Source organism: Balaenoptera ricei, chromosome 14, assembly GCF_028023285.1.
Source record: "Balaenoptera ricei isolate mBalRic1 chromosome 14, mBalRic1.hap2, whole genome shotgun sequence".
In the NCBI taxonomy this organism is placed as follows: domain Eukaryota; kingdom Metazoa; phylum Chordata; class Mammalia; order Artiodactyla; family Balaenopteridae; genus Balaenoptera; species Balaenoptera ricei.
Window position 1 is genome coordinate 38,509,157 of NC_082652.1, and position 499,711 is coordinate 39,008,867.

The 499,711-nt window shown below is 38.2% G+C and overlaps 4 protein-coding genes and 1 pseudogene across 29 annotated transcripts; 2 read left to right on the top strand and 3 right to left on the bottom strand.

The window, feature by feature from the left end:
• The first annotated feature begins 86,265 nt into the window (after positions 1 to 86,265).
• GREB1L (GREB1 like retinoic acid receptor coactivator) lies at positions 86,266 to 351,116 on the top strand. Of its 16 annotated transcripts, XM_059895621.1 has the most exons (35): positions 86,899 to 87,102; positions 108,419 to 108,509; positions 213,790 to 213,897; positions 226,417 to 226,581; positions 226,789 to 226,986; positions 235,719 to 235,895; positions 247,634 to 247,810; positions 250,075 to 250,197; positions 277,241 to 277,369; positions 280,334 to 280,450; positions 281,047 to 281,166; positions 282,198 to 282,335; positions 283,916 to 284,101; positions 288,320 to 288,646; positions 289,691 to 289,819; positions 290,359 to 290,493; positions 292,874 to 293,071; positions 312,485 to 312,665; positions 314,503 to 314,695; positions 321,404 to 321,537; positions 324,682 to 325,021; positions 329,024 to 329,139; positions 329,818 to 330,062; positions 332,361 to 332,932; positions 333,127 to 333,229; positions 335,874 to 336,029; positions 336,299 to 336,438; positions 338,302 to 338,463; positions 338,603 to 338,810; positions 343,267 to 343,432; positions 344,413 to 344,640; positions 345,571 to 345,712; positions 346,563 to 346,763; positions 347,200 to 347,338; positions 348,351 to 351,116. In XM_059895621.1, exons 4-35 carry the CDS (start codon positions 226,425 to 226,427, stop codon positions 348,512 to 348,514), a joined length of 5,901 nt encoding a protein of 1,966 aa, XP_059751604.1. In that variant the 5' UTR covers positions 86,899 to 87,102; positions 108,419 to 108,509; positions 213,790 to 213,897; positions 226,417 to 226,424; the 3' UTR covers positions 348,515 to 351,116. The 16 variants fall into 16 exon arrangements, 15 of the variants coding, with proteins under 15 accessions (XP_059751606.1, XP_059751604.1, XP_059751603.1 ...); XM_059895623.1 differs by lacking the exons at positions 86,899 to 87,102; positions 108,419 to 108,509 and adding an exon at positions 86,266 to 86,305; XM_059895620.1 differs by lacking the exon at positions 108,419 to 108,509.
• Positions 300,121 to 300,797, bottom strand: LOC132347532 (tumor protein D52-like; annotated as a pseudogene).
• A 3,378-nt stretch (positions 351,117 to 354,494) lies between the features above and the next one.
• On the bottom strand, positions 354,495 to 420,349 carry ESCO1 (establishment of sister chromatid cohesion N-acetyltransferase 1). 4 transcript variants are annotated; one of them, XM_059893804.1, is made up of 13 exons: positions 419,880 to 420,344; positions 399,897 to 399,954; positions 398,902 to 399,004; positions 395,607 to 395,709; positions 393,234 to 395,365; positions 389,180 to 389,297; positions 387,515 to 387,575; positions 386,485 to 386,599; positions 383,602 to 383,733; positions 366,206 to 366,295; positions 363,517 to 363,660; positions 360,983 to 361,170; positions 354,495 to 355,652 (listed from the first exon to the last, which is right to left on the bottom strand). In XM_059893804.1, the coding sequence occupies exons 5-13, from the start codon at positions 394,779 to 394,781 to the stop codon at positions 355,505 to 355,507; spliced, it is 2,544 nt and encodes an 847-aa protein (XP_059749787.1). In that variant the 5' UTR covers positions 394,782 to 395,365; positions 395,607 to 395,709; positions 398,902 to 399,004; positions 399,897 to 399,954; positions 419,880 to 420,344; the 3' UTR covers positions 354,495 to 355,504. The 4 variants fall into 4 exon arrangements, 3 of the variants coding, with proteins under 3 accessions (XP_059749787.1, XP_059749786.1, XP_059749785.1); XM_059893803.1 differs by lacking the exon at positions 399,897 to 399,954 and adding an exon at positions 406,700 to 406,789; XM_059893802.1 differs by lacking the exon at positions 399,897 to 399,954.
• On the top strand, positions 419,836 to 434,066 carry SNRPD1 (small nuclear ribonucleoprotein D1 polypeptide). Of its 6 annotated transcripts, none has more exons than XM_059893810.1 (5): positions 419,836 to 420,406; positions 429,273 to 429,349; positions 430,855 to 431,046; positions 433,599 to 433,703; positions 433,869 to 434,066. In XM_059893810.1, exons 2-4 carry the CDS (start codon positions 429,280 to 429,282, stop codon positions 433,673 to 433,675), a joined length of 339 nt encoding a protein of 112 aa, XP_059749793.1. In that variant the 5' UTR covers positions 419,836 to 420,406; positions 429,273 to 429,279; the 3' UTR covers positions 433,676 to 433,703; positions 433,869 to 434,066. The 6 variants fall into 6 exon arrangements, with proteins under 6 accessions (XP_059749793.1, XP_059749790.1, XP_059749791.1 ...); XM_059893807.1 differs by lacking the exon at positions 419,836 to 420,406 and adding an exon at positions 423,908 to 424,047 and having other exon boundaries at positions 433,599 to 433,707; XM_059893808.1 differs by lacking the exon at positions 419,836 to 420,406 and adding an exon at positions 423,908 to 424,047 and having other exon boundaries at positions 433,599 to 433,707; positions 433,889 to 434,066.
• A 24,942-nt stretch (positions 434,067 to 459,008) lies between these two features.
• Positions 459,009 to 496,991, bottom strand: ABHD3 (abhydrolase domain containing 3, phospholipase). Of its 3 annotated transcripts, none has more exons than XM_059894065.1 (9): positions 496,645 to 496,991; positions 496,017 to 496,177; positions 494,779 to 494,961; positions 482,147 to 482,192; positions 469,152 to 469,264; positions 464,991 to 465,164; positions 462,949 to 462,997; positions 462,704 to 462,869; positions 459,009 to 459,565 (listed from the first exon to the last, which is right to left on the bottom strand). In XM_059894065.1, exons 1-9 carry the CDS (start codon positions 496,804 to 496,806, stop codon positions 459,387 to 459,389), a joined length of 1,233 nt encoding a protein of 410 aa, XP_059750048.1. In that variant the 5' UTR covers positions 496,807 to 496,991; the 3' UTR covers positions 459,009 to 459,386. The 3 variants fall into 3 exon arrangements, with proteins under 3 accessions (XP_059750048.1, XP_059750046.1, XP_059750049.1); XM_059894063.1 differs by having other exon boundaries at positions 496,017 to 496,180; XM_059894066.1 differs by lacking the exon at positions 464,991 to 465,164 and having other exon boundaries at positions 496,017 to 496,180.
• Between the last annotated feature and the right edge of the window lie 2,720 nt (positions 496,992 to 499,711).

Genomic DNA, 499,711 nt, shown 5'->3' on the forward strand with positions numbered 1-499,711 from the left:
GGACCATGGTGTCAAGGCACAAAATTTAAGGAGGCCCTCACTTTTGGGGACATGCATGTGCCCTGCTGCCAACACCTGCCCAAAGGTGGTAAATACCTGAGTCAAGGGTACTGAGATCTGTGTCAAGAGCAAGTCTCCTGTTACTGATGAAATCTCGAATTCCAAGGGTTCTTAATCTGTCAGCGCAGTTTTAATCCCTCCTTCATTGTCTCCCCAGTACTCTAATACTAAAGATAAGTCTTGGGAACCAGGCTAGAGGACAAGTTAATTGACAGACACTGCCTTACTGAGAACCATCCTTGTCCCACAACACTGACTGTCCAAGCAGGATCCTTGGTGTCCAAGCACGGGCTCTAGGCACTCAGGCTTCAGTAGCTGTGGCACATGGGCTCAGTAGTTGTGGCTCGAGGGCTCTAGAGCGCAGGCTCAGTAGTTGGGGCACACGGGTTTAGTTGCTGCACAGCATGTGGGATCTTCCCGGACCAGGGCTCGAACCTGTGTCCCCTGCATTGACAGGCAGATTCTTAACCACTGCACCACCAGGGAAGTCCCTGTTTTCTCTCTTGCTGTGTAAGTTCTTACATAATATCCATGATTTTGCCTCTTGACCTGCGAAGCCTAAAATATTTGCTATCTGGATCTTTACAGAAAAAGTTTGCTGACCTATGCCTTAAGCACATCAGAGTAATTCAAATCCTTTAGCTTGAGGCTCAAGAACTTGCATGACCTTCCCTCAGCCTCTTTACAATCTTACCCTGGATCCCAATCTGTACTTTCACTGAACTATTTATTGTTCTATATTTTCCAGCTTGTTTCCTTTGTGACATTCTCTTTCCCTGGAATGTCCATCGCCTTCTATCTCTTGATATTAAAGTCCTCCCTTTTCTATGAGGTCTTCCAAGATTTCCATTGTCTGATTATATATTCTCCTTATCTGTTCTCTCTTACACAATATAATCAGCCCTCAGCTAATTAGGGTAATAAGACTATATGTGTGTTGGTGGCAAGAGTGGAGGAGGAAATAATACAGGCTGTCATAGTCAAAATATGGTTAGAAGTGGATTTAATGTAAACTTATTTGGCTACGGTTACATCTCGTGTACAGAGAGCACATTTATTACTTGCCTTTCCAGCAGCCATTCACTCAACTTCTAACCATAGTCTGATTTCCAGCCTCAGGTCACATGATCTGAGAAGAACTCTACCCTCAGTCTAAGGTAAAGTACATGACCTTGGCTTAAGCCAATCAGAGCATTACACTTCCTTTGCCAAAGTGGTCAGGGTGGACATATGACCTCAGCTGATCCAGAGTGAATCTTGGGACTTTTGCTTGGAATACATGGAAATATGAAGTGGAAATATACAGCCCCAGGCAACCATCTTGCAACTAGGATGGGAAAATCTTCTGAGAATGAAGTCAGAAAAAAGAGCAGAGCCAGAATTGGAGAAAGAAAATCAGGAAGCTGATAACATTTTTTGGTGTTCTATATCCAGCCACATCTGAAAGTAGACCTTAAGTTTAGCTAGCCGTCTAAGTCCCTTTTTAAAAAAAAAATTTATATATAGATATAATTTTTTTTTTTTTTTTTTTTTTGCATGTGGGATCTTAGTTCCCTGACCAGGGATCAAACCTGTGCCCCCTGCAGTGGAAGCACAGAGTCTTAACCACTGGACAACCAAGGAAGTCCTCTAAGTCCCTTTTATGATTAACTAGTTTGGGTGGGGATTTCTGTCACTAGGAACCATAAAATCCTGATAAAAGAACACATTTATTGGTCTGTAAATATCATTCAAAAATATCGCAAGAATACAAACGCAGTTGTCTGGATGAGAGCATACAGTTAAGTACATCATACAGGATGTTGGCTGTGGTACTCAGCACTTCCACTCTTCTATTGCTGCTATTCTCTTCTCCACTAGGCAAACTTGCAACCTCATGCAAGAGGTTACAAAATAAATTCATTAAAAAAATCTAAAAACAAACTAATCATTTGATCCCCATTCCAAGATAACATTTATCTACGTGTGAACTGGAAAGGGATGGGTTGCTGCTAGGTTCACATAATGTGGCAAATATTGTAGTTTATAACAATATGTAGAGGTTTTCACTGATTCATCATTGTTTTTATGCTTTTTAAGTATAGATATACACATATATTGTGTGTGTATATGTATTTACCATGTTTGATCTCAAAACTGGATCAATCCACTGCTGATTTATTGAGAATTAATTCTATTGTATGGAACTGGCCATAGGTAGGTGGCGCATGGGAGTAAAAAAAAAAAAAAAAACCCTTAAAACTAGAACTTGTTTTCTTAGTCATAATGGAATAATAGAAACTAGATTTACCACAGCTCACAGGCCACAACACGGGGAGGAGGAAGACAAACCAAGCCCAGTAGTGTCACTGGGTTGAGGAGCCTGAGCTGAGAGCTTGAGGACAAAGCAACTGAAATTAATGGGGGAATCTTCAGAGAAGAGAGAGCCTCACAGAGAGAGGCCATTGCTCTCAGAGGTTTGCAGAGAAGCCCCTCCTGAGTTTTAGGCTGAGGGTGAGGAAACTACCGAGGCTGAGGAAAGAGCCACAGGAAAGGGGCAGCAGGAAAAGTCCCTAGAGGATTATCCATCCAGAGCTAAGAATAGTTCATGTTCCCACCAGCACTGGGTCAAGTCCCCAGAAGGGCACTGTCTCAGTAGTGAGGTCAAATTAGCCCTAGACTCAAGGCTGTTCTGACAAAGCAGATCAATGAGCTTCTGAGGCCTGGGGTAGAAGACGGACATTTACTGTAAATGGGCACACAAGGACATTTTTTGGAGTGATGGTAATCGAAAACTGGATTGTGGTGATGATTGCACAATCATATAAATTTACTAAAAACCATTCAAATGTGCATGATGAGTGGGTGCGTTTTTATCACAAATACATTATATCTCAATAAAGCTAGTAACAAATAACCAACCCCCCCCCCACACACACACACTCTGTAGACACCCTTATATCACTGAAGTCATCTTCGAGTATCTTTTATAATTTGTGCTATTATTTGGGTATGTGAGTGTGTCTCTTACATTTGACTGTTAAGTTCATCAAACATAAGGACTGCATTTTACACACCTTTGTAATTTCACCAGTGGTCACCTGGGTTCCTGAACATAAAAAGTGTTCAATAAAAATTTGTTGAGAATTTTATGACATATTTCTTGCTTCCTGGATCTCTACCTTTGGCTCTTCCTTGCTAGTCCAACTTTATTGCATTTCATATTCTACCACCACAGATACTAGAAATATAAAGCATATTATTATTATTTGCCCATGAATACATTTTTTTTCACTGTTCTAGTATAAAGGCCTGTTAGAGGTCAATGGGCAGCAGGGTCTGAAGAAGCAGACAAATTGAGTGAGAAACAGTGACTGATTTGTGTTTCTTATTGCACCAAAAGTAATTTATGCTGTGCAAAAAAGGGGAGGAGAAAAGAGGATGGTGGTTTTCTAAAACCTCCTGTCATATTTACTCAAACTATTCCTTCCTCTTTTCCATAGGATATTTTCACTATAAAAGGAGAAAAATGTAAGGGGATTTATGGCATGGAAAAATGAAAAAATAATTTCCAGAAACCAGAAAGTCTACAGAAGATCACACCTTGTCCCAATTAGATATCAAAACAAACATAAAGAAACTCACAAAAACCACTTCAACTATAGTATTGCTCTGAATCAAAATTCTTGGGGAAAAAATAAAACAAAGAAAATCTGAGTGTTCTATGTAAACCAAATTTAAAAAATAAGGCATAATTGTAAGCAAAAGTCCTTTGAAACTGATGGAATTACTGCTGCCACCATAAACAAACAAATCTTGTCCTGAAGTAGTAAACAGATAAATCTTGTATGCTAACGTTGTTTAAAATTTATGTAGAATACCAATCACCTATCTTGATTATCATAGTCTTAAATTCTTTGACAGTCGTCTTTCTCTTCTGCTTTAACTTAGAACAACTGCTGATACATCACTCTTTTCTTCCCCTCTTCCCCCCATCCAAGGATAAACAAACTCACCTTATTAAAAGAGTTATCAGGACTTTGAGAATGTTGTCATGTAATAAAGCTGGAGAGAAGAATTGAAAGGAAGGTTGATAAAAGAAAATTTGAAGATCTATTTCATGGAAATCGACACAAATGGATTAATCCTTAGCAGTGTTACCTATTGGACCTACGTGTACCAGGAATCTTGCTCCCAATATCTCTGTACTAGTGTCCTCAGTATTCAGACTCAGCACATTTATTACCAGTCCCTTACCATGTAGCAGAATAAACATGGCTGACATCAGACTCCTTTGCCTTATTCTATCCTGTGCATTTCTGGTCTTTTTTCTCCCTTGTGTTTTTTTAAGGGAAGAATCCATGGTAAAGTTCCTAAAGTTTTGGCAGGATCCAGATTGAAATTAGGAAAATAAAATGGGATAATTGGGACTATTCTAGTCTGTTTTAATAAAGTTAGTTTGAATTATATTTTCTTTGTTTTCCTTATTAGGACTGAATCAACTTTCTTATTTATTTACAAGGACTTTACGCTATGGACTGAGACTTAAAATTTTGAGATTAAAAATATGCTATAATTCGCTTTCACATAAATTTGCCTTTATGCTGTCTTTTTTGTCATCTCTCTCACTCCATAGAATTATTAAGTAAATAAAGTTTTGCTATAAATTTTGCATAATATACATATCAAAACATTGAGGAAAGAGCTAAAGGTATCAGTTAAAAAGAAAAACTAGAACCCAGGTTTAAAATAAAATTGTTGCTTTGTTGCTTTCAATGTACATAGCAACTTAGCCTCTTTGTTGAAATACAGTTGTATTTTTTTTTAATAAATTTATTTATTTTATTTATTTATTTTTTGGCTGTATTGGGTCTTCGTTGCTGCGCATGGCCTTTCTCTAGTTGCTGCGAGCTGGGGGAGGTACTCTTCGTTGCAGTGCACGGGCTTCTCATTGTGGTGGCTTCTCTTGCTGTGGAGCATGGGCTCTAGGCACATGGGCTACAGTAGTTGCAGCACGTGGGCTCAGTAGTTGTGGCTCACGGGCTCTAGAGCGCAGGCTCAGTAGTTGTGGCGCACAGGCTTAGTTGCTCCACGGCATGTGGGATCTTCCCGGCCCAGGGCATGAACCCGTGTCCCCTGCATTGGCAGGCGGCCTCTTAACCACTGCGCCACCAGGGAAGTCCCAGTTGTATATTTTGATATCTCATGTCAACGATCCAATAAACTGCAATCATGGAATTCTTTGGCACATCTACGGTTAGACTATATCCTCATCTGACTCTATAGCTAGGAATCATCTTATATACAGATTGGAAACCCTCCTTCATGGTGTGTTTAAGGGGTTCAGGGAATGTAGCCCTTTTTGAGTACCTTGCCCGTGTGTTGGTTGATGCCTGAAATTCCACTAAATTAAAAGTAAGTAGTAGTAGTAGTAAGAAGTAGCAGTAGGGCTTCCCTGGTGGCGCAGTGGTTGAGAATCTGCCTGCCAATGCAGGGGACACGGGTTCGAGCCCTGGTCTGGGAAGATCCCACATGCCGCGGAGCAACTGGGCCTGTGAGCCACAATTACTGAGCCTGCGCGTCTGGAGCCTGTGCTCCGCAACAAGAGAGGCTGCGATGGTCAGAGGCCCGCGCACCGCGATGAAGAGTGGCCCCTGCTCGCTGCAACTAGAGAAAGCCCTCGCACAGAAACGAAGACCCAACACAGCCAAAAAAAAAAAAAAAAGTAGTAGTAGTGACCACATATTAAGCAACTACTGTGTGCTAGACTCTGATGTATGCTTTTTATACGTTATATAATTTAACCTAGAATTTTTGCCAGGCAGGAATGATTTATCCCCAATTTACAGACAAGGAAAATTAAGCTCAGCGACATTAAATAATTTGCTCTAGCTTACTCAGCCTGTGGGGGACAAAACAGGGACTTCAACAGGTGTGGGGCACTCCAGTCTCTTTCCATTGGCCCATATAGCCTTTCCATGGTTTGACTGTCTTCCTACAGTCCAAAGATACAAGCAGGTAGCCCACAGATGAATGCAACTGTCAGGTGTGTTAAGTTTAGCCCTCAAACGGCGGAAGTCCGAAATTTTTTAAACTGGGGGTTTTCTCACAAAAATCTGAACTGTAAATGAAATGTCAGAAGAAGGGGGGAATACTGGAGCCCACAAACTGGGGTGCCCCCAGTTTGCGAGAGGCCAGTGATCTTCTTTGTCCGGGTCCCACCTCCCTGCTTTCCTTAAATGCTACTCCCTTTGCTCATTTACATCACCTGCCCAGCCCCTGTGGCATGTGATTCAATTACACTTGCTTTTGCTTAGGCTTTGATCTCCGTAATTACCTCTGGGAAGAAACGGATTGAAGCCTTGTTAGCCCTGTGTATTTCTCTGGGAATATATCTGATATATTCCTGAGAACAGAAAGGAAGAGACTGTTGGAATGAACAGGGGAAGGGGAGGGGACGAGGACTAAGGGAAGGGGAGATACTTGATGTCAAATAGAGACTGTCTCCTTCACGAATCTGCCTGGAGCTGTTTTTGCGGGGAGCAGCATTTCTCTACTGGAGGACGGATGTAACTTCTCGCCGGTGAGCGCCCAGGCACAGCGCCCCTGACGCAGCCACGGCTCCAACTCCCCGCTCTTTTCTGTTCTTCACATTAGTAATAATCTTGAAATATTACACCAGTGATAATGCCTTACATTTATAAAATCACTCTACCGTTTGAAAGCACTTTCACTTTCTTACCTCAACTAATTTGGTTGTCACAACAACTCTGGAGGTAGGCAGGTAGATGTTATTACTCCCATATTTCAGACGAGGAAAACAAGTCTCAGAGAGTGAAGTAACTCGTCTAAGATAACACAGCGAGTAAATGATGGAGCCAGGACTAGAATGAGCCCCCTGACTCGGAGCCCTGCTGCCCTTTGCATTTACCGTGCTGCCTGTCCCGCCTCCTCCCCAGCACAATAATGACCATTTACTCTCCTAAAAATATTCGCCTGATAGGGATTAATTATACCTATGATATTCCCTTGACCTTGGTTTCCAAAATTTTATACTACTTTTTCCATAACACATAATTTTTAAAACCTCAGCCATGAGACATTTTTCTCTGGGCTGTACTACTTTTCTCGGGTCATCATCCAAAGGAGGAAAAGCATTTGTGTTAAATGAAAAGCATTTGTGTTAAGTTTTGAGGATGCTTGGCTACACACCCTCAATAAGATTTGGCCAGATTATTTCTGGCCTTACAAAAATTGTGCAAGTTAAATTTACTGCTTAGAAGTTGGAGGTCTGTTTTTCTTTTTGTTGTAAAGCTTGTCTGTCTTTCCCAGTAAGATTTTTAGATGCATTCACACGGAGAAGAAGGAACTATATTGGCAACACAGCATATTATGCCTAAGTGCATCTGAATACAAGCCACATGAAAGCAGTTTAATTTCCTTCTGGGTCTTGTATGGGAGAGCAAGTCAATATGATTTGCTCTTTAGGGCTTTGATTCCATTCCACATGACAGCCTCATCAACACACTAGAAAAATGATCTGAGCTGTGTTATCACCGGGGAGGGGTGGCTCAGGCATTAGTAATCAAAGCATATGGGCTTGTGTTAGAGGGAAAGAAAACACATTTTTCACAGAACATTAGGTGCCTCGAGTATGTAATAAAACTATTAAGATAATGTTAGAGTATATTACCAGGAATTCTATTTTAATTCCTTCAGTTTGAGAATTTATGATTTAGGAGGAATAGGGAGAAACTTAAAAGTATGGAGAAAAAAAAGTAAAGACAAAAAATAGCATTTAGAAAGAGGCTGAGGAGATGGAATGTTAGGGAAGAGCAAAAGGCAGCTGAGATGAATTCAGAATAAATGAAGAGTCACTATGATTAGGAGTCCTCTCCACAAAAGATTCCTAACTTGAGATATTTGGTCTGTGAACTTTGTGACAGTAGAAGTGACTGATTATGTCACATTAAAATAATATTTAAACATAGTTTTAGAAATCATGCTGCTAAATACTAGTCACTGATCAGACTTAGGATCTATACCTTAGGGAATGCTACCAGTGATACATGGGGGAAGATTGCTTCTCAGACTCTAAAAGAACAGTAAATTTACTTATTATGCTTTGACTCATAAGGAAATCCACCTCTAATTTTACTGAGAGATCTGCTTTTTATATCTGAAAAAAAAAGGTATGTGGCCACATTAAAATTTTCTTCCATATAACTGGAGAAGATCAAGAATCCTCCATTTCAGCCCACTGGACTTAAAATCACTTCTATCTTCAAAATTCCTCAAGGCTAGCTGCACTCTGTATACAATATCTCAGCCACCATCATCTCCTCATTTTCTTTCCATTGCCTTTCTTGACTCAGTGGCTGCATTCTCACCCATGTTGGTGGTAATAACAATGTACGAGGGTCAAAACATTTTGAAATACCAGCATCGCATGAACTACTTATTTGACAGGTGTGAATGATAAATAGTAAAGACAATAAACAGTAACTGCATGTGAATCTATGGCTTGTCCCTGACACAGAAGTCACAAACTTATTGGGACAGGAATTGTTTGAGGTCAAGGTAGTTAGTATTGAAGTGCCAGACATGCTTTTAATAACAACAAAACTTATTTATGGAATTTTTTGAAGAATTAGATCTCTTTTAAAATAAAGACTTAATCTTGTAGTTTGGAAGTGTAAAGTAGTGTCTATCAATAGGCATGGTTTTGTCAATAATAAAGTATTTTTTTAAACTTGCAATACTGGTTAAAAGAAACCAAACTCTTGGGAGAGGAAAAGTAAAGTTTGGTCAGCCCAACATTAGACTGATACTTTCACATTATGAGTAACAGTGATAGAGTATTATCATGGCTGGAATAAAATTTAGCATCATCAAGAATTCAATTTTATATGTAGGAAGGCAAACTCTAACGTTTAAGTTTCAAAGGCTTTAATTCCTATATCCTTCAGGATTTGTGCACAAAGGCACCTGTTGGCATGTTCTCGGGGGACTACTATCCTGCTAAACTTTGTGATACCCAGTTTACTCATTCTTCAAGATCCAAATCAAAGAAAATATGTAAGTACAGGAATATTCCTCTTAGTATTACCTACCATAATAGAAAGTTGGAAATCCACCTAACTATCCTACAGTAGAGGTCTAATAAAATGAGAGATGATATTTACTTATTCTGGAATACTATATGGCTATCTTCACTGTTTTTGATAGTTAATGATACGGAAAACTGCTCATGACATAATGTTGATTCAAAAGAATAGACAACAAAACTATATATACAATATGAACTCAATTCACTCACCTACACAAAAGAAATTACTGCAGAATAACAGTGGTTTTCACTGGGTGGTGGGGTATCAAGTGATTTTTATTTTCTTTTAGAGACTTTTCTGTAACTTAAAATTTCTCTACAATGTATTTGTTACTTTAAAAAAAAAAAAGCCAGTAAGCAATATTATAACTTTTTAAAGATCCAGCTCAGATGTTTCCTCTCTGAGGCCTTCACCAACAGGTGTTAATTATTGCCCTTCCATGTTCACATAACACTCAGTATGTATCACCTCTAACCATTCTCCATTTGGATCCAGAATGATCTTCCTAAAAATTAAATCTTATGATCCAGCAATTCCACTCCTAGGTATATACCTAAGAGAAATGAAAACATATGACCGTTCAAAAACTTGTACACAAATGTTCATCGCAGCATTTTTTCATAATAACCAAAATGTGAACACGACCCAAATATCCATTAACTGATGAACAGATAAATAAAATGTGGTATATCTTACAAAGGGTAGTAGGCAAACCATTGTACGTCTACATCTTAATCCCCAGAATCTGTGAATATATTATATTAAATGGCAAATGGGGAATCAAGGTAGCAGATAGAATTAAGATAGCTAATCAGCTGACCTTAAAATAAGGAGATTATTCTGGATTATCTATGTGGCCCCAGTGTAATCACAAGGATCCTTAAAAGTGGAAGATGGAAGCAGAAGAAAACATTGGAGTTATGCAATGTGAGAAGGACTCAGCCTGCTGTCACTGGCTTTGAAGAAGGAGGAAGGGAACTACTAGCCAAGGAATGCAGGCAGCTTCTAGAAGCTGAAAAAGGCAAGGAAACTGATTTTCCTCTAAAGCTACCAGAAAGGAATGCATCCCTGACAGCACCTTGATTTTAGCCCAGTGACACCAACACCAGACTTCTGACCTACAGAACTGTAAGATAATAAATTTGCATTAAGCGAACATGTTTGTGATAAATTGTTACAGCAGCAATAGAAAATGAAATCAGTGGAATATTATTCAACAATAAAAAGAAATGAATACTGATACATGCTGCAACACGGATAAACTTTGAAAATATTATGCTAAGTGAATAAATCTAGTCACAAAAGCCCACATATGGCATGATTACATTTATATGAAATATCAGGATAGGCAAACCTATAGATACAGAAAAACTAGTGATTGCTTACACCTGTGGGGTGGGAGGGTAGAGTGGGATGTGATTTGTTAATGGGTAAAGAGTTTCCTTTTGGAGTGATGAAATGTTCTAAAATTGATAGTGGTGATGGTAGCAAAACAGTGAATATACTAAAAACTGTATGGTATGTGAATTACATCTCAATAAAGTACATATATACACACATATAGGTATGAATATATATATGAATGAACAAATATATATATATGAATATATATACATATATGTGTGTACCTATTCTGTGATGAAAAATCTTCAAAGGTTTGGATAAAATACAAACCCTTAGGGCTTCCCTGGTGGAGCAGTGGTTAAGAATCTGCCTGCCAATGCAGGGGGCATGGGTTCGTGCCCTGGTCTGGGAAGATACCACATGCTGCGGAGCAACTGAGCCCGTGTGCCACAACTACTGAGCCTGTGCTCTAGAGCCCGTGCTCCGCAACAAGAGGAGCCACCGCAATGAGAAGCCCGCGCACCGCAACGAAGAGTAGCCCCTGCTCGCAGCAACTAGAGAAAGCCCGCGCGCAGCAATGAAGACGCAATGCAGCCAAAAAAAAAAACCACACAAACCCTTAGAACAGCACACACAGCCCTTCATTATCTGGCTTCTATTCATCCCAGCTGTACCTCTTTCCACCTTCTATTATACTATGTACCTAAAGATCCATACATACTAAATGAATTGCAGTTTTCCTCATGTTTGTACCTTTGCAAAAGTTGCTTTTCTGTCTAGAACATCCTTATCCCTCTTCTTCCCCTTCCTCTTGTTAGTTTTGCAGAACTCAGTTTAACTTTCACCTATGAGAAGCTTTTCCTGCAGTATCTCACAAGGTTAGGTTACGCACCCTTGGGTAAATTCTTCTGTATTTGTCTGTCTCCTCTATTAGACTATAAGCTCTTAAAGTCTTATGTCTTATTATTAATAGCTAGTATAGGGTCTGGCATATGCTGGCAGTAAATTCATTCAAAAATATTTACTGATTAATTAATATCTCAATGATAGTACCCCTTGTATTGTATTATAAATTGCCTTTATCCTCATCTCTTCAATACGTTGTGAGCTTCTTACCCTTATTCATCTTTGTATTCCTCAGGCAACACAATCACAAGTATATAATAGATATTCTATAATAGAATGAATGAATGGATGTTATACATAGTCATTTCTTAGGCACCTTAACAAATTTATCACATGTGACTCTCCAGAAAACTGTTAAGCTGTGGCTATTGTACTTTCTTCCTTTTTCAGAACACTGACATTTTAATGGCTTTCTGAAAGCCCCAAAACATATTTTAAAAAATGACAGCATATGCTGCAAGTGTGATTTTAAAATATAATAGAAATATATCAATAATTTAGTTTAATTCATAAAGAAAAATTTTTTTCTGCAGAGAAATATGATTTGTAAAGTAAATAGGCTCAAGTTGGTTAAAACTCACACATATTTAAAGTAATTTAACAATTGAACATCCTTGCCCAACAGACATTAGTTCAAAACAATCTTGTCTTTGTTTGTAGGATATGATCGAATCCCCAGCAGCAAATAGAATTTGCTGGTCCATTATACTAACACAAAAGCTGTTAGAATGTGCATGCCTGGTGAGTATTAAGCATGGACATTCAGGGGTCAGGTGGAACAGTGTTTTATAAATGCAGTCTTTATTACAGAAGCAATAACAAATACTGTCACAGAAATAATCTCCATAGTCATCATATCACAGAGAGTTCATATAATTCAAATCTGAATGGCCACATTTGAAAAATAAAATGTATTTTCTACATAAGATAATAATAAAATGTTAATTTTGAAAGCACTGCAAGTGACAGTTGATTCAGGAACACTTATGGAAATAATCATATATCCATTTACAGATGAGGAAAGCAGGGCACAGAAATGCTAAGTAACTTGCTCAAGGTCACATCAGTAAAAAGTGGCAAAGTCCAAGCTGGTACCAAAGTGTTCTGGCTTTAAACCCAAGGTTCTTCCCACTGCACTGTGCTGCCTGCATCTTTTCAAGACGTGCATTGGAGATCCAAAGTCATATGAATTGAAGAGATTATAAGACCTCATGTCTGTTGATTTAAAGTCCAGTGACCATCTAACTTAATGTTGGGAGGTGCCAGAGTAAATGGGCAGTCCCCAAATTTGGTTTCACAGACATTTCTTCCTGACCTCATGGACTGAATCAGGACTTTTCTCCTCTTTGGTTGGCAATGGCACTGCTCCCAGACACTCAGAAGTGAGCAATAGGGGCTTAAAGGGAGCAACTTGATCTTGAAGAAAGTTGTCCCTCTTGGCTTTTTAGCCTGGCTAAATTCATACCAGCTTTCATAGTACATATGTTAATTTACTGAGTACTTACTGTGACCAGTCATTGTACTAAGTGCTTTACACAATTTACTTCATTTTGCATTATCCCTGCAATAATTCAGGGAAACACATACCATTCTTACCATCTCATTTTACAGGCACGGAAACTACAACTTAAGGGAGGTTAAGTAATTTGCTCCAGATCATGAGGTACCAAGAGGCTGTTCTGTGATGAACTCCCATCTCCATGCCTTCAATCACTGGGTCTAGCAATTAAGACCTCCACAAAGGTTTTGTATGGTTTCAGACTAATAGCTTACAAAACAAATAACAAAAGTAAAATATACATTTTGGACCTAAAAAAAGTTTCTAAGATTTAACATGATAATAGAATATCACTCAGCAATAAAAAGGAATGGACTACTTATAGATGCAAGAACACAAATGAATCTAAAAGCATTATGCTAAGTGAAAGAAACCAGATTCAGAAGACCCCATATTGTATGATTGTATTTATATGACATTCTGGAAAAGATAAAACTATAAGGAACCGAAAGAAAAAAAAAAAGCCCATCAGCAGCTACTCAGGATTAGGGAGGGAAGGAGGGGTTAACTACAAAAGAGAACAGGGAACTTTTGAGGGTGATAAAAATATTCTGTAAACATTTGCCAAAAATCTTATGTGCACCTAAAAAGGTGAATTTACGGTGCAAAAATTATAACTCAGGGCTTCCCTGGTGGCGCAGTGGTTGAGAATCTGCCTGCCAATGCAGGGGACACGGGTTCGAGCCCTGGTCTGGGAAGATCCCACATGCCGCGGAGCAACTAGGCCCGTGAGCCACAACTACTGAGCCTGCGCGTCTGGAGCCTGTGCTCCGCAACAAGAGAGGCCGTGATAGTGAGAGGCCCGCGCACCGCGATGAAGAGTGGCCCCCGCTTGCCGCGGCTAGAGAGAGCCCTCGCACAGAAACGAAGACCCAACACAGCCAAACATAAAAAAAAAAAAAAAAAAAAATTATAACTCAGTAAAACCAACGTTAACCAATAAATGAATAAATACTGTCTCTAATGCAGTTTTCAAATCTCCACTAGTGAGACATAACCCATCAGTGAGTTGTGGACTCAGTTTTGGGGTAGTGACTGGTATTTTATAAAAGTGAAATAGAATAGGAAATATCAGAGCCATTGCACAAGGTGAAAGGAAAATTGTTAATGAAACATTTGCTTCAGGAAACTAATGTATCAGGAAAACAGAAACCATTGTCAAAATAGAGGGAATTTAATACAGGAAACAGGCTACACAAATGATGAAAAAGTTGAGAAGCAAAACAGGGGAAGGTGAGGCAACTCAGAGACCAGCAGTGGCAGAAACCATAATACCCAGGGACCAGGGACCAGGGACCCAGGGAGGGGGCAGTGTTGGTGGATCCTGGAGCTGGGATTATCCAGCAGAAGCTGAAATCAGAATGTGCCTATTTGGCTGGAGCTAGAACCAGGAAACTCAGCCGCTGTCAAAGATGCACTACAGGCAGAGGAAGATGGGGAAAATCTTCCTAGCTTTTCCATTCCTCCCACCCTCCGCTGTCATAGCAGGGCTGCCAATGGGTAGCACCCAGCCAGAAGTCAGTACATAACCTGGGAGCCTCGGAAACATAGCCTGTCGGGATCAGCATCCCTGTGACACAGCAGAGGAAGAGCAAGAGACAGATTTGAGAGCAAACAGGCCAGGGACTGGCACAGATGTGAAATAAAAGAAATTTCTGATTGAAGGTCAGATTTTAAAAAGTTTAAAAGCCATTGCTTTAGAAGGCAAAGATATTCTCCAATTTATGCTATTCTTTCTATATAAAAGAATACAATAAAGAATAAAATCGAAATTTTGACCATTAGAAGATGCCAAACGTTTCCATTTTGATATGTTTGAAAAAGGCAGTTTGAACTAAAGAAGTCGAATTGGGAGACTAACCTATTTTTCTCATTAGTTTTGGAGTAGTCATACAAAGGTCTCTTAGTAGAGAAGAGAAATCTAGCAGATGAAAGTGAGGTTTAGGCTAGAAAAAACAGTGGGAATGAAGTACACAAGTGACAAATATGTAAGCAAAGGAACCAAATGTTCCTCTTTGATAATGTGCAAGGAAAATAATTACAGTTAAAAACTGGTAAGCTGGGTACCAAACTGCCTCTGTCAGCAGTTATTGGTATGACTCCTTTATAAAATTGCCTGGATTCACAAAGAACAGCGGCCAAATTTCATCAACACCATCTTATTCCTGACTCTGATGATGATTCACTCCTTCTAGTTCCAAAGCTTTGACCTTATATTATTTGGGGTTTCTAATCCCAAGAAATGGCTCTCAAGGCTCCCTCATTGAGTGAAATCTAATGCTTGATCCCTTGTGCTTAAAAACATGCAGTGCTTACTTTTTGACTTCTTCATCTATACCAATTGTGCAGGAACACTGTACTTCAATCTGTTTCTTTTATATATGGGCTCCTTCAATCAGTCAATCAATCAGTCAACCAATCATTCAGTTGTTTTAAAATATGATTTTGGTAATATTGTTTTAAACCCAACTGTATCATTATCAAGAGTTCTTTTTAAAGGCAGTGAATATTTGTGGGATGAAGGGATGATGAATGGATGATTGGATTGGGTGGGTGCATGGATGGATGGATGGATGGATGAAGGCAGTGTGAGTCTCTGTTCTAAGATTCAGCCAGGTTGATGGGAATCTTCAAGCCAGTTTCCTGGTTCTGACTGACATGCAGTTTAGACCGTCAGAACGTCACTGCACTGCTATCTAGTGGTAGTATAACCCATATGTAGGAAATGTACTTGCAGAAACACAAGCTTGAACGCAAAATGACCGTGATTATCACAGTTTTTTTTTTTTCTGGTTCCAGCTGCTTATAAAGTGCCTCTTTTCATTTGGCTGTCTTTGATAGTAATAGAATTTCACCTTGATTCTTTAACACGTGTACAAAGAACATTAGCAAGATTATATCAATAGGTGTCACCAGCTCAGGCACCATGTGGTAAGGTAGGTTCTCCTTGGTACAGTAAATATCAAAGGTCTGTGTGTATTTTGAGGCAGCCAAAATGGGCCCATGGTTTTTTTAAAGCATTATAATCACCTGTTTTCAAGGGGAAGGATGATAATAATTTTAATGCTTTTGTACTTCAGTTTCATTTTGATGATTCTCTTTAAAGAACATACATTTTTCCCCCTTTCTGTACAAACACTAGCATCTTAATTGGTGAAAACCATTTATCTCAGAACATAATTATGTAAAAATAAAATAGTTTCAAAGTTTAAGAAGACAGGAGTATAAAATAAGAACTCCATGTAATAATAAATTTATTGTATAACATGCTAGGAAACACCTCCCTCAAGGATTTTATGTTTGCCCTCTTTTCTTTTTTCTTTTTTTGGCTGTGTAGCTTGTGGGATCTTTGTTCCCCAGCAAGGGATTGAACCCCGGCCCATGGCAGTGAAAGTGCCAAGTCCTAACCACTGGACTGCCAGGGAACTCCCTTATGTTTGCCCTCAGTGGGATGTTTGGGGACAGTCAAACATGTGCCCAGAGATATTTCAATGTTTGAATGGGGCTGAAGAGTCCTATAGAAAAAGAGTTGATCTCTCTTTACAATTGGATGTGTTTAATGGACTCAGGGGTGGAGGAAGAAATATCCTAGGAAGCAGATCATGAAGAAGGTAAAAGCCCCAGGGGAATTCTCATGAGTGTTGAAGAAGTCTGCTGCGTGGGCCAGGCTGTACATCAATCTACTCAGGCCTTCAACTGATTGGATGAGGCCCACTCCTATTATGGAGGGCAACCTGCTTTACTTCAAGTCCACTGATTTAAATGTTAATCTCATCCAAAATACCCTCACAGAAACACCCAGAATAATGTTTGATCAAATATCCTGTTTGGGTATCTGACCCAGCCAAGTTGACAAAATAAAATTAGTCATCACATGTGCCTTGGTGCAGGCTTGTTTTTACCCACTGTGCTGTGCTCTCAATGGACACTTTTAATCTACAGACTCAGATGCTTCAGTTCTGAGAAATTTTATTGAATCTTTTCTTTGAATACTTTCTTATACATTTTCCTTGTTCTGTATTTCTGGAAGGCCTATTATTAGGATTTTAGAACTTCTATTGGGCCTCCAATATTTCTATCTGCTTTTCCTATTTTCCTCTGCTAGTCTTTCACCTTGTTTTCTCAATGATTTCCTTAATTTTTTCTTTCAACTTTTTACTGGAGTGTTAATTTTTTCTATCATAATTTTAGTTTCAAGAGATTTTTTTCTGTTGAGAGGCCTCTCCTTTCTTTTAAAACAGTATTCTGTTCTTCTTTTATGTGGCAATACCTTCTCTCTTTTATTTTTTTAGCTGATCTTTTCTGCTAATTTTTTTTAACATCTTTATTGGAGTATAATTGCTTTACAATGGTGTGTTAGTTTCTGCTGTATAACAAAGTGAATCAACTATATGTATACATATATCCCCATATCCCCTCCCTCTTGCGTCTCCCTCCACCCTCCTTATCCCACCCCTCTAGTGGGACACAAAGCACCAAGCTGATCTCCCAGTGCTATGAACCTGCTTCCCACTAGCTATCGATTTTACATTTGGTAGTGTATATATGTCAATGCTACTCTCTCACTTCATCCCAGCTTACCCTTCCCTGTCCCTGTGTCCTCAAGTCCATTCTCTACGTCTGCATATTTCTTCCTGTCCTGCCCCTAGGTTCTTCAGAACATTTTGTTTTTTTTTAAGATTCCATATATATGTGTTAGCATACAGTATTTGTTTTTCTCTTTCTGACTTACTTCACTCTGTAGGACAGTCTCTAGGTCCATCCACCTCACTGCAAATAACTCAATTTCGTTTCTTTTTATGGCTGAGTAATATTCCATTGTATATATGTGCTACATCTTCTTTATCCATTCATCTGTTGATGGACACGTAGGTTGCTTCCATGTCCTGGCTGTTGTAAATAGTGCTGCAATGAACATTGTGATACATGACTCCCTTTTGAATTACGGTTTTCTCAGGATATCAGTAGTGGGATTGCTGGGTCATATGGTAGTTCTATTTTTAGTTTTTTAAGGAACCACCATACTGTTCTCCGTAGTGGCTGTATCAATTTACATTCCTACCAACAGTGCAAGAGGGTTCCCTTTTCTGCACACCCTCTCCAGCATTTGTTTGTAGATTTTTTGAAGATGGCCATTCTGACTGATGTGAGGTGATATCTCATTGTAGTTTTGACTTGCATTTCTCTAATGATTAGTGATGTTGAGCATCCTTTCATGTGCTTGTTGGCAATCTTATATCTTCTTTGGAGAAATGTCTATTTAGGTCTTCTGCCCATTTTTGGATTGGGTTGTTTGTTTTTTTAATATTGAGCTGCACAAGCTGCTTGTAAACTTTGGAGATTAATCCTTTGTCACTTGCTTCGTTTGCAAATATTTTCTCCCATTCTAGGGTTGAGTTTTCATCTTGTTTATGATTTCCTTGCTGTGCAAAAGCTTTTGTTTCATTAGGTCCCATTTGTTTATTTTTGTTTTTATTTCCATTTCTCTAGGAGGTGGGTCAAAAAGGATCTTGCTGTGATTTATGTCATGGAGTGTTCTGCCTATGTTTTCCTCTAAGAGTTTTATACTGTCTGGCCTTACACTTAGGTCTTTAATCCATTTTGAGTTTATTTTTGTGTATGGTGTTAGGGAGTGTTCTAATTTCATTCTTTTACATGGAGCTGTCCAGTTTTCCCAGCACCACCTATTGAAGAGGCTGTCTTTTCTCCATTGTATATTCTTTCCTCCTTTATGAAAAATAAGGTGACCATATGTGTGTGGGTTTATCTCTGGGCTTCCTATCCTGTTCCATTGATCTATATTTCTGTTTTTGTGCCAGTTCCATAGTGTCTTGATTACTGTAGCTTTGTAATATAGTCTGAAGTCAGGGAACCTGATTCCTCCAGCTCCATTTTTCGTTCTCAAGATTGCTTTGGCTATTCAGGGTCTTTTGTGTTTCCATACACATTGTGAAATTTTTTGTTCTAGTTCTGTGAAAAATGCCATTGGTAGTTTGATAGGGATTGCATTGAATCTGTAGATTGCTTTGGGTAGTATAGTAATTTTCACAATGTTGATTCTTCCAATCCAAGAACATGGTATATCTCTCCATCTGTTTGTATCATCTTTAATTTCTTTCATCAGTGTCTTATAGTTTTCTGCATACAGGTCTTTTGTCTCCTTAGGTAGGTTTATTCCTAGGTATTTTATTTTTTTTGTTGCAATGGTAAATGGGAGTGTTTCCTAATTTCTCTTTCAGATTTTTCATCATTAGTGTATAGGAATGCAAGAGATTTCTGTGCATTAATTTTGTATCCTGCTACTTTACCAAATTCATTGATTAGCTCTAGTAGTTTTCTGGTAGCATCTTTAGGACTCTCTATGTATAGTATCATGTCATCTGTAAACAGTGACAGTTTTACTTCTTTTCCAATTTGGATTCCTTTTATTTCTTTATCTTCTCCGACTGCTGTGGCTAAAACTTCCAAAACTATGTTGAATAATAGTGGTGATAGTGGGCAACCTTGGCTTGTTCCTGATCTTAGTGGAAATGGTTTCAGTTTTTCACCTTTGAGAACGATGCTGGCTGTGGGTTTGTCATATATGGCCCTTATATTGTTGAGGTAAGTTCCCTCTATGCCTACTTTTTGGAGGGTTTTTATCATAAATGGGTGTTGAATTTTGTCAAAAGCTTTTTCTGCATCTATTGAGATGATCATATGGTTTTTATCTTTCAGTTTGTTAGTATGGTGTATCACACTGATTGATTTGTGTATATTGAAGAATCCTTGTATTCCTGGGATAAACCCCACTTGATCATGGTGTATGATCCTTTTAATGTGTTGTTGGATTCTGTTTGCTAGTATTTTGTTGAGGATTTTTGCATCTATGTTCATCAGTGATATTGCCCTGTAGTTTTCTCTTTTTGTAACATCTTTGTCTGGTTTTGGTATCAGAGTGATGGTGGCCTCATAGAATGAATTTGGGAGTGTTCCTCCCTCTGCTATATTTTGGAAGAGTTTGAGAAGGATAGGTGTTAGGTCTTCTCTAAATGTTTGATAGAGTTCGCCTGTGAAGCCATCTAGTCCTGGACTTTGTTTGTTGGAAGATTTGTAATCACAGTCTCAATTTCAGTGCTTGTGGTTGGTCTGTTTATATTTTCTATTTCTTCCTGGTTCAGTCTCAGGAGGTTGTGCTTTTCTAAGAGTTTGTCCATTTCTTCCAGGTTGTCCATTTTATTGGCATATAGTTGCTTGTAGTAATCTCTCATGACCTTTTGTATTTCTGCAGTGTCCGTTGTTACTTCTCCTTTTTCATTTCTAGTTCTATTGATTTGAGTCTTCTCCCTTTTTATCTTGATGAGTCTGGCTAATGGTTTATCAATTTTGTTTATCTTCTCGAAGAACCAGATTTTAGCTTTATTGATCTTTGCTATTGTTTCCTTAGTTTCTTTTTCATTTATTTCTGATCTCATCTTTATGATTTCTTTTCTTCTGCTAACTTTGGGGCTTTTTGTTCTTCTTTCTCTAACTGCTTTACGTGTAAGGTTAGGTTGTTTATTTGAGGTGTTTCTTGTTTCTTGAGGTAGGATTGTATTGCTATAAACTTCCCTCTTAGAACTGCTTTTGCTGCATCCCATAGGTTTTGGGTCGTCGTGTTTTCATTGTCATTTGTTTCTAGGTATTTTTTGATTTCCTCTTTGACTTCTTCAGTGATCTCTTGGTTATTTAGTAGTGTATTTTTTAGCCTCCATGTGTTTGTATTTTCTACAGATTTTTTCCTGTAATTGATATCTAGTCTCATAGTGTTATGGTTGGAAAAGATACTTGATATGGTTTAATTTTCTTAGATTTACCAAGGCTTGATTTGCGACCCAAGATATGATCTATCCTGGAGAATGTTCCATGAGCACTTGAGAAGAAAGTGTATTCTGTTGTTTTTGGGTGGAATGTCCTATAAATATCAATTAAGTGTATCTTGTTTAATGTGTCATTTAAAGCTTGTGTTTCCTTATTTACTTTTATTTTGGATGATCTGTCCATTGGTGAAAGTGGGGTGTTAAAGTCCCCTACTATGATTATGTTACTGTCGATTTCCCCTTTTATGGCTGTTAGCATTTGCCTTATGTATTGAGGTGCTCCCATGTTGGGTGCATAAATATTTACAATTGTTATATCTTCTTCTTGGATTGATCCCTTGATCATTATGTAGTGTTCTTCTTAGTCTCTTGTAATAGTCTTTATTTTGAAGTCTATTTTGTCTGATATGAGAATTGCTACGCCAGCTTTCTTTCGATTTCCATTTGCCTGGAATATCTTTTTCCATCCCTTCACTTTCAGTCTGTATGTGTCCCTAGGTCTGAAGTGGGTCTCTTGTAGACAGCATATATACAGGTCTTGTTTTTGTATCCATTCACTCAGTCTATGTCTTTTGGTTGGAGCATTTAATGCCTTTACATTTAAGCTAATTATCGATATATGTGTTCCTATGACCATTTTCTTAATTGTTTTGGGTTTGTTATTGTAGGTCTTTTCCTTCTCTTGTGTTTCCTGACTAGAGAAGTTCCTTTAGCATTTGTTGTAAAGCTGGTTTGGTGGTGCTGAATTCTCTTAGCCTTTGCTGGTCTGTAAAGGTTTTAATTTCTCCATCGAATGTGAATGAGATCCTTGCTGGGTAGAGTAATCTTGGTTGTAGGTTTTTCCCTTTCATCACTTTAAATATGTCCTGCCACTCCCTTCTGGCTTGCAGAGTTTCTGCTGAAAGATCAGCTGTTAACCTTATGGAGATTCCCTTGCATGGTATTTGTTTTTCCCTTGCTGCTTTTAATATATTTTCTTTGTATTTCATTTTTGATGGTTTGATTAATGCATCTTGGTGTGTTTCCCCTTGGATTTATCCTGTATGGGACTCTCTGCGTCTCCTGGACTTGATTGCCTATTTCCTTTCCCATATTAGGGAAGTTTTCAACTATAATCTCTTCAAATATTTTCTCAGTCCCTTTCTTTTTCTCTTCTTCTTCTGGGACCCCTATAATTCGAATGTTGGTGCATTTATTGTTGTCCCAGAGGTCTCTAAGAGTGTCCTCAATTCTTTTAATTCGTTTTTTCTTTATTCTGCCCTGCAGTAGTTATTTCCACTATTTTATCTTCCAGGTCACTTATCCGTTTTTCTGCCTCAGTTATTCTGCTATTGATTCCTTTAGAGAATTTTGAATATCATCAATTGTGTTGTTCATCATTGTTTGTTTGCTCTTTAGTTCTTCTACGTCCTTGTTAAACATTTCTTGTATTTTCTCCATTCTATTTCCAAGATTTTGGATCACCTTTACTATCATTACCCTGAATTTTTTTTTTCAGGTAGACTACCTATTTCCTCTTCATTTGTTTGGTGTGGTGGGTTTTTACCTTGCTTCTTCATCTGCTGTGTGTTTCTCTGTCTTCTCATTTTGCTTAACTTACTGTTTGTGGTCTCCTTTTCACAGGATGCATGTTCGTAGTTCCCGTTGTTTTTGGTGTCTGCCCCCAGTGGCTAAGGTTGGTTCAGTGGGTTGTGTAGGCTTCCTGGTGGAGGGGACTAGTGCCTGTGTTCTGGTGGATGAGGCTGGGTCTTGTCTTTCTGGTGGGCAGGACCGTGTCCGGTGGTGTGTTTTAGGGTGTCTGTGACCTTATTATGATTTTAGGCAGCCTCTCTGCTAATGGGTGGGATTGTGTTCCTGTCTTGCTAGTTGTTTGGCATAGGGTGTCCAGCACTGTAGCTTGCTGGTCGTTGAGTGGAGCTGGGTCTTAGCATTGAGATGGAGATCTCTGTGCGAGCTTTCGCCATTTGATATTACGTGTAGCCGGGAGGTCTCTGGTGGTCCAATGTCCTGAACTCGGCTCTCCCACCTCAAAGGCTCAGGCCTGACATCCAGCCAGAGCACCAAGTCCCTGTCAGCCACTCGGCTAACATTTTAGGAATAATCCTTTGAATAGCTAATTTATTGGGATTCCAGCCAGAAAAATATGATCTCAATCACTTCTTAGCAGAGATATTCATGTCGCGCTCATCCTGGGGCCGACCTGGCCGTCAACCCCTGCCTGGACCCCAGTGTAAGCCGGCAATACCTTTTCTCATCTCACTCAGGATATTAATGGTGGCATTTCTTTTAAAAAGTATTTAGTTTCGTTTTGTTTTGTTTTTTCTCTTGCAACGTTCATTTCTTCCAAGTTGCTCTTTTCTGTTTATTTCTTTGGTTTCTATCTTTCATATTGGAGAATTCTCTCAGATGTCTGATAAATTCTTGGTTATTTTCATATCTTCAAAAGTAAGGAATTAAAATGCTGCTTGCACGCTCTGATGGGGAAGGGGGAAGAGAGTATGTGTTGAATGTGACCTTTACAACAGGGTGATCTGGCCAGATCACATAATTGGGAACCTCCACTGTCAGTCTGTTTAGATCTGCTTTATTAGGGTGGTCAAAGGAAACCTCTGATCTCCTTTCTTAAGGACAGGGCTCTGGTTTGCTGATTGGGAGACAAGGCCAAGTGTCTCAGGATGCAGATGTAGAAGTTTCCTTAATCTCTGTGTTCAGTACTATGTGTCCCACTTTCGATCATGGCTAATGTCCTCTGTTTTCACCTCTCCTGAGAGTGAACCTCCCAGGTTTCACCATGTCCCACCAGAGGCCCAGCTGCACAGTGGGGAGACCTGGGGTCCAATTACTAAACAGACTCTCAAAGCGATGGTCCTATTTTCAACCTCTCCCCACTCCACTTCCTGCTTCCACACGCTGCCCCTGCCCGAGCCCCCTGGAGACTCCATAGTGTAAACTGGGGTGGGTATCAGCTTTCCCTGCTGCTGACTTCAGATTCTGTTTTGGGGTGCTTTTCTAATCCATTTATCATCCTATCTGTTTTCTACCTTCAAAATCTTACTTCTGTTGCCTCTTCTCACTTTTCTCTCCATCCTTGTGGGTTTATGTGTTTATGACAATCACCTCACTGGCGTTTTAGAGGGTTGTGAGAAGGAGCAAAAGCAGGTGCCTGAGTATAATCCACTATCTTTACCTGCAAGACCCTCTTTGGGATCTTTAAAAATAGCTTCTGTTTATGAAGTTGCCATTCATTTTTAAATTCTTTAAATATTTTTAAAGTACAGAAGTTGAGTTTTTTTTTAAGTCAAACATAATTAAACATGTATGTATTATTTTTTTCACTGTTTGCAAAATTAAGAAGTCTTTTTCCCATAGTAGGATTAGGTAAATACTTAGATTTGTCTGAAGTAAAACTGTCAAGTAGTCATGTGTTTTTTTTGGCAACAGCCCTCAGTCTTCTATTGGTGATATGTCCTAGCCCTCCTCCTGGAGTGTCCCCAGTGCCTTTCAGAATCTCCACGATGGCACCTGTTCACTAACATTCTCAGCCAAGGCCTTTTCTTGCTTTTCATGGTAGCTCCATATGCCTCAAACCTTTTCTGATCCCATCCGTCACATCAAAACTTACCTGTCCAGGGTCTTATTTCATTATTCTTTGCTCTTTCTTAGCTAACAAAAGGTACCACAAACTATTTCAGAGGAAGTTTACATTCATTATTGATTTAATCTTTATAACAGCCTGGTGTGATAGACACTATTAGTCCCATTTCATAGATGACAAAATTGAGGCTGAGAGGTTAAGATGCTCTCATTCAAGATCATAAGGCTAGTAAATCAAAGAGGGTCTACAGCACAACAGCTTTTAACCACTGCATACAGTCTCCCTATACTAGAAAATATCTACTGGGCTAACTCACACAGTAAGACATTAAACACTTTTAATGGCTATTTTTCAAGACAGTACTTTAACCTGAATAGCGAAAATTTCAAATACATCAAAAGTTTCAGGCAGGAGGGCCTTTCACTGCCATTTAGAGTTACCTTCTTCCATCCGGCCCCCACAAAATGCCACGTCGATTTGGCATTTTTAACATTGCAGTTAAAGATTATAAAAATAAAGCCATCTCTGACCATGAAAAGCTCTGTGGAAGCTACGTTATAAACTATAACTGAGAAAGACTAGTTTTTAAGCAGTGTATTTAGGTATGTTGGTGTGTTATTAGACACATACTTGAGCCCATTCCCCATTTCACCCCTGTGTTTTTCAATTCAAAGAAGGATTTTTATTCTTCATGGAAATAAATGATGTCGAAATCACAAGATTTGACATCTTCTTAGATTATCTCCATCTAAGGTTATATAAACACACAGTACTTATGATTTAATACACATTTTTTATCCTTACTGGGCTAAGCTGTTTTCCAAGAAAGAATAGCAGAGGATTCCAGATCTTCTCCAGAGATTCAGTATTATCTCTCCTCCAACCCAGAACACTCAGCTCTTCACCTCTGACACCCAGCTGATCAGATCCCCCACTTTCTCTCTCTCACACATACTTATTAGACTACTATGTGCAATGTATGTCATATCAAAATGAATAAGACAATGACCAACTCTTCAAAGAGCCCATGGTCTAGAGAAGAGAGACATAAAACTATAATATACAAGAAAAATATAAGAAAAATACATTAAAAATTTCATTCCTATAGGGAGAATATGAATTTTCTCTTTTATACTTCCAGACACTTCCAGACAAAGCATGGAGGTTTCAGACTCCTTGGTCACTGCCCCCCTTCACCCCAAAAAACAACTAAACCTGTATCTTCTCATATCTCTGCCTTCTCCTCTTAGTAAATGGCACTCAGGTAGTTTTTCAGGCCCCAAACTTCTGCTATTAATGTCAGTGTCTGTCTCTTCCTCTCTGCCTCCAATCCAATCCATCAACAGGTACTGCCAATTCTAACTTCAAAATGCACTCAATAGTATACCGGTCCCCGTTTTGACTGCCACTCCAAGGATCTGTGCACCATCGCCTCTCACTTGCACTGCTGCAGTACTTCCTGAATAGACTCTTTGCTTCCATTTCTTCCCTTTTCACTCCATGACAACCTATTCTTCACAGAGCAGTCAGAGAGCTCTTTTTCAAGTACACACCAGCTTCTGTCTCAGCCATAATCGTGTAACAGGGTCTGGATTTACCTTCCCCCATGACTAGAAAACTGGACAAAATATATTGGACAATGGTTTTCAGACATTAGACAACTGGCAGCACAGAACAGTTATCCCTGAGACAAAGGAAACAATAAGGTGAGCCCTATGGCTGTCCTGGTTACCTTAGGCAGTTTGCAGGCAGCACACATCCAAACAGATCCTGGAGGTCTTACTAAATTGAGGGACAGAGATCAGAGTTTGGTGAGGTCAAGGCAGCTAGAATTTGTGGAGCACCATTTTTTAAAAAGACATTACTTTCCGCATCAAATTACCTTGGTTCCTATGTCACATATCAACTGACTGTGGGTCTATTTCTCAACTTTCAATTTCAGTTCCCTTTATCTATTTATCAATCACTATATCCTTATCACTTATGTCCTTATCTTTACTCTGTTGTCTTAATTTCTATCTCTCTCAACAAAGTCTAGTGATAAGATAGTGTATGTCTTCCAGCTTTGTTCTTTTTCAAGCTTGTTTCGGCTATTCTATGTCTTTTGCATTTCCATACAATTTTTAGAGTCAGTTTGTCAATTTCTAGAAAAAATCTGTTAGGATTTTGGTTGGAATTGGTAAAATTTACAGATCACTTTTGTAAGACTGTTTATCTTAATATTGTGTCTTCTAATCCATGATCATGATATAATTCTCCATTTATTTAGCTTTTCTTTAATATCTCTTATCAGTGTTTGGTATTTTTCAGTGTAGAAGTCTTGCACAATTTTTATAAGTCTATTCTTAAACAGTTTATATTTTGATGCTATTGTAAATGGTATTTAAACATTTATTTTCCAATTATTTGACAGTAAACAAATATAATTGATTTTTGTATATTGACCTTACATCCTATGACCTTAAATTCAGATTTTTGACCTACTAGTTTTTCTGTACATTGATTTTGATATTTCTGAATAAAGACAATTTTACTTCTTCCCTTCTATTTCTTAATTCCATTGTGGTCAGGGAACCTACTCTGTAAAATTTCAATATTTGAAGTTTCATGAGACTTGTTTTATGGCTTAGCACATGACCATGTTGGTGGATGTTCCAGAAACATTCTAAAGATGGGTTTCCATGGTCTCTGGCATCCATTGTTTCTCATGAAAAATCATTTTGCTGATGAAATGCCATCATATACCATTGTTCCTCAATATGTAACATTTTCCTCTGACTGCTTTCAATACAACCTCTTTATTTTCCTTTTTGGTAGTTGAACTATGAAGTGCCTAGTTGTGATTTTCTTGTATTTATCTTGCTTGGAATTTGTTGACCTTCTTCAGTATGTAAGTAGATTATTTCCACCAAATTTGAGGAAATTTCAACTATTTTTTCTTCAGCTATTTTTGGGTCTCATTTGCTTTCTCTTTTCATTCTGGGACTAGAATTCCACTTGTGTTAGACCACTTAAGATGTCTTACAGATTACGGAGGCTCTGTTCATTTTTTGCAATCTTATTTCGCTTCGTTTTTCAGAATGTATGATTTCTTTAAAAAAAAAATTATTTATTTATTTATTTTGGTTGCACTGGATCTTAGTTGTGGCATGAGGACTCTTAGTTGAGGCATGAGAACTCTTAGTCGCGGCATGCATGCAGGATCTAGTTCTCAGATCAGGGATCAAACCCAGGCCCCCTGCCTTGGGAGCATGGAGTCTTACCCACTGGACCACCAGGGAAGTCCCTGGAATGTATAATTTCTAATGTTCTTTCTTCAAGTTCACTGACTATGGTGGTCATGAGAATTGCCTCCCAGGCCACCAGCTGTCAGGAGCATAACTGACTGAGGGCACGAGCTGCTATTCTCTGAAATTCATCATGTGTTTGTGCTGAGGCCACACTTCCTGCGGGCTGCTGCCAGTCAAACACTGAGAGTGGCAGTGGTTCTAAGGACTCCTCTGATGACTGACTGGGCTCCAGGACACCCTGTTGGTCTTGCTGAACTTTTCTTAGACTGCATGACATCTCACCTTCCTTCCTTCTCTTCTTCACTCCAGGTCAGTCTTGCAGTGTGATCTGATGGCTATCACAGCCTTCCCCAGTCCCCTCCCCATTTTCTAAAATAAGCATTTCTCTGAATAAAAGCCTTTCATGTTTAATTCATTCTTAGTGTCTGCTTTGAGGTGGGCACCTGGATTAACACAGGTAAAATCAGGAGTAGTCTGAGAAATCAGGTGGTAAGATAAGGATTTGGGACTGGCTTTCCCAGCACATGGCAGACAAATGGGATGCTATTCTGTTGGCAGATGGAACAAGGATAGTCCCTGGCAAAAGGTAGTAGCTCAACTGCTGACTGTTTTACTGGTGGTGAATTGGGAAAATGTATCAGAGGAGAGTAATGTTGTGAAAGGTAAGACAATACAGACATAAAGACAGACTGTGCTCTGGAACCTATGGCTGCATTTGCATCAAAGGCACACTTGCCGTGAATGAGTGTGGCAGGGAACTAAGGTAAAACTGCTCCTGGGAGACACAGGACTTCTCTGACAGCAGACTTTGCTTCATGGACTCTTCATTGTCCTTTCCAACCCTTCCTTAAACTGCACGAACAATCCACTGCTCAGATTTTCCTTCCCTCCCTCCTTCACTTGGAGTCAGACCTGCATACAATCAATGGCTTACCCAGCCTTCTCCTGCTCCTTCTCTGTTTCCTCTCACAAGTGTTTCCTATAATAAAATCCTTGCATGTTTAATCCTTTCTTGGTATCTACTCCTCAGAAGACCCAGATTAACACACTGACTTCTGCTATCCCCAGTCACTATTCAGCCCATCCAGTGAATGTTTTTATTTCAGAAATTGTACTTTTCAGTTATTGAAAATATGTTTGGCTCTTTTTTATATTTTCCATTTCTCTGTTGACATCACCCATCTACTATTCAGTCATTATTCCAGTACTTTTCATTAGTTTTCCTAGAGGAAAAAAAAACCCAATTTATTATCTAGAAAAGCAAACTATAATCTAAAATATAATTGGAAAGGAGCAAATATGTCAAATGTCTTTGACTTTGAGAACCTCAAGATTTTAATCTAGCAATTCTACTTCTGGGTGTATATCTGAGAAAAGTGAAATAACTGTCTCAAAGAGATATCTGCACCCCAGATATTCATTGCAGCATTATTTATAATAGCCAAGACATGAAAACAACCTAAATGTCCATTTATGGATGAATGGATAAATAAAATTATATATATATGAAATTATATATATATAAAATTATATATATGTATGAAATTCAACCATAAAAAAGAAGGAAATCCTGCCATTTGTGACAACATGGATGGGACCTTGAGGGCATTATGCTATGTGAAATAAATCAGGCAGAGAAGGATAAATACTATATGATCTCACTTATATGTGGAATCTGAAAAACCCAAAGTCATAGAAACAGAGAACAGATTGGAGGTTGCCAGAGGCAGGTGGGTGGAGGTTGGGCAAAATGGGTGAAGGTGGTCAAAAGGTACAAACTTCCAGTTATGAGATAAATAAGTTCTGGGGATGTAATGTACAGCATGGTGACTATAGTTAACAATACTGCATTGTATATTGAAAGTTGCTAAGAGAGTAGATCTTAAAAGTTCTCACTGTAAGAGAAAATTTTAGCTATGTGAGGTGATGGATGTTAACTAAATTTATTGTGGTAATCAGTTTTTAATATATACATGTATCAAAATATTATGTTGTACACTCTAAATTTATATAATGTTATATGTCGATTATATCTCAATAAAACTAGGGGGAAAAATAAGAATCAGAAAAAATAAACTTGTTTCTAAGGGCAAAAAAAGATTAAAACTTTTTTCCTTTAATTCTAAGGAAATGTTACTAAATATAACAGTAATAGCGCATCTTAGTTGACTAGGAATTCCTGTCACAATGCTTTAGAAAGAATGCCATCTTCTCCAAAATAATAAAATTGTCAACTGACTGTATTGAGGTCACTTGACTGTACTGCTGTTAGTTAACATTAGGGGAAGCTGGGTGAAGGATATATGGGAACTCTCTGAAGTATTTTGCAACTTTAAAAACTAAAATGTTAAAAGAAATTGCAAGTACCATGAGTCTCCTTTTTAAGATATTAAAAGTGCAAACCTGTTTCAAAATGTGTAGAGATTCCGTCTAGTGTATTCACTTTACTTAGCAAACAAGAAAATTAAAAGCAGTAGACATCTATTACCTTTTGTCTACCCTGTAGTCCTTCCTTTTTGGAATTGCCCTTTTCCAACTCCATGTGAGTTTTTAATATATACATATATATTTGTACACCCATGTTCACAGCAGCATTATTCACAATAGCCTAAAGGTGGAAGCAACCCAAGTGTCCATCAGCGGGTGAATGGATAAACACAACATGATATATACATAGAATGTAATACCATTCAGCCCTAAAAAAGGAAGGAAATTCTGAACATGCTACACCATCGATGAAACTTGGGGACAACATGCCAAGCAAAATAAACTAGTTACACACACACACACACAAGATACTGCATGATTCCACTTATATGAGGGACCTAGAGTCACCAAATTCATAGAGACAGAAAGCAGGATGGTGGCTGCCAGGGGCTGGAGGAGGAGGGAATTGTTTCATGGGGACAGAGTTTCAGTTTTACAGGATGAAAAGAGTTCTGGAAATGGATGGTGGTGATGGGTGCACAACAATGTAAATGTACTTAATGTCACTGAACTGTATACCTAAAAATGGTAAATTTTATGTTACGTGTAATTTATCACAATTAAAAAAAACTGATTAAAAAAAAAAAAAAAAGCCAAACCCAACAGTTGTCCAGGCTCCTTGATAGTCACCTTTGAGCTGCTGGGATCACAGGTCAATCTGAAGCTGAAGAAATCAGAGTCTCTAACAGGTCAGAGCAATGTCCACATGCAGACACAGTGCCAGGGGGGCTCAAACTCAGACCTCACTTAATCCTTACAGAGACCTTGCATGGAAAGTGAAAGGAAGTGACTGGTCCAGGGACACACACCCTCCAAGGAGAAGAGCAAGACAAAGGATGGGAATCCAGCCCTGAAACCAGAGAGGTTTTCTCTCTTGCAGGTCCTTAGGGCAGGCTTGGGTCCAATTCACCTCTGTGTTGCCAGCATCTGGCACAGGGCCCGGCACATAGTAGGTGCCCAACAAAAATTTGCTGAATAAATGAAATATGCTGAACTAGACATGATCTCTCTTCCTGAGTGGTTCAAGGCTAAGGAAAGAGTGTGGTGGTTTTGTGATGCATCAGCTTGGGGTGGGGGCAGGGTAACATGTCCCAGAATTCACTCCCTGAAGCTTTCCAGTTAGGAGAGGCCACAAGAGGCATCTTCACATGATATTTGGTGGAGATGAAGTGGCAGCCGCTTTTGTGTTTTCATGCTTGGCAGTCTGGGCAGGCACTTGTGTAGCTCACACACGGTATCTGCTGGCTCATGTGGTTGGTGGGGGGAAGGAGGTGGGCCTGCAAAAGCTCCGCCTTCCCCTGCAGCCCCGTCAGCTTCCTGACTCCAGAGTGGATGTGTGTTTAGCCCCAGCACAGAGGACGCCAGCTCTCAGGAATGACATCCTGAGACAATATGGCTTTCAAGAAGCTTTCTCCAATGAGGAGATGTTCCTTCCACTGAGCTTTCATAGTCTTTGCTTGTATGTTAGTATCTACATTCTTCCTCGTATCCAAACTATTTATCTTAATGGTTATTTTCCTGGAGGAAACAACCTTCCCTTGCAATTCTGAGAGAGCTTTGTCTGTAATGCTTTTGGGGTGTACCACAACCCAGGGGGACCAATCGGAGTATTTCGTCCCTCTGGACACCGTGATTGGTTCCAGTGATAGGCACAAGCTCAAAGTCAGCCAATCAGAGTTTTTGGGGGAGGTCAATGTGACAAGGGAGGGAAAGAGAGGTTTGTTCTTTTCTCAGTTGTCATTAGTTTTACATTCAAACTAGTCCTGTAATTCTTTTTTTTTTTTTTTTTTTTTTGCCTCTGCATGAAAATGAAGCCAACACAATAAAGTACAATCCAGACATGAAGAGAGCCCCCTGAAGACATGGCATTTGGATCCAGCTGCACCTGGAGCCAGCCCATCCCCTGAGACTTCAGGTTACCTAGCAATGAAGTCTTACCCATGGTGGTTCAGGTAAGTCCCTATTTCTTGATGAAGGAGTCCTGGTTAATATAGTTAATAAATAGAACATGTATGCATTTGGTACTACAGTGGTCTTTGTGTGGATACACCTCAAAAGGCAACCTCTGAAATAATGATCCTTTTGGTAAATTATACTTTGATGTTGAAGAAACTGTATCCTTTTCTTCTAATATATTCTAGATAAATCCAGCTCCAAATTATTATTATTTTTTCACTAAGCATTAACGATGCCTTTTCTATCCATGCTCTTATTTTATACTATATACCCTTCCTGGGCAATCGTATCCACTCTCATTGTTTCTGCAACCACCTATATGCTGATGAAAGTAAATTCACATCTCTTCCTCAGTCCTCTCCTCAAAGCATCAAGAATCAGATATCCAGAGAGACCTTCAATATGGCGCAGGAGAAAGACGTGGAGATCACCTTCCTCCCCACAAATACATCAGAAATACATCTGCATGTGAAACAACTCCTACAGAACACCTACTAAACGCTGGCAGAAGACCTCAGACTTCCCAAAAGGCAAGAAACTCCCCAGGTACCTAGGTAGGGCAAAAGAAAAAAGAAAAAACAGAAACAAAAGAATAGGGATGGGACCTGCGCCTCTGGGAGGGAGCTGTGAAGGAGGAAAAGTTTGTACACACTAGGAAGCCCCTTCACTGGTGGAGACAGGGGGTGGATGGGGGGAGAAGCTTCAGAGCCACGGAGGAGAGTGCAGCAACAGGGGTGCGGAGGGCAAAGCGGAGAGATTCCTGCACAGAGGATCGCTGCCGACCAGCACTCACCAGCCCGAGAGGCTTGTCTGCTCACCCGCTGGGGCGGGTGGGGGCTGGGAGCTGAGGCTCGGGCTTTGGAGGTCAGACCCCAGGGAGAGGACTGGGGTTGGCTGCGTGAACACAGCCTGAAGGGGGCTAGTGTGCCACAGCTAGCTGGGAGGGAGTCCGGGAAAAAGTCTGGACCTGCCTAAGAGACAACAGACCATTGTTTCGGGATGCGAGAGGAGAGGGGATTCAGAGCACCACCTAAACGAGCTCCAGAAATGGGCATGAGCCATGGCTATCAGCGTGGACAACAAAGATGGACATGAAACGCTAAGGCTGCTGCTGCTGCCACCAAGAAGCCTGTGTGCAAGCACAGGTCACTATCCACACTGCCCTTCCAGGGACCCTGTGCAACCCACCACTGCCAGGGTCCCGTGATCCAGGGACAACTTCCCCGAGAGAACACATGGCATGCCTCAGGCTGTTGCAACATCACGCTGGCCTCTGCCATTGCAGGCTTGCCCCACATTCTGTACCCCTCCCTCCCCCAGCCTGAGTGAGCCAGAGCCCCTTAATCAGCGGCTACTTTAACCCTGTCCTGTCTGAGTGAAGAACAGACGCCCTCAGGCGACCTACACGCAGAGGTGGGGCCAAATCCAAAGCTGAACCCCGGGAGCTGTGCGAACAAAGAAGAGAAAGGGAAATCTCTCCCAGCAGCCTCAGGAGCAGCAGATTAAATCTCCACAATCAATGTGATGTACCATGAATCTGTGGAATACCTGAATAGGCAACGAATCATCCCAAAATTTAGGCAGTGGATTTTGGGAGCAACTATAGACTTGGGGTTTGCTTTCTGCATCTAATTTGTTTCTGGTTTTATGTTTACCTTAGTTTAGTATTTAGACTTTATTATCATTGGTGGATTTCTTTATGGATTTGGTTGCTCTCTTCCTCCTTTTTTTTAATATATATAGATATATTTTTTTCCTTTTTCTCTTTTTGTGAGTGTGTATGTGTATGCTTCTTTGTGTGATGTTGTCTGTATAGCTTTGCTTTTACCATTTGTCCTAGGGTTCTGTCAGTCCGTTTTTGTTTGTTTGTTTCTTTGTTTTTTTGTTTTGTTTTTTAATATAGTTTTTAGTGCTTGTTATCAATGGTGGATTTGCTTTTAGGTTTGGTTGCTCTTTCTTTCTTGTTTTAAATTTTATTTAAAAAATTTTTATTGTTAATTATTTTTTATTTTAATAACTTTATTTTATTTTATTTTTTTCTTTCTTTCTTTCTTTCTTTTTTCTCCCTTTTTTTCTGAGCTGTGTTGTTGACAGGGTGGTGGTGCTCCAGCCAGGTGTCAGACCTGTGTCTCTGAGGTGGGAGAGCCGAGTTCAGGCCGTTGGTCCACCAGAGACATCCATACACATAACATCCCATGCTACACATAACATCAAATGGTGAAAGCTCTCCCAGAGATCTCCATCTCAATGCTAAGACCCAGATCCACTCAATGACCAGCAAGCTACAGTGCTGGACACCCTATGCCAAACAACTAGGAAGACAGGAACACAAACCCACCCATTAGCAGAAAGGCTGCCTAAAATCATAATAAGGTCACAGATACCCCAAAACACACCACCAGATGTGGTCCTGCAAAACAGAAAGACAAGACTCAGCCTCATCCACAAGAACACAGGCACTAGTCCCCTCCACCAGGAAGCCTACACAATCCACTGAACCAACCTTAGCCACTGGGGGCAGACACCAAAAACAACGGGAACTACGAACCTGCAGCCTGTGAAAAGGAGGCCCCAGACACAGTAAGTTAAGCAAAATGAGAAGACAGAGAAACACACAGCAGATGAAGAAGCAAGGTAAAAACCCACCACACCAAACAAATGAAGAGGAAATAGGCAGTCTACCTGAAAAAGAATTCAGAATAATGATAGTAAAGGTGATCCAAAATCTTGGAAATAGAATGGAGAAATTACAAGAAAAGTTTAACAAGGACGTAGAAGAACTAAAGAGCAAACAAACAATGATGAACAACACAATAAATGATATTAAAAATTCTCTAAAGGAATCAATAGCATAATAACTGAGGCAGAAAAACGGATAAGTGACCTGGAAGATAAAATAGTGGAAATAACTACTGCAGGGCAGAATAAAGAAAAAAGAATGAAAAGAATTGAGGACACTCTTAGAGACCTCTGGGACAACATTAAATGCACCAACATTCGAATTATAGCGGTCCCAGAAAAAGAAGGGAAAAAAGAAAGGGACTGAGAAAATATTTGAAGAGATTATAGTTGAAAACTTCCCTAATATGGGAAAGGAAATAGGCAATCAAGTCCAGGAAGTGCAGAGAGTCCCATACAGGATAAATCCAAGGGGAAACACACCAAGATGCATATTAATCAAACTATCAAAAATTAAATACAAAGAAAATATATTAAAAGCAGCAAGGGAAAAACAACAAATAACATACAAGGGAATCCCCATAAGGTTAACAGCTGATCTTTCAGCAGAAACTCTGCAGGCCAGAAGGGAGTGGCAGGACATATTTAAAGTGATGAAAGGGAAAAACCTACAACCAAGATTACTCTACCCAGCAAGGATCTCATTCACATTCGATGGAGAAATTAAAACCTTTACAGACAAGCAAAGGCTAAGAGAATTCAGCACCACCAAACCAGCTTTACAACAAATGCTAAAGGAACTTCTCTAGTCAGGAAACACAAGAGAAGGAAAAGACCTACAATAACAAACCCAAAACAATTAAGAAAATGGTCATAGGAACATACATATCGATAATTACCTTAAATGTGAATGGATTAAATGCTCCAACCAAAAGACACAGACTGGCTGAATGGATAAAAAACAAGACCCGTATATATGCTGTCTACAAGAGACCCACTTCAGACCTAGTGACACATACAGACTGAAAGTGAGGGGATGGAAAAAGATATTCCATGCAAATGGAAATCAAAAGAAAGCTGGAGTAGCAATTCTCATATCAGACAAAATAGACTTTAAAATAAAGACTATTACAAGAGACAAAGAAGGACACTACATAATGATCAAGGGATCAATCTAAGAAGAAGATATAACAATTGTAAGTATTTATGCACCCAACATAGGAGCACCTCAATAGTTAAGGCAAATGCTAACAGCCATAAAAGGGGAAATCGACAGTAACACAATCATAGTAGGGGACTTTAACACCCCACTTTCACCAATGGACAGATCATCCAAAATATAAGTAAATAAGGAAACACAAGCTTTAAATGACACATTAAACAAGATACACTTAATTGATATTTATAGGACATTCCACCCAAAAATGACAGAATACTCTTTCTTCTCAAGTGCTCATGGAACATTCGCCAGGATAGATCATATCTTGGGTCACAAATCAAGTCTTGGTAAATTTAAGAAAAGTGAAATCGTATCAAGTATCTTTTCCGACAATAACACTATGAGACTAGATATGAATTACAGGAAAAAATCTGTAAAAAATACAAACACATGGAGGCTAAACAATACACTACTAAATAACCAAGAGATCACTGAAGAAATCAAAGAGGAAATCAAAAAATACCTAGAAACAAATGACAATGAAAACACAATGACCCGAAACCTATGGGATGCAGCAAAAGCAGTTCTAAGAGGGAAGTTTATAGCAATACAATCCTACCTCAAGAAACAAGAAACATCTCAAATAAACAACCTAACCTTACACCTGAAGCAATTAGAGAAAGAAAAACAAAAAAACCCCAAACTTAGCAGAAGGAAAGAAATCATAAAGATCAGATCAGAAATAAACGAAAAAGAAATGAAGGAAACAATAGCAAAGATCAATAAAACTAAAAGCTGGTTCTTTGAGAAGGTAAAAAAAATTGATAAACCATTAGCCAGACTCATCAAGAAAAAAATGGGAGAAGACTCAATAGAGTCTTCAATTCATTTCAATAGAATTAAAAATGAAAAAAGAGAAGTAACAAATGACACAACAGAAATAAAAAGGATCACAGGAGATTACTACAAGCAACTATATGCCAGTAAAATGGACAACCTGGAAGAAATGGACAAATTCTTAGAAATGCACAAACTGCTGAGACTGAACCAGGAAAAAATAGAGAATATAAACAGACCAATCACAAGCACTGAAATTGAGACTGTGATTAAAAATCTTCCAACAAATAAAAGCCCAGGACCAGATGGCTTCACAGGTGAATTCTACCAAACATTTAGAGAAGAGCTAACACCCATCACTCTCAAACTCTTCCAAAATATAGCAGAGGGAGGGACACTCCCAAACTCATTCTACAAGGCCACCATCACCCTGATACCGAAACGAGACAAAGATGTCACAAAGAAAGAAAACTACAGGCCAATATCACAGATGAACATAGATGCAAAAATCCTCAACAAAATACTAGCAAACAGAATCCAACAACACATTAACAGGATCATACACCATGAGCAAGTGGGATTTATCCCAGGGAGGCAAGGATTCTTCAATACAAGCAAATCAATCAATGTGATACACCATATTAACAAATTGAAGAATAAAAACCATATTGTCATCTCAATAGATGCAGAAAAAGATTTTGACAAAATTCAACACCCATTTATGATAAAAACTCTCCAGAAAGTGGGCATAGAGGGAACCTACCTCAACATAATAAAGACCATATATGACAAACACACAGCCAACATCATTCTCAACGGTGAAAAACTGAAACCATTTCCTCTAAGATCAGGAAGAAGACAAGGATGTCCGCTCTCACCACTATTATTCAACATAGTTTTGGAAGTCCTAGCCATGGCAATCAGAGAAGAAAAGTAAATAAAAGGAATCCAAATTGGAAAAGAAGTAAAACTGTCACTGTTTGCAGATGACATGACACTATACACAGAGAATCCTAAAGATGCTACCAGAAAACTACTAGAGCTAATCAATGAATTTGGTAAAGTTGCAGGATACAAAATTAACGCACAGAAATCTCTTGCATTCCTATACACTAATGATGAAAAATCTGAAACAGAAATTAAGGAAACTCCTATTTACCGTTGCAACAAAAAAAATAAAATACTTAGGAATAAACCTACCTAAGGAGACAAAAGACCTGTTTGCAGAAAACTATAAGACACTGATGAAAGAAATTAAAGATGATACAAACAGATGGAGAGATATACCATGTTCTTGGATTGGAAGAATCAATATTGTGAAAATGACTATACTACCCAAAGTAATCTACAGATTCAATGCAATCCCTATCAAACTACCAACGGCATTTTCCACAGAACTAGAACAAAAAATGTCACAATTTGTATGCAAACACAAAAGACTCCAAATAGCCAAAGCAATGTTGAGAAAGAAAAAACGAGCTGCAGGAATCAGGCTCCTGGACTTCAGACCATACTACAAAGCTACAGTAATCAAGACAGTATGGTGCTGGCACAAAAACAGAAATAGAGATCAATGCAACAGGACAGAAAGCCCAGAGATAAACCCACGCACATATGGTGACCTTATTTTTGATAAAGGAGGCAAGAATATGCAATGGAGATAAGACAGCCTCTTCAATAAGTGGTGCTGGGAAAACTGGACAGCTACACATAAAAGAATGAAATTAGAACACTCCCTAACACCATACACCAAAATAAACTCAAAATGGATTAAAGACCTAAATGTAAAGCCAGACAGTATAAAACTCTTAGAGGAAAACATAGGCAGAACACTCTATGACATAAATGACAGCAAGATCCTTTTTGACCCACCTCCTAGAGGAATGGAAATAAAAACAAAAATAAACAAATGGGACCTAATGAAACTTAAAAGCTTTTGAATAGCAAAGGAAAACATAAACAAGATGAAAAGACAACCCTCAGAATGGGAGAAAATATTTGCAAATGAAGCCACTGACAAAGGATTAATCTCCAAAATTTACAAGCAGCTCTTGCAGCTCAATATCAAAAAAACAAACAAACCAATACAAAAATGGGCAGAAGACCTAAATAGACATTTCTCCAAAGAAGATATACAGATTGCCAACAAACACATGAAAGAATGCTCAACATCACTACTCATTAGAGAAATGCAAATCAAAACTAAAATGAGGTATCACCTCACACCAGTCAGAATGGCCATCATCAAAATATCTACAAACAATAAATGCTGGAAAGGGTGTGCAGAAAAGGGAACCCTCTTCGACTGTTGGTGGGAATGTAAAATGATACAGCCACTACGGAGAACAGTATGGAGGTTCCTTAAAATACTAAAAATAGAACTACCATACGACCCAGCAATCCCACTACTGGGTATATACCCTGAGAAAACCATAATTCAAAAAGAGTCATGTACCACAATATTCATTGCAGCTCTCTTTACAATAGCCAGGATATGGAAGCAACCTAAGTGTCCATCGACAAATGACTGGATAAAGAAGATGTGGCACATACATACAATGGAATATTACTCAGCCATAAAAAGAAACGAAATTGAGTTATTTGCAGTGAGGTGGATGGACCTAGAGACTGTCATACAGAATGAAGTACGTCAGAAAGAGAAAAACAAATACTGTATGCTAACACATATATATGGAATCTAAAAAAAAAAAGGTTCTGAAGAACATAGGGGCAGGACAGGAATAAAGATAAATAAAGGGGCAGACTTAAAGAATGGACTTGAGGACATGGGGAGGGGGAACGGTAAGCTGGGACGAAGTGAGAGAGTGGCATGGACTTGTATATACATTATACCAAATGTAAAATAGATAGCTAGTGGGAAGCAGCCACATAACATAGAGAGATCAGCTTGGTGCTTTGTGACCACCTAGAGGGGTGGGATAGGGAGGGTGGGAGGGAGATGCAAGAGGGAGGCGATATGCGGATATATGTATATATACAGCTGATTCACTTTGTTATAAAGCAGATACTAACACACCATTGTAAAGCAATTATACTCCAATAAAGATGTTTAAAAAAAAAAAAAGAATCAGATATCCAGTTGCTTGTTGGCAACCACACATCACTATTTCCCAAGCACCTCAAAGTTAACTTGTCAAAACGGAATGGATCATCTTTTCCATTAACCATGCTCTTTTTCTTATAATTTAAAAATATTTACTGATGAACAATCTACCTGACCTCTGAAGGATGGTGACATCTTTGAACCTTTCCCTTTCTACTTCTATGTACAATCAAGCCATCAAACCCAACTATTGATTTTGTCTCCCATTTTATTAAATCCTTCTTTTCTTCTCCTTACCACTACCATCATCTACTTCAATAACATCCAGTTTTAGTCCCGACCCCCCGCCCAGCATCCCCCAAGAACTGCCACGGTTCTATCTGAATCACAAGTCTCTCTCTAGGGTGGCTTCCCATTACGTAGAAAGTACAAACTCTGCTTGATGTCAGCTTAGCCTCCCTCTCCTGCCTCCCTTCCAGATGCTCACTGTCCCCTGCTTTTCCCCAGGGCAGTGGGACTTGTCCCATAATATCATGCTGTTACTTGATTTTCTACCTTGACTCATGCTGCTGTCTCTTTTGACAGCAATGCTCTTCCCACCCTTGTCACCTGTGACTTTTCTGCTTTATTTGCGAATCAGCTCAGGAAGTAGCTACTCAGGGTGCCATTCTTGAGTCTCTGAAACCAGATTAGGGATCTGAACTCTCAGAAATTATGCACCTATTTCCCATTATTATTATTATTAATTAAACAAATACCTTTTATTTTTCTGATTTTTGTCCTGAACAGGAAGTAATACCAAAAACATTTTAATGCTGAGGATTAAACTCCAAATTGCAAGGTACAAAATGGTTGGCGAGAAGTAAACAAAATTAATTGTATACCATCATATGAAAAGCAAGTCACATACAGAATAAAATTTGTTCCTGTACTATAACTACTAATTTAAATCATGATGCTAATAATTATCAAATTACTACTAAGTATTTTCTAAGGATATATTATATGTATAGGACTATATTCTAGGCTATATTCTAGTTCCTGATTGGGTACACAAAAAATATAAAACCTAGGTCTACCATATGTTCTTTTCTTCCTTTTTTAAATTGTGTTAAACATAATATAAAATTTACCAATTTTAAGTGTACAGTTCAGTGGTATTAAATTCTTTCACATTGTTGTACAGCCATCACCACCATCCATCCCCATAACACCATGTGTTTGGTTTTTTTTTAAATCATCTTTATTGGAGTATAATTGCTTTACAATGTTGTGTTAGTTTCTGCTATATAACAAAGTGAATCAACTTTATGTATACATATATCCCCATATCTACTCCCTCTTGCATCTCCCTCCAACCCTCCCTATCCCATCCCTCTAGGTGATCACAAAGCAGCAAGCTGATCTCCCTGTGCTATGCAGCTGCTTCCCACTAACTATCTATTTTACATTTCGTAGTGTATATATGTCCATGCCACTCTCTCACTTTGTCCCAGCTTACCCTTACCCTTCCTTCTGTCCTCAAGTCCATTGTCTTGTAGGTCTGCGGCTTTATTCCCGTCCTGCCCCTAGGTTCTTCATAACCTTTTTTTTTTTTTAAGATTCCATATATATGTGTTAGCATACAGTATTTGTTTTTCTCTTTCTGACTTACTTCACTCTGTATGACAGTCTCTAGGTCCATCCACCTCACTACAAATAACTCAATTTCATTCTTTTAATGGCAGAGTAATATTCTGTTTTATATATGTACCAAATCTTCTTTATTCATTCATCTGTCGATGGACACTTAGGTTGCTTCCATGTCCTGGCTATTGTAAAGAGAGCTGCAATGAACATTTTGGTACATGACTCTTTTTGAATTATGGTTTTCTCAGGGTATATGCCCAGTAGTGGGATTGCTGGGTTGTATGGTAGTTCTATTTTTAGTTTTTAAAGGAACCTCCATACTGTTCTACATAGTGGCTGTATCAATTTACGTTCCCACCAACAGTGCAAGAGGGTTCCCTTTTCTCCACACCCTCTCCAGCATTTATTGTTTGTAGATATTTTGATGACGGCCATTCTGACTGGTGTGAGGTGATACCTCATATTAGTTTTGATTTGCATTTCTCTAATGAGTAGTAATGTTGAGCATTCTTTCATGTGTTTGTTGGCAATCTGTATATCTTCTTTGGAGAAATGTCTATTTAGGTCTTCTGCCCATTTTTGGATTGGGTTGTTTGTTTTAAATTGAGCTGCAAGAGCTGCTTGTAAATTTTGGAGATTAATCCTTTGTCAGTGGCTTCATTTGCAAATATTTTTCCCATTCAGAGGGTTGTCTTTTCGTCTTGTTTATGTTTTCCTTTGCTGTGTAAAAGCTTTTAAGTTTCATTAGGTTCCATTTGTTTATTTTTGTTTTTATTTCCATTTCTCTAGGAGGTGGGTCAAAAAGGATCTTGCTGTGATTTATGTCATAGAGTGTTCTGCCTATGTTTTTCTCTAAGAGTTTTACAGTGTCTGGCCTTACATTTAGGTCTTTAATCCATTTTGAGTTTATTTTTGTGTATGGTGTTAGGAGTGTTCTAATTTCATTCTTTTACATGTAGCTGTGCAGTTTTCCCAGCACCACATATTGAAGGGCTGTCTTTTCTCCATTGTATATTCTTGCCTCCTTTTTCAAAAATATGGTGACCATATGTGCGTGGGTTTATCTCTGGGCTTTCTGTCCTGTTGCATTGATCTCTATTTCTGTTTTTGTGCCAGCACCATACTGTCTTGATTACTGTAGCTTTGTAATATAGTCTGAAGTCCAGGAGCCTGATTCCTCTAGCTCCACTTTTCTTTCTCAAGATTTCTTTGGCTATTCAGGGTCTTTTGTGTTTGCATACAAATTGTGAAAATTTTTTTCTAGTTCTGTGAAAAATGCCATTGGTACTCTGATAGGGATTGCATTGAATCTGTAGATTGTTTTGTGTAGTATACTCATTTTCACAATGTTGATTCTTCCAATCCAAGAACATGGTATATCTCTCCATCTGTTTGTATTATCTTTGATTTCTTTCATCAGTGTCTTATAGTTTTCTGCAAACAGATCTTTTGTCTTCTTAGGTAGGTTTATTCCTACGTATTTTTTTCTTTTTGTTGCAATGGTAATGGGAGTATTTCCTTAATTTCTCTTTCAGATCTTTCATCATTAGTGTATAGGAATGCAAGAGATTCCTGTGCATTAATTTTGTATCCTGCTACTTTACCAAATTCATTGAGTAGCTCTAGTAGTTTTCTGGCATCTTTAGGATTCTCTATGTATAGTATCATGTCATCTGCAAACAGTGACAGCTTTACTTCTTCTTTTCCAATTTGGATTCCTTTTATTTCTTTTTCTTCTCTGATTGCTGTGGTGAAAACTTCCACAACTATGTTGAATAATAGTGGTGAGAGTGGGCAACCTCGTCTTGTTCCTGTTCTTAGTGGAAATGGCTTCAGTTTTTCACCATTGAGGATGATGTTGGCTGTGGGTTTGTCATATATGACCTTTATTATGTGGAGGAAAGTTCCCTCTATGCCCACTTTCTGGAGAGTTTTTATCATAAATGGGTGTTGAATTTTGTCGAAAGCATTCTCTGCATCTATTGAGATGATCATATGGTTTTTCTCCTTCAATTTGTTAATATGGTGTATCACGTTGATTGATTTGCGTATATTGAAGAATCCTTGCATTCCTGGGATGAACCCCACTTGATCATGGTGTGTGATCCTTTTAATGTGCTGTTGGATTCTGTTTGCTAGTATTTTGTTGAGGATTTTTGCATCTATGTTCATCAGTGATATTGGCCTGTAGTTTTCTTTCTTTGTGACATCTTTGTCTCGTTTCGGTATCAGGGTGATGGTGGCCTTGTAGAATGAGTTTGGGAGTGTCCCTCCCTCTGCTATATTTTGGAAGAGTTTGAGAATGATGGGTGTTAGCTCTTCTCTAAATGTTTGATAGAATTCACCTGTGAAGCCATCTGGTCCTGGGCTTTTATTTGTTGGAAGATTTTTAATCACAGTCTCAATTTCAGTGCTTGTGATTGGTCTTTTTATATTTTCTATTTCTTCCTGGTTCAGTCTCGGAAGGTTGTGCATTTCTAAGAATTTGTCCATTTCTTCCAGGTTTTCCACTTTATTGGCATATACTTGCTTGTAGTAATCTCTCATGATCCTTTGTATTTCTGCAGTGTCAGTTGTTACTTCTCCTTTTTCATTTCTAATTCTATTGATTTGAGTCTTCTCCCTTTTTTTCTTGATAAGTCTGGCTAATGGTTCATCAATTTTATTTATCTTCTCAAAGAACCAGCTTTTAGTTTTACTGATCTTTGCTATCATTTCCTGCATTTCTTTTTCATTCATTTCTGATCTGATCTTTATGATTTCTTTCCTTCTGCTAACTTTGGGGTTTTTTGTTTTTCTTTCTCTAATTGCTTTAGGTGTAAGGTTAGGTTGTTTATTTGAGATGTTTCTTGTTTCTTGAGGTAGGATTGTATTGCTATAAACTTCCATGTTAGAAGTGCTTTTGCTGCATCCCATAGGTTTTGGGTTGTTGTATTTTCATTGTCATTTGTTTCTAGGTATTTTTTGATTTCCTCTTTGATTTCTTCAGTGATCTCTTGGTTATTAGTAGTGTATTGTTTAGCCTCCACGTGTTTGTATTTTTTACAGATTTTTTCCTGTAATTCATATCTAGTCTCATAACGTTATGGTTTGAAAAGATACTTGATACGATTTCACTTTTCTTAAATTTACCAAGGCTTGATATGTGACCCAAGATATGATCTATCCTGGCGAATGTTCCATGAGCACTTGAGAAGAAAGTGTATTCTGTTGTTTTTGGATGGAATGTCCTATAAATATCAGTTAAGTCCATCTTGTCTATTTCCCATTATTATCACAGCTACCATAGTGGCCTTTTTCATTTGCTCCCTCTCATTCGTGTTCATGCTGCAGTCAATATCTTGCAGGTGGGGTAAATTGATGAAAAATGACAGATACTCCCAATGAACACTAGATGTCACCCTTATCTTTTGTTTGAACAAATGAACAGCCACTGATTCTGTGTCTAAACTCAGTTTTTAAAAATTCTTTTTCTGATTAGATCTTGGAGTTAAAAAAAAAAAGCTCTCATCTTGAAGTGTTTTTTTTTTCTTTTAAAGAGACCAACTTTTTAGATTTTCATAGGTTCAGCAGTGCTTAAAGCTCAAAACAAAAACGACTCTAATTTATCTTTAAAAATCTACTGAGCAACGTTATATGAGTTAGCTCATCACCAGCCCAGCTTGTATTTGCTGACTCTCAGAACAGACATATGGATTTCAAAAAGCATGTAATTAATTGTATTTCCTTGAAAAATCATGGAACTTCAGAAAAAGGCTGAAAAATTTTGTCTTAAGTTTTTTTCTAATCTTCTGGGATTTCTTTGTGTTTTTTGTTTGTTTTGTTGTTTTGTACGTCATAATTTTATTTTATTTGTTTTTTTATTAAAGGATAGTTGATTTACAATGTCATATTAGTTTCAGATATACAACTTAGTGATTTAATATTTTTATAGAGTATATTCAAATTAACGTTATTATAAAATATTGGCTATATCCCTTGTGCTGTACATTAATTACATGTTTGTATCTTATTTATTTTACACCTAGTAGTTTGTACCTCTTAATCCCCTTCACCTATCTTGCCCCTCCCCTCTCCTCCCCTCTTCCCACTGGTAACCACTAATTTGTTCTCTGAATTTATGAGTCTGTTTCTGTTTTGTTATATTTGTTCATTTGTTTTATTTTTTAAGATTCCACATATAAATGAAAACATACAGTATTTGTCTTTGTCTGACTTACTTCATTAAGTGTAAGTTCCTCCAGGTCCATCCATGTTGCGAATGGCAAATTTTCAATCTTATGACTAATATTCCAGTGTATATAAATGTACCACATCTTTATCCATTCCACTGTTGATGGATACTTAGGTTGCTTCCATTTCTTGGCTATTGTAAATAATGCTGCTGTGAACATTGGGAGTGTATGTATCTTTTTGAATTAGTGTTTTCTTTTTCTTCGGTTAAATACACAGGAGTGGAATTCCTGGATAGCATGGTAGTTCTATTTTTAGTTTTTTGAGGAACCTCCATACTGTTTTCCATAGTGGCTGTATCAATTTACATTTCCACCAACAGTGTACTAGGGTTCCTTTTTCTCCACATCTTTGCCAACATTTATTATCTGTTTTCTTTTTGACAATAGCCATTCTGACAGCTATGAGGTGATAACTCTTCATGGTTTTGATTTGCATTTTCCTGATAGTGATGTTGATCATCTTTTCATGTGCCTGTTGGCCATCTGTAAGTCTTCTTTGGAAAAATGACTATTCAGGTCTTCTGCTCATTTTTAATTGGGTTGTTTGGTTTTTGATATTGAGTTTATGAGTCCTTTATATATTTTGGATATTAATCCCTTATCAGACACATCATTTGAAAATATTTTGTCCCATTCAGTAGGTTGTCTTTCCATTTTGCTGATGGTTTCCCTCACTCGGCAAAAGCTTTTAAGTTTAGTTAGGCCCCATTTGTTTATTTTTGCTTTTGTTTTCCTTGCCGGAGGAGACAGATCCAAAAAAATATTGCTAAGACTTATGTCAGAGTGGACTACCTACATTTTCTTCTAGGGGTTTTATGGTTTCCAGCATTATATTTAGGTCTTTAATCCATTTTGAGTTTAGGTGTGAGAAAAAGTTCTAATTTCATTCTTTCACATGTAGCTGTCCAGTTTTCCCAACACCACTTACTGAAGAGACTGTCTTTTCCCCATTGGATATTTTTGCCTCCTTTGTCATAGATTAATTGACCATATGTGCATGGGCTTATTTCTGGGCTCTCTATTCCGTTCCATTGATCTATGTGTCTGTTTTTGTGCCAGTATCATATTGTTTTGATTACTGTAGCTTTGTAGTGTAGTCCGAATTGAGGGCGCATGATACTTCCAGCTTTGTTCTTTTTTCTCAAGATTGCTTTGGCAACTCAGGGTCTTTTGCAGTCTCATATGAATTTTAGGATTATTTGTCCTAATTCTGTGAAAAATGTCATGGGTATTTTGATAGGGATTGCATTAAATCTGTAGATTGCTATGGGTAGCATGGACATTTTAACAATATGGATTCTTCCAATCCATGAACATAGGGTATCTTTCTTCAGTTTTCTTCATCAAAGTCTTATAGTTTTCAGAGTATAGGTGTTTCACCTCCTTGGTTAGGTTTATTCCTAGGTATTTTATACTTTTTGATGTGATTATAAATTCTCACCTTTGCAGTAAGAGTGGGTGGTAACTATTTATGATTTATTATAATTATCTATAGAAACTTCAAAGTAATAAATAATTTAAAAGAGGTCTGAAGGATACACTAAAACAACACTGTACCAAAGAAAAAGACTTAGAACATACTTTCAGAAGGAAGGTCTTGATAGAGCTTTCATTTTTTAAAAGTATTTTTAAAATATTTCTTTTCACAGAAAGACTCACCTTATATTAACTTTTATTTTCCTTCTCAAACTAACAATCTCCCAGTTTACCAGATTTGTAAATGGTTCTACACCCATCTAATTATTAGGTTGTTTATTTGAGATTTTTCTTGTTTCCTGAGGTAAGCTTGTATTGCTATAAACTTCCCTCTTAGAACTGCTTTTGCTGCGTCCCATAGGTTTTGGGTCATCATGTTTTCGTTTTCATTTGTCTCTATGTATTTTAAATTTTCCTCTTTAATTTCTTCAGTGATCCATTGATTATTTAGTAGAATATTGTTTAGCCTCCATGTGTTTGTGTTTTTTGCAGTTTTTTTCTTGTAGTTGATCTCTAGTCTCATAGTTGTTGTCAGAAAAGATGCTTGACGTGATTTCAATTTTCTTAAATTTACAGAGGCTTGTTTTGTGGCCTAGCATGTGATCTGTCCTGGAGAATGTTCCATATGCATTTGAAAAGGATGTGTATTCTGCTGCTTTCAGATGGAATATTCTCTATATATCATTTAAGTCCATTTGTCTAATGTGTTATTTAAGGCCTGTGTTTTCTTATTGATTTTCTGTCTGGATGATCTGTCCATTGATGTAAGTGGGGTGTTAAAGTCCCCTATTATTATTGTGCTACTGTCGATTTCTCCTTTTATGTCTGTTAATATTTGCCTTATATATTTAGGTGCTCCTATGTTGGGTGCATATATATTTACAATTGTTATATTTCCTTCTTGGATTGATCCCTTGATCCTTATGTAGTGTTCTTCTTTGTCTCTTGTAAAGTCTTTATTCTAAAGTCTATCTTGTCTGATATAAGTATTGCTAGTTTGGCTTTCTTTTGATTTCTATTTGCATGGGATACCTTTTTCCATCCCCTCACTTTCACTCTGTATGTGTCTCTACATCTGAAGTGAGTCCCTTGTAGGTATTATATATACGGGTCTTGTTTTTGTATCCATTCAGCTACTCTATGTCTTTTGGTTGGAGCATTTAGTCCGTTTATATTTAAGGTAATTATTGATATGTATGTTCTTATTGCCATTTTGTTGACTGTTTTGAATGTTTTTGTAGGTCTTTTTTTCCCCTTTCTTCTTCTTTTGTTCTCTTCTCTTATGATTTGATGACTCTTTAGTGTTATGTTGGATTCCTTTTTCTTTTTTGTGTGTATATCTATTATAGAGTTTTGGTTTGCAGTTACTTATCACCTAAAATTTTGTGGTCATTCTTTTTTTTCTTTTAATTTTATTTATTTTTTGGCTGTGTTGGGTCTTTGTTGCTGCACATGGGCTTTCTCTAGTTGCGTCGAGTGCGGGCTTCTCTTGTTGTGGAGCATGGGCTCTAGGCGTGCAGGCTCAGTAGTTGTGGCACGTGGGCTCTAGAGTGCAGGCTCAATAGCTGTGGTGCACAGGCTTAGCTGCTCCGTGGGATGTGGGATCTTCCCAGACCAGGAATTGAACTCATGTCCCAGGCAATGGCAGGCGGATTCTTAACCATTGCGCCACCAGGGAAGTCCCTGAGAAGTATTTCTAAGGAAATAATTCTCAAGCCACTAGGATGCCTCAACTCTGGGGAAAAAAGACCAACTGCATTGTAAATAATTCTACATAGAACCCTTAAGGAACAACTCAGGTAGAAACTCCTTGTAAATTTGAACTAATCTAAGAAAATTCACATGCTATAAAGAACTATGAAACACTTTAGGTGACCAATCCTGGGAACATCATGGTTCATCTCAGTCAGGGCTTCAAGAAAAGAGAATTTGACATTGTGTCTTTTGATCACAGCAGATGTTACTGATCATGTTGTTTTCTTCGTTGGATTCTAAATGATCTGAACTGCCAAAATAGTGTTATTTATATTATTGAAAGAACACTGAGTCTTTTTTTTTTGGCCTCACTACGTGGGATCATAGTTCCCCAACCAGGGATTAAACCTGGGCCACAGCAGTGAAATTGATGAGTCCTAACCACTGGCACCAAGGAATTCCCAACACTGATTCTTGAAAGCATTTCTCTTGTGGTAATAATGTTTTTTGTTATACTGTGAGTGCAGCTTCTGCAAATAATTGAAAATTTCATCTTCTTATTTTAATCAAGCAGTTCAGCCTCTTTGCAATTCATTTTGTTGGTGAATATCTATTTGACAAGCCTCCAGTTCCAAGGTGATTTTTAGTGATTGAGTTAGAAACAAAGTAACATTTTACTCCTTTCCTCGAAGAGGGGTAATTTCTCCCATAAAACTTACTGGATACAATATAGGGTAGGCTAATCTATTAAATTTTCCTGACATTTATTATTGGCTTCATTTAGGAGATCAACCTTGAGCCTGAAACTAAGCAACATTTGTATTTTGTTGCCTGACTTAAGAGGGAAACTAAGAATCATGTTTTAAGGTATTGGAATGAAGTGTTCAGTTTTCCTTTGTCTCTTAGGGTCTTCTGATTCTGGTTCTGGTTATATTTTGCCATGTGCTTTGATTCAGTATCTTCCTTCATTCTCAGTTTAGTGCAGAGGAGGAACAATAAACACATACAGCTATCTGAAAATAAGATTTAAGCACCACTTTTAATGCAGAGTGTTTTGTTCCCAAATTAAAACAAATTTTTTCTAATATTTGTGTAAAAGTATATATTTATATATATAGAAAGCTTTTATCCTTACTCCAAAAAAATTTTTTCCAAGATTGGATAGAGGAAATTGGGAAAAACTGTCCAGATGATGGTAGCCTACATTATAGAGTCCTGCCTTAGATATTTCTTCCTTCTCTTAATATATTTTTAATAATATTGGTTGCCATTTATTGAACATATTCTATGTGTCATTTGCTAAACTGGGCATTTTTTGTGTTTTTCATTTAACTTATTTAGTCTGCACATCAACCCTATGAGCTAGGTTTTACTATTCTGTTTTACAGTTGAGGAGATGGAGGTCAGTGACATTAAGTAACCAGCTAAAGTCACACAGCCAGTGTGTGACAGCACAGGGACTCAAACCCAGTTCTTTCTGAACCCAAAGTATGTTTGTTTGTTTTTAACCACACTGTACTTTCTCTTATGCCTTTCCCCCCAAAATATTCTCAAGTAGATAATCATACAAATAACTTACAACCTTCAAGTGTTTGGGAGATTTTGAATCTTTGGCATTTTCTGTCACTTTCAATGAGCTAGTCTAAAATGTAATGAAACACAGAGGACTTATCTGAGTCAAGTGGACAATTTTAGAAAACACTTACCGGATTGTCTTTTAAAATACAAAAAGAAATAAGACATACAAAGTATTTTTCAAAATTAACCTGAGAGATTAGATGCCCTTTGTAGTACTGAAAAAAGTCTTTCCCCATTATGTACATTCTGTGTCCATGAGAGTTGATATAAAAGCCGAAATCTGGTAGAGCACTCAATTTTTTTTTTTATTTACTTATTTGGTTGCACCAGGTATTAGTTGTGGCACATGGGCTCCTTAGTTGTGGCATGTGAACTCTTAGTTGCAGCATGCATGTGGGATCTAGTTCCCTGACCAGGGATCGAACCCGGGCCCCCTGTATTGGGAGCACAGAGTCTTAACCACTGTGCCACCAGCGAAGTCCCGAACACTCAACTTTTATTGTGAGGTAGGAAAGAATCCTGTAGATGTCTAAGAGCCTTAGAAGCCTCAAGGGCTGTTAGTCCTCTGCTCAGACTACCAGGGAAAACTATGAAAGTTTATGTTGATAAATATGCTGAAGGAGCAGTAACTCAAGACCCCAACATAGATTAAAGGTGAAAGGACAGATGATCACAAGTGAAGTCAGTGGACCATGTGGAAAGGCCCAAAGAGGTGCTATACTGAGGTGCTATACAAGTCAATTTATGACTGTAGTTATCATCTTAAAAAAAAAAGAATTTATTGGGCTTCCCTGGTGGCGCAGTGGTTGAGAGTCTGTCTGCCAATGCAGGGCACATGGGTTCGAGCCCTGGTCTGGGAAGATCCCACATGCCGCGGAGCAACTGGGCCAGTGAGCCACAATTACTGAGCCTGTGCGTCTGGAGCCTGTGCTCTGCAACAAGAGAGGCCGCGATAGTGAGACGCCCGCGCACCGCGATGAAGAGTGGCCCCCGCTTGCCACAACTAGAGAAAGCCCTCGCACAGAAACGAAGACCCAACACAGCCATAAATAAATAAATAAATTAATTAAAAAAAAAAAAGAATATAAACGTAAATGTAACTAGCAATAGTTAATTCATCATTTTATTTGCAGAACGTTACTCTTAATTTCTGTTATTCTCTAGGAGGTTTGCTTTATTTATTTAATAAATGTTGGATATTAGATGCAAGCTTCATTCAAAACTGAAATATCGTCCATTTAAACTGTCACCAGAATTAGAGGCACGTATAACTTAATTTTTCATCCCTTATTTTACCCCCAGGGAAAATGTTTAAATTAAATTTAGATTTGATATTTTTTTTCAATATATTTCAAATATATTTTTTCTTCCTCACTATATTAGCTGTGATATTCAGTCATAACCAAAAACAACAACAACCCTGGAAACTAGGCGCCTCACAAATTAAAGGGAAATTTTGTCCTGATTATAAGATAACTAAAATTTAGAATTATATAAATTACGCATCCTAAAGGCAAGATCTAAAGAACTTTTAATAACTATTCAGTGTTTCTAATTAAACAAAAATACTCTGTAACCATCTAAGTAAGAAGGAAAAACACTATGTAAACGTATAGGCCTTTGAGAAGTTAGAGGATTTTAGAGAAAGGGGAAAACGTATAGACTTAAAAATAATAGATGGAACATTATTAAAGCTATTGAATGAGGATTTAGGTTTATCCTTCCTTCCCTGACCAAGCACAGCAGTGCTATTAAGGGAAGTAACACCTATTTAAAGGATGTTAAGAAAGTAAAATTTTGTTTCACACCACTAGCCTAACATTGCAGCCTGAGGTTGGTCAGATGACACCTTTTGTAATTACGGTGGCAGATGCTGGTCTGTATAGAGTCCCAAGAGAATTCTAGGCTCTGGGCTTAAAATCTTCGTTTCTCTTTGATATGGAGGGCTAGAGGATCCTCCCTGCCCTTCCCCAAACCCTTCATCTCACTATTCCTCTTCCAAAAGGCAGGTTCAGCAAAAACCCATTAAACTTTTCTTTATTCTCTCCTTTAATCACCCTTATTTCTTGCAATTTCATGTTCATTTGTCATCTATTTTTTATTTTATCATATTAGCCTTCTTTACCTATGTTCTCTTTTATCCTTCTATTTCCCAATAATTTTAAGCCAACATTTAATTGTTTAGTAGTTATAGAATAGGCTCTGCCTTTAAAAGAGGATGTCATTTCTCATGCATATCACCTGTAAAAATCACGTGACAGCTATGTCATTGGAACCTATTGAACTTTATAGTTCAGTTTCAATCACTAACCACTGTTAAACCTTATTTAGGCAGCATTTAGCTGTGTGTTAAGAGCTAATTGACTTTTTTTTTTAATGTCTTTGTATACTGCTTTCCCAATGTATATGATCTTTTTAAATGTTAAGGTAGATGGATTAAAATTTGTTGTTGTCACTGTTTTATATGAAAACAGTGTCAATGCACATTTAAGTAATGTTCCCAAATGGCAGCCAGTAGGAGCTTTGAACATGGAGAGAAGGTACACCACAGTAATGCTAAACAACAGCAACCATAACAGGCAACAACAAGGGAAACAAACCCAAGTACTTAAAGCTACCTGAAGTAGCTTTGATTTGTGGAGATTGAGTATACACTCATTTGATTTGAATTTGAAAATGAATCATACTTTGAATCTGACCCCAGCCTCACAGCCCATTCTGCCTTATCTTTGCACAAAGCTCCAGTATTCTGGAAGCAACAGAAGCATAAAAACTGAGAGTAACACAATGACTGACAATTTCTAGGGTTCCTTATGCTGCTAGGCCGTTTCATTCAGACACAACGATCCTTTAGGGAAATGGGTATTGTTATCATGATCGCTCCTTTTCTAGAAACTGTGGGTTGTCTATTAAATTCTGACACTTACAGAATCATTTCATGATTTCTGAGGGGACATATGTCCTCACGAGTGTGTCCTAGAGCATTCTTCCTTTCATTCCACAAGTGTGCTGGGATACAGGCACACATGGTACAGATGTGAACAAAACACCACAATCTCTGATTTTACAAAAGGATGCAAGGCTGACCCTCATCCCCTTGGAGGGAAACTGTTCCTTCTTTGCTGCAGAATCTAGTCAGAACCATCTTGATTTATGTTTGCAAGTTTACTGTCAAGATTTTGAACCCTTTGAACCCGCTCAGTTTGTCTCTAATCCTGCTTCCATAAAACAAAGTTATTTTGATGGTTCATCCTTTTCTTCAAAGAACTCACCTTAGAATTAATAATAATAGTAATAGTCGCTGAAAATTAATTAGCACTTACTATATTCCAGGTATTGTACTAAATATCTCTCATGCACTTTCTCATTTAATCCTTAGAACAATTTATGAGGTATATACTGTCACTATTATTCCATATTTTAAAACAAGAGAAACTGAGGATTGGAAAGAATGCAAAACTTCACCAAGATTATGCCTAGTAAGTGGTGAAAAATTGACTTTGAATCTGTCTGACTTCAAAGTTCCAATTTTTCTCCATATTTTCCTATTCTCCACTCTCCGCTCTACTTTAGTTTAAAATTAGCACAGATGTTTTTTTCTGTCATGTGGATCATTAACAGAACTGTTTAATCTGGGATTTTTCATTACTCTGGGGACTATCACTTTCATTTTTAGCTCTATCCCAGGCCAGATTAACCAAATTTGTTGATTGGTTTTAATAAACACCTTTGGTTGTTTATTCACTTAATTAATTTGTGGCAAGGGTATTGTGCTGCCGTTTGGTCACCACCCATCATATCATCTGGCTTCTAGCTTCCAGCTTCTAGTGAAATACAACTTAATGCTTTTTTCCCTGTATTTTTCTCTTGAGGTGAGTGATGAACTCATCCAAGTTGAACTTTTGATTCTAGGTTCTCTCTAGTTAATAAGGCAGTTCTCAACAAATTGGCATCTGCCCTGTTAATGACTTACTTGTACAACTGCATCCATTTTACCATTCAAGGCTGCCAGGTTCTCCCCCACCATCGATGTCCTGACTTTTCCCATGGTGACAGCCACCAAAGCTTATGTTCAACGTGTGTCTAATTTCCTGAGGAGGGAGTGGGGACAGGGATTCTGACAACACCTGAAGAGAATAGAAATAAAAGAGTATTTGCTTCTGTAATGGTGACTAAACATTAGAGCTAAATTACTGTTACTTTTTTATAACTAGGTTATTTTGACTTATCACTAAATTTGTTTTCTATTTCGAATTCTCCACAATGTGAAGGTCTTTATTCTTGAAGTTCCTCAGGCTCTTACAGCACAGGAAACAAGAACAAAATGCTTGATTTTAAGATGATTTGTAGTGCATTAATCAGCCCTTTTCAAATTTGCTTTAAGCAGAGAGAATTCTTTTGGTGATACTATTTTACCACAAGTTATGCTTGCCACGACTTCCAATGTTTACATAAGGAGAATAAAAAGATGACTCGCCACTCTCCTAGATGCCGCATTTTGCCCATCCATGCCTTTACCACAGTGCATCAAAAATAAATACAATTTAACAGCTCAGAAAGTTGATCTTATTTGAAAGAGCTTTTATAATGTTCTAAATGACATGGGACATGGGACGTGTCTGCAGTCATCGGTTATTTCTGCCTGCCCAGAATCATTTCCACTTCTTTGGGTAAACAATGTCCGGATTTTCCTTTGGAATAGTATACCTGAACCTTTCTCGGTGGGCGTGGTCTGCATCAACGTGAGACCCTGGCTCTGCCGCCTCTTTCCAGTTCAAGGATTGATCATGTGACCGGGGTCTAATTAATCAGAGTTGCTGTGATTGGTTCAGGAGTGAGTATGTGATCCTCTCCAGTCCAATGAGAGTAAGCCTTGGGTCTTTTCTAAAACAGGGGAGAAAAATTTGTCTTTTTTCTGCCCAGTTTACTAATCCCTTCAGATGTACCTTCCGAGTTGCTTCTGGCCGCCTTTGCTAATACTGCCCGAGCTCATTTTCTCAGAGGAAGGCAGGGCCAAGAGATGGAGAGTGACTTGTGATGATGTTGTTTATAAACACCTGAGGTCAAATGTGCTTCTAAACTCTGCTCTACCCATAGCTTCTTTACTTACATTGAGTAAAAAAAAAAAATCCCTTTTTCATTTAAGCTAATTTGAATTGGGATTCTGTCACTTGCAACCAAAATAATTCTGACTAATGCAGAGAGTAAAGGTAGAGGGAATCAGGAGAAGTACATGATAGAGTTAACCTGTTCTCCAGGAAATGATAGCCTGCTTGGAAAGGAGAGGGAGGCAGCACATGTAAAAATAAACAGATAGTTAAATGTCAAATTATATGGTGTAGACTCTAAATGCTATATAAAGGTAGCAAACACAGAGATCAACTTTCTCTGAAGTCCCTGGGAGAGGAGGTAATGGAGAAGGTAGAAACTGAGTCAGCCTTAAAGGGTAGGTAGGAATTTGAATAAGGGAGAAGGTCAAGGGAGAGAATTCCAGGTAGGAAAAGCCTGAAGGCAAAACACTGAACTGCAAAGGGTGCATTGTTGAGAGTAGGGGATAATAAGGAGGTCAGGAAGACTGGAGTGGAGGTGTGGTGTTAGAGGTCACCGACAGTAAAGCTGCAGAGGTGACTGGGACCAGGTGTTGTTGGCCTTGAATATTGAGCAGAAATTTTGTAATTTTGGGGGGGCAGGCATTAGGGAACCACTATATAAATTTGAATGGGTGATTAAATATTAAACAGGAACATTTATCCGGCAGTGTTGTGAATGATGGATAGACTTGGAAATATGGGAGAGACTGAAGTCAGTGTGACTAGGTATGTAGCCCCGGTAGCGGTTAAATGTTACAGACCTGCCAATTTATTATTATGAGGAGGTCTTTCACTGCCTTGGTTAAATTTGTTCCTAGGTATTTTATTCTTTTTGATAAGATTGTAAATGGGATCATTTTCTTAATTTCTCTTACTGATAGTTCATTATTAGTGTATAGAAATGCAACAGATTTTTGCATATTGATTTTGTATTCTACAACTTTACTGAATTTGTTTATTAGTTCTAACAGTTATTTGATGGAGTCTTTAGGGTTTTCTGTATGTAATATTAAGTCATCTGCAAATAGTGACAGTTTTACTACTTCCTTTCCGGTTTGGATGCCTTTCTTTCTTTTTCTTGCCTAATTTCTCTGGCTAGAACTTCCAATACTATGTCGAATCAAAGCAGTGGGAGTGGGTATCCTTGTCTTGCTCCTGATTTTGGAGGAAAAGCTTTTGGCTTTTCACTTTGGAGTATGATATTAACTGTGGGCTTGTCTCTTGATTTATTTAAAAATAATTTTGGCTCACAAGAATGATGAGATGAAAAAAGTAAAGCATAATTAAGTTCTTTTTGAAGTCCTCTGTCAACAGTATAGTAACTACGCATTTAAAAAGCCAACTGAAATAAGATATAAGAAAACATTGACACATCAAGCATTTGTACCAAGATCAGGATGTTCTAAGGCTTATTAACTAGCTGACTTTTTTTTTTTAATTAATTAATTAATTTATTTTGGGCTGCTTTGGGTCTTTGTTGCTGCGCACGGGCTTTCTCTAGCTGTGGCGAGTCGGGGCTACTCTTTGTTGTGGTGTGCGGGCTTCTCACTGTGGTGGCCTTTCTTGTTTCAGAGCATGGGCTCTAGGCATGTGGGCTTCAGTAGTTGCGGCACGTGAGCTCAGTAGTTGTGGCTCACAGGCTCTAGAGTACAGGATCAGTAGTTGTGGCGCACGGGCCTAGTTGCTCCACAACATGTGGGATCTTCCCCGACCAGGGATCGAACCCGTGTCCCCTGCACCGGCAGGCGGATTCTTAACCACTGCACCACCAGGTAAGTCCCAATATTTTACTTATTTATTTATTTGGCTGCATCGGGTCTTTAGTTGTGGTGTGCGGGCTCCAGAGCACGCGGGCTTAGTTGCCCCGTGGCATGTGGGATCTTAGTTCCTGACCAGGGCTTGAACCCACATCCCCTGCATTAGAAGGCGGATTTTTAACCACTGGACCACCAGGGAAGTCCCAATACATTGTTAAAAGCAGGTTTAACTGTTATCTTTGAAATGTCTCCTATCCATCCCTGCCTTTCAATTTCCACCAACCCTGTTCACGTTCAGACCCTCATACCTCTGCCCTGGGTTATTGAATTGGGTTCCTCCTTATTTCCTTGCCTTCTTTTTGTTTCTCTTTCCAGTTCAACTCATGTACTGCTGCCAGATAATCTTCCTAAACTGCAGCTCAGATCATGCCAATTCCCTGCTCCAAAAAGTTAACAATTTCCCATTGCCTTCCAAAAGCTTTAATGGAGTTTTCAAGGTCATCCAAAGGTATGTCCTCCGCTTCCCTCCGCAGCCTTATTTCTCAGCACATCTTGCTTGCACTGCATACTCCATCAAATCAGATTATGCTTTCCTCCTTGGACAAGAGCATAGCTTTTCTGCCTGTCTGCCTTTACTCACACAATCCCTTTACCTGGGATACCCACCACACTAATCTCTACCTGCTAAAATTCCCCCATTTCCTTCCAGACCTGACACTAAAAACCTTTTTATTTCTAAACTGTTTACCTCTAAAGCCTGTACTTTCTCTCTCCTCAGGGTTCTCACAGCTTTCTATTCTAACCTCTTAGAGCACATGTCACATTTAGTCTCATACACAATAGCTGAATATCCCTCTTCCCCCAACTTGACAATGAGCAATTTGAAGGACCTGATCTTATTCACGTTTTATCCTCCACAGAACCAGTATAAACGTTACTTTTACTTTTGTCAATATTATGCATGCAGGGACTTCCCTGGTGGTGCAGTGGTTAAGAATCTGCCTGCCAACGCAGGGGACACGGGTTCCATCCCTGGTCCAGGATGATCCCACATGCCTCAGAGCAACTAAGCCCATGTGCCACAACTACTGAGCCTGCGCTCTAGAGCCCGCAAGCCACAACTACTGAGCCCACACGCCACAACTACTGAAGTCCGCATGCAACTAGAGCCTGCTCCACAACAAGAGAAGCCACTGCAATGAGAGGCCCACGCACCGAAACGAAGAGTAGCCCCCACTCGCAGCAACTAGAGAAAGCCTGTGCACAGCAACGAAGACCCAATGCAGCCAAAAATTAATTAATTAATTAATTAATTTAAAAAATATTATACATGCATATAGTTGAAAAAGCCAAATAGTTCTATAAGGCTTATTAGGAAAATTAGTTCTCTTCCATTAATTCCCCTGTTATCTAATAATTTTGCTATTTATCTCTATTTATGTAAATAATAAACTTATACTACTATTTTATGATTTTTTTTAGTTTTAGACACAATAATTGGAACTCCATTATGGAGGACAAAGATTTAGCTCTCTGTCACCCTGACTCCCATGTTCCCATAACATCCTTGCATCCTTCCCATCCCTCCATCCTCCCAATGCAGTTACATTGTAATTTTTGTTAGATCCATATTATACATAAATGTATACAATACATAATTATATAATATATGTAATATAATGTATGTATTATGCAAATACTATTCACAGTCAAGCCATATAGGGAAATTATTATTACTTTTTCTTTTCTGTATCACTCTTTAGTTTCTTTAGGATTAATCATTGTATAGTTTCTTTTGCTTGCTTTGTTTTCTCTATATTTTCACTAATTCAACTCCAAGGTCTCCACTAATTGTCTAAATCTCTTAACACATTTGTCATGCATCAGGTGTTCCATAAATTTAATCTTCTTAAGAATCCTTCCCTGAACTTTCTGGCTTGTTGCCGTCTATCCTTGATAGCTAGGCATTATCTTGAACTATGTCTTCATCATCATTCTGAGGATTCTGTTTGCCTCTCTATTGTGTTGGATCCTTTGTTTCCTGTACTCTATATCTTGCATGTTTGTGACTTCCCCCTTTGTTTTAATGAAGTACATCCTCTCATAGTTTCCTGAGAAAGAATGCATGGAAGGTGAATCTTTGAGACCCCACATGAATGAAAATGTCTTTACTTGACCATTCCACTTGATTGATAGTTTAGCTGGATCTAGAATTATCACTTGGAAATAATTTTCCCTCAAAAATTTGAAGGCATTTCTCCATTATCTTCTAGATTTCAGTGTTGCTATTGAGAAGTTTAAATCTATTCTGGTTCTTGATTCTTTGTATGTGACCTGTTTTTTTCTCTCCAATAGCTTGTAGAATCCTCTCTTTACCCCTAATTTTAATAAATTTCACAATGGTATGCTTTGGGGTGAGTATTTTTATTCGCAGTGTTGGGCCTTTTCAATTAAAATTTTGTATTATTCATTTCTAGAAAAAAATTTAATTATTTCTTTGATGATTTCTGTCCTTTCACTTTCTCTGTTGTCTTTCTGGAACTTGTATTAGATGTGTATGTTGGATGTCTAGGGCTGGTGCTCTAGTTTTCTTAACTTTTCTTTCCAATTTTTCATTTCTGGCTTTTTTGCTCTACTTTCTGGAAGAGTTTCTAAATTTTGTTTTTCAATTTTTCTATTTAGGTTTTCATTTATACCATCACATTTTCATTTTCCAAGAGCTCTCTTTTTATCATCCTGTTCTTTTATATATTCAATATCTTCTCTTATCTCTCTGAAGCTATTAATTCTTTGACATGTTCATCTCCATGCATAGTTCTGTTTTCTCCAAGTTTCTTTTTTAGTTTATTTGTTTTGGTTTTTATCTTTCATGTCAGAGACTCTTCTCTAATGTCTGGTGGTCCTTAGTTATGAATTCACATTTAAGAGAAGAGCACTAAGAAGCTGGCAGGAGTCTCTGAGCTTGTGGGTAGCGCTTCAGTGTAGGATGATCTGACTAGGTAAATCATTTGAGGAGTCTCTCCATCAGATACCTTTATGTCTTTCCTCTTGGAGAGGTTTGCTTTCCCCAGAGAAGATCTTCTAATCACCTTCCTAGAGGGTAATGTCCAGGTGCTAGAGTTCTCTGAGCTCAATGAGAAAAGAGGGCTTATAGGATTCAGCATGCAATTTACAGATATTCACTTAATACCTCTGTCTTCAGAATAATACCCTCACCTACAGCTGTACCTGGTGTGCCTAAGGCCTGGGACTTTCTATTTTACCCTCTTCAAAGAATAAATCTCCGGGGCTTCCCTGGTGGCGCAGTGGTTGAGAATCTGCCTGCCAATGCAGGGGACACGGGTTCGAGCCCTGGTCTGGGAAGATCCCACATGCCGCGGAGCAACTAGGCCCGTGAGCCACAATTACTGAGCCTGCGCGTCTGGAGCCTGTGCTCCGCAACAAGAGAGGCCGCGATAATGAGAAGCCCGCGCACCGCGATGAAGAGTGGCCCCCACTTGCCGCAACTAGAGAAAGCCCTCGCACAGAAACGAAGACCCAACACAGCCATAAATAATAACTAAATAACTAAATAGATAAACCCCAAAAAAAAGTTAAAAAAAAAATTAAAAAAAAAAAAAGAATAAATCTCCACTATTTTGCCAGGTGAGAGAAGACAGTCATCCAGCCATGTGGAATTGAGGACGAGATCTAAGAATTTAACTGCTTCATAAAGTTTCAACTTAGCTTCCTATTTCAAGCCCCAACTTCCAACCATTCCTGATGCCACCAATTCCCAAGTCTTGTGGAAGGTCTTTGTAAATTGAGTTACTTCTAGGTTTTCCCCACCGCCAATTTAGGAATTAGCTTTCTCAGATCTGCTAGGTTAGGTGCCAGACATCCATCTCTTTCCAGCTTCCAGAGTTTTGTTCCTGTTGTCTCCTTTCTGGTCCTTTATGTCCTTATGCATTTCTAGCTTCAAAAAAATCCCTTTTTTGTTCTTTTTTTAAATTTATTTATGGGTGTGTTGGGTCTTCGTTTCTGTGCGAGGGCTTCCTCTAATTGCGGCAAGCGGGGGTCACTCTTCATCGCGGTGCGCGGGCCTCTCACTATCGTGGCCTCTCTTGTTGCGGAGCACAGGCTCCAGACGAGCAGGCTCAGTAATTGCGGCTCACGGGCCTAGTTGCTCCGCGGCATGTGGGATCTTCCCAGACCAGGGCTCGAACCCGTGTCCCCTGCATTAGCAGGCAGATTCTCAACCACTGCGCCACCAGAGAAGCCCCCCCCTTTATTATTCTTTTAATAGGGTTTCAATAAGATGCAAAAATAAATGAATGAGCTGAATTTGTCAGTTTCACCCATAAACTGACTTGGTTTGAAATATTCTATTCTTTCTAAAACTATATTGTTTTGTTTTATCTTGTTTTTGCACATAACTGAATGTTGTATTTGGGATTATTTTCCAGCAGTGAACATGCTTCAGTTCATTGTATAGGATAAATTGGTAACCTACCACTATGCCTTTAGTTTGGGTTTAGTCAGAAATTTGGGGACCAAACTGCAACAAAGAAGGGAACACACATCTGGCCTGGGTCCTAAATATATATTTCTAAACTTCCTTAACCTCCAAACTCTAGGACGCGTCTGATTAGGTGTGGCTCTAGCTGTTCCAAATAAGAAGCTGGTTGTCTGGACTTCATAGACCAGTTTTGCTCTAGTTAAAATCTCATGGATCACTGGGTACAGCAGCAGAGTGGGATTAGTGAGTGAGGGGACATTTACTTGGCATTTCACATTCTTAGCTACTTTTTTTTTTTTTTTGGCTATGAGTATATATTGCATTTACAAAAATAAGTTCTAATTTCTCCAGATCATTTATTCATTTATAAATATTTTTGAGGGCCAGCTGTGTGCCAGGAACTTGGGAACAGAACAGGTAAAATGCCCATTCCCTTGGGGAGCTTATATTCTAGTGGATAACAAACACTTATGTAGCACTAATTATGAGTCAGGCACTATTTCAGCCCTTTAAACATAGTACTTTATTTAATGAAACCCCACTTTTTTATACAGCTTTACTAAGCTATAATCCACATACATACAATTTACCCACTTAAAGTGTTCAACTCAATGGCTTTTAATATATTTCGAGTTGTGCATCCATCACCACAATCCATTTTAGAACATCTTCATCACTCCATAAACTGCACGCCCCTTAGCTGTCACTCCCTAGTCTTTTTATCCCACCAGCCCTAAGGCAATCACTAATATACTGTATGTCCTATAGAGTTGCCTGTTCTAGACATTTCATATAAATGGAATCATAAATATATGGTTCTTTGTGACCGGCTCCTTTCACTTCATATAATGTTTTTGAGGTTCATCCATGTTGTAGCATATATCAGTACTTAATTCCTTTTTATTGGCAAATAATATTCTGTTGTATGGTTATGCCTCATCTTGTTTATCCATTCATCAGTTCATGGACACTTGGTTGGATTGCTTCTACTTTTTGGCTACTATGAATAATGCTGTCATGAACATTCATATAAAAGTTTTTATGCAGATGTACATTTTCATTTCTCTTTGGTATATATCTGGGAGTAGAATTGCTAGGTCATATGGTAATTCTATCTTTAACTGTCTGAAGAACTACCAGCCTGTTTTCCAAAATGGTTGCACCATCTTACATTCTCACCAGCAGTGTAATTTCTCCACATCCTTACCAACACTTGTTATTGCCCATCTTTTTAATTATAGCCATGTTAGTGGATGTAAAGTAGTATCGTATGTGGTTTTGATTTGCATTTTTATGATGGCAAATGATACTGAATATCTTTTCTTGTGCTTTTTGCCCATTTGTATATCTTCTCTGGAGAAATGTCTGTTCAAATCATCAGGCAAGTTTTCAATGGGTTATTTATCTTTTTGTTATTGAGTTGTAAGAATTCTTTATATATTTTAGATACAAGTCCCTTATCAGATATATAATTTGTATATATTTTCTCCCATTCTGTGGGTTTTTTCACTTTCTTGATTTTGTCCTTTGAAGAAAAGAAGTTTTTACTTTTGATGAACTCCAACTTATTTTTCCTTTTGCTTCTTGTGCTTTTGGTGTAATCCATCCCCATTTTAAAGGTAGGAAAACTGGAGCTCAGATTTGCCTAACGTCATAGAATGAGTAAGTACAGGAGCTGGAATTCAAACCCAAGAAGTCTGGTTCCAAGATTCTATACACTTAATTGCTTCACTATGTTGCCTCTTGGGAGTATGATTTCTCCCAGTTTATTTCATAATTTTAGAGATAACTACTTTAATTGGCATTCTAAAATTCTGTTTATATCTTGTAGATGTCTACTGTAAGGAAGTCAACATGAATGAAATAACAAGGCATTCTTGTTTTATCTTTTCAAGTTGTTTTTATCATAAGAGCAATTTAATTCTCATCATAGTTTGTGATTTAAAAAGTAAAATTAAATGTGATGGCTGCTGAATATTTCAGCTTGCTATAATTTATAATTTGTTTATTATATAGATAGATAAGCATGACCCAGCTCTACTTATTTGTCCAGCCTTATCTCCTGCTAACCTCCAACCACATTAATTGCCTTCTCTATTCCTAAAGTAATTTGTTCCTGCTACCCTTACCTTTAACTCCTATACACTTCAGGCCTCAGCCTAAATTATCAGTTTCTCAAGAAATTTGTCACTGCTTCTCTAAGTTAGACTTTCCTGATATATGCTTTCATAGCTCTCCATATTTTTCTTTGATGACACATACTATAATTGTAATCATGTTTTTCTTTGTATGTCTGTCTCCACCAGCACATTTAAACTTGACAGGCATCTTAATTACTTGTGCACCATTTTATCTCCAACAACTAAAAAAGGGCCTGGCACATAGTGACCACTTTGTTTTTATTTGTTAATCAACTATATGCACACAACTAATAACTTTAAAGTTAATAAGCCAAATTATTGGCCTGACTCTGCCAACTGGGAAATGGAAAATTGAGCAAATTTATTTACAGACCACTAAAATAATAGTATATTAAAGGTAGTTTTTTAGAAAGGTAATAGCCCAGTGATTGAAAGTGTATTTGTTTATATATGTTCTGCCAATCAAGAATTGGGCATCTTAAGGAATTAACAAAATGATGTTTTCTGAAACTGGAATGGACAGCCTACCTCCTTTGCCTCAAATCCCATCCCCCCTTCAGTGTTCACTTGCTGTCCCATTTTCTTCACAAAGTCTTCTTTTATGACTGAAACTCCCAATGACTTTTCCCCCTTCACTGAATTTCTGTTGCAGTTAAAGTCTAAGGTCTCCAAGTCAGCACTGGATCATATATAATGCCTTGTACTGTTCACAGTTGTTTTCTTTTTAATTTAAATATTTATTTATTTATTTGGTTGGTTGGTTGCGCCAAGTCTTTAGTTGCGGCAGGTGAGCTCCTTAGTTGTGGCATGCGAACTCTTAGTTGCGGCATGCATGTGGGATCTAGTTCCCTGGCCAGGGATCAAACCCGGGATGCCAGCTTTGGGAGCACGGAGTCTTAACCACTGTGCTACCAGGGAAGTCCCCCACAGTTGTTTTCAATGTTAGTCTTATTACACTTTATTAGATTGTAAATCCATTGAAGAGAGGAACCATACTTTTATTCATCTTCTATACCCCACAGTGCCTATAGCAGTGCTGAAAACATGCTGTCTACACAAACAACACACATTGGTTTGTTTGTAGGCAAAAACAATGAGTTAATCTGACTGTATTGGTCCATATCAATCAAAGATGCATAAATAGCAAAAGTTGTATTGATAATTCCTGGGAACAGTGGAAGATCTCACTTTGTGGCTACTGGGTTTGTGTAAACCTTTTTAGTACAGAGTTTGTCCTCTAACCAAATTCGGCCTGGATCATCAGTGACAGGGAGGGATAGGGAGTTTCCTTTCTTCCTTTTCAACTTTTTTAGGGTTTTGCCATAAAACAGGCTAAAACATAATTAGAACTATCCACACTCTGGGATCAGCTTCTCTTTGAGAAAGACAATTTAACTGAATGTCAGAAAAGCAGCTGCTTTGTACTTGTGGGGAATGTATTTAATTAATCTGAAGCCAAGCAAATAGAAACAAAACCAGGCTTCCATTTTATTATTGAGTAAGGCCCATTTGATCTCCAAATAGATTTGGGGCATGACATGTACTTGTCCTGATGATTTGATGAGCTTCTCCCTGATCCACTGGAATGTTGGTAGGTTCAAGCAGTGTCTTATGAGCAAAGGCAGCCTAGCTTACCATGGACCCCTAAACAATACTGCCAAGAGGGAATTGCTAGCCATACAAGCTGAGAAAGAGGGAGTTCTGAAGGTAGAAAGAAGGTGAAATGCTGGATTCCTTTTCCAATCTTTTAGGCTGAATATTTCCCCCTATTCCATGCAACTAGTCTTTTGTGAGTCATTCAAAAGTATTTCTTGAGAAACTATCATGTGTCTAAGGTGACTCAGAAGAAAAGTAAGAATTAGTTCTAGCATTCTAGGAGCTTGCAATCTATTTAGGGTGATAAGACATACACATGGGCCAGGTAAGTAACAATAGATGATATAATTTGATTACATACTGATCAGAAAAAGGCAAAATCATTGAATGGGAGTTGTCAGGGAAGACTTTGCAAGGTGGCTGGAAACCCAACTGAAATTTGAAAGAGATATGTATAGTGATATTTTCGTAGCTAAGTCATTAACAGGTAACTTACCCTCCCCCCAAATTTAATGTACCTCAGATGCCTAGTTACTTGATTTACAGAAAACAATTTAAGAGCCAGGGAAGACTGGAGTGTGTAGTATTTTTTACCAAGGGTCTAGCTGCAGAAACCAAGGGAAGTCTAGATTGTTTTTGCCTATGATCACTGATAGTGCAAAGCAAAGTTTCAATAGGAAGAAATAATTGCAGTTGCAAACTTAAAGAACATGTTCATTTTCTTCCTCAGGTAATCCAAACCAAATTGTAGTTATGGGTAAATCTGTATGATACTAGAACACTGAAATTGTGCCAAGTACATAATTGAAGCCCAATAAGTTTTTTGGTATTAATTTTATAGTCTCTTGATTCTCTAGTGTTTCTCCAAAGATACTGCCATAGAGAATTTTTTTGTGCTTAAATTTATCCATTAAATGGGCTCTGTTTGATATATGGTGGAAAATTACCTGATTAAAATAATAGTTTAAGTCTGAGAAAAGTTATCTTTTAATTAAATGAGGCCTGAACCTTTATTTGTGAGTTTGCCATCTGATAACTGCTGGAAAGTTTTTTTTACATAAAAGAGACCCAAAAAAAAAAAAAAAGATGCCAAGTCACATTTGTTTGTTTGTTTCAAGAATCTGCAAACACTCACTTTTATGTTAGAAAAAATTCACCCTACACTGAGATGTCATAGCCTCTGAGGTTTTGTAAGACCCCTGCTGATTGACCCTACCCTTGACCTTAGCTCCAAAGCCCAACTCCATTCTGGCATGTTGATGTAGAGAATTTATTTATGTTAACAGTAGGGAGTCAGAATTCCAGGAATATTCTTACAAAAAGCTCCAAGATGTATTTACCAAATCTTCAACCCTACATGACTGGGAGGTCTCCACTAACACACAAAGTGGATTCTAGTGAATGGTTGCTATCAAGGGCTATGTGGATGTGGTTCAGCTCTAAGCAATAGGACCTATAGGGGTGTGAGAGAGTTCCACTAGAAATGGCCTTTTTGATCATCAAGGAAAAGAATGAAAATAGGCATATTTTAATAGCAGATTCTTTTTGATAAAGTAGGGGGGGCGCAATCCTATAAGTAATTCAGGTAACATTTATCAAAGCAGTGAGGCAGTCTTAGGGCCAATTCTTCATCTGATCTACCTGCCTCTATCTGATGATTCCTATTCTTTCTCATGAATCCTGCTGATTTTATTATAGGATTGTAAAGTGCAATTTACTATGCAGTTTTACTTTTTAAAACACTTTACATTTTAAATTTGAATTGAACAACATGCTCATTAAACATTTGTAAAATGCTAAAAAGTACAAAAGGGAAAAATTAAAATTACCCATATGATGCTGTCTAAACACATCTACTAGTAATAATTTAGTAAATTAGTTTTCTTGGTGGGGGGAGGGGCAGAGTCTCTTTTTATATACAATTTTCTCATGCTTTTAAAATATACTACTTTTTATAAAAATTTTCCTTATTATTCAATACATTTTCCTAAGATTTTATTATACAAATTGTGAAGCATAAGAAGAGTCAAAAACATTTTACTATGAACACCCATGTTCTCATTGCTTAGATTCATAAATATAGTTAATATTTTACTATAGGGACTTCCGGGGCTGCGCAGTGGTTAAGACTCTGTGTTCCCAATGCAGGGGGCCCAGCTTTGATCCCTGGTCTGGGAACTAGATCCCACATGCATACTGCAACTAAGAGTTCACAAGCTGCAACTAAGGAGCCTGCCTGCTGCAACTAAGGAGGACATGTGCCTCAATTAAGAAGCCTGTGAGCCACAACTAAGTAGCCTGCTAGCTGCAACTAAGGAGCACACATGCCGCAATTAAGGAGCGCACCTGCTGCAACTAAGACCCGGTGCAACCAAATAAATAAGTAGATAATAAATAAAATATTAAAAAAACACATTTTACTATATATGCTTTGTCACATATCTATCTCTCTATTCATCCATTAATCATCTTATTTTTGATGTATTTCAAAGTAAGCTTATAGATATTAATTTCATGAACAGTCCTTGGAGTGAAATATTATTTTCTTTTAAATTATTTCCCTATTATTGACTGATTGCTCATTTCTCATTTTCCACTATTTTATATAAGATTTCATAGGAAGGATACACTTCTGTGGTTTAATAGTAGTTTCTGGCTGGAGTAGAGGAGTAAGACTGAGAAGATAGATACAGACCATATTGTGGAAGGCTTTGAATGCCAAGGAAATTACAGCAAAATGTAGTGTAACAGCTGTATTCTTGGAGTCAAATAGATCAGACAATTATTAGGTAATTGACCCTGGGAAAAAGTATTAAACGTCTCTGAGGCTCTGTTTCCTCATCTGTCAAGTGATAAAAGTATTATTTGTCTTATGGGTAATTGTGAGGGTTAAGTAACATGTATGCACTCTATCTGTATTTCATAAACAGAAGATTACCCAAAACAATAGTTTCATGAAAAATTCAGAAAAAAAATTCCTTGGAGGCTTTACAGTAATAGTACAGAAACATGATCAGACCTGGATTTTAGGTAGCTTAATCTTGTAGAATTATGTGTGATGGATAAGAGTAAGGGAGAAAAAGTTACAGAGAGGTAGATTTGATTCAATTTAACATTTACTGAGTATGTATGAAATGCAGAGCACTATGCTAGATGCCTTGGAAATACAGAGCAGAGTGAGATCTTGACAGTTACCATAAAGGCTTGTAATGGATAAAACAATTACGCAAACGAGCTATAAAACTGAGCAGAATTCATCTATCCATCCAATGAATATTATTTTTCTCTTGTCCTACGCCAGGCATAGTTCTAGGTGCTGAAGACAAAGCATGGAAAAAAACAGACAAAAATCCTTGCCCTCATTAGCACACATTCTAGTGGAGAAGACCTATAATGTACAAATAAATAATAAAATACAGATAATAAGTACTTGAAGAAAAGCAAAGCAATGTGAAGGGATAAGCCATGTAAAGCAGTGATAAGGGTGCTATTTTGGATAGCTTCTGAGAATGTGCTGTTTAAGCAGAGAACTGAAAAACATTAAGAAGTAAAATGTGTTACTTTCTGAGTGAACAGATTTCTAGGTAGAGTCAGCTGAAATGGCAAAGACCGGAGGCAGGAGTGGGCTTGGAGGAACACCGGGGAGGGGAATAAATGTGATTGGAATGGAGAGAGAAAGAGGGAATGTGGTAGGAAGTCAGGTTGGAGAGATCGGCCGGGCTCAGGTAGGGCCATTGAGGCCTTGGTAAGGAGATTTGCTCTTATTCTGAGTAAGTGGGGAACCAATTGGGGGTTTTGATAGGGGAGTGATGTGATCTGTCTCAAATTTTAAAAGATGATCCCCTTGACAGCTCTGTGGAGTACAGCCTGGAGAGGGGGCTGTCATGGGGAGAGGGCAAGTCAGTGAAAACTAGGAGGCTGCTGCAAATGTCCAGGGTCTCAGAACAAGGTGGTAACAGTGCAGAGAGTGAGAAGTGGTCAGACTTGGGCATATTATTAAGACAGGGTCAAGAATATTTCTTGACAGAATTAATGAGCTGTGTGAAAGAATGAGAAAAGTCAAGGATGACTCCAGATCTTGACATGGAGTGACACGAGTGCTTTAATTAATAGAAAAATGAGCAAAGAGTTATGGTAGCACATAGGACAAGCAGTTACTTTTGACTGGGGTTATGGAGAAAGAGTAGATGAGCACTGAAGCATGAATAGCCGTGTTGTACTCAACAGGCACCCAGGGTGCAAAGTTTAGGGAGGCTCTCACTCCCAGGGTGGTGGAAATGCAGGGTTGGCACCTGTAAGTGATGCTTCCTTACACTTTGTACCCTAGGGCCTTGTTTGCCTCACTCTTAGTGCCAGCTCTGGTACTCGAGAAGAGGTAAATGAGCACTTAGGCTGAAGAAATGGCAGGAGCAAAGACAGGAGACATAAGAGGCTCGTTAAAAGATGGCTGCAATTCTCTGGACAAGAAGAGTTAAAAGTGTTGGGAAACCAGAGAAGCTTCTAGGCTGTTGTGCCTAGGCAGCTCCCTATCCTCTCCTGTTTTTGTGTGTGGGAGGGGCGGAGTCCCCAAGGGTAGCCTTCTTGTCTTTCCTTTTTTATGTTGCCATTGTCCCTGCATTCTTTGTCATTTTCTTTAACAAGACTGGCTTTAGAGTCTTGGAATTTCCATAAATTCCTTCTTCTTCAGATGCCCAAAGGCAAACAACCTGTTCCTTAGGTTTTATGGAGTTTACTGTTAATCACTAAAGAATCTAATAAATATAGAGAAATCACAAAGCTAAGAAATTCCTAATATACAGAATATGAAAAATGCTCATACAACTTAACACCAAAAAAATGAACAATCCGATTTTAAAATGTGCAGAGGATCTGAGTATAAACATTTTCCCCAGGAATACATACAGATTGCCAACAGGTACATGAAAAGATCACTCAACATCACTAATCAGGGGAATGAAAATCAAAACCACAATGAGATGCTACCTCACACCTGTTAGAATGGCTATTATCAAAAAGACGTGGAGAAAAGTGTACTCATGGTGGCAATGTGAATCGGTACAACCACTATGGAAAACAGTATGGAAGTTCCTCAGAAAATTAAAAACAGAACTACCATATGGTCCAACAATTCCACTGCAGGGTATTTATCTGAACAAGATGAAAATACTAACTTCAAAAAATATATACATCTTCACATCATTGCAGCATTATTTACAATAGCCAAGATATGGAAACAATATAAGTGTCCATCAACAGATGAATGGATTAAGAAAATATGATCTATATTTATATAAAATGGAATATTATTCAGCCAAAAGAAGGAAATCTTGCCATTCGCAACAACAGGGACGGACCTTGAGGGCATTACGCTAAATGGAATAAGTCAGACAGAGAAAGACAAATACCATATGATCTCACTTATATGTGGAATCTAAAAACAGAACCAAGGGAATTCCCTGGTGGTCCAGGGATTAGGAACCTGTGCTTCCATTGCGAGGGCCACGGGTTCAATCTCGCATCAGGGAACTAAGATTCTGCAAGCCGTGTGGTGCAGCCAATAAATAAATAAATAAATACCAAACCAAAACAACAACAACAACAAAAAACCACCCCAAAAACCAAAAGAACAAGCTCATGGATACAGAAAACAGATTGGTGGTTGCCATGGCGGGGGTTTAGGGAGTGGATGAAATGGGTGAAGGGAGTCAAAAGGTACCAACTTCCAGTTATAAAATAAATAATGTGGCTATAATGTACAGCATGGCAACTATAGTTAATAATACTGTATTGCATATTTGAAAGTTGCTAAGAGACTAGATCTTAAAAGTTTTCTTCACAAGAAAAATTTCTGTAACTTTGTATGGTGACATATGTTAATTAGGCTTACTATGGTGATCATTTCACAATATATACAAATATTGAATCATTATGTTGTCATTACGTTTCAATCATTACTTGAAACTAATATAATGTTGTCAATTATACCTCAAAATAATTGTATTGGTGAAAAACAAGAAAAAGGAAAGAGAGAAATTCCTTAAAGTTTTTAACAGCCTTAATTATGACTTCATGCCTGAGATAGTTGTAAATATGAATCTTCTTGAGAAACCTCTGTATTAATTTGCTCAGGCTGACATAACAAAGTACCACAAATTCGGTGGCTTAAACAACAGAAATTTATTGTGTCATAGTTTTGGAGATTGGAAGCCCAAGATCAAGGTGTCAGCAGGCTTGTTCCTTCTGAGGGCTGTTAGGGAAAATCTGTTCTATACCTCTCTCCTGGCTTCTGATGGTTTGCTGACAATTTTTAGTGTTCTATGACTTGTAGATGTCTTCCCCAATCTTGCCTTTATCTTCACATGGTGTTCTCCCTGTGTGCACGTCTGTGTCCAAATTTCCTTTTTTATAAGAACTTCAGTCTTATTGAAGTGGCCCACCCCACTTCAGTCTGACCTCATCTTAACTAATCGCATCTACAATGACCCTATTTCCAAACAAGGTCACATTCTGAGGTACAGGTGTTAGAACTTCAAAATATGAATTTTGGGAGGACAAAATTCAACCCATAACAACCTCCCTCTGCAGTGTTTTATTCCTAAAGGTAGATGGTCAAATCTCTTCTCCTTTAACAGTTAAGCCTTAAGATCCCAACAGGCTAATTTTGCATCTTTTCTTAAGGACAAAGAGAAGCCATCAAAATGTTCTTAGAGGCACAGCAGACTCTGGAAACAGATTGCCTGGGTTCATGTATCTTAGATATACCACATATTGACAGTGGTACCAGGGAAAAATCTCTTAGCCTATTTGTTTCTCAGTTTCCTTTTATATAAAATGAGGATAATAATAGTACTCAACACATAAAGTTGTACCAATTAAATTAGTTAAAAGAGCTTAGAAGAGTGTCTAGCCTATCTTGAGCACTATGTAAAAATTGCCATACATATATATTTTGAACAGGGGAGGGATATGTGTAGATTTTTATTTTTAAACACCATTCTGGTTTCTGTGGAGAAGACTGGATTGCAGGCAGGCCTGAGTGAATGCAAAGCTAGCCAAGCATCTGATGGAATGGTCCAGGAGAAGGATGCTGCTGACTGCTAGACTGGGATGGGTACAGGAAGATGGAGAGAAATAGACTGATTCAAAACCAATTTAATAGTAAAACAGAAAGGAGTTTTAAAAAAATCCCACCAGGGTAGAATGTTAGCTTTCAGTTAGTCTCTGTATTTAAAAAAAATTTTTTTTATTTTTTAACATCTTTATTGGAGTATAATTGCTTTACAATGGTGTGTTAGTTTCTGCTTTATAACAAAGTGAATCAGCTATACATATACATATATCCCCATATCTCCTCCCTCTTGCGTCTCCCTCCCACCCTCCCTGTCCCACCCCTCTAGGCGGTCACAAAGCACCGAGCTGATCTCCCTGTGCTATGTGGCTGCTTCCCACTAGCTATCTATTTTGGTAGTATATATAAGTCCATGCCACTCTCTCACTTCGTCCCAGCTTACCCTTCCCCCTCCCCATGTCCTCAAGTCCATTCTCTATGTCTGCACCTTTATTCCTGTCCTGCCCCTAGGTTCTTCATAACCATTTTTTTTCTTTAGATTCCATATATATGTGTTACCATATGGTATTTGTTTTTCTCTTTCTGATTTACTTCACTCTGTATTTTTGATTACTCATTTCTGATGACCTCCAGACTGAATGATACTCAGATCACTGGGCATCTGACTCATCCTGGGGATCCCCTCACAGTTCTGAACTAGAGGGAGAAAGTCGAAAAGGAAAAGTGAGGATTTCTTGGCACAAACATGGTTGAGAAAGAATCTGTAGTATTTGCCCACTGGTTGAAGGTGGTAGAGAAGGGAAGGTGAAGAAACTAACTTATAACTATGACTTTTGAACCTGATTTGGCCAGCAAGATGGTCATGTCAGTGAAAAATGTATAATCAAGAGAATTAGGCTTGAGAAGAGGGATTAAAGTCAGCTTTTGACATCTTGAGTTCAAGGCCCTATGTTGAGTTTAAGAAAGGGGCAAACATCTAACCACCCGTTAGAGATGTGGACCTCCATCTGAAGAGAGTAGATGAGCTAGAAAAGAGGTGATGATAGAAGATATGAAAGTGGATGAAATTGTCAAAGAAATAAATGTAGAGAGAAATTTCAGAGGAGTTATCAAAGAGTTATCAAAGAGTCAGACAAGGAAGAGTAAAAAGATAACCAAGAAAATAACAGATCAATAAAAAACAAAGTAGAAGACAGTGTTAAGAGGGAAGAAATAGTGAAATGTTTTAAGTACTGCCTTGAAGTTGAAAAGAATGGGAACTAAGAGAAGGCTATTGGATACGGCAATTAGAGGATGGCAAGTCTTTGTTAATTGATGATATGAGACAGATCTAAAGATTTAAATAGTGTGTGAGCACATGAGAAGTCAATGGTAGAGTTTTAGGTTTAAAATGACAGGATAGTAGAAAACACAGGGAAAAATTTGTCGCATATATGGAAGTGTGATAAGCAATGTAGGAAATTCAGATCAGTGGAGGAAAACACTATTCAATAAATGGTGCTGAGATTACTGGTTATCCATATGGAAAAAATAAAATTGGAGTCCTACTTCATATTTGTAAAGAATTTAATTTTATCTGGAGTAAGAACTTAAATGTGAAAGGAAAAGCTTAAAATTTTTTCTAAAATGTAGGGAAATGTTTTTAAGACTTTGGAATAGGGAAAGATTTAAACAACAACTATAAACTATGAGAAGTAAAAGATTGATAAACACAACAAATTCAAATTAAGAACTTCTGCTCATCAAAAGACACCATAAAGAGAGTGAAAATACAGGATGCAAAATTGAGAAAGGTACTTTCAACACATACATATTTCAAGATATTAATTTATGTGATCGTGGGAGCCAGCAAGTCTGAAATCCATAGGGTAGACCAGCAAGCTGAAAACTCTCAGGGAGAAGCTAATGCTGCCATTTTAAGGCAGGATTTCTTCTTTAGGTAAACCTCAGTTTTGCTCTTAGGGCCTTTCAACTGATTTGATGAGGCCCATCCATATTATCAAGAGTAATCTCCTTAACTTAAAGTAAATTGACTGTAGATGTTAACTACATCTGCAAAATACCTTCACAGCAACACTTAGTGTTTGATTAAGTAACTGGGTACTCTAGCCTAGTTAGGTTGACAAATAAACTAAACATCACAGTCACAATCCCAAGCCACACATTATGAAATGTGCTTACCAAATGCTGTTAAAGCTGGGGGCCATGAGAAAGAGGGTGCTTAAGAGTTCAATAGGAGCCTCCTCATGCTCTGGGCGAGACGGTCAGGGACTTGAAAACATGTTCAAGATTATTATTATTATTTTTTAAATTCAAGTATAGTTGGTTTACAGTGTTGTGTTAGTTTCTAGGGTACAACAAAGTGATTCAGATATCTATATATCTATATATCTATATATCTATATCTGATATATATATATATTCTTTTTCAGATTCTTTTCCATTATAGGTTATAACAAGACATTGAATATTGTTCCCTGTGCTATACAGTAAGACCTTGTTGTTTACAAGATGCTTTTTAAAAAAAGTTTATTTATTTATTTATTTATTTTCTTATTAGTCATCCATTTTATACACATCAGTGTATACATGTCAATCCCAATCTCCCAATTCATCACACCACAACCCCCACCCCCTGCCGCTTTCCCCCCTTGGTGTCCATACGTTTGTTCTCTACATCTGTGTCTCAATTTCTGCCCTGCAAACCAGTTCATCTGTACCATTTTTTAGGTTCCACATATATGCGTTAATATACGATATTTGTTTTTCTCTTTCTGCCTTACTTCACTCTGTATAACAGTCTCTAGATCCATCCACGTCTCTACAAATGACCAAATTTTGTTCCTTTTTATGGCTGAGTAATATTCCATTGTATATACGTACCACATCTTCTTTATCCATTCGTCTGTCATTGGGCATTTAGGTTGCTTCCATGACCTGGCTATTGTAAATAGCGCTGCAATGAACATTGGGGTGCATGTGTCTTTTTGAATTACAGTTTTCCCTGGGTATATGCCCAGTAATGGGATTGCTGGGTCATATGGTAATTCTATTTTTAGTTCTTTAAGGAACCTCCATACTGTTCTCCATAGTGGCTATATCAATTTACATTTCCACAAACAGTGCAAGAGGGTTCCCTTTTCTCTACACCCTCTCCAGCATTTGTTGTTTGTAGATTTTCTGATGATACCCATTCTAACTGGTGTGAGGTGATACCTCATTGTAGTTTTGATTTGCATTTCTCTAATGATTAGTGATGTTGAGCAGCTTTTCAAGTGCTTCTTGGCCATTTGTATGTCTTCTTTGGAGAAATGTCTATTTAGGTCTTCTGCCCATTTTTGGATTGGGTTGTTTGTTTTTTTAATATTGAGCTGCATGAGCTGTTTATATATTTTGGAGATTAATCCTTTGTCAGTTGCTTCATTTGCAAATATTTTCTCCCATTCTGAGGGTTGTCTTTTCGTCTTGCTTATGGTTTCCTTTGCTGTGCAAAAGCTTTTAAGTTTCATTAGGTCCCATTTGTTTATTTTTGTTTTTATTTCCATGACTCTAGGAGGTGTATCAAAAAATATCTTGCTGTGATTTATGTCAAAGAGTGTTTTTCCTATGTTTTCCTCTAAGAGTTTTATAGTGCTACAAGATGCTTTTAACAGAATGTGGATTGGACTTCAGTAAAAGCTGAGAACGTTCCTATAGAAACCAAATTATATGTCACAGAACATCTGAGGGAAGTGGAGCTGAATAAGTAATGTAAGCATGTCATTAAAAAAAAATTGAAATATAGGTGATTTATAATGTTTCAGGTGTACAGCAAAGTGATTCAGTTATACATATATATATATCTATTCTTTTTCAGATTCTTTTACAAGATATTGAATATAGTTCCCTGTGCTCTACAGTAGGCCCTTGTTTATTTATTTTATATATCATAGTGTGTATCTGTTAATCCCAAATTCCTAATTTATCTCTCCCCTCTTTCCCTTAAGTTTGGTAACCATAAGTTTGTTTTCTATGTCTGTGAGTCTGTTTCTGTTTTGTAAATAAGTTTTTTTGTATCATATTTTAGATTCCACATATAAGTGAAATCATATGGTATTTGTCTTTGTCTGACTTCATTTAGTATGATAATCTCTAGGTCCATCCATGTTGCTGCAAATAGCATTATTTCATTTTTTTATGGCTAATATTCCATAAACATGTCATTTTTCTCATTAACAACCTAGTCTCTAGGCGAAGGGAGACTGTCAGAAGATGGAAGGAGAGGAGGAACTGATTTCTAGATCACAGGGAAAATAGCCTGTGACACAGAAGCTTCACTGTGCATAACACTATCTTCTTAAAGGTCAAAAGTTAAAAGGAGACGTGCCTGTGGGGAAAGGATATATCAAATTTGGTGAGAGTGTATTAAAAACAACAAAAAATCCAAACAGCTGGGACTGCCCAAATTCATTTTATCTTTTTTAAAAAATTAATCAATTAATTAATTTTTTAAAAACTTTTCCTAATTATTCCACTCTGCACTGTTCTTCAGCAAACAAAGGTAACTTCAAACAAAGACAAGCAATGATAAGAAAATATCAGCATGGAACATGTGTGTGTATTAAAAAAAACTGGAAAGTAATAAATAAATAAATGAAAAGGAGGAAAGAAACATAAGCAAAATGGTACAAAGGAAAACCCAATTTCTCAGAAAACCTATTGAAGGAAATGTAAGAAATTCCAACAACTAGTTCTATATGGTTTCAAAGAAATCACAGATATCAGGATCTTTCTATAAAAAGTGTCTACAAAGAGATTCAAACATGTAAGGAGGAAAGGATAACATATCCTAGAGTTTAAAAGCCAGTTAGCATAATACTCTCAAGGTTCATCCATGTTGTAGCATGTGTCAGAATTTCCTTCCTTTTTAAGGTTGAATAATAGTCTGTTGTATGTATGTAGCATATTTTGTTTGTCCATTCATTTGTTGATGGACACTTGGGTTACTTCCACCTTTTGACTATTGTGAATAATGCTGCTATGAATGATGGGTGTACAAATATCTCTTTGAGACTCTGCTTTCAATTCTTTTGCATATGTACCCAGAAGTAGAATTGTTGGATCCCATGCTAATTCTATTTTTAATTTTTTGCGATTTGCTATACTGTTTTCCATAGTGGCTTCACAATTTTATATTCCCACCAGCAATGCAGTGGGGTTCCAATTTCTCTACATCCTTGCCAACGCTAATTATTTTCTGGTTTGTTGTTGTTGTTGTCAGTAGCCATCCTAAATGGGTGTAAGGTGATATCTCTTTGTGGTTTTTATTTACATTCCTCTGATGATTGGTTCCTGTTGATCATCTTTTAATGTGCTTGTTGGACATGTGTATGTCTTTGGAGAAATATCTATTCAAATCCTTGGCCCATTTTTTGATTGGGTTGGGTTTGTTGCTGTTGTTGAGTTGTATTAGCTCTTTATATAGTCTGTATATCAGCTCCTTATCAGATACACGATTTGCAAATATTTTCCCTCATTCTGTAGGTTGCCTTTTTACTCTGTTGATTGTGTCCTTTGATGCACAGAAGTTTTAAATTTTGATGTAGTCATTTTTTTCTATTTTTACTTTTGTTGCCTATGTTTTTGGTGTCATATCCAAGAAATTATTGCCAAATCTAATGTCATGAACCCCTAGGTTTTTAATGTGTGTGTTCTCACTTTTCATAATTTTAAACTAATCTGTAATTGCAGACTAGATTTATTTTTATTTAGAAAGATTTCTTAATCATCAAGTAGTTTTATATTAGTTATCTCTTTTATAATTAATGTATAGCTTTCCAATTTTAGGGTCAAAAACTATGGCCTAGGCCCTAGATTTCCATTCATCAGAATTTGATAAGATTTTCTTTGTGGCTTAAAATATTTTAGTATTTGTATATATTCTTAGACTTTAGAAAAGAATGCATACGCCATGGTCTAACTCTATGTACTATATATGTGTTTTCTTGCATTATCCAAATCCTCTGTTATTTTTTTTTTTTTTTAAACTTTTGGCTGCACTGCACAGCATGCAGGATCTTAGTTCCCTGATCAGAGATCGAACCTGTGCCCCATGCAGTGGAAGCGTGGAGTCTTAACCACTGGACTGCCAGGGAAGTCCCCCAAATCCTCCCTTTTTTATTTATTTTTGGTCTATGAGATCTGTCCATTTCTTAGAGAAATGGGTTAAATTTTTAAAAATACATTCTTATTTTATTTCCACTAGTTATTTATTTAAATATTTTGGTGCTATAAATTTACACTTTGGAATTAGCAGATTAGGGTTTGAGTTCTATGTCTATCACTGTGTGTCAGACACTGAAAACACCTAATCTCTCTAAAGCCTAGTTCCTCATCTGCAAAATGGAAGTGTTAACCACAGTCACTGTGTAGTGTCGTAAGGATTACTATAGAAAATCCTCAGTTGAGTGCTTGACATGTAGTGAGTGTACAGTAAATGTCTGCTATCCTTCAGAGTCAATTGGTTTTATTGTTCTACTTGATTCTTATTTTTTAATCATGAATTTCACTTTGATTTTATATTGCCACTTTTTTCCCTGCATTCGCTTGTAACTTTATTGGCCATCCATTTATTTTCAATCTTTCTGTGTCATTTTATTTCAGGTACAATTCATAAGGAGAATATAGTTAAATTTTCTTTTTTTTTTTCACTCAGAGATTTTTGTCTTTTAATAGGGAAATTTAGCTCACTGAGTTTATTGTTATTAATGCTAAGAATGTATTCATACATCTTGTTTTCTCTTTATTATTCTTTATTGTTTTTGCCTCTTTTCCTGACTGTTGTGGTTCTGGTGAAGTTTTCTTTGTATGTTTTTTCCCTCAAATTATTTGAAAGTTCTACAACTTTCAATTGTGGCCATTATCTTTAAATTAAAAAAAACTGAATATGCATATAAATATAAAGAAAAAAAGTGATTATTCTTTATGCCCTGTTCTCTTCCCCAAACATGATGAGACTTTTAACAGTTATAATCCTCTCTCCAGGAACCCATACCTCCTACATTTTATGAAATAAACTGGAATTTAAATTCTACATTATTTTTGCTATTTTAATTTTTGCTTTCCTATGTAATTACCCTGTCTTAATATTTACCTTAGATTTTATAAAAACATTATCAATAATTATAATTCTCTGGGTTTTTACTCTCCGGTATTTTTTGTATACCCTATCTTCCCTTTTACTGAGTCTTTATTTAATTGCAAGCAACATCAAAGGCATCACAAAGAAACTTAATTTTGTAAAAAAATGGTATTTTGTCTCATTTAACAGAGTTCAGAGGCAAGTTGCAAACACAGTTTTTTGAGGGCTCCAACTCGATTTTTGATTTTCTTAAATCTGCTCTCTTCCTTGTGTTAGCTTCCCTCATTGTATCAGGATGGTTGTAGCAATTCAGGATACACAGCTAAGAAGGGAGAATTGTTTTTCCTTAATCATTGAATAAAGCATTGCCCTTCACTTTAATGAGAGTAACACTAATCAAACTCAGTGGCAAGGAAATGCCATGTATTCATTGGTTCAGACCTATATTATTGTCCATCCCTGATCCAATCACTAGGGTGGGGTGAGGGGAAGGAAATTGTAATGTTCATTAAACTGCTGCCCAGTGGGAGAAGAGCTGCTTGGGAGGCAACTGTGCTATAGTTTTTGAATTCAAATTGATATAGTTTTCCTTCAGAACATAGTCCCATAAATATTTCTTCATGTAATGTAAAGATCTCAGATGATGACCTGATTATTTTTCTTTATATATACCCTTTTATGGGAGGTCTGAAATCTCATAGAATTTTATCCTTTTTTTTTTGGCTGCACCACGTGGCTTGCAGGATCTTAGTTCCCCTACCAGGGATTGAACCTGGGCCCACGGCAGTGAAAGTGCAGAGTTCTAACCACTGGACGGCCAGGGAATTCCCTAGAATTTTATTCTTTATATTCAAAATCAGAAACTTCACAAGGATATGTGTAAATGTGGTTCTTTTTGAAATAATCTTGCCCTTTCAAACTGAATACACAAATTTATATTTATCTCAGGAAAATTTTCTTCTATTATTTGTATTAATACCGTTTCTCCTTTATGCATTCCATTTTAAAAATTGAGATATAATTTACATACAGTAAAATTCACCCTTTTAAATTGTACTATCCAGTGGTTTTGAGTATATTCACAGAGTTGTGCAACCATCACCACAATCAGTCTTAGAGCATTTTCATCACCCAAAAAAGAAACCTGTACCCATTAGCACTTACTCTCCATTTCCCTCCAAACTTCTTAGCCTAGATAACCACTAATCTACCTCCTGTCTCTGTGGATTTGCCTATTCTAGATATTTCATATAAATGGAATCATACAATGTGTGACCTTTAACGTCTGGCTTATTTTACTTAGCATGTTTTGAAGGTTCATCCATTTTGGAGCATGTATCAGTACTTCATTTTTTAAAAATTACTGAATAATATTCCATTGTATGGATAGACCACACTTGAATTATCCATTCATTGGTTGATAGACATTTGCATTGTGTCTACTTTTTGGTTGCTATGGATAATGCTGCTATGAACATTCATGTATGAGCTTTTGTGTGAATAAATCTTTTAAATTCTCTGGGGCATATATCTAGGAGTGGAATTGTTGGATCATATTATAACTCTGTTTTGATGAATTGCTAAACTGTTTTCCACAGTGCTACACTGTTTTACATTCCTACCGGCAATGTATAAGTGCTCCATTTGTTATTATAGCTTTGCTAACATTTGTTATTATAGCTTAAAAATTTTTTGAGTCTCTTTTTTTATTATTATGGTTAACTATACATAACATGATATTTACCATTTCAACAATTTTTAAGGGTACAGTTTAGTGGAATTAAGTATATTCACTTTTTTGTGCATTCATCACCACCATCCATCTCTAGAACTTTTTTCATCTTCCCAAACTGAAACTTTAACCTTAACCCTAACCCTAACTGTACCCATTAAACAATAACTCCCCATCACCTCCTACCCTCTCCAGGCTCCTCATCCCCAAACGAACCACTGTTCATTCTACTTTCTGTCTCTAGGAATTTGACTACTCTAGGTATCTCACATATGTGGAATCATACAGTATTTGTCCTTTTGTGACTGGTTTATTACAATTAGCATAATGTCTTCAGGTTCATCCACATTGTATGTGTCAGAATTTTCTTCCTTTTTAAAGCTAAATAGTATTCCATTGTATGTCTCCTGTTACTTTTTTTTTTCAAATAATAGCCATCCTAGTGGGTATAAAGTGGTATATCATTGTGGGTTTTTTTTTTTGTCATTGTGGTTTTGATTTATATTTCCCTAGTAGCTAATTATGTTGCACACCTTTTTGTGTGATTATTGGCCATTTGTATATCTTCTCTGGAGAAATGTCTATTCAAATCCTTTGACTATTTTTCATTTGGATTATTTGTCTTTTTATTGTTGAATTGTAAGAGTTCTTTATATATTATAGATAATAGGTCCTTATCAGATATGTGATTTGCAAATATTTTCTCTCATACTGTGGGTTATCTTTTCACTTTCTTAATACTGTCCTTTGATGCACATAGGACAGTTTTTAATTTTATGAATCAATTTATCTAGTTTTTCCTTTGTTGCTTGTGCTTTTGGTGTCATGTTAAGAAACGATTATCTAACCTAATGTTAAAGAATTCTATGAAAAGAGTTTTATTGTTTCAGCTCTTACATTTAGATCTAAGATCCATTTTAAGTTAATTTTTGTATCTGCTGTAAGGCAGATGTCCAAATTCATTCTTTTGCATGTGGATATCCAGTTGTCCCAGCACTGTTTGTTGAAATGACTATTCTTTCGCCATTGCATTATTTTGACACCCTTGCTGAAAATCAGTTGACCATAGATGCATGGGCTTATTTCTGGACTCTTAATTCTATTCCTTTGATCTATATGTCTACTCTTATGCCAGTACCACACTATCTTGATTACTATAGCTTTGTAATAAAGTTTGAAATTGGGAAGTGTAGTCTGAATTCTTTTATTTATAAAAAAAGATTGTTTTGGCTATCTGAGTCCCTTGCATTTCCATATGAATTATAGGGGCAGCTTGTCAATTTCTTCAAGAAAGAAAAAAGCAGTTTTGGAATTTTGATAGGGATTGTGCTGAATCTGTAGATCAATATGGGGAGTACTACCACTATACCAATATTAACTCTTTAACTCCAACAACACAGAATGTGTTTCCATTTATTTAGGTCTTTTAAAATTTCTTTTAATGATGTTTTATAGTCTACAAATACCTATTTGTATTTTGTAGTATACAAATACGAATAGGTATTGGTATACTACAAAATAAGTACTGTAATATATAATATTCCATTTTTGCTTTTAAAACTTCCAACATATAAATATTAGATCTCCTGGATCTATTTTTAATATCTCTAAAATATTTTCTTTCACAATTTCTATTTCTTTATCTTTTAGCTCTGCACTCTGGAAGGACTCTTTGATATGGTCTTATAATTCACTAAATCAGTTTTCAGCAGCATCTATTTTTCTGTTAACTTCTATAATCTTTTCAACTTAAATATTCATCTATTTTTTAATTTCCAAGGACATTCTGGTTCTCAGATGCTCCATTTTCACAATGAGCTGCCCTTGTCGCTCTTTAAATTTCAGTTAAGAACATGAACAGGATTTTTAAAAAAAGTTTTCTCCTATTTCCTGCATTATTTCCATTTTAGTGAGTGATAGCTGCTCTAATTTGGTCCTCTTCTTTCAAATGGTGGATCTTCTCTTTATGATTAGTGATATTTTTTATCTGCTCATATTTATAAGTGGAGATCTAGATCATTCAGCATCGATAACTGACATCCCATCTGGAATTGGAGAGACCACTGTTCAAGTCCCCATAGTGGGTCTTACCCTCTGAGGATGATGGTGGCAGGGTGGAGGTTGGTATTCAGTAGTGAAACCAGTGAATTGGCTTTGAGTAGGAAAATAGTATCCCCCTTCCTCATAGAAGATAATGGTTATGATGGTGCACAGGATGCTGAGCCACCAAGTCTCAAACCTTAAGCTGAGAGAGAAAGGAACAGGGTGAGGAAGCAAAGAAATTAATTATTTGAAACTATGCCCAGGAAAGAACTTTACATGGGACTATTGGCACACAGAACTCAATGGAAGCAAATAAATATGAAGTCTACTAAGTGTATGAGGGAATTGTATGGCTGAATCGCAAACCCAATTTTAAAAAACTAACTGTAAATGAACTCTCAGGACCCCGAACTTGAACCAACAGGAAATGGGCTGTGAAAACTATGAAGTCTCCAAGGAGGGCTTACTTCCCAATAACCATTTCAGATGTGGCCATAGAAGAAAATCAGCAAGGAAGAGACTTCCAGAGTGTTGAGCCAAGGGTCACAGAAATTAGTGCAAAAGGGTATTCATTCTTGAGAGCAGAACCAGGATGTAATCATAGAACTTCCCCCATCACTGAGACGGAGGATCTTCCCAATAATCACTCAGAAGGATTCCATCATTTATATCGACCCTGACTGCTATGAGTCATATTTTTCACTGAACTTGGTTCTAATGCAGTGTATCTGTGGAGAAGCATTTGGGAATCATTGTTATGGAGAAGAGGAGGGATTCGCAGATGATAGCAGTTAACATTTTATAGTCTGCTAGGCACTATGCATTGTCTCAATCCGCACAGCTACTCCCTGAAGTATGTGCTATCATGATGCTATTCTACAAATGGGGACACTGAGATGGAGTCCAGTAACTTGGTCAAGGTTATATAATAGGTAAGTCTTGGAGCCAGGATTCAAAACTATGGGGCCTAACTCCAAAGTGTTTACACTTAATTCTGTCACATTTTATAATCACAGAAGTCTATTGGACATGATGAGGGATACATAAACCTCAAAAAGGAGACAAGACATATACACAAATAAATTCAAGGCAAGGGAGTGTGTTATCTAATGAAGGAGACACTGAAACGTTTTCAAACTACCAGAATATAGATAGATTACCATCACTAACTTTTAACCTTGTTAGGGACTTGTTTTGTTTACTGATGAATCACCAGTTCTCACTTCACCATCTGGCTCACAGTAGGTGCTCAATAAATATTTGCTGAATGAATGAAGAATGAATACCAGAGTTCTGTAATATTAGTCTAAGGTCCTTGAGCAACTGTGCCAAATTTACCTTCACATCTTCAGAGTCTAGTGTGTTTGGCGCTCAACGAATGGTCCTTGAACTAAACTAAGAGAAAACTGCACTGTGGTTTTATGTAAAGGCTGCTCATTGTTCCCAGTTCCCTTTTCTTTAAAATGGAAGGTGTTCCCCTCCTCAACTCTACAGACCGTGTGACAGACTGGGTTTTTCAAAAGATTCTCACCTGCTTTAACCTCTCATGAGCTTAGTTTTTATTCATGGAGGTGAACTTGAAATCTCAAGTTTCTACTTACTATCTTTTCCACATGTATGACTGGTTTTCCAGTTGAGTTTGACATTTGATTCCTTTTGGATACCTGAGCTATACTCTTAATCTGCTGCACCTTTCTGTGTTGTCGTTATTTAAAAACCACATTGATCTCATTCAGTAAGTCTGTATTGTGTGCAAGATCCAGGACTGTGACAATACAGCCATGACTGAGAAAGACATGGTTCCTGCCCTCGTGGCACATAAAAGTGTTCCTATGTGTTTTAAAAGACTGGACAATAGGGATTCAATTGTAAAACAAAGCAAAAAACATTTCTGCTCCTTATCCCCATAAGGAACAAAACGATTAAAAAAAAAAGATGGCAGTTGGGCATGTGTTCCCAGTGGAGGACGGAGAGAAGACAATCCAGATCACAAACAAATCGCTTACTTTTTGCAAGTCACAACTGAACTATGCCTTGAGTTATCTTCTGGTGATTCCGGACTTCCCGTCAGAGTCAATTCCATCTGTATTGACCAAAAGAGAAACAGGGGGGAAAAAAATGCATTTCGGTTCTTAAAAAAAAAGAAAAGAAAAAAAAAAAAGGGCAACACGAGCAAACAAAACCCACTGACTTAGAGATCATATGAGATCTACTTTAATTGAAGCTGTTTTTAAACGATAATTGACAATGATACCGAAACAACAGACTGATAAACAACCTGCTCGGGGCCGGGCACTGCTGTAGCATCCCCACTGCCAGGAACCAGCTGACCAGGGGCTATACGGGCCCCAAAGGCACTACAGATTGAGCAACTTTTCTTAACCTAGACTCTTCCACCACATCCAGTATGGACCTGCTTCTTCCAGAGTGTGGGCCATCCAGTAAAGGAGTCTAGTCGCCCATCTCTGGCAACAACGACAGTTAAAAAAAAAAAAAATGGAGCTACAGCTCTAATAACAAAACCCACCAGCTGTGAAAAGTGGAGCCACATCTGTCACTATCCGGCCTCAGCATCTCTGGAGAACGTTTGCTCCCGCCGCGCCCGTCAAGGCCCTGGGAACGCGGTTAGTGGCTGCCCTGCGGGCGGAAGAGCCCTCTCGTCCCGGCAGGCTCGGGACGAGCCACCGCGAGCAGGCAGCCTCCGTGAGCGCCCGGCCGGGGTCGGCGGGCCGGAAGGCGTGTTCGTCCAGGAGGTGCCCAGACGGCTCTGGCCGGAGCTCCCGGGTCGGTATGGTTTTGTCCCCATCCTGCCCCCGCCCCACCCTCCCCCGCTCCCCTTCATGCAAAAGGCCAAGGGGTTTTGACCCACCATCGCCCAGACCGAGTTCACCCTTAGGGCCCTTTCGCCGCCGTCCAGAGGACAGAGAAAGCAATCGCGCAACGAGGCGAGAGCACTCTGTGAATGAAGGTGGAGTCGGCGAGAAAATCATTTTTCTTCTTGGCTGCGCGCGTCAGCCGCCCCGGGGGGCAGGCCTCCTTCCCAGAAGACCCCCTCCACACACCGCCGCCCTCCACACCCCTCAGTGGCCACACGCATCACTGGTGCCGCGGAGTTTGGAAATGGAGGCGCGAGCACACTGGGCTGCGGGCTCCACACGGCGTGGGGGCGTTCCCGGAGGGTGAGCAGGGAACCGTGCGCCCGCTCCACTCCCGGAGGGCCAGGGAGCCCTGAAGGGCCCTCGCGGGCGCCGAGGCGGCGGAAGGCCGAGAGGCGGGGCGGGGGGGGGGGGAGGGGGCGCGGGGGTCCCCGCCGCGGAGCTTCTGGGGAAGCGGGAGGGGCAGCACCTGAGGAATCCGCCTCCGGCCGCGGCGGCCGCCGCCTCGCTCCGCCCCGGGGAACTGAGCGCGCGGCCAGCTTGCCTGCCAGAGAGACGCCAGCCACCGGCGGCGCTAGCACCTCGGAGGAGGGCGGCGGAGCGAGCGGAGCGCGGCGCTGCGACCCGGACTGGGGGTGGGGAGACGAGCCCCGCCGAGGCGAGGGCCACCCCCGGTCCTCTGCCCTCGCGCGCTGCCAGGGCCAGGTGAGCGGCTGCGGGGACTCTGGGCGCGGGGAGGCGGGGAGGTGAGAGGTCGCCCGCCGGGCGCGAGTGCACGCCTCTGCCCGGCAGGGGCTGCCCTTTGGCGGGCTGTGGACACCCTTCCTGCGCGGGGAGGCGCAGCGGCTGACTTTTTCTGGAGGAATCGGAAGGCGGAGCGGGGGTGTGAGCGCCGGTGCGTTTGTGTGGCGAGGGCGGGCGCCCGTGCCAGCCCCAGACCCGAACCCTCGCGTCAGCCGCCTGAGGAGACCCAGCCCGTGCGGTCCGCGCCCAGAGGCCAAAGGCCTGTCACCCCGGCTCTCGGCGCCGCCTTTGTGGCGGGAGCGAGGGAGCCCGAGAGGGGGCTGAGGGAGGCAGCGGCGCGTCGCGGCGGGGAGCGCCCGGGACCGGCTCCCCCAGCCCGAGGGCTGCTGAGGGGGGTGGCCCGGGCGGGGGGACGGTAGGTAGGGAGGCGCGGAGGTGACGCGGGAGGATGGAGAGAGCTCAGAGGGGCAAAGTTGAGAGCGTCCAGCGGTGGCTGGGCGTTTGCTCAGGGTCCCTGGGCTGCTTTGCTCCACACCAAATGTCACTTGGTCACGAGCGCGCGCGCGTGTCTTCCGGCCATCATTTCCCTTTTTCGTGAGTGAGTGAGGACGACCACTCTTGAGCTGAATGAGACACAAAGGGTTGTGTTGACAGCTGACCCTGACACGAGTAGACAGCGAGGTGCGGTGTGTGCCCTGGCCTGGGAGGGTGATGAGGAGGCGGTTTGTGAAAGTTAATCAATTCCCTCAGTCCCTCTTCCGAGCTCCGTGAAAAGAAGCGATCGGTACAGATGCAGTTCGCGGGGCTTCTCAGTTAAACGGAGCCCAAGTCGGGTCCAGAACCCGATTCATCTGCGCGGGGACAGCTGCTGCCTCCCGCGGAGGCGACGGAGCCCGGATCCCGGAGAAACTCCTCGATCCTCTCCTTTCCTCAAGGAACGTGACTGTTTCAAGGTCCTTATCCCCACCGCGGCCTTCTGTCTCCTGTTGAGAAGATAGAAACCACATTTTAATTTCTGTTTTTCACCCCTTAAGAGTCCCCTCTCCACCTCGCCCTTGAGGTGGGAAAACCCGCTTAAATCTCATTTTAAAACCTAGCCATTTAAATATGGGGAAGAGCTTGTCCGAAAAAGGTTTTTGAATTAAATGCCCCCCTTAGAAACCTCTCTTTCCTCTGAACATTAAAAAAACAAACAAACAAACAAACTTTAAATCCTGGAATTCTCTTTGAGTTTTGTGACTGTGTTGCTTCCTTTTCTTTCGGAATATTTCTATGTAGTTTTACAAATTGCAATACTGAAAACTTAAAATGTAGAAAAAATTTAAATTGTTTTATTAAAAATAGTACTAGAATTACGTGCATGTAGGCACGTGTTTAAAGGGAAAGTTTTAATTAACGAATATCGGAAAGTTATATGCATAGGGTAGAAATTGCAAACAGCAGTGTAAAGTACGCCCTCTGTCTCAGAGACCCCTACTCCCAATGCCCTAGTCCTCCTCCCCAGAGGCAACCACTCTCCTCAATTGTATATCCTTCCATAAGCCTTCTATTAGAATGGAATGACATTGTGGAAATAGAGGATGAAGGGAACTGAATATATAAGACGGAACTGTGTCTCAGCGGTGATGGCTCTTAATTTGATATCCACTCCTGATGATATTAGATCCTTTTATTTAGCCTAAGGCACTTATCAGAGTGCTAAAAATCTTATAACAGTATTCAGTGCAAAGCAGAACTATTAAACTGTTACCTCCCCCCTCCCTCCATCACTAGTGTCTCTATACTTGGTTTTTTATAACCTTTGTTGGATTTTTCTTCCATTTTGGAGCTCTTTAGGAAGTAGAGAATGAGAACTGTAGTTTATTCTATCCAGTGCAGTGCACATCTGAAGGCATTGAAAGGACATATGAATACTCCCATTGACATGAGATAATATAAAAATTTCAGTGGTATGGGAGAAATACGAAGGCCAAGTTTAAGACATTTGGTCACATCTCTTAGTTCCAGGCCTGAATTTGCCATAAACCAGCTAAATGAAGTAACTTTCTAAGAAATGCTTTTGTTTCCTACCCCGGTTAAATAAAGGAATTGAACCATGTGGCTTCTGAGTGTCCTTCTGACTCCAAAATCCTGTGATTTTTGGTAAAATGGTAGTTCTGTAGGTGTCCTAAGACTGGCTAAGGATAAACCAGTTGGATCTGTGGGTATTAGACAGTGGAGTGACAAAAAAAAAAAAATCCTAAATGGTAGATTCATAAAGAGGAAGTCAGAGATGTTTAAACAACATTTCTGCTCTTATGAGATTGATATCATTGAAGAACAGCTACTTTACTTTCCCACAAAATGTCTGTTTATGTTACTGATAGAGGCCAAACCCTGAATGGCCCTCTGTGCATCACCTTGTATGGCTAAGGAGAGTGAATTTTCTTCACAGCTCACGGTGCCATTTTTAGGAAAATTATTCTTACCAAACTCTTACTTTTCTTTTTGGTAATGTGGAAATAAAGTTCATTGACCTACTTCAAAGGGACTTTACATAATTTAATTAGTGATTCTACAAGGTATTTAGAATATGAATAATCCTTATAGCTAAGCTATTTTAGTTACTTTATAAGTATTCACTTAGAGATCATGTTCTTAGCAGGAAACTTTTCTAATCTCTAAAACACCTGAAACTAATGATTCCTGGATGGGTGCAGAGAGCTGAGGAGTGATTTCAAGGTTATGAAAGTAAAAAGAATTAGGTGATTTTAGTCACTATATATGATCTCAGTTAAGGGATTTCAAACGTACACCGTAAGTGGTGGTTACAAAAATCATTCATGTTAAAGAAGGAGATCTCATACTTTGAAGATTCCGAGTCAATAATAAAGAATATTATGTAATTAGTTTGAATGTCAGTAATATAAATAAATTATAATGGAGTTTTAGGAATTGTTTGATTGGGGTGATAAGAATATGAACTAGAATGGTACATTTGTAAGGGTGCTTAGAGAAATCTTGATTGACAAAACTAACAAAAACAAAAGAAAATTAAGTACTAGTACTAGTAATGAAGTTCTTCTAAAATGGAATAGTTTTTGTTTTTTGCAGCTTCCTTCCCACCCTTACCAGATGAATATGTATTTTTACAGATGTCTTATCATATTGCAGGCACATTTTTACTCTGATTTTTTAATAAACATTTTTCTATAATTTCTATTGTTTGCAATTAGTTTATTGTATCATAATTCACTTAGCTTTCTCTATTTTATGATTTTCCAGTTTTTAAAAAAAATATAATGGCCACCCACATGAATGTGACTTTCTTATTCTTCTTTAAAAATTAAAAAAAAACAAACTTAGAATTATTTCTCTAGAGAGGCAGTATAGGTGAGCTCTAAACTTAAAGGTTCAGTGTCCAAACATAGCTCCATCACTTATGGGTAATATTGGGCAAGTAACTTATTTTCTTAGAGATTTCTAATCTGTAAAGTGGGTATAGTAGTAGCTCTCTACAAGGTTAAGATAAAAAGCAGTAATGCATGAAAACACATGTAAATGTTAGCTCTGTTTTTAATTAGGAAATTTTTGTAATTTCCAAATTACTTTCCAGGAGGATTACATAAATTACACACAACAACAATGCGTGTGCTTATGTAATTTTATTTATGTAATTTTAAACATTTATATTATTGTGACTGATTTGATCAGTGTAAAATTGTATCCCTTTGTTTTGATTTGTATTTCTTTGGTCTTGTGCAAAGTGAGAGGTAGTTCTCTCAGCAGTATTGCTACAGTTTTCTACTTGGAGTGGTGGCAATTTCATCACCTCAGTCATTTTGAACTAGACTGTAAGACAGACAAATAGGACAGGTCAGTTACAACACTAATAAGTGAACCAAATTTTCCAATAGGTTCTTTCAGATTAGTTGTAATTTTCTTGTATTCTCAGCCGATGGTAGTTTTTATTCGTTATTATTATTTTTAATCTTAAAAATATAGCTGTTAAAATTGATAAATAATGTTATATATCAATTCTATTTAAGCGAAAATGCAATCTTCTCTTTTTTCCCTTGAAGGACTGATTTATAATTAGCATTATTATGATCCAATTTGGTGGATTTTTGCTAGGAATGCTTCCTAAAACTCGGGGGAAAAAATCAGAGAAAGTTTCATGATCGCTAATCATGTTATCTTTTGGCTACCCATGGATAATGAAGTTATACCCTCTAACTTGAGTTCTTATACAGTCAAGGTAATTTAGACTACACAAAAGCATGCTCTTGTAAGTTCTGGAGTTCCAGCAGCCCTGATATTTCTGGCAAACACACACCCAATGTGGATAACAGCAGCTCTTTGTGCTCCTGAGCCCCAGGAGGGCTTCCTATTGTGTACTCTTCCTTCCCTCCCATTCTTGACTGACTGGTGATAGCAACTCCTCCAAGTCCAGATGTGAAGCTCCCACAGGGACGCCTCTCTTCTACCCAGCTCTGTATTTATCTCCACCACCCACCCCTTCAGTGCCTTTGCTTTTGTCCTATGACATAGAGAATTCACTCTCTTCGCAAGGTTGTGGTTTCAGATTTTATTTTTAATTTATCGCTATGCTTTATGAGTGTCTTCAACAGTCCCTACAGTGGAAACTATAGGCACAATTAGCATAGATTAACACATAATCAGCACTGGATAAATGTTTGTTGCTGCGAACCATATCTTGTATGGTCTTCTCTGTTCCTGGTCATGGTTCTATTTTTAAGGTAAAAATAAAAAGCAGGCTCTGGTTGTGTGCTGCATTACTGTGTTTGCCTATATTACCAAGGTTAGGAATTAGGAAACGTACTTGTTATGGCCCGTTTAACTTTTTCTGTGTTTAGAGGAGATTCTTAACTCTTGTGCCTTTCTTTTCTTCTGTAAAATGGGGTTAACAATTAAAGTACTGCTCTAATTATCAACCTTCTGCACAGAATTGTTGTGAAGATAAAATGAAATAATAAATGTGGACATGTTTTAGAAAAAAAAGGATGCACAAATCCATACAGTGTTGTCATAATTACACATTATCACTACACTTCCAGGAGTGCCCATATCTTTGAGAAAGCCTCATCTCAATGTGGAGCTGCACTGGGAGCTTGGGGTTAGATGAACATTCTTGGGGCCCAATCCATACCCTGAGGGTGGGGCCTGTTCTGTCTTTTAACAGCCCTTCTGATGCTGAACCACTGCTCTAAGGAGTAGTAAATGTCAACAACCACTAGAAAAGTATTCTTTTGCTAGTTAAAAATTAGTTATAAGATAATCCAGAGATATCATAACATCACTTTTGCATGCTAAGTATGAAATGAAAGTTAGCTATTATCATTAGCTGCTGTTTGCCTTTTAACCTCTCAGAATTTAATTCAGAGCAGGAATTGTAAACTCAGGTGCTTTTAGAGGCCAAGCAGGTAATCTGAGTGAAGCAGGACACCTGTAAAATAATAGGGGATGCTAAGTCCTGGTGGGCAAGAAAGTCTGAAGGTGGCATGATTTCTAAGACTGCACTGATTTTTGCCCTGTGTGTCACTGTTACCAGATCATTTGATTTTTCAAGTGGAACTGGAAATTCATATTTTTGTATGAATTTAATGTTGGTAATAAATTTTAAAGAAAACATGTGGACCCAACAAAACAAATCTGGAAGCCAGATAATTTCCAACTTCTCAAGTAATTAACATGGGTGAAAATATTTGCATTTGAATGAGTATGATGACAGAAAAAAGCACCCTGTTCAACATTATTAATAAAGAAATGCACATAAAACCCCCACAGACATATTTCAACTTTCAGATTATAAAGATTTAGATCAATAATATCTAACATTGGCAATGGGTAAAGAAACGGTTATTGTTATACACTATAAAATGAAGGCAAATATTACAGCTTTTTTGGAGAGCAATTTGGCATCATGTATCAAGATTTTACATGTTTGTACTGGGACTTCCGTGGCGGTCCAGTGTTAAGACTTCCCCTTCCAACGCAGGGGGTGAGAGTTCGATCGCTGGTTGGGGAGCTAAAATCCCACATGCCTTGGGGCCAAAAAACCAAAACATAAAACAGAAGCAATATTGTAACAAATTCAGTAAAGACTTTAAAAAAAAAAAAAGGAGGCTTGACTGAAGCTGTTAAAAAAACTTAAAAATTAAAAATAAATGTCTGTACCTACCCTGTCCAATATGGTAGTCCCTTGCAATGTGTGGCTATTTAAATTTAAATTAATTAACATTATATAAAGCTAAAGATTCGGTTTCTCAGTTGCACTATTCACATTTCAAGTACTCAACAGTTGCATGTGGCTGGTGCCTACTATATTGGACTGTGATGATATGGAACATTTCCTTCATTGGAGAAAGTTCTTATGGACAGCACTGGTCTAAACTCTGACTCAGAAATTTCCCTTCTAGGAATTAGTTAGAAAGAAATAACTAAACAAATGCAGATAGTAAAAACATCACCTGAAACATTATTTATAACAGTAAAAAATTAGAAACAAACTAAACATCATGTTTTTACTAAAAATTAGGTTGCAGTAAATATCCATGATATATTGTTATGTGAAAATATCCCTGTTGTAGAATGATTTTATTTATTTGGGTAGATAGCTTAGGTACATAGAGATTAGGGGAACAAATTTTCTCTTCCCACAAATGATTGTAGGTTTAACAAAACTTTCCCTTTCTAGCCTAGAGCTCTTGTCATGTAGTAGACTAGGTTGACTTTCACTAAAGAACAAGCAGAGGCACTTGACAATTCGCCAAGCTGCATCAGTATCACCTGGGTTCCTGTGAGAAATTCAGGGCCTCAGACCCCATTCCAAGCCTCCTGAATCAGAATCCCTGGCGGGGCCCAGCGATCTGTGTAGTAACAAGCTTTCCACTTCCTGCCTGTATCTGCCTCCTATCACTGAATCTCTCAAGCTTTATTTGTTTTATCTTGGCCAAGTGAGATCTCCTTGAACTCTATCCAGGCACCATTCTAGGTGCTTCAGAGGCTGCAGTGAAGAAAACTAACAAACATCCCTGTCCTTATGGGAATCAAACAATAAGCAAAGGAAAAACTGAGTAAAATATGTTATATTTTAGGTAGTGAGAAGTGTTAGGGAGGAAACTGAAGCAGAAAGGGGACTTAGAAAGTGAGATGGGAGTTGAGATTCTCTCCAGGATGTCACTGAGAAGTGACACCTAAGTGAGGACCTGAAGGCTGTGAGGGACTGAACCATTGGAAGTTTAGAGGCAGAGCATTCTTGGCAGTCATGAGAGGGGTAACTAGGAGGCCACTGCTGCTGAAGAGGAGAGGCTAGTGAGGGGAGTGAGGGGGGATTAGGTCAGAGCTGTAATCTAGATCTTCTGACTTCAAAATTCTTTGTTCTCTCTAGTGTACCACACTCCTCGAATTCTTTGGTTAATCAGTTTGTAAAGAGATCAGACATCCTTAAATTCACTGTTTTTCAGTGTGATCTGTCAACACCTGCCTTATTCGCCTGGGGTGCTTGTTAAATGTGGATTATTGGTCTCGACCTGCTGAATTAGAGTTTCTGGGGTGGGACCCTGGAATGTGCATTTTAGTGATCTTCCCAGGTCGGTTTTATGGACACAGAAGTCTTAGAACCACACCTCACATTTATCATTCTGTAAGTTTAGTTTTTGTAGAGGAGGTGTGCCTAAAATTCTCACCACTGCCTGTGGAGGTCATAATGAGAAGATGTAATTGATATAGTGTCTCATTTACTTCCTGCATTTTTAAACTGATTAAATCAACACTACTTATAGTAAGTTTATGTGTATATCTCTGTTGGAGTATTCAGCAACTGTACGATTATTGTCATAATTCTTACCCACATCAGAGGATGGGGGAACCTTTTCACTTGAGGGTTCTGTCTCTCCCTCATCCAGTCTGTTCTGCTTTTTGAAAAGGGCGAATTTAAATTTAATTGATTTTTAAATTCATATTTTCTTTTTTTCTTCTTTCCATTCTCTTCCTCTCTTTCTCTCTGGTCCCTCCTCTCTCTCTGTCTCTCTGTCTCTCTGCCTCTTGTTTCTTTTCTTCTTCCTCTTCCCTTCTTCTTGAAATCTAACCATCCTAAATTAAACACCATTAATGTTTTGGTCGCCATTATTTTATGCATTTCCATGCATATTTATATATATTTACCAACACAATCAACTTTACATGATAGGGTCATATGTTTTTTAAAAAACTGTAGTCACGTCTTTTAAAAAATTCAGGAAGCCTAAATTCCTTCTTTACCCTCCCTTTTCACCTCAACAGTGTGACCAATCTGCTGTTTATTTTGTTAAAACTTTTTCCATGATCATGCAACCTAATAAACCTTGTATATCTTCAACATCTTATATATACTGTCGTATATCATATATATATAATTTATTTTTTCACTTAATACTTAATAAAACACGGGATATACCTCTAAGTCAAATGGTAAGCTCTTATTTATTCTTTTAAATGACTACATAATATTCTGTGGTATACATATTCCACAAACAACCATTAACTTTACTGAAGGATATTCATTTTAACTAAACAAGAAACTAGAGCTGTATACTAAATGTGAGGCATATCTGATTATATAATTTAAAAACATTTTTGTAAAGCAAAAAAGAACTGAAAACAAATACTACAGACGAATGATAGATTGGAAAAAATATCTTTACATATGCAGGCAAAAGATTAGCATCTCCAGTATATAAGGAACTCTTCACAAAATGATAATAAAAATATTTTCTAAAACATAATTTTAAAGTTGTTTACAAATGATATGCCTAGGTCATTCACAGAAGCACAATTCCAAATGATCAATAAGTATGAAAAATGCCTAGCCTTATCAGTTGTTTGGAAGTGCAAGTTAAAAATAATAGTAAGCTACACTTGACATCGACTTGATATTAATATAGAACCTTAGTCCACACTGAAATTTCCAGAATTAGTTTCTTTATTCACTGAAAATCTATGCAGAAACTTTTTTCTGGAAAGTTATATTAAAGCTATAAAACATAGTTATCTTCCAGGTTTTCTCTTTTGCTCAGAGAATTTGAGGGGAGATTGACTTTTATTCCCTTTTAGACTCAACTCTTAGCACAAGGAGTGAGAACAGAGCTTAGAAAACTGAAGTTTGATATCAATTGTGGGACTTTTTTTTTTTATTCCTAAGGGTTTTCTTCCATTTGAAGACAGAAATTGTTGGATTTTAGAGCCATAGGTCAATCCTAAGAGGAAAACAGGGCCACAGGGTTTTACTTGACTTCCCAAGGTCACCTGGCTATTCCTGCATTCTTTCTGGTTTACTGTCCTGTTCCTCAGTATCTTTTCATGCCTTTAATTGCAGCTAATGCAGAGAAATCACATTTCAAAAATTTTTCCATTTTTCAAAAAAGTATTGAATGTACAGCATTTAGAGAAATTCAGTTGTTTAGATTTTAAGTAGAAATAATAACATGTGAGAATAATTTAAAAAATCAGCAAAGACACATATCACTTACAACCCTACTGCCCTTACAAAATGAGCTGCTTCCCCAGTTTTACCTCAAGTACTAATCTATATTCATTAATGATTTTGCAAATGGGAAGAGTTCACTAATATTTCCAAAATCTTTTGGTAACTTTGATTCAAGCCTTTTACACTGGTCTGCCTGACCCTGTCTTTCCTTTCTTCTGACCTGTTTTTCATGCATGTCATTTTTAAGCCTTGAACATTATTTCATATCAGTCTCAACCCTGATCAAATGCCTTCAGTGGCTTCCAATTGCCTACCTTAGCATTTCCCAGAGGCTGTCACCCTAAGCATTAGTATTCCAGTCTAATGCTGTCAGCTGCATGGAACCGAACAAACAGCTAAAGATGTTAAACAGTAATTAATTCCTTATATCCCCAAAATATATGGGGAGGGGGAGGGGAGGACAATTCTTGGGTTAATTCAGGTGCTTGATGATGTCGTCAAGGACCCAAATTCTTTCATTCATTCTCTGCCATCCTTAGTTTGTTGGTGTTTGTCTTCCATCTTGTCCTTGCATTATACCAAGGTGTCAGCAGCACACTCAAGCCTCACACAGCTCTGACTGGAGTCAGAAAAAGTTCTGTGTCTTCAAGCTAAATACTTTTTAAAGCGTTTACCCACATACATAGATGTCCCAAATCCTATTGGTTAGAATTTACCACGTGCTCATGTGTAAGCCAGTCGCTGACAAGGAAAACAGAAATACCATGACCGGTGTAGAATAATCAAGATTCACCCCAGAGCCTGAGGAAAGGTCCACTCTCTGAGATGAGCATGTAAAACCCAGGGGTTATTAATATTGAAGAAGATCAGGAGATGGTTCGATTAGACAACTAGCAGTGTGTGCCATGAAATCCAATTTCTTCAGTTCCCTTCAAGGCTCTTTATAATCTGACCTAATGATAATCTAATATAAAACCTCTATTTTAGGCAAGCCAATCAGTTGTCTTTCTTGTCTTTCTCATGTGCATTCCTACCTATGGCTTGGCTCACGTTTCTCTTAGAAATCTCTTCCTATTCCCTAGAGCTGGCTGTGGCTATTTAAATTAAAACTAATTAAAGTTAAATAAAATGAAAAATTCAGTTCTTGAGGCATACAAATTGCATTTCAGGAGCTTAATGGCCACATGCGGCTAGTGGCTATTGTATTGGATAACACAGGTATAGAATATTTCCACCACTGCAGAAAGTTCTGTTGGACACACTACTCTAGAGATTTTTGCAAATCATACCTATTATTTAAACAGTGTTTGCCAAACTATAGGCCACCTATATCAGAATCAACTAGAGATGTTTTATTTTTTTCTCCCAGTTTTATTGAGCTATAGTTGACACACAGCACTGTATAATTTAAGGTGTACAGTATAATGATTTGACATATATATCACAAAATGATTACCACAGAATGTTTAGGGGACATCCATCATCTCATATAGATACAAAATTAAAGAAAAAAATTTTTTTCCTTGTGATGAGAATTCTTAGGATTTACTTTCTTAAGAACTTTCATAACATATAGAAGTGTTAATTATATTTATCATGTTGTACATCATATCCTTAGTACTTCTTTGTCTTATAACTGGAAGTTAGTACCTTTTGACTACCTTCATCCAATTCCCCCTCCCCTCTCCCCACACCTCTGGTAACCACAAATCTGATCTCTTTTTCTATGAGTTTATTTGTTGGTTTGTTTCTGAAGTATAATTGACCTATAACACTATGTTAGTTTCTGTTATAGAACATAGTGATTCTATATTTCTATACATTTCAAAATGATCACCACAATAAATCTTGTTACCCTCAGTCACTATATAAAGATATTACATAATTATCGACTGTATTCCCAACACTGTACATTTCATATTTGAGATACATTTATTTTGCAACTGGAAGTTTATGCCTCTTCATCTCCCTCACTTATTTCTCTCCTTACCCCACCCTCCTTAGGCAACCTCTTGTTTGTTCTCTGTATCTCTGAGTCTTTCTGTTTTGCTACGTTTGTTCATTTGTTTTGTTTTTTATATTCCACATATAAGTGAAATCATACAGTTTTGTCTTTCCCTGTTTGACTTTTTTCACTTAGTATAGTACCCTCTTCATCCACCCATGTTTGCAAATGGCAAAATTTCATTCTTTTTTATTCCTGAGTAATGTTCCATTTTATATATATATAATCTCCCACATCTTCTTTATCCATTCTTTTTTTTTTAAATTAATTAATTAATTAATTTATATTTATTTTTGGCTGTGTTGGGTCTTCGTTTCTGTGCGAGGGCTTTCTCCAGCTGTGGCAAGCGGGGGCCACTCCTCATCGCGGTGCGTGGGCCTCTCACTGTCGCGGCCTCTCCCGTTGCGGAGCACAGGCTCCAGACGCGCAGGCTCAGTAGTTGTGGCTCACGGGCTTAGTTGCTCCGCAGCATGTGGGATCCTCCCAGACCAGGGCTCGAACCCGTGTCCCCTGCATTGGCAGGCAGATTCTTAACCACTGCACCACCAGGGAAGCCCTATCCATTCTTCTGTTTGATGGACACTTAGATTGCTTCCATATCTTGGATGTTGCAAATAATGCTGTAGTGAACATAAATGTGCATGTATCTTTTTCAATTAGTGTTTTTGCTTTCTTCAGAAAAATACCCAGAAGTGGAATTGCTGGATTGTATGGTAGCTCTATTTTTAGTTTTTTGAGGAATCTCTGTACTGTTTTACATAGTGGCTGCACCAATTTACATTCCCATGAGCATTGTACGAGGGTTCTCTTTTCTCCACATGCTCCCCCCACACTTGTTATTTGTGGTCTTTTTTGATGATAGCCATTCTAACTGGTGTGATGTAATATCTCATTGTGGTTTTGATTTGCATTTCCCTGATGATTAGTGATATTTAGCATCTTTTCATGTGCCTGTTGGCCATCTGTAGGTCTTCTTTGGAAAAATGTCTATTCAGATCCTCTGCCAATTTTTTAATCAGGTTGTTTGTTTTTTTTTATAATGTTGAGTTGTATGAGTTATTTGTATATTTTGGATATTAACTACTTATTGGATACATGAAAATGCTGTATAAATGCAGATACCAAGCTCTAAGTGTTGGCCCCAAGCCCCTTTTATGCCCAAAAAAGTTGAAGAACCACTGTGAGGTCTATTTATTAGTTTATTATTTAAGTCTATTTATTAGTTTATTTCCTTTATGGAAATATACTAAATATTGGAGTTTTCATTAATTTTCTTCTACTCTAAACTTCTGTAGCATTTGTAGTTTATGTATCACATTTTTAGATTTTCGTTATAGCTATTTATAATCTCTCTTCCAGAAAGCATTTTTTTTCTGAATGTTAGACTGTAAGCCCCTTGAGAGGAGGTACTATGGCATTCTCCAAAATGTCTAATACAATGTTGGGTACATAGTAATACAAAGTATTGACTGATTAATTACATTCTACAGAATTGACTGTGTACAGTCTATATTTAGTTGGCAGTTCTTTGAAAAGTCATAATACTGTCTGCAGTATTGGTGATAGAAGACGGATGATGGTAAGGGTATTTCCACAATATTTTTCCTCAATTTCGTTTGTTAGAAATAAACCTGAAAATTTTCTGGTTAGATTTTTAACAAATATTATATGATGATGTTCCCTATAAGGTTTGGATTTGCAGCATTTTAAAAAATGGCTATTTTTAAAGTGCTCTGATCCCTTGGTTCTCTTGTGGAACATAAGCTAATCAAACCTCCAGATCCATAGCTGATAGAGAAACTTCCTGTTGCAACTGAACTCCCCATGTGGATCAGGGTTCACCTCCTATCTAGAGAATCCAGTAACTGTTCTCCTCTACTTTATTTAATAATCACTTGAAAATTGTTGGAGCAGGAGGTTAAGGTCGTGGTATATTAGAGAATGACTAGACCTGTATCTTCACAAGTTGCAGCACAGTGAAGAATCAAGTTAGACTAATAATATAACTAATATTAGTAATAGCAATATTACTAGTAATGGTAGCCATGAGCAGCAGCATCTTATTTAGGACTAATGTAAGGAATGTTTCTCTTATATTCTCTTGTGCATAATTTCACAGATTGTATCATTCTATGGGTTGACATGAAAACAAACGACAACATTTTCTGGTAGGCTCATTACCTTGTAATACAAAATGAATCTAATTTATTTTTTAAGAAATAAAATCTTTATTGAAAAAATAACTATTTTCCACTGAGACTCTTGATATATTTTTGATGCTAAGACAGTTGACTTATAATTGGATTCCAAAACAGTCACATTTCTGAGATAATGGATCAATACACCAAGCAGGATGCCTAGTACAAAATCGTCCCTCAGGAAATGTCAGTTCTTTTTCCTCACCAGACTTGCTGAATGACAGGCCTTAGACTTCATCAGAGAGTAGCAATTAGCATTAAATGTTTTGCCTCCCAACTAATATTACTGAGTTCTTCTTTTTCTAGAAAAGTTAGACCATGTAAAAATCACCTTTCTACCCCTCATTCATATAATGGAATAATCTAATATTAGGGGTAATATTTTCATAGTATTTTGGTCAAAAGATGTATAGGAGCTCTTTGATATTGGCAGGTATTAAGTGCACAATCTAAAGCTAAAGCTAAAGATCTTTCGGAGTCTGGAAGTGTAGTGTCTGGGTTATGGTATTTCACATATTCTAAATGTTTGAGGTTTTTTGCCATCATAAAGACTCGTGAGTCAGTGGTATGCCTTATCTCAACTTCTGCCTCCAGAACAGGAAATGTAACAGAACAGTGTAATACATCCCATAGTTATATATCTGGAACATCAGAGAGAAAGTATGTGTGTATGTCAGAGAATATGTGTAGGCACAAAACATAACCTTTACTAAAAAACAACCATAAAGGTCTTTATGACCCATATATGCTTCTCTGCCTAGTCCTTTTCTGCTATTATTTAATTTATAGCAGGAATTAATAATTTAACCCAATATATTAATAAAAATTAATGTACACTACATCAGGCATTGTACACATATTATTTCTAATCTTCACAACAGCCTTGTAAAGTATGCATCATGATCCTCATTTTTATAGCTAAGAAAACCAAGCCTCTGAAAGGTTTAAGTAAATTTCATAAGCTCCCATAGGTAGTAAGTAGAAAAGTCAGAATTCAAACCTATGGGCTGGCTAATTCCAAACCTTTGTTCTTTCCTCCGTGTCACATTCTTGGGTACCTATCTTGTGACTCAACTAGAAGGTAAGATCTAGATATCAGGAATTGTATCTTACGGAAAATGTTGCTGCTCTTGCTGAAGATGGCATACATAGGTGCTAAGGGGCATATTAACTCTTTCAGGCCACCAAGGGATCATTAAGTACCTAATTTTTGAGAAACAGACTGTACCAAGGCTGTATCTTGGTTGGTGAGGAGTGTAATGGAGGTCAAGTCTTGGATTTACTCACCAAACTTGAATGAAATCTCTATGACTGGAAGTGCTTTGTTTCTTTTGCTCACTACTATATCTCCACACCTAGAACAAGCACATAGTTGCCCCTCAATAAATATTTGTCAACAAATGAATGAATGACCTCTGTAGGGACCTGTTAGCTTTCTTCTATGGCTGTGGAATCCATCCTTAACCTGAGCCAAGCTTCTTTCATATCTAAGCCACTGACTCCGGTGGAGCTGGGAGAAGGGAGGGCAGATGGAACAACATAAGCTTATCACCTCTACTGGAAATACCAAGATGAGGCCCAGGCCCTTCAGAACCTAGTAGCATTATCTTTTGCATAAAGGATGCTAATAAGAAAAAATAAATCCAAAACAATACTGTGTCAGAGATGAAAGGAAATGCATTTTATTTTCTTTTTGAGTTTTACAAAATGATGATGTCTTTGTAATCCTTCATGCATGTTCAGTTTATCATCATATTTACTTATTTACAAATTTACATACATAATTTAGGTAATATGGGCTTTAAATTTGTCAATAAATATCCTAGTTAATAAAAAATAATTGAAAGCCATATGTTTCCAGGATAATACTGCATAGTGGAAGAGAACCATGGAATTGGTAGTCTGGCAGAAGTGTTTTGGAAAATGGGACAAATTTTTTGTACTGTTTAAATATTACAATTCATTTTGCTCATTTGATTTTAAATTGATAAGTCTTCCAAAATCAAAATAGCATGGACTTACTTTAGATACCGTTACATGGGAGATTACAAGATAGCTGTATGGTGTTTACCCTTGGGAAGCTAAAGTTCACGTATTGCAAACAGACACCATAATTCTGTCTTAGAGTAGAGTTTGTGTTTAACCTGTACTGATTTTTTTTTAAGGCTTTGAAGTAATAATTGGCAGCAGCAGTTGTAATATCAAACTGCCTCTCAGTTTTCGTTTGGATAAAATGTAATTACTGCATCAAATACATTTGTTACTTCCTTAAAAATGATTTTTCTCTTCACAGTTTTCCTACTGAGCAAGAAGTTTATATCCAGTGGGGATAAAAGAATTCTCCATTGGGCAGGAAATTAACAATAAAAGTCAACTTAATAAGTGTTTATCAAGTACCTATAATTGGAATGGTGCCTTGGAGAGAGAGAAAGGAAAATAAAGAACTATCCCTGACCTTGGGGAAGCCTACAGTCTAGTTAAGACAGTTATGTGACTTGTGGTTTGGTAGATTTAGATCTAATTTTGTTTAAACTATGTTTCTCAAATCATAACTCATATAGTAAAAGATTTATACAACATAATATGTAAGCATGTTATTTATTCTGTTGCTAAATACCAAAATTACAAAAAGAATTCAGTTGAACTGATATCTAGTGGAAATTTAGTGTCCATTTCATTTTTTAAACTAGAAGACATTTTAAACTTTGTTCATGAGGCACTGAATGTAAAATTTGAAACAGTGCTGGTGATGTTAAGGAAATCCTGGTATAAGCCTTAAGTTTGTTAGTAAAACTTCATGGACATTAAGTATTCTACTAATATCCTTTTTTTATTTTCTTTTTTTGGTAGAACAGAAATTAATTTTATTAAATAAGCTTATTAAATAAGCTCCCTTTGAGATGTTCTTTATGTAGTAAATATAAGGTATGAGAAATTATCATTGAGAGAGAAAATGAGTGAAAGCTTATTTTGACCTTCAGTCTATGTTTAAAGCACATTTACAGTCATACGATTAATACACTACTATTTTACTAATGCATATATAGATTATATTGAGAAATAATAAACATTTAAAGCATCAATCATAAAGCATTTTCTTATAAATACAATTCACTCTTTAGAAATTTGGTTTCTTGTCAATTTTTCATCAGTGAAAGCTATACACACTCTAATTTGGCCCTTGATATATGTTTCTTATTATGTATAGTAATAAAAAAAAATAAGACTAATCAGTGCCATATTTATTATAAATATGTTGTCTTTTTACAAGTTTTCTTTGAATTGAATGGAATTAAATTTTCTACCTGATTTGTGGGCCACCAGAAAAAGGAAGATATATGTTAAGGAAGGAAAAAAAAAAGACTTAAAGGATAACTGGAACTTAGTACTTACACATTAATATTTTAGCTTTAAACTCTATTACTCCTTTATATTAGGGCTTATTAAAGAACAAGATCATAATTTAGTCTGTTGAATTCTAACATGTTGCATTTATTGTTGTTGATATAGTTTTTGTTTTTATCTTATTTAAAAGTTGGCTTTCCAGAAACTTATGTGCATGAGAAGTCTGTTCAGAGTTGACTTTTGTTGGTAGAATTCTGTTTCGAACTAACTGTTGAGATGCTTTTCCCTTAACTCTTATATTAGATTAAAGCATTAGCATATAAATCCTATTGCAATGATGTATAAATAAAGCTGACTGATTAAAAATAGTTGTAAGTCACAATTTTCTGTCTCCTAAGAACACGAGATTTAAGTCTCTGAGAACACTCATGTGTGTGGGATGGTTATGATAGTCCAGCTGTTCTTTGTGTGTGTTTCATTTAAATGTAAATTTATCTTAGAGATTCTAAAGATGAGCTCAGAAGGTAGAGAATTTTAATTTGAATAGTCATTTACTTCTTTCTTCATGAATACTGAAATAAATTCCTATTTTACACTAAAGAAAAAGAACTTGTTAAACAGACAGTACTCAACTACCTTATTTTAAAGCTTCTTAATGGATTATTAATTTTTCTCATTAGCAGTTTTTCTAATATGATATAATCCTATTAAAAGAAAATAAATTTATATGCTATAGAAGCACATATAACAATAGTTCAACAATTTCCAGTATGATGTTGAGTACTATTTTTTAGTACAAATCATAGAAATACACTTCAAATAAATCTGAGATGTTAAAAACAAAGTATTGAAGTTAGCGGAAGCACACTGACGTATGTATCACACACATACATAACGCACCAATCTATATACAGTGCTATGTATATATTTAGACTATATTTTTAACCACTGCTGAAAACTTAGTGTGATACTTTAATTTTAACTCAACTTTCAGGAACAATTTCTGAGGACAAGTTTTTGAAAAAGTTTCCACTTACCACTATTCCCTTTAAAACAGAAGTTCAAGATTTGAAGCTCTGTTTTTTGGCTTCAGTTTATACCTACTTGTGGGCGTTGTGTAAGCTACAATGAATGCTCTCTTAATGGAGGTTATTTGTGCTCACTTTTTCTACTTCCCTACAATAAAACAGGCCACTTGTGTGAGTTGCTGTTGACTGCATATTTTGAAGTCATTTTTTTCTTTAGCCATTGCATTACCAGCCTGTGATTATCTTGTGTAAAAAAAACCAAACAAATAGACAAAAAAACTCTTTGATCTACCCTAACCTTTCTATATGTAAATTTTGTAAAGAGTGGTACTGTAGCATACCAATAAAATGTACTCATTGACATTTCCAAATTAACGTCAAAGGATGATAAAGTTTATTAAAGGAATTGCTATTTGTTGGTTGATAAAATTTACTTAGGTCACATAAATGTAACTACTTCCCAAGAAACCACTACGGTCATGGGTTCTCTTCAAAGAAAAGACCTTTGTTTAATCTAAGTATCTTTCTTTTACACAATTAGGAAACGTAAAGGAGTGTTTTCTGAGTATTTTAATTGGGAGATCCTGAATTTTTATTTATGCCATTTTTTAATATTTATGTTTCCATAGAGTGCTTGCAAATTTTAAGACATAATTCTGCATGTTTTGCTTTAATTAATAGTTGCTCTTTAGAACTTAAAACTGAGTTTTACAGTACCCAGTAGGGGTGTGAAATGTGTATTTACAACAGTATCCTAACTTACAGATTCTGCGATACGAGGTCAGACACATTGGTTTATAATCAAAATCAGTGATTACTTTTGTTGGTAGTTTGTCATTGGTAAAAAGTGTTCCTCGGTTACAAACCACAAGACTCTGCAAGGTGATGGCCCAGTGGTCAACCTGTAGAAAATGAGTGTGATAAATCAGTTTTCTCTGCGTTCATTTCTATTTTGTGTCATGGTTTGAGAAAAAACAGTAGATGAGAACAAATCAGTGTGAATATTTTAAATCATCCCGCCTGGTAAAACTCCATGCCATGCCTAAGAAACAGGAATTGGGTTTTCAGAGGTATTTTCCTTTCAATAACTGCTGCATAGTACCTCTTTTAACTTTTCATAAGGACTTTCAGTTTCAGTAAATTAGGTGGTGTTGAGGTGGGGGGTGGTATAGATAATTGTAAGAGGTTTATACCTTACACTCAGGGTTATTACTTGGTAACCAAAAATGCTGTCTGAATCTATTTCTGTAGTGCCAGGGAGGGTGGGGGATGGAGAGAATGAAACTTGAATCAGTGACCATCTGGCCCAGATTTGGCTGATTTCCTGTGCACTGCCCTTTGTTTCGGCCAGACAATGGATTGTTCCTTTTACAGATAAGAACGCTGTTTGATGACTTTGTGCTGAATCAGCAGGTTTGGTTTGGGATTTCAAGCATAGACTCACATTGAGGGGATTTCTGTTGTTCTGACAGCACTAACTTTTTATTTATTATAAAAATATTCTTAAGGTTCTTTTCTATAAGTTTAATAAAGTGGTGGCATTGCAGACAAGTCAAATAAAATAATTGGGAATGTAGCTTTCTTCTTATATAGTACCCATCTCAAAGATTGAAATTTTCCTTGTCCTTAGTTTCCAAAATTAATCTCTCCCTGATTGTTATTTTTGATGAATCTTTATATAGTCTCTCTTCTCTGTGTCTGAACTTGAATTTTCCACTTGAACCTTTGATGATTTAAATTTAATGTCCTAAATCTAGGCTAGGCTTTTATGATGTGGTTATGTAAATGGTTAAGTTTTCTGTGGCATCTGTTGCCATATATCTGCAAATTACATCTTAGGGTGTTAGAGCTATTTTCCTTACTTTAAATGCTATAAAATCATCACAAGACTGTTAAAAAAAAAATGGTTACTGACTGGAAGCAGGGTCCTTTGTTGCCCAGCATTAAGTAAGCCAACCATCAGCTATTGTAGGTTATCTCAGAAGCAATAGAGATCACAGTGTGGTTAAATGTCACTTTTCCAGAAGACAAGAGGAAATGTCAGTGCTACCATTTTGCTGTGTGGCCAAGAAATACAAAAATACTCATTTTTAACTTCTGAAGTTTTAAGAGATTGTTGGCAGAGTTTAAGTCAAACTTTTAGTTTAACTCCTCTCTTTACAGCTGAATTTCCATCAAGCAATCTAATACAGAATTTTCTCCAGACAACTTTTTTCTGAAACCACTTATAACTTTTAAAATCAAGCACCTGACCAAAAGGAAATCTGATCTGCTTTGAGATCTAATCTATAATTCTTTTGTGTAGATAAAGGAATGTTCTTTAGATAGAATCAAGGGGACTGATCGTAAGAAAAAAGCTTTTTAATAGTTAGTTCCGCTGGGATCTAATTATGTAGCAGATGGGACCACACAGCGCAGTGCACTGTCATTTGATGTAATTAATTTTAGGTCTGCTTGCAGTGAAAGTGAATAACAACAAATGGCACATAATCTTAGTTTGCATCCATATGGGTCACTGTCTATTCATATATGTTGCTCCTGTTCTCTTTTAGATCTCTTTAATCAACTGCTTGCTCTATTTGATGCTAATAGGGCCTCAGAATTGCTTGTTTGGTGTAAAAGCATGGGTGGTTTGGAATATGAGAATGTTATGGATGTTAACTGGAATGGAATATTCAGATTTAGAGAACTGGTTAGTTAAATCGTAGAATAGGTAGAATTAAAAAGCTATAGTGAGAATACCGCCAAGACAAGTTCTACTTAATTTGCCCCCCTGCTTTATCAGAGACTAGTTCAGGGAACTAGTTCCAGGTAGAGGGGAAGGTCTTATCCTTTTCTCCCCCTCCCCCTTCCTGTTCACCCTTTACCCCCCCAACCTCTGACTCTCCTTCAAATCTCACTGAGGACTTGTAGTCTCCACAGAGGCTTGGTTGCAGATGCCTGGAAAGTTTACACTGCAGAGAGTTGTTTTGTTTGGCATAGCTAATCAGGAGCCAGGCTGGAATTGCTCATAGCTGTCATTCAGGTTTTGTTTCAAAGTCCAAGGACCTGCTGGGAAAAACAAAAAGCTAATGAAAGCTGACTGTATTTAGGCCTCAAATCTGCGGAATCTGAAATGATGTCCTGACAGTGTATTCTTATTCTTCCACATTCTTGCCGTTACTAAGGTAACAGATTTTTAGAGGCTTTCCATCTTCATTGTCAAGTATTTGTTACACGTATTGTTGTTTTTCAGATTAGAGCAATTCAGATTATCTTCTTTCGAGATGAAGGAAAAGAGAAAAATAATGGAAATAAAACGTCTGAATCAATTTCACTGAATGCTAGTAAGATCATTCTTTTTTTCTCAACACCTTAAAATTCTTAGATTCATAACACACATTAAAATTTAGGACAAAATCAATTTCCCCAGCTTGTAAGTGCTGTGTCCGTGTGAAAATTCCATTTCTGTAATGTAAAATGGTAAATATTCATATAATCACTAACAAATACATTTTTATGAGGAAAAGATATATATATGAAATACTCTGTCTTTAAGATCTGACTTCTTGAATAATAATCCAAGTTATATGAAACACTGATGTGCTTGCATTCTTACCTGTAAATGGGAAAATTAAGTAACATGAGAAGATAGACTTTGATGAAAATATTTGCTCCCCCAATCGATCTTTTAGTATTTGTTTTCACGGGATATTTTGCCTTGGTGGATTAGCACTCCTATATATGAAAATGCTATTGTTTTTATAGTCAGGAGACCATTTGGGGCACATATTACCTGTGGTGTGATAAGTGATAAACAAGGTAATTTCTTAGAGGCAAGGTGTTCTTTGGATTTGCTTTAGATTTGAGAATCCCCAGGGATGTTCCTCAATAGTGTTACAGCCTTTATGAATCTTCTTGTCAAGATATTTATTCATTGAAAGATGACAGTTTGTTTTTTTACAGGCTTATTAAATATCTTCAAGTACTCTTTCCCTGTGGCACTAATTATAATATTGAAATGATCTAGTTTTAGTACTGATTAGATCATGGCTCTCATTAGGTGTTTTTTTTTTTTATACAGCAGGTTCTTTCTCATTAGGTATTGACACAATAGAAATCTAAATTCATGGAGATAGATCTGGCTTAATTTTCTTCTGAGGAATACAAGAGAGTGGGCAGCTGACCAAATGGAGAACCAGAAAGGGTCTGGAAGAGAACTGTTCAACGTGTGTCAGGAGGCCCTCATTTTAATTTCTGTATCTTTGTTCATGCTGGTTTCCCAGCTTGGAATTTTATCTTCTGTTCTCCCCACCTATCTAAATCCTACATTTCTCAGGGTCCAGCTCAGGTCCTTCTTCATCCACTAAGCCCTTGTCCACTTCTGTTACTGTCCAGAGAGTGAGAGAGACCGTATCCTTAGCTGATCACAGTCTCTAAAGAATTGTGTTCGGATATGGTTTCTACATTTTTAGGAGGAGAGTGATCAAGAAGAGGGAGTTATGGGGGAAAATGACATAAAGGGAATAGACAGTTTGAAAGGGGCAAGTTTATTTCAAGAAGATTTAGAAACAAGATAGCTGTCTTCAAGGGCTGACATATGCATCTCGAGTTAGATTTGCTCTAATTACCTTTAAAACAGTGGTTTGCAAATTTTTCTCTGCAGAGCTGCAGGCGTTCTGTGGTGTGCCTTGGGCTGCAGGGGGAGCGGCAGAGAGGAGATGGGGGCCCAAGTGGACATGCTGAGGGCCCCCTGCAGCTCCCAACAGAAGAGTTCCACTTCTAACTGCTTTATATATTGAGCTTGTGCCTACTATTTCTTTTAAAGGCACATTGCACTGGTTAAAAAAAATAAAGTTTTGAAAAGCTTTACTGTATAGGTGAGAGTTTTGGTTCAATGTAGGATAAAATGTTTCAGCAATAAGAGGCTTCAAAAAATGAAATGGACTGCTTTTGTGAAATGCGAGTTCCACATTAAGTCAGAAGCTTAATGGCTCTGACAAGGATGATGGAAGATTTCTACTTATGGGGAGAAGTTGTGTTGGATCCTTCCTAGGTTTCCTACGGTTCTAAGATTGTGTGGTTGATTTCTTCTTTTATTGTCAGTATCAGATGATTTGGCACTTAGCTGTTCTCAATTAGTTATTTGGGTAAACCCCACCTCCGCATTAAATCATGAGGCTCCAGAGGGTAGGAACAATGTCTTTACTGCTTTTGGATTCTTCAGATCCCAGCATAGATGTAGGGGCTCAGTAAATACCTGTTGATACAAGAAATAACTGCAAGAAATGTATGCTTGATTGCCTTATGACCTCTTCAAATTATAAAGGGTGATAAGGGAAGGTATTTGAAGGGTTTTTTGGGTTTTTTTTTAACTATTGCTTTCTGCCCTCTAGGAATAGTAGAAATGACAAAGGAGATTTAAGATAAGCATTTATATATATATATTTTTTTTTTTTTGGCCAGGAGGCCAGAATACTATTGTGTACTACTGTGTCTGAAAAAGTGAACATGACCTCTCCCCTCTCCCATCTCCTCTAGGCGCCCCCTACCCTCACCGTTGGGGGGGTGCTAAAAGGTGAAACTTTGAATGTGGAAATCATGACTCTCCATACAAATTGAGAAACTGAGACACAGTAGGAGGGCAACATGAGATTTACAGGTATCCCAAGTGCAGATAGGGGAATGCATTATAAAAGGATCACATTTCTGGACTTCAGGTGTGGTTTTTTTTTTTTTTTCTTTGCCTCATGATTCTGTTGGTTCTGATGTTATGAGAACTAGAACTAAAGGGTATGAATTATAGGAAAATTTTCCAGATGCAAGATTTGAATCTAGTCATCGTGATAGAACTGATAGGAGCAGGCAGGTGCTTGATGAACACAGCATCCTCTCAAGAAGCCCTTTCACTCATAGGAGGCCTTTTATATTTCTTCTCTCTGTACTGGGTGGAAAAGGACAGGGTTCTCCCCCACCCCCAATTCAGGGCATGTTGCCTTGTGCCCAGTAGACACTCAAGAAGTGCTTATTTAATTGAGCTGAATTTTATTAACGGGACTTTCAGCCAATTACCAGTTACAGTCCACACCGTAGCTGGTGTTAGTTGACGTCATTGCTTAAAGTCTCCGCTTATACCTCTGCAACCTCCCAACCTGAGTGTCAGGATGACAGGTTTCATGGTGTCAGTATCTTATAATTCAAATGGGGAAATTGGTCACATCTGAATATACAAACAGACTTGTGAAGGATCTCTGTCCAAGTTTGTTGTTGATAAATAACAAGGAAAATGCCTGGAGCCAGTAATGATTCCAGCATTAAGGAAGCCTTGGAATATCCCTAGGGATGCTTTTGTTAGGTGAGTAGTTATAAATCCAAACTATGTGTATTGTAATACCTGAGTACCTTCTGGAGTGAAGATGTCGTAGACAGACAGAAAGCTCAATAGGGAAGGGCTCTCAAAAATAGTCTAATACCTGTACCTGTGATACTGATGGAGAATAAATTGGGGGCCCAGATTTACTTAAAGAGCCAGGACTAGAACATAGGTTATTTGATTCCTGAGATAAATGCTTATTCATAATGCTGAGAGAATATCTTTATTCATTCTGTAAATTTTTCATAATATTTAGAAATGGCCTTTCTTCTCAAGGCTGTTTTGAAATTTGGGGATTATGCATAATTCTGAAACTGTTAATATAGCCTTAAAACTGCTAAACATGTCTTAGGGCTTCAGGTAGTAAGAGGGCACTGCAGGTGTCAAGAACATCACAAAGCTGCTTACATAATATACAGGATAACATCATAATGCCTTAGGCAACAAATTTCTTATGCAATATGGGTGAAAATAAAAGACCTATGTAAAAAATTTAAGATGATTAAGGCAACTGATTTGGAAATTGTGTGTGTAAAACAATAAGTATTGTTTAAGCATATTAAAGCATGTTGGACAGGGACCTGTATTCAATATCATGTAATAAACCATAATGAAAAAGAATATGAAAAAGAGTATATATATGTATAACTGACACTTTTCTGTACAGCAGAAATTAACACAACATGGTAAATCAACTATACTTCAATAAAATAAATTTTTAGAAAAAGCATGCTGGAGCCAATTTTTAACTCATTTAAGAGAATACGCTACTTTTGAAGCCTTTAATAAACCTCAGTTGAATGTGCATATGTACATGATTCTTAGCAACAGTTCATTAAAATATCAATCAATCCATCAACATAGTTGAGTTATGCTGGGCAGCTCCAGAGATCAGAAATAGGATCAGGATGAAAGTTTCACAGAAGAAGATTTAAGTATCTAATAAGAAAGAACTTAAATCATATTTCACTTATTAATTTTTAATTATACCAAAGAATCTAAAAGTGAAAATTGTCTTCTTCTGTCTCCCAGCCATCCAAATTCCCTGTCCAGAGATAACCCCAGCTTCTTGGATATCCTTCCTGAGATTTTCTGGGCATATACATGCACATAGGGAAGCATACTGAATGTACTGTTTAGTACATTGCACTTTCACTCACTTAGCTGTATTTTGGAGATTGATGAAAACCTTTCTGTTGACTAGTGCTCTTTAGCAGTGGAACAGACTGTCTTGTGATGTAGCTGAGAAGTGTCATCAAGTGTTCAAGAAAGGCTGGAGGATTGGGTCTGAGGAATGTCGAAGAGATTCCCATCCTAGGTGGGCGCTGGCAATAGATGACCTCCAAGGCTCCCCTTCTCAAATTCTGATATATTTAAGTGCCTACTAGGTGCTAAGCACTGTGGGTCAAAAAAAGAAGTATAATAGACATTTTGAAAGAAGACATACAGATGACCAACAGACATAAAAAATGCTCAATATCACTAATCACAACCACAATGAGATATCACCTCACACCTGTCAGAATGGCTATTATCAAAAAGACTACAAATAGCAAGTGTTGGCGAGGATGTGGAGAAAAGGAAACCCTTGTGCACTGTTGGTGGAATGTAAATTGATGCAGCCACTATGGAAAACAGTATGGAGATTCCTCAAAGAATTAAAAATAGAACTGCCATATGATCCAGCAATTCCACTTCTGGATATTTTTCTGAAGAAAACCAGAACTCTAATTCGAAAATATATATGCACCCCCCTATGTTCATTGCAGCATTATTTACAATAGCCAAGATATGGAAGCAATCTAAGTGTCCATCAATAAATGAACAGATAAAGAAGATGTGATATATATATATATACACACACACACACACACACACACACACACACTCCAATGGAATATTACTTAGCCATAAAAAAGAATGAAATCTTGCCATTTGTGACAATATGGATGGACCTAGAGGGTACCCTAGAGGGTATTATGCTAAGTGAAATAAGTCAAAGAAAGACAAATACTGTATGACTTCACTTATATGTGGAATCTATTGTAAAAAGCAAAACAAATGAACAAACATAACAAAACAGAAACTGACTCATAGATTCAGAGAACAAATAGGTGGTTGCCAGAGGGGAGGAGATGAGTAAAATAGGCAAGGGAGATTAAGAGGAACAAACTACCAATTACAAAATAAATGAATGATGGATGAAATGTACAGCATGGGGAATATATTGTATGTATTGTAATGAGGAATATATCAATAATATTGTAATAACTTTGTATGGTGACAGATGGTAACTAGACTTATCATGGTGATCATTTTGTAATGTATAGGAATATCGAACCCCTATGTTGTGCACTTGGAACTAAAATAATGTCGTAGGTCAATTATATTTCAATTAAAAAAAAGAAGTATAAGGACCTTACATTTTAGTTGGGAAGACTATACACCATTGGTGGAAGTGTGAAAAATTCCATAAGAAAAAATTAATGATATCACAGAGCTCTATATACAAATAGTTGTTGAATGAGCCAGGTAGATGACAGTCAGTACTATGAGTTAAGTGAAGGGTGGAGAAGCCTGGGGGGCTGGGGAATGAGATTGTACCTAAGCCTTGAAGAATTGAGTTTGGATTGACAGGGAGGAGGTAAGCAGAATAGTTTGGCACTGAGGAACACTGAAAGTGAGTACAGGGACACTGGGTAGGACAGTATAAAAGTGGGGAAGTAAGAAGTCGACAGGGAATAGAGCTGGTGGTTGGGACCATGTTATGGAGCAGGGGAATTCAAGGCTCTGAAGGGCAGCCTACGTTTAGGGAGTGACAAGGGCCCACTGAAAGTTTCTGAACAGGAACGTGACAGTGTGGTGTGTTAGAAAAGTGAGTGTATCCTGTTGCATAAATATGGGGTCAGGGTAAAACAGACCTCAATGTTAGTGTTGGCGATAAAAGAGAAAGAGAATAAAAAAAATAAAATGAAAAGAGATATGTGACTGCGGATTGAATTTTGGAGTCAAGGGCAGGGAATGAAAGACTGATGACTCCATGTCTTCAAGCCCCATTTGCTTGGGAGAAAAATGGTGCCATTAACAGAAATAAGGAAGACAGAAATCGGTGTTTTTGGGACAGAGGTGATGAACTTGATTTTAGATTAAAGTTGACATGATCAGAGAGATTCAGATAAAAGCGCGTAGTTGAAACAGTGGGACTAAATAAAGCTCTTGAAAGAAATTAGAACTGTGGATGGCCACATCCCCAACTCTGTACCTTTAGGTCCACAACTGCCCCCTGAGTGCCCCATCAACCCACCTGAGAAGGCGAGCTAATTTCATATCAGACTCATATCAGTTTAAGTGGGAGGGAATTGTTTACTAGTAGCAATGTAATGACCACTGCAGGAAAATGTAAAAATAAGTAGACTTTTATTTGACTCAAACATTACATTTCATCTCTATGGAATGTGTTTTGTCCTACTGTGACTGAGAGTCATTTAAATCCTTGCATACTGTTTCAGCTTGTTGGATTCTGAAAAAGAGGTCTACAGTAGTGTTCTGGTGAGTTACCATCTAATATAGTATTATTGTCTTTATAGTTATTAATAAATGCAGCACTTATTTGAGTTTGAAATTTAGTGAACTAGCTTGTATCCTGTGACATAATTGTACATGCCTCTCTTTTAGCAGCTCGCACATTGAAATGTAATTATTTGAAACCTCTGTAACATCCCAAGGGAGAAAGTATATGATATTTTAGGGTGAGGGATAGATTTTATTTGCCCTGAGGAACTGGTATGCATCCTCTTCTCTGTTGATAAGAGAGTGTTGTGGTAAAAGAGCATTGTGTTCCCCTTTTTATTTACTCTGTTCCCCAGGAGCTACATTTGATGCTGAACTGTATATTTTTTGGTTAGTATTTTTTATGTCTTCTCTCTTCTAGACCCGAACTTTCTCTTACTATTCTATTATACAGTGTATATGTCTTATTGTAAGCCAGTGCACATCTTGTTGGGGGAGAGAGAAGGTACAAATAAATTAAATTTGTTATAACTGTTAAACTATTCCCAAAGCATCAAGACCATTTCCCCTCAGCACATGGAATAATTCCAAGATCATAGTAGATACTAAAAAATATTTCGAATGTTCAACAAGGATTCAGAAAAGTCAAGGAGACTATCTGAGAGGGGAAAACTAGAGATGCTATTTTGAAATAGGAGGCATTTATGCTAGACTGATAAATGAATAGGGTTTTGACAGGCTGGTGGGTTTTTTTAAGGAAGGGAGTAGCACTAGCAGAGATGTGAAGGCAGGAAAATGTGGAGGTGGGCTGTGTCCTTGTAATGGTGAATAATCCGTTTTGGAGAAGCATGGGGGAGGTGAATGGAGAGGTGGGAGGGGAGCCTGACTCACTGCCGCTGTTAGGATTATCATCTGTGGCTATTACTTGCTCTTGTCTCTTTGTCATCTTGTCTGGGGTGAGGCTCCAGAGTCCACACGTCCAGGGTTAAAGAGTTCACAGGGATGAGAGGGCACAGCCACCACTGTCCTCTCTCTGCCCGCCCTTGACTCTTAGTCATTGACTCTAATCCTTTACTTAAAACAACTTAGCTGTGATGTTATTTTAACCCCGCTTAAAACCCAAGAAGTCCAAAGGCTGTCCGACAATCTTAATTATTCTTTAGTTTGCTCACCAGGAGGCCCTGAACGTAAAGCACGCTTACACCCAGAGGAAGCAGAGACTCCCCCTCCCAGAAAATAGATTATTTCATTACTTGAAGCTGTATGGATGAAATCTGGAGGTAATAAACATAAAAACTTTTATTTATTAAGCATTACGTGCCAAATATTCTTCTCAGAACTTTCTAATGATTGTGTCATTTAGTCCTTATCACCGTCCTTAGAAGCATATATTTATTATTACCTCCATTTTAATAATGAAAAAAATGGACAAAACTTCAGTAGCATTTAAGTTTGCACAGTAAATGTCAGAGCCAGGACCTGAATCCAGGCAGTCTGACTCCAAAACCTGAGCTTTTAGCCAGTGCATTATACTGATTTAAAGAAACACATTAAAGGGAATTCCCTGGCAGTCCAGTGGTTAGGACTTCGTGCTTCCACTGCAGGGGGCACAGGTTTGATTCCTGGTTGGGGAAATAGGATCCTGCATGCCGCAAGGCCAAAAAAAAAAAGGACGTTAAGAAAGTGTGAGCAATATGGAATCTAAAAAAAAAAAAAATGGTTCTGAAGAACGTAGGGGTAGGACAGGAATAAAGATGTAGAGAATGGACTTGAGGACACAGGGAGGGGGAAGGGTAAGCTGGGATGAAGTGAGAGAGTGGCATGGACATATATACACTACCAAATGTAAAACAGCTAGCTAGTGGGAAGCAGCCACATAGCACAGGGAGATCAGCTCCGTGCTTTGTGACCACCTAGAGGGGTGGGATAGGGAGGGTGGGAGGGAAACACAAGAAGGAGGAAATATGGGGATATATGTATATGTATAGCTGATTCACTTTGTTATAAAAGCAAAAACTGACACACCATTGTAAAGGAATTATACTCCAATAAAGATGTTAAAAAAAATAAAGTGTGAGCAATAAACATGTTGTTCCATATCCAGTAGATGATGACAAAAAATTAAGAGTTAGTGTTAAATTAATAGACCTTTATATGTCAAATTTCATGAAGTGAGTGGCTATGGGTCCACTGAGGCCTTCGTTTTGTCATATCAACGTTTAAATAAAAAATTATTTTTGAATGCCTTTAGATGGGATATGCAGTCTTCTTTTCATGAATATCCCATATTAGCCCGCAAGTTTATGGCATTGGAAGACACGTTCTGTTAGTTCAGAATGCATTTTATTATGTTAGTTCAGAATGTAGGTCCCTGCTTGAGTCAAGGAGAAGGAAGAAGGGATGAAGATGATGCCGTCTACATAGGTCCCCTTTTATCAGGAGAGGAAAGCCTTTCCCAGAAACCCCTGCAATCCACTCCCCTTAGGTCACCTCAGCTAGAACTGGGCTGCATGGCCATCCCTCACTGAAGGGAAGGCTAGAAAAGTAGGGAACAGGATTTTCATGATGAGTTTAGACCAGTCAAAATCCTTCACCTGGAGCTGTGTGCATTAGCACACCAAACAAAATTGGGGTCCTATTTAGCAAAGAAGGGGGATGGGTATTAGAAAAGGGACTAAGAATACCTGTCATCATCATGTTGTTTAAAATTCTGATTGTCTACATAGTACACTTACAGTGGAATGATTCATCTGAATGAGTTGACCACTTTAACAAACATCCTCAAAATTCCAGTGGCTTAATTAGTTACTTGCTGACACTTCAGTCCATCATGGTGAAGTCCTCACAGTTGCTCAGGGATCCAGGTTCCTTCTGTATTGTTCAACAGCCATCTTCGAATTCCAGCCGCCAAGATTGCTCTAGAAGGAGGAGAGAGTATAGGGAAGGCACACAACACTTAACTGTCTTGGTCACCACGGCAGGCACATTCCATTGTGAGAACTAGGAAATGTTTGGCCGTGTCTCTAGGGAGAGAAAGTGGGTTTGGTGAGCCTCTAGCCAGCTTCTGCCACACTACAGTTGAGTGAAATCCGGTTTTCACTGAAGACAGTTGACAAAATGGATAAAGGCGTTCTTTACAAATGTGAAATTTGTGAGTTTTGCAAGAAGTAATAAATGAGATTTACTATCTTTTGATATTTCTTGAAGGTATTTCACCAGATATTCCTCTTTTTTTAAAAAATTTTTATTTATTTTTTGGCTGTGTTGGGTCTTCATTGCTGTGCCCGGGCTTTCTCTAGTTGTGGCGAGTGGGGGCTACTCTTCGTTTCGGTGCGCGGGCTTCTCATTGTGGTGGCTTCTCTTTTTGTGGAGCATGGGCTCTAGAGTGCGTGGGCTTCAGTAGATGCGGCGTGTGTGCTCAGTAGTTGGGGCACGCGGGCTTAGTTGTTCTGCGACATGTGGGATCTTCCCGGACAAGGGATCGAACCCGTGTCTGCTGCATTGGAAGGTGGATTCTTAACCATTGCGCCACCAGGGAAGTCCCGATATTCCTCTTTATAGACAATTAAAATATGGAGAGTAAAAGTCTCAAGCACATTATTTCCAAAGAGCCGTCCTGACCTCTCAAGACGGCAAGCAGCCTGCTGTTTTTAATTCTGTGTGTGCTGCCCCTTGGCTGTAATAACCAGTTAGCATGTATCTCACTTGGCTGTAAACTCCCAGAGGGCACAGACCATGTACTATTCATCTTTCAGTCACGAAGTTTTAATGCCAAGAAGGTAATCAATAAACGTGTAATTGAATGAATGATTAAATGGATAAATGCATGAATGTATTGACAATAGTAAAACTTCAAATCAGACTAAAGGGGGAAAAGGCTCGTTTTGAATTCATGCAAATTTTGATTTACAGAATATTTATAAAAATATGTTTTTCTCTTTATGAGCATAAATCATATGAACGAGCTGCTCGAAAATAATTAGCATATGTAGTAACAGCATCTAGTTGTATACAAATGTTTATGAGGCAAAGATCTTAAAATTTTTTCATAAATAGATTAAATACATTTCAATTTGAGTGACCTTAAATTTTACACCTGTGGAGAACAAGTTAGTGAGATTTTTATTTCACTAGTAATATTTGTGATACTATTCAAATTTTCTATTCATTAACTCAACCAATATTCAATGAGTTCTTAAACAGAAGACACTGATAAACACACTAGTCTGTGATTATATAACTGTATGATTTATAATTGGAATGAATGCTAGAAGGGCAAAGAGTGACAGGGAGTACATAATTTATATTGGAAATTTAAGGATGTTTCTGAGGAGGTACTGTCTGTGTTAAGATAAAAAGGAAGAGTGAGACAAAGCTAGAAAAGAGAAAGAGCGCTTCAGAATGTGTGAAGGTTCTTGGGGGAAGCGCTTGATGGGTGGGAGGACCTGAGAAAGAAGCCCAGGGCCATCAGGTTGGAGGGGGAGAGGCTGAGAGGCATGGCCAGGCCTCACGGACCTCACTGGACCTTTGCTTTAATCTATTAGCTCATGTGATTCAAAAAAAGAGAAAAAAGAACTTAGCTGTTTTAGATGGCAGCATATAATAAACCCTTTAGCCTGACCTTTTAGCCACCATAAAGCAATAAAATATATAAACACCAAGGATATACATTCAATAAGTACAATTTTTATTTGTAAATTAAAAAAAAAATACCACCCTTGTAGCAACAATGAAAAAAAAAAAACCCTGAAAATATTGGTTACATTCTGGAAGTTAGATTGAGAGAAATGTGGTGGGAGATGGATTTAAATAAATGGAGGGAAAATAGTGTTTGACCTCAGACTCACTTTTTTCATGAGAAATTCCAGATGAATTAAAGACGCCAAAATAACAATAGCTAACATTTATTTAGCTTGTACTATGTGTCAAGCCCTGATTCGAGCACTTTATATTATATTGCACATATTTTACTCATTCACTCCTTGGAGCAACCCTATAAATTAGCAACTATTTTCCCCCATTTTACAGTTAGAGCAATGGAGGCTTAGAAAGAATAATGAGTAGGGCTACAGGCACTATAAACCTGGGCATTCTGGCTCCAGAGTCTGTGTTCTAATCTGTCATACACACACTGCCTCTAAAGTTCTAGGAAAAAATATATGTACTCTTGGTATACGGAAGATCACACTAATCATGATTATAAAGTCAAAAACAAGGGAAAAGATTGACAGATTTGACTACATGAACATATATTTATTTAAACTTTTACATTTCCCCCAAATAGCCCAAATGAAAAATATAAACAAGAAGAAAAAGAGGTTGGTAGTATATGTAATAGACAGAGTGTTAATATTCTTTGTATATAAAGCATTGTTAGAATCAATAAAAAAGAACGAATCCCCCAGAAGAAAATGGCTTAGGGCAAGGGTCAACAAACTGGTCCTGGACTGAATCCAGTCCACCATCTGTTTTTGAAAATAGTTTCGTTGGAGTATAGCCATGCTCATTTGCATGCATACTGTCCAGGGCTGCTTTTGAGCTACAATAACAGAGTTAAATAATTGTGACATCAAAGGCTGCACTGTTTACTATCTGGTCCTTTACAGAAGAAGTTCCCTACCTCTGATGTGGAGGAATATCCACTTCTGGTGGTCTTGAAAGACAAGAGAGAGTCTGTTCCCTTTGGAATGGCTTTAGGTGGTCCAGTTGGCCTCTTGAGGTCCCTCCCTCACCTCCATCCTGTTTTATATTGAACTCATCTTGGGTTGAATGCCTGTAGACATCTGTCCTCTCTTATGCACTGATTCCTGCTAGGTCAGTCCTCCTGTTGACCTGTCTTTCTAACCTTACCTTCCTCTGCAGCCCCACCTCTTCCATGGGAAACAAACCCTGAGTCTTCAGTGCTTTCAAGACATGTTCTCTGGCCTTCATCAATACCTGACTCTCCAACCATCTACTTTTCTCTGCTCTTGCATCCATATCTTTTTGACTTTTGCTGGAGAAATTCACACAACTAGGGCAATTGGTGATACAACTACATTCATGATCTCTTACCTCTGCTAGAACTCTGTCCTGAATTCCTACGTGACCCCATGTTGGCTTCTCTCCAAGTACATCTCACGACTGCCCCGCCTAAACTTCCTTATCTCCTTCACTTTCTTCTCACACTTTACCACTCCTGTTCCCTTTTTAGCTATCTGAAAATGCACTTGCTTCTAAATCACAGAGGAAAAAAAAGAAGACAACTTCATGCAGTAAATACTGGCTCCCAACCTCTTCTGATTCCTCAGACGAGGAATCCATTTGTATCTTCTTCCTGCTTTATTGTCAGCGTTTGCCTCTAAACTGTTTTCCTTCCTGTAGCTTAGACCTATTTCACCTCTATTCTTCTATTTCAAAAAATGAAAGAAGGAAAGAATAAAGAGAGAAATAAGAGAGATAGGGACTTTCCTGGTGGCACAGTGGTTAAGAATCTGCCTGCCAATGCAGGGGACATAGGTTCAAGCCCTGGTCTGGGAAAATCCCACATGCTGTGGAGCAACTAAGCCCGTGTGCCACAACTTCTGAGCCTGCGTGCCACAACTACTGAAGCCCACATGCTTAGAGCCCATGCTCCGCAACAAGAGAAGCCACTGCAATGAGAAACCCGCGTACCACAACAAAGAGTAGCCCCCGCTCGCCGCAACTAGAGAAAGCCCACGTGCAGCAACAAAGACCCAATGCAGCCAAAAATAAAATAAATTTTAAAAAAAGAGAGAGAAAGAAAGATGAGATAAAGACAAAGGGAAGGATGGAGGGAGAGGAAAATAAAGAAAGAAGAGAAGAAAGGTAGAAAGGAAGCTCTTTGATGATCCTTTGAACCCTACACTCCTCACCAGCTGTCCCTGCACATCTCTCTTTCCCTTCACAGCCAAGCTTTTTTTTTTTTTTAAATATTAGCTATATTCCCTGTGTTGTACAGTAGATCTTTGTAGCTTTTTTTTTTTAAACTAAGTTATTTATTTATTTATTTATTTATTTATTTATTTATTTATTTATGGCTGTGTTGGGTCTTCGTTTCTGTGCGAGGGCTTTCTCTAGTTGCGGCAAGTGGGGGCCACTCTTCATTGCGGTGCGCGGGCCTCTCATTATCATGGCCTCTCTTGTTGCGGAGCACAGGCTCCAGACGCGCAGGCTCAGTAATTGTGGCTCACGGGTCTAGTTGCTCCGCGGCATGTGGGATCTTCCCAGACCAGGGCTCGAACCTGTGTCCCCTGCATTGGCAGGCAGATTCTCAACCACTGCGCCACCAGGGAAGCCCACAGCCAAGCTTTTTGAACACACACTCCCTGCTTGTCACTGTCTCCTCACATAGTGTCATATGATTTACCTCCCACTGAGGCTCGTGAAGGCACCCTGGCCAAGTTGCTACACAGTGTGTACCCCTCCCATTCCTGCCTTATTGGACTCATTTGAGCTTATGATACAGTTGACTGTTACCTCATTCTTAAAACTGGCTTCACTTTCTTTGTTGGTATTGCTGTCTTCTGGTTTTCCTCTTTCTTTTCCCTCAAGAACTTTGCATGCTGCTACTCATTTTCCCTCCTCTTAAACAGAATTCCATCCTTGGGCCCCTCTTCTCTCCTAGGCAATCTCATTACCTCTATACTACTGACTCACAAATCTCTACCCCTACCCTGGACTTTTTTTTCCAGACTCCTCAGTCAAGTGCCTACTAGTATATCCACATGCCTTAATGTCCTAAGATCATTGCAAACTGAACACAGCAGAATTCAGCCCCCTATAATCCCCCTTATGCCATTCCACACTGTGACTCCCTATTCCCTGTCATATTGCATGAACCGCTGTGCCGTAATGCTCCGTGACTTGTATCTCTGCCCAATTCCATTCTGAGCTTCTCGAGAGCAGGGACTACTTGTTTCATCTCTGTATCTCTGTGTCCAGTACACTGAGTTTGCTCAATAAATGTGTGAGACAGTGGAAGTAAGGAAGATGAGTGAAAACAAGAAAGGATGGAACCTATTTAGGATTCAAGTGTTCCCGACAGAAATCATGACTAATCAATCAGTAGATTGTCCTCTGAAATGAACTGAGGATGGGAAATTGGCTGGATGATGAAGTGCAAAAAACATTCTTCTTTTCTAGGGCCTGTTGATAAAACAACAAAAACTCATGAGACTTGTTGAAACTGATTAAATAGCAATGACAGATGACTTTTATTTAGTACTGAAGCCTTTTAGGCTTGTAGACTGTAGGACGCAGAGGCTACAACAGTGTTCTCCTCAAAACATGAAGTTTAGCAGTAACCATTGAAAATTTTACATTTAGCACTTAGCACAGTTTCAGTTAGTACCTGAATTCTTGGTACTTGGCAGCACTGAGAACACAGTGTAAAATGTTCTGAGTGTAAAATGTTCTAGTATCAAGTGTTCTTAGAATGTTTAAGTCAGAGTACTAATCCTTGAGCAATTTGTAACACCAACTATAAAAATAGGCAAGAGTGAAAACACCAGTCACATTGTATTATAAAGTAGAGGAATTATGATCTTCAGAGCCTAGATTTGAATAAATAAAGTGGCAATCAGAAGTCATAAAAAAAGATATGTATGTCACACTCAGGCCAGAAACTGATCATGTTTCAACGTGTTTATATGTTGTAAACTCAGATTGTCTTAATGCCAATAATAATGTTTTATTTTTTAAAAAGTCAATTCAAGACTTTTGGAAATTTGAAATTAATGAACATTAGAATATCCTAACAGTCATATTAGAATAGTAATAGTTCCTATACAACTGAACACATGTCCTATAAAGTAAATTATCTACAACTAACTCCATGTTTCTCTAATTTTTCTGACAAATATTTATTGTAAAAGTAAGCATTTAAGGTCTAAGTCTTCCATAGGGTAAAAAAGTATCATTAAGACACACTAGGGGCTTCCCTGGTGGCTCAGTGGTTAAAGAATCCGCCTGCCAACGCAGGGGACACGGGTTCGAGCTCTGGTCTGGGAAGATTCCACGTGCCACGGAGCAACTAGGCCTGTGCGCCATGGCTGCTGAACCTGTTCTCTAGAGCCCGTGTGCCACAACTACTGAAGCCCACGTGCCTAGAGCCCGTGCTCCGCAACAAGAGAGGCCACGGCAATGAGAAGCCCGCGCACCACAACGAAGAGTGGCTCCTGCTTGCCGCAACTAGAGAAAGCCCGCGCACAGCAACGAAGACCCAACGCAGCCAAAAATAAATAAAAATAAAAAAATTTATTAAAAAAAAGACATCACTAAATCCAGTATTACATTAAAGTAATACCAACAATGCAATTTGTCTCATCACTTCAAACCCCTTCCTTGTTTAAATCAAATATAACATTTTAGGGAGTTTGGGAGATAGAGAAAAAGGGAATTCTGTAATCCCACCAACTTCACACAGCGTTTTGCAGAGATTTTTTTTATAATTATAATTGCGTATATAATTTTGTATCTTGCTTTTAAAATTAGTATTCCTCTCATGAAAAATTTTCTGTGATGTTACTAAATAATTATGATTATAATTTTTATCGTTGCCTAATACCATCTAACGATGTACCATAATTTATTTAACCATTTACCCACTGGGTAATTTAGATGAGATCCACTTTTTTACTTGGTACTATGGATCTTTCCCCACAATACTTTGTACTTTTTTCTTATGGTAGATTTCCAAAAGTAAGATTGCTCAGTTGAAAGTTATACTTTTAGAGACACAATAGCATAATGATTTTCCAAAGGATTCTTGCAATTAATAGTTCCCCCTGAAGTGTAAGAGTACCAATTTCACTGCTAATTTAGCAAGTGTTTTAAAATGAGTACCTTATTGGTTGTTTTGTCTTGTTTTAGTTTATAAACTTTGTTTTCTAGAGAAGTTTTAGGTTTACAGAAAAATGGAGCAGAAAGTATAGAGGGCTCCCAGATATCCCCCCGCTACCCCCTCCCCATAGTTTTCCCTATTATTAACATCTTGCATTAGTGTAGTATATTTGGGTTTTTTTGTAATTATTTATTTATCTATCTATTTTTGGTTGTGTTGGGTCTTTGTTGCTGTGCTCGGGCTTTCTCTAGTTCCATCGAGCAGGGGCTACTCTTTGTTGTGGTGCACGGGCTTCTCATTGTGGTGGCTTCTCTTGTTGCGAGCACGGGCTCTAGGCGCGCGGGCTTCAGTAGTTGTGGCACGCAGGCTCAGTAGTTATGGCTCGCAGGCTCTAGAACGCAGGCTCAGTAGTTGTGGCACATGGGCCCTGTTGCTACACGGCATGTGGGATCTTCCCTGACCAGGGATGGAACCCATGTCCTCTGCATCGGCAGGTGTATTCTTAACCACTGCGCAACCAGGGAAGTCCTTAGTGTAGTATATTTGATGAATGAATGTTATTGATGAATGAATATTGATACTCTATTATGAACTGAAGTTCATAGTTTATATTAGGATTCACTCTTCATGTTGTACACATCTGTGGGTTTTAACAAATGTTTAATGTCATGTATCTACCATTACTGTGTTGTACAGAAGAGCTTCACTGCCCTAAAAATCTGTGCTCCGCCTATTCATCCTTCCTCCCCATAAGACCCTGGCAACCACTGATTTTTTTTTTTTTAAAATATTTATTTATTTATTTATGGCTGTGTTGGATCTTCGTTTCTGTGCGAGGGCTTTCTCTAATTGTGGCAAGTGGGGACCACTCTTCATCGCAGTGCGCGGGCCTCTCACTATCGTGGCCTCTCTTGTTGCGGAGCACAGGCTCCAGACGCGCAGGCTCAGTAATTGTGGCTCACGGGCCCAGCTGCTCCATGGCATGTCGGATCTTCCCAGACCAGGGCTCGAACCCGTGTCCCCTGCATTGACAGGCAGATTCCCAACCACTGCGCCACCAGGGAAGCCCACCACTGATCTTTATACTGTCTCTGTAGCTTTGCCTTTTCCAGAATGTTAACATAGTTGGAATCATACAGTAGGAAGCCTTTTTAAACTGTCTTCTTTAGCTTAACAATATGCGTTTATATTTCCTCCATGTTTTTTATAGCTCGATAGCTTGTTTCCTTTTATCATTGAATAATACTCCACTATAAGGATGTACCACAGTTTACCTAGTCACCTTTTGAAGAACATCTTGGTTGCTTCTAGTTTTGACAATTATGAATACAGCTGCCATAAACATTTGTGTACAGGTTTTTTTATGTACATAAGTTTTCAACTCATTGTGTAAAGTGTGTTTTTATATCTACCTTATATTGTTTTAGACATGTGGTCTCTTCTGTCTCTGAATATATTAATGAAACAAATGTTTAAATACCTTTTTCTGCCTATAGAGTCTCTGTTTTCTGTAGATTGCTTTTCATTTGTTTGTTTGTTTTGGTCGCTATCTTCTATGTCTGAGATATTCCTCAGTTGTCTGGTGATCCTGGTTGTCTGGTCTTACTTAAGAGCAATGCCCCATAAAGCTGATAAGAAGCTCTGATCCCATGGTGAGGCCTGCCACCTGTGGGCCATTTCACTAAGAAATGCTCGCTGTTGGTATGTTAAGACTTTCCTCTTGGACTAGTTAGATTCCCTGGAGAAAAATCTTCTGATCTTCTCACTTGATGGTGTAGGACTGGATACCACCTTTTTGGAAGCTGAGTTGGAGAAGAGGTCTGGCGGTGGGTGGACTCAGCTTTCAGTGTATAAAATGTTCACCTAATCCTCGTATTTGCAGAATGGTACTGCTCCCCCTGCCCCCTGCCGCCACCCCCTGTAACTGTGCCTGTCCAGCTTTCTGCAGATGCAGGAGATAGAGTTACCTGCTTGGACTTGGGGAAGAGCTCTGGGGCCTTATCTGATTCTTAAAAGAGAATTTCAGTTAATCCTCCTGTTTCTAGCCTCACCTTTATCCTCATACCTGGAACCTAACCTTGCAGTGCCTTTGGGGGAGGTATGCGGTTTACTGTGTAAACTGGTTGTTTCTAAAACTTGACATGGGACTCAATTTTCTCAATTCTGCGAGGTCATCTGCTTAGCTATCCGCTTTCCAGTTTAAATTTTTTGTTGCTATTTCTTTTGCTTCTGTTCTCTTTTGTCCTTATGATTTCATGCCTTTAAAAATCCTTTGCTATGCTTTTAGTTAAGTTTTTATAGGAAATGAAAGTAAATACATTTGCATAATCTGCCATATTTATGTGAAATTCTTATATCCGTTTTTGAAAGGAAAGCAAAACCAATACCCTTCTCTATAGGCAATAGATGTTAATTGGTTTAAAACTTAAGAAAAAAAAAATTTTTTTAATGTTTAATTAACATTATCTATAAATGGACCACTGCGTAAAATTTTGGTGCATGTCCATTATGACTTTTCTGTATGAATACATAAACATGTGATTTATTTTTATTAATTTTTTGTTTGTATCAAAAATATAAATTATGTCTATAGAGATAGAAAGCAGATCAGTGGGGTTGGGAGTGGGGATTGGCTGGAAACAGGCATGAGGGAAGTTTTGGGGGTGATGGAGATGTCCTAAAATTGGATCGTGGTGTTCATTGCATCACTTTATAAATTTACTAAAATTTGTATGGGTGGGACTTCCCTGGCAGTCCAGTGGTTAAGACTTTACCTTCCAATGCAGGGGGTGTGGGTTCGATCCCTGGTCAGGGAGCTAAGATCACACATGCCTCGCGGCCAGAAAAACCAAAAAACATAAAACAGAAGCAATATTGTAACAAATTCAGTAAAGACTTTAAAAATGGTCCACATCAAAAAAAATCTTAAAAAGAAATCATTGATGGGTATATATTATGGTATATAAATTATAACAATAAATTTGCTTTAAAAATTCCCTACTGGCCAGCAAACAAAACAATACATGATTTTATCATACCATATATATCCTTGTTCACTTAAAAATCTGAACATGAACACTTTTCACGTCAACAAATTTAGACCTACAAAATAGAAATTTTATGTGCATAATTAACAAATTGCACTTCTCCCAGCTCTTCTCCCTTCATCCTGCAAACAATAACATGTAAAATCCCACTTTTGTAATATATTTTTGCCTTCTTCCATTCTTATTCATACACTTATATATTGATGCACAGTTGTAATTATTACATACAGTTTAGCGCAGTGATTATAAAACAGCATCCTAACCATTTTCCCATGTGCTACATAATTATTGTTGACAATTACAAAATACTCCATAGAGTACATGTGTCATACACTAATTACTATATCCTTATGTTAGAGCATTTCAGCTGTTTCAAAATTTATATTGTTAAAAATAATTATATAATGCATAAATTTATGCATATAGCTTTTCCTTTTTTAAATTATTTACTTAGGATAATTCCTAGAAAGGCTCTACTGCTCTTGAACTTAAGTAAACATAAGTTCAGAGAAAAACAAATTGGCTTTTACATATATAGTTTCCTTTCAGTTTATTTTAGAAGATTATGTATATGGGGAACCTATCATTTGTTACTATTACCTTTTAAGTTGTTCTGTGTTATGGCTTCTGACGTTTTGCTGAACATACTTTCTTTTAAAATAAATTTATTTATTTATTTTTGGCTGCGTTGGGTCTTCGTTGCTGCATGCGGGCTTTCCTTTTTAGTTGCAGCCAGCTGGGGCTATTCTTTGTTGCAGTGCGCAGGCCTCTCATTTAGGTGGCTTCTCTTGTTGTGGAGCATGGGCTCTAGGTGCACGGACTTCAGTAGTCGTGGCACATGGGCTCAGTAGTTGTAGCTCGTGGGCTCTAGAGCGCAGGCTCAGTAGTCGTGGCGCATTGGCTTAGTTGCTCTGCGGCATGTGGGATCTTCCCAGATCAGGGCTCGAACCCGTGTCCCCTGCATTGACAGGCGGATTCTTAACCACTGCACCACCAGGGAAGCCCTGAACATACTTTTTAAGTCAGATATATTGATTTGAAGAAGTGAAGAAAAGCGGGAATTCTATGAAAAAAAAAAAACTCTAGATATTGTCTTCTTTTGCAGAAAGGCAGAAGCAACCTCACAGTGCTTTACTTAAATTTTCCAAATGGAGGGGTACGGTACCCATCTTAGTTTGGGCAGCCTCAGATTTCTGTCTGTATTGGGATATCTCATCACTGGTTTGTAGCTGTGCTTCACTGAATACATGCTGAGAAGCCTTCTTTTAAACCAAAAACTCAGTTAAAATTTTTTAAAAATTAGCATTAATGGATTACTACTTGGCCAAGTGAGGAAGAGACTGGGCATTCTGGAGCAGGCTCCAGGAGTTCTCAGCATCCACGAAATATACCTCACCCTTTACATAAGCAGATACTCAGGTCCCTGGAGGGAGGGAGGCTGAGGGTTTTGTTCTGAAATGAACAGCCACCCGCAGCCTGAATTCACTGTCTTTAGGACACTGTGCTCAATGGATGAGTTAGATGGTAGGGTCTCAGGAAGCCCAAAGTCAAGTTGGTTCCTGAGAAACAAGGCATGCTGTCTGCAACTTTCACTGCACTTCCCTCTGTGCTATAACCAGGGCATGACAACTGGGACCTTGTCACTAACACTTTAAAGTGTAATTTTTAAAGGTTGTCCAAATTGTAAAATTAGCTCCCTCCTTGGCAGCTACTTCTCTTTCTCTACCCTCTTCAGTCCCTGAGTGGCCAGGAAAACCCAACATGAGGGGCAGGGAGCACTCCATTTCCTTCCCCTTTGTGTGTGGTGCCCATCAGCCTTTCACCCTCTAGTTGATTCAAGTACCTGTTATTTTTAAACAACTTTATTGAGATGTAATTCACATGTCATAAAATTCACTCATTCACAATGTATAATCCAATGGGTTTTAGTATATCCACAGAGTTGTGCAACCATCACCACAATCAATTTTAGAAAACTTATCACCCCCAAAAAAGAAACACTTAATCATTAGCAGTTACCTGCATTTCCTCCCAAATCCCCCAGCCCTAGGCCATCACTAATCTACTTCCTATCACTACAGATTTGCCTATTCTAGACACTTCAAATTTTCATTTTATGTTTTCAAGCTTCACCCATGCTGTAGCATTCATTTTCTTGGTGGTGTCCTTTGAAGCATAAAAATTTCTAATTTTGATAATGTCTAGTTTATCTGTTTTTTATTTTGTCACTTGTGCTTTTGGTGTCATGACTAAGAAACCACTGCCTAAACCAAGTGTCAGAGATTTACACCAGTGTTTTCCTCTAAGAGTTTTATAGTTTCAGCTCTTACATTTAGGTCTGTGATCCATTTTGAGTTAATTTTTGTGTATAGTATAAGGTTGGGGTCCAACTTCATTCTTTGTATGTGGATATCTAGTTGTTTTAGCACCATTTGTTGAAAAGATTCTTCTCTCCTGATTGAATTAACTAGGCACCCTTATCAAAAATCAATTGACCATAAAGATAAGGTTTTTTCCTTAACCCTCAGTTGTACTCCATTGATCTGTATGTCTATTTTTATGCCAGTAGCACACAGTCTTGATTACTGTAGTTTTTGGATTACTGTGGTTCTGAAGTTGGAAGCGTGAGTCCTTCAACTTTGTTCTTTTGGAAGATTGTTTTGGCAATTTTTGGTCCCTTGAATTTCTGTGTGAATTTTAGGATAAGCATGTCAATTTCTGCTAAAAAGTTAGTTGGAATTTTGATAGGGACTGCACTGAATTTGTAGATCTCAGGCCTTGTTTTGTGTGGTTGCTTTGGGTACCAAAATGGCATCTTAGGAACCTGCCTTTCTTATTCTTCTCCGAGTCAACATGGTTATCATTGCCCTTAGTACTGAGAGAAAAGGAGAAAAGTTCATATAAAATTCATATAAATGTTAGCATTCATATAAATGATAACAATTTAGTGTGTTTTTCTCTGCCTCTGTTTCCTCTTATGTAAAATGGGGTTAATAAGTGTTTTTATGTCCAAAGATATTGTGAAGATTAAATGAGAGAATCCATGTGAAGTGCTCAGCAAGCACTCGATAAATGTTATCCATAATAATAACAATTATACTCCAAGGCATCTTTCCATCTAGACTGATTCTCCAAGTCCTTCATCCATTGGTCTCATCTCTTGCTACTGTATCAGGTATGATCTGCATTCTGGGAAAACCTGCATCTATCTGATTCTCAAAAGCCCATGTTCTTCCAACTACATTGAGAGATACATGATAGGTTAAAACAAGGAAAGTAAGGAATATTTATGAAATGTAGCAAAAAGGATGTTTTCCATTAAGAAGACTTTAATGGGAAAAAATATCATTTCTAAGCTCCAGGGAAGTGGAGAGTAAAGAAACAACTGTTGGAATATATATTTTTGATCCTTAAGAAATTCAGTTTCCTGGTCTTGGTAGACTGGACACTCATGATTTACAGCCAGTCAGGAGCTAACATATAAGGAGAACCTGGGAGTCTGCTGAGATGAAGTGTCAGGTAGAGATTACCTGTGTTTATTTTATTGTGATCTGAATGTCATATGCTCTCCAGCTTGCAGGAAGAGTCTGCTTCCTTTCATACCCAACTAGGTCTGTTCCTCAGTCCAGCCCCCTCCTCAAGTGTCTGAGAATTCCTAGGTGATACAAGTTCTCTTCTGGCTTGTCACCTTTCACGCTAGAATGTTGCTCTGGGCTTCTGCACTTAAAGATGCTGATGTTAATACTTTATAACTAAAGAACCTTGTTAATATTATAAATGTAAACTGAACATTTCTTTGAGTGGACTGTCCTTTTCCTAACATTGGAAATTTGATTTATTATATTCACTTTTTGAGTTAACAATCGTAAAATACGATATAATCCAGTAATGAGAGAAGGGATTTCCTTAACAGTTTACAGCTTTTACAAATGACATAATAGTTTTTTTTTAGATTTTTTAAAAAAATTAATTTATTAATTTATTTATTTTTGGCTGTGTTGGGTCTTCGTTTCTGTGGGAGGGCTTTCTCTCTAGTTGCGGCAAGTGGGGGCCACTCTTCATCGCGGTGCACGGGCCTCTCACTATCGTGGCCTCTCTTGTTGCAGAGCACAGGCTCCAGACGCGCAGGCTCAGTAGTTGTGGCTCACGGGCTTAGTTGCTCCGCGGCATGTGGGATCTTCCCAGACCAGGGCTCGAACCCGTGTCCCCTGCATTGGCAGGCAGATTCTCAACCATTGTGCCACCAGGGAAGCCCGATATAATAGTTTTTGATACAATTCCCACAGACGTTGAGGAGGATGTTTATGGGCAATAACCTAACGAGTGTGTGTGTGTGTAAAACTAATCTCATGCTCATTTGTTCATTCTCCACCTCATCCTATTAGCTGTTGATGCCTTATCCATCCTCTTAAGTTTCTTTCAAATGTACCCTATTCCATAAAACCTATCCAGACCCTCCTAGCTAGATGTGAGATGGTCTTCTTTGAACTTCTATATAAACAGAGGTTTATAAATCTCTCACAACACCAACTAGATGTCATTTTGTATGACAGTTGTTTGTGTACTTATATTATTCCACAACTAGGTTGTAAGCTCTTTGAGTCTGGACACTGTGAATTGTTAATCTTGGTATACCCTCAGCTCCTCGTATAATTCTTTGGACATACTGGGTGTTTAAATATCTTTGTTAACACTATGAAACTAGATATCAATTACAGGAAACAAATCTGTAAAAAATACAAACACATGGAGGCTAAACAATACACTATTAAATAACCAAGAGATCACTGAAGTAATTAAAGAGGAAATCAAAAAATACCTAGAAACAAATGACAATGAAAACACGATGACGCAAAATTTATGGGATGCAGTATAAGCAGTTCTAAGAGGGAAGTTTCTAGCAATACAATACTACCTCAAGAAACAAGAAACATCTCAAATAAAAAACCTAACCTTACACCTAAAGCAGTTAGAGAAAGAAGAACAAAAAAACCCCAAAGTTAGCAGAAGGAAAGAAATCATAAAGATGAGATCAGAAATAAATGAAAAAGAAATGAAGGAAATGACAGCAAAGATCAATAAAACTAAAAGCTGGTTCTTTGAGAAGATAAACAAAATTGATAAACCATTAGCCAGACTCATCAAGAAAAAAAGGGAGAAGACTAAAATCAATAGAATTAGAAATGAAAAAGTAGAAGTAACAAGTGACACTGCAGAAATACAAAGGATCGTGAAAGATTACTACAAGTAACTCTATGCCAATAAAATGGGAAACCTGGAAGAAATGGACAAATTCTTAGAAAAGCACAACCTTCTGAGACTGAACCAGGAAGAAATAGAAAATATAAACAGACCAATCACAAGCACTGAAATTGAAACTGTGATTAAAAATCTTCCAACAAACAAAAGCCCAGGACCAGATGGCTTCAGGCGAATTCTATCAAACATTTAGAGAAGAGCTAACACCTATCCTTCTCAAACTCTTCCAAAATATAGGAGAGGGAGGAACACTCCCAAACTCATTCTACGAGGCCACCATTACCCTGATACCAAAACCAGACAAAGATGCCACAAAAAAGAAAACTACAGGCCAATATCACTGATGAACATAGATGCAAAAATCCTCAACAAAATACTAGCAAACAGAATCCAACAGCACATTAAAAGGATTATACAGCATGATCAAGTGGGGTTTATCCCAGGGATGCAAGGATTCTTCAATATACGCAAATCAATCAATGTGATAAACCATATTAAGAGATTGAAGGATAAAAACCATATGATCATCTCAATAGATGCAGAAAAAGCTTTTGACAAAATTCAACACCCATTTATGATAAAAACCCTCCAGAAAGTAGGCACAGAGGGAAGTTACCTCAACATAATAAAGGCTATGTATGACAAACCCACAGCCAACATCGTTTTCAATGGTGAAAAACTGAAACCATTTCCACTAAGATCAGGAACAAGACAAAGTTGCCCACTCTCACCACTATTATTCAACATAGTTTTGGAAGTCCTAGCCACGGCAATCAGAGAAGGAAAAGAAATAAAAGGAATACAAATTAGAAAAGAAGTAAAGCTGCACTGTTTGCAGATAACATGATACTATACATAGAGAATACTAAAGATGCCACCAGAAAACTATGAGAGCTAATCAATGAATTTGGTAAAGTAGCAGGATACAAAATTAATGCACAGAAATCTGTTGCATTCCTGTACACTCATGATGAAAAATCTGAAAGAGAAATTAAGGAAACACTCCCATTTACCATTGTAACAAAAAGAATAAAATACCTAGGAATAAACCTACCTAAGGAGACAAAAGATCTGTATGCAGGAAACTATAAGACACTGATGAAAGAAATTAAAGATGATACCAACAGATGGAGAGATATACCATGTTCTTGGATTGGAAGAATCAACATTGTGAAAATGACTATACTACCTCAAGCAATCTACAGATTCAATGCAATCCTTATCAAGCTACCAATGGCATTTTTCACAGAACTAGAACAAAAATTTTCACAATTTGTGTGGAAACACAAAAGACCCCGAATAGCCAAAGCAATCCTGAGAAAGAAAAACGGAGCTGTAGGAATCAGGCTCCCAGACTTCAGACTATACTACAACCTACAGTAATCAAGACAGTATGGTACTGGCACAAAAACAGAAATATAGATCAATGGAACAGGATAGAAAGCGCAGAGATAAACCCATGCACATATGGTCACCTTATCTTTGATAAAGGAGGCAAGAATATACAATGGAGAAAAGACAGCCTCTTCAATAAGTGGTGCTGGGAAAAGTGGACAGCTACATGAAAAAGAATGAAATTAGAACACTCCCTAACACCATACACAAAAATAAACTCCAAATGGATTAAAGACCTAAATGTAAGGCCAGACACTATAAAACTCTTAGAAGAAAACATAGGCAGAACACTCCATGACATAAATCACAGCAAGATCCTTTTTGACCCACCTCCTAGAGAAATGGAAATAAAAACAAAAATAAACAAATGGGACCTAATGAAACTTAAAAGCTTTTGCACAGCAAAGGAAACCATAAACAGGATGAAAAGACAACCCTCAGAATGGGAGAAAATATTTGCAAATGAAGCAACTGACAAAGGATTAATCTCCAAAATTTACAAGCAGCTCATGCAGCTCAAAATCAAAAAAACAAACAACCCAATCCAAAAATGGGCAGAAGGCCTAAACAAACATTTCTCCAAAGTTATACAGATTGCCAACAAACACATGAAAGGATGCTCAACATCACTAATCATTAGAGAAATGCAAATCAAAACTACAATGAGGTATCACCTCACACCAGCCAGAATGGCCATCATCAAAAATCGACAAACAGGGCTTCCCTGGTGGCGCAGTGGTTGAGAATCTGCCTGCCAATGCAGGGGACATGGGTTCGAGCCCTGGTCTGGGAAGATCCCACATGCACGGAGCAACTAGGCCCGTGAGCCACAATTACTGAGCCTGCGCGTCTGGAGTCTGTGCTCTGCAACAAGAGAGGCCGCGATAATGAGAGGCCCGCACACCGTGATGAAGAATGGCCCCCACTTGCCGCAACTGGAGAAAGCCCTCGCACAGAAACGAAGATCCAACTAGCCATAAATAAATAAATAAATAAATAAATAAATAAATAAATAAAATTTAAAAGAAAAATCAACAAACAATAAATGCTGGAGAGGGTGTGGAGAAAAGGGAACCCTCTCACATCGTTGATGGGAATATAAATTGATACAGCCACTATGGAGAACAGTATGGAGGTTCCTCAAAGAACTAAAAATAGAACCACCATATGACCTGGCAATCCCATTACTGGGCATGTACCCTGAGAAAACCATAATTCAAAAAGAGTCATGTACCACAATGTTCATTGCAGCTCTATTTACAATAGCCAGGACATGAAAGCAACCTAAGTGTCCATCAACAGGTGAATGGATAAAGAAGATGTGGCACATATATACAATGGAATATTACTCAGCCATAAAAAGAAATGAAACTGAGTTATTTGTAGTGAGGTGGATGGACCTAGAGTCTGTCATACAGAGTGAAATAAGTCAGAAAGAGAAAAACAAATACCGTATGCTAACACATATATATGGAATCTAAAAAAAGAAAAAGAAAAAGAAAAAAAAAAAGGTTCTGAGAACCTAGGGGCAAGACAGGAATGGACATGGGGAGGGGGAAGGGTAAGCTGGGACGAAGTGAGAGAGTGGCATGGACATATATACACTACCAAATGTAAAATAGATAACTAGTGAGAAGCAGCTGCATAGCACAGGGATATCAGCTCGGTGCTTTGTGTCCAGGTAGAGGGGTGGGATAGGGAGGGTTGGAGGGAGATGCAAGAGGGAGGAGATATGGGGATATATGTATATGTATAGCTGATTTACTTTTTCATACAGCAGAAACTAACACACCATTGTAAAGCAATTATACTCCAATAAAGATGTTAAAAAAAGTTTGTTAAATTAAATTTCTGACTCAAGATAGAAGGAACTTAGCCAGACATCCGCTTAAATAGGTGGCCATTTTTGTGCACCTGATCATCAGAAATCTCCAATAGAAGCTTTCTGTACCTGGCTCTGCATATGGGGGCTGGGGTTTATATTCATGTAAAATGCACTAGTAAAAGTCCTCTTACAGATAAGGGGATGATGTTGGTGAAGCTACACTACTGATGAAAGAACAAACCAACTAGACCTTCCTCATAATGTTGTCCTCAGGGTTCATGCAGTGGGAGGACTTATTTAAATATTTTTCTAACTGAAGCATCTCATTGAAGGAGTGAAAAAAACTTAGAGAATGGCTAAAAGGGGCCAAAATGGATTAACCCTATATTAAATTCCATGCCATAGTAAGGTGTCTTGTAGCAAGATTCCAGTGGGCAAAACAACTAACACAGGTATATAATAGACGACTGTGTTTGCTCCTGAGGCAGAGTGGGTTCTTTAGAGCTTACTGTTACCTTCAGTGGTCAGATTACCTGGAACCCACCACATTGGGTAAGGGAGACTAGCTTTGCTCTAGGGTCCTAGGAAGATAGCATTTAATTGAGCAGGACAGTACATTAAAGCAGTGCTTCTCAAACTGTGTGTGGTAAAGCACCAGTTTATTTCTTTTCAAGTAGACTAATAATTTTGTAAAATATGACAAGCAAAAATAACTAGAAAAAAATGTTTAAAAGACATACAAAATATAACCTCCATTTAAAAAATATTAGATCCAGCAGACTAAAATTACTTAGTCAAATTGCTGGACCACACTTTGAGTAGCACTGGTTTAGAGGGTGGACTGTCCTGATGTGCCCACACATGGACTTGGATCACGTGTCCATGGAATTGATTAGGAGATCTATTTGACTAGAATGAATGCTCAGGGGTAAGAAAAGGTGCTTTGTGTTTTGAGGTGACACCAGGCTGAAAATTGAGCTTATTCTTCATTCTGTAGGCTGAAAGGATTTGAGCAGGAAGGGGGAGTCTGTGATGTAATTGAAATGGTACCTTTGGAAATGATTTTCATGTTTAAGATTGATTTTAGGGGTAAAATGAAACACAGTGGGACTTTCAAGAACTAAGTCGTGAGAGTTTAAGCAAAAGACGAGTAATAAATACCTGGTCAATTCTGAGGCTGCAGAAGTGAAGACGGAACAGTAGCAGAAATATTTACTGACTACCTATTATGTACTAAATATAGTACTAAGCTCTTTACATAGGCTATCTCGTTTCATCTTTACAACAATCCTGTGTGGTAGTACTATTAACCTCATTTTTCAGATGAGGAAACAGGCTCTAAAAAAGGTTGAGTAACTTGCCCCAAGGTCGCTTCAGATGAATGGAGTGATTGTCAGTTGGTTGGAGTGTGTAACCCAGAACCCGGATTTCTTAGGTTCTTAAGTGAGTGTCTAAATATAGAGGTTTTGGCAAATCTTGCTTAACATTTTGAGCCGTGGACTTGAGGATTATCACTGTCCTTGGATACCAGATAGCCCATTTGCCATTCTCTTCAGCACTTCAACTGTTTTTTGTATAAATTTTTAGAGATTTGGCCTTGAATAGAAGAGATGAAATGGTTTAGCAAGAGGCAGTTCTGAGGGTTATAGTCATGGCTGGAGCAAATTAACCCTGCGAAGTTGACTGAACCTAGAGTGGATGATAACAATAGGCCAGAGATTCTCAATTCCAATTTTTAAGTGGCATTTTATAAATCTAATTCTAATCATGTAGTTCTGTAGTCTCTCCATCGTGTAGGCTGTGTTAAGTCCAGTTGGTGCCATGGCTTTCCAAATGAGCTTACCCTCTAAAAGATTAATTCTGTGAAACTATTTTGGGGTGTGAGTTTTTTATTTGTTTGTTTAAGAAATAGAGTGTGTAATTAGTCACACATGCTATTTTTTCCCACACCAGAACTTAGAACAAGAACTTGTACACATTGTTCTAAAGAGCTGTACACTCCACCACACTACTGGTACTCAGTAAAAGTAGCTCCTAGGGGAGGCGAGGAAGTCTTTTGTTAAAATGGACTACAGTGTTCATTGCTATTTGAAATACATATTCCCTAATACATGACCCTAATATTTGTAATTGTTTATTATCATACATTCAGATTCAACCCTGTCATCTGTGCTTAATTGAAATTATCTATTTTTCTTACATGTTACTAAAAATAACTTTTAATTTAATATATAGACTATTATGTATAAAATAGATAACTAATGAGAGCCTACTGTTTAGCACAGGGAACCCTACTCAATGATCTGTGGTGACCTAAATGGAAAAATCTAAAAAAGAGTGGGTATATGTATATGTATAACTGATTCACTTTGCTGTACAGTAGAAACGAATACAACATTGTTAAGCAACTATACTCCAATAAAAATTAAAAAAAAACAAGACCCCATATGTTTGTTCCCTGTAACAGCCAAGTACCTTTGGACTCACTCCCACCTTTAACTAGAGAAACACTGCCATTGAATATATTTCTATACCAAGCATGAGAGTTAAAGTTACCATCTTTTCATTTGGTAGAGGTGTTAATCTAATGAAGTGTGGGGATATATGTATATGTATAGCTGATTCACTTTGTTATAAAGAACAAACTAACACACCATTGTAAAGCAATTATACTCCAATAAAGACGTTAAAAAAAAAAATCTAATGAAGTGGAGGGTCTATAATAGGTTTTAACAGCCTTGTGGTAAGAGAAAAAGAATATCAAAATCAATTTAAATGTATCTGCATATAATAAATTAAAAATTATTTTAACTTATTATGTTAGTGTAATATTATTGCCTTTGTTGTTGTTGCTTTGTTTTTTGTTTGTTGTGCATAAGACATTTTGGGTTGTGTTAGCTGAAAATAGTCCATGAGGATTTTTTTTACCCAGATAAACAAAAAGTCTATCCAGAAAAAGTCTTTTTTTTCCACTTGGGGGGAATGGGTGTGTGCCTGTCTGTGGAGCAAAATTCTACAGTCCCTCATTTCTCCAGTGAAAGCGTTTGTGCCGCTGCAGGGTTGCAGCCAGATGGCTGCTTTTGGACCAAGTACCACTCCTCTGAGCTGACCAGTCAGTATTGCGTATTAATGAATGGTGGTGAGCTCAGCTTTGAAAAATGCCAACGGGGTTATTTCTTACTTTTCAACAGCAAATAAAAATGAAAAGGCTTCATTTCATATTAATTAAATATTATTGTTTTCATAGTTTGTCTCTGAGCATACATCTAGGAGATTTTTGAGATCTGAGGTGAAAATATCTTTTATATAACCTACACTTCTGAAACTCCAAAGAAACATGGGAAGTTATATTTAAGAAAAACAGCTCTCATCTACTTTTCTGGTATTCTCTGGATGACATTCTACCTGTCTTGACTTTAGCAGAGGGAATTACATTGTAAAATAGAACTTTGGATAGTAATTAAGAACCTGCTTTTTGCCCAGTAAATATTATAGCACTTATGTAAATGGACAAGAATAAATCCCATGTAGTTCTTTTTTAATAGTGAAAAATAGCACGGGGATACAGAAACGTTTTATTTAACTTTGTAATATATATTTTGGGAGGTTGATAAAGTATAATGCCAATAAGGTAATGATGAAATGAAGGCATTATTATACTCAGAAATAACATTTGAGGCAATCCTTTACAGTTTATAAAGTGATTTAAGTTATTCCGCATAGCAACCCACGTGAGGTAGATATTACTATCCCCATTTTGAAATGAGGAAAGTTACGTTAACAGCAATGATAGTCATGGCAACCAGGCCCTTTAATTAAAACACATTTACATAGCCATACACAGTGTGTGTCTCAAGACTGGTGTAATGAGGATGTTGAGGGACCATGTGGTAGCAGGAGAACAGCAAGTCTGAGATATACCAGAAGAGAGACATACTTTTCAAATAGAAGACACTCACTCCCACCTCTCTTGTTATTCTTCCTTCTTTCCGGGGGAATGGATGTGGGAACGTTTCTTCCTAGACTTCTTCCTTCCATTCCCAAGTCCATGCCTGGCAGGGAGTATGGGGTAGCCCCTGATTTAAGCGGCTTGCTTTGGTTTTAGAAATCACTCCTTTTATCACTGAGCGTGTGGGTCACCATAACTGTTCTGTGTAGACTTAGCCTATGGTGACTTCTTCTTGACTGAGGAATTGAAACAACTGGCGTGAATTTTTTAAGGCCACCATGCTTTCTTTCTCTTTCTTGTTCACCCTCCTAGGGCTGAGGACGAGAAGATGAAGACTGCACATCATACTCATCAGTTAGAGATTGAGCTACCCAACCCATTGAGGGGACTCTGATTTACTGAAAGGAAACTGCTAACAGCCATCTCTCTTTCTTTTTGGTTCCCTGAAGTACAATGGTGAAGATTCACCAGAGGGGAGCTTCAGTAAAATATGCGTTTTAGTCTTGTTCTTAATATATGTACCTATTTGGATAGAATGTAAACTACCATTTTGCTGACATTGGCTTAAATAATTATCTTGTGCCGGTTGATTCAAGGTTACTTTGCACTCAGTCTTGCCCTTGATTTTATGTAGGAAGGGGAACAGTCTGTGTTTATCTGGATGAGAAAAGTACAGTTGCTGCTGAATACAGCAACAGGCTGCATTCTTGGTTGCTGTTAATTGCCTCCAGAATTATGAAGGCAAGGAGGTTTTCCTGCTGACAATGCATAGTGTTTGTAGAAAATGCAAAAAAGGGCTCCATCAGAGCTACTTTATTCATAACCAGCAGCTCACTGGCTATATTGACTGAGCTGGATGTGTTATAGGAGCTTAGTAGTGACTTACTGCTCTGTCTTCATGGTTGCTGACAAATGCTGTGCTGCTACCTGGCTTCTGGGAAATGGAAAAGGTAAAGTGGGCTTTGGCCTTGGAGTGTTGGAAAATATAATAGCATGAACACCTGGTTTCCTGTTCTACTTCTTCATTCAACTCCCAAATGGATCATTTTAGTTACCTTCCAGATGTAGCCAAAAAAGAGAGTGAGGAGGCTACAGTGAATTCTAATGGTCTTACCATATTCCAAGGATAAAGTTTTTTAGCCTTTAGTTTTCAGATAAGTTGCTTGTATTTTGTATGAAATGGATGATTCATCTTTTGGTATTTAAACCACTAAGTTTGTTTTATCTTGATATCACAATACTCGAATGTAAAAAATGTTGTTACTTTTTAAGAAAAATTACATTTAAAAAAAATAAATTTATTTATTTAATTTTGGCTGCGTTGGGTCTTCGTTGCTGCGTGCGGGCTTTCTCTAGTTGCGGTGAGCGGGGGGCTACTCTTCGTTGCGGTGCACAGGCTTCTCATTGCGGTGGCTTCTCTTGTTGCGAAGCACGGGCTCTAGGCACGTGGGCTTCAGTAGTTGTGGTGCGCGGGCTTCAGTAGTTGTGGCACACGGGCTCAGTAGTTTTGGCTTGTGGGCTCTAGAGTGCAGGCTCTGTAGTTGTGGTGCACAGGCTTAGTTGCTCTGCGGCATGTGAGATCTTCCCCGACCAGGGATCGAACCCGTGTCCCCTGCATTGGCAGGTGGATTCTTAACCACTGCGCCACCAGGGAAGTCCCCAAAATTACGTTTTATATAAATGCTTATCTAATTCCTAACTACCGGGCTGATGGTTCCATTTCTCTTTCTAAATCATGATTTGGATATTATTTTCCCAAAAAACCCCCAAAACTCAGCTTATTTAAAGTAGAACATCTCAAGTTTATGGTGAAACTTTATTGTAGGTTCAAGGTGTGTAACATTTAGCAGACCTGTACAAGTGACATTATTAACTGTCATTTAGATAGAGATTTTCCTTTTTCAAAGTGCTTTACTATGAGCAATATTTGTCCTACTGTAGGATGTTTTTCCAGGCAAGCAATTCATTCTCTAAAGGAGTTTTCTGTATCATTCCACTGATGTCATTAAAAATGATTCCAAGGCCAATATTCTGCCATATTCTTCAGCCAGGTGATCACAGATCATAATCAGGCTGTTTCATCTCCTCTCCCACCTGCCCAGGCTGTGCCCGAGCCTCACTGAGGACTTGCTCCTTTGTTTCTGAAACCCAAAGCATTCTCACATCTCAGTGACTTTGCACACACTGTCCCCTTGGCTAGCCTGGAATGCACTCCCTGCCCCTGCTCTCTCAGACGCGTTTGCCTGAGGAAAGCCTGGCTCAAGTCAGTTCCAGTATTACCTCTGTGGTGAAGCCTTCTCTGACTCACTGTCACCCTGAGTTAGGGACACCTGGGGCATTTCCCTGTTGGGCACATGCGTGTTTCACCATTACGGAGTAAGTGCTTTTTCTCTTTTGTGTTCCCGACACCTGGTGTAGTACCTGGTACTCAGTGTGTGTTGGGTGAATGAGTACAGGGTCAGAGAAAACCCATATTTTTATTCTTTTATACTGCTAAAGGAGGGAAGAAGAGAGGAACCCATGTTTCCTGAAGATATTGTGAACAGGATGGCTTTGTATTAAACAACATGCTGAAATTGTGAATCAGCCAATCTTGGACTTAACTGTGAAGTAGGCGAAGTAACTGGTCGCCTGGGCTTTCCTTGTAGGGCCAAATTCAAGCGTTTCACTGGGGACTCAAACCTTAAAGAAAGAGAATAAATTAAGTAGAGACTACTTTGGGGCATGAGGGGTGGACTGTGGAATTTCTAGGGGCCCTGAAACCACCAGCACACCCATGTGTGCAGGTATCTCTATGTAATGACACCAAAAGGCTGAAAGATTTATGAAGAATAACAGAAGCCACACTTGTGAAGTAAGAATCACTGCTCTACATAGTTCACTCTGAATATTCTATAGTATGAACTGTAAATGTTTTAATGGGTTTTCACTTTCTTCCTCTCTGGGAAGCTGGTGATAGCTCTTACCGCGTAGCCAGGGACCATTCTCTGCCGTGATGTGGGTTGAACTCTGTTTGTGTCCTACATCGCTGGCTTTAGTACGGGGATGCCTGCCCCTTGCTTGAGAACCTTAATTACAAACCACAGAAAAGTAGAAAAGTCCTTGTGTTTTACTAATGTATTGATACTTGCTCCAGAGCAGGCTCAAATACCATTTCCACATGCTAGATTTTTGTATAAGGCTGTCCTTCCTGTGAATATGCTTTGCCTAGTACTGGTTGTCCACATCATCCGTTTATGGTGCTGCCATTCTGTGCCTCTTTGTTTTCAGTGGTCTCTTGATTAGGTGCCTTTTTTCTCTGTGAGATGAATGTTTGTGTGGCATGGCAGTAGATGGGGTGTTTTAAGCTATTTCTGAGGGAAGTGCCACTTCCTATTTGTAATTCCAGTTGAAAGTAGATCTTGCATTGCATAGAACCTGAATATGTCCTGTCTGGCATCCTTAGACCTGCTCCAATACCAGCAGCTCTGGGGCGTCCCTGTTTAACTCTTCTATGCCCAACACCATCTTGGGATGTGTACTTTGGGTAAGGTGGAGACAAGAGGGCCAGAAAAGCGATATCTGTGCATTGGTTTTAATTATAGAACAACATTTGAAGAGTTTTATCTGCTGGGGCAGTTTCATTGTAAAATTTCCAAAGACAGAACTGATGGGCTTTAGAGAAATAGGTGGAATCAACAAATGAGAAGGAAAGAAACTAGGCATGAACATGAATAAAGACAAGATAGAATGATTTACTTGAGAAATCTTGTTAGGTGCTACTGGGATCAATTAGTAACTCCATCCAAAATAGTTTGATGAGCTTGCTTTAAGACGCTGTTTTTCCTTGATGGTTCTGTCACTTGGACAGAAAACTGTACTCCCAGTCAAAGGCAGAAACAGTTCTTTTTAAAATTGAGATATAATTCACATACCATAAAATTCACCCTTTCGAAGTGTAGAGTTCAATGGTTTTAGTATATCCACAAAGTTATGCAACCATTACTACTATATAATTCCAGAACGTTTTCATCACCCTAAAAAGAAAGTCCATCCCCATCAGCAGTCACTCCCATTTCTGCCTCCCACTGGCCTCTGGCAACCACTAATATTTTCTATCTCTGAGTTTGCCTATTCTGGACACTTCATATACATACAGTTACACAGTATGTAGCCTTTTGTGTCTGGCTTCTTTCCCTGAGCATAATGTTTTCAAGGTTCATCCATGTTGGAGCATGTATCAGTGCTTCAATTCTTTTTATGGCTGAATTCAGAAACATGGCTCTTGACCAGAAAATCAATGAGCAAAAGAAATTCTGTCACTTTCTGCTTGGAAAATTATATGGCATGGAATGAATGCCATTACAGGATAGGTCCTGAAGTTTGGTCACAGGAGAAAGACCACGGGAAAGCTACCGTAATCATAGTTAAAATTTATTAACTTGACGCAGCAGAGGAGAGAGCACAGCAGGGGGACTGTGGGACACCCAGCAAGATACAGGTCTTTTTGTAGGGTTTGGACTTGGCTGAATGATTTTAGAAGGGACAAGGGAAGAGATGACCAACACTAGTCTGGGTGGTATCGTGAAGCAGGGGCAGTTTAGTAGCTGGGTATCTCAGCAATCTTTGTTCAGTGTGGGCAGCGGACAGAGAGGCTGGGGAAATCATAGGGAAGAAAGCAGGATTCACAGGAGTTGTCTTGCAGCCTGATCCGGCCTCAGGAGAAATGTTTTCTGTTGGCCATGCTGCTGGCCTGGTCTGAGTCTGTTGGAGACATCACAGAGCTGATTTTCACACTCTCGTGAGGAGGAATATACTCTGGTGCTGAGATTAAGGAGCAAGTAGACTTGGCAAGATTAGGCAAGTAAGATACAACCAAACTACCAAATAGGACTGACCATTCAACCATTGTAGAGACTTCCCTTAAAATAAAATCTTAATGGTCTTCTGGCAGAATACCTTTACGAATTATATCAGAAAGCAAGGAATTCGACTTCTCAACCAACTCATTCATATGATTAAGCACCCTTTATTCATTGCCTGCCTTGTGGTGGCCTTCATGCTAGGTATTTTATATACATTTTCTCTTGTAGGCTTAAACATAAATGAATAATTAATCCTTTCTCATTCAGCCAGAAGAGTATGTATAGACATGCCTGTATTTGTCGATATTGTCATTCATTTACAAACTCCCTATAGTAAGTGCTAGGCACTAGGAATAAACAAGACATGATCCCTGCCCAAGAGGTTGAACAGTGTTGTTTAACAGAATATTCTGTGATGATGGCCCAAGACAGTATTCATAGCCACATGTGTCTCTTGAACACTTGAAATGTGGTTCATGAGACTGAGGAACTGAATTTTAATTTTAATTTATGTTCAATTAATTTAAATGTTAATAGTGGCACATGAGGCTAGTGGTGACCACTTTGGACAGCATGGCTCTAGAAATTCACAAAGAAGAGAAAGAAACACAGATGCTCACAATTCAGAGTGTGAAGTGTACTCCAATACAGGTCCCTCTGATATGTTCTAGGAGCACAGGAGACAGCCTCTGATGGTGGAGGTGACAGGGAAAACACCCAGAGGAGAGGAGGTTGTATGGAAGTGTGACTTCAAAACAAAATAATAATAATAGTAGCAATAATTAATAATAGTAGTAATAATTATTATTATTTTGGCAGAGGAGGAGGGGAGGAAGTTGAGAGGGTCATTCCAGGCCAAAGCCATAGTGTGCAGAAGCATTGAGGCATTAAAAACATGTCTGCAAGTTCAGGAAAATGTGTGTGGCTTGGTAGGGTCTAAGTGTAGGTCACTGTAATATAACCACTATGTGACGTTTTTAGCACTTATTGTGTGGTAGACATTGTTGGAGAAATGGCCACATTTATCATTTAAAATAGATGCATGAGTTGCCCTTAGGATCCCCATTTCACAGAGAGAAAACTGAGGCCTAGAAAGGCAAAGGAATTTGCCTGAGGACACAGAGTAGACAGAGTCAGGATTTGAATCCAGGCCTATTTTACTTCAGAGGTCAATATCTTTATCAGTGACCCTCAATCTCTCAATTTAAATTTTTCTCAGTTTGGAATTGTGATGGATTTCCCTTGGTCTGTCTTCTGTGACTCACTCTCACCACTAGAAGTCCACCTGTTTCTGTTTTTGTTTTAATTTTCTTATTTCATATTGAAAATATTTTCTGGCCAAGAGACTGATATGAGATAGTTACTCCATTAACTAAGCATTTCATGAACTCAGGTTTTGAAAATACCTATATTGACAATTCCTTTCTTTTTCTGTATATTTATGGCACTAAGAGCCTTTTATATCCAAAAATGGAGTGGTTAGGGAATTAGTTCGTTAAATTGGAGGACCCAGTGCATTCATTCCCAGATTTGAATGGGCTCCCGTGACCATCATGCCCAGAGAATTCTTGCTTCCCCATGGGGGGAATGGCTTGTTATTTGAGCCTCTTCACATCTTACCCTAAAGGTCATGACCCTGGGCTCTGGCTTCTTTCTTCCTTTTTGCCCTTTTCTGAGAGCTAATCTTAGTGACTGGTTAGAAGTTCTGCTATCCTTAACGAAGAGGAACTTAACTGAGAGATCTCTGCACCTGTCTGGCAGACACGGTCAAGTCCTGAAAATATCCCTTCCTGGCTGAGAAAGCACTTGTGCTCTATGAGGACTTTTTTGTTTTGTGTTTTTCTCTTCAGACGCAAAAGAACTCATTTGCTGTTATTTGCTGAATTTCCCGAAAAGTGCATCTCAAAGTCATAGCAAGGTACATCTAACATTTGTACCTGCCAGGTCCTGAGAGTGTGAAGATGGGTAATAAACAGCACCTGTTTGGATCAGCACACACTCCACTGCTGATGCAGGACAGAGGATAAGGACGGGACAGGCAGTATAGAGGGTCTCAGAGGGTCCAGCAGATATTATCCAGGGTTGGAGACATCTTCCTAGAGGGAGGACTAGCAACAGGTCCTACAAGGAGGGCAGGACTTACCTGAGCAGAGAAGGGGCAGAGATACAGGGAAGGGGGAATAATGAGAGAACGGTTTGTTTGGCTGAAGTAGAAAATGCAACTTTGACAGCACATTAAAGTCACCTGCGGAGCTTTAAAAACAATTCTTCTAAAGATTCTGGTTGGTCTGAGTTGTAGCCTGGGCAGCTGGCTTTTTTAAGCTTCACAGGTGATTTTCAGGTACAGCCTCGGTTGAGGACCATTGCCATAGTCTCCTTACTTAGAGTGCAGTCCTCGGACCAGGAGAGCCGGCCCCACCTGGAAGCTTGTTAGAAATGCTGAATTTCAAGTCTCATCCCAGACCTAGCGAATCAGAATTTTCATTTTCACAAGATCCCAAGTGGCCCGTATGCACAGTAAAGTTTGAGAAGCCTTGCTGTAGAGAAAAAATGAGAGATATGGTTGAAGAGGGCAGATTACCTAACCAGATTTTCCCAGCCCTTGTGCTGGGCTAGGAATGAATTGTGCTAGGCGGTGATACTGCTTTGCCCTCAAGCCATTAGGGATGCTTGTACTTCTTGTTGCAAGAAGTCTCTGGTTATCTATATGTGCTCCATAAATATTCTTGCATTTTCTCTGGGTGCCTTGAGGCGAAAAGTGGCAGGGCAGTACCAGCTAAAGAATTGGACTGCACTCTATCAGTAGTTGAGATCCTCTGAAGATTTTTTTATCAAAGGGTGTTATGTGTACCATGCTGTGGTCTAGAAAGATTTTCCTGACAGAAGCATAGAGAATGCACTGGGTGGGGGATATTGTAGGGTCTAGGAGACATGGTAGAGGGCAGTTGTAATACCCACACAAGGTGAGAGAGGGCAAGAGTTAAGAGCATGGTCATGCTTAGGAATCTGTATAACATGTAAATACCTGTCCCCAAATATCCAGGGCAAAGCTTGGAAGGAACTACAACAGATATTTTTGTACCTTTTTGGAGACACCTTATAACTTTTTTTATTTTAGTTTATCCTTGTATGGCATTCTCTCAAAGAGTCAGGAAAGTTTCTGATGATTAAAATCTACTTGGCATAAATAAGGTGATAAACATTCAGCCCTTAACTCTTCAGGATCCTCTAGTTCTTGGTGGGTGGGATCATCTGACTTGAGGGTTATTAGTGATTTCAAAGGAGAAAGGATAACAATGATGGTCATCATTTGGTGAATGGGCAGCGAGGGAGAATTTCAGGAAATGGAGAGGTTAAAAGTCCAAGTATGATAGGCTGGCTGATGTGGAGACTCAGAATGATACATTCTAGCTGGGACAACACTTACATGGGAACCTGTATGTTCCAGGAGATTATTTTGTTTGGAAAAAAAAATGTTGAAATTATCAGTACACTAAATTGCTCATTCTTAGACACCAATCTTAAGTTGTCCCCTTCCATGAATTCTTCCCATCACCCCAGGTCATAGTTTGTTCTCTCTCCTTTTCTCTCTTATTTCCTAAAATTCTCTTTTAATGAGTCAACAAGTATTTTTTTTAGTCCTGATATTTGAAAAGTTCTGTGATATATTTAATATATTCAATACTTATTTTGTAATAATGCACTTAGGGTTTTTAAAATTTTTTTTCTTATTTATGAGTGTATCCTATATCCCTCAATAGACTATAAGCACCTTGAGGACATGGACCATGTCTAATTCCTCTTTGTCCCCCTGGGAACTTGTGACTTTATGAAATTGTTCTCGGGGTGCTCATAATTGAGTGTAAATGATTAAAAATAGTTTACCATATACTTTTTTGTTTTCCAAGTTTGTTAATGTTTCTTTTGAGGGAAAAAAATGAAGGGGTGGAGGGAAGGCTGAAGAATCTTCAAAGATACAGTAAAAATACATAGGGCATTTAAAACTATATTCTGCAGTTAAAAATTAAGCAAAAATGGTACCTTCAGATAAAATAATTTTTGTGTGTGTGATTCATTTCAAAGGAGGAGGTTTTAAAAAATTATATATGTATAGTATCTTAGTAAATAGTCCTATTTTCCTAATCTTTTTATATGGTACCCATTTTCCTTAGTTGCTTTTCTCATCTTGCCATTTGGGTTTGTTTTTCTTTTTTCTTTCTGTTTGGAAGTGATACCATTTGTTTGAGGAAGGTAACTCCTGACCATGTTTGTAGGCAAGAGTGTCACTAGTCATATGGATGTGACCCACTAACACGTTTAAACTGTTAGACTGTTTTATGGGAAAGTATTGAACTTAACTACCTTAACAGTTTTACTTAGTTTCAAATCATGACATGCTATTTTCATGCCTTTTCTTCGAATTAGGAAAACTAGTATTTGCCCAAATTTAAAAGGGATATATATTTTGAAACTTGGGACATTGAAAAACTGTCAGTGTCACCTAAATTTTGTAGGGAGCAGGGAATTATTTTGATTGTAGTTTGTCCTGATATTTGACATTATGGTAAAAGAAACATGTATTATATACAGAAAACCAGGTAGAGCTTGACCAAAAAGAGTGAAACTACTTTACCAGGATTAAATTTGTAAAAATATAATAAAAAAGCCTAAGATGGGGAAAACCTTTTAAAAGAATTCCTTAATAAATCAATCAGTAGTTTATATCCTTAAAATTTTTTTTATGGTATAATAATGAACATTTATAACAGAACAAAAATAACCTATTTCCTAACATTAGCCTCTCTGCCTGCGGAGGTCATAAGACTTGTTAATGCAGATGAGGCTGCCTTCTGTTGTGTGATGCTAATAGGAAATGGATCATTGCAGTTTATGGGGCACTTAGCCATTTTGGTTCATGATAAATGACTGACTTCAAGTGACATTCCTTCACTGATTTCCCACTATTCATCACCTGAAAGAATGGAACCCAAACATGAAGTTGATTTTGAAGTTGTCAAGAGTTTCACTGTGGTGTAAATCTATCATAAGCCAATGTTTTCATTGATTTAGGAAGAAATAGTATGAATGAAAACACTCATAAGTATTTTATGCTATTTGCTTTTGTTCAAAAGCCAGTTTTGTAACTATTTTATCCTCCTCTAACTTCTGTTGCCTCTTCCCCTTCCCCTCCCCCTCTCCAAACATGCTCTGGGTTTTGAAAAGTCCCTAGATTTTATCTTTGCAGATGCTTTGATGTAGTTACATTGTTTTGTTCTATAAAATCAGCCCAAAATAAGTAGGAAGAATGGAATAACTTTTAACTCATATGTCCACCTACATGCCAGGCATTATACAAAACTAGTATGGAAAACTTCTTTCACTGCTATGTTCTTGCTTTATGCTATTTTCTCCCCTTTCTCATCATCTTTTCTTGAAATATTACCTTGAAATACTCCCCATTCCCTACCCTCCCGAACACACACAACATTTCTGAGTAGGAAGGAAAAAGGCTGCCTATCTGAATAAAGTCACACTACCCTACAATTAGACTCTCACTCTTAGAGAATTATTCTCCAGCTTAATTTCAGGGAGGCCTTTCCGGCACTGTAAGGGTTACCCAAGATCCAGCCATGCCTAGCATATGCCTAAAGGAAGTTTGAGTCTTTCCTGTGTTGTCTCCGTGTTTGGAAGGTAGAGCCTGTGTTTAATTCAGTATGTGTGATACCCTCCATGTTGCTGGCATTTGGAGAGTGTTTGATATCTGGCAGAACGCTATTCAGAAAAGAACATATAAATATTCTTGCAGATTGTCGTAGAATCATTTAGTGTAATTGAGATAATTTGCCATTTATTTCATTGGTTCTTAAAGGAATTTTGGCCTCCCTTATCTATGTGCATTGTTGGAGCGAGGATGGCAAGTTTTGTTTGCTTTGTAGAACTTAACAGGAGGAAGCGCATCCTTGGTTGCTGGTATCCTGGGAGGGAAGCCTGTGTGCAGAAACTCCCTCCCAGAGGCTGTCTTTTGACTCAGAACATCTTAGTTCCTAGCAGATCCACCTCCTTCCCCCTGCCCCCCCCACCCTGGGAGCCCAACTACTCCTTTTAGCAAATAGTATCCATGTATAGCTTGTTCCCAGAGAACTTTAGGCTCATGAATTAGAAGCATTTGAGGTACCTGCATTCTTTTCATGCTCTAGAACCCTAAACATTGGCGAAATTTTGGGAGAAAGCCTAGAAGTGGTGGAACTGAAATATTATTTAGGTCTCCTGTGGTCATTTTTCCTATTAAAAGACTAGAAATAGCTAGAGGACATGATTTGATTACATGTCAGATAAATCCTATCAGACTTTTATTGCTGGTTGTGAGGTCTGATTGGAAATAACAAAACATCGTTGTTTTATTTTCCCAAATTTGTTGAATGAGGAATCACTAATTTGGAATACTTAGCTTGGCTCAAACCAATTACCAAATCTTTAAACTGGCTAATTCTAATATACTACACTAATTTATTACGACTGTTGAAACATATCCATCATTTGATTTCCGGCCTGCTTCGGCACGGTATCCATTGGTGGCATAGAGACTGGGGTGGGAGGAGGTTGCTAAAAGGAGGAAAACAGAGGAAGGGAGACAGAAGAGGAGGAAACTTTGAGAAGAGAGGCTGAGAGCATGGACGCCCTGTTAGACCATGTGCTTTTGACAGCATTTACCACTTCTTAACTCTGCCATGTTAAAGTGAACATTGATGGCCTTTTGCTTTCTTCCTTCTCTCTTCTTTTTTTTTCTCTTTTTTCCCCCGTCCTCTCTATGGGTGTATAAATATGTTGAAACTAAGGAAAAGCAGACTAAGATCTAAGATGCACAAGATTTTTTGAGGGGGCGGGGGTTGGAAGATTGGAGAAACATAACACACTGCCCAAAGGATGTCTCAGGATTGAACTGCAGTAATATACTTTATGGAAGGAGGGGGGAATTCCGTATTCAGAGGGTCTTAATGATCACTTTCAATCTATGTTGCCAAGCCTTTTGAATGCAGCATGTTCTTAAAGTATAGATCTTCACATGGGCACGTTTAAGGTAAAACCTGAAGTGTATATACACTGTATTCTTACCCCCTGGGTGCCGTTACTGTCATTTATTAGACTTGCACAGAAACCACCAAATAATCTCTCAGATTTACACTAAAAGTAGAAAAAGAAGTTCCCAAAAGGAAAATTACTATGCTTTGGGAGGTTTTTTTTTTTTTAATTCTGAAATGTATGGGTGTGGGGGGGATCTCCTAGAAGGACTAAACTATTAAGCATAAATATAACATTTTTCAGAGACTTTCTAATTGGTTTTGAAAGTCTCACTAAAGAATAGGTTAGCTGTTAATGATCTTCTCTCTTCACTTACTGATTCAAAGGTGTGATGTTAGTTTTATCCTGTAGGCTGTTACTCTGCTTCTTTGCACTTCAAAAAGATCTAAGGTCACTGATTATGACTTTGCCACTTCCTGCCCTATTGATCTTACAAAGGGGTTTTGTGGGGTTAGACCTCACTGTAAAGAAATCAGCCCAAGTAAAAATTCTCGATATTTGCATGTCTATTAAATTCAACACATTGGCTTCTTATTTGAACCTGTTTTATTGTATAATTTATAAGGTAATACTTATTGGGACTTTAAGAGTTCTACTTATAAGAGCTGAAATGCTTTTTGCCTTCCTTTTCTCCCTTTCTGAATCCATGATGAATCATCTACTGAGTAAGATGAATGGATGAATGTGTAGTTGAGTAAGAAAGCCAATCAAGCAGGAGCTGAGACTGTGTTGAGGAGCAACCAGTCAGAAGGTGTTTATATCTCTATGAAATTCTATTGATCTACAACGCCCCCCAAAAAGGCATTATTAACACCTTTTAGTCAGTTGCCCCTCATAGAATTTTCTCTTCTTTTGAAGTAGCAACACTGACAGATCTTTCCTGAGGTTGCCTCTTCCTAGATATTGTCAGTGAGGGACTGTTGTGTTCAGGCTTGAGCTAGAAAATCAATACATTTGCTTCTGAATCAGTACAGTATTTCAAATCTTCATTAGCTAAGCCCATATTATTGTTTTCCTGATTGTGGTAATTCTCTGCTACAAAGAGTTGTCAGTCATATGTTTTTTGGTGGAGGAATACTAGAGCTAAGCTGGTAGGAACATCAAGCAGACAAATCAAAAGTGATATTTCAGGTTTGGGTTTTATAGTTACTACTTCACACTGTCCTGTGTTTTTTCAGCACTTCAATATTTGAGGTACAGTTGCCTCCAGAGTAAATTTAAACATGCAGTCCCCACCGCTCTTGAGTTTGTTTTTCTAATAATATTTTTCATTTAGATGAAAAAAAGTATGTCTGACCTTTCTCCAGAACTCCAGATACATACGTGCAACTGTCTGCTTTATACCTCCATTTGTATATCTAATAGGTATCTCAAATATAATATGTGTAAAATGCAACTCTTGAATCCCCTACATAGCCACTCCACCTACCTCATACCTGCTTTTCTCCTTTTCTTCCCCCTTTCAGTTAATGAAAATACCTAGTTGCTTAGGTCAAAAACCTAGGGGTTATTTTTTTATGTTTTTCTTTCCCTGAGCCTATCCCCATGCAATGTGCCAGCAGGTTTGTCTCCAGAATAGGTCCTCAGTCTGTGCATTTTCCCACCATAGTTCCAACCACGATCTTCTCTTACTTGAATGACTGCAGTGGCCTTCTCCCTCTTACAATCTTTTCTCCATTCAGAGCCAGAGTTATCCTTTTAACAGAGATCATATCCTCTCTGTCCCAAAACCCTACGGCAACCTCCCATCACTCCTGGAACAAAATCCAGATTCCTTGCCCTATAAGGCACTTCATGGTCTGGTATCTGGCTACTGGTGCTGTCTTATCTCCTATCATTTCCCTCTCACTTACTGACCTTCTTACTCAAGTGTCCCCAGCTCATCCCCACCTCAGGGCTTATACCTTAGCTCTTCTTTGTCTGCAATGCTCTTTCCCCATAGCTCCACATTGCTGACTTATTCCTATTGTTCAGGACTTACCTATCAACTGCTTACCTGTCAACTCCTCACCTGTCAACTCCTCAGAGTGGCCTTCCCTGAATATTTCACCTAAATTCTCCCTCCCCTGTTTCTCTTCATCCCATTACCTATTTTATTTTATTCTTAGATGAAAGGTCACTATCTAAAGTTCTTATTAACTTCTTTACCTACTTATTATAATTTGCCATCTCCCCTAGAATGTAAGCTCGACGAGGGCAGGGACCTTGCCTATCTTCTTTGCTGATATATCTCCAGTACCTGCACCACTGTTTGGTATGTGCAGTAGGTGCTCAATTAAAACTTGTGGTTAAATTAGTGAATAAGAATATTTAGGTCTCCCTTCTCAGAGTGTGGTTCTGGGCTGGCAGCATGGGTAACATGGGTGCTTGTTAAAAATGCAGCAACTCGGCCCCCGTCCAAGAGACCAAACCAGAATCTTCCTTCACAGCGTCTCCAGGGCTTTTGTGGCACATCGAAGTTGGAGGACATGGCTCTGAGCCGTGTGGCTGACAGGGTGGTGGTGCTCCAGCCAGGTGTCAGACCTGTGTCTCTGAGGTGGGAGAGCCGAGTTCAGGACATTGGTCCACCAGAGACCTCCCGGCTCCATGTAATATCAAATGGCAAAAGCTCTCCCAGAGATCTCCATCTCAACGCTAAGACCTAGCTCCACTCAAAGACCAGCAAGCTACAGTGCTGGACACCCTATGCCAAACAACTAGCAAGACAGGAACACAACCCCACCCATTAGCAGAGAGGCTGCCTAAAATCATAATAAGGTCACAGACACCCCAAAACACACCACCGGACACGGTCCTGCCCACCAGAAAGACAAGATCCAGCCTTATCCACCAGAACACAGGCACCAGTCCCCTCTACCAGGAAGCCTACACAACCCACTGAACCAAACTTAGCCACTGGGGGCAGACACCAAAAACAATGGGAACTACAAACCTGAAGCCTGCAAAAAGGAGACCCCCAAACACAGTAAGTTAAGCAAAATGAGAAGACAGAGAAACACACAGCAGATGAAGGAGCAAGGTAAAAACCCATCAGACAAAACAAATGAAGAGGGACTAGGCAGTCTAACTGAAAAAGAATTCAGAGTAATGATAGTAAAGACGATCCCAAATCTTGGAAATAGAATGGAGAAAATACAAGAAACGTTTAACAAGGACCTAGAAAAACTCAAGAGCAAACAATGATGAACAACACAATAAATGAAATTAAAAATACTCTAGAAGGAATCAATAGCAGAATAACTGAGGCAGAAGAACAGATAAGTGACCTGGAAGATAAAATAGTGGAAATAACTACTGCAGAGCAGAATAAAGAAAAAAGAATGAAAAGAATTGAGGACACTCTTAGAGACCTCTGGGACAACAGTAAATGCACCAACATTCAAATTATAGGGGTCCCAGAAGAAGAGAAAAAGAAAGGGACTGAGAAAATATTTGAAGAGATTATAGTTGAAAACTTCCCTAGTATGGGAAAGGAAATAGTTAATCAAGTCCAGGAAGCACAGAGAGTCCCATACAGGAAAAATCCAAGGAGAAACACACCAAGACACATATTAATCAAACTATCAAAAATTAAATGCAAAGAAAAATTATTAAAAGCAGAAAGGGAAAAACAACAAATAACATACAAGGGAATCCCCATAAAGTTAACAGCTGATCTTTCAGCAGAAACTCGGCAAGCCAGAAGGGAGTGGCAGGACATATTTAAAGTGATGAAAGGGAAAAACCTACAACCAAGATTACTCTACCCAGCAAGGATCTCATTCAGATTTGACAGAGAAATTAAAACCTTTACAGACAAGCAAAAGCTAAGAGAATTCAGCACCACCAAACCAGCTTTACAACAAATGCTAAAGGAACTTCTCTAGTCAGGAAACACAAGAGAAGGAAAAGACCTACAATAACAAACCCAAAACAATTAAGAAAATGGTAATAGGAACATACATATCAATAATTACCTTAAATGTAAATGGATTAAATGCTCCAACCAAAAGACATAGACTGGCTGAATGGATACAAAAACAAGACCCGTATACATGCTGTCTACAAGAGACCGACTTCAGACCTAGGAACACATACAGACTGAAAGTGAGGGGATGGAAAAAGATATTCCATGCAAATGGAAATCAAAAGAAAGCTGGAATAGCAATTCTCATATCAGACAAAATAGACTTTAAAATAAAGACTATCACAAGAGACAATGAAGGACACTACATAATGATCAAGGGATCAATCTAAGAAGAAGATATAACAATTGTAAGTATTTATGCACCCAACATAGAAGCACCTCAATAGTTAAGGCAAATGCTAACAGCCATAAAAGGGGAAATTGACAGTAACACAATCATAATAGGGGACTTTAACACCCCAGTTTCACCAATGGACAGATCATCCACAATGAAAATAAATAAGGAAACACAAGCTTTAAATGACATTAAACAAGATGGACTTAATTGATATTTATAGGACATTCCATCCAAAAACAACAGAATACACATTATTCTCAAGTGCTCATGGAACATTCTCCAGGATAGATCATATCTTGGGTCACAAATCAAGCCTTGGTAAATGTAAGAAAGTTAAATTGTATCAAGTATCTATTCCGACCATAACACTATGAGACTAGATATCAATTACAGGAAAAAATCTGTAAAATATACAAATACACAGAGGCTAAACAATACACTACTTAATAACCAAGAGATCACTGAAGAAATCAAAGAGGAAATCAAAAAAATACCTAGAAACAAATGACAATGAAAACACAATGACCCAAAACCTATGGGATGCAGCAAAACCAGTTCTAAGGGGAAAGTTTATAGCAATACAGTCCTACCTCAAGAAACAGAAAACATCTCAAATAAACAACCTAACCTTACACCTAAAGCAATTAGAGAAAGAAGTACAAAAACCCCCAAAGTTAGTAGAAGGAAAGAAATCATAAAGATCAGATCAGAAATAAATGAAAAAGAAATGAAGGAAACAGTAGCAAAGATCAATAAAACTAAAAGGTGGTTCTTTGAGAAGATAAACAAAATTGATAAACCATTAGCCAGACTCATCAAGAAAAAAGGGGAGAAGACTCAAATCAATAGAATTAGAAATGAAAAAGGAGAAGTAACAATTGACACTGCAGAAATACAAAGGATCATGAGAGATTACTACAAGCAACTCTGCCAATAAAATCGGCAACCTGGAAGAAATGGACAAATTCTTAGAAAAGCACAACCTCCTGAGACTGAACCAGGAAGAAATAGAAAATATAAACAGACCAATCACAAGCACTGAAATTGAAACTGATTAAAAATCTTCCAACAAACAAAAGCCCAGGACCAGTTGGCTTCACAGGCGAATTCTATCAAACATTTAGAGAAGAGCTAACACCTATCCTTCTCAAACTCTTCCAAAATATAGCAGAGGGAGGAACACTCCACAGTCCATTCTATGAGACCACCATCACCCTGATACCAAAACCAGACAAAGATGTCTCAAAGAAAGAAAACTACAGGCCATTATCACTGATGAACATAGATGCAAAAATCCTCAACAAAATACTAGCAAACAGAATCCAACAGCACATTAAAAGGATCATACAGCATGATCAAGTGAGGTTTATCCCAGGGATGCAAGAATTCTTCAGTATATGCAAATCAATCAATGTGATACACCATATTAACAAACTGAAAGATAAAAACCATATGATCATCTCAATAGATGGAGAAAAAGCTTTCAACAAAATTCAACACCTATTTATGATAAAAACCCTCCAGAAAGTAGGCATAGAGGGAACTTACCTCAACATAATAAAGGCCATATATGACAAACCCACAGCCAATATCATTCTCAATGGTGAAAAACTGAAACCATTTCCACTAAGAACAGGAACAAGACAAGGCTGCCCACTCTCACCACTATTATTCAACATAGGTTTGGAAGTTTTAGGCACAGCAATCAAGGAAGAAAAAGAAAGAAAAGGAGTCCAAATCAGAAAAGAAGAAGTAGGGCTTCCCTGGTGGCGCAGTTGTTGAGAATCTGCCTGCTAATGCAGGGAACACGGGTTCGAGCCCTGGTCTGGGAAGATCCCACATGCCATGGAGCAACTAGACCTGTGAGCCACAACTACTGAGCCTGCGCGTCTGGAGCTTGTGCTCCGCAACAAGAGAGGCCGTGACAGTGAGAGGCCCATGCACCACAATGAAGAGTGGCCCCCACTCGCCACAACTAGAGAAAGCCCACGCACAGAAACGAAGACCCAACACAGCCAAAAATAAATAAATAAATAAATTTTAAAAAAAAAAAAGGAAAAGAAGAAGTAAAGCTCTCACTGTTTGCAAATGGCATGATACTATACATAGAGAATCCTAAAGATGCTATCAGAAAACTATGAGAGCTAATCAATGAATTTGGTAAAGTAGCAGGATAGAAAATTAATGCACAGAAATCTGTTGCATTCCTGTACACTCATGATGAAAAATCTGAAAGCGAAATTAAGGAAACACTCCTATTTACCATTGCAACAAAAAGAATAAAATACCTAGGAATAAACCTACCTAAGGAGCCAAAAGACCTGTATGCAGAAAACTATAAGACACTGATGAAAGAAATTAAAGATGATACAAACAGATGGAGAGATATACCATGTTCTTGGATTGGAAGAATCAACATTGTGAAAATGACTATACTACCCAAAGCAATCTACAGATTCAATTCAATCCCTATCAAGCTACCAATGACATTAGTCACAGAACTAGAACAAAAAATTTCACAATTTGTGTGGAAACACAAAAGAACCCGAATAGCTAAAGCAATCTTGAGAAAGAAAAATGGAGCTGGAGGAATCAGGCTCCATGACTTCAGATTATTCTACAAAGCTACAGTAATCAAGACAGTATGGTACTGGCACAAAAACAGAAAAGTAGATCAATGGAACAGGATAGAAAGCCCAGAGATAAACCCACACACTTATGGTCACCTTATCTTGGATAAAGAAGGCAAGAGTATACAATGGAGAAAAGACTGTCTCTTCAGTAAGTGGTGCTGGGAAAACTGGACAGCTACATGTAAAAGAATGAAATTAGAACACTCCCTAACACCATACACAAAAATAAACTCAAAATGGATTAAAGACCTAAATGTAAGGCCAGACACTATAAAACTCTTAGAGGAAAACATAGGCAGAACACTCTATGACATAAATCACAGCAAGATCCTTTTTGACCCACCTCCTAGAGAAATGGAAATAAAAACACATAAATGGGACCTAATGAAACTTAAAAGTTTTTGCACAGCAAAGGAAACCATAAACAGGATGAAAAGACTACCCTCAGAATGGGAGAAAATATTTGTAAACAAAACAACTGACAAAGGATTAATCTCCAAAATATACAGGCAGCTCATGCAGCTCACTATCAAAAAAACAAGCAATCCAATCCAAAAATGGGCAGAAGATCTAAATAGACATTTCTCCAAAGAAGATATAAAGATTGCTAACAAACACATGAAAGAATGCTCAACATCAGTAATCATTAGAGAAATGCAAATCAAAACTACAATGAGGTATCACCTCACACCAGTCAGAATGGCCATCATTAAAAAAGCTACAAGCAATAAGTGCTGGAGAGGTTGTGGAGAAAAGGGAACCCTCTTGCACTGTTGGTGGGAATGTAAATAGATACAGCCACTATGGAGAACAGTATGGAGGTTCCTTAAAAAACTAAAAATAGAACTACTGTATGACCCAGCAATCCCACTACTGGGCATATACCCTGAGAAGACCATAATTCAAAAAGAATCATGTACCACAATGTTCATTGCAGCTCTATTTACAATAACCAGGACATGGAAACAACCTAAGTATCCATCAACAGATGAATGGATCAAGAAGATGTGGCACATATATACAATGGAATATTACTCAGCCATAAAAATAAATGAAATTGAGTTATTTGTAGTGAGGTGGTTGAACCTAGAGACTGTCATACAGAGTGAAGTGAGTCAGAAAGAGAAAAACAAATACAGTATGCTAATATATATGGAATCCAAAAAAAAAAAAAAGTGGTTCTGAAGAACCTAGGGGCAGGATAAGAATAAAGAAGCATATGTAGAGAATGGACTTGAGGACACGGGGAGGGGAAAGGGTAAGCTGGGACGAAGTGAGAGAGTGGCATGGTTATATATATATACTACCAAATGTAAAATAGATAGCTAGTGGGAAGCAGCCGCATAGCACAAGGAGATCAGCTCGGTGCTGTGTGACCACCTAGAGGGGTGGGATGGGGGGGTGGGAGTGAGATGCAAGAGGGAGGAAATATGGGGATATATGTATATGTTTAGCTGATTCACTTTGTTATAAAGCAGAAACTAACACACCATTGTAAAGCAGTTATACTCCAATAAAGATGTTCAAAAAAAAAAAAGAATATTTAGTTCCATGAAGAATATAAACTACTGAATCCATAAAAGTGAGTATAGGCTGTATCTTAGAATACTCCTGTCAAATGTTCATGATAATTAAATGGCCCAAAGGCAAGGGAAGAGACCTTTCTCTTCTGGTTATTCTATTAATTTGTGGCAAGGCAAATGAGATTGCCAGTTGTAGTCAGTTGGCTTTGCAGTATCTGTGCATATAAACTACTCATCATTTATCAGTTGTGCATATCTTGTATTTGCAACTTGCTGTGCGTGTTATATGCTTGAACAACGGAACAAAGTGTACTCCTTGCAGATGAGTCTGAAATTTTGATAAGTGCTCATTATGATGAGTACAGCTTGCACTGAACAGGCAGTAGCCATGCATATGTCTCTCTTGAGAAAGAAAACATCAAATTCCAGACTGAGTATGGGAAGTAGCAATTAATTTAACTGTAAAGATTCTGAATATATTATGATTTTCCAGGAATTAATGAACATGTAGATAATGAACACTTACATATTTATTTTGTGACTGTAAATCTTTGCAAATCAAGTATAATACGTTGGCTGTATGCCTATGATTAAGGCAGAAGAGAGTAGAAAACTGAAGGATCTTTTTCTTTCCCTTGCTGTGGTTTGCTAATAAATGTCAAAAGGCTGCAGGCCATATACTCACCAAAGTTAAAATATGATAAAGATGTTTTGTTTTTGTTTCTTTTATTGCTGAGACCACATCAGAATTCTTCTTAGCCTCTTCTTTCCAGTATTCCATTGTGTTATTTTTTGTCATTTGATGGATAATGTTTTCCTCTCCACTCGCTTTGGAAAAGTAGCAGCCTTCAAGGTAAGAGAGTTTTTCTCATTGACTTTCTTCACGAATTTCCCAGTCCTCAACTGTCTGTGTTCTAATGCATGGTAGTAATTTTTCCTTAGGAGCTTTGGGCACCTTTCCTTCCCCCTATTCCATTGACAAGCCCCCAAATACTGAGTTCTGCTATATTCTCTAACAATAGAAGCTTTAGTTATATGCAGCAATATATTATCCTTTGATCAGTTTTCCTGATGGGAAGTACCACACCTTCACCTCTAACCAGGAGTCCAGAGTGAGTGTATTTTTGGCTGACCTTCAGGTCTGGCAGAATTAAGGTTCATAATTTCTCTGTTATTTGAACTTAACTTTCCTGTTGATTGGGATTTGATTTTTGACCTGGATGAAATCCCATTTTTAAATTAGAGTGGTACTCCTAACACTCAGTTATTGACCATCAATATAGAATAAGAGTTTTAAAGTGATTCTTTCTCATTACATCATGGAAAAATTGATCATGAATTGGCATCTTTTTTTTTTTTTTTTTTTGGCTGCGTTGGGTCTTTGTTGCTGCACGCGGGCTTTCTTTAGTTGCGCCGAGCGGGGGCTACTCTTTGCTGCGGTGCGCGGGCTTCTCACTGCGGTGGCTTCTCTTCTTGTTTAGCCCGGACTTTAGGCCCACGGGCTTCAGTAGTTGTGGCACGCAGCCTCAGTAGTTGCGGCACATGGGCCCTAAAGCACACAGGCTTCAGTAGTTGCCGTGCATGCGCTCAGAAGTTGTGGCGCACAGGCTTAGTTGCTCCGCAGCATGTGGGATCTTCCCGGACCAGGGTCGAACCCACGTCCCCTGAATTGGCAGGTGGATTCTTAACCACTGTGCCACCAGGGAAGTCCCATGAATTGGCATGTTAAACATTTCCAGACACCACCAGTTCAGGGATAGCAATCACCTATTGTTAAGGAAATCTTCCTTTTGCTCCTCCTGTTCTGCTCTCTACCCTTCTCTTCTCTCCCTCCCTGTACCCGGGAGGCTGCCTGTGAGGACTACACAAGGGCTCCTGTGCCCCCTGCCTTCCGCCAACAGCAGAGTCCCCGTAGGAGATCCAGGGAGGGAGAGCGAGGTCAGGCTAATTATTCTCCGAGCTCCTTCCTTGTGGGGTTGCCTTGGGCTGCCTGTGGCCCTCGACCTAAGGTCATGGTTCTTCACTCTAAGACTTTCTCCTTTCTAGTTCTTGTAATCAATCCTTCCTCTCATCTCTTTCCTCTAGGATTGGTAACAGTGTTGCAGCTACAATCCTGAATTTCAACAGTATCCCCAGCACTGTGTCCCCAACTTTGCAAATAGTCCCTTTCAAATTAGTCTCCGCAAACTATCCTAATTTAAATGTTCCGTCTGTTTCCTGTTGGGATCCTGTCTAATGCAAATGTTATCATTCCTTGTATTTTGGATACTATCAACTATTCTTGTGTAAGTATCTACTGTATACCTATCACCTGAATAATCTATGGAGCACACACAAAATAAAAGAAAAAGTCACTGCCTTCTGGGGGAATCTATCATGTGAGATAGACAAGCCTTACCTTTATTACTTCATTCAGTATTCAGTCAATGTTTATTGAATGGCTTCTGTAAACCAGACATGGTATATGGAGGCTAAAACACAGGTGAGCACTATTTAGTCCCTGCCCTCTTATATCTTTATTTTAACTGTGTATTTACAGAACATTCTAGTGTTCAGATAATTATAATTCATGATCCTGAACCAGGCAGTCCCTCCATCCCAGCCTCACACATTTGCCAGGATTAAACAATAGGTTAAGAGTATCACCACCACCGTCAGCATTGGTCCATAGGGGCTGATTGTGAGCACATGGAGGGCATGGGCTTTGCTTTATTCATCTTTAGAGTATTAGCACCACACAGTGCCTTGCTTGAGCCTGCAGGAGACTTTCACCCTGTAATTTATTTTGTTTTGTTGAGTTATCCCACTAGTTCTCTAAACCTCTCTAATGCCCAGTTCCTGAACCTCTGTCACTGCTCTTTTTGGCCCTGGACTGAGTGGGCAGGTGTCAGCCTGATTTCTGTGTCCCTACAGCCCAGGTGCTATAGACCTTATTAATCTTCAGTGGCTTCCTGCCTTGAGGGCTTGATAAGAAAGCAGAAAATCACCAGCCTATCTAGTTTTGCCTGATGCCTGATCCTGGCCTGTTCTGTTCTTAGTTCCCAACTCCTGGTTCCATACAGTGACCTCTGTGATTCTCAAGCGTGACCATTTCCTGAGCCCATAACAGGACCTCTTTTGTGCCTTCATCTTGCTAGACGGAAATCTTTTAGAGTGTCAAGGAAACCCTTCTGGGCAGATGGAAGATTTCAGGTTGAATACAGGTCTTCTTTTCTTTATGTTAACATAGGGTAAAACATATTCAATAGGTGTTATTTCAGAAGAAGGGGCCCATGGTTAAATAAATGTGGGCAATTGTCTTTAAAAAGTGTCTTCACTGTAGGACATCCCTTAGGATGGGTGGCCACCTTTTGGGAAACCTGTTTTGCATAGTTGACTTGTAGCCAGTAGAACCCCAGGCTGTGGTAACTTTTCCCTACATTGCTCTCAATGCCTGCTAACCCTGAAGAGCTGTAAAAGTCAGAGGCCACAGAATTGGGCAGGTCAAGGAGGATGTGACAGTCCCTTCCTGTGTTGGGAGGAGGAATGTGTGTGAGTGACCCTGTCCAGTTAGTAAGGCCTCCTGGTTATCTTTGACATCATTATGTGATGATTTTTGGCAGCCCTGCACTTCATGCTCCCAATGGGAGACATCATCAATCTACACGTCAGCCAAAACTCTCCCTGATATTTTCAGGGTGTGGGATGGGGGCATTGTACCTTATGATGACCCTGTTTGAGTGTTCCAAGTGTCATGGGAGCAGCCAAAGAAAATTCACTGCACTTTATTGAAGGACTAGGACTTGTTACTAAAATGTTGTAATAAACTGCCCAAGAGTTTTGTGGAAATCTTCTACTCTCTGGTCTCCTTTCCTTACTCTATCTCCTGCTCCAGATATATCTCAACTCCTGCTCCAAGTATATCTTAACATAGTTTTTTCTTTGACTTATCTTGCCCTTCTCTGTGGGTGAGCAAAACACAATCTATAATTGAATGGTTTCATCTAAACCAGAGTCTGGGAACATCTGGAGACATTTTTGGTTGTCACAACTGGAAGAATGCTACTAGTATTGGTGGTACAGGATAGGGATGCTGCTAAACATCCTGCGATGCACAGGACGGCCCCTCCCAGCCCCTCAACGAAGACTTATCCAGCCCCAAATGTCAATATTTCTAAGGCTGAGAAACCCTAATCTAGACCCTAATCTATCCAATAGAACCTTCTGTGATGATGGAAATATTCAGTATAGTTGTTATTACTATATGTGGCTATTGAGCATTTGAAACATGGCTAATGCAACTGTGGAACCGAATTTTTAATTTTAACTTTAATAGCCACGCTATAGCTAGATGCTACCATACTGGACAGTGCAAATCTAGACCATGGGTCCCCTGTCCAAATACCTTGGCTTACAAAAATGATGGACAGAAAAGGTTGGTACCTTAGAGGATATTTAGAGGAATCTGAAAAGGGGGGGTGTCTTTAAAGAAGCCATGAGGCTGAAGTCAGTGCTGGTTTCCTGTGGAGAAGACAGAAGGTTTGGAGGGGCCCCATCATCAGGAAGTTTATGTGAAGCAGGGCCCAGAAAGCCATGTGGTGCCTTGTGTTGACAGATGAAGCCCCATATTTATTTCAGAATGGACAAAGAGTTGGATAAACTGTCCAGGAGGAAGAAGAAGCTTAAGTTAGTGAATTAAAAGGATTGGATATGGAAAGAAGAGATGATGATGGATAAAGTAATGAGGAAGGTGGATAAGAAAAACATGGAAGGAGAAGAAGGTAACTTAAGATGGGAAGGGGGCTGGAGGAAGAATGTGGCCAAGACAGGTGAAAGGCATGTTTCTTGGAAGAAAATTAGTTATCAACTCTTCTCCTCCTCCTTCTGCTCTCTATTTAGTTTCACTGAAATTTTTTTCTGTACCCACATATATCGATCAGGGTCCAGCAGGAAACACATGGTATACTCAAATTGGAATGGTTTGAGGGGTTCATAGAGTGACTGTTTACGAAGGTGTAGGCAGGAGGTAGAGCAGCGCAAGGGGCAGTAAGGACCCCAAGACTGGTAACCGCAGGGTGTGCTTACCACCCTAGGCCTGAGTTTCTAGGGAGGGAGCCACTACTGGGACCCAGCACCGTGGGGGCCGAGGACAGGGCTGCCTGGCAGGTGCTGCAGCCTTCAGTGGAGGACTAAGCCAGCCACAGGTGAGCTGGCTCGTAGGAAAATACTCTGACTTCACTCTCCCCCTTCCTTATACTCTCCCTCCCTCCAGGGCTCCCCTAGGCCAACCCCAACCAGAAGCCAGAGCACAGGTAACCTCAGTGGATGTGGTGCATGCAGGTCAGCCTCCCAGCACAGAGCAGGGTGGAGATGCGGACAGGTGGGGTCAAAGGGATGAACAGGAGATATCCAGCACACCTTGTCTGCTCTTTTTCTCAACCTTTTTCCCTTCTCACTGACCTTACATGTAAGTTTTTCTCCCACTGTTACTCATCCTTCTCTTGTTAACTCTAGTCTGTCCTTCCCCCAAGTGCATGTGTAGTATTGGCATTATAACCCTTTGGGATGACTCCTCAGTGTCTCTGCTCTGACTGCCTAGCAGTAGAATCTCGGGCTCTGTCCCAAACCAAAGCCCTGCTTCTGTCCATCTTGAGGTCGTTTTTTCTGTGCTGGAAGCAGCCATGTACCTACACCCAGTGATAGAGTGAATGATGAATGACCACACAGCAATCTCCAAAAGAACTTTCCAAGACTGTTTTACAGTATTTACCTGACAGCAGATGGCATTAGAAGTCATAGGGGCACTAAAGGGTGTTGGTTTTCAAATCACTGAGAATTTGAACTTCTTGACAAAAGAGAAAGGTGATTTAATCACCTAGGGCAGAATTAGGAAGGCCAAGACTAGGTTGGAAATGGACGGGAGAGAAGCAAGTGATGTTTCGGAGATGGAATGTATAGGCCTGGGAACCTAGTTAAATGTGGGAGCACTGGAGAAGAAGTAACAGGTAACCATCATTTCAATAGTCCAGATCTGAGTAGTTGAGATAACTGTGGTGTCGTTGACTAAGGAAAGACAACAGAAGAGTGGCAGATTTGCTTGGGAAGTTGAGGAGTTATGTGTACCGCATACTGAACTTGAAGTGGTGGCAAAACAATCTATGGAGATGTCATAGGACCATTTAAAGATGTATGTCTGGAGCTTAAGAGAGTGGCTGAGGCTAGAAAACAAAGAAGAGGTGTTTAGAATATGGAAATGGGTGAGATCCCCAAAGAGAGGACTAGAGGCTTCTCAAACTTAGGGTCATCCTAAGAATCACCCCTGGATATTAAAAAGTTGACTACTCTACCCTCTCCAGAGACTTGTGTTTCAGTGGGTTTGAGTCAAGACAATTGTCCTAAAAATATTCATTTTTAATGAGCACCCCCAAGTGATTTTGTTGCACTTTGAGAAGCAATATATTTTAGCAGAGAGACGTTTCATAGACTAATTTAGGAGAATGACTGGTGCTCTGTCAGGTTAGAGGGGAAATGGGAGGAGTGAAGAATAAAGATGAGATGAGCAGAAGGGGATTCTGTGCTGTGCCCGGTGTGAAGAGGGAGGTGGGGGTATGGAAAGAGTACCAAGAATGTAGCTATTAACAGTGTTGATGCTGTGGAGCAGAGGTTCCCAACTTTTTTGGTCCTAGGAACTCTTTACATTCTTCAAAATTATTAAGGATCCCAAAGAATTTTTAAGTGAGTTATATCCAGTGGTGTGCTGGTAAACCAGTTCTTCAAAACAAAAGCTTTGATTTGTGGCATTTGCCGATTTCTGTGGTGTAAACTCTCACCGTGGACTATTTCTAGCTATGAATAGCTCTCTTGCAAACTGGTAGGAGCCAGCTCCAACACATTATTGTATCAGTATATCTATTGATATTTACCATATTGATATTTAAAACTAAGATTTAAAAATATTTATTTCACTTAAATATAGCAATAACCATTCATTACATGTTAATATAAATAACACTTTTATGAAAAACAACTTTTCTAAAACAGGACAAAATTTAATGACAAGAACATCAGTGTTTTACATTTTTACAAATCCTTTTAATATCTGGCTTAATAGAAACAACTGGGTTCTCATATCTGCTTCCTCATTCAATCTGTTGCAATATCCCATGTCATGTAGCTTCTGGAAAACTCTACTTTATACTTATGAGAGAATGAGTGAAAAAGTTAAATTCCATCTTAGTGTTATTGTGCACAGTTTTGACCTTGCAGATGCCCTGAAAGGATCTCAGATGCCCCCAGGAGTCTCTGTAAAAAAAATACACAAAGTCAAAATTTTAAGGTTAAATTTTTAAATGTTAATAAAAGTTAATTTTTTTTTTCTTTCTGCACCCCAAGTATTGTCTTGCATAGCACACATCTTATTAGAGACCCATTGTTGTAGAGGATGAAGATAGACATGAGGCCTTTGGGTTTGGTGAGTAGAGGGCCTGAATGGGCAAACTTTGAGAAAGCAAAATCCATAAAGCCGTGAATATATAAGTAACATTTACAAGGAGTGAAGGGGGAGTGATGGAGGAGGAGGAAGTCGAGACAAACTGCTCTAATACTTGGTGAGGGACAGAAGGAAAATAATTGATTTTTTTGGCCAGGCAAAGACTAGGTAGAAGGGACATTCGAAGCACTTGAAAAAGAATGTAATAATCAAGACACTTTACAGAAGCCAACTGGTAATGCAAGTATTAGTTATCTCTGACTTCTCTCACAAGAGCAAAATAAACAAAACAAAGACCTTGGCAGAGACTTTGGAGATATTCTGAGAACTGTGTTTTTATAACAGAGTTGGGCAATGCAAATAGTTAATAGTTGCATGGAGCTTTGTTTATTCTGAGTAGGTCAGAACAAGTCATTCTAATGGTTCTAAATTGCCATGAACCCAGAGGACTGGTCTCTCCTTTTGCAGATAGGTATTCCTCTTCGCAAATGAGCATATTTCCACAAATAAGCCATTGGAGATAAATCCTTGACAAAATGATAAATTATGCCCAAACTGACACCCACCCACCTGCCTGCTAAATATTTCTTGCCCTTCTCCAGGCACATACGCTGCTTAACGAGGGAACTTTATCCTGAAGACATTATGTTCAGCTAGATACCACCTAATCCCCAGAGATGGCTCAGCTGATAACATGTCAAGATGTCAAGCATGAGGAGGCATACACATTTTTGCTGACCACTCTCAATGGGAGAAAAGATTTCAATAGCCAAAGGAAGACATCTCTGTTAGTAGAATTTTAGTGACTGAAAAAGAAAAATGGGAGCCAGGCAGGTAATTGCCAAGGCAAACCACGGAGGCAAGTGCCTACCTCACGAACTCTGTGAAGTCCGGTTTGGGGGCTTTAACATATATTGTAAATTATGATGACTACAACAGAAATATATTTTATTCAGCAAATAAATGCCAGTAACTGTCTTATGAGCTGACTCATGTTACCTTACTTAGTCCTTGAGAGAACCCAGCAAAGTAAGTGTTATTATCAAAATTTTGCAGAGGACGGGGCTCTGAGAAGTGAGGAAACTTACACAAGGTTGACCAGCTGATAAGAGGCAGAGGAGGAGAGCAAGTCTACAGACACAGACTCTTCTCTCTTTTACCCCAGTGATATAGGATAGCTGTACCAGTGATGATCCAAGACAACAGAGCATTCAAGACATTGGCTTGTATTTGGCCACGCCGCACGGCTTGTAGGATCTTAGTTCCCCGAACAGGGATCAAACCCGTGCCCCCTGCAGTGGAAGCGCGGAATCCTAACCACTGGACCGCCAGGGAAGTCCCTCAAGACATTTGCTTTTGGTTTGTAGTTTTCTAATATAATTTTATGACAAATTAATTGTGCCAACAAAAAGTGAGAAAGTATCTGGGTTGTAAATAATTTCTCCCTTTTATTTTTTCATTAAAACTCAAAAAATACTTCCCTCAAACTTGGATCCAAACCACATTTCTTAGAATCTTCTGAAATACTTGGCTCAGGTTTTTGTCTTTTCCCAAAGCCAAATTACTCTGTTATTGCCCCCATCTTTATGGAGAGTAAAACAATAGTGCTGGCTTCTTTTATTTCTCTCTTTCCTCACTACTCATGTATGGGCTCTTTCTTATAAATAGGAATTTTAATTTTTTAAGTAAAACAGGATAACAGTTTATCAATCTCTTGCTCATCCTGATGTCAAAAAGTGGGCAATTCTTTTCCCTGACTGGCTAAGGCAGAAACATCAAAGGAATTTATGCAGGAGGAATTACTTGGTACACAGGAGTTGTTTGTTTTGCCTGTTTGCCTGCTCTTCCTGTGTCTGCTATCAGTGATTTTTCACCAAGGTGGCTTAATTATTGCAGTTCAGACTCCAAGTTGCTACAGTAAAGATGCTTCTGCTCTCTGCCACAGTTTCTTTATAACACTTGCTGTTTACACAACTCATTCTTAGAACCTCCAAGGTGATAGGAGATGGTCTAGGAAGATTGGAATGATCCCATTGGCTTTATGAAAGCTTGGACACATGCCCTTGGAAAACCAGTCATCTCCTTGCAGCCCCAAAATGGTGAATTATTCTTCCATGAGCCCTCAGCCCCTGGTACAAAGTCTGATTGACACATAGTAGGTACTTGATAAATGTTTGTGAAGCAGAGGAAATAGCAGCAGCTTGATCAAGATGTCAGCAGGAACACCAAAACAAAAATGCCATGCCTGCTCAGGCCAGAGCACCTGATTTGTGAAACGGGGAAGAAACTCTTGCAGATTTACTACTACTCAGTATTCTCTAACTCCCTGTTTCATGGTTTGTATTCTGAGATCAGGGGTCGGCAAACTTTTTCTCTAAAGACTCAGATAGAAATATTATAGGCGTTGTAAGCCAGCCATATATGGTCTCTGTTGCAGTGACTCAACTCTGCCATTGTAGTGTGAAAGCAGATGTACACAATATGGAAATGAATGCACAGGGCTGTGCTCTAGTGATACTTTATTTACAAAAATGGGTGCAGTCTGGATTTGGCCCAAGGGCCGTGGTTTGCCCATTCCTGATTTAAAGGATTGAAATTTAATGGACTTCGAAAGAATATCAAAAGATATTTTGTGGATGTTAACTAGACTTATTGTGGTGATCATTCCACAATATGTACAAATATTAAATCATTCTGTTGTACATCTGAAAGTAATATATTATTTGCCAATTATTCTTCAATTAAAAAAAAGATACTTTGCGAGTCAGCATCCTATCTTGAAACAAAATGACCATGTATAAAAGTCTTTAAAAATAGGCATAGTCTCTGTAACCATTAATGGAAGTCAACGGAATTGGTATGTAGGTAGAGGGTAGAGAGAGAGGTAGGGTTTGCATTCAGTGAGGTCTCCCATTAATCTAACCATTAGTTTAAGATATTGGATAGTTAAGAGTTTATACCCTTTGACCCAGTAATTTTTCTTCTCAGAGTGTATCATAAGAAGCAATCAGTAATTAAGGCAAATATATATATATATAGACAGATGTTTAATATATGTCATTTAAAATAAAAATTAAGGAACTACTTAAATGTTCAACATTAGGAGAAGGATTAGGTGTATCATGATATACGCCCATGAAAAAATATATTTGCCACAACGTGTTTGGAGCCTAGGGCAGGAGGAAAAATGGAGGCTCACATAACACGTCTAAATATTTAGAAGCTATAAATCAAGGTACCAGACTATGTTTCACCCTCCTACTTTGACTATCTCATGTAATTTATTGAATACTGTACTGAAAGTGAAAAACGGAATGGTTGTCTGGGTGCAGAATGGTTGTAAGCACATCAGGGTTTACCCTCGTGATCACGTGGCCGACGGGAGCTACACTCACTGCCGCTGCCCAGCATCGTAAGAGAGCATCCTGGGGTTACCGCTAGCCTGGGAAAAGATCAAAATTCAAAGTATGGTTTCTACCACATGAGTATCCCTTTTTCACCACTGTAAAGTCACAAAATCATAAGTGGAACCATCGTAAGTCAGGGATCATCTGTTATTTCCTACAGTGAGCATGCTGTTGTGTTGATAACCAGGAGAAAAATAACATAAAACACTCTGAAATTTTGACAAGAGTGTTAATAAGTACAGCATAGTTGGACAATAACTGGTTTTCTTTATCATAGTTCTCAGGAGGCTGGAAAAAGTTATTTTTCTTCTCCTTTTTATCTTTAAAATGGCATTCATTGCCTTTCTATGATGAAAGTCTTACCATGAAGGACCTCTTAAAAATGTGTAGAGGAAGGCAGTGTGGGACAGTGGGAAGAGAGGGCGGAGATCTTGGTTTGGATCTTATCCTGACTGTTTACTACCTCTGTAACACTGGAGAAATCTTTCAACTCCTCTGAACCTCGAGTTCCCTTTTTGTAAAATGGGGATAATAATAGCTGAATCATAAGATGTTTGTGGGGAGTCAAAGTAATAGCATATGAAGAGGACTTGATGTGCAGTGGGCCATCAGTATTACTTTGCTATCTGTACCAGCCTCTCCCCGTTTCTATGACTTGTGAGCTAGGAGCAGAACAAAGATAGAAGTTCTCTTCTCTTGGGATGTTTGCAAATTAATGGGAAAGAGAACACATAAAGCATAGAATGATCAGCTAGAGAACAGTATCCCAGCAAAATCTAAGTACAAAGAGTGAAACTAAGATGAACATGTTTGGAGGTGGTGGGAGCTGTTGGCAATTCATTTTTTCTGGGTCTGGTGAGAGCTTCATAATTTATTTTGATGTTTATGCATAGATGTTAAGATAACTTAAACCAAAAAATTTAAACCCAGAACTCCCCAGAGACTATGACTGGAGTTTCCATCATCTTGGGTATCTTTGTTAACTGGATAGAAAGGCACATCCTTTTCTATTCAGACCCATCTCTTCAAAATTCACTGAGAGGCTGGGTGGAGAATGTAGCTATTAATTTTACTGCGGAGTAAGTTCCTAGCTACAGCCTGCTTATTGCAGTAAACCAGGGAAGCATGTATTTGTGACAAGCAAGAAGCAAATCCGCCACCTTTAGCATTTGTGTTATTGAAGACTTCAGCAGAACTGGGACATGAGCGATTTCCTTTTGTTCCAGTCATTGTCTAAGAGAGAGGTCTGACTCAAATTACAGAAAATCAGAAAAGGTGCAATATTATGTTTAGAATACTCTTAAGATTACAGCTGAAATTTGTCTCCCAGATCTTTTTGTCTCTGCCAAATGGTAGTGACTCATTTTGATGGTGGCTGAAGAGATGTAGCCAGTATTAATGGACAGAACACCAGGCACAGAGATGATTATTCCTGCCTTAGCCACATACTTTTATGTTCTTGGGACTTTCTGAGCTTGCTTTCTCCCATGTTAACTGGCAGTAACAACCACCTCTTGCTACTGGGGTCTTGTGAAAGATAGTAGGCAATGTCTCCAGAAGTTGTTTTAAGTTGCTGAAAAGAGAGAATGGAAATACAGAGTTATACTTACATCACTTATTACTATGACTTTTAAAAATTTATCTGGTTATTACCATTTCTTGGCAACTAGACAGTTTATTGAGATAGGACCCTTTTCCTAATACATTTTTAAAATCCCCCTATCCCAAGTTATATAATGTTTAAAAAAATAATAATTGCAAACTCGTTACACAATAATTTTGTATTTGTGAGACAAATCTAAGTTTAGCAATTGTATTTCATGGGGCTAAGAAGTACGATCTCCTACTCATATTCTTTCCAGCTCTGAAGTGAAAAGCCATTGAGCTGACCTGGAGTCAGTTTCAGCTTGACTGCTTATATCGGAGTAACCTTGGTTAAGTCCCCAACCCTGCTGATCTGTTTCCTCATATAGAAAAGCGGAATAAATCATGTCCTCCAGGATTGATGTGAGCGTTAAATAAGATGGTACCTGTGAAAATAGCCATTTCAGAACTTGCTATGTAGTAAGTATTCAACAATGTTTAGAGAATCTTTAGATTTATCGTTTGATCAGGCCGCAGCAAAAGAAGGAAGGTTAAGACTAAAAATAAGTAATAGTGGACTAGTTCTTAAATTCAGATGAAGACTCCACAATCCTTAGGGTGTCTTGGATGTTTTTTTGCTTTTTTTCTCCCCAAATATAGACAGCAAAATGACCTTAAAAGTTCTATCTTATCCTTTCTACATTCTTTTAATTACACACCTTTTATAAGAATCTGATCAAGATTCTTCCAAAGAACTAGTGTGACCTTAACAAGGCCACATCTATGGGTCAAAACGCAGTCATAATCGGTCTCTACCTTCCAGTACCTAAAATTTAGAAAACTCAGAATAATGTGAGTCTAATGATTATGAAACTCAGGTACTTTTTTGTGCATATTCTATTTTCTGTTTTCATAGAGAGGACGTAAATGATAAGTAAACATGACAGATTTATTCCAAAAACGATTTGTGGGATGTGACAGATTCAGATTATAGTGATAACTCTTTTAACTGCATAGGAGTAACCAGGGTTCTCCATCACACATGTAAAACGTGCTTACCAGATACCCATGGGTAGCACACCAATAGCTGAATAATCAGGACTGTTATCCGGTAGCCCATGCATTTCTCTTTCCAGGAGTTATTTGTTTGTTCCCAAACGTGTACTTGCCAGTTGTTACTATAAATGCACATTTTAATTAGACATTAAAGAACCAATGAAATATAGATTAAAAAAAACAAAGACAGTTATTGTTTCTGTGAAAACTATGTTAAGCAATTTGGGCAGACTTCGCAAAGGTGAGTTGCCAAAAACAATTACTGTTGAAATAGATGTGGTGAAAGTTCTATAAAAGATATTGATGGGGGAACCCTAAAAATCTAGAAGTATTCTGGACTCTGGTAATGGCTGTTTCCTCACTTCCACCTCCCAAATCTCACACCAACGTCCTCCACATCTGGCAACTCTAATACGGAACTGTATAACTATGGTCCCTAAAGAAGATTTTTTTTAAAGGGTGAAAAATAATATTTAAAGATATAACTTAAGAAACCTTATCAGAATCTAAAGAAATCTTTGATCAACAGATTGAAAATGTTATTTCCCAGCTTTTAAAAAATTAAAGCACAATAATCAGCATAAAGACATATCCTAATGAACTGAATGAATTTCAAAGATAAAGGCAAAAGGATCAACTCATCTGGAAAGGGGAATATTAGGCCAGCCTGAGACTTCTGCACAGCAGTATTCAATTCTAAAAGATAGGTGACATATTATAGATCAGCCAGGAAATTTGTGTCTTCCTACCCCCAAATTTCATACTCAGGCAAACTATCATTTAACCTTTAAAGGTAATAGATGAACGTTTTTAAACATGTAAGAACTCAGGGATATAGCTCCCATGAGTCTTTTGTGACTATTGAATAAACTATCACAGGATCAACTGAAGGAGTATATTGAACCCATTTAACTCTGGAAATAAGACTTTAAAATATCTGGAAAGAGAAATAACATTTTAAAACCTAACCGATATAAAAAAAAAAAAATTCAGGGGAAATGGGGAAGGAATGTTGCAGACAATTGAAGAACGCTGATTTCCTTATCTTTTATAGCCAATGGTCAAAAGATATGATTTAAATCAAAAATAGAGGTATAAGTGTAATTTAAACTATGAGGGTAAAAACTCAGAAAAAAATATTATAATAAAACCAGATGACAGAGTAAAGAGTGGAAGAAAAGAGTAGAAATATACTAAACTTGTCATTACAGTATGGAGTCAGTAGATAATGTATAAGGAAATAGAAGATTAAATGTAATCTATAAAGTTATAAATAACCAAACGCAAAAATACTTCAAAATTACCAGAAAAAAACATACATACATACAGAAAGCAAATACAGCTCACATTGTAAAAGATGATTTTTAAAAGAAACAATAAAAATAGAAAGCATAATATAAAAGATGACTTAAAGTTGAGATTAAACCTATCCATCATGTAATTAATTCATTCAAGAACTATTTTTAACACCCCTACTATGTGTCAGGCATTGCTCTATGTATTAACCCATTTAATCCTCATAATAACTATTCAGTAAAGAAACTATTATTATCCACATTTTATAGATGAGAAAATAGAGCCACAGCAAGGAATAGTGACTTGCTTCCTAATTTTACCACTGGTAAATGAAGTAGATAGGATTTGCATCCACGTAGTCTAGCTCCAGTGCTTGGATTCTTAATTGCTATGCAGGACAGCCCTAGATGCAGTTAAAGCAGCTTTCACAGAAACATTTATTATCTAGAATGCATAAATTAGTTAACAAAATAGAATGAAAATAAGTGAATTGAGCAAACAACTAAAGTTAGAACAACAACAAACACAAGGAAAGCATATCAAAGCATAATAAAGGTAGAAGCAGAAATAAATAAATTAGAAAACAACAAAAGGCAGCAATGATAAAGTAATGCAAGAACTTGAACTTTGGCAGGGGTAGGGGGAGTAAGATTTGTGATAAAAAATTTAATACAAAAAGAGGAAGAAAATATAAATCACAAAGTAAATGCTAATAAGGAAACAATCACACACAAAAAAGAGTGGTTAAAATAATCCTAAAAGATAATGTTGATCAACTATACAAATAAATTTTAGAATATGAATGGAAGAGACAACTTTATAGGCAAATATAATTATCAAAACTGATCTCAGAAGACAGAGAGTTTGTAAACTTACCAGTCACAAAAAATAAAATAGAAAAAATTGTTGAAGAGCTCTTCAAAAGAGCACAAATCCCAGATGTTTTCATGGGACAGTTCTATTAAATTTCTAAGAAATAAAAATTTCAGGGACTTCCCTGGTGGCATAGTGGTTAAGAATCCGCCTGCCAACACAGGGGACATGGGTTCAAGCCCTGGTCCAGGAAGATCCCACATGCTGCGGAGCAACTAAGCCCATGCACCACAACTACTGAGCCTGCGCTCTAGAGTTCACGAGCCACAACAACTGGGCCCACGAGCCACAACTGCTGAAGCCTGCACGCCTAGAGCCTGTGCTCCGCAACAAGAGAAGCCAACGCAATGTGAAGCCTGCGTGCTACAATGAAGAGTAGCCCCCCGCTTGCCCCAACTAGAGAAAGCCCATGCGCAGCTACGAAGACCCAACGTGGCCAAAAATAAATAAATTAATTAATTAAAAAAATTTTCAGTTACATCTAAACTATTTGAAAAGCTTTAAAATTATTTTTTTATGATACTATCATGACAGTGGTATCAAAAACCAACAAAGATAGCACAAAATGGATTAACTACAGATAATTCAAAAGCATTCTAGAAGAATGAGATAATATTAACAAGTGGGGCTTATTCTAGGGATTCTAGAATTGTTCAAAAAATTTTCTAATAGACATTTCTCCAAAGAAGATATACAGATTGCCAACAAACACGTGAAAGGATGCTCAACATCACTAATCATTAGAGAAATACAAATCAAAACTGCAATTAGGTATCACCTCACACCGGTCAGAATGGCCATCATCAAGAAAATCTACAAACAATAAATGCTGGAGAGGGTGTGGAGAAAAGGGAACCCTCTTGCACTGTTGGTGGGAATGTAAATTGATACAACCACTGTGGAGAACAGTATGGAGGTTCCTTAAAAAACTAAAAATAGAACTACCATATGACCCAGCAATCCCACTACTGGGCATATACCCTGAGAAAACCATAATTCAAAAAGAGTCATGTACCACAATGTTCATTGCAGCTTTATTTACAATAGCCAGAACATGGAAGCCACCTAAGTGTCCATCGACAGATGAATGGATCAAGAAGATGTGGCACATATATACAATGGAATATTACTCAGCCATAAAAAGAAACGAAATTGAGTTATTTGTGCTGAGGTGGATGGACCTAGAATCTGTCATACAGAGTGAAGTAAGTCAGAAAGAGAAAAACAAATACTGTAGGCTAACGCATATATATGGAATCTAAAAAAAAAAGAAAAAAAGGGGAAAAAAAAGGTTCTGAAGAACCTAGGGGCAGGACAGGAATAAAGACGCAGATGTAGAGAATGGACTTGAGGACATGGGGAGGGGGAAGGGTAAGCTGGGACGATGTGAGAGAGTGGCATGGACATATATACACTACCAAATGTAAAATAGATAGCTAGTGGGAAGCAGCTGCATAGCACAGGGAGATCAGCTCAGTGCTTTGTGACCACCTAGAGGGGTGGGATAGGGAGGGTGGGAGGGAGACACAAGAGGGAGGGGATATGGGGATATATGTATACGTATAGCTGATTTACTTTGTTATACAGCAGAAACTAACACAACATTGTAAAGCAATTATACTCCAATAAAGATGTTAGATAAATAAATAAAATTAAAATTTAAAAAATTTTCTACATCAAAGAAATAGCATATAATTTTCTCCACAGATGTTGAAAAGGCAATTTGTAAATTTGACAGAGGCCCTTGAATACTCCTAAAAAAATAATAGGAGATGGATACTTCAATTGCATGATACACTATTCCTTTGCATGATATATAATACCATGTGTCTGACCCCAAACCAACACCATGCTTAATGGGGAAATATTAGAAGCATTCAGAATAAAGATGTTCACTATTATCAACTTGATTTATCATCATTGTGGACCTCTAGATAATGCAGCTGGAAAAGAAAAAGGGAAAAATATTTTTAAAATAGAAAAAGAGGAGGTGAAACTATCATTTTTCAGATGATGTGATTACCTCATAAGCTTATGAGAATCAACTGAAAAGCTATAAGATACAATGAGAATTCAGAAAGTGGCTGGATATATAATCTAAAAGTGGAAATAAGTAGTGTTTATATGTATATGCAAGCAACTAACTAGCTGACATACTAGAAGAAAAGATATCATTCAGATTAGCAAGAAAATGAAAAAACAAAATTACTTGGTATTAAACTTAAAGTATGCTTGATCTACATCAGTAGTTCTCAAACTAGCCAATTTTGCCCTCCCCCAACCCCCTCCAGCCCACGGGACATCTGGCAATATCTAGAGACATTTTTGAATGTCCAGCATCAATAACGCTGAGGTTGAGAAACCCTGATCTAGCTGAAGAAAACTTTGAAATGCTACTTAGGACCACAAAGGAAGGCTAATCATGTTCTTGGATAAGAAGTTCCAAAATGGTAAAATATAAAATTTCCCTAAATTAATATATAAACTTATGAAATCTCAATAAAAATTACAAAGTGATTTTTTTGAACCAGAAAGCTGATCCTAAAGTTCACATGTAAAATGAAGCAAGAAATTCAAAAAACATTTTGAGTAAGAACAGTAGTGATGGGCTTCCCAGGTGGCGCAGTGGTTGAGAATCTGCCTGCCAATGCAGGGGACACGGGTTCAATCCCTGGTCCGGGAAGATCCCACATGCTGCGGAGCAACTAAGCCCGTGTGCCGCAACTATTGAGCCTGTGCTCTAGAGCCCATGAGCCACAGCTACTGAGCCTGCAGGCCGCAACTACTGAAGCCCGCGCGCCTAGAGCCCGTGCTCCACAAAGAGAGAAACCAATGCAATGAGAAGCCCACGCACCACAATGAAGAGTAGCCCCCGCTCGCCACAACTAGAGAAAGCCCACGCACAGCAACGAAGACCCAACGCAACCGAAAATAAATAAATAAAATAAATAAATTTATAAAAACAAAACAAAACAAAACAGTAGTGGTGTAGAGGACAATCTCAGATATTAAAACTTATATATGAAGCTATGACAAATATAACATTGAAGTCATTATAAGAGACCCAAATACACACTGGAACTTAGGATATAATAAAGAAGACCTTTCAAATCAGAGTGAGAAAGTTGCACTATTCTGTAGATGGGCTTAAGTTAATTGGATGCAATTGGAAAAGAAAATTATCCATGTTCTATATCTTATACTGAAATAAATTACAAATGAACTAAATATATAAGTATAAAAATTATAGGAGTAAACATGGAAAATTTTCCATTAACCTAAATTAGGAAGGGCTTTTCAAGTTTGAAAATAAAAGACTGATAAACTCAACTGTATAGAAATAAAAATTGTGTAACAATATTGCTAAAAGTCAGAAGACAAATGATAAACTGGAAAAGTATTTGTAACTCATGTGACAGACAAAATAGCTAGTTCCCTTAATTTGTGAAGAGTGTTTCTACAGCAGCCAACAAAAAGTGGAAAAATGGGTAAAGAATATGAACACACATTTCATAGAAAGGAGCTTAAATTGTTCTCAAGCTTGAGAGAATGCTTAACCTCACTCATAATAAGAGGAATACAAATTAAAACTGCAGTGAACTATTGTTTTTCCAGTTTGTTTTTGCATTTCAATTTCCAATGAAATAACACTATTTTCTTCAGTTCAATTTCCAATTGAATAATCAGTTCTAAAAGTTATGATTCTGTGGGTAAAGGTATGGTGACCATCACAGGCTCTCTCATACATTGTTGATGGAAATCAATATAATTTCTGTGAAGAGCAATCTGGCAATATCTATCAAAATTTTAAGTGCATATACATGGAAATTCCACTTGTAGGAATTTATCCTACTTAGGTACATGTTTGAACTGGTTGTGTATACAATTAATCATTGCAGCATTCTTGGTAATAGCCAAAGATTGGATACTCACTAGTGAACTGTTTAAATCAATCATGGAATACTATTCAACCAGAAAAAAGGATATGGAAGCGCTTTATATTCTGATATGTAAAGATGTCCAACAAGAGTGTTTGTAGTATGCTACCATGTGTGTCAACACATACATTATATATATATGATATACGTACATGTATGTATTTATATTACAGTTACATTCCATCTTCCCTCAGAAGAATAAATAAGAAACTGATAATAGTGGTTGTCCCTAGGGAGAGGTATTAAATGGAAGAAAAGTTACTTTTCATTCTCTATATATTACTGTGAGTGTACGTTGCCTACTAAAATCGTATTTGTTTTTTTAAATTTTAAGAGAAGTGTATAACCCACATCATTGGGAAATAAAGAGTTCCTGATTTTTCCAGAGAATCATGACTGTATAGAACTTTTTAGTTGTAAAGGACCTTTAGAATTTATTCAATGAGATGCTTAGATTTTTTAAAGTATCAATTTTTAAAATAAATTTATTTATTTTAGTTATTTATTTTGGGCTGCGTTGGGTCTTCGTTGCTGAGCACGGGCTTTCTCTAGTTGCGGTGAGTGGGGGCTACTCTTCATTGCAGTGCACGGGCTTCTCATTGCAGTGGCTTCTCTTGTTATGGAACACGGGCTCCTAGGCACGCAGGCTCCAGTAGTTGTGGCTTGCGGGCTCTAGAGCGCAGGCTCAGTAGTTGTGGAGCACGGGCTTAGTTGCTCTGCGGCATGAGGGATCTTTCCGGACCAAGGCTCGAACCGTGTCCCCTGCATTGGCAGGCGGATTCTTAACCACTGCGCCGCCAGGGAAGCCGCTAAAAGTAACAATTTTATACACCTCTTTCAAAAGGTTATTATAGATTATTAATTGCTTAATAAGTGTAACTTTATCAATTATTTTGGCTATTTTCAACATCTTAGTTTTGGGCCAATCTATAGAGTAGAACCATGTACTTCTAAGTGTCTCCAGATTGTTGTGTATTTTAAGTTCTCCTTGTCTCCTTTTGAAAATTATTCTTCTGTCTTCATTGTCAGTGTCAGATTTAAAGCTTCACTTTTTTTTTGTTTTGTTTTACTGTCATTGTCCTTGCCCCTGGCATCTCATTCCTTTTAGTCTGCCAAAAGCTAGGAATCATATAATCAAACTTCCTCCAAATGTGTCTAAAATGAGAGGAAACGAATTTGGGTGAGTGCCTGAGTGGCTCCCCTTGAGTGAAGTGCAGATACTTTCAGAATGTGAACTTTGTGCTGTCTGTTGTGTCTGTTTGTATACTTGTTTGCTTACTTTTAGACACTGGACTGTGTTTCCAGTAGTTGATAATTCTGGGTCAGTGACCCCTAGAGAGAGAAGTTGTTACTGTATTTGAATTGTTGGAAAATTTGAATGTGTACATACTTAATGCTTCTTACAAATACTATTTAATGAAATGACTACACTCAGCACACAGATGTTCAGTTCATGTTTACTGAACCTAACTGAAGAAGCACTATATTATCCTATTATTCTGGACAAGAGTAAAAGCTGCATTAGAGAACTTGGTTTGTGAGAGGTTGAGTGCAGATGCATCCCTATTTCCACGGTGTACTAGGGGAAAGTTAAATTTTGATTAAATAGGAAAGGTATTATTCATATGCTAAAATAACAGGTAACTGGAAATTTTAAGTAACTGGCAATTTTTTTTTAACATCTTTATTGGAGTATAATTGCTTTACAATGTTGTGTTAGTTTCTGCTGTATAACAAAGTGAATCAGCTATGCATATACATATATCCCCACATCCCCTCCCTCTTGCGTCTCCCTCCCACCCTCCCTATCCCACCCCTCTAGGTGGTCACAAAGCACTGAGCTGATCTTCCTGTGCTATGCAACTGCTTCCCACTAGCTATCTATTTTACATTTGGTAGTGTATATATGTCCATGCCACTCTCTCACTTTGTCCCAGCTTACCCTTCCCCCTCCCCGTGTCCATTCCTGTCCTGCCCCTAGGTTCTTCAGAACCTTTTCTTTTTCTTTTTCTTTTTAGATTCCATATATATGTGTTAGCATACGGTATTTGTTTTTCTCTTTCTGACTTACTTCACTCTGTATGACAGTCTCTAGGTCCATCCACCTCACTACAAATAACTCAGTTTCGTTTATTTTTATAGCTGAGTAATATTCTATTGTATATATGTGCCACATCTTCTTTATCCATTCATCTGTTGATGGACACTTAGGTTGCTTCCATGTCCTGGCTATTGTAAATAGAGCTGCAATGAACATTGTGGTACATGACTCTTTTTGAGTTATGGTTTTCTCAGGGTATATGCCCAGTAGTGGGATTGCTGGGTCATATTGTGGTTCTATTTTTAGTTTTTTGAGGAACCTCCATACTGTTCTCCATAGTGGTTGTATCAATTTACATTCCCACCAACAGTGCAAGAGGGTTCCCTTTTCTCCACACCCTCTCCAGCATTTATTGTTTGTAGATTTTTTGATGATGGCCATTCTGACCGGTGTGAGGTGATACCTCATTGTAGTTTTGATTTGCATTTCTCTAATGATTAGTGATGTTGAGCATCCTTTCATGTGTTTGTTGGCAATCTGTATACCTTCTTTGGAGAAATGTCTGTTTAGGTCTTCTGCCCATTTTTGGATTGGGTTGTTTGTTTTTTTGATTTTGAGCTGCACAAGCTGCTTGTAAATTTTGGAGATTAATCCTTAGTGAGTTGCTTCGTTTGCAAATATTTTCTCCCACTCTAAGGGTTGTCTTTTCATCTTGTTTATGTTCTCCTTTGCTGTGCAAAAGCTTTTAAGTTTCATTAGGTGCCATTTGTTTATTTTTGTTTTTATTTCCATTTCTCTAGGAGGTGCGTCAAAAAGGATCTTGCTGTGATTTATATCATGGAGTGTTCTGCCTATGTTTTCTTCTAAGAGTTTTATAGTGTCTGGCCTTACATTTAGGTCTTTAATCCATTTTGAGTTTATTTTTGTGTATGGTGTTAGGGAGTGTTCTAATTTCTTTGTTTTACAGGTAGCTGTCCAGTTTTCCCAGCACCACTTATTGAAGAGGCTGTCTTTTCTCCATTGTATATTCTTGCCTCCTTTATCAAAAATAAAGTGACCATATGTGTGTGGGTTCATCTCTGGGCTTTCTATCCTGTTCCATTGATCTATATTTCTATTTTTGTGCCAGGTAACTGGCAATTTTTGTATAAAAATCAACCAGAAGAAAATTTTTGTTTTAACTCTTACTATTGAAAATGTGTCCAAGGGGAATTAGTCCACGTTCCTGCTCTAGAAGGAGACCATACCTGACATAAGCTAGTTGGTGCATATGAGGACTCCTCGGGGCTCCTAGGGTTACAGTTCTCAATAGCACTTGTCACTACATCGTGGTAGAGTTGTAGATTCTGATGACTTAATACACAAGACTAACTTTTCATCACTCTTAGGACACTCACTGGGATTTGAGAATGATTTTGAATAAAAATATTGGTAAGGGTTTGTCTTATTGATCTTTATGTCAAGTTTAGACATAATTTTATAGTTTTTGAGCTTCCTAATGTCACCTAATTAGTAGACAAGTTCTGTCTAAGTTTTATCTATTTCTGCCCAGTTAGGCTAGGGAAGCTGTCATAAAGGAGCTTATAAAGAAAATGTTTTTGTGGAGGTGAACCTTCTAGTCTGAAACTTTTTGATAAAATATTATCATAAGTTTATATCGATTGGCAGCAGTATGTGCTGTTCTTCATCTTTGGTGGATAAATAACTAAATATCTGCCACATTTCTCTCTGTACCTCTCTTCTGTGCTTGAATCCAACTTAGACAGAAATTGAATTGAGTGAAATAATGGCCACACAGCTCAACACTATATGGCAGAGAATATTTACCGTGCTGGCTTATGGTGAAGATATAGCCATATAATTTTTGGTTCTCAATAAACTTAATAAATTGAGAGAGTCCACTGATAAGTAAAACTACTTACTAAATGTCCTCAAACAGAGAAATGGTTATATAAATGATGGTACATTCATATGGTAGAATTCTATGATAATCTTCAAAGATTATCATAGATTATTTTTTAGTGTAACATCATAAATTGATTTTTAAAAGAGCGGTGTGTACAATATAATACCTACTTTTTTGTGAGAGAAATTATACACACATACACAAAAACTAAACCAAAAAAAAGCCCCTAAGATAATATAGGAAGAATGTTAAAAAGGAGTTCTTTCTGCTGGAACTAGGTTTGACAATAAGCAACAAAGGGCTAAGAAATAGTGGCTTAAATAAAATAGAATTTATTTCTCTCTCACTTTTTAGGAACTCCCAGGGGAGATCATCTAGGCCTGAGATGGTCCCAGTCTCTTTCCACCTTTTGCTCTACTACTATGCCTTCCATTCCTAAAGACACCTCATGGTCCAAGGTATCTGAATGCTGGAGCTCCAAACATCTGGTCCACAATCCTTCCCCACTCTCAGTAGTAATTTTATATTCTTTTTATCAAAATGAATGTGCTGGGTAATCATGTAGTGTAGTGAATAAACCAAGGTGCTTTTCATTAAAATGTCATTCATTTTGTTTACATTTGTAACACCTTAGTTAATTGTTAATACAAATCATCTTTTAATCTGACATAGCTCATAAAACTATAATGTGACACTAAGCCTGCTGCTACCTTCTGAAAAGTACCCATGTTTGGCCTGGACCTCTAATGTCTGAACCTGATCATTAAACAATGATCAGAGTTTAGAAACTTCCTTAGCAGTAAAATGAAGGTATCAAGTGGCCTGTTGTTCCTTCTTCCTCTTTCTGCAAACGTCCTCTCATTTCCCATTTGGCACATACAGCCTTTTGGCAGATGTCTGCTCTTCTTTTTTTCTTTTTTCGCCTAGTTGTCTCATCCTAACAGACTTGTCTAGCCACAAAACCCATTGAGCCATTCATTTTATAAAATAAACCATGAAACTTTGAATTTCTGGGGCAACCGTTAAAATTAGAATTAATAGTGGGTGTCATAGGATTCCCTCGGAAAGGATGTAGAAGTAAAGGAATACCCTATTAATGACAAATTGAGAAATGTTATTTTCCTAAAGTTTTAATCTATTCTTAAATTCTCTCCTGGGGAGTCCAGGTGTTAGTGACATAGGGCAAACAAAAAGCCTTCAGGCAATCATATGACAGTCTATAAAGGTATCAAATTAACATATTGTACACCTTATATTTACACAATGTTATATTTCAAATATATACAATTTTAAAAATTTAAAAAAACTGAATTCACATTAAACCCATAAAAACACAAAACAAAAACTAATCAATAAATTAATCTGCAGTGTGATGTTAAATAAGAAAAATAAAAGGCCTTCAGGCATGTTATTCTACAAATTCACACACACAGAAACAGGGCAACTCTTCCTTTACCACCCCTCCAAATTAATGGCATGATATTTACCCCAGTGCTCAAATTAGAAACTTCCCAGTTATCCAGGGCTTCTCCTCTCCTCACGTTCTGTGTCCGGTAAGGCACTGAACCCAATCAATTCAGCATCCTACTAAGTCTTGAATAAATGACATCTCATCTCCACTCTCCTTGTTAGCCCTTAACGGTCTCCTGCCAGACCATTCTAATCTTACCAAGCTCTCTACTTTTTGATTGTTCCTCTTCCTGTTCCCATTCCAATGTCTTCCATTTGGTTCCATGTATTATCTTTTTGAAAAACAAATTTGACTGTGTCACTCTTTTGCCTACAATCTTTAAGGACGCCCTGTATCTATTAAATGTTTTTTCTTTACAAGCCTAATTGCCTTTCTTGGCCTAGCTTTACTCTCTAGCCTAACTTGTTGGCATTTTGCCTTCATGCACTCTATGACTCGGACACACATACGATGTGACACCTACTTCTTTCACCCCACAGTTCCTTCATGTGAAACCCCCCCTTCTCTGTCATGCAAACTCCTGCTCATCTTTGAAGTCCTAACCACGTGCCGCCTCCACCCTCACTCCAGTCTTCTCGAAAACTATGCATGTTCTCTCTAATACTGTATGTAATTGTCACGTCAGTCACCCTGAGCTGTGAACTTCTGGATGATACTGTTTTATTCCCGGATGTATCCTCGGCATCTGTCACGATGCTTGGCAACTACAGGAACAAAATAAGTATTCGTTGAATTGAGTGGAAATAAAAACAAGTACAGAATGTGCTTTGTGTATCTCAGTAAGACCCCAATCTGAAAACAGTGCCAAGATAACCAGGAAACCAGGTGGTGAAGCTGAGCTGGATAAAGCAGAATGATGCTCACACAGGCCTGCAGTAGTTCAGAATCCTGAGAAATTGGGACTTCCCTGGTGACGCAGTGGTTAAAGAATCCTCCTGCCAATGCAGGGGACATGGGTTCGAGCCCTGGTCTGGGAAGATCCCACATGCCACGGAGCAACTAAGCCTGTGCGCCACAACTACTGAAGCCTGCGCGCCTAGAGCCCATGCTCTGCAATGAGAAAAGCCACCGCAATGAGAAGCCTGCGCACCGCAACAAAGAGTAACCCCCGCTGGACTCAACTAGAGAAAGCCTGTGTGCAGCAATGAAGACCCAACACAACCAAAAGTAAATAAGTAAATAAAATTGATTCTTTTAAAAAAAAAAAAAAAGAATCCTGAGAAATTGTTGCTGGCCCCCATGTCACCCTGGCCTGCTCTGTTCTTTGCTTGTTCTGCCTAATTTCCTCATTCCTTTCTCTCAACAGCTCCAAAGTGTCCATTTAGTTCAATCTATTGGGTCTGCTCCTTCCTTAGCACTAAAGGTTACTATATTGCACGCACGTGTGTGTGTGTGTGTGTGTGTGTGTGTGTGTGTATGTGTGAAGATAAACTCCCAGAAATAGAGCTGGGTGTGCCCATCTAGAGAGTTGTGTGAATGAGGGGAGAAAAAGTGCAACAGAGAATGTCAAATAATCCATTGTTTTGTACTGAGTGTTTGCCAAGCATCAGGTTTTACATTTAATCCTCACAACAACACCCTGTAAGGTATAGACACCATTATTATTCCTACTTTACAGATGAGGTAACTGAGGCTAAGAGAGACTGAATCGTGTGCACCCTTGGAAGTGGGAGAGTTCGGATCCAGTCAATGCATGTCTTAATCTAAAGGCAGTTCTGTGAACATGATTAGTCTTAAATATTTGTAATGGACCACATTACAACTGATCCTCATCTTACAAAGATATCTCTGAAGGGCAAAAGAATGAAATGTTTGTTTTCCCTTTAGTTTTTGTGAACACTGGTGGGTTTTATTTTGTTTGGGGCTTTTTTTTAAAAGACTTTATTTTTTTAGAGCAGTTTTAGGTTCATGGGAAAATTAAGAGGAAGGCACAGATATCTCCCACATACACTGGTAGGTTTTCTTATCAAGGATTTAACTCCAAGGTTCATTATAGGAAAGAGGATATTCCTATTGAACTTGGACTTTTTAAAACTGAAGTATAGTTGATTTATAATATTATATTAGTTTCAGGTGTACAACATAGTGATTCAGTATTTTTAGAGATTATACTCCATTAAAAGTTATTACAAGATAATGACTAAAATTCCCTGTGCTATACACTCTATCCTTGTTTCTTATTTATTTTATGCATAGTAGTTTGTATCTCTTAATCCTCTACCCCTAATTTTCCCCGTGCCTTCCCTCGACCCTTTGGTAACCACTAGTTTGTTTTCTCTATCTTGAACTTGGACTTAAACTCAAGGACCTCATTGCTTTTTTACCCAGAGTGTATGGGAAGATTTGCCTGTCCCGGTCCTGCATCCTACACACCTGGCCTTGGGAAGCACTAATGGCCTATTACTCAAGTTCCATTCTAACCAGTTAATGTTTATTGATCTTGACAAGATTCTGTACAATATATAATTGGCAAACAAAAGTGATGGGGATTGATTCTTGGCTACCCTCCCTGCCCCCCAACCTCCGCTCCAACACACACAATCTTGTTGCAAAGACAAGTTGTTCACCAAAGAACTACTGACCAACAAAGTGGAGCTAGCTGTTGGTGATATGAGCCCTTGAGAGATTTGTGAGTCCTCGGCTGGTGAGGGAACGTTTCAGAGTCCCCTCTGGGCTGCTCGCCTGCCTTTCCAATCTGGCCCTCTCTCCTGGGTGACTTTTACTACCAGCTCATTCTCTGTTGACTTCCAGCTTCTCTACATTCAGACTCTGGGCTATATTCTATATTCCAATTGTTTAGAGTCTTTATCCACAAGGATTTTCCTAGGTCTTTATCCTGGATAGAGCTCTTTTTTCCTAGATCTTCAAAAGGATAACCAGTCCTGAACATAACCCTATAATTTAAGAAAAACCGAAACTAAGCCACTCTTTGCAGAACACGTGGGTCCTGGCTTTGGGCCACCTGTCAGTTGCGGTCCTTCACTGGATGAGGCAGGTCAGCTGGAGAAGAAGCCTCATGGTGGGTCAGGCAGTGGCAGCCTGTCCTTCTAACCATGCCCAGGGGAGCACCAATGAGCCAAGTCCCTGGCCTATGGGCTGGCCTCACTGTTTGGGGATTGGAAGGATAAACAAATATTTTCACAGGATGCGTCCAGAACTGAGTAGTCAAGGTCACTGTGGTGCAAACAGAACACATGGTGTCAGTGTGTCCCAGTGTCTGGGCTTAAGTGGCCTTTCTTGGCAGCATCTATAAAGAACACAGAGCATGCCGTAACCTCTGCTGTTGATATTGGGTGTCCTCTTACAGCTTAGTGAGATTTCTAGATCTGTTTCCATTTCACGTAGGTCACTTTGTAAGTGGAGCCAGGCTTGCATTGTCCTTGGTAGGGCCTTTGCCCAGCATGCCTTGCTCCTCTACTTGGAACTGACCCATGGTACTTTGGTTCATTAGTTCTACCCAAGGAAGTAGCAGGTACTCACAAGGAGCCTCAAATGGCCTTTGGTTTTCTTTCACAGATGGGAGTAAGAACACATAGACATACCTACATCTCTCTTTGAAAAAACTTTACTGGGATGAGTCTGAAAAAAAAATTTAAGGACTTTTTTGTAGTACTTTTTTCTTTGCCGCACTTGATTTTCTTGGATGGTGACACATGCAGTTCGGGGGGAGTTCTTTCCAGATAACCATGATGTAGGTAAGAAGTACTGAGTGACTGTTAGGATAAGAAGTATCAGAGTTTTCTTGTTTTTTAATGGGAATGTCCATCTACATACAGTATAGTATATAACGCTTTCTAATATATGTATGCTGTTGCATAACTTTGAGAGTTTTCTTTTTTGTAAGTAGACATCAGGCTAACTGCAAAGTTTTATCTGGCTTCAAAATCAGTGCCTTGTCATTAGTAAACTTCACTTACTAGTTTTAGTCAAGTCTAAGCTGCACAATGGTTGAATTGGTGACTATTATATTTGTTTAACTGCTGTAAAGTAAGTTTGCAACAATAGATGCTCACACTTAAATAGGCCTGTGGAGCATTGGGGCCCTATCAATCATGCAGAGATTTCCCTCCTGCTGTCCTTTCTGATGGACAATTCTGCTGATGTGGATATTCAAAAAGAAGGGATCAGGAAGAACAGATGATGGATAAAGACAATCTTCTGTCTTGAGAGGAAATCGGAGAAATCCTTTTAAGGAATTTCTTTGTCATGGTGTCAGAAGATTAATTATGCTCGTGTGAGAACAGCTTTCTCATTGGGTGAAAAGAGACATTATCCTTCTGACTTGTGACAGAAGATTTTCAAAGAAAGAGAGTTAAAGATTTCAGCTACTCTGAAATCTTCTTATTCTGTTGCCTTCTAAGCATCCTCCAGGACCGTTGGATTACATCCATGACATTGTGATACTCAACAAGTAATTAATGAATCAGGAATTTCTGCTTTAAGCAACTCCTCCTCCTGTTCCTCATGCAAATCTCTTCAGAGGCCTTAATACCAGAGTTTGTGCGTCAGATTTTAAAATAACATAATAATAGTACAAGTGATAACTTATTACAAGCTAGGAATGGCATCTTGTTATAGTAATGTAGAAGAAGAGACCCTGCAGTACAATGTAAAACTTGTATAACAGATTAATAAACACAGTTTTTAACTGGGCAAATAATTCTATAATCTGAAAAGGTATCCTTAAAAAAATCAACTCCTTATTGTATAATTTAATCTGCTTGTAAATAGTGATACTCTTTAAGATATTTACCTTCCTTGAAACCTCTCTGAGCCTGACAAATCAGTATTCAGAAAAACCTTCGAAAGTTAGAGACAAAATACATTGCATAAAATATTACAATAGTAAAATTGTTTCAGATAACTTTATTTTCCAGATAACTTTAAACTTAAAGCCTTTAAACTTAAAAAAAAATTGTTTCAGTGAAAGATCTTCCTTAAAATACATTACTTAATACTCCATCTTTTAAATAATGCACATTAACTTACTCAGGGTCCTGATTATAAAGACCTACAGTTGTGCTGCACTGAAATACAATGATGTCCTCAGTGACTGTTGAAGTATTTAGTGTAGGGTTGTTTGCCTCTACGCTAAATGGCCTGAGCAGCCATATTTTTATTTTTACTGTCTACTTTTAATAGATATGGAGTCTCTTCCCTTCAGATAAATTATTACTTCTCCTTGGAATCTGTGCATCATGTGGCTGGTAAACTGCTATTTGACTTTATACCTGAGGGTCGCCTGTACCTACAATACAAACCAGTTACATTCCTTTCATTACATTGCTGTAAATTTTTATTTTTCTCTTATTTCTGGTTACGTGACTGGTTCTAGGCTAAGTGGTTGAGGATTCCCAGAAGTCTGATGTCTGGAAGGAGGCATTACTGTGTACACACACATGCACGTACCCACATGTATACACATGCACATATGCATGTGTTTACTTACTAATTGTATCAAATATTGATACGGTGTATAATGTATTGTTTTAGAGGCTCTGTGAATGTGTGTCACCAGTGGCAGGCTTTTATATCCCAGCCTTAAGAATAGATCTGCAGTGACCATCTCACTGTAGACACTTCTTCCCTACCTTTCCTGGGACCCCAACACTAATGCTGTAAAATGGTAGCTACACCATGGTTTTAAATAAAAATCAACTACTAGATTGCATGGCAAAAAAAGTCTTTAAACTGAGCATTAAATATTAGCTGATGTTAGTAATTGTAAGTTTTGTAGTAACTGTAGTAATTGTAGGACCAGATTCAGATCTTTGTGAGAGTTCATAGCCAAGACTAAGTGAGTTTTATTTTAATTCACACTTGATAGTCATACTTAGATGAATAGATTTAAGTTCAAACTTTGGGATTCTTGACTTTCAGGCAGGATCTAAAATTTGAGGTATTACCAGTCTATTTTCAGTTTGAATTTTTGAAGCTGATAAACCAAAGTGATGATTTTCTTGAATACATATGTTTAAGAAACAGTTCTAAGAAATAGAAATCTGGGGAGTAGATGGAATACCTTTTCTCCTTCCTTTATAAAGAGAATATTTTGTGTTTTGTCTTTCTGAAAGAAAAATCATTCTGTTATGCCACTCTTGCCCTCTCTTTTAGCAGGATGAGTTAACCTTTGAGAGGGCTTTAATTAAAACTGGAGATAATTCATCTCAATGACATAGAACATTTGAAGAAAAAAAAACCAGTTTACTAATTAATAAAATATAGCCAGTTATGTTTCTCTCTGTCTTTCTGACCCTGCCATTAAAGGAGAACAATCAATTCAGCACCACCAGCTGCATAAATTCAATGGAAAAGAACTTCAGGTTTTCTCCTTCCTAAACCCTTGCTGAGTTGTTCTGGCAGTACATAAAAGTGGGTCATTTGTACCTAAAATACTTTACTGATGCTCCATTAATCTTAGTGATGTTGTTCTTTTTTTTCCTGCCAGAAGTGGGATGAGGGGATACTATGGGGGAAGGAGAGGAGGTCAGCTTTTTAAAAAATGGATATGTAAACAGATAATAAGGGAAGGTCACTTAATATTTTATAGCCTGGCCTTTTTGATAATGAATACATGATTGAAATACTAATGATTGTTTTGTGGCATATTTTATATTATTTATTAGTAGCATATCATACTTCAGCATTAAGAGGAATGTTTCAACAATTTGTGAAAAAGATAGCGTGTGTCTTTGCATATATACCAAGAAGATCTTCAGTTTAGAAACAAATGATGTGCCAGACCAAATTACTGTGAAAAGATAGATGAATCAAGGACAAAAGATGTTTTTCTCTGGATATTTGTTTTCAATGTGAAAGCTTTATCACTCTGCTTCTTGTACACAATGATTAAAAGGGATAATAGACTAAGACTTGAGAGTTTCTCAACTGTTAGATGTTCAAATGAATCTTGTGAGACCTTGAATAAAGTCTCTATAATGTGCTTTGCATTTCCTAAAATAATTTCGTTAATAAATCGTTTTCCATCTAAACAGAGAATGCTAGATGAGCAAGGCTGCCTTGACCTCCCCTCTTGATCTTCTCTGTAGATTGGCAGGTTTCAAAGGTTAAACTAGCTATAGATGAAGTGTAATCATTAGTGACTTGGCTTCTTTCCAGATCCCTCTGGAAACTGCAATAGCCAACTTTGTTCATTTATTAAGAAAAAAAAAGAGAAGTCATTCCATGAGCAGTTTGGAATGGGAAGCAGGCACTGTCTCCTTCCTTCTTACTTAAATAAACAAGCTAAATGGAAAAATAAACTTAACTTCTTCGCATCTGGTACAAAGCTTCCTCTTTCGTTGAAAGTTCACATGCTCCCTTTGCCATGCCTGGTTGTGTGAATCAGGTGTCTTCCTTCCTTCTGTAAAGTGACTTGTGTCACTATAATAAGGAAAGACCCTGGCTGCTCTCACAGTCCAAGAACATCATTATATAGAAACAAACAAAATAAAGCCCTCAGCACTGGGAATGACATCAGATGATGTTCGACCCAAGCTCCCACATACCTGTTAGTAGTAAACTGACAGGACCTTGTGACAGTGATAACGGCCAGAAATCCAAGTAAGCAAACAAATTCTGCTGGGTACCCCTTACATTGAGTCAGATTATACTTATTTGTGTGCATGAGCTCAACTTCATGTGACTAATTTTTCCATTTGTTTCCCTTTATGGCATACACCAACTGTGGCGAGCAAGTTGTCACAGGCAGCAGTACCATGATTTCTGAGGCACACTGGCATTTACTAACCACCAGGATACTGTGGGTGGTCAAGATTTATCTTTGCAGATTCCCCAGTATGTCTTTTTATTCCCACCTCCACCCTCCTGTGCTCCTGGACCACTTTCTGAGGATTTCTCTTCTTTCTGGCTTTCTTTCTCTAATGAAAGACTTTAATAATTGGTATTTAATAATATTGCAATTTTTCTTTTCTTTTATTTTATTTTATTTTATTTTATTTATTTATTTATTTTTTATTTTATTTTTGGCTATGTTGGGTCTTCATTGCTGCGCGCGGGCTTTCTCTAGTTGCGGTGAGCGGGGGCCACTCTTCGTTGCGGTGCGCAGGCTTCTCATTGCGGTGGCTTCTCTTATTGTGGAGCACGGGCTCTAGGGTGCGCGGGCTTCAGTAGTTGTGGCACGTGGGCTCAGTAGTTGTGGCTCGCGGGCTCTAGAGCGCAGGCTCAGTAGTTGTGGCGCACGGGCTCAGTTGCTCCGCAGCATGTGGGATCTTCCTGGACCAGGGCTCGAACCCGTGTCCCCTGTGTTGGCAGGCGGATTCGTAACCACTGTGCCACCAGGGAAGGACTAATATTGCAATTTTTCTGTTTAACTTTTCCATGAAATGGGAGTATCATTTGCAGCCTCCTTTACCTCAATGCCACAGACTTGATGCCTCTTATTTCATAGTTGAACATTCCACAATGTTCTTTAGAAATATACCCTTCATCTAATGCAGAATCCAGTCATTACTTAAAGTTTGGTTAGAAGCCATTTTGGAAGGAAAAGTGGAATACAAAACCTAGAGGAGTTGGGTTTTTTCCTTTGGATCCTAAGCATAATATTTTATCCCAATGATGTTTATGAAGTTTTATGAGAACAATACTTCCCAGGACATTGTTGGGATTCTTTTATTTGTTTTCAGTGTTACAATTGATTGATTTTTTTTTTTTTTTAGGTATTATAGTTAAAAACTTAGTGGATAAACAGTGTTTATAATTTTTATTTTTAATGCTCTTGTTCCCTGCTAGGGCCAGCCTGAAAGGAAATGGTAAAGGTCAAATGCCACCGGCATCCAAGTAATGGTGGGCCGGGTGGACCTGATGATTATCCCTGGGGCGAGTTTTTGTTGTCCTGGCAAAATGGCCTTTTCTAACTCTCTTCTGCCCTCAGGTACCTCCTCTGAGCATAACCACAGAATGGCAAGGGGCTTAGCAGGAACCATCACTAGTTTGTTTCCATTTTCCAAAGGAGGAGATTGAAGCACAAAGCAGTCTAATATCCAGCCCTAAGATCAGGCAGCAAAGTTTTAAATTTTCTTTTCAATGTATTTGGCTAACTGTTACAAGTAAGCATCCTGTTTAACAGTCATACACACTTTTGATCTCTTTTCTTATTCAAATAAGTAGTTTTCAAACTCTAATGTCATAGAATCATGTGGAGTTAGGGTTGCCTATTTGCTAAATCTGGCAGTGCTTTCTAAAGGGGTGTTCAAATTCAGATTCCTCGATCCTTCCCTAGAACCAGTGACTTGCAAATCTCTGAGGGAGAAGATAAGGAATGTACAGAGTAAACATGTTCTTCAGGTGATTCTGTTGTAGTCCTTGAACTAGACTTTGTGAAAAACTCATCTAAAGGATTCTGAGCTTAAAGGGTGTCTCAGTGGCCACACTGGTTTCATCAGGAAAATCAGTAGTCAATCCAACTAGGTTTTCTATTTTGTTACATTCGGGTCAAGTGTAGCCCATGCTGCAGCAGCTGCTGAAACAAAAGGGAACATCCATTCTGTTCTTCCTCACTGTGCCTCCTGATTTTTCGTTCAGCACTTTCTACCACGATCACCATCTGACCTGCAGAATGACCTTCAGAGCCTCTCTGGGCCTCCAGGTCAGCAGGACTGATTCATTCCACCTCACTTGGCTCTTGGTTGCCTCTATCCATAGCTGTGATCACTTTTCTCCATGCTTTTTCTTCCTAGGATTCTCCATAGTTTCTTTACTTTATATCAAAAATAAAGAGCACTTTGCCTTCCAACTAGGCCATTGCTCCACATTCCTCGGGTCCATTATATGTATTACCTCTCAACAAAGATTTTCTCAGGGTAGGTAATAGAATGAAAGGTTATAAGGGAGAGTGAAGATCATATTCCTTGATGAAAAATTGTCATTCTGGGTTGTTTTAAATTTATCTTATTAGAAAATTTGATGATTAAAAAAATGTAACTAGTAGAGTCAAAATGTACTTAATTGTGTAGTCATATAAGAGTGAGGTAAGAATCCCCCCCCCTTTTTTTTTTAGTCTGACTTCTGTAGTAAACCAGGAATAACTTTTAAAATTGTTTTAAAATCTAAAGCAATTCCTTATGGATGTCATTCTAACCTCAGAATTCTCTAAATAGGGATTTTCACAATTTGTATAAGTAAGCTCATGTTTAACCAGCTAAAATTTGTTAGTTCTCTCTTGAGTTTTAATTAACAATTTTGATAACAGTTTGGGCCATTTCATATATTCTCTTCTGTTGCTATAGAGAACACAGTGTGACTTAGCTTGAAGAGCACGACATATAGGGTTTAAAGATTGTAGGTTTGAATCTCAGGGCTGCAAATTTTCTCAAACAAATTACTCAATCTTTCGGAGTCTGTATTTAATGAATATAGTATGTATCTTAGCATGTTACTGTGAGGATTAAATGAAGTAAAGTGTATCCATCTTCCCTGTATAGTTCTGAGGTGTTGTTTAGAAATTTTTGGTTAATTTAGTTGTTGGTTATATCTAATGACAATTAGGAAATCTTTCTCAACCTGAGACCTAGACAAGATTTTAGGCAAGGTCTATTATTTTCATGAACTTTTCTTTGGGCAACCTAAAATAATCACATTCTTATAAAGATCTGGAGCCTAGGACATTACAATTGGGTTTTACTTTTGTTCTCATTGCCTTTTTTACCAATAAAAGATACTTTATTGATGAACTTCAAGGGCAGTATATCCCTCTGGCAACTACCCTAAGTGGCATGGGTTTGTTGGATTGTATTTTTTTTTACTTCCTTTGCTTGCTTCTAAGATCTCTCTCAGTTCAGCCCATGCTCCTTACCCCACCCACAGGAGCTGATGATAAAGGAATGTAATGTGGTCTCCACCAGCACAACCCCTCACGTAGCAGCACAATAGGAAAAAACATTAGTTCTGGAGTCAGAGGACATGCATTTGAGGACATCCACCAGTTTGGCTATTTATGAGTGTGGTGATCATATAGAGATTAACTGAGATAATATACATGCATGAAAGAACTCTGAAGCATTATTCTTCCTATGGTTAGGGATTTATATAAGGAAGGGTATTAACATTTATTATATGCCTGATATATGCCAGGTGCTTTGCATATATTATCTTCTCTGTTTTAACCCTATGAAGTAGGAGATATTATTCCCATTTTGCAGAAAACTAGCCTCAAGCCACATAATTGTAAAGTATTATAGCAGAGCATGATTTGAATCAGATTTATCACTCACCACACTGCCTCTCTTTATTGCTTTAGGAGCAGCACAGGTCAGGCCTTCTTGGTCCTGCCTCCTGAGTATCAAGGAGAGAGGGAAGGCGTAGATGAGAAAATGAAGGAGACTCTCCATGTATGCAGTCAGCAAATAAGGAGCCATCTGAGAAAATACACTGTCACTGACTTGACAGGGTCCTCATCTACTACAACCAACTTGCAATGTGGCTCAACCACAAGTCCCTTTATCTCCCTACTTCTTTTTTCCTCTGTCAAATAAGGGGGGTTGGCTGATTATTTATTTGTGTAAATATTATAAGAATTTTAAACCTTACTATAATTTTATTATGATGATTACATAATGTTTAAACCTACAAGAGTGGGGAAGCCAAAAAGCTTTTCGGAATTCAGACTCATGGACCTTTTCCAATGTTTTTCCACTTGAACACAAATGAAGTCAAAAGTTTTCACCTGGCCTAAAAGCCTCAGGTGATACCAGCCCATTAGGTGTAAACTGTTTACTTCTGTGTCTGTGCAGCTTTGCTTATGACCCTATTAGGGTCTGACAAAACACTGGGAGCACCTCTCAAAGGGAAAGTGGGAAAGTGGGAGCTGAGCTGTTTTTGTTTTTGGTGAGGGGTTGATTATTATAATCAAATAAAACCGACGATGAGCAGTTAATTTTCAAAAAATAAAATTTACAGGGAAAAGTTATCATTATTATATCTCAATTTTGGCTTTAGGATTTTAGGACTGTTTAAATTATCAGAACCACTTTTGCCCATCTGCTTACCTGCTACTGATAAAGGGGGTCTCTAAATACATTTGTACAATTTCAGACTGATTGATGGTCTGAACACCTGAAAATGTTGAGTGTAAGGCCATTTTGTCTAATCTTACACATATGTGCCCATGTCTCTTTACAGGACTTTCAATAAGTAATTGTTTCTATTTTACATCAGTGTTATTAGTCTTAGCAATATGGATTCTTTAGTGAATAAAATGGCAAACAATAGTGGAAGTTATTAAATATATTTAACATAATTTCTTAATTGCCCCCCTGTCCAATAAGAAAACAAATAACAGCAAATCTCAGCCTTCTCCACATGGAAGTAAGTTTTCCTTTCACATTTTCAAATTTAAGTATCTAAATTGCATCTGAGTTTAAACTTTGCAACAAAAGCGAAACAAGCATGTAAAGTGATGGAAAATATTCAGGAAATTGTACCATGGCCTAATATTTTGTTTCTTTTCTTATTGACCATTCATACCCCAAAATTGTTACATATTTTCTTTGTAAATGAGGTAACAACGTGGAAGAAAAGTCACTTACAGTTGGAGAGATTTGAGCTTTTCTAGCTGGTATTTAAAGTAGCACTCGTAAGTATAGTGGTAAAATTGAAATGATGTGTACAACAAATTTTAAAGTCATTATAGCCCTTTAAAATGTCAGGAAGAGTAAAAGGGAAAAGGCCCATGTGTCTGGTTCATGAATTTTGGTCATGAACACGTATTCAAGAACCATTTTTTGAACTCTGTTCTTCTAGGCCTCACTGCCTCAAACGCAATTTAAGTGGAATTATTTTCTTTAATAATTACTCTTAAGTACCTGATGATCTAATGAAGACAATTTCTTAATGTGTCAAAATGAGTTCTTTGTATCTTACTTGAATCTTTTGTTGTCTTAAGCTAATCTGCTTTAGGGTTCTTAAATCCAGGCATTTTACAATGCAGGCTCTAGCAATGGCATTCATTTGGAATGCTGCCTTTTGTTTACTAGCTTTCCCAGACCCTCACGGCTTCCTTTGGTCATCTGGTGTCTTCACTAATGTGATTGGTACTCCTAGGCTCTGCAGGTAGCCCTGAGCCTTTATATGTGGGATTTACAAAGGGACTCACCACCCTGGCTGCTAATGAAGGGAGCCATGGGGATTTTGTTTTGTTTTTTTCAATCTGTCTTCCAAAAGAGTGAAGGAAAATTGTGTTCTGGGTTTGCTAATTCTCCTTGTTTTCCGTTTACTTTAATTTTTACAATTGATTTACTAACTGTGGTGCAAAAATACAAATTTTTTTTTTAGGAGTCAGAATGTTTCATCTGCCAGCCCTTCATGCTAATCACTAGAATTGTTTATTATCGAACCTGGAAAGAACAAAGTGGGGCCTCTGTTTAAACTCAACCAACTGGCATTTCAGCTTCATCTGTTTTTGTCTTTCAGGGATTTTTGACCAATTTGGTTGTTTAAAAAAAAAAGTATATGATTAGGAGCCTTGGTTTCTAGTGCCAGGCTTGCCATTTAGTACTTCTATAATCTTGAGTCACACTCTTTGATTTCTCATCTGAAAAAAAAAAAAAAGAAAGAAAGGAAAGTGTTACCAAAGTGCACATGAGATCCAAGATGATGTTTCATATTTTTCCAGCTTTCTTCTCTTTTTATTACCAAAGTGCCCTTTTATTTGATTTTTGGGTAAACCTACATTGAAACACAAATGTGCATCTGATAAAATGTTTTAACCAGTGGTCAAATCAATAATTAAAAATAAAGTGTCAATGTCTTCATTTTAGAAGTAATATGCGTTGTAGATTATAACCCAGTTTTATAGGGAGAGAGATTTATTTGCCCATTTTCCGATGGTAAAACATGGAGCCCGCGTTTTAACTGCATTTTATAAGGCAGTGGTTCTCAGGTGTGGTGTAAAGGTCTTCCAGGGGTCATGGAATCTCTGGATTTTAGAATGAGAAGGGACATCAGCAATCATCAGGTCCAATCTCTTGAGTTTTACTAACAAGGATTCAGGAAGCCAAGAAATGCTTAGTAACTCATCCATGGTCACAGAGCCTAAAGAGCTGCTAGCAGGGCCCACCCGAACTCCAAAGACAAAATGGCACGTACTAGGGTGGAGGCGTCCTAATTACCTCTTGATGAAAAACAGAGAATGAAAGTTTGAAGGGAGAGACTGTTTATTCCAAGTCTGAAAACTTAAAAATCACTGCTTGATAGTAATAGACAGTTGGTTAGTTTCTACATTGAGGTTTACAGATTAAAGTTTTTCCAATCTCACAAACGTTTAATGAGGACATACTGTGCGTGAGACAGTTCCTGCCCTTAGAGACTTTATAGTCCAACCTGTAGATAAAACAAGTATACACACAATGCTTTGCAAGTTGCTAGGAATAAAAACGATTTTTAAAAAAGGTTTTCCAAGTCTCCAAGGACTTTTTGAAAATTTCAAAGTCCAAAGGGGAGATGGACTTACATAGAACCTGACAGGTCAAGTGTTCATTAGCAAGTCAATTCAGGGTGCTCTGGGAACTCACAATGGGAGAAAAGAAAGAAGCTAGTAAAATAATGAAATTTTGGCAAGTTTTCCTATTCTTGAGTTAGTGATTGCTATGGTAGAAAATCCTCCCACCGCTCAGATTGATATCCCTATAAATTTGTTTTCCCTAACTCTAAATACAACTTAATTATACCTTTGACTATCCTTGACTGAGTCTGTCTCCTTTTTCTTAAGTAATTATTTCAAATCTACTCCATTCTCTTCAAGCCTCTACCCAACTGCCCTTTTCTCAGCAGGCTGCTCCTCTCACTTCTAGGAGCCCCTAAAGAGTCCTAGTAATTGCCTTGACTTCAGCTGACCTCTAAGAACTAGTGATGCCAAGTGCTTTATCTCCAACCTGATTCCCCCTAAACTTCAGATTCATCTATCAAATTACTGCTGGATGTCTCCATTTGGATATTTCACAGCCATCTCAAAATCAATATTTCTAAGACCTGAGTGCCCCACCTTCCCTTCAAAACCTCATCTTCCTCCTCAGAGTGCCCTTAATCAGAGAAGACACCATCATCCTCCCCAATTTGCATTTTAGAAAAACTATTTTGGCCAGAACATGCCAATGCTGAAAGAGTGTCCTAGTTAGGAGGCTGCAATAATCCAAAGCATTGTATTGCTTGTCATACTATTTAATACATTATATGTAATTGCGTGAGAGATAACTTAGTCAAGTGATTAAAAACATGGCTTTGAAGTAAGATGGCTCTGGGTCTGATTCCTGACACCACCACTTATCAACTAGCCATGTGATCCTGAGCAAATGATTAAACTTTATAAGACTGGGTTACCTCACCTGAAAAATGGAGACAATAATAATACTAATATCTTAGGGTGTTCTGAGGATGAAATGAGATAGCACTTACGAAGCTTTCAGCACTGGTATCCCTAACTAAAATCTACAAGGACAAAGACCATTTCTAGCTTGTTCACCATTGTATCTGCAGGACCTGACGTGTAAAAGGCACTAAATAAATATTTGTTAAATGAATACATGAGGTCATGGCATGCCTGAATTGAAGCACTAACAGTGGAGATGGAGAAAAACAATGCAAGGTAGAGACCTAAGCTTCATCCTGATTTGCTTGCCCATGTCATTAGTCACCAATTCCTAATGATATAATTCCTAAGTATTTCCTAATAATTCCTTAGGAATTATTTAATTCCTAAGTGTTTAATTCCTAAGTATTAACCCTACCATCACTGCACCCATGCAGGCATCATAATCTCTCCCCAGGACTATAGTAGAGGTTTCTCAACACTCTCACAGCATGCTGTTTTGCCTCCTCATGATCCCCTTCCAGCCTGACACTCGAGGAATCTATTCAAAGCCGAAATGTGGAACATATCATTCCTTTGCTTAACACCCTTTTGTGTGGCTATTTTTTATCTACAGTATCCAGTCTCAACTCCTCACACTTGGGCCTTCAATACATTGTATGTAATTGCATGAAGGATAACATGGTCAAGTGATTAAAAACATGGCTTCCTTTCCGCCCCCTCCCTCTCTCCCACTTGGTAGTCTAGTAATGCCAGATTGGTCTTGTCTTTTGTATATACTGTGCTATTTCATGCTTTTGAGAGGTGTTTGCTTATTTTTTCAACACCCTTCTCTCCTATATCAGTTAGGATTACATTTGTCTGCAAATGACAAGATACACTAAACAGCAAGCTAGACGTTTATTTCTTTCCCACATAAAGTTTGGAGGTAATTGTCTAAGGCTGATAAAGCATCTCTGCTGTCTTCAGGGACCCAGGCTCCTGTCTTGTGGTTCTGCCATGTATGGGTGGCTTCCATCCTGTGCCTCTCTCCCTTCTCTATCCCTTTTAGAACCTTATTCCACTAATCATCTCCTCTCTTCTGTACTGTCACCTCTCCCTTTTCTTTGAGGGAAGAGTCTCCTCCTACAAGCATCCCTCCTTCTAATTACTCTTCCCTGCCATTTTACATTTCCTACAGCTGCCAACTTATTTCCATCCTAGTTCACCATACTTCTTGGAAGAGTCATTGCTATATGCCATGGCACATTTTCATTCTTGATCCTATTTGACCTCTCTTACCTGTTGAAACTGTTGACCACCTCCCATTTCTCCAAACCCTTTTGTCCCTTGGCTTTCACAACCCCGTTGGTTCCTGGTTTCCTTCCTACTGCTCCTTCTCCACCTGCTTTGCTGGGTTTTCCTCTTCCTTTGCTTGACAGTGAAATGACGATGTTTCTGGGGCTTCCCTCATTGACCCTCTTACTCCACATGCTTTCTCTACAGCGGCAGCCCCTAGGAAATCTCACCAGTACTGCTTTCAGTTATCTGTATGGCAGCTGTCTGTCTCCAGGATCTGTCTGTTCAGTCCCCACTCCTGAGTCCCGAATTTCTAACTGCCTACTGAAAGGGCCCCTCCTCTCGGTTCCTTCTGCCCTGATTGTGGGCAGTCTCCACCACCACTTCCTAGACTCTTGCAGAACCTTTTATCTGGTCTCCAATCCAACTTTCCTGATCTCTAATCCAACTTTTGCACTATCACCAGAGTTACCTTCTATTTTTTAAAAAAATCCAATTATGTTAATTCCTTTTTTGAAAACTTCCATTGGCTTTCTCCTGCTTCTGGGATTAAATTCAAATTCCTAACTTGGTTTATAAGGTCCCTTGCAGACTGGCCCCAACCTACTTTTTAAATTTTCTTCTCTTGCCACAGTGCCCTCCAACAATGAACTTTTCCGTATTTTTAAAATATACCATGCCTTTGACATTCTGTTATATTGCTCTGGGAGGTCCTCCCAATTCTATTTGGTGAATTCCTACTTTATCCTTTAAAGACACTCATATGTTATCTCTTCTCTGATATTTTCTTCATTTCTCTAAACAGAATTGCTACATTCTCTGTGCTTTCATAGTACTTTGTTCTTACGCTACTAAACATTTATGCATGTACAGATGTCTTCACCTTTAAATTGGGACTCTCTTTGAGATTAGGGACTGCCTTTATCATCCTTTCTAGCACAGTTCACAGTACTTTCTAGGTGAATAAATGAAAATAATGAAATTGGAAACTAGGAATAGCTTTTACTTTAATGAGTTTTGTTTTAGACATTAATTTTAGACATAATGAATGGTCATAGTGAGGTTGAGGGGAGAGCAGCAACTCAGCAGAAAAGACTTTATGGCCAATGATTTAGATGTAAGGGTCACCAGCAAAGACAATAATTAACAAATGATTAGATCCCATGTTTTTCAAGTATGGACTAAAGAAAGGTAGAACATTTATAGTCAGTAGAGGAAGGCTTAGGAGTGGGAATTTGAGATGTGAATGGAGAAAATCCAAAAACATCTGTACTGGGAAAAAAAAAAAACCCAGTTGACACTTTTTCCTGTGAACTTTGTCTTTCATCTTAGGGGTTTTCAGTTTTGGACTATTTCTTATATTGTCATGGAAAATTTTTCCAAAGTTCCACATAAGCAAGCTATTATAAATAAGTTTAACAAATTCACTGGCTTATGATAGTAAAAATGATATCTTATGGGGTATTAGGAGAAGTTGTATTTATTTATAGTCTTTACTATGTGCACATTCATAAAACTGTATTTGTCACTGTCCATTTGTCTGCAATAAACCTATAATGTGGAAAGGTATTACTTGTCAAATAAGAAAGTCAATATTTTGCAAATATCGAGTGTTCAGTCAAAGTCAATGAAGATAGTAATGGTGATGACGTTGATAATAATAAAAGAATACAGAGCTTAGTTAAGTTGCAGCATGCATAAAATTTGAAATCACTTCTTATAGAAAATTGGAAAATAAAGATAAGCATGAAGAAAAAAATTACATTCTATAAACACATCACCCAGTATTTATATATTTTATATAAATCTGTGGGTTTTTTAACATCTTTATTGGAGTATAATTGCTTTACAATGTTATGTTAGTTTCTGCTGTATAACAAAGTGAGTCAGCTATATGTATACATATATCCCCATATCCCCTCCCTCTTGCGTCTCCCTCCCACCCTCCCTATCCCACCCCTCTAGGTGGTCACAAAGCGCTGAGCTGATCTCCCTGTGCTATGCAGCTGCTTCCCACTAGCTATGTAAAACAGATAGCTAGTGTATATATGTCAGTGCTACTCTCTTACTTCGTCCCGCTTACCCTTCCCCCTCCCTGTGTCTTCTTTGGAGAAATGTCTATTTAGGTCTTCTGCCCATTTTTGGATTGGGTTGTTTGTTTTTTTGACATTGAGCTGCATGAGCTGCTTGTATATTTTGGAGATTAATCCTTTGTCAGTTGCTTCATTTGCAAATATTTTCTCCCATTCTGAGGGTTGTCTTAAATTTACATCACATTGTTTGGATTTATATTGTTAGCTCTTTTCTTAATAGGTTACTTATGTATTTCTTTCCTCATAGAAATGGGAACCTACTGTTTTATATTTTCCATTTCATATATTATGAACATAGTTCTATGTCAAAAATATACTTCTTATAGCTTTATAGAATTCCATTTATGGAAGGATTTGTGAGGTTAAATGAGACAATGTACATGGGGTACATGGTAGGTACTCAGTAAATGGTAGCGGTTGTTGCTGTTACTATAATGTGCTTAACTCTTTCCCTATGGATGGAATAGTAAGTTGTGCCCGGGACTGGGGATATTAATGTTCTACTTTATTATATACATAGTAGACATTAACTCTTTTCATTAGCTAGAAAAGTTTTTCTTTTTATTTGTTTTAGGTGTTAAATATACGGAAGTTTGATATGTTCACTAGTCAAATCTGTCAATCTTATCCTTTGTGATTTCCAGGCTTAGAAAGCTAAATTCTCACTATGATACCATAATAAATCTTGGTACATGATAAATATCAGTGTAAAAAATATTTAATTCTGTTTCCTCTTAGTTTTTATATGGTCCTATGTGGGTAGGCATAAAAATGTATTTAGGTATAGATATTTAAATTTAATCTTTTGTCTCTCTGGTATTTATTTTTAGTGTCTACTCTAAGTTGTTTGTTAGCTGTTACTTTTTAAATTGTTGATCATTACTTCAGTATAATTAAATGAACAGTTCCTCCTTCCCTTTATTGTTTTATAATGCCTCAATTATCATATAATAATTCTTACATATAATAAGGTTTTTTTGGACTGTCACCAATGAGCTTCTCATTCATATGCCGGCCCTATATTTTAAATTATTAAATTATTCAAACAATATTTTTGAGTGCCTGCTATGTAGGAGGATACCACAATAGGTGCTGTGATTTCAATAATAGGCAAAACCCCAAAAACATTGTCCCTACTTTCAATGTAGCTTAGAATTTAGGAAGAAAGGCAAACATTAAAACAATTGATCATACAAATTATATAGCTAAAAAGTGAATTAAAAGTTAAGCAGGAGATGAATAAGTTTCTATGAGAGCTTTCAGCAAAGTGCTGAGGGGATTAGGGAAGCAGTGCTTCAGTTGGGATCTAAAGGATGAGGTGATTTAAGTAGGCAAAGTGAAAGGATGGGTGGTGTCACAGACAGAGGGAACGTAAGTGTCTAAAGGTTGGTCAGTGTTGCTGGAGCACCACCTTTAGGAAGAGAACAGTGCAAGATAAGGCTGGAGAGATAGGCAGGGACATTTCCAATATTGATTTTTATCCTCATTAGTATAAAACTTCAAAAGTCTTTAGCAAAGAGTTGACATGATTATATTTGCACTGTGATGCAGAGAAGTGATTAGAGGGTGCCAGAGAGGAGGCAAGGAGAGCAACTAGGGAAGTTGGTCCTGGTTGTTGGCAGGAGGCCTCAGTTCCTACCTACGAGGACCTATGAGAGCTACTTGGGTGTCCTTATAACACAGTGGTTGCCCCGTCTTACAGCAAGTGATCCAAGAGGTCAAGGCAGAAACTGCAATGTCTTTTATGACCTTGGAAATCACACATTGTCACTTGTTCCATATTTTATTGATCACATAAGTCAGCCCTGATTTGACGTGGGAGTGGATTACACAGGAGGCGGGAATCATTGGGGCCCTCTTGGAAGATGGCTACCACAGACTAGACTCAGTGGAATGCCAACATTTCATTGCTGGGTAGTGTAATATGGGAGTGCAAAGGAAATTGAAAAGCAGCATAGGAAAGGAAGAAAACCAGAAAGTTGTAAGGTGAAATCCAGTGGAAGGAAAGGAAATTTCAAGAAATATACTCAGAAGGAACGTTAGATGAGAACCGAAAAATATTCACTGGATTTAGTGGCATGGATTTAATGGCCAAAAGCTCTTATGTTATAATTTAACATTTATTTTGACTCACCTCCCCTTATAACCTTTTTTGAAAAGATGTTTTTCCCATCTTTTCTTTGATAATCTTCCTTATGAATTTATGGATGTTTTCATAATGTTCTCCCCAAATTCTACTGTTATTTTGATTGGAATTGTGTTGTTTATTATTTTGTTTGAGAAACAAGTAATTTTACAATTAGGCTTCTCTACTCAGCATATTTCTCTGTGTGTGTAAATTTTCACTAAATCACCCAAATCAACTTTGGCAATTTAAAAAATGTCATCACAGGTCCCGTCATTAAGATGAGTCCTGAGTGTTCTTTTTGTTGTTGCCATTGTGAATGGGATCTTTTCCCTTCCCCCATTACAACCATAGTGTTTTTGATCTGGAAATGTATTACTTTTATCCTTCATTTTATGGATATGGAAACAGGCCCAGAGAAGCCAGGTGACTTGACTATGGTGGGAGGGTTGGGAACCACAGATCTTGGACATCCAAATCTTATTGTGCTACATTAATAGGAAATCAAGTTGCTCACTTACCCAGTCGAACCTTATTAAAATTAATACTCCCTTAAAGTATCAGTTGTATCAGATTTCTTTTTTTAAATAAATTTACTTATTTATTTATTTGTTTTTGGCTGTGTTGGGTCTTTGTTGCTGCTCGGGCTTTCTCTAGTTGCGGCGAGCGGGGGCTACTCTTCGTTGAGGTGCGCGGGCTTCTCATTGCGGTGGCTTCTCTTGTTGTGGAGCACAGGTTCTAGGTGCGCGGGTTTCAGTAGTTGTGCCACACGGGATCAGTAGCTGTGGCTTGCAGGCTCTAGAGCGCAGGCTCAGTAGTTGTGGCGCAGGGGCTTAGTTGCTCTGCAGCATGTGGGATCTTCCTGGACCAGGGCTCGAACCCATGTTCCCTGCATTGGCAGACAGATTCTTAACCACTGTGCCACCAGGGAAGTCCCTGTGTCAGATTTCAAAGTAGTAGCATACATTTTGTAGCACACCTCCAGTTTTTAGCGTTGTCATTTTGAAATATAGTGTCATGACTTGGGGAACTGCCTCTCATCTCCATTCAATTCTCCCAAGACCCGATTCCTACCAGACAGGAATTATTTCTTCTTTGAGGTCTAAATAGACCTAACAACCTATTGCACTGAATAAATATTTAATGAAGATTGAATATTTCCTCTGTGGTGGATCAATTACTCTTGTTGACTCTCTAAGGAAAGCTTTTTTTTTTAATGTCATGTGGTAGGTTAAGAAATTTGTTTTCCTGAATATTATTATTAGTGACAAAGTTTGTTTCAGTTATATAAAAATTCATGTCCCGTAAGTTTTTTCAGTTATCTATTTTTCTTGGTTTATATATGCAGTTTGGATTTTTATGTTATCTCATACACAAATCTGAGATTCATTGACCTGGTAGCATGCAGTAAAGTCATTGGCTGTGAGAGTTGGTTTTTTTAGAATTTGTGGTATTTGGAGCTCTGAAAATGAAAAATATTTGCTAACAAGGTGTAAGGATAGTTAGTTGTACCTTTTTAATGGAAGAAAATATTTTTTATTGATAAATATCACCAAAACATAAATAATTCTTTTCTTTTAATTAACAAAAATCTGTGTTTCTTGTATTTTTAACTATCAGTCATATATTTAATTTTATTCTTTTAAACTTCTCTTAACTGATATTAGGTTTAAATGAAATGCTTTTATATTTGCCTGTGGAGTCTCTAAATTTATAAAGTTGATGAAATAACTTGAAAGTTTTCATCTTATAAAACCAGAATCACTATAGTAGAATCATTTAGGGCAAGTTGTTAATGTGGCATTCAGATGGAATTTATCAGAATTAATTAGAAAAACAAACTCCTGTCATTGAAATGAAAACAGAAAACAATGAACAGGTAGGGGAAAGGGTGCATATATTTTTCATGTTCTTTTTATACTAGCAAGCATATGAACATAATTTTAAAATAGAAAAGTCATGCCTAGTGACAAAATGTTCTCCATTTTTAAGGAGTAACTTCATTGTTTCCCATATGATAACTTCTTGGACCTATATTTCAATTTAAATAACTGTTGACATTGTTTGGTGTTTATTTTACTAGAGGAAAATTGGGTGAGTGCGTGTGATGACAGTTACTGTTCAAATTTGATAACAAATGTAGAATAAATCAGTTGAGTCATAGTGGTCTGTTATCTGTTTTTAAGGTCTTTTTGACCCAGGAGTCTGTGACCTGTGAAATCTCCACTTTTTTGGATTTGTTAAGATATTTTACAATGCAAGGATTTAAATTTACATGAACATCACTGCAGGAAGTTGGCTGATGTAGCCCAAAATGTAAAGGATATCAAGGTATAAATTGGAAAAAGTTTAAGAAGTTCTGACAACAATCAACATGTGTGAGAAGAAAAAGGCTGAAGTTAAGGAAGTTTCTTCCTTCTCCAACTTATTACAACAAAGAGAACCTGAAATTTAACCTGGTATTTTCAATGCTCTGATTACCTCAGCAGCATTCCATTTTGTGAAAGCATTGCCAAGAAAATGTACTCAAATCTTGAGTTACAAACTGTTCTTGCATCTGATTGGAAGGGGCATATGAGTTGTTTATAAGGTATTGCAGATCCAAAGCTGCACAAATGAAGGTTGAGACTTGGGGGAGGGTTCAAGTCAGGGAAGGGAAGCTTCCTAGACATTACAGCTCTGTCCAGAGGCCAAATGGGAGATAAATCACTGCTGGCCACCTCTCTTATTATTGAAATGGTTCAGCCCTGGGCTTTAACTGAAGGCCTTACAGGGTTTTGAAGTGCAAATAGGATGGTGAAGGGTAAACCCTTTTAGGGTTTCATTTTGATGGATTTTTTTCCTGTGTGGATTTCTGGCACTGACTGTGATCTGGAGGAGGCCCTGAAAAAAGAAAAGTTTTGTTTTGTTTTTGATCAATCAGACAATAAGAACTTTCCACAGGGGTGTACTTTTCCTGCATGCAATATTGATCCTATTGTGTTTAAAGTAGATCTTTTAATTGGGTCTTTTTTTGAGTTTCTGCAATGGAACTGTCATTTCAAGGTCACGTCTCTCTCTTGATATTAATGCCAAAGTTTGAGAGTGTTGAACGATGTGGTGCTTTTGGACCAGGAGTTTTGGGGGGATTACCTAAGGTCAATATGTATTAAACAAAGTTGTCTAGTTAAAGATCAAGTCCATATTAGAACAAGTCCTTTATATATTGATAAGCAGTCTGTAATTACTTAATCTTTTCCCCATTGAGTTACCTAATTGTATATATTCATTTAATTATTTTATATGCATTATGTTTTGCCAGTATTAAAATAAAAATCAGAAAATTCTGAGATTGTGAAATATTTGTATTATCTTATTTGCACAGATACACTGAAGCGTTTGAGGAAATAAAGGAAACATAAAACAATGTTTAAGAAAAAGATATGTTGATTTATCAAGTTGAAAATTTTTCTTTTACCCCACAAATAATCCAAATGCAAGAGATAAAATAAAGTATCTTTTAAATTTTATATTTTTTTTAGTAAAATAGGGATGAGAAGAGTCATTAGTGACTCCAAAGAAAAATAAGTGTAACTTAAAGGTTTTTTGTACAAAAATTTTAAAGAAAAATTAAAATATTTGTACTAAAGAAATGCCATTGTAAATGCTGACATTTCTTCTTAGAAATAAGGTTGACAGAACTTTTCTTGAGCACTTGACTCTTTATTTTAGATTTAACAAAGATATTTGTATCATTTACCCTGTTTGAAAATGATAATGAATTTAGCTGCAGCAGAGTTCTGTGTTCCTTGATATCTATTATAAAAATGGGTTGTTAATCCTCATAATTGACATTGATCACAATGTTCTTAATTGCCCTCCAAATCAGTTGTTGTTTTTCTGTTCTTCTAAAATTTCCCTTCACTGTATTTAAATGTTAGAGTTAATTTAAAATTAAATTTAAATGTTAGAGTTTAAATTTGCCTTTAGCTGCATGAAGATTTTAAGTAAGATGCTTAAAAAAATGAAAACCAAAACCCCCAAAAAACCTAGATGACATCAAGCAGAGTCCCCTGCATCTACAGCATCCATGTCATTAGTTTGTTGCTGGGAGATGTTAATATGACCTTTTCTTTGTTAAAAAAGAGAGCTGTAGTCCTTCCCAGAATCCTCTTGTTAACTGTCTCTTTAACCCAAGTTGGAGGTTGTCTGATGAATGAATGGTGAGCTTCTTTTATGAGCTACACATATTGTTGACATTGTGTTATGTATTGCTTTTTAATTTCTAACGTGTTTTTAATTTGCAAAGTATGCATATGCCTTTCACAGAGGCAGAACTGAGCCAGCATTTCTGAGTCTAGATATTGCTTTATGCAAACGAGATGGGTCAGCCTTAAGGATGCTGTATCATAAGCCTTAGATTTACTGAAACACACATGTAAATGAATTTCACTTTGAATATTGTTGAATGAAAGAAGATACTTGAGGAAGGCTTTTTTCCCCAAGAACTTCTCTTGCCTCTTGGCAAGTGAATTGCCCCAATATAAAAGTGTTGAGGGGGGAAAAGTGAGCCGCAGTGAAAAGGCAATCCACAAATAATCACTCTTTTCTGCCTTTGATTGTGTCAGATTTTTTTGTGTGTGTGGCAATTGTTTTCTTTTTTGCTTAGAAGAGGTTTATGGTCCAATGTCTGTCAAGTCAGCCCCTGTCTTAAGGTTGCAGTTGTATTTCTCTCTGGAGTTCCTAGAGGTGATGTTATCTTTTGTTCACTCAGCAGTGTGGTGGTTCCTGAGAGCATCTGTCACTTTAGGCATTACAAGATGGATGGGTCTCCAGTGAACTGCTGGTTGAAGCAAATGGTGAAAATAAGAAAAGACAAGGGGTTTCAGGGTCTGCAGAGAGGACAGACAACAAGGAAATACTGTTAGAAATCAAGAGTAAGCTGAGCAATAGAGGAAGAGAGAGCAAAGATGGATCATATGTCCTTTTATAAACATCTTGGAAATCAGAGTCTTGGGGTGGCTGCCGTGATCTGAAGGGGACATCTGCATCATGGTAAACAATTCTGTGCTTTGGATTTTCAAAATGTGTCTGGACATTTTTTTTTTTTTTTAAAGTGTGGGAAAAGTGTTGGGAAATAACAAAGATATAGAATGTTTTATGTAAGGATTTTGCTATTTGGAGAACTAGTCTTTTAAAATGTGGTAAAGATTTACAAATTCTTTATCTGTAATATATTACATATAAATATTCTTTATATGTATTTTTTGTTATGCTTTCCTTCCTCTTTTCTTTTTTTTCTTTTTTTGTAAGCATTTGAGCATCTGTAGATAATAAAACGTTTGAAAAGTTTCAGCTACATAACTAACATCCTTACTGTTTACTGAAGTTTCTTTGATATTTTTGCAGTGGAATTCTGAAAATTCTATGCTTATGCCTTAGGGAGGCTGGGGGGCAGACATTAAGTAATTTTAAGTAACCTTCCACTTAATTTAATAGGCTCTTTGATGAGAGAAATACAATCGTTATCGATCTGTGAGAGCAAGGTGGAGATTTTGTATTATATTTAGAAATTCATTTTGTTGGTGAAAGTCAAAATTTGTGAATCCCAGCTGATACAAAGTCCCTTCTGTGGTAGAGAAGGAACAGGAGGGAGGTTGGCCGGGGAGTAAGACAGGGGAAGGTGGTGTGTGTATGCGGTTGAAAAAAATGATTTTGTCAAACTTTTTGGCATTCGTCTATGAAAAAGACCATAGGTTGAAAGGCAAAGAAATTAAGATGATTAGAAGCTTTAAGCTATACAAATGGTGGAGTATCTTCCTTCTCTATGGGTGTAAATAATAGATGAAAGAGTAAGAGTGACAACAAAGGATCAGGTCGTTTAAGAGAATGTGTGCAGCCTGAGTAGGGGTCTGTGGCCCGGGGCCAAAGGTCTTAGCTTTGAGTGTAATTAGAAGAAAATACAAAAATGTCATTACTAGCAGGTGAAGTGTGCAGCACGTGGCCAAAAATTAGCAATTTTAGACTCTGAAGCCATTGGAATTGGATTACTGACCTTTTTTTAAAATCATTAAGGTCCTTGTGGAGTCATATAGTTTCATTGGCAGTAATGCAGTTTGACCTTGCTGACCATATGGGGTAATCTTGGGTTCGAATGGAGGGAGCAAGACTCCTGACTTACAAAGATGTCTATTTGTGGGTGGGTGGGTGCAAAATACATGAGATTGAAAATCTGCGACTTGCATTTTTAATTGTTCTTTTGCCTGAAGACGTTCTTCTGACAGTAAGAGAGGTAAGATATTTTTATTTCAAAATCTAAAATGGTTCTTTTCTCTCTTTCAAGTTGGCATAAAAGGAGAATAAAATGAAAGCTTTTTTTTTAGAAATATACATTAATATTACTTTAAATGTTTTAGTGCCATAAATATGCATTTTGAAATTAGAACATTCTTAGGAAAATCCTCTTTTCTTTTTAGACACAGCAACAAAATAGAAACACTTCTAAGTCATGTAAAAAACAATGACAAATAGTTTTTATTTCACTTGATGCCTTATGACTGTATTTTCTATTTTTTCCATGCAATAGTTTATATTGACTATAATCTAGCAGAGAGAATAATATGCACACTGTAATTTTCAACCAGTTATATGTAATTATAATTATTTACTTTAATTTCTTCTAAGAATACACTACTCAAAAGGGTAGGAAACTGTAGCTCTTTTTATTCTTGCAGGCTTTCTTCCCTGGAAATTATTAAAGCATTCATTTCAAAAAGTAGAAAAATAATTTTAATCAATATTAGTTATGTCTTAAATTTTTGATACTTCTTTGGGAAGATAAATTTTGGTCAAGCACCAGAGATTATAAAACTCAAACTCCTTAGGGTAAGGAAATTACCTTTCACTAAGTTCATTTCTGAAAATAAAAATAGTCTCTGGGCTTTAAGCATTATGGTAACACCTGTCCAAAATGCAGACTTAACAGATTTATTCAACTTACATTTAGTAGGGGGAACTCTTCAGAACAGAAATTCTTTTTGAGTATATAGAATAAAGAGTGATCATCTGGGGAGTATTTAAGAAAGAGGAATATCTGTATTTGCCATTTATGACATATATGGAGTTGTGTTAAGAGTTTGATAATCCACTTCTAATTGGAATTTTTGTAGAATTGTAATTATTTAAATTACCGTATTGTGGAATATAATGCATTTGGAAATTAACTCATGTCTTTACGTATATATTATTTTTTATGTTTTTGCAGGTACAAAAAAGCTTTAAACAAGTAAAATCTAGGCAACACGCTCCCTGAAGTGTTGACAGCCCAACTTAATCATGAACGTGATTCAAAAATGTTAATAAATAAACCAAGGTATTGTACAATTATAATATGCCCCCTTCCAAATTTTTTAAGATCAAATATTTTTTGGAATATATTTAGAATTTAGATAAAGCTACTATCTTTGGTACTTAAACTGATGAAGCAGATATTTCTTAGAGCTCCTCTCCTTCTGTTTTCTCTCCGCCCTGCTTTCCTCTCCCCTCCCCCATTCTCTCCACCAAAAAACAAAAACAAAAACAAAAAAAACACCCAAAACAAAACACTTTCTCAGCTCTAAGGTTTTTTTTTCTTACAACAGCCTCTGTGTTATATTTCCTGTATACCTAAATTAAGACAATAAGAGTTCAATTCTCGATTCTTCTTTGTTGATTGTGGTTTTATCTTTCAAGTTGTCTAACAAGAGAGACATCTAGATTACTGGCCTCTGCAGAAAAACCCAAACCATATCTAGTGACCACATATATTTAAACTTTTTATCATATAATAGTATCCTGAGATGTATGTTTTAAAAGTTTTATAAAAGTTTTCTTTTTCTATTTTTGGAAGCCTTTTTAATTTAGAAAAGAAAAAAAAGGTGATACTGTCCTTTTTTCCCTCCAATGTCAAAGAAAATCAGAAGTTTGCTTAGAATTGAGAATTTAGGGATACTGTTTAGGTAACTCTTGTCTGTTCAGGGCATAACCCAAGACTGGCTCCCTCCTTTTGGAAGTTAAAACATGCTTCAATAGCCTGGCATTTCCAAAAGAGGCCAAAGATCTTTTCCTCTTTTATGACCCATCGTATCCTTTTGAGGCCAAAAAGAACAAGAGGGTCATTGCCACTTTAGCCGGGTCCCTGTTTGCTCCTTCATGGTGACCACGCAGATCCTGAAACCTAGTATTGGCTTAACATTTGGGCCTGGGACATCTGGAAAATGGTCAAGTAGGAGCAGAGGAGACAGAAAGAGGGAGAACTGTTGCGTTTTGTTACACCAGGTGCTAGGAGGAAGCAACATTGCCTTTTTGATATGGGAGGCAAATTCTGCGGGCCCTGGAGTTAGGCTTCAACAATTGAAGAGGTCAAAGGACAGCTGAGTGGGGTCAGTGAGACACCATGGGGTGTATTTTGTTACTGAGTAAAAGGAGCAGCCTCCTAAAACCTTAAAGGATTCTCTTGAAAATCTGTGTTGTGAAAAGGTTTTATGAGTCTCATGGCAAAAACTCCTGATTTATCTAAGGAATGCTTGCTTTTGTCTAATGGAAGGATAATCCTTACCAAATGTTGGCAACTACTGTAAGAGTCAATATAGGTCTGAAAGAACAGTTAGGGTTTGAAGTGTACTTTGCTTTCCAAAATGTTTATCATTTTAATGTTTGTCTCTCAGTGAAGAATTTTACACTGTTGAAATACCACCTTTTTCTTTCCTTGGAGCAGAAAGTGGCAGGTCTTGGGGTGGGGGGGGGAGGGAGGTGGGTAAGGAATGAGCTTACATTAATTTTAAAATTATTCTAAAAAGTTGTTGACTGACCCCAAAGCAGGATATTATAAACCTTTAAAAACGCCAAAACTTAACTCTAAAAAGTTCTTTGACTTTATTTTAACATACAAAGGGAATACATGGCACTTCATGTGCCATTTATTTTTGGATTACAGAAGTTTTGTTTTTTTAATTTAGTTGTATTTCATAGAAATGGGTATCAGTTGATGAATAACTTTAAACCTTGGGTTTCTCCCTGACTGTGTTTCTTGTGCATTTTGTAGTAGTAAGAAGAAAAACAATGTCAGAGTCAAGAATAGAGAATAAGAAAAACAAATAGAATAAGTAATTTTCTCTTTGAAAGGAAATGGGGAAAGCGGAGCAACCTGCATGTGGTAAGAACTCTTTGCCATGCAGCCCGTGACTTCAAGATACCACTTATATGATTGTGGAGACTTTCGAAGGGTGTTGCCACCTGGCAGATAGGTAGTAAAAGGTAGAGGAATTTGGCAGTATTTTGATGGCCCAGTTTATATACTATATACATGTACCTAGACATAGAATGTGTGTATTACAATACGTATCGTATAGTAAAGAGGAAAAGATAAAATGATGAGTAGTATAGAATAGGCTTTGTTAAGCATTTTCTTGCTAATGTATAACTTTACAATAAGTTTGAATTACTTGTGTGTGTGATTTTTAAAATCCTTTTAAATAATTATTCATTTTAAAGCCACATGTACATAAATGTAAGGCTTAACGGTGCAGTGTGCTCTGTGTCTATTTTTTCAAGGTTAAAGTGCCTTTCAACAACTAATTTAGAAACCTAAGTGTAGTGACTGATAATTGCCTAGAGAAAACCCACAGCTGTTTAAGTAGCACTGAAATTGTGGCAAAACTGACAAATACAATTAGCAATGTTAATAAGATAAGAAGATGGAAAGACAGGGGCAGATGACCAAGTGGAAAGATGAAGGCAGCAGGAGTAACACATCCCTATAAGACCAGAATGTTCACAGTTGCTTTGAATTTCCAGTGCTTTTTCTTTTAAGCTAAGCCCCTATTTTACTACTCTCTGAATTACCAGCTGAATGGGTGTTTGCAGGTTAAATAATTCAGATACGTCTGTTCAGTCCCTAACTCACATCTGATTTTGAAAGAAGACAGCAGTAGCGGCTAAGAAAATCAGTCAGATTTTGCTGATTCCAAGGCACAGTTTTATTCGTGGTGCTTTTTAAAAGTCAATTTTAAATGTATTTCTATTTGACTGTAATTACTGAGAGTGAGAATTCTTTCCCCCTCTTTGCACCCTTATAATTCTTATTAGTCAACTGCATATATTACAAAGGAGACCAAAGCCCTGTTTTGTTTTATTATTACGAAAACAAAACAAAAAACCTGCAGAAGTCTTTAATGTGTTCTTACTAATTATATTTATCTGGTTAATGTTCATAGCCTGATTTCCAAACAATTTCTTAGGAAAATTAAATAGGGATAGGTAAATACGAAAAATTAGGTGAATGTTACATGAAAAATATTTAATCATCTGTGTTCTTCCCCTTATACTTGTTAAAGCATCCTATGAAATTTGGAAAATCATTGTAGTATCTTTTGAAATTCTACTCTGCATTTGGGAAATTGGTTTTTGCCTCTGGTGCTTTATGCAGATTTTAATGATTGTTGTGATAAATCCCCAGAAGTTTGTTCTCTCGGAAACCACAGAGACTCCTAACTCTCTGAGTGTGGCAGCCTTGATGGATGTGGTAAGCCACACTTTGGAAGCATTTCTGGTTATTTAATGTTTTCTGTTCTGGATTATTGACTCTTCTCCCTGTTGAAAAATTGGTCTCTGGTGACATGGTAGAGGTCACACGTTGCCTATTATTGTTTTGCTTCTTTGATCTAACACAGCAATTGCCTCTGGTAATTATACTAGTTCCAGAGAGTCTTGATGAGATGTGTTTATTTTACAGAAGAATTTCTGGTATTTCAAGGAAGAAAGTAAAATTTCCAGTGGTAACACGTAACTCCTTGTCACAAAGGAAAAATAGCATTGTTCTTTATCTTTTAATTTTGACAGTTTTTACATAATCATGAAATTAGTTCGCATATGACTAATTATTTCTATGGCAATTTAAGACATATTGCATATCTGTAAGTATATTGGTAAAAACAGTTAATTTTAGAATAAAGTTACAAGACTAGGTTTTTATTTCAGTACTTAAAATACTTTTGGCTTCAGAAACTGTCAAAAGAAAGTCACCCAGATTTAAATGTACAGAACTATTAAAAGAGGTTGGAAACTGTGTTTTAATCTGTTTCCATTTTCTAAAGATTTTCAGCAAGGAGGATGAATAAAAATGAAATAGAACACTTTTGTTTTGAATGCATCATTAATTTTGTGCTTTTTTTGGAATGTGCTTGGGAAGAGATAGTATCTCTTCAAACCTGTTTAATGTATAATTGGATAAGACACAAAAAAGCTCAATGTATTCTTTTTTTTTTAAACTCAACTCCAGCTGTAAACACAATATTTTCCCCCAGGTGATTGCAGTTTAATGGGGGAGTCAGACAAATACTAGACCCAACTAATTTTAATTAAGAGCAACAAATATCAATTTAAAAGAATAAATAAAATGCAAAAAGCACAAAAGAGAGAACTGTGAAAAAACGCTTGTTTTTAATTTTGAATTATAGACTCTTTGAGAACTTGAAAGAACCATGTTTGATTTCTTGCTCTAGTAGTTACACATTATCACTCTCATCAGTGAATATTTTTGACAGAGAAAGGACATGTAAGCAGTAATGCCTATAACAAGTAACTTCTTTATATGAAGTCAAAGAATCTGATAGCTATAAGGGACAATAACGATTTACAAATCGTATGATTTGTAAAATTTCTTAATAAGTGAATTGTATATACCACCAAACACCAGCTTTTGGAACTTTTACATTGCTGGTCATTTGTTCCCAGAACAATGCCCCCAGATCTACTGCTGTGCCCAACACATACAAGGAGGTGCCTCAACTTTTCTTAGTATCCTCGATGTAGCACAAGCTTAAAAAAAACCCCACATATTACTTCAAACGTTTTCTGCACATTTATTTTGTGCCAGGCACTATTTTAAAAATATTATATGTGCATAACTTCTCATGTATTCTCACAAAAACCTATGATGTTGATTGTACTACCCCATTTTACAGATGAGAGATTAAGTAACTTGCCCAATATCATGCAGGGTAGTAGGTGCAGGATTTGAATTAAGGTTATGTGACTCCAGAGCCCGTGTGCTTAACCACTTCACTAGTGGGATTTCTATAAATGCTGCCTGGCTGGGTGGATGATTGTTAAACTTTGGAAAGTGGGTGACAACATCTATAGAGAAAAAGATAACAAACCACTGACAAGTTATACGAAGTTGTCTATTTAGTACTATGCCTGGCACAGTCAATAAATTGTGCCTTAAAAAAAAAAAATTCAAACCGAAGACAACTACACACACATACACACACACACAAACAGAATGTATCATGTTCACTCTCACCTTTTTTTCTATTTCAAATAGCTTGGTTTAGTGGGGGAAAAAAAAACCATGGACTTTTGAGTCTAAATTTGAATCTAGTTCCATCACCTACAAACTAGATAACCTTGTCTCCTTGCAGAAACTGGATCAGTTGCTCTGTCTACCTGTCCCTCTTTCTGAATCTGCTTGTTTCCACTTGGTTTCATTTAACTTGGTCCTTCATCCTACAAATGGAAGTTAGCTCTAGAGTTTGACTACATTCCTTACACCCTTTGGCAGGAATACGTCCTAGGTAGTGTGTGTGCTTCATATTGTCTCCCATGGGGAGGCACACGGTGTCTCATTGCCTCACTTTTAGTGATGCTAAACTTGATCAGTGGTTCAGGAGGTGACAGACCCCTCCGCATCAACCTTTTATCTAATGGTTTCACTTATTCTCATTGCCTAAATGAATTTTGCATTAAGGGTTGCGAAGTGATCATTTTAAAATTCTGTCATTCTTTCTACATTTATTAATTGGAATTCTTCATCAAGAAAATAAAAACTCTCAAGAACCAGGGCTGTTTGGATTCTTCAGAGTATAGGAAGAGCAGGATAAATGTTTCACTCTTTCCTTTTTCTTTTAGTAGCATGAAATCAGGTGCTTTGTTTGGGTTTTTTTTTTTTTTTTTTTTTTCCCCAAGAGGAGTTCTCTTTTTCTACTTGAGAGGCAAAATTAATTTGCCCATTTTTATATTTTAAATGTGCTTCAGTCCATTGCATTTATTCTCTTTTATGTTCAATTTCTCCCATCTTTGGCCCGTGGGAACTCTTCATGTTGATTCCTATGTCTTTTGACATGACCAATTAGTCTCTGATAGCTTCTTTGCTTGCTGGCACAAGATGTTCAAGGATCATAGTGTGTACAGTTGTCCCACAGTATCCACGGGGGAGTCGGTTCCATGACCTGCCGCAGATACCAAAATCCACAGATGCTCGAGTCCCATAGTCAGCCCTTGGTAACCACGGATTCAACCAACCACATAATGTGTAGTTCCAAATGTGGTATTTCCTGCCCCAGACCTGGAATTGCAGCCTTCAGGGAGACTTGATTCTTTTCAGTGAGTAAGCTAGTAGGAAACCACAGAGTACTAGGAAGTGCTTATTGTTTATTGAATTGTCATTGCTTCTGGGACTTTTCAGTAGACAAAGCTTGGAACTACAAATTTGAAACCTTCTAAAAAATATATATTCCCATCTACCTGCTCCATAACCTAATTTGCTATTAAAACCAGGCAACCCTAGTGTCTTAGATTCAGTTCTTTTTCTTTTACACCCTACAGCCCTCCCTCGGTATCAACAGGGCATTTGTTCCAGGACCCCGCAGATACCAAAATCCATGGATGCTCAAGTCCCTTATTTAAAATGGCTAGAATAGTTGGTCCTCCGCATCTGCCGGCTTCTGCATCCTCAGATTTAACCAACTGAGGACTGATTTCGTGGTTAGGTGCAGAAACCCGCGGCTACCAAAGGCCAACTGTACATGATTTAAAAAAAAAAATCAGAGTCCGTCTTGTTCTTACTAGTCACTAACTGCGATGAAACCTTTAAAAAACTACTTTTAAAAAAATTAATGCTTACCTTCTCCAGATAGTTGGTATTAAAAGTCAACCTTTATTAACAGCCCAAGTGCAGTACCTTGAAAATATTTTTACTTGGTCAAAAGAACTTGTTGGGGGAGATGGTTGGGTCAGTACAAGTGTATCATAACTGGGAAAAAATGCTTTGGAGTCTTATGCTAGAAGGTAGTAGTAGAAATGCCAACTCTTAATGGGAGTTTCTTAGTTTAAACACTGGAATGAATTTTATTTCCCCTGGAATCTAAAATACCAGGAAGAGGGTGGGGGTGTGCACGTTGCAAATTCCATTGTTCTTACTGTCTTTTTGAGTAATAAGTCTATTTTTAAAACTACTTGTTCAGGGATAGTCATAGAGTTGGGATTAACTCAGTTGCTATATGATATTTTCCTTTTCATTTATTGTTATAATATTGTTCACTACTTTAAAAATTGGAAGATACCGATAAGGAAATAGAAAGATCATTTAAAAACAACTCCACCCCAATAGATAAATATTAACAGTTTATTTTATGTACTTCTAGACTTTTTTCTGCTTGCATTGATATTATCTTTACAAGAAATGTATTTATGAAATTTCCAATAAATTCATATCATATTATCAATATTGTAGTCTTTTTCTTGTGACTTCTACCTACCTAAATTGTGTCCTACCATGGATGAATGAGGGAAATTGAAATTAAATTGTGTTAACTTTTTAACAGTAATAGATTGGGCAATATCTGAAATCTACTACTTCTTTTTACATGGATGTGAGAAGAAAGACAAGGAAGATACAGTCTCAAATTCATTTCTTTTTATCATTCTTTAGAAAACTTTCTCTTGTCTTCACTAGAAAAATTAAAATTTCTTTTAGAAAGGGGAAAGATTGGAGGAAGATAGGAAGAGTTATGTAAACATTCCTAATATTTTAGGAAGTTGATAAGAATGTTTTTGATTTCTAGATTTGCCACATAATGAATTAATGAAATATGACTGCATCTTCTAAAGTTGAAAACAATGGGGAAAAACGGGTATCAGCAAGAGAATTCCCAAAGTCAGGGGACATGATGCCAATTGATCTGATGCTTTGGAGTCTAGGGGCAGGCCGGTGCTTCCTCTCCTGTATGTGTGCACAGCCGGCCCTCTGTATCCAAGGGTTCTGCATCCACAGATTCAATCAACCCGCCTATTCGGAGGGCCGACTGTACTGGCCTTTTAATATGCGGGACTCGAGCATCTGCAGATTTTGGTACCCACCAGGGTCCTATAACCAAATCCCTGAAGATATTGAGGAGCAATTTAGTTATTCTTTGTGAAGTAATTTACTCTTTGTTCATTTTTACCTTTCATCTAACATGTAAAGTGAGCTTTGGGTTTTTTTAATTGAAGAGAGAGGTGGTGTTTTTATTTTGTTTCAATTTTTTAAATTGTTGCTTGGTTTTGTGTCTATTCATCCCATATCCTACTTTCAAACTCCCTTTTCAGCCTTGTCTTGCAGCCATGATATATGTAGACAAGGACAAATCAGCAAACAAAAATCTTCTTCCTTGATTTTTATTTATTTATTTATTTATTTTAGCTTGGCTTGGCTTGGCAATTTAGGAGTACTTTATGGAGTATCCATTTCCCAGTTGGGTCATTATTGTAGGTGTTTTAATAACTGAATGGCATACATGATTAGATAGCCTAAGACAGTTGCTGCTGTCGACAAACTGATTAGAGTCCACTCCTGTCTCTTGGCCTTTTCTCATAGTATGACCTTGGGCAAGTGCCTTAACTTCTCTAGGCCTCAGTTCTCCTAAAAATGGGGGCAGTAACAGTATTTTCCTGGCGGTTAGTAAGTTCTCCATGTTACTATTATTATAATGGTGCAACGAAGAATGTTTCCTTTCACATTTCTTGCCAATAACAATGATGACAATTACTGCTACTACCATCACCACTATGACCATCACTAGTAAGAATAATAATGACAGCAGCAGCTATATCATCTGCCTGCTAGGTGCCTACCACTGTGATATGTGCTTCACATATAACTGAACATTTGAAAAATCAGAATTTATATATGTATATATTCTGAAATCTGATCTGACGCTTTAAAAAAGCCTTTGGAGAGTTAGGTTAAAGGAAAATTTTCTCCTTGTTTCCTGTGTACTTAATAACTACTATAAAAGTAGTTACTGCATTAATAATACAGTAATTATTAACCATGAAACCATTGACAAAAAGGGAATGAAAACATTACTGATCAAGTTGTAGCCTCTTGCAGGGTGTATTGCTTCTCCTTTCCATTTTCAGCAGAAAAGGAGTTGAGGAGAGGTGATGGAGGCATTAGCAGGCACCTGTTTCCAAAGCTACTCTTTTCCTTATGGCTCCAGTCCCTATTCCTAAAGCCACCAGTGATAGAAGCTGCCTGTTCTACTCCGCCCTTCTTTTGTCTGTCTTTCTGTAGAGAAGAGAAAAGGCTAGAGCAGAGAGGCACCAAACCACACTGTCATGGTGGTTTGTACTTGATTCCACTTGTATTTTGAGCAATTAATTAGTGGTGCAGAAAGAGCTCATATTGGGTACCATCCCTTTCTTAGAGATTTCCTCAATACCCCAAGAGTGCCTATTTGCATCTCAGAGGTCTGTAGTGCTATAACAAAACATTTAATATAGTTTTCCCTGTGTAATCCCACAGTAATAAAAGAAAACATGGAAAAGCAATACGCTGCAGTCTCACAAACTTAATGTCAGCCAGAGACATAAAATATCTGCATATGTACAGAATTCACAAGTCTGTTCTTTTTGTATTTCATTTAACAACTGATTCTAAAAAGTATTTCTCCATTTTCTGACCTGAAGTTAGATTTATTCACACCGACTCTTAGTAGGATGCTATGTCATTGCAGGCCCTGGGGGCTGTTTGAGATTCAGAGGAAAGGAAGGCTGGTAATCTAGGTGGATAAGGCCAATGATTTCAGTGACACTAAATATTACGGCATATGATATTAAGAATACATTGCACTAGAAAAGCTTTTTCCTTTGAACTCTGCCCATCTTTGGGTAGCATTGAACTGTCAATGAAGAACTCCATACTCAGCACCAAAAAAGTTTGGGGTCAGTTTTGTTATCATTCACCTTATCATTATCATTTTTAAAACTGCCCAGTTATGTTTTCATCTGGAATAGTCAGCCCCTTCTTTTTACTCTCCCAAGGCTGTTCCACAGGTACTTCCCGTTGTCTTCATCTCAGTATTGCTCAGGATTATGCCTTTGTAGGATTATGTGTATGTTTTATGGTGGTGAAACTGGATCGCCCCTGTTTATATTACTTTAATATTTTAATCAGCACAATATTCATTCAATATAGCTGTCATATTACTCCTTATCTATGCTTAAATTGAAGGGATTGAGATCATGCAATCTTCCATGTATAATTGGGCACTTCTTTATTCAACTAAAAAGATCTCTTGGAGAATGTAGGTTTTCAATGATGAAAGGAAGATAATTTGTTGAGCAGGTAATAGATTAAGAAGAGGCAAGATTTCTAGGCATTTGGTGCTCTGGAGAAAGGCTAAAGGTCCACCTTTGAAGTTATTCCATTGTTCTCCACGGATAAAAAATCCCATGGTTGACTGTGCTAGTTCCTGGTATTTTTCTCCCTTCAACAAGGAAGAAAGGTAAAATGGCTATTCGATTTTGACTTTAGATGCATAAACTAGTGACACAGCATATTTCTCTTCCAACCCGCACCCTGTTTTGATTATGCGTGGTTCTGTTGAAAAATAAATTGCTTTAGAAAAATTAAATGTTTATAGTTGTACTGGTGGGGTTTTAGAAGCTTGGGCAAAAACTTGATATTTCAGGAAAATTTCATTTGACGGGCTTTGTTGATTTTCTGCCACTTACAACTTTGAATTGGGTATTATATGTATACTTTTGTGTATGTACTTACTGTAAGAAAGAACCTAGTAATTTATTTTTTCCAGTTTTACTGAGATGTAACATATATAACGTATATTAGTTTTAGGTGTACAACATAACTATTTGATATGTGTATATATTACAAAATTATTACTACAATTAGTTTAGTTAACATCCATCACCTCACATAGTTACAAAATGGTTTTTTCTTGTGAAGAGGAACCTAGTAATTTAAATCCATGGCATTTGGTTTCTTATTACCTACTTTGAGAAAGGTTGTCAAAATATGATTACAGCTTTTCCTCCAAATCATAGGAATCTCCAACAAAGCTTTGATAAACTGAGACCCTCTGATGGGAATCGCTGTATACTATTCACTACTACCAGGAATCATGTAAGAAGCCTCCTTTGCTATATATAGAAGCAGTTCAGGGCCACCAAAATCTCCTATGGAGCTCCTTTGTGTGATCTAGGAAACCTGAGAGGAGGGTTGAGATGTGGTATGCATCACCCCTTCTCTGCTCAGGGGTCATCACCACTGGATCTTGGCTCCCTTTACCTGCTGAGCCTGATGCATGCTCAGGGTCCTCTCAAATAGTCCTCCAGGGAGTCAGAGTTGGAGATACAGATGAAATTTAATATCTACCCCTCTCCTTGATGGGGAAAGTGGAGCTAAGATATTCTCAAAATTGCGTTTCTTGAAACGAGATTTACCCATGTTGAGCCCATCCTCTAGGAGTGCAAGATTTGTCATCTGGATATTGAGTCCTGGTTCTGACCTTTACCAGTGGGGTGATAGTGAGCAAGTCACTTGGCTTCTCCAAGCCTCAGTTTTTTCATTTATGAAGTGGGAAGAGGTCATACCTACTTCAGAATACTGAGGATTAAATAAAGTAATTTTTGGGAAGTGCTTGGTATACTGTCTAGCCCAACAGTTCTCAGACTTTTCATCTCACAACCCCTTTATACTCCTAAAAATGATTGAGTTTTGTTTATGTATATTATATTTATTAGAATTAAGAAAATTTCAAAGTATTTATTAATTTAAAAAATTAACAATAAGCCCATTATATAGCAACATAAATAACATGAAAAATAACTGTATTTCCCCCCAAAAAAGTTAGTGAAAAGAGTAGTCTGTCTGCTTCTGCATTCAATCTGTTGCAATATCACACATCATATAGCCTCTGGAAAATTCCACTGTAAACGTATGAAAGAATGAGAATGAAAAAGGCAAATGATATCCTAGTAATAGTTTGAAAAGAGTTTTGACTTCATGGAAAGGGTCTTGGGGACCTCAGACCAATTGTTAGCATAGCCAACAGTTAGCACCCAATAAATTTAGTTATTATTGATATATATGGAAGTTTTTGTAACTAGTGATGAGAAGTAAAGGCGATTGCTTCAAAACTTCTTGTTCTGTACTTTCCTAAAGGGTCCCAAATAAGACTGTGATTCAAACTAAGCATAAGGAATAACATTGTTTTTCAAATAAATACTGATAATACATGAACAAGTTCTTTGAATTTTAAAAGGCTCAAATCTTGCTTTCAGGAATTTGTTAAATATATTATCATAAAGCTTTTATTTTTTTTTCCAGAGAAGACTCTTTTTCCCTCCTAGGGTAATAAGATCTTAGTAGAGAGAGAAGTAATTTGATATTTACTCTGAAACCACTGATAGTGTTCCTATGGGGTTTTGGCAGCCCACCAGTTTAAGAAGGTGTGGCCCCATTGTCACCATGCTGGGCTTCACGATTGACAGGTCAATCTTGATTTACTAGTTGGAGAACCTTCACTTAAAGCACTTATTATGGTTTGATCCTCAGATACAAGATCCCTTAAAGGGGCTTTTTGAAAGCCCCTTCGGATTCTAAAGACAAGAAGCAAAAGTGATGTAACAGATAAATAGATAAGTTGTCTCAAGAAATATAGGTAAAGTTCAAATAGTTCCAATCTTAGGATATATGGGTATAGTTTATATCAGCTATCTGTGTACTTTGCAGACATATGGCCCTCTAATTGTATCAATTTTCTCCTTTCTCTTTTTCTTTGGGAGGTAGTGTAGACCATGGGGAATTCATATGCTGGGCAACTGAAATCTGCTCGATTTGAAGAAGCTCTCCACAACTCCATAGAAGCCTCTCTCAGATGTAGTAGTGTGGTACCACGACCAATTTTTTCCCAGCTTTACTTGGACCCTGACCAGCATCCTTTCTCATCTGCAGGTAAGTTTCTCAATCCCACACATTCCTAGACTCCTTTTAATAGAAGTGGGATCTCCAAATCTGGGGATATCCGAAATAAATGGGTTAAATGTTAGCCAATGCCAGTCTCCCTGTCCTCAGATATTTTTCAGAACTATGAATTTTTCTTTTGGTTATTTTCCCACAAGCATTTTTATTAAGTTAGCTATGATTTATTTGCTTACCCAGATGTAAAACCCAAGGTGGAGGATCTGGATAAAGATTTGGTACACCGCTACACTCAAAATGGAAGCCTGGATTTTTCTAACAATCTAACAGTAAATGAAATGGAAGATGACGAAGATGATGAAGAAATGTCTGATTCAAATAGCCCACCAATTCCCTATTCACAAAAACCTGCCCCCGAAGGGTCTTGCACTACAGATGGTGGGTTTCCTTTCTTTTTTTGTTCCCAATTCCTCTAATATTGTCTGGCTAGTTTCCAATCATTGCATGGGATGCTCAAGGCTGGAAACCAGTAATTACAGAAAGGAATGAGGAATGATTATGCTGTCACTCACATTATTGCCTGTGATTTCATAGCAGGTGTCTATTAAGAAAGACAAGCATTATCACCCCATCTTATAGATGAAGAGACTGAGATTCACAGCAATTGAATGACTTCTCTGAGATGGTATGTGGCAGAGGCAAGCCTAGACCTAGCTCAGGACTTTTTCAATGCTCCAGGTGCTTCCTGCAAGAATGTGACTCTTTCAGAAACTTTATTTTAGTGATCTCTCTTTCTTCGTCTTTCTGTTCCACTCTCAAAACAATTACAGAGATATCAGGTGTTTTAATATTTACCTTTTCCATATATTTTGAACATTCATCCAGTATACTGTTATCGCTAGAAGATTAAAATGAACATATTTTGATAATCCCAGTTTATTTATCTTCAACCTCCTCTTCTACCAAGGCTTTAACCACACTTTTTTTTAAAACTAATCAGCTGACTTAGCTGCAGATTGTGTTTTAAAATTTGCCCCCTCCTTTCTTTTTTTTTTTTTAATTAATTAATTAATTTATTTATTTATTTATTTTTGGTTGTGTTGGGTCTTCGTTTCTGTGCGAGGGCTTTCTCTAGTTGCGGCGAGCGGGGGCCACTCTTCATCGCGGTGCGCGGGCCCCTCACCATCGCGGCCCCTCTTACTGCGGAGCTCCAGACGCGCAGGCTCAGTAGCTGTGGCTCACGGGCCCAGCTGCTCCGTGGCATGTGGGATCCTCCCAGACCAGGGCTCGAACCCGTGTCCCCTGCATTGGCAGGCGGATTCCCAACCACTGCACCACCAGGGAAGCCCGAACCACACTTTTAAAAAGAAAATCCTACATAAAACGTTTTCAGTATTTCATGGTTTTGGTGATGTAACAAATTATACTCTCTTCCCTCCATTTAGTGGTATACGGTGCTGTTTTCTGGCCATCCCAGCCTGATTTCTAATTAGTTCATAATTTGATAGTTTATAGTTTGCCCATAGCTCTTTCAGCTTGGCTCATTCTAAGGTAGTTCTAAGAGTCCTCTCCCTCAGAGGCAGAAGAGCCCTGAAATTTTCCTTATGAATATGACAGTGAAATAGGGCAATACAGTGCCTGGATTTGTTTCAGCATACCACCTCTTCATGGGAAATCCTCTATTTACCTAAGACTCCTAAGACTTAAAGGAAGGTAAAGCTATTTTTAGAGGCAATTTAGATAAGCAGATACTTAACACCCCACGGGCTTCTGGGGGTGCCATTCAGATGTAAATTCTGGCTGCTAATTTCTTATGTAAATTATTGGTAGGTTCCTACCCTGCTGGGAGGCAGTTGATGTCTAAAGGGGTAAAGGGCCGCCAAATTTTAGGCCTCCAAATACTGCTTTGATTAGTTTGTGTTTACAGCTGTTTCAGTAAACTTTCCCCTCCCCCATTTAGATTACTCTGTAACCTTCAAGCTGGAGATAATTGGAGAATGCAAAATCTGGTTCTGTGAAGTGAAAACCTTGGCTATTAAGGAAATGCAGATGAGGTTTACAAAGAAGGGCTCTGCACTATGGCTCCCCTTTAAAATTAAAATCACTTGCTGCAAGAGTCTTGGTTTTAAGGCAGCATGTCAGTATTACTCCCAGAAAATGAGTTTGAGAGTAGGGGCAAGTTTGTCAAATAAATTATTTGTGTGCCCCATAACGTACTTTTCTTTCCTTGACTACAGTAAATAGGCTTACACCCCCGCCTTAGGGTACTGTTTCCCAGGTCCTCCAGTAGCCTCTAAAAGAAAGATCCTATCTTTCTTTCAGGATTAGTTCAGATATAATTTAAAATTACCCTAGAGGGGAGTAATAAGGTTACTTCTTATTTTATCTTAGGTTTTAATTGAGATTTAATATTTATTATATTAATTTTCTGACATATTTCTAATAGTGGGGAAATTGAACTACCTGCTACACCAGATATCTGGATCCTATAGGTCTTGAAATATAATCACATTTCATAGATTCTTTAGCTACTTCTTTAGAGACACACAGAGCTTATTTTCAATCTTTTTAAAAAACTACATTAAATATTGCTCTTTGCATAATATATTTTTTCTTAATTGGGGATCCCTGATGATATATTGTGTATATAATTAGCTGATCTGAATCCCAAGAATGAAGGCTTGGAGGAAACAGTCCAGACCCTTGTGAGCATATTCTCAAACTAACTACAAAGTGAACTCAGGAACTTTTCCTTGACTTTGCAACCATTTCTGGCCTTGGATTGATTTCTTCCTGACCCTGTTCCTGGACTCAGCCTTGCCTTTTCTTTCTCACCTATTCTCTTTCCTCTTAATTAAATCACCTGTGTGGCTTGTGCTGGTGATTAACTAGAAGGCAAGAAGATAAAACAGGACATTTTAAAAATGGACTTTAAAAAAAATTTAAGTGTAGTTGATTTATAATGATGTGTTAATTTCTGCTGTACAGCAAAGTGATTCAGTTATACATATATACATACACACACACACACACACACACACATATATATTCTTTTCCATTACAGTTTATCACAGGATACTGAATACAGTTCCCTGTGCTATACAGTAGGACCTTGTTGTTTATCCATTCTGTACATAATTTGCATCTGCTAACCCCATACTCCCAATCCATCCCTCCCCCTTCCTTGACAACCACAAGTCTGTTCTTTGTTAGACTTTATTTAAGAACAGTTTTAGATTTACAGAAAAATTGCTAAAATAGTACAAAGTTTCTATATATCCCCACAGTTTGCCCTATTGTTAGCATGTTACATTACTAGTAATTCTAGTAATAATGAAAGTCCATAGTTTATTTGTGTTCTTTAGTTTCTACCTAATGTCCTCTTTCTGTTCTGGAATCCCATCTGGGATACTACATTAGATTTAGTTGTTATGTCTCCTTAGGCTCCTCTTGGCTGTGACAGTTTCTCAGACTTCCCTTGTTTTGGCTGACCCTGACAGTTTTGGGGATTATAGGTCAGGTATATTCTAGCAGACCTTCTATTGGAATTTGTCTGATGTTTTTCTCCTGATTAGACTGGGGTATGGGTTTGGGGGAGGAAGATCACAGAGGTAAAGTGCCATTTTCATCATACTATATCAAGGGTACGTACTATCAACATGATTTATGACTATTGATGTTGACCTTGATCACCTGGCTGAGATAGTGTTATCTCCACGCTCCCCCCCCGCCGCCCCGCCCTCATTACCATTACTGTGGAAGAAAGTCACTGCACTCAGCCCACACTTAAGGAATAGGGAGCTATTCTCCACATTCTTGAGGGCAGAGTATCTAATACATTATTTGGAATTCTACTGCATGGAAATTTGTCTCTTCTCCCTCGTTTATTAATTTATACAGTCATTTATTTATATCATTATACACTTATGAATATTTATTTTATGCTTTGGGTTATAATCCAATACTACTTTATTTTTTTGCTCCAATTTTTCCAGTTTTGGCCATTGGTAGCAATTTCAGTTGGTTCCTGTGCCCCTTTTATATGCTCCCATGATTACGGTTTTCTTTTTAGGATAAAATAGGACATTTTCTCTTTTCATTGTCACAAGCACTTTCTGAAAAAAAATTTTAAGAGGAGGTTTGCTTCCTCCTTCTATGAGAAAAACATTCTTCTCCTAGAATCATCATTAATAATTATTACTTTTCACCTCTAGGTGTCCTCATATCATAAATGGGAAAACCTTCAAATGCTGTAGCCCTGAAAGCTATTTGTGCTTCTTAATTTGAGTGGACTGTGTAGTTTTCATTATACCACAGAAACCACTCTGAAATCATCTTTCTTCCAGAGAAAATCCTGCTGTCTTCAGATATTTTCCACACTGACTGTGTCTTCTCTACTCTATCCCTGTTTAGCCCAAAACTGAAATTGTACTTTTCCCCCTTAATCTCCCTTTGGCTGCAATGTATTGCTTTGAGAAAGCTCACCAGAAATGTCCCTCTCTAATCAAGGGACACCTTTGTGACTTGCAAAACCATGAATTTTAAGGATTCATCAGCAGGTGTGAGAGAGATGGTTGCTGACATAGCCCATGGGTGGCAGGGGCTACTGTGTCAAGTACCCCCCAGGATTCAGCCTGGAAAGTTGAGTGATGAGACTCAGCAAGGATAGGCAAGGAAGAAGCTATAGGAGAGGGTCCTACATCAGACCAGGGAAGGTGAAGCATTCTGTGAGTCAGAGCGATGTTAACGAGGACGAGGACGAAGGAGGCTCTAACCTGGAGTCAAGAGATCTGGGTCCCAACTTGGTGGGTTGCTGGGTATTTGACCTTGGGCTGTTTCCTTAACCTTTCTGGGCCCTAGTTTCCTCATTTACATACTAAAGAGATTGGGATAGATTAGTGTTACCCAATCTTTGACTTACAAATCTCTCTTATAGTAATACATAATCTTTTGAACCCCTTAGGAATTTAAAAACTAATTCTGTCACTATATGGCATGTGATAAAGAATAGATTTTAAGTAGAAAATATTTATTTTAGATTAGTATATTAATATACTCTTTGATATTATTCATGCATGAGAAAATATTGCCTAAATTTTATCATTCAGTCATTGCTGTTTAATTTATTTTAAATTGGTTGTGTAAGGAAAAGCATGTTTTGTTGACAAATTCAAAAATAAAATGTTATACTTTTGGGGGGTGGAGAAGGGGAGCCAAATGTATTTAAATATTTCCCAGCATCAAAAAAAGAGTCAAAAAAAAAAATCAAAAAAAAAAAAAAAAAAAAGAGTCAAACTCTACTTTTAATACACAAATTTTGGGGTTTGTATGCTTTAGGATTAAAAGGATGTACTAATTTATTTTTATAATTTTTGCTCTACATGATGAAAACATTTCAGGCTGTTGTTTGCAGAATTTCTGTACAAATAACATGCTGCTGAAAGAGGTAGCCTTTTCCCTCTTACATGAAAAGCCAAATTGGATGATAATCACTAAAATTTTACCTTATCATTGCTTTTTTTTTTTTGGTGCCCTAGAAACATATTGGTGCATTTTATATAATTTTATAATTTGATGAGTGGGGTTGGGGTTGAATCTAACTTTCATATGTAGCAGAGAGCATCTTAGGTACACTTATAAAATGACTGTGTCCATCAAATCCGTGTTCCCTAAGCTTCCCATTATTAGCCAACAGCCCATTATGGGTATATAAATTAAGCAACACATCAATACATGTGACTGATAATAAAATCATTTTTAAAGTGTGTAGTAATCAAAACCACACATTGATATGGTGTTCAGCTGAGTGAGTCCTGAGTTCGTTCAGCTGATTTCCACTACCCCTACATGTATAGCATGGAAAGCCCTTAGAACATTCTGTTTTAAAAGTAGGATATTAGGGACTTCCCTGGTGGTGCAATGGTTAAAATACACCTGCCAATGCAGGGGACACGGGTTTGAGCCCTGGTCCGGGAAGATCCCACATGCCGCGGAGCAACTAAGCCCGTGCACCACAACTACTGAGCCTGTGCTCTAGAGCCTGCACACCACAACTACTGAAGCCCGCGTGCCCTAGAGCCCGTGCTCCACAACAAGAGAAACCACCGTAATGAGAAACCTGCGAACCGCAACGAAGAGTAACCCCCACTTGCCAAAACTAGAGAATGCCCGTGCTCAGCAACTAAGACCCAATGCAGCCAAAAATAAATAAATAAATAAATTTATAAAAAATAATAATAGTAAACAAAGTGAAAGTAGGATATTAGAATAATTATTTATTAGTTTTCAGAAATTGGTAATGTTATCTATTTTAGTTTCACTTATAGTTCCCAAGTATCATGGAATACCTTTACGAATCTCTGGGATTTTGATAACTACTTGTTGGAAAATCCTGTTATCAGATGACCTTGAGGTTCCATATAGCTCTGATGTTCTAAAAAGCTTGTAATAATTTGCAAATTGGTACAGATTAGTACAGACTTGTCTATTCTTTCTAATATTGAATGATTGAAAGTTTAAAAAGGTTGTAGTACTACTTCTTAGTGACAGAGAAAGCTCCTCAAGCATCCTGTTTCCATCAATAGGTAATCGTAAACCTCTCATCATTGAATTTTCTACACCATTTGGGAGGGTATTTTATGTTTTGCCTTTTGGAGAAAGTCATAATAAAGGTGCTACCTCCTAGGGGAGATATGTTTCTAGGTTTACTGTCTATACACAAATTAATAATTCCTTTGATTAAAAAAATTAATGCTCCTTTTGAGACTTTAAAATGGCCCTAGATTTAGTATTTCAGAATTTCATGAAAAAGTCTGTGTTCACCCCTCCAGGTTTTAGCTCTGGATTATAACTATTCTTAAGCGCTTTGTTTGGCCAAGTTGAATAATACGCTTTTCACCTGTTTTTATATAGCAATCTTTCCATGTCTAACATCACTGGACATTATGGGACTCATTTTGTAACCTTGGACAAATACTCTCACCTTTCTGAGCCTCATTTTCTCCATATATGAAAAAGAGATAGTGATACCTAGCTAGAGTTGTTGAGAGAATTAAATGAGAAAATCTCTGCAGTGTTTAGCACTGTACCTGTCTTATGTTAAGCACTCCATAAATTTTAACTGTCACTAGTATCATCATCATCATCATCATCTCCCAACTTTCAAACCTGTGAATTTTGTCCCTTAATGTGGGTGGGGACAGCAGATTTTTTTAAGGGTTCTATGTATCTATAGGCTCCAAAATATGTTTGTAAACTGAATAAATAATATGACTCGGGCTTCCCTGGTGGCGCAGTGGTTAAGAATCCGCCTGCCAATGCAGGGGACACGGGTTCGAGCCCTGGTCCGGGAAGATCCCACATGCCGCAGAGCAACTAAGCTCGTGCGCCACAGCTACTGAGCCTGCGCTCTAGAGCCCGTGAGCCACAACTACTGAGCCCAAGTGCCGCAACTACTGAAGCCCATGCGCCTAGAGCCCGTGCTCCACAACAAGAGAAGCCACCACAATGAGAAGCCTGCACACCGCAATGAAGAGTAGCCCCCGCTCGCCGCAACTAGAGAAAGCCCGCACACAGCAACGAAGACCCAACACAGTCAAAAATAAATAAATAAAATAAATAAATTAAAAAAAAAAAATAATAATAATATGACTCACATGTATAAATGACTATTGTCCAAATAAATATAGATGATATTGTGAATAATAAAATACAGATTCATTTAAATTGTTAAAGAATTCACAATAACATTTTGATATTATTTTTCTCAATTTGTGAACACTAGAAGTTATATTTGAATTTTTTAAGGTTAAAAGGGGATCTACAAGCTTGAAATGGTTGAAGCCCAGTGTCTTTATCATTCTAGCCTTTGATTTCTTGCTTTTTCTTATTCCATTGTGTCTGCTTTTGAGGTTTAATGATCCAGACCATGCAGCAGATTCCTATGCACCATAACCTCATACAATGTTTGGATGTTGTTTTCTTTTTATTTCTCATATACTAACTGATGGCCTCCAACTGTTTCTTGGCATTTGGTTAACATCATAATATGAATTGATGCTGGGAGAACCTAGCATGGTTCTGGCCCACTTTGTATTGGGCAATAATGATGGTGGTCTCCTCAGGTTTGTGTGTGAGAGTTAGGTGTCCATCCTCCATTGTCCTGGTTTATGTCGGGTACCCACACCTGGAGTGATCAGCTATGACCAGAAAGGTGGGATATTCCAGTGGCCCATCTTGGACTGGGTGCCAGCTCCAGCTCAATCTGGAATATCACAGCTGTCCAGGGAAATCACATAACTAGAGTGGTGGGAATCATTTCCCAGAAGATGTGGAGATTGGTGCTTTGTAGCAGAACATAGCTGTCCTCTGTAATATTGTTTTGTAATTATCAGTTCCTTATACATTCTTCTAATTGACTACAAGTGAGTTCTTAGAGGAAGTGTACTTTGTTCAGCTCTATCCCCAGGCCTAGGACAGCATCTGTTGCAAATCATTTTTAATAAATGACGAACTAATGAGTTAATGTAATACATTATGGTTACAAAGTGGTTATGTAAGGTTGTTTTGTTTTTTTTTAACTGGCCATCATCAAAAAATCTACAGACAATAAATGCTGGAGAGGGTGTGGAGAAAAGGGAAACCTCTTGCACTGTTGGTGGGAATGTAAATTGATATGTAAGGTTTTGTCATGTCTTTCCTAGTGCAAATAACCTAAACAGTTCTGAGTTCTAGTTCTGATCCATTCATTTATGATTCACCAAACTCCGAGCTTCAGTCTCTTCCTATATGAAATGGAGAACATCTGTGTTCTATGATTGTCCCCATTTAGAGAAGTGAATTTGCATTGAAAGTAAAAATACTATATTATGTGCACATAAAAATTCTGTATGTTTTTCAGAGTTTGCTGTGTATTTATCATTTGCTTACTTGTGGATCAGAAAATGTAAAGTCATTAGTGTTGGCTAAAACAGTTGGAAATACCTCCTTTTAGTGTCTTTTTAGCTCTGCTCAGAGGAGCACATATGATAGATGTGTCTTTTGGTTGGAGTACATGGACTTTAAATTTAGTCCTTAATAGTGATTCCCACAGGTAATCAACTCTCCAAATGGGTGATGAGGAGTTATAAACTCTCTAAACATTCCACTGTGTCCTTTTTACTGGTTTTTAGGTTTTTGTCAAGCAGGAAAGGATTTGCGTTTGGTATCTCTGTGTATGGAACAAATCGACATCCCAGCAGGATTCCTCCTGGTGGGGGCCAAGTCTCCCAATCTTCCTGAACACATCCTAGTGTGTGCTGTAGACAAGCGATTTCTACCAGATGATCATGGAAAAAATGCACTTTTAGGTGAGTATTTCATACCTATAAAATTCCTTCTGAGATAAAGGAGTTAAAATACAAGTTTATTTTAAATTATCACAGAATTTTTAAAATCACAGAATTAGCTGGGGATTATATATTAGTTTAAGTAAGAAACACTTTTTCATTTAGTAACTTCTTAAAAATTAGCTTTCGCTTTTTTATTAACTCTCAAAACATTCACCTTAATGAAGAGACTTTTTTAAACTAAGCATTAAAGAACACCATACAATTTATCAAAAATAAATATTTTGTGAAATAAAGTAGGACTCACTCTCCATAGAGTCATTGATCTGGATCTGATATCAATTAAACTCTCAATTATTCAACTGTGGATTATCTAGGTTGTAAGTCATTGGTAGTTTTTCTCTACCACCCATTATTTCTAACTACACTTGATTGATGTGATTCTCATTTTATATTTAGCATTAGTTCAATCAAGATAACTAGGAATATACCTATGATGTAAAGTGTTTTAACTTTATGTCAGAATTGTTTTACTTTCTAGTATTACTTTGGACTTTTTTCACAACATAGCTTTCCTACATCATGGGAAATAACAAAGAGTGGGTTTACTTTTTAATTATTCTTTTTTAAATTGAAGCATAGTTCATTTACAATATTATATTAGTTTCAAATGTACGTCATAGTGATTCAATATTCTTACAGATTATACTCCATTAAAAGTTATTACAAGTTAATGGCTATAATTCCCTATGCTGAAATATATATTCATGTTGCTTATCTATTTTATACTAGTAGTTTGTATCTCTTAATCCCCGACCCCTATCATCCACCCCCTTCCCTTTATCCACTGGTAACCACTAGTTTGTTTTCTATATCTGTGAGTCTGTTTCTGTTTTGCTATATACATTCATTTGTATTATTTTTTGAATTCCATATGTAAGTGATATCATACAGTATTTGTTTTTCTCTGTCTAACTTATTTCACTAAGCATAATACCCTCTAGGGTCATCCACGTTACAACAGATGGCAGAATCTCATTCTTTTTTGTGGCTGAGTAATATTCCGTTGTGTGTGTGTGTGTGTGTGTGTGTGTGTGTGTCACATCTTTGTTATCCATTTGTCTGTTGATGGATACTTAGATTGCTTCCATATCTTGGCTATTGTAAATAATGTTGCCATGAACATTGGGGTGCATGTATCTTTTCAAATTAGTGTTTTCATTTTCTTTGGCTATATACCCAGTACAGGAATTATTAGATCATGTAGTAGTTCTATTTTTAGTTTTTTGAGGAACCCACATTACCCTTTTCCATAGTGGCTGCACCGATTTACATTCTCACCAACAGTGTACAAGGGTTTCCTTTTCTCCACGTCCTCACCAACATTTGTTATTTGTAGACTTTTTGATGATAGCCGTTCTGACAGGTGTGATATGATATCATTGTTGTCTTGATTTGCGTTTCTGTAATAATCATCAGTGTTGAGCATCTCTTCATGTGCCTATTAGCCATCTGTATGTCTTCTTTGCAAAAATGTCTATTCAGGTCTTCTGCCCATTTTTTGATTGGGTGGTTTGTTTTTTTGATACTGAGTTGTACGAGCTGTTTATGTATTTTGGATAGTAACCCCTTTTGGTAATATCATTTGCAAATATTTTCTCCCATTCCATAGGAATGTCTTTTCATTTTGTTTTTGGTTTCCTTTGCTGTGCAAAAGCTTTTAAATTTAATTAGGTCCCATTTGTCCCATTTGTTTATATTTGCTTTTATTTCTTTTGCCTTAAGAGACAGATCCAAAAAAAATATTGCTACGATTTATGTCGGAGTGCTCTGCCTACATTCTCTTCTAGGAGTTTTAGGTTTTAGGTCTTACATTTAGGTCTTTAATCCATTTTGATTTTATTTTTATACATGGTGTGAGGAAATGTTCTAATCTCATTGTTTTACATGTAGCTGTCCAGTTTTCCTAGCATCTCTTATTGAAGAGACTGTCTTTTCTCCATTGCATATTCTTGCCTCCTTTGTCATAGATTAATTAACCTAGGTGTGGGCTGTCTATTCTGTTCCATTGATCTATGTGTCTATGTGCCAGTACCATGCTGTTCTGATTACTGTAGCTTTGTTGTAGAGTCTGAAGTCTGTGAGGGTGATACCTCCAGCTTTGTTCTTTTTTCTCAAGACTGTTTTGGCAACTCAGGGTCTTTTGTGGTCCCATATGAATTTTAGGATTATTTGTTCTAATTCTGTGAAAAATGTCATGGGTATTTTGATAGAGATTGCATTAAATCTGTAGATTGCTTTCAGTAGTATGGCCATTTAAACAATATTAATTCTTCCAATCCAAGAGCATGGGATATCTTTCCATTTCTTTGTATCATCTTCAGTTTCATTCATCAGTGTTTTATAGTTTTCAGAGTATAAGTTTTTCATTTCCTTGGTTGAGTTTATTCCCAGGTATTTTATTCTTTTTGATGTGCTCTTAAATGAGATTATTTTTCACTCTCTCTTTCTGATAATTCATTATTGGTGTATAGAAAAGCAACACATTTCTGTATGTTAATCTGTATCCTGCAACTTTGCTGAATTTGTTTATTAGCTCTAATAGTTTTGGGGTAGAGACTTGGTTTTTCTATAAAAAGTATGTCATCTGTAAATAGTGACAGTTTGACTTCTTCTCTTCCAATTTGAATTTATTTCTTTGTCTTGTCTGATTGCTGCGGCTAGGTCTTTCGATACTAGTAGTGGCAAGAGTGGGCATCTTTGTCTTGTTCCTGAATTTAGAGGAAAGGCTTTCAGCTTTTCACCCTTGAATATGATGTTAGCTGTGGATTTGTCATAAATGGCCTTTATTGTGTTGAGATATGTTCCCTCTGTACCCATTTTGATGAGAGTTTTTATCATGAATGGATGTTGAATTTTGTCAATTGCTTTTTCTGTATCTACAGAGATGATCATGTGATTTGTATCCTTCCTTTGTTAATGTGGTGTATCATATTGATTGATTTGCAAATATTGAACCATCCTTTCATCCCTGGAATAAATCCAACTTGATCATGGTGTATGATCCTTTTTATATATTGTTGGATTCAGTTTGCTAATACTTTGTTCAGGATTTTTGCATCTGTATTAATCAAAGATATTGGCCTGTAATTTTCTTTTTTTTATAATGTCTTGTCTGGTTTTGGCATCAGGGTAATGGTGGCCTCATAGAATGAATTTGGGGAGTGTTCCATCCTTTTCGATTTTTGGAATAGTTTGAGAAGGATAGGTATTAGCTCTTCTTTATATGTTTGGTAGAATTCCCATGTGAAGCTGTCCAGTCCTGGACTTTTGTTTGCTGGTAGTTTTCTTATTACAAATTCAATTTCACTGCTAGTGATCAGTCTGTTCAAATCATCTATTTCTTCTTGATTCAGTCTTGGCAGATTGTATGTTTTTAGAAATTTGTCCATTTCTTCTAGGTTGTGCAGTTTGTTGGTGTATAACTATTTGTAGTATTCTCTTATGGCTTTTTTTGTATCTCTGTGGTATCAGTTGTTATTTCTCCTTTTTCATTTCTTATTTTGTTTATTTGTGTCCTCTTTTCTTCTTGGTGAGCCTGGCTAACGGTTTATCAATTTTGCTTATCTTTTCAAAAAAAACAGCTCCTGGGTTTCATTGATCTTTTCTATTGTTTTTTAAAATCTCTGTATTATTTCTTTCTTTCTGATCCTTATTATTTCCTTCCTTCTGCTGATTTTGGGCTTTGTTTGTTCTAATTCCTTTTGGTGGTAGGTTAGGTTGTTTATTTCACATGTTTCTTGTTTCTTGAGGAAGGCCTGTATTGCCATAAACTTCTCTATTAGAACTGCTTTTGCTGCATCCCATAGATTTTGCATTGCTGTGTTTCCACTTTCATTTGTCTTGAGGTATTTTCTGATTTCCTCTTTGATTTCTTCATTGACCCATTGGTTTTTAGTAGCATGTTGTTTAGTCTCTATGTGTTTGTTCTTTTCCCATTTTTCTATTTGTAATTGATTTCTAGTTTTATACTGTTGTGCTTGGGAAAAAAATGCTTGATATAATTTCTGTCCTCTTAAACTAGTTGAGACTTGTTTTGTGGCCTAGCATGTGATCTTTCCTGGAGAACATTCCATGTTCACTTGAAAAGAATTTGTACTACGCTGTTTTTGGATGTAATGTCCTGTAGATATCTACTAAGTCCAACTGGTCTGTTGTGTTGCCTTATTGATTTTCTGTCTGGATGGTCTGTCCATTGATGTAAGTGGGGTGTTAAAGTCCCTTACTATTACTGTGTTATTGTCAATTTCTCCTTTTATGTCTGTTAGTATTTTCTTTATATATTTAGGTGCTCCTGTATTGGGTGCATATATGTTAAATAGTGTAATATCCTCCTCTTGTATTGATCCTTTTATTATATTATGCCCTTCTTTGTCTTTTGTGTGTTATAGCCTTTGTATTAAAGTCTATTTTGTCTGATGTAAGTATTACTACCCCTGCTTTCTTGTCAGTTTTGTTTGCTGAAATATCTTTTTTCATCCCCTCACTTAAACTCTGTGTGTGTCTTTAGCTCTGAAATGAGTCTCTTGTAAGCAGCATATAAAAAGGTCTTATTTTTTAATCCAGTGAGTCACCCTATGTCTTTTTTGTGTGTCCAATTTTTTATTGTGGTAAAATACACATAACATAAAATGTACCGCCTTAACCATTTTAAGTGTACAGTTCAGTGGTATTAAGTACATTCATCTTGCTGTGCAAGCATCACCACCATCCAACCACAGAACCCTTTCCATCCTGCAAAACTGAAACTCTGTACCCATTAAACACTAACTCCCCATTACCCCCTACCTCTAACCCCTGACAACCACCATTTTTCCTTATTTTTTTAATCTGCCCTTTCCCCCCACACCCTAGCCTCTGGTAACCACCATTCTACTCTCTATTACTATAAGTTTGGCTCTTGTTATTATTATTTTTTTACCCTATGTCTTTGGACTGGAGCATTTAGTCCATTGACATTTAAAGTAATGATTGATAGATACGTACTTATTGCCGTTTTATTACTTGTTTTCTGGTTGTCTTTGCAGTTCTTCTCTGTTCATTTCTTCTTCTTTTTGTTTCTTCCCTTGTGGTTTGATGATTTTCTTCAGTAGTTCCTTTCTTTTCAGTTTTTGTGTATCTCTAGTAGGTTTCTGATTTGTGGTTACCATTGGGTTCATATATGTTGACCTATAAGTATAGCTACTGTTTTAAACTGGTCGTCATTTAAATTCAAACATATTCTAAAAGATCTACTTTTTTTACCCCCCTCCCCCACATTTTGTGTTTTTAATGTCATATTTTACATCTTCATGTGTTTATCCCTTAACCATTTATTGTAGTTACAGTTTTTACAATTTTTTGTCTTTTAATCTTTGTATTGGCTTATTTAAGTGGTTGATCCTCAGTTCTTACTATATATTTGCCTTTCCTAGTGGGATTTTCCATTTTCTATAGATTTTTACTTCTTTTCTACTTAGAGAAGACCCTTTAACATTTCTTTTAGGGTAGGTTCAGTATTGACAAACTCTTTTAGTTTTTGCTTGTCTAAGCAGTTCTTTATCTCTCCTTCTATTCCAAATGATATTCTTGCTGGTATCCTAGGTTGCAGGTTTTTCCCTTGCAGCACTTTGAATATATTATGCCACTTCCTTCTAGCCTGTGAAGTTTCTACAGAGAAGTCATCTGACAGCCTTATGGGGATTCCCTTGTATATGACTCTTTGTTTTTCTCTTGCTGCCTTTAGAATTCTCTATCTTTAACTTTGGTCATATTAATTACATGTCTTGCTGTGGGTCTGTTTGGGTTCATCATTTTTTGGACTCTCTGTGCTTCCTGAAGCTGGATATCTGTTTCCATCTTCAGGTTTGAGAAGTTTTCTCTCATAATTTCCTCAAATACATTTTTGATCCCCTTCTCTCTTCTCCTTCTGGGACCCCTATAATGACAATGTTGGTATGCTTAATTATATCCTAGAGATGTCTTAAATTGTTTTCATTTTTTAAAATTTGTTTTTCTTTTTTGCTGTTCTGATTGTGTGATTTCCATTACTCTATCTTCCAGATCACTTATGCGTTCTTCTGTATCTTAGTCTCCTATTCATTCCTTCTAGTGTGTTTTTTATTTCTGCTATTGAGTTCTTTATTTCTGATTGGGTCTTTTTTATATTTTCTAGTTCCTTGTTAAAGTGTTTACTGTGTACATCAATTCTTTTCCCTAATTCAGTTAATATTTTTGTTACCAATGCTTTGAATTCTTTATCTGGTAAATTGTTTATTTCTGTCTTGTTGTTTATTTTTTGGGGGGTTTACTCTTGCTCTTTCAATAGAGAGTAGTTCCTCTGTCTTTTTGTTTTGCTCAGCTTTCTCTGCCTCTATGAATTCAGGTGAAACAGTTACTTATTTCAGTCTTGAAGGGGTGTCCTTATGTGGGAGCATCCCTATACAGACTGCATGTGGCCTATGCCTTTGCTGGGAGAGCTGGATTTGATGTGGATGCAAGTCACATCCTTTCTCAGGGTGTGCTGGCAGCTGTCACATAGGTAGGAGGTGGGGCTGGAGATGGAGGGGCTAGAGCTGAAGTTGGGTGTGAGACAGGGCTTCCCCTCTGCTTGGTGGCCATCACCACTATATCAGGGGCAGAGTCTGACCCCAAGTTGCTGGAGCAGAAACCCTGAGGGTCGGGCTCATGCTGGCTCTGTTCCCTTTAAGTGTGTGTTTTTTCCTCTCCCTGCATGGGGACCCTTGCCCCAGAGGGGTGGAGTGCTGAAGCAAGTGGGGCCTGTGCAGGCTCTTGGCTCATGTCGGCCACAGACAGAGGTCTGATGCACTGCCTGTGCAGTTGTCTGCAGCTCCACTCAAATGCAGCCTCTGGGGCAAGTCCCCTTTGTCCCTCACAGCTGGTCACTGCCCCCAGGCTCTGCAGTGCAAGTGGGACCCACGTGGAGTCTCAGTGTGTATCAGGGGATGGGCTATGGTGGAACAGCTGTGTCAGAGATCTGGAACACTTCTGACGTGCTGCTTGAGTAAGTGATGGCTGCTACCACCCCACTCAGACGCCACTGTGGCACCAGGTCACCTCTACATCCCACACTGTGCCACACTGTGACATGGAGTGAGCAGCACCAGAGCTTTCGCTCAGCTTGGACTGGGGTACATGGCAAGGTGGTTGTGAGAAACCTGGCCGCTGCTAGAGCAGACCTCTCTCCACCTTGCTTGGGGGCAAGCCAGCGTGCACACTCCTTATGAGCGTAGTCTAGGCTTCCCTCAGCCCTCCTGTTTGTCTCAGTGGCCCTCCAACCAGCCAAGTCGGATTGTCTCCTCCACGTAAAACCCCAGGACCGGGGCATCCAATCTGTGGCTCAGACCACTCACTCCACAGGGTGGGTGTCCACCCGCATAATCTCTATTTTTCTCTGAGTCTTCTTCTAGGGGCACAGGTCTCGACCTGATCGCTACAGCCTTGGTTGTACAGGAGTCCTGCCAGTTTCCAGTTAGTTTTCAGTGAGAATTGTCCCACATGTATTTGTATTTTTGATGTGTTCATGGGGGGAGGTGAGCTCCACATCCTTTTACTCTGCCATCTTGATTCAAACCCCTTAAATTAACTTTTAATAATTAAAAAGGCAAATAAGAGAGCATGTAAGGACTTCCCTGGCAGCCCAGTGGTTAAGATTCTTCGCTTCCACTGCAGGAGGCACAGGTTCGATCCCTGGTTGGGGAACTAAGATCCCACATGACTGCCATGTGGCGTGGCCTAAAGAAAAAGGAAGGAAGGGAGGAAGGAAGGAAGGAAGGAAGGAAGGAAGGAAGGAAGAAAGAAAGAAGAGGGCATGTGAGGTTTGTTACTTTTTTTTGCTGCTGTGTTTCTCTGGAGTTGCTTTTGTTTCTCAGAATTTGTTACTGTAGATAGAATCAGATACATGTCCTCAGCACGAATATCAGTAAAAACGAAGAAAAAAGAAGAGGGCAAAGAATTGTATTTACAGTGAGCTGTGTGTTTGTTTAGCTTGATGCAGTCTTCCTAGTTATAAAGCATCATCAGAAAGTGTAGAAATACATAGGTCAATATCTTGAGTCAGAAAGTGATCCTGCACATGGTTAATAAACGTTCCTTAAACTACAGTTCAAAGCCTTCTCTTGGTTCATAGGAAAAGAAGTGGTAATTTTCATTTTCATAGGCTCTCATTTGTTAAAATATCCATTTTTTTTCTTTCAGTGAAATTGAGCAGATGGTTTAATATAGACACCTAACGGTAAAGTTTATACATTGGACTAAATTAACAAAGAAGATCCAAGGATTCGTTTGTTCATTCATTCATTCAACAGTATTTGTTCCAAAAATCACGTTAGGTTATGATATGTGGGCACAAGAATGATAAGACATAGTCTTTTCCATCACAGAGCTAAGAACCTAGTTGGCTCTGGTAGAACAACTTTGGGAAACTTCTTTTTAGCACTTTAAAAGCATCAAAGTTTTATCGAATGGAACAGTTCATATGTGGCTCTGACTGCAGACATAGAAAAATCTCTTATAATGTCTTTTTGCTCAATGATTCTTCATGACTAGAGGAATCCTCTTAGAATACGTCATGGGACTCACACAGAAAACACCATCAGAATAATAGATTTTATAATCCTTTGTAATTGGGAATATGAAACCAAAGAGCCTGGGCTTTGGAATTGGAACTGGGTTTAAATCCCAGATTTTCTAGTTAGCACTTTAAGAATTTGGGCAAGCTACTTATCTTCTTGAAGTTTCAGATTCCTCATCTATATAAAGGCGCCAATAATGCCCACCTGGCAGGATCATAAAGATCAAACGGATGATGTTTATAAGGTACCCAATAGCACAGTGCCTGGCATATAGTCCTTGCTCTTTAAATGGTAATTATTCTGCCATTCTGTCATATTTATTAAATACCCTTATAGACATGGAACTTTGTTAATAATTTTTTATTAACCACTTCTCCAAGTGAAAGTGTAGTACAATAAAATGATAAAAGTTTTCTCTTGAACAAGCACAATGAGATTTTTATATGTTCATTACTCTATTGTCAAAAAGTTAATATTCATCTAACAGTTCTTACTTATGATGGTTGATTTTAGTATGCATTAAGATATAGTGGGGGGAATTCCCTGGTGGTCCAGTGGTTAGGACTCCGCACTTTCACTGAGGAGGGCCTGGGTTCGACCCCTGGTTGGGGAACTAAGATCCGACAAGCCGCACGGTGTGGCCAAAAAAAATAAAAAATACAAACAAATAAAATTTTAAAAAGATATAGTGGGAAAATTTTTTAAGCTTAAAATATTCTAGAATCCCTGTGGACTCCAATATCAATTTGTCTAAATTTTTATATAAATTATACAGATTCCAAAGACTGGGGGGGAATTGAGTTTAAAGTAAATTGATCACTTGGCCACACATATGCCCCAAATCTGCCATGCAATTCGAAGACCTGATTGCTAGAAAAACTAGAAAGGTAATTTGGCTGTAAGAGATATTATTTATTGTGATAGTGACAGCAAGAACTTTGAGCAGATAAAATCTCTCGTGAACCAAAGTTAATACAGAAACTATACAGAGTTTTAAAAATGGACTCTAAAGTTCTTACTCTTTTATATTGTTAATTCTCATCATTAATGTGAAGTTTCTCTTCTTTGAAGATTATCCAGATCCATTGATTTTCTCCCTCTTCATACTCAAGTCTTGCTTTTCACCTCAGAAAACAGGTAGAGGAAAAGATAAAAGATAAAATCTAACCCCAGTAATTTGTTAATTCTAATTCTCACATTAATCTTTGATGAACTACTTGGACCTATCAGATAAGCCTCATTTTTTGGCACTGTCTCTATTTCAGATGAAGGTTCTTAGTTTTATTGTGTTTTGGGTATGTTGCATCTGCCTCATAGGTCAGCCAATTTTCTATCAAGGCATAATGATCACATCAGAAAGTAAGTTCCGTGGAGGCAGTGGTTTTGTCTTCCTTGTTCAGTGCTAAAAACCTGGTACCTGAAATAGTGCCTAGCACATAGTAGAGTACAGATATTTGTTGGATGGATGGATGGACAGGTGGATAGATGCATGGATTAGTGGATGGATGCATGCATTCATGGATGTGTGGACGGGTGGATGGGTGGATGAATGGTTAGATGGATGGTTGGCTTTAGGAATTTGGTGAACTAGGCAGTCATTGACATCTTTCTTTTTTTGGCCTACAGCTCCAAGGTATTAGACAAATAGCCAAATGCTCTCAAATGCAATCCATCTCTGAATATGTTTTAAATAACTTATGAAATTATATTGATATTTATATTTCTATAAAGTGATGGTAATAAGCTAATTATATAGAATTACTGATTTTATGTAACTGACCAGAAGTTGGGACTATCTCTTGTTCACCACTGTTTTTCCAGTGTTTAGCAAAATGCTTGGCATATAGGTTAGGTGCTCAATAAAAAAATATTGAATAAATAATAATAAATTGGAATGCCCATTTCTAAATGTTCTGAATTGATTGTCAGCATCCTGAGATTGGGACATTGTGAGATATTTTGTCTTTAATCCTCATGGTCTTTCTCTACTCTCCTTATATATCTTTGTTAATTATAAAACAGGTTGGTTTGGTGGTTTTAAAAGAGTGTATTATTCCATAAGTGAATTTATTTTCAGTTAGTTATTTGTATATCGAGATATTGTGTTTATGAAATTTGGAATGCCCTTATTTGCCAATATGACCATACATATGTTATGTCCTCATAACTCACAACCAGAAGAACTCACTCTCTTACTGTCCACTTTTCTTCTATGTAATAAGGGAGATTGAAAAGTTGATTTCCAATCAAGCAAAGCATGACCTCTCATCCTCCCAGCCTTCTCAATTTCTTCTTCTTTCCATGTCCTCTGTTCCAAGAAGATCACTGAAAGTCTTATTTTGTTTGATTAATCTGAGTGAGAATTGTTTGGATGTTAAGTCTAAGGAATAATGAGCTAGTTTGAATAAAGAGGGGTTGAACAGAGAAGAAATGGGACCCTTAGGGAACTTGTGTTCCCTAGATCTCATAGAAACTAGGAAGCTGACAATGCCCTGAGTTTATACATCTCTGTTCGTGCTCTCCTATCTGGAGACCAGCTTCCTCTTCACTATTCTCAGTTTGCTCTCTCCCACACCCTAGATGGCATAGCCCTGACTTGGGTTCCAGTTTTACAAAACCTTACATATCCAGGGTCCAGTACCATCTGACTGATTCTTTTTGTATTTATTTCAGCGTTCCAGGAGAGAGACTCTGACTATCCTAGATTGGGTCAAATATTGGTCCTCAGTCTAATCCACTGTGGCTATGGAGTTAAGTCCACATGGTGGGTAGGGTGGAGAACCAGAGGCAGTAGGTTAAGAAGGGAATACGTAAGGAAGAAATAATAGATATCTCTAGAACCAGAATTTTTCGTATTTTTTATGTTAACTATATAAATTCTACCATATGATACTATCTATTCTATTTCCTTAACCGTTATCCTTTTAGAGCATTTAAAAATTATTTTCAGTCTTTCACTGTTATAAAATAACTGCTAAATTGTTGTACATGTTTTTTTCCTTTGAATTATTTCCTCAAAATTAGGAAGTTGTCAAGCCAAAGGGTGAATATTTCTATGTTTTTTATATGTGAAAGTATTGTAACAACATACAAGGCCGCCAGTAACTTTGTTTTTCTTCCTTTTAGGGTTTTCTGGAAACTGTATCGGCTGTGGAGAAAGAGGATTTCGGTATTTCACGGAATTTTCCAACCACATAAACTTGAAGCTCACCACCCAGCCAAAGAAGCAGAAGCACTTAAAGTACTACCTAGTCAGAAGCTCCCAGGGTGTACTGTCGAAGGGACCTCTTATCTGCTGGAAAGGTAGCGTCAACTTCTGGGAGGGAATGGGAAGGGAATGTGGATGTTACGATGGTATTGACAAGTGACCTATACGGGGTTCAGAATCCAGGTTTGGAATAGATAAATATCTCAAGTTCAGAAAACAATCCAAAAATGTAAAGCCCTCTGGCAGGTTATTTGACTTGCTCCTTTTTGTTTTTAACAGAAACTATTGAAATTTGGGAAAGGGCATTTCTCCTTGTATTTGTCACTTAGGGGTGTGGAATACAGCTCTTGGGGAAAAATGGGCTCTTTCTAGCTCTTCTGTCATTTAGAGAGGACTTCAAAGTGTCAGTTTCCTGGTCAGATGCTCTTTCTACTTTATTTAGGGTCTTTGGTAATTCTTGAGTCTTCATTTTTCTATTAGAACTAAGCAAACTTTGGAATAAATAATGCTCTCTTCATAATACCTGGGAAAAGGCAGTATTAAGTTGACAAAGTTTTGTTTCTCTTCAGTTAGGAAGAAAATAAACTTATTTTTGAAAATGAATCCAGTTAAAATGTCACATCATCTTGTGGTTGATAGGATTTGCCACAAGTTCTGTACATTGTTTAATGCAGTGGGACATCTAATCCTTATTCTTTTGAGCAGTTTCTTAGATGCTGAGATTTCCCCTCCATTATTAATATTATTATATTGTTAAAGACAATAGAATAATTGTCTTTAATATTTCTATTTGTTGTTTGTGCAAGATTTTGGCCTGACCATGAAAAATAGCATAGTAAATCCAAATTGCAACTGAAGATTTGTTTCTGAATCTTTCACCATAATGACTCCTGGTTGCATTTGAGGAGAGATTATGTAACTCCTTGGGAAATGGCTACATGTTCTGAGCCAGGGGTCATCAGGACCGTGATCAGTGCTGTGACCACTAAATCGTAAGCGTGGTAAATTATAGATAACTCTTTATCCTGATAAAGTCTAAAGAAGTTTCCTCTAGAAAAATCATTTTAAATGTCGTGAACCCTAATAAAAGAGTAAAAATAGGATAGGTATCACCTCCCTGCCTTTTTTAGCTTTTGTTTTGGTTGCATAAAATATTTTTAAGTTCTTATTTAGTGCTCAGTGACAATTCACCTTTCTGGTAAATAATAACATTTGTGAAATAGTTTGTGATACAATGACCCTGGGTGGCTTCTGGAGCCTCACATTTATAGCCATTCTATTTTGGAAATGGAATTGTATATATGTACATACCTATCAAACTACATATTTGCATATAATATACATAACATGGAGATACCCTTTTCAGTCAAAATACAGTAGCTCTTCAAGGAAGGTCATCGATAGAAGGTTATAGAAAACTGCCTCTAACTTTTGCATGTATCCGATAAACTTGGAAATTCTCTAAAGGACCAATAAACTTGGAAATTCTCTTGGAAATTCTCTAAACGAATTCTTCTTCATTTTTACATAATTAACTTTGTCATTTACAACCATTTATATTTCTTTTTCACATACTACCTTTAAAGACTAATATAGTACAACATATAGTATAATTTGGTTGGAAGTTAGAGCCCTGAAAACCTGTGACACAGGTTGTCACAGTATTTGCTATCTACCTGAATCAGTACGAAGTATTATTAAAATATTACACCAAAGCCTCAAGTAATATTGGCTCATTTAAAATGAAGCTTAGTTTTGTGTGATCAGTAAGTACCTTGAATATTGTCTACCTATTTCCTCTAATAAGAACTGAGAATAATAAGCATTTGAGAATTTCTAATTTTTCTCCTCTGTGTATAATATTTTCTTTGCTTCCATTTCTGGACATAAATTAAGGTTGAGTAGAGAAGGTTGAAGGCAGCCTAGAAGGACTCTAGATTACTGTTCTACACGTAAATCAATCCTGGACAGAAGGTTAACTGGTGCTTGAAAGCTTATTTGGTTTTTATAAATTATTGATATTTTAACCTCAGCATTACCCATGAAACTAACATGACTATATAGGTTATGAGTAATTTTTCTCCTGGGAACTAATCTGTGAGGAACAAAAGTCTAATTGTTCTTTGTAACCATTTCTTTGCCTTCCAAACATGACATTTGGCTCTAGGAAGACGAACTGTGTTCACCAGCTTGAACATTCTGTTGGAATCAAGGTTGGGGAAGGGGGATCTCTATTAAAGAAAGTGCTGCCACTTGAGGAGCAGCAGTTTATTTTAGAGATTTTATGGATTGTGTCTCCCTCACCTGTTTTAACAGAATATTGTTTTCCTTACATAATGTGATTCTTACTCCTTTCTAGAATGTAGAAGCCGACAATCCTCTACCATTTGCCACTCTATTAAACCAAACTCTTCAGTGTCATCAACCGTGGCCCCAGAAAATGGCACAACTAATGGATACAAATCAGGATTCATTCAGACAGGTATCGGGTATTTTCTTTTGGAATTTCAAGCAGCAGATGTGTATTTAATGAGGCATTTTAAACTTACTGTTGGCTGGTTTGAACAGACGTATTTTTAAATAGAGGTATTGAGTTACTATTCGAATTAGAACTCAGCATTGAGATGGATCAGTCTGTGGAGGAGCAGGACCCCAAATCCCAACAGCCCTGCCGATGCTAGGCAAGGCATGGAAAAAGGATCTGACAGTTGGTAGGAAATTTATTTCAAGCATAGGGCCTGTCTCTAGAGGAGTCTGACAGGAGGCAATAAGTAGAAATACAGATGTGAGAGAAGTCTGCATCATAGCCATCAGGTGGCATGTATTGGAGACATATTCATGAAGACTGGAATTCTACAGTAGGGCTCTAACTAGGCTTGCTCAACAGTATAGGGAGTATTACACCAACTTGGATACAAAGTAAAGTCCCAAAGTAGGACGAAGGATTGCAGAGGAAGAATCTAGGACCTAGTTTCAGGTAGTACAAGATAGGAGCTTGGTTACAAATAACCAGATAAAATTTTAATGTGCCTGAAACTAGGTTACAGTATCGGAGCAGGATCAGCAGAGTGGCTGATCTGATACTGAGCAGATAAGTTACTAGTCTAAAGCTTCTGAAAATTCCTCCAGTATAGAGGCCTGAACTCAGGTCAGGATAAGACTCCAGGGGGACTTAATGTTTCCAGGTGGCTGAAAGGCTGGAGGGCTGTAACTGGAAAGATCACTGCAGATAGTATTTGAGAAAATTACTCAGAACCAGTCTAGGTTATATCTTAGGTAAGAAGAAAAGTATTTTAAAAGAATTTGTGAATTTTTTTTTCAGTTCACTTGTTTTTTGAGAAGTGCTATTTTACCCACAAACTTCATAGCATATGTGCTTTGCCAGTATCCACTCAACCACAACAAGTTGAAAAAAAGGCTGTCTTTATTCATTTCACTACTTAGTATCCTCTTCCAAATTTATGAAATTTTAATGAGCTGGTAAATCGTTTGCACTTATTTTCGATGGAAGTGATTATTAGACTATGTTAACAACAACTGTAGTGATAATAAAGCTAACTTTATCTGGGGCACTTCTTGCTATGTGTCTGTACTCAGCTAAATCCACTTCATCCTGGATTTTAAAAGTCTAACTTTGAAACTGTTCGAGAGATTTACATAGAGGCTGTAATTTAAGAGGAAAGAGAATATTCTAAATTCTCGTTTAGAATAAATGAGAGAAGATCATGTCACTAAGTACTGAAGAAAGAAAAAATTGGTATTGGGCTCTTGGCATTGAAAGATTAGCTTTCATTACAGTGATGTCTCTCTTAGAATTTGATTGATTCTGTAGTATATTTTCTGCCATTAGAACTTGGGGCTAATGAAATACAATTTAAAAACTACAGTATTAGTAATGAATATTTACTTCATTCCAACAAAAACTTACCAAGTGTTTATTATGTTCTCAGACCCTTGTCAGAGGCTGTAAGGCAGGGTTCCAGTACTTGACTACTGGCTCCAATGACTTAAAAACCACTCATATAAGGGATAAAACATGTTACCTTTTCTAAGAGGGAGAGGTGAATATATATAAATAACCAGTTGTACCTGAAAAAAATGAAAAGATACTGAAATCTTAATAAGAAGTAATGAAATGTTAATAAGCAGTTTTGATTATGCAGAAATATATTTTGAAAATGAATATTGCTCTGAATAGAGGAATTCAAGATTCAGGCTTAGCAAAGCCTCCTTCAGTTGCCACGAAGGGACACAGGCAAGACACTGACTGACTCACAGTGAACACAAGTGGCCAAGTGCTATGCCAGTATTCTTGTGTATCCCTTGTTGGGGTGAGAATGGTAATTTGACCATGAAATTACCTATTTTTAGGTGCAATCCAGAGAATTTAATAGAAAATAGTGCCTTTAAAAGTAAAGCTTTGTGTCTAAAACTTTCTTCTTGACAAATTATGGAGTCTTCAACAATAATTTTCCTATGTATTTTGAAAGTAATAGACTGTAAGAATTTTACCTTAGCCTATGATATCATTGCAAAGATTAGAGTATGCAGCATCTTCTTAGCAGATAGAGATTCATCCTCCTGTAGGAGATTGCCTTCTTAATCTACAATCAGTGACTGCCTGTAATCAACATTTCTTAGCCTGAAATGTAGGTACACACATTGCAAAGTATTTGAAGAGGGGATTAATTTACTATTTGCACAGATTTGTCTCACATTCCAACTGCCAAGCTCTGGATGTTCTGTTCTGGCTGGCTTGCCACTTATATTTTGCATATTTTCTTTCAACATATTTGTGTGATTGATAATTCAAATTTTAGCCAACAACCCTGGTAAAATATTTTATGATTTGTGATTGAAGGTGGCTACATAGTTATCTACCTACATTACACAGACATACCACATACAAACATATACACGTACATGTATTGTGTTTAATAAGGACAAGAATTCAAGAATAGATGAAAAAATGGGAATTCCTTGGTGGTCCAGTCGTTGGGACTCTGCATTTTCACTGCCGAGAGCCCAGGTTCAATCCCTGGTCGGGGAACTAAGATCCCAGAAGCTGCGTGGCATGGCCAAAAAAAAAAGGAAAAAAAGAAAAAAGGAATAGATGAAAAAAACCTTTGCCTAACCCAAGATCTTGAAAGTTTCTCTTCCATGTTTTTTGTCTAAAAGTTTTATTGTTTTATCTCTTGCATTAAAGTCTGTGAGTCATGTTGAGTTAATTTTTGTGTGTGGTGTGAGGTGAGCATCTAAATTCATCTTTTTGCATGTGGATATCCAATTGTCCCAGCACCATCTATTGAACAGACTGTCTTTTTGTGAATTTCATTGACCTCATCAAAATTCAAAACTTTTACACTTCAAAAAGCAACATTAAGAAAATGAAAAGACAATGATGGACTAGAAAAATACTTGCAAAATGCATATTTAATAAAAGATTTGTATCCAGAATTTACAAAGAACTCTTACAACTCAGTCATAAGATGACAATCCAATCAAAACATGGGCAAAAGATTTGGAATAGAGATTTCTTCCGAGAACATACACAAATGGCCAATAATCACATGAAAAGATGCTCAACATCATTAGCTGTTAGGGAAATACAAATCAAAACCATAATAAGGTATTACTTCTATCTACCCAGGAGAAATGAAGACATGTGTCCTCACAAAAACTTACATACAAATGTTCATATAGCAGCATTATTCATTACAGTTGAAAGCTGGAAACAACCTAAATGTCAATCTACTCGTGAATGGATAGACAAAATTGTGTATCCATACAATGGAACACCATGCATCAATAATAAGGAACAAACTATTGACACATGCTACATCGTGTATGAACTTCAAAAACTTTATGCTGGGAATTCCCTGGCAGCCCAGTGGTTGAAACTCCGAGATTCCACTGCAGGGGGCTTGGGTTCGATCCCTGATCGGGGAACTAAGATCCCACATGCCTCAAGCTACGGCCAAAAAACAGAACAAAACAAAAACATTATGCTAAGTGAAAGAAACTAGACTGAAGAGACCACATATTATATGATTTCATTTATATGAAATGTCCAGAAAAAGCAAATTTATAGAGACAGGAAATAGATTAGTGGTTGCCTGGGGCAAGGGATGGGAATGAAAATTAACTGAAAGTGGGCATGAGGTTTCTTGCTGGGGGATAAAAATGTTCTAAAGCTGATTTATGGTGATGGTTGCACCACTTGATCAAGTTACTAGAAATCATTGAACTGTACACTTGAATTAGGTATATTCTATGATAAGTAAAATATACCTTAATAAAGCTGGGGGGTGGGGAGGAAAGATTAAAAAGCTGCTCTAAGAGAAAGGTGAAATCCTCTGGAGTGGCAACGTTTCTCCCTCATTTGAATCCAGTCTAATTTATTGAGTGTCTACTACAGAATGAGCACTGTTTCAGACCAGATGGTAAACTGCACAGGGCTTGGAGTCAGAGTCTTGGTATTCAAATACTGCCCCTGATGTATATTGGCTGAGGCTTGGGATAAGCCACTCAATTGTTCTATGTCTTGGTTTTCTCATTTGTACAACTAAAAATAACAATACCTATTTTGCAACTAAGGATTAGCTCAGCCTTGCTACTATACTTCTATTTGTGTGCCATTCTCCCAATTATAATAATTTGTTAACCATCTGTATTCTTTTGTATGCTAGAAACTCTAAGTTCATTTTGTTTATCCCTGTACCCCCTAGTACCTGGCAAATGCCTGGAAATAAATGGTGTTTTTTGTTGTTGTTGTTTTTTTTTTTCTTTTTTGACTGCACCTCGTGGCATGTGGGACCTTAGTTCCCCAACCAGGATTGAACCTGTGGCCCCATGCAGTGGAAGCACGGAGTTCTAACCACTGCATTGCCAGGGAATTTCCAATAAACGTTATTTGAATTCCATCTTTATTTAAATTTTAAATTAGCATTTGGGGGATTGTTAACTTACTGGTGTGTACTCTTTTTCCAAATGAAGATGGTATGCTCATCTACCATTAGGAGGAAAAATTAGCCCGTAGGGCAGGACAGGGATGAGCCACCTAAACTCTGCCCCTGTGACTAATAGTGTAATTTTTAAGAAGATGCTATCAGGCAGGACCTGATATGACTTTATGACTTTCTTAGGCCCTGGGCACATTTGCCTAAAGTATTTAAAATTGTATTTTATGACTGTGTTGGTATAAAGATGAATATATTAATACTATATGCTACAATACTTTGTTCGACAAAAAGAAATTAAAACATTTCTTATGATTTTAAAAGAAATTAAAACATTTTCATGAACCCCTAGAAGTACTGTGGACCCAAGGCACTGACTTCTATGCCTAATGGAGAAGTTGGCCCTGTTATTGGAGACATGTATTGTCCATGAAATGGGATTTTCCTCTGGATGAACCACTGTAGGCTTAAAATAATGTAAACCCCTTACCATCTAATGCTTGTGCATTAAAGAAGGAAGAACAATAGCAATGAAAGGACTTGCCCTATCATATATCAAGCTCATGAGGCTTTACTAATAAAGACAGAGTGGAGTTGGCACAGGGATAGACACAGAGCAGCAGAACAGAATAGAAAGTCCCCAGACAGATTCATATAACACGTAGGTATAGAGTGACTTGCACATCAGCAGAACCTTTTCTTTCAACAAATGGTCCTCAGAAGTTGGATATACTATGTGGAAGAACAATAAAACTGGACCCCTATTTCACTCTATACACAAAAATCAATTTCAGGTAGCTGGAGGATCTAAATGCAACAGGCAAAACCGTCAAGCTTTAAGAAGATATTGTAGAATAGCTTAGATATTGTAGATATCTTAAAAGTACAGACAAAAAGTGCTGATCACAAAGGAAAAAACTCACATTTCACTGTTTTTAGAAGGTGCTGTAGAGTGAAAAACAAGCCATAAATTGAGAGAAGATATGTAATACATAAAACTAACCAAGGACTAGTACAAAGGACATATAAAGAATGCCTATGAATCAATAAGAAAAAGAAACATCAATAGAAAAATGAGCAAAGACTTCAAGCACCTCATGCAAGAGGAAATCCAAGTGGCCAATAAATACATGAAAAGATGATTAACCACTTTCATAATTAGGGAAATTACATTAAAAATACAGTGAGATGCCATTATATACATGCCAAACTGGCAATGATTTGAAGTGTGACAGCAGTAGATGTTGGCAAAGATTTCAAGCAACACAAACCATCATATGCTGCCGGTAGGAGTGTTAATTGATGGCACCACTTTGCAAGTGATTAGCAATACATAGAAAAGTAGAAAACATGCATATCCTATGATCTAGCTATTCCACTCCCTAAGGAAACTCTTGTACTTGTGCATCAAGAGATACGTACAAGACTGTTCAGAGTAGTGTTCTTTGCAAATGACAAACTGAACACAACTCAAATGTTCATCAACAATAGAATAGATAAATAGGTTATGATGTATTTATATAATGAAATACCGTTTGGCAATGAGAATGAACAAGTAATACCTACACGCATCCTGATGGAGGAATCTTCCAAAATGTTGAACAAAAATCTACTTACAGAAGAGTCTATCCAATATGATTTTATTTCTGTTATGTTCAAAAATATGCAAAACTAAATTATTTTAGGAATACGTACATAGCACAGTGGTTGCCTCTGGGGAGACGGAAGGAGAAGGGATGGGGAAGAGCACAAAGGAGGCTACTGGCTGCTGGCAGTGTTTTGTTTTGGTTTTTTCCCTTGACTTGGATAGTGGTTATTTCCATAGGCATTTGCTTTATAATTATTTTTTTAATTAATTAATTAATTAGTTTATTTATTTATTTTTGGCTGTGTTGAGTCTTCACTGCTGCGCGTGGACTTTCTCTAGTTGCGGCAAGCGGGGGCTACTCTTCGTTGTGGTGCGTGGGCTTCTCATTTCTCATTACGGTGGCTTCTCTTGTTGCAGAGCACGGGCTCTAGGTGCGAGGACTTCAGTAGTTGTGGCACGCAGGCTCAGTAGTTGTGGCTCACGGGCTCTAGAGCACAGGCTCAGTAGTTGTGGTGCACGGGCTTAGTTGCTCCGCGGCATGTGGGATCTTCCCAGACCAGGGCTCGAACCCATGTACCCTGCATTGGCAGGTGGATTCCTAACCACTGCGCCACCAGGGAAGTCCCTATAATTAATTTTTAAACTATACATAAATATTTTGTGAACTCGCCTGTATTTTGCTATATCTCATTGGGAAAAAGGGCAAATTTACCCTTTCCAACTACATACGTGTATGGTATGCAGTGTTACACTTTGAGAACAAGTGGTATCATAGGCCAGGGATCCTATGGTGTAATAGTAATGTTTCAGTCCTTTTGAGTTTTTCTATTTCCCACTGCATTGAATCTACTGTGGGGTTGTTGCTGTGGTGATAGAGCTGCAGCATGCAGCCCCTCAGCTGACTTTCGTCTCCAAGAAGGGAAGGGGCAGAGCCAACCCTGATAGAAATCTCTAAGCGCTCGTATTTTCCCTTCCCTACAATGTCTTGGCCTCCTCTCCTTTGCCTTCCAAGAGTTTAGAGCTCTCATGCTGCCCTCTGTTTGTCCAGAATATTTCATGATGTGCCACATTCAACCCAGACCTTACTATTTTGTCTCCATTTGCCCCCCAACTACAATTCCTCTGTCCAGGGTGACAGCCATTTAGAAAACAGTTTCCATTAGAATGTATTATTTAACTGTCCCTAAAATGTAACTGTTTGTCCCTTTCTTTATTTGATTTGTCCTTTAGCCACTAAACTTCCTGAGGTCAGAATAATCAAAAGTTCCTCTAGCAGGTTTTTCTAAGCTTAGTTCCTCATGAATATTCAAATTATTACTTTACCAAAACACAGTCTCCTTTTTCCAAATGTGTTGGGAACCCTTTGGCTGGCAGATTTTCCCACTCCCAACCAGATACTGAGAAAACGTAAGCTCTTCCTTTACACTGTATATTCCTTGGGTAGGGATTGTATCTTTGCTTTCTTCCCCTGTTCTATCCCCAGAGCCTAGCATACTATCTGGCCTGCTGAAGAGGTTCAATAAGCATCTGATGAGTGAATGCATGGGTCGGGGAGAGGGAAGAAAGCCAGTGACCATACTCCTCTGAGGCAGGGCCGTGAATGTGCTTGTGAGACTCCTATTGCCCACAAAAGAGAAAATATAACTCATTAGCAAGTATAAGGAGGAATGGCCCACTCTGCGGAAATGAAGAAGCTGCAAGTAATAACAATGAAAAGTCATTTTCACCAGTTGCATTAGCCACAATACTCTATTTTAAGTGATAATATACAGTGCTGGCAAGGATGTGGTAAGACTGACAATCTCAGACCTCAGGCTGGTGGAGGTAAGCAGTGATATGACCTTTTAAGAAAGAAATTTGGCAATATGTCACAAGACCATTAAAATATTTATATCCTCTACTCTATTAATTTCACTCCAGAGGGCTTAGCCAAGAAAATAACCTAAAAGAAAGTCAAGATATTCACTGCAGTTATTCTTTATATTAGCATAAAAGGAAAAGCAATCTTTTAATATAGAAACAAATAAATCATAGCATACGCACATGACAAAGATGTCAAAAAATACGGTGCAACCACATAGGAAATAATCCTGTTAAGTAAAAAAAGTAATATTAAAACTCTATAGGTATTTTTGTTATATCATGTAAAAAATATAACATGGATAAAACATAGAAGGGCATACACTAGAGAATAAAGAATGGTTTGTGGGAGAAGTGAGATTTTAACATGTTTGTTTGTACGAATTTTCCTTTATGTCATATTTTTCATAGTTAAGCACTAAAAATTCTCAGGATTAAGCCAAATGTATAGGTCAGTAGAAAAGACCTGGTTTTCACAATCTCCAGCATTCTTTATAGGAATGCTGTGTAGGAATAAGGACCAGTACCTAACATAGACACATCCAAGCTACAGCTAGAAGGTAACAAAACCAGAATTTGAACTTTCTTTGCTCACTAGTGACAATTTTATTAGGCAATTTCTGGGTTATACATAGGTGATATTGATATCTACGTAGAATTCTGTAAAATGTTCCTGTGTCTCAAATCTCAAGGCAGGAGGAATGTGAAGAGGAGAGGGGAGCACTAGGGTTGAAAAGTCCATAGAGATCAGCTCAATATCCACTTTGATATTGAATAATCAAAATGAATAAAAATGAATAAGTGGCCAAAATGAATAAAAAAGGACTAAATTTACCCTCCCACCTGAAACAACCAGAAAAAAAAAAAAGACAAAACTACCTGAAAAACGATTTTTAAGACACTGTCATCAGGCAACAAATGACATTGATTCCTGATCAACGGGGAACAAATAAATGTGAGTCTTACCATTTTCCCAGCTTACTGCTTGGAGAGTTTCCAGACCATGATGCAGGGAGGGGGAACTGTGGTAGAGCCCAATAGGTCCCCTAAGTTGAGTAGAAGAAACTGAGAGTGAAGGGAGACCAAAGCAGCTAGAGTTCATTGCACCAAGTGCCAGAAGGGAGAGAGCTGCACAGAGAGAGAGAACCCGAGTTGTGCAGAAGGTCCCCTGAAATGTTCAACATAGTACTGGTTGATGCATGCATGTGAGAAAACTACTCAAGGCTGGTAAAAAGTACCATCCAAAAGGATGAGAGGGAACATTCACACAGGGCCAGGGCCAGGGACTGTTCCCACCAGCTAGACAGGAAAACCTCACAATTTATCAGGCATTGGTTGGAGTACTTAGGAGGGTCTTATCTCAGTAATAGAGAATACTTAGCCCTAGACTGAGCACTACCTCAAAACTGCAAAAAAAAAAAAAAAAAAAAAAGTATCAAATTGTTTCCAAGTAATTTAACTGCATTCCAGAGTAAGGCTCAAGAATATTTATAGGTAAACTTCCAATTATAAGGTAAATAAGTACTAGGGATGTAATGTACAACATGATAAATATAACTAACACTGCTGTATTATATATATGAAAGTTGTTAAGACAGTAAATCCTAAGAGTTCTCATCATAAGGAAAAAGATTTTTTCTTTTTCTTTTATTTTGTGTGTATATGAGATGATGGATGTTCACTAAACTTCTTGTGGTAGTCATTTCATGATGTATGTAAGTCAAATATTATGCTGTACACCTTAAACATATACAGTGCTGTATGTCAGTTATATCTCCATAAAACTAGAAGAAGAAGAGAAAGTACTTACAGGAATATCCAGCATCCTACAAGATAAAATGAACAATTCCTGACATTCAGTCAAAGATTACTAGGCATGCAGAGGCAGGGAAACACAATTAATATTGAGGAGACTCATTAATCAATCAAACTAACCCAGAACTGACACAGATGTCAGAATTAGCAGAAAAGGACATCAAAACAGTTATAACTATATCTCATAGTTTCAAAAAGTTAAGTAAACATTGAAAATATTAAAAAGACCCAAAATGAACTTCTCAAGGTGACAGCTACGATGCTTGAAATGAAAAATACACTGGATGTGATTAACAACAGATTAGTCATTAGAGAAGAAAAGATTAATCATTTGAAGACACAGTAATAGAAACTGTCCACTGTGAAACACAGCGAGAAAAAATAAAAGAAACTGAAGAGAGCATTAGTGAGCTATGGAACAACTACAAGCAGGCTTTTATACTGAAACTGGAGTGCCTGAAGAGTGGGGGTGGGGGAGACAAAAAATATTTGAAGAAATAAAGGACAGAAACTTCCCAAACTTGATGAAACTTATAAACCCACAGATCCAAGGAGTTCAATGAATCCCCAGCACAGAAATATATAGAAAACCACAACAAAGCATGTCATAATAAAATTGCTTAAAGCCAACAATAAAGAGAAAATCTTAAAAACAGCAAGAGAAAAATTTAGTTCCTCTGTTACGTACAGAGGAACTAAAATAAACATGACATTATATTTCTAATGGGAAACAGTATAAATAAGACAGAGGAGCAACATCTTTAAAGTACTGAAAGCTAAGAACTGTCAACCTAGAATTCCATACTCAGCAAAAATATCTTTCAAAAATGAAGGTGAAATAAAGATATTTTCAGACATACAAAATATGAAAGAATTCACCACCAGCAGATTCACACTATTAAAAAATGCTAAAGGAAGTCACTCATATAGATGGACAATAATACCAGACAGAAGAAAATCTGAATCTTTACAAAGGATTGAAAACCACTGGGAGAGGTAACTACCTGGGTAAATATATACATTTTTTCTTATTATTTAAATCTATTTAAAAGATAATTGACTTATACAAATATAATAATATATTATGAGGTTTATAACATATGGAAAAGTAAAATGCATGACGATAGCAAAAGGCCAGGAGGGGAGATATGGAATATATTGTAAAATTCTTGTACTATATATACATGAAGTTGTATAATGCTACTTGAGGTTAGACTGTGATAAGTTAAGATATATACTATAAACCCTAAATCAACCACTAAAAAACCTAAGAGTTATAGTTAATAAGCTACAAGGAAGATAAAATGGAATCATAAAAATACTTAATTAACCCAAAAGAAGGCTGAAAAGAGGAAAAGGGAGACAAAAAATAGATGCAACAAGTTAGAAAATGAATAGCAAGATGAAAGACTCAGATCGAACCACATCAAGAATCACATTAAATGTAAGTGATCTAAACACACCCACTCAGAGAATTCCCCAGCAGTCCAGTGGTTAGGACTCCACACTTTCACTGCTGAGGGCACGGGTTTGATCCCTGGTCAGGGAACTAAGATCCTGCAAGCCGTGTGGCACAGTCAAATAAAAGTAATAATAATAATAAAAAAATTATTTTTAATAAAAAAACCACCCCCACTCAAAGGCAAATATTATCAGATTGGAAAAAAGTAAGACCCGATTCTATGCTGCTTACATGAAATACAATTAAAATAAAAAGACACAAACAGGTAAAAGGTAAAAGTATTTTTTAAATCTACCATGCTAACAGTAGTCAAAAGAAACCTTGAGTGGCTATATTAGTATCAGGCAAAATAGATTTTGGGACAAATAATATTACCAAAGATTAAAGAGGTAACCTCATAATGATAAAGGGGTCAATTAATCAAGAGGCCAGAGCAATCCTAAACATTTATGCACCTAACAACAGAGCTTCAAAATACATGAAGCAAAAACTGATAGAATTATTTTAAGAAATACATAAATCCACAGTTATAGCTAGGTATTTCAGTACTTCTCTCTCAACAATTGATAGAACAGGTAAACAAAATCAGTAAGGATATAGAATATCTGAACAACAGTATCAACCCACTTGACCCAATTGACATCTATGGAACACTTCACACATCAACAGCAAGATACACATTCTCCTCAAGTTCACATAGAACATTTACCAAGTCAGAGAAAAAAGACATTTTACATACAGAGGAACAGAAATAATTATGTTATCATGGTTATGGGCCATAAAACAAGTCTTAATACACTTGAAAGTATTCAAATAGTACAAAGAATGTTCTTTGCCCAAAGTGAAATTGTACTAGAAATCAATAACAGAAAGATTTCTGGAAAATCTCTAAATATTTGAAAACTAAATAACACACTTATAAATGATCCATCGATCAAAAGGGAAATTAGCAATATTTTGAATGGAATGGAAATGAAAAAAGAACATATCAGAATTTGTGGGATGCCACTAAAGCAGTATTTAGAGGGGAATTTATAGCACTAAACTTGTATTAGAAAGGAAGAAATCTCTTGAGTCAATGAACTCAGCTTCCACTTTAAAAAACTAGGAAAAATAAGACAAAATTAAAACAAAAGTAAAGAGAAGAAAGGAAATAATAAAGATCAAAGTGGCAATCAGTGAAACAGAAAAACAGTGGAAAAATTGATAAAACCAGAAACTACTTCTTTGAGAAAATCAGTAAAATTGATAAAGCTCTAACCAGACAGAGGAAAAAGAAAGAGAAGACACAAATTACCTATATTGGGAATGAGAGAGGTGACATCACTGTAGATTTGAATAATATTAAAAGGATAATAAGGGAATGTTAGGAACAGTTTTATACCAATAAATTTGACAACTTAGATGAGATGAACAATTTCCTTGAAAGACACAAATTATAAAAGCTTACACGAGAAGAAATACACATGAATAGCCCAATATCTAATAAATACATTGAAAATGTGGTTAAAATCTTTCCTAAAAAAACAAAACAAAAAAAAACCCTCTAAAATGGGCAGAAGACCTAAACAGACATTTCTCCAAAGAAGATATACAGATTGCCAACAAACACATGGAACAATGCACAGCATCACTAATCATTAGAGAAATGCAAACCAAAACTACAATAAGGTATCACCTCACACCAGTCAGAATGGCCATCATCAAAAAATCTACAAACAATAAATGCTGGAGAGGGTGTGGAGAAAAGGAACACTCTTGCACTGTTGGTGGGAATGTAAATTGATACAGCCACTATGGAGAACAGTATGGAGGTTCCTTAAAAGACTAAAAATAGAACTACCATATGACCCAGCAATCCCACTACTGGGCATATACCCTGAGAAAACCATAATTCAAAAAGAGTCATGTACCACAATGTTCATTGCAGCTCTGTTTACAATAGCCAGGACATGGAAGCAACCTAAGTGTCCATCAACAGATGAATGGATGAAGAAGATGTGGTGTATATATACAATGGAATATTACTCAGCCGTAAAAAGAAACGAAATTGAATTATTTGTAGTGAGATGGATGGACCTAGAGTCTGTCATACAGAGTGAAGTAAGTCAGAAAAAGAAAAACAAATACCGTATGCTATCACATATATATGGAATCTAAAAAAAAAAAAAAAGGTTCTGAAGAACCTAGGGGCAGGACAGGAATAAAGACACAAATGTAGAGAATGGACTTGAGGACACTGGGAGGGGGAAGGGTAAACTGGGACGAAGTGAGAGAGTGGCATAGATTTCTATATACTACCAAATGTAAAATAGATAGTTGGTGGGAAGCAGCCGCATAGCACAGGGAGATCAGCTCGGTGCTTTGTGCCCACCTAGAGGGGTGGGATAGGGAGGGTGGGAGGGAGACGCAAGAGGGAGGGGATATGGGGATGTATGTATATGTATAGCCGATTCACTTTGTTATAAAGCAGAAACTAACACACAATTGTAAAGCCATTACACTCCAATAAAGATGTTAAAAAATAAATAAATAAAATAGCTACAAAAACCTTAAAAAAAAAAAACTCTCTAGGCCCAGATGGCTTTACTGGTAGATTCCACCTTTAAGGAAGAAATAATACCAGTTCTACACAAACTTCCAAATAATTGAAGAGAATGGACTACTTGCTAGCTCATTCTAGCCAGCATTATCTTTTTTTTTTTTTTTTCAGGGTATAACATAGGTTTTTATTTTTATTTTTATTTTATTTTTTTTTTTTTAAACATCTTTATTGAAGTATAATTGCCTTACAATGGTGTGTTAGCTTCTGCTTTATAACAAAGTGAATCAGTTATACATATACAATATGTTCCCATTTCTCTTCCCTCTTGCATCTCCCTCCCTCCCACCCCTCTAGGTGGTCACAAAGCACCAAGCTGATCTCCCTGTGCTATGCGGCTGCTTCCCACTAGCTATCTATTTTACATTTGGTAGTGTATATATGTCCATGACACTCTCTTACCCTGTCACATCTCACCCCACCCCCTCCCCATATCCTCAAGTCCATTCTCTTGTAGGTCTGTGTCTTTATTCCCGTCTGGCCACTAGGTTCTTCATGGCCTTTTTTTTTTTTTTTTTCCTTAGATTCCGTATATATGTGTTAGCATACTGTATTTGTTTTTCTCTTTCTGACTTACTTCACTCTGTATGACAGACTCTAACTCCATCCACCTCATTACAAATACCTCCATTTCATTTCTTTTTATGGCTGAGTAATATTCCATTGTATATATGTGCCACATCTTCTTTATCCATTCATCTGTCGATGGACATTTAGGTTGCTTCCATGTCCTGGCTATTGTAAATAGAGCTGCAATGAACATTTTGGTACATGACTCTTTTTGACCTATGGTTTTCTCAGGGTATATGCCCAGTAGTTAGCCAGCATTATCTTGATACCAAAATCAAAGACATTATAAGAAAAGTTGAAACCAATATCCTTCATGAAATAAATACAAAATTTAGTAAGAAAATTTTAGCATATTGAACCCAACAATATGTTAAAAAGATAATATATCATGACCAAGTAGAGTTTATCCTAGGAATGCATGACTGGTTTAACATTTGAATACCAATCAATGTAATTTACCATGTTAACAAACTAAACTAAAACCATATGATTATCTCAACAGATGCAGAAAAAAACATTGACAAAATTCAATATTTACTCCTGATGAAGACTCTTAACAAACTAGGAAAAGAAGGGAACTTCCTCAACCTGATAATGGTCATCTACAACAAAACCCCACAGCTAACATACTTAGTGATAAAAGAGTAAATCCTCTCTCCCTAAGCTCAGAACAAGATAGGCATGTCCACTCTTACTACTTCTGTTCAATATTGTACTGCAGGTTCTAGCCAGTGCAGTAAGGCAAGGGAAAAAAAAAAAAAAAGACATCCAATTTGGAAAGGAAGAAGTAAAACTGTCTTTATTCATAGACAGTAGGTTTTCTATGGAGAAAATCCAATGAAATCTACAAAAATGCTACTAAAACTAAGTGAGTTTAGCAACATTGCAGGATACAAGATCAATATACAAATATCAATTGTACTTCTATATATCAACAATGCATTATCAGAAATTAAGATTTTTAAAATAACTACCATTTATAATAGCATTAAAAACATGAAATATTTAGGGATAAATCTGACAAAGGGTATGAAAGAACTGTGCCCTGAAAACTAGAAAACAATGCTGAAGTAAAGGAGACCTAAATAAATTGGAGAGACATCTCTTGTTCATGGGTTGGAAGACTAATATTGTTAAGATGTCAGTTTTCTCCAAATTGACCTATAGATTCAACACAATCCAACCCAAAATCTCAGAGGCTTTTTTTTTCTTTTGTTAGAAGTTGAGAAGCTAATTCTAAAATTCATATGGAAATGCAAATTACTTAAAATAGCCAAAACAACTCTGAAAAAAGAAAGAAAAAGTTGGAAGGCTAACACTACCTGATTTCAAGATTATTATAAAGTGATAGTAATCAAAACAGCATGGTACTGGTGTGAAGATATTCTACAAATAGATCAATGGGACAGAATAGAAAGTCTAGAAACACATGTGTATGTACCTTTAACAAATACAGAAGGCAATGCAGTGAGGAAAGGATAACCTTATCAACAAGTGGTTCTGAAACACTTGGATATAAATATGAAAAAACATGAACTTCAATCCATATCTCATACCACATACAAAATAATTCAAATGGGCCATAGATCTAAATGTAAAACTGAAAACTATAAAACTTCTAAAAGAAAAGGTAGAAAAAAATACTTGTGACCTGGATTAGGCAAAGATTTCTTATATACAACATGGAAAGCACAATCCATAAAAGAACAGATTGATATATTGGACTTCATTAAAATTTAAAACTGCTGCTTCTCAGAAGACACTGTTAAGAGAAAGAAAAAACAAGCCTCAGCCTGGGTGAAACTCTCTGCAAAGCATATATAGGAATCATATCCAGAAAAAGACTTTTAAAAACTCAATGATAGGGACTTCCCTGGTGGCGCAGTGGTTGGGAGTCTGCCTGCCAATGCAGGGGACATGGGTTCGAGCCCTGGTCCGGGAGAATCCCACATGCCGTGGAGCAACTAAGCCCATGCACCACAACTACTGAGCCTGCGCTCTAGAGCCCATGAGCCACAACTACTGAAGCCTGCGTGCCACAACTACTGAAGCTAAGCCACCACAATGAGAGGCTGACGCGCCACAACGAAGAGTGTGCCTGCTCGCTGCAGCTGGAGAGGGCCCGTGCACAACAATGAAGACCCAATGCAGCCAAAAATAAATAAGTAAAATAAATAAATGTATTCTTTATTTAAAATAAATAAATGTATTCTGGGATTGACATGTATACACTGATGTGTATAAAATTGATGACTGATAAGAACCTGCAGTACAAACAAACAAACAAAAAAAAAACAGCTAATACTCAACTTTCTTTGGTTTATTTGTATGGAAATATGTTAATATAAATGTTTCAGACATTATATGAAATTTCTAAAAATCTTATATGTTCCGGTATTATAAGTCATAATTCTAGTTATTACTTTAAAATGTATATCTCAGAAATAACTAAAAAAAAAAAGACAATAAAATGAAATCTTAGTAAAAAAGTAAAACAAATATTTGTGGTGGGAGGGTTAAAAGAAAATCTCAGGAACAAAATTTGTAACTTGACAGAAATGCATATACACAGAATGCAATGTCATTTCCTCTGTCATTTTTCAGTGTAAGTACTATAATAAAAAGTATACTGTGCCGATGATGAAAAAAAAAAACCTCAATGATAAGAAAATAACCTAATTTTTAAAATGGGCAAAAGATATATGATGGCAATTAAACACATGAAAAGATGCTTAACACCATTAGTCATTGGGAAAATGCAAATTAAAACAACAATGAGATTTTCCACATACTTAGAATGGCTAAAATTAAAAGACTGACTATACCAAGTGTTGGTGTGGGTGTGGAGGAATTGGAACTCTTGTACGCTGCTGAGAATGTAAAATAGTAAAACCACTTTGGGAAACAGTTTGACAGTTTTTTAAAAAGTTAAACATACACCTACCAAATAGTCTAGCCATTCCATTCCTAGATATTTACCCAAGAGAAAAGGAGTATATGCAACAAACATTTGTGCACAAATGTTCATAGCAGCTTTATTTGTAATAGCCAAAAACTGGAAACAACCCAAATGTCCATCCAGGTGAATGTTTATCCAGGTGAACAGATAAATAAATTGTTATATACAACTCAATAAATAGTAATGAGCTATTGATATTCATAACAATATGGATGGATTTCAAAATAATTAAGGCAATAATTCACTCAAAAGAAGCCAGACAAAACAAAAAAGAATATCATTCTATTTGTATAAAACTCTAGGAAATGCAAACTAATCTAAAGCAGCTCAGGGAATTCCCTGGCAGTCCGGTGGTTAGGACTCCACGCTTCCACTGCTGGGAGCCGGTGTTCAATCCCTGGTCGGGGAACTAAGATCCCACAAGCTGTATGGCCAAATAAATAAATAAAGCAGATCAGTGATTGTTTAGAGCAAGGGAAACATAGGAAAGAAGGATGACAAGGAGATTTAGAGGTGATGAATGTGTTCATATTTTGACTGTGGTGATGGTTTCACAAGTATATACATATGTCAAAACTTATCAGATTGCATACCTTAAGTATGTGCAATTTATTGTCAATTATGCCTCAATAAAGCTGTTTAAAAAATGAATAGTTCAAAATGGATTAAAGACCTAAGTGTAAGACCAGACACTATCAAACTCTTAGAGGAAAACATAGGCAGAACACTCTATGACATACATCACAGCAAGATTCTTTTTGACCCAGCTCCCAGAGAAATGGAAATAAGAACACAAATAAACAAATGGGACCTAATAAAACTTAAAAGCTTTTGCACAGCAAAGGAAACCATAAACAAGACCAAAAGACAACCATCAGAATGGGAGAAAATATTTGCAAATGAAGCAACTGACAAAGGATTAATCTCCAATATTTACAAGCAGCTCATGCAGCTCAATAACAAAAAAACGAACAACCCAATCCAAAAATGGGCAGAAGACCTAAATAGACATTTCTCCAAAGAAGATATAGATTGCCAACAGACACATGAAAGAATGCTCAACATCATTAATCATTAGAGAAATGCAAATCAAAACTACAATGAGATATCATCTCACACCGGTCAGAATGGCCATCATCAAAAAATCTAGAAACAATAAATGCTGGAGAGGGTGTGGAGGAAAGGGAACCCTCTTGCACTGTTGGTGGGAATGTAAATTGATACAGCCACTATGGAGAACAGTATGGAGGTTCCTTAAAAAACTACAAATAGAACTACCATATGACCCAGCAATCCCACTACTGGGCATATACCCTGAGAAAACCATAGTTCAAAAAGAGTCATGTACCAAAATGTTCATTGCAGCTCTATTTACAATAGCCAGGACATGGAAGCAACCTAAATGTCCATCGACAGATGAATGGATAAAGAAGATGTGGCACATATATACAATGGAATATTACTCAGCCATAAAAAGAAATGAAATGGAGGTATTTGTAATGAGGTGGATGGAGTTAGAGTCTGTCATACAGAGTGAAGTAAGTCAGAAAGAGAAAAACAAATACAGTATGCTAACACATATATACGGAATCTAAGGGGAAAAAAAGCCATGAAGAACCTAGTGGCCAGACGGGAATAAAGACACAGACCTACTAGAGAATGGACTTGAGGATATGGGGAGGGGGTGGGGTGAGATGTGACAGGGTGAGAGAGTGTCATGGACATATATACACTACCAAATGTAAAATAGATAGCTAGTGGGAAGCAGCCGCATAGCACAGGGAGATCAGCTCGGTGCTTTGTGACCACCTAGAGGGGTGGGATGGGGAGGGTGGGAGGGAGGGAGATGCAAGAGGGAAGAGATATGGGAACATATTGTATATGTATAATTGATTAACTTTGTTATAAAGCAGAAGCTAACACACCATTGTAAGGCAATTATACTTCAATAAAGATGTTTAAAAAAAAAAAAAAAAAAAAGAGTTATTAAGTGAGACAACCAGAATTCAGATTCTTTCAACTTGCTACTAAAATGGCTCCCTTTTTAAAAACATTTATTTATTTTGCTTTATTTTTGGCTGTGTTGGGTCTTCGTTGCTGCAAGTGGGCTTTCTCTAGCTGCGGCGAGAGGGGGCTACTCTTCGTTGCGGTGCGTGGGCTTCTCATTGTGGTGGCTTCTCTTTGTTGTGGAGCACGGGCTCTAGGCGTGCAGGCTTCAGTAGTTGTGGCGCTCAGGCTCAGTAGTTGTGGCACTCGAGCTCAGTAGTTGTGGCTCGTGGGCTCTAGAGCGCAGGCTCAGTAATTGTGGCACACGGGCTTAGTTGCTCCACGGCATGTGGGATCTTCCCGGACCAGGGCTCGAATTCGTGTCCCCTGCATTGGCAGGCGGATTCTTAACCACTGCGCCACCAGGGAGGTCCACATTGCTCCCTTTTTTTAGAAAGTTATTCCCCCCCAGTGATTTTGCACTAACAGAGAATTATTCAACTATTGCATAAAGAGGATAAGTCGTTTTGGCTTCTTTTTTTCCACTCTATTTCTTTAACTATGATGTGGCAGACATTGTGCCAGGAGCTGGGAATGCCCTCAAGGAGCTCATGAAAAATAGGAAATTACAGACTCCTACAACATAGAGCATAGAGCTGTGACTTGCTCAAGGAATAATAGGAAATTACAGACTCCTACAACATAGAGCATAGAGCTGTGACTTGCTCAAGGAATTTTCCAAGTTTGCAAATCCTCCAGTGCTTACAAGTTCACTAGTAGAGATAATCAGACCTTGGTGAGATACAGATGCTGGGCAATCAGCTGCTTACTCACTATCTAAGCACCAGATTCTGCACAACAGCCTACAGTTCAAATTCATGTCTGAGCAAGATCACAGGCTATTGCATTTTGGACATTGGGGCTGCTCCCAAATAATCAAAACCACTAGTGTTAAATGCTGAATATGACAATGTCACCATACCTGATAAATTCAAGAATAGAAGCATGCGCAAGGTGGTAAAGATTAGGGAATAACATGAAAGGATTTACATTTTGGAAAGTTAACTCTGACCTTATCTAATGCCTAACTGTGCTTTCTGACTACATGCTTACAGCATATGGCCTTTTGTTACTGGCTTCTTTCACTTGACATAATGTTTTCAAGGTTCATCCATGTTGTAGCATGTATCAGTACTTCATTCCTTTTTGCTGCTGAAATATCCCATTTTATGGATATACCATATTTTATTTTTCCATTTATTTGTTGATGGACATTTAGGTTGTTCCTACTTTGGGGCTATTATGAATAATGCTGCTATGAACATTTGGGTACAGATTTTTGTATGGGCATGTGTTTTCACTTCCCTCTCATTTTATAGCTAGGAGTGGAATTGCTGAGTCATATGGTAACTCTGTGTCTATCCATTTGAGGAATTATTTTACAAAGTGGCTGCACCATTTTACATTCCTACCAGTAATGTGTGAGGGTTGCAATTTCTCCATATCCTGGTCAACACTTGTTATTGTCTGTCTTGTTTTGTTTTAGTCATCCTAGTGGATATAAAGTAGTATCTCATTGTGGTTTTGATTTGTGTTTCTCCAGTGGCTAATGATGTTGAGCATGTTTTCATGTGCTAATTGGCTATCTGTACATCTTCTTTGGAGAAGTGTCTATTACAAATCATTTGCCCATTTTTCAGTTGGGTTATTTGTCTCTCTATTACTGAGTTGTAAGAGTTCTTTATACATTCTGGATACAAGTCCTTTACCAGATATATGAGTTACAAATATTTCTCCCACTCTATGAGTTGTCTCTTTACTCTCTTGATGGTGTCCTTTGAAGCACAAATTTTTTTTTTATCATGATGAAGTCCAATTCATCTATTTTTTTTTTCTTTTGTTGCTCGTACTTTTGGTGTCACATCTAAGAAACCATTGCCAAATCCAAGGCCATGAAGATTTACTGCTATGTTTTCTTCTAAGAGTGTTATAGTTTTAACTCTTACATTTAGATCTATAATCCATTTTGGGTTAATTTCTGTATATGGTGTGAGGAAGAGGTCCAACTTCATTCTTATGCATGTGGATATCCAGTTTTCCCATAACATTTGTTGAAAAGACTATTTTTTAATACATTGAATTTTCTTGGCACTCACTCATTTCAAAATTCATTTGCCCATTAAATGTAAGGTTTTATTTCTGGATTCTCAATGCTATTCCGATGATCTGTACATCTTTCATTATGCCAGTGCTGCACTGATTGATAATTGTAGGTTTGTATGAAGTTCTGAAATAGGTAAGTATGAATCCTCTAGCTTTGCTTTTCTTTTTTGAGATTATTTTGGCTATTCTGGGCCCCTTGCATTTCCATATGAATTTTAGAATTAACTTGTCAATTTCTACAAAGAAAGCAGCTTGAATTTTGGTATGGCTTGCTGAATCTATTGAGTCCATAGAACAATTTGAGGAGTATTGCCGTATTAACAATGTTAAGTCTTCCAATCCATGAGCATGGAATGTCTTTCCATTTATTTAGGTCTTTAAAAATTTCTTCTAACAATGTTTTATAGTTTTCACAGTATAAGTTTTACACTTCTCTTACTAAATTTATTCCTAAGTACTTATTTTTTCTGATGCTATTGTAAATGGAACTTTTATCTTAATTTTATTTTTGTGTTGTTCATTGCAAGTGCATAGAAATACAATTGACTTTTGTATATTGACCTTGTATCCTGCAACTTTGGTGAACTCATGTATTAGCTTTAGTAGTTTTATAGTGTATTCCTTAGTATTTCCTTTTTGTCCATTTTATCTGAGTCATCTAATTTGACGTCTTTATGAGTTAAGTAGGGCTGCCATAACAAAATAGCACAGACTGAGTGGCTTAAACAACAAAAATTTATTTTCTCACAGTTCTGGAAGTTGCAAGTCCAAGATCAAGGTGCAGTAGGGTGTTTTATTTTTCTGAGACCTCTTTCCTTGGCTTGCAGATAACCAGCTGCCTTCTTGCTATATCCTCACATGGCCTTTCCTCTGTGCATGCACATCCCTGTTGTCTCTTCCTCTTTTTTAAAGGACACCAGTCATATTAGATTAGAACTCTACCCTTATGGCCTCATTTAACCTTAATTACTTCTTTAAGGACTCTATATACTGTCACATTCTAAGGTACTAGAGATTAGGGCTTCAACATATGATTTGTGGGGACAGGGGCACAATTCAGTCCATAACAAAGGCATACAATTGTTCATAGTATTCCTCTATAATTCTTTTTATTTCTGTAAGTTTGCTAGCAATGCCCTCTTTTTCACTCTTGATTTTAGTAATTTGCATCTTTTCTCTTTATTTCTTGGTCAGTCTGGCTAAAGTTTTGTCAATTTTGTTCATCTACTCAAAGAACAAACTTTTGGTTTTGCTGATTTTCACTATTGTTTCTCTATTCCCTACTTCATTCATTTCTGCTCTAGTCTTTATTATTTCCTTTCTTCTGCTTATTTTGGGTTTAGTTTACTTTTCTTACTTTTTTTACTTGAGATTTTCTTCCTTTTCATTTATTTATTTTTTTAATTTTTATTTTATATTGGAGTATAGTTGATTTACAATGTTGTGGTAGTTTCAGATGTACAGCAAAGTGATTCAGTTATACATATATCTATTCTTTTTCAGATTCTTTTCCCATTTAAGTTGTTACAGAATATTGAGTAGAGTTCCCTGTGCTGTAGAGTAGGTCCTTGTTGATTATTTATTTTATATTTTAGTAGTGTGCATATGTTAATCCCAAACCCCTAATTTATCCCTCCCCCTGTACCTTTCCCTGTGGTAACCATAAATTGTTTTCTAAGTCTGTGAGTCTGTTTCTGTTTTGTAAATAATTTCATTTGTATCATTTTTTTAGATTCCACATACAAGTGATATCATATGATATTTGTTTTTCTCTGACTTACTTCACTTAGTATGATAATGTCTAGGTCCATCCATGTTGCTGCAAATGGCATTATTTCATTCTTTTTTATGGCTGAGTAATATTCCATTGTATTTATGTACAACATCTTCTTTATCCATTCATCTGTCAATGGACATTTAGGTTGCTTCCATGTCTTGGCTATTGTAAATAGTGCTGCAATGAATATTGGGTACATGTATCTTTTCAAATTATGGTTTTCCCCAGATATATGTCCAGGAGTGGGATTGCTGGATCATATGGTAACTCTATTTTTAGTTTTTTAAGGAACCTCCATACTGTTCTCCATAGTGGCTGTACCAATTTACATTCCCACCAACAGTGTGGGAGGGTTCCCTTTTCTCCACACCCTTTCCAGCATTTATTGTTTGTAGACATTTTTATGATGGCCATTCTGACTGGTGTGAGGTGATACCTCATGGTAGTTTTGATTTGCATTTCTCTAATAATTAGCGATATTGAGCATCTTTTCATGTGCTTTTTGGCCATCTGTATGTCTTTTTTGGAGAAATATCTATTTAGAGCTTCTGTCCTTTCTTCCTTTTTTTTTTTTTTTTGGCCATGCTGCACAGCTTGTGGGATCTTAGTTCCCCAACCAGGGATTGAACAGGGACCCATGGCAGTGAAAGTGCTGAGTCCTAACCACTGACTGGACCACAAGGGAAGTCCCCCTTTTTAATATAGACATTTACAGCCATAAATATTCCTCTAAACACTTTTTAAACAGTATCTCATAAGTTTTCAATTGTCGTGTTTTCATTTTCATTTGTCTTAAAGTGATATCTAATTCCCCTTGCAATTTCTTTGATCTATTGGTTATTTAGTAATGCATCGTTTAATTGCCACAAATTTGTGAATTTCCTTCTGTTATTGATTGCTCATTTGATTCCACTGAGGTTAGAGAATGTATTTTGTATGATTTTAATTCTTTTAAGTTTATTGAGGCTTGTTTTATCACCTAACATATTGTCTTTCCTGGAGAATGTTCCCTGTGCACTAGAAAAGAACGTATATTCTGCTTTTGTTCAGGGAATGTTCTGTTGATATCAGTTACGTCTAATTGGTTTATAGTGCTGCTCACGTCTTCTATTTCCTTCTTGACTGTCTCCCTAGTTATTCTATCCATTATTGAAAGTGGGGTACTGAAGTCTCAAACTGTTATCATCAAATTGCCTATTTCTCTCTTCAGTTTTGTCAGGATTTGCTCCATGAATTTGGGGCTCTGTTGTTTATATGTTTATATTTTTATAATCGTTATGTCTTCCTGGTGGATTGACACTTTTATCATTATAAAATGTCCTTTTTCTTCTCTAGTAATAATATTTTCTTAAAGTCTATTTTTTCTGGTATTAGTATGGTCACTCCAGCTCTCTTCTAGCTACTGTTTGCATATATAGTGTGTTTTGTCATACAGAATTTTTTAAGTTTTATGTAGCTGAATATATAAATTTTTTATGGCTTCTGCATTTTGAACAATAGTTTGGCCTTTTCCATTTCAAGGTGATAATTGACTCTCCCATGTTTTCTCCTATTATTTCTGTATCATCCGTTTTTAAGTTTCTACGTTTGGTCCATTTGATTTTGTTTGGTACTTGGTGTAAGTTGTAGATCCAACTTAATTTTTTTCTTATATATCCAATTGCCACAGCACAGTTTATTGAATGGTTCATCTTCATTGCTGCTTTGAGCTGCTACCTTTATCTTATACTAAATTCTTATGTGTATTTGCATCTGCTTCTTACTGTCTTTTTTCTTCCATTGTTCTGTTTGTCTACTAATGCACTAGGACCACAGTATTTTATAGACTGTGGTTTTTATGTCTTATTATATCATCATGTTAGCCTCTTGTCATTTCTCTTATTTTTCAGAATGTTTCTTGCTATTCTTGTGTGCTTATTTTTTTCATATCAACATTACATCAATTTGCTTACTTAAACAATTTGCTTACTTACTAATAATTCTAATAGTAATTCTAATAATATCTAAACCTGTTTGTATTTTCCTAGGATCATATTAAATTTATGAATTGACTTAGATTGATTGACATTTTTTTGACATTGAATATTTCTGATCTGAAACATGGTTGTCTTAACGTTTGTTCAGGTCTATTTTCAAGGTCTTCAGAAAAAATTTTTAATTTTTAAAAATCTTTAATATGAAAAGTTAAAAATAGAGAGAATAATATCACGGACCATCACTGTGGACCTATTACCCAGCTTAAATAATTATGAACACATGGCCATATTTTCAGTATTACTGCCTCTCTCCCTCCCTCCCTCAATGTTTTACAACAAATCCCAGACATTATATAAGAAATATGATAAATTTTTCTTCATATAGTTGTGTACATTTCTTATTAAGCTTATTCCTAGGCCTTTTATCTAACTCTTGTTCATTGCTTTTATATAGGAAGATTTATTTCTGTGCATTGATTTTGTACCCTTTTGTTATTATTTAAATATTTGTTTGTGCTAATTTGAATTCATTGACTTGAAAAGGTTACCACCCTTTATAATTTGCTAACCAGATTTCACCTGTATGCTCACCTGGACTGTTAGAAATATGCTAAAATTCTAGGTATAAACTAGTGTAGTAAGCTACTAGTCTTGCACCAAACAACATATTTGTGGCCTGAAACGTAATAACCAACCTGTGTAGTGACATGTCAAATTTACCTGGGATTCCTGTCATGTAAGTTTCTCTGTTAATACCTGAAAAACTCAGGTTGTCTTCAGTTTCCTGTCACTTTATAATGTTTTTATGTGCAGTTGCTGGCCTCTATTCTTCCTGTAGACCTTAAAATCATTCCTTGATGTAAGTCAGTCCCTCAGAGAGGCACATAACTCTTCTGAGCCAGTAGGGAACCATTTCAGTCTTTTGAGTTCTTATGATAAGCACTGATCAGATGTATCAGGAATCACACTGTGGCATGAGCACTAATATTTTAGATCATTTCTAATGTAGCACCATCAGTATCCTGCTCTTTAGAACACTTTGTTTTTCAAACTCTCAGAGTTTTAACAGTCCCTTTGACACTTTCCTGTGTTACCTGATTAAGCTGTTCTGCTGGTGTAGAGTCAGGGATTTGGGGTCTATTATATTCATTTCGGAAAACTCTAGTTGGCTGGAGTCTTTATCTCTCCCATAACCTGCCTCTGAAATGGCATATGGTTTTTCTGCCAAATAAGAATTTTCTTTTGGATGTCTCTGGTATTACATAGGGAAAAATTCTAGTTTATTCCAAATATTAAAGCAACTTTTCTTCAGAGAAAAGTTCTTTCCCCTACATTGCAATGACTTAGCTTACATGACACTTTTCAAATGACAAACTTATCTGGATAGAGATAAATATATCTCATTAAAATATGGCTTTGAGGGAAACTATGGAGACAGTTTTAATATGGCACATGATGATATCCTTGATGCCACATCATATGACTTTGACCAAGTTAAATGGCTACCATTATTTAAGGTAATAGTACCAGCCTCATTGAGTTCATATAGGAATTAGGTGAATTGATATATTTAAAGTGCTTAAACTTAAAACTAGCACCTAGCACATAGTACCCACTAGTGAGTGTTTGTTAAATACATAAAAAAGAAAATAAAACCTATGTACAGAGAAATGGACTTTCTTAAAATAGATCAAGGGAAAAACTGAAATTCTATAGTCTACTATAGTCTCTCTCAGCTCACTCTTGTTGAATTAACTTCCTTCCTGCATATATAGTTTCTAATTTGAACAACCTCTTTCATTTTAAAGATTCGCCAGTTCTCAGTCCAGCTAATTCTGCAATCAATTTAAGTGGAGCTCAGGACCTGACCCGGAATAAGAATGTTGTGAAGCCACTGGCTTTGTCTTTGCAGGTTGTAGGGAAGACTTTTGCTGCAGGTGATGTTTTCCTCACTTATATATATATTTTTAATTTATTTATTTTTAATTTATTTTTGGCTGTGTTGGGTCTTTGTTGCTGCACACAGGCTTTCTCTAGTTGCAGTGAGCGGGGGCTACTCTTTGTTGCGGTGCACAGGCTTCTCATTGCGGTGGCTTCTCTTGTTGCAGAGCACGGGCTCTAGGCACACGGGCTTCAGTAGTTGTGGCACGTGGGCTCAGTAGTTGTGGCACACAGGCTTAGTTGCTCCGCGGCATGTGGGATCTTCCTGGACCAGGGCTCGAACCCGTGTCCCCTGCATTGGCAGGCAGATTCCTAACCACCATGTCACCAGGGAAGCCCTCCTCACTTATATTTATTTGGTAAATACCTAGTCCATAAGAGACTTGTGTGAAATTTAATTGACAGTTTGGTAGAAGAAAACAGAAGCTCCTTCTTCGCCAGTTGAAGGCAAAAGTGGGGCTGTCTACAATAACGCATTTTTATACAAAGCTTTGTGTTTTCTGTGTTACATCCAGAAGAGTCAGTGAATGACATTTGGCACACAGGGGAGACAAAGCAGGTTGATTCTGTTCAATGAAAATTTCTTGGATACCTGCTATAATGAGGAACTGGGGATAGATCCTAAGATAAATAAAGCTCGATCCCTGACCTCTAATGTACTTGTAATCTTGCAGAGGAGATCAACCCAAAAGAAGATATTTTCAGTGTACTGCAATAAATACATAATATCCTAGGGGAGCACAGAGGAGGGGGGGTTAGTCCAGCATTTTAGGGAGTAATCGAGAACGAGTTCTTGGGGACTTCCCTGGTGGTCCAGTGGTTAAGATGCAGTGCTTCCAATGCAGGGGGCATGGGTTCAAACCCTGGTCAGGGAATAGGGGAAAGGCATTTCAAATTCAGGGAAAAGCAGGAGCAAAGCTTGAAAGGAAAAGGAAAGGAAAGAAGCAGCATGACATGTGCAGGAACTTCCAGCAGTTTGGACTGGTTAGAAACATACAATGTAAAACTCAGGGAGTAGCAGGAGGTGAGCAAGAGGCAGAAAAGGGAAAGGTCATAGGAGGTCAGGATAAGAAGTATGGATTTCACTCTATAACTTATGGCACAGGGGAGTGACATGGTCTTATTTTAACTTAAGCTAGATCATTTTGGCAGCAAAAAGAAAGCTTTGGGAATACAAGTTGCAGGTCATTCAGTAGTCTGTGTGAGAAATGATGAGGTCCTTGACCAGGGTGAGAATAGGTTGGAGAGGAGGAGACAGATTGGAGAACTACTCAGGATGTAAAATGAGCAGACTTGACTGATTAATGGGAGCGTAAAGCAGAAGAAGAGGTCTCAGTTGACGTCCATCTTTCTGGGCTAATGGTTAGTACCGTTGCTTGAGATAGGGAATACAGCAAGGGGAGCAGGTTCCCCAGGAGGAGATTGTGAGTTCAGTTTTGGACATGATGAGTTTGAAATACCCATGAAGCATCCAAGTGGAGCTACTCAACGGTAATTTAATTTATCGTAGGGGGAAAGTAGGACTAATGGTATAAAGTTGAGCCACCAGCATATGGTTAAAATCACCACGTAAATAGTGTTAGCCAAGGAGAAATGTCGGGTAAGGCAAGCTATGAACTAAAGGCAGACCCGTAGAAAATTTCAGTGTTTAAGAAAAAAAAAATGGTCCGAGAGGTAGAAGAAAAATAAAGAGAAAGAGAACCTATCATTCTTGGAAACTTTCCAATAGTTAGGTATCATAATTTATCCAGACCACTTTTGTTCTTACTCTGGTCCAACAATTCTTGCGGAATCTGCCTTCCGTTTAGATTACAGACTGGAACAAACTGAATCCAAGTTTTTACAGCATAGAAGAAAAATTAATGAAATTATGGATCTTGGCAGTAATCATCATGATTGCTAAAACCATCAGATGAGAGGCTGATGAACAACTTTGTAACTTGAAGATTAGGCTGACAACTCTTAAACCCACTGATGAATCTTAACATCACAAGAAAAGAGAAAACTGGTCATTATGTGCCTCTTAATGGAAGTATACAACAGGACTTATGAGATACTCTTGCCAAAAAAAATCAAACTTGAATCTGAGCAAACATCTATATCTAATGATTAGTTTAGGAATTAGAGGAGACATCAAATGACACCATGGATATCCAATCAGCAAAATACAGGAAATGAGAAATTCTGCCAGGTTTTCAGCAAATTAATTGTTAGAAAGAAAAAGAAGAAGGAGAATTCTATAGATTAAAAGAGGTTTAAGGGACATAGCTACTAAATTCAGTGTGTGGATATTTTTTGAACCCCAGTTTGAACAAGAAATGTAAAAAGCCATTTCTGAGCTGATTGGGAGAAATTTGAATACTGATGGGATATTAAGAAATTATTGATCATTGTTAATTTTAAGTATAAAAAAGATCACGGTTATGTTTTTTAAGAGTCCTTTTCTTTTAGAAACACATACAAAAGTATTTATGGATGAAATGATATGACAAATGAGTTTGCTTCAGAATAATCCAGAGCCCATATGTGTGTATGTGGGTGGAGGGAAAAGATAGGGAGTATAAATAAAGCAGGATTGGCCACATGTTGATAAATGTTGAAGCTGGGTGATGGGTACATAGTTTATATACCCTTCTCTCTGCTTTTATATATGTTTGAAAATTTCCATGATAAAAGGTAAAAAAAAAAAAAAAGTTTTCTCTTTTCTACCCACCATCTCCAAAGACTTCACTGAAAATAATTCTAAAAGATCTCTTGGGAAAAGAGAAAATTATTTTGGGTGACATTTCATGTTAGTTAAAGTACTACTCTGACGGTTGTAGTTGGCTCTATACAACTGGGCTGTTCCATCAGTGGGATTTCTTTGAATCCTATGTGAGGTTTGTCATATGGTTGCGGCATCACAGAAAGCAGTGTCCTGCCCAGACTCTGTTCTGAGTGGCTCCTCTTGTGTACCACAGATGCTGCTAATGGAAACAGTAGCCATGGAGGAAAGAGCAGTGCGTCTAGCTCCACTCCAGCCCGCCCAGGGAATTACTCTTTGTCACCAAGACCTAGCTTTGCCTCAGGAGACCAAGGTACAATACCCATCTTAGAGTTTTGAAATAACACTTAATTATGGAAGAAGTGCTCCAGAGAGTTTGGAATGATGAATTATCTGGCAGCACACTCCCAGTTTTTTCTTAGCTTCTCGTGCAATGTTTTGAAAATTTATGATTGGTATGAACAATTACGATTACATATCTTGGTGATTCTACAAGGGTGGGCCTACCTAGGAAATAACATTGAAACAAATATATAAGAAGTGTCTTGAAAAGCCATGGGCTTTGATGACCAAAGTACAGGGTTCAAAGTTCCTCTCTGTTGTGTGACTCTGGGTAAATGTGAGCCTTCCTTTCACCATCTACAAAATGGGTATAACAATGTAGTTGTCCTACAACTTCACAGGGTTGTTGATAGAATCAGATGAAATAATCTGGGTGAAACGGTACATTGTAAAACAGCCTGCAGCTGTTAGTGCTGTTAGTGTGTGACTTTTTCTAACTTTATCTTTACCTCTAGAAAAGTGACTTCGACTTTCTGAGTATAATCATAATAAAGGTCCTATGTTACTTTGGCTTCTTTCCCTTCTTCCATTACTAAGGACAAGGCTCATCTTTCTTTTTGTATTCAGCTACCATGTTCATTTCTGGGCCACCAAAGAAACGACACCGAGGATGGTATCCTGGGTCACCTGTCCCCCAACCTGGTTTAGTTGTACCTATTCCTGCAGTTCGCCCTCTTTCAAGAACTGGTAAGATTTCAACAGAAGATGGGTTTTAAGTTTCCTTAAATTAACAAAGGTATCTCCCTCTCTCGTTCTTTCCATGAACCCTTGAAGATAAATTTCCTTAACTAACTATTGTGTCCAGTACTATAGCAGCTAATATTTTGTCCCCATCACATCTGCCATCCCTATAAGCACATGTGCCATCACAAAAGATCTTGATTCACCATCTGTCTTTGTTTTACACTATAGTATCAATAAACCACTCTTTATGTAGGGCATGATGCTACCAATCCACCATTATAGAGCATAAATGAACTTGCTTTGCCAATAGTGGTATTTGATGTATCCTCCTGTGATCTGGTTCCTTATGTGACCTATACTTATTATTTCTGAATTGGATGGTTCAGTCTGTGACTAGAATCCTGAAAAACCAACTGGTTCTCCTTTATAATATCCAAGCTGTGGCCATTTGGTGCTTACAATTAAATGTTCAAATGCTCATCTACCTTGCTGTATGAAACACAGACAAATGTAAATATACCAATTCTAAGACATAGATGGGGTTCTTTAAAAATTTACATTTGTTTAAAAAATGATTCTAAAATCTACAGAGAAATGATAAATACAGAAAGAATTATGCCGGTATGTTACTGTGGTTGCCTCTAGGTAGCACTGATTAATGATGAATTTATCCTTATTCTCACTTTTCTATACTTTTCACATTTTCTGTAATGAGTAGATATGCCTTGATAATCTAGGGTGGGGGGAGATAAAATACAAAACAGAATCCAAAATACTGTATGTGGAAAAACAACTAGAAGGAAAAACTGCCAAAATGCTAAATAGTAGTTATCGCCAGACGATTTGATAATGGTTGATATTTTTGTTTGTTTTTCTCACTTCTTATTTTATACAATAAACACAAATTACTTTAATAAAAAAGCCATTTAACTTATAAAACTTGCATATTAAAAGTATTAACACTGTGTTGATTTCAACTATATTTCATTTATCCTTCCTATCTAATCCTTCTTGTCAAACAACTTTTTTTCCAGAGTCCCTTTTATCTGCCCCAGTTCCACAGACCCCATTAACTGGAATTTTACAACCTCGACCCATTCCTGCAGGGGAAACTGTAATTGTTCCTGAAAATCTGCTGAGTAACTCAGGAGTTAGACCAGTAATCCTGATAGGTAAGGAAAGGAATTCCAAGTTGCCTGTGTCTGCTGGAATCTAGGAACACTTCTCCATTTCACTGCGTGTCTATTCATGTGTTCATGAAGGTATTCATTGATCCATCTATTAATTCTTTAAGCATTTATTGGTCAGCTCCTTCATGATATCCTAAACATGGGACTAGAAGTTGGGAATAAGGCAAAGTCTTTTGGCCCACAAGGAGCACTGTTTAGTGGGGCAGTCTAGAGGTTCACAGTCAAGCTCTCCATCATCTCAGAGGTGATGTTTCAGCTGGGGAACTGAGGCGGGGATGAGAGCAGACAAGGTTGGGGAGGGCTCATTTCAGTCAAAGGGAGCCAAACCGCAGAGAAAAGGAACAAGCTGAGCCAGCGAAGAGGCCCCACTTGGGAGAACCAAGAGGCCCCAGAGCTGCAGATCTAAACCATGGGGTAGCATTTAGGAGTGAGAGCCTTTCCAAGCTCTCTATAAGTGGAGGTGTAGAAATGTAGGGGTCCCTAGATTCCATGACTAATTTAGTGCCTTTCATACCCACATCAAGAGTGCCCTTGTCAGGGGGCTAGCCTAGGCCAGAAGAAGAAGACTGCCGGCTTTACCTTCGGGACTAAACAGATAGGGTGTTTAAGCCCACTAGATCTTTATGGTATGTCTAGGTGAGGTGTTATCTGTTTCTTGCAGTTGGCTTGAGCCAGACATGGATGGTTTCGCTTTGAGCCCTGTTCTTTATCAGGCTGCCCTATCCACTGCTCCTGGACCTATAGGCACTAGGGGGAATCCCAGTTGTTTAAATTCCATATAGTCAGGAAGTTCTTACTGAACATTTGAATTGCATGCACAGTGCAACTAAGCCTTGGAAAGATACATAAAACATGAGGACCCTCTGGAGTCTGCCTTTTAGAAAGACTCACAGAGGGACTGTTCTCTTCACCATACCACCAATACAGGGTGTATTTTCAACACATTTGTGTCCTATCTACTTCTAAGATGATTTAAGGCTGTTTACTGACAATTAGGAAGAGAACACAACAGAAATGGCTAAGATAGCAAAAAGAGTAAGAACCTCCAAGTCCCTGCAGCTGGAAGAATATTGCTGTTGATCAATGAATTTAGCTTAAATTTTTTAAAAGAAAACCTCAAGAAGTGACACATGTTATTGTAGCTTGTCTGTTTGTTTGTTATCTGACTTCTTTTCTGAAAAGAAACTTGATCAGGAATTTTATCTGAAAACATTTTATTCTTGCAGTTTTACAAAGGGTACAGAGATGTTTCTGCAAACTCTCATCAGTCCTGTATGGCAGAGATATAATATTAACATGTCTCTTATATAATATAGTTTGAGTATTAATATAATTTGAGTATTTTGCTTCCTGTTCTTCTAATTTAATGAAAGGGTAGAATTTAGAATTTAGAGCATTTGCATGAATTCCCTGGGATTGATATATTTGAGTGATTTGTTTGGTAGCCATCTCAGAGGGCAGGGAACTTCGTTAAGCATCGTTGATCCTAGTTGAGCAAATATACCTGGTTGGACCTCAAAAAGAAATGTTGAACTTTACTGACCTGCTTCTATTGGGGGCAGGCTATGGCACTTTACCCTATTTCTATGGAAATGTTGGTGACATTGTTGTGAGTCCTCTGCTGGTGAATTGCTACAAGATTCCACAGTTGGAAAACAAAGATTTGGAACAGTTAGGTTTGACTGGCAGCCAACTCCTGAGCGTGGAAAACATGATTCTTCTGACAATACAGTATCTCGTGCGGCTGGGTAAGCTATTTTCAATAATCATTTGATGGTGACGATTTTTATTCTTTTTTGGAGCATACTTTTTTCCTTTCTTACCCACTTTCTCACATTTATCCACCTCTTACTTTCCCCTCTTTCACGTCTAACATCCTTTTTCTTCAACCCCATTCTCTATGGCTTTTCCCTTTCCTCTCCTCCATTTCTTTCCTACTCCTTTCCTTCTCTTTCCTACTTCTTTTTCTCCCCCCTATTTCTCTCAGATCGAGCCTCCCTTGCTCCTGGCTTTGCTTCTTTGGGTCCTAGAAGAGATAAATTGCTCCACCTGGTGTCCAGTGCCATAATGGTCCTAAAGTCTCCAAAGTAGTTGATGTAGGCAGACTGTCCAAGGGCTGTGCCATGGGTACCTCCCTTGTGAGTCAGGCCAAGCCACCTTTCTGAAAGTGCAGCTACCATCTGGAATGCAAATGTAGCCATTGTGTTAGACAATTATTTTCCAATTTTCCACTTAGCCTTTTTATCTTGTTTATCCACTGCCCCTACACCCATTTTTTTCTTCTCCAGCTCCATCCCTGATGTAGTCCAAACTGCTTCCTTTCATTGAGGTAGTAACTTGGACCTCCCTGGAAGGTTTTCTGGGCTTTAGGGTAAGGGGATACCTAGGTCATGAACCCTTCACTTCCTCTATTTGATATCTCCTCCTGAGCCCCACAGTGGGTGTATGCAGGTGCCCTGACAGTACTTTAGTGGCTCCACAGCATTTACATTGCAATGTCCTTTATTTTGCAAACTGCAGTAGGCCATCTAATATGCAGCCTAATTATATACCTACTCCAGGACTTCAAACCACTGATTTACTTAGGAAAATGTTCAAGATGTAAAATTACACATTAAAAATTTTATCTGCACTCTTGTGAATTTTTTTTAATGTTTTAAAATACTTTGGTGTTAAATAATAAAAAACATGGGCCAAACAATGTTAAACACACACACACACACACACACACACACACACACACACAAGTTTCAGCTTCAGTCTTTGGAGATCAGCTAGCAATCATGGCTGCAACTCTTAGTACTCTGAGAGCCCAAAGGCCTGCTTTGACATGGAATCTACTTTGAAATGGGATCTGCTCTGACATGGGCTTTTGAAACTTGCAAGGCTTCAGGTATCTCATGAGCCACTTTCATGATAAATCTAGGACTTGCTAATTATTTTTATTAGTAGGTCGTAAAATTATAAAAATCACCCGGGTCTGACATTTGATGTCATAATTTTAATTGATACATACTGACTTTCAACCGTGTTCCAAGATGAAAAACTAGCTTCTAGATGTATCCAGAATCAGTTATACAAGGCCACATAAAGTAATGCTATTTTAGTTAACCAAACCTATCAGTATAGCATTTTTTAAAATCTCAATAACAATTTAAATAGTCAAAGTCCAAGTTAATTAAAGAAACTAAATGGTCAAAACAAAACCTCTTTCCTTAAATTAGTAAAAGCTCTTTTCTTAAAAAATAGAACAATCTCCATTCAATTAGACAAAACTCTTCTCTGCCCTGCAGGATCAGTTCTCTCCAGAGTTTTACTTGCAACCAATTAATTATGTTTCTCAATGTCCAACATAAATAGATATTTCTTTTTCTTAATCTAAATTTTGTACATTGAGACATCTCTTCTCTTTAACTCTTCTGGAGTCCTTAATTTTTTTTTTTTTTTTTTTTGCCTTCAGAAGTTTTGAAGAAGGCAGCAAGAAAATTTTCACATATGCTAAAGATTATAAATTGACATTTGAAAAAATAAATCCAAACTTCTAAAAGGACAGGTGTAATACTTGGATGGCTCAGTTATCTGAAGGTAACAGAGAAGAAGAAAAGCAAGATTTTTCAGAAAGAACAGACCTTTCCACTACAATCACTTTAAAAAAAATGTCTCTGTTATTTCACAATCTGAAAATCTTTTGAAGTAGATAATGAAATCAGCAAATCCAGAGATTCTTGGAGGACTCTGAGTCTGTTGGAAACTTGTCTTTTCCTATTATGGTGACTCTATCTGAAAAGCCTTCGGACCTGATGCCTGGGCTATGCTGAGTTACTGGAGATAAGCATTTGAAGAAAAAAAATTACTATATATTATCAAGCTTGTGAAAAGTGGAGAAAAGGCTCCTGCAATTTAGCTCTAAAGGCTAAGGATGCAGAAATGATGGGAGGTGATTGGAAGCAGGGCAATTTACTCTAAAAAGTTTCTTACCTCATTTAAACTTTGATACATTTTCCTCCATTTCTCAATTCCTAACAGTAATTCAGTCAAAACTCTGTAAAAGTGAGTTTTAAGGCAACCGAGAACGCTATGAACATGTTTGATATTTTATTTTCCCAGAATGCCTTTGTATTTGGAATTAATTATGCTGCGTAACAGAAAATGTTACTCCATGGTGGTTTGGAGGGAGCCTTATGGACACGCCTGTTAACCAGCCTCCTCAGATTGTCTGTGAGAGGCAGGAGGGAACTGGAGAAGTCACAGCCACATGCTTTTGAGCTGTCATTTGTTCTGATGGAAGAAAGCTTTAAGTACATGACCATCTTCCCCTCTTCTCAATGCAGTCAGTACAGATCTTGCGCTTTGAGCTCACTACTAAGTGTGTACTCAGTGACCACGAACCGTGGTGCTAATTTGATAAAGTTAAATGAAGATCAGAAGCTTTGGTGGCTCCCAGGTGATAATAAGGCATCCACTAGTAAGGGATTGGGGAAGGTACGAAAACATAAACACAATGTAAGCATTGCCATTTTCTTGCCCTCTTTCCATGTATAGTAGAGAGAAATCTGTGAGGACTTCACTCTCCTGCTTCCTTCTGGTTCCAACCAATCCTGGAAAAAACTGTTTTTTTCCAATTAAAATTGTTTATTTTTAAAATAGATGATATTTTATTTAATTTTCCTTATCCTATCCATTACTAAACTTGCATTTTTTTTTACTTTCCCTGAGAAGATGGGCAGGGTCCAGGGAGGCCACTTAAACCCCTGTTAGAGGAAGGAAAGGTTTCTGACTCACTCAGGTGCCTCGTTCCCATACAGAAGTCCAGTCCCTCATCCCTGTATTCTTTGCAAGGGGATTTTGGCTTTGGATTCTGAAGCTATTGCTTGATCTCAGATCACAGACACTGAGGGGGTCTATATCTGTTTCAGGAGGCTGAGTTTCAAATCTCAGGTCCGCACAGCAAAAGAAAGGACTTTGAGTAGCAGGAGTGAACATAGTCTTGCCGGTTTCAATTTAAACTAAGTGTAGGAATTCATTTGTGTCACTTGGATGCCAGACATTGACTTGCTTATTTTGTCTTAAAGACTGGTTGAAGGACTTCCCTGGCGGCCCAGTGGGTAAGACTCTGCACCTCCAATGCAGGGGGCGTGGATTCGATCCCTGGTAGGGAAGCTAAGATCCCACAAGCTGCGTGGCTCGGCCAAAAATAAAAAAAAAAAAAAAAAAAAAAAAAAAGACTGGTTGAGTTTCTAAAAAGAAACAAAATCCCCCTAATTCCAGGGACCACAGATCACCCATGTAAGCTTAGCCATAACCTCGGCCAGGGAGGGCCACATGCCATTCTTAACCCAGAACCCTGGGGAATAACTAGGTGATGAGAGCATTCTCTATCTGGGGAAAGCGTGGAACTGCCTAAATATAAATTGGGAGTGAAAAATAATTAAACTTAGTTTTCCTCGTGGACAGTATTCTCAAAATCAGGTATAGAGGCAATACATTAAAATGTTTTTCTAAGGTACCTATGAATAAAATGAGAAATGAGTGAAGCCTGAAGCTGATTGTATACCAGTAGGTTAGCTTCTTGCTTCATTAGTCGTTAACTATTTCTGTAACGCCAAGTTTAATATGTCAACAAAAATACCACCTTCAGTGACCATCTCCCAAGGCATACAATGGAATTGATACTGTCTTTGAGCACATCTTCTTTTAAAGATATCAAGAATAGAAGTCTGCATTTTAAAAAAATGTGTATTAAGGCAAACAGAAAAGAGAGAAGGTAATTTACCAATGGAAAATGGTTAGTAGAGGCAGTATACTTGAGGCCACTACAGGAAAAAGGGCTTATTTGCCAGCTGGAATAGACTGCACACTGATATGTGTGTGTGTGTGTGTGTGTGTGTGTGTGTGTGTGTGTGTCTCTTTTCTAGCTGTGATTTAAAAAAATAAAAAAATTCTAGCTGTAATTCTCTTCAATTTAGGTCCTGATCAGATACCTCTCAGGGAAGAATTTGAGCAAATTATGCTGAAAGCTATGCAGGAATTTACTCTGAGAGAGAGAGCCCTGCAGATGGGTGGTCAGTGCACGCCTGTGTCACCAGGACAACTCCCCTGGCTGGCTAGATTAATTGCCAGCGTATCTCAAGACTTGGTTCATGTGATTGTGACCCAGAACTCCTTGGCAGAGGGCATTTCAGAGACATTGAGGACTCTCAGTGAAATGAGACACTATCAAAAACTACCAGATTATGTTGTGACAATTTGTGCATCGAAAATCAGAGGAAATGAGTTTTGTGTGGTAGTATTAGGTGAGTAATTTTTTCAATCCATTCATTCAATCATCTGTCCATTTGAATAATACTAATGGGGTGTTTCAGGCATCCATGTAATTAATCTCTGGTCAAGGGCTCCAACTTGGGTTCCTCCTCCTAATTTTAACTTTTCCTTTGCTCCTCAGATCAGATTTTTGTAGCCCTTAGTTTGGCTGGTGTCCCTGTCAGCTGGTGTGGGAGCATTATTTCAAAGCACACCCTAGTAACAGATACCCTTGCCTCATGTAACTTCTGTCCTTAAGATGTTTTGGAAATGTTACCACTCTAGCATGTGATAAAGCCATTGCCACAGGTGGTTTAAGCCAGTTAATCATATTTGCCAGGAACTTAGCTCATATATTCACCTCTTCACTAAGAGGATATTTAATGTTATAACATTGACCCTAAAGAAAATGTTCAGGAAGTTGGTATGTTACAAAATGGATTTTTGTTTCTGGTGCTGATTTTCTATCAGGCACCGTCCTGAGTTGCCATTTGGACCAAATTTTGCTTTTCTCCTCTCAGTGAATGGCTCTCACCTCTTCCTAGCAAAGGGGACAAGCCCTCTTGCTTTGACCAAACCCACCTGCCCATCTCTCTGTGATACATATTTCTTTCAAAAAGCTTCATCAGAAAGTGTAACACATTCATTTTCTAATTTTCATTTGTAAAAAAACAACATAAGTTTATATTTTTAAGACTGATATTCATAATAGCCATGCAGACACAATTTTTTAAAGGTTTTCCACATTCCTCCTGAGCCTTTTAAATAGATACATGGTATGTTCTCACCATTACAAACATAAGGTATGTTATTTTTTTCCCTTGATCACCTAACTTTGTATTATAAACTTTTCAAATGAAATTTTGAAACTGTCATTTCAAATGCTGTGTAATTGCCCATCTTTTGATGTGCCATACTTTTCTTAGCCAAGTCCCTCTAGCTACATACTTTAGTTGTGTTTCCAGTTCTTGCTGTTCTAAGTCACTTCCCGGTGAACATTGGTTCACTGGCATGTTGTCTCCCCCTCTGTTCTGCAGGTCAGCATCAGTCCAGAGCTCTGGCAGAGAGCATGCTCACCACAAGTGAGTTTTTGAAAGAAATTAGTTATGAGCTCATCACAGGAAAGGTCAGTTTCCTGGCATCGCATTTCAAAACCACATCGTTAGGTGAGTGGCAGTCAGATTCAGCAACACTGCTGGCCCCTGGCTGCGTGATTTTCTGAATTGAAATCTTAGTGTGAGCTGAGTGTGGAGCTTAAGCTTGCCCGCTGATCTTCCCTCATTTGGAATGGTTTCTCCTAAGCATTTTGTTACTGACACAGCAAAGGGGTCCAGGCACAAGGATGTGAGGCCTCAGCTCAGCCACTGCTTTGTTGTGTGACCTTGGGCAATGCTCTGCCTCCCCAGATCTCAGTTTTCTAATATGTCAAATGGAGATATAATGACCCCGTCCTGCCTGCTCTGAGTATTATAGGGGTTGAGAGAGATTTAGTATGTGAGAGCATGGAACCTGTAAGCACGATACAAACGAGGGTAGCTCTGGCTACCTAGATCCTGCTACAGGGGTGGCTGAGTGTAAATTCCGACGTGAAAAGTGGGATGACCAACAGATCTTGACGGGAGCCCAGCGTAACTGCCCAACTTGGAGACTGATACAAACATGTCATGCCTTGTGACTTTCTTATCTCCACTTTATTTTGTAATAGGTGATGACCTAGACAAGCTGCTAGAAAAAATGCAACAGAGAAGAGGAGATAGTGTGGTGACCCCTTTCAATGGAGACCTTAATGAATGTGTGTCACCTCAGGAGGCTGCTGCTATGATCCCCACGCAGAACCTGGGTAATGTCACCTCAGGCCAAAAGGAGGAAACTAGTCCTCAGGACAGACATAGAAGCTAAGTCGTTCTGAGGGTTTTGAGGTCTTGTCTTCAAGTCACAGACTATGACAGGCCTTTCCTCATTATCTACATGATAAATCTGGCTCAAGTTAAAAATGCCTTAACCTGTGGCCTGGGCCCAATGCCTTTGTTCTTAGTAAATGTCTCCTAGAATTAAAATCAAAGCCAAAGACTTTATTTTAAGCAGTGCCTCTCTCTCTGTTTTTGTTTTTTTGGGGGGAGCGGGGGTCCTTGGTGTACTTTCCTTAACTCCACCAGCTGTGCCCACCACTGTGGGTGCTCATGTAGGGCTTCAAAGAACTACTTCAAAGAATCTAGACTACAGTCTGTGCAGGGCTCCTGGCTGTCTGCTCCCTGCATCTACTCTCCAGTGTGTAAAACACACATAATCTCAGGGTTAGCGAGGTCTTCCTGGCAGCTGGAGCAGAAACACTGACGTATCATCTGACCTACAACGAGCTTGCAGAATGCCAAGGGGGACGGTGGGACCAGGGGTGAGGAGTTCAATCGCTAGATTGGATTCCTTTAGGTTCAAATCCTTCCCCAGTTCCCTGTTTGATGGGGACAATATAAGAAAGGACAGAACAGAGAACGGGAGAAGGATGGATACGAAGCAGGTCCATACAAGTGGATGCTGACGGCCTTTTGGCTTCCACTTGATGGGAATGCATCCTTTATGCATTAGGACGACCTCAGCAGGAAAAGTAGCATGGCTTGCCATCAGCTGAGGCGTAAAAATGAATTCAAAGGCAAAAGTTTTTGACTTCTGGACATTGCATGACAATAAAGTGATCATCCAGATGATCTAAAATGTGTTATGTGAACAAAGTTAAAATTTTGAAATTCTCAGATGCCCACATTCATATCCTTGATTCCCTGTTTAAGAAACATTGCTCGGGAATTCCCTGGTACCCTGGGTTCAATCCCTGGTCAGGGAATTAAGATCCCGCAAGCTATGTGGCCAAAAAAAAAAAAAAAAGCTTAAAATAATAATAAATAAGAGATCTTGGTGGTTAGAAAAAAAAAATAAAAAGAAAAGAAACATTGCTTAAAGATATTTTTAGGTTTCCAACTTCAAAATTTGTTAAGTTCAATTCTACAAAGTTATGCCATTCCCTGTGTTAGTCCCCATTCATCTAACCCACAAAATGAAAGAAACAACAGCCTAACTATCCAAAGACAGATTTTTATTTTGATTGGTAATCTTTGTGGGTCAAAAACTATTTGGGCTATTATTAAAAGTTGCAGTTTGGGGCTTTTCTAGTAGGTTCTCTCAGCCAGTAGGGAGACCCAACCTGTATAAATCTCCACTCACTGTCAGGTTTCCATGGTGGCTGGGGTCCCATGACTACCGTCTTTGCCTGGGAAGTATTGCAGCTTATTTTAGAAAACATTCATTAGCACAGGTTAATTGGGCCCTTGTGTGTTCCAGTCAGACTTCCACATGTGTTCCTGATAAAAAGCAGCCCTTTCAAGAAGCATTAAATGTTTCTGCTCAGGTGTTTAGCTGACTAAGCCTGTCTCTCATTATGTGTGTGTGTGCATGCACGCATGTGTAAGAGAGATTGATCGCTTGACTATAACTTGTAATAAAAAGCTACTGGCTTGTTTAGAGTATCTGGGCAATGTTTTTCTAATACGTCACCTATTGAGCAGCCAGCTGGCCATGTCATGGGTCAGGTCTCTTCAGATAGTACAGGCATCAGCATGGGAGTTGACCACAGTCACCCAGACCTGCTAGGTCACAAGCACTGGCAAAGTGGAGTCAAGTGGGAAGAAAGGTGAAGTTAGTGTCATGGGGAGGAGAATTTCAAGCCATGTTACAACTGACTTGCTGGAGAGGAAATGTTTACTGCAGTGCCATCCAGTAAAGCTCAGAGGAACTCAGCATGATTATGGTTATGGCATTAGCTCTGAACTGGGTCTGGGCTCAGGCACCTGACCTGTGCTGATAGTCCTAAAGAAACCAGTAAACTCTTCCCCTTTCCAGAGATGAGTCCTGGCTCTTGCTGCAAGAGTGCGGTCTGTCCCCCCATTTCTGGGCAGGGGAGGGGTGCTGAGTTCATGCCTTGTGAGACAATTGATATTAAAATAATACATTTGTAAAACTACTACATTCACTCTTGAGCACATCCTTTCAGCCAAGTTGTCAGGGAAAACTGGGCAAATCTATTAAAAGTCAATAGAGTGAGGATAGAAAGTGAGGATTCTTGGTGATAGAGCATCAATCTACCCTATGTGTATTATTCGTCCCTATATGGATTCATAGAGGCCATCACAGAAGTGAATTAATCTTGTTCTTATGACTTTTTTAAATTTTAGATTTAGATAATGAACCCTTCCAGATTTATCAACCGCAGCTTACAGTTGCCAGAAAACTGTTGTCCCAGGTGTGTGCTATAGCAGACAGCGGCAGCCAGAGCCTGGACCTCGGCCACTTCAGCAAAGTGGACTTCATCATCATTGTCCCGAGATCCGAGGTTCTGGTCCAGCAAACTCTTCAACGGATTCGACAATCAGGTAAGATGGAACTTTCAAAGAGGGCCCTACCTAGATCCAGCCTTAGATTCCCTCTGCCTCTTTCTTTGGCTTAATCCAAACATTTTTAGGGCACTTCCATCCTTTTTTTCAGTAATAAATATCACAGGAGTACTTTAAATATTACTTCAAATTTATCTGTGAGTATTTCCTCAAAGTACTCTGAACTTTTCCCTCCTAGGTCAAGGGTAAATTGCTGTGCATGTTTGCCTGATTCTATTAAGTCTGTGATGTCATCAGTGGATTAGAAACTGGCCACTCATTCATGAAGGGAAATTTCCTCAAGACAAAGATAGCCCTGCCTGGGATGACGGGGTCTGTGCCACCTGAAGTCCTTCTGTGGCTCAGTGAGTCATTCTCATAGGAGGATACTTATACCTTTTGCACACTGCCAGCAGATTTTCAGCCTAGAAACCAGAACCCCATCCCCTGTGTCAGCAATAAGAAACCTCATTAAAAAAAATTCAAAGTTAGAATTTCTCCTAATGACCTTAAGAGAATAAGTAGAGAGGAAAACAATTTTTTTCCAGAAAATGTGAAAAGGTAGGGAGCAAATATTTTAGAAGTCTGTGGTAAATAACATCCCTCTCAAACATAAAAGTTGCTTAGAATTACAAGAAGCAATAAGGAATTTAGAAAATTGAGACTGCTGAAAATGCCTGCCTTTGTAAACTAGGTTTGAAAAAGAAATTATAAATGTGAAGTTGCTTCTGAGTACCTTAGCTGGGGGAAAACACACATACACACACACACACACACACACACACACACACACACAGATTTTAACTGGAGGATAAATCTTTTTGCCGCAGTAAAAAAATTTATTTTCAATATATTTGAAAACAGGAAGCAGAAAACTTCAGAAGAGCTTAAAATACAGTTTATATGTTCCACACCTGTCATTCAGTGCTCCTTAAACTTTAGGGTGCATGCAGATCACTGGGAATCTTGTTAAAATGCAGATTCCCCTTCAGTAGGTCTGGGTGGGCTCCAGATTCTGCATTTCCAACAAGCTCCCAGGGGCTACCTGGGCGGCTGGTCAGAGGACCACTCTTTGATTAGCACAGCTCTACAAAAAATCTTTCGTTCTAAGTTTCATGGGCCAGATGAGCTGACTAACAAAAGGCTTTTCCCTCTTTAACATCTCTTAGTGGCTGTGACTGAGACATGTAAAGTCTTCCCATGCCTTGTCGAGACCCAAGCTCCTGGTTAACAGTGCAACCTGCGTTTTAGCCTCTAAAATTTTGAATGACAAGTTACAAAATGGCCTGTTAGAAATATTGACTTATAGGTGAATTAGCCAGAGACGGTCAAATGCCTTCTCTCACAGCTCTCCCAGAAACCGGAGTGAGTTCTAGACATCCTCAGCTACTGGCCATTCGTCATTTTCTTTCCGCCCCCCTCCATTGAGGGAAATGGAGGGGCTTTCGTCACACCAGGCATTAACCAGATTTTTGCTACTTCTTGTGGATTTTCCACTTCATTACTAAGGAGGGAGCACCTTCTCTTGTAGGTTTTTTACTTGTACCAAAGGGCATTTATGGCCTTCCTGAGTTTGTGATCTGATATCCCAGTCATACTCCAGCCAAGTCATCTTAGCACCTGTTTCAAGGGGTGAAATCATCCATGGGCAAGTGGTTATTCTCTCCCCAGAGCCTTTTCCTCAAATAACCTCTTGATGACCTGTATTTTCACCTTTCTTAGTCAATGCAAGACCCTAAATAAAACCCTGCATTTTGGACAGATAGAGAAACTCTATTGGTCCTTCCTTTTCCCTTCTCAACGCCCTCAGATTTTTCCAAAGTGAGTATTTTGAGATCATCATTCCTCAGAAAGGACTGGTATTTGACTAGTTACATAAGCTTAGAATCCAAGAAAATCAGTGTTACAGAGAGATTCAGAAAATTCAAGGCAAAGCATATTTTTAAAATTATTCACATCTGGCCTTGGCATACATACTGAAAATTTTTGCTGCAAAAACAATCACTTCTATATATTTTTAAATAACTGTATTCATTTTTATTATAGAAAAAACCAGAATTGTGGTTTTCTTTGTTTTGAAAAATAAAAGAAAGTAGGAAATTTTAAACACTTATAATCCCACCACTCAAGGATAATCACTGTTAAAATGACTTAATACCTAGTGTTCCAGGCTCTCTTCTCTGCCTATGTCTGATATTATAGCAGGCACATTTTTCCACATCATTAAGCTTTTGTAAGCATCATTCGTAATGAATGTATATGATATTCCATATCATAACAACACCAAAATTTATTTGCTTTTTTTATTTGAATACCTTTCTATTTTTGGAACACATAACAGTTGATAGAACCCGAAGGACCAGAAGCATTTTAAGGTGTAAAGAGATTGTCCAGAGCAGAGATTCTCCACTAAAACAACTCTTGAAAGTCATTGCTATGAAAACACAGAGGATTCTCAAGAAGTCATCTGACTCCGTTTCCTCATATTTTGCCATGTGAATCAAGGAGAGCTACATTTGCCTAAGGTCCAGAGGGCAGTGCTTTGGGGACAAGGGCTGTTTTCTCATCTCTGTGTGCCTGGTGCCTCATTTCTGCCTCTCCTGGGCCTGGCACCAGTAGGGGCTCAACTACGGGTTCGGGTTCGAAGGGAGAGCTGAGGCTGGAGGGAGGAAGGGGAGGGATGGGCAGAGGGAACACCAGTGCCCAAGTGCTTTGCTCTCTGGTTCCATTTGCCTTTCCCTAAAGGAAGCATTTCAGCAGCCAGCCTGCCAGGAAAAGCACCAGGCAGGGAGAAGCAGCCAGGACATGCAGAAAGGCCACATCCTTGGCAGCCCTTGTGTGGCTGAAAGAAAAAGTTGAAAATAGAAACCATCACGTTGTTGCAGACTCAGCATTAAGGTGAAGCATTTGATACCTTAACTTACTTTCTAACTAAGGAAGGGAGGCAGGGAGGAAAAGAAGACAAAAGAAAACATTACAGAAAGAATTGGAAGGTAAAAAAAAAGAAATGAAATGGGTTAAACATTTTTAAGTTTGCCCCAGATGGACTTGCAAATGCTGCAGTGATCAGTGGAGAAGCAACGTAAGGAATTTTTAGACCATAGGAAATTCTTTTGTTTTAGTGTCAGTTTTTTTATAGACTGATGTTGTAGCATAGTTCTTCTAATTCAAGAAGCTCCAAATTCTATAAATTAGAATACTAGGTTATCAAAATGCGATCAAAATGCAAGCCACTTTCAACTCAACATGAGTAGGATGAAAACAGGAAGGATTAGTAACTGTCCATATTTTCCTCCTTCCTGCTTTTAAAATTGTATCCGTGGGAGCCCCCAGCAAATGGGAGCAGATCTAGGAGTGTCCAGTCAAGGAAGTTTTATCATGCTCAGGGGAATGACATAAATTTGACACCTCAATTACATGCCTGATCATAAAAGAACCAGAGAGACAGTTTCGTCTGCTGATATGTAGATAGGTTTTAAGGCAGTGGTAGGGATTAGGAGGGGAGGAGAAGAGATAAAGGAAGGCAATTTCACTTTCTAAAATGTATTTTCTTGGTCTCATCAACCTTATATCTCCTTGTTAGTCAGCAGAAAATGTAAGCAGAAAAAAGGAAGTGAGAAAGGCAGCAGGGAATGGGATCCCAGGGAAGAAAGTACTAGGAAAGCACTCTGCCCTGAGGTGGAGTAGGGAAACACCAGAGATTCCTCTGTACAAATATAACTGAACAAGTACCTAACGTTAGCATCCGTGAAGTCAGTTTCCAACCAAGTAGTAGCTGCCCAGTGCCCACCCCTAGTTTATAGACAGCGTTGGCACCTGCCTCACAGCCATCACCTCCCATCCAAGTGGATGACCCCACCAAATCCTAGCTTCTCTACATTAAGCTCTCATCCGCAAACACCTTTACCTCTACTGCCCCTCAGTCGCCTGCTCCCGAGTCATATCCCAGATGCTGCTGGATCCTGGAATTGTAAATTCTAACAACCCCAACACCAGACTACAGACTTCTTTGCAACATACACTGTGTGGGGAAAAAAAATCAACCTTTCCGATTGATGCCTCATAAATTCTTTCTGGTTCTTTAGTTGGCTCTCTCTCCCACTTTCCACAGTGACTGGCTCTTGCAGACTCCGTTTCACTCACAGTTCTGACCTCATCCTTCTCTTAGCAAAGGACCATGCCGCTTGTCTCTCCCCTCCCCCACCCCCAAAGGAGGAAAACTTCAGATAAAAACTTCCTTCCAAATCTGGAAACCTACCTGCATATACACCCGTCATTCCCACTTCCTTCCTGATCAGTGAAGAGCTGCCCTCCTCTGTGTAAGCCTGATTCTCCCACCTTGCTCTGGAGGCCGTGCTCTCCTCATTCTCATGGACCTCACACTCTGATGATCTCTTCTCTCATTGTCACCTTCCATTTCCTTCCCTCCTGGAGCTCCTTCCACCAGTTTTAACCTGCCCCACTCTCTCTGAGACAAAACAAGCCTCTGTTATCCTACCTAACCTTCCAGTTCGTCCTCCTCGGCTTAAGTGACAAACTTACTGAGACAGTTGTCTGTTGTCATCTTCATTTTCTCATCTCCCGGTCACTCAACACCTTGCAAACTGGCCTCCACTCCCCACTGCCACGCTTGTAGGACTCTCACCAATGTCACCAATGACCTTTTCTGTCCTTATCTGGACTCCTGACAGCACAGGTGCCCTCCATTCCTTCCTTTAAGCACTGCAGTGCCTTTGGCTTCCAAGACACATCCTTTCCCAGCCTTCCTTCTACAAGTCATGCTCCAGTGCTACTGTGTACCCTGTGGTGCTCCAGCCTGACACTCAAGACTGCATAGTGGCTGTGTGTTGATTAATGATCTTTCTCTTCAGCTAGAAAGCAAATATTCAGGGTATAGGTCTGTCTTGTCTATGGCACAGGAGACACTTAATAAATGTGTTGAACTGAAGTTTTGTAACATTCTGTTGAATGTTGTTGAACAAACAACAATTTTGTTGAACAAAATTCTGTTGTTTTAAGTTAAAATCTATTTTAAGAAGAAGACATAGGGAATTCCCTGGTGGTGCAGTGGTTAGGACTTGGTGCCTTCACTGCCGTGGCCTGGGTTCAATCCCTGTTTGGGGATCTAAGATCCCACAAGCCGTGTGGCACAGCTGAAATAAATAAATAAATAAGAGGAAGACATAGAAGTAATTAATATTTAAGATGTGGCAGTCCTGTGGCAAAAACAAATTCAGTCAATAAAACCATGTTTCGCAAACCTACTTTGGCCAAGAGTAAAGCCCTTAACATGGGTATGTATCAGGTGTATCTGTCAGTTCACACAGGGCTCTGAAGTTGTATCTGTGTGTTCAGAATGCTCTTCTTATGCAGATCCAGTGCTGCTTCCCTCCTTGACCCAAACAAACAGCATAGTCATATACACCCACACAGAGAAGTCTCACCAAACCTAAATCAGAGAATTCTCTCCCACTGGGAGGACAGAAGGGAGCCAGCCAGGCCACCAGAAAACAGTGGGACCACCAGTGCAATGGGTACCGAAAGCAATTACCTGGAATTTTAACCAGCTGTTTCAGTTCCCAGGTTATATATTTATTTTTCTTTTACTGATATACAGAATTTATTAAGCTTTTCACATGTAATAGAGCATAGTTTCAGTTGCATCTGAAGTGCTAACAAAAGCTCCAGCAATCAAGAATGGCAGCATGTTATCAATATTTTATAACAATCAACACTTGTAGCTTTTCAGATTTGGATAAAATCATTTATCCCAAAGTAAATCTAGTCATGCTTTTAAAAAATGCTTTAGGTCACTCCAAGCTTGGCAATTAACATTTGGCTTTAACAATAATAAAACAATCACAACTTGATAAATAACAAATACAACATTGTAGGCCATAACCATACACAGCATAAGGAAAAGATAGTGGTGATGAGTAAGTAGCCATTAGCATTAATAGAGTACCTTGGCCTCCATGCAGATACTTCCAGAGGCTTTGGTTCATTCAGCCCTGACACTCAGTTTTCAAAGCAGGGGGCAATATCTACAGTATCATTTTGTAATTTCTAACACACTGAAAACAAGTAAGTAGAAAATGATGAGTTGATTTTTATTAATGTATTAAATCCTCAGGAGTTATCACCAACCCCTTAGTATAAAATTTTTTCAAGTTATATTAGTCATATAACTTGGTGTGCTACTTACTGTAAATGCTGCTAAATGAATTAAATGAAGACAACAATGTTTCCCCTAATGTGATTGATTTTAGCACTTTTCAGCTACCTAGATCTAAAAAACTTTCAGGCTTTTGAACTGAACATTTTCAGAGAGTGTTCATATTTCAACATATTGATAATACAATATGCTTGATTCAGAACGTTAACTTGCAATTTACTCCAAAACTAAAATTTTAATCTGGTGAAAATAAGTAGCTATAAGTGGCATAATAACCATGATGCATAATAACCATGACACTGAAATGGTTACTGTCACAGATGGTGATAAACAAGGATGTGAGGGCTCCACTCTCAAGTCACCTAGGATTTTGAATTACTGTCTGTACATATTGTCACTTACAAAACTATAACCAATTGAATATTTAGTCTGGTGTCTTCAAACACCCAAGATATAAGATAACTTATACCAAAACAATATCTATTCAAAATATTTTTTGTAGCTGGTAGTTCTTCCCTTGGAGGTAAAGAACATTTTGCCAAAACTTTTAATAACCAGGATACAGAAAATTTTGAAGAGCAATCTTATGTAGGAATCAAATATACAGAGATTCAACGAGGAAAAAAGAAAATTGTATAGAAGACAAAGATCAAACTGGTATCCCAGATCCAGAGCAAATTTTGTAAAGTAGGAAAGCAATTATGATAACCCACAGCTTCTTAGGTCATTCTAGTGAGGATCTCCAGGTACTGTATGTGTTTTTATAATGATATTTCCTAAATAAAGGGCCTTAAATGCAAATGAAAGGGTGTCTCCCAGGAATAGAGGTTAAGATATTTTTACGTTGTTCAACCCACAAACTATTTGGTCAAAAGAATATGTAAAGCTCCACAAAGGCACATCTGGTGGAAATTCATGGCAATGAATGTTGACAAGATGTGCTTGGATCTCGCTTGCAGCATCTGGCAGTGAGTAGCAGAACAAAGGTGGAATCTCACAGACTCTCCTGTGTCTATTCTGGAAGAGGCTCCGTGGTGGTGGAACTAGCATTTGCAGTCGAATTCAAGAATTCTCCAAAATCACCACCAGCAGGCTTGGTTCCCCCTACTTTAGACTTTAAGTTTTCAACCCTTTCCTCAAATTATTTGAAAGTTGGGTAGTTTTTTACATCTTCCAGCTTTTTGGTGATGACTGATCCAACAGATGAAAAAGAAGCTGAAGCCTTATGTCCAGCCTGAGATAAGGTTTCAGAGGTCTTCTTGTACACAGACGTGGCTGTCACATCTTGCCACCCTTTGGCAATGTTCTGTTTTAGTTTCTGTAGTGAATTGATCCCAAGTTTCCGCTTGATCTCTGTTAGGTGCTTCTCTTTTGCTGCTAACACTTGAGACAGAGTCTGGATTTCTTCTTCTACCTTAGCAAGTTCTCTTCTTAGCTCTTCTCACTCCTCCTCTGATAGGGTCTCAGTGGCACTGATAGTGGCAGCAACATCTCCTTCCTCGGGCACTGGGTCTGTTCTCAGTAGACCTTGCTCGCCGCGATCCATGTCTCCCGCCCACCAGCAGCGAGTCCTCGCTTGGCCTGCCCGCCCGCCGCACTCCTCCTGTCCTCCTCCCAGGTTATTTGCTGAGAAGAGATAGCCAGGGTGAAGGAATGTCCATTGTTATAAGACTTAAAAATTCAGCATGCTCTAATGATTTAATATTTTCTGGATTTTCATTTCCTTTTTTAAAAAACAACAATAGCAATTGATTATTTATATTCTACTTTTTTGTAATAGGGATCTGAAGACATATCAGTAAAAGCAGTTATAACAAACCCATAAAATCAGCCAAAAATTAAAAAATAAACATGATTTTCATTTCCTTTTAAGCATTAGAATATTTTTGCATACCAAAACTTCAGAGAAATTAATTCGATCCCAAGGGAAGATGAACAGCTAAAACCGAGAGTAGTTTTATTTTTCTTTAGGATGTCTTCTTGACAGGAAGAGCAAGAAATAAAAATTAGAAATAAAAAATTTAGAAGTAAAATTCTTTATTAAAAAACATCAAGAGATAATAACATTCAAGCCAGACCACATTGTTCTCTCCAAATAAATAAGCAGTACCGTGGGGCATTGAGGTGAACACTGTGTCATTTTTACTGATACCTGGACATTTTAGATTTCCCTGATTATTATCAGTTTAACCTGATACTCAGGCTGATTAGCTCCTTCTAGTGATGGGTTCTGGCCGCTCATTCAGACTTTTCACCTCTATGGCTTTGACACTGGTGCTCACAAGATATTGTGGACTTGGTGCCTGTGTTCTTGGTTTTATTCCCCTTCAAGACCCTTAGATGGTTGAAAAATTGCTGTTTCCCCTTTAAAGTTTTGAGAGGAATGGCCTTGGAGGACATGATATTGTTTTTCTCTAATCCCATAAAGGGGAATTCAGGCTAATGCTTAAACACATCTGGCTCCGTAGCCTTCAGTAAAGCCAAAGGGGGCACAAGTGGCTACAGTCTAGTTGCTTGGAGTCCTTGTCCGTCCAAGAAAGTTCCTCTTCTTTGGAGTTGGTTATTTCCGTGGAAGATGTCCACGACTGGGGCACCACCTAAGGTAGCTCCCAACGTTCAGATCAATCACCTTCAGGGAACACCAACCAATCACCAAACACTTTAGGTGATTCCCAACCGCCACTGGCTCTGTTCTAGGACTCAGTAAGTTGCAAAATGTCATAAAAGAAGAAGAATTACTGAAGCCTCCTAAGTTCCCATTCATGTTAAAAAGTAAGATTTATTATTTAGGTAGACATGGCCCTGACTCTCTTGGTGCTACCATCAGTATCCCAGTTGGACCCTGCTGATGTCCATTTTTTATTGTGGAGTTGGAATAATGTGAGATTTGCTCATGATTTATTAGAACATAAACTTTTATTTAATCCTATAGAACTGTGATAAATAAATTATCAAGAATATAGAAAGTGACCTTTCTCAGACCAGCCATTTCTCGGCACTTCTGACCATTTTCAGATTTCACACCTCTAAGTATATTTTTAAAAAACAAAACAAAACATGAGGATAAAACCAGAAACTAATGAAAAAGTTATCCTATATGGGGTGGAAGAGATAGGGGTGGAATGAGTATAACTTTTAATATAGTTTTGACCTTTGATCCTTATAAATGAGTTACATAGTCAAAAAATTAAATTAAATTAAGATGATGGGAAAAAAACTTAATATTAAATGCAAACAGAAATAAATGAACCTAACTGCATATCAAATTGATAACATAACCACACACCAAAAAGAATTAATTCAAGGATTATTTTAAACACGGTTTTCTTATTGAACATTCTCAGTGTGATATATCATATCCTAAGGGCAAAAAGAATTGCAAATGAATCTTGAATTTTAATCAGTATGTGGTTGGAAGTGGTACTGATAATCTTAAGCTATTTTGTGTATATCACAGGATAGAGAAAATGGGTAAATATTTTAATGTTGAAAACCAGTGTTCTTACATGAAAGAAAGGAGAAATATTCATTTTAGATTTAAATTGGAGATAGAAGTATAAACTTATAACTTGAAAAATACTAAATGTCTCTTAGCTTCATCCCCTGAAAGGTTTTAAAAGCAGTGATATTTTGGGACTTCCTTGGCGGTCCAGTGGTTAAGGCATAGCTTTCCACTGCAGGGGGTGAGGGTTTGATCCCTGGTCGAGGAGCTAAGATCCCACATGCCTCGCGGCCAGGAAACCAAGACTTGGAACGGAAGCAGTGTTGTGGTGAATTCAAGACTTAAAAAATGGTCCACATCAAAATAATCTTTAAAAATAAAATGATATTTTAGTATCAAATGTGTGTGTGCACATTTAGCATCTAGATCTTAGGTTATAAATACCCTTCCCCATTGTACCAGCTCTGAGGTAGGAACAGTCTGGAATCTTGGTTTCCAGAAAGTGAGAAAGTACTCAAAGATCGATGGAGGCATGTTGAAAGGACACAGCAGCCTGCTTGAAGGAGATTTTACTGCCCAAACTTGGTAATTCGGGGCATCTAAAGGAATGATGGCAGTGGATTGTAACCTACCAGATTTTTGTAAAGCCCATGAGTCCACAGTAATGCTAAAAAAAATAAAGGGCAGGAGTGAGGGGTGGGACGCAAGCTCTCCTTTATAAAAGAGTACCAGCTAATCAACATATGAAAATAACAGAATTAAGAAATCCCTGTTTTGCACTACCAATATAATTATTGATTCTGGCAAGTATCATCAATGGGTACTGAAACCATTGGGTAAAATGTATTCAGTAACAAATATTCACACAGTCTCAAGTGTCATCCCACATATTAAAAATTACAAAGAGGAAAAGGCATCTTTACAATGGAGAGATCTGGCAGTAGACAGTACCATGTCCATGCAATCAAACTTCGCCATCTCCCATTATGGGACAGATTGACATTATGAACAAGGGGAAGTACATGATGTCACCTATGAAGTATAATTGCCAAAAATGTTTAACCTGAATCTAATCACAAGGACACTATCAGAAAAATCCAGATTGTGTGACATTCTACAGAACAACTAGCCTGCATTTTTTAAAATATCGATGAAAAGACCAAAAAAAAAAAAAAGACAGGGGAGCTGTTTTAATTACACAGAATAAAGAGACATTGCAACCAAGTACAATGCTTAATTCTTGATTGGATCTTAGACCTAAAAATAAAAAGTAAAAAACACAGCTCTGGGACAATTCGTGAAACTCATATCTACTACTATATGTAAAATAGGTAACTAATAACAACCTACTGTATAGCACAGAGAACGCTACTCAGTACTCTTTAATGACCTGTATGGGAATAGAATCTAATAAAGAGTGGATATAGGTATATGTATAACTGATTCACTTTGCTGTACAGCAGAAACTAACACTGTAAATCAACTACACTCCAATAAAAATTAGTTTAAAAAAAACAAATGTATGCTGTGTACTAGAGAATATTATATCAATGTTAGTTCAATTCTTTGGATGTAATAATGGTATTTTAGTTATGTAGGAGAATGCCTTTGCTCTTAAGAAATACATATTGAGGTATATAAGGGTGAATATTATATGTTACTTCTAAATTATTCAGCAATAATAACAACAATGAATAAAAAGTAATAAAGAGAAAAAGCAAATGTACCAAAATATTAACAATTGGTGAAACTAATTGAAGGGTATACAGGTATTTATTGCACTAGTCTTTCAACTTTTCTGTAGTATTCAAAGTAGAAAGTGACAGGAAAATAGTCACTGTACATTGATGTTATATCCATCAAATAGAATTTAGTATAGTTACTAATGTCTTTAAAAAGTTTCTTAAACATGGATATATATTTGCCTTCCCCCCTTTTAAGAAATTTTAAATATTGAATAGATCAAATTTATAAATTTTATGAGGTATTAAAAATCACAATATAGTGAACACCCACGTACCCATCAAAATAACTTACTGAAGACTCTTGTTCCCCACCCTGATGCTAACATTCGTCTTCTTTCAAGGGTAACTATTATGCTGAATTTTGTGTTTATTATTCCTTGTTTTATTTATAGTTTTGCCATAGTGCATAACTCCTAAACAATATATTGTTTAATTTTGTATACTTTAAACATTTTTGTAAGTGCATTTGTCTGTAATTTACTTTTTATACTCAATATTACGTTCCTGTGATTAATCCTGTTGTTGTGTGTAGCTGTAATTCACTAATTTTACTGCTTTTTAGTGTTCTATTAAATGAATATAACACACATTTTTAAAAAAATCATTTCTCCTATTGATGGACATTTAGGTTGTTTCTAGTTTTTTACTATTTCAAACAGTGCTGGTACACATGTACAAGAGTTTTTCTGAGAGAAGAATTGTTGGGGCATAGGTTATGTACACTTTCAACCTTACTAAATAATGCTAATTTTTTTCCAAGGTGGTTGGTTATATTTACATTCCCACTAGCAATGTATGTGTTTCAGTTGCAAATGTTTGATATGGTCATGCTTATTTTTAAGTTTTTTTAATTTTTTTTTAATTAATTAATTTATTTGTTTATTTTTATTTTTGGCTGTGTTGGGTCTTCGTTTCTGTGCGAGGGCTTTCTCTGCTTGCAGCAAGTGGGGTCCACTCTTCATCGCAGTGCGCAGGCCTCTCACTATCGCGGCCTCTCTTGTTGCGGAGCACAGGCTCCAGACGCGCAGGCTCAGTAGTTGTGGCTCATGGGCCTAGTTGCTCCGTGGCATGTGGGATCTTCCCAGACCAGGGCTCGAACCCGTGTCCCCTGCATTGGCGGGCAGATTCTCAACCACTGCGCCACCAGGGAAGCCCAACATTAATATTTTTAAGATGGCAATATTCCGCAAATTGATCTCAGATTCAATGCATTCCCTATCAAAAACCCAGCTGACTTCTTTGCATAAATTAACAAGCTGATCCTAAAATTCATGTGGAAATTCAAGGGACCCAGAATACCCAAAACAATATTTAAAAAGAAGAACAAAGTTGGAAGACTCTCACTGCCCCATTTTAAAACTTAATACGAAGCTACAGCATTTAGACATTGTGGTACTGGCATAAAGATGACATATAAATCAATGGGATAGAATTGAGAGAGTCCAGAGATAAACCCTGCTATTTATGGTCAACTGAATTTTGGCTAGGGTGCCAAGTCCATTCAATGGGGAAAGTAATCTTTTCAACAAATGGTGCTGGGGCAACTTGATATCCACATGTGAAAGAATGAAGTTGGACCTTTACCTCACAAGCAAAAAGTAACTTAAAACAGATCAAAGACCTAAATGTAAGACCTAAAACAATAAAATTCTTAGAAGAAAACATAGGTGTAAATCTTCGTGACTTTGGATCAAGCAGTGATTTCTTAGATACGATTCCAAGAGCACCACCACCACCACCAACAAAAACAGATAAACTGGACACCATCAAAATTTAAAACATTTGTGCTTCAAAGGACACCATCAAGGAAATGAAAAGAGAACCCACAGAATGAGAGAAATTATTTGCAAATCATATGTCTGATAAGAGACTTCTATCTATAATATTTAAAGACCTATTATAACTCAATAATAAAAAGACAAATAGCCTAATTAAGATATGGGTAAAGGATCTGAATGGGCACACATCCAAAGAAGATATACAGATGACCAAAGAGCACATGAAAAGATGCTCAACACCATTAAGCAGTTGGAGAAATGAAAATCAAAACCACAATGAATACTACTTCATGCCCATGAGGATTGCTATAAGCAAAAAGAGAGACAATAACAAGTAATATGTAGAGAAACTGGAAGTTCATACACTGCTGGTGGGAATGTAAATAGTTTAGCTACTTTAGAAAACAGTCTAGCAGCTCTTCAAATGGTTAAACAAAGAGTTACCATATGATCCAGCCATTCTACTCCTAGATATGAAATGAGAGAGAAGTGAAAATATAGGTCCACACAAAAAACCTGTACACAAAAGTTTACAGCAGCATTATTCATAATAACCAAAAAGTGGAAACAGTTCAAATGTCTATCATGCCCATAATGAATGGATATATAAAATGTGGTAATCTATACAATGGAATATTACTCAACAATAAAAAGAAATGAAGTATTGATGAATGCTAAAACATGGATGAAACTTGAAAACGGTATTCCAAGTGAAAGAAGCCAGTCACACAAGATCAGATATTGTTATGATTCTGTTTACATTAAATGTCCAGAGCAAGCAGACCTATAGAGAAAGAAAATATATTGGTAATTGCCTAGGGCTGGAGGACTGAGGGGGGAATTGAGGGATGATGGTTAAAGGGTCTGGGGTTTCATGAAAATGTTCTAAAATTGCTTGTAGTGATTGTTGTACAACTCTGTGAATTTACTAAAAGCTATTGAATTGCACATTTTATATGGGTGAAATGTATGTGGACTATATATTAATAAAGCTGTTAAAAAATAGGGAGTTCACATAAACCCTTCACCAGCTTTTCTTAAAGTTGAGAATTTATATAACCATAGTACCGTGATCAAAGCAGGAAATCAATTCTGGAACAAAACTATTAACCAACTAAAGACCTCACTAGTTTTCCCTTAATGTCATTTTTCGTTCCAGGATTCAATCCAGGATCAAACACTGCATTCAGTTCTTTTGTCCTCTTAGTCTCCTGCAACCTGGGACATGTCTTCAATTTTACCTTGTTTTTCATGACCTTAACGGCTATCTCCAATTCCATATGAACACTGCAAGGTTCCTTTTAGTCCTTCCCCATTTCTCTATTTGTAACTTTTTTCTCTGACAGGGAGAAATCTGATTCTTGTTATCTACAATGTACATATTCACTGCTTTGATTTTTTTTCCTAGAAGTTACACAATTGCTAACCCACACCCCTGTGAGAAAACAGATTGCCAGCTAAAGTGTTGCCGTACAATTCTTTTGGTCTTTAGCCTTATGGTTTCCAGCCAAAACACTGATTTGTTTTACCGAGGTTTGCTCTTTTCATGCTCACCCCCCCTCAATGTGGTTATGTTAGGTTTCATTTGTTATCATTTGGATTCCATGTTGCCTGCCTCTCCTCCCATCCAACCCCCCATGCCCCACCCCATTCTTTTTTTTTTTTTCTTTTTTTAATATTTATTTATTTATTTATTTGGCTGCGCCGGGTCTTAGTTGTGGCACGCAGGATCTTTGTTGAGGCATGTGGGATCTAGTTCCCTGACCAGGGATCGAACCCCGGGCCCCCTGCATTGGTAGTAGAGGGTCTTAACCGCTGGACCACTAGGGAAGTCCCCCCACTCCATTCTTTTTTTTTTTTAATTTATTTTTGGCTGCATTGGGTCTTCATTGCTGCGCGTGGGCTTTCTCTAGTTGTGGCAAGCGGGGGCCACTCTTCATCGCGGTGCGCGGGCCCCTCACTATCGCGGCCTCTCTTGTTGTGGAGCACAGGCTCCAGACGCGCAGGCTCAGCAATTGTGGCTCACGGGCCCAGTTGCTCCGCGGCATGTGGGATCTTCCCAGACCAGGGCTCGAACCCGTGTCCCCTGCATTGGCAGGCAGACTCTCAACCACTGCGCCACCAGGGAAGTCCCCCCACCACCCCACCCCCCCACTCCATTCTTGATTAACTTTGTTCTATGGTTCTAAGAGCCAAAGCTATACAAAACGGTATATTCAGAGAAGCATCTCTCCCTCATACCTACTCATTCCCATTCTCCCTTCTTTACACCCCTTTCCCACCCACCCCCCTACTGGTAACCAATCTCTTTAGGTTGTGGTTTATCCTTCTTGGATTTGTTTTGCAGAAATGAGATACATAAGTATTTTCTTTCATCCACTTCTTTCTTACAATTATCTTGTTTTTTAAAATTTGTATTAATGTGGTATTATTCCATTTTATTATGGTTTTTATTTGTATTTCCCTTATTATTAATGAGGCTGAACATCTTTTCAGCTGTTTATTGGCCATTTGGGTTTCTTCTAGGAAATGCCTGCTAAAGTTTTTTTTTTTTTTGCCCATTTTCTCTTGGATTTGTAGGAGTAATTTATGTATTCTGAATACTAATCCTTTTTAGTAATACTAGTTACAGATTTGGAAGGCTCGTCTTTTTATTTATAACATCTTTGATGAATAGACCTTCTTAAGTTTAGTTTATCTATCATTTGGCCTTTTGTGTTTAAGAAATCCTCTATGAGTTGCCACAGTTATTCTCCTTTATTGTCTTCTAAAAGTTTTAGAGTTTTGTCTTTTACATTTAAGTTTTTAATCCACCTGAATTTTTTTTTCGCATATCAGGTAAGATCCAATATAATTTCTTGGTTCTTCAGTGCTGACTGTTGAAGAGCCCATCCTTTACCACTGATCTACATTGCAAGCTTTGTCATAAATCTCCATTTTATATGCATGTGGGTGTGTTTCCAGGGTTTGCTCCATGCCAAAACCACTGTCTTGTTAATACAACTGTATAATTATTAGTCTCTGGTAAGGCAGATCTCTCCCACCTTTTCTACTTCAGGGCTGTCTTGACTATTCTTGGTTCTTTGCTCTGCCATATACATTTTTAAACAATTTTAAATTTTAACTATATGTTTATGGTATACTTCTAATTTAAGTCTTCTTTAATGTCATTAATAGTTTCATCATTTTCTCCATAAAGGTCTTATACACCTTTTATAAGGTTTATTCATAGATAATATTTTTTGACGTCATTGTAAAATAGTTTTTTTTAAATACTATTTCCTAACTGTTTGCTGTTGGTATAAAGAAATACAACTAATTTTTATAAATTGATTTTGAATCCATCAACTTAACTAAATTCTTATTAATTTAATTGATTTATTGGTGGATTATTTTATGTTTTCTACCAAGACATATTATTAGTAAATAGTGATAGTTTTGTTTCTTTCTCTCTCTCTTTTTTTAAGTAATTGGTGGTTCCATTTATTTCTAAATATAGTAAGAGCATAAGATATTTTTATTGAGTTGAAATAAAATGCTTGTAATGATGCCATTAACACCTCTTGAAAGAGGCCCTCTGAAGGAAGACACAATATCCATTTTTGTTTTATATTTACTAAGGAGAAGCTGTGAAGGGAGAAAGGAATTAAAATGGAATATTAAATTATATTCTGTTTATATTTTAATATACACTGCATAAGACCACCAGCTTCTATGAAAGGATAAATACTGTATCATTAGACTGGTTGTGGATAGTTTTGTTTCTCACTTTACAGTTATAGGTAAAAAAAAGTCAGGCTATACAGTTATAAAATGTGAGCTAGGTAGCAGAATATCCATTTAAAAAAAGTAGGAAGGAATGCACAAAAATGTTCACAGTGACTTATTTTGAGTTAAAGAATCATGGATAATTTTTTCTTTTTTAATATATCTCTATACTTTCCAGTTTTCCCAAGATGAGTATCTATCACTTTCATAACCAGGAAAGAAACAAAACTTAAAACTAAAAGCAAGTCTAAAACAAAATGTAAAGGTAAGGATGATATACTAAAAATGCCCCATTAGAAATAAAACAATCAAGTACCTCTGATGTGCCTCCCCCCCACCCAGATATACCACTGCAGAGCCAGCTGGCAGCATAGACTAATATACCATGTTATGTCTAAGAGAATGACCTCTGAGATTCATGGAACTTTGTCTTTCCATTAAGGGCATGTATGGACTTGACCTGTCAAAGGCATACAATTGGTCGGCATTTCATTTGTTTTGAAATGTGATCAACTCAATAATCCATAAGATGCATTTTTCCTCTTTGTGAATTATTTATGGTCTTATCATATTAAGAGACTCCTAACTCTCACTGCTTATTTCCTAAGGATAAACTTAGGAAATATAGACTAATTTTCAACTGGTTGTACTCTCCCTATTTTACAAATAAGGAAACAGAAACCACCAGAGATTAAGTAGGTCCTCTTTCTGTGCCTCTGCTCACCTCCTCTACACCAGAGGACTTTGTCTCTCATCATGACATGTGTCAAAAATATCCATCTTCTCCATCATAAGCTCCATGAGATTAAGATCTTTGTTTGTCCTGCCCTCCTGTGTATCCCCAGGCTGAACACAATACCTGACATAGTACCTGATATATAATGGATGTTCAGTAAATCTCTATCGAATGTTGAATAAATTTTATAAGCAATCCATGTTCCAAAAAATCAGACTACTTGCCAAATTAAATGTTTGATTAATTGCTTTTGGAAATATTCACAACATCATTTGACTACACGTGGGTGGAAATTGAAAACAATCTCTGAGTAAAGGCTCCTAATGAAAAAAGTTTGAAAACAAAATTAACTTTCTGTTTACCTTTTCTGGTATAATGAATTTTTCATATGGTAAAACATTTTTCCTATTTTCTTTTATACCATTTAGAGCTATTAGTATTACAGCATCTAGATGCTAATTGCATATAGCTGTTAATTAGTCTGGTTTTATATGAAAAGAAAAACTAGACAAACAAAACTAAGTCAACATAATTCATAAAAGTCTCTTCACTTAACTTGTTTATCTATTTTAATTTAAATTTTTTTCCACACAGTTGGGACTGGTGGATGTGGCTGATATTGGATGTTAAATAGATATCCTTGGAGGACCATATCTAACCCCCAAATGTGACATATCTAACCCTAATCAGTCTTCTGGTTCCTTCTGCTTGGAGGGTCATGGGCTTGACTCACAAGGCTCTCCTCTCAGAGGGCTGAGTGTCTTGGGCAGGGGAGTGTTGTGCACTCTTGTTTGGGGGCAGTGTTTTTTTCCAGCTTTATTGAGCTATAATTAACATATTGTCTAAGTTTAAGGTATACAGTGTGATGTTTTCATGCATGTATGTATTGTGAAATGTTCACCACAATAAGGTTAGTTAACACACACTTCATCTCACATAATTCACCTCACATAATTATCACTTTGTCTCTTCATTTTAAAGGAGGATTTGGCGTTTTAATTATCCAACAACAGCTTCATGTGCCTAGAACTATTTTAGATGTTTGTATGTAGAAATAATTTTACTATAGACAGAGATAATGATACAGTACAAGTTTTACAGTTTCTAACGTTTTGAGAATATAATTATCTTGAGTAATTCAGTTCATTCTAGTAATTTGGTACATAATCCAACAATTGTTGAGGGCATCCCATACTCTAGGTACTGTGCAACATTGTCACTATATAAAATGAGTAAAATACTACCTAAAAAAGCTCACGATCTAGCGATGTATCTTTGGACATCAGATTTTATTTTCCTTTTTTCTTATATGTGTTTTGTCGCTAAGTTTGGGGTAAGGAAGATTTACACGATTATATCAATTTGGCCAAGAGCTGTAGTCCAAAGCTTCATTTTTTCCAAGTGGCCTATAGTAGCTGTTAGCAGATAAATAGAATTTAATTAGACATAATTAAATTCACATATAAATATAAATTTATATTTCACATATAAATAGAATTTAATTAGAGGTCTCATACATTCAAGCTTCTACTTAGCGTATCAGGTCAGTCCCTGTTGTCATTTGTATGAAGTATGGGAGGTGGGTGCGGTATTCTAAAGAAAAGGAAACCTGATATTTCCTCCTCAAAACTGTTGTGGGGAATATGGAAATGGAAAGCTATCTGCTCTGTAAATCTCTATATATGGTTAGTACCCAGTATATCAGTACACTGAACTTAATCTCATAGACATGTGTGTAAAAAAGATAAACTCTTTTTTCTTCTTGGCAGGTGTCCTTGTAGACTTGGGTCTGGAGGAAAATGGGACAGCCTATCAGAGAGCAGAGAAATATGTTGTTCGTCTAGACAATGAGATTCAAACCAAGTTTGAAGTTTTTATGAGAAGGGTGAAACAGAACCCGTACACACTGTTTGTGCTAGTTCATGACAACTCCCATGTGGAACTAACGAGGTGATTGCTTCAGAGTGAGCAAATACAATATTTCTTCTACAGCAGTAATGGTCATGTACTAAATAATTTAAAAGGTGGTGATTTGAAAGACCATGGACCCTACCAGTTGGCATCTTCTCATGGTTAACTTATTCCCACCCTTTTCTTGCTTTCTCAACTTTTCTTACCGCTTTAATGTTGATTTTATTTTAACTATACTGTGGGCGAATTTACAAATTCCTGTTAAAATCCCGTCTTAAGAGCATTGTGGGACTCAGCTGCTTCAGCGAAAGGTTGGCAACAAGGGGGTTGCGGTGAGTGAGCTCCCAGAAAGGCCATGTGCTTTCCCGCCCACCCCCTCTCCTCCTCGTGGTTCTTCTCATTTTCTCCTTTTCCTTGTCCTCTCTTCCTTCCTTTCCTGCTATTTCTCCTCTTTCTTGCCTTTCTCTCTTCCCTCTTCCCTTTAGCAGCAGTGGAGATGCCACTTCAATGATCTGAGAGCAGATCCAAAACCTTCCACAATTTACCTGTTTAAACAAGAGACCATCCTATCTCTTTATGGGCTTATTAATGAAATAACAATTTGTGTGGTGTGACGGAGTCAGATCAAATCACAGTACTTATCTAGTAGGGGGTATCTTTGTTCCTATGGATTGAAAAAAGCAAGTAGTTGTTTTTTGTTGTTTTTTTTTTAAGGGCAAATAGTTGTCAAGTATTACATATCATGGTTTGTCCTCACCAGGTAGAGGGAGGGAAATTTCAGGCATCATCAAGCATTCATAGATTTTCTTTCCTCAGAACACACTGAGGTTAGGCATCTGGAATTTTTTTTTATCTGTGGCAGAAATGTCAGAATTACAAAAACACTTGTTCAGAAGCCAGAATGTGTTTGGTACTCCATAATCTGAAGTCCAGAGCCATATGTAGGTGTAAAAATGATCTGGTATAACTTGTTAGATTTGCAAGGAAGGAAGGAAGGGAGAGAGGGAGGAAGGAAAGATAAAGAAAAGAAATTTTGCCCACACCTTGTTCAGTTACTGTTCATGTTCTATGAGCAGAAATAGCTCACTGACCTTGTATTCCTCATCTTTGAAAGTTTGGGGTAATAGCTCTGAGGGTTACACATTGGATCTCTCTGTATTTAATTCTCATGGGCCTTGAGATTACTTTTTTGAATATATATATATATATATATATATATATATATATATATATATATACAGAGAGAGAGAGAGGGAGAGGGGTGGGGTGGGGTGGGAGAGAGGGAGAGAGAGCGGGATTGGGAGTGGGGGGTTTTGAGGCTGCATGGAAACCTGGTACCTCCACATTGAACGGAACGGAAAATGACTCAGAGATATGAAAATGTTGGTCGTGGGGAGGAGGCCGGGGGAGTCCTCCCCACAGTCTAGCAGCTTCAAGGGAGGAAGGAGAGTGTGTTAACACAGAGGGGATTCCTTGTAGTTTTGGGGCCTCTTTGGGGGTACAGATCATTGCAGAGTTATAAGCATCATATTTTGATGGAGAGCTCCCTCATTCAGGTGGGCTTTCAAACTGAAGTGATCCACCTCAGCTACGGAGTTGGATATCCTTGGCTTGGATAACTGAGTTTACATTTTGAGGTGTATCAGCGACAAACTGAAAAAGGAAAAAAAAAAATCCCTGGAATCTGTGTGAAAGGGGTAAGAAGGTGGGTCATCTTTGCCCTTCCAAATCCAATGTTGGTTGCTTCTGCTCCTGCCCCCAATTAATAGGAACTAGAAAAATAAGAGCTAAAACATTACCTCCATTTTGATATTCTGATTCTGCATCTAATCAGTTAAATTAGGAGGTTTTAATGTGACTTTCAATATTTCTACAGTGTCATTTCGGGCTCTTTGTCACATGGTGAACCTGGCCATGGATTGGCTGACAGAGTCATTAACTGCAGAGAGGTTCTGGAAGCTTTCAACCTCCTGGTGCTCCAGGTCACCTCCTGCCCATACACTCTGCAGACCCAACAGTCCCGAATCAGCGCCAACAACGAGGTTCACTGGATACAGCTGGACAGCACAGTGAGTCTCTGTTCTACCCTCTGATACACAGTCACGTTCTCAGTTCCCCCGGGGACCAGAATCTTGTAATAAAATATGGTCATGGCAAAAGAGTTCAAAAAACTAACATAATGCTTTCTCTTCTAAAAGTTCCATATAATTACAATTATTATTCACTAAAAACTAGTGAATAGTGTCCTCTATAAATTTGATTCGGTGGTTCTTTTCTGGGCTATCATACAGATATAAAATTGTCTATCCAGTATAGTTTGTCCTCCTAAAATGTGATGTCATCTGACACCATCATCAATATCCTGGATTAGCTTTGTGCCTTTAAATGATTCATTCCAATCTAAAACCTGGAAATTTTATTGTCCTCTTGTTTCAGTCTTACTGATCTAGATGTATATCTATATGTTAATTATTCTCATGCTTCCCAGCAACTGGATTTTTCCTTTTAATCAATTCTCACAGACTTCTAGTTGAAACAGAAGATGCTGGTACTGTTACTCTAAATTACTCAGGGGACTTCCCTGGCAGTCCAGTGGTTAAGTCTCCGTGCTTCCACCGCAGGGCACACAGGTTTGATCCCTGGTCAGGGAACTAAGATCCCACATGCTGCGCAGTGTGGCCAAAAAGGAAAAAAAAAAAAAAACACTTTAAACAGCAATTCCCTGGTGGTCCAGTGGTTAGGACTCCACAGACAAAACAAAACAAAACAAAACACTCTAAATTACTCAGTAGTATCATTTAATGCGTTGAGAATAGCTCAGCATTGTACACATCCAGGTCCAGTCCCTAATACTTAAAAGATATTTTCTGTGACCTATAAACTGTACGCTAAATATATTAGCAAATAAAAAAAATGAGAGTTTTATTAAAAAAACAAGATCAGCCATTAAGCAATAGAACCTTTGTTTAGAAATACTGAACTGTGAGATATTTTTAAATAAACATGTTTAAGTAAAAGAGGCCAGAAATGTCTTACATAAGAATAACTGTTTATTTTTCAACCCAGTGCATTTCACTCTGTTATGAAGTAGGTAAGAAGACTTGGAGCCCTTCTCTTTGAGCATTGGTGTGTCCCTTACAGTCAAGCAAGCTCAGATCCCTGACTCACGTTGGCATCACCAGTCCCTCCCTTGTGAGAACTGTCTCGGTGTGTTGACTGTCACAAGGGGGTTGCTTTGAGCTTTCACTTTGCTGGTATCTTCTCCACCCTAGTTCTGTCCATGAATTGGGTGGGCAAGTTATGGGTGAGATAAGAGGCTGTCAGAGTTCCTTTGCCTCTGAACCAAAACCGTATGGTGTGCCTAGGGTCTACCCCAGTAGTTGTCCTGACATGGAATGGGATAGCCAGTAGAACTGATAAAATGAAACATTGTTTTTAATCCAACAGATAGGGCTCCAACTAAACGTTAAGTTGAGCATATTGGTAGGGGGGAAAAAGGAGAACTATCCTATCCTGAACAGTTGGTTCAGTCTTTTTCTGGAAGGGATCACTCCAGTGATAGGAAGATGGGCTCATAGCTTCTGCCCTTTGTTTTCTCCTGATGTGAAATAATAGAGAAACAGGCTTAAAATAATTTTCCTTAAAAGTCATTCCTATGACTGTGGTTAATTTTTTTAAGTATAATGATGGTATTGTGGTTATATTTTTTAAAGGATTCCAATCTTAGAGATATCTAGTGAAGTATTTGTGGATTAGAGATATGATACCCAGGATCATATTCAAAATAATTGAGGGGTGGGGAGTTATTATATTATAATTAAGGTTTTAAAAAAATCATCCCTGTGACATTGAGAGGAACATGGAGAAAAGGTAAAAACATTGAATCTAATTTACAACAACTTTACACATTTAGGGGCGAAGCTCTAGTGATTAGCTTCCTTTAGTTATCCTGAAGCCAATGTCCTAAAGAAGGAATAATAGAGAAAAGCGAAGAAAGTAGACTCAAAAAATATTAGTGAGCACTTGTGGGCTTGTGTTAGATCTTTCCAAGAACACACAGAGAGCTGATGGTTTAAGGAGAAAGCAAAGTACGTATAAAAGCCACTATTATTCCAAAGTAGAATAAGACATAGATAGAGAAAACAGATTGGTGGTTTTCCAAGGTGGGGGCTGGAGGGTAGACAAAATGAGTGAAGCTGGTCAAAAGGTATAGACTTCCAGTTATAAAGTAGATAATTCCTGGGGAAATAATATACAGCAAGGTGACTATAGTTAATAATACTTTATGGTATATTTGAAAGTTGCTAAGAGAGTAGATCTTAAAATTTCTCACCATAAGAAAACAAGAATTATAACCATGTGTGCTGACGGGTGGATGTTAACTAAACTTATTGTGGTGATCATTTCACAACATATGCAGACAGCAAATCATTATGCTGTACACCTGAGACTAATATAATTTTATGTCAATTATATCTCAATTTTTTTAAAAAAGAAAAAAATCAAGTTGTACACCTTAAATATATACGATTTGTCAAAACAAAACAAAAAATGTAACAAAATAAAAACAAAGTAGAATAAGACAATTGCAGAAAACCAAAGTGCTCTGTGGGTTGAAAGGAGGGAGAAGTCCCACCCATTTGAGAGCATCAGGAATGGCGACATAGAGGACAGAGCACTTGGGATGGGCTTTGGAGGAGAGGAAGGACAGAGCAGACAGACAGGAGAGCAGCCACTCCTGGCAGCAGACAGCTCGGGCACGACCACAGAGGAGTAAGCATCAGGCATTTTTCAGAGAATACTTAGTGGGATGAAGAGAAACCTGGAAATATACATATGGAATCTTTGAGACCAGGCTGGAAAAGCTTACACTTATTACACAGGCATGAACGATATTTTAGCAAAGGCATAGTATTATTAGAAATAACATTGAGACACAGATGGAGAGAACAAACGTATGGACAACAAGAGGGGAAAGTTGCGGGGCCGGGAGGGGGTGGGTGATGAATTGGGAGATTGGGATTGACATGTATACACTAATACGTGTAAAATGGATAACTAATAAGAACCAGCTGTATAAAAAAATAACTAAAATAAAATTCAAAAAGAAAAAAAAAGAAATAGCAGAATATACATATTTCTTTTATTTTTTATATTCACAATGTTAATGTACAGCTTGATGCATTTTCACAAACTGAACACACCCATGGGACCAGCACCCAGATGAAGAACTAGAACACTAGCGCCACTCCAGAAGCCAGGCACTCTCTCTCCAGAGGGGAGCACTCTTCTGTCTTGGTTTGCCCCATTTTGAACGTTATATAAATGCAGTCATGCAGTAGGCACTCTCTTATATCTGGCTTCTTGTGCTCAACATTGTTTGTGAGATTCTTCTATATTTTGCATGAGTCATAAAACATTCATCCTTTTTGCTGTATATAGATTACGCTGGGTGACTCACCACAATTCATTTATTCATCCTATTCACTTATTTCAAATAGTGCTTCTTTAAGCATTCTAGTAGACATATGTATGCATTTTTGTTGGGTATACATTTGGGAGTGAAATTGCTGAGTTCTGAGTTCAGCTTTAGTAGCTACTAAGAGGCTGCATTTTAAGGCAATTTATCAACTATAGAGGCCAAGTCAAAGTGATTGGAAAGGGGGAGATGTGTCATCTGGCTTTTCTGATAATTCAGGTTAGAATGAACAAGAACCTAAATCAGAATAGTGGTCCTGGAAATACAAAGGATGGAAGAAATGGTAAATCTTCTAAGATTTATTTATTGGGGAAGAGGGAAGAGTCAGAGATATCTTTGAGGCAATGCCTTTATTGGGAAAAGAGAAGTCAAGAGGAAGGTGGACCTCTGGAGGGCAGATGAGACGGATGTGGGCTGAGTGAAGACTGGGACGAGTGCACCGTCGTCGCAAATGCAAAGTGGGAGTTGTGATTAGGGCTTTACAATGAGGATTTGGAATAGTTTTCAGAAATGCTAATCACTGAAGCAGCTGGTGTAGACAAAATCATGGAAGAAAGTAATGAAGAGAACGGCTGAGAGGGCAGTGAGACCAAGGACTGAGGGTTTGGCCTCAGGAATCCTTGGTGACCTTCCAGGGAACAGTGTCCACAGAGCAGAGCATTTGGCTGGAGGAAAAGCAGAGACCGTAGTGAAAGAACAGGGAGGGCTGCAGCTGGGGGTCACTGAGAGGGCAGGACTTTGAGAGGGGAGATAATTTTCTTAAGAGAAGGGACATTATCCCCAAAGATAGAAGGATTCGATAAATTGTATCACTTATGATTTGTGATACTTGGGGATGTGTGTTTCTTTAGAGGAACATCATTCTGAGTTTGATAACTCATGTTTTAAAAGATAGTCCCATTAACTTCTACTTACAAAACTTACAAGACTGCACTTACAGTTTAATGCAAACACAACAGAATGGGGGAACTATTCACTTCTTATTTTTAGTAGCTCTAGTTCTTAAAACCATACTGCCTCCAGTTGATAATAAGCCATCTATTTAACAAGCTGCCCTCTCATTTTGCTAAGAGAAAGAGAAGTAAAAATGAAAATAGGTGGAGGCTTCCTATTCAGCAGGTTATAATGCTGTCAGGAAAAGCAGCAGTCTTGGAGTAGGATTTTACATCTTCCCAAAGAAACATGATCATGGATGAGAAGGAATGTGAAAACCATATACATGTAAGATAAAGCTTTTCCCCTTACTCTGTGCCAATAAAGATAAAGAGGGAAACTCAGGTGACTGAATTCTTTCATCCTGAAATGACTTATTTGACACAGCTATTCAGAACACAGCCAAGAATCCAGAAAGAAACAAGCAAACAAGTAAACTATAGATGTCGCTTCATCTTTGCTGTAAGGCTCTGATATTTATAAGAACACACTCTAGCCCTCCCATGAAGCATATTAACTCTCAAATAAGACCCTGTTCCAATAAGCAGGATAAACTGTTTTGGGGGGGGGCCTCAAGAAATTAAAAGCTGCCAATTATAGTATTTTATTTTTATCTTATGGACCTTATAAATGACACAATTGCTCATTTCTTTGGATGGGTTACTTAAAAGCTCAGAACCAAATTTGTATTCCACTTCTAACAAAACGGCAGAAACTTCTGGGTTGCATTTTTGAGAGTACTAACTTCATCCCTGGCCCAGTCTCCTTGCTCTTGCCTTTGCTTTTTCTTCCTCTAATTGCCTAATTTCATCTTATACATTTTAAGCTGCTGTGTAACCTTTATGAGTTGGAGAGTGTTTAAAGAAAAAACGTCAGTACATAATAAATAACAAATAAAAGTGAGAATAAAATGCACAGGCAACACGACAGCAAGAAGAAATGACTATGAAAAAGTAGTGTACAACAGAGGAAGGAAAACTATTTAAAAAAAAAAAACACCAGATACATGAACTCAAAAAGTTTATTGATTATTCTGGAGCTACTTAGTTTAAGGACAAGCAGTTTGTCACACATGTCAGGCTCCTCTGAGGAAATCTTTGTGTCACATCCCAAAATAGTTATTCATTTTCATAGGGATGAGTGAATCATCAAGAAGGGGCATAGATTAAATACTGTGTATTCTGTTTTAGAAGGAAGAAAACTATATATTTCACCTTTAAAATGAATTTTGTTTGTAAAAGGGCAAGAGAATCACCATCATTAAATAACATCAGAAAAGTTAAATTTTCTGTAATAGAGGCGTTTTTGAGTTTTTTGATCTCCAACGAGTTCTATAGAACTCATATATATGTATCAATTTACAGAGCTGCTTCGAGAAGGAAAAAAATCTGACCTTCTGACTGTACAAGCCTAAGAAATTCTCTTCCTCTAAAAACATCTGAACAAAAGATAGAGAAAACAAACCATCGATGTAGTTATAATCTGCCTTAAGAAAGCATATCAACATACCAGTAATCACATACTAAGTTCATTTGAAGTGAAAGGAAATTTCAGTTAGTGCTTCAGAGATGATTGTAGAGTTGGTATCAGGTTATATAAGGAAACACAGTTTTTGTTCAGCTTTATTGAGGTATAACTGACAGATAAAAGTAAAAGATATTTAAAGTATACATTGTGATGATTTATGTATACATTTTTAAAGGATGAGGATTCCTTCTATCTAGTTAATTAACACATTCATCACCAAATATATGTATATATACATACACACACATACAAATATATAATTTCTTGAGGAACCTCCACACTATTTTCCATAGTGGCTGCACCAATTTACATTCCCACCAACAGTGCACAAGGGTTCCCTTTTCTCCACATCTACCTGACACATCATCTCTTATCTTTTTGATGATAGCCATTCTAACAGGTGTGAGGTGATAGCCCCTTGGGGTTTTGATCTGCATTTCCCTGATAATTAGTGCTACTGAGCACATTTTCATGTACCTGTTGGCCATCTGTAGGTCTTCTTTAGAAAAATGTCTATTCAGATCCTCTGCCCATTTTTTAATTGGATTGGGGGGGGCGGGTTGCTATTGAGTTGTATGAGCTCTTTACAGATTTTGGATATTAGCCCTTTATCAGATAAATGATTTGAAAATATTTTCTCCCATTCAGTAGGTTGCCTTTTCATTTTGTTTCCTTTGCTGTGCAGAAGCTTTTTAGCTTGACTTAGTCCTAATTGCTTATTCACAAATTTTTTAACCTTCCAGGCAATAGCCTATTACAGGTCCCTCCTCCCCCAACCCCCAGAAAATAAGACACATTGTATCCTGCCGTCACTGGGTTTTGCTCTGTTTTGAACCAGGAGGACATGAGCTGCGAGGAGAAGCTGTACTTCGGCATGAACGAGTACAGTAAATCTCTTCAGTGGGGAATCACGAGCCCACTTCTGAGATGTGATGAGACTTTTGAAAAGATGGTGAACACACTCTTGGAGAGGTAAATAAGGACTTTCAACCTTTTCTTTAGCTGTACTTGCATGTCTGAAATAGCCAAACGTCTTTTGTGTCAGTGTCAACAGGGAATTTTGGTGGAGCCCAGGCTATGCAAATGACATGGGAAGGCAGAATAAAAATAGCCTTTCCTAAGATGACCTTTTACTCAGATGGGTTTTCTATGATCATCCAAGACCAACAAAGGAAACCAGTGACTCAGAGTGGGAGGTAGAACCACTTTCTGTGTTCTGAATTGTCTCCCAGGCAGGCTTCATTGCTGCACCCAGAGATGACTTGGGCACGGAAGGATTTGCTTATTAAAGACCATTCCTCTGAGGTCTGGCCTTCCCCACACTTTTACATTTTCCTGTCTTTTCTCCTCTGTCCACCACAGGCAAGTACCCTCAGTAAAAACAAAACTTTATTCTGAGAGATTTGGAGTGTAGACTGAAGAAAATTAAAGAACAAACAGATCATTTAAGTGAGTTCAGTTCTAAGTGGCCCTCCTCCATCCCCGACCTTGGGGTTAAGATTCATGACTCTCTGTCTCCTTTTTCTTCCCCAATTCCAGGTCAAACTCTGGAAGAGCAAAGGGTTTTTCTGGGTTTTTTTCCTCCCTGATCTTGAATCATAGGCTCAAAAAATAGGCAGAGGCATTAGAATTTAACGTAATAGGGAATTCCCTGGCAGTCCAGTGGTTAGGATTTGGAGCTTTCACTGCTGTGGCCTGGGTTCAATCCCTGGTCAGGGAACTAAGATCCTGCAAGCCGTGAGGCGTGGCCAAAAAAAAAAAAAAAAGAATTTAGCCTACTAGAGGTCCCTCCCTGCCCTCCACTACAGTATTCTGTTTGATCATCCAGTGATGGGGGCAGTTGGGCACTATTTGATGAGGCACATTCTAATTTTTAGTAGCTCTAGTTCTTAAAACTGGCTCTAATTGATCACAAACCATCTATTTAACAAGCTGCCCTATAACTTTGCTAAGAAAAAGAAAGAGAAATAAAGATGAGGACAGGGGGATACATCCTACCCAGCAAGTTATAACGCAGTGTCAGGAAAAGGAGCAGGCTTGGAGTAGGATTTTTTATTTTTGCAGCTGTTGGATTTGAGAAGACTTAACTGACAGTGAGATGTTAATCCTTTCACAGCACATGTGATCTTAGATTTCCAGAATCATCCCATGAGTCTCCCCTTTAAGTGTTTCCCACCCTCCTGTTCCATCTGCCCTCTTGGAACCTATCTTTTCTTCCAGTAACATCACTCGAAGTTTTATAACTTGTATTTTAATGGATGATCCCATCAACTCCTATACAACTTCTGTAATACTTACAAAACTACAGTTACAGTTTAATACAAACAAAACAAGCTAGGGAAGCTATTCACTTCTAAATTCATAGCTCTTTCAGTGTGAAATTTAAATGCCTGTATGTCAAAGTTACTCTTTGAACTAACTCTGGCTTTCCTACATGGCCGAGCAAAAAACATTAAGCCTTAAACTTGGATCATCTGTGCCCACTTACTCTAGCCAAGTCACCCCCACCCCAGGCTAATAATAGCTATGATTTATTGAACACTTGAAGGGATTGGCCCAGGACTGATTGAACTGAAGGATTTCTTTACTTTTCCCCAATCTACTAAATTCTTACCACGTAAGAAAACATTGTCAGAGACCTGAATAAAATCCACACTCTGTCTCTGATCAGTCGGATGATCTTGGGAAAGAGCTGAATTTCTCCCAACCTTTAACTCAGCCTCCTTCTGTGAGAAGGTAGAGAGGTCATAACCCAGGGAATCTGTGGTCCTTTCCAGCTCTAAGTACTTCAGAACCACACTAGTCATTTGATGACCCTAACTGGTATTTGACCCTGGGCTTTTCTGTGTAAGGCTGGTGATGACTGTTTCACTTTAAATAGAATTATAAAGTGGAGCAAAGGTGAAATCCCCCACTGGCCTACCCAGCTGCTAGGCGGCTGCATGTGCTACCAGCTGGCATCCAGAAGGAAGGTTCAGACTCGCCATTGTTTTGCAGCCTCCACGAGACGCTTGGCCAAGCTCGGGTCCAGGGCCTTGCTTTGCCCATGCCTACTTTCTTGACACCTGCAAGCACCTCTTCATGCCTGCAAGTGGGTCCTCTTTGTCCATTTGTATTCATTCTGTCAGCAGGCCTGGCTTTCTGAGGAATAGCACATTAATGAGAGATTTATTTTCTGCCTGCTCTGTAATCGTAAAAACTGCCAATTTGGCAGTCCAGTGAAGGGTGGAGGGAGGGGAATGTTGAGGTGAGTCAAGGACACCCCTGCTGTTTGCTGGGCACCCTTCACCGAGCAGGGGCTCAGGTGGATAGGAGGCCACACCACTAGGGGGTGCTATTTCTCCAGCCAGCTCCAAGTTTTCTCCATCTTTATGGGAAGATATTGTTATTGCTACAAAGGAGCTGACCTCAAATTAGCAATAATAATTACTCTTTTTACTCCTGATACTTCACAGACATTACATTAGTGTCTCAGTTTCCTTAACTGTAATCTTAAGTATGAGAGAAATAAGCTAACAAGCATTCTAACCCCAAGCCACCAGCAAGAGGTTAGGATCTAGGGATCCATTATGGCTCTGTTGAAAATATGAACAGACCAGTGCTTCTCAAAGTGCAATGTGATTGTATAAAATAGATAACTAATAAGAACCTGCTGTATAGCACAGGGAACTCTACTTCGCCGCACAGTGGAAACTAACACAACACTAAAAAACTATACCCCCCCCCAAAAAAATGCAGTGTAATACAAATCACCTGGGGACCTTGTCCAGCCTGATTCTGATTCAGTACACGTGTGGTGGGAGGATTTGGCGGTTCTAACAAGCTCCCAGGTGGGGCTGCTGTTGGGTGATGCTGCTGGTCCAGAGATCGCACTGGGAGAAGCTCGGGTCACTAGACTGTCCCTAAACCTCGTGAACTTGCTGTACCTATCCCAGCAGGTTTTGTGAGCTCACCTTTTCCTTCTAGTGATGTGGGCTTCAAGGTCATTCTAAAGCTCAAGCCCCACTCGTGTCACGAACCCCTTCCCGCCATGCTTGGTCTGCATTCCTACAGCACAGACCTCGCTGTCCCAGTGGGCCCCACGCCCAGATGCTAGCTGCCTGTGTTCTGTTGAAGGTACCCCAGGCTGCACAGCATGGTCGTCCGCTGCTACCTCCTCATCCAGCAGTACTCGGAGGCTCTGATGGCTCTCACCACCATGGCGTCCCTCCGAGACCACAGCACGCCGGAAACACTCAGCATCGTGGATGACCTCCTCAGCTGCCCAGGAAAAAACAAAAGTGGGAGGGGACACATGCTCATTCTCAGGGTGCCCTCCGTGCAGCTGGCGATGCTGGCCAAGGAGCGGCTGCAGGAGGTGCGCGACAAGCTGGGGCTGCAGTACCGCTTCGAGATCATCCTCGGGAACCCCGCCTCTGACCTCAGTGTTGCAGCCCACTTTGTGGCGCGATTAAAGGTTAGCAATGGACAGACGTTTGTTCTGTTTTCTAGAACTCCCGTGTAGGTGGCTCAGAGGCCTGAGTTTGATAGAGTTTTGCACATGTGTCACTGTGATCTTCGTGACCATGTTAAGGCTAAACTAAGGGACGTGTCCACTTTCCTAGTTTAATAAGATTCTGTCCGGCCCCTCTTTTAGCACATGCATGCAGTTGGTCTTCCATGCTCTCCAACTGCAGGTGCAAAAATGCGATGACCCAATTTCACCCCATGTTTATTGACCTTGTTCGAGATGCATCTAGCCCACGGCCATCTGTTTTCTCAGAAAAAAAGGTAAGTTGTTCTCTCGGACCTCCGTGGGGCACGCCTTTAAGTATCATCCGTTCACTGACTCTTTTCTGTAGCCTATCTGTCTGCTCAGAGTGGGTAAAGTATCCTGTTTCATCTTCAGTGCTCATAGAGAACTACTCCCCACCCTCGTGCATGTGGATTCCCCAGCAATTTGCTGTTTCTTTGTATTTGCTTTGGCCCCAAGGCGTGGGCTGGGCTGGGATTCAGCCGAGCCCCCTGCAGAGGGATTTGTTCATGGCTAAGCGCCACCCATCCTCCACCTCACCCGCCCCTCTGCACGGCCAGGGACGCACTGCTTTTCCTGAATCCCTCCTGTCAGGTGTGGCGGGCGGGGGAGAATGTCTTAATCAACTAACCTAAATCTCTACCTCATGCCCTGCTCAGACTTTTCTGGGGGCTTTTATAATCCAGTGTGTCCCAGACATTTGACAGTATTTCATAAAATCCTGCGTACACACAGATATGGTACTAAGCTAGGTACTGTGTCTGGGGTAGACCGACATGGTTTCTGCACCTTGCACACTAAACACTGAGCTGAACTGGGTGAAGAAAAACCTAGTTTGACACAAATTGTATGAAAAGAAAGCACGTAGTCTTAGGGGATTTGCATTCCCACCTTGGGCTGCAGTTTACCATCTGCAAAATGAGTGTTGGACTGCATGATCTCTAAGAGCTCTAATTTGAGGATTATTATTTAGTGTTCATAAAGCATTTTGCAAATGTAAGCCTTTGTATTGTATTCTATTACCTATCTTGAATAATCCAAAATGCAAACAAAATGTCTTGTATTAGCTTGATACGTAGCTGAAACAAATAAATCTGTCTAAAAATAGAAGCTCCTCTATTTAGTGGAAGTTGTAACATTTACATTTCGCATATGGATATATAGATATAATGCTCACAATATTAATTTAGAGTCATAGACCACATTACAGCAGAATTCCTGGGATAACTAACAAATGAGAGTCCTGAAATTCTTCTTGCAGTATAATTCATAGAGGCATAGGTTGTGAGACCTATCTGAATAATGCTAATGATGAGGAATCTGGAAAAGCAGATAATCAGCACTGCTCTGTGAAGTCTCTCACACACCTACTGCAGGGAGGTGGTCTAAACGGATGTGAGGCTTCAGGGACTTCTCTGGGTCTCCATTCACCCTGACCAAGTGCAGCTACTTACAGAGTCTTAGGTCATTTATTCGGACCCTTCAGGAATGCCAATCACTAAGTCAGTATAAATCAGCAGTCCTAAATAATATGCCCCTCTGGGCCATTGTTTGAAAACTGCAGTCAAGACCTGAGCTTCCTAGCCTGGCTGCTAGCACATCAGAATCACCTGCAGGGCTTCCAAAGGGCTGCTGGGAGTGTGCGCCATACACGAAGGGGGTCTCAAGTAATTACTTCTCAAAGCAGTTATATCTCAATTCTCATGAGTCGCTGCCAGGCACCAGCCACACAAAAGAGATGTCCATATGCTCAAAACCTCTCGATCACATCAATCCATCCTTTTTATATTCTCTATTTGTGTGCAAGTGAAAGTTTGAAATCCCTTTGGAATGTTCACATCCTAAGGAAGATGACCACTTGCCAGGTGGTCTCTGTTTCACCTGTTTCTTTTTAAAATATTTTGTTTGTTTATTGGCTTGTATTTCTACCCCCATAGCCTGAAATTTCCATGAGGACTTTTCCTCTCAATATGAATAGCACCCAATGAAGTTTCAGGCACAAAAGAGGCACATGTAAAAATTTGTTAGATTAATTAACCATTGTAACATTCTTTGACTCTCATTCACTCTTTTTTTCTTTTTCACCTGTTTATTTCTAAATCACCAACTTTACCACTGACAAGATAGCACCAGTGTGCCTTTTATCTCTAACGTTGGGTAAAATCCAATGCCTCTTTTTCCATTAGATGGTCTTATTTTTGTGCTTACCTCTAATTATCCTTTAGAAATCATGGTTAACTTATAAGTGATAACAAGTACTTTGGAAGGATACAAGGTTTATATCTAAATAAATCAGTTCATCCAGAAGGCCTCTGAAGCTTTCATTAGATTTCCTTGGCCTTGAACCCCATATTATGCCTGAAGTCAGTGCTAGCCTAGTCTTCTGTGCTGTCTTTACTGCCTCTGCAGGAAAATCATCCTGAGGGCATGACAGATCCATAGAAGAATGGCAGCCATCAATCATCAGAAGTCACAATGTGACAGAAAAGCATTTTATACGGGGTTTAGCTAGTTCTGATTGGTCAAGAGTAAAAGTGGAATTTGTTTAATCATCTTTTGAAAATAAATCTTCTTATAAAACATAATATCTGTTATCCCATCATTATAACCCAACCTCATTCTCGCTAGAACGATGAAATATATTCGAGGAGACCCCAGTGTCAGGGATATCATAAATCCAATGTGAAGGCTTATGAGTAAAACGATTCCTATTTGCAGAATTATTTGCTTTGAATTAGGTAATGTTCTGGTTCCCTTTGACATGAAAATATATGGAAAACTGAATTTGGGGGGGAGAAACTTTCTTCTAATATCTTAAAAAATATTTTGACAGATTAATTTTCTAAGACATAGAAAGTCTCTCAAACTTGTAAACAGTTACGTAGATCCACTGAGTTCTCTTTGGCATGCAAACATATGATAAAAGATTGGGCAACAAGATTCAGGTTGGTTCTTCCAATTTTACAAGTTATACGCATTTTACTTGAAGTAATTGTGGGTATATTTAATTCCAAAGACTGGTTTTCCTAGACATCAACAAATCAGTAACCAAACTCTGTTATATCATATCATATCTTGCCTGATATATTTCTTTTTTATCCCATTCTGATTTTAGCAAAGAAAGTACCAGTCTATTTTAAAATAAAATTGTATGCATTACTTAATACCTCACTTCTTAGTCCTTGTTCCCAAAAGCATTATCTGAAATGCCAGTTCATTTCTTATAATAACTCCTTCTAGAAAGCCGATATAAAGCACAGATCTACACACTTCATAAAAAGTAGTAGAAACCACCTTATCTACTTAAGAGATGGTTTATTTTCTCTCTGCTCTAAAACAGACAGAAAAATCTATAAGATCTTTTCACTTTTGAACATCTTTCAAGTTGGGATTTTCTTCCTCTTGATATATTCATGTTTTCAAGATTGATGTTCCATTTATTAAAGATATTCGTGTGTGTATATGTATATATGGGTTAATATATATGAGAAGTTGATTACATATGAGTTTTGTTGAGATTCTTTTATTAGTCATTTAAAACTGAAATGGTCTTTTTCAGTCAATCAGTCCGAAGAGTCTGTCCATTATATGAAGGAAGTGTACTTAAGAGCCTTGAGTCAACTAGTTTAACTAGGATTTCTGTAAGGTTTGCACCATTGGTGGAGTATTTCATATTGTATGTTTCTTTGACCTGTGTGGCTAATGTGTGATATAAACCAAGATCTCCTGTTTTATCCTACTGAGATAAAACGAAAGGCTACATTCTTCTAGAGTGCTTTGTGTATGTTTTTTAGTAGTAATTAAAATATATGTACTCACACAAACACACTTATTGGAAGTCATTTGGAACCACAGATGTGTATAAAGTCTGGCTGTAGAAACCTTTAAGAAGGTGGGAACTTAAATGAAGGGTTTTAATTTTATTGTATGGGTCCCTTTCTACAGACTTGGAGAGGAAATGAAGCAGAAGAGTGGACCCCTCGGACGTACCAAGATCTAGAAGGTCTGCCTTGTATTGTGATATTAACTGGCAAAGATCCCCTTGGAGAAACCTTTCCCAGGTACAGTGTGAATCATTAGTTTTTATTTTCCATTAGCTGCCCACCTGAGCTGTTGGTTAAAACTTGGCTGATGCTCACCCATTTCATTCAGTTGGCAAGTGAGAAGAGAATTGTTTTATTCGAGGATGTAAGAAATTTAGCCTTTCTTGAGTCTTTCTTTTGACTTTCCAGAGATAGCCTAGCAATCTGGGGAATGGGAGATAGCCACAGATGAGAAGTGTTTATGCATCGAAGCAGGGCAGCCAGAGGGGCAGGGAGGAAAAGCACTGCCCCCAATGAGGAGTTTTGGGGATGAAGTGTCTCTGTTAGTCTGCTGTTCCCTCAAGGATCCAGGGCCTGTAGGTTGGAAGGCAACAGCACCAATAATCATAGCACTCACTGAATGCTTACCGTGTGTCAGGCATTGTCCTAAATGCCTTACCCTTGTCATGCCATTCATTCCTTTCAGTAACGGGGTCAGCTGGACACTGTTACTCTATTTTGTATGTGGAGAAAATGAAGCGACTAGCCCAAGGTCCTAAGCTAGGAGGTGGCAGAGCTGAGGTTCACATCAGGCATTACCTGGCACCGAAGCTCACGATTTTGACTGCTGCGCCGCACCCAGACACCCAGACACACATAAACATGGCGTGCCTCACCAAAGACAGACTCGCCAAAGATATCATTACTTTCGTGCAGGTCTCTGAAGTACTGTGACCTCCGGTTAATTGATTCAAGCTATTTAACTCGCACGGCCTTGGAGCAGGAGGTGGGTCTGGCGTGCTGCTACGTCTCAAAAGAGGTCATCCGGGGGCCCACTGCTGCCCTGGACCTTAGTGGCAAGGAGCAGGAGAGAGCCGCCGTCAGCGAGAACGATGCCGAGGAGCTGCTGATCGACCTGGAGAGGCCCCAGAGCAACAGCAGTGCCGTCACTGGAACCTCAGGTCAGGACTTTCTCTTTCAAGGGATCAGAGGCAGGAGTGAGGAGGGGGGGTAGGAGTATGGAAGGCAGAGGCTTCTGCTGCCTCCCCTCAAGGCTTTCAGAGCCTTGGGTGACTCAGGCGTCCTGTCCAGACCTTGGTTCTCCGGAAGAGATACTTGGAAAACATGACTCTTGTGCAGCCACAAGATACGTTCCTGGGGAAGCATTTAATGAAGAGCTTGCTAATAAGCTGAATAATACAAAAAATAAATTTCATCGACCCCAGCTGCCACCATTTTCCCTAGTCTCTCTCACCCTAATCATCTCATAGATATTATGCATCTGATATTTGCACAAAGGCCTTCTTTTCCTTCCAGATCCTGAAGCTGTAAGTTTTTGCTAATTGGCCTAGTATCTGGCACAAAGTGTTTGAATGAATGAATGAATGAATGAGTGGCTTTTCTAAGTACTTAATGGCAAGTGTTTGTATACTGAAGGCTACTCTGGGACCGTGGGTTGACTGGGATGATCCAGTCTGCAGCCTGCCAGCCACTCTCTTATTGTGTTACTGTGTGGTTGATGGCAGTGCTTGGCATCAGTTTTCTTCTGATAAATACTATTAAGCAAATACAGCACTATTTCCATTTTTTTCTGACTGTGAAAGTTATAATAAAGCTTTATATAGAAAACTTGGAGAACGTAATGAAGTATAGAGAAGAGATAAAAAATGAAAACTCCACAACAGAGGGAACCACCATTTGTGTTCCTTCTCCCTCGTGCTTCCCTTCTCTCATCTCCATGACACACACATGCAAACACACACACAATTTCATGGCCAAAAGCAGCACCAGTCTTTCTATTCACTCTGTCAGCTGCTGTCAGATGGGCTCCCCATGAGAACTGAAAGGCAGGTATCTGTGGGGTTTTCTGACTTTCTGTGGTGCCCCTCAGCCTGGAAGAGCATGGGACTGTCCTTTGGGGTCTGCCCAGCTGCTCCCCTCAGTCAGGGGTCAGGGCTGTACCTCCCCCACCCCATCACTACAGGCTCCCCAGTTCTGCCTCTGCGACCAGGTCAGAATAAAGGGGAGAGGTTGGGAGGAGTGTAAAGGGTAATAGAGGGGAGGGGGACTATCACATCTAGAAGCTTTTGGATACCAGCGTCAGTGACTGAGAGGCAAGGAAGGTAGGGGTGGGGATGGTGATGAGAGTTGGACTTCCTTCCTGTGGCTCTTTAATCAGCCCCACAAGCCTCACTATTCGGGCCTTGTTCTGATTAACTCACACAAAGGTAATGATTTGCCTTCTGCTGTTTTTAGAGTTTCCCCCGCTTTCAGGATGCACGTGCTGCACACACACACACATCACACACACACCCCACCGGCCTCGGGGTGACTCTGAGTGTCATCAGGGGGGCTCACTGCCCAAGGTGTGCAGGCCCGTGGACTCCAGGGCCGATGAAGGGAGAGGAAAGCCCTCACACAAAAGTCAGATGAGCAGTGGAGTGATGGTGTCACGAGCCTCTGGTTACTGGCTGTTCATCTAGGATCTCCCAAGGTTGGGATATGACCCCCAGGCCTGGGAAGCACCGGTCTGAGCCAGAGACGGCCTGCAATTTTGAATGTAATGAGCTTCTGGTTTGTCCTCAAGCCAAAGAGGGGCTGATGGATTAGAGGGGAAAACATGTTTGAAGTGAATTGGCCGCAGGTGCAGGGATCTCTGAGCAAGAGCAGCATCTAGCTGGGAGGAGATGAAACTCTCCCTTCCCACGGAGCCACTTCCCACGCTGGTCTGGGCGTCCGTGGAAGGGTCTGCACGCTGGGGAGGTATCCAGAGCCAGAAGCGTGGGGCCCTTGGACCCCAAGAAGGAGGCGAGTGGCACTGGGGCAGGACTTGGATGTGAGCCTGTGTCGGTCAGGGTCCTGGAATCAATCAGAAGGCTTATCCAAACGAGGTAACCTGAGGAGAGTTTAATACGCGGGCAGGATGTAGCCAAGGAGCAGGAGGTGGCGTGGTCGACCCCAGGGCGCCCGGACCACCATGCGGCCTGAAGACGCCGGGGGGTGGGGGTGGGGGGGGGCGCAGACATGGGCCCCAGAGGAAGGCCGCCCGGAGGAAGCCGGGGGCGGGGTGGGGGGGAGTACCGATTTCCTATGGCATCTCCACTGCCCGACCCCACGCAGGATCAGGGGAGGGGAGGCGGGGGCAGGACGCTCTGTAGTCCGCGCACCGCCTGGCCCCCCAGCCTCCAGGCCGGTCCCCCCTGGCAGGGGCGGCGGTGACAGAGCGGGCCTGCGGCGGGCTGTTTTCCGTCCTCTTTCAGGCTCCATCATGGAGAACGGGGTGAGCTCGTCCAGCACCGCCGACAAGTCCCAGAAGCAGCCCCTGACCCCCAGCTTCCGGAGCCCGGCCAACAGCGTGGGGCTGGACGAAGGGGTCTCGGCGGGCCTGGCGGGAGCCGGAGAGACCCTGAAGCAGGAGTGTGACTCCCTGGGCCCCCAGATGGCGAGCAGCACCACCTCCAAGCCGTCGTCGTCCTCGTCGGGGCCCGGGGCGCCGCGGTGGCCGGGACAGCCGGGGCCGGGCTGCCGGGGCGCGCACGCCGCGCTGCCCCCAGTCGTGATCCTGTCCAAGGCGGCCTACAGCCTCCTGGGCTCGCGGCGGGGCGGCAAGCTGCCGGCGTCCGCGGCCCTGCTGCCGCACCCCGACGTGGCCTGGGCCAGCCCCCTGCGGCCGCTGCTGCCCGGGCACGCGAGCGCCGAGGAGCAGTCCCTCTACTACCGCCGCTGGACCGCGGCGCGGCCGCACCACGCCGACCACGGCAACCAGCCCGACCCCGCCTCGGGCGCGCGGCCCTGCCATCCCCGCCGCCTGCTGCTGACCGGGCCCCCGCAGGTAGGGAAGGGTGCCGGGGGGCGGGGGACTGGGGCCTCCGGAGGAAGGGCGCGGGGGAGAAGGGGGTCTCTCGTTGGGGTCCGGTGGTCGGGGCACGGAGGCCCCCCACTCCGGCAGGGAGACGCGGAAGAGCCCACGTGTGAAATCTCTTTTCTCCTTTCCGCCCCTCTCCTGCCTAAACCTCTCTCCACCAGGTGGGGAAGACTGGCTCCTACTTGCAGTTCCTGAGGATCCTCTTCCGCATGCTCATCAGGCTCCTGGAGGTGGACGTGTACGACGAGGCAGAGATCAACACCGGTGAGTTCCGAGCCGGCCGCGTGGGTATTAACACCACAGCCGGAGCTTCCCGCGTCCTCCTGGGTGTGTACATCCACTCAGGGGCAGGGTTCTCGAGAGGTTAAAGGTCAGGAGCCAGCAAAGAGTTGTAGGCAAGCTGTGGCCGCGTTGAGCCCCCTGAGGTCGGGGTGGGTCTTCTCTTTCGACCCCCATCCCCTCTGTCCTGTGCGACGCTGGGCAAAGAGGTATCTCATAAAGCCCTGTCAGGTGGGTTCACTGTTCAGATGGTCAAACTGTCCAGGTTTAAAGTTCGAGTGCGGTGGTCTACTGCTTAAGGGTCCAGGGCATGTTTTACACTCTGGATAACCAGGCCTTTGTTGGTTCGTCAGAGTAGACGTTATGTTTTGCCTGCTGGCTCCGAGGGAAGGTGTGTGGGTTACTACGACGAAAGGAAAACTTCCAGGAGCAGAACAGAACCCTGGTGCCGTAAACAACCCCTTGGCACTGGCAGTAAGATGCAGGGGCTGGTGCTTGACAGACTAGCCTGTGCCTCCTGCCCGGCTTCTTGGCCCTTCCGCCCCGGCTGTCACCGGTGAAGGAGGCAGTTCCGCTCTGCAGCCCGTCCAGCAAGGCCAGAAAGGGGGCATGAGCAGGGGTCAGCCAGCATTAGCTCTGCAGCCGGGGGAGTGTGGCTTCAAACTATGGCTTCACATCTCAGAACAGAATGACCGTGTGCTGGAAGGAACAGGGAGGGGCAGGGGCAGGAGAGAGAAGCGGTAGTTCTTCCCAGGCCCCTCAGAGATGAGTCCAGAAAAGGGAAAGGCCTTGTCATCTTCCATCAGATTAGCCCTTGGAGACCTCCCCTCACTTGCTTTTCCTGAATAGTTGGATCTGTTCTGTGACCAGCCCAAGGGACTAGTTTAGTTCAGAACAAGACTAGGTAAAATCAGCCATATTTAATCATTTTACTAAGGCTTTTGGCTCCATTTCCATCCTCACCAGTTCACATCCATGATTCCAGACACAGACACACACAATTCCATCTTCCTATCCACATCTCCTTGTTTGTGTCCCCAGCTGAGCTGTACCAGACCCCCAGGCCCACCACAGAGGGGACTGAAACACCCTGGGCTGCATGGAGCGGACTGGGCCCCAGGGGCAAGGGCAGAGCCAAGCAGACGAGGAGTGAAGGGTCGTCATCCGCTGACTCTCCCCCAGGCTCCTTGGCACTGCAGGAGAGTGTTGCCTTTACTTTTCGCCTCAGATCCTGCTACAGGGCCTACAGCTGTGAGAGTCAAACCTGGCCTTTGTAACGAGAAGCACTGTTAGTTTGGCTTTATTCCTTCACCCTCATTTTAGTGCAGGTGAATGCAGTGGTGCTCTGGAGAGGCACAGGGATGCCTTTTTTAAAACTAGAATAAGCTTTAACTTTTAAATAAAATGCATACTTTTAAAATAAAACTTTAAAAAAATAACTTTTTAATAAGTTTATTTTTGGCCGCATTGGGTCTTTGTTGCGGTACGCGGGCTTCTCATTGCGGTGGCTTCTCTTGTTGTGGAACACGGGCTCTAGGTGCACAGGCTTCAGTAGTTGTGGCGCTCAGGCTCAGTAGTTGTGGCACTCGAGCTCAGTAGTTGTGGCGCCCGGGCTTAGTTGCTCCACGGCATGTGGGATCTTCCTGGACCAGGGCTCGAACCCGTGTCCCCTGCATTGACAGGCGGATTCTTAACCACTGTGCCACCAGGGAAGCCCCTAAAAAAATAACTTTTAAATAAAATGCTCAGCGATATAAAAATAAGCAGTATTGTGTTTAAAAGGTAATAGCTGTAATTCTAGTCTTTAGGCCTTTTTTGTTGTTGGAATTTTTTTCTTCGTTTCTTCCTTTGAACGTTGTCTTCAGCTTGATCTTATAGTTTTTAGTATTAATAACAAATATCGTCTATTGGACACCCACCATGTGCCTGCCACTGTCTTAGCACTTTCAATATGCCATCTGGAATCTTTACAACAATCAGGGGACCCTGAGAGGTGAAGGTGCCTGCAGGTGTGAAGTCACAAGTGGTGGGGCCTGGATTCAAACCCAGGGTCCCAGGCTGTCAACCTGGACTGCATGTCGGAACCACTTAAGGAGCTTTAAACACCACGATAGGTGCCTGAGTTGATGAAGAAGGTTCTGGGCAGTGTGGCCTGGGCACAGGGATTTTACAAGCTCCGGGTGATTCCTAATAAGCAGCAGACACTGAATCTTGCTCGGTGCGTCCCTGAAATCTCTTCAGCATCAACGTCTTAAAACCCTACAACTAAAACTCTAAGACAGAATTCAGATCATCCAAAATTAAATAAGATTTTAAGGCAATTTGGGGGGCTGGGGAGGGAGACCAGTTGATCTCCTAGATGTGGAAGTTTGTGGACTGGGTGTGCAGAGGCTAATGATGGGGACCAGTGAGGACAAGCGTCTCTCCCGGCGGGGGTCTGAAGGGACAGTCTGCTTCCCTCTACCCTGGACACGGGAGCTCATTTTTCGGAAAGGCCTTTGTCCACCCACCTGGGCGGACAACATACATACATACAACTTTCCATCCCTGACACTTGAGAGAGAGGGAGGGAGGGAGGCCAGTCGGTCTGGTCTGCCTGCTCTGTGCACTTTCTTTCTTCTTGGCCTAGATCACAGCGAAAGCAGTGAAGTGAGCCAGTCAGAGGGAGAACCCTGGCCTGACATCGAGAGCTTCAGTAAAATGCCCTTTGACGTCAGTGTGCATGACCCCAAGTACAGTTTGATGAGCCTGGTATACACTGAGAAGCTGGCAGGGGTCAAACAAGGTCAGTGCAAGTAGAGCCTAAAGGTCAAGCGTTCACCTAAATGAGGGCAAGAGGCCTGGGGCACTTTAATCTTTGAGAGCGGCTTCATTCATTCTCCTCTGCTTTTCTCTCGTTTTACACACATGTCACCTTTTCATTTTCATAGCTGCCTCTCAGGGCATAAGTTACAGAATCCTGGGAAAAGCCCTTCTGTGGAGTGGGGGACTTTCTTCCTAAGCATAGGGGCTTCAAGCACATCACGGGAAGGTCTTTTGCCCCTTTATACACAGAAGCAATAAAGGAATCCAAAGTTGAGGAGCCCCGGAAACGAGAAGCCGTGTCCATGATGCTGACCAAGTACGCGGCCTACAACACCTTCCACCACTGCGAGCAGTGCCACCAGTACATGGACTTCACCTCTGCCTCCCAGGTGCCGCCCCTTTGCCCTTGCCTGTTACCCAATGTGGATCTTGTATGCAATAGAGGAAAAGTCCCAGTTTCAAGCCCTAGACAGAGGATGGCTTATATATGAGATGGAGCCACTCGTTTGTGAGCAAAATGCATGAAGCAATTGATTAAGATGATTTGGGTATATTATTAATAAAGGATTATGGGCGGGGGAGGGTGGGTGAAAGAAACTGAGTTTGTGTTTTAAGTCACTTCATCAAAATGGTTACATGTGTCATGCTTAGATTAGAAAGTAGCTGAGGTTGTCTATCTGTGATCCTGAAAAAGCTGGATATTACAGTATGTTTGGAAAAAGGGTCTTTTCCCTCCTTTGGGTTGTTGATGAAAAGGGTGCTATTATCTACAAATTTGTAGGGTGTGCCCTTTGAGCTGTGAACAAGCCTGTTGATTTGCAGAGACCTAGTCTCACTCTTACACCAGCGAGTGATGGTTTTGACCATAGGCATACAGAGGAGTCAGTGTTTGCTTTTTTATTTGGAGAGAACTGAGAGGTAGGAACACAGAAGGTGAGCGAATAGCCCATAGCATTTAGCTTCTTATTGGCCAGAGCGTCTTTAAGCACAAAAGATGGGAAAGGCAACCAATGATGGTCATATCCAGCGCCTGTTTGGGGGATAAGCTCCATGTTGCTTTCCCCTACTTTACCTTCTTGACTTCTATTATTTGGCTCTGAACACCTAGAACAACTCTTCCTCCCTATAGGATGTGCTGAGTGGATGCCCCCCAGACTTGCGTCTGCTCTGGAGGACCAGGTCTTCACCCTTTCCCCACAGGGTACTAGCAGGGATATACTGATCATTCTGCTCTTCTGGTACAAGTTACCTTTCATACCCCATTTGTTTTCTTGTGTTATTGAAAACTTTTGGTGGACTAGTTTGAAATCAGTTCACAATGCTTTATAGAATATAGAGGATTCAAGTCCCCGGATCTATAAATCATCGGTTTTTAGAACATTTATTAAAAACCCTCTATTTAAATAGTTTCTGTGTGATTACAGTACTCACTAAGTAGTAAATTCCGATACTTGCGAAGCAGAATGAAGGAGAATTTAAGGGAAGAATTACAATATTATTTCTCTATGAATGTAATACTTAGGTTAAAACTCTTGGGAAAACTACCTGGGTTCTAGTGGCTGCTGAAAAGTGATGATATCTTTTCATTAAGCCAAGTATTGTCTGCATTGTAAAGACCTTTATTTAGTCATTCACTGAGATGGGTTACTGAGAGTGTGTGAACTTATCAGCAATTTAAAAAATAGGTTAGGTTTATATTTGGCTTGGATGAGTCAGAGGTCTCTCCTGGAAGCCAGAGTTCTAGGCTAAATGACTGTTCAGATATCTTCAGCTTCCACTGTAGCCAGGAAAGATGGGGCCACAGAGGCATTTTAATAATGTCAGTCTCTATAGTTTACTTAGGAAAATGATATTCATTTGACCTGACCCACACAGAAGCGTTTTCCCCCATCACTGGGCACCTTTGGGAATGTTTACGTGGCAGGACATCCCCTTGGTATATTGGACCTCCGTAGGACTGAGCAGCAGTGGTTCTAAGAAGGAGAGAAATGCAGATAGTTTCCAGCAACAGGTATTTCTCCACACACGGAGAGGCTGTGTAGGGGCAAGATGCTTGGCTCTCTTGTCAGCGGCAGCCACTAAAAGATGAGGTGTCTGCCTTTCCAGCCCTCTCGACACTGCACGCACAGCAGGTCTGGCGGCAGGCAGAAGTTCAGGTTAGTTTGCCTCTCTCAGTAACAGCCTTAACGAGTGGCCTGGAGGTTTGCGAACCGTGAGTTTACATTCCCTCCCTTTCTTCTCTGCAAAAGCAGATGTCCGACTCCACCCTTCACGCCTTCACGTTCTCTTCCTCTATGCTGGGAGAAGAGGTGCAGCTCTATTTCATCATTCCCAAATCCAAAGAGAGTCATTTTGTCTTCAGCAAGCAGGGCAAACACCTGGAGAGCATGCGGCTGCCCCTGGTTTCAGACAAGGTGGGTGATAGCATCTGGACACAAGGACTGACAGGCCTCAGGTACTAGATCAGGTTCTCTAAGCTTCTTATATCTAAGGGTTCTAATTTCTCTTTTTGGTCTCTGGTCCTTTCTTTCCCTTTTTCTTTTTCTCTTTCAGCAGAATTTGAATGCGGTCAAGAGCCCTATTTTCACTCCTTCCAGTGGTCGCCACGAGCATGGACTCCTAAACCTCTTTCACGCCATGGAGGGCATCAGCCACCTGCACCTGCTGGTGGTTAAAGAGTATGAGATGCCGCTGTACCGCAAGTACTGGCCCAACCACATCATGCTGGTGCTTCCTGGCATGTTCAATAATGCAGGCGTGGGTAAGGGGGCCCCCAGGTGGGGGGAAGGGCTGGAAAGATAAACTGGGCTCCATTCCCCAGGCGTGAACTTTCAGAGGTTCCTCTGCCCCTGGATAGTGTCTTGCCCTGCAGACCAAAGGACTTTTCATTCCTCTTTAAATGAGTTTTCATTTCTCTTTATCTGCAGTTTTGCAGAATTTTTAACTTCTGAGGACTAGTAACCAAAGAAGTCACTGGTAGGTTGAGCACCCTGGGAAGGATTGGGACTCTTCCCAGTATAGGCCGCAAACGTTCCTTGCTGCAGGCTGGCAGCAGGAACGTCACAGTGAGGAGGAGAGTCTGAGGAGGGGAGTTAGTAGTTCACACTCCGGTCTGGAGGGATCTCTGAGGGTCATCACTGATCTTAAAGGCACACAGCTAGTTCTTGGGGGCTCTGTACAGCACCATCACTGCCTACGGCCGTTACCTTAGAAGTGCCTGGAAGAAGTCTTTCTTGCTTTTCCCCAAGGAGTTTAAGAGCAATGGGCTGATTTCTCAGAGGCGGCACCTGGTTGTTGAGTGTATTGACAGAGCCGGGGAGGAACTGGAGAGAGCGGTCTAGAGCTCCTTCATTTACCTCCTGAAGGCAGGAAACCTCCACATGGACCCAGTGTTCTAGAGCTCTACTGTCTGGTCACTCCCTGCATCTAACTCACTTCCCATTGGCTTCTGTGGGTATCTCAGTGCAGAGTCTCAGAAGGGCTGAGGATCAAGAGCTTTAGAGGAAGAACATCCAGCCCAGAGCTGGAGTGAACACAGAAGAGACCTGAGTAGTGTCTTGGACCCACACAGGCCTTCTCTCCAGGTCTCTCTCTCCCTTTCTTCTTAGGTCTCTTCCGTTCTTGTTCTCCATTCCATTCCTTTTCATATCCTTAAACTTTAGCCTTAATATGGGATTAAAATATTTTCCAAAACTGGTTTGTTTTGAATGCAATTTTATTTCCCATGTTTATCACAATATCAGATGACTTAGGACTTCCATATATTTCTGGTCCTTTATCCTCCCCCAAACGATAGATCTCCAAACTATCTAAAATCTTTTTCTATATGCATATGACCCTCAAACTACACCTGTCTGTGCCTAACTGACCTTTAGGAGAAAAAGTTCCCTCATCCCAGATCTGACTGAATTTGTTCAGTGCCAGTTTTGTCATTTTTGTAATAATCTGGGCAGAGACACCAACATATATGCAAATAAAATAAACACAAATTAAATTTTTTTTACTGTGGTAAAAAACCACAAAATTTATCTTAGCCATTTTTAAGTGTATGGTTCAGTAGTGTTCAGTATATTCTCATTGTTATGCAACCAATCTCCGGAACTCTCTTCATCTTGCAAAGCTGAAACTCAGTACCATTAAAGGCTAACTCCCCATTTTTGTTATCCATTCACCCGCTGAGGGACACTTGGTCTGCTCCTCACCTTTTGACTGTTGTGAATAATGCTACTATGAACATGAACACAAATCTCTTAAAAACCCTGCTTTCAATTCTTTTGGGTATATACCCAGAAGTAGAATTGCTTAATCACGTGGTAATGCCGTTTTCAATTTTTTTTGGAATTGGCATGTTGTTTTTCATAATGTGTGTACCATTTTACATTCCTACCAACAATACAAAATGGTTCCAGTTTTAACACATCTTTGCCAACACTTGCTTTTTCTGGGAATTTTTGATGTTGTTCGTAAGCATCCTAATGGGTGAGATGGTATCTTATTGTGATTTGATTTGCATTTTCCTAATGATTAGTGATGTTGATCATCTTTTCATTTGCTTGTTGTCTATTTGTATATCTTCTTTGGAGAATCTGTTTTTTTAGTAAAGTTTTATTGTTGTTGACTTGTTAGGAGTTCTTTATATATTCTAGATATTAACCCGTTATAAGATAAGGTTTGTAAATATTTTCTCCCGTTCCATAGGTTGCCTTTTCACTGTTGATTGCATTCTTTGTGCAGAAGTTTTAAATTTTTATGTAGTCCAGTTTTTTTCTCTTGTTGCCTATGCTTTTGGTGTCATATCCAAGAAATCACTGCCAAAACCAACATCATCAAGCTTTCCCCCATGTTTTCTTCTAAGAGTTTTATAGTTTTAGCTCTTTGATCCATTTTGATTTTTTTATATAGTATAAGGTAAGGGTCCAACTTCATTCTTTTGCATGTGGATATCCAGTTTTCCCAACACTATTTGTTGAAGAAACTATCCTTTATCCATTGAATGGTCTTGGCATTCTTGTCAAAAATCATTTGACCATATATGCAAGTGTATGGGTTTTTTTGTTGTTTTTTTAGTAAATTTATTTTACTTATTTACTTTTGGATGTGTTGGGTCTTCATTGCTGTGTGCGGGCTTTCTCTGGTTGCGGCGAGTGGGGGCTACTCTTGGTTGTGTTGTGCAGGCTTCTCATTGCAGTGGCTTCTCTTGTTGTGGAGCACGGGCTCTAGGTGCGCAGGCTTCAGTAGTTGTGGCACATGGGCTCAGTAGTTGTGGCTCGCGGGCTCTAGAGCGCAGGCTCAGTAGTTGTGGCTCACGGGCTTAGTTGCTCCACGGCATGTGGGATCTTCCTGGACCGGGGCTCGAACCCATGTCCCCTGCATTGGCAGGCAGATTCTCAACCACTGTGTCACCAGGGAAGCCCCAAGTGTATGTTTCTGGGCTCTGTATTCTTATTCCATTGGTCTATGTGCCACTACTACACTGTTTTGATTACTCTATTTTGTAATCAGCCAAGTGTGAGACCTCCAACTTTGTTGTTCTTTTTTCAAGATTGTTTTGGCTGTTCAGAGCCCCTTGAGATCCCATGTGAATTTAAAGTTGGATTTTTCTATTTCTGAAAAAAAAAAAAAATCTGATATTTTGACAGGGATTGTATTAAATATGTGGATTGCTTTGTGTGATATTGACATCTTAACAGTATTACATTTTCCAATCCATGAACATGGGATGTCTTCCCATTTATTTGTGTCTTTAATTTATTTCAGCAGTGTTTTGTACTTTTTGGTGTACAAGTCTTTTGCCTCCTTGGCTTAACATTTATTCCCAAGTATTGTATTTCTTTTGATGCTATTGAAAATGGAACTTTTCTTAATTTCCCTTTTAGATTGTGGTTAGTATATAGAAACACAACTGATTTGTGTGTATTGTTTTTGTGTCTGCAACTTTGCTGAATTCATTTATTCTAAGTGTGCGTGTTATCTTTAGGGTTTTCTACATATAGGATCATGTCTGCAAAGAGATAATTTTACTTTCTAACTTGGTTGACTTTCATTTCATTTTCTTGTGTAATTGCTCTGGCTAGGATTTCCAGTACTATGTTAAATAGAAGTGATAAAGGTGGGCATCCTTGTCCTATTCTTGATTTAAAGGAAAAGTTTTCAGTCTTTGAGCATTGAGTATGTTAGCTGTGGGCTTTTCATATATGGTCCTTATGTTGAGAATGCAAACTGTTATACACAGTGATATTGAAAGGTAGATTTTCCTAAATCCTAGTACTACCCTTGATCTATTCAAACTGTTTTCCTGGCTCCTCCATAGACTTAATGGGTTTTTTTAGCCTCTTTATTTCATTATCATCTACATTTTGTTTCATTTTAGGGTGGCCCACTCATAAAACCTGGCTAATTCCTGATGATCATCATCTTAATAATCGCTAACACTCACTGAGTACTTACCAAGTGCTAGGCACTGTCCTGAGCACCAAACAACAATCCTATGAAGTAGACATTATCATCGCCTTCTTACAGGTGGGGAAGCCTAGGCACAGAGGAGTTAACTTTTTCACTGTCACACAGCGAGAAAGCAGTGGAATCAGAATTCAGACCCAAGCAGCTTGGCTCCAGTCTTTTCTCTTACTTTCTCTGTACCATATGCCTCTTACAAAAAAGCAGACCTAGGGAAAGGATACCAGTTTCCAGAGTCTTCTTCAAAGACACTGCTGCCAGTTTCCTAAAGGTGCCTAAAGCAGGGGACACATTAGTGTAAGTGGCATACCCACTATTGCAGCCCTGGTGGCTCCCTAGTGCAGGACATGCAAGTGGCTGCTGCTGAGAATCTAATCATGGCTCTAAGAAACCAGTAGTAAGTATCTCCTCTATGTGGTATCCTTTGTCCTATCAGGGAAGCTGGATTCTTGCAGTACTCCTCAAAGTGTAGTTCATGAATCACCTGCAAAGACATCTCTGGTTTCTGGCCCCTCATCAGACTTACTAGAGTGAATCTCTGGTGGTGGGCTCCAGGAATCTGCATTTTAAACAGACTTCCTGGGTGATTCTTATCTACACTGATGTTTGAGAGCCACTGCTCTGAACATTTGGTTGACCCCCATCCATGTGCATGGTCACCACGTGAACACGCATGCTTACGGAGAGAATGTGAGCTGTGTGCAGGGCCTCAGCCAAGCCTGAGCGAAGGATGTACAAGCCTTGGTTGTGTTGCCTTTCAGGTGCTGCCAGGTTTCTTATTAAGGAGCTGTCATATCACAACCTGGAGCTGGAGAGGAACCGCCTGGAAGAGCTGGGAGTTAAACGCCAGTGTGTCTGGCCTTTCATCGTTGTGATGGATGACTCCTGTGTCCTATGGAACATTCACAGTGTTCAGGAGCAGAGCAGGTAGTGGTGCTTCCTATGCAGTTCTAGGAGTGTGACACAGTGCTATGGAGAAGACCCTCTCCTTGGCTGTCATTGCACAGGGAAGTAAATAAGAGAGGTACAGCTTTCCAGAGCAAAACAATCATCTGTGAGACTACTTTCACTAGCACATTTTGTGGTGGCTTAGGAATTTTTTAATTTAGACACTCAGCCTACCTTTAAGTTCCTGGACCATTTGTGCATCACAGCTTAGGTTTGCTATAAAAGTCTGTTGAAAGACACTATGGTTTATTTAGAAAGACCACTGGCTTCTGAATCAGGAGACCTGCTTTTTAGCCCCAGCTCTGCTTCCTAACTATCTGGATGAAAAGGAAAAGTTCCTTCACCTCTGTCTCAATTCTATCACATATAAAATTATGGCTGGGCCCAAATCAGTGGTTCTCCTCCTGAGGCAGAGGTGACAGGAATCCATGAGGACTGTGAAATGCTAAGCCTGGAGGAGTCCTATGCAGTAAATGGCCCCGAGTATTCACAACCCCAGTGAAACACTGTGCCAGATGGTCTCTAGGCCCTTCCAGCTCAGGCATTGTGATTTTGTGCCCTTGTTTCCCCTGTGGATTTGAAGCCAGTGAAGTTTTCAAATATTCCTTTATTATTCCATAATTACCAGAACTGGGAAGTATACTTGTGTGCTTCTAATCTCTGGCTGCCTCTCTTTGGTGACTCCCTGTTCATTACTCACTTTGAAATGGGCTGGATTTCACTCTCTGCCTTTAAGTGATCAACCCGGCCCCCAGAAGGCAGCTTCCCTAGGTTAACAGTGACAGGCAGCATGAAAACCGGGCTTGACATCCTTCTCCATTCCAGACTAATATAAAGTCAATCAGCTAATTGTATCCTTCAGGTATTAATACTGTACAGTGCTGTTAGCTCTTCATAAGTGACCCTCTCTTCAGTAATACTGAGTGGTATCTTATGTAAACTAACTCTACATTTCATAGCCAGCCCATGGAAACAGGAGTTTCCAGTAAGAATGTGTCCTTGAAGAGTGTCTTGCAGCACATTGAAGCAACACCGAAAATCATCCACTACGCAATCCTGGGCATACAGAAATGGAGCAGCAAGCTGACCTCTCAGAGCCTGAAGGCCCCGTTCTCTAGATGCCATGTGCACGACTTCATTCTCCTCAACATAGACTTGACTCAGAATGTGCAGTATGACTTCAACAGGTAAGTCAGGCCTCCTGGATGTATGTGATCCTGGCATTCACTGATTGTTTCTGCCCAGGTCTAGCCTCAGCAATGTTTTTATTCCTGTCTCTGTGTCTTTGAGAAACTGAGACTCTCTTTATACGGACAGAGAAAGGGGGATCACAAGCCCCAAAGTGCCCCTTCATCACCCTTCAAACTGACCCAGACCCTTAATGATAGGTGCTGCAATATGAAATGCTTAGAAAACATATTTTGGCCATCTTATTATTCAACAAGAACTGAAACAGGGACAAAACTTTTTATCAACAGAAATCAGTGTGTGGACCCATAAACCTATTCAAGATTAACCTTTCATTTACCCTCAGAACTCAGAGGGTAATCTCTTCCCTAGATGTTAGCAAGACCCTGAAATCTGGATCCTGTAGGGAAAAGCCAGCTAGCCCTGGCCTTGCCTCCTGAATAAATTATGCCCACATCTTGGAAAATCTGAAATGGCCAAGGAAGAATGTCAGAGACCATAAAGTCCCTCTTATGTCAACCCCCAACCCTGTAGCTATTAGAACATTCTGTAGCTATTTCACTTCTGTGTTTTAAATTTGGCAGATGCTTTATCCTGTTTGCAGCCAGGATTTTAAAACCGGGAGCAGCTCTGCACTCCTGTCCCACAAGAGTATACAGAATGTGCGCTCGTATTTCAGTTCAGGAATGCCTAAGGCGCTGTGGAGTGTCTGGGACCAGTCACCTCACTTCCTCCTTCCTTAATGGCTGTTAATGCCCAAATCAAGAGGTTCACAGGCCAGTGTCAAGAGAGCCAGCTCCATGAGGGGGAAAGGTTGATTTTGTTTGGGGCTGTCTCCCAATATCTGCCACACATTTCTCTGTGTGTAACGATCACAGTTGAGATGTGACAGGTAGTCAAGGAAACCTGTCGTTGTGATTCTAATTTAGGTATTTCTGTGAAGATGTTGACTTTAACCTGAGAACGAACAGTAGTGGCCTGCTCATCTGCCGCTTTAATAACTTCAGTCTCATGAAGAAACATGTTCAGGTTGGAGGGCAAAGGGACTTTATCATTAAACCAAAGATCATGGTAAGTTTGCAAGCTTGAGTCTACTTTTGAAAATAAGATGATCTTTCATTAGTATCTTTGTTATCAGGTACTGGCATTAAGCACTTGCCACTTGATTGGAAAGTAACACAAGGGAGCCTGTTCTTCATGTCAAATCTGCGGTCTTGTTTCCCTTACTGAGGACTCATCTAGGGCCAAACCTAAGTTTTGAAAATTCAACAAAACTACCTTTCTTTAGATTTAAGGCTTAACTCCATCAAAGCTTTAGTTTCAAACGTATTCTATATTCTTAAACTGGCAAAGTTAACATTTTTACATTCTTTATGTAACACATGAAGGAAGTGTACATCAAGCTGCTCGCATGGTCCTTTGCCAGTCTTTTTTTTTTTTTTTTTTAAAGTAAGGCAGATCAAAACCTGTTAAGGGTTAATTCCATGGGCCTACCCTTTTCTGTTTAAGAGATTTACTGGTATCTCATCATTTTTAGCATGTGGACTCCCCAGTGGAGCTTAGAAACCTCTTTGTTTTTTTTGGTGCTGATGGGATGGGATTTGACCAGCCACACCCAGCAGCGCTGTAAAAGGCTTCCTGTTGGTTCTTACAGTGTACATGCTAAATGCACTACCTTTCAAAGAAGCCTACTTTTGCATTTGCTCCTGCCCTTGCTGTGTATAAATTGTTAAATCCAACTGCACTATTTCCAAGGGAAAACAATTTCAGAACCCAAGGATGACAGACTTACATTTGAGCCTGGCATCTGTCTCTGTGCTACTATTACTTGCGGACTGTTAGGATGGAATGCAGTGCTTTCCTCGCCAGTTTCACACAGTGACAGACACATTTCCCGTGATCATCTTGGCTCTGATTTCAGGTGTCAGAGAGCTTAGCACCCATCTTGCCCCTTCAGTATGTCTGTGCTCCCGACAGCGAACACACACTACTGGCAGCCCCTGCACAGTTTCTCCTGGAGAAGTTCCTTCAGCACGCCTCATACAAACTCTTCCCCAAAGCTATCCATAACTTCAAGAGTCCCGTGTTGGCCATCGACTGCTACCTTAACATTGGACCAGAGGTAAAGGGGAAGGGGCTGATACTCTTATTAGATAGAGGGTCTTGTTTTTCTTCTATTAATTTCTCTCATAACTGTCCTTTATTATGAGAAATAAAGAAGAGAGGCTTTAAATAGGTTAAAACTTGACACACAAAATAAAGGGAGTACAAAGCTTAACTAACCAGCCCATTGAAGTTTCAATAAAAAAAAGTGTCTGGGAATTCCCTGCGGTCTAGTGGTTAGTTAGCACTCTGCACTTCCACTGCAGGGGGCACGGGTTCAATCCCTGGTCGGGGAGCTAGGATCCCCCGTGCCGGGTTGGGGGTGGGCGCGGAAGGAGTCTCCTTTACCTGACCCTGAGACAGCTAAAAAGGCAGGTGCTACTTCATTCAGCTGAAGTTGCAGAGGTTTTGCTTGCTTTTGAAATGCTTGTGCTATTTCTGCTTGATGATTCCAGGTGGCCATATGCTACGTCAGCTCCAGACCCCACTCCAGCAATGTCAACTGTGAGGGAGTGTGTTTCAGTGGACTCCTCTTGTACCTCTGTGACTCTTTTGTAGGTGCTGATCTTCTTAAGAAATTTAAGTTTCTAAAAGGTAAATCAAATTTAGCATCTTGCTTGTGAATGCTATTAGTTCCCACTGGACAAAATACAGTGGGAAAGATATAAAAGAGCACTTTAACAATCATTTTGCCAGTAAATTAAATACCTTACTTTTAAACCTGGCCACTGAGTTTTTAAATGGGGGAGAGTTAAGACTAAACGCAGATAAATATAGCCAGGTTTGTGACCATATTAAATATGTTTGCCACTAGTAATTTTAGAAAGGAATGATGCAATGTGAGAAGCGATGCTTCTCATATAATCTAATTTTAATAAAAATCAGGTTAATGAGGTATGATTCTGGTATAGAAGCTAAAGTCGTTTCAATAAGTATGCACCAAAGAGTTAAATTTGCCTACGAACAAACTGCAGATTAAGCATCACAAATGATCCTGACAAGATGACCTCTGAGGTCGGTGAAAAAAGTAAGGTTCATAATGCTGTGTACAGCATGCTACCATTTTTGTGGGAACAGGAGAAACTGTATTTACTTCTATGTGTGTAAAATACATATGGAGCTGTGCATGTGCATTGGGGGGTGGGAGGGAGCGTCCCAGGGGACACTCGGCAATATCTGGAGACATTTTACGTTGTCACAGGGCGGGGTGCTGCTGGCACAGAGTGGGTAGAAGCCAAGGACGCTGCTAAACATCCTACAAGAGCAAGACAGCTCCCACAGTAGAATTGTCCGGCCCACAGTGCCAAGGTTGAGAACACCTGCTCTACAGGGACACATGAAATGTTAGGACGTGGGTTTTATCACTGGTTACTACAGGGGAAGGGGGGATGTGGTTAGGAGGGCTTTTACTTTACACTTTTCAACTTTTGAATTTGTAATAACTACTTTATTCAAAATAAATAGTACAATGAACAAATCTGACAGGTTACTTTACATGTTGGTTCTCACATGTGTTAGTTTAGGGGATATAATCAGAGGGAGGTGGTAAGATTCTTTATCATTTCAATCCCTGAGCCTAAGCCACACTTCTGCTTTCTTCCTGAAGGTGCTACTCTGTGTGTCATCTGCCAAGACCGAAGTTCCTTACGCCAAACGATTGTCCGCTTAGAGCTAGAGGACGAGTGGCAGTTCCGCCTCCGGGACGAGTTTCAAACTGCTAACAGCGCTGATGACAAGCCCCTCTACTTTCTTACCGGACGTCACGTATGAGCTTTGGAAGAGACCAAAACCAGCAAAGGGATGCCTAGGTGGGGTGGGGCAGTAACGATTATTAGGGGTGTTTTTTTTCCTTTAAAGTACAATCACTGTGGAGCCAAGTGCAACATATTTGTCTCTTCTCCAAAGAACCCCCAAATCTGACCTAGATCCTTGGGGGGCATCACTCTCCTTCAGTTCCAATTTCAGGACTTAAATTCAGGTTAACTCCACCCTAGGTAGTTATGCAATTACTTAAGACGTGGTCTGCCCACGGGAGGCTGAGGAGGATTATGCTTTGGAGAGGCCACAGGGAGTCTGCATTGTTTTTTTACTATGCTGTGTCGGGGGTGGGGGAAAACTGACTCTCAGCATTAGCTAGCCTGAATGTGTTACGTGAGACTCACACCGTTGGTGTGGAATTAATTGAAGATTAACGTTTGAGGCCTGAACCCTCAGTTTCTCTTCAGATCTGTACTTTGGTACAGTATTACTCAGGGGTCTGAAATGATAGAATGTAGAAGATATTTGTATTTAAAAAAGAAGTAGCTTTGTCTTTCTCTGTGCAGTGTTAGTTTAAGATTTATAATCTTGTATGTATTGAAACTTTTGGCAAAATTTCCACAGGAGTTAAAAGTTTACTATTTAAACTGAACAAACAAATTAGTAAATGCAGAGCAGGCACTGTGTGTATTCATGTAGCTTCTCCTGGCTTAAGTTCTTTTGCTTTATCCAGTCTTCGTTTTCAGTCTCTTAAGCACGCCTGTGAGAATATGAACAGTGATTAATCTTGCACAAGGAGAGCCTGATTCAGTAGTTGAGCCAATTCAGAAGCTTTCAGCAGTCACCCCACACCCACCCTGTTTGGTTGGAATTTAGCAGTTGGCACCAGCAAAGCTAAATGTCAGGCAGGCTTAGCTTCTGTGTGAAGTGGAACTAGTTTCTTTCCTGTCAAAGAAAGACTAAAGCAAAGTTTCCTTTAAAAGATACACTGAGTGAATATTAGCTGCCTTATACTGACGACACCACAGAAATTGCTGAAATGGGAAACAGAGCCATAGAAAGAGAGGCTGTTTTAATCCTACCAGTGGGGTGTGCGTGTGTTAAAGAAGATGCCAGTAAGTCTCTTTGACTCATTAAAATCAATAGGGGGTCTCTGTTCAGTATCAACAGTAGGAGGCATAAGTAAGTTTCTACAGATTTTTTACCACATATTTTAATCAAAAACAGATTTTTAGAAAATGTTCTAGAACAAACTAGGTCTATTGGAAGTTCACTCTTAAATTACTCCACTTCTCATCATTAAACAATCTGACATTTTTCTCATTAGCCCATATGTACCACTTTATTCCCACTTTAAACGGCCATTTTTAACTTGAATCGATGTCATATTTATGGCCTGAAGCCTGCATTTACTTCGAACAAATAGTGTTAACTGACCAGCTTTATTAGTTTGTGATAACAAGGAGTTTACAGCTAGTGAAAAGATGTCATGTACTAATCTGAAAATGGTTTCAGATCTCTTGGTTTTAATATAGCTACTTATGATGCTTTAAATGTCTCTTGAAATGAACAATTCCTTTAAACTCCATTTTTAACTGACCTTGAAAGAGGACCTGCCTTATAGATGCTTTAAAAATACTCAATTTTAGTAGAGCAGAATTCTTGGCAAAGAGGTACGTTCTGAGGCAGACTGATTTAGATATGAATGTATTTCAGTTGTTCCTGTTTTGTTGAAAGGGCCTAACGCAGACGATATCAAGAAACCCACTATTTGTGCAATATTCCAAAAATATTTACTATATAGGGCAAATAAAATACTTGAAATAATCCTAAAACAGTTGTACCTGGGGCAGATGGCCTCTCAGGGTTTCTTCAGGCTTTATAGCTTCATAGGCTAAGGAAAAAATTTTAAAGTAGTTACTTGACCTGAGGGGACCCCATATTAGTTAGAGCTGCACTCTGAAAAATCAAATGATTCTGATCTCTTAAATACTATTTAACTCTGGGGAAGAGAAATGCCAGAATAAAGCCAAAAGCCCATCACCCCAATGATGGAGAATTCAAATTGACCTGCTTATTCTTTTCAATGCCTATCTTACTAAGGTTTGGATCTTTTAAAATAACCTTATCATCAGTATAATTCTTTAGAGAATGTTAGGTCGTTCTCCTGCAAGGATAAAATTGCACAAGCACAAGACACCATGATTGGTTAATACGTACCTTGGTGTGTTCCACTTCGAGCCTTGCCATCCCTTAAGAATATTGTGGTGTGAATGTGTTCACTAGGCCTGCATAATAACTGACCTATAGACCTGTTGAACCTTGCCACATATGATAGTTCACACAGGTTAATACTGAATGTAAACTAAAATTACAATGAGAATTGTTGTATTCAATTTTTTTGGCTGTAATTTATGCAAATGCTTTTTGTGATTTTTAGAAAAGGAGGCACCTGTGTTACTTTATTACTGTAAAATTTTCTTAACCAAAATTTGGTGAATTTCACTAGTCAGTCTACCTCACATTTTGTTTATGATTCTAAATTGTCTTAAGTTGTGTCTACAGTATGTTCTTGTCCTTTAATTTGGTGAATGTATTAAAATTCTCTCCCACCCCCCCAAAGAGAAAGTTTGTTTTCTTTACATGTTCTGGTATGTTCAAAAATGGAATAAGCTGACTACGGCAATGTCCAAGAAAGGCGAGAAGTCCACATGTCATAGGTTGGATGACTCTAAGATACTCTTCTGGCATAACAGTCCAAGAAAGTAAATATTTGTTCACTGAAAATCTGTAGCTTATCCAAAGAAGATACACACATATAAGGTATCTACATACCATGCCCATTTGCAGAGTGCCACAATTATGAATAACAGATCTAGAAACGATTATTAAAGAGATGTTAGAAATATTCATGGTACATCCCCAATCTTTTATTTTACAGATGGCAACTATACTCACTTCCGTGTCCTGAGAAGCAGACTTTGGGTTGGTAGAACTGTGCAGTATAACCCTAAGGTGTTACTCTCCAATTGATTTCTAAACTCTAATTTCACCAACTTTTGAGAGTTAACTTGTTATTCCAGGGGACAAAAAATGCCTTTCAGTTCTATTATTATCAAGAGTGCTAAAATAATAGACTGATATAGAACCATAAAAGCATTCTTCAGGGCCAGAGGCCCCTGGCTGTTACCTCAGGAGGGGCAATAACTATTTTAAGTATGATGACAGATTCAGGATCAAGTAGAAACTGCCAGTGTTCCACTCCATGCTCCAAAGCAGCTGCCTTAGAAAGACTAACAGCAAAAAAAAAAAAAAAAAAAAAAAAAAAAAAGACCAACAGCTGTGAAACTCTGACTGCTGTACCTTTGTATTCAACTACGTAGAGCTGAACAACATCAGGGAACAAACATTCCTCAGGCTTGTCTTCAGTCATGGCAACTGGCCCATAAGCTTCCTCTGAGTCTAAGAGAATATTGATAAAACAATGAAGTACTGGCTTCCCTGAAAAAAACAAAAACCCAAAAAAGAAACAAAATAATCGTCACTAAAGATGACTTCAGGAAGAAACTCTGAGGCCAAGGGAACAGCCATTCAAACTATAAATTCCTTATGTCTTAACTGTCAAGTAGTAAGCTAAGGAAAGCATCTACGGTTGACCCTTCAACAACACAGGCTTGAACTGCATGGGTCTACTTATACACAAATTTTTTCCAAAAAAATATGTACTATAATACTACACAATCCATGGTTGGCTGAGTCTACAGATGCAAACCGCTGATATGAAGAGCCGACTGTAAAGTTACACCTGATTTTCAACTGTGTGGGGTAACCCCCATGTTGTTCAAGGGTCAACTGTGCTTCAGTGATTATGACAGCAGGTGGAATAATAAGAAAGAAAAAACAAGTTTTCTAACCACTTCTTTGTTGTTGTAAGACCGAATCTTCCCTTTATCTGCCAGAAGGCCCAAGAGCCATGAGAACAGGTAGAAGGTATAGGTATGCCTGCAGTCGCTATCCCAGAAATCAATTTAGCCATCTTAACTGCCGGTGAACTACAGCTGGGCAGGAATGTGGCCGTGTTCCTACCCAGACGCCCTAGCTGGGCAGCCATGCAAAGTAAGCAACAATTAAAATATCACTGCATGTCTACTGTTCTTATTGTTCTTACGATACATGCTTTTAGAAGATATACCAAATGCACTCTTGCATGTTACAAACTGGTAAAATACTGATTTTTATAATGCTTACAAAATGAAATAAAACCATTGTATGTCCATGCAGACAAGGGCATAACCCCTAAAAGCTCATGGTTCCTGTCTATACTGGTGGTTCCTATAATGTCCATACACTACACATTTTTATAATGGACCAACAACTATTCAAGGGTAGCTGAGAAAAAATTTACAGGCACCTTTATATAATCAGCAATTACAGAATCAACCTGTTTCGATGTCTGTGGCCGTTAGTGTTTACTCACTGTGTCCACCAGTGCCTCCACCACTCCATAGAGACCGTTCTTCTGTCATCACTCTTCAGCCTTCAACTGTGGTGTGACAGTGTCGACCGTTCTTTGAGTCTTGGTTTCTACCACTCTCTTATGGTTCTTCCCTTGCACGTGCATTCTCAGGTGTTCCTCAATACTCTCTCCTACCCTCTAATTTCATAAACCTCAGGGTGGTGATCTCTTCTAAACCTTCAAATAACTAAATTAATAAATTTGCTTAGTTCAAACTTTTCACAAACTCTAGATCTACATGTTCAGTTATATACCAAATAGATATTTCCACTTGGAGATTCTGCAACCACCTTAAAATTGTGAGCAAAACTGAGCTCATCCTTCCCCATCTAATCTTGCCAACCTAATTCTCCAGTATGCCCTTCTCAGTCAATTACCCAAATGAAAATTACCCTAGATTCTCCTGTCATGATCCTTCTCTGGTCAGTTATCAACTCTATCAATTCTTCAGTTTTATCTCCTCAGAGTTCATCTGTCTCCCCATCTTCACCCACACATCATAGGTTTAGCTCAGTTTTCAGCAACTTTCACAAAGACTGCTACTGTAAGCTCTTAATTATTGTCTAAGTTCTAGATTCCTCACTTGTAAACTCTACCTCATGGGGTTGTCATGATAATTAAATAAAATAATGCATCACTAAACACAAGGTATGACACATGGCAAACATTCAAATGTTAAATATGATTAATAATTCTGTTCTTAGAGAAATAGCTACATTGTAAAACTTATTTGAGGGGCTGTGTCTTTAATACAAACATGAAAAGAAACCGTTTTCCTACTAATGGTAACCTTTAAACCAACCAATAAATATAGCCTCTCTACTCCCAAGTCCCCTTGAAACCACCAAGTTTGGCTCCCCAAAGAAGCATACTATTGCTTATATGGAAATTGGGCCTGTATTATGAGATTAACAGTTACTGGGACATCTACACTACACCTGAAAATTTCATCCTGTTTTTAAAAAATTACGGTCCCTGTCAGGCAAACGTTGAGACCAGGGATAACTAGAAGAGTCTCAAGCCCAAAGAGAAAAGCAGTGTTGAGAGTTGGACCAGCATGATGAATCAGAGGGAAATATTTACACTGCCTTACCACTCCACCCTATAAAGACTACAGAGCCTTACACCACTCTATTAATTTTAAAAGCACACATCTAAGGGTGATAAAATATATACCTGTCTGTTAATCATAGTTTAAAAGCCCTAATTTTTCGCTGGTTTTAATTTCAGCTCATAAAATTAACCTACGTTAAATCACGGTGGCGCTTCACTCTTGGGCCATGGCTCTTTATTTCTTTGAAAGAGCAGAAAATTCTCATGTTAGGATCTTGTCTTTTGGAGATGTTACTGATATACTTATCCTATGGCAAACTGGTGAAAACTACCTTTTAAGAAGCCAGTGTTTTAATCTTATTTCAAGGTATCAAAACTAACAAACTTCCTGAAAAAGCACAATAATAATACACCATTATCACATTTATCACTTAGAAAAAGCTATCAAGTATTTTATTATTTTATTCTACATTATATACAGGTCATAAAAGGCCACAGCAGTTTTTCAACATATAAACCCTTTAAAAGTAGAGGGCACTATGAAGGATAGACAAGTATCAAAATGAAGTCCAATAATGAGGGCATATACCCAGTGTAGTATTTCTGAGGAGTAACGAAGCAGATACCAAGTCCTCCATATTTAGCTTGCAACTATTCCCCAGGTTTTTATAAATCTCTTTGGGATTGTTAACAGCTGAAGTGTGCCAGTTGCCATTTATTTTAAAAAGTGAAACCAGAATGAAAGAATAAATACACTAGAGGGTACCATTCTAATTCTAGTCACTTACAGCTCTCCAAGAAGGAAAGCCTCAATTCTTTTCCACCTTCCACCTTTTGCTGCTGTCAAGAAGCGGAAAGAGAGAAATGGAAGAAAAAGTTCGGCTTTGCTTTTTTGTGAGGATTCTTTTAAATTATATACCAGACCCTTTACGAATTAGCTTTGAGTTCCTAAACAGGTCACATCACTCCCTCCTTGAGCAATACTGCAAAAACATCGGTTTCCACTCTGAAAATACAGTCTTTAAAACTATAACTGGTATCAGCAGATCAATATAAAAAAATACAGTACCAAGCTACACTGGTATATTTCCATAATTAAGAACTTCAAAATATACTTATCACTGAGACCATAGTCCTTGCATTAGTTTCAGTCCACTATGAACAATTATCTGCTGCATGTAAACATGTCTAACTATAGATAAAATACATCAATCATAAATTTCTGTAAAAGATAATAAAATATCTTCTTTAAAAAACAAAACAACAATAAGCAATTACTGCATTTTTTCCAATTTTATGAAAATGGAACAACCTTACAGTTGTTGCCAGTCCTGAGTTCATTGTAATAAAAATGGCCCTAGTTCCTGGTTAAAGTCAGCAACCAATCCATTCTCTTCAGTAGATGTCTTCTGTACTGCAGGCATGAATTTATTTTAGGTGCTATTTTGTCCATTAATAAAATTATATACCAGAAACTGACCAGTGCCACAGTACTGTGTTGCAAACAGTTTTCCATCAGGAGTAGGATCTGAGAAAGCAATTTCTTCTTTACTCAAGTATGAGCCATATATAAAGTTACTCCTATTAAAAAAAGGGGGGGGGGAAGAGTAGAAGGGTAAAAAAAAAGTATATTATTTTTAATCATTAAAATTGGAAAAACCTGTCAAATAAAATTTAAATAGACTTTAGGTAATGCTGTATATTCTAGAAACTTAAAAATAATTGTCTTATAAAAGCAATCATAGTTTTAAAAACATTTACCCAACACCGTTTCACGATAAAAATACTCCAACAACTCTAAATAGAAGGAACTTCCTCAACCTGATAAAAGAGTATCAAAAGGCATCAAAGTTAATGGTAAAAGAAAGACTGAAAACTGTTCCTCAGACATCAGGAACAGGGTAATAAGGCTACGTCTGCTCACACCTCTTCTATTAAAACAGGAAAATTAGACAAGCAAAAGAAATAAGAAGCAACCACGTTGGAAAGGAAGAAGTAAAATTATCTCTTTTTACAGATGACATTATCTTTTATATACAAAAATCCTCTGGAATTCACAAAATAACTATTAGATCTAATAAAGAATGAGTTCAGCAAGTCTGTAGGATATAAGATCGATATTAAAAAATTAATTGTATTTCTATACACTTGCAATGAACAATTCAAAATGAAATTTAGAAAACAAGTCCATTTGCAATTAACACTGAAAGAGTAAATACTTAGGATTAAATTTAGAGACATGCAAGACCTAAAAAATGATAACTATAGAGCGTTGTGGAAAGAAATTAAAGCCTACTTAAGTAAACACAGACATCCCACGTTTATGAATCAGAAGACTTAATATTGCTAAAACGGCATTACTCTCCAAATTGATCTATACTGGGCTTCTCTGCAAAAATTAACAAGCTGGTCCTAAAATTCATATGAAAATGCAAGAGAAACTGAATAGTGAAAAGAATCTTAAAAAAGAACAAATTTATAGAACTCACATTTCCTTGTTTCAAAACTTACAACAAATCTACAGTATTCCAGACAGTGGGCTGCCGGCATAAGAGACCAATGGAATAGAACTGAGTCCAGACACAAACCCTCACATTTATGATCAATCTTTTTTTTTTTTTTTATTCTTGGCTGTGTTGGGTCTTCGTTTCTGTGTGAGGGCCCTCTCCAGTTGTGGCAAGCGGGGGCCACTCTTCATCACAGTATGCGGGCCTCTTCACTATCGCGGGCTCTCTTGCTGCGGCGCACAGGCTCCAGACGCGCAGGCTCAGTAATTGTGGCTCACGGGCCTAGTTGCTCCGCGGCACGTGGGATCTTCCCAGACCAGGGCCCGAACCCGTGTCCCCTGCATTAGCAGGCAGATTCTCAACCATTGCGCCACCAGGGAAGCCCGATCAATCATTTTTGACAAAGGTGGCAAGACCATTCAATGGGAAAGAAAAGTCTCTTTAATAAATGGTGCTGGAACAATTGGATATCCACATTGAAAGGAATGAAGTTGGATCTTGCCTCACATCATACACAAAAATTTACTTAAAATGGATCAAAGACCTAAATATAAGAACTAAAATTATAAACTCTTGAAAGAAAATACAGGCCTAAATCTTTGTGGCCTTGGATGAGGATATTGTTTCTTAGATATGTGACAAGAAAAAAAGATATGTAATTTGGAGTTCAAAATTAAAAACTTCTGTGCTTCAAAGAATACTAAGAAGATGAAAGGACAATCATAAAATGGTAGAAAATATTTGCATATCATGTATCTGATAAGGGACTCATCTCCAGAATATATAAAGAACTATTACAACTCAACAAGAGAAAGACAAATGAACCGATTTAAAAATGGACATAGGATTGATTGAATAGGCATTTCTCTGAAGATATATATAAATGGCCAATAAACATCATTACCCATTAGGGAAATGTAAATCAAAAACCACTTCATACCCACTAGGATGGCTAAAAAGACAGATAATAACAAGTGTTGGTGAGAATGAGGAGAAATTAGAACCCTTGTAACATTGCTCGTGGAGCTGTAAAACAGTGCAGCCACTTTGCAAAATAGTTCAGCAAGTCCTCAAAATGTTATATGGTTACCATATGGCCCAATTCTCCTACGTATGTACCAAAATAAATATACATATGCAAGTACTTCTCTCTTAACCAAGAGAAATAAAAATACACAGCCTTCCCTGGTGGCACAATGGTTAAGGATCCGCCTGCCAATGCAGGGGACGTGGGTTCGATCCCTGGTCAGGGAACTAAGATCCCACATGCTGCGGGGCAACAAAGCCCGCACGCCACAACTACTGAGCTCGCACTCCTCAACGAGAGAGGCTGCATGCCATGCACTCTGGAGCCTGCGCCACAACTAGAGAAGAGAAAACCCATACGCCACAACTAGAGAGAAGCCCATGCCACAATGAAGAGCCCGCATGCCACAACATGCGCCACAACGAAAAATCCCACATCCTGCAATGAAGATCCCACATGCCACAACAAAGACCCGATGCAGCTAAATAAATAAATAAACATTAAAAAAAAAATACAGTTCAGAATAGGCAAATCTATTGAGACAAAAGTAGATTATTGGTTGCCAGAAGCTGGGGGAGAAGGAAATGGGGAAATTGGGTATCAGGTTTTGGGGAGACTGAAGGAAATGTCTTAGAATTAGACAGTGGTGATGGTTACACAGCCTTCTAAATATACTAAAACCCAGTGAAGTGTCACTTTAAAAAGATGACCAAAAAGGCCACCTACTGAATGGGAGAGGATATTTGCAAATGATATATCCAGTAAGGAGTTAATACCCAAAATATACAGAGAACTCATACAACTCAACATCAAAAACAAAACCTGATTAAAACATGGGCAGAGAATCTGCAAAGGCATTTTCCCAAGGAAGACAAAAAGAGGGCCAACAGGCACATGGAAAGATGTCCAACATCACTAATCATCAGGGAAATGCAAATCAAAACCACAATGAGGTATCACCTCACACCTGTCGAAATGGCTATTTCAAAAAGACAACAAATATCAAGTGTTGGTGAGGATGTGGAGAAAAGGGAACACTCATGCACAGTTGGTAGAAATGTAAACTGGTGCAGCCACTATGGAAAACAGTATGGAAAGTCCTCAAAAAAATTAAAAATAGAACTACCATATATGACCATATAAATTCTACTCCTGAGTACTTACGCAAAGGAAAAAAAATACACATTAAAACAAATATATGCACCTCTGTGTTCATTGTAGCATTATTTACAATAGACAAGATATGAAAGCAACCTAAATGCCCATCAATAGATAAATAGATAAAGAAGATGTTGTGTGTATACACACAACCAGAGACATACACACAGACACAAACAAACACACAACGGAATATTATTCAGCCACAAAAAAGAATGAAATCTTGCCATTTACAACAACACAGACGGACCTAGAGGGTGAAATAAGTTAAAGAAAGAAAAATGCTGTATGATTTCACTTATACATGGACTCTAAGATGCAAAACAAATGAACAAACATAACAAAACAGAAACACAATTATAGATACACAGAACAAATAGGTGGTTGCCAGAGGGAAGGCAGGGGTGGGAGGCGGGTAGGGAGAAATAGGTGCAGGAGATTAAGAGGCACAAACTTCCAGTTGTAAAATAAATGAGTCAATGGTATGAAATGCACAGTATGGAGAATATAGTCAATAACTACGTAATATCTTTGTATGGTGTCATATCTGTATCTAGACTTATTGTGGTGACCATTTTGAAATGTACAGAAATACGGAAACACTGTTGTGTAACAGGAACTAACATAGTGTTGTAGGTCAATTATACTTCAAATAAACAAACTCATAAAAAGAGATCAGATTTATGGTTACGAGAGGTGGGGATTTGGGGAGAGGGGGTATTCGATGAAGGCAGTCAAAAGGTATAAACTTCTCGTTATAAGATAAATAAGTACTAGGGATGTAAATGTATAACATGATAAACATAATTAGCACTGCTGTGTGTTATTTATATATGAAAGTTGTTAAGAGAGTAAATCCTAAGAGTTCTCATCACAAGGAAAAAAATTTTTCTATTTCTTTAATTTTGCATCTATATGAGATGGTGGATGTTCACTGCACTTATTGTGATCATCATGTCATGATGTATGTAAGTCACATCATTTGTTGTACACCTTAAACTTATACAGTGTTGTATGTCAATCATAATTCAATAAAATTGGAAGAAAAAATGGTTAATTAAAAACAAGATAAATTTTGTGCTATGTACTTATATCTCAATAAAGCTGTTATTTTTAAATGTTTTAAATTTTGCCAGGATATAGACTATTAGTAGAATTTTCATATTGTAATCGTAACAAGGTGAGACGGGTACATAAAGGAACAATAAACGAAAAAAAGTTAGAAACCTCTATGGTTTTAACAGGAAGCTTAGAGTGGCAATCTCAGTATCACACAGAACAAACACAATGACTACAATGTTTCATGTTTTTATAAACTAGAACCATCTTATGGTTTTGACAAGACCTAAGTTTTACAAGATTTAAAGGAGGGACAATACCCTCATTTAGGACAATTATTTAATCAGCTGCATTTTCCAGGTTTAGTTCTGAAAGAGCTAAAAACAGACCTGCCTCTTGTCAAGAGAAGGGTAGGTAGATCTAAGCCCTTCTGGATCACTACTCATTGATGAAATAAAAATAAGGGAGAGAGACCTGAAACACAGTAAGGCTCGAAGAGACTTAAGAGTCTTAGGATCTCACTTATAACAATAATGGATTATTTTGAAAGCTATACCTATAAGTAGTAGTAGATAGGTATTCTATGAATAAACAGACACAAGAGACGAACCTAAAAAACCTCATTTGCATGATTAATTTAAACCTCTTTCATTAATCCTTTAGCAAAGATGCTTTAAAGAGCAAAAAACACGTAATTTTCTGAATCTTCTCCTTTATACCTTTGATTAAAAATCAAGCAATAAAAGCAAGAAGAAAAACTATTAAGAGATTTAGATTATTTATAAATACTATTCTTAAGACAAATTTTCCCAAAAGCTAAACTCCCAAGAAACTTCCCATACTTCTTTGGTTATCTTTAAAATTCTCTAATATTGAACGCAATTTGAAATAAGTGGGTTATTTTGGCCTGATATCATAGATGCAAATTAAAAAAGTTAAAATGGTTTAATAATACTTAACCAATAGTGCTTTCTTCCCCCTCAGGTTAACTTCACATAAAAAGCACTCACAGATCCAACATACTGACAATCTTATGCAGATTTTAAATTAATATAAATAAAGGTTACACATTTAAGATTAACTAAATGCCAATCTTTATATAAAACTCTGCTTAAATCCTAAACTACTGAAAATGACTTGAAGAGTTACGTTTAAGTTACCTTAGGCATTCAATCATGCGAGAAGCAATTTTCTTCCGACGCATCATGCTGGACACCCATATGCGGCTGATCCCACAGATTGCAGGCTCTGGCAATGTTGAGCAGCACCAGGCTTTTTGCCTTTCAAATCTGACTTTTTCTTCTTCTGACCTGATAACTGGAAGTTTTTCTTCTATAACTCTGTAGCCCTATATGTAGCAAAATAGGGGGAAAATTTTAAACTTTATTTTTATTGGAGTATAGTTGATTTACAATGTTGTGTCAGTCTCTGCTGCATGGCAAAGTGACTCCACTATACACACAGACATTGTTGGAGGGGCGAGAATTTTAAAGTGGGAATATTATTAAGCAACTGTCTAGTACTGACCTTAGTGAGGAGGTCACTACTGTTGTCTGGCTTCTTAACAAACTATGGGAACCACTTAACGCTTTCACCCTCATTTTAGGAAATAAACAGACCTAGATCTACATTCTGTTCTCACTAGTTATGTGACCATGAGATAAAGTTACTTAATTATGCTCTGGGTTCCCTACCAGTAAATTGGAACTCTCCACCACCTCCTTCAGAGAATTGCTGAGATTAAATAAGGAAATATATACAAAGCAGCCTGCCATCACAGCTGGCACATAATAGGAACTGAATGCTAATTTTCTCTACCTCCCATATCCTAGGACCAGCAAAAGGACATGTTAAGAACTCGGCAGTCACAACTGTTTCTGGGGCTGCTGCCATAGTTCTAGGGTTCACAGCTGTGCAGGAACTAGGATGAGGGATGGCAGAGGAATCAAGAGTTAAAAAGGTCCTTTCCCTACACTCCTACCTCTTAAAAAAATAAATAAATACTCTAAAAAAACATACATCTCTTCTGCCAGTCTAGTGGCCAAAAAGGGACATGGCTAGCCTTCTGATGGGACATGGTACACAAGTTAAAACAATCAGACAACACAAGTGAGAGTTAACAAAGAACAAATAAGCAAATATTACACAACTATGTTCTAATCTAAACACTGCTACAAGTCATTTTTGGAACTAGGTAGAATAAAAATTTAAAAAACACAAGGGTGGGGAGTTCCCTGATAGTCTAGTGGTTAGGACTCAGTGCTTTCACTGCCGTGGCCAATTCAGTCCCTGGTCAGGGATCTGAGCTCCCGCAAGCCATGCAGCGCAGCCAAAAAAAAAAAAAAACACTGTAAGAAACAGTCAAAAACAAGACAGATGTCTGCAATTTCTTTTAATGCTTAGTCATTTGCCAAACAGATGTAAGAATGCTCTATCATAAAATTTGCAAATATCTTTGTCACTGTGCAAATCTGACTTCAAATATTTAATTTCCCTCATCTAATTAACTTCATTTGTTTCAATCATCAATTTTGTCTAAAAACTGATACTTCCCTCAAGTCGGTATCTTACTATTAACCCTCCTCAGGAGTAATAAATCATGCTAGTTGGAGTGAAATTAAGGGAGGTGAGTTGCTAAGGACAATCCTTAAACACACAACAGTTATTCAATACACACTGAAAGCACTGTGGCATTCAGGAAAATCAAGCATGACATTGTTCATATCTCTTAAAAGTGGGACAATCAAGACTCAGGGACCTATCAAGCGGATAAATGATAAAGCAAAGAATAAATCCACTGCAATGAAAAAATAAACCCACACGATTTGTACTATGCAAAAATGAACTCAATTACAGTATGGCAAGCTTCTATGAGTTATTCATTTTATATCAAATTTGTATCTCCAAACTACTTTGTCAGCTATTTAAATCAAATTTGTAATTACAAACAGCAAGATTCATAAACTACACAATTTCAGGTTGAATTTTTTTAATGCAGCTTAACATATGGAAATTAACTCACGCAGATTTGTTTCGACTTTGTACTTTATTAGAAAATTTTATGATGAAGCATACACTTGCAGGCAACTAAAAGATACTATTGTTTGTTTTTTTGCACAATTTGGCTCTTAAACACAAGCCAAGTCCTCATCTAGAGCTCAACCAAAGAAATGGTGATCCACTGCAGGGGTGCGCAACTTTTCATAAAGGGCCAGGCAATAAGTATTTTAGGCTTTGCAGCATACCTGGCCTCTGTTGCAACTACTCAACTCAGTCTTTGTAGTGTGAAAGCAGCCACAGACAATATGTAAGCAAATGGGCATGGCTGTGTTACAATAAAACTTTATAAAAACAGGCTGGGTTTTGCCTTCAGGCTGTAATTTGCCAACCCTTGATTTATTCCAGTGCTGAAGGGACTGAGACAGACATTACGTTAGCAGCCAACAAGGAAACTTCCCGAACAAAATTTAATAGTACTTTTGATTTATAGAATTTTTCTCTTATACTTTATACTGACTTGAGAAACTAATTCCCATGCAAGATACAACTCCACTGTAGTAAAGAATTACACACAGGAATTCTTGCATTCATACTCTTCCTTACATAAAATGCTGAAAAATTTACCAGGATTATGTTATTCCTGTAACTCTTTAAACACCATACTACATACGACCACTCTTTAAAAATCACTTACCCATTGGATATGTTCTGCAATTAGGCAACCAACTACTTTTTTGTCATTAGAAATAAAGAGAAGTGTTTTTGTTCTGGAATAGCACATTAGTGGAGCCTGCTGGAAACCTAAATCATTATCAACCATCTCTCTAATCTCGTCAACCTGCCAAATAAAGAACAATATTTTTTTTAACAACAAAAGCATTTTATATATGTAAAAATATACTATTTCAGTTCAATAAATTGAGTATATTATTCCAAGCAGGATATCCTCTGAAGAGTGCTTCTGAATGACTGTCCTGACCAATAAATGTTTTTCAAGCCCTGTGGACCAATTTGCAAAAGGAGGAAAGAATGGAGAGTAATGTCAAGCCCAGCAGTCTGGGAACAACAGGAGTGAGAGCTCCTACAATAGGTAATAAGAACAAAGACTTCCCATTAGAAGGATCATGGGTTTGAGTATTGGAGAGAACTTCACTGGAATCTTCGCCAGGCAAGCCACGCTTTTCTTCTTCGCAAGGCTTAATGAGTACTCTCATCAGTAAAATGCAGGTGAACACAGAGGACAGACATAAATGTTTACTCCTTATCAACCATTTATAGGCCAGACATTATGCAAAGCACTTTATCAATAGTATCTCATTTAAATCCAACACCTCTTAGAGGCTTATAGTTTCTTTTGCATACGGAAGAAATAAAATTCAAAAGTAACTTTCCCATGTCAGATATGGGACATCTAGAACCAAAAAGCTGGGATTTCTGGGATTTGAACCTATAATGTTAATATGGCATCAAACTGCTTCTTTCTGTTTACCTCCTAGAATTGTGGTCAAGGTCAAATACGATAAGCTCAAACTTTTATAGGTTCTCAAAGTCAAGATTTTTGTAGGCACTCAAACATTAGTTCCTTCCCCAGTTAAAAAATAATCTGTAAATATTCAGTCCAATAAACATTCATTTGTGACACTAAGTTTAAAATGCAAATAACACCTAAGAGGGTTAAGTACTCACACCTCTGACATGCAGAATACCATGTAATACATCTCTTATTCAGTGATGAAAACTTAAGTCCTCTTAATCCTAAAACAATATCCCACAATACAATACTTGACTCAGTTCCTAAAGGCAAATGACTCACAATTCCTTAGATTTTAATTTTTAACCTATTATGGGTTACTAACCAGTAACATACTGAATTGTAGGTTACTAAGAGTCTGTCCTGAGAAATGAAAATGAGGAAATTAGAATTTCCTGTGGAGTCTTGGTAAGAAATGTCTGGACGCCACATGCAGTAAAGCAAAGTACCCACTGTGCATTTCCAAATGATAACAGTTGGAATTCCAAAAATTCCATAATTTAATTTTCATTTAGTCAATTACTAATCCAACATTAATTCAACAAGTATTTGTTTCTGTGCAAGGATCAATGTTTCAAATACAAGACAGGTTTATGTGCCATTCTAAATACTACTTGTCTATACTGTTCAGCAGTGGTAACATGGGGGCTTATTTGAGTATCGGGTATTGTTCAGTTATATAGTCAGGGTACCTGAAAAGTCAGGAACCACAGGATAAACGTATACAAATGATCCTTGAACAACACAGGTTTGAACAGGATGGGTCCACTTTTACATGGATATTTTTCAATAGTAAATACTTCAGTACTACATGGTCCATGGTTGGTTGAATCCGAAGATACAGAGGAACCTAGCACACCGAATTATATGTAGATTAACACTGCCTCCCCCAACCGTTGTTCAAGGATCAACTGTACTGTAAGTGGAATGTTAGCTATATTTTCAAATAACAGGTTCAAAGTGTTTTTCTTCAACCTCCCTTTCAGGTGAAGTATTCCTAAATCTAAAGAGGTCCAACTATTAACCTGAGAAAAGTAAATAAACTACTTTCCCTGTGTTTCTAGATATGTTGAAAACACTCTAGTTTAATTAAGTTTTTCAGATAAACAGTCAGACCCATTGCTTTACATTATGAGGTACTTCTGAAAAAGCATCTGGAGGAAAAACATTTTGAGTATATTATTTGAAAATGTAATTAATATATTCATTAAAAATAAGTTTGTCCTATGGCCTCCTGACATTTAGGGTACTCTATATAAATAAAATGGTTCCAGACTTCATTATCTCTCTGGTTCATTTCTCTGAACCCTAAATTGGACTAAAACCTGGCTCACACTAGATAAGAGGATTTTAAGTTTTCTCCGTTACATTTATAAATCAGAATATATCTGATTTTCTACCTTAAGATTACGATTACTTCATGTTTAACTTAAGGATAACTATGATCTACTACTATATCCCCTTCTGCAATAAGCTTTTATTTAGAAATTTACTCTCAGAATAAAATGACATTTATTAATTTTAGTTTTATAAATTATGATTCAGATTTTTATTTTAATTTTGATTCTTGAAATCACTTATGTGGCATTATTCATTACTATGCCTTCATACCATCACTCAAATTACTGGTAATATGAGACAGTAATCAATCAATCCACTAAAAATTCATTTCACTTATGCTAGATACACTACAAAGTTAAAGCATAATTTTTCAGTTGGGTTGTGACTAAATGCTTATTTCTTGTTTTCAGAACTGGTTTTTAAATGTGCTCTGCCAGCAATAAGTTATACTCTTAAAATTAGCTGCAAAATTATACTATTCATTCTGTGTGAAAGTTCACTGGAAATTTACCTTTTTCAGGGCATACTTTGGGTCTTCAGGAAGAACCATTATTATCCTGCCATCAGGATATTCAGCTAGAATTCTTTCTTTTTTCCAACCCTAGACATATATATTAAAAAAAAGAATTAATTTATTTATCACATTTCATACATCATATTCATGTACAATAAGAAAAATATATCAATGTGTCTAAAAATTACAGACACGGAAAAGTATATGCTCGTTAATATTTAATGAGACATGATAAATCAGCTGATTTGTATAATAGGTATAATACAAGCTAATTTCTCTCTATTATTCATTCAGAGATCTAATACCACAACAGCATTTCTAATTTATCATTTCCCATTTTAAATTAATTTTGAAAATGACACACCAAAAACAAGCCCCTTAAGGTCAGTGATTCCCAGCACCTAAAGGATAACTCACCCAGTTTCTTGATAAGAAAATTAAAGTCTTAAATTTCTTTGGAACATCGTTACCTCCACAAACAAACACTCATGGTTTTATGTCTGGCATGCCAAAGACCTCCAGGAGGTTTTAAATGAACTGATTTGCATGCAGTAGCCCAATATGTAAGGAATAGTTTTTATTCTTATTGATCACAACTATCAAAGTCACAAGAAGGATACTATAAAAATATAACTACCTTCTAAGAATCTAATAGGGAAGGAGAGGCTACGTTGTGTGTATCTGAAGTTAAACATACTCAAAAAAAGAGAGGTAATAAACTCTTCTTCAGATCCACACTCGTGGTGATTAATGAGCAGAACCTGCATGAAAAAAAAAACAAAACAAAAGCCACTTAAATCTAGTAAGATGGGACTGAACCAGAGGTTAAAACTAGGAGCTTTGAAGTTAAAAGTAAGTACAGAAGGAATGAGCTTAACTGGTTGTTCCATTTGTCTTACCCAACCAACTTTAAATAAAAATGCCTTTCAAGAAGCAATATGTACTTCTATTAAAGAAAACCAGCACCTTCTTTCTGAGATTTGTTTGAGAATATTAAAGCTCAATGAAACCAAGAAAAAGGCAACTATATTTTTAAAAATACTATGGCAAGTCTGAAAGGAGGTTGATTTTCTTAAATAATCCAGAATGGTCTTTTTGGGAGAGGGCAGGATCTTAGCTGGGGACAAAAAGTCTAGAAACAAACTTGGTATAAATCACAATTTGGATTAAAGTATTTAAAATCAGAATTTGTTTAAAAAACAGAGCACCCAAAGGTAAAGTAAAATTCAGACTATAATTATGATGGTAATGCGTTCCCAAGATTTGAGAAGAAAAAAGGAGCAGAAACAATAGTTACAGAAGTCATTTTTTTCAAACTAGAAACGAAATCTGAATCATATCCAGACTTGAATATAGGTAAATGCTTTAAAAAGGCATAAAAGATATCACCCTCTTTAAAAACAAATTTACATTAATATGTTATTTTTGGGAAAAGTTTAAAAAATAAATCTATTTCACATAAAATGAAAATGGAGACTTTTCATTTTAAAAACTAAACGACAAATTCAATGAAAAGCTAGAATTTAAGTAACCCCAACTTATAACAAAGTCATACGTCCTGAACTGAATTACCTAAAGATAATTTGATAAGCTATTTTCCTACTGTCTTTAAAAATAACAATACTGGTCTAACGTCATTATATTGCACCGTAGGCACTAGATACATTATTTTGCTTTACTGACTTTTTAGTACAAAACTTTCTCTTGAAACAAGTTGAGACTTGCGTGTTCACACAGGAAATGTTATCACAATTGGATTTGATACAATTTTTTAAAATGTTTTAAATATGATTGTTTTTTCATGTACATGTATAAGAAGCAGGAATTGCAAAGGGCAGAGTTATTACTGCTTAGGTTTCTAATGTTCATGAAGACAGCATATTTAAGTGAAAACTTTTTAAGAGTTCTGGAATAAAATTTCAGGGTTTAAATCCCATTTCTTGGTAGTTGCTAGCTACATGGTCTTGGGCGAATCACTGGAACTCTCCTTGTTTCCTGACCTAGGCTATGGACAAAATCGCTGTCATCACATACATTACTTAGGAGTTTAGAGGACTGCATTTAAGAGATGATACCTCACAGAGAGTAGCCACTCAGTAACTCTTAGTAACTTCCACTCTACCTTCCTAATGGCATCAAACTAAAATCCATGTACTACTTTAAGAAAACACAATTAATAAAGTCCCCAAAGTTAAATACGACAATAAATTCAAATCCTGGACAAGGCAAAGATGAAAGAACCAATTTGGCTAATATCTGTCAAATAAGATACTAAAGACATTTATATGCTTCAACTGCAGTTAACTCTTTCCTGGAGTCAATAACCACATGATCCTCCTATCTTTAGAATACTTAGATGAGATGAAATGTGTCTGCTACTTGAAACTGAGGCAGAGGTGGAGGTTTTGGGAAGGGTAAATGCAATTTAGAGGAAGAACCAAATAGCCACAGCTTTTTTGCAAAGATATAAATTTCAATGCAGTGCATTTACACCTTTCACCTTTAGCTCTAACATGTTACACATATCCCTCTGCTAGCAAGTGGTATTTTCCAAACCCCAAATATTCTTAATTCACCCATCCGGCTACTGAAAAGCAGAACGCTTTACACTGCTGATAGCAATCAATGATTTTTTTTTTTGCCCCAACCCCACTGTAGTTACTCTAGACTTCAGAGTCTAAAGAATGGAAGGGGTTTTTCCTCTTTTTCCATTTGAAAAAGATTACAATTGAAAACAAAATACATTGGGTGGTGAATATATTGATGTATACAATTGTTGAAATTCATCAACCAAACATTTAGATCTGTGCGTTCAAGTTATATACGTTCATACTAATCACTTTCATAAAAGGCTGAATGGAAATACCCATGAAAGAATACCCTGAAAAATAAAACCAATAACCAGCTTTTCAAAAAAATTATCAACAAATATGGCAAGGAAAAAAAAAAAAAAAAGACCTAGAGGGAGAAACTTTAGATTAAAAGAGATTTAAGAGACATACCAACCAATGCAACATATGGACCTTAATTCAAACAGTATAGAAAATTACGAGATATTTGGGGAGATTCTGAACCCTGAGGGAATATCTGATATTTTTAAAGGTGTGGTTATACTCTTTAAATCCTGTTTATGGTAAAAAAAAAAAAAAGAGTAATCTTTTCATCTTTTAAAAATACATATTTAAAAATATCCACTAAAATGATAATGTGATACCTGGGTTTCACTTTAAAATAATTAGGAGGGTTGGATGCAAGAAGATTTCCCATGAATTGTGACTTGTTAAAGCTAAGTGATGAGTACCTGGGGACTCACTGTTTGGTGGTGGGGATCGGGGGCGAGATGGGGTAGACTGTTTTGGAAAGTTCAAATCACCCATTGTCAAAACTGTGCCCAAGGCCCAAGGCTTGCTCAAATACCATTTATTCAGAAGTGAAAAATGAATGTCAAATGAATCCAGTCAGCAGAGTGGTTAGACCTGAGGCTGGGAAAAGCACTGACTGCAGTGGGGGCACAGAGCGGCTTCTGAGATGCTAGTGGTGTTTCTTGTCATGTGGGTGTTCACTTTGCAAAACTACACCATTAAGCTGAGCACTCATTATTTGGGTACCTTTCTTTACATGTTGTATTTCAATTAAAATTTTACTTAAAATTACTAGAGGAATTTGAAAAACAGACATTTTTAGTTCGACAGCAAGTCTAACACTTTTTATATGTTGAAATAGATATATTCTAAACACCATCTCTTTTTAAAATTTTAAGTCTTCAGAAACAAAAGTAAATTAAAATTAACTCATTCAAAATTCGGTCACATGCTTTTTTTGACAGTACCCAAGGCAGAAAGCATAAAAAACTGCAGAAAAACTGCGTAAGAGAAACAAATTATAGACTCTTGAAATATATAAAAATATTTTGTTGAAATGAATTTTAAACGTAAATGTGTACTTATGAATATTTTAAAAGTCAGCAAGGACATACACCAAAATATAAACAGAGGTTATCTGAGTGATTTAATTTTTTTCCTTTTAGTTTATCTGTATTTCCTGTTTTTTCTACTTTAATAAAATGGTATAATAGAAGTATTAATATACTTTAACTACCCCCAAGCAGCTGGTTTTAATTCATGTTTGGATACTTTGCAAAAATAATCTTGTATTAACAACAATAATGATGAAGATGTGTTTCCATGCCCTCTCCAGGCACACCACCTTTCCCGAATCTCCATGTGTTCACCAACCCAAAAGCTCTCTGAACCCTGTCCTTCTGGGTTTTTTGGAGGCTTCACTACAGAGGCAGGATTGATCAAATCATTGGCCACTGGTAACAGAACTCAATCTCCAGCCCCTCTCCCCTCCCCAGGATCAGGGTGTGAGAATTGAAAGTTCCAACCCTCTGTAGTCGGCTCCACTGGCAAACAACACCCCGTCCTTGGGTGAGTTCCAAAGGTCATCTCGTTAACGTAACAAAAGACACTTTCTCCCATCACTTAGGAAATTCCAAAGGTTTTGGGAGCTGTGAGTCAGGACAAGCACTGAAGATGGGGTCAATTATTTCTGAGCTAAATTTATTGTACACACAATATATTTTGTTGAAATTCAAATAAAATAGTAAGAACCTAGTCTATTACTCATGGACCCTAGAGCCAACTACGTCACTCACTAGCTGTGTGATTTCAAGCAAAATACATATCCTTCTTTCTGCTGTTTCCTCATTTATAAATTAATTGTAACTACTTAGTGATCTGCTAAAAGAACTAAGAGGAGTTTAATATGGGTAAAATGCTTAGAGACCTTAACTAATGTCATTTCTTTTCCCTCTTAAATGTAAAATAAATTAATTTGTATCAATTCATTTACCCCCAAAAAATTCCTCTGGGAATTAAAAAACATGAAGATATCTTATATATTGATTTGTGTTCAGTCAACCAGGCATGAATGATATAATCAGTCTATTAAAGCAAAATTAAGCACAATGCTATCTGAAGTTAACCTTCAAATCCGTTAGCTACTACTACTAGAGTATTTCAAGATTCATGGCTTCCCATTTTAAATGACTTAACCACTAAAAGCCAGCCAACCTGTTTAAGTTAATTTTTCATAGTTTTAAAGAAGGTATTCAGAAAAACGAAAGTCCCATGACACAGTGGGGTTTTTTAATTCATTGAGTCACAAATCAAAGAATATACACAAGAATTTGTTTTATTTTAGAAAAATCTGACTCAATTCTAAAGATGTTTTATAGACTTTTCATTTTGTAGGTATGCTATGATAGCAGGATCTCCTCCAGTGTACTTTTCTCATTCTCTGCAATATTTGAACTGAACAGAAGCTAGAAGCCCTAAAAGCTTCTACTCCTCCAGTAAAACTATTTGTTTTGATAAATCCTGTATCCTATGACCAATTTTCTTTGATCCAGGGGTTAAGCTACAGGGATCTGGAGTTTTGGGATGACTAGACTGCTGAGGCCTACAATGAGACTTACTATAAATATAGACCATTAGCTCCAAAACGACTAAGACTTCGTTTGACACACACTATAGCCCAAGTCATAGCACTGAAAATTAAGTAACCAATAAATATTTTTGAAACGCTGGAGTGTGCCTGAAGGACTAAAGCCTCTATTCGTAAAACCAAGAACTTAACCTGTCTTAGTTTTGTAATCCATAAAAGAGGAATGAAAACTACTTCACTAAGTTACAGTGAATTAAATAATACTTTCTGAACAATTACAAAACTTAGTTATACCTGACAGAATTTGGAAGGTAAAGAGGGGGAGAGTGCAGTCACCAAGGAGTCAAATATCATTTATAAATATTAAAATTAAAGGCAATCAACAAAACTAAACATCAAAATATAACTAGTAAAAACTGGGAAAAGAAGATTTTACTAAAACACATTTATATACAGCTTGAGATATATATATATACATATAAGCTATACATACAATGTTGGAAACACTGAAAAAGACAAAAGTGCTTAACCAGTGGAGAATGAGACTGGAAATAGGGGAGGGAAAAAGGAGGCTTTTTTTTTTTTTTCATTTTATACCTTACAATTCTGGAAATTTCCATTTCCAGGTACACATACTGCTTTTATAAATTTTCTTTTAAAAGATGAGTTGAAGAATAAAAACTTTGAAGGCCACCCTTTAATTCACCTAAATTAAAATCTTTTTAAGGAAAAAAATGTGAAAGGAAAATTTTCTCCACAATGGAGGTTTGAAGAACAAATGTTCTTAAAAGCACATGTTAAAAAGAGAAGTATTTAAATGCTCTTTCTTGCAAGTAATACAATAATGGTATATAAGAAAATTTTTTCAATAATGCCTTTTCATAACTAAGGACCATCTGATTCTGAAATACAATTTTTAAAATTACTTTGGAAGGAACTCAATGATTTACAGAGCAACATCTGTTTTCAACAGTTATTTTCCATTTCTCTAACATCCCTGTCATGTGTATATATGTTTTTTTAAATTATAGTTTTCACCACTTCCTGAGAAAAATCTAAGTTCTAAGAAATAGGTTTTTATGAGAGGTGCTTAATATGTTCTGAACAGCAAAACATTTTCATGGGTAAAATGGTAGAATCTTAAAACTACTTGGAGTTTTAATAGCTTCTGATTAAGAAAAACAAAAATCTAAAAGAAACAGAAGTGATGAAGTCTGGTTTTTATTAAAGTCACCCAATTTATAATTCAGGAAAAAAGTCTAGAGCTCACCTAATTAGATATTTTAATACATGGCAGTAACTTTCTTAAATGATGTCCACCTAATCAACTTGCTGGACTAACCAATGCTTAGTTTTCCCTGGGTAACAGAAGCTGATGCCTGGGGCACACTGACTGTCAAACAGTAAACAACTACTTTGGAATTCCAAAACTAAGTGACGTGATTACCAAGAGTCATTTGTTTGTTCCTAAACTTGTTTATGCCAATTTATTTATTATTTTAACTATAAAATGCAATCAAATAAACTGACAAAATTATAGTGCAGGGACTTCCCTGGTGGCACAGTGGTTAAGAATATGCCTGCCAACGAAGGGGACACGGGTTTGAGCCCTGGTCCGGAAAGATCCCACAAGCCGCGGAGCAACTAAGCCCGTGCGCCACAACTACTGAGCCTGCACTCTAAAGCCCGTGCGCCACAACTACTGAAGCCTGCGCACCTAGAGCCCATGCTCCGCAACAAGAGAAGCCACCGCAATGAGAAGCCCGTGGACCACAACGAAGAGCAGCCTCCGCTCGCCGCAACTAGAAAAAAAAAAACCCACACGCAGCAACGAAGACCCAAGGCAGCCAAAAATAAATGAATAAATAAACTTATTTTTTTATAAAAAAAGAAAAGCACAGGTATTTGGGTCTGCATCTCCTCTTTAAAAAACGAGTGCAAAAATAATTGTTTTAATGAAAGTTAGGCAGAACACTCTGGAAAAAAGCAAATAGGCCAAGTCTCTTTTAAAAATCAGAAATGCAACAAGAACAATTCTATACCCAGATTCTCAGGTTGCTCTGCAATATTTAAGTTCTTCCTCTATTTTTTTAAAAGTACATCATAAAGGATGGCTATGGGTGTGATTTATATGAGGAAAAAAAACAAAGCTAAACTAATTAGAGGATCCATACTCAAAGAAGCAGCTTCCCCCCATCAATTACACTTAACATACATTGATAGGCTTCAAATTATAATAAAATGTTTAAACTGTGTAATGACCCTATAGAAGACATTGTTCTTTGCCCATCCCAAGCCATTCTCTCCCATTCTTTTTTTTGACCATTTTGTTTGGGGCGGTAATATGTGTATTTCCAACAATAAAGTCCAAATAGTCCAGTGTTTCTCAACAGGGCTGTTACTGGCACCTTAGGCTAGACATTCTACCTTCTTTGGAACTGTCACACGCACTGCAAAAAGTTTAGTACCCCTAAACCCTGCCCACCAAATGTCAATATTCTCCACATATTTCCAGATGCTACCTAACAGAAGTTATGTAATAAACACCCCATTCCCCTACCTTGAGAACCACTGGCATAATAAATCATATTCTCTTACTTCTTTTTGACAGATTCTTGCATTCCCAGCTCTCTTGCAGCTAAGGGGAGCTACCAGGCCCAGTTCCGGTGAATGAGACATAGGGAACTTTGCAAGAGCTTCTGGAAAAATGCTGTTCTTCACTGATAAAAGGAAAAAACCACTTGAGGGACTCTTTTTGAAAGAATACCCACTCCAACCAACATTCCTGCTTTAAATCTGAACACGGTATCTGGACTACAGAAGTTTACTTTATGGACCATGAAGTTACAGCTATGAAGCTAAAAAGTCAACACACTAAGGAGAGGAGGGCACTGAAGGAGAAATACCCAGTGTTCATGTTGGGTATTTTTAAAAAACATTTTTTTGATTGTTGAACTGCTGAATGGAACAACCCGAAGACTACGTACCTCCAGACTTCTTCTTAAGAAAACATATATCCTTATGATTTAAGCTACTATTAGCTGGGTATTCTGATACTAAGGATCTACACTTGAATCAACTTTTTTGATTAACTGACCCAATTTTCCCAATTGTGTCAGTTAAGAAAACTTCTGTAATTACATCATCAAATCTATTACTATAGGAATAATATTTCTCTTAAGGTATAACTCAGGTCAGACCTAACTAAAAGTCAAATGAAGAATTATGAGATTCTTTTCTCTCCTGTCATTCGCAAATACTAAGGAATCCAAAACATCCCTTTATTAGGATTCATCAATTAAGCACTTTTCAACTTGTAGCAATAATCTCCCAGTATATAAGAAATATTTCATTTGATGTCAGTCTCATCTCAAGGTCATCTGGGCTTAGTGAGCAAATCTACTGACCTCTTCTGTTTCACTCATGATTTTAAAAAATTCATGGCCCAAACTCCACTCCACCCCAAGTCCCAAATCCATTAGTGAAAAATGTTCTCAAAATGTATATCTTTGGGAGTTCCACTCCCAGTTAAGATAAAGAAGGTCATAAAAAGATCACTGGTCCTGCTGTAATAAGAAAACACCCAATAAACTAAAAAGCATGTTTTTTTTTAAGGCAATGAAGAGCTGTGGACTGATTTCCAAAGATGAACCCGCCCTACCTAGGTGAGCAGAGACCAGCAGCCATTTTTATCCCTAAGACATTGACCAATCAGTGTCTTAGAGGAGCAGGATTGCCACAGGCAGAGAACAAGAAAAGTCTCCTACTGGGACAGGGAAAAATCAATCAAATTCTTAATGGTCATAAGTGAGCTGACATGGAAGTCTGAAATCTGGAGGAGCGCGAAACACAGAGGTAATTCTCCACCAACTCTCTCCCATGGGACATCTGCTGAGTGGCGCTAGGAGGTATAGAGAGATCTGTGTACTGTGGAGTTTAGATCCTCAACCTCTGCTGGAGAGAGGCACCTGATCCCAACCTTAAGACATTAAAAATCCAAATGGATAGAATAACTAAAATTTCAACCCAACTCAACTCCTAATGAAATCTAAGAGATCAGCCCCTTAACGTAGTTGCCAGACAGAAAAGAAGGGAAAGCTTTGGCTAGGGGGCGGGGGGGTGGGGGCAGGGAAGGGAATTATCTGATTATCTACTTCAGTTGCTAGTGTTCTTTTATACACAATGTCCAATGTCCAAGAAAAACTTACAAGGCAAGACAGGAAGATTTAATATTGTCAACAGGTCAGTTCTTCCCAACTTGATCTATAGAGTCAATGCAATTCCAATCAAAATCCCAGCAAGCTATTTTGTGGATATTGACAAACTGATTCTAAAGTTTATATGGAACTCTTCAGGCAAAAGAAGAAATTTTATTGCAAAAAGAAAAAAAAAATAAAGTTTATATGGAGAGGCAAAAAAGTCAGAATAGCTAACACAATATTGAAAATGAACAGAGAACTAACACTATTGGACATCAAGACTTACTGTAAAGCTACAATCATCAAGCCAGTGTGACACTGGTGAAAGAAGAAAACAAAGAGACAATGAAACAGAATAGAAAGCCCAGAAATAGACCCACATATAGTCAACTGATCTTTGGTAAAGAGAGCAACAGCAATACAATGGAGAAAAGACAGTCTTTTCAACAAATGGTGCTGGAACTACTACTATATGTCCACGTGCAAAAAAAAAAGGATTTAGACACAGACCTTACACCCTTCACAAAAATTAACTCAAAATGGACCATAGATGTAAATGTAAAATGCAAAACTATAAAAACTCCTAGGAGATAACAAAGGGAAAAATCCAGATGACCTTAGGTATGGCAATAATTCTTTAGATACAACACCAAAAGCACAATCCATGAAAGAAAGAACTGATAAGATGGACTTCATTAAACTTAAAATTAAAAACTTCTGCTCTGCAAAAGACACTGTCCAGAGGATGAGAAGACAAACCTCAGACTGGGAGATATCAATATTTACAATGACCTAGCTCATAAAGGGCTGTTATCCAAAATATACAAAGAATTCTTAAAACTCAACAATAAGAAAACAAACAACCTGTTAAAAAATGGGCCAAAGACCTGGACAGATGCCTCACCAAAGAAGATATACAGATGGCAAATAAGCATATGAAAAGATGCTCCCTATTCTGTCACCATGGAAATGCAAATTAAAACAACAGTAAGATACAATACACAACCATTAGAATGGCTAAAACCCAGAACACTGACAACATCAAATGTTGACAAGAATGTGGAGCAACAGAAAAATCTCATTCATTGCTAGTGGGAATGCAAAATGGTACAGCCACTTTGCAAAACAGTTTGGCAGTTCTTACAAAACTAGACATACTCCTACCACACGACCCAGCATTTGCACTCCTTAGTATTTACAAAAACGAGCTGAAAATGTATGTCCACACAAAAACCTGCACATGGACATTTATAGCAGCTTTATTCACAATTGCCGAAATGTGGAAGCAACCAAGATGTTCTTCAGTAGGTGAACAGGTAAATAAATTATGATACATCAGGATAATAAAATATTACTCATCACTAAAAAGAAATGAGCTATCATGAAAAGATGCAGAATAACTTTCAATGCATAATACTAAGTGAAAGAAGTCAATATGAAAAGGCTACATACTGTATGATTCCAATTACATACCATTCTGGAAAAGGCCAAACTTTGGAAACAGTTAAAAAGATCAGTGGTTGCCAGGGGCTGGGGCGGGGGTTAGGCAAGGATGAAGCAGGGGAGAACAGAAAAACTATTCTGTATGACATTACTGGATACATGTCATTATGTATCTTTTAAACCCATGAAATGTACAACACCAAGAGTGAACCCTAATATATACTATGGACTTTGGGTGATAATTTGTTAATGTAGGTTCATCAATTGCAACAAATGTACAACTCTGGTGTGGAATGTTAAGCATATGTAGGGGCAGGAGTATACAGGAACTCTCTCTACCGTAGGCTCAATTTCCCTATAAACTTAAACTGCTCTATAAAAATAAAGTCTAGGGCTTCCCTGGTGGCGCAGTGGTTGAGAATCTGCCTGCCAATGCAGGGGACACGGGTTCGAGCCCTGGTCTGGGAAGATCCCACCTGCTGCGGAGCAACTAGGCCCGTGAGCCACAACTACCAAGCCTGCGCGTCTGGAGCCTGTGCTCCGCAACAAGAGAGGCCGCGATAACGAGAGGCCCGCGCACCGCGACGAAGAGTGGCCCCCGCTTGCCGCAATTAGAGAAAGCCCTCGCACAGAAACGAAGACCCATCACAGCCATAAATAAATAAATAAACAAACAAACAAACAAATAAATAAAGCTAGTGAAGCAAGCACAGGGAGCTTAATATCTAAAAAAATAAATAAATAAATAAAGTCTATAAAAAAAAGTAAGACCATGGACAGAAATAGGAAATTATGATTCAAGATCAAGAGGGGAAAAGTCAATAGAAACAGACCCAGTGTGACCCAAATGTTTGAATTGTCAGAAAAGAACTTTAAAATTGCTATTACACGTATGCTAAAGATTTTAAAGGACAAGAGGACAAACTATGTGAAAGAAGAATTTCAGGAGAGAAACTAAAACTCTCAAAGATGTAATTCCTGTGATAGAAGGATTAGAAGCATTATTTTTATATATAAAGAAAAATTTATCTTACAGAAAATTAAAATTAAACACAACTGAAGAAAAACCACTGGTACAAAATAATCTATAATGACCTCTTACATCTTAGCAAAAAAAAAAAAAAAAAGAGTTAAATTACTCTATTTTTCTAAACAAAGAACAAACGATTTTAGCACCTAAATTCAGTCAGATATATAATTCAATATGCAAACCTAGTTAATAAACCTCTAACTGCCACAATGAATTCAAATTTGGGCTGCTTTACATATTTTGAAGTATGTTACTATTCTGTCTAACTTACAATATGTTCCATGTCCCCCAAAGATATTTATACTATTAATTCCCAATGATTTACTATCAACAAATATCAGAGTTGCCAAAGCCCAGAGAAATCTTCTGGTTTAATCTCATTTTTAAATGAGAAAACTGAGACTCACCACTCTTGTTCTGTGGCTTCAAATCAAAATCTGTTCTTTAATTCAATGTATTTGTTGAGCCCCTACTACGCATTGGCAGGTGCTCTTCAGCATGATAAACAGACTATCAAGGACTCTGCTTCGACACAGCTTCTACTCCAGTGGGGAATACACACAACAAACTTTCAGAGTGTGATAAATTATACAGACAGAAGAGGGACAAGGGGAGCTATTTTGTACTGGGTGGTCAGGGAGGGTGTCTTTAAGACCAGAATGAAGAGAGCCAGTATGTGAAGATCTGAGAGAACACTCCAAGAAAAAGTAATATAAGTACAAATACACCAAGAATGGAATGTGGTTGAAGTGGTTTAAGAACACAAGAAAGATCTGCATGACCGGAGTACAGCAAGTAAGGGGAAGAGTGTAAGGAGATGCGATTAGAGAAGGGGGAGTGTGTGGGGCCTTGATGCCACAGTTAAGTACTCTGAATTTTATTCTACGTGTGATGCGAATTCACTGGAAAATTTTAAAGAAAGGAAGGACATAATCTGATTCAAGTTTTTAAAAGATTGCTATGGACAACATGGAGAAAGACTGCAGGGAAACAAAAATGGAAGTTGGGAGACGAGTTAGGAAAGTGGTCCAGGCAAAAAATGATGCCAGCTTGGTTCAGAGCAGGAGCAGCAGACATGACAAAAGTGGGAGTATTTGGAATCTATTTTGAAGGTGAAATTCACTAATGGATTGAGTTAGAAGCACAATAAAAAGAAAACTGAAGGACTGTTCTGAAGTTTTCAGCTTGTGGATATGAGTAAATGGTGGTACCATCTCTGGAATAGAGAAAAGTAGGGGATAAACAGATTGAAGTTTTTATTTGCCACTAGATATGTTTTCCCTCCCCAGAGTTTGTGAACACTTTCTACTAAGCCTGTGCTCTAGAGCCCACGAGCCACAACTACTGAGCCCACATGCCACAACTACTGAAGCCCGCACGCCTAGAGCCCATGCTCCGCAACAAGAGAAGCCACTGCAATGAGAAGCCCACGCACGGCAACGAAGAGTAGCCCCCGCTCGCCACAACTAGAGAAAGCCCGCGCGCAGCAACAGAGACCCAACGCAGCCAAAAATAAATAAATAAATAAATAAATAAATTTATTTTAAAAAATGTAAAATTTTGTTGCATGTAACATTCATTCTAAAGGTATTCTTTCTCCAATATATGGCCTTCACATCCCAAAGGAAAATTACTTTCTGACTGCTCCCATTCTACATTTATACACCACAATATTTTATGTCTTTAAGATATAATAAGTTAGAAAAACTAAAAATGTGGGTCAGGCAAGAGAAAAAAAACTTGGATGCTTGAAATAAGACATTTGGTAATTTTTATGTAACAAATTCCTACCTGTTTCTAAAGAAACTACTTCTTAACTTTCAACCTTTAAGCAGGGAAGCTCAATGAAACTCAGACCAAATTCTGAGTCGGCTCTCTGAATTCCTCCTACAAATATACCTGGGCTCCCTATTCCCTAACAATGCTGGAGTACAGTTCTAAGAGCCAAGGCTACTTTGCTTCGGATTCCTTTCCCAATCCCAAGACTTAAAAATCCTTATTCCTGCTCCACACCCAGTTTCCTCTTTGTCCTAATTATCTTCAAAAGGAATATAGAAAAAGTATGCAGAAGTAAATTCACATGTATTCAAGTTTCGCATAAAAGAAATTAAAGGTTACTGGATCATGGCTTCCCTGACTCAACTTTCTGTAGCAGCACTGTCTAATTGAACTCACTGTGACAATACAAATATTCTACATCTACACTAACACGTAGCCTCTAGCAACATGTGACTACTGAGCACTGGTTACTGTAACTGAGGAACAGCATTTTTCATTTCTGTGGTTTAGTGCTACCATACTGGATAGTGCAGCTGTACATCTAATCAGGGATCTGTCAAATCCTTCTTCAAAGTTTTTCTTGTCATCAAGACATGAAAACAAACCCCTCTTCTGACCACTGCTCTACCAAAGTAATTATCACTTCTAAATTGCAAAGCTAATTTATAATTTAATTTAAATAGTTAATATTGATTTATTGCTTTAATAGTTACTTAAATCTTCTATTGTTAACTTTTCATTTCTTTCAGGCTTTGTGCCTAAATTTGAAGGCAAGGGTATATCAAATACCCTGAGAGTAAGGTCCTCCACAAAGCATTCAGTCAAATGTTAATCAATTCAAAGGAGATAAGGGAAAGACAGAGGTAAGAAAGATTAAGTTAGGAGATTTTCTGCAAAGAACCCACATATTATTCCTCTTCTGCATTACTAAATGCTCAAAATACAGATGAGTTCTGGATAGGTTCCTTGCCTAGCAACATGGCTCAATGTTCTTGGGGGAGTTTTTCCTGCTTTCTCTTTACACCTTTAGGAAAACAGTATCTTAGTTCATGAAGGTAAACTGAAATGAACCTAGGTCTAAACCAGAATCCAGGCTCCCCCTGAAGGCTTAAGGGGCTCCTTCCTAAATAGTTTCTAGTAAGTCAGATAAAATACATTTCCTCAAATGGTGTCAATGAGGCAGATGGAGTACAATGATGGAACAGAGAAAGAGAGCACCATCACTCTCTCCCCTACCCCAAACCAAAGAGGATAAGGAAAAGAAAAAGAAAATACTCTAGTCAACCAAAAGTAGCCTCTGTGGCATCAATTTCTATTGATACTATGGCTATATAATTTATATGTTATTTTAATCTTTTGAAAAGAAGACTTCAGCCATTTTTACCTGTCATAGATTATTACCATGTCTAAGGGAAACTTTTTACCCTAAGGAAAAACTACTTATTTTTTAAAGAATGTTTGATTAAAATATAAAAAGTATAACTCATTCTAATTTATTCTAAGTGGAAGAAAACTTGATTTCCAATCGCTGAACACTGCCCATTTGAAATAAATAAAAGCCAGAGCATGAAATGACTTCTTTTCTATGTGCTTCTCTCCAAGAATCAGACACAACAGATGGAACTGGCATTTAAAAAACTTAGATGTTTCATCAAACACTTAAAAAGAGTACTTAACGCAAAAGCACAATATTAGGTGCCCAATAAATGATTCATGTCACAACCCAAAATCCAGGGTTGTGATCACAGCAGAATATCTTTAACATAGGTATGTTTTTATCCTCTCTCCATACACTAGAAAAGAATGCTACAACGTTCTGGAGGAGTTTCTACCTTAAAATCTACGTATACCTACACATCTGAAAACAGCAAAAGGTAAGAACATTAACTTTGATGTTAGTGAAGGATGGCCAACTGCTAAACTCGATTCCTTCTCTTGAGCTTATTTCAAAAATAAATAAAATAACCCATAGCTCTGTCCCATCAAGGAGGGCGGGGGTGGGGTCTGGGGCAGGAATCAGTCTTCCCTAAGTTGCTCTACCACTTTACAGTTTTGCAAGAGCCAGAATTTGTTGAGAAGGTGATGACTCCACCTTGCTCCATAAACTAATTTCCTTTGGTATTGTGGAAGAGCAGAGTACATTAATTCCTGGTTGATTTCTTTACAGATTGTGTCAGAAATTAAGAACTTCCTTTAAAATAAAGAATTAAGTCTTTTAAACCAAATCTTTTTATAATTTGAGGAAACTGGTTGCAAGAATCAAATAATGTAACTTGAGCAGAATACATTTTAACTTCTACCAGATTCACGTATGTAAAATAAACAAATATTTTTGCCAAAGAAGTATTCTATAATTTAGCTGCCTGATTGAGCTATTTTTCTTTTCAAGTTGTAAGGATATTAATACAGTCAAATTGGAAAAGTACAAATTTCAAGTGACAAATCAATATCTAGCTATAGATATTCTATGTCCACACACCTTATATTTTATTTAGTTAAGCAGTAGGAGGGTGTATGTGTGGAAAAGCAGATGAAATAAGGAATATAAAGGATCATCACAGACGAGAACCAAAAAAAGAAAACCCCACCTATCTCGGGAAGAAGTAACTGGATAAATAAAACCATGACTATAAATCCTTCAACCAAAGCTAAGGATACAAATTTAACTGAAGCCAATAAAGATCTTTAAATAATCCAACATCTGGTGCCTATATGAAATGAATTGGTGATCTCAGTTCAGATATCCTGGAGGTCTTATTAATGTGAGTGTACAGTACTGAAGGTAACATGTATAAAATAAAAATAAATTCCATTTCAGATATGGGTAAACAGCAATTACATTAAATTACTATTTTCACAAGATATCTGAAATGGTTCAAAATTATTTAAAATTTTGCTACTTCCAAAAACAAGTATTAAATAATACCCATTATGCCTCAAATGCACATACATCAAAAAATACATACTAAAACTTATTTACTTTGTGGGATTTTTTTAAAGTATACTACAAATTCTGAGGTTTTAACCATCAAGAATTTTTCTCTTTAATTTTATTAAGAAAAGCTCTCATGTTAGCAAAGAGAAGTTAAGGAAATCCCCAGTCTATTTGGTATAATATACAGCACTATCAATCCCTCAAATAAAAAGCGTGTCAAGCTATACTGAATATTAAACAGGCTTAACAATAGTTAATAATTATTAAAACCAAAGGAAATTTTTAAAATACTCAAGTTGAACAGCATTACTTGTTAGAAGAGGTTCAATAACACTTTAAAAATATAACTTAAATTCAAAAATCCCACAACATACACCAGCCAGAATAAATTTGCTGGGTTTTATGTTTGGCTCTGTTTTAAAATAAGCCTGTATATATACTACAAGGGCTTTGTATATATTACCATCTCCTAAAGACAAAAATTTTTCAATGACTTAAATTTGGCAATTCATCTCTAATTATCTGATTCTGCATTTTAGAAGTCATGAATTCCACTTACCACATATTTTACAGCACTTATAAACTGGTTGTGGAAGAGCAGATGCTGTGTTTCATCTTCTGGATTTGAAGCTGTGTAAAGCATGCCACAAACACTACAGGAAACTGCTCCAAATCTTTTTTGTCCTGCATCCTATTTACAAAAAACAAACAGAAGGTTTTTTCCCCCCCAAAAGAATAATTCCAGAACATCAGCCTCTAAAGCTATAACATGAACATAGAGTGAGAAGTGTTTAAAATAACATTCAATGTTGATTATAAAAACTAAGATGTTAATCTTTGAAATCTGTATGTAATTTTATTAAGAACCATTTTCCATTTTAGTAATCACTCACTACACAGCATTTAATAACAACTGAAAGGAACTGAGAAGTATCTTTAACACTACAATCTTAGTTCTAGAGCCCCAAACAGCAAATACTTTATAAATACGAACTAGTATGTATTTTGTATCTGTGAATAATTATACTGCTAAAGTTCAGAATAAATAATGTTTCAGAGACATCTTTGGTTTTGCTCTAGTTATATTACAGAGTATTTATGTCACCAGAAACTCTTGAGAAAAGGTAAAATTAAACATTTTCTATTTTCTTTATATCAAATAAGTTTGAAAGACTGATTATAATCACCTGTACTCCAGTAATTCATACTTGTGCTGTAGAATAGTAATTGTTTCCAAAAGGTTTTCTATTCTTGTCCTTACTTAACAAGAAAAATTACAGCAATATGATCTAACTTTAAGAATAATATATTAACTAAAAAAAGCAAAATCCCTTTATCTTCCCTGCTCTAAAACTGTATAATTTCAACTAATTACAGGAAAAAAAAAGGATCTCAGATAACTGTATGCTAGTGCATTACAGCTAGGGTCACAGAGCAAAGAGAAATCAAATGGTAAATAAAAGATTGTATATAAAACTAAAGGGAAGTTCATTCTAAAAGATTCAAACTATTGACAAAATGTTACCTGAAATTTCAGGGAGTTAATAAAAAAATTTTTTAATTGTGGTTAAGATATAAAACATAGTATTTACCATCTTAACCATTTTTAAGTGTACAGTTCAGTAGTATTTAGTACACTCACATTGTTGTGCAACCAATCTACAGAATTATTTTTATTTTGCAAAACTGAAACTCTAGGGACTTCCCTGGCAGTCCAGAGGTTAGGGTTCCGCACTTCCACTGCAGGGGGCACAGGTTCGATCCCTGGTCAGGGAACTAAGATCCCACATGCCGCAAGGAGCGGCCAAAAAAACAAAAACAAAACAAAACAAAAAACTGAAACTCTATACCCATTAAACAACAGCTCCCCAACACCGCCCCCCCACCTCCTGGAAACCACCATTCTACTTTCTATCTCTATGAATTTGACTATTCTAGGTACCTTATATAAGTAGAATCATACAGTATTTGTCTTTTTGTGACTGACTTATTTCACTTAGATAATGTCCTCAAGGTTCAACCATATTATAACATGTCAGAATTACCTTCCTTTTTAAAGGCTGAATAATATTCCACTGTATATATACACAACACATTTTGTTCAGCCATTCACCCACTGATGGACACTTTAGTTGCTTCCACCTTTTGGCTACTGTGAATAACGAATACAGGCATACAAATATCTCTTCAAGAAGGCAGTTTTCACAGTAATGAGTAAGCAGCTACCTTAGTTTCCTCACTTGTAAATGGAAAATAATAGTAGTACCTATCTCATACTTTTTTATAAGGCTTAACTTAATTAAGTGGAGGAGATGGAACAATGCATTCAAAAATATTAGCTGCTATTATGATCATTAACATCATCATCATTACCATCAACTCTTGACCAGCACTATCCAATAGAAATGTGATCCACAAAGGTAATTTTAAATTTACTAGTAGCCACATTAAAGACTGCAAAAGCAAACAGGTAAAATTAATTTTAATAATATATTTTATTTAACAAAACATATCCCAAATGTTATAATTTCAACATGTATTAAATATTTTAAAAAATTAGTGAGATACTTTACATGCTCTTTTGTACTAATCTTTGAAATGCAATATATATGTTTACACATAGAGCATACCTCAGTTGTGACAAACAACACTTCAAGTGCTCAACAGTCACATGTGGCTACCATATTGGACAGTGCAGCTCTAGATTCTACTTGTCTAATCCTGTTTCACTATCATACTGATTTGACAACAGAAACATTATTAAATTCGATGAAACAACTTTTTCCCTCACTAATCTTTCTCAAAAATTTCTAGACAATTCTTACAAAGTTATTCTCCCATATTAAAGTTAGAATCAATCATCTAGTACCAAAAAATGCTATTAATTATGTTAACTGGAACTACATTAAATGTTCCTATTATTTTGGGTTCTTCATTTTTTTATACTGTGCTCATTCAAATTAGATTTTTAATCAATCAAAATATCTCCCTCTTTTCCACCTTGCCACCTAATTGTACTTATTTTCTAATTCAAATTAACTATTGGTTTATCTTCCTGTAAAATGTAGTATTAAAATTATAACATACACTAAAATACAGATATTTAAAATCATCTTATTTATTAAGCTCCATGTTATTTTAATATTTAAACTACTAAAAAAAGGTAGTGATCAAATGACACATTTAATAAATAGCAAATGTGAAATAAAGTGTCAATCTGCTGTAAATAAAACTAGAAGTATGGAAATTTGAATTTTTATTATTTGTTACAGGATGGAATCAGTGGGGGGGGGGTGGCTGTCATAATACCAAGAATATTTCCATAATTAAGACTTACGGTGACAAAAAAGCTCTTTAGGAAAAAAATGAATTTATTCCTTGACAATGTGCATAAATAAGATGTTTATAACATTTCACCAAAAAGGTCAAGTTGTATACTTACTATGATCAACTGTTTTTCATCAGCTTTCTCTGCTTCTTTTAGTTTCAATTCTTTTGGAATTGTTATCTCCAAATGGGAATTACACTTAGGCCAAGAATAATTTGGTGGTATCTCCCTTTAAAAAAACAACCAACCAAACAAACAAAAACTATTAAATGTTATAGATCCATATCACTTCAAATCACTGGTAGGAAAAAAAACCCTTATTTTCTATACAACACTGACAAATATCAATTCCAAGGGGGGAAAAATAACCTTTTAAAAACCAAAACAGGGAAGGAAACCCAAAGAAACAACTAACTTGCATCAAATAAACAAAAAACTGCAGCACTAACTATAGTATAAGTTTTACATTTCATAGTTTTAGCAATTTGAGTCACTACAGTTTGTCCTACATACTGTTTTCAGTAATGAGTAAAGCCAAAAAATCATACTAATTTAATTTTGAAATTAAAGACAACAAAAAGCTTTTAAGCTACTGAAAACACTTTTACATGTTGCTAATACTCGTATCATGGGGGTTTTGGGGAAAAAGGAGCATTCTCAAACACTGTTGCTGGGAGTATAAGACACAACCACTTTGCAGGGAAATTTGGCAATGCAGGTTAAGTCCTATAGCTATGAATTTATCCTAGACATAGTCACATAAGTGGACAAAGATATATGGGTTTATTGCAGGACTTTTTTTTTCTGATAGGAATAAACTAGAAACAACCAAAGTTTCTATAAAGTAGAGAATTGTTAAACAATGGAATATCCACACAATGAAATCTACTGCAGAATTTAAAAGAATGAGGAAGGAATGTAGAAAAGATGCCCATAACACATTAAGTAAAAAAATAAAAGCTACAAAATAGTATGTACAGACATAGAAAAAACTAAAATGAAAAGAGAACTTGTATCACCTCTATGTGAAAAACTGAGGGTTACTAGCACAACCTTTCAGGGGAAAAAACCCCCAAACTCAAAACTTACAGGTATAAAATCCTTAAGTTCTCATATTTATACTTATATTAAACTAATACCTTACCTGTTATCACTGGTCTTAGATGTTTGGTTAGTGAGTATATTGTGCTGTTTGGGAGCTGAACCTGTGATTTAATCAAAAGATGGGTTATGTACTAAGCCTTTGTACTAGCTCTCCACCTAACGGTTAAAAATTATAATAAAGACAAAACCTCAGTGCACTAAATGCTTTATTTTTAATAAACACCATTTGATAAAATTAGAGCCCCTTCCTAGAAATTACTCTTCAGAGAAGAGGCAAAAAGGCTCTACAGAGCTGCAAAGAGATCTAATGGTAGATCAAGTTTGTCTCTAGTTTCACCAATAATTATTAGCACTGAACAATAAAGGAAACTGTTTAAATGCTTGCCTAATTATACAATCTCTAAATGGAAATAAATGAAAACATGTTTAAAAAAACCTGTAGGACTTCCCTGGTGGCACAGTGGTTAAGAATCTGTCTGCCAATGCAGGGGACACGGGTTCAATCTCTGGTCCAGAAGACCCCACATGCCACGGTGCAACTAAGCGCATGCGCCACAGTTACTAAGCCTGCGTTCTAGAGCCCGCGAGCCGCAACTACTGAAGCCCGCGAGCCTAGAGCCCGTGCTCTGCAACAAGAGAAGCCACTGCAATGAGAAGCCCGAGCACCGCAAAGAAAAGCAGCCCCCACTCACTGCAACTAGAGAAAGTCCGCGCACAGCAATGAAGACTCAACGCAGACAAAAATAAAATATAAATAAATTTATAAAAAACCAAACCAAAACAAAAAAAACCCTGTAGTCTCTGAAGTTTTAATCACATTACTAATCAAATAATGCTATAATCAATTTATTTTCTAATGAATAAATGCATTTCTTGTGTTCATATTATACTTCACCTTCCCCCACTAAGAGAAAAGGTTAAATGACATGAAACGGAAGCAATTATCTGAACTCAATATTTTGCTCCAAGTGTATCTTTCCTTTACCAGAGAGAAACAACAGAAATTAGGAATTTCTTTTCTGTTTCTCCTGGTGCTTCATCTGATATAGGTGAACTAATCCCCATCCAAGAGTTCAAATAATACTTGCCCAAGTTTTTTTTTTTTTTTTGGCCACGCCACACAGCTTGCGGGATCGCAGTTCTCGGACCAGGGGTTGAACCCGGATCCCGGCAATGAAAGTGCCGAGTCCTAACCACTGGACTGCCAGGGAATTCCCCCCAAAATTTTCATAAGGTTACAAAAATAAAGTTGTTTTATGGTATAAGTGGACACACTGCAGCAACTGATTAAATTCTTAATTCAAAGATAGAATTACTAAGATGGAAAACTGAGTAATTAAGGGTTAAAGAACCTGAAGTGGTAAAGCACAGTCATTTATACTTGAGAAATAAACTGCTACCACTAATTTAAGCAATTCATTAAGTAACACTTCTCCAGAAAGTAAGTCCACAAACAAAAGATTGAAAAACAAAAGAATTTTTGGTAGGGAATCAAAGAATCATCTTAAGTACCGTAAATAAGCCAATCAACAGAAGCAATTCTCCCCCGTCAAAGAATGGTGATAATCACACATCAGAAAAACATCAGCAATGGTTAAAAGAAGGATTTAACAGGTTTATTTGGTAGTGGATATAGTCTACTGTCATGCTGACAAAAATATGGTCTGACCACTGTGAAATCCAAACAATATTTTCAAAGTATTACCTGGAAATTTACTCTCTCCTGTATCAATTTTTGCTTGACTGAGCAGAGTTGAAACAGTAGTAGTGGTATTTTCCACTGGATTGTTTTCAAGCTTAGATTCCAAACATAGGCTGCAATTCTAAGCACATATAATTCAAAACGTTAATATTTGCTTTTATATCAACCTTTGAGTCTTATCCCAATACTTTCAGTGAATTTTAGCACTATACTAAGAAAATTTAATACATGGAGTAATTCACACAGATATGCCTTAAAAGTCTCTTTATGATCTCCCTACAAGCTACCCTTCTCAGCATCAACTTCTATTATTCCTCTTCACACTAGATTGAAAAATTTACCTCTCCATCAGATATATTCTATATTTGCCTGGCTCTATACTTTTTCTGAGTTTCATCTACCTAAACCTCACTGTCCATTAATAGCCACTGTAACATCTCACTACTGAGCACTTAAAATGTGGTTAGTACGACTGATTTATTACAAATGTAAATCACACACCAGATTTTGAGGTGTTAGTACAAAAAAAGTAAAACACCTCAACTTTTAAAATTCATGACACATTGAAATAATAGTATTTTTATATAAGAAGTTAAATAAAATCTATTAATTTTACCAATTTCTTTTTTTTTTAATGTGGCTACCAGAAATTTTTAAACGATTTATGTGGCTCACATTATATTTCTACCGGATAGTGCTAATCTAGAACACCTTACCCCCTGTATAAACTCAAGTCATTACTTAAATATTAACCCCTCCCATGAAGTCTCCTCCAAGTTTTCCCATCTCCTTTCCCCAAATTTTCCATCTACTTCATCTCTGTCTTTCATGCCCTTATCACTTCCTATTTTGAATTAGTTATTTTTTATTAATCTCCTATAACTCTTAAGAGCAAAGACTATTATTATTATATTTATCTTTGTATTCCCAAGAGCCCCTAAATGAGAACTCTGTCAAAGCAGATACTCAATAACTACCAAAGGAAAATACTACAAACTCTATCAACATTAGCTGTCTCAAAGAAATGGAAATGAGGAGGTGAACAATTAACTTTCTATGTGTATGTATGTGTGTGTATCTATCTGTATTGTGCTTGTTACAAAGAACATGTAACATTATTTTTGAACATGACATTTTTGAAAAATGAACATTATTTTTGTCATTAAAAAGCAGAAAAATTAAAAACAGTAAGAACAATTACATGTTACTACTTAATCTCCATTAGGAAGTTAGTAAATTACTAGTTTAAAAAACAAATCATAAAATAATTGAGCTTTAAAATTCATAAAATCCAAATAATTTAAATTCAGCCCAAAAAATTCAGAGGGCTATCAGATGCTCAGTCTTATCAACCATCATTATTTTTCAGTACTGCTGAGACTGACACCATATAATAAAAAGAGCAAAATCACAAGCAGCCACAGAAAAAGTTTTCAAATGATTTAAGGATTGTTTTTTACATTCTCCTATTTCCCCAAGTATAAATCCAGCTAGATTCTGAAGCCAGCCAATCTCAGTTCAAAGCCTGACTCCATCACTTACATGGATCTCTAAGCCTCACTTAAATCTCTAAGCTTCACTCTCCTCACCTGTAATATATGTATAATAACAGAACTCATGCTGTAGAATGTGGTGACAATTATATGAAGCTCTCCTCTGCCTAACAAAGAGGCAGTGTTCATTAAACAAAAGCTACTATGATGGCTGAACTAAAACATCTTAGCGTTTATGGGAGAAGAGAAATTTCTAAGTGACTAGTACAATGTAAATTCCTTAAAGGCAGGAAACATCATCTTCTGTAGCCTTATTAGCAGTGTCTCGGATGCAGCAGGCAATCAAATATGTCTTGAAATGATGTGGTCACCACCACATCTCCTGACCACTCTGTGATAGTAATCACATTGTTGGTGTCAGTGAAAAAGTTGGAAACAACCTAAAAGGGCTTTAACAGAGGAAAACATAAATAAACTGTGGTATATTCCTTTACAACTATTAAAATACCCATGTATCAATAAATATCAAATGTGCTGATTGCACAAAATCAAGTTGCAAAAAATATGTATATATAGAATACACACAAACTATGCTAGCATTTATGTAAATGTTTAAGATACAAACAATGCTAAGTATTCTTTATAATAGATATATATACATACACAGTGAAATCAAAAATAAAAACGTAAAATATCCATAACAACTTTAGAAGCATATTTAACTCTGGGGAGAGAGGTGAATGGAAAGTAGAGGGAAGTATGGTCTTTATATCTGTAATGTACTTTTCTTATTTTAAAAGACCTGAAGTCAATAAAATGTTAATTTTTGTCAAATTTGGGTGGTAGACACAAGTATAATATTGGTCTCTCTGTAGTATTCTAAACGTTTGAAACTCAAGACTTCTCAAGTAAACTTGTATGTAAAGAAAAATTTTAACACAAGTTTCATAGGACTGTTTCTCATAACATTCCTCAAGATAGAGGTATTGCATAAATCCAAAGCACATCTCAGTAAAAGCAGCATTACAGAAGATCAAAATAATGTAGTCTAACTAAACATCTCTATTCTAGTAGTTAGTCCAAAGGAATGGATTTCTTATTTCTCAATATATTCCCCATAAACTATCTGCCTTTTGAGTTTTGACAGGCATTTATGCAGCAAGGAGTTAAAAGATACATTCTGCAACTACACCTGGAGTGTAGCTGTCAATTTTTGACAAAGGCACACCCTGAAGAGAAAGCCACTCTGTGTCTTCAAGAGGCCACACTTATTACTCATTCTACCACTCACTACTTACTTTAATTACTATCACTATTTGAATAATTGTCTTCTAATTGATGCTTTCATTCACGTTTGCACAAAAAATAAAATCTAAGAGTACCACATTGTATCTGTTCCCTTTAGGTTCACTTTCAATTTTAGTCCACGAGAGTAGACAATAATCTATTTTTGGGGCTTCTGACACAAGCCCTGACTCCTTACTCAAATTTGCTTCTAGACCCAAATGCCTCAAAAGAGAACTTTAAATCACTCCTAAAATTTTAAGGTGACTTGACTTTTTTCTCTACCCAGGATTTTTTTCTCAAACGATCTTCTAAATATTCAGAGTATCTCACTGTAGAAAGAATGATGGGCTGAGAATCAGAACACCTGAATTCAAATCTATTTGCACAACCAAACATATGACCTAACTCACATTCCTCTATTGCTCTCAGCTTTCTCATTATAAAATTAAATAACTAAAACAAATTGGTGGAGTTCTAAAAATCAGTATTATAGAGCGCTAAAAGTTTGACACATATAAAATTTCTGCCTATTGCTTTTATATATTGGTATTTTACCTATGATTTAATTTGGAAAGAAATGGGCTCAGCTGCTTTTATAAGGTTTCAAAACTACTTCTCAGATAATCATTCAAGTTTCTTCCAGCTATTTAGATTCTGTTTTTCAATTTACTTTTCCATTTTAAAACTTCTTGGCCACTACAATTTTATTCTTAGCCTGAGGACTGAATTATTTACATCTTTCAGACATTTTATTTGCCAATTGTTTAAAATGGCCACACAAGTCAAACCAAAAGGCATCTCTACTATTAGAAATGTTTAATTTTAAAATTTTATCAGGTGGGGAAAGTTGATTTGTGCCAGCTGAAATTAATTTTAACAACTTGGTCAGAATTGGGCCCAACTTCAGAATTGGGCCCAACTTCAAGTTCTACATTTTAGTCACTCACTATGAAACATAGTTTCTGTGGTTACAATTAATAGAAAAAGGAAACAAATCAGTGTGTTAAAGGAAAAAGAAAAGCTAGACTTCAACAGGTTTATGCTTCACATAAAATAAAAACGAAGGGTGAAAATAAGGAAACAATGACAAGCATTCATGTAAATATGAGACATCTAAAGGCGTCAGTAAGTTCTATCACTCACTACAAGATTGGGTTAATAAAATAGAATTCCTTAACATTTTACAACTTAATTCTTAAGTTAAAATATGTTGTAAACACTTAAATCTTATCAGAAAGTACTCAGACACCTCTATGTACATGATGAAAATAGATTACCTTATCTGGTGTTGATTCAAAAGAATCTTTCTTCTGGTTATCCAATGGCTGATCAGGAGGTGATTTTATCTGATTACCCAAACGACAATTTTCAGGAGGCTTTTTGGGGGTATTATTAATGTCAACTGTAATATCATTAAGTTTAACTTCTTCAGAATTAATTTCTTTCATTTCTTCCTGCTGGCAAGCTTTATTTTTATCATCATGTGGTTTTGACCCTAAAAATGTACTTTGAGTCACTGGATGATGCATTTCTAATGCAGGCAGTGAAAAACTGGGTCGCAATAAGCACAATTTAGGGGAAAATTGAGAGTCTAATTTATTCTGCTGCACAGAGTTAAATTTTGAGAGTTTAATTTTAGTCCAGTTGGAGTTCTTTTTAGTTGAGTTGTTTATTCCATTTAGAATACATTTCACAGGCTTTGTTTTTCTACTGGGGAAGAAACGATTACACTGAACATCCTGACTTGTTTCCTTCTGATGAAGTATTTGTCTTTCAGTATCAGTCTCTTCCAATTTTATTTCTGTAGGCTTCTCCTCCTTTACATTTTCCGTTTGTGAAGATTCCTTTTTTACCTCTACAGTATCTGACTCAATTTCACCAGCAATTTCTTCACAGAGCTGGAGAATGCTCCCTCGTTTGCTCTTTCCTGCTTGCTCCAGCTCATTATCTATACTTTGTTCAGGCACTGATGGCTGTGAACTTTTTTGGGATTTTGCACTAGTATTCACTTGTGTATGAACTGACTTCTTCATCTCATTCTTTTTAGAGACCACTGAAGTAGCCATTTTTGATCTTTTTATCTCAGAAGAAGTTATAGGCACAGATTTTGTTTCCTCTTTTCTAGTATTCTTCTGAAGACACTTTTCAGATCCTTTTATGCACTCAGAACTACAAGTATAAGCTGTCTGATGCTCTACTTTGCGTTTTTTTCCTTTTGGGGAATTTATTACTTCATTAGTTACAGAATTTTCATCCTCTTTAGAATCAGACTTTATTTCCAGTACTTTTCTTTTCACATGTTTCTGATTTGTTTTAACTTTATTAGATTTACTCTGAGTATTGCTACAGTGCTCTTTTTTTGTTGGTGGCAAACTCTGTTTAACTGCTTGAACTTGACCCTGAATGTCTCTACTACGCAGAGACCTTGTTGAAACCTCTGTTAACTGTCGTAGTCTTTGTGATCTCCGGTTAAGCTGTTCATTTGATTTAGGGGTTTTGTGCACTGACTTTTTCTGAGATAATTTCTTCTGCTTTGTAGATTCTTGTTGTGAATGTCCCTTTACAGTCACCATATTTTTATTAATAGGCTCACTAGCTTTTTTATCACTGGATGCTGACCTTGTGCTCATGCATGTTCCTAATTCAGGCTGATTGACTTTACTTTCATTGGAAGATTTAACCAGTGATTTTATAGCTTCCTTTGGACCTGATTTTTTTACTAGATTCTTTTGAGAACCTTGAATTTGTGTTTCTAGATTCTTATCTTCACTCTTTTTAATAACACTGGAGGAATTTTCTTTTGATTTCTCCTGAATGGACATCATTCCTGAGTAAGGTCCTCCTTTTCTGAGTAGTTTTTGAGATTTTTGTGTCCTGGTAGTTGTAAATGTTGAATGTCTAGTATTATTACTGAGCAGCAGGTCTTAAAAATCAACTGATACTGATACACATTTTCAACAAAAATATTAGTTTGCTAAGATTTCTGTCATCCTTATGACATGAGAAAAGCTGGCATGAAGGCTGAAAGATATTTGCTTTACTTTGGACGAGGCAACAGAAATTTGAGGAAAATTTAAATCTTATCTGATATTTTCAGAACTTTTTATGAAAAAATTTTAATTCAAGTTTGATCTATTTTTTAAATTTTATTCAATTAATATCAGTTTTCAGGCCTAGCCCTATTACTGGAGGAGTTATTTATCACTGACCTGTCTGTTTTGACAAAGTTTTTGAAAACTTTTTTCTTCTGAAGTCTACAGTTATTGGACTTTGATTCATTGGAAACATGTCTTACAGTTAACACGTTTCTTTCCTCGTTTGTTGAGTCTGTTCGTTTAAAGTTCTTATCTAACCACTTCCGTTTAATAAAATAGTCTATTAATATAGATTTCCTTTTGTGCTGCCATTTCTGGAAAAATAAAAAAATAAAAATTAAATTTTGTACAATTCAAGAAATTTAGCAATGCTGATACTATACAGAAATAACCATGACTTACATAAACTCTAACTTCTCTTTCTGAATTATTTAGTCTATATACTTAAGGCTAACAGAAAAAAGTATCCCAAGTGCAGTCTTATAAATAATGGAAAACCTGTCTTATGTAAGCATAGAATAGTTGAAAATCAATCTATTCCTTGAGGTTACTTACATTTCCTTTCCCACAAGAAAGAATTGATCTTTCAGCCACCATAACTCATAAAAATTTGACAAAATCATTCCTTATAATTTCCTTTCAACACATTACACAGCACCTAAAAGTAAAATATTTTAAAATGTTTAAAAGGTACAAAGATGTAATCATTCATTTACATCTCATCAAATCTATTAACCAACATGTTAATCTATACTCCATAATTTTATCCTATCCTACCATTAGTCTTCAGAGCTCAGTTTACACATAGCACTTAATTTTAGTATTTCTAACCTGAAGTAAACTATGGTACATGTATCCAATGAAATAAAACGTTTCTATTTCATTGATGAAATCGATTTTATGTTTTAAAAAACGTTTTAAAATACAAAACACAATTCATAATATAGACATATAATGGTTAAGCTCGTAAAATCCTATTTTGAGGAAAAACAGTACACATAAATAACTATATTCATAGAAAAACAGTGACACACAGTAAAAAAGGCAGATTGAAACACACACATTTACCTCTACTCTCATGTAATACCCACCAAAAAAAAAGCAACAGATTAAAACGAAGCAAGACAAAACTATAAACCCAAAGGATGAAGAACAAAAGTGTAGATGATAAAAATTAAACGTACAGAAGCTACAAAGAAGGACAAATAACTAACCTCCAGACTCAAAAAAACCTGATCCTAAACTAGAAATTGAGGAAAGCCAAGTGAGAAGCAGCTCTACGTAAACCACAGAATCCCTCAAGAAGCAGAAATTGGCAGTAGCAGGAGATGGGATATGGGGAGGAAAATGGGACTCACAAAAGGGGAAGGACTGCCACACAGCCATTCCAATTACTACCACCCAGAAGACTACCCCTGCACCACTCCCTAAAGACTGGTATAAATTTTTGGAAGGAGTAAAACAAAAGGTCTTTGGTCTGTGGGCTCAACAGTCACAGCTGAGGGAGGAAGTATCATACTGACAACAGAGGGAGTAAGTAGCAGTACACATACTGATTACTGAAACCCAATCCTTCCACCCCAAACCCTCTGTGCCTACTCAGAGACTCCCAGAGGACAGCAGCCTAGCCTATGCCTTCTAGGAAGGAAACTAAAAGATCATTTTCTAATGAATTTGACAAAACTAGAAAAAAGACCTAAAAAATACTGACAGGGCCCACAGTCATAAATCAGAGACACACACACACTCACTCACTCACACCCTACCAGCAGGAGACTACCCACCATCCAAACACAGTTTCCAATCAGTTTTTAGTGTCTCACTTGTAACCATGAGCAAAACCAGAATCACCACATACAAGAGAACCTTAAAAAAAAACAGAGAGGAAGCAGCTTGGAAGAAAAAAACAATGCACAGACAAAAACTAAAAATAAGTTAATTCATTCATGAAACAAATATAAAAGAACGTTCACAGTACAAAAGGAACTCCTGAAAATTAAAACTAATATTAAAGAAATTAAAAAGTCAATAGAAGCAATAGAAGATAAAGGTAAGAAACAGCATAAGCTTATCACCATAATATATTCACTGGAAGTAAACCACAGATGGCTGGTGAAATAATAACAGAATAACAAATTAGAACCAAATCAAAATACCATTTTTTACCTATCAGACTGGCAAAAGATCAAGAAGTTTAACAACACAGTCTTAGCAAGGATTTGTGACAGGTTACTCTCATATTACTGCAGGTGATTCAATGTCTATGCAGGACAATTTGTCAATATCAATCAATATTATATTATAAATGCTAAATATCAAACAATTTCATTTTCAAGACTTTATATTACAGATATACTTGCACAAGTGCACAAAGACACAAGTAAATACAAAATTCATTGGAACACTGGATCAACAGACTGAAAATCCACAACATCCATCATTATAAACTGCTTTATAATTAATGATACACTCATACTATATCATGCAATCATGTCAAAGCAGAGATGAGATTCAACTCAATTCCAGGCAAAATTCCCACAGGCTTTATATACAGAAACTGACAAGCTGATTTTAAAACTTATGTGAAAAAGCAAAAAAAAAAAACCAAAAAAAAAACCACAAACAGTAGTCAAAGCCCTTTAAAAAAAAAATTCGAAATACACTATCCGATTTCAAGACTTACTAAAAAGCTACAGTAATCAAGACAAAGGGACACAGAGATCAATGGAAGAAAATCCAGAAATAGACCCATACATTTATGGTCAGTTGAAAGAAAAGTCTGAAAAAAACAGTGTTGGAACTACTGGATATCCAAGTAGAAAAAAAAAAAAAAATCAACACCTCACACAACACACAAAAATAAGTTGAGACTGATCACAGACATAATGTAAAACTATAAAACTCTAAAAGAAAAAAAAAAGGCAAAAATCTTTGAGACTCTGAGGTAAACAAAGATTTTTTAGGAAGGAATCCTGTTCATTCCACATAAAAACTTGTCCAAAAATCTTAAAAGCAGCTTTGTGTACAATAACCAAAATCTGAAAACAACCCAAAAGTCAGGTGAATGGATAAACAAAAATGTGGTATGTCAATATAACAGAACACTCCGCAATCAAAGGGAACAAACTACTGGAACCACATGAATGAACTTCACAATCATGATGCTGAATGAAAAAGGCTAGACACAAAGACTATACAGACTATGATTCTACTTTTGGAAATTCTAGAAAAGGCAAACTTATCTACAGTAACAGAAAGCAGATGAGTCACTGCCTGGGGTCAGGAGTGGAGGGAGAGATAGATTTTTGGAGGTAATGGAAATGATCTCTATCTTGATTATGATGGTGGTTCCAAGAGTGTGTAAATCTGTCAAAATCCACCAAATTGTACACTTTAAAAGGGTGCAGTTTATTATACATAAATTATGCTTTAATAAATCTGTCTAAAAAATAGAACTGTAAGTAACTGATATGGACCTACAGCCGAGAAACATCGTTAAGCCAAATAATGCAAGGTGCATAACAGGGTGTACTTCCCTTTGTGTAAAAAGAAAAAAAAGGAGACAGTGGGAGGAAGGAAAGATATAGAAACATATGCTTGTTTATGCACACAACAGGTATGGAAGGATACACAAGAAACTAGTAATAGTGAAGACTTCTGGGAAAGAGAACTACGGGACCAACTGTGAGAAGTGTGACAAAAAAACACTTTTCGCTAACTACCCCATTTTATTATGTAAACATATAATCTTGTCAAAAAAAGTTACATTTCTCTGAATATATTAAGTATATTTGGCACACTGACCAATTATCTTTGAAGGCACTGAATTGTAACAGTATAGGCCACTTACCTTCCTGAAATGAAAATCACATATAACTTTTTTCTTCAGGTTGATGGATGATGCTTCTAATGAATGATGCTTCTAATAACTTCCTGTGTGTTTGGTTGTTAATCTTAAAAAAATAAAACAAAAAGAAGAATTCTATAGCTAAACAATCTATTACAAAACATGAGAATACAGAAACGGTATTGTCTATTAACTGTCTATTAAGTGTTAAAACAACTTAGACTAAGCTAGACTAACTAAACAATGGCCTAGTGACGATTTTTCACTTGACATACAAAAATCGTGCAACTCAATACGGTCACCATCTCATTTTTTATACCATATAATAGATTTGGTTTTTCTTCAAAAATAACCACTACCGTCTATCCCAAACCCCACCTCCATGTAAGGAGTATATTATTTTCCTTCCCATCAGATGCTTAGCTTGACCATATGTCTTACTTTGGCCTCATGGTGGACAGAGCATACTCTCCTGCCCCCATAGCCTTGCATCTGATGATTTGGCCAATGGGGTGTTAGCAGAAAGTATGCAAACAGAGGTTTGAAATATCTTTGTGCAGTTGGTCTTGCCCTCTTGTTACCTCTGTCAACATCACAAGAAGAGTTTCAGCAGGTAGATGCTGCCCCTTCAGCCTAAGCCCCAGAAGAAACACAAACAGTAAGACTGGGCCAAACCCCAAATGAGGTGCCAAGCCCAACCCAAAGGGAGAATTAAAGCCCACCCACACACCCACAGCTAAGCCTAAGTCACCTAACCCACAGCAGCTCTACAGATATATAAGCAAAAATAACTGCTGTTTTAAACCACTGAGCTATAGGGCAGTTTTCTCATTCAGCAATAACTGATTAATACATATTGCAGTTAAATTTCCTGGGAAGCTCCATATTTACCCAAGATTAAGCCTCAGAGGTACAATAACTTGAAAAAACAGAAAATTCATTTAATTTCCTTTATTACTTTAGCGCCAAGAATTTTAATTTTAAAAATGATGAATTACCTTACTTTACTTCTTTTCCTCACAATTTCTAAATATTTTAACATTTGGCAGTTGGGACCTACAATAATAAAAAGGTTAACTGATACACAAGTCTACAGTACTTGTCACTCACCTGTTCAGGAATGCTAAGGATCACTTCACTTTAGTTTGCCCTACGTGTTAAATCATTATCAACCTAGCATTATACAACTTAATAACATCCCTTTCCATTAAATAAAATCTTGCAATCAAGGACTGAAATGCATTCTCTAACCTGTTAACAAACTGACAAGATCCCTCCACAACCCAGAGCCAACTTATTAATAGAATTCTAATAAAATCAATATTGGGGCCAAAAAACAATAATCAAACTTAACATGAGACTTCCCTGGTGGCGCAGTGGTTAAGAATCCGCTTGCCAATGCAGGAGACACGGGTTCTATCCCTGGTCTAGGAAGATCCCACATGCCGGGGAGCAACTAAGCCCGTGCACCACAACTACTAAGCCTGCGCTCTAGAGCCCATGAGCCACAATTACTGAAGCCCGCGCGCCTAGAGCCCGTGCTCCGCGACAAGAGAAGCCACCGCAGTGAGAAGCCTGCGCACCGCAACAAAGAGCAGCCCCCACTCGCCGCAACTAGAGAAAACCTGCGCGTAGCAACGATGACCCAACACAGCCAAAAATAAAAAATAAATAAAACAAAAAAACCCATAAAATGATCACTTCAGAAAACCCACAATAACATTTATATAGAAAGATAATTTACAAAATATATGTTAGAAAGTACCTGAGAATTTAAGAGTACCTCCAATTTCCCAACAGTACATTATAATAAAATATACTCAAATTTTAATCATTAAAATATTTAGATTACATCACCCAATATATTTTTAAGTTTAAAGCGATTTTTTAAAAACCATTTTATAATCGGGAATTCCGTGGCAGTCCAGTAGTTAAGACTCCGCCCTCTCACTGATGAGGGCCTGGGTTCTATCCCTGGATGAGGAACTAAGATCCCACAAGCTACGTTGCGTGGTCAGAAAAAAAAAATTTTTTATGATTGAGATGTAATTTGAGATAGGACTATAAAATTCACCTATTTATAGTGTACAATTTAGTAGGTTTTAGTATATTCAGAGTTGTACAACAATTGCCAGTGGTTCCATAATATTTTTGCCACCCCAAACCCATTAGCAGTCATTCTCTATTCCTCACCCCCCTTCCAGTCCCTGGCAATTACAAATCCACTTTCTGTCTTCATGGATTTGGCTATTCTGGATGTTTCATATAAATTAAATCATAAATACATGTGGCCTTTTGTGGTTGGCTTCTTTCACTTAACGTAATGTTTTCAAGGTTCAAGCAGGGTTGCAGCATGTTTCAGTAATATCTTGTGCTTTATGGCTAAATACTATTCCGTTGTATAAATATATCACATTTTGTTTGCCTATCCATCAGTTGATGGATTGTTAGATGGGCTGTTTCTACTTTTTGGCTATCATGAATAATGCTATGAATAATCCTAAAGGAGTTTTTATGTGAACATGTTTTCAAGTTTCCTGGGTATATACCTAAGAATATAACCATTGGGCCATATGGAAACTCTATGTTTAACTTCTGAGGGACTGTTTTCCAAATCAGTTGCAACATTTTACATTCCCACCAGCTATGTGTGTGGGTTCCAATTTCTCTACATCCCTGTTAGCATTTATTATTAATTTTTAAAATTTTAGTTATCCTTTTAGGTGTAAAGTAGTATCTCATTGCAGTTTTAATTTGTATTTTCCTAATGAGTAATTATGTTGAGCATCTTTTCATGTGCTTATTGGCCATCTGTATTTCTTCTCTGGAGAAATGTCTATTTGAATCCTTTCCTCATTTTAAATAAAAATTTGGTCATTTTTCCTTTTATCATTGAGTTGAAACAGTTTACCCGGACATTAGACTCTCATCAGATGTATGAACCACAAATATTTTTCTCCAATTCTATTGGCTGTCTTTTCACATTTTTGATAAGAGTCCTTTGATGTACAAAAGTTTTTAAATTTGATGAAGTCCAATCTATCTTTTTCTTTGGCTGCTTGTGATTTAGGCTATCATATATAGGAAACTATTACCTAATCCAAGACCATGAAAATTTACATCTATGTTTTCTATGAGTTTTACAGTTCTAGCTTACATTTAGATCGCCGATCCATCTTGAGTTCATTTTTGGTGGGACGTAGGGGTAAAACCTTCATTCTTTTGCATGTAGATGTCCAACTGAACCAGCGCCATTTGTTAAAAAGACCATTCTTTACTAATTGAGTTGCCTTGGCCCTCCTGTTGAAAATCAATTGCCCATAAATATATGCGTTTATTTCTGGACTCTAAGTTCTATTCCACTGATCCATATGATCTTATGCCAGTACCACAGTCTTGATTACAGTAGCTTTGTGGTTTGGGTTTTTTTAATTGAGGTATAATTGACATATTTTACTAGTTTCAGGTATACAACATAATCATTTTAATATGTGTATGCACTGTGAAATTATCACAATAAGTCTAAATTAATACCTGTCATCTTACATAGTTACAAAAAATCTTTTTCTTATGATGAAAACTTTTAAGATCTACTCTCTTAGCAACTTTCAAGTATGCAATACAGTATTATTAACTATAATCACCATGCTGTACTTTACATCCTCATGAATTATTTATTTTATAGCTGGAAGTTTGTACCTTTTGGGCTCCCCACCCACACCCATTTCACTGACCCTGGCCTCTGTTCTTTGTATTTATGAGCTTGCTTCTTCTTTTGTTTTGGGGGGTTTTTGTTGTTGTTTCGATTTCACACATAAGTGAGGTCACACAGTACAACATTGTGATTTATAAGAATATATATATATTTGATCAGATGACCAACCTGTATTTCTCATATGTATTTGGTCTTTGTCCATGGTTCCTGGCTCACAGCTCACAAAGCCTTTGGAATTTGTAGAATTAACTGTTGAGAGCAATCAAGATGTCTTTTGTTATGTTAATGCATGGCTTTGGAAAGCACCTAAGGATCAGAGCTAGTTGCCAGTGGAGCCAACCACGTGATTAGAGGGTTGGAACTTTCAAGTCCTATCCCTTAACATCTGGGGAGAAGAGAAGGGCTGGAGGTTGAATCAATCACCAGTGATTTAATCAATCCTGCCTATGTAACAAAGCCGCCATAAAAAAACCAAAAGGATAGGATTCTGGAGAGCTTCTGGACTGTGAACATGTGGAGATTTGGAGAGAGTGGTGTACTCGGAGAGAGCATGGAAGCTCTGAGCCCTTTCCCCCATATCTTGCCCTGTGCATCTCTCCCATCTAGCTGTTTCTCAGTTATATCCTTTTATAACAAATCAGTGATCTTAGTAAAATGTTTCTCTGAGTTTGGTGAGCTGCTCTACCAAATTAACTGAACCAGAGGAGAGGTCGTGGGAACCTCTGATTTACAGCCAGTTGGTCAGAAGTACAGGTAACAAACTGGGCTTGTGACTGGCATTCTGAGTTGGAGGGGGTTGCTGGAACCTCCAGTCTGTAGCTGGTCAGTAAGAACCCCAAGTAACAACTGGGGCTTTTGAAGTGTTGGGGGGAGGAGGGGCAGTCTTGTCGACTGAATCCATAACCTGTGGGATCTGATGCTATCTCTAAGCAGATAGTGTCAGAACTGAATTGAATTACACCCTGCTGGTGTCTTAAGAATTGCTTGGTGTGGCGTGAGAAACACTACACCTACACACACACACACACACACACACACACACACACACACACACACACACACGGAAGTGGGTCCAGGGACCTAATTTGTATGGTATTTATCTTACTCTGACTTATTTCACTTAACATAATGCTCTCCAGGTCCAACCATGTTTTCTTAAACAGCAAAACTTCATTCTTTGTATGGCCGAATAATATCCTATTGTGTACACATACCACATCTTTATCCATTCATCCATGGATGAACACTTAGATTGTTGCCATATCTTGGCTACTGCAAATAACACTGCAATGAACATGGGGGTACATATATCTTTTTGAGGTAGTGTTTTTCATTTTCTTCAGGTAAATACCCAGAAGTGGAACTGCTGGATCATACAGTAGTTCTATTTTTAATTTTTTAAGGAACCTCCATACTGTTTTCCATAGTGGTTCCACCAATTTCCATTTCCACTAACAGTACACAAGGGTTCCCTTTTCTCCACATCCTTGCCAACACTTTTTATTTCTTGCCTTTTTGATATCAGCCATTCTAACACGTATGAGGTGATATCGCATTGTGATTTTGATTTGCATCTCTCTAATGATTAGTGATTCTGAGCATCTTTTCATGTTCCTGTTGACTCTCTGTTACGTCTTCCTTGGAAGAATTCCATTCAGATCTTCTGCCCATTTTTTTTACAGATTTTTTTTTTTTTTAATTTATTTTTGGCTGTGTTGGGTCTTCGTTTCTGTGTGAGGGCTTTCTCCGGTTGCGGCAAGCGGGGGCCACTCTTCATCGTGGTGCGCGGGCCTTTCACTGTTGCGGCCTCTCTCGTTGCAGGGCACAGGCTCCAGACGCGCAGGCTCAGTAATTGTGGCTCACGGGCCTAGTTGCTCCGCGGCATGTGGGATCTTCCCGGACCAGGGCTCGAACCCGTGTCCCCTGCATTGGCAGGCAGATTCTCAACCACTGCGCCACCAGGGAAGCCCCTTCTGCCCATTTTTTATTTGAACTGTTTTTTTGCTATTTATTGAGTTATATGAATTCATCATGTATTTTCAGATATATGATGTGCAAATATTTTCTCCCATTCAGTAAGTTGCCTTTTCATTTTGTTGGTTTCCTTTGCTGTGCAGAAGCTGTTTAGTTTGATGCAGTCCCACTTATTTTTGCTTTTGTTATTTTTGCTTTTGTTGTCAAACAATCATCACCAAGACTTATGTCAAGGAGCTAACTGCCTATGTTTTCTTCTAAGAGTTTTATGGTTTCAGATCTTATGTTCAAGTCATTAATCTATTTTGAGTTAATTTTTGTGTATGGTATATGATAGTGTTCCAGTTTCATTCTTTTACTTGTGGCTGTCCAGTTTTCCCAACATCGTTTACTGAAGAGACTGTTCTTTCCCCTGTATATTCTTGGCACTCTCTCTCTTTTTTTTTTGCCACGCCACGTCGCTTGCGGGATCTCAGTTCCCTGACCAGGGATTGAACCTGGGCCACACAGTGTTGTGAAAGCCTGGAATCCTAACCATTAGGCCACCAGGGAACTCCCATTGGCTCTTTTTTCAGTTAAGTTTTTAAATGAGGAAATGTGACTCCTTCAACTTTATTTTTCTTTTTCAAGATTGTTCTGGCTTTTTGATATTAATTTTAAGATCAGTTTGTCAATTTCTGCCCAAAAAGTCAGCTAGAATTTTGATAAAGAATTGCGCTGAATCTGAGGATCAATTTGAGGAATACTGCCATCTTAATAATATGTCTTCCAATTCTTGAACATAGATATCTTTTCACTTATTTAGGTCATCTTTAATAATTTTAAACATTTATTCTTAAGTACTTTATTGTTTTTTATTCTACTATAAAAGGAATTGTTTTCTTAATTTCCTTTTTGGATGGTTCATCACTAGTAGAGAGAAATACAATTGCTTTTTGTATGTTGTTCTTGTATCTTATAACCTTGTTGAATTCATTTATTAGCTCTAACAGGTTGTTTTTTGTGGATTCCTTAGGATTTTCTCCATATAAAACCACATCATCTGCAAACAGATATAGTTTTACTTATTCCTTTCCAATCTGGATGCCTTTATTTCTTTTTCTTGCCAAATTGTCCTGGCTGGAACCTCCAGTACAATGTTGAATAAAAGTGGCAAAAGCAGATATACTTGTCTTATTGCTGATCTTAGGAGGAAAGCCTACAGTCCTTCACCGGTAAGTGTAACGTTAGATACAAGCTTTTCATAGATGCTCTTCTATTGCAACTTTGTTGAGTGTTTTTATCATGAAAGATGTTAAACTTTGTTAAATGCTTTTTCTGCATCTATTGAGGTGATTATGTGATTTTTTTCCCCCTTTATTCTATTAACATGGTATATCACCTTGTTAATTCTCATATGTTGAACCAACTTTGCACTGCTAGGATAAATCCTATTTCGTCAGGGTGTATAATCCTTTTTATATGTTGCTGGATTCAGTTTGCATGTACTGAGTTGAGGAATTTTTATGTGTATATTTATAAAAAATATTGAACCATAGTTTCTTTTCTTGTGATGTCTTTGTCTAATTTTGGTATCAGGGTTTTACAGTGGCCTCATAGAATTAGCTCAGAAGTATTCCCTCCTCTTGCATTTTTTGGAGGAGTTTAGGAATGCTTGGTGTTAATTCTTTAAACACTTGATAGAATTCACTGGTAAAGCCATCTGGGAGTGAGTTTTTCTTTTTGGATGATTTTTTGGTTACTAATTCAATCTCTTTGTTATAGGTCTATCCGGATTTTCTATTTCTTCTTGACTCAATCTCTTTCTAGGAATTTTTTCATTTTATCTAGGTTATCAAAATTGTTAGTGTATTCAATTGTTCATAGTATTCCCTTGCAATTCTCTTTTATTTCTGTGAGGTTGTTAGTAATATCCCCTCTTTCATTCCTCACATTAGTAACCTGAGTCCTTTTTTTCTTGTTAAAACCATTTTTTAAAAAAGAGAAAAGCAAACTAGGCTACCTTTAATTTCTAGGCACAACAGCAAATCAGCAGTTTCTTTAACTGCTCTATAGCAAACTGTCAATTCCGTATATTGCACCAAATTTCATGGAGATAAGAAAAACACTGACCTTAAGCAGCAGCTGCTTCCATCCTTCTAATCCCATCTCTCATTCTTGAGAAGCAAAGTCTCTGTGAACCAGCTGCCCCATATGGGGTAGCTGCCAAAGACAGAATTAAGTATCAACCCGAGGCTTCTACTTACTTTTAATTTTTACTCAGTTTCTCCAGATACACAAGGCGGGGGGCGGGGCCGGGGGTCCTAACCAGAGGGACCTGTGTTTATAATCTATTTTGAGAACTTTATGCTTGATATTAACAGACCATCCAACTACAATTTCTGTATGCTTAAAATAGGCAGAACACAGAGTAGCAGTGCATTACACCTACGCAATACAAGATGCACTTGAAAAAAGTGGAATTTTCACAGTAGGAAAAAAAATGAGTGTCCTCCACCAACAGCCTCCTTCTTGGATTCGTGCCCAGTATTCAATGGGTCATGATCATTTCTGTTACAGGTCTCAAAAGCAGGAAGTAAACAGGGGCAGCAGCGTTCATCCATCTACATTCATGTACAGATTAGAATGTTCCTTAAATCACCCAAAGCTTAAGGACAAACAGAAATATTAGCAAATTTAAAGGTCCTAGAATTAAAAAATTAGTATTTGTTCTGGTGAATATCTGCTAGAAATGATACAGGTTCCCACCCTGCTGAATACTACCAGTGGGCTCTTATTTTTTGACAAGGTGGGTAGTAAATGGGAACTCAAGACAAAGATGCAGGGACATCTAAGGCAGACATAAGGAGGCTGAAAACTCTATGAACTCCCAAATCCCTTGCCTACAAAGGGACACCCACCCCCAACCAGCCTTCTGAGTTAAAACCTTTCAGTTACTGCACCTGGAGCAGGTGCCTCAAAAGGAAATACATACCAGTTCTCCCCAGTCATATGAGAATTAGATCCCAACACAGTCCAGAGAAATAAGAGACCAGTCCCAGGAGGAAACAGTCTCTATACTAACCGTCAACAGGAGTCTGGAGAACAAGAGTGAATCTAAAGGTAATAAACCAACAAAGATGGAATATAAGGCTTGATAAGACTATTTATTGTCATGGGTGGACTCACATGACATTCTCTTTCTTCAAAAGGGCAGATAGCAAATATTTTAGGCTTTGTAGCTCACATACAGTCATGATTACGTATTCTTCTTTGGTTTTTTATTTTTTTTACAACCCTCAAAAAAAATGTAAAACCATTTTGAGGAATGAAGGAAAGGAGGAGAACTGACTAAATTTGGCCCAAGGGAAAAAACAGTTCATCAGTGCCTGCTCTAGAGGACACCAAAGCATTAAATAGTCTGTTAAGGGACTTCCCTGGTGGTCCAGTGGTTAAGACTCTGTGCTCTCATAGCTGAGGGCCCGGGTTCAATCCCTGGTCAGGGAACTAAGATCCCACAAGTGGCGTGGTGTGGCAAAAAACAAAACAAAACAAAAAACCAAGAACCTTAAAACAAAAAGCAATATTAAAGAGTCATATCTTAATGATAAAAGCTTCAATTCAACAGGAAGATGTAACAATTTCAAACTGCACATACCTAAAAACATAGTCTGAAAACGTGTAATTCCCAAATTGACATATACAGTCCCCTAATTAAAAGAACTACAAGGAAAAATATATAAATCCAAAACTGTAACTTAGAGATTTGGAAACACCCCTCTCAGCAACTGACGGAACAAGCAGACAAAAAAACAAAACAAATGCACAAAAAATCCAATGTACAGAATTATGAACTAATTATACAGAATTATGAACAAGACAAGTAATTTTAAATTTGACCTAATAAATATATACACAGGGTTTCCCCGGTGGCACAGTGGTTAAGAATCCGCCTGCCAACGCAGGGAACATGGTTCGAGCCCTGGTCCGGGAAGATCCCACATGCCGCAGAGCAACTAAGCCTGTGCGCCACAACTACTGTGCCTGTGCTCTAGAGCCCGCGAGCCACAACTACTGAAGCCCACGCACCTAGAGCCCGTGCGCCACAAGAGAAGGCACTGCAATGAGAAGCCCAGGCACTGCAATGAAGAGTAGCCTCTGCTCGCCGCAACCAGAGAAAAGCCCGCGCGCAACAATGAAGACCCAACGCAGCCAAAAAATAAAATAAATAAATTTAAAGAAACAAATATATACACAACATTATCCCAACAATTGCAAAATATGTTCTTTTCAAGCACACATCGAACATTTACAAAGGTGTCCCCAAATACAAGTCCTAAAGCAAGCCTCCACAAACATCTAAGGAATGATACCACAAGTGCTCTCTGATCACAATGCAATTATACTAGAAATGAATAACCCACAAAAGTCTAAGTAGAAAATGCCCAGATGTTTGGAAATTTTAAAAATCTATTTTACATAAACCATAAGAAATCACACTTAAGAAAATCACAAGGTGGGTGAACCTGCCCTACCAGATATCAACACTTACTGTAAAACCACAGTAATGTGTGATATTGGCTCAGGGATAGACAAATAGACCAATGGGACAGACCAATGACACAAAAGAGAGTGCCCAGGGACTTCCCTGGTGGTCCAGTGGCTAAGACTCCATACTCCCAATGCAGGGGGCCTGGGTTCGATCTCTGGTCAGGGAACTAGATCCCACATGCCGCAACTAAAAGATCCCACACGAGGCAACGAAGATCCCAAGTGCCGCAACTAAGACCCGGCGCAGCCAAATAAATAAATAAATGAATGTTGGGGGGAAAAAAATCCCAAAACAGAGTGCCCAGAATCAGGCTCACGTTTATGGTCAACTGGTTCATGATATACAGTACCATAGCTGGGAAAATAGATTTTTTAAAGAAATAGTGCTGGGACAACTGGATATCATATGGGGAAAAAAGTGAAACTGGATTCCTACCTCAAACCATATAATAAAGCCAATGCCAAATGGACTGATCATAGATATAAAATGTAAAAGGTAAAACATAACCTATAGAAGATTACTATGTACAGATTATATTATTAAAATCCTACACATCAATAAAATAGCCAATCAAAGGAAAAAACAGACAGGAAATTTGAACAAGCTCATCACAAAAAAAAAGAAGGAAGAAAGATGAAAGGAGAAAGAAATCCAAAAAGGCAATGGAAAACCACCACAATGGGCTAAAATTTAAAAGTCTGAGAATTCTGGGAATTCCCTGGCAGTCCAGTGGTTAGGACTCCATGCTTCCATTTCAGGGGGCACAGGTTCCATCCCTGGAACTAAGATCCCACAAGCTGCATGACAAGGCCCAAAAAAAAACTCTGAGAATTCAAAGAATGTGAGTAATTTGCTGCCAGTGGCAGTATTAACTGCACAAACACTTTAGAGAACAGGCCAAGAGAGCAACCAACCCACAATGAAATAGATGGAATGCAGGATCCCAAAAGGAACCTTGAAGGTAGTGTGGGTGGGTTAGAGAAGGGATTGGACCTGCTGTTTGAGTATGAAAAATAATACTGTCAGACATGTGACATTTGGGGAGAAAAATTGCTCTAGCATCTTAGAAAATTAAGCAAAAGAAAAGTGAGGCAATTACTAACTCCACGAAAAAATGAAAAGGGGGATATAGTTTCAGAAAAATACTTAGCTCAGCAGTAAACAATATTTGCATAGTTATAGTACCACTCACTATTGGCTTAACCAATTTGAAATATAACTCTATTAAGGTATATGGGGAAGAAAGCAGGAGAGCCAATTCTCAGCTATGGAGGCAAAAAGTCAATAACATCTGAAGTTGATCAATCAAAATATAGAAGTTGCATACCACCAAAACTATGGAGCTAGATATAAAGAAAACAGCTAGGAGAGTGAAAGTGGCAGCTCCTGGAGAAAGGTACTGGGAGATGTGGAAAGGTGAGGAGTGGGATGATATTCAACACTGTAAGGCTTTTAGTGCAATTTGACTTTAGTAACAATGTACATGTATTACTTTGAAATTTTTGAGAAAGTTCTCCACTTTTATTGCATTTCTGTCCATTTATCCTGACATTCAACAGGTCTGCTTTACTGGCATATAAAGGTTTTAACCATTTTTTAAAATTTAGAATGCACATACAATGTATTTTAAAATCTCACCAAAATGAAAATTCTGAAAATAATTTACCCCTATTTACTCAATAGGTCAAAGAAAATGAGAACAAAAAGAATCTAGAATCTAGAAATGCAAGAGAATATAATTTGAAATACAAAAAATTTAAACTCACAGGAATACTATTCATAGAGAGATTTTTACTAAACTACTAAACATCTGAAACTTTAACATGTCAATAAGTGAACCCCTAATCTTGCCTCCTAAACCTAAAGCTTCCAAAGGATTTTCCCCCTCATCTCAGTAAATGACACGTTCATCCTTAATTGTTTAGAACAAAGCCTTGGAGTCATCCCCAACTTTTCTCTTAAACTTCATATCCACTCAAGCCATCATTAACCCACCTACCTTCAAAACACATCCAAAATCTGACCACTTAGCATCTCAACCACTACCACCCTGGTCCAAGCTATCACTATCCCTCACCTGGATTTCTGCAACAGCTTCCTAACTGGTAACTGTGCCTTCAGCCTTGTTCCTCCCTCCCCTGCATCCCCCGCCCCCTTCAGCTTCTTACACAAAACAGCCAAGGTAGTCCTTTTAAAATTTAAGTCAGGCTCCATTATTTCTCTGCTCAAAACCTTCCAGTGACTTCCCATCTCAATCAGAGCAAAAGCAAAGGCTCATATTAACTATTAACTACTTCCTAGTTTTTCCCCTGGTCACTCTGCTCCAGTTATCTTGGCCCCCTTGCTATCCCTTGACTGCATTAAGCATATTCCCACCTGAGATTAAAAAGTGTTCCAGGCAGAAGGAACAGCTCTGCTTTCAAATAACTGATAACTTTTCTGTTCCAGAATGCAGCAAAAAAACAAGTTACCCAAAATAATACAAAATTTGTCTTGATAACAAAACTAGTGTGCACACGCGTGTGTGTCCACACACACACTACACACACATTTCTAATCTCATATACAAAAAGATACATGAAAACCTTAAATTAAAACAAGTTGGCATTTTTAACACAACATGGGCATAGCCAAGTGGTCCACCACTACCAACTAAAATTGATAAAAGGAACACAGAGATGACCGAATTTTAGGAATTCTAGTAACACATGACATCAACCAGTCAACTAAAAACAACTACCCTATCACCTCAATGTAACCACCCCCATGCCCACCAGAAAAACACTTCTTAAAATTAAACAGCCTTTTTTCTACACAACCCTAGGACTATTTTGCCCAACTTGCTTTTGGTATTTCATACATCATTGGAAACTTCTAACCATCTCAAGGTGTAGTAATTCTGTCAAAAGATTTACTGCAGAATTCAGCTCAGAACACCTCTCAATTCCAAAATAATTTACTTAAGTTCTATTTCCCCAACTATTTCAAAAGACTCTTCAGTTCCATAAAACACTGGTACAAATTCAGAAAGCCATCCAACCAGCTGGAAAAGATTTTGCTTCTGAGATCACAGGACACCTTTTCAGCAATCCTCAGTTTGAACCTGGCATAAAGCAAAGACTAAAAGGTCTATCAATAGCGTCATTTTTCTAACACCGAAGAACTTCAATTTGCATAGATCCAGTCTCAAAGGCCCTACAAGTCATGCACATCCACCAACCAAACGCAAGCTCCTCATATCGGTTATCATTTCCTTTATTATCTTCCTCCTGACTCTATTTCCACAGTGGATCTCACTCTTTCTTAACCCTTTCCTTTGGAAGCCCACATAAACTCTTTCCCAGTGAAAATATGAATCTTGAGGTCATCCTGGATCATTCACGTGGGCCCTAAATCCAGTGACAAGTATCCTTATAAGAGTCACTCATAGGGAGACAAAGAAAGTAGAAAACAATGTGAAAACAGGCAGAGATTGGGGTTCTGTGCTCACAAGACCAAGAATGCAACGGCAGCCACCAGAAGTTGGAAAAGGCAAAAAACAAACTCCCCTCTAAACCTATAAAGAGAGCACAGCCATGCCCACATCTTGATTTCTGACTCTGAGCATCTAAAATCGTGAGAAAATAAATTTTTGTTGTTTTAAGTCATTAAGTTTGTGGTAATTTGTTACAGAAGACATAGGAAACTAATACACTTCCTAAGCAGGCTGTATCACATCAAGGGACCTACAGCGTTCCCAGCACAGCAGTTTTTCATCTCACATGCAAAATTTTTTCCACTTTTCTTTTAAGGTTTATGCCATTCTGCTCTTATACCTTCTTTCTTCACTACAGTAATCTATTGATCACCAAAAACTCTTCAAGCATAATTTTTTTCTCAAACCGAACTATTACAAACCTCATAGGTTTTAAAATTCACATGAATGACCATAGGTTCTTAATCTCCTAAACTCTGATAACCTACCAATTCTTAGTCCATTTCAACTACACAATCCTTTTGCCACATCCAAGAGATAAGAGAAATATTCACTGAAAATCTGAGTCTGGGGGCTTGTCAAGTTCATAACCCCTTTCTGAAAATTCACCATGCCCACATGTACCTGCTTTAAAAAAAAAAAAAAAAAGTGGCGGCCCTTAGGGAGTTCATAAATAGTTATATCCTGAAACTCCTGCCCCTATGTCCCCAAAGAGATTACTGACAGAAGAGCAGCCAACATACAGTCACTATAATGCAAGGTTTCCAATCTCACCACTACTAACATTTTGGAGCAAATAAAATCTTTGCGGGGGGTGGGGAGGTGGCGGTGGTGGTTGTCTTGAGCACGGAGGGTGTTTAACAGCAGCATCCCTGACCTGTACCTGCTAGATATCAGGAGCACCTTGCCCTCAGTTCTGACAATCAAATATATCTCCAGACAATGCCAAATATTCCCTGGGAGGCAAAAATCACCCCTGGTTGAACATTTGGCCTACCTCGTTTTAATTCCCCCAGAGGAAATTTCTCAGCAACCTTCTGAGTCCTGAATTATCTTCAGGTTTCTTTAAGGCCTAATGTTTGGTGATTCCTGTTTTTTCCTTCCACAAGATCTGGCTCTACAAATAGTCTTCTCTTCCTTATTTCTCTGTGTATCCTGCCAATCCATTCACACACTTTTTAGGGTAATCCAAGTATTTCTCACCTTCTAAAATGCCCAATTAATACTTACAGACTAAAAAGCATTTTAAAGAACATAAACTAATTACCACTAACCAAAAACATAAAATGTCACAACTGAAGCAACAATAAACCATTAACAGAATGCAACAAAAACACACACAGTAATAAAAGGTATTGTCCCTAATAAATTTTTCCAAACATTCAAAGACAAACTCTCTCTATTACACTAGATTTATAATAGATATTCAGCAAAACTCAACATTATTAGTTAAAACTCTAAAAAAGACAGACATGGACAATTTAATTTTTTAAATTCTCTTTTTCCACCGGCCTCTTACAAATTAACATTCCCCAAGTGTTGTTCTCTTACCACAAAAGACACACATTAAGTAATTTCATCTATACTCATACTTTCAATTACTACCTGTAAGCCATTAACATACAAATGAATATCCCCAACACAATTTCCATCCCTAGTGATACTCAGATATCCAACAACATACTGGACGTGTCCATCCTGATGTCTTAAAAGCACCTTAAACTCAACTATCTAACAATCAGGTCATTCCACTATGTCCGTTCTCCACAATCTATGATACTACCATCCACCCACATCAAGAAAATAAAACCAAAAAAAAAAAAAAAAAAAAAAAATTACACGACAGCAACGATGACAACAGTAGCATTTACATTAGCAAAAATATCCAAAACAGCCCAAATGTCCAAAGGAGAAAAAAACAAAATGCCAAGGTAGAATTTTGATAGTCATTAGAAATAAGAAGTACATAAATTGCATAAAATAATTTTGTAAGAAAGAGATAAATTAATGTCTCATATATAAGTATTCTAACACAAAAAAAAACACACTGAAAGAATACATACTAAAATATCAACAGTACTTACCAGTAGGGTGGTAAAAGATGGAGATGAAAGGGTATACAAAGAATTTTTAAAAATACCTTCCCATTTTACTTATATGTTTATGCAATGTTTGAATCTTTCACATCAAAAAAGAATGTACGTATCAGCTGTGAAATAAATAACTATATAGGGCTTCCCTGGTGGTGCAGTGGTTGAGAATCCACCTGCCAATGAAGGGGATACGGGTTTGAGTCCTGGTCCGGGAAGATCCAACATGCCGCATAGCAACTAAGCCCGTGTGCCACAACTACTGAGCCTGCACTCAAGAGCCTGCGAGCCACAACTACTGAAGCCCACGCGCCTAGAGCCCGTGCTCCGCAACAAGAGAAGCCACCGCAATGAGAAGCCCGCGCACTGCAAGGAAGAGTAGCCTCCGCTCGCAACTAGAGAAAAGCCCGCGCGCACAGCAACGAAGACCCAACGCAGCCAAAAATAAATAAATGAATAAATTTATACATATAAAAAAACTATATAGTGTTTATATCTATGTAAAATATATTGGGAAAGGTCAAAAGTGAAACTGGATGTCTACACAATAACCTGTACACAAATGTTCAAAGCAGCATTATTCATAAGAGCCAAAAAGTGGGCATAACCCAACTGTCTATGAACTAATGAATGGATAAATAAAACGTGGTATGTCCATATAATGGAATATTATATTTAGCCATAAACAGGAATGAAGTACTGATACATGTTACAACATGGTTTAACCTTAAAAACATTATGCTAAGTAAAAGAAGCCAGTCACAAAATGCCACGTGTTGTTTGATTCCATTTATCTGAAATGTCCAGAACAAACAAATCTTCAAAAAAAGAAAGTAGACTGATGGTAGTAGGTGGGCAGGGAAAAAAGAAAATAAGGAATAACATGTTAGTATAGGTATTTTCATCATTTTTGGAATGACGAAAATATGCTAAAATTAGATAGTGGTAACGGTTGCACAACTCTGAATATACTGAAAACCCCAGAGTTGTATTCTATAAGGGTTGATTATATCGCCATAAAGCTATTACCAAAAAAGTGAATCTTAAATGAAACAGACTTTAATATGCATCAGGCTTTTTAAATAAACCTAAATTTGTCTTATGAAAATTATCTATTTTTGTTTTTGAAGAAAAATTTCATTTAGTGACCATGGTCACAACAAAGTTTCAAATACTAGTTGAAATGATTTAACAAAATAAAACAAATTTCCATGTCAACAGGATTATCTTCATTAAAACTACTAGTATTTATTTAATAACTCAATTTTCTGATGGGTTAATATAGTCTAAAACAATATATTTTAAACATAAACAGTGACAGATGCTAGGAATCAGCATATTTTCTATCTCAAATACCTTACAGAGAAATTATCTAGGTATTATATATCTTCTAAAATGGAACTATATCTACATTATAAAGGATATGTCAGAAAGACTGTACTATCTGTAGGGAAAAAAAATAAGTTAAATTATACTTGCCTTTCTCTTAACCATCACTAAAGATGATACAATAGAAACATTTCCAAATATAAAGTCCTTAGAACAGTTCCTGGCACATCACAAGCATTTATTAATTTACTGATATAATATTTTTGATGAAAAGAAAACATGAAAAAAAAATTTACCTTAGTTACTTATTTCACTTAACTACTTATCAACTCTATTTCAATATTACTTTTATCCCTTTCAGCTTCAATAATTACATTAATTCTAAACTATTAAATTATTTACATTAAAGCAGCAGTTCTCAAAGTGTGGTTCAGGGACTGTGGGGATTCCAGAGACCCTTTCAGGGGGTTCATGAGATCAAAATCATACACAGGTAAAAGATCAATTCAAAGTGCAAACAGACCAATGAAATTTAATGCAACATTGTGTGAAAAGTATATAGATACAGTTTCAGATTCCACATTGCAACTAACCTTTAAGAGATTACCACTTGTTGGGACTTCCCTGGTAGTCCAGTGGGTAGGACTCAGCGATCCCAAATGCAGGGGGCCCAGGTTCCATCCCTGGTCAGGGAACTAGATTCCACATGCATGCCACAACTAAGAGCCCACATGCCGCAACTAAAAAAGGATCGGGCACGCTGCAAGGAAGATCCCACGTGCAACAACTAAGACCTGGCGCAGCCAAAATAAATAAATATTAAGAGAAAAAAAAAAACAAAACACCTTCATTAAAAAAAAAAAAAAAGAAATTACCACACTTGTTGAGTTCTGTTGTAGAGTCAAAGAAGAGTATCACAATTATTTGAAAATGTTATTAAAGTACTCCTCCCAAAAAAAAAAAAAAAAAAAAAAGTACTCCTCCCAACACACTGGTGTGAAGCTGGATTTTCTTCATATGCTTCAACCAGAACAACATATAAAGATTGAATGCTGAAGTTGATAAGAGAATCCAGCTGTTTTCTATTAGGCCAAACATTAAAGAGATTTACAAAAATGTAAAACAGTTGCCATTCTTTCACTAATTTTTTTTGTTTTGGAAAATAGTTTTTTCATTTAAAAAGTTATTTATATTAACCTGCAACTAGTTTATTATTTATTTTTCAATGAATTAATAAATATACTTAATTTCAAATACAATAACTGTGAATAGATATAAAACAAAAGCTATTTGGAGTCCTACATAATTTTAAGAACGTAAAGGGATCCTGACCAAAAAGTTTGAGACCACTATATTAAAGCAATACTTAAGGGAATTCCCTGGCAGTCCACTGGTTAAGACTCCACCCTTTCACTGCCGGGGCCAGGGTTCAATCCCAGGTAGGGAAACTAAGATCCTGCAAGCTGCGAGGCAAGGCCAAAAATTAATTAATTAATTAATTAAAAATTAAAGTATTACTTAAAACCCCATTTTTAATTTAATTCTGAGTTTTATCTCTCGTGTATCTCACATATGAAGCCATAAATCTTTAAAGTAAGCTGAAGAGCGCAGATGACATAAATCTTGATTTCTTCGGGTGTACTAAAATGAAGTTAAGCTTAAGATGTAGCTCCCTCAAAAAAGACAGGATGGTCAAGTAAATAGAATGATGTTATTTGTCAAAAGTAACCACAGTAGCTAATATACAGAACTTATGCAGAAATAGAGCCAAAGAACTTTCGCTGTGCCAAGAAAAAGGGATGCACAGAAAAACATTGAAGTCTGAGCTTCAGAGGGGTTAACAGAGCCCTTAACCGAATTATGTATGGTAACAACTTTACTGGAGTTAGTTTCTACCTACCATCTAAACTTCTGATCACCTTCAGCTGAGGTTATTCAAATTACTCAACGTGTAACATAAATCTGCTAACAAAACTCACGAAAAAATACTTAACTATTAAAAAATCCATTGTGCAATGCTAGTCTCCTTCATTATTAGAATAATTACAGTCAGCTTTGTGCTGTGATGAATTACCAGGCTAAAAAAGGCCATCCAGCAAAAGAGGTTAATGACATTCATTAATTAGGGTCCTTTTTCAGTTCTTCTGGAAGCGTAATTTATCGATTTAAAGGCCTAGCACAAAATCTTGTTTGGGTCTGATGTTAAAAAAAACTACTTTTTCACTACAGAATTGTAATACTAATCAACGAAAAATGACAGCATATTTTCTTTACCCAGGAATTAGTAAGGTGGGCAGAAGCTCATAACATAGGGGAGATTTTGTTCTAAGGGTACTTCCAAAGACACACATCTGACCTAAGGGGCATACACTGCATTCTGCCCAAAAGGGGGAAGTGACTGTTACAGCTTTCTCATTTCTGCACATGCTCTAGGTCTGAATTTGCAGATTCCAAATTAAGCACTTTTTATCCCACTCTCATTTCTAATTCCACGGTGAGATTTTTTTTAAGTTTTTCAAATTAAAAAAGTTCCATTGGTATTGATGCCCTGCGTAAAGCAAAAACTAAGGACTTAATCAGAAGAGGCTGAATATAACATAATTCATGGCATCCAAAATGTTTTAAACTGAAATTGTGTTTTACCCTTTTTTTTTTCTTTTTTTAAATAACGTTTAGGTGAGGAAAAAACAAAGCACACCCACATCCTACTCTTCCACTAAGTAGCATTCTTTTACTGGTTTCTGTTAAGGCTATTTACTGAAACATCGTTTGATAATACTATTCGAATACTGTGTGCTGCAACTACTTCCTGCTGAAAGAATCCCTTTTCAGCTACCGAAGGCTACCCGAAAACAAGATGCACAGTACTTCTAAAACCTCAAGGATTTAACTCCTTCCTCCTCCCCCGCCCCCACTCCTGGAAAATACCGTACGTGCCGGGATTTCAAAACAAAACATTTGGGGATGAGGGAGGGGGAGGTTAAGTGTGTGGGAGCGGCAATGTTCTCCAATTTTTGGAGTTGCTATCTCTCCCATTCTGCCCGAGAAAAACAAACCCCCGTTATAAAATAATCTTAAGAATAGCGATCAAAATCGAGGACCCAATTCTCTTCTGCTCGCATCTATCTCTACAAACTTCACTATGCCCCTCAACACACCCAATTTCTACTCCTGAGCAGCCCTGCCTGCGCCCAGACCATCCTGTCCAACCAGAACCACACTATGACCTTGGACCCGGGCCACAGCTCCCCTCCCAGTCTAAGGACCGTGAGGCCAGGATCCCCACATCCCGCCCCGCAGACTGCAGAGGCCTCAGGGTTCACGCAGGGTCGGCGGGGGACGACGGGCAGGGGAGCGAGCCGCAGGACCGCAGCTCCGCCAGGGCTGGAACGGCGGGTTCGGGGGAGACGCACGGAAGGAAAGACGCCGGGGGTGGGGACGAGGCCGGGCTACCTGCGGGCCGGCGCCGACACCTCCCCGGCCGCCGCAATGGCTGCACGCCACCTCGGGGGCTCCGGAAGCCCGCGCGGCCGCCTGGGAGGCCCGGCCTGACCCCGTCCTCGGCCACGGCCCCTTACTACCGCTGACCACCCAGCGGGCCGCGGCAGGTGATGCGGCGACTGGGCAGCCGAGCCGCGCAGCTCGGTTACCTGCCTCAGGCGACCGCGCCTCCGAGCCGCCCACTCCCTCCCAGGGGCGCCAGGAGCCGGGACCCGAGGAGTAGGAAGGGCGTGCGAGGCAGCACGACACAGAGGGGCGGACAGGAAGGGGGAGAAGCGTCCGGCTCTCCGGAGGGGCTGGCAACAGGGAAGCGAGGACGCTAGCGACGCGACAGCGGGCGGCGGGGCGGTCGGGACGCTACCGTACCTTCCTCGCTCCCGGCCGAGGGTCCGACGAGAGCTAGCAGACCGCCTCACATCCGGGTATCGGGAGACACTCAGCTGCTTCTGCCGCCACAGCCGCTTCTGCCGCCACCGCCGCCTCTCCCGCGGCGCAGAAACGCCAAACTTCCGGCGATGACGGCTACGCCTCGCCCGTCAGATGGGAGTTACCTGGGACCGTCTTGGGCGCGCTTGCGCAACGCTCCTTTCTTGCCTGAACCGGCTCAGCTGACGTGCCCAGAAGATGAAGATGGCCGCCACGCTACTTGCGTCTCACGCAGTTTTTCACCCCGGCCCGGACTGCTGGGCGTCGGGGAAAGACGAGCCAGCGTCGGACCGCAGCGCAGGCGCGGTGGGAGGCCTCGCGTGCGCGCACCGCGGGTGGGCGCCTCTGCGGCGAGCGGCAGACGCTTCCCTTTCCCCGCTCGTCTCTTGGAGTAAAGCCACGCACGCCCCCAGCGGTGGTGGTTTGTGTTGAAAATCCGTCGCCACCGGTTCTTCTGTTGGTTGCAGGTACTGCTCTCTGCGACTTCCAGTTCAGATACCTCTAATCTTCGACAGGGGCCAATGTAAAGAAAAGGGTAGGCGATTGACCCTTCTCTCTCCTTCCCGGCACTGCACTCCAGCGCCTCCCCAAAATGCAGGGCTTCAGCGTCTCCTTGCACACTTTCCTCCCTGGGCATCAGAGCACAAGAGTCGACAAGAAATTGTAGAAAGTTCCACCACATTTAGTCATGGCGGGTGTTCAAAGCTTTGACTCTTAGAGACCCCTAAAGATAGAATCCAGGGTTCTCGCACTAGGATTCTTGGTTCTACCATGCTTTTGAACACGCTTTCTGTGCTACTCTTTCCTCATTTGCAGAGCTGTGAGGATGGGTAAATGGGTGCTCTTGCCCTTGAGAATCTGAAGAGAGGTTCTCCTCTTCCGTCCCTCCTTTTTTGAAGCCAAGTCCAGCCAAAATGTGCTCTAAGTTTGCGAAGCCTGATGTTTTTATGAGAATACATCTTCCACAAAACTTTATTGAGCTGCCTGTCAGTTTAGTTTGGGGAGGTTCTGTGGTTTAAAAACCAAAATGAGAAGTATTGGTGGGTGAAGCCATTGGTCACATCACCATAGCTTGTGTTGTGGCAAAAACCTGTCTTCCCCCCCCCCCGCCCATCCCCAGTGCCTGATACATTCATTTGTCCCTCGTTCAACACAAGTTTAAACAAGTCCAGTTATACGGGGATTTTTTTTTTTTTTCAGTAGTAAGTACTAAAGTACTGAACAATCATCATCAACTGGTTGGTTGAATCGGAGGATGTGGGACTGGGGATATGGAGGGGCGACTGTAAGTTATGCATGGATTTTCCACTGAGCAGAGGCTCTGTGCCCCTAACGCCGGAGTTGTTCAGGGGTCAACAATATACTTTAATGGCATATACCAAACGGCTTGAATTGGGGAAAAACTCAGGAGTAGACTGCCAACCTGATTAAAGCTGGTTATCTACTGTTGATAGAATATCTGACCTATATTTGTCTTCACCTTCAGATTGTCAGACAATTGGTGGGATCTCTCTTTGTAAACCACTTTATCTGTAGTAACTCAAATTCTGGCATACACACATACACAAATCATATTTACAAGTTTCCATTTCCAAAAAATGGGCCTCTGCTTCTTTTTTCTTTTTTTTTTAATATTTATTTATTTGCCTGCATCTGGTCTTAGTTGCAGCACGCGGGATCTTTTAGCTGCTGCATGCGAGATCTCGTTCCCTGACCAGGGATGGTACCTGGGCCCCCTGCATTGGGAGCATGGAGTCTTAACCACTGGACCACCAGGGAAGTCCCAGGGCCTCTGCTCCTGAGTGATCTATTCCACTATACTTGTATTGGCCACAATCAGGAGCGTTGGAATCCTTACAAATGTCACACCATATGAAATTGTATGTATTTATTTTTGATACATAAGGAATTCATATTTGATGTATAATTCCTGTGCAATTTGTTCTAGGTTTTCTTTTATAAAACAATACAATCAGGTGTTGAAGCATGCTGTGAAAATATAAAATAGTTTGCTTTTACAATACTGTATTATACACTTCAGAGTTGGGTCATTTGATTTGTTGTCTACTAAAAAATAATCATGATCCAGTGAATAAATTATCTTGCTTGATTGAGCTTTCAAAGATCATATAAGCTCACAGCGAATTATCCTAGTAAAAAGAGAGGCTTCCATTCCTGAGAGCTCCTGAGAAAGTCCCCGGGGGGGAGAGCTGTGATTGGTTCATCTTTTGCCATGTGCACATGCTAAAAACAAATGCTGTGGCCTAAATGATGCATCTTGGTGCTGAACATTATGGTTCTGTAAATTTGTGAAGTTCTTTTTCAGAACCCTACACAAGAAACATAAGCCCCTACTTGTAAATTCTTTTGCCAAACTTAAAATTGTGAATGTAATCTGGATTTGTTTAAATTGTTTGCTTTCCTTGCTCACTCCAAATTGCAGAATGTACTTTTTTGCGCATGCTTATCATTAAGACATCTACTTCTAAAAACTAATGATGAAATAGTTGTATTGCCCCACATGTTACATTCTCATTTCCTTGTTCCTTTTCTTTCTTATGACCAATCTAAATGCCTGTAATATATAAAACCTCAGCTAACTCCAAGAAGACAGAGTAGTCTCACTTTCAGACTGACCCTCCTGCTAGCAGCAAATAAAGGCTTTTCCTTTGTTGCTCCCTTCTTGCTGACTTTATTTCAGGACTCTTGACAGTTTTATACTATGAGAAATTTTATACTATGTAAAAATACTAAAAAATTTTCAAGCTAAAAAATAAAAACAAAGAAAAATTATAGCAATTTGGTCCACATTGGATCACCAGGAGATTATTAGGAACTGTTGGGAAGACAGGGGGATAGATGTTGAGAAGGCAGCACACATATGTCCATTACAGTCTTGCTACTCAGATTGAGATCCATGGACTAGGGGCATCTTCATCAACTGAAGGCTTGTTAGAAGTGCAGAATTTCAGACCCCATACCAACGGAATCAGAATTTTCATTCTAAAATTTCCTCCAGTTGAGTCCTATGCACATTAATGTTTGATGAGAATTGCCTCACAACATTCAAGAATTCTGATGACCAGCGATGAAGTCCAAGCTGGAGATACAAATTAAAGCCATAGTTTTAGAGGAGATCACCTAGGCTAAAGGAGGAAGTATCCATTAGAGAAGCATAACACGATCTCTGGATCTCTGGGCACTGTGGGGAACCCTTTTGAGGTTTGTGACCAGAATTTAAAGTGAAAATAATCAGTTAAATGGGGTGATTTTTCTGGGCTTCCCTGGTGGTGCAGTGGTTAAGAATCCGCCTGTCAGTGCAGGGCACACGGGTTTGAGCCCTGGTCCGGGAAGATCCCACATGCTGCGGAGCAACTAAGCCCATGCGCCACAACTACTGAGCCTGTGCTCTATAGCCCATGAGCCACAACTACTGAGCCCGCGTGCCACAACTACTGAGCCTGCGCTCTAGAGCCTGTGCTCCACAACAAGAGAAGCCACCGCAATGAGAAGCCCGCGCACCACAACGAAGAGTAGCCCCCACTCTCCACTAGAGAAAGCCCGTGCGCAGCAACAGAGACCCAACGCAGCCAAAAATAAATAAAATTAAATTTTTAAAAAGTTGACATTTAAAAAAAAAATGTGTGATTTTCTTCAGGCACGTTAAGTAATGTTGAGGTTCCTGGTGTTGGAGCAGAGTTAGCATAATCCTCTGGACTTCTCCCAGAACTTCCTTTCATTAAGGAGTAAATTTCGTGCTGCTTAATACACGGAGCCCAGCCATGCCCGCTAATGGGATTTAATCTCCTAAAATTTCCCTCTTACCGGAAGTTTCCTCCTAAAGCAGCCCTAAACCCCCTCAGCAGTTGCAAGGCACACCTCCAGCCGCCAGGGGCCGCAGTGGCGCTCCTCACGGCCGGAAGCGAGTAGCTCAAGGGTGGTCTCGGCGTTTCCGCCGTGCGTCCGCAGCGGTACGCGCGGTCTTTACGTCGGAACCCTGGGAGTGTTTTCGGCCATTCATATTCGTAGCCGGTCGGCGCTCGGTTTTTCGGTTTTGTGCGCTCTCGGACTGAAAGGGTGACGGCGCCGCTAGGATGAAGCTCGTGAGGTGAGGAGGTGACCAGGCGGGGTGAGGACTGTGAGGGGATGGTCTGGACGGTGTGGGCCGGGAGCGGGAGGCTGGACTGCCCCAGAGGCTGGAGGCGCGAAAGCCGCGTGTGCGCGCGGCCTGCTTACGGCCTCCGGCGCCCGCCGCTCCCGTCCCATCTTGGCCGCGCCGCCGCGGCCGCTCGGGCCCGGGCTTCAGACTGGGTCGCGCGGGGATCCCCCGTATTTTCCAAGAAGTGGAGGTAAAGGTCGGGCCATGTTTTCCCACACAGAGTCTTCGAGGCCTTAGAGGTGCAGCTCCAGACTTACAAGCTCTTACTCCCGGTTTCTTACCGACTTTCATTTTGAGTAGAACTTGTGCTCTAGTCTAGGTTGCGTTTCTGGCTCGTCTCAGCCCTCAGGAGCCGGCAAATATAACTAGGTCCACGCTCCCTGAGAATGTGGGAGACATAAAAATACTAATGCGTAAGTAGTTTAAGTTAATGCGTTTTTCGTGATGAAACTACCACCGCACTTTGAAGAGTACTTAGAAGCTGCAGGAGTTTATCTGGAAATAATGAAACCCAATTCCGAAATGTTTCAAATCAGGGATGGACTTTTGACTCCATAAGTTGTTTTTTTTAGTGTGTTTTTCCCCCTTGTTGTTACTCACTAGACTTAATGTTATTCAACCGACATTTCCCCTTAAAATAGGACTTTGCTTTAGGAAAAGTCTCCCAACGTGGGACAGAATCTCTTTTCTGTATTTTTTGACTGATTACACAGATAATAGAGATTTCTTGTTCATTTCTGTTTAAATTTGGCCGGTTAGCTGAGCCTACTGAAGACTTGTTTACTGATTGGAGCAATTCATTCTAAACTACTTGCAAATAGATTGGATTTTGGTGTTTTTCCTTGAGGCTGAGAGCCTGCAGAGGTTTCTAATAACCCAGCCGGCAGTTACAAACTAGCTTAGCTAGTTTCTTGTCTGTTCAGTCAAGGATTGTCAGTGTTATTGGGCACCTGTTACACTGTGCTCTCATAATGTATTCTTTTTTTTCTTTTTTTCAAGACAGAGTCCGTGCCTTGTTGGAGCTTTATGTTTTGTGGTGAAGGTAGACAAGTAGATCGTTTGTAGTATGTTTGAAATAACATATAAAATCCTCATTGTTATATTCAGGGTGGTGTTTGTAGAGAGGGCATTTAAGGTTAACTTTTTGTCCATTTTTTTTCTTACAGTTTTATTGAGATGTAATTGGTGTACGGCACTGTATAACTTTAAGGTATACGGCATAGTTATTTGATTTACATCCATCACGAAGTGATTAACACAATAAGTTTAGTGAGCATCCATCATCTCATATAGGTACAAAATTAAAGAAATAGACAAAATTATTTTTCTTGTGATGCGGACTCAAGATTTACTTTCTTAGCTTTCATATATAACATACAGCAGTGTTAATTATATTTATCATGTTGTACATTACATCCCTAATACTTATTTATCTTATAACTGGAAGACTTCGTCCATTTTTATTTGAAGTATAACTTTGGGGGGAAACATCTCAGAATTTAAAGTTTATTTTTTCAATTTCTCAATACCTGCCAGTCTGAATCTGTAGTTAAGTTTTATGTCATACTCTTTGGAATCAGTTTGATTTAAAGATAGTCCGTGTTGTGACGGAATTTTCCTATGAATTTTAATGGCTGTACTGAATCCTATTCTGTGTCTTACACTATAGAAACAAAATTTCTAATAACTGGAGAATGTATTTTACGCCAGGAAAAATGGGTGTTTGTCTAACTGGTTTGCGGTTTTGGTTGACTTTTGTTATTTCTGTATCTCAGTTGGTGACACTGTTATACTGTCTCCCTAACCAAAAACCTGGGAGTCACCTTTGACTTCTTCCTCTTGATAATCCTGATAATCTGATAAGGTGCCAGGTTTTGGCAAATTTACCTACCTAATATAAGTATCTTTCACTATCCCGTTCTCTTTGATTTTTGAATTTAATAGTGTGAGTTTGGATACCATTTCAGTGCTATACTGAAGGATACCATTTTATCTGAATAGTTGAGTATTATCTGAATATCTTAAGTTACAGTAAGCAGAAAGAATTCAGGTAGTGAAGGATTCATCAGAAAATAATTTGAATTTGCTTGGTTCCTGGGCTCGGATAACTGTGTTTATTTCTCCTGCCCTCAATTAACCTTCCTTGCCACTCCAGTCGACACCACTAAGCTGTTCAGGCTCCCTTTTCTTCCCACCTGTGTTCTTTAATCTCACTTCTTAAAGTAAATATCTCATACAGTGAAATTCAGTGTGCATTTCCCAATTTTGAAAAATGTATACACCTGTGAAACCCAAACCGCTGCCTGGATAGTGAACTTCTGGATTCTGTTCTGTTTCATTGATCTATTTGTAGTTCCTGTGTCTTGATTACTTTAATCTATCTATTGCTCTAGCTGCCTAATTTGTCTTCCGATGTGGCACGCCACTCCATTGATGAAAACCCTTCAGTAGTTCTTCTAGGGGAATTCTTCAGCAGAGCTTGGGCATTCCATGAAAGGAACCTCTTCCCTACACATTTTCTTGGACTTAGTATTCCAACAGTAATACCTATAATTTCTGTGTACCTTGTGCTGTTTCTTACTATTATCTTTGCTCTTGTCTCTCTTCGCTGCATATTTCCAACTTTTCAGACTTCTTACTAGAAGTCCACTAAGATCTGACTCCTTCCTACCCACGCTACATTATATTCATGGTAAAAACCTGTGCATATCTCCATTGTGATTTAAATTTACGTAATTACTTTTAAAAAAATCTTTCATGTGTCTGTTCTGCCTTCTAGAGTTTGAGCTCCTTGGGGGCCTAGTCTTACTCATTTTTAATCCTCATTACCAAGCACAGAGACTACCAGATAATATATAATGATAAATATTATTTATCAAAGAAATATCCTTGGACTTGATAAAATGTATTTTAATTGTTTCAGAGGTTTTCTTACTTTCTGGTTTTCCTTTTATTTCCATATGGTAGACTGCTTGATTAATAAAGTATTTTATTTTTACTTGAATCCTGCCTGTTTCTAAAAATGATTTGAAAGAAATTTTATAAAAGTAGAAGTTATTATTGGATGGCACAATTAAAGTAAAAACAAGTTTTAAATTGATAATGGAAAGAAACCATTAGGTTAAAATTCTAGGCTAATATAGTTATATTAAATTTGAGCTAAGTTAAAGAATTCTTACCTGGTGAAATAAAGCATTACCAATTCATTAAGAGAGACTTTTTTTCTTGACAGCAAATATGGAAAGGGAAGGGATTCAACACAGTTTTTTCTTTATATGAGAACAAGTTTGGGAGTTGCTTTATGCAAGACCAAGTAATTTCCCCTTTTTTGATGGCTGTCTATACCACTTAATATGTTGTATTTTAAGGCTGATTTCCCTTTAATCATTGAAACATTTTAGCCAACTTATTCAGTGCCTTGTTACAATCCAGGATTAGATATAAAGTTCATGATCCTTAACCTCAAGGATAGACTAGTTGGGGGGAAAGTAGGTAATCCTACATTTAGTGTGATAGGGTATACAAAGTACATACTATAGACCAGAAATTTTGAATATGAGTTGTATATTAGATCATATTGTAGGATTATTGTTCATTTTCCTAGATGTGATTGCGGTGTTATGGTTATGTGGGAGAAGGTCCTCATGAGAAAATGCATGCTGAAGTGACTGCAGTTTACTTTCAGATAATATGGTGACAGTGTAAGTGGGGGGGAGGGGGACACACAAATGGTAACATTTTCATAGTGTGTGAACCCTTCAGCTTTCTCTGCAATATTTCATAATAAAAAGTTGGAGAACAGAGGAATAGATGAAGAGGGGAATGGATGACTATTCAGTAAACGTTATTGAGGCACCTGGCTATCCAACTTGGGAAAATCATAAAGGCAGCTTCCTACCTCACATTGCACAGAAAAGAGACGAATTCCAGGTGGATTAAAACTCTAAATATAACAGTAGAAGAAAATAAGAGACTTTTTATAATCTTGGGGTGGGAATCATCTTTCTAAACAAATTACATACCCAAGAAGGATTCATAAATTTAACAACATAAAAATGAAAAAAAATCGTATGGCTAAAGAAAACCATGAACTTGAATTGCTGTGGCAAACTGATAGAAAATAAAAGAAGAATTCAACCTAATTGGAGTTGTGAATAACGTGAATAGGAAATTAACAGAAGAAATACAGATTTCTTGTATTCATGAAGAATTACTCAACAAGTGATAGGGAAAAGCAAATTGCCTTTTTTCCCCTATCAAATTGACCAAAAAAAGATTGGTGACAATTCGTGTTGGTGAGGATTTGCATAAATGAATTTGGTGGGGGTTTGCATAAATGTCTCTAAATGCTAAATGAGAACTAAAAGTTATAGAAGCCATTATAGTATGGCCCAGTTTCTGTAAAAGTAAATTTTATGTAAATGCTTATGTTTGCATATAAAATGGTCTAGAATATCCCCACATACCTGGAGGAGGGTTAGAAAAGGAGACTTTTACCTTATTTATACACATACAATAAGTGTATAATCTTTTAATACCAATTATAATGTATCATTTTTTTCAGTTTCATTGAAATATAATTGACATACTAAGTTTAAGGTGTACAGGATAATGACTTAACTTACATAAGCTGTGAAATGATCACCACAGTAAGTTTGTTAACATCCATCATCTCATATGTATACAAAAGAAAAGAAAAAAATGGCTTTTTTCTTGTGAGAACTTTCAGGATCTAGTCTCTTAGCAGTTTTCAGATATACCATACAGCAGTATTAACTATAGCCGTCATGTACATTATATCTCCAGTACTTACTATCTTATAATTGGAAGCTTGTGTTTTTTGGGCACTTTTATCCATGTAATTTCTTGATTTCAGTTTTGTGGCTTATAGTGACTTCAGGATCTATATGCATGGATCAGAGGTTAAGCTGTATAATGGCTTAGAGAATCAGAAATGTCCAAGTGACAATTTCTGTTACTGTGCTCTTTCATAAATGTTAAGGGTATCATTCAGGGAAAGCTGAAATTGTTATGCACGCTATTAACAGGAATTGGTGCAGATAGCGTCCATAGTAGGTTTTCAGCATCTAGAAATTTCACTCTTTGGCTTAATAAACATGTTTTTGAAGTGTTAAAAGTGAAAATTTATCATTTTATTCCTATTGTCTTTATAGATTTTTGATGAAATTGAGTCACGAAACTGTAACCATTGAATTAAAGAATGGAACACAGGTCCATGGAACAATCACAGGTATGGAGGTTGGACTGCGTTTATAACACTTTTTATTTCCTATCTCTTTCACCTGCAGGCCAGAATTCTTTGGTTTATGAATGTTTTATATAGTACAAATCTCATTCCTTTTGTCTGGATTATTTCATTGACCTTCTTATTTAAGCCTCACCTTAAGTTCTTGTGCTAAGACCAGACTGGATTCCCCAGCTTATCCTATGTGTGACTGCTGTTTTTCTGCTTTATGCCTTTTCTACTTTTGCCTGTACGTATCCCCTGGAATGTTGCATCTTCCGAAACACATATTACTTGTATCAGAATTTTGTGACCCCTGTTAGATTGTAAAGTCCTTGAAGATAGAGGATGGGGTTTCCATGTCTGATTATCCTGGGTAAAAAATATGTGGGAAATGGGATGGGGGTGATGAAGAACCATAATTTTATCTAAGCATAACATATTAGAGTATTACATTTGTCTTTTTTCTTAGCTGTCTAACTCTTTGATGATATTGTATGTATGATATGTAGTTTTATATTTAAAGCCACCGTGATTCTTCACTAATAGTAGCTGCTACCCCAAAAAAGGGCAAATTTTTAAAAGAATTGATGAAAGAAAATGCTATCTTAGCATATGGTACCATTCTACTCTCTGAAATATTTAAATTGTAAATTTATAAATAATTTTTTAACATGTAGATCCAGCATCTGAGTAAACAAGAGAAATATATAGTATTAAACTGATAATATTTGTGAGTCTGCTAGAACTTTGCAACACCAATTGCTATGAAAGGAAATCTGTATAGTTTAAGGTCTGATCGTATCTGAGGAAATGTAATTTCTGTCCTGTTAAAATTCCGTGATTTTAAACAGTGATTTAGTCTGCTCTTTTCTGAGCTGTGTGTTGTATGTTGTAGAGGAAGCAGAGTGTTCTTCCTGCTTGTTAGGAATTCAAAATCTAGTGGTGGAAGACACTCACAAAAGTAATGTAATGTAAGGTTTGCCTCACATACAGTAGGCACTTAATAAATGATGTCCCAGGAGGAAAATTTAGTAAATTGGGGGAGCAAAATCTAGTAAAAATCCAATTCCCTCCCCCACTGACAACCACTGTTTCAAGTTTCTTATATCCTGAATATATATTTTAGTCCTCACAATAGGGATAATCATATTATCTACCATAAGGACATTGAGGATTAAACTAAAATGCCTTAGCATGCAGTTCCTGGAACATAGAAAGAGATCATAAATCTTTTGGATTTTTTTCCCCTGTCCCTCGTTGTATCAAGTTCCCCAACAAGATGGAATGTATCAAAAGTCTATTAATTTTGGGAAAGAAGAATACAGAAGATTAGTAAACAGCAAGCTAAGGAAAAATCTAGTGAAGGAAAGATTTCTGATTTATACTGACATCATTACCAGTTGTAGAACAGATAATACTCTTCTGTAACATGGTACTAAAAGTGGCTTGATAGATTAATTGGTTGCTTTCCTTATTATGCTAGTAACTGCCCTCTTTTTTCCCTCCAGGTGTAGATGTCAGCATGAATACACATCTTAAAGCTGTGAAAATGACCCTGAAGAACAGAGAACCTGTACAGCTGGAAACACTGAGTATTCGAGGAAATAACATTCGATATTTTATTCTGCCAGACAGCTTACCTCTGGATACACTTCTCGTGGATGTTGAACCGAAGGTGAAGTCTAAGAAGAGGGAAGCTGGTAAGTTTGAAGGATTATAAACATTTTTGTGTCTGGTGTATTTATACCCTAATTCGCTATTGAAAATATGTTTATATTTGCAAACAACACGGGTTGGTTGGTTTGTTTTAATTGCCTCTACTTACCATGAGTACATACAGTGTTTCTTACAGTTCCTGGTATTGCTATTCAAAAGACTGATGTTGTTCTTACTTCCTGTCCCTTTGTGCACGGCCTGGTCCCCTAATCCCTGCACACTTTGAAAGATTTGGAGATTGAGTCTTTTTTTTTTTAATAAATTTATTTATTTATATTTATTTATTTTTGGCTGCACTGGGTCTTTGTTGCTGCGTGCGGGCTTTCTCTAGTTGCTGCGAGCAGGGGCTACTCTTCATTGTGGTGTGCGGGCTTCTCATTGCAGTGTTTTCTCTTGTTGTGGAGCACGGCCTCTAGGCGTGCAGGCTTCAGTAGTTGTAGAATGCGGGCTCAGTAGTTGTGGCTCGCGGGCTCTAGAGCACAGGCTCAGTAGTTGTGGTGCACAGGCTTAGTTGCTCCGAGGCCTGTGGAATCTTCCCGAACCAGGGATCGAACCCTTGTCCCCTGCATTGGCAGGGGGGTTCTTAACCACTGCGCCACTAGGGAAGCCCAGAGATTGACTCATTATTCCTGCTATTCTGAAATTTCTTAATGACTTAGCATTTTGTCCACTGTTGTTCTGGGTACTTGGTGGACCCTTTCAGTATGGATATTCTTGCCATTTAGAGCTAAGAAATTTACTTGTGTAACGTTGATAAATTTCTTCTGTTTTGCTCGTTCTGTTCTTTCTTCCTGGAATTCTTAATCATTGGGTCTTCTGACTGATTCCTTCTGAGTCTTTTATTTTTCCTCTCTGTCTTTTATTCTGTACTTGGTGTTGTTTTCTCTGGTTTCTCTTTTTATTTGATCTCTTAGTTTGGTCTTTATGTTGAAGGTTTTACTATAGTATCTTGCATTTTGGCCATCTGTTGTTTAAGAAGGACTCTGAAAAGAGAACTTTTGGGAATGGAGGCTGAACTCCTTAGAGGGTGGGTTCAAAGTAAGTTGGCTTCTCTACTGAGGAGACCTAAAATTTCAGGATCTGGAAGTCTCTTCTGGAGCTGGTTTTCTCAGAAAAAGATTCTAGTCACCTACTGTGGGAGACATATGTCTGGCAGCCAGCATTACAGGAGAAGGGCAGGAGAAAGGGGCTGATATTAAACACAATGATTTTGAGACTTTTCCTTCCACTCACACTAAGAAGTATATTGTACTTTACATCATGACCTATTCATACATATAAATGAAACAGAAGCTTCAGGAAGAATTATTTAGTCTTAATACATGCAGATGCCCTTAACCTTCCTATCCTATTCTCTTTCAGTTAAAAAAAAAAAAAAATTCAGGTTGTAACACATAGCTTGAAAAACGCTGACTTGATCCCCCTGTTCCTTCCCTCCAGCTCTGTGACTTTTGCTGCCATCCACTTTCCAAGTGTTTTCAAATCTGAAGCCTTTCTGTCTCAAGGTCTTTGGGTTACTTTTATCTTTTCTTTCCTACCTACCTGTCAGGGAAATAATGATTAGCTTTGCAAGGTGGGGAAGAGGACTAGCCAATCTACTGCTCTGCATAAGGATTGTCAACCTTTCCCCCCCAACCCTGTTTTCAGCCCCCTGCCTCATCATCTCACCCCTGGCTTCCAAGGTCCTAGGTCTTTTAGAAGTTATTCTTCCTTTACTAAACATCTGTAGTTCTCAGTCTATTTTCTGACTTAAAAAATTTGTTGAAATCTTTCAACCACTGTGTTTTTTCTGCATTTGTTTTTTCCCCCTTATGGATATTTGCCATTTTTATTCCTTTTCTATCATGAATAGTACTTCAGAGGGAATTAGAGATAAGTGTGGTTAATCTGCCTTGTTTTAAGAGAAGTGCTAGACTTAACTCTGTTGCTTTGAATGGTAAGACTAGGAACAATTGGTAGAAATGTCAAGATTTTTTAAATATTCATAGATGTCTGAAAATGAAAAGTTCAGAGCTAGGATGACCAGGTAACAAGGATATTGCTACTGGATTAAAGTACTAGGTTATGATTAGATCAGATGACTTAAGATTCTGAAAAGTCAGGAAGTTTTTATTTGATGTAATATGTTTTAAGTTTTCTTGGCATGAATTAACTAACTTGGATTCTATACAGTAACAGAAACATCTGGCACATAGTGTTTGTGTTCTGTTCCGTTAGTATTATATCTTTTTCATCTTGTGTGAGGTTCAAATCATTTGTATTTTATTTTGTGGTGAATTTGAGGCACGATACAAAGAAAAAATATTTTAAAACTTGATGAATTTCTCAGTAAATAAAGTCAAATGAAACAAATATTAAGGTATTAGTAGGCCAGCAATTCTTGGTTCTGTATGGTAAACTGTTGGGAAAGGGTGACTGAGGTTACATTTGAGAGAAGCTGAATTAAACTTTTCTTTACTGTAGGTACTGTTTGTGGTGGCCAGGTAACATCAGCACAGAAGAGAATTCCCTTTACTTTGTTTTTCTCTTCCCTCAGTTGCAGGAAGAGGCCGAGGCCGAGGAAGAGGAAGAGGACGTGGCCGAGGCAGAGGAAGAGGGGGTCCTAGGCGATAATATCTCTCAAGACTACTATTTCGAAGTAGTAGGTATTATGGGATATTTTTTTGTACAGGTTTTGTTTGTTTATGGCAGGCGAGGAAGAGGAAGAAGACATGGCCAGGGCAGAGGAAGAGGGGGTCCTAAGCGATAATGTCTCTCAAGATTACTGTTTCAAAGTGATAGGTACTATGGGATATTTTTTGTACAGGTTTTGTTTGTTTATGGCAGACGAAGAAGAAGAAGACGTGGCAGAGGAAGACTACGTGGCTAAGTTAGAAGATGGTGGAGTCCTAAGCAAACTGTGTCTCTCAAAGTTATGGTTTTAAAGTGATCGATGCCCTGGCTGCTTTTTGTACAGGCTTTGTTTGTTTGTGGCAGTTTTTAATAAACATAAATGTAGGACAGAGTTGTCTATTGACTATATCATATTAATTTTTAATAGTTCATATATATATTCATGATACAAACACAATAAGACCTAAGCATTACTACTAGGCAGTCCCAGAATAATTCCAATCTTAGATCAGGCTTTTAATTTTTTGAACTAAAATATTTCTTTTATGAATATATGTAGAATATACACCTTTTTATATCACATGCACTGACTATGCGTTTTTTTTTGTTTTGTTTTGTTTTTTTAACATCTTTATTGGAGTATAATTGCTTTACAATGGTGTGTTAGTTTCTGCTTTATAACAGAGTGAATCAGTTATACATATACATATGTTCCCATATCTCTTCCCTCTTGCGTCTCCCTCCCGCCCTGACTACGCGTTTTATTGTTTTACCTTGACTCCATTCTGTGGAACCTTCCTACAAGTGAAAAAAGTTCTTTTTGGTACTTAAGAAACTAAAGTCCTGTGGAATGAGGTATAAAATTGATTCTCCTTTCCTGAGTTTTATTCCATGGAGACTTAGGTTCTTAGTAAATGGTGATGATCATCTTCTAAATTAAGGAGTCATTGCTTTTGTTGTCATTGTTAATGGTTTTTTTGGTTTTATTTTACTTTTTTTTGGCCGCACTGCAGGGCATGTGGGATCCTAGTTCCCTGACTAGGGATTGAACCCATGCCCCCTGCATTTGAATTGAGGCATCCTAACCACTGGACCCAGGGAAGTCCCTGTTTTACTTTTTTAATAGGTTCTTAATAGAATATAGTTTGGGAGGGGGGTTGTTTTTTTTAATTTTATTTTTGGCTGCGTTGGGTCTTCGTTGCTGCACGCAGGCTTTCTCTAGTTGTGGCGAGCGGGGGCTACTCTTCATTGTGGTGCATGGACTTAACATTGCAGTGGCTTCTCGTTGCAGAGCACGGGCTCTAGGGTGCGTGGGCTTCAGTAGTTGTGGCTTGCGGGCTCTAGAGCACAGGCTCAGTAGTTGTGGCGCACGGACTTGGTTGCTCCGCGGCATGTGGGATCTTCCTGGACCAGGGATCGAACCCATGTCCCCTGCATTGGCAGGCGGATTCTTAACCAAATACTTTTTACAAGTAGTCCTTTAAGAACAAAAGGAAGAAGACTTCTTTGCCAAAAACTGGATTCTTTCTGGTCATTAATAAGGATTTTTAAAAAAATTGTTTTAATTGGTTAGATTTAGAGGAAAAATACTTGTCAGTGTATAGTTTCTTACAAAGCTTACTACTGTTTGTTTATATACTAAGGAAAAAAACCTAACTGAGGATTGAACTAGATCTGTGTTTTCATATAATCATGTATGTGGGTTTGTTTGTTTAATGAGAAGGAAATGTTCTGCAAAGACTGTTATCAAAAAAGGAAGTTTAGGCCTTGTAGGGAAGTTAATGTAATTGAGATGGCGAGAGCATTTGTGTGTGGTATGTGTATGTGTGTATCTCATTCTTTTCCATCCTTTGTTGGTACTCCTATTAATTGAACGCAAGCAGAAGGCAAGGGAACACAGTGATGCATCAAGGTGGAAAGATTTGAAGGGGACAAACAGAAAAGCACAAGTAGTGAGTAAACAAACATAAGTTGACTCCTGCCCTCCTGGAGCTTATAGGCTAAAAGGGAAACAGATATACATTGATACGTAATTGCAAATTGTGAATACTCTGATAAAGAATACTTTGTATTATCTTGTCTGTTTTAAAAGCAGTGGAGACTCATATTGATTTTAAGTCGAATGCCAATAACAAAGGATTTTTAAGCGTGCCTCGGGGTCTTAGTTCTCAGATGACAGGTGGAACCTGTACCCTCTGCAGTGGGGCGCAGAGTCCTAACCACTGGACCGCCAGGGGAGTCCCCTAACTGTGTCTTTGTGAATTTTAACGTCTATAAGTTTGTAGTGTGAAACCAGTCTAGTAACACTGTTTAAATGTAAGGCTAAACCCTAGTGGGTACTAGATTGAGTTTTTCAGCTTTAATAATAGTTATTTTATCAGCAAAAGTGAATTTATTTGAGAATAGCCAGAAGAATTGCAATTTGGTATATACAAACTATGGCAGGCCATAGGCAAATCCAGAGAACCAGGAAGGGGAGCTTGCTTTTATAGGGCATGTGGGTGGGGACCTTGGGAGGGGCAGTAATAAGCAGAGTCCTTTGCAGGAAGAGGCTTCTCATTGGTTGGGTGACTACAGTTTCTGATTGGCTGGGCTGCCCTTGGGAAAAGAGCCGTTTTCTTCCTGCTGGATAGCAAAGTAGGCATCACCTTCCTGTCCAGATGTAGGGCCACGTCTCTTCCTGTTTGAAGTAATTGGGTTTGCAGTGAAGCTGGCCAGTTGGACAGCAGAACTTTCCTTATTGTCTTGTTCCCTCTGGTTTTGCAGGGGAGGCTTCACCATGTGTGTGGTATTACAAGAAGCAGTAATGCCTTCTGTTTTTATGTTTTTGGGGGTTTTTTGTTTGTTTGTTTTTTTCTGGCTGTGCCACTCAGCTTGTGGGATCTTAGTTCCCCAACCCTGGGATCGAACCCAGGCCCTCAGCAGTGAAAGCACGAAGTCCTAACCACTGGACCACCGGGGAATTCCCAGTCTGATATCTTTTAAAGCTTAAGATTTTATTTGTGAAATTTGGGGATTTGTTTAAAGAAAGTTATTGTGAGTTTAAACAGAAAACTAAGTGAAATAATAGAGAAATTGTATTTCACAACATGTTTTAATCTATAATTAGGTTGGTTAAGCAAGGATGGCTTAGTATTTTGAAATGTATTATGTTCAGCAGTCAAAATACACACAATCTTCTATAATAGATATCAGAATAGCATTTAATAACACAACACTCATTCCTGAAAACCTAAAATGGACTTTCCTCATCATGTTAAGGAAGAATTTTCTATCTTAAAGCAACAGCAGACATTTCTAGAGACATTCCAATTAAAACAACCAAAGAATATATCTGACATTGGTCTTTATTTAATGTAAAAAATTTTTGTGAATCCACAAAATAAGAGGTATACTTTTGAGAAGGAAGAGAAATTTTGCAGTATTACTGTTTTCTCTGCAGGAACATGGTAGTATTCCATTTATCTGAACCAGCCTTTCTTCTCAGTAAAAGTTTTAAAGTTCTGTGTATTTCCTATATTTTGAGTAAGGTCAGTATATAACATGAGATTCAGTTTACAAAAGAATAATAGCAAAAGCTCTAGATGTCAAATGCAGTAGATTCTTGCTATTGACGGTAGTTAGGTTCTATAAAGTTGCTGTGAACCCTGAATTAGTGAATAGTGAACCATTGCTCCTAGGAGGAACACAGGTTCTCTGTGTATGAGTCTCTGGTCACGGCATTTTCATCAACTCATCAATGCATAACCTCGTTTTATGTGTGTTTTCTGTTTAAAAACACCTTATTTAGTATATATTGTTTCATTTACATTGAATTCACAATCTACAGCACTGTAATGTATGCCTGAACAGAGTTTTTCTAAGACATGTATTTTTTCCAAATGGCACATCACAGCCTTCTTGCTTTATGGATACTAGATAGCACTATGCTTGGGGGCCATTTTAAACAAACTCACCACCAAAAAGCACAAAAGTACCAAAAAACTGTGGCACTAAATTGACCATGAAGGATGTTTGTTTACCATATGAGACCAGAAACAAAAGGCACTGTCACTTTATTCAGCCTCAGCCTGGAGCAACCAGGTGGCACATCAGGTAGCGTTTTTTTGCTGCTCTAAAGCATGCATGGTCCATGCATGACCATGGAAGCACCATTAGTACTGATTTTGGAGTTACAAATAAATTTTAGCAAGGAAGTGACTTCCCGAGTACAGAATGATTAATGATGATTGACCATACTTAACATATTTTGGTAAGGTTATTCTGAAGTATTTTGTGTATTTTGTTACTATAGTGAGGGATATCTTATCCCACTATTTGAATTCTAACAATTTCACCTATTCTAAGATGGATTTTTAAAATATATTTTAATATCTCTGAAATTGAGATGCATCTTAAATGGTATAAATTTAGATTTGGTATCAAACTTAAATCATCAAGCTTTTTTCTTTGTTAGTAGTACATACAATAACAAGTGCATCCAAAAATTGATGTCTTAGATTTGGTGAACTACAGAAATTATGGTGTGATTCATATGGCTCTTAAGTAGAGCCATACTCTACTTTGTCTTTAAAGGATAATATGCATTGTGAATCTGCAAGGAGAGTAAAGATTTTCCATGTTTTCTAGAACTTTGTAATTTTCTCCTCTTTGAGTGCTTGAGGAACAGTGGCAAAAATCAGTTCTAGCTTTTTAAAAATTCCTGAGCCATGAAGTAAAAAATAGTACCATATTCCAGTGTAGGAAGACTGACCAGTGTAAAGATAGAAATTCTCTCCAATTTATAGGTTTAGTGCAATTACCTTGGTGAATTTTTAAGTAACTTCTTTACTGACAGTATGTCAACTAATACGTACTTAATGCTTATTCTGTGCCCAGTTTTTCTGATTAATTTATACATTTAATGAAATTGCCAAAAGGGTTTTTTTAATGGACAATAACTATTCCTCCCATTTGACAAATATTTGGGTACTTAACTCTGCCAGGTTCTGTGCTAATAAGCCCTTTACATGTTATTTCTTTTTTTTTTTTAATATCTCACCTTTTAAAATTTTTTATTTATTTATTTTTTAATTTTTTGGCTGCATCGGGTCTTAGTTGCAGCACATGGGATTTTCATTGAGGCATGCGGGATCTTTTGTCGCGGCACGTGGGCTCTTTGTTGCAGTGCGCGGGCTTCTCTCTAATTGTGGCATGCGGGTTTTCTATAGTTGTGGTGCACAGGCTCCAGGGCGCGTGCGCTCTGTAGTTTGCAGCATGCAAGCTCTCTAGTTGAAGCTGTGTGAGCTCAGTAGTTGCAGTGCACGGGCTTAGCTGCCCTGTGGCATGTGGGAACCCAGGGATTGAACCCTCGTCCCCTGCATTGGAAGGTGGATTCTTTACCACTGGACCACCAGGGAAGTCCCCTACATGTTATTTCTTTTAACCCTCGGAGCAGCTCTGTAGCAGAAAGAAAACTTGTGCCCAGAGAGGTTAGATAACTGCCTAAAGTCTGAGTTAGGAAGCAGCAGAGCTAGAATTTAGATGCAAGTCTCTAAGAACCCTGTGTTTTTAACTGGTAAATTGGTTCCATGTTCATTCTGAAGAAGGAATAGGCTGTAGGAGATTCATTATCTTTCTAGAAAGGAATTAGAAAGGTGTGGGAGAACTTAACCTTACTAGATACCAAACATTGTAAAATATTAAAATCAAAGGAAATTATCTTGATACTCATGCAGTTTTCAGCCAGATTTCATTTTTGGTTTATCAAGTAATTTTTTAATAGTGCTTATTGCTATGAAGGTAGAAGACCATTTGGAATAGGTTAATGGGAATCTAAATTGAAAAACTTTAAGCGGGTTAAGATATGTCAGAAGTCTTAAATTTTTTTCTGTACTTTGATGCAGGATTCCATTTGAGAGTCCAAGGGAAAAACGTTGACAGCATGCTCATTATATTTCTTAATTAAAAAGGAAAACAACCCTGTCTGTCCAAAATTAGAGGAATGGTTAAATCACCTAAAGGATAAACCTGGAGTCACCAAACTTTTTCTGTAGAGGACCAGGTAGTGAATGTTGTAGGCTTTATGGGCCATATGGTCTCTGTCTCAACTATTCAACTCTGCTCAAAGCAGCTATAGGCAATATTTTTATAATAGTAAAAAATAAATAAGTAAATCCTAACTATCTAAATGTCCAACAGGAAAAGAGTTGAGTAAATTGTTTATGTATATAGTAAACTACATCACTGAAAATGAACTAGAGCTGCATGTGTCAACATGGATGAGTCAGACAACATTGAGCAAATAATGCAAGTAGCAGAATACATATGTTATTCTGTGTAAATTCTCTATAAATAAGGAAGATGTAAACTGTATTTAGGGATGCTGACGTGGCTAAAGTTTAGAGATGTGTGCAAGAATGATAAATTCAGGAGAGCAGTCACTTCTGAGGGATGGAAGGAAGGGGGGGAGTGTGATAGCAGATGGGGATGCATGAGTTTTAACTGGGTAATGTTCTGTTTCTCAAGCTGGCAGATGGGTATACTTAGGTTGAACCATATGAAATTGCTGATGTTTGATTGTCTTGACCTACAAAAACATTGATTTCATATCGTTCAGCTTACTATTTCTGTGCATTTTTTAATATAAAATGTTATATAATTTTTTAAACTGCTTGAAAATTTGGCTAAAGAAAAATAAATATTCAGCTACACTGTCTCTGAAAATGACATTGATGATTTTGGGTACAAGAGGTGGACATTTGCTATAACTATGTTTGGGTGATAAAAGTTAAAGCTTGTTAAGAAAATTTCAGATGCCCGTCCACTGTCAGCCTGTGATGTGTTGGTAAATGTTTAACAATTTGTGGCATTTGCTGACTTCCTACCTTGGAAATTTAACCATTGTCATGCTGTTAAACAGCTCACAACATTTCTGAAATTTTGACAAACTGCCCTTTTACACTGGTATTGCACACCCTGAATATCTCCCTACTCTCTTCAGCTCTTTTCTCTCTATTCTGGCTTGAAGTATAACCACCTCATTGTTTATATCTGGATTGGTAAATTAGACCTCTTTTGATATGGTCCTGACAGGATGAAGCTGCAGAATTGGAGGTAGATTTGGGAGTTTGTTGATGCAGGTCCTGGGAGTTAGAGTGATGGGAGTGGAAACCAATAACTCTTAAGTGGTTCACAAGGTCTTTCTGGCCAGCTCTCAGTTCTTGACTTCTGGACCAAATTTCCTCGAGGTCAACTGTCCAGGGACCACCTATATTCTCATCCTCTTAATGCCTCTACAGTTTACACACCTTGCTACCTCTTGCTGCCTGTTTCAGCAACAGAGAAGCATATGGTCATACCTTTCACTTTAGTAAAGTTGTAAGTGTACCTAGGTCTATATTAACATGTCTGTTGAAGCACAGAATGACAACAGAGTTCTCCTATATAGTATTTGGAAGTTGTTTTGAATATGGTTATTTTTTGTTAAATATTGGAAATCACATCCCTGAAGAATGTGGGGAAACTGGCCATTTGAGAATAGACACTGAGGATACATGAGAGAATGACAATAAAGACCCATAGGATGTAGACCTTTAAATAGTACTTCTTTCTAGTGAATACCTCGAGATAACTTGTAATTGATAACTAAATTAGTTGACTTGGTATAGAGAATTATATCTATGTCAGTGTTGGAAGATATTTTATAGTTCAAGTTAATGTACTAGAATAGCTAATTCTAAGTAACTTTATTGTAACTTTCCCCAGATTTTAAACCTTATTTTTTCTGAAATTTCATTTTTAAGTCTTTGAATATGCTTAAATTTTTACTGACATTTGGATTAAAATAACCCAGCTTTATTGAGATGTAATTTACATATCATACAGTTTACCCATTTAAAGTGTATAGTTCAGTGGCTGTTAGTATATTTACAGAGTTGTGCATCCATCACCACAATCAATTTTAGGTTTCATTACTGCAAGAAAGATATCCCATCCCCCTTAGGCATCAACCTTCAGTCTCCCCCTGTTCCCCTATAACCCTAGCCAACCGCTAATCTACTTTCTGTCTAGAAATTTGCCTTGTCTAGATATTTCATATAAATGGAATCATAATGTATGATCCTTTGAAACTGACTGACTTAGCATAGTGTTTTCAAGGTTCATCCAAGTTGTAGCATGTGTCAGTACCTCAATCATTTTTATTGCTGAATAATATCCCATGGTATGGATGTACCACTTTCTATTTATCCATTCATCAGTTGATGGACATTTGGGTTATTTCCATTTTGGGCTATTGTGAGTAATACTGCTATGAACATTTCTGTACAAGTTTCGATAAACATATGTTTTTAATTCTCTTGTGTATATACCTAGGAATGGAACTACTGGATCATATGGTAACTATGTTTAACACTTTGAGGAACTGCTAGACTGTTTTCCAAAGTGGCTATACCATTTGACATTCCCACCAACAACGTATAAAAGGTATAAGGGTTCCATTTTCCACATCTTTACCAACAATTAATTATTATCCAACATTTGGATGTTGTTACCCATGTCCTGTGTTGCCATAACGCTAGGAGATGCGATATCCATGTTGTGCCAAAGTAAACACTGTACGTTCTGAGTTTGAATGGCAATTTTTTTTCTCCAAGAGTATTGCTACATTTAAAACTGACATATTAAAATCACTATAACCAAGACGGCATTTCCACCTGTATAAAGTGAGGCTCAGGAAAGTGAAATGTCAATTAGATTTATTATTATTATTATTTATATACTTGGTTGAGTGGGGTCTTAGTTGTGGCAGGCAGCCTCCTTAATTGCGGCACATGGCCTCCTTAGTTGCAGCATGCGAGCTCCCAGTTGCGGCATGCATGTGGGATCCAGTTCCCTGACAAGTGATGGAACCCGGGCCCCCTGCACTGGGAGCGTGGAGTCCTATCCACTGTGCCACCAGGGAAGTTCCATCAATTAGATTTTTACCTGTGTCTCCCCCAGGACTACTAGTAAGAGCACACCACACTAGATCAGCCTGTCCCTGGGAGAGGAGTTGAGAAGCCATCTAATATCTTGATGACTGGAATAGCATTCCAACAAGCTGTTTGCTTCTGAAAACATAACCTCCCAATCAGCTCTTGTCCTAAATCACTGCCATGATCTCATAATAATTGCCTTTGTCTACTGGCTGCAGAGGAGAAGTAGGTCCTGGACGATGGGAATTGCTAGGCAGCTTAGACCCAGATTGTCCTGTCTTTTTTTTTCTTTTTAATTTAATTTAATTTTTTCTTTTATTTTATTTTTTTTGGCCTCACCTCACCTCACACCTTGCGGGCTCTCAGTTCCCGGACCAGGGACTGAACCCAGGCCACGGCAGTGAAAGCCCAGAATCCTAACCACTAGGCCACCAGGGAACTCCCCTGTCTTTATTATAAACAGCCTTCATGGTGGCAGAACTGGCCATTTGGGGACAGAGGTATCTCTGAGCCTTTCACTCTTGGGAACCTCTCCAGTTGATTTGATGCATCTGAAAAAATCAGCATTTCCACAACAAGGAATAGTTTCATTCTAGAAGCCAAAATAAAATATGGAAAGGTAAGTGACAAGAATTTCCAAGACTGGAGCGTCAGTTTTCTTTGTGTTTTGATCCATGGACAGGTTAATGTTCACTCGGCTGCTACCTTTTGCCCAGTTAAGAGCCTCTAAATCACAGACTGATCTACAGCTTGTGCAATCTGAATCTGTGTTCCATTCTGCAGTTTTAAGATTTGAGCCAAGGGCCTGGCATTTGTTTTTACTGGGTATTTCCCCTTAACTGTGCGTATATAAAGCTTTTGAGAATTGCTTTTTGTTTCCCCTTGCTGGAAATAGTGTACATCATCTGAGGGATTTGGCTAATATGCATCTTAATGCACTGGTAAGTGAAAGGAAACCAATAAACTTTCTTAGGGAACTGTATTAGTCAGTGTTCTCTAAAGAAACAGAACCACTAAAAGATATTTACATATACAAAGAGATTTATTATAATGAATTGGCTCACACAATTATAAAGCCTGAGAAGACCAGAGGCAATCAGCCCTCTGCAAGCTGGAGACCCAAGAAAGTTCCAGTCTGAGCCTGAAGACCTGAGAATCAATGGTGTAAGTCCAAGTCCTGAGAACTGTGGGAGCTGATGGTGTAAGTTCCAGTCTGAGGGCAGAAGACCAATGTCCAGATCAATCAGTCTGGCACACAGAGCAAACTGTCTTCCTCTGCTTTTTTCTATTCAGGCCCTCAACAGATTCGATGCTGCCCACCCAAACTGGGCAGGGCAATGTGCTTTACTCAGTCTACCAACTCAGATGCTAATCTCATCCAGAAACATCTTCACAGACACACCCAGAAGTAATGTTAAACCAAATATTTGGGCACTGTAACCCAATCAAGTTGACACATAAAATTAACCATCACAAGAGCAGTGCTTTACATCCGTCTTAATCATCTCCTTCCCTCTTTCGTATTTACTCCTTACCACTAGTCACCTTCACCTCTAATCTAGTTTTTCTCCCACTCACTGAACTGCAGTCTTCCCTTTCAGAGTGTGTCTTCTGTGTATATTTACACTTTTTTGGTGTAACATTGATAGTCCATGTGTATATGTTTTTGTTGGCACCCAACTTAGAAAAACCAAATATTCTGCTAAGAACATGTACTTCAAGAAGAAGCATGTTTATTTAAACCAAGACCTTTTTGGACTATTACTTCAGATTTATTGTGGATTATCTTTCAGTTAGAAATAATGTGCTTGAGTTTCCTAATCATACTTTTATAATAGGCTTCCAACCTTTACTAAATGTTCTCATAAAATGACAGCTCTCAGGGAATATCCATGAAAATGAAAACCTAAAAATTATCTCTCATATAGGGGTGACATGTCTCTTCCTCTCTCCATATTCCTGCCTGAGCACATAAAATAGAACAGAGTCCATAAAATGTTGAGGGTGGAAGAGGCTTGGTCATTTTGTTTACCTCATCCCCAAGGGAGTCTGTATTTTGTTGACATTCCCCAGGGGCATCCTGTCAAAGGCAGGTATGGAGGTCCTCCACTCTGGCTTTCTCCTCTGTGTGTGTTCCACAGACTAAGAGCGTTCTGTGTATCCAGTTACTCCCATAAACTTGTTCTAAAGTGTGCCTTGGGGGAAGAATCATTTTATCTTCCAACCCAAGTTATGTTCTTTGATCTAGCTTTACCACTAATAAAGCAGGTAATCTGACCCCACCTGTTTCTCAATTTCATTCAAAACCCAGAGATGAGGTTGATAGGCACTTTTGAAACCCCAAAACCTCACAATAAAGGTGCAAATAGGATCCTAATAAATGAGTTTGGTCACAAATTCCTGATGCATATTTGTGACATACAGGCATACATACATCTACCTGTCTGTCTTATCCCTCCTTTATTTAAAGATGGATGGAGGTCAACCATGAGCCAGAAAATAAAAAATCTGAAATATTGGAGACCTCTGTTTAAATGGGTTTGGTAAGCATACATGGTTAGTCACCAACCCAATATCTATTCTCTGCTCTTACCAAGAGAACCTAGTTTTGGGGTGGGGGGGTAGAAATGTGTCAAGCTTTAAAAACTTTATTTCCCCACTTTGTGCTTATCAGGAACCCTTTGACCTAGTTCTGATTAGTGATATATAAATGGAAATCTCAGAGGGATTCTGGAAAAGCTACTATTTTCAAATAAAAAGGAACAGACTCATCTGACTTGGGTCTTTTATTCTTTATCCCTCCCACCTTCTTCCCTGGAACACAGATGGGATAACTGGAGCTGTAGCAGCTGTTTTTACAATGAGGAAAAGTCCATTAGAGACCTAGACCCTGACATTCTTTTTTTGTTTTTTAATTAATTTATGTTTGGCTGCGTTGGGTCTTTGTTGCTGCACGCGGGCTTTCTCTAGTTGCAGCGGGCAGGGGATACTCTTCTTTGCAGAGCATGGGCTCTAGGCGCATGGGCTTCAGTAGTTGTGGCACACAGGCTCAGTAGTTGTGGCTCGCGAGCTCTAGAGTGCAGGCTCAGTAGTTGTGGCACACGGGCTTAGTTGCTCCGTGGCACGTGGGATCTTCCCAGACCAGGGATTGAACCCGTGTCCCCTGCATTGGCAAGCGGATTCTTAACCACTGCGCCACCAGGGAAGTCCCTACTCTGACATTCTTAAGGTGTTAAACCAATGCCAGCAACTGTCTTCCTCTGAACTTATTGTTCTGCAAGAAAAAAAATATCCCTTTAGAATAAACCATAGTAAGTTGCTTTTTCTATAACCTGTTGCCAAATGTCATTCCTAAGGGATAGAGTTTCTAATGGAAGAGACCACTTAGCCCCTGTGCTACAATACTACTCCTGATTTGTTCAGCTAACTTAGTAAGACTGGATGAATCATCAAGGTAACAATTCTACACATTATTAGAGGTTTAAAATGGGATTTGACAAGTCTTTATACAATATATGTGACAAACAGCATATGAGTTTATAGCAGAGCAAGTTGGTTGTGACAATGCATCCCCCCCCCATTGCATTAAGGAGTGAGGCACCTGTAAAAATGAGGGGTGTGTTCAGTATCTACTTGATTAATAGTTTGCAGTGAATATGCTGTACTGACTACTTAGGATTTTGAAGTGGTTTGGTAGATGGTGATTGATTATATTCATCTTAGAATAAGTTTGCCCTAGTGGAATTGTATGCCACTTTCATTCTGTTTGACCTTTCAAACATGCAAAATAGAATGGTACATTGAACTCTCATATAGTTACTACCCACCTTCAACAGTTGTCAACTTATGGTCAAACTTGTTTCATCTGTACTGCCACCCATCTCCCCACCCTTACCCCCCACCATGACCCACTGGATTATTTTCAAGCAGATCTGAGATATTTCACCTATAAATGTTTCAGGGCTGTTTTTAAAAATATAACCACAGTATCATTCTCATGCACAACAGTACTGTCAAATATCCAGGCAGTGTTCAAATTTCTGAAATTATAGGGAATTCCGTGGTGGTCCAGTGGTTAGGACTCCGCGCTTTCACCGCCAAGGTGCAGGTTTGATCTCTGGTTGGGGAACTAAGGTCCCACAAGCTGTGTGGCATGGCCAAAAAAAAAAAAAAAGTCTTATAAATGATATTTTTGCAGTTGATTTGTTTTCTTACTCCATTTTGGTTTTTCTCCTTGCAATTTGTAAAGTTTCCAGACTTCTTCCTTTTGCTAATTGCACCCCATTTGGTCTTTTAACATGTTTCTTTGTCCCCTGAATTTCCGGGAAACTGGAAGTTTGATTGAAGTTCACCTGCTTCAAGTTTAATTTTTTGTCTGTAATTTTTCATAGGTGGCATTCAGTTCTTTTGCATTGCTGTGTTCTTCACAGCTTCTTAAGCAGTGTAACACAGTGATTGAAAAGGGGAGTCTTAGGGAATTCCCTCGTGGTCCAATGGTTAGGACTTGGCGCTTTCACTGCCATGGCCAGGGTTCGATTCCCAGTCAGGGAACTGAGATCCCACAAGCCATACATCATGGCCAAAAAAAAAAGTAGTTACTATAAATTCCTTTCTTTAACTGGCCCTCAGAAAGCACGGCTAATAAATATTAATTTTTGGAGTATTAGTACTTAAGCTACAGTAATGGCACCTAATATCTTACATTTTAGCAATTTTTAATTTTCTGGTTAATAAACATTTTTGTGTATTTGATTTAAATTTGATGCTCATAACAATTCAGTGATAGCATGGCATATTATGCACATTTTTAGATGACAGAACTAAACTTCAGAGGGGTTAAATGTCTTTTCCTAGGTCTCACAGCTCGTAAGTTAAAAGGGGCAGATCTTCTATCTGGCTTCCCATTCCAATTTTGGGATTTGTTTTCAACACTTATTATACTATTCAGAAACAAATAATATGCAATTCTAATAGATTGATTCCAGTAATTAATTGATGGCCCGTTTTTCTGCATATTTGGCCATGATGGAGAGTTTTTAGGAACTGTAGAATCGTGTGCCCCCACTCCAAAACAACCAGCTCCTGAAAATGGCTGGTGAATGTTACGGCTGTTTAACCCAGCTCTCACCGTTGAGTGAGCTATTTTGGATTCTGAACAGAATTTTAACCTTTTTACTCTTGGGGTAGGCTTTGCAGGACATTTGGTCCTGTCCAAAACATCCGTAATATATTTGGTCCATGCCAAAAGGTGCTGATGTTTGGTCTTGTCCAAAACCATTTGGCATAGACAAAATCTGCTCATGCTCTTTTTGAACAGGAGCAGATTTCAAGGACCTTTTGGTTTGGACCAAATATCTTATGGATGTTTCAGACAGGACCAAATATCTGCTAACCAGAGGAGGCTGTAAGTCAGTTACTCTGAGCTTTCTTTGGAGGATTTTGGGGATGGAGGCAGGAACTTTAGAACCATAATAGTTCACCTCCCACTGGTCTCTACCCCATTCCCAAACAGTCAGTGCAACATGGGGGAAATATTTCGCAATTAGTGACATATACAATAGGTAGACACTGTTGTTTTTGTCTGTGTAGAACTGGGATTTAAATAAGCAGTTGGATTCTCTCACAAGAGCCATGCCTTAAATAGAGTTAAGGAAAAATGGAGTGGAAAGTCTGTAGAAGAAAAAAAAAAAAACCTAAATATGAATTAAAATTGTAAATTATTTAACATCACTTCATAATGCTTTCAGCTTAAGATTTGGGGATAGGGAAGGGGCTTTCTAAAAGCTAGGCTTTTCAGCTCCTTTTGCCAGATGGCTTGTAGGTGGCTTAAAATAGATAACTGCAAAATATTCTAGCATTTCAGTCAAGACCTAACTCCCTTTTGTTCAGTGGTTTGCCTTTGATTCAAGCAAATGCATAGGTTCGAAATATTCTGTTTAATTTGGGCTAAAGACATGATTTGTAACATAAACCTAAAAAATATATTTATGCATTTATGAATTAAAGAATGCTTTTGCTCTGCTATAACTTCCTGGTGATTGGTTTTCTCCAGTAATAGTGCTGATGCAAACCATGACTGCAGATAGCCAATGGAACAGTTAACTACTAGTACAGTAAACATAACTACAATATCAACTCATGCCTACAACTAGTTTTTGTCTTCTTTCTGCTTACATGGCTTAAAATTAAAAGCGGGAAAAAAATAAAAGTGGGAAGAGATACGCATTAATTTTCAATTGGCATTTAAAATTTGCTCTGGTTATGTTTGTTTTGTGTCTGATATCCACCTTTTTAGGGTTTTTGTTTTTAGCAATTGACTAAGAGGAAGGACAGATAGGGAACTAATGAGACAAGACAAGGAATGAATTTCTGCCTCTAGAGAGATTTGCTAAGTCCTGTGCTCAGGGTTCTCCAAAAGTATACATCCTCCCCTGTTACTCTGAGGAGCTAGAATTTCATTTATACTACCCTCCTTCTTTGTACAAAGAAGCTGTAGGAAATTGCTCAGAGGTCACTGAGACATGAGGTTGAGACTGAAACATCCCCTCTCCAAAAGTCAAGCTGGATGAACAGTTATTTAATTGCAACAGCTGGGAGAATAAAATGATTTAAATGGCGTTGTCTTTAATTTGCTTTCTCTGTCTTTTCTGTAACTTATTTTATACATTCCTTTAGGAATCCTTTGCTTCCATCTGTACATATCAAAAGGTATTATCATTCCTTTAACATCTCCTTTAAATATTACCTTCTCTGTGAAGCCCTTCTTAATCCTTACTCCCGTGATAATTATATTTTCTCCTATATCCCCAAAGCACTTTGTATATCTGCTATAATATTTATCAAAATCTACCTTGTAAAATGGAAAAGTACATGTTTCTGACTTCACCATTATTGTGGTTCTCAGTATCCATCACAGCCTAATTTTGGTATATTCTGTACAAATCTGAAACTCAATAAATGTATATTAAATTAGAATGATTGCTAATATTGTATCTTCGTGAGTAGTATGAGACTGGACATATCAATAAAAAAGTTTTAGAGGGTTGGGAGCTTTTAAAGAAATAGGAAGGGAAAGGAGGACCCTTGGATTAGCTTTATTGAAGTAGAGAAGGTTTTGGAAGAGAGAAAAATATGCTCTGTTACTGGTTCTTTCCTCTCTGTCTCTCTCTTTACAGTGAAAAAGGTGCCCCCTCCCCTTCTTTCTTTGGCCAAATCCTGCATCTTTGCTCTGAATCACACTGTCTTTTTACCTCTTTGGGGACTTAAATCCATCAGTTGTCAAAATCAGACTCAATTTTCTCATCTTTTTATGCAGAGTGACTTCTGCCTATCATTTAATTACAAAGATACCATTTAATCTTTCTAGCAGCTTGAATAAGAAAAATGAAAGAAAAAAAAAGAGTATAAAAATAACTATCTTAAGTTACCTATTCTCATACCTTTCTCTACCTCTCAGTTTCTGGTATTTCTTAATATTTTCACATTTTTCTTTGATACATTTTGAGGTAATGGCAAAATGCACACATCTACATAGTTTGAATATCTTGAACTGACTTATTTAGTTTTAATATTTATCTGTTTAAAACCTATTAAAATGTAAAAAAATTGAAAAAAAAAGAAAAAGTAGGAATACCAAATGCTGTGAGGATGTGGAGCAACTGGAACTCTCATAAATTCCTTGTGGGAATGCACATGGTATGGCCACTTTGGAAAATAGTTGGCCAGTTTCTTATACAGTTAAACATACACCTACCATATTACCCAGCAATCCCACTCCTAAGTATCTACTCAAAAGAAATGAAAACTTATGTTCACACAAAAATCTGTATGCGAATGTGTATAGTAGCTTTAGTCATAGTCACCAAGAATTGAAAACAATCCAGTTTGTAAAACAAGTGTTATAAATGGATGAACAAAGTGTGGTACCTCCTTAGGATGGACTACTATTCAGAAATAAAAAGGAGTGAACTACTGAATCACACAGTATAGATGAATTTTATTTATTTTTAATTTATTTATTTTTATTTTTGGCTGTGTTGGGTCTTCGTTGCATGCAACGAAGTTCTCTAGTTGCAGCAAGTGGGGACTGCTCTTCGTTGCGGTGCATGGGCTTCTCTTGTTGCGGAGCATGGGCTCTAGGCACGCGGGCTCAGTAGTTGTGGCTCAAGGGCTCTAGAGCACAGGCTCAGTAGTTGTGGCACATGGGCTTAGTTGCTCTGCGGCATGTGGGATCTTCCCAGATCAGGTCTCGAACCCATGTCCCCCGCATTGGCAGGCGGATTCTTAACCACTGCGCCACCAGGGAAATCCCTAGATGAATTTTAAATACATTTTGCTAAGAGAAAGAAGCCAGACCTAAAAGACTTATATACTGCATGATTTCACTTACATAACACTCTGGAAAAGGCAAAAAACTATAGGGAGGAAAGCAGTTGGGTGGTTGCCAGGGTCTGTGGGAATGGAAAGAATTGGTTTCTATTAATGCGTATCACAGGGGATTTAGGTGGGTGATAGAAAGTTTGTATAGGGAACTGTGCTAAGTGGACGCACAATTTATGCATTTGTTAAAACCCATAAACCTGTTCACCACAAAGAATACACTCTATATAAATTTTAAAAACCCACCAGGATGTGGCGAGAAGGGTGGAATACAGATACTGACAAATGAATAATCTAAGTGTATTACAAATGAGTCACATAACCACACTGAAAGGAGTTAAGTACTCAAGTTAGTAAATTTGTTTCTCACAGGGGTGTAGGTTAGAAATTCTGAAACGACTTTACTGTTATTTGTATTGTTCAATAAATAAGTAAATATATTGTAGACAACAAGCCAGGTTTCTCACTTGGAGAAAGAAATTACAAATAAGGAAAGGGAATTCATTGTCGCTAAATTGGAGTCAGAGGTGTAAGTATGGACTCGTTTATTTATAAATATAGATAAATATAGACATGTGCATGCATTATACTTACATATAATTTTTTCCTACCTCTATTGAAAAGGGCTGTAAGCAGTAGGACCCCAGTAACAATGAGCATATGTATCATCCAGATCTTGGTTTTTAAATGCCATTCTTTAACAAAAGGAATCAGGACTCCTTGGAGAGCTAACTCATTCCAGGGCTGGAGTAGGGAAAATAAAAGATGAGACTAGAGCATCTGGTGGTGCCAGCATGCTTAAAAAAAAAAAAAAAAGGCATATCAAAGGGACATAGAAACCATCCAGAACTCCCAAACTGAAACAACTTGAACAATAAAATAAGGATAGTATTGATATTTAATTGTAGCCCAAAGAAAACACAAATATTCATGAGTCCATACTGATGTCAATAACCAAACAAAGAAATGGGGTGGGTCGGGGAGAGAAGTGACAGCACTTTCTTCAGAAGAATTGCAATTATAAACACAGAAGGATTGTGAGAAATAGAAAAAAACTATCAGAACGCAGTAGTATCTTGCTACAGGCAAAATAAGATCCACCAATGAGTGGGAAGAAGTTTAAACAGAAACAGGATATTTGCATAGTCTCAAAGTAGCCCCCCTCTGCCCCATCCCAGAGTATTACATAATCACAAAGGGAAAATTAGTAACTTTACTGGGTGAATCCTGGCTGGCATCACCTCATCCAAGGAATCAAGGTTAACATCACCACACAGATCAATAGGTAATTTTTTCCCCTACCCTAAAGCCAATGTGTTTTTGATAGAGAAACCTACGTTAGTAATAAAATGTCATTTGATTTTGATTTGGTTTATAATAGTAAACATCTTTTCATAGCCAGGTATTACATTTCCATAGCACTTTATTTAATAGTTCACAAAGCGTTTTCACCTACATGTTATCTCTTTATAATCCTCATAATACCTCTGTAACATTGATATTACCATCTGCATTTTTTTAAACCATCTGCATTTTATAGATGAAGAAACCAAACCCTGGACAGGATAAATGATTTCCTTCAGGTCACATGGTGAATTAGTAGCAGAGCCAAGAATCAATCTCAGATGCTCTGAATTCAAGTCCAAATTTCTTTGCCAAGAAATGATCTTTTTTTTTAAATAGATTTATTTTATTTATTTATTTTTGGCTGCATTGGGTCTTCGTTGCTGCGCGTGGGCTTTCTCTAGTGGTGAGCAGGGACTACTCTTCATTGCGGTGCACAGGCTTCTCGTTGCGGTGACTTCTCGTTGCAGAGCACGGGCTTTAGGCGCGCGGGCTTCGCTGTGGCTTGCGGGCTGTAGAGCGCAGGCTCAGTAGTTGTGGCGCACAGGCCCAGCTGCTCTGCGGCATGTGGGACCAAGAAGTTATCTTAAAAATACTAGGAACTATGATTAATGACTATAAAGAGCTCTAGGTAAATATGGAGACTATTAGGCATTTTTACTTTATATATTGATATCTATATATCTTATCTATAATACCTATTCATACATTCTAGAATATATATTATGAAAACACATACTAGTTTATTCTACATCATATTTTTCAAAGGGTCCCTTTAACTCTGGTAAGAAAACCTAGAGGTTTTGAAGGCCATACTGGAACACTTCCATATGGCATTAGAAGAAAAAAACCATAATCAGTCCAGGAATTAAGCACTATGCATGCCCCATTTTGAGCCTGGAAAAATAGAGAAAAAAATCTGAAACTGTCTGCCCATAGGTAGAGTAAAGCAGATAAATGGGATATTTAAAATTTGCAGAAACCAATTAGTAAGTTGACAGTTTAAAAGAGAATAATGCTCTTTTGTTGTTATTCAGACCTGTTAATATGCTGACAGCCTGTCTATTCATATCCAGCTGGTACTGAGTCCTTGGTAATCAACAGCAAACTGGAAGTATAGATGGAGTAGATATGATTATTGTACTGCTTGCAAAATTTGGGTACCAGTATCTAACTCCGGGGGAAGACAACCCTTTATAGAAGGCACAAACATACAGTTGTCCTGTAATAAGTTAATACTGAGTCATGGTCTTAAATGACAGTGAAGTCTTTCTTATTTGATCCAGGTTATTATCTTTATTTAAAAGAGATATTCAGTGAGGTAAATTAGTCTTGTCAGATTCTTGCCATTTACTTTTTTCAAAGTAATTCCCACATTTAGGTGGTTGAAGGCTAGAGCCAGAAAAAGTGTCTCTTAGTTTCAGAATAGGGATAAATAGCACAGTTGAATAATTCACAGCTTGGAAGTGCATATGACAAAAGCGAAAACATTTTTTATCATCACAAGGCCTTGAATATATAAATATCTATCTCTTTGCTTAGAAATAAAATTTAAAATAAAAACAATAAAATCAATTATATACCGCAATTTTTACTGCATTAGGTATCAATGCTGACATCAACATTATATCATAGGACAAGAAACACCAGCTTCTACATGTTGGCCTGTTTGTAGAAAAGGTTAGGACCAAAAGACTGCCTTTTAAATGAGAACTAGAGTTAAAATGGCGTATTTCCTAAGTATTCTTTATTACCTGACCTTGCAAATTGTCCTCATTGACTCCAAATTAAGTTCTAAGAAGCTGAGTGTTTACTTTGTGGCCAGCACTTGGTTAGGTTCAGAGCAACAGTGAGATTTCTTTTAAAAATTACCATTACTTCATTTGACACTGAAGTCTGTAGGGGAAACAGATGCTGCTTTAACAGATGTTCTGATTTGGAGTGAGACTGCAAAAACCATTCCTCTCCCCACTCCTGATTTGTATGTAAGATGTACCCTTCCATCAGGGCCTAAGGTTCACGTATTATTAAGCATTTGGTATCATTAATTAATAATAAACCTAATACGAGGCAGACACCGTGCTGGCCCCAGGGGATAAGATGAAGAGCAAAGAAAATATGTTTCCTGTTCTCACTGTGCTCGCAGTCTGCTGGGGGAAAGCGGAGAAGTAAAGAAGCTATTACAACTAAGTGCGACAACTGTCACAGACAATAGTGACTTCTTTCTTTTAACTTCTAGTAACTTCTAGAATTCCAGTGTTTTTCAAACTACGTTGCAACCCATTAGTGGGTCTCAAAGGTGCATATTTAGAGTAATTTTTAAAAAGCAGTAAGAAAATTTGATGCACAAAATGTAGACTAATGCAATGAGTCCCATATACCCATGGCCCAGATTTAAGAATTAACGAGAATTTTTCATTTTCCCACTTTCATTTAAAAAAGGAAAATGGGGGGGCTTCCCTGGTGGCACAGTGGTTAAGAATCTGCCTGCCAATTCAGGGGACACGGGTTCGAGCCCTGGTCCAGGAAGATCCCACATGACGCGGAGCAACTAAGCCCGCGTGAGGCAACCACTGAAGCCCGTGCGCCTAGAGCCCGTGCTCGGCAACAAGAGAAGCCACCACAACGAAGAGTAGCCCTTGCTCACCGCAACTAGAGAAAGCCCGCGTGCAGCAACCCAACACAGCCAAAAATAAATAAATAAAATAAATTTATTTTAAAATAAATAAATATAAAAAAGGAAAATGGGATAGTTGAAAATTAAACTAGACCAGACTAGAACAGGATGGGCTACAAAATATGAGAGTATATTGCACTATGAATACTGCGCAGAGTAAGAGTAAAGATTGTTCTATAAAACTCAGCAGCAGAGTCCATTAACAATGCCCTGGAAATAAAAATAGAAGCTGGGTAATAAAGTCTAACCTTTTTTTGTTTATTTTCCTTTGCACTTAGTCTAGTTTCACTTGCTGGGTGCAGAGGCCTCGCCCCTAGAGGCCTCTGCACCCAGCCCTTCAGACCAGGGTTCCTCCTGCGAAGTGGCTGTGCTGATTCCTCACCTCAGCAGGCTATGTACAGAGGTGCTGCGTGCGCACCTCAATCCAAGACGGCGGTGGCCGGCCGTGTACAGAGGTGCTGCGCCCGACGCTGCAATCTGGAGCGTGAGCAGCACAGCTGCGCTGGCCCCAGGAGAACTCCACCCACTCCCCGCTGACCAGATACCTACAAAGCAGCCAGGCCGACGGGTATGGGGGAGAGTGGGTGCTCTAGGGTGGTAGCCTGTGTCTCTCGGCTCTTTGATCAAAGACTAAAACTTTTCTTTGCTCCTGAAGCCAACTGAACCAAACTCGGTCTTGGTTTTTATTGTTTTTTTAATTTTTGAATTTTATTTATTTTTTATACAGCAGGTTCTTATTAGTTACCTATTTTATACATATTAGTGTATATATGTCAATCCCAATCTCCCAATTCACCCCCCCTCCCCCGCCGCTTTCCCCCCTTGGTGGCCATACGTTTGTTCTCTACATCTGTGTCTCTATTTCTGCTGTTGGCTCAAAAGAGACCATGCAGAAGGTCCCTTGTTAGGGACCGACTGGGTAGGGTCTGTAACAAAACGTATGTGTTTGCACTGGGTTCAAGATATAAAAAAATGTATAGGACACTGTCAAAAAGGAAAAGAAAGCCATTGTATCCGTTTGTACCACTATTTCGAAAACAATGCTCTGTGAGGCTTTGAATAAATGTTTAATGATAATAACCTAGAGAAACTGAGGAGACAGTTTTAGAAAAAATTCCAGGATATACTTAAAATTAACTTTTCAAATCAGGGAACCGGCTTGCAAGGTAGTATTTTCATTCTTATACAAACCACTATTATTCAGCTAATCTTGACTAAGGACCTGCTCTGTTCCAGGCAATATGCTAAGTGCTTGGGTTGTAGAAATAATCAAAACACAGCCCTTCTTTCTCAGAGCTTATTAGTGTGTGGAGGAACTGCTGGGAAGAATAGTTTACCCTCCACATCAACACATGAAAATGCTCATTTCATTGTAACTAACACACACACACTATCGCATGCATGTAGAGCTATATTTTATTTTTGTTTATACTAATGAGATCCTATATATATGAATAAATTGTTTTTCATTAAATAACCTATCGGAAATATCTTTATAAATCAGTACATAAAGGGCTACCTCATTATTTTTGGTGGCTCTATCTTGTGAATGTGTCATAATTTATCCATTCCCCTACTAAATAAGTTGTCATCCTGAATGTCCAAAGCTGCAACAAACCTATATCTTTACACACCCTTGCTAGATTTTCTATAGGATAGATTCTTCAAAATGGAATTGCTAAATATGGTTGCTCTTGTATTTTAACTGTCAAAATTTTTTGCCTTCCAAAAAATAATTGCTAGTTTACATTCCCACCACCAATTTGAGTAACTATTTCCCCACACTATCACCAACATTGTGTATTACTAATCCTGTATGTTATTAAACTCACAATTTGATGGTCACAAATATCTTTGTTTTCAAATTTTGCATTTCCTAAATTACTAGTGAGATTGTTCACCTTTTTATAAACTTGCTATTATTCTATGAGTCTCTTGTATATCCTTTGACCATTTTTTTATCAGATATTTCATTACCAGTTTTTAGGGGTTCTTTAGCTATTTGATATATTAGCCTTTTATATATTGAAAATATCAATATTTTTTCTGTCATTTGTATTTTAATTTTGGTTATGGTAATTTTGTAGAACTGAAGTTTTTTTTTAATCTTTACATGAATATATCTGTCACTTTTGTTCTTTACGGCTTCTCATTTTTATATTTTGCTTAAGAAGGACTTCTCCATTCTAAAATTATGAAAATAACTTCCCATATTTTCATTAGTACTTTTATGAATTTAACAAGTGTTTATCTCATTAATCTAGCTGGAATTAATTTTTGTGTGTAGAGGGAGGTCAGGGGCTACCTACCGAAATCTGACAATGGCCAATGGGTAGACAGTCTTCCTGACATAATTTGTTTAAAATCTTCACGATAACTCTGAAAGGCAGGATCGGCCCCACCCGAACCATGCCAACTGAAAGTTATTATCACTGTTGAGTCAGAATATATGCTGAACGGGAAAAAATCACTGGCATTATCAGTGCTGTTGTTCTAGACACAGTTACGTGGGAGTCTACAAGTACATAATCAGGAACTCTCCAAAAGATGGCATTTTTAGTAAACAATTTTGTGTGAATATGCTTTTATTACATGGTTCTCTTAATGTGATACCTGGGCAAAAATATACATATTTTATAAATGGTGGAAATAGTAAAAAAAAAAAAAAAAAAGGAGGGAAAAGATGTCGAGGGACTTCTCTGGTGGTACAGTGGTTAAGAATCTGCCTGCCAATTCAGGGGACATGGGTTTGAGCCCCAGCCTGGGAAGATCCCACATGCCGCGGAGCAACCAAGCCCGTGTGCTACAACTACTGAGCCTGCGCTCTAGAGCCCGCGAGCCACAACTGCTGAAGCCCTGGCGCCTAGAGCCCATGCTCTGCAACAAGAGAAGCCACTGCAATGAGAAGCCTGTGCACCGCAATGAAGAGTAGCCCCCGCTCGCTGTAACTAGAGAAAGCCCGCGCGCAGCAGTGAAGACCCACCACAGCCATAAATAAGTAAGTAAGTAAATAAATAAATAAATAACAAAAATTTTTTTTAAAAAGATGTTGAATGGTATAGAAGATAACACTATTGCCTGGATAGCCCAACAACCACTACCAATCCCCTCTCCCTTGCTTGCCTCCACTACAGTTGGAAAAGTCTACATACTTGATTTCCCAGCCAACCAGGGTGACCATGTGACACAGGTCTGGCCAAAAGATATAAGTGCAAGTCTTCTGAGAGAGCTTTCACTTTCCCAAAAGGGCAGATGTGTCTGGCCCCACTCCTTCTGCCTTTTTCTTCTCTGAATACAAATGTAATGTCTGAGCTGCAGCAGCCATCCTGTGTCTAGGAGATAACTGGCTACCCTGCCTGCTAGGGATGTGGCAACAGAAAGAGCCTGCATCTTTGATGACACTGATAAATGATAAACACGTACATCTGGAGACTGCTTACGTGGGGACTTCTTGTGATGCAAGATAATTAAATATTGTTATTCCTAAATCACTGTTAGATGGGTTTCCTGTAGCTGAAAGTATTTTTAATTGGTATGAACGGTGGGAGCCCAATATTCTGGAAACCGTGAAACAAAACACTTTTAATATTTCTTACTAATGCATTTATGAAATTATCACAAATTACTTTCTAGGGATTACTTTTTTGTGGATAAAATCTCACAAAGAAACAATTTAAAATGGTAGAATTTATTTAATATAATGATATATAAGTATGCACATACACTATTTAAAAAATAAGCATGTGAACTATAATCATTATAAAACATAAGTCAGCCTTAATTTAATATTATTAGAGTAAAAGAACATGTATAGAAGTCAGTCTAACATTTGTTGCATTTGCCTTTTAAAGTTAAAATATGTAAAAGATTTAGCACATTGTATTTTATCTTATTTCAGTTTTCATGTTACCATCATTAGGTATAAATACCCTTATGAATGTGCCAACTCATAACTTACATTCAAATAACCAAAGTCCTATTACAATTATTAAAGTACCATAAATCACCTAAAATAAATAATCTAAAAAAATACTAGCCTAAATTAAAACCCTGAGGAATTAAAATCTTTTTACACAATAGTTTTGGTTAAGTGCAATTCCATGTTTGTACTACTTTATTTAAGGTCATACTTGGTAAGGCATATTAAAAATAAAATCTACATAAGTTACAGTCTAAATCTATATTTTATTTCTTGCTACAAAGTTGTTTTGTTACTCCAAAAAGTAGTTTTTGCATGTCATTCTGGACCTCTTCACCACCTGCTGGCTTATTTGCTTTATATACAGTAATTAAGATTTGTGCAGTAAGCTGAGCTGCCTTTATATGGTGGTTTAGACAAAATGCACCTGAAGAACTACATGCTAGAGAGTTCATGTCCATGTTCAACCATGGCCTGCACAAACTGCTTGAAGACTCGATCCATGTAAGTGGACTGTCTTGGCCAGATTCCCTCCAGAAAACCAATATGGCCTCCATAAGAAGTAAGGACCAAAGCAACATTAGGGTTTTGCTTAGCAGTTTCTATTGGAATAGCTTGACAAAAAATGGGCGGGGGGAGGATAAGAGAAGGGAAGGAGAGAGAAAAATATATAATTATTAACAGTTTTTGTTAGGAAAAGTATATGCCTTTATCATTTCCAATCATTATAAATCAAAACATCATTAAATAAATATTCATAATGAGTATGGCTAATGGAATAAGTCTGACTATATCAACCACCTATATTATAACAGTTCATGTTCACAGTTATATACTGGACCATGATTTTTGGAAGAATCAATCGAGTAATTAATCAAAACACAAAAGTATAGGCCCAGTCTTGTTTTGAGAAATTAAATAATTCAAGAAATGGTGAATACTTACATTATGTTATAAGATTCCCACTCAGGTGCTACACCAAGAAAAAAACCCAAACTAATCTTATCACCTTTGTGAGAGTTATAAATTCATTATGTATGACTTTGGTTAACTTTACATGAAGTTAGATTCCTGAGGCCAATTGGTGGCTGTATTAAGGATACAAAATTATACATATGATTTATAAAAACATATTGATAGCAAAAAAGAATGGCATAAAATACTCCCAAGTGGTAACAATGTTTATCTTTGGGTGGTAAAACACTGGTGATTATTTTATTTTATTTATTTTTTTCCTTCTCTGAATTTCTGTTTATAGTCAGGAGAAAGAAAAACTTTATTTTGAAAATATAATTGCTGTATTTAAATAATCCTCCAGTAAGGACAGTCTCTTCAAATGCTCTACAAAATTACACTGAGTAAAAACTTTAAAGGACATGAGTTAAAGTTGTTTTATTTTTATTTTCCCCCCAGGCTTAGAGTTCAAACAGTGAAACCTTTTGATTTAAGATCTATAATGGATCACAACCTGGCATGAGAAGTGTTTTGATTTCAGATACTACTAAATCTTATATCCCTAATTAAGATAACATGGTTGATCCAGTAATTAGACCTTCGTATCTTGGGTAGAGTCTTAGGGGTAAATGAGTTCATTAAAGGTAAGATCTCCCTACCCTTCCAATGAAGGAAAGGAAGCTGACACACTATAGGACAACTGAGACCCTTTGAAGATAGAGCTGCTGTGGGGCCCAAACTGCATGTTTAGATGATCTAAATTGGACCTCTCAGGGAATTCCCTAGCCATCCAGTGGTTAGGACTCCGTGCTTTCACTGCCGAGGGCTGGGAAACTAAGATCCCACAAAGCCGCGGGACACAGCAAAAAGAAAAAAAAAATTGTACCTCTCACTACATTCCTTGAAGAATAAACCTAGAGAACCTAAATCAAGGCCTAGAAAGCCAAGTCCTTGTCCTAAATGGGTCCTGAACTCACATCCTTATCCAGCTACACCTAAAACAGAACATCTATCTTGGGATCAGGTGTTAGAGCTTAAGGGGAGGGGCAGGTGAAATGACTGATACTATTTATGTTTTTCCTTTTTCACCTTACACTAAGGGCTTAGATTATGAGTGCTTCATTTGTCTCTAATGGAATTATTAAGAGCCCCAATTTCACACTCTGGATACAGTCAGGAATTTCTAACACACTGATAGTTACAGTCATATCAGAAGAACGAAAGGCTGGGCCATTCGAGTCATGTGAAAGATGCTGGCTGCCTGTGCTCTCAGAATGCAGACAATTGTCCACTACTTTAATGTGGCAAGATGATTTTAAGGGCTGGGAAAGAATAAGAAATAGTGAGCTTGAACTTCAACCAAGTGGGTCAAGACAAGTTAAATGCTGGGAAATTTTTGTTGGTGGAAGAAGGGTCCATGAAATATAAAAATAGAGAAATACTGGACCTCCTTAATCCAATGAAAATAGGCTAAACAATCTCCATGTAATTCAACTGATATTAAAGTTCACAGTTAAGGGAATTCCCTGGCTGTCCAGTGGTTAGGACTCTGCTCTCACTGCTGAGGGCCTGGGTTCAATCCCTGGTGGGGGAACTAAAATCCCACAAGGCTGCACGCAGAGGCCAAAAAAAAAAAAAAAGTTTACAGTTTAATTTTTTGATTTGTGGTCAAAGACCAAAAGTTCCAGCCATCTAAAATTACCTGTGATTTAATCATAAATCACACATTAAAATGATATCCCCTAGAGAGATGGTAAGTGACTTTTTTAAAACATACTTTGGGGATTTTCTGAAATTTTGGCAATACATATGTGCTGTGTTTGTACTCAAAGTAATTTTTTTTAATGAAGTACTTGGGGAAAATGTTTTTAAAGTATTTAGGGGAGAAATAAGGAAAAAAATTTTTATAAAAAGCTTTGTGAAATTTCATTAGAAAAAATTTAGAGGTCAAGTCTACTTATCCCTAAGATAGTATGATCACTTCTAGGTGTCTTATATTACTTTAATGTATGAACACATGCACGTATATCTTTGTTACAAAATTCCGTATTTCTTGAATTAAGAGAACAAGGAAGTTAATTTGGGCATAATTTTCTTTTATATAGTATCCGGGGGAAAACAGACTCTTTCCCTTCAAATATGACCTTATAGTCCGAATGTGCTACATTCATTGAGTTATCCAAGGACATCATATTAATAAAGTCTCAAGCTCTCTTCTAGGTTAAAAGGGGAAAAAAATTCCAAAGCCTTCTGTATAAGAACCTCAGGAATAAGGGACTTCCCTGGCAGTCCAGTGGTTAAGACTCCGTGCTTCCACTGGAGGGGGCATGGGTTCAATTCCGTCAGGGAACTAAGATCCCACAAGCTGTGTGGCCAAAAATAAATAAATAAAAATAAAAGCAGTAGAAGTTACTCTTTAAAAAAAAAAAACCTCAGGAAGAAAAGGCAAGTGACGACAATGTACTCTTGAGGCAAAGATACTGTAACATAGTCTGTCCAAAGAACAGTTATTTGATAAGAAGGAAAGGTTGTAAAAATGAGAACAAACAAAATATTGAGCCATAATTTGTTCTGAGGCTCTCACAGTAGACTAGATAAGGGTCTACGAAGACGTTTAAAGTGATCTGAGACATTTAGATACTAAATTATAAGTATCAAGTTTTTTTTTTTTCTGTTTATCACAGTGGAAAACATTATATGACTGACATTTTGTTTCTTATTACTGTATTTTCCTAAAAAGAACAATATTTTAAAACAGTTAATTCATGTCAAAATGTATACAAAGATGTTAAGTTTACCATGACTGGGTGAAAAAACATCGTCCACAGAATTCAGACACAACACTGGAATTCCTACTGATTTCAGTCTACGATTTGGACTGGCATCGGTATAATAATCGTCAATTGTTCGGTAGCCAAACATGACTGAAGTGAATCGCTTATCAAATTCTCTTATGGATTTAGCCTGAAAAACAAAAACCGATTATATTTATTCTTGGAATCAAAAAAGGAAATAAACGTATTACATAAAGTTTCTCTCCTACCTTCATGACATGATCCATGTCAATTTGTTTTACAAACATATGCCGGTGCCTGGAAAAAAAGAATTTCAAAAGTAAAAAATTAAGGTCATTCCCATCTCAAACATACCTAAAATACATAATGATAAGTAACTTAGCACAGGGAATAAAGTTGTTACTCAATAAATATTTACTTAATTAGACAGGGCAGGAATACATTGATAATTGTCCTGAAGACTTTTTGTAAAGTTTATTTTTTTATTGAATGATTCTTTAAATTCTATAGTGCTTTACAATTTTCAAAAGTTTCACATACATGATTTCATTATATTATATCCCCTTTTTAAAAATCCCCTACTTCTATATTGCCCCTCCCCCGCTTCCCTCTCCCCGCTGGTAACCACTAGTTCTCTATCTGTGAGTCTGCTTCTTTTTTGTTCTATTCATTAGTTTGTTGTAATTTTTAGATTCTACACATAAGTGATATCATACAGTATTTGAAGTACACGAAGACATTTTCTAAAAGTACTTTTTCTTAATTGAGGAAAAAGGAACCAGTAATAATAAATGAAATAACAATAATAAACGAAAGTGTTGTTTCATAACAAATTGTACCTACACACCAATGCTATTAAGCCAATTTGGCCAAAAAGGACTCACTTAAGCCAGAAGCTTTCAACTGGGTAAATCAACTGAAGATTTATCTTATTTTTTAAATTGCTATACTGAAAATTAGAATTTATATTTTTGTATACTGAAAAAAAATTTTTTATTGGAGTATAATTGCTTTACAATGTTAGTTTCTGCTGTACACGGAGGTGAATCAGCTATATGTATACATATATCCGCTCCCTCTTGGACCTCCCTCCCACGGCCCCCCATCCCACCCATCTAGGTTGTATACTTATTTTTAAATGTTGGTTATTTTTCTTGTATAACCTATATTTTAATTCAAATCATTCTCTTCCTTTTTCTTGCTACTGTCCCCCATTTCAGTGACCATGAATAAAAATACGATTCTGTAGTATTTTTAGCAGTATTTTATAGTCAACATCTGTAATGTAACAAATAGGTTAAGTTTTTTTTTAATAAAGTCTTTTTAATTAAGGAATATATATTGTTCTTTCTTTTTTTTCTTTTTTTTTTTTCTTAATTTTTGGCCATGCCACACGGCTTGCGGGATCTCAGTTCCCCAACCAGGGATTGAACCTGGGCCATGGCAGTGAAAGCCTGGAGTCCTAACCACTAGGCCACCAGGGAACTCCCCAAAATAGGTTAGGTTTAATGCAGTGTCTAATGTCAACTTTCGGGGTAACTATGGTTTTCAGTTAAGTTATGCACAAATTAACTACTTTTTATTTAGAGTTTATATTTAAATTTGTCAATTCCCTTAAAAATTCATGGTAACAGTTATCAAAAAATAAACAGAAACATCCCATGTTCTTTGTTGCCACACTGTTTAACTGTTAGAAGATACCGAAACAATTTCAGAAAATCTAATGCAAAGATAATATTTTGGTAATGTTAACAACTGTAGGGGCTGAGAATATCCATATTTTAGAAGCATTCTCCTAAGCCACTAAAACATACTATGTTCATAACACATGCTTAGAAATCATATTATTCGTCTCTAAAAACACTTTAATACATTACTTACTACCTAGGAGAGAATTAGGTACTAATAAGGTTAGCAACAAGTAGAAAATCCAGGGAAATAGCCCATAATGTTATTCAACATATTTGACACTAATGTTTTTATTCTTTTAGAATAATTTAGAACAGTGATGAAACGGTGATCTTCCAAGTGGGGCACAGAGCCTAGAGGTTGTACAAGGTAATCCACTGGGGTACAGAAAGAAAACAGAGCTTTTATCTGTATTTTTAGCTTATACTTAAAATCTTTTTATTTTTGTATATATTGACAATAGAAAGAATATTTTGGTGCAGTAGTAAATGCATATAATGCAAACATAAATATACATATATTAGCAGTGTTATGCTTGAAAACATTTTACTGTGGCACGTAATCCAGAGTTTGCAGACATCAGGTGTTAAAGATGACTCACTTATTAATGGAAGACTGGAGGCAAGTTGTCAAGTAGTAATTAAAAAGCAGCCAGTTCAGTGGTTTCTCCAATGACTCCGAGCAAGCAAAAGTATTCCAACCAACTGAAAAAGTTGCAGCTGCCTTCAAAGGAGTTTTTGGCCCCATTTTGCCAAGGTAATTTAAAAGCAGCATTCTAAAATGAGGAAAGACAGAAAACTCAGTGATGAATTTGTTGTGTCTCTCAAGACATCCCATTTCTAATTGTGGACTTTAACTATGGAGAAGAAAAATATAAACCAGTGTTCAAGTCCTTTATCTTGGAAAACCATGCAAGTATCTCTATTCTTTCCTTACATTCACCTATTTATTTATCTTGCAGTCAGCTATATTGAGAATGGACAAAGCATACAGTTATTACTTACATGTATACCTTTCTATGAAGTAAAACATAAGAAAAAGCTACCATAAGAGTGGTTTTCTTTTTGTTTTTTTCAAAATGATATTGGGGATTTACTAAAAATTTGCAATTCCCTGGGCCCCAGCCTCCAGTTGAGTGTTTAATTTAATACATGGGGGTGTTGCAGGCAAACTTTTTCTATAGAGGATCACAAAGTAAATGTTTTGGGCTTTGGTGGCCCTACAATCTCAGCTGCAACTACCTTGTGATTATAATTTGAAAGCAACCGTAGACAATACGTGAATAAATGGATATGGCCATGTTTCAATAAAACATTATATGTGGATATTGAAATTGAAATTGAAATTTCATATACTTTTCACATGTCATGAAATAGTTTTGATTTTTTCAACCATTAAAAAATATAATAACCATTCTGAGCTCTTGCACTATACAAAAACAGACAGCTGGCCAGATTTGGCCTCCAGGCTGTGGTTTGCCAAGGCTTGGCATAGATGAAAGATCACAGGAGTGGTTTTCAAATGTGGCTGCATGTTGGAATCACCTGCGGAGTTTTTAAAACTATTATCGACGTCTGGGTCTCACCTTCAGAGATTCTGAGTAATTGGTCTGGGTGGCCATTCCGGTTGCCTGTGCATCCTTGTACCCTACGGCAAGTCTGTAAGGGCTCCCTCGTCTAGAGTTAGACTTTCTGAATTGTGGCAGAGCAGTTGGCCCCTAAAGTCACTTGTTTTCTCTTCCTACTCCCTCCTGCTATTTGTCCTTATCTCCTATCACATATTTTCCTTTCATTTTATCAATTTTCCTGATTCTACTCTAGTTCTATTTTGGTAAGAGGGACAAGAATGGAGTTTAACCTGCAGTAATGTCAGAAATCTAAGTTTGACACTGCCAACTAAGAGAAAGGATGATAGCCTAAATTCTGTTTCTCATATTTTCCATTCTTTATTTCTCCAATTGGCCAGGTTCTGAAATAGGACAAATGAGTAGAAATTCTCTCATTCTTTTTATACAACCCAAATGGAAAAAAATCCATTTACAGAGTGAATGTGATGAGATTTTAGATAAAAAATGGAGATTTCATGGTTTTTGTTGTTGTTTTTGTTGCTGTTGTCCGAGGTTTACTGAAAATATGACAGCACAGCAGAAAGATTCAGATGGCTCCATGTGGTGTTTTAAAATTCATCCCAACTGCAGGCTGAGTGACTGTAGGTTAGACAGACTGCCAAAGGCCAAGAGCTTCAGCATTTCCTTAGTGTCAGAAACTACTTCAGTGATTTCCTGACCCAGGGCTGAGACCTCAGGCTGGAGATTTCCTTCTTGAAAACAACTCTTCATTAATGACTGTATTCCTGGTTTATAGTACTGTGGTTCACTAAGCTATTTAGGGGATAATGCTTACTCTCCTGCAAAAGGGTCATTCTAGGGTCCTAGTTTTGGTGGCCCTATTCTTTGGCTGGAGGTCAGAGATTTCTGAGTCTGATGTAATAGGCAAATTGAAAGGGTTGGAAGCGAACCTCAGGAGTAGGAAGGACCAGGAATAGCTACTGAGTAGGTGGGGATGCTTCTTGGTTATTACTCAGGAGCAAAATAATGTCAAGACGTTACCCCCCAAAAAGCTGTCTTACTTTGGCAAGAAAAAGACTCCATTTTTCACCAAAAAAAAAAAAAAGAGAGAGAGACTGCCAGGGAAGTCCAATGGACTTAAACCCATGGATTAAGAGATTTAAGAGACATATCAATCTCATTATGTGGACTTTAGCTGGCTGCTGCCTCAAACAAACTGTAAAAACCAGCCAACAGACTGATGGGGAAATGAAATACTGACTGAATATTTGATGATATTTAGGAATTATTGTTAGTTTTGTTCAAATGTAATAAAGTATTGTGGTGGGTTGTTGTTGTTGTTTAAGAGACTCTACCTGTTAGAGATGCCTACAGAAATCTTTATAAATGATGTCTAAAATTTATTTTAAAATAATCAGAGTTGAGAGGGAATGGGGGGGGTGGTAATACTGACAAACAAGATTATCCTTGAGTTGATAGTTATTGAAGCTGGGTGATGAGTATATATGAGGCGTCATTATACTCTTCTTACCTTTATATATATTTGGAAATTTCTATACATTTTTGAAGCTAGTTTACCAACTCATTGGGAGATTGGAATCAGACTGAGTCTAGAGCAGCGTGGATTCCTTGGCTAGACTTAGTTCTGGCTCAAAACCCTTACTTGGCCCCAGGCATCACAGGCTTGGAGATTACCCAGCCTGGGCATAAGGATCTTTGACAGACGCTTCTGTCTGCTGCATCTCCAAAAAGAAAAATGTGTCAAGCTGTAAAACACATCCCCGAGTGGTAAACCCACTTGGGAACATGTCACAGTGCTAGGCAACTAGAAAGGGTACTTCCTTTGAACAATTTACAAGACATTAATATTCAACAAGCTGCAGAGGCTAGTGGTCAAGTTCGCACTGAGGCTTCAGTTCGACAAGAATAGGCATTTCCCAGGAACCTCTGAACAGAGAATCTGGGCCTGTTTATTAAGGTCTGGCTTTAAAAAAAAGTCAAGAATTTATATGATTAAAGGAAGAAAGTTCAGCTGGGCACCTTGTCCTTTAAGGTTCTCATTATGGGGCAAAGGAAAGAGAAGTGAAATACTTTCCTTTAAGCACAATTCACAGATTCTGCCTGGGTTTTCTGTGGTGATTCAGATTTCTTCCTTTAGTAGGTCAAGTCAGACCTTCCATGCTAATGTAAGAAACGTATTCTTTTCTTCTTAGTTTTATGTTTATCAGAATCTAAAAAGCTGTTGTTGGAGCCGATTTTTCAGAGCCTATCATTTGTAAAGCTGTTCATTTTCAAGTAAACATGCTCCTAAAATGTTCTGAAAACTGAAATGACAGATAAATCAATTACAAAATTAAGAAAAATATAGCATTTTCTATCTCATGTGTTTGTTGATTTTGGACAATGCTTTAGGTAATCTAAGCATAACAAAATGCCATATAATAAAAATTTTGGATTTTATTAAGCTCACTATTACTACAACAAAAAGATTAAACAATTATTAGTAGCAATAAGCCTAAATATATAAATATAAAATAAATATAAATATATACATGGCATAGAAGGTCCAAAAAAGCCCCTATGCAAGCAGCACAAATTAAAATATTCATTTGCTTAAAATAGCAGCTGGAGTAGGGGGTTACAAACAGCATTTCACAGTTTCTAGGAGAGCATTCTAGGGAAGGTCCATTTGCCCAGCAACAAAACTAAACAAGACAAAACAAACAAGAAAAACACCTGGGGAAAAACTGTTTTGAAGGCCTCTTCAGTTGGAGAGAGCAATAATAATTATTTCTACAACTGGAGTGATGAAAGTCATGGTACAAGTTCAGCTTCCAGAATGGTTCTGGAGAACACGGTGGTAGGGATGGCTGGGAATACATCAGGGAACCTGAAGGTCAGCGTGGCTGCCACCCAGTGATGGAAATCAACTCCATGGGGTTCCGACAAGCCTTCGGGCTAACAAAACCCCAAGCACCCCGAGGAGGTACTTGTATACTTCTCACCACAGAGACCAGTAGTCAAGGAAAATATTAAAATTTACCTGAATTAATTCCTTCATTCATTCAGCCACATGTGGAGAAATATGATAAAAATAATCAAACATTTAAATGCCCACGTAGCTTACAGTCGTCTGAAAGAAGCAGTCGCTAGCACCACTTCCCTTTTGGACATTTTAGAAAGGAAAAACCTTACCCTCCCATTGAAACTCCTGCTGCCAGGAATGGAGCAGAAGGGTACAGACTGTGAACATGCTGAATGACCGTCTCCAAGTCTTCAGTGTTCGCACAACAGTAAGTCCTTGGCGTCTGCAAGCAATGACAGGTAAAGCACAAAAATTATAATCAGGAGGTTAATCATTTGTATAATACAGAATTGTAAAAAAAGAGCAAGAAGGCATAAATACAAGAAAATGACCTTTGTTTGCACATACTATGAGTCATAATAATTTATCATTTTCCTGTCTTGCAGTACACATATATGCCATTTAGGGTCAGTGTTATTTGAGATGGCACTAACAAAAGACTCTGATCATGCAAGAAAGCCTGGACGAAAATGGGGCAAGACCAATACAAATACCTCAAATTAAACAGATATGTAGTACTCTACTCAAATGTGTCTCTAAACAAGAACAGAGTCAATTTAGGCAGAAAAAGTGGAGAATCACACCTTTTTATAGGAAAAAAACAACAACTTATGCCTGACAAGCCAAAGCCAAAGCAATTCTTATTAAAAAACACAATCAAGCAACCAAAAAAGGCTTTCCAACAATGCCACAAAAAATTTAAATTGTGACTCCTTTCTTACTAGGGAACTGTTTTCTCTATCTTGAGTGCTGTCTACCAATGAAGGAGTGTGATTTTCTGGCACTGCCTTCACTCTAGATAAAGCAACATCCAGTGTGCTTTATTAATTAAATATTTTCTTTTTCAATAATATTTCCATATAACCCCAGCTGTGCTACACTGAAAACAGACACTTAAAATGTTAAAATATGTAAAGCTGATTATGCCTCAATACATAATGCATTAAAACAAATGGTTTTCATGTGAATTTCATCAATCAATAAGGGCTCTGTTTCCAGCAGAAAAGCTTCACAGATGCTTTATTTGAGATCTGGGAGCAGAGGGCAATCCTGTCTGTACAATGTATGTGAGAGTGTTTATATGAATAAAGTATATGTGAGATAAAATAACCAGAAATTTAATAACAGAGGAATCTGGTAACCCTTTTATTACCCTAATAAAAATACCGAAACAAGTTATGTGTACCACCCTGATTGTAATATTCCAGTAAACTATGATTGGAAGGTTATGTGCCACCCACCATTCAATTACTCATGAGTAGTCTGAGAAAATTACAATTTTCACCGACCCCTCCACCTAAACTCAAGGCTAAAATACTCCTATTGCCTACTACCATCTTTTTGAGATCTGCAAATATAAAACTCACCAAAAGACAAATGTTAACCTGACGGTACTTACAATGGCTAACATTTACTGAATGATTAAATTTGTGTCCACAAAACCCTGAGGAAGATCCCATTATTATACTTAGGAAACTGAGTTATTAATAGAAAGCTGAGTTTAGAGAAGTTAAGCAACTCCTGTAAACTCCTGAACAGCTAATAAGTGACGAAGCTGAGATACTTCCAAAAATACTTTGTGATTAAATGCATTTGAGGGGCACAAGTTCAATGTAAAATCTAAACAGAATAATATCTACTACCAGGCTCATTCATAGTGACTGCAGAATTTGTCACAAGAATTCCAGTGAAAAATATCATCCCTACTTGGCATTTTTACTACATGTGAGTTTATTCACACTGCATAGTTTTTAAATTTCTGTATCATTTATAAACAATCACCAACACATACTCTTGTTATTCAGGCTTCAAGTGAAGTATGTGTGTACATGTATGTACACACGCATGCACACACATATACGTGAACATACACACAGAGTTAGGGTATGAGAAAAATGGCCTATGGAAAATTATTAGGATCAGAGAATTTTAGTGCCAGGAAGGACCAGAAATAGCACCTCATTCCTTATTTACAAGTGGGGAAACTGAGGCTTGGCAAGGTTGAGTAATTTGCCAAAGGTCACAAAGTAGCAGAGCTTGGAGTTTATGTTTATAATAAGTAAACTAGTTCTTGTAAAGCACTAGGGTTCCATGAGATATTTAGTAAGCAAATCAATATCTGGTACGCTCAGACGTAGGAGCTTATTTTTCCCTAAATGTTTTTCTCCCAGTGGATTACATTAAGTTGGGAACTGATAATGCTGGTGTGGATCAAAGCTGCCAGAACTCTGAAACTCAGCACATCTAGAGCCTCTCTGGCACGATCTGCCGCCTGCTGGCTGCTCCCTTAGCTTCGTGATGGCTTCGTCCTGTTCTCATCCTGCTGCTGGCTTTCCATTTCCTGTCATTCTCCCCACAACCCCAAATGTGAGAATTCATTTCCATAAGTTTGGTCGTAGGCCTGCATCTGCTCATTCTCTGGTCAATACCCAATTCCTGGAGGTCTGGTCTACCTCCACAGCTTCATCAACCACCTATAGGCAGCGACTAAGCCTGAATCTCCAGTCTCTTCCTTCTTCCTGAGCTCCAGATGCAAATTCCCAAGTTCTAGAAGTAATGTTCTGTCTACTTCAAACTCAAAATGCCCCAAAGTAAACTCTTTTATCTCTTCATGAAAACTCCTAATGCTTCTCCTAACTTCCCATTTTTCTATAAATGACATCTACATTTTCTTAGTTAAAACTGTAGGTGACACTGCCTTCTTCCTCTCCCTTAACCCACAGCCAATAAACTTCCAAGTCTTGTAGCTTCTTCCTCCCCAGAATCTTTTCAGGAAACACAGGCGAGCGCTTCTTTCCACTCTAGTAAAGGCCCTGGTACGTTAGATTCTCTCAGAAGGCCCCAGGGACAAGGATGTGAGGGCAAGCGGTTCATTTAGAAGGTGATGGGGGAATGGGGAGTAGGGGAATGGTGAGTGAGTGTGAGTCAGAAAGGGTAGGAAGCCAGTAAAGAATGTTACCCAGCTGTTTGTGGTTGTGGACAACTGGGACTCAATCCCCTTGGGGCACTTTGGGAGACTATAGAACAAGGCTCAAAATTATCCCAACCAAGTGGCAAGGGAGCTGGGTTATTTGCCCACCAGTTCGCTTCAGCCATTGGTTGAAGGCAGCTCCTGGAGGATGTTAACTCCCTGGCACTCTGGTCTGCCCTGAGCAAAGGCTCAGCAGGCTTCCATGGCTAGAGAAGGCCCCCAGTCAAAGAGATGGGGGTGCTTGCAGTGGGAAGCCATCAGGTAGGCAAGATGGGAATGGTAAGCACCAAAGGGAAAAAGGTGTGGAAAGGGTGTGGCACCAGCTGTCTTTGCTCCCAGGCCTTTGTGCCTCTCACCTGGACTACCAGGTGATAACCTCTGAACTAGTTAACTGCCAGCCTTTCCTAATCACCATCCATAATCATACATCCCACTCAACATGAGATTAATCTTCCTGAAGAACACTTCCAGCTCTAATCATGACAGTGTTTCTGATTAAAATTCTTCATTAGCTTTCCATTGTTGACTGAATTAAATCCAAAGTCCTCTGCTAAGGCCCTTCACAATATGCCAAGTAACTTTCCAGCTCTGCGTTTTAGTAGTCCTCCATATGTATGGATTCTGGTCCATGGGACACTGCTGTTCTCTTGTCTGCTAAGTCTCTTAATATCCTTGCCACCTGTGTAAACTTCATCTGCCAAGTGGCCTTCACAGTCAACTCTGCCTGCTGAAATCATGACTTGAAGAAATTGAATAAATTTCAGACAAAAAAGGTCAGACATGGCCCCTGTTCTCCAGGAACTCACAGCCTTTCCCAATTCTACCCCTACTTGTCCCGGCCAGCCTGCTCCCTGCCCTTACTATCTATATGTGAGGCTCTCTCTATTACTATCTTGCTCACCTCTATACAGTCAATAAATACTTGTTGAATTGAATGGAAACACACAGGATTGCAAGTGAGATGACCTGATTAGTAACTTCTGATATGCAAACCTATGTGGTTATACCACACAACCTCTTGCTACTTGATGGGCTCCAACAGGAAACATCATATGCCTTCTTTCTTCATAGGACTTGAGTCCCATTAAAGAAAGAATTCACCTAGGATACACAGCAAAGACACTTATGGGGGTAATATGTTGAATTGGTAGGCCTGGCAGACATTTTCGTCAGGTTTGAAGATATAACTTTATAGCATCTTTTTGTTTTATTTTATTTTATTTTATTGGCTGCATTGGGGTCTTCGTAGCTGCGCACGGGATTTCTCTAGTTGCGGTGAGTGGGGGCTACTCTTCGTTGCGGTGTGTGGGCTTCTCGTTGCGGTGGCTCCTCTCGTTGCGGAGCACGGGCTGTAGGCGCATGGGGTTCAGTAGTTGTGGCACTCGGGCTCAGTAGTTGTGGTGTACAGGCTTAGTTGCTCCGCGGCATGTGGGATCTTCCTGGACCAGGGATCGAACCCATGTCCCCTGCATTGGCAGGCAGATTCTTAACCACTGCGCCACCAGGGAAGTCCCTATAGCATCTTTTTAGATTTAAAAAAATGTTAGTTAATTCTCAGTTGCTAGGGCTGCTAATACCACCAGCAACTATCCTCTTATTTCATACTTCCAGAACAGAGGTAAAGTAAGCCGCATCTAATCCCTAAAGGGAGGAAGGACGACCTGGCAGGATTCAGCTGGGTGATGAAAGTTCCTTTTAGAGTGAGAAGAGGATGGGAAAGGTATTCTTGAAAAATGCAGAAAATCTAAAGGATAAGTAACCTTCAGCAGACGTTTGGGCATAAATAATGGGTTGGCCAAAAAGTTCATTCTTGTTTTTCCATAAGATGTAACAGACAAACCCAAACGAACTTTTTGGCCAACCCAATATTTTATATTAGAATAATTTGACAATAATTACAAACCAAGATTGTTCAAATTGTTCAGCTGCAACTACGATCAGAGAGAAACAACAGTAATTTGCTAAATGGCTTTTTAGAGGTTACTTTTTAAAAAGCATGGAAGAGAATGATGAAGTAAAATTACTTCTAATTATACATAATAGATGAGAAAAGAATAAAGCATATATTTTATATTTGTCTATGAACTACATCTAATTTATCCTTAATCAACTTCAAAAAGTAGACAAACTGATTTCTCCTTATTCTGAAAGAGAATTTTCTTGTCCTGATTTAGAAGTCATTTGTTTTAAAATGCAAATTTCGTTAAAAATTTTTTGGGGGGGTATAGAAACAAATTAAAATTCACCCTGTTAATCAGGTAGCCTGACTTTCCCTAGCTATTCTGGGAGCTGATTAATTTGCTAATCTGCAGAAAAAGCCATAACCCAGGACCCTTCTCTCAATATCTGCCACACATCTAACACTGAAGAAGGCCAGCTCGTAAAAAGATTTCAGTTTTCTGTCCAGAAAAAAATAAAACTGAAAAAGGCACGCAAATGTCTTTTTAAAAATCACTTAAATTTCACATTTACTTTATTGTAATGTCTTGATAAACATCAAGAGCTTACAATATTTCATTTTACAGTCTTCTCTCTAGTATTTAATGATCTGTACTCAAATATTTGAGAAGATGCTGCTTACATGAACTCTGTGATTCTTGTGTAGATGTAGGCTACCCCAAAAGGAATAATACTTTTATAATAGGGCGAATTATGCTTTTTTTTTTGACAGTGTGCTCTTTTTTTTTAATTAATTAATTTATTTATTTATTTATTTTTGACTGTGTTGGGTCTTCGTTTCTGTGCGAGGGCTTTCTCTAGTTGCGGCAAGCGGGGGCCACTCTTCATCGCGGTGCGCGGGCCTCTCACTATCGTGGCCTCTCTTGTTGCGGAGCACAGGCTCCAGACGCGCAGGCTCAGTAGTTGTGGCTCACGGGCCCAGTTGCTCCGCGGCATGTGGGATCTTCCCAGACCAGGGCTCGAACCCGTGTCCCCTGCATTGGCAGGCAGACTCTCAACCACTGCGCCACCAGGGAAGCCCGAATTACGCTTTTTTTTTTTTTTTAATTATTTATTTATTTACTTATTTATTTAATTTTTGGCTGTGTTGGGTCTTCGTTTCTATGCGAGGGCTTTCTCTAGTTGCGGCAAGCGGGGGCCACTCTTCATCGCGGTGCGCGGGTCTCTCACTATCGCGGCCTCTCTTGTTGTGGAGCACAGGCTCCAGACGCGCAGGCTCAGTAGTTGTGGCTCACGGGCCTAGTTGCTCCGCGGCATGTGGGATCTTCCCAGACCAGGGCTCGAACCCGTGTCCCCTGCATTGGCAGGCAGATTCTCAACCACTGCGCCACCAGGGAAGCCCAGCGAATTACGCTTTTTAACCGCTCTCTGCAGTGTGTTTTTGTTGTTGTGTTGTTTTGCTTTCATTCCACCCACTCCCAGTCCAGTACCTAATGAGCTACCCAAATCATTCTTAGAAAAATTGATCTTATTTTTGGAAACTGAGTTTGTTAAACAAAGAGTCAGAGAAAACAAATGTATGTGCATATGTAAATAAAACCAGCACTTTATTGAATAATCATTTCACCTACATTGATAGGCATATAAAATGACCAGGTATCCAAATCTGCCTGAGAATTTGTTAATTATTTAAAGTAACCAAACACAAAACAAAGGGCCCCAAGCAATACCCCAGCCAATGCTGGGGCCAAGATAGCCTATATGCCGTGCTCCTGCTAACGTTCTGGATAGCCATGGCACATGCTTATGCAGTCATGCTACAAAGCGACACCGATAAATGAGCACAGTCTGTTAGTGGCTTAGAGCCTGTCAGCCAGGCAGACAGGAGTTCTCAGGCCAGGGTCCTAGGAAGCCTGGGACTACCCACCACCTCAGCCCTGCCTGCAGACTAGACTCACCGGGGAGTTTTAGGACAAACACAGGCCCCTGGACTCCAGCCCAGGCCAAATGAATCAGAATCTTTGGGGGATGGCATCCAGGGATCGGTACTTTTTCAAAGCTTCCCAGAGGCTTTTACTGTGCAGCCAGGGCTGAGAACCAACTGCTTGAAGAGAATAAGGAAACAGGGTGAGACCTGAGCCAAGAGAGGAGGAGGCTGCACTGACAAGAATGACAAAACCTACCTAGAGTCGCTTGGGAAGAGGGAAGTCTAGTTCTACGGGGATTCCCTGCAGCGCACAGAGAAGTATTGCTAAACATCTCATGGCATAAAGGAACACCTGGCACAGTTGAAGCCTTCGATGAATGGTAGCTAGCTATTACATCATTGTTATTCCTAAAATTATCATTGTTATTCCTAAAAAATATACTGTTCCTAAAATTCTTTATATACTTGAACATTCTTTTTATTTAAAAATTGTTTAAATATAGAGAATTGTACAATCTTTTGCATACCCACCACTTACAGCAGTTGATATTACTGAACTGGACTTATCAGTGTTAGAAGAAAATTCTATATGATTCAATGAATTCGTATCCACATGTGGCTGACAGCCTTCCTGGGTTGTTCTGATGGGTAGAGGGAGGAGGGAGAGGTTATCTGGGGGAGCATTCAGGAAAGGGCAGACTTGGGTGGGACACAGTGGTGTTTAGTAGGAAGATACTGAGTGTGGGAAAGGCAGTGCCTGAAGGTGAAAGTCTGACAACTGAACTGTGCCCTGGCTTGTCATGCGCTATACGCTCCTCCTCCCTCAGACCATTTCGGTCCTTAATCCCTTGTGAATGCCCCCTTCAGAAAAACAGGGCCCAGGAGGGGAAAGAGCCCTACATCCCTCCTACCCCGTTAGCTTCCAAGGTGGAAAAGCTCAGTAGGAAACAAGAGCAGATTTCTCAAGATCTGAGTCCTTAAGTAACTACCCAAGGCATTGGAGATTGAGGCAAGATCCCTCTCTTTGAAAACCCTCTTTATCTCTACCCTCTTTTCGGCCTGACTTGACTTAAAGCCAGAGCTAAAATGTAAAGACATTGGACAGTCTAAGTTCATGCCCTAAGACCACTAATCAGCTTTATGACGTCAAGCCTATCACCCCACTTCTCCAGTGGTGTCCTCATCGACTAAATGAGGTTTTTAGGATTAGAGGATCCTTGAAGCAGAGCTACTTAAAGTGCCAGTCCGGGGTGAGATAAGGGGCTGGCGTCAGAATGTAAATCAGCACGCTGCTTCTCTCACCAAGAGAGTATTTCTGTGAGAAAAAAAATAATCAGCTCACCTCGGCAGCGTGCTCAGAGCTGGAGGTGGCTTACGTTCTCTCGCAGCCCCTCATACTGTCAGGGATTGTGTCAGATAGTTTGAGAAGTAGAAGTTGGCTGACAAACCGCATTTGGAGCAGCACCGCTTTAAAGTATTTTCTGGCTTCTGCTCCACTGTTGCCCCCCCGACCCCTCACCAGCTCTAACTTGAACGGGAAAGTACCTGACGGATGCTTTCCTTTTTCACAGCTTTATGAGACATGATTCACATAGCATACAATTCAGCCATTTAAGATGTACAATTCAGTGTGTGTGTGTGTGTTTTAGTATATTCAGAGTTGTACAACTATCACAATTTTAGAACATTTTCATCACCCCCAAAAGAAACCCTCCACCATTAGCAGTCACCCCACCTCCCTCCGCCCGAGGCAACCACTAGTCTTTCTTTCCATCTCTATAGATTTGCCTATTCAGAATATTTTGTACAAATGAAATCACACAATATGTGAGCTTTTGTCTGGCTTCTTTCACTTAGCATAATCTTCTCAAGGTTCATCCATATTGTAGCATGTGTCAGTACTTTATTCCATTTAAAATGCTGAAAAATATTCCATGGCATGGCTGTACTGCATTTTATTTATCCATTTGTCCATTAATGAATATCCTGATTCCTTCCATCTTTTGGTTATTATGAATAATGATGCTACAAATATGTGTGTACAAGTTATTGTATGAACATATATTTTCATTTGTCGGGTATCTACCTAGGAGTGGAATTGCTGCATCATACGGCAACTCAATTTTAAGTTTTTGAGAAACTGCCAGAGTATTTTAAAACCAAAGTGGCTAGGAGGGTTTTCTGGTTGGGTTTAGGGACACAGAAGTCTGCCTGACCTTATAAACAAAAGGAGAGGGACCCTTGTGTAGTGTTCAACAAACTCAGGTTTGGCTGAGTTCTTTGTAGATTATCATTCCTAAACTAAGCTGGAAACATTACAGTTCACAAAGTAATCATTAATATTAGGGAGTTCGTGGATAACTTGGATTCCTGGATTCCTGTTCTTGAAAGCCAATCTGCAGAGAGCAAGAAAAGGCACCATTGGGACTTCCCTGGTGGTTCAGTGGTTAAGACTCTGCACACCCAATGCAGGGGGACTGGGTTCGATCCCTGGTCAGGAAACTAGATCCCACATGCATGCTGCAACTAAGAGTTCGCATGCCGCAACTAAGGAGACGGTGAGCCACAACTAGGGAGCCCGCGTGCCACAACTAAGGAGCCCACCTGCTGCAACTAAGACCCAGTGCAACCAAATAAATTAATATTAAAAAAAAAAAAAAAAAGCACCGTCTACTTCGAGGGCTCCAAGAACCCTGCAGGGGTATCTGAGGATCAGTCTACTGAGACTAGGACTCTCTGTCTTCTACAGCTCAGAGCCCCAGGAAGGGCAACATGCAGGCTTCTCATTTCCTAGTGAGCAAGGCTTCTGGCTTTCTCTCAATCCTGCAATGACTAATTGGAAATGAGGACAATGTGGTGGTGGAAATTTTCTACTTTCTTATTCTGCTCTGCAGGAGCCATAGTAATCCTTATAAATTCTAAGTATATCACCAACATATTTCAGCAAATCTTTTACTTTTGCATTTCTTCCACTCCTAGGAGAACTGCTTACCCTAAATTCCATTTCACCTTTACTAGCTCTTTTGGGTTAATTTCAGTTAGAATTGGTTCCTTCCTGTTTGATCTTTGCTGATTCATCTTTTGTTCTTTTTTATGCCTACCTTAAGGTCTTACTTACTCTGGGTCTGCGCTACATTAAATCCTTTCTGGAACAAGGTGAGGTATAAATACTCATAGAGTTCCTCTAGTCTGAAACAGTAACTGTTTATAGCTCCAAGGCAGAAAGAAGAAGGACTATCAAGGGATCTAAATATCAAACCTAGCTCTAATAATCAATATTAGCATCTCATTTTTGTGATCCATTAGGTTACAAGAAGTATATATTAAATTATAATTCATTTACTCCCTTTAATTTCTTTTCAAAAACAGTTATTCTAAAAGGATATAATTATAATTATGTTTTAGTCATTTGCTATCCTTATTTTTTCTTAAGTTAGATGGCATTAGCCTTTATGATACAGATATTTGCTGGAGGTACCAGTTCATCAGAATTCAACCCGATGCACTGTATAAGACACCAGAGATCAAGCTACTCTTATCCTCTCACTTAGAACTCAGTGAATTCTTTAAAAGTTAAAAAAAAAAAAAATTTATCTAATTACCATCCCTTTGTAAAGTCTCCCAAAGTGTTCTTGGAAATTTTTTAAAAATCTGTGCAAGTTTATGGGTAAAAGTTACTGGGTTGCTGCATTCTTTCAAAGTAAATTTCCAATTAACTTTAAATGCTCAGGGTAGAAAGTTTTTCAAGCTTCCTCCTCCTCTTTTTCTCTCCTCCTTCCTATTTGTTGTGTTATAAGAGTCTATCCTTTGCTCTACCAATGGTTCCTAAGCGATCTCACCCACTCCTGACCTCCTGGTTCCACTGCGTACCAATAATCCATTCCTTTCTCCAGCCTGTATGTGTCTTCTGAGGTCCAGTCTAGTACATCAACTGTTTATGAAAAACTTCCACCTGGATGACCTAAAAGCACCCTCAATATCTAAAACTGAATTTGTTATTTTGATGACACCAAAAGCTTGTAAATTCTCCTAAATTTCCTATTTCAGCAAATATTACCTTTCACCATATTAGCCTTTTAGAAGTCAGCAAAACTAGACATGCCAACCTTGACTCCCGTCTCTTCACTTCCCACCATGCTATTCTTTCTGCCCCATGAATACCCCTCATTTTTGTTCTCTCCCCTTCCTCCCCTCTACCTCTGCGTTCACACTCTGGATAGGTCTTTAATAACTGCCTTCTAACAGATTTCCCAGCCTCCAGCCTCCTTCCCCTCCATCACTTTTCTGCCATGGTTCTCCTTCTAAAACATGACCATGACCAAGTTATTTTATATGTCAATTATACCTCAATAAAACCAAACTTAAAAAAAAAAGTCAATGGTTCAATACTAGGTTCCTTGGAATTCTACACATGACTCTTCAAAATCTGGCCCTACCCTTCTGGGAGAATTCCTATCACTTCCTGAGTAATGAGAGGGAGCACAGTATAATGGTCAAGAACATAAGCACATAGTCAGCCTACCTGGGTCTGAATCCTGGCTCTGAATTTCTCAGTGAGAACAAGTTCTAAACCTATTTGTGCCTCATTTTCTTCATCTGGAAAATGGGGATGATGGTGGCTACACTTACCTAAATCATGGGGTTGTTTCTATTACTGAACATCGAGTACAAAAAGACATAATGATATATTCTACGGACTCAATAAACATTAGATAAAATGATCATCATTTTTATCCCTCCACAAATAAGTACTTGCTACTATGCTCTTTAATACCTTGCTTTTCATGCTGAGAAATCTCCCCTATCCCCTCTGCTGGTTCAATACCATAGCCTTCAAGATCCAACCCAAATCCACCTCCACTGCGATATTCTGCCACCTCCCCTGGGGCAGTTAGTTACTCCTTCCCCCTATGCTCTGTAGCCTTAATAAACCTTCCTGTGGTCACACTGTATTGTGTATATTTTTATGTATCTGACCATCTCCTGCAACTTAAGTTAAAGCTCCTAAATAAGGGTTAGGGTTGTGTGTAATAATGTGTGCACTCCTCACTCTATTGCCTTGTACAGTGCCTGATTTAGTAGGTATACAACACAGCTTTGCTAAATGAACAGATCCTTATCTCTCACTTTATGGAACCGAATGGATTTTACTTTGCAGCACATTATTTTCTTGAGAGCCTCAGACCATGTCTTCCCCATCTTTGTGTCCTGGAAGCACCTAGAAGGACACACAGCAGACAAGAGCTGCTCAAAAACAATTTGCTTAGTCCAGAGCCAGAGTGACAAGTTCAAATCTTTCCCTTTAGAATACCTACCACCTGTCTACAAGATTCCTAAAGGGCCAGACTAAGTAAGGAAATGTGAACCTTCACCTTCACGAGGCACTTGAGTGAGACCATAAACACTTTATAACTTTAGCTTTTGAAATCATGTTGATCTTGATCCCCTCCAGGACTTAACTTACTATAAAGGAAAGTGCAAGAGCTCTTTTTTTTTTTTCCCGAATTCTCATAATGTACCGACACAGTGACATGATTGTAAATTTTTATTTCCATCATGACTTAATTATTTATAGTCTTAATATCATTCTCTATCAATGACCCAGAAAAAAAGTTTCTTTCTATTCTGATAGAATTGCCTTTGACCTGTTGAAGTGGTGAGGGACTAACAGTTGAAAAGCTTCAAGAAAATTTCAGTAAGTGTAATATTTCTCATTCCAACTCACAGGTTAACATCAGACAGAGTGATGATTTTCCAAGAGATGGAAGAACTTCTATCCTAGCAAAAACTTTAGGGGTTAGAGGGGGAAAAAAGCTGATTTAAAATAATATTTCCTCCATGTAAACTGTGGCAGGCAAATAGGCATATAACATGCAGTCAGTCCATTTCATGACGACAGTAAATTTCTTAATTAAAAATGTATTATTGTACTGGTTAATTTTTTTTGTACCAGTTAATTTTTAAAGAAAATATGTTTTGCATTAAAAATGATGTAGATAAATATTTATTGATGCTAAAATATGGTAAGTATAAAAGTTAAGTTATAAAATAAAGCCTTAATTTAAAAAATAGAAATATATTACATTTTAAAATTTAAATATGAGATCTGGATGAACATAGACTAAGGGGGTTCCCCTGGTCGTATAATTATGGGTTTCCTTTTTTTTTCTTATCCATATTTTTCCACAATGAACTTGTATTGTTTACATAATAAGCTATCTTAAATAAAAATGAATATGTTTTTGTTATAAAACTGGAAATGATTCTTTTAAAAATTAAGCCGTTGTGATTAATTTAAATTTACTTACCAAGAGATTCTCCCCTGCCACTCCTCTGTTGTTAAAAACCACACATCTAAAAACCAGGAAAGTAATTTTTGTTATTTTTACACATGATTCTTACAATATAATATAAAAATCATCTTATTGGCACCGTTTTAGAGCACTGAAAGGTTCTTAGAAATCTGTTCCAAAGAAATGAGGATGCTTGATAATTTCATTAAATGCACTAAAATACATTTCTAGTTCTCTAAATTCAGCATGTGGGTTCAAACCAGAAAACTGTGTATCAAAGTGATGTTAAATTTTCCTACCAAAAGCAGAATTTTTACAACTACTTCCTATGTATATGTGTAGGCCTCCAATAAGTATTATTAAAACAAGTCTGAATACAAGTCAAACTTAAATGTTTTTGCCTCAAATTAAAAAAATACGTCCTCTACCTATTCTATTTGCAACATTAATAAGCATCTATTCCTATCCTGAGAAACAGCTCTTGTTCCCTCAAGGCTCGGCAAACACAGACACTGGAATTTTACCTGTGGTGAAAACATCACTACAGGTAGAGCTGCAAGGAGCATGGCATCTGGGTTGGAAGGCTGGGCCCCCACTATGCTACTGCTTAGTGTTCAGCTGACCTAGGGGAGGAAAGACTAGCTGTGTGTCCTATAATCCTGTTTGCCTCTCCTAGGTCAATGGTCATATGTAAAGGGCTTTAGAGCAGTGCTGGCTCACAGTAAGTACACAACGACAGTTAGCTAATTAGTAGCAGTGGTAGTTGCAGCACAATGCTAACCTTTACACAGTCATTCTCCACTGACAAAACTTTCTGTCAACCATAATCCTGGATATGTATTTTTGCCATCCTCAAACAAAATCCTGACTTGTGTCTGCATGGGTTCTCTTTGATTTAGTGAATCTATATTCATGTCAATTAAAATTCATTTTGTTTTGTCTATCTACTTAGCTAATCAATCAAGACCATTTAAGGTTCTAATTTAACCCCTCCCCTTTTTGTATTTAAAGCATTTATTATCTTTATTTTCATGATGTATTTAACACAGAAGAAATAAATACAAAAAGCCTATAATTAAGAATATATGTGACAGGGCTTCCATGGTGGCGCAGTGGTTAAGAATCCACCTGCCAATTCAGAGGACATGGGTTCGAGCCCTGGTCCGGGAAGATCCTGTATGCCGTGGAGCAACTAAGCCCGTGAGCCACAACTACTGAAGCCCGCATGCCACAACTACTGAAGCCCGCATGCCACAACTACTGAAGCCCGCATGCCACAACTACTGAACCCCGCGCACCTAGAGCCCGTGCTCCACAACAAGAGAAGCCACCACAATGAAAAGCCCTCGCACCGCAATGAAGAGTAGCCCCCGCTCACCGCAACTAGAGAAAGCCTGCACACAGCAACAAAGACCCAACGCAGCCAAAAAAAAAAAAAAAATTTAATTAACTAATTAACTAAATCTATTAAAAAAAAGAAGAAAAATGTTCTAATATCTCAGAAATCTAATTTGAGAAAAGGCTAGAAATATTACATTTTATTGACTAGTCAGAGAAAGATTTTAAATATACTATAAAAACATGCAGAAAAGTTAGGTAGGGTCAGTTAGTCTTTAATCTTTTCTTGCTAAAAAGAATGGCAAGACAGACAGCCACTTGTATTTACTTGCATAAGCACATAAGTAACACAGGAATCGGGGCTAAAGTTAGTTGTGACCTTGAACCTCGAAGCTTCCCATCATTTAGAAAAGAACCACTTTCAAAGTGCAAACACTACATAAGGATAAAAATGGCTTCTGGGGCAAGATACCATCATGTGACTGCTCCTGAGAGAAGGGAACAGAATTAGTGAGGGGAAAGAAAACGTTGATCTGCAAACTCAGGAAAAAGCAGCCTATACATCTGGGATTTTCTTCCAAATTACAGACTGGGATGTTTGTAACTTTCCTTTAGGCAACCTTGAAAAGTGGATCACAGCTCTGCTATCTCTTGCTAGAGGAGAAACTGTACTGACGTCTCCATAGGTCTTTGTTTCTGACAATGTCATCACTGTATATACCTCTAGCCTTGGGGATGAGGCAGAGAAATAAGGGAGGATGAAGCAGAGAGCAGCTATGGAGGGAGGCAGAATGACGGCTGCCCTTTGGTCCCTTTCTCCCACTCCAGTTGGTGACAAGCAATTAGCTGCTTTCGTTTAACCCCTTTTCTGCCCTGACCATCATCAGGGGACACTTGACACTTCAGTAAAACGAAAAGAGCAGGCTGTGAAACACCTACTCTTCCTAAGACATTTGATAAGCCCCTCTTAACTTTATAACAGCTCTCTCCAAATAAGTTTTACAGTTTCTCCCAATTTTAAAGGGTATGTCTAGGAGGGAAATTGTTCTGCAAAATTTATTTTTCCTACATACTTTAACTATTTAAATTTTCCTCTCAAAACAGGGAAAATATAAAGAGAAGAAATACTAAATAAAAATCTGATATTGAGAACTTTCTATGACAACAGAACACGTTAATTAGGAAAGCAGATGATTTTCACTTAATGAAAATGAGGATTTCTCAACAGCCCAGGATTTCTCAACCTTGGGCACTACGGACATTTTGGATCAAATACTTCTTTGTAGTAGGGCTGTTGAGAACCACTTGGCTGAGAACCACTGTTACAGTGAAATGGGACAGATAGCCTTGAGTCTGCTCAAGCCCAGTGATCTACCAGAATAAAGGGATTTTATCATACAACTTTAAATATTTTCCAGTTCTAAGATTCCACAAGTCTTTGAGTCTATGAATAGAAATAATAATCAGCAAAGGATGGAGTGAGAGGAATATTCAGAGATCATTATGCTGATTTCAGATAATAATAACAGATAATATTTATTAGTGTTTACTACGTGCCAGATTATCTTCTAGGCATTTTACATGAATATTAATATTGGAATGACTCATTCATTCAAAAATTTATTAAACAGACTAGTTACTGAATTAAAGATTGAGTTAGTGCTTGTAGGAGGAAAACAAAATAAAAATATAAGGTTCCTGGCCTCAAGAAGAGTATAATATAATTAGGTTGAAAAGAAATGCATTATACTTTCAGATGAGTGACCACAATAAAAGTGATATCACAAGGTAGTATGTGATTCAACGTCCAGCAAGTGGTATAGATAATAAAGCCTTATGAGGTTAGGATGGGCAAAATTCATTAGAAAAGGATTCATGAAAAAGGCAGATAGATCTTATGCTGAGACTCAGAAAATGGTAAAGATTTCAGCAGAAGGAAAATGTGAGATATAATATGGGCTGAAGGGAGCAATGTGAGCAAAGAAATAAGGTAGGAATGTATAAAAGTTTCTGAGGGATGAGAAAATAGATCATTTTAGCTGAAACATGACTACATAGTAGGATAACGATAGAAAATAAAGATGGAAAAATAGGTTAGCATCAAAATAGGCACAGGGTTCAGAATGCCAGGTTAAGAAAAGACGACAAGGAAGTTCTGCTTCCAGAAATGTCATGGTAGCTCCTACTGGGCCAACCCTTCCATAGAATAAAAAATAAGTGCTTGATAAATTATAAAGGTGATGGAGAACAACCAAAGCAGGCAGAAACTAAACGGGAGTTGACACTTGGAAGAAAAAAATGCCATTGGGTGAGTTTCTTTTCACAGCTTTTTGGCTGAGGGGAGGCACCAGCTGGTATTAGTAATGGATAAAGGTCAAATAGAAATGTTCAATCTCATGGGCTTGAAAACCAGAAAACAGAGTTTGATGCAACTACAAAAGTTAGAGAAAGGGGGAAATCTCAGAAAAGAGAGATACAGAGGCAGAGTCCTAAGTTCCGGATTTAAAAAATGGTCACAAAATCTGGCTGAGCATTCTGTGATGTAGACTCTAAGCAGTCCAATTAAGGATAAAAAACTGAACAGAGATTTCAGCTGCTGTCTACTACAGAGGGGACAGAGTTTGAATTTGAGTTTACCCAAATTATCTGCCTGATAAACAAAAATCAGTCATTAGAAAATATATAGAAACTCTTTTTAAAAAATATAACAGAATTCAGAGTCTCTACAATGGATCATTCAAACTGTCCAGAACAGTTTGAAAATTACTAGACCATGAAGAAACAGAAAAACATGACCCATACTCAAGAGATAAGATAATCAATGTAACTGATCCTGAGACAGTCCAGGTGTTAGAATTAATAGGTGAGGATTTAAAGCAGCTATTATAACTATACTCAAGGACACAGAAGAAAATAAGCTTGTAATGAATTTTTTTTTAAAAAAAGGAAATAGCAGCAGAGGAATAAAACCTATCAAAAATGGAAAATCTAGATTAAAAAAATACAATATCTGAAATAAAAAGTTCACTGGATTTGCAAATTGCAGTTCCAATCTCAAGATGAGGGAGAAAAAAAGATTGAAAAAAATGAGTAGAACTTCATTGATTTTGGGTACATTATCAAAAGATCTAACATACATGTAATTTTGGTCCCAGAAAGAGAGGAGAGACTAGGGCAGAAAAAATATGTGAAGAAATAATGGCCAAAATTTTTGCAAGTTTGATAAAAAGACACAACTAATCGACTCAAAAAGAGAGAGAAAAGTGAAAGGGGAATGAGGGAATCAAAAATCAGAAAACAAATACTAAAATGATAAACTTTATATCTACCATATCAATAATGACATTAAATGTGATTGAACTAAAAACTCTAATTAAAAGGCAGAAATTGTCAGACTGGATAAAACCTTCAGGACCCAACTATATGCTGTCTACAAGCAATACACTTTAAATATAAACACAGATATTTTGAAAGATAACATATAAAAAAAGATATATCACATAAACGGTAAGCATAAGAAGGCTGGAGTGGCTACAGTAACATCAGATTGATATCACAACCAGAGATAAAGAAGGACATTTCATAATGACATAAGAGTTCATTCATAGGAAGATTAACAATCATAAATGTATATGTGAGTAATAACAGAGTTTCCAAATACACAAAGCAAAAATGGACAGAATTAAATGGAATCAGAGAAAATCCACATAGTTGATTTTAACATCTTTCCATCAACGAGACAAAAAAATTAATAAAGGTATAAAGTGTATCAATAACACTATCAACTGTCTTAACCTAACTTACATTTATATAACACTACATCCAACAGCATAATACACATTCTTTTTAAAAAATGATAATACCTGAACATTTCCAACCTCACTAAGGTCATAAAGGGATTATGACAGATAAACATAATTCATGTACCTTCTTCTAGAATATGAAGCATCAGAAATCAAACACGTAGTTAACAAGAATATATTACTGACTGTATTAATACCCAACTGCTGATTATCACATGGTAATGGAGAACACTGAAAGTTACATTCATAATTCAAGAACCTCATTCTCTTGTTTCAACTCTTTCCCTATAAAATCTATTCCCTGAGTAGGAAACATGACTTATTTGCCTGTCCTGTCTTGAATTTCCCTCATAAAACTGAGTCCTATGATATTACAGGTCTACATTATCCTGATAGGCAACAATCTTGGGATTTGAGGAGCTACTTGTTCCCAAGTTAGGAGCCTGAGACATCCAAGGGTGTAAAAAAGTAGTAAAGGAGAGTTTTCAAAAATGACCAATTTTTCAAATAGCCTAACAGAAATCATACATTTTTCTGCAGCAAGGCTGTACAGGTGAACCTTAACCCTGTCACACACTGTCTAATTTTGGTGAAATTACTAACACTGTAGTTCTGTTTTTGGTTGGTAGAATGGGGATAATAATACATATCTTGGAATTGAGTACATATTAAATAAGATAACCTATGTATAGCACCTAGTATGGGGCCTATCATGCGGCAGGCACTCAACTAAGCTAAATTTAATTATAGTAAACAAAAATGGCAATTCTAATTATTTTTTGCTGATCATAAGCTCTAAGTGGCCCTACGAATTTAAAACAAAAAAAGACCAACAAGTTAATATTTAATTAAATGCAATTTATTAGGCATAATATTTCAAAACCAGTGGCCACAAGGGGAAAAAGAGTCAAAGTTATCTTTGATGTGAGGAAGCTAAAAACCTTATTATACAATTAACATCAAGAGTTCTCTTTCAGCAATCTCTTAAAACATTTTACTGGAATCTTTTTTTTCCCATTAGCTCTCTCATTTTCCCTAACATTTACTCAGTTGCTTTCTGACGTTCTCATATTTTATCTTACTCATTTGAATTCTAGCTAGGTCTCTTTGGTATTTCTGTACATTCTGTTAACTTAAGACCCAGTTGAACTAACCTACAGAAAACCCTATTTAAGAACAAAAGTGTTCTACACTAATTATATGAACTAATGGGAATTATTCCAGTGTCACAGATCACTGCTGGCAACTTTATTTCCCAAAACCGAGTCAGAGACATGTATGTGTTCCAGGATGCAGATTCCAGCGGCCGCTCCATCTTAGCAAGGCATTACCTTCCTTCTCCCTGTTCCACCCGCTGCCTGGCCAGTCACACTGCCATCTCTGGGCCCTCCTGGGATGGTTTCTCACCTGGTAATAGGGCTGAGACAGTAAGTACCTCATTTTCATCTGACCAGACTAAAAGAGCAAGGCTCTTTTCTAAGCCAAACAATGGCCTGACTCACTCCTTTAACTTTCATAGCTTAATACTTTAAAAAATGTTCATCATGGGCCAAGGTTCTTCATATACATTACATGCAATCCTTATAACCCTACGAAGTATAGGTATCTGTACAGATGAGACAATTGAGGCACAGGGTGACTAAATAATTCATCCCTGGATACACAGGTAGTGTGTGACAGAGTTGGGACCTGAATGCAGGCAGATCTGACTCAGTGATCCACTTAACTAGCTCACTACACTGCCCTGTGCTGTCTAAACTAGTGACACTAAAGTCTCTTTTTCCAAAGAGGATGGGTGCTCTGAACATAGGGTACCCTTTGAGTGCATGCCAGCTCTGATAAAAAGAGCTTTGTGCCTGAAAGTTTGTTAATTAAGGTATCATTTTATAGTGGAACATCCAGCAGCTCTATTCCCTAGAGAATAGGATCACTTGTCGGTATCCACCATAACTTTTCCCAGAAATGCCATTAAATAAGCTAAGTTCTCTATTCAGTGCTTTCTAACATTTAGCATTATTTCATCTACCCAGTCTCATGAATAATCAGTTAACTGACTCATTCTCAAAACTTTAAAAATCAAATTATTTTAACAACAAATGATAAAAATACTTTGAGATAAAAACATTCTGGTGTTAATTTTAAATGACATCTTATCTAAGATACTGCTTTTAGATTGGAGAGTAGTCACAACTTGTCTTTTTGTTTCACTGCCTGATTTTCCTTAGTTCAACCTCCCCTTCCTTCCTCCCTCAGGAAGAGTCTTTGGATGACCCTCCAATGTACTCCTAATGCTTCAGGAAATGCTAAACGTCACCTAAAGCTTAGTCTCCGCTGGTGCTACTTCCTCTAAATAAAAAATGTGCAGGTCCAAACTCCAAACTGGAAAGGGATGGAACATTTAAAAGTAGTCAAATTTTAACCTCTTTAAAATCATCTCCCACTTCAAATCTCTCAGAAAGATAAATTATGGACAATGGCATCCTTGCTACCAATAGTGGGCTCTGCAGTGAAGGACAGGAGATCTTGATCCTATCAAACCACAGAAGAAAATCAGTGCTTTCTGTAAGTATTTTTTTTAAATGTGGCAAGAAGGAAATTTCTTGAAACATAAGCCTACAATCTTGACAGATTCCTCAGTTGATCCCTTTGTCCTCTTCTGCTGTTTCTCTCCTTTCTCTGTCAAAACTTAACAAATGTGTGACCCAGGAATTCCCTGGAGGTCCAGTGGTAAGGACTCTCTCTGCGTTTCCACTTTAGGAGGCCCGGGTTCCAACCCTGGACAGGGAACTAAGATCCCGCAAGCCATGCAGCCAAAAACAAAAAACAAAAAAACCCAAAACAAACAAACAAAAAATGTGTGACCCACTCCTGCTCTTGTCTCCTGAGGTCATCTTTGCCACAGCAGTTGGGCTTCCTTCCTCCTGCTCTAATGAATCTTCTCAAATTGTGCTTTATCCACCCTCATTCTCCTTGCCCTTTCGGCTGCATCTGACCCTGCTGACCTATTTCTTCTCTCTATAAAATGTCTCGCTTGCTTCTGATAGTCCAGAATCCTGGCACTTGCAACACTCTGACCAGTCAGTGCTAGAGACTGTCAGTTATCTCCCAATATCCACCCTCCCCTTTTTTCCTCAGTAACAGAATCCCCCAATTTCAATTAGGTACATGGCTGAGCAAAATAAAGATTTTACTTCCAAACCTCCCTTCCAGCTAAGGAAGAGCAGGCCCACGTGACAAAAGCAAAACTGGTATGCATACTTGCTGGAAAGCATCTTTAAAGGGAGATGCTGCATTCTCTAGTCTCCCTTTTTTCTCTTTCTTGGGTGTTAGAATGCAGATGTGATAGCTGGAGCTGAAGCAGCCATGAGTTATGAAGCAACATGATAAAAGAAACTTAGTTTTCTGACACTATAGAGTCCCAGTCTACCTTCTTGGATTTTCACGTGAGAGAGAAATAAACTTGTATTTTGTTTAAGTCACTGTTATTTTGAGTGTTCTGTCACTTGTTGCCAATCCTGGTCCTCTCTAATGCATTTCTTCCCTACTACTGAATACTCTTTGTCACTTCCACTAGACTGTGCAAATGCTCTTTGGGAATATAGGTTCTGATACTGTACTTTACTATACCAAAATACTTAATGACTGACCTAGATTTCAATGAGCTTATTAGTACATAATTCTGGATGGGTCACTCTTTTTTAATATTAGTTGGGGGTGGAATAAAATAGTAGATGAAGGCTCTCAGTAAAAGAGGTCAGAGTAAAAGATGATTAAGATGCTCTCAGAGTTACTGTTTTTCTCCCTGACTTTAGCTGAAATGCTGTAACTTAATTCAGAGAAGGGGTAAAAGATTTAAGAAAATAGGATATTATCCTGGTATACAAAATAATATCTATTCAGCTATATTACTGAATAGAATTTTTTAAAAAGAAATCTTGAAGAAATGGATGAGATTTCTAACTACTTTATCAATCATATGGGTGTAACTTACTAGAGGGAATGACTTTTTCTCCAGTCCTCTGGTTTCTATGAGGGCTTCTCTCTAAATGCACTCCTGGCCTCCTGGCCTTTCTTACTTCACTTGCCCTCCAGGAGATGAAGGACTTGCCTGATTGATACAATTTTGAAGAATGACTGGGTCGTCTGGCTCAGCAAGTTCTCTTCTCCTCTCAGGGGCAAGTTTATTCAGGGAGTACATAATGTACTCTGCCAATGAAGGCGGCCCAGGTATTCCCCATTCAACTCCATTTCCTTTTGACTTCTTAACCTTTACTCACAATTACCTTAAACGAACCTTAGCTTAGTTTCCTTTCATTATTAATTTCGAATTAGTGGACCTTAACAGAAAAGTTTTGTTAGTTTTCAGGTACAGGAAAAAAAATTTACTTAACAGTAACAACAGTAAACCCTTATGTTTCATTTGTCCATATGCCAGGAGTTAGGTTTTCTCTGAAGTCGAAACCATATCTCACCAGTAAAGCATCAATGGTTCCCTGGTGAACTGACAGAGTCCATGACCCTCCCTACATACTCAAACTGCACATAAGATAGTAACTGGGGCCTGAAGGCAAGTGCACCCTCACGCTATTGGGGTGCTTGTACTGCCTATGCAGCTCCACTGTATAAGAGACATTATCATAATATCAAAGCAAGGAAACTAGATGTTTCCCAAGAGGTAGGTTTGCTCATACTTGCTCTTTAAACTATAAAAAAATGTTCTACTTTGCTCAGGGAACAGAAGGTCTAGGAAGGAAGACAAAACATTTCTAAAGACCCATTTTGTTCAAGGCATGAAACCAAACACTTTACACATTCTAATTCGTTTAAACTCTGTAGTAAGTGAGAAGCTACATTGTGGAAGTTAACAATTAGTTGCCTAGGGTCACTCAGTAAGTGGCAGTTCCAACATTTGAACCCAGACCTGGCTCTAAAGCCCATGCACATTCCCCCATATTACACAGCCTTCCCCAAGCTCTGTTACCTACTGGATCCCATGCAAGGCTATCAGTGACTTAGATCTGTTTTGCAACCTAAGGACTCAACACAGCTTTGTGCCAAAGTTCCAGATCCATTTTTTTCATCAGTGGTCTTTGAAACTACCTAGCTGTCTGCGGTAGATTGTAAACACATTTAATAGCCCTTCCTATCAAGAGGAGGAGTCTAAATTCCTACCCTCTGACTCAAGGGTGCCCACATGACCTGACTACAACATGGCAGAAGCAACATTGTGAGAGTTCTCAGCTTGGGCCTGAAGAAGCCTGGCAGCTGTCACTTTTGCACTCTTGGAACACTGTGCCGCCCAGTGAACTTGGGGTGAGCCTGACGGTGGATGAGAGACCACATGGAGCTGAGATGAGTCATCCCTGCTGATGGCTCCCAAGCCCAGAGTTGTCCAGGCTGCTGACCACAAATGCACGAGTGATCCCGGCCAAGACCAGAAGAACCACCCGGCTGAGCTCAGTCCAAATTGCTGGCCCACAGATTGTGAGCAGAAATGTTGTTTTTAGCCACTAAGTTTGGGGAGAGTTTGTTATACAACAAAAGCTAACCCTCTCCGACCTAGATTCAGAGATTCCTTGCAGTTAGAAACAAATGAGGATAGGTCCAAAGGCCACTGAAAAGTTTACTGGTCATTGCTTACTCATGCATTCTGCTACCTTCAAGCCCAGTGTGATTCAGCGTTAGAGTTCTGTAAACCCAAATAAGCTGGGTCTTCAAGCAGCTGACAGTGATCTGGTCCAGCCTTACCCTCTCATAGGCTCCTTATGGTAAGGACAATTCCCACAACTCTTTGTATCTCCTCACAGTACCCAGCGTAGAGCCTTCCTTCTATCATACATTCTCAATAAAATTTCTGAATCAGTAGAAGAGATTTTAACCCTTAGGGAAGCTAGAACCTTCCTACATCTTTGAAGCACAGTGTAACAGTAGCCATGGTAATAAAATTTGGCAACTTTTACAAGTAATGGAAAAAAGCCATGCATACTGGTAACTTTAGAGCTTATGAGATTCAGTCCTTCAGTTTCAACTACATTGTGTTTTGTTTGTTTGTTGGTTTTTGTTTTTTTTATTTATTGAAGTATAATTGATTTACAATGTTGTGCTAATTTCTGCTGTACAGGCAAGTGACTCAGTTATACACATATATACATTCTTTTTTTTAAATATTCTTTTCCATTATGGTTTATCCCGGGAGATTGGATATAGTTCCCTGTGTTCTACAGTAGGACCTTGTTGTTTATCCATTCTAAACGTAATAGCTTGCATCTACTAACCCCAAACTCCCAGTCCATCCCTCTCCCTCCTCCCCTCCCCTGTCGACTACATTGTTTTTAAAAGCACTTTCTAAGTCTTGGGAGACAGTTCAGGCAAAGTATAGAATCAGCAATTTAAATATGCACAAAAGGCTTTATAATCTGTATTTTCTGAGCATGACTAAGTTTTGGCAAAAAATTGGAATCAAGCCTCATATCTAACTGAATGGTGCTTAAACATTGTATCCAATGATATCCAATGATAAATTCCTGCTATTGCTTATACTGCAAATTTAATTGGAACCATAATTCTGGAACACCATATCAAAGCTTTCAAGAGACTGTCACCTCATGAACAAAATAGACTTTATCTGTAAAAGATCAGAGTTAACTTGTTAAAATTGAATTAGCTATTATGGCATTTTCTTCTTTATATCAAAATGTTTGTATTAATATAAAGTCAATATCAGTTTTTCACACAAGTGTTTTGAGTTTAAGAAAAGATACAGCTTGACTTTAAATGCAACTCAGAGTGTTCGACTACAATAATTACCATTGGCTAAAAAAGACTGAGGCTCAAAAAAGCAGTACCTTTCACAATGAATCTGCTTTAAAATTTTAGAACGGAACCAGAAACTTAAAGTTGCTAAGTTGCTTGCAAAAATTAAATAGTATCTGGTGACTGAGTTGAATAATGATTACTTAAAAATGCTGTGCCATCATTAACTGGACCCTAGCCATGTGCACCTGCAAACTCAGGTGGACAGAAAAGGCACAGATCACCTTTGGAAAAATAAGGATGACCTACAAGCTGATTCTGAATATTTTTTACACTTGGGATCTGAGCCGATGAGGCAAGATTAGTGGATCCAGCGCCCAAATGTGTAGTATGACATGAGGGACATTGTGCAGTCTCTCAGGGGTCTGTAATTGCTATTCTCCTAGCAATCCCTTCACTGTGGCCTACTGCTTCTTAGCCCTGGGTCCTATGTCAATTCCTAAGTGATTCTAATTTCATGCATTCATTCAACCAAAATCTGCTGAGTGCCTAAGTGCTATTTCCTGTGCAATGATTCAGTTATGCATTTTCCTGAAAAAAGAGGGAAAGGAGGAAGCAGGGAAAAATAATAATTTAGGGGATTGCATAATCCATGCAAGAAATAACAAGTATTTTGGAAACAAACATGCAGACATATTTAAGCTTCATTTAGAATGAATTAAGTGAAAAACAGAAGAAATCTTTCACTGGTACCTGTATCCCAATTCTTCACTAAGGTGAATCATATGAAGGATATACGATTCCTTGCTTGTTCCAGTGAGGCCAGGCAACAATAAGATAGTAGGTCTGGTGCTGGCATCCATATAACACTTACTGTTATCATCATCAAACCAGTCCAATGAAATCTGTCCTCCATCTGCAGTTTTAATAAGTTCACTGAAAGAAATAATAAAGAAAAGACATACTCTTTTAGTGTTTCAAGTCATGTCTTAATATTAGTTCCTAATTCTCTCTCTCTCTCTCTGTATATATATATATGCCATTATTTGGTCCTCTCAAAATAACTTTTTTCCAGCATCCACTAACACACACGTCACTTTCTTTCATCACATGAATGTCATGAAATTAGTATCATAAAGCATTTCCAGCAAGATCAGTAAAAGATAGTATGTAAAAATGGGCTTCAAACTACTTCAAATATTTATCTTAATCATTTCCTCATTACTCTGAAATACCCAGCATTTAACCCCTATTTGACTGAGGTCACCCAAATAATTCAACAGGGAATCTTGAATAAGTAAACTGCTGATCTGATCACCGCTCTAGCCGTTTGACTCAATAATGCAGTCTCCTCACAGAGCATATTACAAAATTTGCTTCTTAAACATTTCAAAGTACTTCTCACATAGTATCTACGAACTTGAAGAATTTTCCCAAACGAATAGTCAAGTTCCAGGCAACAAAAGAAACTCCAGAAGGACTAGATGACTCAGTAAAATTAATAATAGGCACCATTTAAATCTCCTGGTTACTGATATATTCTGGACCATATCTTTAACACCTCAAGGACTTTATCCACAAGAACCCATTTGCTTATCAAAACAAAGTCCTTTCACTGGGGTCCATCACAGAAAATCCACATTAATTGGCATCCTTCTCACCCCCACCGCCAGCTCAATGCATATCATCAAAGGATCTAGGTCCTCAGGGACAGAGGCATGACAAATTGGAAAAAGAGTAACCCCCAAACACTTCTCTCATCTTAGAAAATAAACCATTTACATCAGAGCACCTCCCCCCAACAGTGGTGAAAGGTAACACCTGAATATTTTCCTGCAGCTGCGTGTGTATGTGGCAGACGTGCCTTCCACCTTCATTCCCCCTTGCTTTTCTATATACTTAACTAAACCGGAGGTTGTATTAACCAAAAACTGGGAGTATGCAAAACACTGTGATTTTGAAGAAATGACTGAAAATGGAACTTTACTTACTTCCTATACTTCACCGGAGGCTTGGAAGTGATGAAAGGTCTCAGCAGTGTCTGTCCTCGACTCTCCCAGCACCAGACCGTCGGGTAGTACGTTTCTGTCACCACAGGACAGTGGTCCTGAAGGAAGCGGCTGAAACTCTCACCCCCTGTCACTAACTGGGGCTTCTGTGGGGAAAGCCAGTATCAGTGAAGTGTCCAGAACAAAGTTTCTGCCAACTGTAAACCAGAAACAAGCGCAAACTCGTCCCTAGCGCGAGATCCATCTGATTACATATCCTTCTGGAAGCCTGATGCAAATAATTCAAACGCAACGAACTTAACAGTGGTTCATTAAACCCTTCTAGGGAATGGAGAGAGTTGACACACGGGAGTCATCCTCAGAAGTGCTAGAGCATCCCGGAGCTGCTTTACCAGGTTAGCGAATGGTGACAGGGCAGTGCCGCCCGCGCCGAGGTCAGCAGGGTCCCGCGCGCTCAGAGGGCGTCCATCAGATGCCGGGGAAAGGGCCCCCCGGACGGCCCCAGACACTCGCCCCAGACAGCGGCACCTCCGGCTTCGCCTGCTGCTGTCACTCCCGGCAGAGCTGCCCGCGGCCCTGCGCCCGGCGCCCGCGCCATCCCCCGGCTCACCTTGGCAATGCTGCTCATGTAGTAGCAGGCGTAAGCGAAGCTGAAGCCCAGGATCAGGGATAAGCCTACTCCCGAACCGAATAAACCGATCCGGACTTGATGCTCCAGGTAGAGCGAGAGCTCCCGGGAGAGCATCCGCAGGTCCATAGCTAAGCGCTGCATGGCCCGGGGACCGCGGCGCGCGGGTGCTGAGGCTGGAGGCCAGCTAGCGGGCAAGCAGCGAAAGCGGGCGCGGCGGCGCCGCCGCGGACCCTTGACCAGAGCGTCTCCTGCCGGGCTGAGCCGGGCTTCCGCCAACGGGTGCGGCCCAGTGGCCCCGGGAGGCGTAGCCCGGCACTCTGTACTCCGCCGGCTCCGCCCCGGCTTACCCCGGTCCGCCCCCCACCGCCTGCCACTCAGGAACCTTCTTGCGGCGCGTTTCCAAGCTTGGCCCCCGCGACGGCGGACGGCGTTCTCTCGGCCGGGTCGCAGTCAGCCTAAGTGAACCCCCAGAGTGGGGAGAGAGCGGGTGCCATTTCGGAGAAGGAAATGGGTCTGGCAGCGCGCGTTCAGGCCCCGGGGCAGGCACCTGCCCCAGTGACCTTGAACCATTCCGCAAGGGTCTTGGTTAATCCTTCCGGTAAACTAGCAGGTTTAGGGTGCCCAGGAAGTGTACGCTGGAGTTGTAAGATTTGGGGAGTTAATGTCACAGATATGTTAGGAGAATGCACTATGTAGTGAAAAAAAATCCCACATCCCCCAGGAAGTTGTGTTGCCCCCAAGACTATCAAAAGAGAAAAAATAGTCTATAAACATTCAGTAGTGAAGGCATTCATAATTGACTTTAAATCTCTCTGAATCCTTTAAGTAGCTAAGTGTGCCTTAAATGAGAAGTGGTTCCAAAAAATAAATGAGGAGATCAAGAATAGGAACTGGGATTCAACATTTTTAAAAGCCTATCTGTGGTTCATTAATGCTCTGAATTTATAGACATATGGAAATTCAGTTACCTAATGTACAGACAAGAAACCATTTATGAAGTAGGTCCTCCTAGGCTTATTTATGGCAACATGACTAAAGTCAGGAGATACAGACATCTAAAAGGATTAGAAGATTTAACAATCCGTTATTATGAGCTCCTCCCACCAAAAGTTACCAGGAGTAGCAAGGCTCAGATAGCAAAAGGAAAAAAGGCAAGGGCTGTATAGACTATGACAAATTTCACAGGATATAAATTAGTGATAGGGAAATGGAATGGGCAATTTATTTTATTTGGCTATGATTTGGTCATTGCAACTTGATAGTTGCCAGTACCCAGAATAATTGTTATCTTCACTGAGCCTGTTTTATCTTTTAATCTGTAGAACAGTAATTTCTGCTTTATGGAGTTGTTAAGATGACTAAATGAAATAATGTATGCATTAGCCTCCAGCTGAATATAAGTAATTCTCTTTCACTCGCTGGCTCTTGTACTTGAGCACACCCAGAAACTCAAATGCACATGGCAGTTGCCATACTTGACAATTTACATGCAGCATTCTTTGCAATACCTGCACCTGCCTTCTACCCTGCCACCGATACATACAAGTATATTTCATTTTGCTTAAGTTTGAAGTGAAAATATCATAAAATAAAATAAGATACTTCATAGGCATCACAGTGTGTAGAAAGCATGCTGACCTGGGAATAAACAACTCTGAACTCATCCACCAAACTCAGGCAAACTATTTACTCTTTCGGAGCCTCAATTCCTTGTCTATAAAATAAGATGGTTGAAATGGAAGAGGCCCAAGTTTCTTTCCTATAAGAAGAACATTCACAATCTTCCTTAAGACAAGAACTATTACTTCCAATTTAGATGAGGAAATGAGAGCTCAGACCCCAACACAATCCTTGGTGATCTCTTCCTGCTGGTGCTCATGCCTTTGTATAATCCTTTCTCCTTGAGTGCAGGTACAACCTGTGACTTCTAGCCAATAAACTATGGTAAAAGTGATGCGATGTCACCACACCTGGGATTACATTATATTATATGACTCCAGTTTAGCAGATTGGAGCTAAAAGCTCTCCTGATCACCTTTTAATACTTACTGCACTAATTGCAGCCCTAACTTTAGCACTAACAATCCCTAACACTAGCGAAGTTCAACCTTAGCACTAATAATCTGATTTCCAAGTGATTGATTTCTTTGGGAGGAGCAGTATACCCTGGGAACTGAAGCAAGAGACTTCAGGATGAGAAAAGGAGTTAAAATAAGGAAGGGCTCAACTAACAGGCAAAAAGTCATGTTGGAAAGGAGGAATGTACATGTGGGACGCCCTGTGGAAACCTAGGCAAGAAACAAGTTGAACTTTTTGAAAGCTTAAGAAGTGGTGAAGGGGGCAGATGAGTTTCTGGTTCACAGCCCAATCTGTACTGTTTAGATTTATCACTGTGATCTCTAAAGCTCCCCTCAAGGTTAATTTGTGTTTATTAGATTCAGAGTATGGCAGCCAAGTAGTATGCATAATAGGGAGATAAATTAGCCTGTTTCCTCCAAGGTAACTGGAGTCATTTGGGAATACCTTCCTATGGAGCAGATTAATTTACAGATTCTAACCCAACTGGAGGAACATAGAGTTGATGCTTCTTTTTCCTCCGTCCCCAGGGAAAAGCCAAAGACATACTTTGTGTAAGATAGAATGACATACAGACAGACAGAAAGAAAAAGAGAAGCTATCATATGGGTTTCAATTGAAGTGGTTGAGGTCAAAATTATCTTAATAGAACTTCAATAACTAGCCTTCATGCAAAGATGCAGCTTTCTGATCATATGTAGTTGGAGAGAGAAAGATTTTTGGCCACCTTGACATCTGTGAAAACACTCTGCCCTGTTAATTCCCAAGTAGCTTGTTTACAAGTAAACGTACTCATAGTAGGCAAGTGTGGAGTGGTCATGTGAAACACTGCAAGAATGTGATAAAATCAGTTCTTAAGCAAGGCAACTCATTTAAGTTAAAAAAAGAAAGAAAGAAAGAAAAGAAAAGGAAAAGAGAATAGTATGTTCTTATGTTCTCAGTTGAGTACCTCCAAACTTACCTGTATACA

Excerpts from the sequence above, each read along its gene's own strand:
- GREB1L (XM_059895623.1), top strand. The coding sequence starts at position 226,425 with ATGGGGAATTCATATGCTGGGCAACTGAAATCTGCTCGATTTGAAGAA. Across the intron at positions 226,582-226,788 it reads GCATCCTTTCTCATCTGCAG|ATGTAAAACCCAAGGTGGAG; the intron begins GTAAGTTTCTCA and ends TTGCTTACCCAG. Across the intron at positions 345,713-346,562 it reads TCATTAAACCAAAGATCATG|GTGTCAGAGAGCTTAGCACC; the intron begins GTAAGTTTGCAA and ends CTCTGATTTCAG.
- ESCO1 (XM_059893802.1), bottom strand. The coding sequence starts at position 394,781 with ATGATGTCCATTCAGGAGAAATCAAAAGAAAATTCCTCCAGTGTTATT. Across the intron at positions 366,296-383,601 it reads TAAGTGCTGTAAAATATGTG|GGTTGGAAAAAAGAAAGAAT; the intron begins GTAAGTGGAATT and ends ATATATGTCTAG. Across the intron at positions 363,661-366,205 it reads CAAAGTATGCCCTGAAAAAG|GTTGACGAGATTAGAGAGAT; the intron begins GTAAATTTCCAG and ends TTTATTTGGCAG.
- SNRPD1 (XM_059893807.1), top strand. Across the intron at positions 429,350-430,854 it reads GGTCCATGGAACAATCACAG|GTGTAGATGTCAGCATGAAT; the intron begins GTATGGAGGTTG and ends TTTTCCCTCCAG. Across the intron at positions 431,047-433,598 it reads GTCTAAGAAGAGGGAAGCTG|TTGCAGGAAGAGGCCGAGGC; the intron begins GTAAGTTTGAAG and ends CTCTTCCCTCAG.
- ABHD3 (XM_059894063.1), bottom strand. The coding sequence starts at position 496,806 with ATGCAGCGCTTAGCTATGGACCTGCGGATGCTCTCCCGGGAGCTCTCG. Across the intron at positions 496,181-496,644 it reads ACATGAGCAGCATTGCCAAG|AAGCCCCAGTTAGTGACAGG; the intron begins GTGAGCCGGGGG and ends CTTTCCCCACAG. Across the intron at positions 462,870-462,948 it reads ACATGGATCATGTCATGAAG|GCTAAATCCATAAGAGAATT; the intron begins GTAGGAGAGAAA and ends TTTGTTTTTCAG.